Source organism: Falco punctatus (assembly GCF_963210335.1).
Source record: "Falco punctatus genome assembly, chromosome: 3".
NCBI classification, from domain to species: Eukaryota; Metazoa; Chordata; class Aves; order Falconiformes; family Falconidae; genus Falco; species Falco punctatus.
In genome coordinates, this window is record NC_137582.1 from 51,051,189 (window position 1) to 51,467,932 (window position 416,744).

At 41.3% G+C, this 416,744-nt stretch overlaps 4 protein-coding genes and 1 long non-coding RNA gene across 13 annotated transcripts; 3 read left to right on the top strand and 2 right to left on the bottom strand.

Annotated features, from left to right (window-relative positions):
- Positions 1–7,648: 7,648 nt before the first annotated feature.
- On the top strand, positions 7,649–9,176 carry CEBPD (CCAAT enhancer binding protein delta; the record flags this gene model as incomplete). The annotated part of the gene is made up of 1 exon (XM_080381513.1): positions 7,649–9,176. One exon carries the CDS (start codon positions 7,649–7,651, stop codon positions 8,672–8,674), a length of 1,026 nt encoding a protein of 341 aa, XP_080237639.1. The 3' UTR covers positions 8,675–9,176.
- Positions 9,177–10,611: 1,435 nt separating this feature from the next.
- On the bottom strand, positions 10,612–219,779 carry SPIDR (scaffold protein involved in DNA repair). 3 transcript variants are annotated; one of them, XM_080381472.1, is made up of 20 exons: positions 219,341–219,779; positions 211,769–211,924; positions 210,685–210,763; positions 208,968–209,153; positions 206,053–206,210; positions 164,377–164,633; positions 151,597–151,697; positions 137,659–137,878; positions 83,066–83,276; positions 80,981–81,231; positions 39,078–39,236; positions 29,325–29,412; positions 26,864–27,007; positions 26,710–26,769; positions 22,941–23,139; positions 21,737–21,889; positions 15,833–15,926; positions 14,246–14,360; positions 13,699–13,752; positions 10,612–11,139 (listed from the first exon to the last, which is right to left on the bottom strand). In XM_080381472.1, exons 1-20 carry the CDS (start codon positions 219,353–219,355, stop codon positions 10,996–10,998), a joined length of 2,844 nt encoding a protein of 947 aa, XP_080237598.1. In that variant the 5' UTR covers positions 219,356–219,779; the 3' UTR covers positions 10,612–10,995. The 3 variants fall into 3 exon arrangements, with proteins under 3 accessions (XP_080237598.1, XP_080237600.1, XP_080237599.1); XM_080381473.1 differs by having other exon boundaries at positions 11,003–11,284; XM_080381474.1 differs by lacking the exon at positions 39,078–39,236.
- A 2,115-nt stretch (positions 219,780–221,894) lies between these two features.
- LOC308061478 (ethanolaminephosphotransferase 1-like) lies at positions 221,895–287,349 on the top strand. Of its 3 annotated transcripts, XR_013927242.1 has the most exons (11): positions 221,895–227,613; positions 243,700–243,768; positions 249,757–249,865; positions 251,973–252,047; positions 256,231–256,499; positions 264,585–264,693; positions 275,140–275,188; positions 277,402–277,582; positions 281,447–281,629; positions 282,810–283,076; positions 283,844–287,349. XR_013927242.1 is itself a non-coding variant. In XM_080381511.1 (10 exons), exons 1-10 carry the CDS (start codon positions 227,563–227,565, stop codon positions 282,873–282,875), a joined length of 1,161 nt encoding a protein of 386 aa, XP_080237637.1. In that variant the 5' UTR covers positions 221,895–227,562; the 3' UTR covers positions 282,876–287,349. The 3 variants fall into 3 exon arrangements, 2 of the variants coding, with proteins under 2 accessions (XP_080237637.1, XP_080237638.1); XM_080381511.1 differs by having other exon boundaries at positions 282,810–287,349; XM_080381512.1 differs by having other exon boundaries at positions 227,597–227,613; positions 246,825–249,865; positions 282,810–287,349.
- On the bottom strand, positions 286,445–386,381 carry MAPRE2 (microtubule associated protein RP/EB family member 2). Of its 5 annotated transcripts, none has more exons than XM_080381510.1 (8): positions 386,328–386,381; positions 359,371–359,429; positions 325,663–325,790; positions 313,664–313,809; positions 311,518–311,731; positions 299,680–299,819; positions 295,176–295,334; positions 286,445–289,414 (listed from the first exon to the last, which is right to left on the bottom strand). In XM_080381510.1, the coding sequence occupies exons 3-8, from the start codon at positions 325,781–325,783 to the stop codon at positions 289,343–289,345; spliced, it is 852 nt and encodes a 283-aa protein (XP_080237636.1). In that variant the 5' UTR covers positions 325,784–325,790; positions 359,371–359,429; positions 386,328–386,381; the 3' UTR covers positions 286,445–289,342. The 5 variants fall into 5 exon arrangements, with proteins under 5 accessions (XP_080237636.1, XP_080237633.1, XP_080237634.1 ...); XM_080381507.1 differs by lacking the exon at positions 386,328–386,381 and adding an exon at positions 375,797–375,959; XM_080381508.1 differs by lacking the exon at positions 386,328–386,381 and adding an exon at positions 360,509–360,588.
- Positions 379,811–395,265, top strand: LOC308061487. Its single transcript, XR_013927249.1, has 3 exons — positions 379,811–386,204; positions 387,128–389,298; positions 389,329–395,265. It is a non-coding gene; the product is annotated as an uncharacterized lncRNA (long non-coding RNA).
- Positions 395,266–416,744: the final 21,479 nt, after the last annotated feature.

Genomic DNA, 416,744 nt, shown 5'->3' on the forward strand with positions numbered 1-416,744 from the left:
TTCTGGCTGGATAGCGTTGGTTTTATTCATAGTCGCTAGTACAGGGCGATGTTCTGGATTTGTGCTGGAAACCGCGTTGATAACACAGGGATGCTTTAGTTACTGCTGAGCAGCTGGCACAGCGCCAGGGCCTGTGCTGCCTCTCACCCCACCCCAGCGAGCAGCCTGGGGGGGCACCAGGAGCTGGGAGGGGACACAGCCGGGACAGCTGACCCCAACTGGCCAGAGGGATGTCCCAGACCACATGGCGCCATGCTCAGCATGTAAAGCTGCGGGAGGAAGAATGAAGGGGGTGGTGGTGGGGAGCAATGAACACGTTCAGCATCACAGTGTTTGTCTTCCCAAGTAACGGTTACACGGGATGGAGCCCGGCTTTCCTGGAGGTGGCTGAGCACCTGCCTGACAGTGGGAAGTGGTGAATGAATCCCTTGGTTTGCTTTGCTTGTGTGCCTTTTGCTTCACCTGTTAAACTGCCTTTATCTCAACCCACGAGTTTTCTCACTTTTCCTCTTCCAACTCTTGTCCCCCATCCCACTGGGGGAGTGAGCGAGCGGGGGTGGGGGCTGAGCTGCTGGCTGGGGTTAAACCATGACATCAGGTAGCCTTGGTGGCAAGTGCAGCGCAGCACGGATGGCAAAGGAAAAGAGAGCTCTCTCAAATGTTACTGTTGTTTATTACCAAGAATTCATTGTAGGAGACAGTTTCCATTGAGGCTTATAATAATTATCATAAAAGGTGTAATAAAAATGAGTCTTTGCCCTTCCACTGCCTGCAGGCTTTCCCTCCTGCCTCGGTGGCAGTGGGGCAGTCCTGACTCACCGAGGGCCACGGCTGGTGCTGGCACCAGTCTCCAATGAATCTTTCAGCTGGAGAGCAGAGGAATGGAACCTCTTGGGATGGGGAAGATTGCTTGCTGAGGTCTAATGGATAGGAAAGGAGCCCTTTTTGTTTCAAACACTTTCCAGTGACAGTTACGATTTGTTACCTGCCTTGCCTTCTTAATAAATATGCTGAATTGCTTATGTCAATAGTGTTATAAATCAAGAAATTCTGAATCTTTTTATCAGATTTTATTAATGAAAAATATTGTTAGGCTGTATTTTTGTAGAGGAAACATCTATTTAAAAATAAAATTTCTGATGTATACCTCATTTCAGAAGTTAATTTAGGGCATTTTAGTAACAGAAAACATCTACATCTACCCATTTATGGAGATAATTAATGGACAGGTTTTTTTCGTAAGCATGCGATGTAGTATATACACATGTAAGATGTCTTCATGTATTTTGTTCTTTTAATCTCTGGTATCAATTAACATGGCAGCATTATGACTGAAGCCTGGTTAGGTGAGGCACCCTGGCTTTCACGTTGACGCTACAAATATAAGCAAGTTCAAAGCACAATAAAAAGCGCCATGAAAAGGTGAGAGGAGATGTGGAAATGAAGTGGCTGGTTGTACAAGGTGTTTAATTGCGCTTTCGGCACATACCTCAGATATTTACTAGGTACTTTGACCTGTACTGTGGAGGACAAAGTTTAGGTTTATAGTTTAACAAGACTCTTCTCATAGGACTTTTGATACCTTCAGCAACAATAGATGTTTGTGAGCAGCATGCCTCCTGCCAGTGCCAACCCAGGCTTCCTTGGCCTTTTCCAAAAGGGGCTGGAGCCAGAGCACAGCCCGGCCCTTCCAGGGGAAGGAGAGCGCGGTGTACCCTGCCCCATGCCCTCCTCACCCTTGACTCTGTAGCAGAAGGCACCCAGGCTGGGGGTGAAAGCCTTTGAGATGGGTGTCTGTGACACTCAAAATAGTGAAAAGCTCAGTTTGGGCCCAAAAGTAAGTGCTATAATTGGAAGCCTCAGCTGCATCAGTCCTACTGGTGATGTATTTGCAAAGCTCGAGTGCTAAGGAGCAAAGTGCGACCCTGCTGGGTTTTCATGAGCAGAAACGCATCCTATGCAAAGCAAGTGGAATTGCCCTGACAGAGCCTTCCTTGCACAGCTGAGCGAGCCTGAAAATAACCTGCAACGTATGTAAATCACAGCTGCTGTCCCTGATCCTGACTGAAAAGTGCTGCTCAATAAAATACAACAGTTAAGTGAAAAGGCTGAAGCCAGCCCATGAAGTGGCAAGGAAAGTACTGAAGCAATGAAAACCTCAAGTCGCTGGGCTCTGGTTTACAGGGCGGGTTTGTTCAGCCTCCAGAAAAGATGATGATGTGCGGCTCAGAGATGGAGACTGTATCAGGTCTCATGATGCAAAACAAAACTTAGTAACTATCCACAAATACAGCAGAATATTTCCTTCTCAGATTAAGTAACCAGATGTGCACTATATCTGGAAATTCTTTAGTTGCATCCAAAAAGCTATGTAAAGCATTAGTGTATATTCTCAGTAGGTTTTTCTTAGTGTATAGAATAATACTAAAATTTAAGCTAGTCCTTACCATTCCTGTCAATCTTACAATTTTTCTCTTAACTAAAAATAATACTGCAGAACACAGAGGAAAGCTCTGCAGCCTGCCGTCTCCTTTCCCAGCTGATAAGGAGGGCCCTGCATGGTGCTTGTCGTGCTCAGGATTTTCTCTTTGTCCCTACTAGCATTCCCCAATTTAAATGTTATCTTGAGGTGTCTGCGGCTGAGACGTGGTGCAGCAGCAGCACGCGTTTGGGCACAGGAAGGAGCCTACCAGCTCTCCGCAAGAACAGCGAATGAGGCTCCTTCAGCCGTGGAAGGAGTTTCCCACAGCTCTTCTGGCCTCATGCTGAAGGGTTTGGCCAGCTGCTTCCTCGAGTCAGGTAAGGAAGTGTCTACGTTTAGAGACACTTCTTCCCAAACTTCACTTTTTTTGAAATCAGTTAAAGATTTATTACCACTGCTTTAAAACTTCTTTCTCCCCTCACAACTACAGAGGATGAGGGTCTGCCAAGTTACTTTATTAATGCCATGTGCCTCATTTGGAAATGACCTGTATATTTAAAATTTCCTTCTTGAGCTATGCTGCTTGTAAGAAATGGCACCGACACAGAAAGGTTGCACCTGCACCCTGGCAGCCACCCACAGCCAGTGGTGTCACTGGTCTTGTAGCAAAGCTGCCAAAGAGCTGCATCCTGCGTTAAACCAACAATGTCCAGAATAAGGTATTTAGTTTTTTTTTTTGTTGCAAAACGTTTTGAGAAGGCATGGCTGTAAGGGGCTGGAAAAGGTTGGGTTACAGTTTCCACATTATTTACAGGGGGTTTTGTTTGCTTGGTTTTGGTTGTTGTTGGTTTTTTTTTTCCTTTTTGATGGGACAGGAGAAGGTAACACTCGTTTCACCTGTCCATTAAACTCACAGGAAATGGTACTGCGCAAGATTTCATTTGGTTAGGCAGAAGTTGTAGCTGTGAATTTGATCTCATGAATCTCATCCCTGCTGGAACCTGTATCGAGAGAAAGTTTAGAGCATCCACCAAAGGGCTTGAGAAAAGGAGGAGTGCAGAATCTGAGCTGTTTTGCGGCTGCAGCACTTGGCCTTTTGGCAGCCTGGGTACGTGGAAGGTTTAATTAAGCAGTTCAGCAGCCACAGGTGCAGCTGAAAAAAACCAGCCCAGGCTGGTACCGCCAGCGCTCAAATGCCCGCAGCAAGTCAGAGCACAGAGTTTAACAAAGCTAAAAAGAAAAATCCTTCCACTTACCAGCAAGTTCTTCAGCCGCTAAGAGCAGGGTGGCCACAGACTGAATCAGTGCAATGCACTGCCCCAGGTGAGTGCGGTGATGAGCAAAGTACTGCTACAGCGATCCAAGACAAGGGAGAGGCACGAGCCCGGGCACGGGCGGGACAAGGGGCAGGCAGGGCCTGTCCAGCAGCCACAGCGCTGCCTTACAAGAGCCGGTGTCTCTCCCTAGGAGTGTGTTGGCAGGTTTTTTTGATTCTCTCCAAACTTGCATCTCCTCATCTGCATGTCCCATTCCCCAGTCAGCCCCCAAGTGTTGTTCCTAGGCGTTGAATGAAAATATCGGTGCACTCCTGCATCTTCTTGGGCGGAGGAGAAAACCAGGTAAATCACCCCTTCGACTTTTCCCCCCTTTGCCTTTCCCTGTGAAACCCGGTGCCGTGAGGTGCGGAAGCACCTGGACAGGTGTGTCCCCCCGCAGCCCTGCTCCACAGCTGCCTTATCCCAGTCCAGGACTCTCCCAGGAGCCAGCATCGTGCTGGCACTGCCGCAGCCCCATAGCACCCCGAGGGCAGAGGAGGGCTCTGTAGGCTCCGCAAGACCAGACCAGCTTCGCTGGGCCCCCAGCCCCGCTGTCCCAAAAACTCCTGCGCCTCTGGCTGGGTTGCCAGAGATGAGCATGCCAGGAGGAGGACGGGGAGGAATAAAGCCAGGCTGTGGCATTGTCCCATTCCCTCACCTTCGCTGAGTGGCCTGTCCCCTATTTATGAGGAAAAACTAGCCAGAAATACAGTGTGAGTAAGTCCTGTCTCTGAAGGGCTCAGGGTCCTGGTGCTTCTCTGGGATTGACAGCCGGCACTCCAGAGCAATTTAAAATTTTGTCTTTCTCTAAGAAACCTTCATAGAGTAAAGGTTTCTTGTCCTTTCTCGCCAGGTTTAAATGCTCCTCTGTTAGATTTGGAGCAGGAACCTCAAACAGGTTTTAAAGAAATTATTCTGAAATTCAGATGCTCAAAATGTTTCTTACTGCTCTTTAAACTTACTGGATCCCAGAGAGAAGCCATGATTCTGTACAGGGTCAGGTACTTGGCAGGACATGAAGGGAATCAAGGGCGTGTCTCTGCTTCACTGTTCATTAAATTATTCATGCAGATGGGAACAGATTCAGCTGCCGAGATGTCAGACAAATCCACCCTAGGAGAGTGGAGCATGGGTATCATCCTGCCTTCAGCCCAGCGCTTTGGTAAGCAACAAGTATCACTTACGTGCTCCTGGACGCTTCATTGCTGGTGTAGTACCACCGCTGGGCTTCACACCCTGTATAGCACGTGGGGAACCCCCCTGAAATGTGCTCCTGAAACCAAACATCTCAGGCTCAGCCCCAAACCCAGCCAACTCACCTTCCAGGGGATGGCTCTCTCCGCTTGGTTTTGGCAGGGACAGGTGTTGACAGGTCTGACCACGAGCTCTGAACACGCCTCCAGGTCCTGAAGACACAGCAAGCAAAGCTGCACCCTCTGTGATGAGGCTTAGGTGTGACACGGGTGGCAGACATCGAGGCTTACACAGGGTTTCCATGCCCAGCAGGTGGCCATTTACTCAGGGATTTTGTGAATCTAATTGCCACACGGCAGGGTGCCCAGTGGGGGCCAGGTGGTCTGGCTGGGAATTGCCGCTCTTTTTTGGAGTAACACATGATGGGCATTAAATGAGACTGTTAAGGCTGGCACAGTTGCACGCCAACACTGTCTGATGACCAGCTGTCCTTTGGGGATAAGGACTTCAGTGACCTGAAAGTGTAACACAGTTCCACGCACAAACGGTTAAATGAGATGCTTTCCAAGACAAATCATGACTTTATCACTGTGACAGGTGAGATGATGTATCGCCTTCCAGCAACCAGCGGACCCTGTTGCAGAGCAAGGGGGAGAAAGAGCTGATGTCAGACCACCCTGCACTTCTGAACTACCTTCCCGTGCTTCATGCACCCACCTCTCTGTATTTTATGCAGAGAGAAAGTCCAGGAGCACCACGTGATGGCCTCAGTTCTCTGCCAGACAGCCGGGCCTAGGGCAGGTGGCACAGTCGTACAATGTGAATATACCCCAGTGCTAGAGGGCAGAAAATAACGTGCAAAACTGGCTTTGGGTTTGTTATTTTTTGACAATGTGGAAAAGGGAAATTATTTGCACTGAAGAACAAAAAAAAAGCAACAACTTCTTGTGTCATTGTCAAGTTCAGCGCTTCATGCACATGAAGACAGAGGCGGTGTGGTCCAACGCCTCACGAGCAAAGCAAATCGAGTTTATTTAAACACGATGTCTCTGTGGGGTTAACTGCAGCACTGGAGTTAAAAGCGAAGCCAAGCCTCTCCATGCAAACCTTACCTGCCAGATGCAAAACCTCACCTGCACTGACCCTGATCCCACAGGCCTTCCCAGGAGGAGCTTAGGGCCGAAGGGAGAGCATGTACCAGTCCTGTCCTAACTATTTCTGTTAAGATACACAGCCCTTCGACAAACAGCTGCGTTACTGCAACAGCTGCGGTAGCGGCAGATGGAGCCCTGCCCGGCGAGAGGCGGCGGGCCCGGCATGACCGGCACGTACCCAGGGTCCCCAGAAAGCCACCTCCGAGCAGCGGGAGCAGCACGGCACCCAAGGGCACAGCTCCACGCCAGCAGTGTCAGCTGAGTGCGGGGCTGAAAAGTCAGTGGCTGGGCTAGTCCTACCGAAGCGTCATAAATCCAGCTGGGTCCGCTGGAAAAAAAGTAAATAAATCTTAAAATATAATTTTTTTAAGGTTGGTTTCTGGGTTGGTTTTTTTTGCTTCTTTCGTAATTCAGTTAATGGAGCACCTGGGGGATGAAGCCAGGGGTTTAAAAACTCTTACGTAACTAGAAAACTTATGCATGTCACATATTTGAAATTAAAATATTTTCATTTCTCTGGTACTTGCCGTGTTAATAGTAGTAGTTTATTGGATTGGATGTGGGGGGTTGGGGGGAATGTACTTACCGTAAATTTTTAAAGAGGCTTAACTTCACGCAGAGAGCGTGAGGCAGCTAAAGATGCCTTAGAAACCCCTTTCCCACCAGAGTGTCCCCCAAGTCCAAGCGGCCACCCTTGTCACTGGGGGTGGGGTGGGGGGATGTGCAGCCCACTGGGGTGCAGCTGCCTGTGCTCCAGCGGCAGGAGCGAGGCCTCGCGAGGGCGCTAGGGCGATACACAGACACGCGTGGGGCAGGCAGCATCTTTTCCGTATCGCTCCATCCAAGGCGCCGCTGGGGAAGGGGGGGGGGGGGGGATGCAGCGTGGGGCGTGGGGTGCGTGTGTAAAATAAGCCTTTTCCGCAAGATTTTCCGCTGGCCCCTGTGGAAATAAGCCAGGGAAAGGGGACATTAACGCTCGGCCGGAGTGTCGCTGGGGCAGTGGGGGGGCCGGGACCGGCGTCGCAGCAGCCCGCACGGTCCCGTCCCGTCCCGTCCCGTCCCCCCGGGGCCGGCCGCGGCCACCCTCCGCCGGGAGGCGGCAGCTCTCCGCGGCGGGAGCCCTGCCTCCGCGGCCGCGCACCCCACCCGCTCCCGCCCCCGGGTCCCCGGGGGTGCCGGGAACACTCGTTCCCCGTCATTGGGGCAGGAGGCGGGGCCGGCGCCGTATAAGAAGGGACCGAGCGGGCGTTTCGCTCCCAGGTCCAGAGACGCCTTGTCCCATCCCCGCCTCCCACCGCCGGGCGCGGCGTGACCCGAGCCCGGATCGGCCCCCTCGGCGAGGCGAGGCGAGGCGGCGGGACGGCAGCAGGAGCACCGGTACCGCCAGTCCCACCGCCGGCAGCAGCGGCAGCGCAGTAGCAGCGGCCCCGGCAGCGGCAGCGGCTCCGCTCCCCACCTGCCCGCGGCGGAGGCTGGAGCTGCGATCGCCGCGGAGCGGCGGCTGGTGCCCGCGGCCCGGAGCCCCTGCGCCGCGGCCGTGCGGCGCCGCGTCCCGCTCGCCGATGAGCGCCGCCACTCTCTACAGCCTGGAGTCCCCGGCATGTTATAAGAGCTGGTGCCTGGAGCCCGCCAACTTCTACGACGCCAAGGTGGGCAGCGGCGGCGGGCCGGGTCCCGCCTGCAAGCCGGGGGGCCGCGGCGGCTGCGGGATGAGCGGCGAGGAGGCGGGGGGCGGCCTGGGGGGCAGCGGCACCAACCTGGCGGAGCTGAGCGCCGCCGCCCCGGCCATGTACGAGGACGAGAGCGCCATCGACTTCAGCTCCTACATTGACTCCATGTCGGCCGTGCCCAACCTGGAGCTCTGCAACGACGAGCTCTTCGCCGACCTCTTCAACAGCAACCACAAGCCCGAGCGGGGCGGGGACTACGGCGAGTACTTGCCGCCGGGCGGCGGCGCCGGCCGCGACCCCGCCAAGGACCTCGGCGCTGCCATGACCACCCTGCTGGGCGCCGAGCCCCGCACCGCCTCCTCCTCCTCCTCCTCCTCCTCCTCTTCCTCCTCCTCCTCCTCCTCCCGCGGCGCCCTGAAGCAGGAGCCGGACTGGAGCGACAGCGACCTCTCCTCCTCGCTGCTGCCCTCGCAGATCGCCACCTGCGCCCAGACCATCATGAACCTGAGCGGGCAGCCCACGCCGCCCACCTCCCCCGAGCCGCCGGGCAGCAGCTCCCCCTCCAGCTGCAGCACCCGCTCCCCGGGCCCCGGCGGCCCCGGCTCGGCGCAGGGCGCCCCGCCACCGCCGGCCGCCGGCGGGAAGGAGCGCGGCGGCAAGAAGTGCGTGGACAGGTTTAGCCCCGAGTACCGGCAGCGCCGGGAGCGCAACAACATCGCGGTGCGCAAGAGCCGCGACAAGGCGAAGCGGCGCAACCAGGAGATGCAGCAGAAGCTGCTGGAGCTCTCGGCCGAGAACGAGAAGCTGCACAAGAAGATCGAGCAACTCACCCGAGACTTGACCAGCCTCCGGCACTTCTTCAAGCAGCTGCCCAGCGCCTCCTTCCTGCAGCCCGGCTCGGGCACCGACTGCCGGTAACCGGGGGGGAGCGGGACGGAGAGACGGACTCCGGGAGACCGTGGATAAATACCTCAGAGGGCCGAGCCGTGGCCGGGCCGAGCCCTGACGAGCCGTGGCCGGGACGGGCCGCGGCGCCCCGGGCCGGGCCGGGCGCGGGGGAGGAGGCGCGGAGCCGCGGCGGGACCTGCCGGCGCTCGCTGAGCGTTGTAGCGGCGTGGGGCGATGCCTGGGTCTTTCACCACGAAACTTGCAAAAAAAAAAAAAAAAAAAAAAGAAAAAGCTAAATATTATTTTTTTCTTCTCTCCCCTTAAATTATTTTTGTAATGGTAGTTTTCGTCTTTTCTACATTTTACTCCTACCGACGCAGCTATGGTACATCTGTTAAAATGATTCAACCCCCCATGTATTTTAGACAGCCTATAGGATGAAAAAAAAAACCCCAAGACTGAGCATGCTCGACCTTTTATATCAATTTTTACAGCATTTCTAAGAATAAAAACCCCCAGCATTTTAAATCAACCCTGCTCTCGTTTGCTCTGTCTCTGGAAGGCGGCGGGGCCGTCGCGGCTCCCGCAGGCGCCGCCAGCCCGGGCCGCGGGGGCGGGGGGGCTCGGCGCTGCGGACAGGCCGGCGGCGAGCGGCGCTGCGGTTCGGTTGGGGTTTTTTTTCCTGAAGCAGCCTAAGGGCGATGAGGGAATAACTCAGACTCTCGCACGTGGTCGTTGCAAGAAAGTCTGCGCTCCGCGGAGCTGCTCCGTCGCTGCGCCGAAACGCTGAGTCAGTTGTCGCCGCTGAGCTCGCTGCTGGCGCCGGGCAGCGGCTGCACGGCAAGAGGGGCTGCTCGTCGGCCGGCACCTTCCAGAAACCTTGTAAGTATACATGGACACAAAACCCGTTAGTTAAAATTCCTGTTAAAAAAGAAAACCGCCCTGGGAAGTGGTTACCATTCCAGCCAATGCAAAACTGCACCTACACTGGCAACGGGCTCCACAGCCTGAACCAGCCGTAGTCCCGCTGGAGATGCTCTTGCAGCCATGCAGTGCAGCCCGCTGCAGGCTAACGGGGTGCAGGAGCTGGCCACTTCCACTGATCGCGGCTAGTGAAAGCGAGAGCAGGCAACCGCCCTGATCACTGCCTGGGTGAATGTGTTCTGGAAGGTAAAGCAACTTGTCCAGATTTTGTGCGCGCACAAAGATGATGGCACCTGTAGGGCACTGGTGGGAAAATGGTGTGACACCATGGTGTGGCATGGTGAGCACATCCAACAGCCAGCACTTTCCAAGAGAGAGGCACCTTGCTGGTTTCAAAGGGGCCACCCTGGTCACACACAGGGCAGTACCCTCTGCGCAGGAATGGGCTGACGTCCCCTTTTTCCTTACAGAGAGGCAGGTAAGGGACTTGAAACACTTCAGGAGGAGGGGGGAAATCGGGGGGATTCAAAAGCTGGGTCATTCCTTTCGTAATCGTGAAGTAGCTTAAGACCTTCCAGTATCTGCCTCAGTTGTGGGAGCAATCAGTGTAGCAACAAGTTTGCTGTTCCTTTATGGCTGGGTAGCCACATACTGGACCTGTGCGAAACCATTAATTCCTCTTCCTCTAACCTGTAAGGGTTTCTGAATACCATGAAAGGGGAAGGGGAAAAAAAAAATCTAATCTCTGACTGAGCTATTACGTTAATTCTTGCATCTCAAACAATGCGCACACAGGAAGATTCTGATATTATTTATCAGATCTGTAATCCATGTCTCTGTACAGTCAGGGTGAGAACAGTTAACGTGGCCTACAAAGCAGTTTGCTCTTACCCACTTCGTGGGAAGCTACAGATAACACAGTGCTTCTATGCTGAGAGACCAATTAGCTGTAAAACATTAACGCTTCCAAATAGAAGCTTTGTTCAAATCTCTGTCTTTGTAACATTTATTGCAAGGCAATAACACGTTACAACTCCGAACTTGCACACAGGGCAGTGGTCACTGCCTGTAGTAAGGTATTTATTTCAGAAATACTAGTAAAATATTTTCCATGGACACATAATAAATACACTATTATACAAAAAATTAATAACCATTCAAAACTTCCAGAACAAGTTGTTTTACATGCATAAACAGAAAAGACGGTAAAGAACTGCACACTTAAATTCTAAACTGATCCAAAAAAGAGCTCAGAAAGTTGAACAGGACTTTTATACAGATTTTTTTTCAGCATTAGCACAATGTGCTTTGCAAATCACAGTTTTAATAAACTATCTTAATGCTTATCACACTTGCATTATACATTATCTGCGGCACTAGTTAACAGATAACCACATTACAAAGTCCACAGATACTATAGTAGCTGACTAAGGTTCGACTTGGTGTCTTGCTGCTGCTTCCAGAAGAACAATTTCCTCCAGTGCAACACAGTTGGGGTGGCTGGTTACGGAGTGGACGTAGCAGTTCAATAACCCCACCTCCTTTCCCAGCACGCTCTGCACCTCATAACTCTGCAGCGATAAAAGCATGTTGATTAAAACAAACAGTCCTGGACATTCTGTTCTAAGCAGCATTCAGCTGGGAAGATGCGGGGTGTAAGGTCCTCTTCCAACAGACAACTTTTTTTAAGGACTCAAGAAGAAAGGTGCATTAGAACTGGTGGAAGGAATGAATGCATTAGATTTTCAATAATTAGATCTCCTGCTTAATGCACTGCTTCCCTACCAGGCTTTTAAAAATGAGCTGTTTAAAAAAACCAAAAAAAGCCACTGTGACTTTGAGCTCAATTTTGCTGAAGCATAACCTGTATGTGTTCCCTTTATCTAGCTTTCTGACACCTGGAGATTTCACATGCGCTAGCAATTTGTGAATTGTGAAACATACAATATATCAATCACCTTAGCTAACAGATCCACGGCAGGAAAAAATATGTTGTACCTCTTTTTACACCCTCCTTTTAAATTTGTGTTGTATCATGCATCCTTTATGATCACCAGTCTTTTCTGTTTAATGATCCAACTGGCGGTTTACCCATGAGTTGTGCCTGAGCGAATTTGTAGAATGCATTCTGCGTGGAGGAAGGGATGCGTGGCTGGGATGATTTCTCCAAAAGGAGAGAGCACGTTAACAGAAGAACTGGTAACACTGATAACTGATACCTTGCTTGAGAGGGTATCTACCTCAGATGGCAGATTTACATCCATTTCTTTCCTCGATGGGACTGGCCTATGACCACCCTCTGACCACCGCCCTGCTTTCACCTGGGTTGTGCATTTGTACAGGTATGTGATACCCACGTCTATTGCCTGGTTCAAGGTATAAAGAACGCCCCTTTTTTCCCCCCTACATTATTTTTACCCCAGACCAGGACTGCCATCCAATTCACCACGCAGCTGCACAAACAGCTATACTGGTGTAACAGAAGGGCTGCCACAAGGTAAGGAACGAGTGGCCAGGGCCAGTGATGGCCACAACCAGCCTCCCTGCAAAAAGAAAAGCTACAGCCTTAGAAACTTCAGCAGCACTGGCAAAAAAATGCTACCTCAGGTGGTATTGCTTGTAATTACTCTTTGTTGAGATGTGCTGCTTTTTAAAATGCAGCAGTTCAGAGATGGAAATGCTTATGGAAAAAAAAAAATATTGCTGCATTTCAGCTAGGGAAAAACGTAATTTTTTTCAGTTGACAGACTTCTAAATACTAGCATTATAAATATCGAAAATTTAAAAAGAGGTTGTTTGATTCTAGTAACTTGAAAAAGAACTAGGTTTTCTCAGTCTGTAACCACACCAGACATCCTGTAAACTTAGCAAGACTTAACTGCTATTAAAAGAGCAAAATATTTGGAAACTTTCTTGTATCTCTTTGCTTAAATGAAATACACACTCTCCAGCATAAGAAAAATAATTTACAATTTCAGAGCAACATTCCACTTTAAATGTTATCCATAAATCCCACTAAAACTGTGAGGCACATAATAGCAAAATGCTAGAAGACTATATAAGACAGAGAAAGCAAAATGACCCGAATACGTGTCACCTAACTGAAGATATTTAACAGGAATGATAAAAAAGACAATGAGCTGACCTTTGCTCCCTTCCACGTGCAATGGAGAGGAGGGGATCTCAGGATCCTAACCAGACTTAATTACCCTCAGAAGGTGCCTGCTTCGCTGCTGACCATCCAGCAGCCAATGCCAGCCAGGCACCTATCCACTGCCTACCTCACCTGTGATAAATCTGGGTCACTGTGCCAAATGTCAGGGTTCTTCTATTATCTCAGATTAAAGGAATAACTACTTCACGATTACATAAACTGTGCTTTAGCCCATGGATCCCCGTGGCTTACGTGCGTTTCATTCATACGAAGTATTACCTTGCATGCGTTTTGCAAATTTCACTACCATTACCGCCTGCCAGTAGTTTCATGGTTGTGCTGTTAGATGGTAGTTATGGTTTACAGGGTTTAGAAGACCAGCCCCAAAAGGTGGGCTGCTTGGACTGTATCTTTGCCACCTTTGGATCCACAGCCAGAAATCTGAGCAAAGCCCATCCCTGCCCGTCACAGCTCTGAAAGTCTGGACATAGTGCCATTTGCAGATAGCTCTGCAGATCAGCAGCTGAGCTAAAGCTGTCTACACATTGCATCTGTGGCATCCCACTTCGGAAAAGGAGGGTGTCAGCCTGATGACAGTCATGCAATAGCAGGGCATCAGCAGGTGGAAGGTGTGATTACCAAAGGGTCCAGCCCACTCAAATCCCAGGCTGGACATGAGAAAAAAAATCATTATTTCCAGTGAAATCTCCTACTGCTCCTAGTGCAGCTCTGAAATGAACTGCCTGGAAAGGCAGAATCTACGTTCTTGGAGGTTTTCAGGACCCTGCCAGCCAGAGTCAGAGCTGACCTGCGCACTGGCACTAGCCCAGTGTGAGTGGTAGGTCAGATGACCTCCAGGAATCTCTTTCATTTCTATGATTCAAGTATCTTCCCACCTGATTCACGCCCCCTGTACTCTACCTCTACAGTAAGTTACGTAGTTCAACTTTCTTTCACCAACATTCATTATACCTACCCCATCCTCAGTGGCACAGGGCATCAGGAGAGAAGAGATCGTCCTTTGTAACAGCTGGAATGAGAAAATTAACAGGTTTTGTTCATGACAAAAATCTTATGAATGCAAAGATGTTCTGTTCACAGGTTAAAACAGTCACATTGATCAAGGATTTATCATTTTAATATAGAACGGTTTTGTTTCTCTTGCCAAGAAAGCAGAAGAGAGGTGACACAAAAGACTTTCAGAATGGGACTCCAAAAATACACATTCCTTCTAGGCTGTGGAGGCTGAGGTTTCCCAAAGCCAAGCCCTTCAGCTGCACGATAAAACAGTTTGCAAACCTCAGGGTGAACTCAACGACTGTATTATATGAGTAAGATCTGGGAACTAGGTTCTTAGTTGAATGAAACGGAAGTTTACTATCAGGTTAAATTATGGGATACTCTTACATCTTTTACTTTTTCTTCTGACAGAGCTGTCTATAAAAGTGCGGCTTATAGCACCTATGTGTCTACATATCTGGCCTCACTACACTCAAAGCACCGAAGCTCATTTTGTGCCATACCTTTACTTTTACTGTACTTTGAGATCGGGATGGACAACTCAAGAAGACTTCCAGCTGCATTTTCAAAACCGGTGAAATGACAACTTCAGAGCACTGGTTGCAAAATAGCACTCCTCTGAAACACGCAAATAATGATGGAAAAACATAAAGAAATGGAAAAGCTGTCAGTTGTAAATCAAAACAGAAAACCTCAGCTATCTTATTCTCTTAAATTTGCTAGTAGACTTTTAGTAGGAAAGCCCTAGTAGGGATTCAGTTGATAACAGCAAGTAGAGCTCTTCTGTTGGTAAAGTAACTCTCTTGGAGGACCTAAACTCTTCTAGCAAAAGGATCTTCCTTTTACAAATTTTGGCAACATGGGGGGAGGTTGATATTTATAGTCACCCCACTTAAGCAAAAATTAATCTCATAACCTTCTAAAAGTTACGACAAAAGAAAATTTGTAGTGCAGATTTGGCCCAAGTGACTTATTGATTTAGGCTGTCGTTCAGCAAACATTCAACATTTTCAGCACACACTTAAGTCATATGCATAAAATTAAGCTCAGCTACATGAACTTGTTGGAATAACTTCCTAAACAAATATTGATGCTACATAGTTCTCCAAATGAAGCAAAAATATCCTTCACAGTAGAGATTTATTTTCTTCTATTGAACTACATTACTTTGTGAACATACAGACATCCTTATCTTTTGCATGATAGTATAAAATAGGACAACTGTTTTGTTTAAAAATTTTCAGCCTTTTTTCCCTGGAGGCTATACATCACAAAGCATAAGCAGTGAAACTTCTCATATTTAGGAAAATGTATCCATTTCAATGAGATCAAACCCATCCAACTTTTCCTTATGCTTTTTTTAAGCTTTTCCAGTAGAAAGAACCCCCCTTTCCTTCTTTTTACACTGACTACTCTCTTATTGTCTCATGTATTTATTCCATCAGGTATCTCAGACTCTGCAAGAGCAAGCTGGCTACACAGCTGAAGGGGAGGTTTTCCAAAAGCATGCCAGTGTGACGCAGGCTTAGCATTTCAGGTAGTAACAGGTCCTGCAGGATCAGTCTTCACATTTGGGGCAGTTGTACTCCCAGAATTATTCAGCATCCTTTTTAGAAACATTATAAATTTAAAAGGGCTGGAACACAACTCTTTCACATTTACGTGAACTACAGCAAAGATCACAGTTCAATATAAAAATGAGGTGAACTGGAGGTACATATAACAAGGTAGGGTAGACAAACACAAGAAGCTACTTTTAAAGAAGCTTAAAATCAGACCTGTGATTTATGTGGATGTTTATTAAAACTTACAATGCTATGAAATCTTTATAAGCAATACTTTAAGATTAGTTTGGAAAAAAAAAAGTGATAACTGCAAATGCAAACCATTTCATATCTACTTCTATCTTTCTTAATAAATTAATCTAACCTTGCAGGTTTTATCAGTTCATCAGCAATAAAAATACTACGGCTTAGTTCTAGGAAGGAACAAAGTGCAGCCTGTGCCTGCAGGAATCATTGCATCACCTACTGCTGGTATGGCTACATCTGCAAAACACCTGGAGTGCTCCGGAGCATGCTGACTCTCACCTGTCCTGGGGACACAGTTCCAACTTTCCATTGCCACATCTGTCGCAGGTAGGCCAGGAGAAAGCAGTGCTCTCATTAACTCCAACAACAGTACCTGCAGAACATGAAATTCTTACAAAATACTAATGTTAAGCTAGCAAACACAGTCACTCCTGGCTTCACAGCAGGTTTGATGCCTTCTGACTCTCAGCTCCAAACCCGTCAGAGTTTTTCTCTTTCCCTTTCTCCTTCATCCCTCCAACAAGGGATTGCAGCATGGCAGAGCATGTTACATTCTAAAAATATCAGAAAGTAGATAATTAATAATTAACTTTCCAAACAGGTTCAGTTCTTTTTGTTTGGGTTTTATTGCTTTTCTGATTTGTTTTTGTTTGTTTGTTTTCTTTCTGGTCCTCTGATGTTTCCTTGGCAATAAACAGATATAAGAATCATCAGGTCAGATAGCTTGATATCGTTGTTTAGGAAACACAAACCAATGAGATGACCCAGTCCCTTTTGAAAACGATGCAGGTTAAATTCCATTAACAATGGAGTTATTCTTCATTTATACTGACTTGACAGAGATTAGATCTGGCTCACAGACATAAGTGTGTGCCTAAGAAGGGAATGCCAAAGATACTTTGGACTATATAAAGGGCTTTTGCTAGTTCTGGCAAGAAAAAAATATATTCAGAATTTTATGAGAAGTCAATAAAGAGTGTATGATGTTTTATGGTAACGATATGCTGAAATTATGAGCACTATTTATGGAGAAAATACATCTAAGTGTTTTGAAGTGTACAAAGTGGATCACCTGTGAGAATGAAATTGCACTAAAATAAATGCTCAATGGTACAACAGAAGTACAGACTAAAAATTCCCCTCCTATTGAGCAAGAATCTCACAGTTTCACACTGCAGTCAATAAAAGAAACCCTTGGAGACTAGGGAGCATTTACACCGTCTGGCCTGCGAGGCAGAGTGTTAATCCCTTGCTTTCCTAGCTCTCCTGGGGCAAGGACTGACAGAAAGAAGGGAGATACACAAAAACAACAAGCCCTTAATTTCCTTTGGGAATTCAAAGGACAGCAAGTCTGAACATCAGGAAAGGTACTTCTCAAGTACAACTTTTATGACCCAATTTCTATGCATAGAACAAAACAATACGGATTTCACTGACAGAGTAAGTAATTCTGTGTATTTAACTCTTTGGACTGTTACAGGAATAATTTTGATTCTTCAGTTTTTGTGATAAACTGGAAGTTTCCATCAGTACTTGCTACTACAAGGTAGGATGCTGTCTGCCACAGCATGGGTGTGTTTCTCTGGAGTGAACGCAGTCACATCCAGCTGTCACAAGTAGTGCTCCACAGGGCTCAGTACTGGGGCCAGTGCTGGTTAATATCGTTATCAACGATCTGGGCGAGGGGATCGAGTGCACCCTCAGCCAGTTTGCAGATGACACCAAGCCGAGGGGGAGTGTTGATCTGCTGGAGGGTGGGAAGGCCCTGCAGAGGGATCTGGGCAGGCTGGATCCATGGGCCGAGGCCAGTTGTATGAGGTTCAACAAGAAGCACCGGGCCCTGCCCCTGGGTCACACCAGCCCCACGCAGCGCCACAGGCTGGGGCAGGGGGCTGGGAAGTGCCTGGTGGGAAAGGGCCTGGGGGTGCTGGTGGACAGTCAGCTGGATGTGCCAGCACTGTGCCCAGGGGGCCGAGAAGGCCAACAGCCCGCTGGCTTGTGTCAGAACCAGTGTGGCCAGCAGGACCGGGGCAGTGACCGTCCCCCTGCACTGGGCACTGGTGAGGCCGCACCTCGAACACTGTGTTCAGGTTTGGGCCCCTCACTGCGAGGGGGACACTGAGGGGCTGGAGCGTGTCCAGGGAAGGGCAGCGGGGCTGGGGAAGGGGCTGGAGCACAAGGCTTATGAGGAGCAGCTGAGGGAACTGGGGCTGTTTAGCCTGGAGAGGAGGAGGCTGAGGGAGACCTCATTGCTCTCTGCAGCTCCCTCACAGGAGGTTGTAGCCGCGTGGGGGTCGGTCTCTTCTCCCACAGAACAAGCGACAAAGCACGAGGAAACAGCCTCAAGTTGCACCAGGGGAGGTTTAAATTGCGTATCAGGAAAAATTTCTTCACCGAAAGGGTTGTCAAGCATCAGAACAGGCTGCCCAGGGAGTCACCATCCCCGGCGGGTAACCTCCTTGGGCGGTACTTAAAAGACATGTTGATACGGTGCTAAGGGCCATGGTTTAGTGGTGGACTTGGCAGTGCTAGGTTAACAGTTGGGACTCAGTCTTACAGGTCTTTTCCAACCTAAATGATTCTATGATTCTATGATTCTTGTTCCTGGAAAAGAAAAGCTACCAACTAGTTATCTGATGTTTCCTTCTTTGTTAAAAAATAACTAAAAAAAAAAAAAAGAAAATCCCCTTTTCTGACAGATCTGTTTCTCACTAAGCCTTTTAACTCCCCCCTAGTTTTATGCCATATTGCAACTGTAGGATGCCAGTGCACAAATAATGCAAGTACATTTGAAGAAAATGGATCAGGATCATACTGATGAGATTACCGCTCTAGTGGAGAGGTTTATTTTGATGACAACATAGAGTTCCCTTCAGAAAACCACCAGAGATCACTGAAATTGGAACAACTCAAAGCAGCAACAGGTCTAATGAACCAGTGACAGTCTTGTGCATCCTGCATACAAAGTGTTTTCTCAAGTTTAAGCTGCTGAACTGCTGCACATCTTTGTCAAGACTCTAGATTTTGCTTAATGTTCACAACCCTTTTGGATATTTTCCCAAGATCCTTCTTTTAAATGGAAATGCACACAGCCAAAATTCAATTTTTACCTCTAGTCTATTTTAATGGGTTGTGGCTGGCAGCATTAAGAAGAGACTGATAATAGGACAACACTTGGAAAAACAGGTCTCTGGTGAGGAATGCAAAGAAGGGCTGAGGATTAAAAGTAACACTCTGGTTGAAATGTTCAAAAAATGAATGTGCATTTATTTTTTTCCTATCAGATACCTTGATGGGATGGGAGAGGGAAAAGCTCAATCAAAAAGAGAGAGTTAGGTATGCTGATTGACCCCATTTTGTTCACACTGGGAAAAAGGAAACTGGAAAAAAACCCACCCCTGAGTCAGGGCTTAAATATGAAAAAAATCCAGCGTCAAAATTCAATCATTGATGGTGAGTCATATACTAGGCAAATATCATTAGTCAAGTAAAATTCCCATATAACATATGTAGTATGGACTAACTAGAATTTGCTCATAAGCATGGTTAAGAGGAGAAACAGTTCTGTGGAGTATGAACTGCCAACATTTAAGCCATCCTGATTGCTACTATACAGCAAAAAGGTTAGAAATTACTTTGTAATGCATAGCGATAGGAAAATTAATCTATTAACCCTAAGCTCACAGGTGAGAACCACAGACTCATCTTTAAAAGAATAATAAACTTTCCAGTAGAAAGCAACCACAGGTTTTCACTCATCTGTTGAAGGGCAACACACTCCATCCCAGAGCTGCTTATGACAGGACCTCCCTTAAACAAGGATATCTGACAAACTCAGAGGATCTGCTTGGACTGCAACATTGTCCTTTTTTGATGGGGAAGGAAACTCTGATGTTCCTCCAGTCTAAACTCCTGCTCAAAGCTGGGCCAGCTATAGACTTGTGCCAGGTTGCCCAGGGCCCAGCTCTTGAGGAGGAGTTTGGACTGGAGGAACTTCAGAGGTTCCTCCCAGCCTAACTCATCTTATTTATACATCTTCCAAAAAATGACTATCTACCTAGAATCCAGCAGGGAGCATGGCCTGTGCCCCCCCAGTCGCAGCACTCCTGGAGGCTCTGATGCTGTGACCGATCACCATATCTGAGGAAACCTGAATGACTACCTGCATTTTTCGCTGGTTAAAAAGAAGTTCTTCTGGGGAGATTGACCCTGCCAAATCCCTGAGAGCCAGGAGAAGCAGCCATGACTGTAAGGAGCAGAAAGGAGCACTACTTCAAGAAGGGGTAGAGTAAAGCCTTTGCAGCCTCTGTAAGTGTTAGGTGAGAGGATGCCTACGTATGGCATATGTAGGTGACCAAAAACACAGGAAGTGAAAGGAGGGCACCGAGAAAAAGAACGAAGGAGGTAATACTGCTTCTTATTGAAAGCCGGACTAGTAATTCTCTGAGTTAACAGAGACAGTAAGTGAATTTTAGAGATGATAAATTTTCTTTCATGGGTTACTCCTTACATCAAATACATATTCTCCCACCAACAAAGTAGGCTTAATGCCATTAGTTTCCCTTCTTCAGAAGACAGATGTAGGCAATAACTAACCAAAATCCAAAACAGTAGATATGTATCTTAAATGCTATTAAATAATAATATTAAATAAAGTGATAGTTATCATCTATATATAGCACTAGCATAGGTACAAAGAAGATACATTATATTCTATGTTGGTACCAAGGTGTGGGAACATACTGGTTAACAGCTACCCTGGACAAATTTCAGATTAAGCAAGACAAGGTTGTAGGATTAATTCCCCCTTTTGTCATTCGTCCATCTGTAATACAGGAAAGCGTGACACCTCCCATGTGTGTAAAGTAAGTACTTGTTTACATAATACATCACAAAGGTGTATTTTCTTTGCTCTACTGGAAAAAGAAAGAACAGAGAAATGTTTGCTTTATCCTGCTATGCACACTGTCAAAGGAACAAAAGAAGACAGGAACTTCTCATACCTAGTTATAAAATTAACAGCAGAGAAGTGATAATTCTTAGCATAACTACTGGAGAGGTTAAAAAAAAACACCTAAAACATATTTCACACCCAGTGACAGAAATATTTTTCAAGTAACTCACAATATCGATTCGAGATGTACATAACAACCAAGGCTTTGAGTGAAGTGCCTCTAGTTGTGCTTGTTTTTCATCATGCAGTGTTAAAGTTCAAGATTTGTCACTGCAACGTGCTCATTTACGCTAAGTTGTGGCTCTACCATAAGAGGAGGTATGTTTAGTAACAGCTTCGTGTGGCTTCAGACTGCTTTTTCAGTGCATCACATTATAGCTGGAAGCGTTGATTTGTAACCATTATTTGCTATTATTTTAAAACTAATTTCAAACGCTCCAGTGAATCACTTGAAGGTGTAAATGTAAAACAGGATCAAGAATTTTCTACAAGGGCTACCAGAATCATAAGAGTTAAATTAAAGAAGGAAACTGTCTTTAAAAGCCAAGAGTTATTGGGCTTTTAAGGACTTTTCCCTATAGGCACTCTACAACTGGGAGGTTTAAGAAGCTGGCTCGGACTGTGTATTAGAAAATACACAGTAGGAAATGTTTCTGCATGATTAGGAAATGTTAGAAAATACACTGTAAGAAATGTTTCTGCATGGTTAATGGTAGGACTGAAACACTAGACAAAACTATGATCCAAAGTGGCTGGTGAGCAAATATTGGCCAAGTTAAGCTAGATGACTATGGTGAAATATTAAATTGCCCCACTGCAGCAAAGCTCTAGGGAAATCAGACACTAGCCCCTACCATTCAGGATCTGGCTAACATATCTTATCCATCTGCCTAAAAAATACTGGTATACTTTATTGTTGCCAGCATCAACAAGGCTGGTGTGAACAGAAGGCTCCTGAAGGAAGGCAGCAAAGGAAGGAATATAATAAACCAGACTGTGCATCAAACATTTATTCTGAGGTATGAGTGTGTGGGAGCAGAGCTTGGCCAGCAAAAGGCAAACAGAGCCCACAAAGAAGTATAAAAACTTAAATACCCTAATGACCCACAGCAATACTGTGCTTTTTTATCCCTCCATGCTGTTCATGCAAGAAATCAATACGAAGACATAAAAGATTAAAGTGAGCACAAATAATTAACTGCATTCATTTCAGAAAAGGCCATACAAACCTTTTACAGCACAAATGGAGTTGGCCTGTGTTGTAGAATCCAGCTCATCGAGTCTGACAGGGCCAGTCAGCTCACTGAGGTCAGCGCCAGCAGCCGAGTACAAAAGAGGCTTTTGTAATAAGAGAACAGTACGTTCAACACAAATAATCCTACCTGCCAACAAAGACATTTTAACTCAGTACGGTAAGAAGGAAAAAGGTGACCATGTTAATTGTCACAGCCAATAAAGACAACAATCTCTGCCAGCTACTAAACAGATAAATAGAATCCATCAGGTTTTCTCAATGACAAAATATTTTGCCTTCAGTGATACATGCATCATGCTCTCGTTACACTTTGCAGCTCCCAGGGAAAAAAATGCTTCAAAAATTCAAACATGGCAGAAGAGAGTCTGATTCCACCCAGACTATGTTGCAGCACGCTCCTGGCAAACATGTTACCATCTCTTCCCTGGTAATAAGCTTGGGCACCCCTTTCAGTCGGCCTTACTTTGTTTCAAATATTACAAAGAGTAGGTAGGTGCAATACTTTATTCTTGAAAACAGAGATTTTTGCTTCAGGACACACAGCCATTTACACAGCTTGGTGCTTCCAGTCCACTTAAATTTTGGAAGTGACTGAAGGTGTGAGATGCAAACTACCTATGCAGGCACCCTAGGGAATCATACCTGAACCGCAAAAAACCAGCGATTACTGTGTAGTGGTGAAGGCTCACAGCTAAGATGGTACAGCAAAATTTCTGTATCTAGGGACACACAAGTCTCTTTTGCTTCTTTTAGAGGTAAAGGTCAATAAAACAAGTTTCTGCAAGAATATCAAAATAAGTGAAACCAAGTTTCTTACGATTTTTTGAGTCTTCTGTCAGCTAGCAAACTTGATTGACCCTGGTCATTAGATTCAACAGTCAGCAGCGAAGACTGACAGTAATAGTGGTGGACATATGGCGAGATCACGGAATTTCTCATTTGCTTTTTAGATCAAGCCAAAAACATTAAAAAAAAAACTTATATGAAAGTATATCTTTTTTTTTATTATATCTAATTATATCTAATTGCAACCCCTTTCAAATTTCTCATCCCAAATTTGCAACGTCTCATCTTTATCTGAGAACATAAGTCTCTGTAGGTCACATATTGCAGTGTCAGAGATTAGGATGCTATTTCAGTTCCATTCCAACTGCTTCAAAAGCACGTGTAAAGCTTACCATTTCCCCACAGCGCATCCCTGAAGAAGACAAGTTGCGAGACAACGCTGAGGGCTTCTGTGACTTCCATACTGAGAGCACACGATGCAGCAACTGACACAGCAACAACTTTTGGAATCATGTGAACCACATTTTGCAATGTGGAGTCAGTCACAAATAACAAAATCTCTCTTTGATTTATAGGAACACTGTGTTTTGTCTATGATTTAAAAAAGAAAAAGAAAATACAAAATTGGAATGCAGTTGCTAATTTTTACTAGAAGAAAAGACTAAAATAACATCCTTCTAATTAAATAACTAATAAAACTGACAGAAATTATTACATTTAGGGCTTGTACAGGATAATGAATCAAAGCTTTATTGGAATTTTTCATTATTCCTTACTGCAGATTCAAACATTTCTACCTTAAATTAACTTTACGAGGTCGACCCTCTGGAATCTTGACTTCATCTCTATCAGCCATCACACTTTATCATAACTCACCTGGACTGTACAAGGGATTTGAAAACATATTTTATTAAAAAACCCCAAACCTATATATACTACATATTATATATTTATATCATACATATTTTATATATGTATATATATAAAGCTAATTGGATGTTTTTATGAACACAGACTTACATGATTTTTGCCTTAAAAAAAAGGGCTAAATATAAATATACTACTAATATTATGGCTATGTGAGCAGATTTTCCATGTACTGTTACCTGATTCCCAAGAGCACCAGTCTCTGGTTAATAGCTACTGTCCAGTCCTTGACCAATAGCTACTGCAAGTTACAAAGCTGGAGGTTTTTCTTTCAGCTGAACATTTGAAAGATGCATAGAAATAAGGAAGTAGGTAATTTGTAAGTAGGAGACAGATGAATCCATAATGACAATGTAAGTTTTCTGCCCAAGTATAAAAATATTATGGTGTGACTAAATAAAGATATCTCACAACTACTGAAGTCACAACCAAAATACCTGCATTTCATCTCAGCCTTTGTATCTGAAAATAATTATCACAAAATCAGTAGTGTTATTTAAATTTTTCACACTGGGATGATGAACAAGATGGACTAGGCAGACATTACATACACATCACTGCTGATCCCAGGGTATCTAACAAAATCAGATGAGTTACCATGTGATGATTCATGCGTTTCTTCTTTTTTTTTTTAATACAGCTTTTGTAATATATCTGTGTATGTGAATTTTCCCATGCTTTAAAAAAATGGGTTTAATAACAAAGCATATTACACATTTACCAGTTCAAGCATAAATTGTATATTTTAAGATTGTAATATTTTAGAAAATTTAACTAATATTAAATTACTTTTTTAATTTAAAAAGATTTTGTTATTTTTAATTAGTCTGCCGCTTAAAAAATCATACTTCAAACATTTAAATGAAAATTAAATACTACAATGATTGGAGATACACGTATCACATAAGTATTTTATTCTCAAAGTTGCATGTCTCCAGCATAAGGTAACACAATGACAACCCCAACGTTTTGTCTTCAGTTGAATTCAGACCTTGAAACCGTTAACCACACTGACATTAGCTTTTTTGTTCATGCTAGCAGTAATTAGGGGAAATGCAGTAATTATAAATAATGACTGGGAAAATTCATAACTCGGATATTACAATTATGTCTTAATACAATATATGCTGCCTATTGCACTGACATTGTTTCTTTGCCTAGTAACTACATACACTCAAGTACCTCCTCTGTGTAGATAGCATTAGGTCAGCTTCAAAGATAGAATTTTTACAGCTGTCCCATGAGAATTACTAACACATTAAAAACTGGCTTTCAGAAGAATCGTCCAAAAAGTAAATAATAACAACAGCAAAAATCACAAGTTAGTATAAAATCATCATCTTGCTATGTGTGACAATTTGTTCTGAACAGAGAGGACACAACAGACAAATAGCAGCAGGATTGAGTTATAAGGAAGGACAGCTCCTTAACCACAGATGGAATATATTTCCTCATACTCCTTCTGTACCACAGTACAGATTCTGAGTAATAATAAAAGCATATTTCCATTCCTCCTTCACACAAATGAAGTACCTCAGAATGCTGGAGCTATGTAGAATAAATGTTAGTTTTTAAAGTACATTTGAATTAGCTCACATAGCAGACTATCTAATAATAATAAATCTGCAAACTAAACTAAGCTATAGACCCTTCCTCACTTATTATGGGAAGGCTATGTCCTCTTGGCAAAGGCAACTGCAGTAAACAAGCTGCTGTTCATGACCTTCTTCTGGGAGGACTAGGCAAGCAATATGCTAACAGCAGGTAAATACCTTTACATTCCTAAAGCAGTTATCCAGAAGTGCTATCCAGCAGTCATCCAGAAGTTATTCATAAGAAGAATATCTTCTATTACTTTTCCAACATTACTTTCAAAAAATTTATGAGCACTCATGTTGTGCACTTATGAAAATGTAATGCTTACAGTTCAGTATGTGAATAGCCATTACAAAAACAGCTAATAAACCTCCTAGAAGCAAGAAGAAATCATAAACCTTTTCTTCTGCTAGACAAGCTTCCATTCTTCAAAATCACATCTGTTCCTGCATGCTTCATCTTTTTCCTAATTTAGTGATGAAGTGCAAGAATACTGATGACCCACAGCATCTCAGATACAGACACTCCTGAATACAAAAATGTTAGGCTAGAATACCACTAGTCTGTAATTTTATTTTATTTTTTAAAAGAACAGGTTTCTTGGAAATAGAATATGTGTCCATCTTTCTACTAGCACTCTACAGACCCCATCAAGCTAGCCCTTAGCTCATGTTTGCAAATGTTCTCTTAAATTCTCACTTACAATGGAGAAAACACAAGAGATATGCCTCAACTTGGTAGTTAAAAGTACTCCCTGCCTAAAAATCAAATCATAACTCATTGGCTTTTGAAGCAAAAGGGCAAGACCTAAATTAAATTTATGCCTCACACTGGTGGGAAGCATCTCCAGCTATTTTACTGGCTGTTCTGGAATTTCTTTGTCTTTGGTTCATATGCTTTGATTCACACTTTATTTCTTGTGGAGCTGATGGACAATTGCAAATTATTCTCAACCAGAATTCAGTGCTGGCTGTACTGAGGATCCAGTCGCCAGGAAAAAATAAATAAATCAGCAACAAAACATTCCTTTAACTACTGAGAAACTTAGCAACATTTTGAAAGAAAATTGTAGCATCATTCAGAAACAAATAAATAAATCATAACTTTTCCAGCGTAGTATGGATGGCAGATGTATTTACCTAAGAGTTCCTCCTTCCTACTAACTGGACCATAAAAGCCAAATTTGCCTGAGGGGTTTCTATTGAAGTCAACAAAAATAGTCCACACACTTGCAAGCAAAGAGCAAAACTGTATTTTTATATAACCGTCATCTGTTAAATTCTATCCCCAGTCACTCAATTGACTGGGAACTTTTAGCTATATATCTAAGGGTAGCATTTAGCTATACACCAAGTCTCAACTAACATCCTGCAAGCTCCCTTACCGGGGTGCAATATTATCTCTGGCAATTTATTCAGAAATAATTCACTTTTTAGACTGGATGATACTGAAAATGGAGATGCAGTTCATTTTACCCATTCACGCGCATTTTAGACCTGCTGATAATTCTGCGCACACAACTCTTGGAGATAATCCAGGAAGGGTTTATTGGGTTTTCCCCTAAACAAGATAAATGCTGGCTTCTTCACATAAACATGTTGATTTTATGTTGAATTCATTGTGAAGTGAAAAGATTACCTGCAGCCTTAGATACAGCACTTGTGCCCAAAAGCTACATCGTACATTACAACCACCGATCTGAAAAGGGTACAAAAACAGGGAATGAGACAAACATGATACCAGAAATCCACTGGTACAAAGTATTTGTTATCCAACTTGTAAAGCAGAGTACCTGAAGAATTTCCTTTAGACCACGAACAGCTGGTGGCTGGTACAAATTAGAAATCTGTTCTTCCTCATCCACTTCCACATGTATTTCACCAGACCGAACAGTAAGAATATAACAGAAGCTGGGAGGAGGAAGATTAGTTGTCATCTATAAAAAAAGTAAGAAAAAAGAAATGTGACTTTAAAAAAGGCACTTCAATTTGGCCAGTCGGGTTTTACAACAATAACCGAATGAACCACACAATTTACATTTTAAGAGGGCTGGGGAAACAAAATTATATGGTTAATAGCAACGACTCTCTGAAGTAGAAGCCGAGTTAATAAACAGACATTCACAAGTTGTAAGTGAAATCAGCTTGTGTGTATCATTCTTTCCATAATCGACATTGATCCTCATAACAAAAACATCTCATGATTTGGCACACTTGGCAAACACAGCGACTATTTCAAGGTGCTTGTTGGTATTTTTGCATAATTTTTTTTTTTTAATTATCTGGTAGGAGTGCCCTGATAATATTTTTTTTTTTTACATCTGTAACTTTTCTGAGATTTGGGGACTTTTGCATGTGGGTGGGTTTTTGTGATAGTAAACAGCTGGCGAACTTTTAAAGCTGCCAAATTAAATCCAGGACAGCACAAGGAGATAATGAAGAACAGGAACGCAACAGCTACAAGAACTGCTCTCTTTGTGTTATGCCAGATATTTCTTTCCCCTTAAAAAGTACCATGATGTAACAACTTTATCAATCATCACTTAAAGAGGTCCCAAGCCAGAAAGGCAATGCTAGAAAATAATTTTCATTGCAGATATGGTAAAATATTCTTCTAGTGATGTTTATTGTTAATAAAACATTTAATTTAATAAAAGAAATATGAATCTATTAAAGACAGCTGCCCACCCATTAAAAAAAAATCTGCATAAGCACAAAAACAAAAAAAAGCAAAAGAAGGTGATACCCAAATTCTGTTCGCCTCTGACAGCACTAAAGAAGATATCTAAACATACATATGGTTCAAAAGCAATCAGTTCCACAGATTTCTTCCCAACAACATTATCAGTATGCTGGCAGTATTATTTATATACCTATGTATAAAGCTGCTTCCATAAAGCTGCGCATAAAACTATATTGTTTGTGTCAAGAAAAATGTATCTCAACTGAAAAAAACTCCACTCAGCTGAAAATCTGCAGGCGTAGAATGCAAGCCGTGATCATCTGTGGAATGAGTTAGTATTTCAAACCCATGACAGAAATGTAAATTCCATGATTATGGAAAATTTTCTACATTTTTAGATTGCTAATAAAATAGAGAAAATGAATAACAAATGAGAGTCATAACAATGCTAAACAATATTTAAGAGCTTTGCTCCATCCGTGGATATTGCCATTCTGTTGTCCAAGGTATTTTAATGCAAAAAACAATCCATTCCTCTGAGACTTCCAAAATATCTAGATGAAAGGGAGAGTTAAGGAAAGAACAGCCATTTCAGTCTTGGTTTTATATATAAGCAAATTCTGAACCTTTTATTCTTCTACATAAACCCCTGCACAATGCAAAGAACACTCTACATTTCAGAGAAAAGATTCTCAGACTTTAGAAATAACTAGTAATATCCACCTTTAATGTCCCCTGCTTTTGAAACATGTTTATGTCCAGGTTTTTCTTCTTTTCTAGAACTTGCATCCTGATCGTCTCCCCTAGGCTCTAACACAAATTTTTAACACCACAAAATTCTCCCTCAAAGAACAGCCTATACAAGAACTGCAAGGCAGCAAAAGCACTTGCCTACGCTCAAGTGATGTTGTATTAACAAAATAACAGTTGGTATGACAGAACTCCTTTTCAAATACAAAAGCTAATTAAAGGAAAATCAAAGACGCAATTTTAGGTTTACAAATATACAGTAACATACTTTAAATTTATCTTAAAACCTCCTCACCCTCTAATATTACAGCAACATTCATTACTTTTTAGTAGATTATTTTTGTGTTCATCCTTCGACTGTCTTCACATGAGACAGTCAAAGTCGTCCTAACTAGTAAGAGACCTGATTCCAGCTGTCAGTCTGTTTTCACAGAATTTAATCTTCAGAAAAGTGCTTTCAAATCTAAGGCTGAAAACTGCTTCAAAAGAATAAGTGAATATCCTTGTATATAGATTTCTCAGCTGGCTCCATGCTACCTAGTATGTCTTTCCTCCTGCAAGGAGAGGAAAGGAATAATTTGTCTGGACATCCTACCATTCCAGCTCTAGAGGACTAATAAGGGGCTAACTCCATCATTTTGAAAGATGCTGCTGATTCAGGGGGCTTCAGGTTAGCCTAGGAGGTTGTTAGAACCAGCAAAACAAAACTCAGTAGCTAAAGAGAGGGAGAGGATCTGATTTCCAAAGTAAACGCAATTACACTACCAACAAAAATAGTAATTGTGAGTGAAAAAGTTCATTTCCATAATAACAAGACTTACCATTTCAGAGTCTTGACTTTGTCCAGGAACTTTCACAGGCACTACTGGAGGCCACAGGCTGTCTATCAGACTAAAAAGTCCTAATGCCCTTCAAAAAGACCAATAAAATCAGGTTTAAAATGTTTTCCAGTGTTATACATTACATTAAAAAGATTCATTCAGAAATATAATAAAAACCATTGCATGATTATGAAAACGATTTTAAATCATATTTGTTTTCTGGAAGCTGGTTTTGATTTAGTCTAATTAAATCTCCATCATTTCTGCTGCAGGGTAGAGGGGGAGGGAAGGGATGTATCACATTCAATGACAGGCAAGTCGTATTTAATCCTTTGCCATGAACAGACTGCTACATGTTAAAATTCAGGGAAACTGGGGTAAATGTAAATGCTAGCTTGGGAAGGACACAAATAGCCGTACAACTTCTTTTACAAAATAACTGTTTGCTATTTAAACTGAGAGATTTATAAAAAAAGGCTTCTAATGTTTTCATTTCTTGCTTTTCTCTAACAGCTGAGTGTAACTGCTTTCAGGAAAGTCTGTAATTATCAGACACAGAGAAACAGGCAAGATTTTGCTATCTTAAGTACATGTGCAGAGGACTGTCTCATTCCTACACAGCTGCTCATTTAGTTACTATTTCTATGTATTGATTTTGCAAGTTTCCCACTTTTAATTTAGAAACAAACATAAAATTAACAGCCCAGCATATATTAAGGTAAATCACTGCAGGCTCTTTAGCTTTAGCAAGCAAAGCCGTAATTTGCAGCACTTCAGTGGCTGCCTTGTCAGTTGGTATGGCATCCTTGCTGGACAGGCAGGAACATCGGAGGGAGAGACCAAGAAAACAGCCGAGGGAGGGGAAATAGCTACAGATAATCAACTTGAAGAGGCATGCATTTTTGAGTTAGAGCTCCCAGTTATCTTGTCCTAATTCTCTGTTCTTTGCAGTTGAAGCACAGAGATCTGGATTTTAACCCCACGCTGCCTCCAAGAACAAGTTGTCTGTTCCTCCAATTAAACAAGCCGCTATTTCTGAAACAACTCTAAAAAATTAAGTCCAAACCTTGCTAAAAAAAATGTTAGCTTCCAAACTCAACTGTTCAGAAGGAAATGGCGTACTCTGGTACAGGGCTGAAGCACGTTGCAATATGTTGCTTCTCTTCAAGTGGTCACGGAAACTGTCCTTCTAAAGTTCTGCTTTTAGCTGACTTCTGCTTAAGCTCACTTATTTCTGTATTTCCCTACTCCTCCTCCGGATCCTTAAGTGCTTAGACTTTGGGTATCTATAGGCAGTGAACTTGACGTGTTTGTTCATAAAGCTCCGGATATCATCTATGATTCAGCGTTAACAGTGGTGCCTTTGGACCGGCACTGTAAGAAGTTTTATGGATGTAAATGTCAGAGTGGATCTTCAGGAATAAAGCTTGTGGTTCACAAGTCAGGTAACAGGCTGGCAGATTAAAAAAATGATGTTGCTACCTGTAGTTGTGTCATCCACACTAATGAACAGACCAGAAGCACCAATGTGCTGCTCTTTTACAGAAATTAACTCCCTGACTTAAACGGCATCATTGCCGAGTCTGTAAAAGGAGAAGGCTGAGCTCAGAGGTTGGGGTTTTGGTTTTTTTTTTGTGCGTTTTGTTTTTAACAATGAGAACATTACAACATAGAAAGCAACACTTCTGGGGTATTAAAGAGACTTTACAGCAATTGACGACTTCTCAAATCCCTGATCAAGGTAGCTTTTCTGGCTCATGCAGAATGATACCCTCTCTACAGTCACAGGAGGGCGAATGCCCACAAGAACAAACTGGCCTTGCTAACTGGGACATGAAAAAGGAGGGTTACAAAAAGAGAGGACAGCCTGCTGTACAACTCAGGCAGTTACACAAGTGGCCTTCCTCACACCACACGCAGCACTGAGGGCAAGGGCAAAGCACAGATACGAATATACCACAAACCGCGTGTATGTGTGTGTACAGAGACTGCATATTTATCAACTCGGAGCAACTAAGCTATGTTGTTGAGGTAAAGATACAATCACATCTCACACAGACCTTACATTAATCCTTCATCTGTATTTTTATGTTTTCCCAAGGGACATGAAGTTGTCCCTTTAGCTCTCTTCCAGCTTGCTACTCCATACCAGAATATCTAATGAATACAGTACATTTTCTTCTATTACTTGTGTCCTTTTGGAGAAGGTCATCTACTGCTTGAACTAGGAGCACTTAATTATTAGTAAATGACAGTATTTGTTTACAAACAGGGCAGAGGAGCAGGACTGAGTGGAGAGTGTCTCCTGAATATCTCAGCCCCATCCTCTCCTTTGACACCAGGCAGGCAGAGGGCAGGGACGTTTGCCACCTGAAGGATTTGCAAGTTCCAAATCACATCCTGCCAGGAACCTTGTCTACCACAGGGGATGTTCTCTCCTGAAGCTGTCACTGTATCAGTCAGTGTCCCTGGTGAGGAGCTCCCCTCTTCCTCCCATTCATATGCCTCCGAGAAAGGGAACTCTCTTGTTACACTTAAGGACTTTGATTTAGCAGAAGGGGAATTGGGGAGTGGGGAGCGGGGAAATGACAGTGGAGAAATGGCAAGACATTGTGTCCTGCTCCACAGAAAATCACTATCCTGACAGAAAGAATAAAATTCATTCTCTTTATTGGCCAAGCAACACTCAAATCCCACTTCAATCTGACTTGAACAATGGGTGTATTTTATCCAACATGTGTATCCTTCTTCAGCTATAGAGTCAGGGCAAGAGATGAACAGCTGGCTCTGCGCTACAGTGAAGGGATATGATTAGCTCCCATGTGCACAAAGAGCCTCTCTGGCTATGGAAGACAAAATCAAAACTACAAAATTCTGCTCTGCAAGTGTTACTACTAGTCACTTAAAAAGTCACGAAAGGAAAGACTTCTAGAAAAGGAAAAGTAGAGTAAGAAGTGAGAAGAAACAGGCTCAAGGATTAAAAAAAAAAGAACATGTAAAGTATTTGAATAACTTTTTTTTTTTTTACTTCAGAAACAAGGACTCTATTACAGTTTTCTATAACTTTTCCTTGAAATAAGAAAAAAAGACTGAATCCATACCGGGAGAAAGACAGAAATCATCTATCAGATTCTAAGTCAACCCTGTACTTTCCATGCCAGACTGAAATCTATGTTTGGTAAAAATCTTTTCATCCCATACTATATTTAGTTTATCACCAACACAGTACGATCACCAGTAACTCCAATGGAGTGTTACAGTACAGACTACCATAGAAGTATGGACTTGCCACAGGCAGTCCTCTATGTACAGGTACTCTTCTATAAACCCACATCTTCAAGCTTCGCTTATATATAATGATACTTTTATATTTGTGTGTATGCATATAATATGCAAAATAATTATTTTTAGTGTCCTTCATTATTTTTGTTATCCAATGTGCTCAAAAGGCATCCCTTTCAACTTAAACTTTCCTTGCAGAAATTTGGTACATCTTTCCCCTGTACCCATAAATGCAAACTGTCTGCTGTGTACCGGGACAGCAGTCAAGAGAATTTTAAAGATTTAATACAGTAAGCCAGGCTAAACACATGGCTGAGAAAATGCAAAATATATGTGCAACACAGCCAGAAATTAATCTTGACCTATTCAACAAATCATCTTAAACTACTCCATAGAAAAATTACTGAAAGATAGCAAGTGATACTAATAAAACAGCATTTCCTTTTTCCTCCCCACAGTGCTTGCCATAGATGATTACTGTGCTGCCCTGTCCAGAAGTAGCTGCTTTCATGTGCTCGTTTAACCACCTTCCTTAGTTTCCACAGCTCAGCAGGAGACAAAAGCCACCTTCTGCTTCTAACCTCCCTTGCCTGTTTTGCCCTTCACTGCAAAGTCAAATGGCATACAGCCATAGATGTACATGCTTGCTCTATGCTTTTTGATAAAAACATACAAATAAAAAGAAACGCTGTTTTAATTGCATTTAGACACCCAGTAAAGTGATAAATCAGCACATCTACTCTCATCCTGTGGAAATTTCCTTCATTTCATACTACAAGCTATACTACAGAAATAAAAAATCTTCAAATTTTCATTTTTTCAAAACTGTATTTCACTGACTCTAACTTGACAACTTGTTTCATAACTTGATAAGAAAATTTTATTTATTTCTCCCACAAGCATGAAGTTTCATCTACAGTTCTGGTCCAAGAAGTTTGTGTGTGACATGCCTGACTCAACTTTTAATGTTACAGCTTATAGTTTGGGAGATTTTTCAATGTTAATAATCATACCACAGGTTCAGCTGAAAATTACTCCATGGAGAAAATATCAGCAACATCAAAGAAAGCAGAAGAAAGCAGTTATGGCCATAACTAGGAAAAGAAGAAAAACTACTTAAGTTTTACAATAGGGGACAGGAAGCAAGATGCTAGGATTCTCCTCCGATGCCTTCCACAGCTTTGCTCCAGGGACTCAGGACCTGGCACTTCTGTTTCCTCCTCTTCTACTCTCCCAATTTTAGTCTAAAATGAAACTGTTTTCTTTTGGCAGTATCAGAGTCAATTATTAAGAACTCAAAACAGAAAGCAATTCATAGCCGCCTGTGAAACGTTGCCTTGATCCACACTAAAAAGAAATTTAGTAATGATCACCTAGACTGCATAAGCTTCAACTATCAGATGACAAGCAATCAAAATATAAAGCTGATACTGCAGGCTAGCTCTCCCTTTAATTGACCTAGTAAGATCTTGCAGTGCACAAGCTATGCAACACTGTATTTTCTCAGACTTGATTAGTAAAAGCAACAAAATCACATAGTAAAAATCTGAGCCTACTAAACCAGCATCTCAGCCAAAATACAAACAGGGAGGAAGGGTTGCTGGCCTTTTTTCCCCTAAGTTTTGCTTAGATATAAGAAATTATTTTGTTGCATAATTTATTTACGTACTTCAATAACTCAATTTTCTATAGTACATTAGAAATTACACATACTACATTAAAGCACTGAAATTATAATATAAAAGTACTTTTGATTTATATGGATATGCCTATGTTATTCGCCAGTGCTGGTTACTAAACAGATTAATGACAGAAGCGCTGACGGTAGAAGCAACAGCCCATGCTTGCTAGAGAGGAGAAAACTATGGGGAAAAAGTTAACTTCTGATATCTAAGCAGCCATCAAAAATAATTAAAAAGTAATGCAAATATTCAAAACTTTGACACGATTACTGAAATTATGCTTTAAATGAAACCCAACTTTTAACCACAGCTATTACTGAAGTGTTTCAGGACCTCAAAACCTCAGAGATGTGGGTGGTTCTTTTACATGGCAGTCTTTATGGAGGAGGGAAAACCAAAGGAAGGAAGTTATGACTTCCTTGCTTTGCGGAGAGTTCTTACTACTACATTTCCTGTCAACGTCCAGCAGTTGAGACACTTTCTTGTACAGCAGTTAGAGGTGGTCACCTCTTCTGAATGTAAAGCGAAAAGAAGAAGAAGCGTATGGTGAAGAGTGGAGGAAAAGGGAGAGAGAGAGAGACCAGAAAAGTATGTGGCTTCAATAAAAAGTAAAAAAAGTAAGGAAACCCTCAGGCACAATAGTCACCAACACTACGGGGAGATTTCACATTTCAGTGTCTACCATTTGAAAGTTTAAAATGACCAACAACAAAAGCCAACTTCATTTGAAAATGCATACATTTCTCAGAGAAACATTACACTGGTTGATGAACTCAATATTCAGTCTACTTACCTCAGAGGAAAACGCAACAGGTAGGACAACCTGCCACAAATTAAAGGTTGGGTCACGTGCCAAAGCTGGTAAGTAATTGATGTATCCTCAAAGTGGTTCACCCCATCCAGCTTAAGTGTGGATTTTAGCATTATCCATGCAACAGTTAAATCTTTTTTTGAAACTTGTTAAGCATTTTTTCAATTTAGGGACAAAATATATACTGACACCCTGCATTAATTACAGATTAAGTTAAAAACACTTCTTCCTCCCTCCTCCATTTCTAAATTCATGTCATCTTTCTGTTCTGCAGAATTGAAACTCTTCATACTTCTACCTTACAAGAAAGCATAAAGAGAAGCAGCAGGTAGGTCTCCCGTACTCAGCAGTAAATCAACTCAGTGCTTGGCAAATCAGGTGGAAAGACAAAATCCAAATTATTATTCTGTGTAGAACTCCAGTGAGGGCTAAAAAAGTAAAACTACTATTTTTGTCGAGAAAGACAAATCTCTAACTACAAAGTTTATCCCAGCTCATTGAAATTAATTTCTGGTAGGAAGCAGCAGACTATGACAATTTATAGGTTATTTACTCCTGAAACATTTCAGTGAGTGCTCAGTCCCTGCATCTAATTGCATCCATTTAGTTACTGGTTATACTGGACAGACCTGAAACATGCCTGGGATCTATCAAAATGGGGGTGGGTGGGGGGGTGTACATGTTAATTGTACTGCACACAGACCCTTAACGAACATTCCTGCCTCTAGCAGTCCATGGTCAAAATCTCACTTCCTCTTTCTCAAGGGGCTGAATTTATAAGACTGACACATGAGATAGTGGGAGGATGAGAGAGAGAACCTCAAAGGAGCCAACACCACCAGTGGCAGATCAATGAACATTTTTCAGTTTTCTCTTTTTAAACCACATCTTTCTTTTTTGCTGATACTAAGCAGGCAGTTCAGGGAACGGTTGTAGAAAAGGCTCAGAGACAAGTATGAATGAGGGGGTGAAGGGAAGAGGTATCAAGAAACAAATACTGAACCACATACCTGCTGTTAATTCAGCTGCTACAACACTCGTTCCTACCTTATCCAACAGCCTCATGAACAGACTAGAAGAACTGCTGGAAGTAAGACACTGAACAAGCCATGGCAACTTTGCCATGGCTCAGACATGCCCATCTGTATTACAGGATGGCCAGAAACTGGGCTGCAAAGGGGAACACCGCTTCCTCTGCTGGACTGCAAAGGGGAGGAGCTCTTGCAGGAATGGTTTTGGGGAGTACACTTTACGTAGGGTACGGGACCTGCTCTGAAAACCACCCAAATCAACGGAAGACCTTCAAATGACCTAGTGCGAGACCCTAGTACTTGATAAAGCTCACGGGTATTCAAAACCGATGCTCAACATTAAGTGTTCTTCTCAATGCAAGATTACTGTAATTCTAATTTTTTGCAGGGTTAATCTTAGTCAAGACAGACCATGGTTGTGTACGTTCTTATCCTACTTTTCTTTTGGAACACAGTGTTTTCTTATTAGAAGAAGAAATGAGTTTAGTTTCTTTAGCACATCTTACAGTACAGGTTCATTCCACAGATCAAGTCAGGTTTACAGCCAGGGTTTTGCCTGGATGTAAAATATCCTATATTAGGTTTTTAGTCCTAAAATTCAAAATGAAATAGTGATTTTGAAAATTGATTTACTGGAATGTTGTGAAATAGTACTTTAAACTAAACACTTGATGGTGAGGATGGATGATGGCCTGGAAAAATTTTGGAACAGTAACAGTGGTCCATTGATGCAAAAAACTTGAGAACCTCTTGTATCTGTTAAAGGAAAATCTCTTTTGTCTCACAGTGGGACTGAGGAAGCGCTCAGTGTAAGCGAGATTACAGTCCATGTGACTGTGGGACAACATGCACATATGGGATCTTATTAGCCATTCCTGGCTTTCTCCACATCATGTGCTTCAAAGGCACAAAAAAAAAAGTAATGACTTTTCCCTCGTATTTCCTACATTTTATTCCCTTTTATCCATTTTAAAAGCCACTGTCAGACTCCAGGAAACAAACAGTTTAAAAGCCATCTCCTTCCAAAAAGGAATTGGCGTTCTCAAAAAAACCCAAACAAAAACAACTCCCAAAAAACAGCAGTCTTTCTTGCAGGGCAGACCACATAGTTCTTATTCACATGTGTTGCAAGCCAAGGTTGGGCACTCACAGGCATATCCCATCATATGCTTGGACATACCACTGGCTCTGGAAACCCATTTATCCAGTGGCAACGAGTTCTACAGTCTAATTATGCTCTGTGTGAATAAGTACTCCCTTATATTCATTTCAACTACGGCTTTGCTGTGGTTTCCATCACACCTAGAATGACACAAAACGTGTCCCAACACTTAAAAGTAATAACAAGTTATAAAGCAGAACTTAGGCTGAAACAATTAAGAAAAAAATAAATCCCTGAACAATTCCCCCACCCACCCATCTTGTACAATGAAATCACGTTTTAACCACTGCACTGTCCCTGAAGCTACACTAGCCTTTTTCTTTTAATGTTTCCTAGCAGGGTTACCACCAGCACAGCTCCAGCTGAGCCACCAGCATTTTCAGCAGTGTGTCTTCTAATCGCCCTCAGAATAGCCAGAAGTAAGTTACTGCTGCTTTGAAACAGAATTTACATTAGAAAAAGTCTGTCTCTTATTAGCTGGGCAGAGGACTGGAAACACCAGCAGCCAGTTGTAAAACTTCATTTGTATCCAGAATTCCAAAGCCATTATTTAATTTGTTTGGAAAAAATGTAACTTGAAAAAAAGGCCAATAAAATAATTAAATAAGAAGACGTGTTTGTTATTAAAGATCCATAAAAATGCAAGTAGGCTTGAAATCCAAAGGATCTGAAAATTAACACTGCGAGTACATAAAAAGAAAAGCACACTGAATAGGGTTGGCTGGAAAACAATAATTCCATTTTGCTAAACATTTCAAGGCTTTGAAAATTGTTTTTGTTCCAATATGAAACAAAAATGAGACTTTCTGAAAGTTTTCATGAAATGAGAATGTGAGAGAGAATATTCACTCCCTCTGGACCTGAAAAAATCTTCCCAACAAAATTGTCTCCAAAATAGATAATGTTTCCATGAAACATTCTGGTTTTGATGAAACAGCATTTTTCAACAGAAAAAAAAAAAGCGTCAGCAGAAATATCATAGCCATTCCAACAGCAAAGGCTTATCTAGATTGGATGCTTGTACAAATAAATTATGTTGAGAATTGAATCAATCTAGTTATGTTTACATAGGTCCCCATGTGAACACTGTACCACTTTCCTTAGAAAGATACTACATAAGATACTTGATCTAGTTAATACTTTTTTTCTTGATTAAAGATATTTTATTTTATTCAAAGAATGTAAAAGGAATCACAAAATAAGCAAAATCTGAGTGGTACCATAAGTCAATTTGTTACTTATCTGGGGGGATTTCTTCTATAAACCTGTGGACATTCTTATTTGTTTGTGGACATTCTTATGATTTGCAAGATTTTAAATTTTTTTTTAAAGAAACTTAAACTGCACTTCCAAAACCATACAGACTTAATTAAGTTATCATATACTGACGGAAAGTCTATGCTTGAAACTTCAACCCATACTGGGCAGCACAGCAGAAAAACATACTGTAGTAAGCAGTTCTGCAATTAAAGGGAGGCGAACAAATGTTTTTTAAGTCTTTGACTCTACTGAGGAGGAAGAAAACACTCATATTTATGAAATGCTGCATATGGTAATTCTTCTCTATTCCTTTCTCTGCTAACTCTGTATAGCTTGCTTATGCTCATTTTGGAGTACGGTCGGCCCAAATACTATTGCATGCCCCAAAAATGGCAATGAGGACACTTAACTGAACAAAGCCTGATTCAGTTTTTCCAAAGACTATTGGTCACAGAAATAAATAAAAAGGCAGATCACCTCTGCCTGCCAGAGCATACAATACATTCTCCCATTAATTGATCTCACCTTCCTCTCGTAGTTCTTTGCAAAATTTTCATTCCAGCTAAGCAGCAGAATTTTCCTTCCCATCTCCTGCAATACTGCTCAACGTCATCTGCAGAACTCAGGGACTGCAACTGCACTTCACTGAACATTCCATAGGCGTCCTGGACAAGGAGGCATAACCTGCAAAACATTCCTCTGTTACTCACTGGCTTCTGTTCGTAAGAAAGCAGTTAGCAAATTTCTGAAGATTATATTACAAGCTTCAGTACAGGGTTTATTCTCTACAATATCTGTAGAATTACTACCAAATAATGTATCAATAAACAAAACCAGCCATCATTAAAGGTTTTCTCATGTATCATTTTCAGGAGGTAACAGGGCCACGAAATAGAGAAGCATGAGTGAAAAAAAGCATAAAGAGCTTGCACTGGGGATTAGCTACATTAACTGCTATGCCCTATGTGGTTTGTCTACTTAAAAAGAAAGAAGGTTGAGTTTGTGCCTTGCTTGAGGTGAATTCTGCAATGCAGACAGGGCAATGGTGCAAAGGTAGGTGTGTGTGTGTATAACTATAAAAATTCTATTTAGAAGTAAACAAAGCAACACATTTCACAAGTAATAATCACGAACACTGAAACTGGCAAAGCAAGCATTACATTTTCTATAACTTTTGAGTCCTGAGGATGCATAAAAAGGTTTAAATGTAAATTTTTCTTTAAAAAAACCCAGAACAAAACAATATGAAACTGCTGATTAGTATATTCAATACTGGGTACGAAGAAGGCCAGAGGAACTATTTTAAGAAGGTAATAAAAGAACCTGCTAAACAAACAATTTGATTAAAGTAATCTATGGAAGTAGGGCTGTAGGGCTGGGAAGTATTGCTTAACCAATCTGCTGGCATTTCAAGAAGACACTACTGTCATAGCAGGTAAGGCAAAATCAGTGGATGTCATACATTCATGTCAAATTTTGACACAGTCAAAAATGCATTTCACAAGATTCTGCACCTGAGATGAGCAGCCACGATAGCATGAGTCATGCAGTGCTCGAAGGAGGAGGCTGCTGTCTACAACATTGGTTTAACTGCCCCAGAAAGAGACAGTTAAGCATGGAAACTTTTCAAAGGGAGACAAAAAGTACCTGTGAGGGTAGTACACAAATCTTTATTTCTAAATAAAACTCAGGGTTGCACTAGGCAGTGGAATTCAGTTTATTTCAAAGGTATGTGCCAAAACTACCTTCTCGAGAGCAGCACCATTGCTCACAGCAAGCTGATTCCAAACTGCTCTTGGAGCAGATCATATATTATGCATCCTGAAAGCATTCAACAGTAGCCATTATATCTTTATAAAACCCATTTTAAATGAAATGAGCTCCTATATTTCTCTGGAAGAAATCCATGTATTTTCTTCACAGGGAAACTTAAGCACATGGAAGACCATTAATCACAATTTCCTTCTTCACTAGGAACTGTGTAACTTTGGTTTACACCCTTAAGAGGGCTGTATTCAACATATGATATAACCTCAAAGCCTTCCAGACATCAGCAGCTGTGCGAGCACCAGCTGAGAGTCCTCATTTTTCAGATTCTCGTGATGTTTTTGAGGAGCAGGGGGTAGTAGTATTGAATACAAATGGAGGCTCCCACATTTTCCCCGTATCTCTAGCTACAAGGGTCCCACACAAACAGAGTCTTCACCAGGCAAAGAAAGCTTAGGCATTTTCCTCCATAAAGCTCCACAATTCCTCCACAGCCTGTCAAGGTTAAGCAGTCCATTAGAGCCACAAAAGGCTGCTTCTACCCTCAGGAATGACAAACAGGAGGAAACCAAACGTTGTGATTTGTAGTTTGGAAGGGTACATACCCTCATCTCTGGGGTAAGTGGTGTTCCCAGCCTAGGAAGCGGATGACTGTCCTAACAATACAAACCTGGGTCTTCAACAACTCTATTACTCTTCATTCTGCGTGTAAAATAATCCACGAGATGCCTTCTGGATTCATACCACAGTATCACCTCCAACTCAACAAAGACTGATGAACATGACAGCCCAGCAGCAGAAAAGCCACAGCTGCCTGCCACTTTCCATGTTAGGACCTTGCAATTGGTTAAGGACTCTCACAAGTTTTAACTGATTTGACTGAAACTTCTCATGCTATTGTTTTGTTTGGAAAAACAGAGCTAATATGCTCTGCACATTCCTGAAAATCAGATTGAGGGGAACAGGAAAAACAAAGCAAACAGTTTTGCCTATGTTAACAAAACATTCATTGACTGTTAATTGTGAAAAATTAGGCCTCTGTATCTTGGAGCAAGCAAGGGCCAACCAAGTTAGTGTCTCAGATCTGATCAGCTCAGCAGTCTCTTAACTGATCACTGGAATTTCTCATATCTTCAGTGAGATACAACTGAATGCAAGTAACTCTCAGACTAGCTGGCACCAGGCTCATAGTAAGTCCTCTGGGACATGTTAATTGCCCAAATAAAAGTAGCTTGGTTGGTGCAGAAGACATCAGTCACTAAAAGTGCATTTTCCCAGTCCTTTTAAGCCAAGCAAAGAGGCAGCTGCTGTCAGACATTGGACATTCAGCTCCCCACATCCCTGAGCCACCTATTTCCATCCCTTTGTGGTGGCAGCATAAATGGCAAAGATAGGAAACTGAGATCTGACCAAAAAAATACTGTAGCCAAATCATCATCATCATCAATCCACTCTTTGAAACTTAACTCAGTAAAAGTAAAGTCCTATTTGCATGGAGTACTACTTCTAGACAAGGATATATTTTCCAGGCGGGATTTGGAGGCTGAAGCTCCCACTCCAGCTGCCTAGTGTATGAAGCACAACATCCCAGATCACATGGTCGTAGGATGACCATTCTGCCATCAAGTTCGATATACAAAAGTAGAGGAAGAACTGTGTAACTTGAGGCTGATACTACTAATGTTCCCATTCACACTAGTAACATGCTCACGATTATTGGCATCATGAAGACGCACAGAGTATCAGAACCGATTGCATCAGACTCCAAGTACTTCTGATCTCTTGGGACTGTACAAGTGAGCAGACATCCACTATACTACACTTGTTCCTAGTTCCCAAAAGGTAGTCGAGATTTCTCTGCAGTATGCATTTAAAATGAAAGACAGACTTTCAGAGATAACCTTCAGATGCTCAATTTCAAACTAAAAGATGAGGATTATCCCAAACTGAAGCTATGAAGAGAACTTCACAAACACATTCCCTGCTTCAGCACGCTTTTAAAACAGTATGAATGAATGATGACAAAAGCTTGAAATATTCTCAGCATCATTTGATCTGCTTTGCACTAATTCAGTAGGTATTGCTATAGGTATTTAATGATGAGTGACAACTGATTTTCCTACTTAATGACTATCATGAAATCAGCTGAACAATGCATTTTGAGAAATACTCTCACGTTCTTTGAAAATGGTTCTGTTCTTACATATTTTGCACACACTGTTAGCATCACTAATGGTAGTTCAGCTGCTTTCAGAGGCTGTTGATTCATGGCCTTAACTTCTTCACCAGCGCTAGTTTTTTCCTTGATTTCACTTTATTCCCAGAAAAGTGCTTTTGTATTATTTTCCCATGTTACAAGGTTGCTCTCACATTGCAGCAAATGTCCTTGCAATTTAAGTTTTAGCAGCAAGTCTAACTGTGATTAAAGCAACAGTTTGTCCCACGATTTTTCCCCACTTTGAAGCTCACTACCACGATGAAAACCCACATCTAAATTATGATACAAACTGCAAATCCAAAATGAGTATCTGCCCCCAGGAATTCAGCATTTATGGTTTGTGCACATCTGTCACAAATACTTTTTCTTCCATAAAATGAGACATTTGTATTGAATCAGTTAATCAGCTTAAATATACCTTTACCAATGCCTTGTCAATAATGAACTGTTAAAAAGGAGGGCAACATCTCCATTGTTATCAGCAGTGCTCAGGTAAGGAGGAAATAAGGGCCATCTTTATTTCTGGGACAAAAATGAGACCTGAATTTAAAATACGGTTTTGGAAACTGAAATTTCTCATGCAAAGAAGCAGAGACTTCACTCCAGGAGTGAGGGGTGGCAGGGAATGTGGGAGATGCAGACTAAGGGAAAGGTGAAGTATGACTCATTGGTAATAACAAAGGGGGAGAAGATAGGGAATGATAAGAAGTGAGGCACAGATTAGTCTGTTTTTTTTTCTTCTTCCCTCCCTTTTTTTTTTAAGTAATGACAGAGTAAGTCTCATCCAAAAGCTTGGGAAAATTTTGTTAATTTGCTAATAGCCAGGAGCAACGATGGGGGCTGGGGGAAGATGAGACTGATTACTTTGCATTATTTCTATGACTCTGCTGATCTTTAGGACAAAATGTCTCCTAGTAGAAATCTGGAGAGGATTACAGGATTAGTCTGCCATGCCCTTCTCCTAGTCAGTCACTCCTTATGGGTAAAGTGCAAAGCCTTCTTTTACTATTACTTTTTTATGCAAGACAAATAATACTTCTCCATACTGCTGCCTTGTACTGGGCAGCTGGCTTTCTGGAGAGGTAAAGCAACAAAAACATTCTTCAGCTTCAGTCACCTCCAGCCTCCTCAGCGGCTAGTGGGAAAGAATAAGAAAAAGATCTGCCTGCAGAGGAGACGAGAGCCCACAGAGGCCAGAACTGACTGATGATGCAGGGATTGCCTTTACTGAATCTTGTGAAAACAAACAACAGAAACTTGTCATGAACAGATCTTAACTAACAGATTTTACCCTGGGGTAAGAGGACAACCATGTGGCCCACAGCAGCTCTTCTCCATACATAGCTAAGCTACACAGCACAGCATGAGGAGCAAGACAGGCAGATGCCACCACCTTCACAGTGCTCAGCAGGGACGTCATTAGTTACTTTTTCTCTGGAAGGGACGGAAAGGGGGGAATGGGGAAATGCCTGAAAATTGAATTGTATTAGCTCTGATATTTGCTCATTCTTTATCTTAGCCATCCGAGAGACAGCTGCTGCTCCTTTGTTTGTCAGAAGGACTTCTTATCTCTTTGAGGTGTGGTCCTAGCAGAGGCATAAAGCACACGTACATAAACACACATAAACAAAACCCCCCTCTTCCTTAATCACCAGAGGCACAACACTACCTACACAACTCCAATTCAGTAACTTGTCTGGTCAAGTCTCAAGGTGGAGCTGATTAACTCCTGCTAATATGGCTCAGATTCAAATCCTAACCTGCAGGACACCACCCTACTGGGATTTAATTTATCCCCACCTTATGCACTCCTTGCATTCACCATACCCGTATCACCTCTGAAAAATCAAAGCTCAGAGCACAGGTCTAAATACACAGGAACAACCATCCATGTCCCCCAACCCCTCGTAACAGTAGCAAGATTTTCCAATTAAAAGCACTGTATTCACCAGATCACGCACTGCTTCGCGCTCCCTTTAGAAAAGCACATAGCCGCTATAGCCTTCTTTAGGGAGACACAAGATTCAGAGCTTTCTGCTTAAAATCCATGCCATTTGCTGTCGCTAACTAGTAAGTGAAGCTCTACAGGGCATAACTATGGATTGAACGATACAGATAAAAATTAACTATTATGACTATTAACTATAGACTATAACTATTAACATAGCCCCTTCTATGCATACGCTCCAGAGGAACACAGATAGAGAGGAAAACACAAGCACCGCTGCTTCCAGTTTATAAGGGGAATGCCAAACTCAAAGAATTCTGGTCATAACTCACTCCAAGTACAGACGTTTCTAAGAGCACCCAGGCTGGTGCTCTCGTTTGAAGCACTGAGACGACCGAAATATCAATCTTTTGCTTTGAAAACCAGAGGTTTAAAATTACTGGAAAGTGGAGTTTGTGATTGTGTATGTTTTTATGTGGTAATTGTGGAAGGACCCAGAAGGAAGGAAAGGAGGAGGCAGTTCTGGAGTGCTGGACCTGGCAGAGCTGGCACAGCACACCCCACACAGTTAGCACCAGAGACTCCAGTTCCCTCCAGCGAGAGACAGGTTGTCCTTGCAGAACTGTTGGTGGAAACTGCACATGTGACAGGACTATCATCAGGGAAATGAGCAAGTCTTATCTCAGCATCACAAACAGAAAATATGTAGCAGAGGCCTCCCTGGTCTCAGGAAAGAAATCTTTTGCAGGCACTTCTTAGCATGTGTGCAACAGAGTATTTGTATAACACGCTTTGCAAATAACTCACTACAGTAACTATATCAAGCCCACTATTTTGGATTTTCCTTGGTTTTCCTTACATTTTTATACATACATTAAAAAAAAGAAAGAGAGGTTATAAAATAATGGTTGCTTATTTTCATTCATTTCCTTGAATCATCACATACTTCAACACAAACTGGAAAATCAAATGCAACTTCCACGAGGTCTTTTGTGAAACCCCGTCCGCTGATTGCTTTTTCCATTTCTTCATTCAGGTTAATCCTTCCACTTACTATTTTATGTCTATGACCTGAAGAAGCAGCACTTTTGTGGGAAAAGGCTTTTGTGCGTAGGAAGAGACCTGTATGAGCCAATTCTATCAGCAGGGCCACCTTGTTAATGCAGAACATGCATGTAGAGCATGGAGCTCCACAGCACTGTAAATGTTCCCACTCAAAACATAGAACACTGCCTGCCTGGTGGGAACTACATACAACTTCTTGGGAACGGGTGTAGCACAAAAACCAGACAGCTTTTCATATGTGCCATGACAACCATGGCTTCTTCACACATGACAATTTTTTCAGCATAAATCCTTTCTTCTACAAAGTTTTCATGCAGCACCAAATGAACTTTTTAAACTCCCCATCTGACACTGTCTCTAAGTGCACTTTCAAAATAAACTGCTGATGTATTTTATCTGTACACAGAATTTAACACAAAAGTAAACAAAACATTTAAAACCATAAAAAGACATTTCTGACATCCTCTCAAACGCAGCATGGTCTCTAAACTACAATTTCAAACAGTTACAGAGTTGCACTTGAGAAATACTTCCAGTATCACCCACCCAATAGCTGCACTTATCTCAGATTCATAAAAGCATATTTAAGTTTTCATATATTAATACTTTAAATCCAAAGTAATTCTGCCACGTAAGTAAAAGTTCATAGTGATAGTTGGTTTGGAAGACACAGAAAGTCAAGGAAAAATAACTTCCTAAGTACTGCCTAAAAGTTTGTGTGAAGGTTCAGCTGCAACAGACCAGTAAGATCCCCCAGGCATCTTCACACTACTACACTGCATGTAATTTATGGTCCTTCTGCTAAGATCCATTCCATACAGCTTGTTACGTAAACAAAAACAATTTTGGGTGGTTACAAAAAAGCAAGTACATCAGATCATCCCAGCTTGTTTTGGACTCACTGTTAATTGTAGTTGTTAAAAAAAACCAAGATGCACACTCCTCAGGTTCCTCAGTGTACCATTCCTTCAGTATGGAATCCTATTACAATCTCTTGGTTATTTCAGTATACAGTTCCGAGAAAATATTATTTCCCTGTATGTCATGATTTACGAATCGAGGGTAAGAATGTACACTTAAGAAACTTACAGGCTCAGCTGAAAACTGCAAGTCTTTCTTATGGATGATCTCCAGTAGAAAAATCATGTTCCAAATATAACGTGTAATTACCACCCAGTCATTTAAAGTACTTATCTATGAATCTGAGGAGGGGTTCTTTGTTTATTTTTTTTAATCATAAGACTTTGTAATTATTGTTTTGGCATCCAAGAATTCAATTCCAACAGTTGGTGAGGTGCTGCCAAAAGATCTTCTCTTGCAAGGTGCTCAGCACCCTCCTTTCCAAGAAAATCAGCATTCAGTTGCTGGTTCTGGCAACATTTCACATCATCTTTGCCGTGCTGTGTTTCCTCCATGCCTCAGTTCCTTATACATAAAAATCAGAAGTCCTGTCTTCAAATCAATAGAAGTCCTGTCAGGTGATCTGAAAGCAATAGCTGAATAATATGATTGTATCTGGGAGGGCAGGTCCACAGAGTCTATTCTGTGTGTTAGATCCCATTTGAGCTAGGGGAGGACCCAATATGTATGTATGTGTATATATAGCAAGAGAGGGCTTCCTTGCAGTATCAACCCATTCCTTCCACGCTACAGGGCTTAGAAAACTCTCAGCTCCCCCTGCAAAACCCACAGTGAGGGCTTTACAGTATCTGGAATGAAGCAAGAACACTGTAGCAGCAGTACTGGGGTCCCTTATCTTTCAAGACCATGTTATTTGGACTCACCAGATTTACTTCTGAAACCACACAGACCGTGAACGGGATCCTAGATTTTATTAAAAAAAAAAAAAACAAAACAAACAAACCCAAAGCAAAACCAACACCAACATGAAGTGAGTATTAAAAAAACCCTGCCCATTTCAGCAGGCACAGAACATCCTAAAACACATTCCTGGTAGTGTACCATTGCACAGGTATCTCCCCAGTGCACGTGAAAGGCAAATGAAATACAGGAACACTGCAGGACTTCTCACAGAGCTGTGCCTGTATGCAGTAAGACATTCTCCTGTTTCAATGCCACAACATCCCACCGAACCAGCAGAAAAATATAATATTCATCAAAATAAAGGGCAGAAGAAAGCGTAAAGAAGAAAAGCAGAAGTGAAATTTTGCTGGGGCTCCTTCCCCAGCAGAAAGGCAATTTTCCACCCTTTCTCACAGGGTCTGCCGTTTCTGTTTTTCACTCAGCTGTTTTTCTTTACTCTGCTTTCGTGGCTGCCTTTCCTAGGTGTGTTTCTAAATGAGGGAGAGGGAGTGTGTTTGTGTGTGTGTGTCGCGTGTTTACAAGAGTTATGGTAGCAATTCTCAGCAGTCCACCGAGAGTTCTAGGAAACGGCCCCTGTTATTTTATTCTGGGTCAATGTCAGCTCATGTCAGGCAGTAAAGATCACACAGGACAGCTCGCTCCATCTCACAGTCCTGGCCAGAGGCCTCAATGGGAGAGGGAAAGGGAGCGAGCTGTGAGTGGGCGGAGAGCCTTCCCAGCACTCTACCAACCACCGCAGGAGGAATTATGATAAACACCACTCTGGAAACCAGATACAACAGTACATTGTGTTCTTCTTCGGAAAAACAACCAGACTTCGGCTCACTTAAAGTAAACAGTTAATCCTGTTTATCTTTCCCCCCCCCCCCTTTCTTTCTTGATGAGTTGTTAACAGAACAATCTCTCCTGCAAAGCAAGTAAGAGAGCTGTCCCCTAAATTCGTGCCGATTTTCTCTTCCTTCAAGAAAAAAAATACACTTCGATATGTAAACTTTCTACTATCAGCAAACAGTGTGGAATAACAGTCTGTCTTGGCTTAAACTGACCTAACAAAGCGATGCCAAAATTGAATGAAACCTTTCCCTCACATATTTTATTTTGGAAAACTGAAGTCCCAAACAGAGCGTTCTCTTCATTCCTTTTAACTATTCCTTTTCTGAGAAGAACAAGCAAAACTGGTTAAAACAACAACAACAAATCAGGATGCACGGTGCCCTTGCAGTCAGAGTACAGGGGGCCGGGGCAGTACAGCTCAGCCATGGGGAGCAGGGGGTGGCTGTTCCCAGGATTTCTCTGAGAGGTGAAAAGCGAGGTGTCAGACGAATTGACTGCCACTGAGGTAAGGAACTGTTATCCCCCTTTGCAAAATATATGCTTACTGAGCACATTTGTGATGTCCCTGACTTCCAATATTAAGGGTGATTAATTAGAAAAGCAGATGGAATTGATTATCTTGTTTTGCTGGAGTCACCACAGTCTACCTATTAACTGCTTCTTACTGAGGACTCCAACCCAGCCCACTGAAAACTACAAGCTTTTCCAAAGGGAATTCTAATTTTTAGCACTCAAGAGTTTAAATAGTCTTGTAAGTCAACAACAAAAGTGTGCTTAACATCCCCAGTCAGTAAAAGTTTGTTGATTTAGCTATTTATAATCATAAAAATACATGATCTGCAAGACAGAAAGAGAAGGAAAATATTTCCCTGTCTTATTTTTACTCATTTTGCAGGCTTTAAGATTCAGGGCTTTCTGTGCAACCGATGTCATCAAGTGCAAAAATGTAAAATCGGGTCTGCAAGTGAAAGTCTGATTTTCAGATATTATATTTTTATGTATTTTACACGTAAAACTTTTATATTGTTTCTGCTTCCCCCCCCTTGAGATCTTACTTTGTTTTGTATTTTTTAAAAAATCTTTTGCAGCAGCTGCTGAATTGACATCCCTCTGATGAACTCTAATGCGACAAAGCAGCGTTATTTCCTAGTGCACAAGCCAGGCTGGGGAGGCAGCTATCAGCTGCAGGGGCCAGAACCCCAGAGGAGCAGCCTCAGGACTATCCACCCGCTCCGCTTGTCCACCACTTAGTCCGCAGGGGCCTCCAGCCAAGACTGGAAGAGCAGGTATTGGTAGGACAGGACCGCTGTTGAACACTTCATCTTGCTCCAAGGCGCACCCTGTCATTTAACCCCCTCCCCTCCCAGTGCTGCACCTGCATAGAAAAGCACGGTTGCTCTCTTATGATCATGGGTTTGGCCAGCCAAATTTGTCCCCAGATTAAGGGACAGCCCCCAGCACTATCTATGAAGGACCCAGCCTATGCCGAGGTGCCGCAGCTCTGAGCAGAGCAGTTACCAGCTGCAGTATTGCAGGGAAGCAGCAATATACCTCGGTAAAACCTCTCTCTCAGGAAGCCAGAGAAGAATGTGGTGCTGCTACGGTCTTTGCTTGTTGGAGGAACTCCTGGGAGTAGGAGAAGAAAGCAATAAACCTAAATTGGTTAGGGTGCAGTTATAATCTATGTGCAAAAGAGGATTCCCTTTGGCTCCCCAAGTTTTGAGCCCGTGGTGGCTGGCCACCATCACGCCCTACTTCAGGAGAGAATATATCTACTGAGAGGAATGCAGATGAGAGGTGAATCAACTGGAGACCATTAGGAGATGAAGCAACAGCAGGAAAAAAATGTGGAAGGCGAAGAAAACAAAGATCAGGAGGAAATGCTCTCCGATACGACCTCTTTTCCATTTCCTTTCTTACACCTTGCTGTTCTCCATATCTCTGGTAGTTTGAGATTAGCAGGGGAAATGCTGGTCTGTGGCAACACTGGTATAACCCCATGGAGGACCTACAAGCATTACTGATGGAGCCCTTTCCCCAGACACATTTGGATTTTTTATATCAGGAATTATGGACACAACAAGCATCGGTTAAAGTGCAGATGACAGTAGTTTTCCAATCTGAGAATAAAAAATGAAGTTTTGCTACCCTTTTAAGCTTCCATTTGAACTTTTCAAAATAGGAAATCTTATTTTCTGTTACAGGTCAAACAAAGCTTTATAAATCACTTTTAAATAAGCAGTAGGTTTGGGGCATTACCCAGACCTCACTCAAACTAACATCTTTCCATTGATTTCAATGAGCTGCATTTCATGCCATACAGCAGGCAGAGAAAATACCTGGGCAGCATCAGTAACATTCCTCCACCTTGATTTCATTCAATCCTTCATGCAAATTCCATGTTTCGCTTTTAAAACTATCTAAACTGAACACCAACCAAGGATGAAACACTGAAGTAATTTTATAAACATCACACTTACAGTTTCCTATAGTTTCAAGGAATCATTTTTAGCAGGATAAGAATTTGGAACATAGCACACAGAACATAAAAAAGAATCTTAAATCTGCCAGATTCTGATTTTTTTTTCCATTTAATTGGGTAGTTTTAAAACATGCATAGAGATGCATGGATCTCTCACTTCTTTCATCACTTTGGTCACCTTTGGATGCATATAGAAGATTTCAAATATTATGTGTGCTAGTAGGAAGTGTCCTAAAAGAAAAAAAATCTCTACTACAGCACCTTAATCATAATTATCCTGTGCAGATGACAGCCTTTATTTTAGATCTCATACATGTGGAATACTACTTTATTGTAATGACATAATCGGTCATTACACTGGATTTCATAAAACAACCCTGCTCAAATACTGAGAAACTACACGTGTATTATACTTGATGCTGATTTTCCTTTCCCCTATAAAGAGAAAACAGTCCTGAAAGTATGAATTTGTTCAAATATCAATGCAGCATAGTCTGTTCTCATTATTTATATTCCAATGGAAAGAAAAAAAAGTGGACCAAATCTAATCTAAACAACAGGAAGAGTTTAGAGAGACAAAAGATAACAATGTAAATTAGAACTGGATTAGGGCCCTTAGTAAACCTATCTATTCATGCCAAAAGAGGTGATTTAATATTCTGTGGTTAAGATTCTGGGTTTGTGTCTTATCCAAAAGAATATCAACAATAGCACATTGTTCTCCTACCACCACACTGGTGTTACAGCCTCTGATGTGATTCAGCACAGACTTGAAGGGAGAGGCACAGCTAAACGTTTGGATTTTCCTGAGCTGTCACCCATTGCAAGCCAGCAGGAGATGTAACATCACAGCCAAGATAACAAGATACCTTTTGTCTTTAGAACATGCAGTTTCCTGTTGATAGTATTCTGTATGGTCACACTTGTTGTCTCCTCCTCTTTTTCCTGTCACACATTCCTTCTCTAATTGAGAGTTTGCTTACTGCACTGAGGACACATTAGGACAGGAAGGAATTCTTCTATATGCCTGTAAGAGATTCTGATGTACCATACAAGCCCTGATCCTCACGGGAGCATCAGTGTCACAAAGCCAGATCAAAGCCCTGGTGTTTAAACATCACTTGCTTTCCTTATCCTTCTTAACCACAGGCAACAGGACTAGTACCTGTATTTTCAGAGTACTGCCGGCATCTTAACAGTTGCGTTTTTCCCTCTCAGGCTCTCCACTGAGCAGGACCTCTTTCCATCGAGGGGTCTCAAACCAGGCTGCTCCTTCAGCCTGGCTTCACCCCATCTCCAGAACAAAGCATTTGGAATCCATCAGAAGGAAGTTTGAAGGTTGCTTTAAGGGGGTTCTTTCCTACTGGACATGTGTTATATGACACAGAGAACCACCAGCGTGTAAAAATGATATTTTACATAAATGTAGGCCACATTTTCATGCACTGTCTGTTGACATGTGACACACTGTTCATGGTATTCTCTTTACTGCCAGGTAGTGCCAGACACCCTTGATTTTGGATCATGGGTTACTATGTAACTCACCTACTCCTAAGGTGAAGCATAAAACCAGCCTAAATTTTAAACATGGGAATATGCTAAAACAAAATAGACAAAGGCTCCAAACAATATTCTCAAGAACAGGAGACAAAATGCCTACATTTTTAATAAATGTGCTTTCTGACCAGCCATTTCTCAAACACATTTCCTAACTTCCACCACTGCAAGAAGTGTGAAAACATATTAACAAGACAAAAATGCGATAAATGAAAACCCAGTAAGTGTATCCCACTTGGATCAATCTAAGCATTTTGTTTTACCAATTTAAAAAAATGAAGTTAAAAAATCATAACTGAAATGGAATTTCTAAACAAGTGGTTTCAGAGTAGGAAAATGGCATTGTTTCAAAACATAGCATTTCAGCAATTTCACAATTTTTTAATTGCTTCTACAAGCTTTTCATAAGAAGTTTTCATTTTTTACAAGATGATCTCACAGAAAATTATTTCTTTGAAAAATTCCCAACCATTTTTCCTAGAAATATTTTTTAAATGGTAATGCAGTAACTATTCATTAATTTTCAAGGCTTTGTTTTGACAAAACATCCAGCATACTGAAGAATAATTATCCAGTATGCCTGTAAGTAGAAGCAGTGCTGAACAGTGAGAGATGGAAATGCAATATATACACTTTTGCCCATCTCCTCTCACAACAGCTGTAGAAACACATTTGAACATATGTGTGCTTACACAGTTAGGGCCTCTTCTGCCTCTCACCCCAGCCCAGCAAGCAGCCTGGGGGGGCACCAGGAGCTGGGAGGGGACACAGCCGGGACAGCTGACCCCAACTGGCCAGAGGGATGTCCCAGACCACATGGCGCCATGCTCAGCATGTAAAGCTGCGGGAGGAAGAATGAAGGGGGTGGTGGTGGGGAGCAATGAACACGTTCAGCATCACAGTGTTTGTCTTCCCAAGTAACGGTTACACGGGATGGAGCCCGGCTTTCCTGGAGGTGGCTGAGCACCTGCCTGACAGTGGGAAGCGGTGAATGAATCCCTTGGTTTGCTTTGCTTGCGCGTGCAGCTTTTGCTGTTAAAACTGGCTTTATCTCAACCCACGAGTTTTCTCACATTTACTCTTCCGATTCTCTTCCCCATCCCACCAAGGGGGAGTGAGCGAGCGGCTGTGTTGGGTTTAGTTGCCAGCTGGGGTTAAACCATGACAGTCCTTTCTGGCACCCAACATGGGGCTCAAAGGGTTCAAGATAACAACAGACCTGATTGGAATGTGCTAGATCGAATAACAGATCAGCTGTTAATTGCTGTTTAGCTATTAATTGGCAGGCTCCTGTGCTTGCCATGGGGCTTGCTTGCCTTACTGTATTTTAGAGTCTAGTGCTCGTTAGTAGCTGCTTTTTGCTTTCACTACTTGCTGTGCTGCCATCCTGCTTATCACCTGACTCTGCTGTGCCTGGGAACGCTTTGGTAACAGCCGTGGCGATGGGCCTGGGCCGGCAGGTGGCCGGGGCATCGCTGCTGCTGCTGTACCGGACAGGCTGGAACGCCGGTGTGAACTCCAGTCAAAGGGACTGTCACCTGCAGATGAGTCTATGTCGGAGCAGGACACCCCAAGGCATCTGTGGCCTTGAATAAGTCCAGGCCAGAGCAGGTACATCTCAAAGCGTCTGTGGCCGTGGTTACGTTTCTGCTCAGCAGGAATGCCTCTGAAAGGACTGTGGCCCAAGGATAAGTCCATGCTGGAGAAAGTACACCCCAGAGCATCTGTGGATAAGTTCACGCTGCAGCAGGTACACCTTGAAGCATCAGTGGCTGTGCCTGAGGTCATGCTGGAGCACCTCAAAGCGTGTGGCCATGGATAAGCCCATGACAGAGCAGGTACAGCCCCGGAGGGACTGCAGCCCTGGGTAAGGCCATGTTGGAGCCAGTTTACTTCTGAAGGGACTGTGGCTGTGGCGAAGGCCACGCTGGAGCAGGTGTACCTCAGAAGGCATTGCGGCCCATGGATAAGGCCACGCTGGAACAGGTGCACCTCAAAGCGACTGTGGCTGTGGATGAGTCTATGCCGCAGCAGGCGCAGCCCTGGAGAGACTGTCGCTCACAGACAAGGCTCCGCTTGGAGCAGATGCATCCCTAAGGGACTGCAGTGTGTGGATAAGTCCAAACTGGATCAGGGGCAAGAGGAGGAGATCATTGAAATGTTAAACCCTATGGGCTGGTCCAAAGCGACCAGGGCTGAGGATTGTAATGGAAATACCTTTAAATTATTGTAACCCAAGATGTGAGTTGCATGTTACAGAAATAAGTGTAGCAGGAACAACCTGGAACAAATGGAGGACAAGCCCTACAAGAAGCAGAGCAAATGCAGCAGTGACATGACCTGAGCTGGCTTTGGTCCCCAGTAACTCCATGCACCACACCACCTCTCCTGTCCTCAGTGACCACCATAACAGATGGAGCCCAAAGTCATGGACTAAATGAACTCGATGACATTTGTGGACATTTTAAAGACGTTTTATAGGGGTGGTCCATAGACTAAGGGAATTATATCTGTGTATCGTATCAAAGGATGGGGCTGAGGGTGGGGGTTAATGAGGATGTATTGGATAGCATGGGACTTGAGCATGATGTAAATGGTATGGAATAAGGAGTGCAGAATGTGCTGATTTTGGCTGGAATACAGTTAGTTTTCTTCATAGTAGCTAGTATGGGGCTATGTTTTGGATTTGTGCTGGAAACGGTGTTGATAATTCAGGCATTGCTGAGCAGTGGTTACAGAGTCAAGGCCTTTTCTGCTTCTCACACCACCAACCAGCAAGTAGGGTGGGGATGCACAACAAGTTTGGAGGGATCAGCTACCCTAGCTGACTAAAGGGATATTCCATACTATAAAAACAGATAAAAAAATATGTTCTTGTAAGGCACATAAATGTGATATCATCTGATTTGGGATGAGATACCAAAAGAACATCTGATTTCATCCTACAGGTGTTTAACTTGAATTCATAACTCTGTCTTGCCCCATCCACTTCCCCATTTTCCCCAATCTGCCGTACTACATGTGTTTTTCACTGTTCCATATACAGACCTTTGTATACATACTGACCCCAAATTTCAATATTAGGTACTAATGAAAGATTCCCAGTATTCAACATTTTTTCATTTCACTGTGTGGACACTTGTTTTAATCCTACAGGTAGGATGCTAATGCATTACAGCCCTTATATAAACGATGCTGTATATTTTATATTCTATTTTAAAATTATTATTAAATTGTTATTAAGTGGTAGGAGCTGGGACAAATCAACTTTGTAAATACAGCTATATGAACAACATCCAATTGATGAAGTGGCAAGAACAACATTTTCTGGAAGACAGTTATATTTCCCTAGTGGGAAATATTGTTTTCTAGCTAAAACACTCAAGTTAACAAAAGAACAACAGTGAGCAGCATAGGAAAAGAACCCAAAAATGAACAGAAGTTATTTCTGTTTTACGTGCACAAATCAGCAACAGAGTAACAGAAATCTTAAGGCATCAATACAGATTTGTCTTTGGACTCTGGTTAACTTCTTTGATGTCAGTGCTTATAGACTTTGGCAAGAAAGCAAGCAGCTGTCAGGTGCCAGAGAGAAACACTGTCTGCAGTTATTCCAAAATGAGGTCATAGGAACAGTTCATCATTTCCAAACAACTACTTCAACACCTAGATAGAGGGTGCTGATGCTGGCCTGGAAGGACACACACTTGGGAAAAGCACTGTCCTCACCACCTGTATTTTTGCTTACCTGAAGAACAACAGAGACAATTCATCTACTTCAACAACGCTTAGAAGGTGTTTCTTATTCAGGTTTAGAAACACACAAATGTAAACTACTGCTATAACTGTTAAATTATGATAATTACCACAGTGATCTTCTTGTTCTACTGACTCAGTTTATTAAAGTTGTCAGAGAAGATGGACTACGCCTGACCACTGCGTTGAGTTATGAAGTGGTTCAGACTTTGGGTATTTGCTGTTTTGGAATGGGCTGCATGATTTCAGTATCACAGTGGACTCAGGGACAATGTATCCTCTGGATTTTATGTCCTTTCTAGTTATCTTACCTGCAGGTTGACTTGAGTAACATTAAATTGGAAAACAACTGAAGCTTCAATAGACTATACTTAATTTGTCCTGTTCACTGTGCAAAAAGGGACCAGGCTACACAATTTGGGAGGAGTAATTAATATTTAAATAGACTGTATTTACATCAGAGTCTTAAGATATGTTCTTTACCTATTTATTTCTCCTTCAGTGGCCATAAAATCCCTGAAGACATGGAAGATTTCCTTTGATACTTTGAATACCCAAAGTAAAATCCGCTAGAAATCATTTGGCATATATTTAAAGTATCTCATCACTTAGTTTTACAAGTGTACAACCTAGCTGGAAAAATGAGAAATGGTAAATTGTGGTTCATAAAAATTATACAAGAATGGTTACTGGGTAGTCAACAAAGCTGTGCGTTGCCAGCAGAGCATCAGCAATCTCTCCAGAATTCCTCACAGCAAGCTTCATGCTTTCCTTACTTAGTATGTTGGTATACAGGTAAAGAAATGATTCCACTACAGAAATAACCCTTACAGTTCCAATGCTCATGTAACTTACATCATGTAAACGGAGACTTCAAAATAATTTATCTGAAGCCTACATTAGGCAGAGATAAAGTACCACGTATTTACCTACCACACAAAAATGACTTAGAGTCTTACTGTGCTTGCTTACAAAGTGATGCTCCCAGACAGCAAGAATATTATATTTCAGCACTGCAGCAGCATTTTAATGTCCAGTGAGAAACTTCCATTCAAGCTTTGCATATCAACAGGTTTTAGTCAGAAGTTTTACTGAGATGCAACCATGCCAGCAGGAGAAGGCAAGGAATGCCTTTCCACTGTTTTCCAAGTCCTTTCCAACACCTCTGTATAATCAAATCAAAATACAATGATCTGTGACCCAGACCAGTCTGCAGAGTGTGGGTAAGACACAGAAAATGCCATGTGAAAAGAAATAAAGACATCTACTATCCCTGATGACACAAGACTGTATTAATCTAAGTAAAACTGCTCAAAGAAAACAGAAATTAGAATTTGCAATGCTCAGAGTCAGAATACTTGGACTGCCTAGAAACAGACAAAATTACTTTCCATGTTCAACGTGCTTTGTATAAGATTTGTCATATGAAAAGGCGTTCTAGACTGAAATTTAACAAAGGCAATCTCAGGACACAGGAAACTTCTTACATTGTTTTCAAATTTCTAGTTGAGTAATGAAAGAAATATTAACTTCTCCACCTACACTTCCCCGCAAACTAAACTTTTTAATGACTAGATTCAGCTAGGAAACTGTCCAGCTTCTCACGACATGCATTTGAGCACTCTGCAGATTTCAAGATCATTTTTGTTATCTGTATAGCATTATCTTCTTAACTATGACTTCAAATTCATGTCCACTGAAGGATTTTTCTGCCAAATCATAAAACTCTGTGTTTTTCATGCTCGCAAGAACAACAGAATTTTAAACTAAACATTTTTTCCATATGCAAATATAGATACAAAGGCACATCCATGCATATATACCTCCATATCAAACCTGCAGACTGAAAATACTATTTGTCAGGCGGCATAAACATTTAGCATCCACAAACTAAAAACTCCACAAATCTAGCATCCACAAACTAAAACCAGTTTCACGTCAGCTTCCTGGAGGCACCAGATGAAAGTGTATCTGCCCTACACAACTCATGCCCTGCTCCTAAGCTGTAGTACACTGTCCCCACTCCTCCTTCCTAACTGTGATGACAAAACAGGTTGAGGCAGCATGAGAAATCAGATCAGGGAACTGGCTTTAACAAACAAACCTCAGATGCAAAAGTAATTTACCTGGAGTATTACATCCAGCTCTGGAGTCCTCAGTACAGGAAAGACATGGAACTGTTGGAGCAGGTGCAGAGGAGGGCCACAAGAATGATCAGAGGGCTGGAGCACCTCCTCTGTGAGGACAGACTGAGAGAGTTTGGGTTGTTCAGCCTGGAAAAGAGAAGGTTCTAGGAAGACCTTGTCATGGCCTTCCAAAACTTAAAGGGGGTTTACAAGAAAGATGAGGACAGACTTTCTAATAGGGCCTGTTGTGATAGGACAAAGGGTAATGGTTTTAAACTAAAAGAGGGCAGAATCAGACTAGATACAAGGGAGAAACTTGTTACAGTGAGGGTGGTGAAACACTGGAAGAGGAAGAGGTTGTCCAGTGAGGCAGTAGATGCCCCATCCCTGAAAACATTTAAGGTCAGGTCAAATGGGGCTCTGAGCAACCTGGTCTAGTGGAAGGTGTTCCTGCCCATGGCAGGGCGGTGTTGGACTAGATGACCTTTAAAGGTCCCTTCCAACTGAAACCACTCCATGTGTCTATGATTCTATTTTTCTTCTGCATCAGTTTGCTGCATTAGCATCACAAACAACTGTTCCAGCTCAACTGAATGGGCACCCTGGCACGTAGTGGTGACAAGACAGCTCACCAGGGTGAGGAGAGGTGGAGGGATGAACATGGAGTCAGACTGATTTTAAACAGAGAGAGAGAGAGAGAGAGAAATCCCCCCACCTTGACGGAATAATTTTACACAAAATATTTGTACAGATGATACCGTATAACGTAACATTAGACACAATATCACTGTTTAATTTTATAACTGCAGAAGAGACAGACCAATTTAAAAATGTAAGCCACCTAAAAGGAACAGCAGAAACACCTCAAAAACACAGAAAGTCAGTTTAATGGAAAACATGTTAAACACCCTACGAAAAGTTTACTTTTTTATGTGTTTTAAAGTCCATTCCGTTTTTTCAGTGTGTCAATGTGCATTTACAGCCATACACTACAAAACCACACAAACACATAACCTAATTTCCCCTAACAGAATTAGCTCACTAACACTTAAGATTTAAAACAGTCATCAAAAGTGAAGTTCAGGCTTTCGAACTCAAGTTTCAATTTGTGTGCAAGTGCCAGCCACTATTCTTCTGACTCATATTTCTCCTGATGTATCTTCTGTACAGTTTACTGAATTTGTTCAACTTACCTAAAACTTCAAATGTGGATGCCATTTAATGGTCTGCTTTACGGACCTTCTATTTTATTTATAAATCAATTTTACTAAAAAGTTGTTTTAAAAAAATCCTCTAGTGGTATCTGCAGCTGTTGAAATATACTAGGGTGAAAAATTATTGTGTTCAAATGGACATATTAAGTTCAGTGTTTCCTTTTCGCAGACTGAAGCAGATCAGCCTGTGAGACTGTTGCAAACATCATTTCCTTTAGTTTATCACCTCATACTTGCAAGAATTACGGACAGCTGAATTTTTATTTTGTTTTTTCATAATAAGCAAAATACTACCTATTTGAGCATTTTACAATCAGGAGGTAGTGAAAAAAACCTGCAACATCTTTCTTGCTGATTTAAAAAAGGGAAAAAAAGAAAAAAACCCATGTTTGCTGTTTTTAAGGAACTAAATGGATATAAATTTTCAGACTCTGGGTCATCACTAAGCATAGGCCAGAGCATTGGCACGAATGACTGTGTTACGAAGCCTACAAGCTTTATTTGGTTTTTAGTTCACATTCCTGTAGAGTGAGACATTCTTAATTCAGGAGAGCTACGGGTAAACATTTATGGGAAAATATTATTAAATATTTCCTTTCACAAAGGTAGCAGGCAAATAAAAACAAAAACAACCCCTGCACACAATGCTAAAGCTGGTCTTTAACTATCAAAATTCAGCAATGCAAATGCGGCATCTATACTCCTTTCTGACAGGCACTTGGAACTTTTCTTATTGGGAGACTAATCTTCCTTCCACCGTTTATCCTTCACAAACTCATACTATGTTTATTTTCAGATAGGGGCAGCATTATCCATATGTGAATATGCATACCAAATAGGCTGCTCCATCATATGGAGATAATAGTAATTATTTGGGTCCTACGTACACTTGCACTTAGATTTAGTATTACAGAGGAAGTGAAAATACTTACAAGGGTAACGATACTTATTACAACACCTGATGTAATACATAACTACTGGTCACTTCCCAAACCTCTTACTGAACTCCAGTAGCCTTTGAAAGCTGTTTGTTGCAATTCAGTTTATGACACAATGTTTTAAATGCTCTTAATCCAAAGATGAAGCCCATCTGCAGATTATCTCTCTAAATATGAAACATGCTCTACTTGCAGAAGATTTCAGAATTTTAAACAAATAAACCCCACAGTTTATTCACCTTGGTGAAAGAAGCGATCCTGCAGACGGATCTGAAGCCTTTGTTGTAACAAAAGGCAGAATACAAGTTTTTCTCCTGGCTTTAGCCCTCGGCACTGTAGCTCATCTGTCTAAGTTAAGTTTGAGAAATCTACAGGAAAACACACCTAAGAACATCCATCAGATGTGTTTTGATCAGTGTGTACAGAAAGCAGAACCCTACTTTAACTCTACAAGCAGGAACACACTGGCCTGACTGTATGTGGATCACGGATATCAAAGCTCTCTTCCTCCTCTGACCAAAAAAAGATGCAAACCTTCTTTATAGAAAATTCAAATACATGCACACCACCCCTTCTGCACTTTAAACCTTATGTGTTTTTTAATTACTAAAGAAAATATAAGCTTACCTCCTCCTCTTCCTTATACCTACAAAATTATGCATGCCAAACAGCTCCTGAGCTAAGACAGACCGAATGCCATGTCCTGCTTTCCTGAGCATGCAGATGGATTGCATTATCACTAAATTAATGGCTTTCACATTATTATTCCAGGATTAAACCTGCATCATCTACACTTCCTGATATCCACAACCGTAGGGTAAGACCCCCATGAAACAGACCTATTGCAAACGTGCAGTTAACCCAGGAGCAGTTCCTGAACATAGGAGCACAAGGGTACACCAGAGAGTACGTTGCTTTCCCCAGCAGCAAATAATTTCCAAAGCTACTCTTCTCTGGCTCCTCAAGAAGGCTCCTCCTCCACTGTAGGAAGGGTGCTCCCCTCCTGATCCCTCTCTGCTTGTCAAGACTGAAGTCAAAAGAGTTTGCGCAAAATGGACAAACCTCTGAAAGCAACCTGGTAGCTCCTTCCAGTCAGGCTTCAAAGACGAGGCAGCTTTTCTGAATTTTATCATGATTATGGCAGAACCAATGTTTCATTAGTACTTCCATGATTTGATGCAATTTCCTATAAACTCCCCAATGTAGCTCAAAAATAATCCTGGGGCACCATCAGTATAGCAAAACCTAGGTATATGTTTTCCTGAAATGTTAGGCAAATATCTAGAAGACTTCTCTTTGTGGTACCATGATGGTGTCCTACCTGAAAAAGAAAAGTCTGTAACAATAAAGCAAATTTTGCTCCTCAGATGTCCGCTGGAACAATACGCCAAAGATGTAACTTTCCCAAAGGACAAGAAATATATGGCAGAATTAGTTTCACAGCACCGTGTGCCACCACAACCATATGTAAAGATGTCATACAGCTTGGCCTTTGAGGAGAGCACAAAACAATTCAAAACCAGAACCGACAGGAGGAAAATAAACTACCTTTTCCTGGGAACTGAGCTATGCTAAATGACTGATCCTTCTCAAAAAGCCTCGAGTACCATATCATAAAGCCTCAAGTACCATACCATAAAGCCTCATACCATACTTGCTTGACTGTTCCACTAGTCCTGTTTCTGTTGCCTGTTTCTCAGGGAAACTGGTAGTATTTATTAGTCATGTGTCTTCAAACATTAAACATATTTGTTCAAAAAAGTTGGTGCAGTAATTGCAGCATCTTACTGATGAATGATAAAATACTGCATTCCACTTCAGTTTATTGGAGATTTCAGAACTCAGTCAACTGGTGCCTAATATATCTAAAATACAGCCAAAATTAAGTCTTTTTTTTAAAAAATGAAAAGCTTATTTGTATGTGGCTTACTATATTTCTTCTAGGAAACAAAAGGCTAAAATGCCCTAACAAAACAGCAAGATATTATGACGCAGTGAGACAGATAATCCTACCTGATTGCCACACCTTTTAAAATTATGTATAAGGAGTCTTTTGTTCCCTGGTTTTTGGAATGTCAAGCAACTCATAAATAATAACCTAGACCTAAATAAATGTATCATAGTTAAAAATTCCTTATTTATGTAAAGCGTCAAATGAATCATTACTTCAAGCCTTCAAACAGCAATATCTTTCCTCAGTTTCTTACCTAATCTCTCTATTAAATAGCCAACCTTAAGACTATACCAACAAGCTAATGGCAAGCTGAAATTTTTCTTAACCTGTTTAAAACATTTCCCAGTTTTCAATACCATCAGAAATGTTTAATATTACTAACATTATGCTGGTTTAAAGCAAGTTATAAATTTTTACAACAGGAAAACCTGGATTATAAGGTGTTTTTTTAGTATATCCTTAACGCAATCATCTCAATTCTTGTATTTTGTCACTATCAGTAACCTCAAGAATTATTAGCAGAACTACAGGAAGTGGAAAGATGAAGACAGTAAAAAGACCCTGATGATGTAATCAAGACTTAAAAAGCCCTACATGATGAAGAGTTTGTTGGTTTTTTCTATTAAGAGGAAAGTATGTTCACACAGGGGTCACTTCACCTTTCCCTCCTCTCATAACACACCAATATAAGCTTTAAGTTCTTTTACTCAAAAGAGGGTTTCTTCAGTTACTCATAGAAAGTAACTGAAAGAATTACTCACTCTTGGCCAGTGGTTTTGTATCAACTTAAGAGAGTAACACAGACAGATGTGTTTTTAAAGTGGGGAAATCCCAGCAACCCACAGACATGAGCAACCTCTGCGAGAGCAGATGAGGGGACAAAAAGAAATTGAGGTCAAATCCGGGGTCAATCCACCATGAAAAATGGCTAAACTGGGGATTGAACGATTCCTTGACAAACAAAGCAAAACCACAACGTCCAGCAGCCCCCTCCCTCCAGCCTGCCTAAGTAACAGACAGCTCTCAACCAAAACCACGCTTGTTTAAACACATAGTTTCTCCTACTCTCCCTCATTATCTGGTCAGAATTAATGTTTATCCGATTAATAAATTGTTACTCAATTACCACTTAACCCAATCCCCATTAATTAATCCTAGGCACACCTTTAAAACTACAATAATAATAAAAAAAGAATGTTCATCTCCTCCTCTTCTTTTCCCACATCTCCTTCTCCTCCTCCCTTTTCTACTCCCGCAGATTAACACATTCAGGGATTTGTTTTCCTGCACCAGATCCAAGAACTAGAGAGTCTTCTACATCTTTTCGATACAGAACAAGCAGGACATGCTGGTCCCATGCCCACCCTCTGCACAATGTATTCTGCTCTTGCCTGTTGGAAGAGTGTCAATGACTGCTGCAGTGTTTCCGTTCTTAGCAGAACTCCTCAAAAAGTGGTCCCACGTTGCCCAACATCCCTGGATTCTCCTTGTTCCTCCAATGCTACTTTTTTAGGTTCTTTTTAATCTCTCGCGTGCTTTCAGAGAAGCAGCTCCTTAGCCCAGCTGAGATCATTTGTTCAGAGAAAACTTTTATTTATCCAGAATGAATAAACTGCTTTAAACATGAAACAATCAGAAGAACTACAAATTCCTGAATAAAATTCTCATCACTGTACTGCCCTATTCCACATGCTCTGCAAGTGGTATATATTGCATGCTATATGCCAAAATAATTTGTATATAGTGCTGACATTTTTATGTTCACCACAATGTTTGGAATACCACACTACACCAGGTGCAAGAAGATAAGATCATTTATGTAAGCAAAATATGACCTTACAAGTGTGTAAATCCCTTATTTGCGTATGCAAGAGAAATAGCTGTGAGCACTAGTACTATTTGTATGTGCAATTATTTGTTTTACATGCCACATCAATTCTGCAAACAAATAGTAACTATTTAGCAATATTCATCTCTTTCTATTGTATAATACTGAACTGAGGACAGAGAGAAAGATAAGACTTTGAAGTCCATTCATAAATAGCATACTGACTGCAAACTGACTGGTACAGAAATCTCAAGTTTGTGCTGTGAGAGCAGAAATCCATAGATGACAAAACAGCAGAAAATGGAAAGAGCAGCCTGATCCAAAAATCAGAACGGCAACAGGCTGTGCTGCTCTGGGAGAAAACAAGGGTCTAGAAAGAATACACACACAGTTTATACGTATCATTCATACATATAAATATACAAATAAACCCCCCACACTCTACATTGTTGTTTTGGGTCTTTTAATCCATTAGGCAAATATAAACAAAACTTACTAAAACTTCCTGCATTAGGAATCTGAAGTTGGTAAGGTTAAGTACTCTGAAATCAACAGATGACACATTTGGTTTTTAGTATATATATTCTGCACTGTAGGAAATTTGGCATTACATCTCCTTTGAGTATTCTTCACCTGTGCTTCTCAACATACAGTTAAAGAAAGTTGGTATTAGCAGGGTCTGTAGCTTGAACAGTCTGTTAGCCTTTGAATTAGGGGACACGTAGGTCCCACTGCTGGGTAAAAGGAAAGCTGTCAGCCCTGGGTAAGACTATAGGTAAGTGCTACCCAAGCTGCTGCTTCACACATATGGGAAGTACCATGTGATGCCCCTACAGAGGTAGCTGGACCAGCGTGGTCTATTGCCCTAACTGGGAGGATGGTTTGGAAAGAGCTTTGCCTCAGCTCTCTGTCTCTCATCTTGAAATAATTCCTGCCTTGGGTGGCATGAACCTCTTGGGCTGGACGAGGAGAAACTACCTCTTAATGTCTCTCCCCCTTCTCCCTTTCCAATCCCACCTGTTTCCATGGTAGAGTCAGCTGCACTGCTGCCAAAAGAAACAAGGCATTTTCCCACCTTGAGGGCATTCCCCTTTGAACATCAAAAGTCTACAGCAAACAATAGAGTTGAAACAGCTTTGCAAATAAAAGATCACAAGAATTTTTCATAATGGAAAATACCAGACTACCTACAGGCAGGGGTTGCTTCCAGCTCACAAACACTACACATGCTTGCAAATACAGTTTGCTTTGAGCCGAACTAGTCTTTGCTGAGATGTTGCATGGTCCCAGTGATGTAACCTGAATTCATTCTCCTTCCAGCTATTTTATAATCACCTTAATTGTCAGGTCTTAAAAATAATAGCTTTTTTAGTTCTTTGGGAAGGGAGTGCACTGACATATGGTAAAAAGCCGAGCAAACTGTAGGGTGTTCTGAAATCGCAGTTCACAAGTTAAGCAGTGCACAAAGTAGGGGAAAGGAGAAAGGGCATGTGCTAGTGGAGAGCTTCAGGGAGAAGAGCAGAGCACGTGATAAGCTGTTGATGGAGCTGGGCTTTGCAAGCTCTAGCCAAAGGACAAATGAGCAATGTAGAGAGCCCTTGGCTGCCAGGAGCTACTGAACCCATACTAGAGGCCTCCATGGAGACTTGGCGGGATGAGATTCAGCAACAGCAGGAGCCACATGTTTTCCGGCCTCCTGCTCTCTGCCTGTGCCTACACCCAGCCCCACGAGCGCAGCAGTCTCCCACAGGGTCATGTTCCTGTGGCCGCCCTGGCCTCTGCTGCCATCCTCTCCGTTCCACTCCCCTGCGGCATCGGCATCCCTGCCTCCTCCACAAGCACATGCCGGTGGTCTTCCCCCTCTCCTGCTCTCAGAAGTGGCGGGGTTGGCAGGAACTCTGTGATACCCAATTTGAGTGCTGCTGCTATGAAGATGAATAGAGAATCCTTAGTCCCTTGACCAAGAGCAGAAGATGGAAGGTGACTCAAAAAGCATTTAGTGGGAAAAATACTGGACAAGCTATCACTCAACAACTCTGTGGCACTAATCCTTAGCTAGACAAAATTCCTTCAGATGTGCATAACAAAATAATTTTACTGTTGAAAAACAAAATTGTCATGATTTCATAATAAAAAGAGCTTGCTTTGGGTTTCTTTTTTATTTGCCCACTCCCTTACTGGATAGTTTAGCAGGCACAAGCCAGAAGAGCTGGGACTAGAAGTGTCACTGAGCACTTGCTCATTAAAAGAATTAACCCCAGCATATCTTTCACATATCATCATCCTGCCAACTTCCATGGGAAGCTGACCAACAAGACCATCACTCTCACTTACTGCCTGTAGCTTCTCCCAAGATTTCAATACCTTTCTGTACTTTCATCCTTGACCTAAAGTGCCCAGTATGGGATCTCCTTCATTCTTACCTTCCTTTCTCCTTCACCACTTAGAAAAGCCTGGTCAGCCAACACTTTCTTCACAACAGGATGAAGAAAACCTGTGAGTTTGACTAATGGCAAGAACACGCTCAAATACACTAGAAGAGGTACTTCTGAGAACAAACCATCTGAGCTTTCAAAGTTTAAATGTGGGGGATTAAGAAAATGGGACTTGACTGGTGGAGGAAATGTAGTTAAACGTCACTGATAATTGAGGGGAAAAAAGGAATAATTAAGAGACTGTCAAAGTCACCGGTATATAAAAACTTTTTCCATCTGATAGGTTTCAGTCCTTAACATGAAGTGGCAATTGGTTCATAGATACTGTAATTTACATTTTAGCAGAGACCATCAATTCAGATTAGTCTGGAAGCTCAGCATTTCCAAATAGAAATAGAAATGAAAAACTGTTATTGTTAAGTGGCACCATATGAATAATAACAGATAATCTTTTTCACTGTTCTGCCATAAGGTACACATGCCCATTACCACAGAAATACCTAGAAACCTTAATCAGGTTCGTGCCCCATCAGACTAGGCATGAGATACGCAGCAGTTTGCTTAGACTGCTCACATGCTTTAGCAAATTTTAACAGATGGATGAAACAAATGTGTGTAAGTGTGCAGAACAACAGGCCATGTAAATAATCCACAGAAATCAGTGTTAATTTTTTCTGCGCTTTCTTATCTTTATAAATATTTTAGTGTGTATGGATGGCTTTCCCAACCACACCAACAAGGTCTCCAATTCCAGTATCACCTTAAAGCTCCCTCTTCTCCAGCATCCATTTCATCTGTACATCTGCACCCCAAAACAACCATCTCCTTTTCTTTTTTTTAAGCAGTCGACATGGTTATTTCTGACATCTGACATACAGTAACATGATATATAGATTAAAAAAAAAAAAAAAAAGATGCATTAAGCTATTTTGCAAAGGGGCCAAGAGGAGGGAGTTTTGTGGCAATTACTTGGCATAAGGAGTAAGATATAAGGCAAATAGATTAGATAAAATTAGTAGCTGTCAACCCAGTACTGCCTGATGACAGAAACTGCAGCTTTATCTCTTTCCAATCCATGCCTCCCACATATCATATGCCTCATTAGGATGCTATGGACTGAACACACAAGAAAAAGACCATCCCCAAGCCATCAGAAAAATCCATCAGAAAAATCAGGCAAAAAATCCTGCCAGATTTGGTCAAAAAGATTTTGATTGCAGGGCATAATTGTGTACTATTCTACATTATCACAGCATTTCAGGAATAGGAAAATCCATGCTGTAACCAGGTGCCCTGCCAAGGAAAAATGCCTCCTTACCTCCAAACACACGTTCTTTGTGTGCTGGAAAAACTAGCAAGATCCATAAATTAAAGAGAACAGGCAACTGACTCAGGGAAAGGATTGGTTAGGCAGGATCTGGTTATGATAAATTTGGCTGTATTAAATTAGATGTCACAGAAGCATGGACTTTGAGAAAACACTAAAAACACCTTTGCCAAATGTTTGGAGGAGAAAGACATTGCTTTTTAGGCTACACAGTCCTGTAATACAGTATCTGATGCATTGATCTATATACACAATATCCAAAGCTAGCAGCATGATGCTGATTGTCCTAGCCATCTTTGTGGGAAAACTCTGCTGGATAAAATTGTTTTTCCCAATTCTCCACATTCCTCCAGCTAAATTCTTGCACAGTGATTTTAGTTTCAGTCACAAGAACACAAGGAACAAATGAGAAAGGACCCTGAATAGCAGAACAGTCAATACAAAACAAGCCCAAGGGCCAGCACATGATGACACCACATAGGTCATTTCCATGTACATAATAAAAAATGCTTATGAAGCATTTAGGAGAAGAGTAAATATGAACAAAAATGTTTTCTATCAGATCACAATGAACAAAAGCCTCCAGCAGATTTACCAAATGGTGCAAAACATTCCAGCACAATTTTGCTGGTTTGCATTAAAAGGAAGAACGTGAGCATATCAAAGCTTGACATTGCCTCAGTAAGAAATTATTATTATGGCCCTCAAAAGACTAGCTGACTTCGAAATTGGAATGAACTGAGCCTTGACCCACATTTAGAAAGGTAATACCAGGCCAAATCACAGAATACACCCTGTAGGGAAGCCTAGATACTACTGATGGAAGTTTTCCCACCCTGTATTTTGAGGGTACAGCTGTAGGCAATGAACCCACATAATTCAACAGCTGTGCTTCCACAGTCTCACAGGGCTTTCAAGAGCTTGTCACATTCTTTTCAAGTGGATCACTAAGGGTGGTGTACCTAAATGGATGGGTGGAGGAAATTTATCTGAAAAGGAGATTAGAAGTGATTCAATTTTGGGAGATAATCTTGATTTTTTGTCTTGGTAAGACAGAAGTTCAACCATGTGAGTTGACATTGGCATGTGGGGCTACTAAGCAATTCCACATACAGATACTGATGCACAGATGAAAAAGAATAGCATTATAAAGCCTCTCTTTGTGAACCATAAAGGTATAATTCTGACATGATGATGGCTGATGTAATCAATGTTTTCAAGAGGTGGCAAGGCTTAACAAGGCAAACTAAAGCTTTTTACAATGAACTTTTTGAAGTCCCCTCCACTTGAAGAGTTCATCAGTGAGAATTGGTGGGACTGTTAGAAGGATCACAGGAATGGAAATTCATGCTGAGACTGTTTTACAATGGCTCAGGAATCTTCTCTAGTCTCTGTAAACCACACTGCAAGCAGAGGCAAAAGACCTGGAAAGAAGAGGAGTCGCAACAATGGTCTTCAATGCAATCTATCTTCTGCAGGAGAAGAAAACTTGAGAGGGAAGCCAGTCCTGAAATGTTCTATTCCAAAGCTTTAACTATTAAAATGACTAAATTTGCTGTGAGAAAGCAATAAGCTCATTCCACACCCTCTACAGAAATGCAAAGCAGAGGATAGACAAAATTTCCTACTTCTTTAGATGCCTCTGCCATTGCCTGGACAAGCGGAGCTGTCAGAGTTGTTTGGGGAACACTGACTGACCAGGAAAGGAAAGTGTTGTATTGACGCAAATACCAGAGACCATGGTGCTTGTCATAGGAGCTCTAAAAACAGCACTTCTTGTGTCTTCCTCATTCTCTGTTTTGCAGTTGCTTTTGTTATTTATTTTTAAATACCCATCTGACTAACGATCTTCCAGAAGAAGGGGGCGGGGGGGCAGGAATAAAAAGCAAGAACTGGGAGAAACCAGAGAAGGATAGCTGAGCCATCAATTCCTCTGGGCCAAACTCCTAGGTCCAATCCATCCTGTGCTACTGCCAGCTACTTACATCATTCATAGCAAAAAAATTTAGCAGTCCAAATTGGTGTGTTCGAGACTTGCAACAATACTGCTTATTCCCGACTCATCCTAAAAACTAAATAGAAAATACTTCTTGTACCTGTGTAGCTACAAAGCATTATTTGAAAATAATAGCTTTTAAACAAGCAATAAGCCATTTAAAGATGAAAACATTGAGATTTTTGACACTAGAAGTTTTTACACAAAATCCTCTTGAATCCTGGAAAATTTGTTCATTAAAAAGGTGCATGCTGTTCTAATATATATCCTATGTCAGCACAAACAGCCTTCATGTAAACACATAGCCATGAGGACCATGAGTAACAACTCTGTTTCCATCAGAAGCCCTTTATCCTGCGTAAGAGGTCTGCACGCTAATAGATGTCCTAGGCTAATGTTAACTAGCTACAGCTGGCTCGCAGCTATAAAAAGCATTAATGAAAACATAAATACTAACTTCTCTGCTTCCCTCAGCCCGTACGTCAAGGCTGCGCAAAGGCATCACTTTCCAAGTGGTCTGTGTGAATGAACTGGCTGCTCTGAACCAGCTTGCTCTGGTTCTCCAAAGTTTGTTTACCGAACAGCGTGTGCAGAGACACACTGAGCATGGGGGATGCAGGGGGAGAGACAAACCACGTGGCCACTCAGCTCGCCCAGCAAATCCTCCTGGCAGCCTGAAGCCCTGGGCTTTCAGTGATGCCTTGGATAAAGGAAGGAAATATTAACCAAGGGACTGACCTACAGGCATAAACACGTTAGTCCACCCTGAAGCTGAACACAGCCCGATTCTCACAATATATTACCACGTTTTGCTGTAACATTACTTTGCTTTGCTGTACTGTTGTTATGAATTCAGTTGTAATAAATAATGCACGCAGAGAAATGACACTTTATACTTCAGATTTCTGTGCACTCTCAAAACATAGGATTTATATCTTTATTGTGCCAAATACAAAGCAAAATTGCAGAAAAAAGAAAGAGACTCAGATTTATCCAGTTCATATACAGAAAAGGAAAAACACATCTATTTCTATTGAATGGGAAAAAAGGATGCATGCAACTCCAGGGTTGCAAATTCAGACTAAAACGTATTAACTAAAACAGACGAAACACATATTGAAGTGCTGCAACACTCAGCAATTTTTGTTCAACCATGCTGTGCATACACACATTCTTCATTATTCTTGGACTATTGGACTGTGTATCTGCTACTTTTAAATAGATGGTTTTATCGTGAGAACAGTTACTTTGTCACTGTCTGCTTCTACGTATTTCAGCAGTGACCTCTGACAGAGACAAACCCTTCAGGTCTTTGCTGGGAGGTCAGGCTTGTTATCCACTCTGCTAAGCCAATCACAATTCCTTCTAGTCCTGTGTTTGCTGGTTCCAAAGAACTGTCACAAGACAGTGTTGTATGAATATCAGTCCACCTTAAAGGAAAAAAGGGAGGCTTCCTTTAGAAGCACATAAAGGATGCAACAGTACTGCCTGTTTTTATATTTCTTTTCCATTTCAAAATACTGGATGTGTATGTTCAAACCTCAGCTTCTGAAGTCCAACAAATAAGTAAGAATCATACCTAGCTTTTCTTCTTTTTCACTTTTATAAAGGAAATACATTTATACATAAGGCTTATCAAGAGGAAATTTCGGGTTCTTCACTCAAAAATCTTAGAAACTCACAAAAATACATCTATAAGAAAAAAAACTTATTTCCAAATATCACGATTCTTCAATCTCATAATTTTGCTCAATGCATGACTTTTTAATTTCTCCTGATTTGCACTACCCAAACAGCAACTGCAACCAGATGGGTCACCCCCAAATCCAGATTCTATGTATTTAATGGGGATCAAACAAAGTTGACAACAGAATCTATTCACCTGTGCAGGAGTTTCCTAAATCTAACATACAGATGTTATCCAACATCATGCAACCCTTTGTAGCATTTAAAAATAAATATCTCGTTGCAGATTGTTGATTTGCTGAAGTTACAACCTCTAAATCAGAGGTGGGACTTCTTTTTGCTTCGAGTTCTCCCCCTTCTCCACAGTGTATATAACCTGATTTCTAACTCATTTCTTACAAATCCACAACCATAGCAGAGTCCTTCCCCACTTACAGTGTTGAAGTGCAAAGAGTCTGAGAGCCACCAGTTTTCCTGATTATTGAAGCATCCACTTCAAATACCTGTTTTCTCAGGATGTTATTCCTACTATTCCCCCCCAAATCCTGGCAGTCCAAATACAGATGTTGACTCAGATACACAGAAGCACTGAGGTATAGATGAGCTACTATCACAGATATTTTTAACCATAACTAAACAACCCAGGTTGCAGCAGGAAAGTTTTGGCAGTTTTCAGCTCCCTTGCAAAGGAAATGCACGCTTACAATTAAACAGAAATAAAGACATTAAAAACACTGCAAAGATCAGGCACTGAATGTTTTTGCTAACGAGCTCTTCCCCTTCCCTTTTACATTATGTCACTATAGGCAGCAAATTCATAGCTCTGTATTGAAGATGTGACACAACTTGTTCCAATCAAATTGATTTCCTTGCACATTTTTCCTCATGTCAAACAGAATTTAAAAATTTTGGCACTTGTTCAGAAGCAGGGGAAAATGCATAATGTCATCATTATAGGACAAAGACAAGAACATCTGTAGATGTCATGACTAGGCCATATTTGAGTTCAATAGTGGGGAAAGCTGCTGCCTCAGAGAGGATATCCATAGCAGGAACTACATGGGCTCAAGGGAAACTAATGGGCAGACAGAAAGGTAACTCACACAAAATGGTATTTTAATGCCTTATGACCACTCTCATGTCCCTTATATGAGGACCTCAGCTCCACACATTGCTTCCTTCTCCCACAACCTACCACACACTCCCACACCTGGGAATCTACTTCCATGACCCCAACTACGCTTTCCACCTCCGTGAAGCTGGAACTCCAGTGCAATCTCTTATGCCACCTCATTAATGATGCACTCCTTGCAGTTCCCCTGTTCACTCACTCAGAAAGAGAAGCAAATGTCTCCTTGCTGGTGGAGTTCCTGCAGCACGTGCTGAATAGGAACCATCACTGCACAGCTGTAGAAGGGACTATAGCCCACCTGCCAGGCAGGCACTCCCAAGTATGTGGCTGCCCTTGGTCAAGAATTGTTGGGAAACTACTGAGAAATATGGAATAATTTTATACTTTTATAATCATTTCCTTAAAGCCATCTTCCTAGGTAAGGATGACAGGAGAAGACAAGACAAGATGATGCAGTGACAGCACAAGTTCCAAGTGTCAAATAGCAGTACAAACGCATGGAAGGTGGAAACACTGGAGAGACTTCACTGCACCTTCACTCCTACCTGCTATCCACATTCGTGTGCATGTGAAAGTGGACAAAAACCTCCAGAGCACAGGACTCAGCACAAAGCCAGGGAGAGCCTACCTGCTGCTTTCACTTCCATCTCTGCCTCCTTCCTTCCACTGCTACAGACACAAGGAAGGCTGGTGGGAGCGATCAGTACCCTCACCCCACTCCCAGGTGGCCATATGAAGACAGCTTTCAGATGTAGCCCTTGCACCTTGCACGGGTTGCACAGATCAGTAACTGCCTCTGAGTAGGAGTAAGCAGCTGCACAAAGATATTTACAGTTGGCTGGTGGTAACTGCCTGATGGCTCAGATTAGCACCTCCAGAAGGGCAGGAGCTGCTTCTGTGAGATCCTTCTCAATGACTGGCATGGCATGAAAAGTAAGAGTGCCAGAGCTGGGAAACAACTGACAGAGAGAAATAATTTTAGAAGTATGCATATAAAATCCCGTTATCATGTGATATGGAATGAAACACAGCCCACGTTACAAACATCACCAAAAATTACACTCTGCAACTTCATTACATCATTCCTGGTCCATTTACACATGAAACCTCTCCGAAATATATTTCACATTCAGTCCTAGCCTTAAGCACTTGCAAAGCATGCTGTCCAGAGGAGCTCACACTGCAGCCAAACACAGGCCTCAAACCAAGTATCTAAGTCCAGTGAGTTACAAAACCATTTTGAACATATATGGGGCGGTATGCATCAGGTGAATAGTTTCCTTTTTTCTTACTGCAGGACAAAAATTACAAACCCAACTAAATCTCTCTTAACTACCATTCCACTTGAGCCGTTACGCTGTGAAGTGCAATACACGGTTAGTTCACCCCAGGCTTTTGCTCACCACTTTTCTTGTTTGAGGAGTGTGTTCTTTGCCAGACCCAGTGAAGCCCCCTTTAGCCAAAGAGGGGCTGAGGCATTAACTGAAATGAGTTTGAGGATTTCAGCACAGCCCGTAGCGGATCCCCACCCAGCGTGGTGTTGGTGACTGCTTTAGGCTGCGAGAAATGGAACAAAACCAGCAGGCACTGCAGCCACCCAGGACTGACATGTGAGCATAAGATAACTTTTAAGTGCATTTATAAGTTACATACCAATTTTAAACCACAATGCTTACTGAAAAAAACTAATTGAGACTGTCTTTTCTGAGGAGCTTTATTCGTTTTGTTTGCTGTATTTTAATCTTTTGTATTCTATAAAAGAAGGTGTATAAAAGCTTAAGATACAAATGCGCATGTCCTAGCAATATTGTCCCTTCCCAAGTCTGTCTTGTCTTAATTACTAGAGTGTGCCCATAATTTTAGAACCACATAGGACTGTATATTCTTGACTCTATAGCCTTTGTGATAAAAGACCTCCTTCTTCCCAAAAGAGTATGTTTATAACACCTTTCCAAGGACTATTGATTTGTTATATCCAAAGTGAAACTTTTACAAAGCTTATGACAAAAAGTTATTTCTAAGAATCTACCTTTACAGAAACCCACTGTTGTATTAAAACTATGCTGATGTTTCTTTGCACATCTACTGATCTATGCAGATAGTTAAGACTATGCACTCAAAGAGAGTGTACCTGCCCAAGTTGCACAGAAATTATGGGCAGTATTTCGGCAGTTACATTTCTCTCCCAACTGCTAGCTCAGTGTGTGTCCATCTAGGCATTTGTAACATTTATCAGTGTTCATGGTCCTCGCCTTCTGTAACACAGTGGCAGAAAAACAAATCCCAGAGACAGATTCTGGCTTTTACAAAAGTTTTTGAGAGCTCCAGCATGACTTGAACACTTCCTTCAGGTCAGGACTGAAGTCATGTGGTCAGTGAAAGGCAGAGGTGTAAAACACACACGGAGGATTTCTGCTTTCAGTTGTGTCATCGACATAACTTTCAGAGATACAAAAATTCACGAGGAAGAAAGGTCAAAATCAAGGGGAAGATTCCATACCTTTTACACAGGTCATCTTAGAATAATTCTTGACAAGTAACAGGTGCTGGAAAATTACTATTCCTTGTTTAAACCACACAACCTACAACAGCACATACCTTGATTGTTGCTCTAGGGCTGGAAAATCACCTTTTCAAATTACTCACTTTCTACTGCCTAGGCTGGTCTTCACTATAGGATAACATACAGGGGACTACATTGTTCTTCCCATTCCTCCCATCTACATATTCCCCTGAAAACAATCAGTTGGGTGGATACAGCCATAAAACAGCAGTGGGAAATGAGGTCTCGAGGTGCAATAAGGCTTCCCCAGCTTTCTAAAGCCCTGTATGCAATCATCAGATGTGGGAGGTGTGAAAAGGTATGGTTACAAGGTATGTGGTGGCAAATACACAGCTCCACATAATGATGCTTCTATACCATTTATCTGTCTCTCTGTTATTTACATATCTCCACAATTTCTCTGTCACGGGGAATACATAGTAAGCAGAGCTCCTTCTCGACCAACAGAAGTCTTTGGTGGGCGGCAACTATGTTCTGTGAACATATGGGCACTTTACTGATCAGTCTAAGCACTTGAGTATGGAGGAAATACAAGCTAGCAACCAGTGTCTCCTTTTTGCTAGACACATACGGAAGCGGGCACACACAGTGTTGTGTCCTGCCCATTTGCTTTCCAAAGAGACTGAATCCCTGTCACACTGGTGGTCTATGCTGGCTACTGTCTTCCTGAGACTCTTTTCTACATCAGCAGCTTTTACCACTGCCCTGACATATTTTAGAACGATGGCAAATTGTTTAATTGCCTATTCCCAGTGCAGGGCTGAAAAACAGTAGTGTATGTTGAAGGGTCCTTTTTCTTTTTAATTTGTACAGAGTATATCAGATAACAGTGCTTTCACCTTGGCCTTGGACAGAATAAGATCATGTAAATATTTAGCACTGAAAAATAAACAGTAATGTCAAATTAACAAATTGTTGTACTACAGTGGCACTGGAAGAAGCCCAAGTTCTATCTATCTGCCTGCAGCAGCAGGGAAAACAGACTTTCTGGGCTATCTGGGCAACAGCATGAGAAAGCTACAGTGTTAAATATGTAATTTAACGTTTCAGTAGACAATGTGATACCCAAACTGTTTTTCCAACAGTCTTTTGTCCTTCCTCTCTGTTTTGGTGGCTCCGGTTTGAGAACTACAAACAGAGCAGGGTGGAGGCAAAAGGGAATAATCCAAGTGCCAGGGAGTCTTAACTGTGAATAACAAAAAACTAACCAAATAAACAAAAACTCCTTCAAAGCAGAAACAGGTTACTAGATCTTGAACCACAGCTGTTAGAATTATTACAAGTCCGTCAAGTATCAATTAGACTACTTTGCAAGAATATTAAAAGCATATATCTTCACTTCTGAGAAGGATCTGAAAAGGGAAAATTAGAGCAAACTTCTAGCTTACACAGTACTCTCTACTGCACTTCAGTTACCTATTTCCTGTTTATTTCCCACTTGAAAAATCACATCCCAGAAATATAATGTAATTTTTAAAAACTTGCATTTATGACCATTCAATAAAATGTTTTGTTGAAAAAGCACAAAAAACAAATGGAATGCTGTAAACAGATTTAAGTCAGCCACAAGAAACATTCTGACAGATGTTAGCATCTGTGAATATGTATCTTTCATGACAGTCCTTTCCAATCTGGAATCTTTTCAAATAAGATCTACAGGGTTCTTTTTTGTTGTTGTTGTTTCAATACACTTTATAAAATTTCAGCTAGATTTTCCATACCATAAGGGTGACTTTTCAATATATTAGTCCACCTACTTGGAATGCAGTTGCAGCACCTGACACACCACTTTTAGTTGTGTATGCTGCCAGACAGGTTAACCCATTGACTAGATTTATGTTAAGATAAACAGCAAAGATCATCAGATGAAAAAAAGAGGATAAAAGGGAAATCCAACTTTGAAATGAATTAGTTTTGCAGGATTACCACTTACCAATAAAACTGTTTTACACCGAATTACGTAGGAAAAGACTACTCAGAAACTTGCAACAACTTTCTAGAGCATAATGAATCCCAGCAACTGACTGTCATGTTTCTGGGGGCCTGCTCAGACAGAGAAATGCGACTTTCCCCATAGTTCTATTTCTTCCAGCCACTCAAACAAATCCTTGGCTCTTCTAAATATTTTGCTCCCCAAGGGTCCTGCTTGCATGGTAGCAGGCCTTTCCACTGCTCTAAGATCTGGCAAATGCAAAACAAAATCAAGAGCAAAACCAAAAGAACTATTGCTGACCAGTGCACAGAGGCAGATCACATTATATTTTCAAGTAAATGTACTGTTTTTCTTTTGTTCTTGGAATAAAGAGTTGTAGTAGGCTTAGAGTGCTAATGTTCAGGTAGGACATTCAGGTCAAAACATAAGCCAAGAGAAGCGAATGGAAAATTTCTGTAGTCACTCAAAGATTTTAAAATGTGGATTTCACAGTTATAGCTAGCATTGTTTTGTATTAGCAGTGGTTAGCTCTTGCTTCTTAATAGACAACACTCTTCTCTCTCGAGCCTCCTCACCCAAATCTTTTGAGTGCTCTGACCAGTTTAACAGCCTAATAGTCCTAAAAATGCATCTATTTTAGTTTCACCCACTACCACACAACCAGCCCTGTCCTTTAAGGCATAAAACTGACCAACTTTATTTTTTACTGCACTCACGTGGCCTGCTCAAAACAAACAGATACTGGCAAGAGCAAAATCCAAATTATACACTGCTTTATCCCAGGAACACAAAGTACAAGGCCGACGCAGTGAGTCAGACACCTCAGTGCCAGTGAGCTCCTCAGGTTGACAGGAGTCTCTTTGGGGTCCTTGCAGATGTAAGCCAGGCATTTTTCAAAACAAAGGCAAAATAATCGGCTTTAGACAAACATGTGTTGTGTTATTAGCAAAAGTATCTCTCTCATCAGAGGGGAAAAAGCAGCAAAAAGTATGCCAGGAATGCTGGAAATGGGCAGACAGTCATGACGAGTCATATTTTCTTCTTTTTTTTTCCCCCAATGAAACTCCTTCAGCATGAAAAGTCCATTTGAGAGAGCAATTGATTACAGGGGGAAAGGCAAATGATTCGACAGTAATGCAGGGAACATGGGTCCAATTTACGTACAACAGAAGCTGGAAAAAATCTCAGTCTCTGTACTGAATTTTCAGTGCCCTCGGAAAATACTTCAGATACTTCAGCTAAGCATATCTAAACCCATCGGACGTATCCATTTTTCTGTCAGCAAAAGGCCATATTCTGTATATCTGTATTTATGAATAATAAACCTGGATGCATTTAGGCATTACTCTAATATCTATGCTTTACCGGTGTTCGTTTTAACCAATGAAATGAATCCATTTCCTTACAATGAAAATAGAGGTTTCTCCACAGTCTGCCACTCTTTCTAGAAACTGGATGCCTTGAACAAAATGTGTCACTTCCCTTGCTCCACATTTAATTTCCTGCCTCTTTTCAGCTTACTGTGGTTTTTAAGGCTTCCCTGTGGCAACAACATGTAGGTTATTGTGGAGTGCTGCAAAAGAAGATACACAATAAAATAGCCTGTCTAAAATACAAATCAATTAACTGTTGTTTACAAAACAATGAGTTGTCTAACTCATCTTGCCTGATAAAACACAAACATTGCTTTCATAGCAATTTTACTTCACTAAAAGAAGTTCAGAAAGAAAAAAAGAGAGTTTTTCATTACGAAAGAATGAGCCATCAGTTGGTTTAAAGAACTGCCAAAGAGCATTGGACCCTTTTGCTCACTATCAGGTGACAGACACAGACATTTTTGATAGAGGAGAAAAGTCCCATGTGGATACTTATCAGCCATGAAAATAGCAGCTGATAAAGCAGTATGAGGTGTTTTCCATTCCTGTCTTTAAAAGAAGTGTTAGTTCTCTTCTTTGCAAAAGAGAAAGTAAGTTGATTTTTCTCTTCAGGGTCCAAAAGACTGTCTGATAGCTGCAAATAACAACAACCAAGCTCTTTTCTGAGCTGGAACATCTATAACACTTGAACTCCCAAGAGGCCAGTTTAACAACTGCATGTGAGAATACGCAACTCTAGCATGTACTCAGAGGCAATGGACTCTCATTTTTTATTTTATTTCTATCTCAAGTTTGACATAAGACATGCAATCTGAGATTTCTGTTTTCTTTCACCCCATTCCTGTGAAGGGTGTGGGCTCAGGCAGGTTAACTGCCTCAAACTGTGTGACTGAAAGTTAAGTATACTTTTGGTTAAAAGTTGGGAAGGAAATATGGAGACAGTATTATCATTTGAACTCTGCTAGAAAATTGATGTTGTTAAAAATGAGCTTGAATAACAGACTATCAGCTACCTGATTTCTGATCAAACATAGCCCTCTGGAAGAAAATCTATGCTGTCCTCAAAATCATGTATTGATGTGGGACTGGTAAAGTACTTTTCCTCTCACTTTAAAAAAAATATATAATCTAGCAAGAATTAATTAAATATAAAGCAATGAGCTCAAACAACAAGATGTATCAATTACTTTTTTAAAAAAATAATGCATGTTAAGGTCAATATAACTATTATAGGCAAAGGATTTAAAAAAAAAATGTGGGGGACAAGGCTGTTGGTAATTACTTTCCTGTGGGTGATGACCAAGCTTGCATTTTAGGAAAGAACAATCTTCCTCAATTCCTCCTGGAGTAATTTTATTGATCAATGAGCGCTGTGAACTATCCAGTGGCTTACAAGGTAGCAAGATTTGGGAGAATTCTGATACTCCAAAAGCTCAGGAAGAAGGACCCGTGAGCATGCTACTATCCACCAGCAGGGTGGCTTAGAGGAACTCAAATTCTTCAAACCTTTGAAGAATCCCTTCAAAGCCTACTGCAAATCACACCTGGAGAGTTCTCAACGGGACCTTTTAAACTAATTGCATATCTCCATTCAGGTCCTAAACTGCAGGAAAAGAGATCTCCTCATGTCCTGAAAGGCTGAACTTAGCAGCTTTATATAAGTTCTGCCACTGCAACTCACATTAATAAGCTTCCTGAGTGAAAACAAAATCAAATGTATCTTACCTTCCAAAATTTTAAGCCAGCATGAACCAAAAGTTAGTGCAAAACCAAAGGAAGGAAATTCAATAACAGACACAGTGATCCCAGACCCAGAGTTGCTGAGAAAGACTTTGAAATCAGTCTTTGGTCTCAAACTTCAAGGATCATAAAAGGAAAGGATCCAACAGTTCAGTACTGGTTAGAAGGGAAAATGTCTGGCACAGCTTTTGTACTTATGAGAACAAGGTCCCATTCTTGATTCCCTACACTGAAAACAGACCACTGTTAGGATGCAGAGGGTAAAACCTTTTGTCTAATGCTGTATGCTCCACGGGTTTTGCACATAAGATTTCTGCATTGCTGCTAATGTTTTGAAACCAGATCACTTTTTACTGCACAGAAGCTGAACTGCTGTGACCTCCAGATTACCAGAAGTCAACAAGAGCTTTCTCCAGTGGCTTCACAATGGAAGTTTGCATGTGTACACCTATGTTTCTCCAGTGGCATCTGTGCAAAAATCCTCATTTTAGAAAAGCCTGTTGGTGACATGAACTACAGACAGATCCTTCCCCTCCTCTGGGCAAGACTGCTTCTGTGTCACACTATACCTATTAAAAAAACACACCACTTCCATCCAGAGCCCTGGGCCTTGCTGACAGTGCTTATTCCCTGTGAGCTGACAAGAATGACATTTCCAAACTCCCTCCTCTTTGGTTTCTCGTATATCACAGCCTCAACAGGAAAATTCCCATGCATCTTATTACTCACTTAACATTCGGTGGATCTGAATTTATGACGGGTGTTGCACAAAGAGGCTTGTTTCCTTGAACGTGGCTTCTGTAAGCTTCTCTTGCAGGCAAACAGTACACCCTTTGGATAATGACTCGCACCTGCACTTCTCTCCATCCCACTGCTCCCTGGCTTTCCACCATTTCAAGCAGAGAATCATTAACAGCACTCTGTGCTAAGGGATGCTGTTTCGAATCACAGTTGTTAGGGATTTGTGGAGCGCAAGCAACCTGGTGAAGGAAATCCCATAAACAGAAACATTTCAGGGGACCTTGAAACTATGTAGCGTTAGTAAAGCTTCAGCATAAAAAATGACTGCAAGAAGTGCAAAATCACTTTCAAAATACTTACAGCACCTAAACTAACTTACAGACTAATGGCCAGCATTTATTGTGGATTTTTAATGAACACTCAGAAGAGTGCTCTCCTGTATTTAACTGGTGCTCTGGACTGAGCTAAATCAATTAATGACCGATGAGGGTGACACTAGCAGGAAAACAGAACTGATATTAGTATTTATGATTCTTCCCTTTGAATTGAGTTTCATTTTTTAGTTCTTTGATGTTCTGTTCCTTCCTCTTCTAAAAAAGGGGTTAAATCCACCTTGAATGCTTCTGGACTTTCAGATTAAGTTGAAAATGAACAGTTGTCTACTTTTATAGGACAATAAAGTTAGTCCTCAGACTTACACATTTCAATGTAAAATGTTTCAATGTAAAAGAATTAGATGATTAATGAAAAGTATAAAACTTCAAAAGTACAAACCTTAATTTATTCTTCCACTACTTCCAAAACATATTTTAAGAATAAAATCTTCCAAACTTTCAAAATAAATTTTATGAATAAAATTATGCTACATATTGCTTTAATCTAAACGAGTAATTTCATTTATTTTATTTTTAAAATAAATATCTTAGTAGAAAATGCATGCAAGTATAGACTAACATTATATATATATATATATATGCATGCTTTTTCCAAGCATGAATCAAATTTCTATTTCTACAATGAAACTTGTTTTTATAAAAAGCTAGGTGCCAAGAAAGGTTTTCAGAGTATTACAGACTGTGCCATAAGTATTATTCACCAGTAGAGAAGGAAAATTTGCAGTATTTGAAAGAAAATCGTGATAGGACACTACCCTTTTGTCTACAAAGTGGTTGCAATAAAAATTGTCTACTGAGTTTTAAATGAAGTGAATTTTTTTCTTAGGAACCATGAGGGGAACAAGTAAATTGTTCTGGTTTTTGAATACCATAGTAGAAGCTTCTTACAAGGTAGCACTGAAGCGAGGAAGGAGATTAGGATTTGAGTTATGTAATTTTTTAATTCCCAGGCCTATAATGGGAATTGTATATAAGGCAAATACAAAATGCTGACACTCAGTGTTGTTCATCAAACTTGTAGGGCCAAACTTCTCAAATATTAAGAATTATTTTTGGCTGGCCAATATAAAGCTTTTACAACAGCCTTGCTTTCAGAAAATGCTGGCACAGACTATCAGAAAACCAGATCCCTTAAAACACCTCAGCTTGTACACCCACAGCTAGACATGCACAATTAGTAGTCATTTTAATATAAACCAAGCCAAAACAGGAAAGAAAACAAATTGAAGGGGTGGGAAAGGGTGGCGGTGGTACCAATTGATGCTTGAAAGAAATTATAGCATTGATTAGGAAATGAGTTAAAAAATAGGAGTGGGAAAAGGGAATGTTTATTTAAAATAATATCTTGAGTGAGTTAGCAGAAAACAGATTTTTACTTCAAATAATGTTCAGCTCTTCAGCTATAAAGAATAAGAGAAAAATCAATGAAAAACCAAGATACAATTTAGCACAGTAGTGAGACTGCAGCACAATAACCTCACAGCAGTTCAGCATTTGAATAAGCCAAAAGCCTCCGTTAAGAAAATATTATTAAAATAAACACAGCATATTATTCAGCCTTGGCTAAATGAAAGGGGAAACTGAACAGGTCAGTAATCTAGAATTTCTGTTACGATTTCCAAACATCTGCTCACCGACTTCTTAATACGTGCTAAACTGTGAACCAAATGGACCTTACCTGATGATCTGAAGATTCCTGGTGTAACTCATCATCAAGGTCATCTAGTTTGAACGTCTGTGCCAAAGATATAATATTCTTCTTAATAAGCATCTTTGTAAAACCACTTGACTTCTCTCTTGTTTCTGAATGTTCACTAAGTAGCACCTTCTGACTAAAATACGTATTCATGATAACAGGAACATCTGCATTTCTGAGAAGCAGTTTTTGCCTGGAAAAAAATAATTTAAGTGGCATCAGATCCATTACAAGGTAAAACTACCAATAAGCACTATTTTAAAATGTGTGTTGTGTTGTATTTCTCTCCCATTTTTTCTATAGTTACCACCAAAACACTCAAAGGTGTGTTGCCCAAATTGCAAACAACCCCACCCGTGGACATGTTCAGCTTGGGTCAGCCCTACCACCTCAGGCATAGCCCTGGGCGAGTGGAACTTCACTGTGTGCAGGGACAACTGACGCCTGGGAGGGGGCTGAGCTGATGAGCCCCTGAACCCCATCTGGCTTCACACAAATGCTTCTTGGTGTCTCCACATTGTCAGCATGGAACCAAGAGCACCAGGAACCCTTGCATACAGCTACTGAGGTAAAAGCCATGGATGAAAGTTATCAGTCCTGTTCTGTGTTAATTCAGAACACTGGCCCTGCTGGACCCAGCCTGGCCCTGGCAGACCAGGACATCTTCTGGTGAGCGTTTCCCACCAACTCAAAGCCATTCTCACTGCAGCCAGCACCACGCTGTTCTTTCCGCTCTTTTTCTTCTCTTTTTCTAAAAGCCAAATCTTATGTTTTTCCTATGATATGCTGTGTATTATTTTGCCTGTGTGTTTGCTGCTGCCATAAAAGTGCTCTCCAAGACCCAGTTTTGGTTTCTAGTGCCAATGTAAATTCCCAAACAGCTTCATATGCGGCAATTTCTTGCCTAACAGATTAAGGTAATGGTTACAGAATCTCTAAATACACAATAATTTAATGCCAAAGCATGTCTCGATGTTGGGATTTTTTCATGTGCTAGTATCACCGTCATACACTTAGAAATATGCTTTTTATACTCACAGGATACAAACCCAATGAAGTCAGCTAACAAAAACAATCAGTAATCTCATTTTCTAGAGACCATCAAAACAGAAACAAAATTCACTTAGTGACTTTATTACAGGCTGTGTTTTTCTACTATTAGATTTTTATCGCTTGGGAGTAAAACAAGGCCTCCTGCCTTGGCAGCAAAGCTGAGCTGACCTGAGTTCAGAAGTAACCTCAGGACTTCAGTCTCGAGACTGCTCAGCAGTTGTACTATGGAGATGAAGCAAGTTTTCACCTCTATGACACTGTCTGCCAAAAGGCAACCAATGAAAGTTAAAAACCAAACCAAACCAAAACAAGCCCATTCAAAATACTTATTTCTGATCTCAGTCCATACAAGACCTTGACCATGGTCTGTTATGTAACAGACCCCTTAATTCCCCAGAGAGTAGATAGCTACACAGAAATTAATGCATTCATATTTTCAAAAGCATAGGAAGAGCTGCAGCAATTACGATTTGAAAAAAAAATTTGTGAAAAGTTACAACATAAAACTAAGTACTGAACTTCACCATGATGCCTTAGTGCCATCTGTGAGCTTTCTGGATCTAAGTGAGAGGTAGTTCATCCCTATGGGACACTGAGTCCCTTGACTCCAGGTGAATTTGCTAACAAAGGTCCCAGTTAAGAGAAGCATGACAGTAGCTTACTAGGCTGCCAAATTGACATTGCCTGGTAATTTTCTGCATTACAGGATTAAACCCAAGGAATTAGTTTGGTCAGACAAACTAAGACATCTCTGATCTTATGAGATTTTTAAAATGTCACTACCCCCTTTATTTCTAAAGAACAAAAACATATATAAAGTTTGCTACAGATCTCAGAACAGTTTGGCCTGTCTTCATATGCAGATGTGGAATGAAAATTTTAGCACCTCCTTTTTTCAGAAGTCTGTGTTCAGACCCAAAGTAAACAGGAAATCTATCTGAACACGAGACTGTTACGTCACTAATGTCAGAAGAATGTTTGCTTGATCTAAATCATCTCATTCTCTAAAAAAATACTGACGTTAGTAGCAAATCATTCGCAGGAACTCTGAGGTTTATGGTTTTATTTTTATTTTCCTGTGCAGATATGTGATCAGCTATTTTATTTTTTTTTTGAGGCAGGTGGGTTTTACTGATACCCAAATTACGTGTACCAGGGTTTTGCTATGCCTATGTATTCCATGCCTCAAGTACTTTTATAACTACTAAGAGCTTTCTCAGCTCAGTTTCCATCATATTTTTACATAAGTAAGGCATAAATTAATGGCTACTTGGCATTTCCACAAGCAAGAAAGGGGACACGTATACACTTTCAGGAGAAGCTTCCCATTTCTTACCTGCAATGAGTTCACTAAAACCACTCTCCTTAAGTAATCATTTGTTTTAGATGTGCATAGGTGTCCACAGACTTAGCAGTAACTCTTCAGCTAGGTCAGAGGAATAATCATAGGAGTCTACTTAAATCTTCCCTATTTCTCAATGGACAGATTCCTCCCAACAAGAAATGAAAGGGACCAGCAATAAATAGAAATAGCAATGAATTGAGATAAAAGAAATAAGAAAAAAGTTTGTAATAAACTCACGATTGGAAATACTTTACATTTATATACAGATATAAATAATACATAAAACAATGTATACTCTCCCTATATAATATATAATAATTATATTGTATTATATCTATATATATGCTTCCCAAGTTTTTATATGTATAGTCTTCAATATGAAGAAAAGAATTCCTAATATAATATGAATTAATTGAATGGAAACCTCTGACCCGTTCCAGGAGTTCTTCCTAGTATTGCTCAGCTCAAACAAGTTCTGCAGGATGGGAATTTTGATCACCATCATGGCAGAAAACTCTGCATTGCCATTGTACATTGCTCATACTGTTCTCCTTGCAACGAAGGCAACCATGTTAGAAACACACACATACACCTTAATTCTTTTTGTCTGCTCGAAAGGTACAGACAAGGACAAAGAAAGCCTATCAAGCTGGAACAGTTAGGGGGAAACAAAAAATCACTTCCCCAAGCAATCCCTGCAGTATTGGCCCTGTGACCAAGACACCGTAACGGGTCACATCAACCTTCTGCAGCTGGAACAGCTGCAGATTCTTTACAGCCAGAGGCAGCCCTACTCTGGAGGATAGAAAGTACACTCTGTAGCATCCTCTTAACAGATAAAGTGTTAAATGGGCATTTCGAGTCTTCTGTAACCTCTCTTAAATTTCTTCTATCTGCTTTGTTATATTTTAAAGCTTATTTTCAAAGAATGAGAGACATCATTTCATTCAGCAAATCACACAGACAATGGAAAGAAAATAAAGTTCACTATAAACTTAAAAAAACCCACCACCACCTCTTGTACTCTCTGATTTTCTTATCACTCAGCAAAGTATATTGAAATGTTGGATTAGTAATCAGCTTCGTTAATAACTGCCTTTGGAGGAAAGGTCATCTGTAATGACCTGAACTTTTTATACTACAGGGCATTTTTTTTCCTGGTATGTAGACAATCAGCAATTGCCGTAACTGGTCACATGCTAAAGAAACATGAGGCAATAATGTTATTTTTTTTCTTTTCCAGCAGCAGCTTGCTTCTCTCTCCAAGGATGTAGCTTGCTTTTTCTCTTCCTCCCCCCTATGATGAAATGGCTATCTGGCAAAGTAGAAGCAGATGTCCTTGCCTACTTCTCTGTTAATCATAGTCTATCACCATTTGAGATACAAAACACTGCAGAATCTTACAGCATGCCACTGTGTAAAGCAGCTGAAGTTTCAGCTTGAGGCAGGGGCTTAATCCTGCCGCTGAACCATCAGCAGGTTCGCACTGCGGTCTGCCCCGCGCAGCCCATCCACGGGCTCAGGCAGCAGAAGCTGTGACTCTATGGCAGCAGCTAGCTCACAAACCACACGCTTCCGCTCAGTTCTGCTGACATCAAACGGTGGTGCTGGTTCATGAACTCAAGAAAACTCTGGATCACTTTAAATTAGAGAACATATTTTTTTGTTTGCTCTCCCCGGGTATTTTATTGTGCTTTTCCCCCCCCTCTCTTTTACAAAGTGTAAAGTGCCTAGAGCATTTTTTTTTTAAGAGTACATTGCATTAACTGAACACTCTTAACATTTCACCGACCTACAACATACACTGTAATTATGAGACAGGCTAATTTCAAACCTCAGAACAATGATTTCTGTGTAAAGAAGGTTTAACACCCACCAAGTAGAACAACAGTAGTACATGCAGGATAAGAGCATGCCAGAGCCTTACACTGCTGCCCAGAAGCGTGAGGAGTCATCCCCCACAGAAACACCCTACAGGGCCCATCCCTAACTTCCTATGAACTGCTTATTTTGTCCAATGTGGAGGAAATTGCTCATGCTGCCTCTCACTTGGGGTTGAGTGCCATTTGCAATGATTTACCTGTGAAAAATTGTAACATGTCTAATAAATGCCTAAGCACCAAAATAATGATAATAATTAAAAAAAAAAAAACAACACCCAAATTTCACGAGTTCAGACAGATCCCTGCCCACCTACCACCCAAGCATGATAACTATCTTCCCAACACGTAGCCCAAACTGAAAAGCCATTTGGAAGAGATTTACCTTCTGCCATGCCTAGAGATTGCCCAAACACAGAATTTTCATCCATGAGTGAGTAATCTCACTACTCACATGTGAACTTCCATCAGGATCATTTATCATTGTTTGAATGATCTGTATGAACACGGTGTTTGCAAGCTCACACTTTCATAATGCAAAACTTCTTCCCCTGCCCTCACCTCAAAAAACCAAGAATCAGCTAGTATCACTTTCTTTGAAATAATCTTATTCAAAGCAACAGATATCGTGGGACAAGTTCTGAAGGCTGATTGCACTCTTTTCTCCATGAAGAAAGAGTATTAACCGTTGAGACCAACGTCAGTCATAAATGTAAAATGCACAATTCTCAGCTGTGTCAGGCTTCCACAGAAACGTAGCTTTAACACATCAGAATAGCGCCTCTGCAGAAGATGTAACAATAAAATGCTGCTCAAGCCACGTCTAAAATGTCTGCTTTTCGAGTATGATGTATTTGATTTGTGAATAGTTAAGATAGTTGTTTCGTTCCTCTACTGGAAAAATATTTTGTCTGAGGTCTCATTCCGTGAATACAACACACAAAGAAAAAGAATACGTAGCTATTAAATGTACATGTTGTTACAATCCAGTCTGTTAGCATTTGTCACTCAACCTTAAGTAAAAAGCAAACTCTAAGGAAATTACTAAAACAACACAAGTAATAAAACCCCCCACTTCTTTATTGAGGCAAAAGTTCCTTCTGCAAAATAATATTGTACTTTTCAACAAAAATACTTGTAAACACAAGAAATCACTCCAGCAAGAAATTATGGTACACAAAGCCAACATTTTAATCACCATATCATTTTACTAATTTCAAAGGAATCATATAAACTAACCACTGGCTTGCCATAGTACTGCCTTTTGAAATGTGACACCCTGTAGCACAAAAAAAAGTTGCATGGAAATTTTCACATTTAAGAAGCGCTCTGCTATAAAAAGCTTGTGGTTAACATTATGCACTATTATATCACACACCCAGTGCCCTCACCTCTGCAGTGAGGTGCACCGTGTGCTAAGTGAAGAGGATATACAGGTCTTCTGATGTAGGAAAGCACAGATGGATATCAAAGCAAATCTCATCCACCTCCAGGAAATTACTGCAATACCTGGCTTCACCAAGACTGGAAAGTAGGGAAATTTCTCAGAGCTCTCCAACCACATGCTTCAGCTACGAAGAAAGCACTTGAAATTTCTAGCATTCTGGACCACAAGTTATCACAACAGAGCTTAACCTTTGGCACTGCCAAGCATAAAGTTCCACTCACAGGCCATGCTTATGTGCAAACTGGCATGAAAACAATCTCTTGAGCTTGTTGGGTAATGCTTTTGAGAGAATTTGCTGAAAATCTAGTACAGCTGTGATGCTGAGATTTTTTTAACACCTAACATGTAAGTTGGGCACAAAATAATTGTTAAAAGATTTAAAGTTCTATTATTTAAAAAACTGCACACAATACAGCATTAAATGAGAAAGTTGCTTTAAAAACAAAAACATCCCCACACACAGTATGAGGGTGTTACAAGTGACTAGGGAGATATAAATATCATGGTTATCTTTTCATAATCAAGATGTTATGAAAGAATTCCAATCTGTGTGTTTACCCCATATATGAACTTGAGTCTGACTAGCCACGAGCTCATTACTCAGACGATGATTTCTCTCTGCTCCCAGTGCTAAACTGCACGTAGGGCTTGAGGTGGCTGAGGGAGGATAGCTGGAGCTACCAGAAAGTCCAGGGATACGTTGAAGGGATTCTGAAAGGCAAAAAAAGGGAAGCAACCAAACTGCAAAGTGACATCATATTAAAACTTGTGGTGAATGTTAGAGATAAAAATGGCCATACTGGTGTGAGATCAGAGGCCCATCTACCCCATACTCTAGCTTACAGCAGCAAACAGTAAATGTTTGAAGACCATGAAAGTAAAAGCAAGCATCTAGTGAAAGCTCTCCAGAACACTCTCTAGTAACTCGTAAAGACTTTCAGCTTCAGGACTTCCTAATGCAGAAATAATATCTTTGTAGATACAGTCCTTGCAGACACAAGTTCCTGGACGTTTCTTCCAGGAACTTAGGTGCCTGCTTTTTGACCATCTGTACATTTACAGCATCTACAACATCCTGCAGCATCTGTAGTCCTCTGCAGTCTAATTACACGCACGTGAGAAACCACTTCCTTTTATTTCTTTTGATCTGTCACCTAGTGGTTACATTGCTGCCCCCCACTTCTTGCTTTTAAGAGGCAATGAACAATCATCCCTCTTGATGCACTTCCTAATACAGACCTTGATCACATCCTCTCCCAGCCACTGCTTTTTCAAGGTGAGGAGCCCTAGTCATCTTAGTCATCTCTCATGGGGAAGCTGCTCCATACCCCTCCTTGTCACTCTGATATTTTTCCACTTCTGCTACATATTTTTGATTTGAGAGACTGAAATTCCAATATAAAAATACACCATTAACTTCTACAGTGAAATCATGATGTTTCTGACTCCATTTCTATTAAGTCTTACCATTCTATATATTCTTCTAATCATTATTCAGTCTTCTAATCAGCTGATACATTAATGAACCTATCAGAACACTAAAAACACATTCACAGATACTAACAATCCAGAGTCCATCATTTTATATGTGCACTATGCATTTACCTACAATTTCCTAGTAAGAGAGGTCAAATCCTTCCTCCAGCCCTAGTTCTAGAGCACTCTATAGAAGGATGAACATACTCCCCTGTCCATAGGATTGTGAGGACCACAGTGCGCCATCGAAGAGGAAGGAAACCTGCATAATATTCTGTTATACACAAGGTGTCCAGTTCTCTATTTCCTTCATAGGCACCATGACACAATGGAGACTGGAGGCAACAGATTACACCAACAACTCTGCCTGTGGTGGAAAGGTAAGGAGTGCGGCCACTCTACCACCGTTACACAGCATCACCAGTCCTGATGTATCAGGAGAAGATGCTTCTCAGGCCAGAACAGATCTGCAATATCCACCCAAGCAGCTGAGGACCATGCGTTAAAGAACTTGAGCCCAGAATTTCTGACCAAGGTACAGAGAGTCAGGGTACTTGGTTGGGTGAGTCAGGTCTGCAAGTTTCAGAGAAACTTTGACAAATGTACTCCATTTTAAAACACATTGTTCGTTTCCTATTTTTTCTTAGCCAGGACACGGAGCGAAACCAAATTCTGGTCTGGCCTGGTGAGGTCACTTCTTATACAGGCAAATCCAGTGCTATCAGCACATTAGTACAGGGAGAGTAGCTGAAAGGAGAAGCAGTTCTGGGTTCTCTGGTAACACAAGAGGGATCACAAAAGGTAGCAAGAGCTTGCTCAGTGCCACAGAGTGCAACAGCAAAGCAGAGGACTCCCTCTGAGCTGGTCAAACTACTTCAGCAAGAAGGTGGCCAGCAGCCTGGAGGTCTCAATGAACAGCACCAGGCAGATGGAAGTGGCTGGACCCCTAGCACACAGAGCTGCTGTGCAGAGCTCCAGAGGTCCTTAGGCACATTGCAGACCAAGTTTGATTGCACTGTGGTCCACTTCAGCCTTACTGAGCTGAGGAAAACCTATTTTTTCACTGTATTTGCAGCCACCATTGATAAATGGGTAACAAAGGTAAAGGTGGTATGGACAAGACAGGTACCACAAAACTCTGTTCTAGGCAAAGACCTGCCTGCAGTAATCCACTCACCACAGCCATTGGTGAAAAGATGGCAATGCTAGAGGCCACAGTGGGAACTTAAAATTTTTAATGAAACACCCTGGTGTAGATGCAGCCTGAGTGAAACTTTCTGGGCAAGGGAAACCTGGTAGCTCAGCCTCCAACAGTAACACTGCTCTTCTGCGATAGACAAAATACCTTTCTGTTCAGGGTGTAAAACAGCCCTCAATAGGGTTTGTACTTTTAAGTTATCACTCACAAGAATTACTGTCAGAGCTTCATTTTGCTTCTAATGTAATAGTACATATCTTCTCAACTAAATCACCGTAGATGGATTCTATGTCATTGTTCTCAGCTGGAACAAGGAAAAAACCCTCTGAGAAACAACATTTAAATTCAACACTCTCCTTAATGTTGTCTTTTTTTTTTTTTTTAACCAAGAACAATCTTAACATTTATGCATTACTTTAAAGACATAATTGTACAGAACAAGCAAAAACTTCTAATTCTGGTATTGAAATCTTATACTGATGGTCTCCATGTCATTGCTTCACTTTTGGTTTATTTTATTTCACTGAACAGTTGCAATGACAATTAACCACCAGATCACATCTGGGAGAATTTTCATACTGTATCACACTATTCTTACATACACAAATTTCCTTATCAGATTCATCTAAGAGGACTGATGACTCAGCAGAGCAGAGTCCATAATGCAACGAGATGGATGAACCCCTGAATTGCTTTTTTTGTGATCCCATTAGCCTTCAGAGGTTTCAACAGCTTCACCGTGTTCTAGGTTTACTTTTCAGTTTCAAAGGATTTTTATTTCTAGAAGATAACTCTCTTTTCTGCTTCAAATGGAAGAAAATTACAGAGGTATAGTGGAAAGATGAAAGCCTTACTATTTAAAAAAAAAGTACACACAGCTCTGCTCCTAAGTTTCTTTAAAATACTTCAACAGCTACCAACTGAGTAAGTCCAGTTTACCTACCGTAATTCTGTGTTGTACAGTCATAGGAATACAGATCCTTGAAACTGATTATCAGCCAAGTTGAAAGAAGGGAGAAAATACCCGACAAAGCATTATAGAAATAAAACCTAAAACCAACTTGTTCAGAACAAAAGCGAGATCTGTATTTTCCTAGAGGACCTAAGAGAACAGTATTGCAACCTGAGTCATTGCTTGAACTACTATCATAAATATAATAAAACTACAAGCCTGATACAAACACACCCACCAAAACAGGGGGCCATCAATAACCTTTAAAAACTTGGAAGAGTCCTGGCATCAGTGAGGTTGTGACATACAGTCACACATGAAGGGCCACTTCTTAGACAACCCACTTCAGCCAAAGAGCTCTGCAGAAGCAACCACTTCCAAGGAAAAGAAGCATTTTGGAGTATGGGTACTCTCACTCACTACTGCACCCAGCCCTCCCCTGCCAAAAGGAGCAGAACCAAAGCATTTGAAGTTATGGGAAAACACCTGTGAAAACATACTGATTTTGGAGAAAACTGATGAGAGAAACAGAAGGGAGAAGGTGTGCCATCATGGAGAAGTTGGCCCTGGCAAAGCAAAAAAACCCTTAAGATTGAAGTGAGAACGACGTTCCAAGAACAATAGTGAAATTAGCCAGTACAGAGAAGTGTTTATACAATACAGGGTGAAACCACTCCTTTACACATTTCCCAAGCGAACAACCATAAGCTAATCAGGGGCTTAAATATATCCCGTATTGTTTAACAAAGGATGGCATCCCTATTCTCAGGTGTGGAAGCTGCACACCAAGTTTCAGAAGCAGGGATTTTGCTGCCAAATTTGAAAACCTGAGAAATATGAACCTAAAGGAGGACTGCTGACTGACTTCTTACAAAGGAATCATCATGCTTTTTTTTTTCTTTTCTATACTTTTTGCTCTATAGGTACCTTCACTAAAATAACAGCAAATACAGTATCACTTTACAATATGCCAGGTTTTACGCTACGTACACAGGATCAAACTGGTCCCTGTTTTTGAGATGAGTCACACGCCATCACAGGCAAAAACAGAAGAAAAAAAGTCTTTGACAAAACAATCAGGTTCCAGCAAAACTACCTGCCTTCCCTCCTGACTGCTCCCACTGCTAGTGAAGTACTATTGGCAAGAAACAATCTAACTCCAAAGAAATATGTTTGTTTCAGCTGATACTCATCCCTGTGTAAGCTGAAATTCTCCTTTTTTAACCCCTTGTAGTGGCAGGACCCTACCTGCTTTCTTAAATTAAAAAATCAAAAAAATAAAAGTGTCCTCTTCTTGTTTAGCCAGGCAAAGGGCTGGCTTTTCTTAGCTTCCCTTCCCAAGGAGTGCACCCTGGTCTGCAGCCACCCTGCTGGGCCCTGCCTGCACTGCTCCTCCAGGAGCTGGCACACTGCAAGGGAGGAGAGAGTTCACACTCATACTCACGTGCAATTCAAGATGGACCTAAATAAAACTGATTCTCTTACTCAACTGCATCACTAAACAGGATGTGGAAAACCATAGATAAATGTAATAATACTAGCGCATTCTTGCTTGAAATTGTGCAAGTAAATATATTTAGGATATTTTATTTTAACACATATTTTGACACCCGTTTTTAAAGCTAAGTTACTTGTGTTCTGTATTTTCCTCTTTATCAGTTAACAACAACAAAAAAAAAAAAAAAAAAAGGCAGCATACCTGAAACCAGTCTAGTACAAATACTGTTTGAAGAAGCTGATTTCCTGTATGTAAATGTGCTCAGCTGAAAAAATGTCCAGGGCACGATTCCCGGACCACAATACAGGAAAAACGAGGAGTTCCCTGGCTTAGTTTACATCAGAGGGAAGACACAAGGGACTCATCAAGGGAAAAGAGGCCATTCCATGACTCTGGTATGTGCATGCACATACACACAAAAGTGCATGCACATGCGTGTGCTCTCCCTCCTCTTCCCTGCCTTGCCTTGCCCCGGCAGGGCGGGTGAGCTGGCGCAACATCCCCTCAAGGGAACAGCTCTTGAAAGATCTGATACGGCGTTTTTACGTTCAACTGACTGCATGCAACATTCCTGTAAAAAAAAAAAAGATCTGTTTGCTTGCTTGAAGCGTCACAAAGATAATATTCACGTCTGTGACCCTGACTGTCTCTGGTCAAAAGGCAGAGAGATTGTGCAGACCGCGTTGATCTCCAGCACCCCTGGGACGCCCGCCAGAGAACAGTGCTGCCGTCTCAGAGGAGAGGGTCAGATCCCTTGGCCTTTGGCTAAGGCTGGTAGCAGTCCCTCCGGCTAATTGCTGAGAAGGTAAATGGCACGCATGGGAAGCTTGCCTTCCACAGCCTTACACCTGATACTGACGTACACAGCAAAAACACTGGTGTCCTAAATTTGGGGAGAGAATACTGGTTTTTTCCTTAGAGAACCTTACCCCCAGATCACTTGTCTTTCCATTACTTCTTTATCATTGTTGTCCTCAAAATTCCTACACCACCACCCTCTTTAAGTATCTGCCAAAACATTCATATCTGCTTTCTACATTGTGGTCACATGCACATGTGGGCTGAAAATCTTATGAAGAATCTTATTTAAACACAGCTTCATCATTCAGATACTGTTTCGGCAACCACCTATATAGCGCCAAACAGCATTACAGAATCTCATTTCAAAGCCTGATTCAACTACAGCAGCACTCATTTTGCAGTGAATCTAACTTACCGTCCTTCCCATAAAAACTTGCTTAAGTGCATTTTAAAAGAAAGGTTGCCGAGTGCAGAAGTGCAACCTCTGCGCTTGGAAGTCCTTGAACTGAAGTTTGCTGAAGGCTGGCAAGTTAATCCACGGAAGAATCTGTATGCGTTTGCCCAGTCCTTCTATTCTCCCACCAACATGCGCTCCTGGAGATAGGGTACCCAGATAGGCAGAGCTGCTATCTTATCTGATAGGGCTGGTCTGTTCATCCCACCGTATTTTGCCTCCATGGCAATAAAGGCAGAGCCCAACAGAAACGCAGATCGCGAAAAGCAGTTAAGCATTATGTGCATTTTCAGTATGTCTCAAGCTCATCCCGTCATCACAGCATTCAGTAAAATACCCTTGGCAGCCACAGACCATGACCACAAGTGATTGTGTAATGACAGTAACAAATGTATATTTGCATGGCTACGTATAAGAGTCTACAAATCCCTAATTTTATAAACTCACCACAGAACGCATGAAAGGCTTGAGATGCAAGCAGATTTCACATTATTTTGTTCTAAACTTGTTCTGGGACTGCCATTTTTATTTAAGTCTACTCTGTAAAGGTTAACAAAAAAGAAGTTTTGAAAAAATTCAAGACCCTAATAAACCCAAGTGTGTCTGCCCAACAGAGAGCAGCAAAATACGTACCACCCACAATAGCTCTTGGTACAGGTAAACCCTCCGAACCCCAACCCTCCCCCTTTCATTTCAGAAGGTAGGTGGCCTTTACAGGGTGCCCTGAACATCTAGCTACATGTGATCAGGAGAGAACATGTTAGTTTAGAAAGCCTCTTGAAGTCATCCAGGGAGTTTCTCCTCTGTGCTGTCAGAGGGTATCTGGCTTAAGGACACACACTGAACACAACTGTGGCAACTTAGCAGTCATTTGTACAGACTTCTCCAAGCTACATTTTCCAGTTCTTAAATTACCAAAAACCAGGCCTAACAGCCATCAAACAATTTAAAAATTGCAGCAAAATTACACATCCATTACAAAATATGTGCTTATGTGCAAGGTTGGGTTACTTCTATTTAGGTAATACGGCCACATAGAGATTGCTGTTGCATTTTAATAATACTGTAATGGTAACACGGACACATGAAGGGCAAAAATATGTGCAACTATCTGAGTAGGCATAGACAAGAAAAAAGTCTATGCCAGACCAGAAAACATAGCAAAAGAATGTTGAAAATTAGTAATTCATGCAGCAGAATGAACGGCTGGTAAAATTTCAAGTGAATACTTTGCCTCTGCTCTTACTTGTATCAACTTCTCTGAGGCTGAGCCTTTACCACTCTTCCATCGCGCCTAGGCTTGGGCTGTATCAAGCGTGCTGCACCTTCTGAAAGGGCAATGACACCTTTTCACTCAGGCATACTCAGGCATACAGAGCACACTGCAGGTGAGCAGATTTAAAAAAACAAACAACCCAAACTCATCTAAACACAGACTCGGTATTGAACGCTGCCTTCTTTTTTTGTTTTGTTCTTGCTTTTTTTCTTTCTTCACAGAAAGATTCTTGCCAGCTGTTTTGCTGTCTCTCAGTATTGTAACAAGCGAACATCACCCCGTGGTGCTGGATCTCAAAGGCAGTGTTATGATTAACAGTATTATCATTAAGTGTCAGGTAAACAGGTGCAGCCACAAAACCAGACTCTGTGGCTGAGAGCTCAGGGTCCCACTCAGGATCCCCCCGAGCGCTGAAATCTTCACACTCTTCCCCTCTGCACCAGGGAAAGGGATAGCACTTCCAGAAAGAACAGAACACAGTCACCCCTGGATGACAAAAAGGGTTTTGACATTGAGACCTATGAGTACTGCCTGGTTTCCCAGGCAAAGGACATAATTCAGCTCTATCCTGAGACATGCACAGGGAACCTTAGCATGAGAAATGCAGGTCAGATGGAGACCTGCAGGACAAGGACCACAGGTATGCATAGCCATGGTATCTCATGCTCAATACGGAAAATACTCCAGGCAGAGGCTGGTGCGTTCTTCAAATAGTTCTTTTCAATAATTATTACCATTTAAATCACCATAATTTACAGTAAGTAAATAAATAAAACAAATTCCTTTGCTATGTCCCTTAATCTCAGCTATTTATCTTGAAAATCAATTCAGCTAGTTCTACTTTTAGTGCTCTTTGCTGCCAAATTACGGTTGCTATGGGGCACACATACATTATTTGATTAAAGCAATTCTATCTACTAGCATATACATATGTATTTGTTTTATGCCACAGAAATATCCCTATTCTTTTCACAGAAACTGGATATAAAAGTTACACATAGAAAAAACAGTACCTGCAGATGCCCTCCTCCCAAACTGTAAACATAGCAAGAGGGTTCTAATGTTTTCTTGAAAACACTTGCCCAAAGTGATAATCCTGATGGAAAAAAGGAAGTAATTTTGCTTACTCTGTGCCTTCAGGTGGCTCATTAAAACACCTCCTATAAAAGAAGAGGATATAAGCCTCTCCTGAGAACTTGATGCTCAGACTAACCATCTTTGGGGAAGGATCCTGGCAGCAAAGGAGTGTAAACTCAATTTTTTGTTTTAATTTTGAATTTAATTTGTCAGCAAAACCAAAGTTCATAAAGAAGGCAAATTTTGACAAATTGCAACTGCCATGAGCTCTTCTAAGAGCAGGATGTAACACGAATGTAATTCTTCAAGAGAGCAAATTACAATCATTGCATCCAAACAAAAAATGCTTACGTTAATAAGTTTATTCTATAGTTTGCCATCTCTTCAGGCTGGGTGCTAAGGAGAATTTGCTAACCTCACATAGACATAATGAAGCGATCTGCAGCATATCTACTACAAGTCAGCAGTACAAGATGGTAGTTGTCTTATCAGGTTTGGGGGATTACAATTAGCTCTTTCTTTCTCTATAGCTATAATACCTTAAATCTGGGCACATCTGTAAACAGAAAGAGGTAGTATAAACAAAGCTGCAGTCCTTCCAAATGCAATCCTAGAAGCCTTGCTCGCCCAAGTAATTCATGCCAAGAAAGAAAATGGTTGCTTATAAAACCAGTGAATTATTTCTATATCTAAAATAAGATACAGCACATGTATTAGGTACATGGTAAAAACATTTGCTGCTTACTTCAGCTACAGTATACCCATAAAATTAAACATTTAAACCTGTCACATGGATGGGTAGAGCAGCATAGCCTGCAGTGAAATGTAAAGCATTACATTAGACACCAAGATATCTGTAAATAGTTGGAAACATTTCAAGCCTAAAACATTTATCAGACATTTAAGACTGGGATTTATCTAGCTTACTTTATCAACCAGTCCCCTAGACTCTCTTTACAGCTGAGGAGCAGAAACAAACAACTTCAAAATGAGGTTCATTTGACGACCTTAAGGGGAGAGGAGATACACTCCAGAAATGCCAGTTTCCTTCTCCCTGCATCCTACAGAAGGATTAGGGGCCCATACTTGCGTAGCCATACCACAGGTGCCTTTTGTTGCATGCTGCCTGCCATGCTGCTCAGGCAGGGCCAGCACTGCACAGAAGCAACCTGCAACCCAGCAATCCCCTTGCCAAAGCAGGAGAGATGAGTTCTGCAGAGGTTCTCATGCGTTGCAAGCCCCATCATCACATCACAGAAGGCTTCACTGGGTTGCGAATAATTGTAATGAAACCTTACTGCAAGCTGTTCCCTGCCTCCTGTAATTAAACATACCTCTTGCCCAAGATGGGGATCTTCCACATCTCTGTCTCCTTGATGCTGGGAAGAGGGAGGTTTTCTCATCACGTACTTTTGAGGATAGAGAGGTATGGCTAAAGAGAAGAGATCTCTATTCCTATTTCTGCTTTCTTCTACTACTCAACCCTAAGAATACTGTAGTAAAATTGCACAAAAATTGAACTAAATCACTCATAGAGAAACCACATAGGCTTTTGATGTCCCTGAAAGCCAAATTAGATGTCATGCATCAAGGAAAACACCCACAAAGAAACTAGCATGATATCACGCAGAATTACACTCCACATCCTCCTGTGTATCTCCAGACTGTGGGAGCTAAACCGACAAGTGGTTGCACAAATGGGAATAACTCGTGCTCAGCACAGCCCCACGCAGAAAAAGCGCAAGTGAGCCTGAAGAAGTGAGCAGCGCAGCAGATACAGTGAGGTTATAGTCATGGCCATACAGCCAAGAACTGTAATATATCCATGAGCAAGTGGTGTCCTGCAAGCAGTTCATTCTCTTCCAGACCGAGCTGCAGTGCTGAACAGGCTACCTGCCCCTCACAGCCGCTCAGCCCTGGGTACCACCAGGACTTCACCGCCCCTGTCACAGGGCTCTAATCCTTTCAGTGCAAAGCCAGCCAGGTTAGCACCAACTGCCTTCAGTCATCAGTCTCTGCTCAGCGCTCAGATTTCACACTAACGTACACAAAGGACTTTCACACATTCACCTCCACTATCTGCTGGCGCGGGGCAATGATCCCCAGCAAAACGGCAGGCATGAGTGGGCGTCTGCCACCCGCAGAGCAGGCAGCGGCGAGCGACGATCCACACCACAGAGACTTGCAGCAGCCGCCTCGCTTCCCTTCTGCCTTTTGCCTCTCCTACTCTAGGATATGCTTGATCCTGCTGAGCCAATTTAATGCAGTAGAACAACAAAGTCATCCTCTTCTGCCCTTCACATCTTTTTTTAATTTATTTTCGGATTAATTTTCTACTGGTTGAGTGATAGGAATCACAAGCACCCAAGCCTTGCAAGACGATACAATGCTGCAAGCATATGCAATGGCTAAACTTTACCCTATATAAATACTATACATAAGTTATAGCGATGTAAATTATGCTGGAAAGGGGTAAAAAAGATTCTTCTGCATTTGTTCAGGATAAGCAATTCATTTCTTCACTGTCAATCCACATTAGAGTGGTAACTGTACGTGCAGCTCGCAGCATGCTTTCTGAATGCTTCAAGCAGACATGACTCCTGCTTCTGGGCTATGGTTTATCATTTTGGTTTTTTCTGCTTGATGCAGTTATTTCTTTGAGAGGACAGAACAGTGTGAATGGGGATAAACCAGAGAAATAAACAGGAGCCAAAATCCCTCACCGTCTACAACAAAAACACGTCACTAGCAACCACAAATGATACTAAAATCAACAGACAAAGGTCAGATAAAGCACAAGGTAAGGTAGTGGATACATTAATATCTCAAAGATGCTATTACAAGGTTAATCAGTTAAGCTGGCAAGATTCAGGTTTGAGTTATTTGGTGCCTAAGAAACAAACCCCAAGTAATTTATTTTTACTTTATAATCAAAATGTAAATCACCCATGAAATTACTACTTTACTGCACAAAATTAATATAATGCAATAAAATCTTAGAGGCATAGCTATCCCTAAGGATTTTTACACTAGTACGGCTATACACAAAACAGGTAAGGGTGCTTCGCCTTAATTCAGCCCCAGGTTCCACCACTGCACTGCCTTTTTCACAACCACGGGAAGTCAAACAGAGAGGTTGCATCAGAGTTTAGTTGCTCCAACGTAAAAATGAAACCCAAATTTTTAACACAGATCAGCTGTGCTGGCTGATGGCAAATGGAAGACTGTTGGTTTATTACATTTTTGCTCTCATTTAATTATCTAGAACAGGGTCCTTCCTTGTCTGCTTTCAGGAATGCTAATGAATACTAAGAACTAGAGATTTCTTTACTTTTTTGTCTGATAAAAATCAGAAGTTCAGGATTTGCATTATGACTGTTTCTGCAATTTCTCTTAATTTTTGATCCTATTACATTTGTATGACTGAAACTTAAAAGTTGTGAAGAAAATAACCGCTCCCTTTTTCACCTAGGGGTTGGCTTCAGATTCTCACTGACTTTTCAACATCAGGGTGGCTGATTCTTGAAGGGAGAAGGAATTATTTAGGTTCATGTCATTACAACACAACAAAGAAGAAAAGCAATTGGTAGTATTTATTCAGACAATCTTATTTTTGCAATTGCAGCTTTACAGAAAGAAGTGTTGAGACAGATGAGCAGGCACAAACCAAAGCACGATGTTTTTCTCACGGCCTGCCCGAGCCCTCGGCACTGTTCGGTCCTGAGCCCGCTCAACTTAGCGAGGCAGCAAGTCACAAAGACGGGGTTAAGTCTAAGTCTTCTGCCGGATACATCAAAGGGAAGCTTACCGTGAGTACAACGTAAGTAATATTTTAGTATTTAAGAGGCCAGTATACAGCTTAAGGAAAATTTTAACCCCACCTTTATCAAGCTGTTACCTCTGCTACCTATTATTCACACAGCAAAAGTCTTAATCACCCAGACACTCTGCCAACTCTTCCCTCCCCAATGAAACCAAGCACACAAATCTAAACCACCTATTTTCAACAGAAGTCTACTAGTCTACTAAAAAAAACCTACAGTTGTTAAGCATAAAGTTTCATGTTTCACTAATTACAGATTTATCTGGCTTCATAAACCTGTTAGTGTCGGTGTGTCTTGGCGTTACCAATCCCTCCCTTCCCAGCCTTTGAGAGAAGTGCCTTCATCAGTTCATCGCTTTGTCGATTGTTTGTAGACTTATGTGGGTGTATTGACCTCTATCAAACAAAGGAAGTGCATAAGGAAATTAAGGTAAAGCTAAACTGAAAAAAGACTTTCACATGTAAGACTGAAAACTTACTAGTTCCAGTGCTTTCACTGAACTCGCTGTAATAAAAAATGCTGCAGTGCAGCTCAGGAGTCACATTTCCAAAATGCAATAATCTTGTATTTATATATAAATTATATAATATTTTATATATACAATACATATAATATTTATATACACACAACATACAAAATATATATACATTATACAAAAACCTTGTATCTCATGATATTAAACAATAATTTTTTTTGCTCACCAGTGTTAGTGCTCCACTGTAGCTGATATGCCACAGAAAATCAGGGAACAAGAAGTTGTTTTAAGCTAGTCCTGCAGATTTTAAGAGGGCAGTCATGATTAGCATAGATTCAAAACAGAAAGGAGAACATCAGATTCTCTGAATCTCTGCTAAACAGACAGATTTGCTGAGCCAAGTGAACATTTTTCTAAGCACGTAGCTTTAGTCCTCAGAACAGCAATGAGCTACTGGCATGACGACTGTAAACCCAGCACGGGCAGCCCTGTGTCTAAGAGTGCAGAATGTCTCCTCTACTGAAAATGCATTTTATAAATTCAAACTGCTACTGCATCAACATCTAAAGATGCAAGTGGCAAGCCAGCTGAAAGCAGTACCTAGTTCTTTAACAGTACCTTCTCCTTGAAGATTTTAGAGTGTTGCACAAAATTTAAAAAGCTCACACAATGGTTTTAATAAGCAGGTGTCTTTTAACTCCTGCTTTAATTAAAGTATTTCTCCCTTTAGCTCAGGAAATAAGAAAACAAGGTAGAGAGAATGGTAGTTTGTCCAAAGCAACACAGAAAGGAATCTCTGGCTTCACAACACCCTCACCCTGTGGTCTACCCCCCAACCCTCATTTAGGCTGAAATGTCTGCAGGTTGTGCTGCAAACCAGAACAAGAACTCATACAACTTGAGAAACAAAGTAAATGAAAACCCCTGCCGGAAAGGAAAGAAAGGAAAGAAAGGAAAGAAAGGAAAGAAAGGAAAGAAAGGAAAGAAAGGAAAGAAAGGAAAGAAAGGAAAGAAAGGAAAGAAAGGAAAGAAAGGAAAGAAAGGAAAGAAAGGAAAGAAAGGAAAGAAAGGAAAGAAAGGAAAGAAAGGAAAGAAAGGAAAGAAAGGAAAGAAAGGAAAGAAAGGAAAGAAAGGAAAGAAAGGAAAGAAAGGAAAGAAAGGAAAGAAAGGAAAGAAAGGAAAGAAAGGAAAGAAAGGAAAGAAAGGAAAGAAAGGAAAGAAAGGAAAGAAAGGAAAGAAAGGAAAGAAAGGAAAGAAAGGAAAGAAGGAAAGAAAGGAAAGAAAGGAAGGAAGAAGGAAAGAAAGGAAAGAAAGGAAAGAAAGGAAAGAAAGGAAAAGAAAGGAAAGAAAGGAAAGAAAGGAAAGAAAGGAAAGAAAGGAAAGAAAGGAAAGAAAGGAAAGAAAGGAAAGAAAGGAAAGAAAGGAAGAAAGGAAAAGAAAGGAAGAAAGGAAAGAAAGGAAAGAAAGGAAAGAAAGGAAAGAAAGGAAAGAAAGGAAAGAAAGGAAAGAAAGGAAAGAAAGGAAAGAAAGGAAAGAAAGGAAAGAAAGGAAAGAAAGAAAAGAAAGAAAAGAAAGAAAAGAAAGAAAAGAAAGAAAGAAAGAAAGAAAGAAAAGAAAGAAAAGAAAGAAAAGAAAGAAAAGAAAGAAAAGAAAGAAAAGAAAGAAAAGAAAGAAAGAAAGAAAAGAAAGAAAGGAAAGAAAGGAAAGAAAGGAAAGAAAGGAAAGAAAGGAAAGAAAGGAAAGAAAGGAAAGAAAGGAAAGAAAGGAAAGAAAGGAAAGAAAGGAAAGAAAGGAAAGAAAGGAAAGAAAGGAAAGAAAGGAAAGAAAGGAAAGAAAGGAAAGAAAAGAAAGAAAAGAAAGAAAAGAAAGAAAAGAAAGAAAAGAAAGAAAAGAAAGAAAAGAAAGAAAAGAAAGAAAAGAAAGAAAAGAAAGAAAAGAAAGAAAAGAAAGAAAAGAAAGAAAAGAAAGAAAAGAAAGAAAAGAAAGAAAAGAAAGGAAAGAAAGAAAGAAAGAAAAGAAAGAAAAGAAAGAAAAGAAAGAAAAGAAAGAAAAGAAAGAAAAGAAAGGAAAGAAAGGAAAGAAAGGAAAGAAAGGAAAGAAAGGAAAGAAAGGAAAGAAAGGAAAGAAAGGAAAGAAAGGAAAGAAAGGAAAGAAAGGAAAGAAAGAAAAGAAAGGAAAGAAAGGAAAGAAAGGAAAGAAAGGAAAGAAAGGAAAGAAAGGAAAGAAAGGAAAGAAAGGAAAGAAAGGAAAGAAAGGAAAGAAAGGAAAGAAAGGAAAGAAAGGAAAGAAAGGAAAGAAAGGAAAGAAAGGAAAGAAAGGAAAGAAAGGAAAGAAAGGAAAGAAAGGAAAGAAAGGAAAGAAAGAAAGAAAGGAAAGAAAGAAAGAAAGGAAAGAAAGAAAGAAAGGAAAGAAAGAAAGAAAGGAAAGAAAGAAAGAAAGAAAAGAAAGAAAAGAAAGAAAGGAAAGAAAAGAAAGAAAGAAAGGAAAGAAAGAAAGAAAGAAAGAAAGAAAGAAAGGAAAGAAAGAAAGAAAGGAAGGAAAGAAAGAAAGGAAAGAAAGAAAGGAAAGAAAGAAAGAAAGGAAGGAAAGAAAGAAAGGCAAGAAAGAAAGAAAGAAAGGAAAGAAAGAAAGAAAGAAAGGAAAGAAAGAAAGAAAGAAAGGAAAGAATGAAAGAAAGGAAAGAATCTTATAGCTGGAGAAGTCCTCTTGGTCATTTCCAGGTCATGGCAGAGCCCCATCACCGTTACACTGGCAGAAGCGAGGTGTGCTGTAGTCCAGAGGCAGGAACAAACGGGAACAGTCAGAGGATGCTGGAACAGCTGAGGCAAGGGTGTACCACGAGTCTTGGCCTTGGGTGCCGGAGTGCCTGGCCCACCATGAAATACTCTAATGTATCATCCTCTACCTCATACTCTTTAACTGCTTTAAACCCGCTCCCCACACCTGTAAGTATATTCAAAAGCCAGCTTCCAAAAGAAACACGCTCTTCAACACTTATGCTAATTGTGAGTTGTTCCTGTGCAGTCGCAGCAGATGACCAGGAACTGCCTGTGCGTGCAATAGCTGCTTCCATCATTGTTCTTCTAATGTAACCCTAGCTCCTGTCAAAACTGAAGCACCAAAAAGCCCCCCTTAATCCCAAGCTAGCGAAAGTCAAAGAAGTAAGGTAGCACAAACATTAAAACTACAATCTGACTACTGCTCTCAAACTGTTCTGCCTAATCTCACGTTAGTGCAAGTCATTCACAATTTATCCAGAGTTAATTTTAGTCTTCTTACAGCAAGGATTTACACACTCTTTAAAAGAGAGCTTGTTATAATGAAGCTAGTGATTACAACCAAGGCAGTGCTCCAAACCTTTCAGCAACTCCTTTCAAGTGTCTTGTGGCCAGCAGAGAAGCTTCAGATACTTACTCTATGGTAAAATGTGAGTGTTCATGACAAGAGCTCAATGGCCTCTTAGCAGATCATGTTCAGGGTCTTCAGTTAAAAAAAAAAAAAAAAAAAAAAAAAAAAAAAAAAAAAAGACAACAGAAACCTTTGACACTGAATTGGCTCATTTCTGATACCAGTGTTTTGACACCAGTCTGGCAGAGACCTGTAAGCAAAGCCTTGCTGTTTGTTCTAATCATCACAGACAGCTTCTTGCAGGTAGCCAGCTCAGAATTAGCCAGTTACCTGTGAGGTATGATAAAAATAAACAGTCCCAATTACAATATGGAGTATAGATAACAAAGCCAGAGAAAGAAGAAAAATAATGCACGTCAAACCACAAAAGAATAAAGTAGGTGAAACGTTCTACTGCTAGTCCGTTACAAAAGTGTAAGGGGATGGTGCTGTCCAGAGAAATGCTTCTCGACTCCTTCCGCACGAGAGGCAGGAAAAATTGCTCACAAGAAACCTAGAAATTGAGAGGCTAAGTTTCAAATAGTAAAATATTATAAAATTAAAACTGACAGGACTTTCACAGAAATGGTCATCATTGAAATGCTCCTTTAAATCATCTATGGAACAAACTGCACACAGATGCACATTGTATGTTACCCCAGCATGTAACAGAATCCCATTTACTCTTGTTTTAAGGAGGTTTATTTACTTTAATTTGTGAAACCAAAAAACCCCAAATCCAAAGAGGGCAACTGAGCTCACAGGTAGGCATTTACGTTTGGGGTTTTGTTTGGGTTTTTTTGCTAAGCTTTTGTGATGGTTCTTTACCCAGAGTCACCACTAGTACAGCTCTGCTAACGGTAGAAACAGAAGCAAAATGGGTGCTAGGGCTTTTGAACATTAGTTTTTTGAATAAAAGCTGGATCTCTCTTAGCTGTATCCTTTACCACTGATAATATAAAGACAGCTGAACTACCAATTAATGGTAAATTCTAACTTGTCCAAGTGGAGACGAAACCTCCTTTCATTATGGGAAGTCAGAAATGGTTAGAAATCAATGTAGACTGACAAGGTGTATTATCTGGATTGCAAGAGGATCAAAGTAGCTGAAGTTCTTCATATCAACTAAAATCTGAGCTTTGTAGGGGATACTCATCTTTGGCATACATATCTTTTGAGTCAGAAAATTGCCTTCATTTGATTTTCAAAAAACTTGTCAGGGTTTATCTGCTGAAGAATCCCCTTTTTTATTTAACACAAGGAATTAAGAAGTAGTTACATTATGTTTATACATTTATAAAAGATGGGTTGCCTTTTGTTAAGGGTACTGTATCCCTTAATCCTTCTTCAATCTAATCAAACAAGTTGGCAATAAATGAAGCGCAAAGGGATGTGGCAGCCCAAGGGAGAAGTTGCAAGGAAAACAAAGCAAGCTTCAGACTGCTCCTCAAACCAAAGATCAAGGGCAGGCAGGCAGTCAACTCCAGTGGAAACAAAGGAGTAAAGGGTGCAAGACAAATAACACTGCTTTATAGTCAAAGTTGCAATAGTATGACTTACATTGTTGTCATTAAGTCCATATATAATGATCATATATATTTTGACTAAGATAATTACTCCATATACAGGTATCGTCGTCTATCTTTCTAAGCTTTCACTCAAAGGTTTAACACAGTAATTCATGATAACACGACGCCTCGAGCTTCAGTATCAGGCAGTGAGACACCTACAAAATATTTGCATTAAAAAATGCCTTATTTTTTTAAAGGTCTGAGACCACACAGTTATCATTGCAATGGATCTTAAACCTCTAGTAGCAATTAGTGTACTTTTGGGGCTAAGTGTTCAATAAGTGCTGAAAAAACTTCAAAATGGTCAGGAAAAAAATAAAAATCCCTCCCTCACTAGTATGAGGAAAAAAAGAACAGTGAAATTGTTCAAGTAGCTTCGTATTGCAAATATTTCAGTTTGGGCTACTGACAGTTCATTACACAAAACTTTCCATCAGCTTCCTTGCGGAAGCACTTACTAAATGTAAAGACGCTTTAAGCCTTGGAGAAAAGATACAAGGACAGATTGTTCTCAAGATGCCTTCGAGGTGAAGGAATCAACAATGGCATTGCATACCTCACAAGCAACACAGCACACCTCTATGACACTGCCCAAGTTTTCAAGGGAGAGTAGGAAAGTGCTGTGTTGCAAGAGGGAAACTAAGAGCCTGGTTTCCGAAAACTGTCAGCCAGAAGCATCAAACCTGGGCAAACCCCCACCTCCCTCTGAGCAAGCATCCTTGACACTGCTGAGGTTGGCACATATTAGCCTCATATTAGGGCTTGGTAAAGCTGGTAAGGCTTCCAGTTTCTTTTTTTTTCCCTCAGCAGAAAAAGCTGATTTGCCCAGGCCAAAATCATGTACAGCCAAAGTGAGCTTTGACAACTGCCGTTTCTGAGATTTTCTAATTAAAACCAAGCTAAGCATATACTTCACGTGCCATTTTTTCAGAAAAAAACCCTGAGAGAGCAGATCAAGTTAAAATGACACTTTGTAAATCAGAAAGTTTTATCTTTATTTGGAATTGGGTCAACTACAATGATTTAAAGCTATTTCTTCATTTCACTGTCATCCAGCCACCAGCTTTGAACTACTTCATTCAAAACAATGATAATGAGGAAGGGAGCTACTTTCACGGTAATGGTGAAAAATTCAGCAAGAGCAATAATTGCTAGGTGTGTGCTTGGTGGCAGGCAACAGGGGCTTTAATTATATAACAGATAAGTAGTTGCTTTTTAAAATTTCAATGAAAAATTAATCTAAACATGGTCTCAGTGTTATAATCCTTGATCATGCAAGATTCCCAGAAATAGGGTGATGATTTTGCTTTAATGGTAACCATAGAACAAACAAAAAGTCCAAAATTCTGTGATCAGCCTACACAGACTTTTTTTTTAAATATATTTTACTATTTTGTGATCAAACCTTTCCCTCTAGGTCTTGATCTTTGCGATCAGCTTTTATTTCTACTTAAACTCAGATACAGTTTCCCAAGCACAGGACAAAAATTCAGCTTTCCAACAACCAGAAACAAAATCTGTCTGTTGGAATACAACCTCCTAAATCACTTATTTAAAAGTGTATGGCCACAAAGAAAAACAAGCAGCGATTGAATTCTTTTCTTCTTTACTCAATTGTGACAAAGGAGAAATTTATAATTTTTCGCTGAAATTTTAACACTTTGACAGAAAACAAGCTTTTTTTTTGTGCAAACGGAACACATTGCTTCTAAATAAAGAAATGGTAGTGAAAATTATTTACAGTCTCCATTTTACCTAGACTCTAGTAACTAGAGTGCTGAGTCATAAATTAAACTGGTGCTCTGACCTTTAAGGAACAACTGAGATCATAATAAACACGTCTCATATTTTCAGTTGAGTCCAAACAGAGGGAAGGCTCACAGTTCTTTGAAAAGTCTCAGAAGATGCAGTTTCTTAAAGCACACATCAAATCAATTATCGTTCTAAACACACATGAAGAAGAGAAGGGACTTAATTTACTTCGAATTTTCACTCTTTCCCCCCTCTTATATATGCTCCAAATGAGAAAAGAAGTGATACTGAAAATTAACCATGCATATGGAGAACCACCAAAAAGATGCAAAACAATCTGAGGAGACCAGGCAGTACAACAATTACATGCAGCCATGCAAGACCTGGAATTTTACTTCAGGAAACTAGGGAGATTTCTTACCCAGAAACAATCATTTCAGTGATGTATGTCCTCTGAAGGTATCCTTGAACATAAAAAATTATGAAGACAGAAAATTAGGAAATACCTCACTTCACCAAATTTGCATATGGAAACTTTTTCCCACCGTATCTCACACTGCTTGTTTTTTCCTCTCAGCTCCATCTTCCCTCAGCCCAAACAAAAGTATCCTCTTTCTCCAGAAGTCCCTCAAACCCACTACAGACCTTCTAAGATCTGAGTGCATGAACAAGTGCTGTATCTATATTGAGGCTCAACATACTTGTATAGGGGCCTGTGTTTGTGCATGCCTTTCAACCTCTTATCTGTCAACATGAACTTGCACTTCTTTGCGTTTACCAGTTCGGTTACAATGTTGTGTTTCATTATACAGACATAGATATATCACTATAAGTGTAGTTACTATTCCAATGCAATTTATTCATAAACAGGGTGTACTACAAGCTACAGTCTTCCCAAGTCTAAGTCTGCTGTACTACTAAACATCTTTTATAACAAGGCCCTCTTTTTTGGCTTGGTTGATGTTAAGAGGTTAGTACTCCACCTGTGTGTCAACCAGTTGTAACAGGTTACAGTCAACTTTCACTCAAAAGGATGTAAGTAAATTCAGAAGAGAAGATAAAAATGTTTTCTTGAAACCCTTTCTGCATTCAGAAAAAAACTTCCTAGACAAAAGCGTAAGGCTAATAATTCAGCTAAGTGTACCTAAGGGCTGGTTAACCCTAAAAAGGAGAGGGCCCAGACCTGCTCCCTACTTCGTGAGCTGGTTCAGTTCGCCAACCCAGGAAAACACTGGTGCAGAGCTGGTGAATGGAAACTGCTCCCCAAATGGAGCGATGTGTGCTGGAGACAGCACAGTGAAATGGCAAAAACACATCCTCCACCTCCAGGCAGCAGCCAGGGCTTTTTGCTCAGGAGTGGAGTTAAGCAGCACCCTAAAAGAATCCAGTTTCAAAGACCAAAAAAGAGTCCATGTTCATCTTGTGCTGTGACACCTGCTTGAATGTAACTCATTTCAGGTGCTTGCCATTGCCCCTTCCTTCTAGCTAAGTCATCAGCTAGTCCGTAAGACTCCCAAGAACACAGATCTTTAAGACAGGACTGATAACAAGTACCAAACAGTTCAAGCATTAATAGTAATAACAATAACAGGAACAAAACAAACATCAAGTATTATCACAGGTCTGTTTTACCAAATGCACAATGTGTTATTTATGTTATGTAATTAAGTTACAAAGCACTTTCACTCTTCCTTGTGAATAAGGTATTTCTGTCTTGGATCTCTGCAGTACAAAATGCCTCTTGACGGCTTTCACAAGTTCACCAAAAAGGTTCAACACGTGATACAATTATCACGTGTCGAGCCATGTGCTGGCCCTGGCACAGTATATAGATGAACTCACTCACCTCCCTGGGTTTTCCCCTTTCTTTTCCCTGATCTTTAATGAGGATATCAAGCTCCCAGGGAGTAGCAGGCAGGAGTTTGCTCTGTACTTTCACAGCGGGAAAGAAGCCAAAACACAGACACAATGACTGGATTCAGCTTTTTCAGGCAAATACAGCAGAACTGCATACATCCTCCTCCAGGAAGAACACTTTCCACCACCGCTTTAACAGGAAACCTAGCTCAAAACCAGGGGTGGGCTATCCCCTCATTCCCTTTTCACACCTGGCTATTAAAGCTATTCTCCCACAGGAAAGGCTTTCCTGTAAAGAAGCATCAAAAATTCCTTAAGACCTATTTTTTTTGTTTGTTACAATGATTTCATGCAGTGATATTCTGAATATTACATGTTGTCTTAAAGATTTGGCTTTTACATTGAAGATTTTGGCAAAAAACATGGTTAAGGGTACATACTCAGAAAATATTAAAGAAAATTAAAGCAGCCAGTAAAACATATATTTACACATGAAAATGTCTCCACATTCACAGTGTATTCATTTCCTGCTTTAAAATCTATCCCATTTGACACAGACACATACTAAATTCCAATTTTCTTTATGTTCCACCTAGCCTTTCCTTAATTAGTCTCTCTTTAGCTGCTTACAACACAGACAAATAAACTTGGTCTGACCTGAAGTTATCCTCTTTCCTCTCACATCCAAAGTGAATTTTTCCAGCCAATTGGCAGTAAATAAATTTATATGTATCCTATATTCTCACATCCCTTTTGAAAATACATCCTAAGGCTGAGTCTGCACATGCCTCCAGAGACATGGAGAAGATTCAGAGCTCAATAAAGCAGCAGCCAAAAGCATCTTTAAGTCTCTCTCGCTGTGTTGCTGCTCTTGGGAAGTACAGCAGACTCTGACATTGCTCATCCAAACTCCCTAAGAAAAGGGGATTTCCCCCTGGCCCCTCTTCTGGCCTTCCCTCAAGGGACAGTGTTTCACTAACATAAATTTTCTTTACTAATAATCCAGCGAAACTGAGAAGCACCGTTATTTTCATTTCTTATATGCCAAATCAAGGCTCACAACAGATAACTTGCTGGAGGTTTTACAGGAAGCTTGCAGCATAAGCTATATGAAATCAGGAATGGATACAGTATTTTGAATACAAAGTCTGTTTTTCCTCATCTACTAGTCTTGGATTATGCTTCTTCCTTGTATTACAAGACATTCAAGTGTGTGTCAGGTCAAGAGCCAGCGGAGAAGGGGATGAGATCTGAACCACGTGACTGGCATATGTCCAGCTGTACGATACGGACTACCACGACATGGTGGCAGTGTACGAGGTCACGGCATACGATCCTCCTCTGTCCTCGAACAAACTGTGAACCCAGGAGGGCTTTGGCAGAGTTGAGGTTACATTCACTATCTTAAATTTAGGTTTGTTTGAAGAGAAAACTCTGGCCCTGTGGTGTCACAGTTAGGTATCTGGGCTAGCTGGCATGTCTCTTCTCGACCCCCAGATCAGGTTTACAGTATCTTAAAAAATTTTTACATACATTTGCTAGACCATGGATTTATCCATTTGCAACGTTATATTGTTAAGAAATATGAGGTTATAACCCAAACTCTTTGTTCCAGGCCACTAACTTTCTTAGCAGTTTAGAGGGGTTACAGAAAAGGTGTATTGATTCAGATAGCAATTATTTTCATGCAGAGATTAAAACAAAACAAAACAAGTATGTTTAAGGCAAAGAGGACATTCTTCCTCACAGAAACTAGTAGTCTTTGGTTGTAAAAGGATAAACTTGCATTTTATTATTCTTCCTTAAAATAGGTAGAGGGAAAGAGGAGACAGAGGACAGGGAGAGGATTAATGAAGGTAATATTTGCTGATGTTTATATTCCGAAACAAAGGGCAATAAAAATATGAGACAATGTATTACATGACTAAGATAGGAAGTAACTTGCTACATAGCAGAATTACTGGAGCCACATCCCAGCCGTAACAGACATGGATACAAACACTGAGATTATTTCAGATGAGGTTACTAGCATTTCACTGTTAGGGAAACAGGGGAAGCTAAGAAGGAAGGAAAACTGAAAACATTGTTTATTTTGAAGACACTACATTTTGACCAGTCTGAAGGAAGGCTGTCAAAAGAGGAAAGTTGTATATCCTGATAATAACTGCCTCCACGAATACCCCCTCACAGATGAGCACATTCTGATCATGTTTGTTTTCATATGAGGCAAAAACTTATTTGCTGCTCATATTGCCCTAGTTTGAAGTTGCTTCTATAAAAACAAATATGACACAATGAAAAACTGCTAAAAGATTCACCGAGCTACGGAATGTCCTTCCTGCTCACCCTGGCTCACTTTTCACTTTGAAACGTAAAAGGAATGTCACGCATTTCTGAACTATGTCTGGGAGCAAAGCCTCAAGTATCATGAATAAACACACTCAAGTTCTTCACTATACCAATAAAAATGCTACGTGACTTGTATTCAAGCGCAAGCTCACATGTTTCTAAATACAGATGGTATCCATCGCATGAAGGAAGAACATTAATTACTGTATTTGACATCTTTCTTGGGAAATGCACCCCTCCTCACTGAGCAGAACAAAGTTTCTGGCATACTAGAAGTTGCCAAGACTTTCTGTTTCTCTGTTCTCAACGCAATGTAGTTTCTCTATGGAAAGAGGAAAACAGGAAAAGGAAAAATTTCTAAAGCAACCATCCGTTCTGTACGGTACACCAATTGTTTTCTCACCCCAGTTTTTATTACCTAAGCTTACTGCAAACTTTTCTCCAGGCAACTGTATATTCACATACATATTGACAGCTCAGTTTCTCACTTGTATACAATAAATGTTTGTAAAAGCCTGCTACTTGGAACTTGGCCATTTGCAGCTTCTATTCAGAAGAGCAAGCTGTAATAGTGCTAAAAAAGATGCCCAAACCTGCCTTGGTCTGGCTGACCCGTTGCTGTGGCCTCCTTATACTTCCCAGCTATAAGCTGGCCCTGTGGAGGAACAAAGTAAAAGTCCACATGAGCCTGCTTACTTCTGCTGGAAGGAAACCTCAGCATCCGAGCTGGATGCTGGGCAGATCAAGAGTCTGCAATTGCTGTGGTATGTGCACCTCATTCTGTCTAGGTGACTCCTCTATTCTATCACTTCACCAAAATGGAGCCTGAAAGAACCAGAAATTCTTTATTTACATTAACAGGGTAAAGTACCACCATCTTACATTCCTTAGCTAACATATACAAGTTTCTTCTAGGTGTCCATGTTGCAGTAAGGTCTGAACTTGTAACTCTATAGTTACAGTGTTTGAGACCAGTTTCCCCACTTGTCATTCCAAGTATCTGTTTGCTGTACCATCAAGTATATGGTATGGTACAAGTTGTCAGAGATTTCCAGGGAATGAAAACTTGCCTCTTTTCAAGTTAATACATACCAGCTACAAGGGAACAACGTTAATATTTTAGCATAGTCTTAGAGGCTCCAGAAGAGAAAGGATGCAGAAGGACAAGGTCCAGAACTTCGTCAGTTGCAACAATGGCTACACAGTTACTTACCATCACCAGACTGAGCAACATCCAGGGGAAAAAAAAAAAAAAAAAAAAAAAAAAGCGCTGAACATCCACTTTTCTTTTTCTTTTTCTTTATCTTCTTCTTAGTGTTAACAAAACAGCTTATTGCCTGGATTTTATCTGTCTACAACTGTGTGTCTGTGTATATGTATGACAATGGGAATTCTCAGAGCAAGATTTCTCAAGAGAAAGATGGACTGGTCTGATATCTGGTCATCCACAGGAGTATGCACGGCAGTCCTGCAGTTCAGACCGGTGGTGTCCTTTTGAGGCAAATCTCTCAGCCTTCCATGTACTTTGGTTTGGCTTATGAAGCAGTCATTTGAACTAAAAAAATGGATTCTCTTTAGATGAAACTAAAACTGAACAAGTGCTCCAACTGCTAAAAGGCATTTGGTCTGCCATGACCAGCCTACAACCCATCCTGAGTAAAACCCCACAATGCACATAGCAGGACCAAATCTCCCACACCAACTATTACTCCACATAGCTGCTGCTACCACATCACACTACTTGTGTCCTACCACATCACGTCTTTGTCAAAACCAGGTTCCTGTTCCTCAGCAAGTTTGTCTTCTATACACACATCCCACCTGCATCCTCTGATAGCTTGATTATTTCAGAAGGACATATTACTGTGGAAGTCCAGGAAGACAGACACAGACAAATCTTCCCAGCTATACAGCAGCACAGGTGTTTTGAAATGGATGCTGGAATCAATGGCACAAGAAAGAAATCACCGAACTATGATGTGCATGGTACCCAGCAGCGTCAGGCACACAGATGGTTGGATTTTGGTGTGCACTGAGGCTCCATACTCCACAAGGCTCTTGATGTGAATATGTGTTAATAATGAAGCCCTTGCCAGCCTACAGCCAGCAATGTTGGCAATGTCTTCTTGACAGCTGCAGATGTATTCATTTTTTGACATCTTGGTTACTGAGGCTGCAACAGCCATATGGGAATCCCGAAGCAGACTGACATCACATTCAACTCACTGCTACCTTGGAAGAAGCAAAACCTGGATTTCATTTAAGTTTTAAATGATAGTTTGTGACCCAGCTTCTAATTTTGATTACATCACAGAGTCATGATGGTAATCAAAAGAAAATAAAGGAAAAAGATAAAAACTCAATGATTTAAACCCAGGAGAACTGAAAAGGTGACTGAAGAGGCTTATTATGAGTTGAGATGAGGCTGAGAGAGCTGGAGACCATCAAAAAATAATGGTAAACTATTTCTTCCTTAACCACCTGTCCAATTGTATATCCTCAGTCTCTCTGGATTATTTATTGGTTCAAACAAAATGTGATTGATTTTTATTCACTACTTCAAACTGCTTGTAAGTATTGGTCTGTATCCTTGAAATTTATCATTCATATATTCAGACACACATACATATGGGTCTACTGTGCATATTCTTTAGAATTTCTCACAAAGGGTTCCTCTAATCCTTACTAAAACAATTGGATTGGCTTAATTGTGCTACTTAAAATACTCAGATACTGACTAGCAATTTTTTAAAATGTCTTATTTTTCACCACCATAATCTCATCTTTACATAGAAATCAATGTATGATCCACCTTACCCAGTAAACAGTAAAGTAACATGCAATGCAGTTTTTGAACTGAGTTGTTCTGAACATCAACAGAGACTACTATGGACAGAGCACGAGACAGTTAATGACTTAATCACTTATCACGTAAGTGGTGATAATGATAAAGCAGCTGACTACACAAGGTTTACCATTAATCTGGCTTTTTTGCTCTCTTTGGGCACCCACTATAATCACAAGAAATAGGTTGCCATTATGACCCTAAGTGAAGGTACAGGAAGGGTATAGGAAATTTTTCAAGATCAAAAGTGAACATTATTTAAGACAATGACACAATAACAAAAATTAGTAGGACAACTGAAGCATAGACACAAATTGCTGAGATTTCACACAGCTACCAAGACTGTAGGGCAACTAGCAGCAAAATGTATCAAATAGTGGAGAGATCAGAAAGCTATGCAAGAACAGGTAGCACGAGAAGACCAAGATATTCGAGAAGGCACAAGCTTACACTGCCACAAGCAGAATGCTCTTTGCAGGGCATGTCTGTATTACAGATAGGAACCAGACTGTGAAGTATGATATTACTAGAAAGGGCTCTTGGATTTTACTAGGGCAGATTCAATTACAAAAAGCTGACCGTAAAATGAGTAGATGTTCTTACTACACTGATACACGTCGTACCAGCATGTTTCCTGGAAAGCTGGACAACATCCATGCACAATTTATTTTTATTTTTTTTTTTAAAGTTTGGGGACAGACTCTTTGTAAAAAGTTATGTTCTGTCCCTCTTCCAAACTAGAACATGGTCAGGCAGCAGCAGATTGCAGGAGGGGTTATCTGGAGTCAGGCAGTCCAGCTGAGGCATGTCCATGCAGGTCAGATTACGTATCTAAAGGGGGCACAAGTAAGGCTATTAGTTCATGGCTCTTGTCTTGAATTTACTGACAGGTGGCTAGAAATAATGTAAGACCTGTATTATTTTTCCCAGTATAGTGGTGGATGCCAGGACACAACCAAAGAAAAGAAGCTTATGCAACTCTTAGAAGAGATTGTGCAGCTGCTTTAAAATCTTGGAGGGAACTGGCTGATACAGGTAGAACAGCTTTCTCTTGGAGATGAGTAGCTGGCAAGGTTAGAGTCATTAGTAAAAGTGGACTTGATTTGAGAATTTTTTGACATATGTGCAGTCTACAATTACTTCTGTCCACAAAATCAGCAGCAGCTCACATGCGAGGACGTTATTTCCATGAAAATGACTAAGACTGGGACTTTTTCACAGTGCTGAGCTAATAAATGAGCTCACTGCACATCATGGAAAAAGCCTTGTCCTATGCTCCTGTACTTCCTGCACAGAAGTATCCTTTTTCTCTTTGTTACTGTCAGATAAGGACCCTGCTGGACATGTAACATCACTCAGTCCCAGGGCAAAAAACGTGGAGAACCGTTAAACATGACCCACCTACAAGAGGTAAACGTTCTTCCTCAGCAAAGCTGTGCATCAGTTATTCTCAAGCCAGGCACTGTAAGATTGCTGTAAGAGGCATGGGTTTAATTTTGTTGTTTGGTTTTTTTTCATGTGTGTGAAAAATGTGCTGGTTTATGCTGCAGGTTCAAAAATTATTGGCATTATGGTTAGAAGTAGTCTGCAGATCTTTCATTGTTACCTAGTGCACTAGACAAGACGTAAAAAAGCGCTCCAAACAGCTTTGTATGCAGAGGTACAGAGCTGTGAGTGAACAATAACTAGTATAAAATTTCAGAAATTAGAAGCAAGTGTAAAAGAGTTTCTACAAATCTGTATTCCATTTATGATACTCTGTGGGACAGTGCATACTTCGGAGATCACCCCAAAGTACTCAGTGCTTGTTGAACAGAAAAACAATACGCACCCACAAGAATACATTAAAAAAACCCCACCATATTGAATGCAAACAAAAAAATTTTAACTTTGTCCCAAAAACCTGATCACCAAAATTTTATTTTGAGAGGTGGTAGAGCTTGAAATGACTCCTAGCTCATGCTAGTTCCTAGCTAACATTAGCAGAAAACAGTATAGGGCATTCTTGTTCAGAAAGAAAGAAAGAAAGAAAGAAAAAAAAGAAAATGCACAGCCAGTTACTTGTGAAGGGTCTGCTAAAAACAAGGGAGGAAGAAACTCAAGCACCAAGCTTTTACAATGAGCTCGTAACACTAGCAATCAAATATCTGGCTACATTTCAGCTCCAACAATTGGAGCTGCCGTCCCACCTCAGCAGAAGTGAGAAATACATGGAAGCAGATGCCAACTGAGTTTCAGTCTCAAATGCCTTAGTATCTCCTACCCTGAAGAACTTTTTGAACTGCAGTGGTGGTAAAAGCCTTTCTGCGTGAACTCCTTAAGGCTCCTTTACAACAACCCATTTACTGGGGAAACAGAGAAGTGTCTGTATTTTAGCAAAACAACCTGTTTTCCAAGTTCTAAAAATAGAAAAAAAAATTAAAAGTGTCTGTCATTTTGAAACCACTCACAAGCATTTCATCCTAAGCAACACAACCTCCCCCCTTGCTAAAAATAAAACAGTACATTACAGCAACATTTTTTGCTGGCTTCAGCCAAGGACTTGAAAACCCCCCTCAGCCCAGACAGGCTGTAAGCTGTGAGTCAGCACTTCTCAGCATTTCTGGAAATTCCTCAGCAGAGCATCCACCCTGTATCAGGAAGCCGCCTGTCCACTTCAGCTGGTACCAGGAAAGGGGTGGGTGGTCACGGGCCTCACCTGAGCTAAGGACACAGCTCAAGAAAACTACACTGACACCGCGAAATGCTCCCTGTCCCGCCAGCTTCCCCCACTCCCTGCAGACTACACTGCCTGAAGAATAAGCTCTGCTAAGTCCTCGGTTGGCAGACAAATACAACTTCATGCATAGCTGATGAGCAGGAACATACAAGATTACTGAAAAAAAGAATCAAGTCAGATGAGGATGCTGGTAGGTCTCCGTGGTGCAATTTAAATCGTATGGGCTCTCCCAGCCCGAACCCAGAGGCAGTGCTGCCCCATCAGCCCCGGGCAGGATCTGTCCCCTGCCTGAGGAAGTCTGAATTCTTAAAAACCAGAGCCGTGCCCCACCAAGTAAAGAGGGGGCTCTTCAGTGGGCTACAGAGAAAGCGATTGCTCTCCCCTCTCAAGATGGCAAAGGAGCCATGGGGTTTGGCCATTGCCATGCCTCTGAGTTGAAGGCAGACATGACCGCAGCTTCCTCTCTCCCTGTAGCAGTCCTCGCTTTACACAGAAAATCTTACAACCCACGTGCAATGGAACCTCGCAATGGGAGAAGGATGCATGCCTGCCTGGGAGACACCCCAAACCTGCCTGTGTCTGTACAGGCTACAGTGCTCTCAGGGATCTCGCCCCACTGATGCACAAACCAGAAATGCCCAGGAAAACTCCGGGTGCTCAATACTCCCAAATGTGTACAACCACCAAGGTGGAAACACTGCTCTTGAAACTGAGATGTAACAAGTGCTCGGGTCTGGTTGTAGATATTAAGCAGTTATTTCACAAGTACTGCCCATGGTGAACGCGGTACCTACATTACCAACCTCAGACTGAGCATCTACTCTTGTTTTGCTTGAAACACACACTTTGACAAGGACATTAAAGAGAGAGTTAACGGAATAGGAAGTACTTTGGAAATAAGAGTAATTGCATGTTCTGACCTCTCCAGCTTACATCATACGCATTATCCAACAACCACAAATCAAGAAGGAAACTGAATTTAAAGACATTAATTTTCAGCAGAAAACGTATGTTAAAACTAACACAGGAAGAAGGCAAACATTGACTTACTGGCAGTTTCTTGCTTTCATACATGTGGCCATTCTCTCATAAAAAAATTGTGTCTCCTTTTTTAAAAAATTAACATTCGTATAAAGGAAGCTGCCTAAAGTCAGGTAAAAAAAAAAAAAAAAAAAAAAGAAAAGGTATGTTTTTTTGAACTGTTTTTAAATACAGAGCAATGAGATTAAAGTGAGGCAGATGGCCAAATACCTCAGCCATCACAGTCATTAATAAACGCATTTAACATTCGTGCAGCTTTCGAATGCAGAACATCTGGTTCCAATTCCCAATCTGGCTTTTAATAAAAGCGCCTCCCCCACAATACTTTTATTATAAAGTGTTCTCTTCCTCCTCGCGAGCTCCCCCCCCCCCCCCCTTTTTTTTTTATTTTAGGGTTTTTTCTTTTTTCTTTTTGGAAGCGACTGTTCCTTCCTTCTTGCTGGAAGCCACCTGACCACTGCCAGGAAGAGGAATGCAAAACATTCCCAGGAGCAGCTCCTGACGTCAGGGCGGCAGCATTCCTCCTCCTCCTCCACCGCCCCCCCGCCCCCCACCCGCGGGCTCCCCGCCGCTAAAGCCAGAGGCGGCGGCAGCCACCCACTTGTCGGTCCCGCAAAAACGGCGTCGATTGTAGAGCTGGCATATCGCTCCCGGTGTTCGCTTGCTCTCCCCACATAATAACAGGGCTTAAATAAACCTAGGAAGGGGCGACAGTGCCCCTGCCAGGCGTCTTTACGTGGGCGCAAGTCGCTCCGCATAGCCCTCCTGGCCCTTAAATAGGAGTTTCTGCTTTGGATAAACTTCAGGTCCCTGCTAGGTTTAACTCAGCTTAGATACGGACTTGTATGATTCTTTCATTTTGCTTCTCATTTCTTCACACGAAGGCACGCTGCAGAAGGGTGCCAAGGAAAACCGTGACGCGCTGCCGCGGGGTGGTTTGTTTTTTCACTTATAAGACATTCCCAAGAGATCACGATGTGATAAGGATACCTGGGCTGGCAGCCACCATCAAACGCGCCTCTGGAACACAGACCTTCTCGGCTGGGTTTTTCTTTTTTTCCTCTTCTCATACAACACCTACCTTTGACCATGTAACAACACGAGATGGTGGAATTTCAACTCTGCCCATCACTTCTCAGAACACATTAACAATATATGGCATTATTTTATTCTACTCTTAAATTAACAGTTAGCCAAAATTCTACAAGAGACATTCTTGGTTGCGTTGCACACTGTGAGTTTACTCCTTTCAGTATGTTTACAGTAGGTCTGATTTTTTTCAGACATTGATTTTTAAAATTCTAGAAAATGTCCTGCCTGGAAAAAAGGCAGTGAAAAGTGAAAATAAACAGTAGTTGTTACCAGATCCATGAAGATGAAGGATAGTTCCCCAATTCCACCATGCCAAGGGAGCAGGAAGGTAGGTTAGGGAATATGAAAAAAAGATAATATGAAAAAAACTGCATTTCTAAAAGGTGTGAAGAAAGAGCTCTTCAAGAAACACTTTTCCATTTCATGTGTCTTTGATCACATAAGAAGAAGTTTCAAATATGTAATTTCATCACTCCAAAACCAACAAAACCCTAATGTATGGATGTTAGCTTAATCATTATTTTCCAGGGACTACAGAGGAAGCCAAAACTCATCCTGAACAGCTGAGAAGTATGACTGGTAGTAGTAAAGTGTTCGCATATATCACTCCCCGCCCCCCCCAATATTTAGATAACAAATATAAATTTCTCAATGTTGATTGACCACAATGAAAAAATAAAGACCTGGAAACACTAGAAGACAGCTGCACAATTTTCAGTATTAATCATAATTAATCAGCTATGTGCTGTTAGGGTTATTCTATCTCTTCAGCTACAGTCCTATGCATCAAGATCCAGATGGCTCCAAAACCTGCAGGTTGTCTGTCAGTCTCCGTTCCCCATCTTCTCACTCCACTCATGGCAATTTAAGAAATAAAATATATTTGGGGTTTCTCCTAATGTAGGCACTTGTAACTAGAAGGTCAAACAAATGTCTACCCTCTGACCAACCTCATGCCACCTACAACTTTTAAGGAAGCCTGCTCTCTGAAGAACGGCATGGTAAGTAAACACATTGCTTTCCTGGTAAGAAGCCTTCCCGCAAGCGTTGGCTACACCTGCTGGCCGCATCTGACCAGCCAGAAAACCAAAACCTACCTTTTATTTCCCTCTTCTCCTGAGATCACCAACATTCAGATGATGTATCATATAAACAAATCTGTATTGTTGGAAAGCGTGACATCAAGAAGACTTACTAATTTTATTTTATAAAATTTAATGGGGAGCTGGAAAAGCACTAGTCAGCTTCCTGCTGCCATTGCAGCCAGTGGCTACTGAAAAAAACAGCTGATCTGTCATTCTATATACATATATAAATTTAAGTGAAGTTCACTGATGGCAACAGATCAGTGTACATGACTTAAAAACAGTACCTTTTTTCATGTTCTGCAACGAAATGAGAGAAAGTGCAAGAAATTTCTATGACTGAAAAACAGAACTAGGAGGAAATAAAAGGAAAATATTCTATTACCTAAACAAAAACAGTGGCTCTGTAGAACTGGTCCATTTTCTAAACTAAAAGACAAAGAAAGTGAAATATGTCCTTAGTACCGTCTAAAATTAAGCTAAGGTGGCCTGCAGTCATTGAAGAATACACTTTTTGGTTCTTGACATCTTTTCTCCATTTTCTATTTTTTGTTTTATACTACATGCAGAGATACATATGCACAGAGCTTTTTCAGCTATATATTAAGGATTAAAAAGCTCTCCCTTTTTTCTTCAGAAATGATTTTTTAAAAAAATAATCATCATCTTACCAAATGTAAATACATGCAAATCATAACAGGTCACTTCTGAAAAGCAGACTTTAGAATTTCTGAAAAACGAACATTTTAAAATTTTTGACTCTTTAATCCCTAGTATTGAAGTCTGAATGGGGACTAGAAGGGGCACAGCGTACACAAGTGATGAGAACTGGGGTGTGTTCTCAGCTTCCCCAAAAGCTTAAACTCATTCTCCTCTCCCGTGTTTTAGCCGCTTACTCATTCCACGATTCTTTTATCACCAGCAATAATGCTGGGATGCCAAAAAAGTAAATGAAGTCACAGTGAGAACTTCCTTCTATGCATGGCACACAGAATTAAGCTTCAGGTGTGTTTCAGGAGTTCCCCCTCAAGAACCTGTGACTCACAAGCCTTGTACCAAGCACACACTGCCATTCAGTCATGGCCAACTTTCTCCTGGCAAAACCTGGAAAGTGATTTGATCTTCACCTACAGATGAAGTGGATGGTAGACTGGAAATTCAGCCTCCAAAGACTACAGCTACTTTAACAAAAATACTGTTTTTCACCAAAAGAGTAACACAGAACAATATACATTTACTACCAATTGGAAGAACCACAGCAGTTCACTTGATTTCTACAGGGAGAAGCATCTTTCTTTTCTTGAACCTACAGAAAAGGTATTTCATTAATGAGTAACAAGGTTTAGAAAACAACGGGTGCACAGAAAAAGAGATCAGAAAATTGAGTAATACCCAGATATCAGTAAGAAGAATACATCGACTCTCTTCTCGTGGTTAGTTTTCCACACGTGCTTACACTGCTGTTGAGTGGATAACTCTCAAGAATACAATTTCAATTGATAGCAGTGTGCCCTGTAACACCTGAAATACTTTTAACTGCAAAGGATCGGAAGCAAGGAAAAAAAATAGCTTTAATTTTATAGATTCACGTTTATGTCTCTAAAGTGACACCAGACACCAGCTGCTAACGATGCACAGTCCTGTTTACACAGGGCTAAAAGCAGAGGCCCCTGAGAACTAAACTCATCCTGAGGTTTTGGAAAGCCATACTGGGAGAAGGTGGCAATTTCTCCTCACTTTTGCACAACCTAGACACAAACCCTGTTTTGAATTCTGCCCATACTGTTTTCAAGTATGCTCCTTCTTTTCCCCTCTGGTTTTTCTTTTCATGCATCTCTGTTTGCTGCTGCTGGCTAGACCTGACAGTGGAAGAGGTGAACAACAGGAGCAGGTCTAGCCCTATTGCTGACTCAGATCTGAGAGGCTGTGCTCCTCAGATTTCGCTGTTGCATTCCAGGTTTCGGTACCCAAAAAAATTGAGATACTTATCTAAACCAAACTTCCTGAGGGTGAACTATCCCTAGCACTAAGACACTTTGAGGTCCCATGCACGCTTGAGCAAAAGCCCATCAGTGTGTGCAGGAGACAGCATGCCAACTGCACTTAAAGCAATACCTACCTACAGAACTTCAAACCCAGTCCAGCTGGGTAAATTACCCAGTTAATTGCCTTTGTATTCATATTTACATTCAAAAAAAGGATACACAGATATGAGGTCAAATTGTTACACTGTTCCATGAAAAACTTTGTTTTAGGCAAATGGACCTCAGAAAACTTCTTTTGTAATGTAAAATAGAACCACCTATACATAAATTTGGGGAGTAAGTTATATCAATAAACCTAACATCAAAATATGTTGTTACTAAGCTGTTTACCATTCCAGGCGCCTACTGGCTATGAGGGCTTGTTAACAATACTCTGAAATCACAGGGAAGTCTCTTCTTTCCCTTTGGTTTGGAAGGAGAAAACAAAAATTCTAAATGTGTTTATTTTCATGTTTTATATTTGCACGTAGCATCTACTTCCTTTAATGTGAAAATTTTACGATCACAAAGCTTTACTGCTTGGGCAGCCATATTATTATTATCACAACAGTATGAGAGTGCATTACTTAGCAGTGTTTAGAGAAATAAAGGTCCCAAGGTGAAATATTTCTTCATATTCAGTTTATTGTCGAAGCAATAAGACGACTGATAATGCAACGACTACAAAAAGAAACAATGACAGAAATTATGGTGATAATAACCCACCATATCTTAAGTTGTTTCCTCTTTGGAGTCTAAGATTATTGGTTTTCCAGTTTCAATTTTGAAAAAGAAGTCTCCCATACAGCTCAGCAAAACTGATTTCTCAGAAGAAAGCTTTCACCGGCTTGCCATTTGATTTGGAGAGACAGAATCTAGCAAATTCTGCCAGACAAACTGCTCAAAACCCCAGGCGGGCTTCTGAAAGCCCATCTTTACTCTGTTGTAATAGTAAGGAGCCATTCATTTTCCAGGGTTCACTGCTGGACCATTTGCACAACAGAGAGAAGACTGGTGGTAGGTTTGCTACCCAGCAAACAATCTTTGTTTAACAAGGACGGCGACACACACACAGACACACATGCAGACAGGACGGACACTTACAGATTGATTATTTGAACCTCCTAGAAATTGTACGGCATTAGGCACCTAAACTCTGCCTTCCTTCCTTGAGAAAAACAAGAAATAGCTAGGTAAGTTATTTCATCTTAGCTTTGAAATCTAAAAATAGATTTGCATCTGTGTTGCAAATAAAGTTCAACAGGAAGGTGGGGGATGACAAGGTAATGTCATCCTACATGCTCTTTGCTTACCGTAAAATACACCAAGAATTTGTATTTTTTGCCCCATTTGACCTCCTAATGGATGAAATCCATTACATCTGTCAGAGGGGCTTGGTAAGCAACACAGACTGAGAGGTGAACCCAGTAATTAAATAAGTTGAAAAGTTCCATGATAATTTAAAATCAATGATGGATTTACCACAGCAGAATCAGGAGACAAAGCGTGAAGAGGAAAGCAATGGGATAACATAAACCAAGAACTTGTGTACTTTCCCTCGAGGGTGGAGAATCAGCATTAGACAAAATAAAACATTAAAGATCACAAGACACAAAAGTCTTAAGATCATCTGAAGCAGTTAAAAAGATTGTAGGAGTATTTGACATATGAAAAGAGAAGAAAATTATCCCCACCAAATCCACAAATGTGTATGTTAGGCTTTCAACAAGTTAAAAGCCTGTCATAGCTAGGAGACAGCTCTTAACAAAACTCGTGGCATGCAGGGAAAGGTCTCAGTTTCTCCCTGAGAAGCTCACTGCAAAGCAAAGTTCCTAAACATCTTATGGAAGGGGGGCAGAAAATTAAGTTTCAGAGACATTTACAAGTGTTTTGCAGAAATAAAACCTCAGGTAACACGATCAGTTTTGCTCTCCAGGTGGAGGACGGTTCGTCAGTACTCAAGGCCAATGACAACCAGTCTGGTGAAGTTTTTAAGCCTGTTACAAGTAAATGGCATGTGGCCTTCTTCAGCATTACAGAGGAGACGGTTGTGTAAACAGTGCGGCGACTGTCTCATGGACGTCCCTACATTTAGAACAGATAATGTACAGACTTATTAAAAGCTGGGCAAAAGTAATAGCACACAAACCTGAGCAAGTCCCTCTTTTGCAGACTTTCACTTTACGGACATGAAACTTGGACGCCAGAAAAAGTCCTGGGCAAACAAGCACCGAGGCTATCTGGGAGAGATCAGTCACCAAGACCAGTTTTACCTGGGCTTCTGCTGACAGCATCGCCACCTCCTGAGGCCGGCCGGCGGGAAGGGAAGGGGAGCGGGTGCTGCCGGCGCCGGGGGCTCGGCCAGCCTGCCACCGCCCCTGGGAATTACCCTGGGAACGCTATTTAGCAAAGTGGTTTCCCACCACAGTGCTGTGTGAAAATGATTCCTGTGGGCAGGGGTTTCTCAAGGAGAAAGATGTGGCTTTCATGTAATGTTCACAAGGCTGCCTGAAGCGCGCCCGCCCCGCGAGGCTCAGCCCCGGCCCGTGCAGTCAGGTCTTCGGTGCCACCGCAAGGCCACACCGTGAGCCATACTGCGCAACAACTCTAACTTAAAATATTTCATGTTCAAAGCAAATGATTTAACTGATTCGGCGTACAGCAGTCCCAAGAACCACTGGTCTGGTACAGCCAAGGGACGGGTGCAGCACACAGAAGGGAAATACAGCTGAGGAAAAGCGTTCTTCACCTCGGAGTACAACGAAGGTGGCACTGAATGCATCACCAGTGCGACTGACTGCTTGTGTCACTTCCAAAATAGCTCAGGAAGCTGAGGAAAGCCAAAGCAGAAGTGAAGGGGAGGAGAGTTCTGCTCTTTTGATGCCCAGACCCAAAGGCCTCTCATTCCAGACTCCAGCCCCAACACATTTGATTATGATCATGCCCAGTTTCAGTCAAGAGCAATAACAAACCATGCATGCTACCTTGACTCCTGTGTTTTTATAATGTAGAATTTACACATCAATATATGCATTTTGTATAAGTTTTAACATCTGATGCGGTTGTACAGTAAGGCTGGATTTTGTCTTGCTAGCTTGCAGGGAGTATTCTCCTCCAAACTGTCCACAATAAATGTAGTTAACGAAGCCGTAGCATTATGATAGTAGTTAAATAAGCAAACTACATCTAATAATAAATTTGATATATTAAATAAATTTAGTCCATATTCTGGATGGAAATCGCTCTTCCTAGACATAGCCACAGTACATCAACACAGCTGATAATGTGGGATAGGAAATTTTTTTTCAATAAAAGCTTCCAAAACCCAACATTGCAACCAAGTAATAGCTATATTAATTTATAAAATAGATGTTGGTGAGAGTTTAATCTAAAGAGACATAGAGGGGCTTTCCATGTAAGATTACACTCATTTCCAAATCTTAGATCTCTTCCATGAAGGTGTAGGGTTTGCGCAAGAACAAGATTTGTGATCACAGGTAAGGATTTGGACCAGTTAACAACTGGAAGACACAGGAAGAGAATACTTTTATATATAGTCTGATCTAAAAAATAAATACATATAAGAGTTGCCTTTCCCCCCACCCCAAAAGGTGTTATTTATATTTAGGCTGTGGAAATAATTTCTCCCCCTTATTTTCCTGTCTAAGATCAGCTGGTGCTAAGGGCTGTTTCAGGGTAACCAGTAAACCTAATGGGATTCCATTCCTTCCTGCATGGCCGTCCTCAAAAATCAGGAAATTACAGCCATATCTGAAGTTACCAGCAACCAAAGGCAATTCTCAAGGTTTAGGTGGACTGTTCTAAAAGCTGATAACATGGTAAGTTGATTTTATTTAAAAAAAAAAAAAAAAAAAAAAAAAAAGGGGCTTGGTTTTGAGTATAGCTAGCAAATAGCTCCTGGCTGTACAGCAAGATTGGAAAGTGAACTCCTGGAGTCACATATCTTCCCAGCAAAATTAAACAATCACCTCATGCACAACTTCTCAAATGGCAAGCCATGCGCGTCGGACAAAGGAGTCTGCAAAAAGACAAAGAAAATACTGGGAAGCTTATTTATTTTTGTCTGAGAGATGGAAGGTAAGAAATATTAGGGAAGATAGTAACGAACTATCCTATTCTACATTAAAAGTTTTCAAATAATTGGAAGAACAACTATAATATACATTTACTGTAAATCTGGGCTCCCTTAAGCCTAGAAACCCTGTAAGTTCCAGCAACAGCCTATATCAATAAAATTTATCTCTTCCTCAATCTGGACATTCACAATGCATAAAATAGTATCAGCCCTATTAAATTACTATTTATGACAAGCTCAGGGAACCAGAAGACAAGCAGTACTTGCTAAGGCACAGATGCAATGTACAAGTCTCACTTAGCTGAATTGCCCATGTTTCTCAAAAACAAACCTCAACTTGGAGGAGTGATTTGTTTCTGGGAAATGCAAAAGGCAGACATGCTGTGCCATGCTGGGAAGACAAATGAAAATACAAATAACAATCAATGCAATTTATGGTTTTATACTGAATCTAAGGTGTTCTCAAGTTCAGTGCTTTCAGTGTGCGGTAGCACACAGCGTTCTAGTAGATATTCTGCCATTTTTTTCAGAGTAGTTATGTTATGATCTATAATGTCTGTCCCAGCAATACTTCAGAGGTGGCAAAAGGGGGTAGGTATTTCTTCACAGCCTCACTTCAAATTACAAGGTATTAGCTGAAGACGCTGACAGACCTGGGTTTGGCCTAACAGCTGTGTTGTGAACAGCAGCAGAAGCTTCAAGATGGACATGCAGTCCTCTCTTTTATGCCACCCAAGGAACATGGAGACTAAGGACAGTAATTCCCAGGAAGACTGTGCAAAGCCCATCATCATGATGTGCTCTACAACAAGCATGCACCACACAATAAAAAAAATAAAAAAACAAGACTTAAGAAAGGGGGAAAGAAAGAACCATCAAAACCAGAAATAGCCACAGAAATGTTCACTAGGCTTCTTAACTCTTTTATCAAGGAGAGAGCCAAGAGATATCATTTCAGAGTCCAAAGAGGTTAAAGACGGGGAAAAAAAAAACCAACCCCAAAACAAACCCAAAAAAACACACCCACAAAAAACCCTCCAACCTTCCCACATACTGCCAAGTATGATTTTTTTGGAGCCATACCAGTTGCTTCGCTTTCAAAACACACAGTGAATCCCTCAAAGGTAAAATTAATGGTTGTACACCACTTCTAATGTCATGGATACTGTTCTGATACTTCTGCTGGGAGAAAGTTGGTCTGCCAGAAGGCTATACTGGGACAGTAACAAGAGGAATACTTTTCCAAGACATCTCGGGAAGCTGTCAAAAGGAGCCTACCACTCAGGGAGAAGTAATACATTGCAATATGCATGGTTAATGTTGACTCAGAAGAATGGTAGGAAGAGAAGCTTCATCAAACACACAAAAGGCTGCACTGAATATTTCACAGCTGAACTGCTTTATATACCAAAGTACGTTCTTGCTGCCAAAAATACATAAAACCACAGGCATTTTTTCCATGAGCTTTTACCGAAAGGAAAGCGATCTGCCTGGTAGAATTAACAGCGAAATTTGTTCTTCCTCCTTCTCCCCATGCCCCCACCCCCCAGGATAGCAGGGATGTTTTAAATACTGCATTATGGGTAGCAACATTCCAAATTTTTCAAATGCTTGAAAGCAACATTCCCCTTTTGTAATACTTGGGGTTTTAATGATTATTTCTGCTAGGAGTATAGTCATTAACTTTTGCTTAGCTAAATATGACATACAGGAGGAGGAGTCTGAGAAAGTATACCTTCATGTTGAAGGGAATGACCAGACATGACAATTTGGTAAACTCACACTTTATCCATCTCTTCACCCACACAAATTTGAATAAGGGCACCAGCATGCTTAGCATGAAAACCCACTGTGGTATAAAATATCCAGCATATTCAAAGCCCAACATAACTGCATACACAACTGCATGCAAAAATCTTACTACACACCTACCATTACAGTAGCAAACCACACCTGCTAAAGAGAATGGCACTTGACTTCAAAATTGCTTCTTCATGATAAGCTATGGGAATACATTGTATTTCACAAAGTGAAAGTGCTGAACAGCAATCCCAACAGGAAAAAATAATCATTTTTCAAAATGTAAATTTTTAAAAAAAGATTAGCTGATTGCTAATAATCTTAAACATTTAAACAAACCCATTCATACAGTCAAAACTTGCTCTTTAGTGGTTAAACTACTGCAGGAATTTTGGCACATAGTCTTTTTACAAATTAAGTATTGTTTTACACGTCCCAAATGTGTTAGTCATAAACATTAGCAGAGGAATACAAATCACAACTTTTTAATAACCCTGCAGTAATTCTGAACTTGTTCATCTGAACTTATTTAGCTTGTTTTTCCTTCATGACTGGATAAAGCAGACTGCAGGATTTTGTGCAGTGCCAGGTCTTGGCTCCATCAGTTGCTCATTAAACAAGATCTGGAATTTAGCATTGGATTGAATGCACATGGGAACTCATGTGAAGCTGCTCGTATATCATTGATAGCTCCGTTGTTAACACAAAGTTTATCCAAGACGGTACATTTTTTGTTGACTTGAACAAAGCTGTTCGCCATCCTCTGTTTTTGACGTCAGTGGACAACTACCCACTAACAGTATCTGTCACTACAAAATGCTTGGAATTTCCTCACTTATAAAAGCTGGAAAGTTTCAAGTATAGACCTTTCATTAAAAAAAAAAAAAAAAAGTACACATTATTAGCTTTCAGGATGAGAATATTTTGTGATTATTAGGATAGGACATTTTCACCGAGTATTTTTTTCCAGTAACCTAAAAATCAAATGTAAACAGCATCACTGACCATAAGGAACAGATGTTTAAAGCCATAATTTTCTTCTTCTGATCCAAAAAAACATGGACTCAAATGTAGGCTAATTCCTCAACATGTAAGCACCACGGTAAGGTGATTAAGATTTTTCTCATTAACTGGACAACACAATCATTCTAGTAGGACCGATGTTGGATCCATCTCTCATATTTGACACAAACGTGGAAAACCAGCCCCCCAGCATAAACCAGGCTATTTACATCCACTGCCTCCTTCTTTATTCTTACAAGCGAAATGGCCCATACTGAAGAAAGTTGTCCTGGTGGAGGCTCCCTCTGGACCATGGAACTACCTCCTGAGCACAACACACAATGCTCCTTGTAGGCGAGCTCTGTGCAGGCTGCCCGGATAGCCCTCGCTGCATGTGTGAGCCAGCAGCATAACAGCTGGCTGCACGTACCCAGTTCAGACAGCTATCTGGACAGACACACAGACATATTCTACCCCTGCAGGAGGTTTCTGTGCTGACAACAATGCATTTCAACCTTGACCTAAAAACCAAGCTGCTGCTTCGCAAACACATCACTTGCTTCTGACCCCTCTGATTTGGCCGAAAGCAAACATATCAACAAAACCCAGTGCTTCACTGGTACAATACAGTGGAAATTCCCCTTTTTCAGTGTGTCAAGATGCCACCAGCTATGAACCCAGAGACAGACAGTCCTGTTTAAAAATCCAGTTTTAATCTTCTACAGAACTCTCAATCTATTATCTTGAGGCTCCCATCTTCCCCAAACATGCTTCTGTTCTTTTCTCCATGGAAAAACCCTTTCATAGAGAGCAGTTCTTTCATCTTTGTTTTTCAGGGTACTAATGTTTTATGTATGACATCCATATAATACATCTATCTATGCCATGTTATAAAAACAAGCACATCTATCTCCCTGTAAAAGTGCAACCATGTTGCTATGTTTCTTAGACATAACCCATACCCAAAATACCAGGTATCTGTTGCTGCAGGCGATTGTGACAAATCATAGAAATGGCATAAATGATTTATTCTCCTCTTGGAATCAAAGCTTTATAATGCTTTTTTTTTCCCCAGTTATGTCATCCACCTACGAAGGATCATAATTATTCATTGATCTGATTACTAAGAAAGGGTGGTGTTTTGATACTCTACATGCACGGTGAATAAACACAAATAATAGTAATAGTTTAATGTCTTTAGTTCTAGAGACATAAAATAGGATATACCTAAGCAGCTCTACAGATACAACTTTCTCCCTTTATATGAGGGGATGGACAAAAAAACCCAAATTTATTTTTAAAAATAGAAAAATTAGTAAAACCCCAAGGCCTGCTCTGTCAGAATGGACAAAGCAACAGAAGCATTGAAGAAATTATATTAAAAGCTTGTTAGAGACAACTTTCTGTTCACAAAAAGTATCTGTATTCCTATTCTCAAAAGAGAACTGATCTCTTTGGAATTGATTGCACTAGGAAAGGTATAGCCTAACAAAAAAAAAAATATACACACTTGCAAGAAACCTGCAGCTGCTTCAGCTTCTTCTGAAAGAAGCTTCTATTTTCACAACTGCATGACCTCCGAGAAGCAATTCCAAGCAGATATGATCTGATCTTTGGCTCCAAGGCCATTCCCATATGTACTTTAGAAATAGTGCCCACACTGGCTTTACAGCTCTGAAGTTTTGTAGAATTTTATCTTTTGAGTGAGCCTTGTCCCTCTTATCAGGGTCCTCCCACTCTGCTATTGTAACATCTTCAAAGAAAGAATGTAAAGGCAGAGCTGACATCTTTCTGATGGGAGGGATCTTTTTTTCTCCTCTTTTCCATCCATTTGAATATTTTTATATGTATGTGTATATATATATTTGTAAACGCTTAGATTTCATCAAAGGAAGATTGTGAACATTGATCAGTTTTGTCCAACTGACCAATCAAGATTCAAAGAAGCTGCCTCTTTGTGGAGTAAGTAGAGAAACTGAATTTGTGTAAAAGATGTTCCATACGTGTCTTTAATTCATATTCATTTTCTACCTTTATGGAAAAAGAAAATTTAAAAGGATATAGATGCTTTCTTTCTTACAGAGCAGCATTAGGTCATTTTTGCATTTCATTAATATATGAAGCCCAAGATCCTACTTTCACATGTTCTTTCTTGTGATAGGGAGGTATTCTGTAACAATGTTCTTAAATGCTTCCCTTGATGGGTGAGAGCAACAATGATAAAAAGTCTCCATCTTCATCAAATGGAAGGCAAACCCTCTTCAACACCAGTCACACACGCTAGGTCAAAGCACCTACTTCACGTTAGCTCCCCGTGTTGGTACTGTTATTGCTCACCAGGATTATGTAAGGGTATGCAATGTAAGACAGTGTATTAAGACAACAAACAAATCACAGCAACATATCCACCTATCCTAAGTCCTGTTATTGAGCCAACAAAACAGACTACAGCATTTCTAGGATAATTCTAAAGTAGAATACGTAAGTCCACAGAAGTAGATCGCTTCCCGTACATAAACTTGTTCAGCTTGCCTGCATGTTTCTACTGCAACTTCCATCACTGGCCCACCTTCAAGGATGGAGATGCAAGGTTTCCTCGCTGTGTATCAACTGATTTGCAGCAATGTTTTGTACAAGCTCTTCTTGGCAGTAAATAATTCAAACTCTTCTAAACCTCTTTTAAGGAGAAACTGAATCTAGTGTAATGCAAGTAGAATTGCGAAGTCTACATTAAACACTTTCACCAGGCACTGGAACACTTTCAAAGCTGAGTAATTATGATTCCCTGTGGTTTCATAGGTTATGAGAAACTAAAGAACAACTCTGAAGTTGCTTGTTGATGTCACAGAGTTAGAGTGTTTTATATACTTACCATACTGAGTTCCTAAAATAAACTTTCTTTTTTTCTTCTTTTTTTTTTTCCCCTCTTCACCTTTTTTTAAGCACAGAGAAGTTGCACAGGGAAGAGCAGCTATCCAGCCAAGGATCTTGTCTGCTGCCAGCGCATAACTGCCAATGTTTACAGGCAATGTAAGAACAGAACACAAACTGGATCTGTCTCCTTCATACTGTCCCAGCCCTCCAGTTACCAGCAGCACGTGAACCTCCTGAACTAGTGGTTTCATACCAGACCATCACATTCAGTAGGTACGGATCGATATCTGAGCCTGTCCAAATCAAACTTCGTCTGTGGTTTACATTGCCATTGTCAACAGCTGTATTAATATTAACACACTTCTAGTAGTTTATCTTCAGAAACACAGGAAAAACATTTCAGAGTCGTTAAATTTAATTGCAAGGAAGACTTCTAATCTGCACCATTTTCTTCAGGTTAATTTATCTTGAATATTCAACAGTAGGCATATCTATGAGCAGAAGGCAGAAGTATCTGAAGGAAACCGTCCTCGAGCCCTGCTGTCAACAGAAAAATGAATCCTGAAGTCTCCAAAAATGCCAACTTTTACCACTTTCTGTTAGGTATGGTAAATTATTTCTATCATTTTTACAATTAAACAAATTAACCTCAGATAAATTGAAGCCATAAAATCACCACCAGTGGAACCAGGAAGCCTTTGCTGCCATTCACTCTCATCTTTGCAGTACCAAGCAGTCTTTGCTTTTTGATGGATATGAATTTCTACAAAGTGAATAAAGACTTAGGAATCAATTTAATTAGACTTAGTAATAAGCTTTTTATTTTCCAGTGGTTAAAACCATTTAATGATTCAGATTCAGTTTGTAAAAATTATGAGGTGTTCATTTAAAATCTTAATCCAAGAAATTGCTCAGGTGCTGCAAAGACAACCAAAGGCAAGCCTGCGCAGGCAGGGGCAGGCAGGGCTGAGTACTTTTGCCTGTTGTGTTCCCAGCTCGCCAGACACAAACCAGCTCCAGCCCAAAACACTCAACCATTTTCATGTGATGTGTCCAAGTTAATAGGCTTTATTTAGATACAACACTGTAATAATACTTCTACACAGCCCCAAGATAGAGCAGTCTTCCATCAGACAGCTCAGAGGCACTGTAGCTGAGCTCCTTCCTCCACCAGGCACGCTGGTTTGAAAATGTTAATCAGCCTATCAGGGTTGGTTTCCCTGTAGCAAGTGACAATTCTCACATGAAATCCCTTTCATTCAATACTGTAAATAGGTACCTTAAGACACTAAACTTGAAGAAATCCATATCCAGTTATAAAGAAATCAGGGCTCAGTGCTGCAAACTCTTACTCTGACACAAAGCTCCTCTAAAAGCTGGTGGGACCACTCTTCATGAGTGATGTCCAGGTTGGTAAGATTCTTATAACCAGACTCCTGTCAATACTTTATTTTATTTTTTTAAATTCAATTGCTTGTATTCTAGTGCTGAAGTATCATGGGATTCTGTATGCAAACAAATACCAACAAATACATCAACACATCTCTAAACACTGCTTCCCAAAGTATTTATGCGTCTACTGCCAGAGACATTTCACATACCAAGCTGTGCACTGAGTTCACAACACATACAAATACAGTTAAAAAAGCAAAGTAATTTTACAAAGGTTCCAAAATTATACATTCAAATTTTGCTTATAGATAGTCACATAGAGAAGCAGCAGCCTGTGTGTCTGCATCTTAACCTACTCAGCTGCCTGGTGAGAAAGCAAGAAGCAAAGAATTCCACTCTCAGGACGTTACTTTACAGCAGTAGAAGCAGTCCACTTATAAATCACCCCATGTCAACCCATTCTGCCTTACCATACAAATATCTCAAAATACAGTACAACAACGCACAATGTGCTGTGTGTCCAAGTGCACACAGATCATTTAAAGATTGTTCCCCCTTGCATTTACTTCTTTTTTTGTTCCCTTTTGCTTCTGACTGGTGTTATCAGTAAGATATATAAATATGCTTATTTCATTATGTCAAGGTTAGAGTTAGTTAATTTGTTTTTACACTGGTCACACATTTGAATCAACAGGAAAGCATTTTAACACTAATAGTATTTGTTTTTAACGACAGAAAATTCAACGCAGAGTAACAGAAACTACATTTCAGCACAGCTCTCACATAAGAGTTTAACAGAATAGAAGCTTGGAAATGCGATAGAGGAAACTTCCATTAAGTGCAGAAGTCCAATTTCCAATTAATGTAAACTAGAAGTGCCAAATAATAATCTAAAACAAAACCACTCCTCACCCTCCCCCCTCCCCGCCTCCAGTAGGTTTAGTTTAACAGTATCCAGCCCAACTTCTTTTGACTTCTGGCGAGTAAACAAAGAGACGACTGACATTAAGATAATGCCAAAACGATAGAAAATAGGACTAGAGATAATGCAGTTTTGCCACTATTGACTAATGTCTTTATAAAACGCCTTGAGAGTCACATTGGTAAGGACAGCAACTCTGACCACACAGACATATCCCCTGCCAAAACATTCTGGTTTTATGAAGTAACCTTTTGCTTACATGAAAAGTGCATCCTACTAAAATAAAAAACAAAAGCAAATAAAAAGTGGTATTTCTGGAACAACAGTCAGCTATAAAGTTTTCTCAAGAAATCTCAGTTTATATATATATATACATATATATGAATGAGTTTTATGTCCAGAACATCTCAGAATTTAAACAAATGAGAAGACTACACTAGTACAGTTATGGATGCTTGTAGTCTGGAAAGGATCTGTTACATCTCCCCAAAGCAGACATGGAACAAGCTGGAGCAGTCTGGGACATAAACATGCTAAGCATACTGACAGTAACCATTTGGGGAAAGAAAAAAGGAGGGGACAAAAGAAGTTGAATCATACCCTAACTAAAACAGCTTTGCCGGTACAAAAATCTTTGTGTAGGTTAAGGTCTATACAGAGGAAACATAAAGAGAAAAACAGAACTAATATGGCAGTTTGCAGAAGAGAGAAACAAGAAGAAAACAGGGGCAAACAAAAGCAAATGTAAAGCATGAAAAGAAACTTGTTGAAGGAAGAGGTAAAAAAGAACAAACGTTAGTACCTTTGGGGTGGGAGGAAGAAAAAAAACAAAGCAGCAGTGACTTATTTCATATTAGACTAGGACTTAATTTATTCAACTGTATTTCCCTTAGCTACTGATCTTTTCACATGTAAAATATCAATAGTTGTATCTGTAGCCATAATAAACCACAGATTAAGTAATTAATTTTTGAATCACCTCCAAAAAGAGCTAACCAACATTTTAGAAGTGAAAGATTACAAACTGGGGAACCCAAAAATGATTTGCAACTATCAATAAAGATAAAAACCAGGTATGAACCTCTGCAAAACAGGAAGAGCTATTTTGCAAAAGGATATTGACAAACACTAGAGGCAGGATTCTGCTGCAGCTGGAGGTTAAAACTCAGGTAATGAATGCTGAAATATATAAGAAGAAAAATACTTCCTCTTTTATACTTTGGGTTGAGAAGAGTGAAAAGAAGAAGTAATATTCCCACTTTGAAGTTCTCTTGAAGTTTTATGAAGAGCAGACATTCCAGCCTACAGCCACCATCAACCAACTGCTTTTCTAGAAATTGCATCGCTTTATGCTACCCCTTGAAACCAGCAAAGTAATCCAATTCAGAAAAAATCACAAATGTAGACCAAACATTTTGAAGAATTCCAGAAAGGGTTGCACCGGAGAGGAATTTGGGGAACTGAAGGCAGTGACAGCAGCAGCAACATGGAACTACTAAAAATGTGTCTAATGATTCCTTAAAAACAACATGAAACTCTCATTTCTTCTCCCCCCCCCCCCCCCCCCCCCTTTTTTAGCTGCATGTTGTTTTTGCTGAATGCTGTACAGTTAATACAGGCTTTTCCACTGAAACATTATACCCATACTCACAGCAACAGATGAGCATTCCTGAACTACTTTGCTACCAGAAAGTATGCACTTTATTGGCCTTATCATTGATAAGACATTGCTCAGGCCTTTCCATTCCTCTAAACTCGAAAATATTAAGTAAAAACAAAACTGAAGCCCTGAGCAACACTAAAGGCATTATGATACACATTTAGTTGTTATCTGAGATACCTTTAAGGTATCTGTCAAAGTCTCTCCATCTGCCAGAGACAGATGACCAGAAGAAAGCCCTGCCCCCCCCTTACTCCAGAAGGTCTTTCCTACAAGAGTGCAGCCAGCATGCCACCAACCCCACTTTGTTCTGCAGTGCTACAGCAAGCGTGGCCAGTTCTCCTTACTCACCATGGAGGGTAGATGTGGATGACATCCTGTGGCTTGCTCTTCAGGTAAGCTGCTGTCTCTCTTGCAAAGAGGACTTTGAGTATTGGTTCTCCTGCACTGATGACAGCATCCTCGGATGAAAGCATAGCAGGAGACTGTTCCAGCTGCTGGCAGATGGCAACTTGTATTGTACACTCTTCAAACATTTCTAAGATCTTCACAATTAAGACACCGGTTTTATCTGGAAAGTAAATTAAAATAAAAAACAAAAATGCAAAATCTGGATGAGGAGAAAGAAATTATAAAGATATGCATCCCTCTGCTCTCTGCAGATCTGTCTGAGTGTGAAAAATCTACGCGAGTAGAATACACTGCCCCACCAAAAGACTTACGTTGAAGTTTTGTGGCCATTTTTCTTTTCTTCATAAATACTATTAACCGTGGAGACGAAAGCCTACCTGCACTTCTTCCAAACACCAATGAAATCACAAACTCCTCACAACAAGTCCTCTCCCACCACATCTGAACTTTTTAATATTGCAACTCATTCACTTTATTCAGTCTTTTTTTATTAGATACTGCATAAAATAAATTTATTTAAAAAAAGAATAATCACACTGTGTTAAAAGTGAAGCTGTGATTGCCCTCCTTGACCTTTCTCAAAGCAAGAGTTGTCAGGGACCAAGTTAGAAGAGTTTCTGTTAGGTACAAAGCATCTAAAAGCTGACGATTCACACTTAGAGATGAATGTGGAGAAAGAGGGAGTAAGATATTCACTGCCTAAAAATAATTATCACAAAACTTATCATCCATTTTATCAGGAGGCAATCAGGACACAGAAGGCTCTCTCGTTTTAAAGAACATGAATAGATACCAGCATCCCCACAGTTCAATTCTAAGCACTTTTGATATGCTGAACAAGAAACAACAGAAATGATATTACTTCTACCTCCCTTTGCAGTCTGCACAGGGTAACAGCTACTCATACAGACCTGAGTCCGCACTGTAAGATTATGTAAAATTTATTCGCTTTCTCACCTAGCCCTGCTCAGATTTGCACGCTGGTCACTGAGGAAAGAATTGTTGTTATCTACCTGCCAAATGCTACGAGCAGTTAGGGGAGAAAGATGGTGCCAGAGGACAGGGCAGCAGCACCCTAATTCTACCCATGTTGATTCACAAGCTACACTGGGAAAAACGCAGCATCCTGAGAAAAACAGCTGAAATAAATTACAGTCTTCCCACAGCAAAGAAGCAGGGGAGGAACTACGAACATGATACTAGAACTTAATGGCAGAGCTGTACTAGTTATTTGTTTGTTTATTTTAAGGCCCATTTCACAATTGTGAATGTCTTTCCTTTGGAAAATAAATGAAAATATCTTAGTTACGGTTTATGAGAAACTTTAAAATATTTTTTCCCTGTTTGTATTCCCCAGTCTTTATTACATTTTATGCTGAAACTGAAATAAAGTAATTTTGAAATATAAAACTGAAACATTCTCAAAACCACTTTTATGTGAATCAAATTTTCATCACATGCAACATACTTCTGCAAAGTGTTCTGTTTCCCATGAACTGGTATTTTTCAGCAGCATAAAGGGTTCCACCAGAAAGTCCTCTATGTGATGTACATAAGACATTGGTGCTCAAGGCATTACAGCTCAACCTCCTTTTCCAGATCTGAGAAACAGCAGTAGGAGAATCGATGCTTTCTGCCAAGTCCTGTGAGACTGGCTGATGAAAAGAAGTGGTTGCCACTGCTATTACTCCTCACTGCTGTCACCTTCTGAGGGAAGGCTGCAACATCATGGTGCCACTCTAAATACTCACTGCACTGTGCTAAGGTCTGCTTATGTGCAAACTTCTGCTAAGTGTGAGTGCAGACTAGTTTTCTATGCCTAAAGGCAAGGACTTAGAATATTCACACTTGAATTGTGTTTTGCCTGACTAGCTGCAGTTGTGGTCCTCTGTCAACCCCAAGTCATCTGGCACACAGAAACAAATGCCCCTAACCACAAAAATTCTCAGCTTTCAAAGTGAGCATTTACCTCTCCCCTCTAGACATACTGCATAATTTGCATTTTCATCCACTTTAAAAACCAAGTAACAAAATAATCAGCTTCAATTTTAAAAAACAATAACAGTCTATAAAAAACCAAGTATTAAGACAGCTTATGAGAGAGACTGTTCATCACTTCTGAACTACACATTTCTTACACACAGAATTTTATGACAGTTCTTACTGGTCAACAGCGTACATGTTACTCAGCTGATAAAGCAGGTTGAAGAAAATGAGTGACAACCTAATAACATTCTTCTTTTAAATACCTCTAAAACACTGATAAATAGTAAGTAAATCAAGAACTATACCTATATGAAAGCTTCTAAAAGGCACTGGAGGAAAAAACCCTACCAAGTACCAGCATCTCTTGCAAGCCAGTCTTAAAGTTGGTGCAAACACTGGGAGCTGATACTAAATGGAGCCGAATGTTTCTATGTTAAAAGCATCACAATTTCAGCTAGCCAAGTCTCACACTTGGCACACATGCACATTCTACAGAACCACAGACTATTTGTTTATTTAGATGCACAGAGATAGTTTAATGTAATTACTCAGAAATTATTACTGATGATGATAGAATGCTCTCTCAAACAGCATGGCAAAGCACTTTGGATTCCTGGCATGTGATGAAACACTGAGGTTCAGAAAGTAGTTTCATTTTTAATTCATTTGGCTCTTGTATTGTTAAGTCAATCAAAAATAAATCAAATATATGTGGCTGCACATTTAAGGGATAATTTGTGGGCGAGGAGATCGGCTGGATCACTGCAATTTCTACAGTTTCCAGAGAAGTTTACTTGTTTGTTCATCTGCATGAAAAGCTCACTGCAACATTTTGCAGTGTTCTCTTTCACCTTTGGATAATTCACAGAAGTTCTTACTTCCTTGGTGAAATCCTCATTCATGTAATTTCACTTGCAAAGCAAAATTACAGCCCAAGAAATTAAAATTCACAGATGCACAGGTTTCCTGGCAATACCTAGTAATCTTAAACCAAGGAAGAATATCTTAAAATAATACGTATTCAAAAAGGTGCAAGCAATAACTGTGCTGCAATCCTGCCCGTTCCTACGCTGCATATTCCTTCATTTCCCATTCTGCTGTCTAAAGCACTTAAGGATTTCTTTCTTCAGGATTAGTTTTTAACAAAATCAATGAGCTAATCCAGCTAATTGCAAAGCCACCAAAGCACACGAGCAGGTATTAGGGAGAGGAAGCATCAAGTAAATGGAAAGGGGGCATGTGGGGCAGGAAGGGACTGAGAGATGATGGTTCTTTTCAGTAACAGCCCAACCAAGCTGGATTAAGCCAGTTTCAAGCACTATCCAGTTACTTCTTTTCCCTTATGGTGCTCAGGCTGGACTGTCTTTAAGAAGCTCCTTCAGCACACAGGAAGGACAGGCAAGATGAGGTTACCGAACAGAGATACAGCTGTTCAAGGTGCGTGGTCCACAGGCACATTTGATTCCATAAGCATACACATGTTCTGCAACTCCTGGCCAGACTCTCATCTTTTTTGAGCCTTAGTGTCCGCAATGGGTAGACACATGCTACAGCAATGAAAACATAGGTCAGAGCATACCTAGTGTTAACTTTCAACTGCCAACTGTAGGCATAATGCTATACATTGGAGGGACCTTGAGAAAGAGTAAGAACTGCAGGTACCTATGGAATGCTCATTTAAAAAAGCTTCAGCTTGTTTGCTTGAAGGTAACCTTTCTTCCCCCGTTGAAAGACAAGCCCACATACACACACAGAGTGAGCATACAGCTGCCTGGATGTGTTTAGAAATCTTCCATTCAAGCAGCAATTTGAGGACTGCTTAAGAAAGCAGCTCTTTGGTGCCAGATACCTCTGTTGCACTCTGGCAACAGCGCAATGCTTGAGGGAGATAAAGATTGAAACCCAAATTGCTGCCTGATCAGCATCAGACATAGGTGCATTTCTCAGGAAAGCCTTGGGCACTGTGAGCTCCTGGTGACAGAGGGCTGCTGCAGCTCAGCAGTCCTGGAAGACAGCCTAGCACAGACAGCTGCCCCTTCTGGCACCTCTCTGCAGCCTTCACAGTCAGCTGGGAAGTCAGAGAAAACATGCACTGACACAGGCTCAAGGATCATTTGAAATATCTGGCCCCATGAATATAAACAGAGAGCTTATTCATCCCAGGGACATGAAGTATAAATTCAATCCCTGATACGCAACACTTGAGGTGCCACAAAGAGAGATAGAAAGGCGCTGATAAATCTGGTTGAGTGTGAATTTTGAAGAGGTATTTGGAATGTACAACGTGCCTCCTTTAAAGAGCACCATTTAAAAGGAGGGGAAATCAGCCAACAGGGCCTGTAAGGCTCCGTCACTTTAACAGAATTTTCCATAAGAAAAAAAAAAAAAACTTTCACAAAGACACGCAGCAACATGCTGGCTACTAGTGATTCAAAATGTTGGCCACAGAAGGGCTGGAGTACAAGGAAAATCAGGTACCACTGATAAGCTGGGTTAGTTTCCACCCTTAGAGGTCACATCAGCCCGTTGCAGAACACTGCTGCAGTAAGTGCCACCCACTGGAAGGCAACAGACAGAAATCATTGCTAGATGGACCGTGATCAAACAAATTAATTCCTCTAGACCTCACAAGTGGTCCAGAATGAGTGAAACCAGCAGGAGCAACTGACTGGTGGGAGGAAGAAGCCATTTAAGCAGGGAAGTATTTCTGGTGAAGCTTCTCTATGATTGACAAGAACCTCCCTCCCAGCCAAGAAACAAGGTCTAACAAAAACCATCCAGCAGCCCTGCCATGAGGGGTCGGCCAGGCAGATTCAGCACCACCCCACCAGCACATGCTGGAGCCACATCTTCAAGCTCCTCAGACACAGATGAAAAAATCCCGATCCAAACCTAGGCAAGTGGGACATTAGCCTCTCATTGCTACTGTTAGGAGAACCTTTGAAATCATAGGGAAAGGTCTTTTTGGCAACAGTAGTAACAGAATGAACCTGGCAAAGACCTTGGGAATAATTTCCAGAAAAGCCTGATGCTTCACAATTGTGTGATCAAAACAAGTCTATGTTATGTACATGGGTTCAGAAAAGCAACAAGTAGCTTCATGGTACGAGAAAGAAAATTATTTAGAATTACTAGAACCACAGACGTTAGTTTTGGTTCAGAAAGTCCCTAAGTTAGAGATCTTTAGGAGATCATCGGAAGAATACTTTGGGGAAATATCAAGTGTTAGCCCTGTTACAGGTTTTCCTAGGCATTTAGGTAGCTCTTGTCACTGCCAGAAACAGGATCTTAGGCTAGAGTAATTTTTTGTTTGATCACCTAGGAGATCTGTTCTTACATCCATAGTCAATTATTTAATTCCAATTGACCTCTAGGATGTTGGTGTCTCACTCCAGTTTGCAATCCAGACGTGAAGTAGCTCAATTAATCCATGAACATATTTCAAGTGCGTGGAGATGAACAAACAAATTTCATGCTGAATGCATCAGTTTCCCCAGTTAGTTCCTTTCATTTCTGTTTATTATTTCAGTACATAGGGTGATGCTGCCCTTCAGTCATATACCATGTCATCAAAACATGTTTTGATGCAGTACTTTGCAGATGTTCTGCATTACCCTGAATTCCAGGAGGGTTAAATAAGAAAAAAAAATAATTCCCTGTTCCTTTGGAGATCACGGACCCTGAGATCTTGAGCCTTTGGAAAACTTCAACATGACTCTACATCTCTGGCAGAGGGAATGACCTTAATCTTCAGACCTAATAAAGTGGCTTCACAGCAGATGCATATATTTAAGCCACATCAACACCAAATGTACATGGTCACAGATGATGATGCACTGGTCATGCCAAGGGCAGACTAGGAGGGAGTCTAAGAAGAAAGCCATTCTCCTTTGACTCTTTAACAACCAAAAAGCAGTTTGGAAAGAATAAAAGGAAAAACATTGAGGAGGAGAATTAAAAAAAAAAAAAGTTCAGACATTCTGACTTCAGTGCCTGAAATACAAGTCTAAACTTCATTTTAATAACTCCATAACTACCAATAAGGAAGACAAATGAGGAGAAAAACATAAAAATTATGCTCTTTTGGGGACTGCACATTTTATGTTTTTCTTGCTACACTGTCACAGGAAGCTGAACACATGGCAGGGAGAGGATCCATAGGACCTGCTGTATGGGAACTGCATCAGATATTAACATCAGTAAGACTACATGCAGTTTCACCTCACTTAAGTGAATTTTGCTGAAGTGTTACTGTTCAAATGATACAGAAGAACACCTGTAGCCTTGAACGGAAAGCTCTCAAAGGGAACAAACTCTCTCTTGACAGCTGATAGAACTCTAGCAGCAAAGGAGGCCCTACAAGACCTACAGGGTGAGGAAAAGTGCTTTAGGACAACAACCTGGGGTATGCAACATCTCCCAGGTCCTGCAGAGGAAGCTGGGACGGAAGGTAATTTACCACATTCTGCATGATTTGAATGTGTTAGCTGGGACAGCCAGGGCACCTCCATGCAGATCAGCTCAGCGTAAGTAACAACAGTAACACCACCAGCACATCAACAGGAGCAAGAACAGCTGGGCTGGTTCCTGCATGGCTTACACTTCCCTGAACAGTGGAGTATTTATGGTCTCTGGGAGGTGTGATGTTCGTGTATTTGTACCTGAATGGAGGAATTCAGAGATGGTTTTCCCTGAGTAATACTTGGAATTTGTGCATTGATAGCTCTGGCTGCTGTTACATATTTTTTTTTGGTGTCTCCAGAAATGAAACATCTGCAGGCTGACTCTGTGATGGTGGGTACTCCTGAATTTTTCAATTTTCCATTCTTCCATAAGGATTTAAAAATCTTGCAGTGTTGAGGGAATGCATCTCACCCACAGGGCTGAAGGACTTGATGTGCCCATCTGAATATAACAATCATACATGACACACAGTAGAAATAAATTTCCATAAAGGCCACAGTAACAGTGCAGAAAACAGTGAACTACAAACACACAGAACAGATCTTACAAACACAGAAGAAAACTGGAGTTCAGTAAAATGCTAAGCAGTGTACAGCTCTGCCCCACTGACCATTCCGGAAAGAAAGAAAGAAACAAACAAACACACAAAAAACCTTCATACGCTAGCATGAAGAAGAGAATAGTAGAAATTATTATTGTGATAGTAAAAAGCCTCTAGTAATAAAGGACAGGCACCTACCTATCACTAAATACATGTGCACTATCATGCAAAGCAAGAATGACAAAATAACAGAGAAACTTCTCAGCCACAAGACCTACCCCATAAGTCACATGGATAAAAGAAACCAAGCAAGCAGGGCAAAAGGTAAAAGAAACAGTCCTTCAACACCTTCCTTTTAAATCGCTAAAAAAAAAAAATACTCATGCAAGTAGAGCTTTCTGAAAAACAAGACAAACAAGAAAACCCGAGGGATTGGGAAGAAGATGAGACTCCTTGAAGTCACATTAATATTTGAAAAACTGCTAACAAATACTTGTTTCATGCAAAGGCAGTCAGGACAACCTGTATTTGTTCCTGCCAGCTAAACAGTCAAAATGCACAATTCTTGATCTTAATGATATCTGAATTAAAAGCATCTGTCTTTCTCCCTTATAACAAATTACTATTACTTTTGTCAAAAAGCTATCAAACAAATCATATCTACAAACTGCAGTTTAGAAGCAAATTTGTGCTGTACCAGACATAGTTGACTTTTCTAAAGAACATGGCTGAAAAGTTAAATCATACTTAACTGGCAAGTTCTTTAGAAATATGAACTACAAGAAATACAGGTGTTACCCAGGTCTGACCCAGGTCAAATTTCTACTAATCCTAGCTAAAAGCCTTTATAAAATACTATTTCTCGCTGAAAGTACAATGGACCATTAATGTTGGGAATAGCACCTATTGCACTAAGAATGAAAGTAAATTTCTTCTTTTGGTTCGGATGGGTGGATCAGATACACCTTATGGAAGTATGAAGTAAAGAAAACCCCAATTTATGCCTTGTTTAATAAAGCAAACCAGCAACACACTTCCAAATTTATCTCACTCAGTTATTTTTTTCACAGGCATTATTTCATCCCAACATCATTTAACTTCTAATTGTCTAATGTGGGTTCCAAAACTGCAGTTGCTGGACATGCTCCTGGGACAGCATTTACTATCTGCAGTGGAAGAACAGCCAAGCCTGCATTTTCTAGTTCAGGCCATAACATTTTACTTTCAATCTCAAGTGTAAAAAGTAAAAATATCAAAATACAGGCATAAATCAAAAGAAAAACATTCTTTTGCTTGGCATCCCATTATTATTCCTCCTCCTCCCTTCTGTAAAAGATTGCAGGTGCAGTTAATAACAAATTCAGCAAGCAGGTAGATACCAAGCAGACCCTTGCAATCCAAAGTCAATGTTGAAAACCAGGTAGAGATTCCAATGTTTTCACAGCCTGTACAAAAACATCTGGTTGCTATTCTGATCTATACATGTTGTTATTCTTCCTGGGCTGGTAACTTCTGAAGCCATTCAAAAATATTTTTCTCAAAGACACACCAAGTCTTGCAGGCATGATGGCTTCTTGCCACATCTATATGCATTTTAAAAAGGCTGCTAAATTTGGCTGTGCTTTAAACAGTATACATTCTTTATAAGAACATATGTAAGCTACTTAAAATGACTGTGCATGCCATTATTGTTTCTCATAAAAAAAAAACAACCCAAAACAATACAAAGAATTCTTGTTTGAAAAAGACAAGTTTACATTTGATTTTTTCCTTCCCAATGCTGTAACAAGTTCAGACAGTTGACTAGTAAAATAAAAAAAATTAAACATAAATTTCACCACTTGCCAAATTTTGTCTGTAATTTATAGTATTAAATCTTAAGTTATAAAAAAAACTATCAAGAACTAAGTAAATAAGTAACAACTAGCAAAGCTCAGACTTTCATGCTTGCAGAAGAATTCTGCATGGTAAGAAGAAACGCTGTTAAGGACTACTCTTGTTTTCTTCATCCACAGAGATAAATTTTTATGCAAGTCTCATGACATTCAAGCTGTTAAAATCCTTTCTTCCTATCACCTAATAGTCACTGAAACTGAAAGCAGGGGGAGTGATTGTTTATGTCCTCTTCTGTTCTCCCTTCCTGAAAATGTGTTGTTACATGTGAAACCCTGTCCTCATCTCCAGGGCTTCATCCTACTCCCTTCATGTGGGTGCTCCACTTGCCTCAGCAAACTGAAGAATTGTTGCTCCTTGAAGGTCACTTCCCCCTGAGAGGAAGGAGCAGTGTGGAAGGAAACATCAACGGTTTGGGTTTATTACTGAAATTCAATTGTAGTCCAATCCCAAAACTCAATCTCAGGCCAACAAATACTAAATATCTTGTATCAGACTACAAATGCTAAGGAATAATATGCTTATGCATTTTAGGTAACAAACTGTTTAATAACTGGAAGGAAAATAAAAACAATAGAAAATAAAAAGTATAGGAAGAAAAATATCTGAAGTTACAGAAGAAATTTATATGAGTTTGCTTCAAATATTGTTGGTGTCCTGTCCTATAGACAGGAATGTTGCCTGAATGTAACTCAGAAAAGCACTGTTTTTACTTCTGCATCATGCAATCCCCGTATAACAAGTAGACAGGAAAAAGGTTTGGGGTTTTGCTGATTGTTTTTTTTCCTCTCTCAACTGTCCAGATCTCCTCTTTGCCCAAACAGGAAACTTCACAGGGAAGTTGCAGCACTGCATGCAGGAAAAAAAACCTTGCAAATGGTCTGAAAGCCCTTGCACATAGTACTCTCAAACCATCAGCTTGACTGATCAGAGACTTGCTGTTATGGGGACTGCACACCTCTCAGCCTCCCTTACATCCTGTCAAGAAAAAAAAATTCTGGATTTGTGGCAAAGAGCCCAACATCCATCTCCATTAGAACTAACCACAGCAAGCATCCAACAAACACTGCATAGCATGGGCAAGCTTTCGTCTTCTCTCCTTTCAGGCCTCTGTCTGATATGGTTAGCTTGATTACAGAAGTGGAATGACCAATCACTTGCAAAAACACATATCCTTAGTAAAACACAGGGACCGGCTGCCAAATGCAATTTTGACCCAAAAAGATTTATTCTGCCCTGCAGAATGAGTCGGCCAAAAATGAGACCCCCACGCACTGCATAAAAACCAGAAAGTGCATGCTGAAAGGCGGCGCTCTTTTCTGGGGTAGTGATTCATCCCAGTGACCAAGAGGCAGCCAAACCAAAATGCTTACTTACAGAAAGGGGTCAGAGGAGCAAACAGAAAGAAATTAGGAAAAAAAAAAAAAAAAAAAAAAAAGAGCCAAAACAAGGGGGGGTTGGACAATGTGAACATTGATACAACATAAAAGTAAACAACAGCAAAACAAAGGCATAAAATTCTGTAACATGAAGTGCCTAACGAGGGGGGAAGGGCCCGCACTTCTGGAAACATTTCTCCTTAAATCTCAAATGGAAGGACGACTTCAAACTGATCTCATTTGAAATCGTTCCCCTTTGCTTTAGCAATGAAATTCTGGTCTGCATATCTATGGGATATCCAAAATGATGTACCACCTCTCCCAGCAACTAAGTTACTTCAATCCTCTGCATTAATCTTCAGGCTCCTTTGATAACTCATTCAAGTTTGTCATTTGAGAAGTTCTTTCCTCTACTTTTGTAGCCAAAGTCAGAAACAATCCTGGAAACAATGTGGTTTAGAAATATTATTGGGCAAAACAGAAGTACCTCAGATTAGTTAGACACCCTTAGTATGAACCTTAAAAGATGAAAGCTTAAAGTGGTATGCATTTGCTGTGCTGACACTTCACATTTCTAGACTAGAAGCAATTAGAAGGTTATCTAGTTACATTACTAGAATTTCAACCATTCTAACTGACATTTTCCAAACCAAACACCAGTTTTATTTCAGTGACATGAAATGGTATGGCCATTCAAAGAACAAAACTGTCAAAAACAAATTCTTTCCCAGATAAAAAAATATCCCCCAAATATTATCAAAGCTATTTTAATGATTATTTTATCATCTTTATGCTTTGGAATAAAGTTTGGGAATTGGAAGTGAAATTTTGGCTGTGAAGTTGAAGTGTATTCCTAAATTATGGCATGTTCAGCATCTTTCAGAAATTTTAGCAAATGCTCATAAGGTAAATGAAACAGTAGTTTGTCTAAAAGACTTCTAACTTGCCCAAGTTCTTGTAGATTTTCACTACGATGACAAAAGGGATATCCCAGAAATGGTTCATCTTCTGCCAAAACTAAATCATCTTGAAGACACTCATCAGAATTTTTAAAATGTACTTAACAGAGCAAGGTATTTTCCCATAGCCTTTTTCTCATAAAATGCTAACAAATTCTGACTCATTTTCTGAAAGAAGAATAATCAAAGAAAGGAATTCAGCCAGAGGCAGACTTTAGCATGGAATATTTCAGCCTAGGAGTTAAAATCTAACAAAATGGTGAGCAGTCAAACACAGCGTTTTGTAATGACACCTGTGAAGCTAGGACAAAAAGAATATTACCATATTAGCGATGTTACAAGTCCATTACTGTAGAGAACACTACAGATTTTAATTTTCTTTTAAAGACAGAACTATTCAATATCAATTTCTGTTCCATATTTCAGAAGCAAGAGGATGTCCTCATACCACACAAGAATGATAAAGTAACCTCCTATCCATTAGTAACTCAGGTGGAGGATAAACATGCAGAAGGCTTGGTTGGTTTTAAGTCAGCATGCCTGTATAATTTTCAACACAGCAGTTCTGAAAAGAGTTGGCTAAAGACATTTCTGGTTCCCTGATGTTACTTTCTAGGGAGTCTTCAAACACTGGAGAAACTCCAGAAAACTGAAAGGATGATGATATTGTGCTACAATTCAGGAAGGGCAAACAAAGTGACCTACAATAACTGGAGATCAGCTAGCTTGACATCAGATCTAGGCAAAGTGACTGGAAAAATAAGTAAAGAATTAAGGTCAGAAATATAACGTGCCATTCCACATGGGTGGCATTTTGAACACATAGTATGCAATTTGCCACAGAATATAAGCCCTCTAAAGCTCCAGTGAGAAACAGTGGGAGTAGTTTTAGCCAATAGTTTGGGTATGACTTAAAATCATACAGCCTGCTTACAAAAAACCAACCCTTTTCACTATAAGTAACGTACCCTTTAAGTGGAATGCAAAAAAAAAAAAATACACAAAAAAATTTCAGAGAACTAACTTTGTGAATTACAGTTAGAGCTTTTTATCAGTGGAGAATCACAACCAAGTAAAGAGCAGTTCCAGCAGGATTTGAAAATAAACACTCATGCTATCAAATGGTTTTATCAATGACATAAAGACAAGTTAAAAAAATAATATAAGAAACTGTGTGGATAGCATTAATTCAAGAAAATTTGTGACTAAAAGAGGACAGGAGTGACATACACAATGACCTGAACTGCAGTGTTAGCTGGGTATACTCAAATGAAGCAGACCTAGATACAGTACAAATACTTCCCTGTGTTTAAGTAGACAAAACATAAATGGTAGTTGGTGGGAAATGGGATCTCAGAAAACAGCTACAGATGTTATGAAACCATATCGGACAATCAATTCAATGTGAAGTCCCAGCATCATGCTGTGACCAAAGCCAGACCAGACTCATATACTTACTAGAGGCCTTGAACATACAGGAGGCCGAGTAGTGAACTGGACCTGGCCAATGGTTTTAGTCTCATCAAAACTGGAGGAATACAAAGTAGTTGTGCTTGTTCTTAAGACCATGTTGAAAAGTTTGAAAGGGTGCAATAAAAAGCCATGAAAATCACTTGAAAACTGGCAAAAATGCTTTAGAAAGCCTTAAAGAGTTCAGTCTGTTTAGTTTATGAAAATTATGAGGCAGCATGATTTTGCAATGCAAGTGCCAGAAAGGGAAAATGCCACATACTAAAGAGTTCTTTAATCTAACGGAGAAAGGCTTTACAAGAAATTGAAGAGGGCAACTGAGGCCAGACAAACTCAGATTTGGAAGAGAACTCATTTTTAAAAATTTGGGAGTGGAATTAAGGACAAACTCTCAAGACAAGTGATAGACTTCCTGATCTGCATGTTTTCAAATTAAGACCAGAGGACTGAAAAATAAATGGAAGTTAATATGTGCTCAGAAACAAGTAGTCAGCTTAATACAGAATAAATGCTTGAAATTTTGTAACCTACACACACACACAAGCTGACAAAAAAGCCTAAACATTTCTTTACACTTAAGCTCTATGAAACCTTTATCTCTCAAGAACTGCTACTGAAAGAAGGTGCTATCAGTCATTTGTCACTAACGTGCATAACTCCCACTGTTTCTCTCTAAGTGCTCACCGTAGTCATGCTTCACACTCATTTCATGGTTGTATTCGGTTTGTCCATATTTGCTGTCATTAACAATTTCAGCACTTACCCATGACTTCAAACCAAAGAAAAACGAACATGGAAAGAGGAAAAGGTGGTTATAAAGAAACAAGAACAAAAAAACCCATATGCACACTCATAAATTAAACCTTGAGTTGTCCTACAACCTGCTGGCAACACCATTTCCCTAGGTGATGCTGGAAATAAAGGAGTTGTGAAGAGTCCAGATGGATGCTATTTAAAACAAGTCCTTTACCCCTAACGTTCAAACACTTTGATGACTGAGATGTTATAAACCATCGTATTTCGCTGAAATGCAATATTAGGTCAGAAGACAATCAAGACAGCATTCAACTCAAGTCAGGCAAAACCCACAAATAATATAAAGTTCATTTGTACCCCAATGTGGGCCATAAATACACACATGTACGTATGTACTTTCACAGAATAGTATACGTATAATGTTTCTTACCTGAGGGGATTTTAGCATCTGAAATACACTGATGCCTCCAAAAGCTAATGGCAGATCTTTCTCTGTTCTGCAGTCGACATAACCTCTCAGCTAGCCCACCCCTGCAGAGGATAAAGGAATGTTCAGTTTTGCCAGGAATCAGTATTCAGTTTTGCCAAGTGACAAGCCATAGAACAGATGGAATATGTATGTTTTGACCCTTAGAGACAGAAACATACGGTAAAATTAAATTTTGCAGAGTAGTTCTCTTAATTTTGATTTTCGAATGGATATACTCCCAATAGAACATACACTTAGGGTCAATACATACAATAAAACATATTCTGGGTGTCCAAAACCTTCATATTTTCAGTCCTGTCTCCAACACAAGGACTGTACCGGAAGGTTCCCAACTTTTCATTGCATTTATACACATACCCTGATAGATACTACAGACCATTGCGAATTCAAAACAAACCAATGTAACCACCAGTTATAACAGGTCGGGATTTTTTTCCTCACAGATTTGTTTGTCTGTTGGCAAGGAGTGATCACAAAAATATTCTTTTACCCATACTTGACCCTATGATTCATTTCACAAGCTGGGTCAAGTGTGCAGTTTCAGTGGTCTGAACACTCTCCAAGATGAAATTAATTTAGCATTCCCAAGGTAAGGAGCAGAGGAGTGGCATCTAGTACAAATACATTTAAGGTAACACTAAAGAAATTCCTACACCTGGATTCAAAGCCAGAAGACATAATTTCTCACTTTAAGAACAAAAAGACGAATGTGTTGGAAGCTGTCTTTGGGCTACTTACAAAGAACTCTGGACTACTACGGGCGTATTTGAGCATTTTTCTTTGGCTTCAAAGAAGTTATTTGCATAAAACCCTACTTTGTTCTTTCTTTATAGAGTACGTTTTTCCACAACAAGCACTATCCAGTATATCAATGAAGACTTTTGCTATGGTAAAATGTGTCCTTGGGTTAAACTGGTTTAGGAATCAGCAGAGATAAGATACAACCACCTCATGATTACTTGCGCATGTGAATAGACTATTTTGGTTTAGAAAAAAAAGCAAAATAGATTGGTAAAGCTCACGTTACAAATGTGAAACTGGGAGGACTCACACCTGTAGAAACCAAGAAGGAGCTAAAAAGGCTAAGCAGCACTTCAGGCAGGATGTAAAAAAAAAATATCTCTTTAGCAGTTACCAAGCAATTTCACCTGCAGACAAGTCAACAGGTTACATGAAAGGTCATTAGCGGTCTCAGCTGAATTTCTGATGGACAAGTATATACTTGCAAACTATCCCAAGAATTATCAGATGGCATGGTTAAGCACCTTAGTAGTAAAGATCACAGAATGAACACTCTGAAATACAAGAGCCACATTTGACCCAGAATGATCCATAAAATTTCTGTAGTTTACATAACTGCATCTCTTCTATGGCTGGTGTGAGTTTCTCTCTTCCTTTCAGGCACGGAAGAGAGAAACTCAAACTCTCTTCAGAGGAGGAAAAATTCCCCAAACGCCCAAAATAGAGAACACACACTTAAGCTATATATAAACCCTGCCATATTAAGGAGGAAAACAAACAAATATTTAGGAAGTCCTGGGCTCCAGTGAACTTCCAGGTAAGCTTAACAGCCTTGTTTAATCCTGCTTTCAACATGGACATTTTAGACACAGGGGCAACTAATACAGAGAAGTGCAATGGAAGCTTTGGTACCAAAAGCAGCACAGTCAAGCACAGAACTTCATACAGGATAACTTACTCTGCTAGTAACACTGCTCATCCATGTTTTCCCCCAAACTTGAACACTCAAGCAATTACAGCACCACAACACTCGTGGGCAAGACTTCTTGCCAGGAAACTGTTCTTAGATGCATTTGTAATTCATCTTGGCTGTGTGCTCTACATGAGCCATGATGGAACAGGTAGATGCCAGCTCAGCTAGGGTTAGAAATGCAGCAGTTAAATGCATTTTGAGCTTGCTTACTTAAGTCTTGCGTGTATAGCCTGCAGCTGAACTCTGTGGTTGGACTATAGCAATACACAATACAGCTAGCAGCTCAAAAACTTGTTTTGCTCAAAGAAAACTGTTCAACAGGAGTGTTCTAAAACCCTACTCCACGCCTTCCACAGACAACAGTCAAAGAAATTTATTTTTTTCAATATATGCTATTGATATATTCAAATATATCAATATTATTCAATATTAGTTCAAATAATAGTTCAAATAGTTCAAATAATGCTAGAAAATCTTAAGGTACCTGCAGAAGAGGGCAGCTATTACTGGTTCACATCTTCATTTCCCCCCACCTTTCCCTGATCAGGGCTACAATTGTGTCCAGTCAAACAATTCCTACTCTTCTGTAAGCCCACTACTGTTTCACCTGTGGCAGGAACAGCCTGTAGCATGAAGGGCTCAAGTTCCTGGTTTTGTGGCTATTGCACACAACAGGAATACACCATTCCTGTTCCAGGCCTGATACGCCTACCAGTGAGGGTCTCACTGGCGCTTATAACTTCATTACTAATTTGCTAACCATCTGTATTAGGATAATGGTTATCACAAAGGTCCATGAAAAGTAAAGCGGTGCCTTTCCTTAGCAGCCCTTTGGGCTAATAAAATTTATTGATACTTATTATCATCCTTCCATTTGCATTCCAAATGCAGTTAAAAATAGTTTAAACAGAAAACATCATAAAATATTCTACATCTGCTTGGTTGCAGAATATAAAATTTAACCAAGAATGCATTTATGAAAAGTTCTCAGCTGGACATTGGAAATGCTTTTTTTGTAATGTCTGTTTCATATTGTGAAATTTGAAAATAAAATTCAAGGACATGCCATGGACAAAAGGAATTTCTATGACAAGAGAGAGAGTTTATGGTGTGTTTCCTTTAAAAGGTAGAAACAAAGGCATTTAACCACCACCCAAAACCTAGGAGGATTAATCCCCTTTTTAGCTTGAACACATAAACAAAGAAAAACATGCTTTCTGTTACATATTCTAACAGATTTGATGACAACGGCATTTGAAAACTACCAGTTCCTTCTCATACAGTACAGGTGCCCACACTTAAAAATGCCTCTCTGTGTGCTGTGAGACACTGAACTATACAGTCAGTCACTCCTGGCTGTGCAGATGAAAGATAAAATGGAGTTACACAGAGCTTACTCAAAGCAGAGCATGCTATTAAGCAGTTGCCAGCTTCAGTGTAAGAACCAACCCCATGTTTTGAAAAAAGCTACAGGGTGAAAATTACTATTATTTTATTCCCAACTGCACATCTGTGGACTGTTAAATACTGAATGAGCTTTTAAATTCAGTCTTTGGTAGTAACTAGGTTTACTGGGACTAACAGCAATTTTTTTTTGCTATAGATTCTATCATAGGGAAGAAACTTTTTGCTTATTTTGGTATTACAAGATAGAAATGGGTAATATTCACTAGCTAGAATATCCCCTAGCTTTCCTGGCTTTTCAAGCTCCAGAAACTGTTTGGCTTGGTTTTGCCAGATAAGGAGAGGTTTGTTGCCATCAAGGGTGGAGACTGGATTCTACAGTACCAGTCTTGGTTAATCTGCAGTCTGTATTTATTTATGCATCTAACCATTTCAATAAGATTAGAAAAAGATATTCAGTTCTCTCTTTTGCAGAGATTAGCCCTTATGATGCATTTAATTGTCCTCCATGACAAACTCAACATCTCTGTGTGTGTGTATGTGTGTATAATTGGCAAATACATTTTAATTAGTAATGTACAATTTCTGTAATCAAGGAAACTGACAGACTGTATTTAAATAACAAAACCTGTAATTTGAGATGCATACTTTACTGACCAACGCTTCAAACTTGCCCCCAAAATGTTTCAATATGAGCAAACTGAATGCACTTGGCAAATTGTTAAAGCAAAGGCCGTTAGGGAAGCCAAACTGCTCAGATACAATCTCCACTGCCCACAACCTTTTTATTTTTAATCACGAAACTTTCAGTACAACTATTTTGTTCCTTTAAACCCCTGAGGGTTGACAGATTTAACAAGCAGAAATCCGTGTCCTATTTTTGTACTAAATCTAAGCTTGTTGAAATACCGTATTTAAAACACCACATTGCCATTACTGTCCATGTCCAACAATATCAACATGAAAGACAGCTTTGATGACCACAAGAAAGTGTAGCATGTACTACAAAAGCTCACTTTCTGGTGACTGTCCCTTTCCACAAAGTTCAACAGCAAGACTGAAGAGTTTTATGCCACCATGTAACAAGTATCACCAAATGGCAACACTGAGCCTGATCTGTAACTCTCAGGCTGCTGGTCCCTAGCTTCCAATTCCAATGAGGGAGAAGGACCGACAGACAGGACAAAAGAAAAGAGCATTAGTGAGCAGGCTGTGTTTTGAAGTCATCTTCTATCTTTCTCGAGATCTATGTTCATTTATTAAGGCTTTCATTTGGCATGGCACTTACCAAAAATAAGCCCTCATTCATCTAAGTTTACTCCTTTCCAGACTTCATTTGAATTTAAGAACAATGAACACTTAAGCATCTCATTACTGACATGTCTCCTCATATACACCATGTATTTCAAAACACTCTAAGTTACACAAATGTATATCCCCATCTCAGGACTCAGCAATTTCCCTCCTCTCTTTTCAAAGCAAGGACAGAACTCCTCTCATATTTCCAAGTTCACTGGTCAAGTAACTGACTTTTGCAATGCTCCGCTCCATATTTCCAGCCCACGGCATACTTGCTAATGAATTAAAAAGGACTCCTAAGCATGCTGGCATTTAATTTGTCAACCTGCAAACCCATAAGCTATTACCAGCTAGTTTACAACCTGAAAAATAATAAGGAACACTGAATGTTGACAGTCACTACCAAGTGCTCCCTTAGGGTACTAAATAGCATGGATACACGTGAAAGACATGATTGAAGAATGTTGGCCTCGCAAGCGCAAGCCTCTACAGAGGCCTACCTCCTCTCCAGTGCAGAAGAGAAGCCGTTGACTTCATAAAGTAACAAGGGATCAGAAAGAGTAATGTTAGCTTTACAGATCAGCCCCACTCAAGCTCTGACTCAACAACTAGATTTATAAAGTTTCATGTTGGATGAACCACTATTACCATCATTGCTGGCATTATTCTCTTTGTTGAATGTGGGATACTTCTCTGGAATCAAAGCATAACACAATTTCTTTCCCTACGTGATAGAACAACCAAAGATTAAAGTAGGCAGCGATAACTGTAATTCCCTATAAAACTTGTCAAGCAATTACACTCTGCTACAAGTTCTGGGGTCTTTCCCTTGGAAAGGAATCAAGTGTTTCTCCTGACCCAAAATTTCCATGTCAAATGAACAGCATCTGAGGTACACACCTAAAATGAAAGGAAAATGGAAGATCTGTATTCTAACACAATTGATAATTTCTAACACACAACTACCAAGGGCCAGCTGCATCTGCCAACACAAAAACACAGAAGACCCTCCATATTTTTTAAAAAATATACTGAGTAGACAGGCAGTGCAGTGATTTAGTAAACTGCACTGGATGCTGGATTTTCTTGCACAGCAGTTGCTGACATTTCAATACTCTGATCTGTTGTACCCATCCAGAGAGGGGTTGTGTCTTTTTCACACTAGCCAACTCAACAAGGCAGACATGCTTAGAGAGCCTCTTCTAGAGTCTTAAGGATTCAAGGATCTGGAGCCTCTCTTAAAAGAGTTCAATAAGCCAAAATCTTCTTGAGTCCATGTAGTCTCTCACCACTCTTTTTCTAATGTACCATGAAGGAAGTCACCTCCATAAAACGTATTTGGAACAAAGATACCATTTTTGTGAGTCCCCATAGCGCAAGGTATCTTTCAGCAACTGCGTTAGACTAAAGTAACCATCTAGAGAATTTACCTTGTCTTCAGCTGTAAATTCCAACCAGCGTGTACTAGAAACATCCTTAATAACACCTTTAACAATTAAATTTTTGCAAGTTATGTCTGGACACTATAACACAATTACTCCTGCAAATCCAAAATAATTCTTTGTCATAGACACCAAAACTTCACCATTCTTGTGTTGTGAAATTTGGTTTCCAGGTCCTAGTTGTCTTGGGCAGCACAGAGGAAGAGATGTAAGGGGGATTACAACTGTGGCTGCTGAGAACAGGGTGAGTGAGCAGTTTCTGCATCCCATATGGCCCCAGGGAAATAGGTGATTGATTTTCCCATGCCTGTATTTACCCAAGTTATCTCACAGAAAATACCTGAAATAATTTAGGAACATCTTTGGAAATAGGTAAGCTTTTGGGGCCTGCTCTTTTCATAGTTTTCAAAACATTGATCACCTCTTCTTAACAGCCACTGATAAAAACCCCACCAAACCACAGCTGAAAAGTTTACCACAGCTCTCTGGCTCTTAAGACTCCTTATTAGAAAAGAAGTATTTCAGGTTGTCCTACTTCTCTTACAGAAGCAGCTCTCAGCAGAAGTAAGATGATTCAAGAAGGAGAGTCTTCCCAGAAATAAGTTATCCATCCCCTTTCTGGCTAGTATTAAAAATAAAAAAAAAAATTAAAAATCAAGTGCCAGACTCACATGCACAATTTCTCAGAATAGAGTAACAAAATTTAGATGATGACTCTGTGTGGACCAGTTCTCCTGTGCGAACAGCCATGCCCCACAAGATAAGGGAAGAGCCTTCGCTTCAGTTCTGAAGGTTTTGCCTTTTCTGAGCAGAGACCTTGCATAGAAAAGCAAGCTCCATGGTTAAACAGACCAAAGGCACCAAAATTATTTCTCTCTGATAGGGAACAACTGTACCCTGGCTAGACCATTCTGATCAGTAAAATAGATTACATGTGAAATTGGAGAAATCTGCCATATTAAGAAAAGTGGTTTGGGACTTTTTTTACTAAAAGTGGTTTTTTTTTCCTTTTAACACCAAGCATCTGGCCCAGTGAAACCATCAACACTTACTAGAAATAAGGCATTTTGACTTTCAGAAAGTGCAAAATAATTTGCCTGTCTACATTGCCAGTGATTACAAGTGATACATCTGTAGCACAGCTGTGATATTTTTCAGTTATAGTCTTCTAAACCAGCAAGAAATTCACTAGCAAGGAAAACTTAATCCAATAGTTAAAATAAGCGTAAGAATATGACGGTCAAAAGGGCTAGTCTGTTGCTGTTACATGCATCTACAAGTCGCGTGAGGGTGTAAGAAAGAACAGACCCAATTTTAAAGTAAAAGCCTCCTTCATTTGTGCCAGCTCCTCCTCCCTTGGCAATTTCCTTTATTTTCAGGACCTCAGTTGGCCTCATGTGACAACTGGGTTTCATTTTACTGCACATAGTAACAGGACATTCTGTAATTTTCTCCTCTTTCGATAACAAAAGTTAATTTTAGCAGATCAGATCTGCAAATGGTCTACATACAAGTAGATATAAGATAATGAAACAGAATTTCCTAAGATCTTATTTTACTAGTAAACTAAAAACAGCCACTCAAATATATAAAAAAAATTCAAACAAAAAGCTAAAGCATCTATTCTTCACAAATAAAAGCTCTTACAATGTGACAGATTTGGAAGTAGGGTTAACATTATATAATTTAAGATATATATTTCCTGCATTAAAACCCAGACTTTTTTTTTATAGAAATAAAATCTTACTAGAAAAAGCATACAACTAATAAAACCTTTAGGAAAGGTTTACTTGTAGACAAGAAAAGCTGAGTGCATGCATTTTGAGTTTTCTCCTTTACAAATATTGAATGAGCTGTTATTTAACCTATATAAAACACTTTTAGATGTTCAATACTCTTTATTTGTCCCTTCTTTCACAAAGGAACTTTGAGAGACTTGCAACTAGCGCAGTTTAGACATTTCAGCCTGTAGCATTAACATTAATTCCAAATCTAAGAAGAGGAGCTTCCTGAAAAATGTTATTTGCAGCATATACTCTCTCCCCTCAGGTTTGCAAATCATTTGCATTATTTTCCCATGCAGTTTTGACTGAAGCTGAGAAAATGAAACTTTGTGGTGGAATAAAAGGGCAGGAACATCTAAACCCAACAGCTCTTGACCTCTTGACACCAAGGCAATTCACCTCAGTATCAAATACCACTAGGAGCACCTCCTTATCAACTTTCTTAGTAGCTCATACGCACAGTACAATGACATTTATCTCTCAGTGTACCTGGGAAAATTACACTACTCCCACTCCATCCACCCGTCACCAATTTTGTTTAAATAAAGGAAGGTAGCTACACAAGATGGTATACACAACCAGTGTTTAAGGTGAAGACGTCCAGGAGCAGTGGTATTGATGGCTGTGAATGAAAGAATGATACTTTGCTACTAGCATGAGAAACTAGCACCTTCTACAGCACTGCCTTTCAGGTTGCTTCAGAACCTGCCTGGGACCACCAACATCCCTGAAGGACAAACACCACTACACAGAATACCTGCTCTCCCCTGTGGACTGTGTTAGAAAGAACAATCTTTATTTAGAACAATTCTAAAAACAAAACCTAACATTACAGGGGATACATGAAGAGATATGAGAATTTGGCAAAAGGACACAGAATAGACCAGTCAGTAGACGTGGGGGGGGAGGAATAGCTTCTGTCATGCCTTCCTCACCTGCAGATGCTAATCACTTTCCAAAACCCCACTTAACTCCTAACAGGAGGATTGCAACATGTTCCTTCAAATTTCACTCATCATAAGTGACATTGTATAATGTGCATGTCCTTTTGGGGACATAGATGGGTTTCTCATTTCATTTCCACATAAAGGTGTTGAATTTACACTCAAATTTTTAACACTAGGATGAGCAGAATTCATTTTTTATCATCCATAATTAGCTTACTTCAGAAGGTTTTCTACTGTTTTGGTTACATCTTTGTTTTTGTAGCATATGAAAATAACATCTGTAATAGGATCAAACAAACAATACCCTTTCCTCCCATCTAAGCAACTATCCATTTCCATTTTCGCACCAGGAAGATTCCAAGAGAAGAGGACAGTAGAAAGTAACTTCTGTAATGGTGTTGAGTGTTGGTAGATGAGGGAAGAGCAATGATGTCATCTACCTGGACTTGCGTAAAGCATTTGACACTGCCCTGCACAACATCCTTGTCTCTAAACTGAAGAGACTTGGATATGATGGATGGATGACTTGGTAGGTAAGGAATCTGTTGTAATGTTCACACTCAAAAGAGTTGTGGTCAACGTGGTCATTGTCCACGTGAAGACCAGTGATGGTGGCGCTCCTCAGGAGTCCATGCTGGAACCAGTGCTGTTCATCTTCCTCAGCAACACGGACACTGGGACTGGGTGCACCCTCAGAGAGTTTGATAATGACACCAGCTGAGTGCTGCAGTCAAAACACCGGTGGGAAGGGATGCCATCCAGAGGGACCTTGACAGTCTTGAGAGGTGGGCCTGTGCGAACCCAATGAAGTTCAACACGGCCAAGTGCAATGTCCTGCATGTGGGTTGGGACAATTTCCAGTATCAAAACAGGCTGGGTAGCGAATAGATTGAAAGCAGCCGTAAGGAGAAGGGCTTTGGGGTGTTGGTGGATGAGAAGCTCACCTTGACCCAGCAATGTACGCTTGCAGCCCAGAAAGCCAACCATACGCTGGCTGCATCAAAAGACGCATGGCCAGCAGGTCGAGGGAGGTCTACTCTACTCTGCTCCCATAAGACCTCACCTGGAGTACTGCATTCAGCTCTGGGGCCCCCAACATAAGAAGGGCATAGACCCGTTGGAGTGAGTCCAGAGGAGGGCCGGGAAGACTGAGAGGTGCTCCAGTCCCCTGACCTATGAAGACAGGTTGGGAGAATCACAGTTGTTCAGCCTGGAGAAGAGAAGGCTCTGGGGACACCTTATGGCAGCCTGCCAGTGCCTAAAGGGGGCCTGCAAGGAAGCTGAGAGGGACTTTTTGACAAGGGCCTGTAGCGACAGGACAAGGGGGAATGGTTTAAAGCTGAAAGGTGATAGATTTAGATTAAATATTAGGAAGAAGTTCTTGACTGTGAGGGTGGCAAGACACCGGAACAGGTTTCCCAGAGAAGCTGTGGATGCCCCATCCCTGGAAGTGTTCAGGGCCAGGCTGGATGGGGCTTGGAGCAACGTGGTCTGGTGGAAGGTGTCCCTGCCCATGGCAGGGGGATTGGAATGAGATGACCTTTAAGGTCCCTTCCAACCCAAACCATTCTGTGAATCTACAGTTATCTCAAGTTTTCCACAGACACTGACGGCTGGTTTGGGGGTTTTGTTTAGTCTTGGTTGGGGTTTGGGAGGCATGTGGTAATGTTAGGGGGTTTTCTTTGAGGCTGCATAGAAAAATGTATCAATTGAGGTAACAAGAGTACAGCTGCAAACAGGTAATGCAAATATAAATGCAGATTGCAGTGTGCCTAAAGAATCTGGAAGAGGTATAATATTTTTTCAGAAAATATAAGCTAAAATATTATCTCTGCTTGAAGATAGCTTCAGTTGTCTCAAACAAAAAAAAAGAGATTAAAATAGAAATAATTTTTGTTTTCCTAAAAGTAAAAACAAAACCATAAGAGGCCTATTCTACCTGCACAGAGACCTATTCTACTTACATCAGGACTCTTCCATGAAGTAAGTATAATTAATATGGATTTGGAGTTGAACTTCCTGCACAGGAATTCACATAGGAAGACAGGAGCTCTACCACTTGCATCATCTCTGCCCAACCCATGCTTTCCTAGGCACCAGCCAGGAAAAAGACAGCCCAGCTAAGCAGAGGCTTTCAGCTCTCTTCCACCTACTGTTCAGTTCCAAATGGTCCGAGTGAGAAAGCATGGGCCAGATCCAGCTTGCATGATCTCTCTTGCTCGCTGCTTTTTCTGCTGTGGCCTCAACCTGCAGCAGAGGTGGGAAGGAAGGAGAAAGGACAAGCCAACAACAGCTACGTGACTTCTAGCTATATAACCAGAAAGAAGGGGTTGTCACTTCATCGATCAAGAAGCTGAGAAACCTTTCCCTGAACTGGCTGTCAATTCACAGCACTGAAAACCTGAGCTTTCCCACTGAGGATGCAGACTCTTATATTCACTGTTAGCACACCAATGAAAAAGTTTTCCATCAACAGTAAAGGGAAGGATGGGAAACAGACACATGTGGAATTAATGCCCTGAACAGGAAGAGTGAAAAGATGGCAATTACCTGGACAAGCAAAATAACTAATACACAAAACTCATAACTAAGGAATTTCCTGCCTGCTTCCCTGTTCTCAAAGGAACCCAAGGTGGAACCACAGGATGGAAGAATGGAAAACCCTAGGAGCTCTGCTCTTCTGGCCACTCCAGACAGATTACATTCTCCATCATTGTGGTTGGTTTGGTTTTGTTTATTTGTTTGTTTTTAAAGCTATTTATTCTCTTAAACACTTGTTTCAGTGTATCTTTGCTGTAAAATATATTTTTGCACTGATTGTTGATAGAAGTTATCAATGAAGCTGGTAGGTGCAGATTCAAGTCATGTTTAAGCTACAGAACTCCTCGCTCTGGGATGTTGTTGCAGCAACCAAAAGTTTTCATGGCTTCAGAAAACTACTGGGCAAACTCACAAACCCACTGAATGTAACAAACAGCTCCTGAGCAGCAAACTGCTGAAGGCTGTAAGTGCATCTGGGCAAAACTGTATGCTTGTCCTGTTCTTATTATCTACACACGTACTTGCTTTTGGCCACTAACAGGTGTTTTTTGGGGTTTACAGCTTTGGACTAACCTAGTACAGTTGTGTCTTTATGTTTTTAAAGTAACAACAAATAAAGCAAAGCACTTTTAAGTACAGAGATCCTCAGTAAAAAGGATTTTCAACTCTGTTCCCTCAGTCAGCATTTTGAAATAGCCAAGAACATTTTTAGAGAAAAATAAGGTATGGCTATTTAACCAAAGTGAAGATTTACTTTTTAAGTAATTGACTGATTACTGTACATGGAATCTGCTGTAAAAAAAAGTAAGAAAGAACCACATTGTTAAAAATACAATAGATATCTATAGCAGCACTGTTCTTAATTGCAGTCTCCATTTGAGGCACACCCTCACATATACCATTGAAGTTAAAGCAACATTCGTTCATTCAGTATAGGAAGTGGCCATTTTTGCACTGTAATTAGCTAGAGAAATAGTGAATTTTGAACATCAGGCTTCTACTGCTCAGGCTGTTTTCTTTCAGCAGTTAGATATCTTTTTTAATGTATTTGATTAGTCACAGAGATTTAAATTTCAGGTTAACAAATATAACCCACCTTTGCCTAAATATCACTCTGTCCTACGCTATTCAGCAGTATTGCTCATCTACTCCTCTCCTATAGTATTTTGGATAATTTTGCCCTGACAAATCTGCAGAGGAAAAAAAAAATTAAAAATAGAAAAATCAGAGGTACAGCATTTTTGCAGACTAGAGAGGCACAAAGCAATGAAATGATCACATGCTGAAACAGAAGTATGTCCGCTCACACGTCTGTAAGGCACTGTAAAGCATTATTAGAAGCGCAAAAACATGCAAAAATGTTGATTTTTATACAGGAGTTCAAGATCAAGAGCTTTCACCACAGATTTAAAAAGTGAATTGAGTTCTTTCTTGCCTTGTTTACAGATAAATGACATTCTTTAAGCTTTTGGAATTTTCCTCTCTAAAATGTTTATCCTTGAAATGCATCCCTACTCTTCTGTAAGTATTCTTTTACTTACAATTAAAAGGAAAAAAAAAAGTTTCCTTAAGGTGGACAGTGCATTTACCTCAGCAGCTTCCTCTTCTTCGCAGACTCGGCGGGGGCGCGGGGGGCCCTGCCCGCCTGCTTCCCGGGGGTGCGGAGAAGGGCCTGCGCAGACCTCAGCCACTCGCCGGCTGGTCGTGCTGTGACGTCCCCCGTGTCCCCTCCTGACCTCAGCTGTAACTCCTCAATGGATCCTGGAATAGTCTTCGCCAGGCCCATCTCTCCTTCTCCCGTGCCGTCATTATCAGATGAATACTCAGAAATTTCTGCTGAAGTTGTCTAAACAAATAAAAACGTAAAGCTATTTAAAACGGAATGCTAATGAGACAGTACAGGTTTACACAGGCAGTTATTTATGTTCCCTAGTAATCCATAAATTTCATGGCAATTTATTGATTAATATAACTTGGACAATTTCACTGTAAGTGCACATTAATCTTTTGTGAGTCAACGTAAACTCCTGTACATAAGGACCATCTCTGAGGGACAACTGGGACAAGGAACAGTTTTTTTTTCCAACAACTTATCTACAGAACTTATCAAAACAATAAGCCAATGCTTATCTCTATCAAGAAAAGTTTCCAGACAGGTGTCAGGATTAAAGCAAGTTTTCAGAAAAACAGAAAGGGGCTAATGAATGGCAGGGATCATGACTGGCAGGAACGCTGAGAGAAAGCAAGCTTTCACATCGGGATTCAAGTAAGTAGGAAGGCTGGTTTCTGTAGTCTGGAAACAAAGGGAAGAAACACATGCCTCCATTGAGAACTCGTAGCTGGCAAAAAGTACGTAGCCTTTTGTTAAAATCAGATTTTGGCCACTAATGCTGGCCTTCCCCCATGTCAAGCAGGCCAACAGCTTCCCAAGAAGGTTTCAGAAGTGGAGCATAAGCTATCGGACCGCATCCAGGTAGCTCCAGGGAGGATTGCTCACTGGTCATCAGCCAGGGCCGTGAGCAAGCGGGGCTGGAGTTCACAGTCATAAAACCTCGCTGGAGGTCTTCTCCCAGAAACTCCCAGGACACACTGAACTCATCCCACTGAAGGAAGGATGAGAGGAGAGGTTGAGAAGCCCCAAAAACAAGTCTGCAAAGGGACATGGAAGGCTTAGGAGAGGGCTGGCAGGGAAAATTCACTTGCTTCAGCTCAGCTTGTTTTACTCTCTTCTAGGGCTCCTGCACAAGCAGGGCAAGGCAGCTGGGTTGGCACCCTAAGGTGAGCTCTGCACAGTTGTTATGTATGTTATGCGCTCTTGACCCAGTAGTTCTTGAAGTACTGAGTATTAAGCAAAACTACTTGGAAGGTGGCACTTTACCTAGTAAAGAATGAAAAGATCTAAGACTCTGAAATAGGCAGAAGACTAAGAAATATGAGCTGGTCTCAGTCTTCAGGAGCTGGTTGGGGAAAAAAACCAAAACAAAACCAAAACCCACTCCATGCAAGTTCTGGTGGGGTGAGCATAAGAACAGTCCCATTACTAGGACCACCAGCACTGGCTCAGCTCAAGGAGGCCTGCACAAAACTGTTCTGTAGAAGAGGCAAATTAAGTAACTCAACCTGATCCTTGAAAGAACCAAAACCCAATGCAAAACATTAGGTTCACATTATCAAGGGAACTGGAAAGATGGACTTTGCTCCAGATCTGCTGCCCCGATCACAGAAGAGGTCCTGAAAAAAATTAGCCTGTTCCTCTAGTCTAATGCAGTAAGCAGCTCTCCTCACACGTTGTCTGACAGCTGGCTCTGATAAAGAGTTTAAAGATAAAAGAGGAAAGGGAGGAAAATCACTGCATTCACTGATGCTGTTGTATGTTATTAATTAGTGTAATCATCTGAAACCAACATTTCTCAACTGTGCACAAAAATGAGTTCAGGTCTTGCCAGTTCTTTAATACATTCTTCACGTAAATGATGAGACACTATGTTCACGTTCTGAGAGCTTACCTAAATATTCTGGAAATTGGAAGGACTTTTAAAGTTATCCAGAGAAAGAGAACAGCTAAAAGAATGTAATTAATATCAGCCTGTTTTAAAAACAACACGGTCAACATTTCATCCCTTGGCAACAATATTTCTCTGAAAACAAACTCCTTCCATCTTGGAAAAGAGCCAGAAATAAAAGGTTTCAAACAGTACGAAAGCAATGAGCAAGCACTTTACTCTTAGACCACCATTCCAATGCACTCTTTTGCTTTAGAAATGCTTTAATTTTGCTTGAATACTACAATACCCACTGCACCTCAAAAAAAGGATGCAAACCTGAAGTTCTTTGAGCAAGTAAAATGCAAATGAGGAAAGCTCTTGGGATGTGCTTCAAGTTAAGCACATGTGTTAATCCCACTGACTGTTCTGAGTTAAAAAGCTTTCTTAAGTAAGCACTGTCTAATAAATCATTAAATTCTTCTGCTAATATTTATTATTGTATACTTGTTTAGACTTAACTTCCCCAAGGAAACCATACTTCAGGGTTTTTGGTTTGGTTTTGTTTGCTTGTGAGAGGTTGTGGAGGTTTTTTTAATCAGTCAGTTGGCAATTTTTTTTAAGAGAGGAAGCTACAAATACAGAGAAGAAAAACAAAGAACAAAACCTCAGCCTTCCAATTCTGTACATTATTTAACTGTAGTCCCCATCAGAAACACAGTCTGAAGAGGAAAAAACTTCAAAACATACAAACATGCTATTTCAAGTATCCACCAACATTACGGTGGTGGACAGCTGGCAAAACAAATATTTTTTTAGATTCACTTTAAAACACTCATTGATAAATAGTGAAGAAATTGTTCAGCAATTATTGACATTTTAAACATCATAAAGCTGAATTTTTTAGTCTTTTTAAAAATAATATCCCCAGTACTATCAGTAAGAGTTTCTGAAGAGCATCATTGATAAGCACAGAGAAATGTCAAATTTAAAGGAGTTGACTTTTCCATACTGCTTATTATTTCAAAATACAGTCATTTCTGGTTATGGTGGCTAAAGGTGCAATGCTTCGCAACACACAGAGGCTGTTTCCCCACCTCAATCCCCTCCTCCAACCCCTGAGCCAAACTAATCATCCTCATCCTGGAGTTTTCCATGACCGTCTCCCATATATCCCAATCATTCCAAATACTCGGTACTGGACTGTTCACTAAGATTTACCTATCTTTTCCAATGATGGCCTTGTGACAACACCCTCTTTTAAATCACGCTAACCACTTTTACATGTCCAAGGGCTGAGTGGAAAAAAAAATGCAGGGGCTGACCCCAATCTATCTGTCACTGAAATGACAAACACGGCTCATTTTGTTCACTTTTAGAATAGATTGATTTGCTCTGTGAGTCGTTCCATTTGAAAGATTCTAAATGCTCCCCTTTTATGGCTTGCTCTTTTAAGGAAAAAATGGCTTTAGTATAAATGCACAAAATACTGCTATATTTTCTGATAAGATTTGACTACAGGAAAACAAACACATCGTTGAGTATAGCAACTGAGCATCCAGGACCCTATATTTTAAGTATCATAGAATGAATCACAGAATGGTTTGGGTTGGAAGGGACCTTAAAGGCCATCTCATTCCAATCCCCCTGCCATGGGCAGGGACACCTTCCACCAGACGAGGTTGCTCAAAGCCCCATCCAGCCTGGCCCTGAGCACTTCCAGGGATGGGGCATCCACAGCTTCTCTGGGCAACCTGTTCCAGTGTTTCGCCACCCTCACAGTCAAGAACTTCTTCCTAATATTTAATCTAAATCTATCACCTTTCAGCTTTAAACCATTCCCCCTTGTCCTGTCGCTACAGGCCCTTGTCAAAAAGTCCCTCTCAGCTTCCTTGCAGGCCCCCTTTAGGCACTGGCAGGCTGCCATAAGGTGTCCCCAGAGCCTTCTCTTCTCCAGGCTGAACAACTGTGATTCTCCCAACCTGTCTTCATAGGTCAGGGGACTGGAGCACCTCTCAGTCTTCCCGGCCCTCCTCTGGACTCACTCCAACGGGTCTATGCCCTTCTTATGTTGGGGGCCCCAGAGCTGAATGCAGTACTCCAGGTGAGGTCTTATGGGAGCAGAGTAGAGTAGACCTCCCTCGACCTGCTGGCCATGCGTCTTTTGATGCAGCCCAGCGTATGGTTGGCTTTCTGGGCTGCAAGCGTACATTGCTGGGTCAAGGTGAGCTTCTCATCCACCAACACCCCAAAGCCCTTCTCCTTACGGCTGCTTTCAATCTATTCACTACCCAGCCTGTATTTGTGCTTGGGATTACCCAATAATAGGCATAACTGTGTTTAAATAAAAATGCATCAAAAGAGAGCTATTTTCTCATAATAAATTTATGATGTATTTTTGACAGCACTCACCAGTACTAGCTAATGTAGAGGATGCTACAAACGTAAAATACAAACCAGAATGAGAAACAGCAAATATCCTCCCTGACTAAACAGTTAAAATTGCTGAAGAATGCATGATTAGCAGTGTAATTTTAAATGCATCAACAAAAAACAAACCAAGCAACCAACCCCCAACCTCCCTCCCCCAAATGATAAAAACCCCAACCCACACCCTGAAATGATAAAATTCTGGCCCAGATTGTTCAAGGACAAAACACTTGACTTCAGTGAAACGATGAGAGCTTGCCATAAGCATGTAGATTTTGCAGGCAGGCAGGCAGCACAGAAGATACCATGCTGTTACTTATGTGACCAAGTACTCCCTCACCCTCATGAGATTTGCTTCAGCTGCCTGTTGCTTTGCCTTGAACACTTTGTGAGTTCTTTGGGAGTACCTTTGCAATCTGCCCAGCATTTGTCTCTGAAAGGTCTGAAAAAATTACCTTCTCACTTCAATAATGATGTAAGCAAGAAATATCTTTATTTGACCACTTTAATAGGCACCTGTTATTTCTTATCAATAAAATAGCAGTAAGTTAATATGAGGTGTTAAATTCCCATTTGTAGTTTCCAACTTCAGCAGAGAAAATAGAACTGTGCAAAATTTTCTGCAGAAGAAGTAAACCTAACATGTCAATCCTATTAAAAAAATAATAAATCTATTTTTTTAAAAAAAAGTCTCTCTCATAAAATGATTGCTAATTAGAGGCAAGGACACGAGCAGTTGGGAGAGTTTCTCATCCCCCTTGGCTCTCCTCCCAAGACACATCACTTATTGAGACTTTTCTGCTGAAAAATGCCAGTATATACACCCTGCTTTTGTGCTGGTTAAACACCTTCACTTGTTCAGTCATCATACATTCAGACAATGTTGTAAATATTGTCCAGTCGGTATGAAGATACTTTGCAGATATTTTGCTCAATAAAAGCTCACAGGTATTCTGAATAAGTTCATCAGCTGAAACTAAGAAGCTTCAGCTTCCTGCAGTACAACCAAATCTCCACTTGATTAAAAAAAAAAATGGCTATCAAATTCTATATACTTTGAAATAACTTTTTGCAGATGGAGGTCACGTAGTCTGTCATTTCCTTCCCTAAAAATAATAAATTTCTTCCCTCCTATTATCTTACCACAGCTTAGCTCAAATGGCAGAAGAACTAATACGGTTTCTCAGACGGCACCCTTAGGGAACCAAGGTTTCTCAAGGTCACAGAGCCAAGTTACGTCAGAAATGGAAAAAGTATTTGAGAGTTTCAGATTTTGATCACTGTACATACACAGGAAGATTAATCTTGTGACATTTCCTTTCCTACTTGTTCTTTCACGTATCTTTGCCTCTAACTATGGAAGTGTTTTCTATTATCCCCTGCCTGTTCTCTCATGGGCTACCTTTTTCTCTTTTCTAATTCCCTTACTCTTTTCAGAATTAATTTCTCCTAACTCCCTTCTCATGACAGCTTTCAAGATGGATGGAAGCTGACTGGTAATAACAAACACAGAGTGAATTTAGGTGACTATCCTACTACCTCTCCTTTTATACATTCTTCTTTCTGATAAGCAATGCTACATTTACACTACTGGTATTCTGCTGTCATCGTGCAAGAGTATTCAAATGCAGCAAACTTCTACCCTGGGATTTAGTTACAGGTTGCAAGTAGATTTTATATCTTGCATTGCACTCTCCAAAAACCAGAGCGAGCAGAAAAGCCACTGGATTTACTACAATGAATATTCACAAGCATAAATCACCACTGCAGTATGTCAAAGGCCCGGGCTATGCTAATGAATGCTTGAAGGTAACTCCACCAGAAGCTGGTTTACAGGATTACAGGGAGTAGGGTAAAGGTAAAAGAAAATAAGTTTCCCCTTAATTAATCAACACAAAATTAATTCAAGCATTGTGCACAAAGATAGTACAGGATATTATTCAGCTCTATAAAGATAATTAAAAATATAAAGGATTTAAAGCTTGAAGTTCTCTTCAGAGCTTTGTGTTTTCTAAAGCTTTAACTGAAGCACTGAAGTCTATGCCAAGTATTTCCCTAGTATCTTGACAAATAATTTGGGTTTTGGTAAGCTAGCTACTTTCACTCCAGAGAGATAAAATTCAGATATACCTTCACACAAGAAACTTAATGTTCAAGTGCAGAGCTAGGCGTGTGCCGTTCTGTGGGTGATACCAAGCTTTCTTCTCACGGAATAACCACAGGAACAGCACGCAAAATGTACAAGATTAGGTAGCAGTGCGTGGGCAGAGATAAATGCATGACATAAACGAACAATGAAAGACATAAAACACTAGTAAGATATTTTTGGACTTGCAAGCCCAAACTGACACAGCAGATTAACTGAAATTTTGTATCTGGAACAACCACCCAGTGTTATTACGGAGACAGCATATATTTAAAATGGATCTCAGATAATGCCTAGTTGTTTAGCAAAGTACAGCATTCCTCCACAGCGCATGCGCTCAAGACCATCTGATCTGTCCTAAATATTTATCAGTGGTGTTGGTTCAGTGAACTAGGAAATGACATGTCCTGCTCCACACACATTAGCATTTTGTGGCTGCCATTACAGGAAACAGATATACACTCTTCAAGGGTGTGAGAACAGCCACCTTGAGCATCTCTCTGCGACTCTCCAAGAGCAATTACCGCTGAGCTGACAAAGGGGTTGCTTCTGTTTCCCTGCTTGGCCACCACTAAACTTCAGCAATGTTTCCTTTCACACAGGCTTAGGAATGAATTTTTGCTATCTCCTAGATGCACCACCCCTAGGTTGGAATGCAGTAGTTATTAGCACACAAAATCATTTATGCCAAGTAGCAAAGAAGTATGCTGTATCTACTGGAATATGGAGAAGTGTAGGCAGCAACACAGTAATTATTCAAAGCAGAATCTGGTCACAGACTGCACCCTCATCTCCTCTTAATGGTGTTTAGAGACCTTTAAACAAGTGGTTAGGTCTTCTCTTCTATGACTAATTAAAAAGGATTCACTGCAGCCAGCAGCCCAGTGCTTCCTATAGTAGAGGAAATTGATTTACTATTACCTCTGGAGGAAGGAGGCCAGCTACTAAACCTTAAACACCACTGCTTACATGGCTGGGCTTCCCTTTGGAGAGTTCCTGGGGAGGTCTTACCCATGTTTGACCCCATTTATTCTGCAAGCTCTCTCAAAAATTATAGCTGCATTAGCTACTGTCTTAAAAGGTTACCCTGGTATGATTAAATTCAAAGGAAAAATACCAATAGCTGTTATCAAAAGAAAAACAAATGGGACAGTTTCAGAGATGCTTTAACGGACTGAAGGAGCTGAAAGGGCTTTGACATAACTGCAGAAATTAATAGAACGATATAGCTGCTGTCAAGTATAACTGCCAGTTATCCTCTGACGCTGGGCTTCCTGCATGATTTCTGAAAGCAAAAAAAAGGTGTGGAGGGTGACATGGACAAGAAAACTCCCTCTTACACTTCAAAGAGTGAGGAAGTTGAAGTACAATACACAAGCCCACAAAATTGTGTTTTATATCACACATGAAATAACTAACAAAATAAGTAACTTGTATTACCACTTATCTGCTCACATATCTTGTGTAGATCATTCTGCCTTTAAGTGGAAAATGAGGTGATTATTAGGATTACATGCAGTATGTTTGGCTGTGCATTTTGTTTTGTAAAGGGAGAGCTGCATGTTTGTGTTTGGTTTGAGCTCTCTTGCACATAATCCTGTACACATACACCATTGGCAGGCAGTATCCTGCATGCAATACTAGTCACTTTAGAAAAAAAAACGGAAAAAAAAATAATATTAGAATAAGATTTCGCACACATACACACAAGATCAACAAGAATATCTGATCTTTGAAAGGAAAACTTAGGGAGAGGAGCGATTAAAATTACAACAAAATAGACTTTTTATAGACCTAGTGAAAAGATAGTATTTTACCAACTTTTTTTTTTTTAAGCCAAATAAAGAATACACAAGTGGTAAGGAAGATGAAATCAAAGCCATAACTTCTAATCCTGAACAGAAACCTCAGCTTTTACAAGGCAAACAGGTTTAGCAGGCTATACCTCTAGAGATACATCCACAAGTTGTTCCAGCCAGCCTCTCCCAGAACAGGTTGTTCTAAGGCATGGATCAGCCAACTGAAACAGGTGAGGCTGTCTTCTCAGCCCAAGCGCATTTTTATACAAAATAAGTCAGTAAAGCAAGAAGCACTGCATTTACTTGTAAGCATACTCTTTAGATGTAGAATTATATAGCATTCTGAAGGTAAGATGGAACAAACGTCTGTCTGCTGGGCACAAGGGCATGAAAGAATAGTAGGGGACAGTAAGCAATTAAGGTACAAAATGGGCACGAATTTTATGCATATCCATAAGCATAATTTTAGTAGTTTTCATTAAACTTTAGCATTAAGTCAATCTATCACTTCCTAATATTCTGTGTTACCACTGAACGTCTTCATCAGCCTGTGATCAGAGTAAGCCAGCTTCTAACAGATCAAACAATGCTGAAAAATTTCAATACAGACAACCTACAAGTGCTTTTTCTACTCTAATTTTTTGTCTATCATACAAGAACATCTTCATTTTCTCCCAGGGAAACTGCCTGCCTGTTAAAGACAATTTGGACCAATTTATGTGCACTGTTAGCCAATGTTACATTCAAGTGAATTACCATAACCTTTGCTCTTCATTCCTTCCTTACAAAAAGAGGGGAGGGGGGAGATACCACTTCACATGTTGCATCTTGCAAACTATTCAAGGACAGAACCAGGTCTCCTCTCATGCAACTGTGTATTATCCCACGCAGTTGAGCTCTCATCTAGATAAGGATCCTCCAGATGATAGAGACCCAGGTTTTAAAATATAAATACCTGACTCTGATAGGGCATGCAGATAATTACATCATTTCGCACAGAAGCCTCACCATCATGCATTGAAGTTCGGGCACACAAGAAAATTGTAGTCAGCTTATAATACCACTTAAACAGGGTTTAGTTCTTGACACAGAAATAGTTACTTTCATGTTTCCAAGGAACAGATGTTATCACATGGTTTGATAACCTACTTTCACATTCTTTGTTTACAGCCATGCACTCTGTTTCATTTATTAAAGTTAGTGGATTCAGGCCATGAAACCTCAGTTTTATTGTCTCTATTTTAGGTGATGCTATGGTAATCATCCAGGTTAAAAGCTTGGATGTAACAAGAGGATTCAACTGAAAGGCATGATTAAAAGTCAAATTATTATTTATGAGTTAAATCTTAAAGCACATAGACTATAAACACCTGCAGGATTCAGTAGGAACTGTTAAGGGAAGAAATACATTCCCATGTTCAAGCCATTCTTTTGTTTTGTTCTAAGCCTTCAGAAAGGACAAATACTTGTAACAAGGCAATCTCTTTTAATAGGCAGACAAACAGATACAACTGTGGCAAAAAAGATGAGCTTTCAGCATTAAGCCCTTCTATAGGTCCCAAAAGTTTGTCAAGTTTTTTTACTTCAAATAGGTCATCTGGTCTAAATAAATAAAATTTCCCCTTATAAAATTGCTTCTCTTGTATGTTTAGCCTATACAGTTATGAATAACAACCCTGAAAGCTTTTAAAAAAAAATCTTTCTAAAAAAGAAACCATGAGAAAATACCTCTCACAATCATGTCACTGTTTAGATTGAACACGGAACCGTCAAAGACTGTAAAACATCTTTTATACTATGCATTCTCTTTCAAAAAGTAGGTGATAACTGCAAGCACCTTATTTTTGAGATGAAAGGAAGAAATTCCAGAATAACTAACTAAATGAGAGATTGCATACAGATATTCAGTGAAGTACAAATTATGCACGCTGACTTCTCATCTTTCTTTGATCTGCCTGCTGTTTCCTGTGAAACCCCTTAGAAAAGCACTTGTCAAAAAAGGAAAAAAAAAAAAAAAAAAAAAAAAAGAAAATGATAGAGAGGAAATGTAACTGGCACAGTGTTGTATAACACACAAATGGAATACAGGCATCGTTTCTGCAATGGTGCTTGGCACTTAGCAGAAATTTTTTTGTTGATAATTTCCACAGAGGTACGTAGACACATCTTGAAATTCAGACTCTGCGCTTCCAGCTCCAGCTGTGCCAGCGTTCACAGCTACAGCACTGGCAGCTTAAGGAGACACCAGGCTGCCAGGCAGTGCAGCACATTACATTCATTTTCTTCTACTCCCACTCACTCCACATTCTTCTCACTTGACTGTTCTCCCCTTTGCTCCATTTATTGCTTCACAGCGCCTGTGGTACTGCCCCCAAAGCCTAAAATAGTCACTTCATTTCTTCCCTCCTCTTCGTTTCTAACTTCTTCCGACCCTTTCCCTCCTCTCCAGAAGTCCTTCCACAGCCTACCTTTTCTAGATCAGTTTCACATTTTTTGCGCTGTTAAAACTATTTTAAACAGCAAACATTTCAGGGCAGGAAATGTCTTACCGCGTCTGAAATACTGTGTTAGCAATGACAGCATGTGTATGCACACAAAAGCACCACCTTTACCTAGACTGATTTTTAACAATGATGAGAGCACCTATACACAGACTGAAGGAACAGAAGACCATTTAATTGCTTTTCCAAGTAAGCCAAAGAACACCAAGTAAGAAAACTGTTTTTTAAAAAAAATATATTACGTGTACTCTGCTAAAATTAATTCTGTTTGGAGAAAGAACAAGGAAAAAAAGAGCCCAAAATTAAGTCTACAGGTTTTCTTTCAGATCACGTGCCTAAACTTCGGAGGAACAGAAGGAAAATAAAGTAATAATCAATTTGGTAAGACATCGTAACTGAAAATTGTTAACGTTATTATAAATACACATTTTATAGAGAGATTCAGGGGTGCTAACTGCTGCAATACTGTCTTAAGTTTGACAAATTTAGTTGTGCTGATTGTTCACAGTACATGGAAAGATTTCAAAGTGAAGACCAAGTAAAACTCCTTAGAGATCCAGATTAGAATAAAAACACGTGTGTGCTGTAACATGCGCTACATTGCATACAGTGACATGATTGCCATAAAATGGGTATGACATACATTACAGGACATATGGAGAAAATCACAGATATTTAAAACTTTTATTAGCAAATAAGCAGACCACATAAACATACCAGGAAAAACACACTGTAATTACTGCCTTACTAGGACATTTCCAATCTTTAAACAATTAAACTCAATGGACTTCAAATCTGTAAGAACTGGCTAGTAACTGGCATAGAGATCTTGCCAAGAAAAGAGCCCTGAAATACAAACATTTGCAATTTCTAGTCAGCAATTCCTTATAAGCATTATAAAGCTTGCATGAAGTAGGAAGATTAAAAAAGAATTAAGGTAACGCTTCTCAATTACAGGCAAAGAGAAAAAGAGAGCCTCAATGCATGTCTGCATGCTTTAACACCTTCAAAAAGCTATAGTTAACTGGTTTGCACAGCAGTCACCAATAGCTTTTGGCTTCATGACTCCACTGTCTCAACTCAGATCAAGAGATTGTGATGGCTCAATTTCACTTCCATGCTTAAATCAATGCTTACTTTACTCTTCACTTCAGGAAGCTGAGGCAGGGAGGGGGGGGCAACCATGTAGAACTGTCATTTTCTTTTCTATTAGGTTAGCACATGTCAATGCATACTTACACATGGAAAATACAATCTCTGCAAAATTCAAAGGCTAGAGTGTGTCATCCTCCCCCCCACACCTTTTTTAAAATAATATAGGAGAAGCTCAAAGTTGACATGATAATGCTAAAATAATACATGTTAATTCAGCTTCTAGGAAGAGCATTTAAAAATAAAATGTCCCCTTCAAGACACTATTAAACAATCTCTGCTTATTTTTCTCTTCCCAAAGTAAAAGTACTCATGTGATATTTGCCCTTCATACTGAACTCTGCAGCTAGCAGGATTTTAAAAGCGTGTAACATTTTTTTCTTGAACTTGTGACCTATTTAGCATTCAGTAACAAAACTTACACGTTACACATGAAACAAGTGAAAATACTGTGCAAGTTGCAATTTCCTGAAATGTCTGGGGCCACAAACCTGGGCCCAAAGTTTGTTCTAGAAGTGTTAGAAAAATATTTTTTATTAAACAGCAGTTAACTCTCATACATCACTAACTGGAGGTCTCACTCTGGGAGCTGTGCTCAGCACTGAGAAGCTACGGTGCGAGGAGAGGAAAAAGCCACACTGAGAAAAGAGAGGGACAGTAACAGCAGCTTTGAAGGAAGCGCTCAGGCAGTTTTGGGCATCTGGCTGCACCATTTTTAGGTGGCTTTATTGCTTATATGCAGACGTGCCAACGTTGTCATCCACTGTATCAATTTTCTGCTTGTCCAACTGGCAACTACTTTAATCAGAAACGTTTCGTAGTGGTTCGACAGCAATGTAGCATGCAGTCATATTACTTCAGTAGCAATAAATGGCCCCCAGAGTCTGTAACAACTACTTAAAATGCTACATCTTCTGTTCCCCACTCCAAATCACCAAAGAGATACTTCACATATAGTAACCTAAACTGCTGTCTGGATGATCTGTATTCCCCAGCTCACAATAACGGTAATTCCATTTTGGTCAGAAAGATGGACAAGACATTGCAGCAGAGCCATTTGGGGCTGTTTGATTAAAAAAAAAAAAAAAAAAAAAGAAAGAAAAGAAAAAACAGTCTTTTAAAACCTAAAAACTTTCACATGCTTCAAAGATCATTTTTCAGGGTACGATATAGAGCAGAACTGCAGCTGAGCAAGATGTTGTTTTCTACTTGCCAAAAGCCCAATCACTTTACCTATATTGCCGTTTTAATGATTTAAGCTCCAACTCACACAGTATTTTTTCTGTTCAGCGCATAGGACGGTAACTACACAGATCTATCAACGTATTATAACTCTTCCCAAGTAAGGAGAGCTAAAGTTAGAGCAAGTTTTTCGACAAGGGCAGAATGGTAGGTACCATATTGTGGTTTTTTTTCCTCAAGTTGTCAATTTATTAAAAGCAAACTACACACTAGTTACAAATGTTATTAAAGCAAAAAAAATAGTTAAGAAAATACAGAATAAAAGCAAATACAGCTGTGTCATGTAACAGTGCAAGATGACTTAGTCTAGGCATAAAGGGGACTAACTTCAGCATTAAGGCAAGAATTTGAATATTCTTGTAGAAAAAAATGTTTCTCAGTTTTAAACTCCTCTGTCAAAATAATGTTAAAAATACATTCACAAGTGCACCATTTAAACCCTCTTGGTTTCCAAAATGCTGACTTAAGATTTCCTCTGGAGCTACTGCAATTCAGAACATTAATGTAACAGTAACACTTACTAAGACTTCAGGATAAAAATCCTTTTGACACGCTTATTGACATCTACTACAGCCAAATTCGCACTTGGAAATCTTAGACGTTTTAAATGCATTTTCCCCTCAAATTGCTACAAGTGAACAGATTCTGTGACACACTAGTCGCTTAGTAATTACATTACAGGGAGAAGGAGTTGAGTTTCTGATCAAAAGTGGATCATTTGTGCCATTTTGCAAAAGTACCATCAAACAAATGATTTCTTAATAGTAAAATGGGGGGGGGGGGGGAAGTCCTGGGAAATTGCATCACTAGAGCCAAATATAAGTAGTATTACTCCTGGAATGCAAAGCCTACCCTATGCAAAACAGCAGAAGTGTACAGTTACGTTTACACTACCTGATGAGACAACCACTTCTTAAGGAAAAGGCAGTCAAGAAATTGAAAATTCAATTTAACAAGTCACACACTCTCAAACACCACAGTGAAAGAAATGCACGTGTATATGCACACACCCTACTACATTCTAAGCACAAGCATTTACATTTGTTTGTTTAAACAAACCTGTCATTTTCCATTTAGGAAATGTCACATACTCTTCTCCCCACTTTCAGGTTTGTCTTTCTGTATTTTTATACACATAATGTTAACCTGTTAGCTTGTTCTGCCTGAACTGTGAGAACTCTGGCTATAAGAGGTTCCTGAATTCCTGCTTTTTGCAGAATAGCAACTCCAGTTACCTTCGCAAACTACTTCTATGTAAGGCTGTAATAATTCAACATACATTTTACTAAATAGAAAAGGAAGAACAGCATGTGTAGAAAGCAGATGCATGTACCTCCCCATCCACTTCTCTTTGCCTCAAAACTGCACTCCACATCACTCCACAATCCACACTGCACATGCATACATACTCTAGAAACTGGTTTCAAATACAGAATAATATTTGCAGGCAGCTAACTTTACATTTGAAGGATTACAGAAACATACCTCACAAAAATAGGGAGCAAAAGCAGTAATGCTTTCATATACTCAAAGGCCAATATCCCAAGAGGTTCTATAGTTTCCAGTGATGCTATACTGATAAACTAGGACTTTGATGACATTAAACCAATGCCTTATTCACATCCTGTATGTAAGTCCAGGAAAAAATGTGGCAGACCAGAAAAGCTCCTCTATTTGACAATTATTTAAAAAGCACAGTGTAGGGGAAGGATGCAGAAATCATGTAAATCAGGTTTTCTATGAAAGCAACACCACTGGATTTATGTGCATGGGTTTTCTAGATATTATCATATTACCACATATCATGGTCAAGACAGCAGAGACTGGGTGTACAAACATGGCCTCTCTATGGATAAAAAACCTGGCAGAAAGAAGCACAGAAGACTTCTAAAGTAGTTTGACAGACAATACATAAAAGCACTTTGGTGGAAGCAGAGGAACGCTATTTGCTGTAGATAGCAACCACCACCACCAGAGTTTGCTTGTGATCGATGAAGTAAAATTGAACCAGAAGATTTCCAGGGAAGAGAGCACAACCAAGAACTTACAAATAAAAAAATACTCTTGGGAGAAATCTGGGGAATTCCCTGTTTCAGATACAGAAGAGGAAACTATAGCTGTAACAGGAACCCAATTATCTGCTTTAAAATGTAATAGATCACAAAAAAAAATATCATCTAGTGGCGTAAGCACAGGACTGAGTCTAAAAGCTTGACATTTAAGACTGGATCTAACATCAGTTCCTGTGGTTTGGGGACACAAAATTTTCACAAGTGACTCTCAACTTATCTGGCAACTTGGCTCTCAAGCTTATTTTGCACAAGTGATAGACACCAACTCCCATGTAAAAGCACTAAGAACCACTAAGGCTTAGCATCCAGGGCCAAGGGAAGCATAACTGCAAAGCATCTACATTTGCATTTAGCATAAGCAGACATTCAAATTTAAAGACTTTTGAAAGTCCTCACTTAATTGTTTAACTCTTCAAAATAAGAGACTACGGATCACTTGGATGACTTCAGGCACACTGCAAAAGAAAAAAAACTGTTAAAAGTGTTCTATGCATTATCATCAGCTATAAAAGCTAAGACTCAGACTCGAAGAGGCACTTTGATAGCATTTAGGCATCAAAGTCTAAGGGGTCAGTCACAAAATCTTCTGCTCCTGTCCCCAAAGTCTCCTGATGAACCCAGCTTTTTCAGTACCTAGTATTTCATGAGTTTCTTAAAGCACATCTGGACATACCCAGATGCAATGCAACTCTGCAGGCTCATGGTTTATATCGCATTTAAGCCTGTGAGTTGGTACTTCTGCCGCTAAGCCTGTTCAGGGGCTTGATTCAGTAGGTGTGGATCTATACCCTGCAGAGATTTCCACTCACAGAATGCTGTATGCATTGCTTGCATTGAAAAGGACATCCACAAGAGTAAACACGTAACTCCTCTGTAACACGCCAGACATTTCCGCCTAAGCAGCAAGAAACCCAAATTCTAGCAAGACAATCTTTGGCTTAAGGGAGTTTTTATCACTCCCTCTCAGGAAAGCACTCAAGTACCAAACAAAGCAATGAGGAGGTCATTTCTACCTCTCCCTCTAGGGCCGGGCCACTGCGGAAAAAAACATGGGAATCAAAGGGTCTTTACGAGTTCCAGTCCCTGCTCCACATCAAACAGGCATTAGATAAAATGCAGGAGCACCAGGGAGCTTAAGTGTTCCTTGGTAAGAAAGACAGTAGCTGGGAAACCTGGTATTTTGCACTTCAGCTCTTCTGTTCATTGTATACAAAACACAGGCATCTAAATCTAAGTTTAATGGCTATTTTGCAGGCCAGGGCTTAGATTCCTGTAGTTCTGGCATGACAATTAGCTGCACCGCAGAAATAAGCCCATTTCTATATCTGCCTCCAAATATGCCACAGCATTTTTTGGAAATCCGCACAACTCCCAAAAGGCAAATCTCCCAAAGTGAATGCTGATCACAGCAAATATGTGATAATTCAGTCTTCTTTAGCTGCCTAACCAGATTTCAATTACTGCAGTTCGGAATTTTTACAATGACACGGCATGATCAAGCACAATTTAATAGGATTTTCATTTGTTAGTTAGATGAGTTCCTATCCACTTCTATACTTCCTCAATTCAGGCAGTGTAGAAATTCAAGCTATAAAGACAACACTGGATTTTGCAATGCATTCAGGACTTCTTTTTTTTTCCCCTCAAATACATCAAAGCAGTCAGATAAGTTAATACTCAATAGGAAGTTGTTTCTCGAAAGGAAATTGCAAATTTCAGTCAGAAGAAGATGGAGAGTTAGAATTAACTAATTGTTCCAAAAACTTCAGAAAGCAGGAAGTGTTTGTGAAGCCTGCATGAAGAAACTGCATACAACCACATAAACAAGCTCAGTTTAGGACTAAGTAAATATCTTAAGAATATAACTCCAACAAAAAAAAAAAAAAAGCCAAACAACCAAAACCCAAAACAGACAAATAAAAATGTCCCCATTAAGTTGCACATATTTGTGAAAGGACATAACAGATATCCCTGCAGTTGTCACATTTGGACCTATTTATTTATCCATTGGACAGGCTAGATGCAGATGCTTAAAACTGGCTAATACGAAGACATCTAATATTATGCACTTTCCTAGTTACAGAATACATAACAAATGTATTTAAAACCAGAACACTTGCTATATTTTGTTGAGGCTTTCCCTACCACTCACAACTTTCTAGCATTCAAATATCTAGTCCATGCTGAAGACCAGAGACTGTTTTAATGCACATTCAGCCAGCAGCAAAGCAACCGGTATTATGATTTGGCCAATTAATCCATTTAGCTTAACCTACGGTTATATCCAGTGTCCAAATTGTGGGCATCTGGCCACAGGCTCAGGAAGAGCAATAGGCTTGACAAACCTTTAGTCTATCCTATATAGCCATTCTTACGTTGTATCAGAAAAAGTTGCTTGGCAGCTGGGGAAGAAGCATACAGTTGTAGGGTCATTTAATATAAGATTTAAATAAAAAGGGTACCAACCAAAGACTATACTCCCTGGTACCTAGCCAGCAAGAAAGACCTGACTTTACGTGTCATGCCCCAAAACACCAACTTCAAGATGTAACTACACACATACAGTATTAGCAAAACCTTTCCAATTACCTTGTTTCTGTACCTGAATGTAACTGGGAATGTGCCCAGTTCACAGCCACAGCTTTTGTTGTAACACCATCATAGTGTGGGCTTGGCATGATTACATCATGCACATTTATCCTAGCAGTCAGGCAGCAGCAGCTCCACCAACTGAGCTCAAGGCCAAGCCATCAACAGTTGTGCTGAATGCAGTTGTCTGCACATTTTTACAAAGGCTTCCACATTTATGTTTTTTTTAATTTACTGCCCTTATCTTAGTGCTGTACCAACATCCCTATGCAATGTTTGTATCCCCAGTAAGTTGTGAGAAAACATGTAGTAACAAACAACAAACACTAGCCTTGTCATGATCGTTTTGCAAACATGATGCTCAAAATTTTTCGTTCCTGATGGAGTAAAGTAGACCATGCATAACTAAGCCTGAAAACTCTGTCAAGCACATGTGTCTTAGAACCACAAATCTGCTCACTTCTGAACTCCAGGCCTTTCAGTGTGAGATCTGTGAGCACAGCCCTAAGCTCTTCCTAACCTTCTCAAATAGTATTCTCATCCACTTTCAGTTCTTCTCCCAACAACATTTAACCTTTTAGCCCAAAGCTAGCCTACACCAGTTTCAGAGATAACAACAAAAATGAACCATATGTGCCACCTTGTGAAATCTGCGCATCTGGCTCTATTTGACAGAACTGCCCTTCTGGTGTTGTCCCTTCTTCGTGAGGTGACATCTGCCCCTTTCTTTCCTCCTCTACTCATCCTCTTTGCCACCCTCCCCCCCCCAAAAAAAAAAAAAAAAAAAAAAAGATGTAAATTAAACATATCAGGCAAACCATGAACAGAGCAGAAGTAAATATTGGAAGTACTTATATTTCAACTGGAGCAAAAGATTTTTCAAAAATAGCTGCTAGCATAATTAAGGTCTGTAAGAAACTGCACTTATTAGCTTTATTAAAATTACAGGATTAATACCAGGGGTGGAGTGTGTAAATTGCAAAACTGATAAGTTACAGCAGTACATTTTTCTTATTTTGAGGATGAATACCAACTCACCAAAAATTAGAGACTCGCGTTTAGCTTGCACCATTTCACCTAGCCCATTGTTTGGAGTGCCTTTCTGGAGGCCATGCCACTGAACCATGCATTGAACAAGGTGCTTTCCACACCCATCAGCCTCTCAAAAGCTTCAGTAGCCCAGATGGACTAAAAACTCCCCACATCTTCAGAGCCCCATCTACCTTCAAACACAAGGCAACAGCAGAAGAAACCCATTGAACGTTGACAAAATGATGATCAGAGACAATAAGAAGAGACAAACAATAGTGCCTTTGCAAATTTAGAGGCAGAAAAAGGAATTTACAGTAACGTCCCTCTCTCTTCCCTGCCCTCACCACCACCCCTTCCAAAAGCAAATCACACAACCATGTACACTCCTGCACAGTGGCTTTAATATGCTGAATGATTAAAGGTGATGATGATGACTACAGGCCATACTATGCATCTTTAGAGGGTTTTCAATTCAACACTGAGGGGCCAAATGGGGCTACTGTGTATCTGAAATATTTCACTCTGATTAAGGGTGTAATTACACAGTTAGTCATAATAGCTGCCATACTTTAAAAGAAAAACCCACCTCTCCTTCAGGGGAAGGGAAGGAAATTATGCTACTTTATTCATCCAAACACACTCTCAGTTAAACTCAAATACAACATGTGGACTAGATAAATACAGTGACACACAGCCACAAACACTTAGTAATCCAAGATAGAACAAGGAGATGAATCCTTTTAACCTATAATCTTCACAAAGGGAAACTAAATCTTATGATTAAGAGTTCTGTCATATCTGTGCAGGTATCAGTGGAGGCTGTGTGTTTTCTTCTCAGCTGTCGTAAGAAACTCATGCTGGTTTTAGTGCTTAAATATGAGCAAAGACACTACAAATATAAGGTCTGACACAGAGCTTAAAGAGATCTACTTGTTTGGACGGTTAGCGCATAACTTTTATGGATATCCACATATATGTTGCGCAGAGGGGTAGGCTAGTGCTAAGAATCTTACTCAGCACAAACAAAACAGAAATCTTTTCATTCTCTTCTCACTGTATTTTCCTGCAACAGATTTGCTCCATTGTTACCTCCAGCAAGTCATAACTCCAGGTCCACAGGAATAATGAGTTTTTGCCTAGAAGGCATTTCCTTGGCTGAAGTCAGCTTTAACAGAAAAGTAGTTGATCTCAAATAGCCACTATTATTGATGTATAAGAAAATATGAGGAAAGGTAATTTCTGTATATAGCCATACCTTTTAAACTAACACTTCTAGTTACACAGAAGAGAGGGTGAAAAAGAAAACACACAACAGACAAGCTTTAGTCTTTCACCAGTGTTTTACTGATGCTCAAAGGCCACCTTTAACACCACTGAAACCATTTAGAGAACCTTCCCCAGCAAGAGATGCTTGGAGACCCTCCAGGAGGTTCAGTTCCCAGAGGAGACAGACACAACACAGACCTAGTTCACTTGGAACCTAAAGGAGGAGAGGCAGCGTCTACGCAACATCTTGATCTGCAGCAGTGCCAGCCCCCAAACGGAAAGACAGAACCAGGCTGGATAAAAGACACATCACATTTCAAAGGGAAAAGAAAGGGGAAAGGTGGGACATACAGAAGAAAATAGTCACCCTTGCCAATAAAATTTGCAGTTATCCACATGGACACTTGCACATTCTCCGGAAACTCTCCCTCTGGACAAAACATTTAGAGCATTTGGTGTGCGTTTGACAGCCCTGAATAAATCTATTGAGTTTTACTGCTTAACCTTCCTCTTCCCCCGCTTTTATTTTTTCAGAATTGGTGTTAGAATTTTGAAACATTCTGTAGTTCAGCAACTGAACATACATTCCCCATACTTAATCACCTGCCGAGGAAGAAGGCTGACCAGGACCCAGCCAAGGCACCACATTCCATATAATTTGTTAGATAACAGAAATATAAATCATCTTTAGGCATGAACAGTTCTTAATCACCATCCTTTGCCCAACATAGCAGTGGTCAAGTCTCAAGAACAATTTTATGAGTCCTATCATCTCAACTTTTTTTCCAAGTATTCTCCCAAGTGATCCCATCGTTCTATTGCTGCACCTCCCTTGAGCTAGATTTCCATATCTTTCATAATGCTATCTACTATTCTTTAAGTTTTTGCACACTTTATAACAGAGGGAAGAAAACATCATTAAAAATATACAAGAAAATTTTATCTTGCATCAACAGGACTACACAAGAACAACAAAATACAGATTAAGGTACGCTATAGAGCAATAAAATTACAAAACACCACATACAATAGTTTTATGGAAAGAAGGATGGGAAAAAATTATTTTCTAGATTTCACACCATTTCCTTCCATCACCCCCACCCAATTTGGGTGAGGTAGGAAGCAAGAGAGGGCTTTGTTTCGTTTAATTTTGCCCTGAAACATTCTTTAAGTAATTGCAAGTGAGTGACACCTAGTGATGAATACAAATCTGATCATCCTCCACTCTCCCACACAGAGAAGATAAGCCAGCAAGCACCGACAGGTAACCCAGGAGTAGGTGTTGAATCATGGGAACCTGACACTACTATGTTTCTCTCCCTTAAGAGCCAAACATCAAGTGAGCCAAGACCTCGAAGCTTGGTGCACAGCTACAGAATAAAAATAAAATGGCTAACCCGTCCAAATAAGAGATAGTTAAAACAGATCGAAATCACAACCTGTAAATTCACTTCTCCATCCTCTTTAAAACTAATCGCCTCTCTCTGGAAACACCAAGTTTTCCCAGAGATCTCCATCTTAATTAGAAATATATAGCCCAGAAGCAAACAGGAAGAATGGGTTTCTCATCAAATACTAAAATATCAACAGTTGTCTTAGAGACCACTTAGTGATGTCTCTGGCATTGTAACTGCTATCCTGTTGTAAGGATTTTATGAGCATGTCAAAGACTCTTATTTTGCCAGTAGTTCCAAAATTATTGCTCACAGAGCAGTTACTGGAAGTGAAAGGGAGGGGATCTAGTGTGATTTCTGGTAGGGTTACAGGAAGGAAAAGTATGCTACTATGCAAAGTAGCAACAACACAGTCCCCTGAAAGGGAAGCTGCAATAAAGAGACCAAGAAAACTGGTCTGACTTTTCAACACCAAGACAGGGACAATCCTGTACATGGGAAGCTTGCCCTAAATAAGGCATCTTAATACATTTTTAAGAGCAGTCCAAAGCTCCAGGGATAAGACAGCAAAACACAAAATCCTGTAGGAAGGGGAAGTGATTAACCTAGCAGAGCCATTGCCACTTTCACGCGCTATGTGCCATTTCATCTATTTTTGTCACGAGCATGATTTTGTCACTGGAACTTCAGAAGTCATTCCTGCTTTAAAGACACAAAGTATATACTATGATTAAAAGCAGTCACAAGGACAGGAATAAAAAAAAAATATCAGTGGGCAGAGAAAGGAAAACACTTGAACACATGCTACAGCTTGCAGACCTTGTTCTGCTCCGTAAATCCATGGCCATGTCCATTTCTCTCCTCACAGATTCATGCAAGGTCAGGTTGGGTTTTTTTCCTTAATCCTTCCGCAAACATCAAATTCAAAAGCCTGTAAAATTTGAAAACCCAAGCTCTTCAGAAAACTAACACAACAGAGCCACCTACCATGCAAAGGCAGGACTGACAGGGCTCAAGCAGCAAGAGCCGCCACCGAAACTTATTTGAATGAACTTGACCCAGGTTGGCAGCCAGCCAGCACCCTACGTCACCCTGTGACTTAACAGAACACAGTGTTCCTGGCACCTGCACAAAAATGTGTTGAAATCCACGCTGGAGAGAGAGAGGAAAAAAAGTCAGTGTATGTTTCAAATTAGAAAAGGAAAATGGTAATGAAAAGGTAATAAAACACAAAGGCAGCATTAGATATTTTTAAATGCATCCACTGCATTCTTCCCCTGATCTATTCATATCGTTTGGTGCTCCCGTGTGTACCAGAAGCTCGGCGCACTGGCAGTTCTCCCCAGGACAAGCCCTTCCCTGTCCAAATCCCATCCCACATGCTCTCCCTCTCACCTCTATCTGTGTCCTACCTGGAAAATTCCAGTGCAGTGCTCAGCCAGGCAATGAGGGCAGACAGCAGCGCTGCGCCAGGGCTGCCCCTGACTCACTTCCGTGCCGAGCCCTCGCACGGAGGCGACACAGCGGGCACCTCATGCAATACTTCTACAGGGAATGATCAGTTATAGAGTTATGTCATTCACAAACGGATTATGTTAACGCTCTGTCGTGAGATGAAAAGCAAACAAGCAGGAGAAAGACAAGCAAAACAAACCTAATGAACCATGAACTTGATGTCCTTCCTCCATATACTGTATGGCTATTGTCTCCCTTTTCTGCATTTTCTCCCTCTGGGACTCCCCTTCTTTCTCTCCAAAGCCTAGCCTCAAGTCCCTTTTCCCACTCTTCTCTCCCTATTGTCCTATCCTCCTCTTCAGTGACTGATCAAGACATTTGACACCTGTAGGTGCAGGTTCAAAACCAGCTCACAGATACCGGCTTTCCCCAGACACCTATTCAGGGCCCACACCTGCCGCCTGCAAGCTTCCAGCAACACCTTCCAACCAGACCGTCAGCCACAGCAACAGGAAGATGGATCCAGTTTCATCCTCATTACCTTCTGCACACACATCCTCAGCCTAGCACGCAGTCCCTGCAGTTAAAGGGACATACAGGAGACAGTAATGCAAACATGCTCCCTACCTGGACAGCCCACTGAAGCTGCTTCCACCATTTCAGTGCAAACCTGAAAAGCTACATCAAATAGCTAACCCAGCATTCCACCACCCTTCACTCAACAGCTGAAAGATGACAACACTTTTGTCTAGTTACAGATTCTCTAATGAGACACGGAACGCATGGATCTAGGAGATAATCCACAGCTCTGGCCAGTCTCTGCAACATGGGAAACCTGTGTTATATGTGAAAGTTGCACTGATTATTTTTCACCTCGACTTTTACATACTGCAAGCTGCTATTATGACTACAGAAATAAACTACGTGCTAACCAAAGAGACAATAAAACTCATATAGGAAGCAATTAGGCCCTTTTAGTAGTCCCTGTTTAGCATCACAGAATATAATTTCAAAATCTCTTTTCTTCCAACCAGAACTCTGCTTATGCCTTTTAAATTAAAATAGTATTACCCCCAATACTATAACACTGGGAAAAGTAAGTCTGCATGCCAAGGATGGAAAAAAAATAATGAGAAAGAAGTCATGTGTCTGATGTTTTATAAAATATATATTATTTTTTTTGACGCTCAAAATGTCATTTTCTGAGTAACTGCATCCTAAAGTAAAAAAAAAAAATATCTAAGGAGATATCAAAAATACAATTCTTATACCATTTTCTTTTGCCTTTCTATGGGATACACCAAGAACACATTCACATATGGAAAACAACTCCACTTTGTTCATCAGGACAAAGCAGAGGATGGGACTACTGGAAGACTGAATAATTTAAAAGCTTTCTATAAACAATTAACAATCATTTGATGCAACATTTGATATGAGTGAAAATTTCCACAGAGCAAGAGAAACAGCAATGGAGATAATTTCTAATCTTGTATTTCTATGGTCAGGTTCCAGACCAAAGAGGCCACCTGTAAATCAGCAGAGAGAAAGTGAATTCAGAGTTAAGTAACTTCAAGAAGAAAAAGAAGTAAGAAATGTAATTCACATAAGAAATACACAGATTGCTGATGACACAGATGACAGGGAATTCATATCAAGACATGTAAATTTCTAATGGCATGCCTTGACTTGATAGGTTATCTTTAAAATAAATATGATCTGCTCCTTCCATAGGGTTTTTAACGAAGACATGCTGGCATTCACACTGTATGCATCTAACGTCAGAGCAGTTACCTGCCCATTCCTCTCCAAGCACAGCCAGAAACACTACTCAAGCAGCAGAGATGGGGGGAAGATTTCACAGAAGAGGGAAGCTCTTCAGTAGTCCCGTGTTTATAAAGGAGCTGATTGGGTTGTCAAGGAAAGAAAAATCCACAGTGATCTCCACACAACATGCTTTGAATACACACAGATTTGTCACAACATTACAGATGACTTCGCCACCAAACTTTGAAAGCCTGCCCCAGTACCCCCACCTCTCTCCTAATTGGGCTTGGCAAGGAGCACCAAGATACTGTTAAGTCTGTAAGTTTGCTTGAGAACCAGATCCACAGGTTGGAGAAGTTTTCTCGAGCCACTCCCAGCTGGATAGTGGGCAAACCACAGCGAGACTGCCAGAGCCTCCAAGGAGGGCAAAGTTGAGGGCAGGATGTGACACACTTACCACAGTCATGCAGGCTACTTGTCTTCCTGACACGCAGGGTGGTTTACAGCCTCTAAGCAAATGCACAGGACTATTAGTTCATACAGGGTGAGATTAATTTTTTATTGTATTGTTAAAATATTCAGTAAGGTAGTTCGTTCTTACACCCTTCAAGACTGTGAATGGGATGTTAAAAAAAGAAAAAAAGAGTTGGGGTCTCTTACAATTAAAAGATAAAGCAAGAAGTCCTTATATTTTTGTAGCTGAACACAAAAGCCTGTAAGGCCTGTGCTCCATCGCCCTTCTTCTAAACCACCTCACCTCTCTGGAACATGAAATACTTCAGTTTGTTAAGCCCTGGAATATTTTCATTTGCGGTTTAGGGAATCTCAGGTGATTGGATGCAATCAGCTGCACCAGGTCCAAACCCAGAGTAACACATTCCCTGACTTTAGTACATACTGTTTAAATTAAATTTTCAATTGAAGCACATTATGTTTTTATTCAACATACAAAACAAAACCCCAATCCACCAATAATTTTCATGGTAAAGCCCCATTTTCAAAGCACGGTTGAATCCTGAACCACGAATGTGTCTCTAACCATCCAGCTATAAACATATGAAAGCAACCACGACAGCACACAACTATAGCTAGTTACATACCTGCCAGGTGGCGGGAAAAATACATCTAGGTGAGATGAATACTTTTATTTTCTTAAATACAACACTGTTTGTCAATTTAAAAGAAGGAAGATTATAACTGATGGGTCACCCTCCTTAAAAGCAAGTGTAAACAAGACATATACTGAAGAACAGCAATACCTTGTAAGCTACATTAATGTGTCAAGTTATTCATTTGAGATCTGGGTCATTTACTAATAAAGCAAAGAGCACATACTGTCAGTAATGCTGCAGAACCTGACAATCTAACAATTTTGCCTACTTTCTACTCTCCCAGTTTTAAACGTAGTTAAAATATCTGTTTAGAGGGTTAGAGAAAAGAATCTAGGACAGACCCATAACAGTAAGTCGTAAGTACAGAAGCTGCATAAAAACACGACTTCCGAGGAGCAGGAAGTGCAATAGCAAGTGAGAGATACAGTCACATCCATAGGTGATTAAAACCAGGATAAAGCCAGAATTAAGTCAGCATTGCATTTGAGCTTCTGCAATATTCATAGTCAAAGCATTTTAATTCTATTGCTGTTTTATAACACCTGATCCGTCGGTCCTCATAACACTCTGGTCTGGAAATTTTATTACCAGATGAAAAGCACAGAAAACAGATGAAAGGAAAAAATGTCTAGCTACCTATGGAGCAACACAACAGGATTGACGTGATCTGTGGTTACAATAAATGCAGAGAGGCAGACAAACTGCACCTATCTGACTATGCAATAAAACTCAAGACCTTTCGATTTATTAAATGTAAGTTATTACTGTTTGCAGTGAAGGAGATGCTGTTAATTGCCACCTACGTATGGCAACATACTTCTAGATACTTGTTTTTATTTTTACCAATTCAGCTTAGGGCTGGGGGGTGTGGGTGTGCGCGCGGTTTTTTTCTTTTTTCAAAAGCCAGTGCAGGTTGATGTATTTTTCTAAAAACAAACACACACACTTGTAGTACTGACCACATTTTAACCACAGTAACAATGTCATACAATCCATCAGGCTTCTGGATTCTACAGTTTTACAGTGTTAAAACAGACTTGTACTCATACGTTACTTTAATAAAATTTCAAGTTGGTTTCTTCAGTCCTAATTTCATTCTCACTTTTTGTTAATTCCTTTATATCCATAACTATTACCTTCTCTTCAGTTTCATGCTTCCATTACATTATGCACTAGTTTGCCCTATTATGCCCTCTGTGTGTTTTTAAAGACTTTTATCAAGTATTGATTTTCCACAGTACAATTTCCTCTCTTTAGAACATTACATAGTTAAGCTCATAAAACCAAACAAAAGAATTCCTTTCTTTTTCCAGCATTGATTGTTTATATTTCTAAACATGCAAATAGTCTAGCTTTATCTAGAAAAAATTAAAGCATTATTCATTTTAGAAACCGAGCATACAGGGACTAACGCCTACCAGACAGATTGAGGCACCAGGTATGAAGTTTCAGTTTCACTAAATAGAAATAACCTATCAGATTCGCTCTGCGTTTTAGATGTAGACAGCAAACCAGAACTTCCTTTTGCTTTAATATCCCATAAACACTGGCATAATGCCACATAAGATAACATGCTAACCAGACTGGAAGCTGAGGACTTAAATGCACAATAAAACAGCAATTAAAAAAACTGTGGAGATCAAGGAAACAAGAGTAAGAACAGCAAGAACAAGTCAGGCCAGAGACGTGTTGAACTCAGCATTCTCTCTGGTACATAACCTATATGAGATGCATAAAGCCATAAAGCAAAGTAGTAGTACAAAGCAAGTGAATACTTCTTCCCTGATATACTCCTCCACATTGAAGTGATCTGCAATTCCAAAAGTTCCCAAGTAAGCAGCATTTGATTAGTTTGATGGATTTTTCTCCAGAAAAAAACCCCTGTCCAATCACTTTTAAACCAAACCCTGTAGAGGTCTGGTAATTTAGAACTTCGCAGTATTTTTAATGTCAGCAAAGAAAGTAATCAGAAGGGACAACAGGTGGGTCGCCAGCCATAGGTTTCCAGTCCAGCTGCCGTGGTTTGTTAGTGCTGCAACACCTAAAGAAACCTCAGAAAAGGAGTATTATGCTGAGACCTGTACCAAGAAAGGCAAAAGGAAGCCGCAACCTCTGTTCAATGACTTTGTGCCAGCTCAAGAGCCTGAGCAATGAAGCGCGTTTTAAGAAAGTCATAGTGCTGGAGGAAAAAAAATACATTGAAAGATACTGTTCTTGCAGTTAAACCTTACAATACTACCAACACTTGGGAGACCTCCTTCAGAACATTTCATTCATTCATTCCAATTCATTCTAGTTCATAAAAATACATAAGCTACATTATCAACTTTCTTCTTAAAAGTGGAGCATAGTGCTGCTAACAAGCAGATGGAAATTTTTTACAATCTACTGGCTGCAGATCTCAAAAATTAAAACCATTTGCTGTTCTTCCATTTAAAATATGCATGGTAACAAAGCAACAGAAATTAGCATTCAGTGGTCTCTTTAAATCATGCCTCCCTGCTCAAAATGTGAAAATAAACCACTACACATTATATCACCAGTAGTCTTACTTTTCTGGTGCTGCGATGACGATAAAGATCATGACTGAGTCAAAGCTGAATGATTGTCTATATTATTACTTTAGACTGTTCAGGGGGTCTGGAGCACACAAGGCCGATAGAAAACTTCCACCACCGCTTTCGAAAATGCTTACAAATTAATTGATGGCAATTAAGAAACAGCTGAGTAGCATTAAAAAAACATGCAATTTACATGCAGAGAATTTTAAAAGTTTTTCTTCCTCACAACCAGATTTTTGAAGTCACGATCCAACAAGCAACTGCTGCATCAAACATGCAGAAATGCCAACCTGAGTATGCTCAAGGTAGTTGTGAAGTTATACATACAACAAAACATTATGTGGACTACTTTATAATAACATAGTACAGCTTCCCCTGCGCCCCCGCCTGCCCCCCCCAATATCAATGTCATTCTTGTCTTCCAAAAGTGACTTGCACTGCGTAAGTGTGGCATAGAAGTTACATTGCCTTCCAATACTATATAAAAATCACATTATACTTTTCCTTCCATCTTTTCCCCAATTATTTCTTCCACTTAGCTTCCAACACAATGAACTATGATGATGTTTAAGTAAAATATTTTACACTCATCATCCACAATGCTAACTAAGGAGATATATGCAACATTTTTCACTTAGACTCATATACAAAAGTGATTAATCAACTCAGCATCTTCATTATTAACAAAAATGATGCATTCACCTTTCTGTTTTTTTGTTGTTGGGTTTTTTTTAAACATTGAAGAAAGAACCAGATATTCTCCTGGACCTGGTTTCTCCTCTGATCTAATTAGATATAACAATCCATCAATATGTGTGTGAACCATTTATCTAAAATTGTAAAGCCATATAAAAGCATTCTCTGCTCTGTTCTGATGCCCACTTAACTACTTTTTCTCTCACAACTCCCTTCTGTGGTTAGTGCTAAGTTTTTAACAATTAAATGCTCTTATAGAAAAGCAATCACAGATTCTTTAAATTATAAGCAACGCAAGCCACAAGTGAAAAATAACGTAAGAAACTAGCTCTACTGTTTGCATGGGGGGGGGAAATGTGGAAAATGAGACTCAAGTGCATCTAAAGGTTAGCAAGTAGATGGGGATAATCATCCTCCTGCTTTTTTTTTTTTTTACTTGTTTCTTGTAAAAACACTGACTTCGTTATTGTTGAAACTGACAATCTTCTCTGCTGTCCAGCTCATTGCTTTTTAGGCATATGACAGTGGCAATTATTTCCTATTTTATTTCCTCATCCTAAAGTTATACTCTGAAAAGTCTACATAACCTGGTATTTTTTAATCCAAACTTTCTCCACAAACTGTGTGCTGGTTAAACCACAAAACTATGTAAAAGAATAAAACATTTTGTTTCCTCACCTCCTCCTCCAATAACTACAGGCTAAGGCTGATGACAAATTCTCTTAGTGCAAGGAACTGCCTTCACCCTTCCTTTCTAAATCAGTAAATAAACACCATACAAAACCCCTTATATCCTCCCAACACACGACAAGTATCTCACATTATAAGGAGGATCCTGTTGAGTCCTGCACAGGATGAACACATTAGCCAAAGCTCACCATTGGTGAAGCTTCCTGGTATACAGCTATATAATCTGGTTTTACAAGCGGCTCTGTAAAACTGTTACATTACTGTCTGTGATATTGTCAATTCTTTTCCCTGTACATGTCTGCAAAGGACAGAGCAAAAGACATATGATGCTTTATCTACAACTGCCACAACTAAAAGGTCTTCTTTTTGTCTTAAACACATAATGCATTATTAGATTGGGGAATCCATCCTTGCCAAACGTCTGGAGACCATGAACATAAGTTGGTTCAGAAAGGGACTGAGCTAGCTACTGAAGGATAAAATTCACAATGTCTCTCAGACTTAATAATCTCAATGTAACTTCTGGCTCAGAAAGCACCTAAACTGCAAGAGATTCTCCTTCTTCCACTGCACAACATTTAACAGTCTTACACTTTTCTCCCCTACACTATTATAATTCAGGACCCGAGCTAGATAAACCTTCTATATAACAATTCTGCGTCATCAGTTTATGAATAACACTTTGTTTTATTACTTTAGCATTATGGACCCATTTCCAGTTTCAGCCCTCACCATTATACACTCATGCATTCACATACATGCCTTGAAATGGAGCTGCAACTACCCTGCTTACAGCAGAAAGAAAGTTAAGTATCAAAGATTTACACTATTTATAACACTAGTTATACAGAATCTTTTGGAATGGGAGAAGTGCTTCATATCCTAGACAAATCACTTCATTACTGGAACATACCAGATTCACAATGAAACTCAGCAACACCATTTTTTTTTTAATTTCACAATGCTTAGATGTACTTCAACAAATGCTTATTTTTTAAAAAAAGGTAACTATAGTACTTTTCAATTTGTCATAAAAATGAAAGATTTCAATTAAAAAAATAAAAAACAAACAAAACCCAACTTCGCTTTGCACTTCTCCCTCATGCAATCAAGCAAGTTAAAGAAACTTAGACTGTGAAGCCTGTCACCAGCTCACTTCAGGGAAACTAAATGCTTCTCTGGAAAAGTCTGGCTACAGCCATCAATCCTCTACAAAATCTGCGCCATCTCGAAGGCTCCTCTCTCCATCCCTATGCCTGTTCAGAAAGCTTTATTAAAAACATGAGGTAAGCATGAAGTAGACTACATGAAAAAACACTCTGCAGAAGCCACACAGAGCAGCAGGTGGCAGAGAACTAGAGCTACAAAGGGTATCCCCTGCATTGCACCAAGTGGACATCCATTTGCAACATCACTTTTTGGTATGTGACTTGTCAATTACTCTGCAGAGAAAGCACCGAGGGCGGTGACGGAAAGAGGACAGAATTCATACACACTGAAAAGCCCACAGCACGCAAACATGAGTATAGCTGTAGAGGAATCTATCAAGGATCATTCTAGCACCCTGACTTTTGTCTCCAATAATGATTAGTGCCAGATGTTTAGGGAAGAGTTTAAACAGGACAAGCATGTGGCAATGCTACCACAGAACAGTCTCCCTGATTCCAGTTTGTGGTTTCAACTAGAGGCAAGATCTTTGCATCTAATCCTTAACAGATTTGTCTTCTGTGAGTTGGTCCCACTAGTTTTGAACCCATGTCATCTTTCAGCATCCATATCATCCTGTGGCAAGGAGCTCTGCAGCTCATATGGTGGGATGAATAAACTACTTTTTAATGTTGAATCGACCTGCTACTTCCACTTGATGTCTCCTAGCTCTATACAATATCTAGTCATTTTGTTTACTACTTCTATTTGTGATTCACGGGTTTCTTTCATGTCCTCTCCACAGCAACCTCTTTTTGAGGCTGAAGGTTTCTATTCTAAAGATTTTTTCTCATGCAGAAAACATCCCATATATCTGACTACTTTTACCAACTTGATCTGAAGCTTTTCTCATTTCATCCCACATTATTTTTTGTGAATGGGAGAACCAAACCTGCTATCCCTAAGTACAGTTGATGCGCAAACTTAATGGATTTTTAAAGTTGCAGTGTGTTTGGCAGCATTTGAGAGTATTTAAATCCCAACAAAAACATCAGCCCTTCTCATCCATGACTATTTTATGTCAGGATGAAGCTGCTCTGCTCATCCATCATGTTTGCCTTCACAAGCAAGACAGTTCCAATCTACTTTTCTCACTTAGCATCAACGATCCTTTTCCCACACACAAGAAGGTGTCAAGCCATCTACAAAATACCAATGAGTCATTCTTCCCAGAAGCATCATGCTTCCCAGCAGCCCCACCAGGATCCCTACAAAGGGAGAACAAGGCTTTCCTCCAATGGCATAACAATGAGAAAAATACAGGTAGAGAAACAAGAGTTGTTGTGTGCAGAACACTGGAGGCTGCCACAACAGCACTGCACTGGCGAGACACCTTACATGAGAAGCTGCCACAGCCACCATTTCTGAAGAGTTGCAACCAGATGAGAGTACTTGGTGGTACAAAACTAATTAGTTATATTAGGCAAGAGAGAACTTGAGCTGGTGAACTGAGACCAAGCAATAACCAGGTAAGGGTGAATGGGGACAAGCAAGTGAAATAGCGACCATGCCGGCAAGAGGAGACAGTGTGGGAGGAGAATGACTGGGACTGAGTCAAAAAGTATGTCACTGTGTTGGGACTGAGCAGTGAATCAATAGTCAGGTGCAACAGCTACTGCATGTGTCCAGGAAGTGGGAATAATAAAGCTGGGCTGAAGTTGTGAGTAGTGGAAGAGAGATATCACATGGAGTAACAACTGATGAGCATATTGCCAGAGACACCGAGGACAAAGACAAAAGTATCAAGTAGTCAAGACTGCTGCACTGGCCTGAAGGCAAACAGGGATAGAGAGGGCGGGCGAAGCAGGGATGAAGTATAGGAGCAGGGTTGTATGCAGTTGGCATATACATGACAGTATGCCAACAGATTCCTGCAGAACAGGCAAAATTCTCTTTAACGTGTTACAATTAGAGTTACAGACCATCTCCACAGAAAGGGTTAATCAGTCACCAGGGTTATTAGTCTGGAATGTAAGTGTCCTGATAATTCAGATTTACAAATCTTTTGTTATCACCTACAGATGATTCAGAGGTTTGTATAGAAACTGTTTATCACAAAGCAATACCAACAAAACATGACACAGACCCTGCCAAACTGGATATGAGACACATATTTTACCCCACCCCAGTCCCATCTCATTGTCCCCAAGAAAGCCAATCTCTTCGCCCAACAAAGGTTCCCACCTCCAAATTTCTTAAGCTTTACTATAAACACTCTCAGTTTTATTCCATTTGTTCTGCCCCCATTTACTCCTCTCTTACCTATCCAACACACTTCTGCATTGCAATGGAACCCAGGAATAAATGTCCTGTTCCCCATACCATACCAATAAACTGCATTCTTTCTAAGGAAAAATACAGTGACATGACCTAAAAAAACCCACAAAACACAAAACCCACATAGCTGCCTTCTTCTATGCAAAAAGCACAGATATACAGGATCTTCATCCATTAAAGACAGGGAGAAACACACTGGAAAAATCTCAGGGGGGTTTAATAACCCCAAGGTTAGTATAGAATAGTTTCTAAACTTTGCTCTTCTCTTGTTTTCTAAGGCATTCTAAATTTATTTCCAGATCTTCACAGTTCAGTAGATTCTACAAAGACCCAGTATACAAGAACCCTTACCACAAAAGGAACAGTTCTGTTTCAGTGAAGAGGGATCAGAAACTCCTAAGATGATGAACCCTACAGGGATAGTTGGATGATTTTGGTACATCTCATGCTTTACTTGTTCCACCAGGAACTGGATGACCTTGAACATTTAAATATTTTATTTTCACTTAATAGCCATTCTATAAGCAGTATTACACATTTGGGTTTTTTCCAAGTTAGCCATGTGTATGTCTGTCTTGTCTTGCTGCCACAAACCCCTAGACCAGTGAGGTTCACTTGTGAAAAGGTGCAAGCTGCAACTGCACTAGGTACCTTAAAAGGACAAGAAATATTTTCACCGCTGGATGCAACAAACATGCCTGGTAGTGAAAGAGCATTTTACTTCCTCTCATGTATTCAGGCCTTCACCTGACATAATGAACTGTCATGATGGGTGACAGAACCAGCCACTACAAAGATCATAAAATTATTTTTAAAACAAAGTGACAACCTACGAGAAAGACAGAACCAAAGGCTTTTGGAGAATTCAAGCCTTTAGCCAATCTACTCTGTTCAGGTCTCCTAAATACTGTGGTTGTGGAAATCACATTTAACAGAACATGAAATGATTAAGACTGGTCCCGTATATTCCACCAAAACTCCTCTTCCACCATTTCCTTCAAAAAGAATTTCAAACAAATTCAAACCAATCTCTCCTCCAATTTGGCCTGAAGAGTCCTGAGACAGTTTGGAGGATAAAGTTAGACAAATCAAAACTCAGCAGCTTTTTCACTGTCCTCACAGCTCTTCACAGAACACAACACTATTAGCAAATTATTCATAATGGCTAACGACACAGCACCTCATCACACGTAGGAAAACAAGACAAAAGCCTTCAACTTCTTATTGTTAATTCCTCTGGTTTTATCCTTTCTCTCCTTTCAGAGGAGACTACTGCACTCCCAGCACTGCACGTTCTGCTCATTCCTGTAGCCTTTGTTGTTGTAGCACCAGGCAGGCTACCAACAAGAGACAGATGACACCCTCTTTCTTTGCTTCAGCTCTTGAGATGGAGGTCAGGGCCCTGACAGGGCAAACATGCTGCTTTGCTTCTCCCTAGTACTCCTTGAAGACCCTCCGTGGTGCTGTGAAGAGCACCACACTGCAGAGAAGTGCCAGACTGAGGAAAAGCAGATGCCTCATGCAGCCGCAGGAGAACTAACACAGGCCACTTGAATCTTGTTCAAAACACCAGGCAAGTGTGGGGAGGAGGAGGGGAAGACAGCAAAGAGGGGGGCATTCGATACATGGATGCTGAGATAGCAATGCTGTCAGCTGCACTTAAATATGTTGCTCTCCAGAGCTGTGCAAGAAAGAATATGGGGCTCAGCTGAAGCTTTAAGTTAAACAAAGCAGAGGGGCTGGATTAGCATGCACAAACAACCCGGTGCTTCAAACAACGTAAAGATACAGTCTGAGAATGACAGCACAAGGCAGCAAGATCTAAAGTCTGTTTATGTCACTGAGAGAGCTCCTGCAATCCATCAGATTTTGTACACCCAGAGTGTGGTACACAGGAGTCTGTTATACGTAGTTAATAAGACATCCAGGAATTTCACAGACTAGGCACAAAGAAGTACAGCGACCTCAGTGACACTCTGGATCCCCTACAAGAGCACACTCTCATACATGCAAGCACCTGTATGACAACTGTGATCCAAGACACTGCCTGCAAAATGGGCACCACAGACTTGCAACATTTTTACACCACCAAAAAGACACTTAATGAGTGTCAAGACACTCATATAACTGACAACATCAGTCTTGAGAAGGATAATGAGCCAGTTTAGCTAACCCTAGGAGATCTGAACTCCTGTCTCAGAACTATAAAGAAAAATCTTCCCAGGGTACTTTAAACTATCAAAGCAAGGCTGAACTAGTATCTGCAATCCTGATTTAAAATTCATGGCATCATTGTTTAACTGGAGGCTTAAGAGAAGCTAGTTATAATACAGATAGCCACAGCTCACCCAGAAACATGCTGATAAGCTATTCTGATAATCTGAGCAAATCATGGAAACAGAAAGCTGAGAGGGGAACTATTGTCTGTGACCATGGACAAAAGTTTCAAGGCTTCATTTCTGGATCAGAAGATGCAGACATCCCTGCAAATGGGATGCAGCAGAAAGCAGCTGGTACACAAATTCAGCTTTGTCTTGTAGTTCAGGTATAAGTCATTCCACCTGACTGACATGAATGCAAAAGGCATCTGTTTCTGTACTGCTACTGACTTGCAGTCTTAGGATTAATAGGTCTGACCTAAAAAGCCTGCCTGAAGAGCCCTGCTGTAAGAGACATGTTCTACACAGAAAAGTAAGGTTCCATTTTTGGGGGAGACAGGGAGGAGAGAGGCAGGGGAGCAAGAAGGATGTTGCCCAGACCGGTTATGCTGTCTCCATCCTTGGAGTTTTCAAAAATCCAACTAGATAAAGCACTAAGCAACCTTGAACGACCTTGCACCTGAGCCTCCTTTGTGCATGTTGAACCGCAGACATTTTGAAGTCCCTTCCAATGTGAATTATTCCCTGAAATACACATTTAGAAATAATAGTAAGTTTGCAGGTATTCTTGTATATATTCTAATAAACTTCCTTTGGTAATGGACTGACAAAAATAAGTGCTTGCAATAACATGGCTGTATCATCGCCCTTTATCAGTGTAACGTCATCAGGCTGACAGGATGACACAAATTCCATTTGCCATAATAATGATTCCCTACATTGAGCTAGCCTCTTAAATTCTGTTACACAACTACAGTTCTAGGCTCAATTCTCATCACCAAGCCAATGATAGTTATTATTACTATTATAATGGATCAAGAGAACAAGGACATAAAAGCAGGCCCAGAAATAACAGCAAAATCTTGGCTTACTCATCTTCTAAGTGATCTCTTCAGAATTTCATTAGGTATGTTAAATTCCCCTCAATGTAATACACAGAACGACAGAGTGGGTATTTTTTTAAAAGCAAAATTAAGGCAGTAATAAATCCATGAACCAAGCAATTGAGGGAACCTTATTTTGACAGATGAGAAGGCCTCAGGTGAAAGACATACACCTACATACATCCATGTACAGGAACAACTTCTCAAATAGCATGTTCTTTACTCTGGGAAAACCCAAAAATTAACCTTTTGTACAACATGACAATTTTTGCACAAGACTCAACAACATCACATCAGATCACCCACTGTCAGGGCACGCAGACCGTAACAAAACAAAGCACTGAAAACACAGTGGTGATCCATTTAACAAAGTTTTGAAACATAAAATACGGCAATTCTCTTTTTCAGTTGTCTATCATCATACAACAAGATACTTTAGGGATATTACCATTCTATATGTATTTAAAGGAAACAAGCTCTTATCCATGTGGATTTTTGATAAATGTTCAGCCAAATTAGAAGTTAAGATCAGCTGACAAGCTTATTAGTGTGCTCTGCAATAAAAAGTGTCTGTGATAAACAGTTAAGCTTTATTAATGTTGCATAGCGAGTACAGAACACTACCTTAATTCCTACACATTAGCAATATAAAGGGCAAAAACTTCTCATACCACTCTAAGATAAATCTCACTTGCCTTACATATAAAGCAAGCAAATCTGGCTACCCATCAGAAACTGCTAAGTAGATTTAACACACAGGACAAAAAGAAAAGACCATACTCTATAGGATACCAAAATCATATACTCCATAAAAATGCTGGCCTACTTTGAGGGATTAAGTTACAGAAGATATTTTAAGGAGGGATCTGAGTACAGAAGATCATGCTACTCAGTGCACAGGGCCAGAGAAAGTCCCCAGTTTATGAGGTAATACAGCAGGAGACATAAATCCACCTACAAGACCACGAGGTTTCATTTAATCCCTAGCACTAAAACATTTAGAAGCTGAAAATAATTCCGAGATGAAGAATTCTTATAAGATATGGATCTTCAGCCCACCAGACAAGGTCTCTGCACAAGTCTGGCAAAGAGCAGTCATTACCAATGCATAAAAATATGTTAGATCAACTTTGAGGTGATTACATGGTGCTCTTCTGGAAAACATGTATACCAAAAAAATTAACATTAATGGTTAATCTTTGTTTTAGCATCATAGTCTCCAAGAAAAAGGACAGCGACGTATCCACCATAGGCAACTGAAAGCAGAGGAACTCTCAGAATAAAACCATCTGGGATCAGACCTTGCCAGATCTTTGTCCTGCATCACCTTAAGCAAAAATTCAACCAGTTATAGGTCAAAGGAAAGTTAATTAAAAAAATAACTCTCCCATCCCCTAAAAATATACAAAGGAAAGCATGACTATGTCATATCTTGCACATGTTTTCTTCAAAAATTCTGGATTGAACCGAACCCAAAAACTAGCTAACAGCTGCTCACCACAAGACCAGCTTCAACTTGCCTTCCTCATTATCCTCTATCAAGCAGCTTTACATGTCAGAGATTACTAGTTGATAGGAAAGACACAGCACAAGGACTTGGAACACGAACTGAATCGGAACTGTAGCTTCACACCCTACAGATAAGCACAAGTTTAATCTTTACACCAAAACAACACACAAAGTCTTTCTGCATAGTTAATTATCAATGAATAGAAGTAATTTTCAAATTAGATGTATTGGTGTATAAAGGGAGAAGAAAAGCCACGAAGTTATTCAACTTTTGAGATTTCCCATTAGAAACTTAGTACACTCCTATCATGGGTAAATACTACCATAAAGATATTCTGGCAGCAATCCTAAGCCTCCAGAACCTCTTGGTATTTGGCATATTTTGAAGTGGGGTAAAATAAACTTCATGGTCTTTTGATTATCCACACACTCTATTAGGTTCCAGAGGTTTAGTAAATACCACAAAAATTATGATATATCAACATTAGGCTTTTTTTCCTTCCCCCACCATGAAACAGGCCACAAAATTAACAGGCCTTTTTAAGGTACACTCACACAGCAAATGACCTCCTATAGTGAACACTGCTTTTCTATTCTCTTAGAAACTTCTCAAACATCTCGCCTGTAATTTTTTCTAGGAAAACAGCATATCCCAAGTAAAGAAAAACAAAGACTGTAACAGACACCACAATCACTGGGGATTTACCCTCCTGCAAGCACCAGATTCTCAGAAGAAAGTTTACTGGTGAGGCTGACCACCCATGAAAATTCCCACAGCGTGGCACTCCAACTGGGAAGAGGGAAGGGAAAATCTGAAAAAGCATCCTCAGATTCCAAACATACCCACATCTTTTCTGGTAACTATTCTGGTTAGGGTTAAAAACTTTATTACAGTATGGTTGCATCAAAAAAGCCCTTTCATGAGCACCATTTACTAATAAAAGTGTGTCTCATAACGTTTATCCAACTCTCCATCTACACTGGGGTAAGTCATTCTGCTATAATAAAAGCAGAACAACTTACTGCTTGCATAAAGCTCAGTTTTGCTTTACAGAATCACAGAATGGTCAGGGTTGGAAGGGACCTCTAGAGATCATCTAGTCCAGCCCCTGCTAAAGCAGGTTCTCCTACAGCAGATTGCACAGGATTGCCTCCAGGCAATGTGTCCAGAGAAGGAGACTCCACAGCCTCTCTGGGCAGCCTGTGCCAGGGCTCTGCCACTCTCAAGGTAAAGAAGTTCTTCCTCATACTCAGATGGAGCTGCCTGTGCTGCAGTTCATGCCTGTTGCCCCTTGTCCTGTCGCTGGGCACCACTGAAAAGAGCCTGGCCCTGTCCTCTTGACAGTCACCCTTAAAATATTTGTATGCATTGATATGATCCCCTGTTAGCCTCCTCTTCTCCAGGCTGAACAGCCCCAGCTCCCTCAGCCTTTCCTCACAAGGGAGATGCTCCAGCCCCCTCATCATCTTTGTAGCTCTCCGCTGGGCCCTCTCCAGCAGTTCCCTGTCTCTCCTGAACTGGGGAGCCCAGAACTGGACACAGCACTCCAGATGGGGCCTCACCAGGGCAGAGCAGAAGAGGAGAACAACCTCCCTCCATCCTGGCCATGCTCCTCCTGATGCACCCCTGGATCCCGTTGGCCTCCTTGGCCACCAGGGCACACTGCTGGCCCGTGGACAACTAGTTTTCCCAGGTTTATGCACAGCGTGGTTTCTTCTGACACTGCCACACAGGACTCGGGCCATTTTAAAGCAATTCTTCACAAACTTCAAGAATACTTGAGTAACCGTTGCTGAACTCTCAACTACAGCTGTTAAACTGCTACCGACACCCACGTGAGGTGGCCGAAAGCTGGGCGGCACGCAGTGCCACAGCAGCCGGCATGCTGCCACGCGTGATGTCCAGACCCACTTTCTTCACGCTGCAGCCCCAGCAAGGCAGCAGGACCCTGCTACGGGGCCGATTCACTGGGAAACTGGAGGCTGCTCTTCCTCTGCGAGCAAAACTCACTGCCGTGCTCCATCCATACTCTCACACTAATTTTACTAAAGAATCGATACCTAAATTTAAATGAATTTTAGTAAGGCTTTAATCCAGCTCGGTAACAGCTTTGTCCTGCCCAAGCCCGGCCCGTTTCCCTCCCCCTCCCGCAGGGGCGGCACAGCTTCAGCCTGCGCGCCTGGCCGGGCCCGTCCCCGCCGCTCTCCCCGCGCCTGGCGGCCGGGCCGGATCGGCAGGCGGGGCCGGGGCCGCGCAGACCGGGCCTGCGGCGCCCCCTGCCGGCGGCCCGCGGGAACACCTGGCCGCAGCCCCGGAAGCCCAGCGCCGCCCAGCGGAACGGCTCGGTGCGGTGCGGCGCGGCCCGGCGGCGGGAGGCGGTGCGTGTCCCCAGCGGGCCGCGCCGGCAGCCAAGCCTCGCCGCGCCCCGGCCCCCTGCCAGCGCTCCGCCACCCGCCCCGCGCCCAGCTGAACTTTCCCCAGCTGCCCGCCGGCCGCTGCCCCACGCCCCCTCGCTGGGCTCCTCCGAGAAGGGTCAGAGTCCTCCCAGGCCGCCTCCGGCCCAGGCGGACCCGGCCCCCCCACCCGCGGGTGCCGCCCCGGCCCCCCCCGGCCCCGGCAGCGCTGCAGGCGCGGGGTGGCGGGGGAGGCTCCAGCGGGTGCAGCCAGCCTCCAGCACCAGGGTTAAACGTTAACTTTGCCCAGGATCCTGCCACATCTGGAGCCTCTTAATACAAGTCATTTCACTGTAAGACACTAAGCAAAGATCAACATTTCTGCCACGTATTCTGTACTTGATACAGCACGCCGTCTTTAGAAATAAAGCCTTTTTTTTTACTGTAGAAAATAAAAGTACCAAATCTTGGCTGTTCAGATTCAGCATTTACTGCTGTCCCTTGCCTGAGCTCTGCAATCCTCATCACTGAAAAGGGAGCCCTGTAATGATCCCCTTACCTCACAACTGCTCTCAGAACATGGTCTATTCACAACACCTGGATTTTATATAGCTAAGGTCTCAAAGTGCTGAAGAGAAATAGGTTAACAGCCCCACCCACCACATTGCAGAAAATTTGTTTGATTGACATCAACTTGCTACAGGCATCCAGGGGTTGTAGAGAATCCAGATCATCACATCTCTGGTGAGAAACCTACCCACTTGATCACTTTAAGCACAAACATTGAAACACAAATTCCATTTAAACATAAGAACAAGCTTGTTTACTGCAAGGGCAACCAAGGACCTACACAGGTAGCCCGGAGAAACTGTTGAGTCTCCATCCTTGGAGATACTCAAAACCCAACCAGGCACAGCCCTGAGCAACCAGTTCCAGATGAACATGCTTTGAGCAGAGGGGTTTGACTAGATAGTGTCCAGAGATGCCTTCCCACTCCAGTCATCCCATGATTCAGTGACAACTCTACCAAGCTATACGTGTGGGGCACTGCTTGGTTTTGAGGTTTGGCAGTCAGAGAAAATACCTCGAAAAATTCTATGTACAGAATTCCTTCTGAAGAGATAAGCAAAATGCTCACATTCCTCCGAATTAAATGCAATCAAATATGAATGTGCTCCATAATTGTAGTAGAAGCTTTTTCTCTCCCCTTAAACTTGAAACAGTTTCTCACCTTACAGAGTTCATCATTCTCCTCTTTGACAAGCAGAGAATTAAAATTTGCGCAAGAGTCCGAGTCTGATATCTCCAGTGAGCTATCATCTTTTTCTGATCCGTCACACCAATCAGTGGAATCACTATCCTTCTCCCAATCAATGAACTCCAATTCATCTAAAATAAAATATTTGTAAAAAGAGTTATTCTTAATCAGCATGTATTATTCATAAGCATGAAGTCAGAGTAATAGTACAGTTATCCCAAATTTGGGAAAACCGCAATGTTATTTTTCATGTATGTTCAACTGATCTTTATGTTTAACTCTTTTGTAATCCTGTCCCTCACAAAAGCTAAATCCTACTAGCAGACAATATCTGTGAAAATATAAAAACTACATACAAAAAATAGATTTCAAAGGCACTGCCTGGAAAAAGGCAATATATTTAAATGTTTAGGTAGGTAAGTTTTTTCTAGTTTTGTTATTATTACTTTTCCTAGGGTTTAGTTAGGTAGGGTTTATTTTGCCCAGTCATGTTGGATTTTCCAAGTGTACTCATTTAGAATTAACTGCTCTAAGCAAATATCTCACAGTGAGCTGGAACAGCTGAAAATTTGGTGTAAGTTAACATCTGCTATTAGTGGTAACCCTCACAGAGAAATGAAAAAGCTAGTCAAAATGGTCACCTCCTAAAACACCACAGCTAAACACACAGGTCTGCAAATCGAACCTCTAAACACATCAGAGGATTGTTTAGGATAAATTAATAGAAACAGGCAAAAAAGACAATTTTTTCAAAAAAATTCCACAAAAAAATTACAATAAATTAAGAGATGCTGAACAAGATGCAGAACTGTTCTTCTACCATCCTTATAACCAGATGGTATTTAATGCAACTCCAGAAGTCCACTCACACCTCCAAGGATCTCCTGAAGGCAATGGAAGCCTGAGCTGCCACAGCAGCCTCACCACCCTTCAGGTCCAAGTGCCACAGGGTACTGAGAGGAAAAATCTCATCATATTTTGGATAAATGAGCATGTTTAGAGGAGGAGGGATGAAAGCTTTTTTGGTTTTGCTTTTGTACATGTCAAATTTCTGACATTGAAAGAATCATGTATGGGGAGAGGCAACAGAGAAAGGAGGCACCTCCAGAACGTGCTAGGCATCCACACAGATCTGTGGAACTGTAGCAGTACCTTCCGGACTTGGCAGTGCTACTGCAGTCCAAATCACTAGTTCTCTTCATCAAACTTCTAAACTCTGAAGTCACCCAGACAAATAAACACACAGCTCTGATGTTGCCTGCTTTTTCACACACATGAATGTATTTCTGTCTATCTGTGAGAAAGCTTCATAGGAAATTTTAAACACAGACATTGGTAACCAAGTAATGGTTCTCTTGAAGCTGTGTGACAAGCTGCATGTAACTTGTGACAGCAGTATAAATTCCTTAACAACATACAAGACTATCAAGTTTTATCTTGTCACCCTCAAGTACTAACACTCAGCCCTCTGAAGGTGAACTTCACATGGAAGGCCATGTCACTTAAAAATACTTTTTCGGCTATTGTCGCCACACTTACAATTGTGCCTATATATGCACACACAGAGATATACATACACAATACTATAACTAGCGTGTAGGATGTTTACTTGAAAAAGCATGCAAATTACAGTTCTTTTACTCCCTATTGCTTTCAATATATTTTTGGGTTTAGAAGAAAACCAGGAGATAACTAGATTTCCTCAGTAACTTCAAGCAGATACATAATGCATCAGGGTTTCTTCATTTGCACAGAGCAACCAAATTGTGCTGTCTCAGAAGAGTAGAAATAAGTCTGTGGATATTCTCTTTTTAAAAAAAAAAAAAAAATTACAGATGAAAACCTGCAGAATATACTTGCAGGAGACAAGTGCAATAGAGTATTAATGGCAGGTTAAAAGATTGCTGGTGAGCATTAGATTGCAATCTAGAAAATGGCCAGTCCTTCCATCCCAAAAAGAAGGAAAGAAAATCACTAGAAATTATGAAAGATTACTATCAGATATGTCAATGACAACGTTAAATCAATGACAAAAATATGGATGAGATGAAGAAAACTTTGCATTTTTGTTGTAAACCTATGGAGCACGTTTAACCAGGGTGGCACACAAAACAAGTAGTAAATCAGTCAGTCTATTTCCTCACAGTGGTGTCTGAACACTTTGCTAGACATCAGGGTGTGAAGTTTAGCTGTAATACTTCAGATATAGCCGAATTATTACAAAGCTAACCTGATTTATTTTTCACATTGAAATTACTTCCTAACAATATCCTAACTAATACTTATATAAGAGTACATATGTCAAGATTTTTCTGTCTTCAGCTGCACTTTTTAATCAATTTCTCTCCCCTCTGTCATCCCCTGCTCCATCAATTAGCAAGCAAGAACTAAAACCAAAACTCATGGTTGTTCACACAATACAGCTAACAGGGGAAATGAGGAATACTGTGTACCGAAACAAAAACTCACGCCACAGCGTAATGCTATCTGCCGCTGCAAAGTCTGCCACGTTGGTCAGTAGATGCAAATAGTGATATCACCAGTCGAACAGGGTGGGCAGAGAAAGCTGTTCACCACCTCAGTCTGTATCACAGCACAGAGAAGGAAATGGTACAAAGCAACTATAATATATTAAAACGAACTGACACGCCTTACTCTGTGTTGTACAATCTGCCAAACTATACTCCTTTACGCCAAGGTTTAAAATTTTTGTACATAATTTATACGAAGAACTTATTCTACACTCAGATGAAACTGATGAAAGAAGTGATTTAACCAAAATAGGATTAAATCATGTCATTTTGTCAGAATGATCTCAGAGTATTTTCATTACAGCATTTGAAGCTGAGAGAAGGTTTCTTGACAAATCTGCTTGCCTTTGAACTTACCTTCACTACTTCTGTCCTCTAACAATAAATCATGTCTGCTAGGTGACTCATCTATTTTGGAAGCATGACCTTTTTTGCTGTGTGACCTTGGAATCAATGTTTTCTTTTCATCACCCGAAAAATCACTGCCACTAGAGGTCCATATTATGTCCTCGGCTTCCTTAGAGCTTTCAGCGGCAGCAGATCCTATCACAAAGAATTGTAAAGTGTTAAGATTGTTACAGAAATGTAATTTTGTTGAATTTTAAATTCTTAAAAATTAAACTATACTATTTTTTAACTGGACAAAACATTACCAATTCTGTCACCAGGCTTCAGTTTAATACTGGAGTATTAACTCACACACCTATTTCTTATACATGCATGCATTATTTTCATTTTGGTTCTCCACAATAAATGCTAACAATTCTTTTTATACAAGGAGGCTATCGTTCTGTCCTTTGGCCGAGTAAGAACAAGTAATGACTGTCTGACATACAGCCCTCTACACAGCCCTCCTAATGCTCTCACACATGCTCTTTTAAAATGGTAAGTGGTTTAAATAAAGACTGTCCTTAGAATTCTGGGATTGGGCTTTCTTTTACTTTATACAATGAATAATAAACAAATAAAAGTATTCCATCAGTAGAGGTTACTTTCCAGTCTTATCCCAAGAGAAAAAAAAACATTCAACTTTTCAGGAGTAACAAAGAACAGCTGGAGCGTTTTTTAAGGGAGACATTTAAATTCCAAATACCTTTCTCCATGATTTTTCATAACAAAAGCAAGAGGAAAAGGATTAATACTTAACACGGAGCACACAGAATTAGCAACCATAGGAAGGCAGAACTTCCATTTCCTACCACTATCTAAAGCTTATTAGGTAAATAGGAAGTCAGACAATTACTGGGGGCTTGGAATTAGGCAGGAGGGCCCAGAAGAGAAACATAACCACACCTCCTCCTGCAACACAGAGTTTTAGGGTTTGGGGTTTTTTTCAGAAATCTAGAAAGGTGTGATTTTTGAACCCTAAAAGGTACTCAAAAGGTGCCCAGCAGGTCACCTACTTCACCCCAACAGAAGCAGCACAACTGCTGAAGCAAGTAGAAATACAAAGACTGAAGAAACTACTGCCCCCTCTTTCTTTCCTTTCCTCTGGACTCAAAAAGAGAAAGAACTGGAATGAGTCAGTAAGTCCTCCTCCTCTTTATTACGCCTAGAGTTCTTTTTTTTAAAATCACAAAATTAAACAGACTCAGGTGCATACAGAAGACTGTGAAAGCAGGATGTTGGCAAAATTCTGTTTTTCTATCTATTGCTCTTAGAAAATACATATTTTCTCTCATGCCTGCTTGTCTGTCTCTAGCATTAGAGTAAATAATTTTACTCTCTAACTAGGCATCTAAGAGTTGCTTTACATTCCCTCCTCTTATATATGTGGAGAATTTAAATATCCTGTTCCTGCTAGAACACACACTATAGACAGCATTGGTGATGCTTCTTTCACCTGTTCAAGACCAATAGCTGAAGCTTTGCAGAATGTATTTGTGGCACTCTAGGTGAACAGAGGAGCCCAATCACAACAGCATCACAACTGTGTCTCTTATCAAAATTAGCTTCTGATGACAATAACAGAAGAAGAAAGCAATCAGTATTTTGAGCCAGCTTCTACCTTGATAAAGGGCAAAACAAAGTGGCAATCTGCTGACAATGCTAACATGAAATAGTTATAACGTACCCGCTGCGCTTTCAGCAGATGTTAACAGTGGACCAAGATGCTTCTTAATCCTGGATTTCTTACCAGTAGGTCTCAAGGACTATATTAAAAAAAGACAGATTCAATCACCAAGATATTAAAGGCAGTTTTAACATTTAGTAATACACTCAAAACTACTGTTACTCACTCACCACAACTTAGTAGCACAATTTCAATTTAGTTTTTGTATCTCCTACTAGACTGCAGTATAATGAATAAGGTAATAAAGCATAAGAATAGTAACATAAAAGCTTAATTTTCATTGTTTTGGGAAACAAACTTACTGTAACTATGACAGGAATCACATCTAACCTTGCAAAGAACAAGAGCCAGTATTTTCAGCATTAAGAATCAAAAGCAGGCAAGAAGATCACGCTTGATAAAGCATGTGCCCTATTCAAAGGTTACAGAAAGAAGCACTCAGTGGCTCTGTCTCTAATTTTCTTAAATCACACAAGCCATGCTACACTGTGACTGCTAAGTACCAGAAGAAATAGAGAGCAACTTGGTTGAAGATTTTCAGCACAGAGCACTTCTCACTCAGAGCTGACTGAACATCTCTGTTTATGACCAACAAGACCAACACAAACACAAAAAAATAAGCATAATTAGATATATCATCTAAAAGAGCATCTGCACCAAGATCCACATCTGCATGGGTCATCAAAAAGCAGGATTTTCTACAGTGAATTCATTATTGCAAACATACTCTTTAGATCTAGCAAAAAAATCTTCAGAAGCAAACTTGAGTCTTTTTGTTCCATATTTTTTAGGAAATGCAGTACTCCATCCCAAATGTAAAATTACTTTTGCATCTTTCGGTGCATTATTGAAATTTTCGAACTGATAACATAATATGTTAATGTAAGCTTGGAAAATTACACTAACAAGACAATGCTCTTTAACCTTATTTCCATTTTTGTCTACTTTGACAGTTATAACAATATGTTGTTAATTGGGAAACAACACCAAAAAAAGGGCAACATCTTATAACTCAGTCAAGCATGGAAATTGGTTTAACTGTCAGTTTGCATCTCTTTCTTACACCGTTAAGCCAGCATTTTACCTCCAGCGCTGAAGTATTCTGAAAACCATCCCCACACCTAAGCCATGCATTGGAAATCGAAGCAGCAGCCACTGATGGCCTGACATTTGATTTTTTCAGCTGTAGCAGTGTCTCATCTGGGAAGCGTGCACATTCTGCATTCCAAAATCGCTTCCGCTACAAAGGAAAACAAATCCATTAAAAACACTGTGTACACATAATTCTTTTCAGGTTAACTGTACTTAATCTAGACTGCCCCTAAGTATTTTCTGAATACTTACAAACCTAAATACCAATTTTTAATGACCTGAGCAAAAAAAGTTTTGAATACTTGCAACCATTTTTTTATGCAACGCTAAATAATACCACCACCAATGCCACAGCTAAACTTATTTTTTTGGAAGTACACTACTTTATCTCCATTACATTTGGCTTTATAATCATTTCACAAAAAACAGTAGATGAATGATGACTTCCCCTTATGTGGGATGCTGGAAGTCATTTGGACTCTTAAATCAGTCATGAAACAGGATGCTGACTAGCCTTCCAGTGCTAATTTCATGCAGTAGATTTTCACGCCTGAGAATAGCTGAAGATGAGAGAATTGCCTGTTATATCCGAAGTTATCTTGCAGATTCTACACCAGTTTACACACATAATTTGATATTTAGCACAACAAACATTTTAGCCCGCTACGTTACTGAAACTTATCTTACAATATGTTGACTACATTATCTGCCTGAATACATCTTTCTTCTTCTGATACACTTTTTCTCAAGTAACAAAGTTCCTACCCGTATTTAGTAACTACTCCAAAGTTATGTTAATCAACACATATATTTTCAGCCAGGCTGCTCAACCATACATACTTTGAACTAAGAAAAATACGCACAAAACCCCTGCCAAGGTCTTTGGCAACTTTTATCCATTTTGTAACTGATAATGCATATTTGTTTCCTCTAGACCTTTTGAGTGCTCACAAGAATGAAACAAGCACTTTTCAAAAGTGAGCAGTGAACAGCATCTTCGCCCCTTCAGTCAGCCTGACCTATTGTCAAATGATGACAGTAAAACAAATGTCAGTTTCCTCAGACAGTAACTGACTTTGCTAAAAGCCTCTTCTAAAATTGCTGGGGGTATTGACACTGCAAAGCAGCTACTACAAGATCTCATTATCACCAAAGTCAAACTGTCCACGTAACAACCCCCACAGAAGTATAAATGAAAAGTAAAATCTTGAATATTATGTGGTATAAGGTGTCCAAAGCGCTTTAATAGGGACATGATATCAAGTAAGGCAGCTACAGCAGTTTAAACAAGAAAGGTTAATATCATGACATGAAGGGAATTTAAACCTCGCCTTCCTCCCAGTGAAGATGCTGGCCCAAGCCTCAATGTCCAGAGTGCTTAGACATGAACCTTTACATTGTGCTATCTTCTTGGTAAGTACTTCTGCTTCTGCACAGCAGAAAGCACAAACAGGGCAAATGTTAACCACTGAATCACATCAAGGCCCATTTTTTTGGTTCTGCAGCAAGATGTCACAGCAAGACCTCACTTTAGTTGGAGACATTTGTTCCACCTGCATGTCCCTCAGGCTGGATGACTTCTCTCAGGCTCAGAGCTGACTGTACAGCCAATGGTGCACCAAGGCTCAAAATCATGCCATGGCTCTAGTTTAGGGGTTTTTTTGTATATTTTCATAGCTTCTGGAAGATTTTGCAAGATCCATTTCACAGACAAAACTTTACAGTATAAAATATGGTTTATCTAAGCTTGCTTCTTAAATAGGACAATCCAGTGCTGAAAAATGCTGATCTGTGCCAACAGTAGCACTACAACTTGCATGCAAGTTTACAATACACTGCTTTTGATAGTCAATTAAAAGCAGAAACAATTGCAAAATAAGTGAAAAAGCCACAAAAATGCATGCACAAAGAGTTACATGAAACAGGCTTTGTAATATATTTCTACTGTTAGAAAGCCTAATGAACATAGCACCAGAGAACTACTCTCTCTTAAGTTTCTCATCCACATTATTCTTAAAATCATTAAATCCCCGGACACACAGAATCCCTCTATTTCTGTATGCTGTCCAATACCAACAGAGTGAAGAAAGAGCACAGCATAAGGCACAGGGGACAAACAAAACACACGTGGCAGCTGAGGTACAGCCAGTGGCGCACAACTGTCAAGATTTGGGAAGGGGATGCCATATAAAAGTCGGCAGGATAAAAGCTATATGTTAACTGCCTCTCCCTAAGTAAGAAGGGTTACGATGCATATAAGAAGGGTATACTTACAGTTGACAAGATTAAAAAACCCCAGACTAATATGAGTAGAATAAATAGCTGGTTTTATGCTTAGAGGATGTAGATAGTTACGCTTACATTTAGATCATTAGGAGTGCAATGTGAAGTGGCACTGGGAGTGACTTTCAAATAGCTGGAATACTCCTTCAGAGGCACTAGACAGTGACAGGCAAAAAGCAAATTTTAATAGTTAATGACTTAATGACAGAAGAATGTTACTTAATCCTGCACTTTGCTAGCTTGGATACAGGCAGGGCTGCTCAGGTCTTCAGAGCAGCACTACAGGGATGTATTTGTGCAGGTGGTCTCATGGCAAATCAGAAGTAACTGGAGTCCCCCCTCCCCCTTCTTCTTCCTGAGCACTTGGCACTTGCCAGACTGTGCAGACACCGTGACAAGGAACCAAACAGGCAGAAAACTATTTTGGGAAGAAGCACTAGTTACCTACAGCTGGCACAGCAGCAGAAGAAAGGATACAAGGACCAGTGGGACCACTCCAGCAGCTGCTTGACACAATGTCAGTTTAATTACAACCTGAATAACCATCAGTACTGCTGGCAGCTCTGGTTAATTACCTCTTTATCTCACCATACTTTCTTCTCCCCAGATACAGGAAAATCTGAGACTTTCTGCTACCACCACACAGAAATTTATAGCCACTATAGTTACTGAGAAAAACTGAACACAGTTCCTGAAGTTCCAGAACAACAAAGTAAGGAAATACACCCTTTACATGAGATGTTCTTCAGCTACTGCAAATTTCTGACAGACACCATCTGGAGGGAAGAGAAAGAGGACTTAGGGTTGTCGATATTGACAGTAGTGACTTACAGCTCCATGCCTTTAATGCAGACAACTTTCCACCATTTCCCACATCCTACTCCACCTTAAAAAAAAAAAAAATGAAAAAACAAACCCTAATGACAGCTACTCACATCCCAAACTCCTTGACAATTTCAATCTCTCCATGTAAATACCTGAAGTGAACTTGGGAAAGCGGACCTACAGCTTCAACCCACAGTTACTGAAGGGGAGGTTTGTCAAAGCAGCACTGCATGCATGCACATGTATGGGTGCACATATATACACACCCACCCTAAACATATTTTTAAAAGAAAAATATGCCATGCAAAAGCGTATCATTTCAACATGTGCAAAGTAATGTTTATGTGCAGATACAAATGTAAAGCACACAAATGTATTTTTATTAAAAATATGAACAGTGTGCAATAGCAGTTACAGATATACATAGATAGGAGGTTACAAGACATGCAATTCAGGAGAAAAATTCTCAAGGACAACCACCAACACCAGAGGGTTCCCTCTGGCTGAAGGTTACAATGCAAAGAACGGAAGCAAAACACAGTGACCATACTTTCCACATACAGCTAGTGTCACCGTGCTTCAAATTACTAATGCAGTACACCAGCAGGGAGGCCAGCTGCGAGGCCCAGGAGTGGGTAGTTGTGATCTGGAGGCAGCTCTGCGGGGCCTCTGTTCAGCTCTTCACCTTTGGGTGTGGTGGGATGGTGCCTCTGCTGGGGAGACCACCCTCACCCTTCCCCTGCAGAGCTGCAGCATCTGCTGCTCCCTGACACCCTGGCCCAGAGGTCTGGTGTCCAAGGACCCCTCTGCAGGAATGCATGAGCTGGCATGCAGAAATGTCAAGTTTTAAAGGCTCTTTGCTTCCACTCCAGCCTGCTTCAAGGCAACAGAGAAACTAATATTTTAAGTAACTTGCTTCTCAGGAATAAATATTTATAATTAAGCTAATCTGAAGGCCGTGCTGTTCCCAAAGAAATGCAGCAACAGTGAGTTCTCTTAATCTTGAGTCACAAGGTTAACCCTCATCTTCTTCCTCTGGCATAAAAACAGGACACACAAAAAAGATCTTGTGTAACTTATTAATGTTATGCATGAAGTGTCTAGAAAGGTATTGGTATTAAAAAAATATGTATCACTGAATTGGGCTCAAAAGAGCTAGAGCACACAGACCTGGTGTACTGCAAAAATCAGGATTTATCACAAAACAGAGTCAGGCAAATAATCTTGTGAATTGTGTAAAGCATCTGAAGACAAAATATGACCTCTGAAGTTCTGAGTTAAAAAAGGGGAGGCTAGGATGGCTACCTCATGTTGAAATTGTCTGTGGACCTCTGTTCACAGAAGTACTGCATTTTGTCACTGGAGCAGCCCCTTCTAAAGAAGTGAAATAAAATTAAGTCACTCCTGATGGTGTCAGTGGAATTAGGATCAAGCCCTTCACGTAAAAGGCATGGCAAGCAATCCTTCTCCCATTACTTCTTTAGTTATTTCCAATGAGAATAAAGGTAAGTCAGCCTACGTGGGTACAGGTATGAGGAAAAGGGAAAGACTCTCTGAAAATTCAAGAAATATACATAGTGATTATGCAACAGAATACAAGAAATATGGGGCCAGGGATTTGGATCTGATTTTTAAATAGATGTTCCTATCTAGAACACCTCCATTCAACTGATCTATATCACTAAATATGCCAAATACTTGTTACCCAGAAATACCCTATATTAAATCACTGGGACTATATCACAGCCCTTTACACCCCAGACAATCCCACTTTCTTGGGGCTGCTCCAAAAACCACAGAATGAACCCGCAGGAAAACATGAACCAATATATTATCTACTTCATATACCAGTGGCATTTCTTTGACAGTTCATCTTCTCTAACACTAAAAGCAACATTAGCTGAAGGACAAATATAATAAAATGTTCTACTACATGAACTCCTCCTGCTACTGACATGCAAATCCATGTTAGTCATGTCACTTAAGCACCTCAGAAGTATTCAAATACAATTATTAATTCTTCCCAAACAGAGCAGAACAAACAATAAAGTGCTGAAAATCACAGCTCTAGTTTCCAGAGGCTTTTCATATTTTTAAAAACAAAGGAAACCATTGCATAAAAGTACACAGAAATACCAAACACTGACCAATAACCATCCGCACCTTTCACCTTCGTCCTCAAGAGACTTCACATAAAAGTACTCATAAACTAGAAGAAGTGTTGGGCTTCAAAAGCACAATTTTAAGATAGCACAAAACTCGGTTTGAAAACATGCATCTCATTTTCGGCAAAACTCAGCTGAACACACTACTGAGCTCCTGAAAGTATAATTACTGTTTTTCCTGCCTAGATAGAAAGTGCAGTTTTAATTTAATATTAAAACATCCTTGCATTTGAAACCCTCAAGTGAGGATTCAAATAAAGGTTACAGAATTAAAACTGTAGTCATATTTTTTTCAAGCCAAGGTTATTTTTTTTATTCCTATGAAAACCAGTATGTATATTTTCCAAAGGCAATTTGCAAGAATACATATGAACCTGAGAAAGGACCTCGTTAAGTTGTAATCATTCATGAAAAAGTCTAAACTGTATGACCACAGTCACAATGACCTGGCATCCCTCCCTCCAAGCTGTCAGCATGCATGTGGGAAAGAGGAAAAAAAAATAATCTCAAAATACTTTTCTTATTGATATTGGTATAGGAGACTGATATTTTTAGAACACTGTTTTAAAACATTTCTTTGTGTTCATGATTTTTACTAATCAATGAAAGGCTATTCTCATTGACTGATATATATATATGTATTTAACATTACCATTTGAATGTCAGGATTTTTTTAACCTATACAAGCTTATTTAAGCAAGAATATAAATTACTATAAGCCTACATTGAGGAAAAAAATAAACACTCTCAAGGAATAAGAATACTATTGAAATGCATTTTGTGTCAATAACTGGTGGCAAGCAGTTAAGACTGAAATCTTCACTCCATCAAAATGGTTAAAACAAAAAAATTTGCAAGATTAAGTTATCAAAAATGTTTAGGATACTGTAACTATTATACTATTTTGTTATGTATTGTGTTGGCTTGTTTTTCTGAATGGTTTAATTAATAGTCAGCAAGTGGAGAAGACTGCTGTCTTTTCACTTGACCAGTGATATAGTAAATGAGGAACATTATCTTTGTCCGCAAAAGAAAGTACTATTATCAAAAGCTGCCATCACATTGCAACAAGAGTTGGTTAAACCTCAGCAGTCGAAGTGTGCAGTTCTTTTACTGGTCAAAAACTTGTAAGTTTTAGAAGAAAGTATGTATCAGATCAGTACTACAAGGTAAATTAAATGTAGGATGTTGTTTTAAACTTGTTGATATCTTCTTCCGTGAAAACCGATTTCAAGTGTGATTATTTTAAAATTGGTGTATTCACACCATTTTACTCATACGCTAAATAGAAAACGAAAGGTTTTAGAATACCGATCCATCTGAACTGGATTTGTATTTATGCCGCAAATGACACTTGCAGTCTGCCCTTCAGCAGCATCTCAGTATTAGCACAAGCACTTCGTCACGGGCAGCACCCGAATCGCCGTCCTGCAGATACCACCAGCTGCCAAGCGAACCGCCAGTGTGGAGACCCACAGCAAGCGCCGGGCGCTTCTCCCTCCACTCCCACTCGTGCACCAGGCAGCGAAGCTACTCGAGGGACTATTAAGCCAGGCAACGTTGACAAGTCTCTTCCTCTCATAGTTTTACTTTCCCTGCACTTTGCCCCCGACGGTCATCTAAAAACCAGGCTGTATTGCACATTTTCCCCTCAGTATAGCTGTGCTTCCACTCCGTAGCGATGAAGGTCAGCGTTGCGCAACCCAGCACACCGCGCGGGCGGCGGACCCGCTCTCCCGCCCCCCGCCCCAGCGCGGCGGGCCGCCAGCACGCACGCGTCGTGCCTCGGAACAAGCCGGAGCGAACCCTCCTCCTGCGGGGTCCGCGGCGTAGCCAGAGCCCAGCGTGGCCTCCGCCGAGCCGCCCCCCGGCAGCCGCGTCCTCGCAGGCTGACCTCGGCGGGCCCTGCCCCCGCCTGCCCGGCCAGGGCGCAGGGAACAGGACCCGCCGCCCAGACCCCCTTCCCGGGGAGCCACCCGACTGGCTGGCTGCCTTCCTTACGCCGCCGCCCCGGGCGGGCCAGGACGTGCAACGCGAGCTGCGGGATCGGGTCTGAGGGGGGGGGGGGGGGGGGGGGGGGGAACTGCTCCGCCGCCGCCCGCCCCTCACACCGGGGCCGCAAGGCGCAGCGGGCGGCCGGGGCGCACAGCGAGGCCACAGCACAGAGCGCCGCTGCCGGCAGGGCCCCGAGGGGAGGCCAGAGCGGCCGCCACCCACCGCACCCGGCCCGCCGGAGCCCCCAGCCCGCCCGCGCCGCGCGGCCCCCTCCCCTCCCGCGCGCGCGCAGGTACCTTCCTACAGGGCATCGCCCCCTGACCAGGCGGCCACGTCCCCTGTCACGTGGCGGGGGAGCCGCGGGGGCGGGGCAAGAGGGAACCCCCAGCCCGCTCCCCTCCCCGAGCTGGCGGCTACACCCCCGCCCTTTACAGCTTTGGCGCCGCCAGCTCCCCGGCTCCTGATTGGGCTGGTGTGGCGCACCGCGGGTGACGTCACGGGGGAGGCGGGGCTCTGGCGGTGCGGAGGGGTGTGGCGGACACGGCGCGGCGGGCGAGGGCGCCGCTGCTCTGTTTTCCGGGCTCCCCCAGCCCGCTTTCTCCATCCCGCCCTCCCTGCGGGGCTGGGGTCGTGGGCCGCACTGAGGGCAGGGTGTCGTGCTCCCGCCCAGCAGCGGCAGGCTGTCCTCGCAGCGCGGCGGTTAGAGAGACGGCCTTAGCGGGCCCCGCGCCCCGGCCGTGGGGCGCTCTCGGCGGGGAGCGCCGTCGCTGGCACGGTGTCCCCCCTGGGCTGCGCGGGTTTGGCCTGGCCATCCGCCGCTGCCGGGCTGCTCCGTGGGCTCAGGTGGGGTTGGGGGTCTGGGGACGAGGAGGGGCTGCGGCCTGGGTTGTCTGTTCCTTGCCAGCTGGGCACTGGCTGAGTTGCCGGCCCAGGTTGCTGAGGGGGCGGCGTGGAGAGCTGAGCTGCGTTTGTTGTGGAAGATGTTTTGGCTCTGCATCCTTCATGATACCTGAGTTGACTCGGAAGTAAAATCTCAAGAGTGGGGCTGTTTAACACCACAAGGAAACAAAGCAAGCACTGGGTTATAAACACTGCCTAGATATCTAAACAAATAATGTCTGAACACGGGACAAGACGCTTTTTAAAAAATACATTTGCAGTGAAGCTGTTAACTTGAAACTTTTAACTCCCTAAGCAACAAGTAAGCTGTTAAAGCTACAGACAAAAAGGGTAACGGTAGTACCAAGATATAGGGGCTTGGAACTGAAACTGCTTTGAATAGACCTTCTCTTCCATAAAATTATAATTGCAAGTGAATGAAGGGGAAAAAAGGCTGATGACCTTTGAAAATGTTTTTCTGGTACAAATGGAAACACTGGCAGAGAAGGGACAGAGAGGTTATTTTTCATTGCTTTTTGTATGTTCTTGAGAGGGTTGCTTAGGCTGTCAGTGCTGCTGTTAAACAGTTCAGAATAATAAACAACCTGTGTAAAATGAGAGAATTGTATCACATAGCTTAATTAGAATTTATAAAGCACTTTTGATAGAAGGTACTGTATGACTGCATTTTTATTATTAAACCCTAATTAGATGTATATGTCTATAGTTTACAGTTTGAATTTTTTCCAAGGCACCCTGTGGCCAATACCTGTCTTGTATTCCCTTTATAAAACTGCCACTAATTAAAGCACATTTTGCAAAGAGAGGAGAGCCAGAAACCTCATCATCCAAACCCCATATAGTCTTGATTGTTATGTTCAAAACAGAGTTAAAAGCAATTGTGTTCTCATCCTTCCAAAAATTTACAGTCTTTCTTCTGAAATTATTAGACTAACAAATGAATTCTATTATACATCATCTATTATACATCATCAGAAGTGGTTTTCTTTGATATTTGACAAAGTATGTTAGTGCACTATTCAGTTAAATAGTCCTTATGCTGGAGCTAAACCATGGGGAAATGAGTGGTACTGAGTCTGTATTAATTTTTTCTGTACATAAACTCCTTCCAAGGATTCCAGGGTGCTAACACCTGGGAGGAACTTCTATAGAATCCCAAGAAGATGACTGTGGTGAAAATTTATTAAATTGATCAGTGCTTATGAAAAAGTCTTTATCTTTAATTAGGAATTGTTTAACTTGGACAGTGACCTCAAGGACAACTTTAATGAGCAAGTGGTGTTTGTCCTGAGCCTCATGAACAAGCAAAACATGAGCAGGACCATCCAGATAGTAAACCATGTGCAGCTGTGTCATGATGGTAACTCTACCACGCTCAGATGTCTGGCCAGCATCCCTGTCATGTGTGAATCTTGCAAATCATGAGACAGTGCACGCCTACACTTAGCATGAACTTAAAAGTTTACATGTTTTTCACCGAATATAAAAGTGGGATGCTCCAGGACTGGGCCAGAAACCTTGCCTACAGGTGGACGCACTGTGTAGGAATTTCCCAGGTACCAAGAGACTGGCAGCAGCTGCTACGGGGCTTCCCAGCCACAGTGTGGGCCTGGATGATGTTAAGGTGGTAATTGGTGATGTATCCTTTTCTTAATCTAACACTTTGCAGTAATGATTTGATGCTTTGCTCCTATTGGTCTTCTATCACATTGTGTGTAATAACTAGTACTGTTTCCCTTTACCATACTCTATTCTATTTTCCTTTGTTATATTGTAATATAATAAGCTACGTTTATTCTTATATTTGATTTGGAGTTCATTTTTGCTCGGTATTCAGTCAGTCAGTAAAATGGTGACTCAATCAATAGATTTCCTTCAATTATTTTTTATGTTCTTCACAAGTACTGAAATGGCATGGAAATAGGGAGGTTTTCTGACCGGTTTTCTCTATCTATTAGGAATTAACATATAGCTGCGATTTTTTAAAAAATAATATTTCTGTGGAGAAAGTATAATAGATGCCGTGCTTCTTGATGAAAGCTTAAGTTTCATAATAACAGTAGATTATTCTTTAAGTCTGGTAAAAAATTCTGTGCGTTGTGTTTTTGGAAGTCATAATTAACACAATTTGCTATATAATTTTTAAGAACTGTTTTTTCACCTACATGTGCAAGCATATCTGTGTTCTCACAGGCTTAAATAATAGTTTGAGTTTGCTGTTTTATCTGATACACTGATTGACCACGTGTGTGCTCAAGATCAAATTTACTGCTGCTTAGGGAACATTAAGAAATTTTATACTTTTTGTATTTTTGTTGCATGAAAATTCTATGAAAAATATGAAATTCCTGTTAACAATAAAACTGGATTTCTTTAGTGAAGTCCAGAAAGAAGTGTTTATTTGTTGGTGGTGCTGTTGATTGCACTGAAGTTTCTCAATCCCTCTGTAGAAAGAACTTTTCTCTCAAAGAAACAAAATGTATTTTATACAAATGAGTCAAAAGATAAGGAGGCTTAAATAACTGACATTTGGAGAACTTGTTTATGTTGACTGATTGTGTCTGTCCTTCATTCTAACATGGGTTTATGGATTAGTTTCCTCTTACGGAGCTTTAAGTTTCAGCTTTAAAAGCTTTCCGGTGCATAAAGCCTGGTACAGACAATGTCAAAGTCCAACACAGAGAATTTTTTTGGCTTGAATTGTTTCTGTAGTAAAGTTTTAAAAGTCACAAATAACCCAGCCACTTAACTGGGATGAGATAGAAAAAGTTGTTAAGTATTTCAGAATCTGTCTTTTAGGGTCAGCTAGATTTTTATGAATCTATCAGGCAAGAGGTGACCCAAGGCCTAGGCTAGATCCCAGGACAGATCCCCAATGTACATCCAAAGCAATGTTGTCCTGCAGACTGTAATACAGTTTGGTGATTCCAGGCTGTCTAAGGTTTCCTAGGAAACATGAAACACTTCAGACTTCTTAATCTCCAAACTGCAGTGTCAGTTCCACTATAGATTGTACCACTTCACAATATGATGTATGGCTATGACAATGTAAGCTGTAAACCTGTGGAAAAAAACCCAACACAAACAACCCTCAGGGGATGCCAGGTTTTAGTGAAGCAAATGGAGTCAAATTTCTACATTCATGCAAATTAAAAATTCCTAGCTGATCATTTCAGAATCAAAACCAAAAATAGACTTTAAATGAATTGGCATACCTGAGAAGCATCTTTATGCCAGCCCTTGCCCCTGGGCCATAAAGCCACGAAGGTCTGCAGCCTCTGGGGCCTTCTGGCTGCCAAGCAGCACAGGGTGGCTGTGGGCTGGGCCTAAGCGCCGCCATTTCAGCATCCCACCACCAAGCACTGCACGGGGCATCTTACTGTCTTCTCCTGCTATTTCTTTGTGTTTAGTGCGATAAAAGAAATACAAGTGCGTAACTTTCTGACAAACAGTAACATTTGGGAAGCATATTTGCCTACTTTTTATATAGATATCTCTGTAGTTGAACAAGATAAACATGAAATAAGATTTTCCAAGCTGAAACCAAACTCTATCACCAAAATACTTTGGTTCAGGTCTAACTGGTAAAAAAAAATGCAGGCACGTATTCAGAGCTGGAAAATATGGCACTTTTTAAACTTCAAAATTAGACCTGTTTACTCCCTCCAAAGTTCTTGCTGTTAAATTCAACAAGATATAAAATTACTGAGGTACTAACATTGCACTTTATATATTTTAGTAACTTCAGAAACTGAATTATCTCTTTTAGCTCCAGTATTAATACTACTTTAGCATAATTGGTTTAATCATAACTATGGTGTACCCTTGTGCTGAAGACTTTACAAAGGCTGTTCTCGAAAAACCGCAAGCAATGCCATGCCCAGATAAGATGTTGAAAAGTGGATGGGGTCTGCTGACTCTCTGCAGTCAAGAAGGTCTTTTCAGTTTAATAAGTAAGCATCACTTAAGCCAAGAATAGCTACACTGTTGAGGGGAAAAAAGGCTGACTGGCATGGATTTGTGTGCACCCATACTGTTTGAGGCTAGCTGCTCCACAGCAGCCTGAAGTGAGCTGGCGTGATGCAGAGCATAGCTAGGAAGAAGGTAAACATGTAAGCAGTGTGGACAGCTGGGTCCAGTGGTCACCAAGCTTCCCCATCACCAAACTGGAGGGAGCCAGAGCACAAGCTTGAGTACTCTCCTGTGATTGTCCTTGCTGCTGAGTTGTCAGCAGCCTCCCTGGCCTGGATCAGGCCCTGCCAGCTGGCGTATTCCCAAGCAGTGCCCCTGGCACTGTTTTGGAGATAGCATGTGCCAGGACTTTTTTGCAGTAGGCAGTGTGGACAAGGCTGCCCTGACTTGGAAGTAGAGAGTTTAACTACTCCACAAGATGTACCATGCCACTTGCCCTCAGAGCCTGAGAATGGATTCAAGCCTGTTTTATTTATTAGTACAGTATATTAACTAGTGATGTGATATTTTAAGACTTTTTCTTTCATCACCATGACAATATGGAGCAAACCCCTAAGGAGCTGTGATCTGCAGCAGAGGAAGCAAAGATTAAGCTGTCTGTTTAAAGGGTCCTCTGTGATGATGAGTCCCATGGATTAATCTCAGGAATGGCTACCTTCAAATTTTCCCTATGCAAGAAGCTCCATCATTACTAATTTCTTCATCTAACTTGTAACAGGGTGAAAACTGCAAGTCAAAGATATATTCTAAGCTATCCTGAGTCCTCATCTCTTTGCCTACCATTTTGATGGATTAAGAACATAACTTGTATTGATGTTTGATTTCTTTTTTAAACAAATACCATTCATATCTGTGGAACAGCTGTTCCTTTTAACTTCTTCTTGCATGTACTAGTGGTACAATATGCCCACTCTTTCAAAATAATAAATCACTGCTTTCCTCCCAGTATTACACATAATTAGTAAACAGCACTGAAGACCCGAGAATTCCCCAACTGATTCACTGGATTCAAATCTGGCCTTGAATTATTTCCCCTGAGCTGCAGAGAGTCATGTCTGGGTCCTTTACTTAGTAAAGTCTGAACTGTCACAAATGTTCTGGCCACAGCTGTTAAAATACTTCCAACTTTTGCTATACTGAAAGTTAACTGTGCTCTGATTTGGGCCTTTGTCTTAGTATTTGCCTCATCCACACTCAAGCTCATGAAATGGAAGTTTGTTCAGGTTGTAATACTCACTGGTGCCAGTTAGAACTCCTCTTTACTCAGGCTACAACTCAGTTTTCCAGAAAAGACACAAGAGAATGTGCTACAGCACTAAGGCTGCTTTCACTGCTCTTCCCACCATCCTGCATGTAGGACAGACAGCTTGGATCACAGCTCAAACAATTGTCCTGAAAAGAACTCTAATAAAACATCTCAGATTGAAAAATTAAACCATAGAAAAACCTCTAAACGTATCTATGAGTATGCACGGAAACAGTGAGAACATCAGGTGTAGCAGTAAACCATGTGGCTGTGGGTTTTGCTTGCTGGGCTTGGCTAGCCTGCATGCTGGGGCCAGCCATTGGTATGGATTGTGATGCTTAAATCAAGGAAGTTTCTTAAATCAAAGGCTAGCACCTTTGATGTCAGTATAATTTCCACAGTATTCTCAAATGTTGCATGACTTGTGTCATACCTTGCTCTGTGGGGTTCCTTACCTATTCGCCAGTCTGTTTCCCTCTCTTCAGTATAGCTTATCTAACGCTGCCTCCTTTGATGTGCACGTTAGCAGACAGAGAACGTGCGGAGGCATTAGTTTGTGAAATTGCATTTTTACATATGTGTAATCTTTTACATTCTCTGTTTAGTGCGGTATTTATGCGTTTTTTTTAAAGAAGTGTTTCCTTTATCACCAAGACAGTTTTGAGAGGAGGATAGGAAATAAAACTTGTGTTCTGTGTCTGCTATATCTATATAGCTTCTACATCTATATCTTTGTGACCGCACAACTTTTTGACATAAATTTAGAGGCCTGCAGAGAGAAAAAAATACTTTGCTACCTTCTACCTTTCAGAAAAGGAAGCACCTATTCTACTGCTGTCCATCACACTCCTAATAGTTGTCCAGCCAAATTTCTGCTTTTGTGTTTGAGGGTTATGAGTGTTGGAGTTAAGAAGTGAAAGTGATAACTATAAAATGGTTTGGTCAGTTTTAGGAACTTACTTGCGTAAAAAAGTTGCACTGAGTACAGTAGCAGTCATGAGTCTTTTCTTGGGTACCCTTGTAGATTGACTCAATAGCATCATACGACTTTAAAATACAATAATAACAATGGGAAGTGAGGAGGATCTGAAATCAAAATCCAGGAACACTAATCTATGTTCAAAATCTATGAACACTAAATGAAATTAGAGTTGGCTCCTGAAAAATACGAGCTCCGAAGACTAGCTTTCCTAACTAGAATCGAGCTGTAATTCAGTAACCTGAAGCCATGTGTTAAGAGTTTTGAGTTGCTTTCGAGAGCAGAAGTTCAGCTGCTGCTGCTGGAAGCAGAATGTAGGTGTAAGCATATCTCAGGTGATTAATGTGTGATTAATAACACAGAACAAGAACCACTGTATACGGTTTGCACTTAGCAATTTTAACTTTTATATAATTCCTATCAAACCTGCATAGTCTGTAAAATAACACCGGCTCTCACAATGCATTAGGTGTCTGGAAGAGCACGCGGGGGCATGAGTAATGGATTTTCATTGATTTCGTTTCTGGATAGATTCCATTTGGTCAATAAGATCTCAGACCCCGACGTGTATGATTTCAACCCTCCATCTAATAGTGTACAGCAAAGGTAACGCAAGGTGTCATGCCATCTACTTAAATGCATTTGCAGCTGAAACGTTACTGCCGATGTTTCCCAGTCCCTTGCCCACACCAGTGCCTCGCTCCCCTTGAGGTCAGAGGTGCAGAACACACTGGGGGCCCACGCGGCATGAAGGGCTCCGGTGCTGTAGAGGAATTATAGAGGGCTGTATGAAAAATGTATTTGTAAAAAGGTTGTAATAATTGTTAAAAACATAAGGTATGAAATGTTAAGGGGGAAGTGTAAAGGAATGAAGCTGGGTTAATTAGCATGGATAATATACAGCTGCGGGCCGGCTTCAGGGGCGGCGGGTTGGCTGATGTAGATAAGGTGCAGGCTGTGGCAGGTTCTGTCAAATGGTTGGGCAGCCAAGGGAGAAAGAGGAGGAAGAAGCAGGGAGAAGAGAGAGCGCGCTCTGGGTAAGGAGAGACTAGGAGGAGGCAGCAGAGGGACTGGCGTGAAGAGTATGTTGGTATGAGCTAGTGAAAGACCTTGTTGCAGCCGGCTACTTTGGAGCGTGCTGCGACGCGGTGCAGGTGCCGTAATAAAGAGATGAAAGAGGCAGGTCGGTGCTGGGGGGGGGAAGGGCGATAAAATCCTTAATCCTCACTGTCACCCGTTTCTAAAACACGTTACTTAAAATAAAACATCGGAGGGAGGCGGCGGGGCCGGGGGCGGGCGGAGGGAGGCTCCCCGGCCGCGCCGAGGGGCGCGGCCGGGGAGCCTCCCTCCGCCCGCCCCCGGCCCCGCCGCCTCCATCCGTCCCCCCCGGCCGCCTTCCCGGCCGCCTTCCCGGCGCGGCGATGTGGCGGTATGTCAGCGGCCGGCAGCTGGATGGCTTCCGCCAGTACAAGGTAACGGCGGGGGGGTGTCGGAGGCAGCGGCGTACGGCGGCCCTGGGTCCCGCCGGTTTGGCGTGCTGGGGCTGCCGCGGCTGCTCGCCCAGCCCAGCCCCGCTCCGCTCTGCGTGCGGCCCCGCCGCCTCCGGAGGGTCGGCGGCTCCCGGCTGCGCCCGCCCGCAAGGGTGGCCTTCAGCGGGCCGGGGTCTGCCTTGGGGCGGGGTGGGAACGGGGTGGTTACGGAGCGGCGGGTCCCGGTGGAAACAAAGTTAACTGGGTCTTTTGAGTAGCGACGTCTGTGAGAGCCGTGCGGGTTGGATTGAAGCACGGTTTAGGAGTAATTGTTTCTGCAAGGGAGCGTGCATTGGCCGTGCTTGCCTGGCTCCATCCATGTTCTTGGTACACTGGAATGCTTTGGCTTTGAGAACTAAATGAGAAAGACGGAAAGAAAAGCTTACTTAAAAAAAAAAAAAAAAAAAAAAAAAAAAAAAAAAAAAAACACAACACCTTGAACTGAACCTCAGGTTTGGAAATGACAGGCCTGCAGAATTCAGATGAATAGGTGGGTCATTCGATATCTTGATTTACCAGTGCTGTGTTGCAGTCGTGTGAGATACCTGGGTTTGTTCCCAGAATGATGCAGGTGCGGTCTCAGGGATTACCCACAGGTGCTGTAGCTGTGTCTGAGGTGGGCCCTACTATCCTGTTCACACGCCCTCACAGCCCATTCCCTCTTAAAAGTGTGGGGAGCACACCAGCTTCCAGCAGCGCAATGCCCGACATTTTATTTTATGCTAGGTTTTCCAAAGCAGTCCCTACCCTGGGCTCACCGTGCTTCTTGCTTTTATCACGTGCCTTCCCAGCCTGGCTTCTGACCAGGGGACTCTGCTTCTCCCTGCTCCTACCGAGCCCTTCCCTTCCCCAGACCAGCACTTCTGCCTGCTCACTGTGATGTGAAGGATGGTGGAGTAACTGCGGTTTTAAGAGCCTTCTCAAAGTCACTTACTAGGAATGTGTTAGGCACAGCAGCTTGTTAAAATGTACCAACCTGTTTGTGCGTCTCCAGCACGAGCGAGATAAAACATGCTGCAAGCTGCATCTGGCCACTGGGCCTAAGTTGCGCAGGCCTGTGCTTGAACAGTGGAGCCGCAGGCTTGACTGAGATCACCATAGGAAAAATAAAAAGCTATTTTTAGCATAATCAGATGTTATTCAAGTAACTTTCCTGAAATATTTGAGTTTGTAGTACAAATACAAGGAACACTTTTATTGCATTCTTCCTTACCACTTGAATGAAAGTAGCTTCAAACAAGTGCAGATGGGGAAGAATCAAAATAACTTTTTTTTTAAAACTGGTAATGTTGTGTAGTACTTACGAATTACAGGGCAAATGATTACCAAAAGACAGAATCACATAAAATGTTTTAGTTGAGTATATTAAAATTCCTTTGGGTTTTTTTTGGAACATTGCAAAGGGCAGAAAATAAGTGGTTTTCTTAATCACAGCAATCAGCCAACACACTTGAGAAGTATCTGTTCAACTATGATCTGGAAAACCATGGTAAGTTCAGGTTTTAGAAAGGTGGAATCAAGTAGTTTGTTATTTATTATCCGAGGTGATTTGGGACTGGGACATCCTGGAAATAAATAAATAAACAAACCAATCAGTCAATCCAAATGACATAGGCTATACCCAGAGAAACGCAGCTGCTGCTGAGCTGGTGGGGTTTCTGCACCATCTTGCTGGTGCTCCAGGTTGCAGGAGGATGTGGCAGGTGGCCCATTCCTGAAGTGCTGCTCACAGTGCGTTAAAGTCCTCCAAAAATGCAAAAGGAGTGCAGCAAGGAGAGGCAAAGAGACACTAATCACTGCCGCAATCTCCTCCTCACCTCACCTTCCTGTGTCTGGGCTGCTACCACAACCACAGCTCTGCAGTCACCACCTCCCTGGCCTGACACATGCTCTTCAGCCTCTTATTGTCCTCTGGCTGCCATCTCCTCCGTTCTCCCCTTCAGCCTTAGGGCCTCACCTCACCCTGCTCCTTCAGCTTCCCAGCCCCTCTGAGGAGACTGCTGCTGCCTACTCAACAGGACTGGCACTAAACTTGGTCACCGTGCCCAGCAGACACAGGTTATCTCTTTTTACAACCACCTGGCTTTCTCTGTAGCGTGTTCCGTGTTGGACCCAGCCCTACAGTGCTGTGGAGGGGTACACGGGCCAGCCCTGTGAAGAGCTAGATAGTCTCTGAAAGGATTCATTAGCACACGTTCAATACTGAGCTAAAACAAGGTATTGCTTCCAGGCCTGAAGCATGCCTAGGGACATCCACCTCTCCATTGTGCATCGCATTGCAGCGTTGTATTTGTACTAGTATCAGTGGCTTAATATGCTCCATACTTTGCACAATTTATCTGCTGAACTGATCCAGGAGCTGATCATAATGCAGCTTAAAAAAATAATTTGTGTCATCCACTCCTTTTGTGAAGGTAAACTTGGCCTGAAAAAAGTACTGTGCAATTTTCAAAATTTTCACACAGCTGAACTCATTTCTCTGCCATGAATGCTTCAATTGTATGTCTCGGGCACTGTCTGTCTCCTGTTTGCAGTGGGAGGAGGGCCTTGGCAACAAAACCAGCACGGTTCCTCGCAAAGGGAATGGCAGACCTAATGAATGCAAAGACTTCAGCACCCTTTAGCATCGTCAGGTCCGTGTATATTATGCTTTTGAAACAAGTATTCCTCGATTACTAAGCTTTGGTTTACATTACAGAGTGACCCCAGAGCACACAAAATGCATTCCCTTTGAATGAACCTAAACCAGATGTACTGGGAATGTACAAGTACACCCAGTACATTCAGTCCATGGTATCATGCTGGAACCGGTTCAGTGTAAAACCTCCTGAAATCCTTACAGGATGGACATCAGATCCTTAGGGCTAGTTGTTTCACTTTACAAATCTGTTCCATTTGTTCTTCATGTTAATGGGGATTCAGAGATTCCGTTTTCTTTTTTCTGCTCAAATGTGCACTGAGAACAGATGGAGATGTGATGATGGGACAGTTCAGACGCAACCCTGGGTATTGCTGTTGTGTTAATTCTGCCGTCTTCTTGCCTGTGGGTCAGGTGGGCAGGTACTGATTTCAGGATAGTTGTATGCTGAGGTGATTTGCTGCAACTGAAGAGCAGAAGCAGTGTTACTTGGATTTGTCCTGTCTCCTAGGATCTGGAGCGACACAGCTGAAAAGCTGCAACCAGCTGTAATTGTAGGGCTTGGGTCATGTCATTTCTACTTTTTTTATTTCTCTTATCACCATTTTGCAGTTCTAGAGGAGCACCCATGGAATTACACAGCTGCTTTTTTTTCTGCCTGTTTGGGTTTCTGATGTAAACAAGCAGTTCTGAGACAGCCAGGTGATGAGTACAAATAAACCAGAATTTGGTTCTTATTTTTATCCTCTTCACCAGAATGCAGTAATGTTAATGATAAGCTCTTGTTGCCATTGCCTTTTCACATCACTGCAATCTTAGGATTTCCCTTGCAAATCTGCCTCAAATCAGCTTTTCTACAGCACCTATGGGCAGAGGTTTCCCAAGCCAGAAAACTTTGACATCTTATCCTCTTTCAGAACAAGAGATCTAAGGACAAACTACAGAAGCTTGACTCAAAGGATAGGTCTTGGAAAATATGATTTAAAAAATATAAGATGAAAATGAAAATGAAAAATTAAAGTCTAAGGTTCCATATTTTCATCTTGGTGCATCCACGCTGCTTCTGTCCTCTTAGGCCATTTTTTAGAGGGTGACTCCCTGTGCAGAGAAGATGGGGGGGAGGGAGTGGCAGTAAATTTAGGTATATGTGGTTTCATTTCGGTGAGACTTCTGATATTGTCCCACATTTTCATAAGTAGGTAGAGGTAAGTAAGATGAAATCAGTTTGAAGTGGAAACACATTAAAAAGGAATTTTAAGTTCTCTGTCAAAGTAGGAGGTTCTGTCAAATGGGATGCTGCCTACAGAGCTGTCTCTCTGTCCTGACTGTTGCTGTTCAATACTTTCATTAATTGACAGAAGGGGGATTACTCTTGTAAAATTTTCATGTGATACTGAAACACTTTGAGGAATAGGTTTCTGATTTAAAGTGTTCTTGAAAAAGGGATATAATGGCCAGAAATCAATATGAACAAATTCAGTAAACAAGGTACGGTGCTTAGGGGAAAGAAAATCAACATTTCAAACATAAAGGAAGAGGCAACAGACTGCAAAAAAGGTACCTGGGGATCACTGTGTCAGCAGTATTGTGGCTGGTGTAATAAAGAGAAAAAAGCTTTTAACTGTGAAGTATCATAGATAAGTCAAAAGGTTACATATACTCCTGCAGCTGAGGTACTGATCAGGTGTCAGCTGGAATAACATGTCCTTCTTGCTTTGGCACACAGTTTACAATCCACAGAATGGCATTAGGAATATTAAGATGCTTAGAAAAGATTAACTGTGAGAAACAGTCGAAGTACCCGGAGTGAGAGCCTAACAGCCACCTAGCCTTCATGTATGCCCCTTTAAAGAAAGACAATACATAAGTTTTGGCTGCGCAAAGAAAAATTTAAGGTGGATGCTACGTCAGTCTTGTGTCCATAAGGGTTGCTGGAACAGGTACTAAGGGGAATTGTGGAATCATTTTATCAGTCTTAAGAAGTGGCTTAATTTCCCTGAGGGAGGACCTACAATCTAGTCTGAGTGTTAATAAGCAGTTGCTTACACCTTTTTTAGCGAAGTTTTGGATAATGTGTTCTATTTTAATGTGCCAACGTGGTCGTTTATCTCAAGCAATAGGCTCATTACCTCGTGGCAACTTGATCTGCTTCCCGAATGTCTACTAAACATGATCCTGCATTAGATGAAGGTGCTGGAGTAGAAGACCTCTCAGGTTACATCCCAGTCCTCATTTTGGTAGGTTTGAGAAACAAGATCAGACATATGATGATATGTTTCAAGGCTTGATTGTTTCTCTGGTACTGATTTATACCAGAAGAGCAAAGTGTGTTGGGTATAATCTAGCAGATTACTTTCTGGAAGTTCAGGATTGATCCAGATATGAGACTGGATTTCTGTTAAGTCTTTACACATTTCCAAGACTACCTGTGTAACTATGAGATTTAGAAACAGAAAGGGTTCTGCTCACATTGATTGAACAGGAGTTTTGCTTTCAAATGTAGTAGCACAAGGATTTTACATGATTTTGAAAGTTTAGGACAGGAGGCTTTCATTTGCATATTTATCTGGAACTTCCTTAGAAGACAGTTAATAATTTTGTTCGTGATTGCATGTGGACAATTTTATATACGTTGAGTACATACATGTTTATTATACAGTGTTTTTTGCAGATGGCATTTTTGGTTTTTTCTCCCTAATTTTTAATTCCAAATATTATTTAAAAGCATTTTATTATCAGTTTTATCTGCTGCAGTTAGTTTTTTCAAACCACTTTAATAATGCCCTTGAGTATTTGAGGCAGTGAAAACTAACATTCTCCACCTTCTGTAAAACCAGTGAGTCAACAGCCCATTGTTCTACAAATAAAATCTTGCCGTCTTCCTCATGTTACTTTGATGGATTGGAAGACTAGGGTTGTAATTAAAAGTTGTTGAACAATATGTGAAATGAAAAAAATCACTCATTACCCTTACATTTTCTGTCACTGTATTCATGTGTAGAAGAGTTGTGGGCCAACTGTATTACGTCATTCTGAAAGACCATCTTCATGCGCACACCATTTCTTACTCCTCATCCTGTTGTAATGGTAGCTGACGTTAATGTGGCATTTCAAGAGCTCTGTAATCATTATTTTCCTTCTACATACCATATGCTAATGAGCCAACAACATAACGAAATCACATCACAGCGATGCTACATTTGATATTCCTTGCTGCAGGACTTTTTCCCCAATGATGGTGTAATTGTATGTGGTTTTGAGTGCCACATTATGCTCGTGAATTTTAAAAAGTGAATTAGATCACTTTTGGGATAAATATGCTGGATATAAGGAGTTGTTGCCTTGTTGAATCTCATGAAACTGCAAATACCAACCACATAATTTAATTTTATTGCTTTTTCAAGAGATGTTAGTGTTCTGCAGTGCTTATTGGATTTTTGTGTGTAGGATATGCATGGATACACATTTATGTATTCATATGTATCTATTTTTGTTTATTCTCTGTTTTAATAGAAGACTAATTGCAAACATGTATTTGTGATTTGGATGTGCGTTACTTGTTGTAAATCTAGGGGAACCATTCTTATAAGGGTTGTTTTATAGAGGGAGGAACTGAGCTTTTGCATCTGACTGAATTATCTCCTCTCGTGTGTCAGGATGCTAGATAACACAACTGTTTAGTGTATGTGGTACAGAACCCAACTTTAGTATCCCTTATGAAAACTGCAACCCACTTCACTTATAATCTGTCTGCCCTTTTGGGCCTAGAGTGGTTTCTTTCGGTTCCCCAGAGATTTAGGTACACATCCTGGTAGAGCTCCAGCTGTGTGGGAATTTGGTCTACTGTTTGATCTTTAAAGGGCTGCCAGTACCTCTGAGAACACGTGTTTGTACACGCACACAAAGAGATGTAGCACAGAATCCTCCTGTCCTTTCCTTTTACCAACTCCAAAAGACCAGACTACACACAAAATACAGAGAAATTGACTTAGTTGCCTTGTTAGAGCTTCTTTGAACAGGGATAGTTAAAGATCTTTTTGTGCAGTTCCTTGAGAGCATGCAGGTTTTGGTTTTTAGGAGGATTTGTACTTTCATCAGTCTGGGCCCAGCCTCTACCTTTGTTCCTTTACAGCAACAAATGTGCATCTGCCTTCTGTTATCCCTTGCTCAATATTTAATTGCATTTCTGTGTTCTGTTGCATCATTTTGGCTTTGTTGTTAAGCGTTTGAACGTGTCCCACTAAACAAAGCCTTTTATTGAAGACAAGTTAGATAGCATCCTTAATATAACTACTGATGACTGAAAAGTGGTTGTTGACTTCCAATGTTACCCCTCGCCACCTCTCTCTCGTCTAGGTGCTTACAGCCCTGTCAGTAAAGAACCAGGTCTGTCTAGTCTCACATTCTAAGCAAGAACCTCACTGTTGAGGTCAGCACATTATGACGTCTTGCTCCAAAATGTGCTTCTCTCTCAGTTGTAGTGTGGCTCTGACGTCTGTCATAGATTCCACATTTCAAGCATAGGTAGCCAAATTATCTGCAATCCATCAGCCCTTTACTCCTGGCAAATGGGGTTGTGGTAAGCAAGAAGCTGGACACTGAGCCCTCCATGTGCCCTGGCAGCAAAGGTCAACAGCGTCCTGGGTTTTATTAACAGTTGCACAGCCCGTGAAGTAAGTGGGAAGCAGTTATCCCCCTTTATTAGGCCACATCTAGAATACTGTGTCTGCTTTTGGGTTCCAAATACAAGAAGGATGTCAACAAAGTGAAGCAAGTTCAGCGGAGGCCATCAGGGTAGTTGGGGCTGGAGCACTTGTCCTGTGAGGAGAGGCTGAGGGCCTGGAGATGAGACATCTTCAGGGGCACCTAGCAGCAGCCCCCCAGTACCTATGGGGAAGTCCTTGAGAAGGTGGAGCCAGGTTCTTTATAATGGTGCATGATGGGAAGACAACAGACAACAGGCGCAAGCTGAAGCAAGACATATTCATGCTGGATATAAGGAGAGGATTTTCCTCAAGAACACCGAGGCAGTAGCACAGGTTGCCCACGGAGGTTGTGTGGTCCCCATCCCTGAAGCTTTTCAGGGCACAACTGAATAAAGCACCAAGCACCTGGTTGAGCTCCTGGCTGAGCCTACTTTGAGAAGGAGGAAGGACTGCTGAGGTGCCTTCTGACCTGAATTGTCCTGTCATCCTAACCCATGATTCTGTGATCTTGAGGCCATGACGCTGCTCTGCAAGCAAGGGGATGTGCCGCTAGGAGGCATGACCCCCTAAGAGCAGTCTATCCTGACCCACAACTCCATGTGCCTCATGGACATGGGTTCATACATAACCTCCATTAGGTGACAGGATGTGGCGTGTGGTGTGGCTCAGTGCATCTACAAAGAAGCATCCCCAGGACAGCAGTTTGCATAATAACAGCTTCCTCCTGACTTAGAAATACCAACCAGAATTGTTGAGTTGCCCAAACCCTGACGTTGTGTTTTGAGTATTTTACTAGGAATAGCTCAAGGTGGAAGGACAATTTAACCATATCCTAGCTGTAGGTATGCACAGGCTTGTGGAACTCGGGCAGACAAAGTCAGGGGGGAGGGAACTGCTCAGGAGCCCAACTCAGGCAGCCTGTTTCCTCACAGTACAGATACATCCAGCCCTAGTACAAACAGCGCAACCATTGGGTAACACAATCCATAACCTTAGACCCCAAGAAGAAAAGCGTTTGCATCTGAGGATGTGATTACATGCCCACTACCACCTACTTTTTTCCAGGCTAAATTACAAACCCTGTTCTTTAGTTTCTACTTGTATGTTTTATGCTTCAGCCCTAAATGTCTTGGGGGCTTATAACTCCTGGACTAAGGTATCAGCAACCTAATAATAAAAAAAATATATATGGATGGGGGGGAAAGGCAAGGTAGACATACTATTTAAGCAACAGGAGATGCAAAATCCAAGCTATTATTTGTGAATAATTGACTAAATGATGATATAACATAATTTTATTATTAGAAATAACAGGATTGTGTTTTGGAATACATCAGCACTTTTAAACTGCTGAAAATTTGGAATTTGACATCCACAATGTTGTATAGCTCTGTTGTTGTTTATAGTGTACTTCTCTTCTTTCCCTTTGTGAAGCTTTTGTTAGAACCCAAGACTGTGTCCCATAACGTCTACAAACCTGTAAAAACGTATCTAAAGTGGAATTAAACCCCATGTGTTAAATGTATTCTAGGAATCTGAAAGGTGGATGGAGAATTGTTACCAGATGTGTCAGAATTTCAATATTTTCTTTAATTTTTGTGTGGTTCCAGAAGTGTGAGATACCAGAGAAGGCAAGGTAATGTTGGATAAGTACGAAATAGCTTGCCCAGAAGGGAGAGTTCCCACCAAGCTCTCTTCAATAGCGACTGGTTCATGCCCTGGATCGGGAGGGGCATTTTGCAGCCTTCAAAAAGACAAACCCCCTCATCTAATGCAAAAAAGAATATTCCTCACCCAACCCATCATCATTCCTCCTACCAACTTGTCTGTCAGTTACAAAACACAGGTATTGTGAAATGGCATAATCATGGAGGAGATGTGATAAGAGAAGCCGTAGGAAGGCATTGGTAGCTGTCAGGGTGCCGTGATGGCTGGGGGTGGTGGGAGCCCTGGGGCGGTAGGGCAGGGCCTGGCAGCCCGTCTTGTCCCACCAGCAGAAGCTTGGCCAAAAGCTCCAAAGGGACCGGGGCTGGGACCCAGGTGCTGGCCTCAACACCCCGAGAGCCTCTGCCCATGAACACCCAGGGAAGGGGCTGCCAGTGCTGTGCTGGCCCTGGGGGGGTTAGCTGGGTCATACATGGTTGATGGTAAAACCTCACCACTTGCTTAAATCTTTTTTATTTTATTTCAAGTATACACTGTGGAACACCAATTTTTCAAACCTTTTCCACCACCAGATCCTTCAAAATTTCCCATCTGTGATGTAGGTCCCTGTGTATAAGTGTAGACCAAATGATGACAAGCTCACATTTATATGTGCTGGAGAAGCGATCGGTAGATGTCCAGGTGGCGAAATACGCCATCATGCAAATGTTGTGGAAAACCAGTCTGCAGAGCTATTATTTTCAATAGATCACTTGTTTAAAGACCATAATTTTGCCTATTTTGAATTTGATATATTGATTCTCAGCTGGTTTAGGCTGTCTTGAATTATCTTCGTGAAAAGTTAATTTAGGAGGAGAAGAAAATTGTTTCCCCCCTCCTCTCTTCATTCATTTGTAACAGATGTAAATGACTACAGGTTCAAAGGTCATTTAGAACTTTGATAGCACTTTAAAAGTTTGATAACACTTTGAACTACTTTGAGAGTGATAATAAAGTGTAGGGGAAACTTACTGCATTTGATCTGCTCTCACTATGGTGCTTCTCCACAGAAAATATAAATTACCTAATCCTTTTACATTTAGGCAGAGGTTACCTCAGTTAATCAAATACTCATCATGAGGTAGCGACATGCATAGGTATATCTGCTGTGGTGCATTGTGGGGCAAACCCTTGGTTATCTCGTAGTAACTTCTTTACATGTCTCACCCTTTTCCATCATTTGCTGTTTTGCTAAGTATTGCTTCCTAATAGAGGTTGTTTTTTTTTTCATGGGTTATGTAAATGAATGCTTGACTTAAGAGGAGGTTGCCCAAGCCTGCAAAACCTTTGAGTTGTTAGAACACCAGCACATAGGTACAGCTGTGGCTCTTCCATACCTGTGCCTGACCTGCCTGAGTTTGCTTGTGGGAAGAGGGCGGCAGGTATCACAATATTTATGTTCTTCATCCAAGTCCTTATGTCATTGTTAGATATTTCTCATGTTTTCCATGTCGGAACAGCTAGCGTAGTCTTCTATAACAGGCATCTAACTTCACATTAAATATTTGAGGGATCACAGAACCATATAGTCAATAAATTGCAACCTAAAATGTGATTATTGTCTGATATATATAGCTGTTTTAAACATTAACATGTCTGGGAAAGAAGCTTTTCAGCCTTTACATTTTTAATAGATTTTGTTATTTCCTCTTGTAAAAGTGAACCCAATTATAAAGGTGAACCAATATGGGCAGACTTTATTTGAATAAACTAGTATTGCTTATACTGAAACTATCATAGAATCATAGAATGATAGAAAGGTTTGGGTTGGAAGGGACCTTAAAGGTCACCTCATTCCAACCCCCCTGCCATGGGCAGGGACACCTCCCACTAGATCAGGTGGCTCAAAGTCCTGTCCAACCTGGCCTTGAACACTTCCAGGAATGAAGCAACTTGTTCCAGTGTCTCACCATCCTCACGGTAAAGAATTTTTTCCTAATACTTAATCTAAATCTACCTTCTTCCAGTTTAAACCCATTACCTCTTGCCCTATCAGTACAATTATGTGTATGACACCTCTAACAATGTTGTGGCTGTGTCCTTTGCCATATACTCTGAGGGTGAATCACAACCCATCTGTGCCTCAGTCTTTCACCATATACAGTGGAGATAAAAAATCATGTGCTGATTCATGAATTTAATAAAAAAATTAAGTTTGTCATTTCTGGGCAGGAAAGTGAAGTGTTGCAAATTTGTTGCTACTAATATGAAATTAAAACCTATGAAGTCATTTTGATGCCAGCAATTTACAACAGTTTTACTCTGTTTCTCTGATTGTATATGACTGTATGGCACAGTACAGTGCTACCTGGAATAAGATAATTTAAGTACAGGAAAGGAACAGTCTGTTAGCATAAGGAGCAGCTTGAGTTAAGTAAGTACCTCCCAGCAATTAATGCAACTGCATTTCTTGCAGCTTGCTTTCTGTCCTCACTCTCAAGTTTGGTAAACATGCTTTACATTCTTCTCTTCGTTGTAGTCATTCCAAAGTTTTAATTTCTTGGGATACCTCCACAGTGCAATACTGGAGAGGGCCAGGGAACCCAGTGAAGATCCAGCTATCTGCTCTGATAAATAGCTAGCTCACTCCCTGGTTCTTTGTTCTTTTCCAGAAGGTCTCTTCAAGAGAATACCTAGGCTTTGTTTTTAAATAGTCCATTTTGGAGGCAGTATGTACAATTTTTTTGGCTTTTGCCATCCCTCAGCACTATCCCAATGTGGTCATCTGGATTTCTGAACGTTCACAACATGCAGTGCTCGCTTCCATGCTCTGAAAATGCTGTGTTTCTGGGTTAGAGTGTAGTCTCCAGACTGTTTCGGATACTTTGAAAGGTATGAAAGGTGCTAATGGTGTTAGGTGTGCAGGGCCAGATAATGAGGCCCCACACCCCTCTAGCAGATGCTGTCAGGTGTGGATGTGACCGGTTTGCAGTAGGGGAGGTATTTCAAAGCGGTGTGGATATGAGCCAGAGGGTACCATTGGTCTTGTGTTTGGCAGTGCAGACCTTGCTCACTGTGAGAGCTTTCGACCCACAGGTGGGTTGGCTGTGCTCTGCCACTCCAGAACAGTTGTCTGCCTTCTGTGTAGCCAAACCTTAGCTTTGGCTCATTTTTCTTTCTCTTTTTTTTTTTTCTCAATTACTTCTCTTTACTTACTCTCTACTTTTCTTACTGTTTATACCTTTTTTCTTCCTTTCACCTTAATCCTCTCATTTTTCCTCTTCCCTCTAACACAGATGACCGGTACAGACTTGATGCTGTGCTGGATCCCCTGGATGGAGATTAAAACGCAGGAACACACAATAAAAGCACATCTTACATGTGCCACCTGAGTCAACATGTATGTGTGCATGTGTCTGGTGTCTGTATTCTCATTTCTAGCTCTGCTGGAAGCTATTACTAATCCAGAGAGGGAAAGCAGATGGCTTTCAAGGAGATATCAGCTATTTAAAAAAAACAGCAGAAGCATTTTTGAACTTGGGAGTAAGATGGAGTCAATTAATGCTGGTTTTCCTATCCCCTCACTACTGCTGTTCCCCCCCAACTATTACAGCTACTTTTAAAAATAATTAATGGAAGCTTTCTGATTAATCCAGGCCCTTCTTTTTTGTATAAGGACGATCAACATCCCTTTTCTAGTGCAGAAGGTGTTTGTTGGGGAGTGCTTAGCAGTCGTATCAGTCTTGCACTTAAAACTTCCAATAGGTTTATCCTCCACTTCTGTCTTTTAAGTGCCCTGAAAAAGACAGAATTATGCGATAGCAATAGCAAATGGCAGTACTTTTTTTACATCAGGTTCAGTGCACTCTTGCTTTCATGTTCATTGATTGTAATGTGAGCATGTTACTCAGTAATTTGCTTTTCTGAGCAGCCATGAACATTAAACTCCTGAGATTTCATGGCCTTGAGGTTAGTAGCCTCTTGGGAGCAGAACAGAGCAGAGTGTTAAACTGTATAGCAGATTTTATTTGTCAAGTTTTGGTTTTGCCATGACAGAAAACTAGCGGAATGCTTTTTTTCCATGGGTGTTTCCTTTGGTCTGGCTAAAGCAGATTACTGATGAGGGAAGAGCAAATTTCCATCGTTCTGCACATCTGCTGAACATTCCTTCCCCACCCAGAGGACCACGGTTCAGCCACAGACACAGGAATGAACAATATGAAGTGTGATGGGTCTTGAAATGTCTTTAGGTGGCAGAAGTTGGCTTTAATTCTACTTTTTTTTTTTAATAAGGACTGTTTTGATTTTTGATGCTTGACTTTGGAAACCATCAAGTTAACGAAAAGCTGACTCTGTCTTATGTTCGTCTTATACAGAGACATGTTGGAAAATGTAATCTCTTAAATTTTCTATTTAAGAAAATATATGTTATATAATCCCTACATAATCTCTTATAATTTCTATATAAGAAAATAATTTAAAATAAATGCTATTATTTTTCCTTTTTTTTTCTCCTAGGAGCAAGTAATAGTTCTGGACAGCCAGTGAGTACTTTGAGTAGAAGGTCTCATTTCAGTGGTAGTGTTTAAGTAGGGTTTTGTGATTTTATTCATGACTTTGAAGGTTTGGAGTAGAGGGGAGAAGGAGAAAGACAAAGCAGGAGCAGGAGTGAAGGTCACATACTTTGACCTTTGTGCATTCTTATTCAGGTATGCCTGAACTCATTGAATTTGCCGGTCAGCAAATTATAACATACCTCATATAGTCTTTGAATACCAGTTGAGGTAAGAGAATGGGCAACAGCTACAGCGAAACTATGGGCAGATTCCTGGTTACTTGGAACCTCGATAGTGATAATCGATAGTTTGAATTTGCTTAATTTTCAGAGGATTTCCATAGTTCTCATGTAGGTTAAGTACCATTCTATTGGCAGAGGTATTGTATGGCTTGGTGGTATTGTTATTTTTGACATAAATATAAGCAAACCCCACAGATAGTTCAGACTGCAATTCGTGTGCAGGCTGGACTGTCAAAAGATCTATCATTTGTAATAGTCAATGTTTGAAAGATACTGTATAAAATACAGCATCTGGAGCTGCAAATACATACAGTATGGTGAAAACTTTAGTTTTACCTGCAAATTATTTTTTTCTGATGTAATGTATTATTGGAATTATAATATACATACTGGCAGAAAAGCTGTTGATGACAGAGTCGTGTCATGTTTTAAATAATATGGGTGGCAGAAAAATTATATGCTGAAGTGACACTTCCAGTATTTTTAGGAAAAAAATCAATGATACACACTTCACTAAACCGTACCTTTTATTCCCTGTGGAAAGTTAGTTTGCCCACTCTGACCAGTAGCTGATAGGTGATTTCTTGGATATTTGCCAATACGCCTTCACAACAGGTGGCTGCAATATAATGATTTTACAAGCATACTACATTAATTATCTGTGATTAAAACTTAACCAGAAATTACAAAATAACAGTGCAAATGCTTTGTTTTGTCCAGAGGGTAATTAAAACGTCTCCTTTGTATGCAGATAGAAAAAGGAAATGTGTGGAAGACTTCTTAATTAGCACTCCATAGCCTGATATCCTCAGAAAGATTAGATGAAAAGTCATAGAGTGTGCATTCAAAATGCGAGGCATGCTGCATTGCTTTTTTGTTCCGCTTGCACTTGTCCACTGGAAGCTCTTAGCTCAGATGTATGCAGGTTAAGCGTGTGTGTAAAAGATTGGAGATGGGGATACTGAAGCTGAGATTAATCCTGCCAGACTTCAGTCACCTAAAAGGTACCTAAGTTTAAGACAAGTGTCTAGGCTCCTTTGGTAATTAATGACTTGAAACAGGTACTTCCAGAGTGCAATGTCATCCAAAGGATAGTTGGCTAAAAGTGTCAATAAATTAACTATAGAGAAAACAATTAGCAGTTAGCTGAAATTAGGTGAAATTAAAGCCCCTCTGTCACCAGCTCTTCTTGCATGTGAACAGCTTCAACAAATTGGGGTCTAACACATCCTTATCTTATTTCCATTATCCGCACACAATGTTTGGATAATGCTGCATACAGCATAACGATGCTGTATGCAGATGTATCTGAATCTTTATGTGAGTCATATGCATTGTGTTAACAACATAAACCATGTATGCACTTTCAAAGTCCAAGAATGTCTGAAAGAATTACATGTACCGTCCCACTGATGACTAACTTCTTCCACCATGGACCCACCAGGGCTCAAGAACCTCATTGTGAGTGGTGTTAGCAGTTACGGTCCTTCTTCTGCAGATTGTTCTGTGTCTGTGTTCTGCAGTCCCAAGGCAGGATAAAACTTGATACTGTCCTCTGAGGAGGAAGTAGATAACAGCAGTTTGGGGTGGGCTCGGATTTCTGAAATATTTTGTTTGCAAAAGATACAGATATGTATTTACGGGAATTTGTAAAACATGTACAATATTTTTACAAGTCTGTCCCATAGGTAAATTTTATTGTGGTAAGGAACTACACTATTTTAGTGCTTATTTTTATAATAACATTGCCTTACATTAATTAACATAATGCAAATGCAGCTGTGAACTATGTCAAATGCTGTGCATCTCTGAGAGATAATATCTACTTATGACCATATTCCATATGCACTAGCTAATCTACATACTAGCAATGAACTCTGCTCAGACTGCATTACTGGTAGTACAAATAAAGATATGAAATCCGATATATCACAGAAAGACAGTCTTACAGGATAACTTGTAAAATGAATAAGGATTTAGAAGTAAAATGTGGCTAGGGAACTGTTTACCATTTCACCAGCTGAAACCTTTGTGTTAGTACGTAGAGTTGCTAACAAGGTAATTGTAAATCAGACCAGTGCTTTTAAATTAAATTAAAATTGTATGAATGGTCATAAGAATAAAATAAATTTACACCAGTCGCACTCAGAGTGGTTGTTCTCAGATGCTGAAGGATATACAGTGAGGGAAAAATATGCATTGTTCAGTGCTTTGTTTAACATGTTTGCTTTTTTTCCTCACAGTACAGTGCTGTGGATACAAATCCTTTATCTGTATATATTATGCAGCCCATCTGGAACAAAATTATTAAGGTAAGAATTTAATAGAAATATCACATGATAATGTAAGAATTTGTTGTAAATACAGCATGTGTTTTAATTTAAAAATAGGTATTGGTTAATAACGCTGAAATTAAGACAACTGTATAAAAGAAAGCAAATGTTACAGATCAGATATATAGCTATATTTAGGATGAGGATGTTTGCATTTTGAGGTGGGTTTTTTTAGAAAAACAAGTTGGTTTTGTTTTTCTGATTGCTATGCAAAAGGCATCCTTTCCTTTCTTACACCTTTCATGATTACATCTTTCATTAAACAGCTTTGCAGACATGGAAGGGTTTACTCAGTACAAATTATTTTTGTGCAGCATATGCTGCCTAACAGCAACTAAGCCTTTATCTCTGTGCTGTGCACATGATTTTATGCAAGTGCTGTCTCATTTTCTCCCAAGGGTACTTGCTCAAGAGAGCTAGGCTTTTCTCTTAAGAAGCTGAATATGAGAGCGGTTACCATGATCACCATAACGATTGGAAGATGGCATCTCTTGAATGCATTATTATCTGCAGTTTTTTAAAAAAACCTCACAATTAGTTTTGCTCTTGTTGGCAAAAAAAAAGCTGTATCTCAAATAACTATGAACTTTATTGATCTCCAAGGAAGCAATGACTTCTGCATCTGCATCGTTAGGGGAAATATTTAGATTGGAGCAGACTTGAAAACAAACCTTTATACAAACAAAAAAGGATGTATGTGATCAGAGCGCTTGTGGGATCTGCCATGTTTGAGTTCTGTAACTCAGGTATTGCTTATGCTTGATACAGCAGGAAAATCATAATCTTTTGTTCATAACCTCAATGTGATTTCATGAAAGTGTTTATATGACCTAACATAAGAATTAATAAACAACCCGGATGTGGTGTGAGAGAAAAACAATGCAGAGATGTGAAACTGAATTCAATAATTCAGTTCAGAGATTCTGTTTTCTTTCTCATCATAATATTGAGGAAAACAGTGAGGCAGAAAACCCCGCCCAGCACTCTGAAGTCTGGCGTGGGAGATGAGCAGAGACTTTACTGTGCATTTGTGCTTTGGTTTAGGAGATCTATGGGTATTAATCTGCTATCAAATTGAAGGGAGGGTATTATCAATGAAAAGCCTCCTTTGGAGAGGAGTTTTTCTAATGGTTGCAGAGTTTTCCCAGAAGAAAAGCAACATTCTTGACCGTCTGTGTAGGACAGGGTGATAGAACCTATTAAAATGTGACCTCTTTAGATTTTTTTTAAACCTCCTTAAATTTTAGGTAAGCATGATTTTGTTCACTTCTTGCTGGAGGAGATCCCAAACCAGAGCACAGGACTGAAAACCTATTTCGAAAGCTGGGAGTGGGTGCGGGTGCTGCCTGTACCTGGCGTTTTGTTTGGTTTGAACCCTGAAGATATACCAATGAATATTGGTATATTTGTCTCCTGCTGCAAGAGCCTTACAGGATTATTTTCAAGGGTGTATCACAAGTGTTTAAAGGGAAATTATAATGCTCTCAGCTTTTCTAGAAGTAGGCATTCTAATGTTAAAAGATACTGCCAGGTAAAATCAGAGTCCTGCAGAGGAGCTGGGAATTCTCAGCTGCAGAGGTCAAAGCAGCATGTAATGGGAATTGCAGTAGAATCACCTTGGTTGCTCCTAGAGAACTGGGACAACACCAAACTTATTGGCCAAAATTTTATTATTTGTAAAATATTAGTAGGAATGGAAGCTGCTAGAATGGTTTGTTTCCTGGCTGGAATACTGAAACCAGGTGTGGCAGTGACTGTTGTTCCAAACTCAATCCAAGAAAATTCTGCTCATCTGTTCCCCCCAAAATACTTTTTTTCTCTTGAAGTGTAAGTAAAACAGTGGTATTGTAATAAATGTGATAAAGTCTTATTTTTAGTAGGAGAAGCTTTGAATGCATTCACTCATCATTGATATCTTATAGCTTCTACCTGTTGTAAGCATTATAACTGGGCTATGAGCATGCTCTAGACTATAATCTGTGATCTAGCATATAATATTGAATTTAGATTTTACAATGTATCATGTTATTTCTATTTAAATAGAACAGTGCATTGCAATAGGGAGATATAATAAAGGTGGGGTAATTTTTAAAGAGGATACATTGCATCTAATATGTTCATTCAGAACTGGATAGTAAAGTGTGTTTCTTGATTACTGGGAAAAATAATTTCTCTCAGTTCAGACATCCTTATACGCCCATTTGCAGATATGAATCAATTAGTTTTAGTTTCTAATCGGGTGAAAATAAACATTACACAGGGACTGTTTTTACCAGATTCTAGAGGAGTTAAAAATATCAACCTAAAATTCAGAGCCATGAAAAAAAAATAAATAAATCAAATCTATGAGAACAGAGGCTTGGGATTTGGGTCTGGCTTCTCATAGGTCAGTTTAGTCTGAATAGCAACACGTTTCTCTGTATTCCATAACACAGAATTCATTGGAAGATGTTTCCTATGTTATGAGAAATTAAGAAGAGCCTGACATTAGAGAAGATGTGGGAATTTATGAGCTGGGATGTGACACACGTAAGAACTGAAAACATGTTGTCATAACCCTGCTCATTTACCTGTGGTGGGGATGCTAGGAAAGCAAAGAATTTGTGCATTTAAGTTAGAAATTCTCCTGGAAATCCTAAGCATTACCTTCCTCTCTTTCCTTTTCCAAGGACATCTTTCTTATATTGTCATGTGCCTGTGTCAGTTTAAGTGTGATTTTTGTATTTATGTGCTTCAGAAACATGTTGAATGTGGTGCTAAAGCAGAAAGTGAATGGTAATGTTTCATGTCTGGATTCTGTAATGGGCTTGAAGTACTCTGAGGTAACTCCTGTCCATGGTGGCTTTTCCACATTGTATGAAACTATAGTAACACCTATGTGAAACTACAGAGTAACATTCTTTACATGTCATTTAGAACTATTCTGATTATGCAGATGTATGTATTTCATCTTTAATGAATTCAGTGCTCTGTCTTTTTGCCTTTAATTAAGATTTGTATTTTATAATAAAACACAATCATGTGATCTCTGACAGATAATGGGTAGTATTACTTAGCTGCTACACAAATTGAATATTCCTCCTCTATTTGTATTCATGAGAAATCAAATTTGTGCAGGACAATGAGAGGAAAAGGAGGAAACCCCACTGGGATACACAGGTGTGTGCCAGCTTCACTGAAGTCAATTAACCCCCTCTCCATTGCCTTTACGAACTTCGATTTTATCACTAGAATTGGACATGATTAGAATTTTCGCGGTCTCAAGGGACTTAGTTAAGGAATATTTCAAGTTTGAATAGAGCTTTATATAAATATGTGTATTTTAGCATTTATTATCCAAATAGACAGTTCATATATTAAAACATTTGCTGTTTGTATTAAGGCTTTTAGCATAAATGGATGTAGAGCCTTTAAAACAGGAATCAGTTAGTATTTTGTGGAACTGAAAGTTTTTTAAAAGGTTCAAGCATACATTGGTTTTGCCAGAGAGCAGATGTGTTTCTTGCCAGTGGCGCCTCCAGTTGTATTAATAATGTAGCACATTGGTGTGTTAGATTTCTACTGTTTGTTAATGAGATTATAAAGGTTGTAACATATCCTTCTATAGGATACTAGTAAATTCAGGCTGTGTTTTCCCAACATGTGTAAGAAGTTAATCTTTTAACACCCGGTAATTTTTTAATTGTGAGAGAGGGTGATGGTAGCGTAATGTCAACCAAAAGAATAAGGGTCATTAAATATAATAAAAGGGATTTTGCAACTGGAATACTTTCCAAATACCTAGACAGATTAGGTTCAGTAAGGTTCAAGAGTGCATGTAGGGGTTTAACTGCAGGAGAGGCTGTTTTCCTGAGGATAGATCTCCTGTAACTGTTTTTCATGGTATGTCTATGAACTGAAGGGATTGCAAATATAACAACATCCTTTGATGAATTCCTTCTTAAAATGCATGATGTTACCAAGAAAGTGGGTTAAAATAACATCTTCGTGTTTGCACTGTGTAAGCATAGATTATTTCCTGTAATAACTTAACAATAACATCATGACTATTTAGAATGATGAGCTTAATTAGAAAGCAGACACTTATGGCGCTACACTTCATTTAATAGTCAACAATTATTATGAGTCGTACAGGAGAAATCAGTCATTTTAAAACAATACATTGGATGGCATCTATATATCCATGTAAACGGTTCATCCACAGGTTGCCTTGATGCACTATTTTGATGCATGTTTTAGATTAAAAGATGCCAGTCTAGAATTTCTTCAGTGTCTGTCCTTATTTCATGTAAGGTCACAGACATCGGATAAATTCCACAGCAGGCGATTCATACCAAGCCTCCATCTTACAAGGTTTCTGCATCCCCAGGTAGCAAATTTAGGAGATGTGCCACTGTCAGTGCATGCTGGATATGCAGTCAATGTAAGAAGAGGGGACCATGCAGTGAAGGCTTCGTCCTTAGTTAGGTGTTCTCCTAAAGGAGCTTCAGGGAACATTTGCTGTCACTTGTTCCTAGGGATTTAGAGTTGGGCTTCTGAAGGCTGAGAATGATAGGTATGTTAATTTTTTTTACTGTAACTGTATGCATTCTGTGATGTATTTTAAATAATGTAAAAGCTGACATACAATATTTTAAAATTAGTGATAAAATCCTGGTCATAAGGAAAGCAACTATCAGATTTAATATTTTCCCCGACGTTATTAAAGAAAATATCTAAGAAATGTAACTGAAAAATATTCAGGAATTTTCCTCTGATTTTTGAAAGCTTACACTGTAAACATCAGTTGCACAGTTTCTCCTGGATATTGTGAATTGTTCTATGGTAGAAAAAGAGGATCTAGTCAGGATAATTAATCAGTCCAAGCATTCAAATTCTATATGCAGTTTTTTCATGTAGTAATAGGCTAAAGGAAATATAAAGATGTATATAAATTAATACGTATTCACCTGCCTGTCCATCTAGCCGGACTGAAGAAATTGACAAAACATTTGATTTCAAAACTTAAATTTAACTTATTTCTTTAATATTGTTTTGTAATATTTTACTGTGTCAAAGTACTTCATGTACCTTTTCAGTCCTTAAACAGTCCAAAGAATTTGTTTATAAGCCTCTGGTATGTTTATATTTTGAATATATTGATACTGTGTTTGAGTGGTGGTAGTGGTTAATAATTAGTATTTCTGCAAATATGTTCTGTCTAAATTTGGAAGAAACTGTGTTTCTTGGGAAGATGTTACCAAAAGGGATCCCTCTTGCAGTGTAAGAATACCTTAAAACCGCAGGGAAAGCAGAGCTGAGAATGGTTAACAGGATAAAGAATTAGAGGCTTAGGTGAAGACAGAGTCCTTTTCAGCACTCTACAAAGTAAAATGAATTGATGGAGTGTTTATAATTTACGACTACAGAGGGAGACCCTGCAGACAGTTACTATCTAAAGTAGGGAGCTGCTTGTAACAGGGAGATCTTCTGAATCTAAAACTGTAATGCACTCAGTGTCTCATATTAGTTGATGTTTAGAGTTGGAAAATATCGACATATTTTAGAAGAGATTTCACTATTATAGTGTGGGAATAGAATGCTTAAAAAAACTTGCCATGTGGATGCTGATTTACCACACTGGGGTGCTGCAGCCTTCTTTCAGTTGCGATACACATAATCACAAGACGCGTTCCTCAGTGACTCGGAAAATAAGGACAATGTATAACACAGGAAATACAACATTTTTAAATGACATTTTTACTGCAGTCACAAAGATCAGGCAAAAGGATTACAGTTGAAAATAAAATTCAGAAATGAAAAATGTATGTTAATTTGAAAATGGGAAAATATGCACAAATCTGACCACTGCTGGTGTTGTATACAGGCTTCTCCTTTCCTGATAAAAAATATAAAATATTTAATTGAAATAGGTCTGATGATTTGAAATATACTACTTCTTAGATTTTTTTATTTTTTTTTTAACAGATAGTGCCTTTGTGGATTGCTCCCAACCTGTTAACATTCTCTGGATTTGTCATGATTTTAGTTAATTATTTTCTAATATCTTTTTATGACTGGGACTACACTGCCTCAGGTAAATAATTTCGTGTTGTTATTTTATGTAATTAGTGAGCTGCTGATGTCATACTCCTGAATGATACAGAGGAGGTATCAGATACTTGAATCCTCTACTCATTAATGAGGCTCCATGTGCATGTAGGAGGATCTAACCTCACACCTGGCATTATAAATTTAGATAATTTTATTGAAAAATCTATTTAATTTCATCCCTAAATATGGCTTACAGCATGTGCTACTTGAAGTCTATAATACCTCATTTTATTAAAAGTGTATTTCAGGATTTGAATACAGGGCCAAAAACTACCCTAATGTTCTTCATAATGTTTTCATTGGTTTCATGTTTCCTAATACCTAAACCTATGCCTGGTTGAGTTAATTTCCCTTTCATTAATCACACCTCCCCTCATTCAAGACTGCTTCTAGACAAAGAAGAAATAGTTTCTAAATAAATGTCTCTTGCAATTCTGACTTTCAAAGTCCAAGTCGATTATTTGCTCATGGCACACCAAGTCAAATGCTTTCTGGAGCTGATTGCTCCTCAGTGTAGGGATGCATTCAGTTCTGGGCTTCTCAGACCAGGTGTTGGAGCCTACAGAAAGTATTAATCACCTCCTGGGTGATATGTAAACAGCCTAGCTTTTCTTTAAACTAGATGATTTGGTGAAGACTTAACACTTTTATTTTCAGAAACAATTATGTTTGGGTTTTTTTGCTGCCTTTAATTTCTTATCCCTGTGATTAGGTTCAGGAGGTACAGTTTGGCATTGAAGGTCTTTTCCAACCTAAATGATTCTATGATTTGTCACAACAGTTCTAGAGGCATGGATACTTGCTAGCAGTTTTGGTTCAAAAATAATCCTGTATGAGCATTAAGTTTTCAGGACCAGCATGTTATGTAGTTATCTGGCCTCATCTTTAAACACTTGCTTTTTTTAATCAACGCCACTGATATTTACCAAGTTCTGTAATAAAAGAGCATCCAGCACAGACCTTTGAGTGGGGTAATTTTATCTTGACGCATTCCCAGTAGATACACATTGAACTTGAAGACATTTGAAATGGTGATTAAGTCTGTTAGAGTTGAGACCTCTTGTGTAGTTTGCAAGCCTCTTCTCGATTCCACACGAGAACAGCGCCCATCATTTCCCAATCAATAGAAAAAGTTCATGCAACCTAACGAGCCTTTTGAGTATCATATATCAATCCCATACCTAGGATCAGGAATAAAAGACTTAATTTCCTGGACAGCTGGTTTTCATTCTACAGTTTGAAAATTCGCAGCTAGGAGTCAGGAATTGCCGTCTTTTCTTTCGGAGTGGCAATATGAGGTATGGAGAGAAAGGTGATCCGGGCACTGCTATAGGTGCTGCATCTCCCTGTTCAGCAAGGGCACGCCTCTGTGTCCAAGTATTCCCTGTGTTCAATGCCAATGCCAGAAAGCTGAGAGGGCTTTGCACTTACAGTTGTTTAGTGCTGGTGTAGTCCTTACTGCATTATGTTTAAGTTAAATAGGATGCTTTTTGGAAAAAGGATTGATTTCTTTAAAAAAACAGCAATAACCCTCTCAGCAGAGCAATAACAGAACCCTGGGTTCTGTCCAATTCAGCTTTCTTTTCCTTTTTTTCAAGGAAAAAAAAAAGGTGCTAATATCTGTCCTAGCCTAAGGACAAAAATTTCCTGTTCCATCTGTATGGTAAAAGTGCTACACAAACCCCATGCTGGCACTAATAATAATCATCATGCTTGAAAGGTACATTTTTTTTAATACTTAGCTATTACATAAACATTAACTAATTTGTGGCTGGATAGTCTTCTTCCCATGACCTGTGAAAATTTTTGCCGGGGTTACTATCATTATTTTGTGCAGTACTAGAGTAATTTCAGGACCAAAAAACCTCTGCCTTATCTTCTCTCCTTTATGTGTGTGAACACATTCTAGCAGCCTGATCATTGCTGCTTTGATAAAGCTCACTGACAACTTGAGGTCAAACCCAACTATTTCAGTCTGTTTGACTTAGTGGGCAGATCAGTGGCAGCCTGTTTGTATATATATGCCTATCTTGGTGGATTTCTTTGATGTTAACCACTGTTAAACTGACTCACTACGTGATTTGTTTCAGGTACCAGTCCTGGACTTGTTCCCACCTGGGTGTGGCTGTTCAGTGCTTTTACCACCTTTTGTGCTTACGCTTTAGGTAAAGTACAACTAAATAATTTACACATCTGATGTCTTCATGTAGTTTTATCTACTAGTTCGCTAACGCTGATACTGAGATGAAGAGGCATCGTGGATAAATTATTGATCTCTCTCCAAGACAGTTCTCTGAGATTTAAAAAAAAAAAAAAAAAGCCAAAAAAATGCATAAAACTCAACACCCCCCCCAAACAACAGCACTTTTAATTATATATTAGAAGTTCTATGACTGTAGCACTTATCCCTGTCGAAAGTGCAAATTGTTTTAGAGGAGCAATGGAAATCATTATGTAGCTGCAGTCACTGCTGTTGGTTTTCATAAAAGTCTGTGGCTTCCAATGGTGACATTCTGAGAAGCTCCCTGACACTGGCATAAGCACAGGTGCTTTCAAAGACAGGCAAAATACAGGCAAAGCAGAGAAAAAGGAAAACGCACCTTGCAATGCAGTGGTGTGAAGACATAGATCTGAACTGATGCAGATCTGGGAGTGAGATCCACATTACCATGGCTATTTTGCTTTCTTTTCCAAAGCTAACTCATTCCAAACTAGTCACTCCACAATGTGGTGAACAGAGTTAATTTTGGGGGGGGAACTCAAGGTGGTATATTTACACGGACTGCCCTGTGCTGTGTAAAGGTACCCTCTCTTTGGAGCTGGATCTTATAAAGCCCTGCACTGCAGAGCTAGCCATACATTTGTGTGCCATACTTATCATATGCAGACTAGACATTAATGTCTTCTAGATGTACACTGCAGTGTTGTGCAAAGATGCTGTCCACTTCTGGTATCAGACCCATGCACATAGAGCCATCTTGATTTACCTGGGGGTATCCCCTTGTGCAACACCTCCCCCTGCACTGTAAATGCCTTGGCATTTCTATTCCAGTGGCAAGTTTGTGCCACAACTATTTTGTCCAGTATTTCTTTGTATTTGTGCCATAAAAATCACTGGGACAACCATCCCTTGAAGCTTACTACCAGTCAGATTTCCCTAATAGCTCTCTATAATCATTATCAGAAGCATCGGTTTCTCTGTATGTAATTATATGGAGTTTAATGAAGTGGCTATTGTTTCATAAATAGGAATTACATATTGGAGCTGTTAGTGTCTGACACCCCAGAAAGCTCATTGGAAATTCCGTTTCTGAGGTTCTTAATGTAGATGTTATTTGCAAGTGAGGCCTATAGTTCCTAATACTTGGATGACAAGGAATATAGTGTCGACAGTCAAAGCTATAATGAACTGATATATATGTAGACTTTTATGTCTGCTCCAAGCCACTTCATGAAATATTTAGTCTCAGATTTAATTCTGCATGGCCAAAGTTGTCCCTTTGAAAGACTGCAAAGAGCCATAATAACTAACCAACTATGCAGCTTTAATCTCACTCAGCTTCTTTTTATTGACAGTTACTCTCTCCAAATTCCCTAGCATGCTGTTCTCTTTTCCCCTCTTTGTTAAGGTGGTTTGGTATCTTCTCCCTCACCATCAAGTGGAGTACTCTTCGCTGTTTTTTTTAGTTCCTCTATTTAAATATTATATGAACTTTAATAAAACTGAAGATTTATGAACCTTCATGAGACAAAATCATAACATAAGAATTCTAAAGCAATGGCAGTGTAGGTTGTCCACTATTGAACATACGCTGTTGCTGGTGTGTATGATTTAGAACTGAAACCTAAACCAAAATATTTTCAGTTTCTTGAAAAGCTAGTGAAACCCCATGGAAAATGTGTGTGTGGGGTTTTTTTTTTTTTAAATCTTACTTTTAAAAATCTAAAAGATCCGATTTTACTTATGTGTTACACAGTTCCTGTATTTTTCTCCATGTCTAGTGTAATTAAAAGTACCGTATTTCGTGACACCATTATAAGCCTAAAATCTTTTTAGTAAAACTGAAGTTCCTGCAAAATGAAAATCACTCTTTCACTGTGATATACATAGTTTACATCCGATGTCAATATTCTTTTGTGACGACCTAAAATAATTTATGATCAGACAAATCTTCTATCATTCTCTTTTTTTTTTTAATATTACCCTAATAACTAAATGCTCTCTGATTTGCAATAGATGTTCTTGAAATATAAAAGACCATAAACTTTTTAGGGATGATTACATATCTATTTGCTAGTTAATTTTCAGAAGTAGCCTTTAACAGACTGAAGAGTTTCTACATTTATAGCAACACTATTCAAGTAACCTCAAGCTTATATAGTTTTCTTTCTACACATGTCAGTAAGATGCCGAGAATTCAATGGTGTTAACAGAGCGAGAATGCAGCTCTAGAAGAGGACAAGCCATATTAAAAATCCTCTATGAGATCTTTAACTTTTAGAGTTGTGAGAACTGTCTCAATAGATTTGTATTTGAGCAGAGGATATCTCACAGCTGCTTAGGTATTACAATAGGGAGATAGACTAAAATCTGTACAAAATGAAATCCCATGTTTTCCTGGTTTAGATCCCTGAAGTATATTTACATTAAACAAAACTCAGAGTACTGCCAAATAATCTGGAAAAGTAAGTAGCATATGATCTGTAGCAGCTGTGGAGCCTTTGGTCTCACTCGGCTGAGTTGTATCTCTAGTCAGTTTTGGGTTACTAATGCTATCAATAGCTAATAATTGTTGGCTATAGTACCTGCCAAGTAATATTAAAAAGAAAAGAATTCTTCATGTTATTTTGAGATTCAGGATAACAGTAAACAATCTGAAAGGTTGGTCCTATGTACTTTTTCCTAAGAGGTTCATCCTGCATAATTACGCTTAACTTCAAGGAGAAAATATTTCTATTTCTCACCAGCACAATCTCTGAGAAAAGACTAAGGGTACGGTTTGGTAACACAACTGAGAAAGGTTACAGCTGCTTCCTTCCTTCCTCCTTCTCCTCCCTGCATCCACCACCCCTCCCTTGTGCCATCTCCCTTGCTTTTCCACAGCGCCAGTCCTGTTCAGTGACCTGGAAAGAGATGTAATGTGTGCTGTCTTTCCACCCGCTGAGCAGGATGCGGGTCCTTCCCTGTTCAGCAGCAGTGAACTCTCAGATCAGCTCAAACCATACCGTCCAACTGCATCCTTAGAGTGAGATCCAGTACAGTGTTTGGACATCTTTCAAGCACTTAAGTATTAAAAGTGATCAACACATAACTCACCTTAACAGTAAGGTGTTCTTGGAGTCATAGAATTATTTAGATCAGAAAGGACTTCTAAGATCATCAAGCCCAACCATTAACCTAGCACTGCCAAGTCCACCACTAAACCATGTCTAAATGCCACATCAACACATCTTTTAAGTACCTCCAGGTACGGTGACTTTACCATTTTCCTGGGCAGCCTACTGCAATGCTTGACAACCCCTTCAGTGAAGACATTTTTCCTAATATCCAAACTAAACCTGCCCTCATGCAATTTGAGGCCACTTGCTCTTGTCCTGTCACTAGTTATCTGGGAGAAGAGACCGACCCCCACGCGGCTACAACCTCCTGTGAGGGAGCTGCAGAGAGCAACGAGGTCTCCCTCAGCCTCCTCCTCTCCAGGCTAAACAGCCCCAGTTCCCTCAGCTGCTCCTCATAAGCCTTGTGCTCCAGCCCCTTCCCCAGCCCCGCTGCCCTTCCCTGGACACGCTCCAGCCCCTCAGTGTCCCCCTCGCAGTGAGGGGCCCAAACCTGAACACAGTGTTCGAGGCGCGGCCTCACCAGTGCCCAGTGCAGGGGGACGGTCACTGCCCCAGTCCTGCTGGCCACGCTGTTTCACAAAATGCCTTAGTGAATCTATCCCACAAGGGGTCTGAAGTCTCAGGGGGTCCACAACACCAAGGGACAGGTGAGAAGCCCCATGGATGCTTCTCAGCATTTTCATTGAGAAACTAATTGCAGGGACTGACATAAAAGTGTTGAAAGACCGCTGGGGACAAGTAATTCTGAATGTCTTCTAAAGCTTATAAGGAAGGTGGCATTTCCTTGAAGAGTTGAGGTAAGGACAGAAAAGTGACTTGATAACTGAGGCAAATATTTTACGAGCAATCCTAACGTGTTGGTATTGAAGGGACTGTTGTGCTTCAGTTTGTTGTCATTGGTGTATTTTTGCTGTGTTATATATGGCAGTTGTGAAGTGTATGTGAAGAAAGTTACGCCTTTTGTTGTGCTCTAATTCTTTGTTTCTTTTCTTCTCTCAATCTCTCTAGACTCTATAGATGGGAAACATGCTCGAAGGACTCAGTCCAGTACTCCTCTAGGAGAATTATTTGACCATGGGCTGGATAGCTGGGCTACCTCCATTTTTGTGCTTTCTTTTTTTTCTGTCTGTTCCCGTGACAATGGGAAGACTGGAGTTTCTGTATATACAATGTATATATATTTAAGCATTGTCTTGTTTAACTTTATGTGTTCACACTGGGAGAAATATAACACAGGAGTTCTTTTTCTTCCTTGGGGATATGATATAAGCCAAGTGGTAAGTATTTATCATTTCTGGTTTGATTTTATTTTTTTTAAAACTATGTTAGTGTTTTCAGTAATATTACAAAAATAGAAGAATAGAGCTCAAGGCAAATATGTTTGGCCAAGACTTTGAATGTGAAATAGCATAACCTGAAAAGTAATTCAGAAGTATTTCCTGCATTTGCAAAGAAGGGATGCTCTCAAGCAAGTTGTCAGCATCAGAGATTCATTGCCTTGCAGGAAAAAGAAAGGCTTGCAGCAAGCCTAGCAGTCAGACAGTGCCGATGAGAATGTCATTTAACTGTATTTGATTTGTGGTATTAACACAAATTATTATGCTATCTGAAGCCATAAACAATTTTCCCACCAACACTAGGTTCTAAAGCATGATGTGAATTAGTCCAAGGAGTATTTATTAACAGTAATTGCACAGTTATGCAATACTAGACCTTCTCAGTTCTACTGCCTCTTGTATCAAATGTGGTAATGAAAATAGCAATGTACCTATACAGGGAGCATTATCTGTTGTCAGGTGATTTTTACCCTTGGAAAAAAGTTGAAGTCACACCAGCAGAGGTTTCCTCTCTGGGAATGATGTTCAGTATATGTCAATATTGTATCAGCCCACAGCCGGACCCCAGCTGAATTCTTGACTGGCTTACAGCCCTACCTTGAGGTGGACCTCTTCAGAAACATGCCTGGGGCACCATGGTGCCTTCAGCAGACAAATGAGTAACAGCAGTAACAAGCTGAGTGCACTGCCAAGGGCCCAGTGCTGGGATTTCTGGGCTGGCTTATCTATTTCTTACGATAGTCAGGCTCTTGCAGCCTGAGGAGCACAGTCCCAGTCTTCTGAGCTTCCTGTCACAGGCATGAGATGGAAGGTACAGCCAAATATACATAATTGAAAAGAAGTTTGACAAATATTCAAATATGTGTTTTAATGGAAATACAGTATTTGAATTAATGGCTGCAGATGTATTGCTGTAAACATAATCAGAATTCAGTGGTTTGAGAACAACTCGGAGATGGTGGTCCAGCTGTGGTGCATCTGTTTCATCCCCTAGAAGATGGGTTCTGGGAGAAGAAGTTGGCTCAGGACTAAGACATTAGGCAGCCAGCTGGTCTGCAAGTTTCAACCATGTATAAGTAAGGCTTCTTAGTGAAGTTCTTCCAGCAGGACAGGAACAGCTATGTTCAAATCAATTTCACTTGTTGCTCAGATGATCACCATAGGTATACATGCAACTGGTTAGAAGGCTCTTTTGGATTGCTACAGCATCTGAACTGTATTAGTGGTTAAATACGGCAGTGGGTAACAAGTAATAGAGCAGTGCTGTTAACTCTGTCAGTGCCTTTTAGTGACCCATGCCTCTGTCACTGCTTTCCCATCTGGGAAATAATAGTAATAAAATTTCCCTGCCTGACAGATTTGTGGTGAGGATGAATTTCAGTGAAGTTTGTAAACTGCTTTGATTAACTTGGATGCAAGGTGCTAACAAGTGCTATTTCCTGTTCCCCCTTGGTGCTGAACTGCTGTCCTGCATGCTTGTACTGCATCACAGTAACTTCTGTGATGATTTGCCTGTAGTCAAAATGATGAGCATGTAGATGTAAGGATTTTTTGATGCTGTATAGCACAATCATCCACAGTGGTGGAAGACTGTACTACCGAAATACCTGTGTGTCAGTTTTCCCATCTGTAACAATTGGCTGTAGTTGTGATTGCCTGTGAACAGACAAGACGGGATTTGTAGATCAACATAGTATTTTTTCCATTAGTCCAAACTACATTTCATGCACACCAGAAAATACATAATGTATTTTTCCCAGCTGTACTAACTAGTCTAGTAAAAGATCTTAATTCCCCTACAAAAATTGCCTTGCCTTTCGTTTTGTAAACCCATTCAGCAAATCTTGTTTGATGTGTGCACTATTAAAGGTAGCTCTCCCGCTGCTTGGAGGAGAGGATACTGAGGATGTAGGCAGGTGTCTGATGATGGATAAGAAAGGTAATGTTCCCCTTGCTGTTTTTTCCGCCCCCACTTCTCTGCTAGATATTCCCACATTCAGAGGCAGAGAGGGCAGAAGCGCTTACAGGCTGCTTTCAGACTGATTCCCAGCATTTAGTTCGCTGTTTCCTCCATGGCATTCCTAGCTGGATTGCTGCATGAATGCGCCTTTCTGCTCTGTCTTCACTAATTTCACTGACAACATGATGCTCTTGCATTGGCATGTCAGACATTCAGGTGGTCTAGTCCCCTGCTTCTGCTTTTAAATTTGACGGTAGCCAGGAACTTTGGGCTTGGTTATCACCACAAAGCTCAGGAAATACAGTAATTAGGATAAGTGTGCAAATAGATAACTGTTGACCTTAATGAAAGCTTGGTTGACGTGTGGCTCCCAGGACACTGCTGCTGAGTCAGCTCCGCTACAGCCATAAACACAGACAGCCCGCTCACTGGCTCTGTGTTAGCTGCGGTATAAGAAGAGCTGCTGTTCCTCATGAAAAAAATACCTCATTATAAATACAGAAATTGGTGGGGCTTATGCAGATCACATTTTTCTATGACTTGATGACTCGTCAGAATCGGTAACCTAATTACGCTAGCTGGGCTGTAATTGGCACTCCAATTAGCTTTGATTACAGCAGACGGCCATTCATAGGAAGCTGTGGTTTGTAAACTTGAAAAATGGCTGTAATGTGCCTGAGAGATGCTTGGTCAGAGGGCTGCTGTGTTTGTAGATCCAGAATCAAGGAGGCGGCGTCTGCAGCAGTAAAAACTCTTCCCTCTCCCTTCGGCGCAAGGAGCCATCTTGTGCTGACTCCTCTGCGGGTGGAAAGGGAGAGGAGCCTGTTCACGCCATAACATCTAGACAATTTTCATATACTTTTGAGTAAGCATACCTAATAGAAATCCCAAAATCACAGGCTGAAGAGAAGGCTAAAAAAGAAATCTTTGCAATGTTCTGTGAGAAATTCTCTTGGTTACGTCTTGTGAAAATAATCGCTTTTATTTTTGTCACAAGCCCAACCAAAGAAACCTAATATCTGCAAATTAAGTTTCTTGGAGAAAAAAAGACAGAGCTTTCCTGAGAAATTAAAATGTCAGGCTGCTGCCATATGTTAATTTTCACAGACATCTTGGTTTGGTTTTTTTTAAAAAAAATCTATTTTCTTCCTGAAAAATTTAATATTCCCCTAACAAAATGCTCCCATAATCCTGCTGTTGCTTTTCATAAGCCACTGCCGTTGAGTTCATAGTATGGGAACAAAATGTTCATTTTTCCTTAATACGGTGTAGTGATACCTCTGCTTACATCACTGCTGCCTTAAGCATAACAGGGAGATACCCTTTATATTCTTAAATAAAAGTTTAAAAGTGAAAAGATGAGCTGCTGGAGTGATCCAGCCGATTCCAGACTCCTTCCTCTCACTACCCAGCCAAGAGGGCAAGCTTGAAAAAAGCACAAAAGCTCAGGCAGCAAATGTGAAGGTCAGCAGGCAGTTCTCTGCCCCTGCGCTTGCCCTTGTAGAGAGAGGATAACCAGAAATCCTATATACAGTCATGCCTGAAGGCCAGGATGCTTGGACTGCAAGCCCCAGGTTTTTGGTTTGAGATGCTTTCCCAGCTGCTTCTGCCCAATGGCTTTGGACAGCCCCACCTAAACTCCCAGGGAGAACACTCTGCCTGCCTCAAAACTCTGAATAAATGAACTATATGTTGCAGGTAACGACTGAAACGTTGTAGAACTTACTTTTCTCCTTCCTTTCAGTCAAAACAGGGTAAGGTTTTTTTGGATGCTATATACCAGGTTTTCTTTTGACAAGCAGTTTACAAAATTTATGCTGAAATATGTTTCATATGGCCTTTTCCCGGGAAGTGCTGTGGCACCCGGTGTTTCAAGAGCTGGCAGAGAAATCCTGAGCAATGCAAATGCACAGCACATCTTTAAAAACCTTCTATTTCTTCTGAGGGGCAAAAAAAAAGTCTCTGTTAAAGAGAAAAATGAGGATGCAAAGGTGTCATTCTTTGGTCGTGTTATCAGGATCCAGAATATTTTTTTTATTTTAGTTAAAGACACTCACTTTCAGAGTTTTTTAATTTGAAGTGTCTGTGGAAAGCATAGCCTTTTTTGTGAAGAGGTAATATCGATTGTTATTTAGTTCCAAAGGTAGGAGTGCACTGGAACCGGTTGAAGTAAAAGAACCGGTGGCCATGTGGAAGCAGTGCTGGCCAGGCTATGGTGTCTGCTCCAGCTGCCTCCTGGCACAGCTGGAAACCAAACTCGCTACTCAGTTATCTGAGGGAACCCCCATAGTGTTTCCATGGGAAATTTAAATGGAAGAACTTGTGAGGCACAGGCCCGCTCTGCAGCAGATTCCTTCGTTCTTAACCAGTTGGCTATGATTCTCCTCAAACCTTTCTTGGTTAATTAATCTTCCACATGCCTTTAGCTGTTTACTTATCACATACTGCATATCTAAATGCAAAATGACCTTTTTAAGATACATAAAAACCTATCTTTATAGGCTAAATTTTCCAGCTTTATTTATTGAAAGACAAAATACTGAAAAAAAAAATTAGAAAGGAAAAAGTATACATTACACTATAGCTAACTCCTATTGAAACTCACTTATCGAAAATCATTAGTTCTTACTTTTTTAGGCAAGTGTGAAGTATATTTTTAGAGGCAAAAAACAACGTATTTAAAATTAGTTTGTTCTCTAGACGTTAATTTTGAGTACTGTGTTAATGGAAGATATTTCAACACATAAGCAATCAATGCCATTGGAAAATGCTAGTGAAATTGAATATTACACTGAAATTAACATCATTTTTTGTGGAATCAAACAATTTAAAAGCGTAGACATAATAATTTTAAAAAAGATAAGAAAATGTTTGATTTTTTTTTTCCTGTGTAGTACATCACACAGCATACTCAGTGTGCCTGTGTATAAAACAGAAATGGTGGATCATTAGGGAGAGAAACAATGTGTGTATGCACACACACAATCTAGAATATTTTGGTCACAAATCTTACACCTGAAGTAACTGGAAAACATGAAAGAGATGGTGATTTTTAAAAAAATCAGATATTTTAGAGAATAGTTAAAACGCTAGAAGCTAGAAAATTTTGAGGCATTATACTGCTTTTTAGCAGTTAGGGAATATACTGCTAGAATATTCCCAATGCCATATTAAAGATGTACACTGATTTTACAGAGGGACAAAAGTGACTATGTCGCTGTGATTTACTAAATTGTGACAAGATAGGGAGCCACTGCTCAAAAGCCAACTGTCCCGCTGTTCAGCTGTATCAAAGGGCCTACAAATTACCACCATGTATTTCCAGTTTTTTGACTGCATAAGTACTCCTCCTCCTCATAGGTAAGGCCTTGGCAAGTGAAAAATTTTCCTTGTCAGATGCTGCAGTGAATTGGAATCCAGGATTGTACACATCTGATGCTAACTTGCTATATAGTCCTTATTTGTGTTACTTGATTTGGACTTCTCATTTTACAAAAGATTGCAAATATATTTCCTTGCTAAAGACTACATTTATATCTGAAAAGTACTAAAGCTGTTTGATGCCAGAGAGATGAGTAAAAAGCCTGGCCATCTTGTCTTAAGTAGAATCATTCAGTTGCACTTAAAAACACCGCTTGACATTTAATTCTTTTTTTTTACTAGCAGTGATTTTAAAAACAGTTTATACAGCTGATTAACGTACTTATGTTTTGTCTAATAATCCTGAAAATCTTCAGTTGTCACACTATAGCTTAGATCAAAGGATGGAGACATTTTCTCATTCTTCCAGCTTTCTAAAGGAGGTCTTTGAGACTGCCTCAGCGAAGTCAAAGTTACGAGTCCTTAAAAAACAACACCACAAATTTGAAGCCAAAGAATGTTTTTTCATACACTACATCTGTTCAGTAAGAGGCAGTCTCAACCTGTGAGGGCTGCGTCACCGAATCCCAGGGCAGGGGATTCCCCTGAGAGTCTGTTGCGCAAGCACTCCTGTTCCTAGAGGTGTGCTGACATCTGACAGTGATACTTATGACTGTACTGCCAAAAGTACTAACTAATAACAGATAATACTGCAGTTCCTCCTTTATCACTTGCCAAGAAAGTCAGTTCAGAATGCAACATGTGAGGGTAAATTCAGGCTCCATGAAAGCCAGTTGGAGTTTTGCCATCAACTTTGACGGGGCCAGGATTCCACCCGTCATGTCTTATGGATAACATAATGCAGTTTCTTCAGAAGGCCAAATGTTAGGTCTGTTGCAGTTGCTTGCAGAACCCTTTGTACATGTCCTTCCTTTAGACCAAAACTTGACTCACTGTCTTCGATGGCCCAAGATGTAACTCTCATACTAGCATCTGCCCTTCTCCATTGCAGATCTGTTGTGCTGCTTGTTCTTGCAGAGGCAATTCAAACATCCAATTCTGCAATGATGTATTCAAGCAAAATTCTTAAAGAGCAACATACCAACAGGGGAAGAATCTTGAATTTAGATACAGAGAAGTCAGTGATGTCAAATGTAGTGATATTTACGAGTAATAGGGAGTTTAAGTGACATCAGTGCTCTGCTACTAATCTGTGATCTTAAACAGGCTGTTATCCAAAAAAGAGATTTTCAGTGTTCCTTTAGAATGAAGTAATTAATTTAATAGAAGACTGGAAATGTGTTTATTGATGTTAAAAATGAAGAAACCCCATAACATAGTGAAAAATGAGTATTTAAAAAAACTAAACAAAAAAATGGTAAAATCTGTTGTGCAGGTAAAGCTGTCAAATATTTATCATCCCAGAGTCAGAAGCTGTATTGAATGGAAAATATAAAGGTTACTGAATGTTACGTAGGAATAAATAGATGACTATGCAGTCTTCTAAATGGCATTATAATTAACGTAGTTGTTTTCATTTAGAGATAAAGTGTTCACAATTCATTCTTAATCCAAATCTAGAGGAGTTCAGGAGATTGAGATATGTAGCATGAAGCTTACAGTCCCTTATGAGTCCTATAGCAAAACTAAACATCTGAGAACAAAACAGCCTAGAGAAAGAGCAGGGCAGCAGTCCTGCTCGCTGGGCGTCAGCAGCAGAAGGGGCTGCAGGGGTGGGTGGCCTAGGCTGAGCCAGGAAACAAGTTTCAGGAGGGAGAGGGGTCCCTTGAGGAGGTGGGATCAAAGGCACAAGGGCTTGGGAACCACTGAGCCACGTTCAGTACTGCATTTGCATGTTAAACACCTAAAATGATTAATGAATTCGTGCCATAAATCGGAGGTGGTGCTGCTACAGGTAGTACAATGGGTGTGAAAGGTATTGCTCTAGGAGCTGTAGGGTATTGACTGCAATAAGATTTCTGACCTCAGCTGGGTCACAAAATTAATCCTGAAGAGACAGTAAACATTACATTTACATCTCTGCTGAAGCTGGTGGCACTTCGGCAAGTGACTCATGAGTCTTCTGTATGCGTCCTTTCACTCTTAATGTTTCTTTTTGTGTCCTGTAACAATGTTATCTGTGAAACGAATTAAAAATCAGGGAAGACTTCAGCTCCCTCCCCTTCTTTTTATTTCTTCACATTCAATTTAACTTTTTAAACCTTTTTATTATTTCAGGTGAGCTTAGATTGCCTCCCCCCCCCCCCCCCCCCCCCAGTTATTCTTATATGATCAGTTCAGGGGACTGAGCTGCAAAATAACCACATTGCTAATTCTGAAGTCTGTATGCAAATACAAGAGAGTGCATATGCACTGGGGAGACCTGCATTAAGAAGGGATTTAGAAATTATGTGTTTTGAAAAGGTAAGTCAGTAATACTGACCACATGCAAGCAGATGCACACATTAGTAGGGAAGTTGCTTTCTTACTGTATTTCATATGTTTTAAATAATTTTGTTGGTGACCCTGGAAGCTGCTTCACTGCTTAGAAGTAGTTGTTTTGGGATGGCAGCATCAGGTCCTGTAAAGTGGAGACAGAAGTAAACCAACAGATTTTATTTACTCTTGCATTTGTATTCAGATGATAAACAAAATTCGGTGCCTTTAGAAGCAAAGGATTGAAAATATGTTATCCTTTTCTATAGGTATTAATAGCAGCATATCTGCTGACTGGTGTTGTTGGTGTGGAAGTCTGGCAGAAACCTCTCCTCTTTGGTTATTACATTACAGACGCATTAGTAATCTTGCTTATAGGTAAGTGTCCAGATCCATGCAAAACTATAATACTTTTTAATTATTTTGATTAGATATTTCTTCTTTTTCCTTCATATTTTTTTCCTTTTTCTAAGTGTTGGCTAGTCCAAACCCCATGTAAATAGAGCTGATTAAAAGGGCTGATACTGGAAAACTTTTAAAAAGTAGATCATTTTGGAGACATTTTTCCTCACTGAATTGCTGTTGCCCACAAATAATACAGAAAACGTTTCTTACCTGCACGTGCAGTTCAGTGCAGTGCGCTGGCTGGCTGGCTCTCAAAGACTCAGGAACTCCTCATATCACTCAGATTTAACTTTATATAAGTTTAATGTTTTGGCCTGCAGCACACTATGCTCCAAAACATTACGGACAGAAGGAATAAAGGCATTATTTAAATAATCTTAGGAGGCACAACTGTAAATATGAAAAAGAGCCAGGTGGTTTCTAAGCTCTTTTTTTAGAAATTTAGTACTACTTTCTGAACAGAAGTCATGCATTTTTCATATACAGCAGTGGCTTATTTACTCATTATTTGATACTGTGAGTGTAGTTTGAAGTAAGCATAGAACATTTTTCAACTGCTATAGCTAGACTGAGAACAAGAGTAGTTACATTTTAATGAATTAAAAACATGGTAGTCTTAACTAAAAATGTGCGTATGCAAAATAGCTTTGATGTATTGCTTGGAAGGTGAAGAAATTAGCATATAGGGATTTTTATATGACTGTGCAAGCGATGAGAAGAGGGCGCTAAAAAAAACCTGTTTGACACAGACAGTCTAGACTTAAATCCCAAGAAACACCCTCAGTCCTTGAGCCAAATGGACGACTTGGATATAGGTGCATACCCAACACCGACTCTACCCAGGACTTATCTGCGCATTTCATTTAGAGATAAAGTGTTTGCAATTCATTCTTAATCCAAATCTAGAGGAGTTCAGGAGATTGAGATATGTAGCATGAAGCTTACAGTCCCTTATGAGTGGGTGGACTTTTGAATCCACTGCATTGACTTGTGCTTTCACCACCTTTTCCCACGGTAACGTCTCCAGCAGATACAACCTCCAGCCTCAGCAGTGCTTCCAAGAATCCTCAGATTGGAAAGGACCCTGCATTCAGGCTGTGCCTTCAGGGACATGGTTTTGACAGTCCTTTGGGCTTTAGCCAGAGTGTACAACTGACCATGTGTGACCAAGATTGTACAGTCTTCTTCTATTTTAGACACTCTGATAAACGGAAAGAAAGGAAGGGGAAAAAAACCCCTAATGGTCGCCTTTTCAGTAGTCAACTAATTATTCAGCTTGACAGAGGTGTAGAATAACACACCCTCTGGGGGCTGGCAGGGTGCTGAGGGGTAGGGAGTGATTTGTGCTCTCAGAGGAGCACCACAGGTCCAGGAGTGATGGATGCTGGCTCACACAGAAGCGGCAGGTCAGGCCTGTGTTGGCATTACGTGCTAGCATGGGCTAGTCCATTGAACACGCTTGTTCTGTGCTATGTGCATTGCTGCTTTTGTTCCTGTCACCGAGGCACATGACAGCCTGTTCAGTGAGTAGTACACTGATGGCTTCTCTTGTGCTTGGGAAGCCATGGATGAAGGTTTAATTCAAACTGTTCAACATGTTAGGAAGGTTTGTGGTAGGGAAGCATGTCAATGTCATCAAATCTGCAGAAGCGAGCATCCTTTTTCATACTCTACTAAAAGCAGCTGCAAAAGAAGGTTTGATGCACTACTGCATTAGCATTAGAAAGAGTTACTGCTTCTGTCTCACGTAGTGTGCTTGCGTGAATGGCTCCATGAGCAGAGAACTGAGTATTTCTTCCATCATTGTCTCAAGCAGAGCAGATGTAAGAGCCAAAAGATTTATTTGAAAATACTGTCTCTCACACAACTATCCACAAGGCCATTAACAGGGCAACTTTTGCAGCTTAATTATAGTTAAATATGGGCAAGAGATTATCTTGGTTGACTCTATATTACAAAAGCGTCACAGTGCTTAGTAAATCTCTTAAAAACAGGTGCTAAATTTAAGTATTAAAAAAGCAGAATCCTTCCACTGAGGATCATGCTGATCCATAAAGCACTGCCGTTTCACCACAGGTTTGAACCTCAGCTCAGCAATAGTGATGAAGGTGGTTATCGCTGGATAACCTATGTGTGGTGAATATCGATATATAGAGTTTTTAGAAGCTTGTAGTAAATTGCAGGACACCACTGTGATTGCAGAAAAAGTATCAGTCTAACCCACACCAAGGGCTGTGCAGCCGGGAAGATTAAATCATTCTCTCCCTTAGAGAGGATGCAGCGTGTCCTGCTCAGTCAGATCCATTTGTATCAGAGCCCACTCTCCGGCGTGCTCAGAGATATATATAAAACTAGGCACATAACTTTTGTGGCTAGTTAAAAAGCAAAGTGATGTAGTGGGCCTCTGTTGTTTTTTTATGAGTTAGTTTCCCAGGACCCTGAGAGGAGCCATTAAACCATAACTGGCTGTCCTTAACCATCTGATGGCATTTAGTAGTCACTAGTGGTCCTTCTAACAATGAACCTGTAGCTGCTCCATCAATACTTGGCATTCGTTTTGTGGTTTTACTGTTCTGTACACAACAGGAGTTCAGCTGCTGAGCCGCCACTTCTCCAAGAACAGCTGGGCTTTAGCTAGTACCTTATGTAGTGGGAAGAAGTCCAAATGATATGCACAAGAGTGGAGTTTTTCAGATGTTTTTCCTGGAGTTTCGGGAGGGGGGCAAGAAAAAGAACAGCCCACGTATAACCTAAAGATGAACTCTGCAAAAGCACCTCCTTGGAGGAAGCTGTGGTATTGCCAGGTGACACTCACTTGCTGAAAATAATGGGATTTTTATCAGGTGCCAGAACACACAAAGATATACATAAAAGTGCAGCAATACCAGTGTTTAGATTAGATGTCTTAGGAAAGCCTCCCAAAAGAGAGCTTTACGTATGTCCCTGGGAACTGTCTAGCACACTGTGAACACCTGTGGGAAGGTCAAACTTTGGGCTGCTGAACAGTGACCTCAGAGGACTCCCTTGTGAAGCAGAGAAACTTCTGCATAGTATTTTATGGGAATGTTTCAGCTACCCAGTGAACAAAACCCCATAATTTTCACAGGAAGTGAATGCAATTCCATCCTGCAGCTCCAAAACACACACCTAGCTGGACACCAAACAGACGAAGGCGGCCATTCTCCTGTTTCCAGAGTGTGTTGTCCTGGCTGCTAGACAGAAATGCCTTTTCTCTCCTAGCAGGATAGCAGCCAGACCTTTCCAAAGGTATGTGCCTGTGTGCGCAGCTGGAACTAATCACTTCTGCTCTCAGCCAGGCTCCTGTGGATGGCACTCCCAAAGCTCTCTTGGGATTTAACCTCAATTGTCCCATAGTGTTATCTGCCTAACTAGAGTCCCTTCAAAGGGCAGCACTGGGGTGAGAGCTCTCATTTATTTTCACCCCTCCAGGGTATCCCAAATGCCTAGCATTCCCTGTCACTCTGCTGTCAGGTTGAGAGCAATATAAAATATTTACAGTACACATTTTAAAACAGTCAATTCCCCACATAAAGTCTAGTACCACAAATGATGCTATAGACTTCATAAGATTTTGACTGACAGGTAAACATCAGTAGTTCAGGGATCAGCATTACTAATTGATGATGGGTTTTGTCTCACATTGCAATCAGATGACCTGTAATAGGTGCATGTTCTGAATGAAGCATTTCCCATTCTTGGGACATTCATACTTGCTCTCTAGGATAGATTTTATTGTGTCTAATAATATTTGAGTTTGGTATGCAATCCTCTCCTCACTGGAGACATTTATATGTCTTTTCTCCTCTACCTGACTGTTCATTTCCTTGAAACTCACTGGAAATTTATTTCAGTCTACTAAATTTGTCCAGAGAGCTCAGAAGTTACGGTGGGATGCACACAAACAATTAAAGTGTTATCACATTAGCTTCATCCCTTAGGAAGCCAGGTTGGAAACACGACTCCTGGATGCACAGGAAGATTCCTGCTCCTCCTCGGTATTAATTGCAACCACAAGAATAAGCTTTGTGGTTAAAGGACCACCAGACCATAGAGTGGATATGTTGTACTGCATCAGTGTGTGTCACTTGGGGCAGACGCTTCCGTAATCAAGACATGGTGGCACATTTGAGTCCAGTCGATCTGGTCAACAGTGCCCAGATCTGGCTACTGAAGGCTGTGGCAAAGCTGAGACAAATTTTCAAAGTACAAGTTTGAACTTGAAATGTGAATGGAGTAATAACATCTGTCAGAGATCTGAATCTTGAACTTTCTTTTAGAGATGGGGCCAAAGCATTCAGAATTTTTTCCTGTGATGTGTATTGGATTGAGTTCTATGCTGACTTTTGCAGTGTGTTCCTTGAGGTTTACTCCTTCTCTGAGCTACTTAAGTATATAAAATGAAGATTAAATAAATAAATGAATGAAAACATAGTAGCAACAAAAAACTAATGATAAGCCAAGCCACAACATTTGAAACATGTCAAGTATTTGAATCCTGTCATAGTGGGAAAGCACAGTTGTCTGTCTAAAAAACAGCGCTTTGTCCTTGCAGTGTGTCCTGTGTGTCAAAGGAAGACACAGAAGTCCTTGCAGTGGTTAATTATACAGCAGCCTGCTCTTTTTTTCAGTGTCAGAAAATGTTTAGGAGGGCATGGTCAAATCATAAATTCTTTCTGCCTCATAGGGGTAAGTCATTCTGTAGTGATTTCCTATAGTTCCCATTGCAAAGTGGCTGATGGTTCTGCCTTACTGATGGATAGTTGAATGATTAAACGTTATGTGATAGGTTTTCAAAACGTTATCACTCCAACAGGCTTTGACTAGCCTTGTTTGAAAAGTGTGGTTAACATGAGTTGGCTTCTATGTTATGTGTCTGTCACCAATTTAACATTTATTAAAGCATTGTTGAGACAGATTGTATGAGACTTCATTGAAGTAAAGGGTGTGAAATGCTCACCTGTCACCCAAGATATATATAAAAAGCAGCTGAGTTCATGTTTGGAGTAACTCATCCGAACCAGTCAGAACAATAACCCAGAAAACTGGAGCGCTGAAGGCCGGAGGCAGAGCAGTGTCACGGGATGCTGATTACAAGTGGGGATGGGTTTGGTGCTGTTAGCTGCAAGGAGTCATCTCACGGGTGGTGGGAGCCCCAACAAAAAGTCAAACAAAGGAGCTCACCTGGCAGAGGCTTTCTGCAAGTCAGTCTGGACTTTACAAGTGAAGGCTCTGTTTCCCTGGTCCTTGATTCTTCCTGTACCCGGAAAAAGAGAATGATGTGTACGTGCTGTGTGAACAGGAACACATAAAAGAAACATCTATATCCATAAACTAATTTCTCAGGCTGCGCTAAATCCCTCCAAATGCTAATTGTTAGCTTACAGCTCAGTTCAAGAGAGATAAATGCGGTGTGTACTTCCTTAGACACTGAAAATAAGCTATGAAATCAACAGGCATGATAAATGCATCCCTTTACAATCTTTATACTCAAGAAGTATCTTAGATGCTAAATGTCCAAAACATATATCAACTTTGTGCATGAATACAGTGCTCATGTTTACACTGTGCTCTTAATCCCTGTAAAATTCAATTCATACTGTGTTGATATGTTTAGATGTATTTTTCTTCTGTCCTTAAATTGCTTAATGTATTCAGACTTTACAGGCTCAATTAAGTCTGAAAATTATATACTCATTTTCTAAGCTTTTTTCTCCCCTAATTACTAAGTGGTTTTAAGTTTGCCATTTTATATAATAATAAAACATAATTTTATAGTTAGTGGACAGCTCAATATGCAGTTATCTGTTTGCACAAGCAACTAAAAGAGTTGCCTTCTCAAGATATGCCTGAGAAAATCACACTGTTCCATAAAGAGCTGCTGTTCCAGTTACAAATACTTTTAAATGTTCACCTTTTGTTGAAGCTTGCTTCCAAGCGCTGATCAGTGTGCTAAACATTCAGTGTGTTATTTTCACGTGTCTAGCTGCTCTAAATGTGGAAGAAATTTTGAAAAAAACATAGAAAATTGTTTAAAGATTTTCCCAAACTAATACTGATGCCTAAATAGTTTTAATCACAATTTTTTCTGTGGTGGCTAAGAAAGGTAAATGATAACATCCCGTTTCTTTAAAGCAAGCATTGACTATGATGAATTATTAACCTAGAGACAGAAAGGCCAAGCAGTATGTCAAAGAAAGCCACGTGAAGGTGTGGGCAATTGAAGAAAAAGAGAGGAGGGTGATAGTATTTAATTTGTAGGTTGAAGTGCAACTACAACTGCCTGCTGTTAAAGAGTTGATTTTTACTGAGCTCGACTTCTGCAGTATGCCCATGAGAAGCTTTGCACAGACCTCTTCACTGCTTCCCAAATAGGGGGGATGCTCTGGGGAGTCTTTTTTTGGGGGCGCACAGCAGATGTGGAAGGGTACTTTTCTGAATGAATTCCCACAGTTTCCAGTGTGGTGTTCACCTATAATTACATCTCTGTATTGCACCGTGTAATTTTTGAACTTTTAGATATCAGGAAGAGCCAATTCTTAACAAATAATATTTCAAAGCTTTTCTTAGGACAGTTTAAGGATGGTTCACTTGCCAGGGACTTGCCAACAAACACGATTTCCAATAGCAAAGGTGTGAGGGAGATAAACAACTAAGATAAATGTTGTTCTTCCTTTGAAGCAGTATAATTTGTTTACAAATAGTGGTTTAGGTGTCTTGGCTACTTGCTTGGAGTTGCTTCTTTATTTAGTGGTGCTCACAGTCTGTGAAGTTCAGTGTGTTCAGGAGCCTGGCTATCTGCGGTAGTCTTTCTACCTTGGTCCGAACGCCAGTGTGGTGCTCTTCTCCTGGTTACCGAAATAGCATTTTCTAGAACTGCAAGTAGTGTCAGCAGTTCATTTCTGGCTGAACCCTCTTTTTCTCTACAATGACTAAGTCTGTATTTTGCAGAAATGCCTAAATTAGCTCAGGTACGGCAGCCACGTGAAGTTAACTGCAGTGTGGAACAGAAACAACCTGACTGTCTCAGGTCCGCAGTACTCTTAAGTTTAGTTACATGAGGGTTTAAGATGCCCTCATACAACTAAACTTAAATACACTGCTGTTAGTCTAGAGTAATATAGGACACAAATGTACCATGGTATCCATCACATGCTAGCTTTTTTCTTTTTTTCTTTTAATTCACTCAGCTATGTCACACAACATCTTACTGTTGGGAATTGAATTTGAAAGCACCAAATGAAATCTGAAGTTGTGACTAAAATTGATGGGAGTTCTCTCTTTGATTCTCTTTACACACGTGTGTAAATATCTATATACATATGTGTATGTATGTGTATGTATGTATCAGTGTGTTTATGTATATATCTATTTGGAAAACAAGATAATGCCTTTATTTCTTACATGTGGCTAATCCTGAATTTCTGACTGCATTGGTTTTGGGGTTTTGTTTTAGGTTGGGTGGTATTTTTTTAATAAGGGCAAATTAATTCCTGATAAAGAGCTTTGCAAATGCTAATTTTTCTGAAAAGGGAGTCAAGATAGCACAAGGCGTAGGACTGACCATAGGACTGTACCTAAATCCAAAGATTTGGGCTTGACACCTTCAGCCTAGAATGACACAAGAATTCCCTGTGTGTATCTGTGCCACCCATCTGTGCTTTAGTATTTCTGCCTTTAATACAGGCCTGTGTTCTTCCATTTGGGTCTCAGAATTCAAATCAGCTGGAAAATGGGGGATAATATTAATGGAGAAATTTAAAAATACTGGAAGAGCAGTAATACTTCTAATAACACTTGAGGAATTTCAACTTTCTGTAAGGTGTTAAAAACTTCTAATGCACTAAACTTGATTTTTAAATGATTTTAAAATAAAATATGTGCTTTTAGGACATGAAAAAAAAAAAAGCTCCATCATCATCAGTTGGGCAGTGCCTGGGTGGCTGAGCGCCAGAGGGACAGCAGTGGGTTTGCTTTCCAGGCTGCACCTTTTGTTCCCCAGACCAGCAGGGAATGGCAGCAATGCGGAAGCAGCAGTTTAGCCCTGGGCACAAAAGGGATCCTTAATGCCAATTAAAAAAGCAGACTTAATGAGTACCAAAAGCAGCCCCCAAGCCAGGCCTCCTTAGCTAAAAAAAGATGGGAAAGCAACATGTTGTAGGAAATGATGGAATTGTGAAAATCCCATAAGCAACAGGGGAACACCCTTTGCTTTCCCTACTGCATCCTCAGCTCTCACTCTGTATAAAGTGAAGACATATAAAAGTACAGAGGAGTAACTGGTGTAACTGCCCCATTCGGAAAGTGGCTTTTAGCTAGCTGGGGGATTGTTTGTGGTCAGTGTGTTATTTCTAACTAAAATGGCACTTCATAAAAATAACAAATTGTTGGCAACCATCGCTCTTTGAATTCTATTTCTAGTTCGAGTCTCTATTTCTGTTCCTCTCGGTTGCTTTTCTCCTAACAAATCAAAACTTCAGGATTGCAGCAGGAAATTTAGATTTAACCTCAAGAGTCAATGTTTTGTCTCATGTCTGCTCTAATGTGATACAGATGTTGGAACTGCTGTACGTAACTCAAGATTTTATTGAACTAGCCCTCCCTGCCTAATAGAAAACATAGCTAACTGGAGTGCACATTAAACACAAATCACTCTGAAGGCACTAAGACTGTGAATTTTAGAAATATATTTACAAAATACTTGGGATATTACTTCAATTGCACCTCCTTCAGCTGTTTGATACGGAGTTTCTGCAATGGTAAAGATGCAGAGCTGTTTCTCTTACTTGTTTTAAAAAGCAAAACCAAGAAGTAAACACATAAAAATGCAATACCCAAAATTATTTACAGGCTGGATATTCTTTCTTTCTAATTTTTTGTTTCCTCCTCTTTAAAAGATAACCAGAAAGACTGGAGAAATATATTATCTATTGCACCCCTTTTTACTAATTCTGTTTTCCAACAATTCTTATCTCCACTATTCTTGCTTTTTTTTTTTAGTTTTCCTTCTCTTGAGTTGCCACTGTGGCCAGAGTGTGCTAAACACTTGGGTATGTCTTTGACGAAGACTGAATGGTAAATGCTGATGTTTCTCAAGACTGCTATGCCACGTTAGCCCCAGTACTAAGTCATCCAAAATCAGTTCTTTCCTCTATTCATTCTTATTCTTCCATATTTCCAATAATTATTTCTAGTAGTGAGATTAAAATTTGCTACTTTTCTGTACAAACAGTACGCTGCATTTCTTAAACAAGAACTTTTTAAGGTGAAAAAAAGGAGGTTTACATCATTAGAGTGCTTTTCTTGCCCATTACAAAATATTAAATATGTATTAATTTAGTGCACCAAACCCAATCTTCATGCCTTATAATACAAAAGCTAGGCAGAAATATGCTACTCAGAGCAATCTCCGAGCAGCAAACAAATGGGGAAAAGCCCTTGCTACATAGAAAGTGGGGAAAATAACGAACCACCCAAACCCAAAGAGCTCTGCAGGGAAACGCAGAGATTTAAAAAGTCTGTATACACAGATATTTTCACCCAGTTAGGCTGACTGATAACTGTGGCTTTTTGTTTAGATCTTGAACTTCCACTTGTTGCTGGAGGTTTTCTTTGACCATTGGGTGGACCAATGTATTCTGGATGTGGGTCTTAGACAGGGTACAACTTTAGGCAGCTCTGGGGTTGCTGGCACGTGTTGGTAATACTAGCAGCAGTGCAGGTAGATGCGATGTTAGCACGGGCAAATTCCTTATCCTTTGTGGGTTAAAGCTGAGCTCCAGTATTAAAAAAATGAGTAAAAAACATTACTCATTCAAATGATGGCTTTATCATGAAAATGAATTAATTTCAGCTATTTTATCAGCAAAGCAGGTCATTAGTTGAACTTTAGTATATTGAACTATAAACTGTTATTTCCCCAGTAATATAGGCAGACCCGTTTGAAGTTAATTGCCTTTATGTATTCCATTGGAAGGCTTTTGGTGTCAGACTCAGTTTTTTCCTCCATGAAAAGCATTTTCTCTGTTTTTTTTCAACAGAGAGAAGCTCATGCAAAATGGGGCTGTGATCTTTCTTGGGTCTAGCAAAGGAACCTGTATGACAAATAACTGATCCTACCTACTTACTGCATCAGAATGAAAAAAAATCTTTCCAGTCTCATCACTCATTACACAAGAAAATCTGTAACAGCAACTATATCTAGCAGCTAACATTTGGAAAAATGAGGAAAGTTTTATTATTGCTAAAAGCCTCCAAACTCAGTTTGTATCCTCTAATGAGTACAGAAATACCAACTCATTTTTAAAATAGTGCAGTAGGTCTGTTATCCTATGGGAAAGCTCTGAGATCAGTAATGAACCTGACTGTATATCATTATATATGAACCTTTTTCTCTTCCAGGTTTCAGTTTATTTCTTTCATTTCCACAAACACTATACAACATTCACAGGTAAGATAATTGTTTGTTTGTTCCCCCTCCCCCTTTAATTTTTTGTATTTGAATGGTTTCCTCACTTGAGCAATAAATGTAATGATTGAAGTAGCTTTCAGCCAGATGCTGTCCTGATAATGTAGTAAAATGTTTTTCTGGCCAATTTTCAGAATCTGACCCGTTTCTTTTCCATGTTTGTAACTCCTCTGCTTTTCCTTTCACTTCCCATTCTCCAGGCAGTCTCACACTGGTTCTAAACAGTAAACTGATGGAAGCTATGTAGTTAAAAATACTGCATTTTATTTGCAGTCAAATGTGATTTGTAACTTCTGCCTGTGCTAAGTAAAATTCTGTAGCTGATCATTCTGCACTCCATGATGTACTTCATTGTCTCCCAGATCCTTCTGTAAAATTCTCCTCTGTGTGGAGTCTGCAGATAATTGCCATCAGATAAAAGCTAGACAGGTGGCAAGCTGTGATTGCGTCTAAGAGCTGGCTTGATGCACCTAGGAATTTTATACATGGCTAGTTTATACCCCGATGGCCTATTTTTATTAATGCTGGCCTGCTTTCCGTTAGTGTTTGCTAGCTCATTTCACTCCACATTTCACTCCATTTCACTGTCACATCAGGTCTCAGGCCCTAAGTGTCCTGGAGGATGGACTGTCGCTGACTGTCTTCAGGAATTAGTGGAAGTTAATATTAACGTTTAAATTTTGGAGAGACTATAAGACAATAACACATCGCTCCTACGCATCCTTTTCATGTCACAGTGCTCAGTGTAGTAACTAAAAGCCTGAATAGCCCCGAGTTTGGGGCAGGAGGAGCGGAGGGGCAGGAGGCGGGGGGCAGGAAAGGGTGAGGACCTGCAGAGAGGCTGGGTGTTGGGGCAGGGTGCTGGGAGCAGCTGTGGGAGCAGGCTGGGGACCGCTGGTGCAGGGGGCTCTGGTTTAGGGAGGACTAGGGGGAGGACAGCCCCTTTGGCATGTCAGTCCCTGGCAGTAACAGCATTTACCCCGGTGAACATTTAGGTTTTGCTTTGTTTTCTCTCATGTCAGGACTTCTGTTTAATGTTTTCTGTTTGTTTAGTGACTTTTTGAGTCATCATTCGACATAGCTTCTTTCAAGCCTTCCGGTGCATTTATCATTCCTCTGAACAGAAGAGCACAGTAATTTTAAACATCCAGTCAAGCTTGCTTGAGGGATGCACACAGAAGCTATTTGGTCATGAGGAATTTGAGTTTTCCAACCATCTTCTCTTTCTTCATCCTGCTGCCTGTTCTCAGTTGTTATTTTATCAGAAGAAAATTCTTTTTTGGAATGAGAAAGATATTTATTGGATTTTTGTGTAGCTGTTTCTATAAATACACATGTTCAGAGATTTTAAACAGGACATTTCCCAGTACACTTCAAGCACAGAATTGCTCTTCTGAACTATTGGTATGAAGAAGTGGTATAATGGTACTGAACTTTAGTAAATTAAACCTCCTGCTTCTTGTATAACCTCTCATTGTGTTTTGCCTGAATGAGAAAGATGCAAGATACATTCAAAAGCTGTTGATCTTACAGTTACCTTTTATCCTAGCTGACAGAAAATATGGTCATTTAACTACCGTTAAAAGTACTATCTTTAAAAGGGAGCTTACAACATCCAAGAAAACACAATGCATTATTTATTTTCCTGTACTCTTAATTAGCAAAAAAAGCCTCCCCTTTAGGCTGTACTTTGGCAACAGTACAGGATTGTCTAGCAGCATCACCTCTAGACCTAAACAACAGCAATGCCTGCCAGCCATATGCTTGATTCAGTTGCCACTGAAAACATGGCGTATTAACTGAAGTAATTTCATGTCTCATGTCAGAAGTTTCATCCTCCAAAAAATATACAGATTTTGAATTCACAGCAAGCCTGCATGCTGTGCCTTTGGATGACAACTTCAACAGAATACTGCAGCTCACTTTTTTGTGTGGTCCATTGTCAAGCAATGATGAATGGGTGAAGCTGGTCAGAAGCTATGTGAATAAACCAGTATAATTTTACCCCAGAAATAAATGTTACTTGGGTATCTTACAATTTCTTGTAAAATGTCTGGGTATCTAGCACATTTACACAGGTAGTTGTGTTGCAAGGTGAATTCTTGGGCCGAGTTTAGGCTAGAGTTTCTAATTACTGTGTGGAAATAGAACAGATAGATTTCCTTACTCTATAAAATCATTGTATTTATTTACAGAGCACGTTTAAAGAAAACACTGAAGAACGATTCTTTGTATGAAGGACTCCTACCTCTTGTGTCACCTCTGTTGCTGTTCATTCTTCTCACAGTCTGGGTGGTTTTATCTCCAGGCAACATACTAGCAAAGCAACCGAGACTGTTTTTATGGATGGTTGGGGTTGCTTTCTCAAACGTTATTGTAAGTATGTTTGTGGTGGCGGTATTATTTAGAGATAGCTTTCTATTTTTATGTGAATAAACAGAAGGGCCCAGAAACTGTAGCTAAAGCTCAGCAGAATCACACAGCTCTTCTACCTCTGTGTTATGCTCTGGCTGATAAACACACACCATGGCAGTTGTCTGGACTAGGGACACTTACAATACTGCAATACCTACTCCACCACAGCATAACATTTTTATGAGGGTTCTGTTTTTTTCCCTGAGGGTTTATGAAAACACTGGGGAGGCCTTACTTCCAGAAATATAACAGATATTCCCCAACATATAGGCAGAACTAGGGACTTGTCTAAGTAAAAGAAAGCTCAATGCAGGTACAGATTTACCAGCAAGAGTAGGGGGGTTGCAGCCTTTTCCAGCTGTTGTGCCTATTAGTGTGGTACACGTATCCTGCAGTTCAGCTGATTCCACATTTTCCCTTCACCATTTGGAATAAAAACATACCACTGACAGCATTTTTAGGGAAAGATGTGAAGAGATGCAGGGGCCTTGCAATAGCTGTCTGCCCACAGATTAGTTTCTCCTATACCACATCATTGTGACCCATTTCCCTCCTTTAACGCCTGTGAGGCAACATAAACCTCGGTGAAGTAACAACATTGGCAGACAGACGGTAACGCTGAGCACTGCAGTTAACCCAGGGCTTTCTTCTCTGGGTGAGGCCATTTGCCTCTCTTCTTGCCCGGAGAGAGGCAAGGGAGCTGCAGCCGAACAAAAAGGCGTTCCTCCATTTAATTCTAAAGCAGTCCGAAGGGTAGTGACTAGTGTAATTTTAGGAAAATAGTCTCCAACAGCATCTAAAATTGTGTCACTGAGCAACGCTACATCCAATTTAAAAACTCAAAGGCTTGAGGTGCCTTTTGAGAGCTTTGAAAATGTGGGATTTTAAAAGAGAACACATAACCCCTCTAGAAATTTGTATTCAGGAATGGAAAAGAAATCATAATTGTGAAGTTTGTTAGATGTGTACTATAAATGTACATTTCCCAGGGTCACAGATCAAACAGTTCCATCTTAAGGACTTAATCTCACGGAAGTTAGGTTATTTTCAGCTGTGTAAATTCTATTGTATGCATTTTCCATTACCCAATCTACCCCTTTTTCTTATGACAACATTGTAGATTCCAAAACGAGAACTACAGGTATTTCATACCAGTAGGGAAAGTGCTTTCAGAGCTTGGCAGATGGCAGGTTCTGCACATACATCTTAACCAACCCAGAGAAATTGTGACAGGATGCTTGCAGAAGGAAAATAGTAAGGCAAACCAGAAGTTTCTTTGTAGACTGCTGTTTGTTAGACATGGAGTGGAATGCATATTCTTCAGGCCATGTTTTTTCTTTTACCAAAACATCTACCGCAGTGTTAGAGGCTCACATGAATTAAAAATGTATGAGTTACTTGAAATTTTTAACATTTTAAAAGCAAGCATTAAAAATGTATGGGTGTTAGTTGGAATTTATAACATTTTAAAAATTAAAAACAAGCTTGTATTTCCTTTCACCTCCTCTGGTCCCTTAAACACATCTCCTCCAGCATCAGAGTAAGGCTTGTCATGGCAGTGCTTTCCTTCTCTGTGAGAGTCTGACACGCTGGGTTTCCATTATCTGCTCTGTAGACCACAAGCTGCAGCCCGTGTTCCTCTGCCTGCCAGGGTCCTGAACTTCTCGTGCCTTTGACAACGTATTTCATTGTCCAGCAGATCCCCTGAGCTAAATGCCTGGTCTCAGACCCAACCTCGTAGCCTGCAGTGTCAGGATGAGTAGGGAAGGTGACCGAGCAAGCAGAAAGACAGGCCATTTCCGGCATTTTTGGCTAAATTGAGGAAAAATAGGCCTCAAAAAGGAAATGTGCTTATCTGTGAGAGGAGGACTTATTTTCCCAGTCCCCATGGCCAGCAGCGGGACTGCCTGTGGGTTGACCACCCCTCTTGCCGAGCAGCCCAGACCTTGCTTTGAGAGGGCAAGTCTCAGCAATACCCAGGTCTGACCATGTCACCGCAGAGCACAGCCACCACAGCTGCTGCTGGGGAAGCCCTCAGGGGCAGTGTCTGAGCCCAGGAGGAGGGGATGGCATGGGTAAGGCCATGGAGGGGACCTTCAGCCAGCACCATAGCAGGAGATCCGTGGCCGACTTGGTGGCCGGCTGACAAGCAGGGGCAGCTCAGACTTGGGAGATGCTTCATGAGGAACCTCCCAGGAGAGATGGTAAGAGAGAAGACACCGAGGACTTCCCCAGGGGCACAAAACCACAGCTGCTAGAGGCTTAAATTCAGTGGGGCCAGGGTAGCACTGCAAGGTGTAGATGAGGCACATGGAAAAGCACAGAGCATAGTCCTACAGCCTTACTTTTTCTTTCCAGTCTGCCTCTCCACACTGCAGCGCTTCCATCTCCTCATGCCGTTTTTACCTCACTTGTAGTGTAAGTCAGTGCTTCAGGACCAGGGGGAATAAGGAACTGAGGGAGAAGCGCAGAGCGTAGTCATTTTGCAGTGCTGTGATATACTGAAGGTGAATGGCTCCAAATATTACTAAGCAATCTTTATGAAAAATTGAGTACCATATTTAGCATGGTGTAATCATGGTTTAAAACAATGTGAAATCCAACCTATGTACAGGTGCAATTATTCAGCCAGAAAAACTATAGCATGTAGATTGCTTTAGCAATTTCTGATACCCTCTGGAACAATTGCCAAAGGACTCATAAAAAGAGTGTTATTCAAAAAATTCATAATCAATGCTGATAATGCATAGTAAGCAAAAATATTTACATTAAGTACAAATGCTTACTTCTTGCATTATTGAATGTTAATTATTTTTTCATGTTTTACTTTTTAATTCTTCAGTTTCTATAGCACAGACAGTAAAGACAGTATTTTTTTTCCCTATGGTCAGACTCCTAGGATTTCAAGCACTGCACAGGGAATGATTTTTTCATGCTTCTACTGTTTTGACACATAAAATCTATCTTTAACCACATTTAAATTTTGAGCAAAACTTAAATTGATAACATATTTCAGATGTGCCTAAATTTCTTTTTTTTTTGTGAAGGACATGGTGTGCGAGAGACACATTTCTTAAGGAGTCTAAACCAGGTAAAACACTCAGGTGTGCTTAGCTGGTTTTAAAAATCAGAATGTCAATTGAGTTCATCTCATTACATTTCAAGAACTCACTAAAATTAAGCTAATTGCTTTCAGTCAAACCATGCACCATATATTCATTTTTTTCTGCCATTCTGAGTGGGATCCCTTTCTCTGGGCCCCCAGCTACATCTCCAGGGAGTCCACTGCCATGATGGAGAAAAAAAAATGGTGTGCTAGCATTCTAGCACATGAAGGAGTGCTAGAAAAGAAAAACAGGATTTAAAAGTGGCATATATTACCTTCCCTCTCTTCTAAACAATGAACCAGAATATATTTCTCTCATGCTATGTGATTGAAGTACCAGTACACTCTCCCGGTGATTAAGTGGCGGCACGTTTGATCTGGGATCGCAACTTTACAAGCCTATGTGAAAGCAGGAGGTGGCAAATAGGGTCCCTTTTTGTGAAGATGTGCTTCGGTTTGTAAAGCAAAGCGTGTTAAAACACTGTATCCAGAAAAGAAGTGGCTATTTTAAATTATTTGTAATAAATCCTTTAAGACTGACAGACAACGAGGCACAAAGGTGTATCTATACCAGTATTCTCACCAGAAACAAGCCCCATTTTGAACGGTAGCCTTGTTCTCCCCTCATCAAAAGCAACCCCCAGAGAAAATGGACATACTTTTGCCTAGACTCCCGGGCTGACCCAGCGCTTCTCACCTCGCACCTTTTGCTCCGACAGTGCAAAGTGATCATCTGCCAGATGAGCAGCACCCGGCCGGAGCTTTTCCACTGGTTCCTCTTCCCGCTGGCGCTGGTGGTCTGTGCAGCCATCTCCGGGCTGCTGGGCTGGATGGAAGAAGTGGTGCTCGCCATGTTCACCGTGCTGGTCACGGCTGCCCACGTGCACTACGGTGTCTGTGTGGTGAGTGGGCACTTCCAAAGCAGCCACAGGGGTGGGGAGGAAGATGGGGTCTGGGAATGGTTTCTATACTGTGTAGCTGGGGCAGTGCCCAGGAGTCTGCATGTTCAGTTATGATTTTTTTCTTTTTTCTGCCAATTGTTTTATTTAGTCTAAGGTTAAAGTAAAAAAGTCAGCTTACAGCAGGCAGTGCCTTTCTGCACATGCAGCAACTTCAGAGACTTGAATTATTCCAATGTAGCCAGTTGGATTTGGCTTTAAACCATCACCATCAGAACACTTAAGGACTAGTTTTATGTAGCGTTCTGCCCACGTAGCATGAATGTTCCCACCCCTTCTTTTCCCTTTCTTCTTTCTGAGGTTACTAGACTGAACAAATAGCAAGGTAAAATGCAAAGTGACATGAGTAGAATTCATAAAATAAGGTTAACTTTGCTTTGAATCTGCAAGCAAAATAACTGTCCCAAATTCTAGTCTTTTCTTGGCCCTCTGTTAGCATCTCTCAAGCTAACAGAGAGCTCTCAAGAAAACCATCTCACAAATGGTTTTCCAGTTCATTCGGTCTTACCAGTGCATTTTTGTGTCTGTTAGATATCAGTTTTGTCATTTATTGTCATATGAATTACTGCTTAAATTCATTTTTCCTCAGTTAATGCCCTCTTTTCTAAAGATTATTGTCAAACAGTCCTTAGGAAAGTTTCTTAATGGGGATTTGCTTTGAGAGAAAACACCTTGCATGGCAAAGATCTCATTTCACAGGGAGCTGGTCAGCATCTTTTATTTAAGGTACAGCACTGGGATGTAACGATTTTCCTTTGAAAGAAGCCTTTTGCCAGCAGACATTGGCATCATAGTAGATTTTACCCCAGTATCAATATAGGCTGGTTGGTGAAGGTCAGACCTGCTCAAAAGTCACTATTGACCAAGGGGGCCCAGGTCAGTCACAGTTTATGTCATCTGTGACTCTGGTCTGTAGTGATTTAACTTCCCATCAGTGTGCCACAAGAGGAATGGAATGACCACAGTGCTCTTGCTTGAATACTTGTAGGTTCCTATGTACTTGCAGGTTCCCAAGTACACCAAGACTGTGGTTGGGTCCTCCCTTCTCTGACCGGCAGAAAAGCTACAGTGAATTGTGAAGCACGTACAAACCTGGTTGTTAATCTCCATGATTTCTCTTTAGGGGAGGCAGCTGAGTGAGCACTTGAACATTTACATCTTTTCCTTGAAGAAACGTGTCCACGAGTGAACACCTGTGCTATGATCAGACTGTAACACTTGACGTGGAGATTCACAGCTCTTCTGATGTGATAAATAGTTGGAATTAATCTGATTAAAATAACCAAAGAATAGAATAATCCAGATATCTGAACCACTGCAACAATGAGCTATGCAGCAAGATGCTTCATCTCAGAGGAAGATTCCTGTCCAGCAGAGAAGCGTTTACCAGGTTGTTCTGCTGCTAATATGTATTCTCTTCACTAATGCCATGTTGTCTTCCTCCTCCTTGCCACTGTGTCCAAAGTCCTGGATAAACCCATGCTGGGTTACATGAGATCCTTGATGGTTTATAACCAGTGCTGGTTTTGCCCAGCCTAGTCACCAGTGGGAACCCAGCAATACAAGCCCTCCCTGTATGTCCTTCCCACTCAGTCAGCACTGCCTGGTTCATTTTCCTTATTTATTTTCTCACAACTCATTTCTTCCATACAGCCTCCTGAAGGGCTTATGCCTATTCAGTCTTTTCCTCCCCTCAAATGATTGTGTGAAGAGAAAGAGCTCAGAAAGCTATGGATACAGTTAAGTGTTTTTGAAACATGATTTTTTTCCCCCAAGCATTAAGATGAGTCTAGGCTGACCTGTATCTGTCAGAAATGCAGGCTCTGTACAGCAGCAACTGGCCTTTAGACTTATTTTCTAGGCAGTAATAAGCGCACTGTTGATAATTCAGTAGCAACAAGCAATTTATCCTACAAAGGTAACCAGCTGAGAGTAAATTTAGCCAACAAACCTTTGAAGATTCTCATATTTCACTGCAAAACTAGTCAAACATCACCTGAGTGCAAAATGCTAAGCAAATCATTATTTGCCTGTGTGCTCAAAACAAATTCTTGTGGTTTTAGATAATGACAAAAAAACCAGACAGACAAGAAGAGCTTTTTTTAAACATTACACATTTGCATGCAGATGTAAACTGCTCACTTCATCTATATGTAGGTTTTGTGTGTGCTTTGGAGGAAGGAGTAAGAATTTGAGTTTCATCTCTTTTCATATGCTGCCTTAGCCAGAGGGACTTTGTGGCCTTGAAGCGCTAATGAAACAATCTGTCCGCTTTCCCCAAGGTAAGCATTAGATTACATTTCTTGCACAGAGAGATGTGATTGATGGACTGCCGTGTTTATTAAGTAGTTATATCTTGCTTGCCAGAAGCAGGGCAGAAGCGTAGTTGGGCTGCTGAGCCTTAAGTTCACTTTCTTCAGTTCTTAAACCATTTCTCTGGCCTTGTTGCTAGCCTGATCATTTTTCCCCCGGTTAACATACCCTTACATCAGTAGCTCCTATTAATATTTCCAGCTGAGAACTGACTAGTCATATCTTTGTGAATAGCTTCAGTTTAAGTTTGTACCACCCGCTACAGTAGTTGGCCTACCACAGCGTCCGTAGGGCTGATTTCCCCTGGCAGCTCTTGCCACGAGTACCAAGGGACAAGCCTGCACATCAGCTTCCCCTCTTCGCAAAGCAGAAAAGCCACACTGGCTTGTAAAGTTTCTTATGGTTGGAAAGTACGCACATTCCACCTACCAAATGAGCATGTTGAGGGTCCCACCCCACAGATGAACACCATGCTACAGGCACAGTTCAAGCAGCTGAAGGTTCAGGTTAGGCAGAGGACACAAGGTCACCCCTGTTAATGCTGGTTTGGAGATTTTGCCAAGAGCCCTGCAGGGAAGGGAGGCTCACGCGCCCTCCAGCACCGGTCCAGGGCAGCAGCTGGAACCAGAGGCTCTTCCAGCCTTCCCTCCCCACTGGTGTGGTGGAGCGTGCCCCTGCCCTGCCTGAGCCCTGGGAGCCTTGGGTCTCCACAGAGGCACTCCCTAACTGCCTGAGGACTCTCATGGAGTAAGGCTGACAGCTGTTTTTTTAATAAGGGTTGCTAAAAAGCCTGTTCTGACTGTGTTTGAAGGGGAACGACGAGTTTGGTGTAGGCATGCACACAGCAATCTCACTGATGAAGTTAAATACTACATCTGAGACCAGGTACGCTGCCGCAAAAGTCCCACGTATTTCAGTTTATATTTAACCCATCCATGAAAAGTATTTAGAGGAAGTCCAAACAAGAAGAGAATAATAAATTAAAAATACCTCTGGATTGAATGTGGTTGTACTGGAGGAACTCTGTGGACAGGCTTCCCTTTTCCCTCTGTCTTGCACTTATTTATGAAACAGTTGGAAATAAGGGTCACAGAAGCGGCACAATTTGGTGCACTGTAATGGAGTATTTTGAAATATTTCATTAAATGAAATTATAAAACTTGAGCTGCCACAACCTGCCTGCACTTGTACCTTTCTAAAGAGAATTACGGTATCACTGTTAAAGGAAACTGAAGCTCTGGCCAGCTTTTTCACATTCTATATGAAGACATGGCAAGTAACTTTCTTTTTCCTTTTTGAAGCAGCTTCTCACTACAATCTCTCTAAAGACAAGTATAAAAACAGATCGTGTATTGCACAGTGTATATATTGAATTGTTAGTCATCATAGATGGCAACTGGTTCAATGAACGGGAATAAAGATGCTTTCTTCATAAGGCTGTATGGTCAGATTTATCGCACAAAGTCAGGTAACAGTATGTAGATGACCTAACAGTCTAACAGTTTTTTTTGGTCACAACATTGTGGCAGAAAGTTTTCAACTATTTGAACTAGAAAATATATATATAACATAATTTTTATGCTGTTGAGCATTCACACTAGCCCAAAGACATGCCTCCCCCCAGTCTTACGACAAGCATCTAAACTAGTGCTGTTCTCCCAGGTTTGAGTGCCTGGGCTGGAAGTGGGCTCCTCTGGTCCCTGGTCATCCTGCCCACCTCTACCAGAAACCTTCCCTTAGTGGGGCTGGGCAGTGGTTTGGCCCCAGCCCCAGGAATGCCTGAAGGCAGCAGGGGGGCCCAGGCTGACCTCTCAGTGGTGGCATACAACCAGGCAACTTCAACGCATGGCAGAAAGAGGTCCTGACCCAAGGCTTAGAGTCCTGGAGATTTAGCAGCAACCACTGCAGCAACATTGCTTGCGCTGCAAAAGATCAGAGATGTGAGAATTACAATGAAGTTTTCCCCTTTTCTTCCAAAACCCTAATATTTTAATCTAAAATGCGGGTGGCTTTTAGGTACTGCACTGAAGATTTATCCCTTAATACTTGGCCATTGCAAGAGAAGTCCACTGGGAGCTTCAGTGCCCTTGCTATACAGCACTTTCTTTGCGTCCCGGCTGCTGCAAGCTTTGCTTTTGCTGTATCAAAACTGAGATGCAACAAGAGATTTAGTACTCTGAAACTGAAAAGCATTTACCATAAAGAAGGATGTTCTGTTTACATACACATACATACGTGCATTTTCTTTTTTGATTTGTAGAAGAGGATCCAGCTGCTGAGCTCTTGGGGAAACAATACCTACACAGAGAATAAGTGAACTGTTTTTTTTTAAAGCAACTGCTTTTTTCTTCCTCCTCCCATATGTAGTCACTAATGAAACAAAATTACATATTTAAACCAGAAAAGTAATATTTTAGAATGTTTTGAATAGTCTTTAGAGCTAGACAGATTTTAACATATATTTTTTTATTAAATATGTAAAAAGATAAACGCAAGTCAAGTTATTCACATATTCAGACAAAAATCTACTCTACCATGCGACAATTTGTGGATAATGTAAAATGACCAATACATCTGGAATAAGACTTCTTTGTATCTATTATGCCATTACTTATCTATTTATAATTAACAATACATATGTTTACATTCCTTTCAGTTTACATTTAATATATAACCAAAGCTTTATGGTGTGCTATTTAGTAAAGGTAATTACAAATGCATATTAAAACCATAACAGAAGAATGGGTTACTCAAAGGGGGTGGGGGGAGAAGGACAACTCTTTCCCCTTTCAGAGCATCGCTCTCCCCTCAGCACAGCCAAATTTCTAGTGCCCACAAGGTACTTCACTGCCCCGGCTCCCTACATCAGTCACTCCCCCCTTGATGCAAACAGTGAGAGGGCTACAGTCCTCAGACCAGAAATAGGATATAAGGAATTTTCAGGAAATGAAGTTCAGCTTTTTTTATTGTTTATTATTATATGCGCTTCAAAGAGAAAAATGAAGAGGCGCACAACAGTCTGGCTATGAACACTCCAGGGAGCTCAGCAACCCCAACCATTTGCACCCTTAGAAAAACATTTTCTCTTGAAGTGCTCTCCATGCGTCTGCTCAAGTATTGGCAGAAGGATGAACGGCAGTAAGCAAAGACTGGTGCTGATGAAATTAAGTTTATAGCCTGATCCCAAACTCCTTGCCCCAGTCAGAAATCTCATACAGGTTAAAGGACATTCTGGAGTCTGGAAAAAAAATCAGTAACTGCTCTTCAACAGTATTATGAAGAACTACCGTTTATTACAATGACAATTGTAATAAGTACATATGTTCTAATAAACACAAATACAACGAAAATGACAATTCCCCCATTTGTGGTGACTCTTGAAAATACTTATTTTTGAATATGCACATTTTTATAAACCAGGCCTTATTCGTAACCAATTGAAATGGGAAAGGAAAGCGCTGGCCTGCAGGTCCCAGCACTTTGACTTCATCACTGGGAAGGATGCGAGGTCAGTGTTGGAGCCAGGGATGGGAAACATTCAGCCCACAGGGTCCAGAAACTTTCCGGAGCAGGGGGAGGATCAAGGAACTGAAAATACCTGTTCTAATGCTTAACAGTATTTTATATATCATCTGTGGTGCAACACAACAGCAGGGTTCTCATGTTTAACTAAGAGCCACTTAGCTGCAAAAGATTGATTAGGGACAGAAAACTGCGTATGTGTGTGTGCCAGGGGGTTGATTAATTGAAAATCTTTCTATAGAAGCGTAAGCTGGGAGCTTATGCTTTAGGAGCCTATGAAGGTCTAAGATGATTTAGCTGTTCAACAGGCTTTGGAGTTTTCCAGTGACTGCCAAGTGGGATGGGACTACCATGTACCTCCTAAATCAGCATAACAATCCAGAATTAAGAAAATCAAGTGAGAGACCAAGAAGACCGAGCATTAAGTACTCAGAGAGACTACAACACGCAGTTTTATGAGAAAAATAAGGAATGCTTTCTATACTTCAAGATACCTCTGTTTATAAAATACCATCGTTTAGAACAGGGTGGTGGGACTGCACTGGAAGGGAACACTCTCCTTGCAGACAGCTCCAGGGCAGACGTGGCTCTGCACCGTGCCAGCCTCGCCAGAGGAAGGTCAGCCAAGCGCAGAACCGGCTCTGTGCCCCTCAGTCATCTGGTTCCCCTCTGATGTGTGCTCCGTCTCCAGAAGGACTACTCACTGCCTCTCCACGCTTTGGAAGCGGCCTCAACGCCTGTGAGGTGTCCACCACCCACTTAAAGGGAGCTCAGGGGGGCTCACGGCTAGTGCTGTTGTTGGTTTTTCCCCATGCCTTGCACTAGTGAGGAAATTTCTGTCTTCCATACTTGGCTGGGCTGGGGCAGCAGAGGGGAAGGATAACAAAAAGAAATGGCTGGCCTACTTTGCTGTCTTCTGAGGGGTGGGAAGCCAAGTATGACAGCAGAGATCTTGTCCTGCAGCTACGCTTGCACCAAGGAGATCTCTCTCCTCCGTCAATACTGAGCTCTGCGGAGGCAGACCTGCAGCTGGAGGCTGGGACTGGATTCCTCAGGAAGGAAGAAAAGCTGGGAAATGTCTATTGACTAGTCAGGAAACTGGGAGGGTTGTCAAGAAACTTAAGTGGATGTCTGTTCCTCCAGAAATAAGCCAAAAAACATACCATGCAGCTTTCTAACAAGCTTTCTAACACAGGGATTTAAAATCTCTCCTAGGAAACAGATGCTCTGCCTTCCATTCTGTGAAGGCAGGAAAGGAATAAACGTGAGCAACATGAACATTTTCCTCCACAACACACCTCATCATTATGGCTTGAGTATGACTTCCACTATATCCCTTTATTCCAATTGTTTCACCGAATTTATGCCCCACAGCAGATGTACTAGAAAACGCGAAAGCACCACAAAGTGAGAGACACAGCTAGTGGTACGGTACTTCTTGCCACACAAAATGCCAATATAAATATGTTAGAACAAGTTACAAGTGTATCATACTTAAGACGAAAAAGAAAAAAATAAATATATATATTTTTTTAAAGAGCAGAACAAATCTCAAGCAGCCAAGTGGTGAAGTTGCAGTGATGTACAGTAGGTGATGTAGCCCTACAACCTCTTGGGAAGATACACTGAAAGAAGACGTCTGCAAATGCATCTTGGCAAAGTATGGGTACAGAATGCAGTGGTTGGCTGGCACTCACTATGGTACATAAATGTTAATGGCAGACTGGGAGTGAACTGATTTCAAGTTTGAGGCCGCACATGTTCCATTCTCCAGAAGAAAGTTCTCACACAAAATGAAAATTGTCAGAGACGCTGGGTGAGTCAGTACTCCTCCTGCTGCTGGGGCTGTTCATGGACTTGCTCCTCACCTTCATGCTCTTCTGTGTGGCTCTCCTGCAGGGAGAAAAAGACCCCAAAACGTTCTTCAGCAGGAAGCATTCCTTATAGAATCTTGCCCTGTGGTACTCACCACAACCTAAAGCTTAACGTCTAATTTTCATGCGCATCAATACGAAATGAGCTGTTACCTGAGAAAAGCAGCATCTTGCAATATTACAATAAACTGCATTTACTTTGCTTTTAATCAATGCACATGCAGTACTGGTACTTCCCCAGAAAAAGTGTCAGTTTTCAGCATCACCGAGTATTAACTGTTCTGGTGAGTGAACGTTTTGAATAGCTAGACAGTGAGATGCTGTATCATAACATCCCGATGCCCTCCCATTTTCAGTTTGTCCAAGAATTTCTGAGCCTGTCTGCTGTAGTTTTCACACAATCTTCACTCTAGGTTTGTATCACTAAATGGACAAGACACTTCTGCTATCACCTGCTTTAAAAATTAAACTCAGCCTCCTTTCTGAGGTCAAACATCATACTTTCCCAAAATAATATACTCATGCTAACATAGATCAGAGTTCAAAGTTTACCAAAACAGTGATTTTTAGCTGTATCCAGAAAATGCAACCGAAGACTTGCAAACACATTTTCTTTGAAAAGAATTGAGTCCGGTATTTGCTCATTTATAGAGCTAATGTTAAAAGCGCTAATCGCTACTAAACAGTTCCCTTCTGTAAACAGTTCCAATGCACAGTATTTTCCAGAGCTGTCTCTCTGAATGTACCTTCCCACTGGGAGAAGAATCCCTGATGGAAGGGAACGGTGGGTCCTCACTGCAAGCGGTAACAGTTTCAAACAACTTCCAATTCAGAGACAACAGACCTGGTCCCTTGAGTTGATCTGGATGTTATCAGACCTCAAAAAAGTCTGGCTGAGTCTTAGAGCATTCTGGATTCCCACAGTAAGTGCAGCTGCATTTACAGCTGTCCTCTCAAGTGGCTTCCATCATTCTGGAGCATGGTTCACCGAAAAGATTCCCCCACGTGTACCCTCTGCCCTGCGTTACTGGTGCTCCGCTGCAGGAAGCTCCAAAGGAGAACACTTTTCCAAGATACTGGGCTGCCATTCAAAATGCAGCACCCTGATACGGTACCTCTGCAGAACTCCCCTGGCTCCCAGCAATTTTTGTCAGAAGCAAGCAGCTTGAACAACAAATTTCAACAAATTGATACTGCTAAGTTTTCAAATTTGAGGCAAAAATTTAAAAAAAAAGGGAGACTGTAATTTGAGTTTTTCCAGAGTAGTGCAGAGCAGCTTACGCAACAAGAAAATTCCCTTCTGGCAGGAAAATAACTCATATTTCTAAAGGGCAAGAACAGGAGAATAAGGTTCCTAACATTTGCTGATACAAAGGAAATATTCAGTTGTCTACCACATACAGAAACAGCCAAATTTCAATTGAAAGCAAGCTTATTATCACTTGGGTGCTATTTTCAAGGTAGAAGCCACACATGGCAGTCAGGACAACTGTAGTTGAGCACCTATGGCCCCTTGGGGGGAATGATGCCCTTGTTACGTACAGTAGGTGCATCGCGTCAAAACAGCATCTAGAAATCACAACTTCTGTAATGGGCTGCAAGGGTGCAAGACTTGCAGAGAGCAGGAGTTTCACAGAGAGAAGCTGACAGCTGTGAGAACATGACCCTGCCTTACAGAGTGAGAAAACTGAAGCTTGTTCAGCCGCAGTGAGCTGTGCTCCCTTAACCCCATCTATCCTGACCCTCCTTAAGTGTTTGAGGTGACCTGCTCTGCAATGCACCTGTTCCATAGGCTCTGTGTATGCAGAGTTTATGAGATACCCCTGTTAGAATGCCCACCCATGCAGAATTTGAAGGTCACATACATGCTATCTTTTCATGCATGTAATAGGAAGAGCCTCTAACCACAGGGAGCGGCTTGGGAACCTACTCTGCAGCTCTGAAGAGGAGTGGTGGTTCCTCTCTTGCCAGGCTTACCCTTGATGGAAACTGTACGTCTTACGTGACTACCTTAGAAGTTGCTCTGAGACTTGGACACTTGCTACTCAGTATATACAGCTTGTACAAATACATGGAATAGGAAAGACAAGAGTCACCATGCCTAATTACCTTGGGACTGTGGAATCTCCTTGAATAGCATCCCCTAATAAGGAAAATAGTGGAAGATCTATTTAGAGCATTTATTTCTGGCTTGGAACACATAACCATGGTCATCTCTGTTTCACATGATGAGAGGTGCTCTCCTGACTCTTCGATCCATCTGTCTCAAACTATTCAGGTGTGCCTGTAGACTGAAGAGCTAAACTTTTCAGAAACCAGCTGCTGGGGCAGAGAAGGGGGAGGGCTTTTCCAAAAGCAGCAGCAGATGTGGTAGCTGCCACAGCAGAAAAATACAAAGACAACTACATTTTGAGCAATTGCTTTGGAAACTTGAGCTGAGCAGCTGATCGCTCAAACATCAGCCATGCATCCAACTTTTGCATGAAATGAACCAGAACAGCCTATGTAGGAGAGCAAAAGCTTTCCTACATTTTTGTTTTATGCCAAGACCTACGTGGCTCTGGGTTTCATAACTAGACATACGGCCTCTTCAGTCTGAAGCTCTCCTTCTGTAACACCACACAATCAGATGCTCTACGTACCCTCCAAGGTCTCAATACTGCCTACAGCAGTCATAACACAGGTGGTAGAGGCCACATTTCTGCACCACCCAAACGCATCCTTTTTTGACACCATCCTCTGTCAACTTTGATGTTTTTGATGGAAGTGGGAGAATTACAAATGAGCAATTTGTAATTAAAAGTTACAATGGATTACAGACTGATCAGCGAAACATTAAATTACACTAGCAGATATCCCTCTTGTATAAACAGAGAGATAATGATAAGGTTTAAAACAGAACTGTAACTGGGGAAAGGGAGCCTCTAAAGACAAGGGACCCAATGAATTTATGTTTGTGCTGTAAGACTCAAAAACTCACCAAAAATTAAGACCCCCAAGAAAGTAATAAAAAAAATTCATCAGTCTTAAAGATTTACCCTTCAGTGAATTAAACAAAGGAGAAATTTATGAAGTGTCATGGCTGAAACTAACTATGACTCAGAATTCCCTCCACCCGTGACACGAACCTGATAAAAATCTCTTCAATGCAATACTACAATAATCAAACCTCTAGAGAATGCTTTTTATAAGGACTAAATTCTATACTCACATTCTGAACCATTCTACGCAGAATTCACCTGACAGCCTACAATGCTCACAAGGGACCTGTGAGGTACTGGGAGATGCAACCACTTCAATTGCTGTCCAGATTTTTTTCCATATTTTTTCTTTTAGAGAGATTAAATTAAGCTTAAGAAAAAATTAAGTATAAAGGAATGATTCTCCCTTGGTACAAAAACCGGGACACGATCTCTGTGTAATGTCAAATACAGTAGACGCCTGTCAAGTTACAGCTAGGAAGGAAGAGTTCAAGATTGCTATCAAGCAGTTATTGGAAGTACAAACTGAAAACAAATTTAAGTCAGTCACGATATTCAAGCATAAGGCTTTGGTCAGGGATCCCTTGCATGGTACATGTGAGCTGCATTCCTTAGCATCCCCTTCCTGAAGGAAAGCCTCATGGCCACAATGTAATTTATACATGTGTCACAAACACTGAAAACTAGTGTAATCCTTCCCACCCCACCCCCTTTGCCTCTGTATACTCAAGACACTCTGAAACAGAGATTTTATAAAAATTCTAAGCTGCATTTATGATGAACTCATTAGCAAGAAACCAGGAATGCTGGAACTGCCTGTGGTTTGGGAATTGGGGCTATTTCCCATCTGGGGATTGGGAAAGCCAAACTGCTGTGACTGAGGAATTAACCTGCAAAATGCTGCGAGACACAGAATTTAATTTGGGACAAATTAGTTACAGAGAGAGAAAAAAACAGAACTGAAGGTCAAAGCAGGGCAATGAGACAGCAAGGTCTGAAAACAAAAAGTAGGCAAGACTTGCATCAGCAAGGGAACCAGTCTTTGGTTTAGTGCTAATGCACCGGGGTCTTTCCTCAGCAAATCGCAGTCCATCTGCTTGGCTGAGGAGGAATGCACCCCAGAAGATAGAGAGATCAAGTCACCCACTACAAGGTACAAAAAAATTGTGTGGGAGGTGGCCTCTGTGTTCTCCTCCAGGGGAGCAGTGCTCCCCTGCTCAAGTGACATACCCGGCCTCCAACTGCAAGCACGTTTTAGATAAAGGCACAGTCACTGTATGTAGCTCATGCGCAGGCGCAGACGATGCTTTCAACAGAGAAAGATTTGGAGGGAGGAAGGAGATAAAACACTGGGATGTGGACTGAAGTAGAACATTTTGTAATGTGTTCTGCCTGTAAGGAAAACTGCAGGAAGAAAAGCAATAAATGCATTCTTTGGCACAGAATCAATTGCTATTTAAGCCAACGCAGACAGACAGATGTGGTAGGGGCATGGGGAGAAGAGGGATTTTTCTGGCTTTGCTTTATAAATAAATCACTGTTCTTGAATCCAGAAGACATTTTCTCTGACCGCTATATGTATGTAACTCTTCTAGCCTGTTATCACATGCCTGGCAAATTTGTCTTATTGTTTATTCCTGTAAAAATAATGGTTTCCTCCTCCTCTTCCTCTCTAGCACTTGTCCCACACCTTTCAACAAATCCTCTTTCCCCTGCTGCTTCTCACCTGAGCAGTGGCTCCTGTCAGCAGCAAGCTCATGTCCCTCTTGCACTCAACTTGCATTTACGCTCTACTGGTCTTTTCTAGAAAAGCATTTCAGTCAGTAGTTTCTTCAGCACTACTTTTGACTTAATATTTAAGTCAGCTGATTACCGCTGCAACAGTTTTCTGGGAACAGATGTAAGACAGCCTACAGCACCACAGTACTGCTGAGAGATTAAGTTGATGCTTATACACTCCGGAGCCAAAGCCATCGTGCACCGAAGGGTCAATCGTCAGTACAATGCATACAGGGATTTAGTTAACATGAATGGGAGTAGTTCAGCAAAATCTCCACCGAATTATTATCCCTGAATGTATCCGAGGAATTTAACCAGCGCCCTTTGCAGCTTCTTGCTTTGTTCAGTGTCTACAGTGCTAAGTCTAAGATGCAATGAGATTCTTGCCTAATCTTGCAGACAATACATTTCTGAAATTTTGGTAACAGAGGATTATTGGGTTTGCACAAGGAAGAATTTTGCTTATAACAACAGGATAAAAAAATGCTAGAGAGCGTTATCTCTGCAGATATAATTACGTGTTTGGCAACCTCCACCATATGCATCGCAGCACTTCCACACGGACTAGAGAAGGTTCGCAGCTGTAGACACTGAACAGCAGCACCTCTGTCAGAATTTCTGTGATCTTCAACACGTTAAAGAACATGAGTGAAAGACTTTATGCAGAAAGGTGGAAGATGAAAACACAAAGCTAAGGCTCAGAAACATATGAATTCAATTTAAAATTGTGACATACCCCCCCTCCCCTTTCAGATCAACTTCAGCAAACCTAGAATACAAAACCTACAGCAAAGCAGCAAAAACCCCCAACCAGCTAGCATCCTGAATCCCTTCCCCAAGCTGTAAAGTCTGTTGTTTGCAAATGCAAACTTCCTTTGGAGGGGGGGATGAAGCATGGGGATTCTAGCTGCTACAGTTCTGCTGACCTAAATATAGGACATGACCCAATACTGTGCCAATAAATTTGTATAAAATTAAGCGCTTTTTTGCCTAAATAAAAGACATTAAGCTTGAACTTACATGTTCTTCTGAAGCATAAAGGACTTCCATTAGCCGATTGACAAGGTCATTATTCTCTCCCCCGTGTTCTTGGCAGAGAAGTTCAATCTCCCTTAATTTGCCAAAGTAGAAATCCCTTTCCTTCTCCACACCTTCAAGTGCAAGTTTTAATGAATGTACCTGCATATAAACCAACACATGATGCATCAACTGTGAGGTGCACTACAGACAAAACAACTCAGTCTAAAGTTATGCAAGCTGAACAATCTTAAATATATATTCAATTCTGTAGCTTAAAATGAAGTCTACTTTTTTTTTTCCCCTGAAGTGCTAGATTGAACCTTACACAACAGAGAACAGTAAATCAAGCTCCACCATTACGCCTCTTGGATGCATCTTAACCTTGATCCTTAAAGGTCAATTTTCTCAGTGCTCTTTTATACTGAAACCCAAAGCAGCAGTTCAGGACTAAGGGCTGCTTAAGACTTGTCTCCTAGCAAAGCTGCCAGAAGTGTCACTTAATGGTAAATAATAAAACTTTCAGCTCAGTACTTGCATTATTTTGCCTGGGTTAATGTGTAGTTGTTGGGAAACCTGAAGTATCTCTTTGCCTAAAAATAAGTAGTTCTAGCAGAAAGGCTCACAAAGGGAAGTGGTCTAGTTAGGAAATAAAAAGGTCCTCTAGTTGCAAATGTGAGTACCGTTGTGTCATTTTTTCCCCTCTCCTTTTCTGCCTCCCCACTTACCATACTGTTACAGACTTGTGTTTTGGCACTCCGACTGACCAGCTGCACCATGGACCTTTTGCTCTGACTGATGTGCTGCTACTATCAACAAATTCTCTCACATGCCAAGTATCCTCCTTGCAAACTCGTTCACAGGAGTCTTCAAGCTATACTGTCAGTCTCAATTTCACCACTGGGACTGATGCAAATCATTTATGGGCAACGTAGCTGTTAATGATTAGGCTTCATATAAATCATGACAGATGTTGCAATATACTTTTATACATACATATAAATGCATATCCATGTATATCTAAAAAAGAAATTATGTGGGTGCATAACAGATAAACTACTGTCCAACAGGGTATACACAATCAGGATAATGTGTAAGTGGCTCTCAAATTCGAAGGACAGCTGTGTAATGAGCAAGAGAAATAATGATCAACGAAGCTAATGCACCGACCCCAATCACATCCAAATTACAGCCAAATTAACATCCACATTTTTAAGGCCATAATTATACAAATGTTTTTTTAAAAATAAAACACGTTAAATGAATTAAATCACATCAGACTACATTTCAGTGAACTGATACAATTTAATAGAAAGTTCTGCGTTGCCAGTTCTACTGCAAGGTAATTTATTTCTTTCACTAGTAAAAGTACAAGCAGAGTTCAAACAAATCTTTGACAGCCTTCTAAATCCTATCAGTTCATTTTTCCATAACTGCTGAGCTAGTGATGCCTTTTTCTGACCTTTGTTTGCACTCTCAGAGGTGTCAGACAGCAGAACTAACCTGTTACCAGGGCAGGATCTCAGAGCATCTAATTCACATACTAACCCAGTTCTGACCAGCTGCCCGAGTGCGACTCTCAAGTCTTCCCTTGACAGTTTGAATCTATGACTGATACAATGACCAGTCACCTTAAAATTAACTATTTATTCATGAAAGTAAGAACAGCAAAATGGGACACGTGTTTATGGTATTTTGGTCTATAGATGAAGACCTCACATTTAAGATGTGTCTCCTTGATCTGCAGCAGCATATTCCTTGAGAGCAACACCTGCATCCAGACAGAACAAGAACATAACAGCTTCCAGGTTTCTTGCTCGGGCTTGGGAAACCAGTGAACTTCAGCTGAAACACTGGCAGCTAACAGCATAGACCATCTCCCTTTCTGATCTGTTTACTGTGAAGGCATTCTCCTCTTTTCATTCTATCATGTTCACTGCAGTTTCAGAAACAGGATCATTAAATTACGTGTATATGCTCACAGTTCATTAACTACAACATATAGTAAACACTGTTATAACCAGACCAGATATGCTTTTCTTCAGCTACATATCAACTACCTGTCTGTAACACATTAATTTGTTTTTCTTCAGATACCGAGCACACCCACATCCTCCTCTTTCCTTCTAGGAACACGCCAAAAGGCTGATCCTGTAATGAGGAACAGCGCGCGCTGGCTCCCATGCTCTGTTTCTGGACCAGAAGTACCCCTCTGCCATCCAGTTAACGGGTACAAAGGCAGCATTTCTTACTAACTGGTCTTTTCTCTGACGGCACTTATTGGTAGTAGGAGAATACTCACAGGACTGCAGAACCAGGCTGGAGATTAAGCATGTACTGTAAGCACGCAGTCAAGATGGTGCTGTTTTCAGAAAATATGTGTATAGTAGCATAGAGTTAAGGGTTCCTGGGACCACTCTCCGTATGTAAAGGTTCCTTCTCTGCATGTACCGGTCCCTGGTGTGTGTTGTCTCTTCCGCTGTGCTCAGAAATGCTTTGGGAGAATGCTAGCTGGCACAGACCAAAACCACAGCAGAGACCACTTCAGTATTTTAATGCTATGGGTAATCAAGTTCCAGTGCACAGTGACATTTCTTGGAAGTGTTCAATTTACTATCAGGGACCATGGCAATAGCTAAGAAAATTTTAAGAGAAACTTTATGATTTCCGGGAGCCGTTAAACTAGCAAATGTTATGGGCAGCATACGATTATTGCAAATAGCAAATTAAGCTACTCTATGGTAAAATACAGTGTACAGACATTCCCACTATTTAAAATTTTCCACTACAAATTGCATGGAAGTTCAGACGTTTCAATCTCCCTTAGCTGCCATCCATGAAAGCGCTGAAATAAAGTCTATTACAGCCACATAGGAATTTGTTATCCACAGATACCATTCAACATGTCTTACTTGTAATTAAGACAGCAACTGGGTAAAAGTGGCTGCTGTCTGCATCTCCCTGGTTGCTGGAGAGTGGCAAAACCCAAGCAATTTGGCTCTTCCAGCATGTTCAGACTAGGGGTCAGAAAAACCTGGCTCAAGACTGCTTGCAGCACAGCTTTTTTGGCTTGTGTTCTATGCCCATGGTGCACAAGTAACCATTAGTGGGAAATGAGATACCAAAATGCCAGCATTTAAAAATAATAATAATAAAAGACTACTTCTAGACCATTCCAGCTAGAAGTCGTCTCTTAAAAACTAGCTATTAAAACACCAGCTTTCCAAATCTTCAGTTTCTTCTCCTCTTTGGTGATGGGGAAAATCATCAGCTTTCCCTCAGGGTTATTTGTATATTAAGCTTAAGGTTTTCACACATGGAACGTGCTAGGAATACATTAGCAGTAGATGTGCTAGTGACTGCCTATTTTAGTAAAGATCAACTATTTTTATGTTTCTCAGATCCCAACCAACTCTTCCTCCTGAAGCAAACACATTCTGACTTCCGAGTATAAATGTCACAGTTTAAGGTGCATTAAGCTGACGTTTGAACTCCACCCTTACGCTGATTAAAAACCCCAAACTTCCATGAAAAAGCTAAGTGCAACATTTAAAAACTTTTCTGTTACAGCATCAATCAAAAGCCCACTGGAAGGGCTGGTGGACCCTGTTCTGCTCTCTACTGCTCAGAATTAAACCCTGAATCCACAGTCGGCCATGTCTGGGACATGGCTACCCATCCACCAGCTTTAAGCGAAGCTAGTAGCCAAGAATTTGCAAACAGTGCCCCAGCAAACTGAAATCTTTGTTGTTCAGGTCAATGGAAGTTTGAAACTGAAACGCCCTTAATTGTGGAAAATTACACTTGATCCAGAATAATGACTTCTTCCTGAATGCAGCTGCCAGGCAGCTCAGACTAAAATAGGAGTTTTTTTCCTCATGGCGTAAAGCTCCATAGCATAAATTAAAATTAAGCCCTTACATTCCTAACATTAAAAAAAAATTCTGAAGCTTTATTAATTACATTGCAGAACATTATTTATAACATAACTACGTATTCTCATGAAGGTAGATCACATATTTAAATGAAAAAGGCGTATTACCTGAACGCCTGCCTTCCAGAAAGCAGAGTGCAATGAGCTAGTCTTGATTCAGCTGCAAGTCTCTAACACCTTGGTATTACAAACAGGCTTGTTTTCTCCACAACGACACATTAAAATGATTTATTTCAAATTTGTAATACACCAGAGCAAAGACACTATTGGGATTTTTCCTATCAAAGTGAAATAAAAGATAAATTTCAACATCTAATAAAATTATCATACTTCAGCAAGACTTACCTGCTATTCCTAAAATCACCTTTAAAAAACACTGGCAAACACCAGTCATCTTTGTCATATGTTATTTTTAACAATAGATCGCTTTCTTTTTTTTCTTCCCAGCTGAGCTATTTCAATCTTTTATCCCTTCATAATTCTGGAGAGCATCATTCAACAGAGGGCAATGTTAGATTTCATGCCTGTCTGTGACAATGAACGCATCTAATTTTATGCCTCAAGCAAATTTACCTGTTCACTGAGCTGTATAACTTGAGTTTCCAAATCTTTATCTGATTTGGATGCTGAGCTGCTTGGTGCGGCTTTTTTTGCTGAAGATGGGCGAGAGGGTGTTGATCCTGGTTTAGAAGCTGGACTGGATTTAGCAGCACCTGAAAAATACAATAAATAAATAAGAATCAAGATCTACCTCCATGATAATTACTTTCCAATTAACCTGGTACTGAAACAAAAGTATTTGTTTTACGGACAGCCTTTCTCTCTCTCACTTCCAGGTGACAGTGGAGGAAGAACCTGTGCTGCTGTATCTTAGGAAAGGAAAAAACACATTTCCTAGCAGTTTTGAGTTTGCCAGTCAGAGCGAAGTAACTCAAACTAAAATAAACAAATATCAAACTAAGAAGATAAAGTTCCCTTAGTTCTCAGCAGCTTTCAGCTTTAAAAAAAAAAATAAATGTGCAGTTAACAGACCATTCCCCCAGCCCAATATTTAGTGTCTGTATCTATTTTCAATTTCCCTGGAGAAAGACAGATTTGAAATAAACTCAACTAAACTGCCTTTGTGCTTTCCTCATTTTCAAACGTTAAGCCATCCCTGAGACAAGGGCATTGAAATTCAGACAAGAGCACGCAGAATTAAATCCATCGGTGAACTCAGTTGCCATAGTGACCAAGATGACTTTTGATCTGCTTAGGTTTTGCGATTTGTTTTTAATTACTTGCACTGCAAATCTGCCAGAATATGAAGCAACATCTTTACCAGCAAAACTGGCAATAACAAGAGCATACAGGCACTCTTTTTCACAATACCTGTGGCCCACAAATGCCCAAGCAGAGGAACATTTGTGTGAAAGGGTTTTTGGTGCCTTCACACGAACCTCACAGCCAGCTCCTCACACCGTGCTCTGCCTCTCCACCTTTCCTCTGTGTCACTGCCCGCCTGATTTCGTTGCTCAGCGTTGGTACACGAGTGCCTGGCTCACAGCTGCCCACCTTGCCTCGGCCCCCACAAGCACTGTACTCTGACTCTCAGCTTTTTCCTTACCCCCTCCAACTCAGAATAAATTTCAGATGCAGTGGACATACGTCTTGTGCAAAAATCGCTTGGGTCAAGAAGACGGAACAGAAACCCAGCCCTCCCTCTGACCTATTTTATTTATTAAGCAGGCATGTGAATCAGCAGTCCTGCTCTGCAGCACCCATGTTTGTCACTGTTTCTTACAAAGAGCAAAACACAGTTGTCTGGACATGCTGATGGGCTCCATGGCCATCCTCCACCATCAAATGCTGCCGGCTCTGGAGCCCAGGCCACACAGGGTGCAAGAGAAAGCCTGAATGCAGCAAGCAAACTCCCAGCTGAGCTCTGAGCTTGAGCTTTCAGTTCACCAATTCCAGAGGGATTTGCCCTGGCTTTCTCAGCAGCCACCTTCCAACCCCGTATCTTACCAGCTGCTCCTCCCATATGATTACTTGATTTATGGCACGCTATAAATTGTCCTAAGTTGCCATTTCCACAACGTATCCCCAGTGTCAGAAAACACTTTAATAAAGCAATTCATTGTAAACCAAATGTTTTACAAAGGCATGGCTAGGAAAAAATTGCAAGGAAGCAGGGAAAGGCAGGAGGGGGAGAGACACAACTTGTGGGGCTGCCCACAAATATGACCAGATTGTGGAGCTCACACAATCTCACTGACCCAAGACTGTGTACACTGGTCCCTTGGAGGAGCTGAAAAGCGATGGGAAAGGACAGCAGCAATGTGTTATTTAATCAAGCTTGCTTAAGCCTTCCTGATTTAGTCACAGGCCTCTGTCTGTAACAAGCGTCTCCTCCTGCCTCTAAGGATAACCCGATATAAAATGGGTCATCTAATGCCAACAGAACACAAATAAACAACTCTATAATTCAGTTAACATGTGTAAACATTTCTGTGCAAGATGCCCATCCTCCTTTTCTATGTTCTTTAATATAAGACAGATAAGAAAAAGCAATATATATGTTGCGTTTTATTTTGGTTGGTTTTTTTTTTTTTTAAATTAGTGACTCCAATAGCTTCTATGTCTAAGTGCATTCACAAACTCTAGCAAATCTCAGATATAGTAAACAGACTTACTAAAGCTGGGAAAATTCCATGTTGTGTACATGCCTGAAATTAAACTTCTTTTCACATCATACTTAGATCAGCAGAGAATAAATCATTTGTGGGAAAATTTTAAAAATTGCCAAGATGTTTTGCTACTGTTTCTTTCTTTCTTTAGGCAATTGCATAAGCTTTAGCATCCTGCCTTCAATGCTTTCTAGGTTCAGTCCATATTCTGACTAACTAAAAATCAGCTGCCTCAGAGCAGGATTATTAATATGCTCTCAAAGCCAGGAAAATCATTTTCATTTGGATTAGTGGATAAACAGAAGAAAACTGATGTCAAAATATGCACGATAACACACACATGAAATGATCACTTTGACTATAGCATTCTAGTTTGGTCTTAAGCTATTTATGTATTAATTTTATATATTTATATTTATTTATTATATTATTAATGAATACTTGTATCACATGCAACTGCAACAGTTACCTATAAAACATATAAAATAATAAATATGTATACTAATCCAAGGTGTCAATATTTATTTCTTATTGTATTCTACACCTGCAAGGCACAGTTCAGGATATCAACTGAAAACTGAATGTTATAAAACAAGCTATGGACCTTCAGATGTGAAACCTTGGTGGGTCGATGCAGCTCCCCCCTCTACCAACTACCCTTCTTCTACTTGAAGACTCCACCGGACTTCCCCTAGGCAGCAAGCACCTGCACACAAGCACAGGAGAAGCCATTCAACTTTTCTTGGGCAGCATCCCCCAGCCTGTCAGCTCTTCACCATTTCTCCTGGGGCATCACAGTGCAAGACCTAAGCAAAGCATCTTGTGCAGCCACAGGATACTGCTCCCTTTCATGCTCAACAGCACCGTGAAGCGAGCTAGTTCTTTGTAGATCACAGTACTGATCACAAAAAGCCAAATCATTAAGTACACACCTCTTTTTAACCTGCAGAGAGAGTTAAGGACAGAGTAGGCACAAACATTTTATCCCCAGGTATTCTCTCTAATTTGCAGCTGAGGCACCCTCCCAGAGCGTGCTGAGCAAGTCCACATCACCACTGCCTGCAGACAGAGGGCTGGGTAGCACCAATACACCGCATTATATTCTGCCCTCCTTTGAAAACAACAGTCTTTTGAATTTCTACAGCAAAGTGTTACTAAGCTTTATAAAGTCCAGACAAATCAAAGGAAATTGACTTTTGCTCTGCTGCTTAGGATCAGCTCTTAAATGAACATGATATTCCAATTTCAGTAACACAGATAAAAAACAGCTAACTTGAGCGTTTCAGATGGTATCAGCAACAGCTGGATAGAACTTAATTGCAACAGAAAATGCCTAGGGATTCCTAATTTAAAGTTTCCTGGAGGCAAAAAAAAAAAAAAAAAAAAAGAAAAAAAAAAGCTTTACCACACACTTATTTTGAAATATCAGTTTTAGAACAAGCTCAGAGGTAAGCTTCCCATTCTAACAAAAGCTTAATTTCATAAAAGAATTAAAGGCTGCTGGTTGGTAGAGTAGTACAAAGTACTTCAAACAGCCAGATATTTAAATGGAGATGAAAGATCTTGGTAGACTTAATGACTTTGCTGTTGAGCACCATAATGACTTTGCACTCAATTAGTGCAATTGTGGAATAATTCCTAATGCATTGCTCAGAGGGACTATAATATAATCCAAGTAGTTTAAAATCTGTCCAAAATAATATCTTCCATGAAAATATTTATATTATAACCCACTTACAAATTCTGAGGAAGCACAAAAATTTACACAAATATTTTATATAAAAGAATATCTCATAACCAGCTCTCCTCACTGATCACAGAGAACTGCATTGTAATCAGCACCATAAATGTTACCCGTTACCAATTCCTTTTCAAACTCACTGTTGATGTTCAGAAAGAAGTGCAGACCCCTGCCCCTGGAAAGGAACAGCTCCATGCACGCCCCAGAACATGCTGGTAGCCAACAGTCTGGGAGGCAGTGGGGCAGAAAAGGACTTGGCGGTTGTGGTGGACACCAAGTTGAGCACGAGGAGCACAAGCCAGCAATGCAGCCTCGCAGCACGGAATGCCAACAGCCTCCTGGGCTGCATTGGGAAGCGCATTGCCGGCAGGCTGGGGGAGGTGATTCTCCCCCATTGCTCAGCACTGATGAGGCACGTCTGGAGTGCTGGGTCTAGTTCTGGGCTCCCCAGCACAGGAGAGACATGGGCATACTGGAAAGAGTCCAACAAACGGCCATGAAGATGGCTAAGGGACTGGAAAGGCTGAGAGAGCTGGGACTGTTCAGCCTGGAGAAGAGAAGCTTCAGGGGGTTCTTATACGTGCGTGAGGGGAGGCTGCAAAGAAGATGGAGACACTTCTTTCAGTGGCCCTTAGTCAAACGACAAGAGGCAATGGGCACAAATGGAAATACAAGAAATTCCATTTAAACATAAGAAAAAACTTCTTCACCCTGAGGGTTACCAAACACCTGAACAAGCAGTCCAGAGAGGCTGGGGGGTCTCCATCCTTGGAGATACTCAAAACTCGACTCGATATGGTCCTAGGCAACCAGCTCTAGGTGACTCTGCTTAGAGCAGGAGGGTCGGACAGGATGATCTCGGTGGTGCCTTCCCACTTCCACTGTTCTGTGAGAACTTCTGTTACAGCATACTCTGACTTTAGACCAATGCAGGGTCCAACTGGAATTTTTTGTAAACAGTATTGCAGCTGCTTCAGTTAGCACCTGCATAAACTTTTGTACTTGCCCCATGTAACGCTAGCAGAGATGGGAAAAATAAATTCCCATTTGAAAGACAAATTATTTTTTTGTTGTACTGAAATAAGTTAGATGAACCAACTTTGAAATGCATTACAGGTTTCTATCTGCAGTGCTCCAGAAAAAATAACTAGTCAATCCATCATAATTAAATATATCCCGCACAGTTTCAGCGTTACTATTCTTTTTGGTGAAGACGTAAGCTTCACAAAGAGATGTACACTTCTGCAATTTAGAACAGTGGATGCTGGTACTGTAGAGATTTTGGGTACAGCAAAGCCAGGCTGTGAATTCCCAGTCGCTTTACATCACAAGTGCAGTCCTGCAGACAAGAAACCTATTTACTCTTTATGGAGAAATCTTCCTTGAAGCTATATGAGCAATTAATACACCGTTAAATATTTATGTAAGATTCCAAGAAAACATGTGTGTGATTACAGTGTAGACATGCATGAGGATGGTGCGGAGAGCAATGGAAGCCCTGAGCAAGCATAAGGCTTGGCTGAGTCCACATGACCACTGACTTCAGAGGAATTTGAGAATCACTCACCATCTATCTTCAGTCAAATTAAAGGATTCCATAAAATTAGTATTCCTGATGCATGCCACAGAAGAAAAAACAAACCCACCAAGAGGCCACAGAGCTAGCAATTTCTTCATGAGCTAAAGAAAAACTCTGTATCCACTTAAAATCAATGACTGAGAACAGTATAAGAATTAATATTCACACATACTTATTGTTGCAGCTACACCGGGATGGAAGAAACTGCTCAATTTAGGGATACTTAATAGCACAAGTGGTGACAAATGATGCTTAATGGGAATGAAACGACCTCAGACAAAATCTGACTTGACTTTTAGCATCCCAACATGCTGCAGTGCAACTGCCTAATTATTTTGTGGTACTCACTTTCCCTGGGTGGCAGGACCCCTCTGTCCCCTCAGCTCTCCCTACCTCCACTGCTGCTGGCTACAGCACAGTCTGATGAGCTCTACGTTGGTCATCACCGCCAGACAGCTGACAGAGAAGTGTGTACAAGTACTTGCAACTGAAGCACCTTTTACAAATTTCAGCAGAGCAATCCAAGCAAGAACATATCAGGCAGTCTACTTGTCAGATGATAAAGTTTTGCTGATGGCACGACTCTCTCAGTTTGTCTTTAATAGAAGGAGATTTGATAGTTGGGAACTAACCCACAGCCTTTTCCCCAGCATAAATGAAGACTTCTCTTTAGATCTAAAATAATAGCTGCCATTAAAATGTTGGTTAATTGTTCTAACTGAAACCCCTGTTTTCTCTACAAACACCTTCAAGCATGCAAGCATTCATCTTCAGTGGATGAAACCATTCCACATAGGCTTAACAGAAGGATACAATTTAAAATTTGAAATGCTCCTAAAACCATGCGTTTTCTAAAATTCAACTGTCTGCTTAGCTGTAAGGAGAAAGCAGTCTCAAAAGGAAAAATCTGAAAGAAAACATGGGAAGAAGTGCATATTGAAACTTGAAAGATCATGCAAAAATCTGAGCAACACAGACATTCAAACCACACCCATAGTACACGGAAAATTAAGACAGCAATTTTCACCACTTTTCTAAACACAATTTGCTTTCTAGAAAAAAGGCCCTGGCTCCTGCACTGCAAGCAGCACTCCTTCATGGTCTAAATTCTTGGGCTCAGTGGGTTTAAAAATTAAACTCTCCTCACGTTGGCAGAAGGGGTGTGTCTGTATTAAGGCTAAGCCACTTTCTACCTCCCAGGCCAGCACTGTCACTGCACATGCTGTTCCCATCGGCTAGTACAATTCCTGGCCTCGTATGAACCAGACACAAAAGCATTTTCAATTTGTCGCCCCATGGCATTTTCCATCTCCAGCTCTGCCACGTTGCCCTGAAGCACCGCACCGCTGCAAGCGGAGGGTACCACCAACAACAACAACTGCCAGCCACTTGGGGAAAAAGGTAGCATGTTTTAGTGGAAAGCAAAGAAAAAAAATCATTAGCATGAGTTCTCTAGTCTCCCAGGAGTCCTAATCACATCACTGGCTGCTAAAATAAAGCCTGTTTTTTCTGAGTATTTTTATCCCTCAAAATTAATTTACAGCACATCTGCCACAGTAGAATATACCACTTCCCTAAAGAAAATCAGTATTTTTTTTGTGTGCAATTGGCTCTTCAATGGCACAGTATACATAAAGCATTCGTGCACAAACAGTTCATTCTGCCCTGGTTATTTTCCCTGTCATAGCATGAGTATTTTTAGCCTTCATGTGATCCTCCAGTATTTTCCAGCTCTGCTTTAGTCATCCTGCTCTCACTGAATATTTCAAGCTAAAACTTCTAACAGCCTTCAGATCTAAGAACCTCCTGCATTTTTAGCTTATATGTAAATAATTAATTTGATTAAGCTGTCCTTTACCTGTGCTTTTTTGACACCCCACACCCATACACAAAACAATGCTCCACAGAGATTTGCTCTGACATACAGCAATACTTATGTAAGACACTAAGCTAAAACCCTGACAACCTGATCACCATTTTCAATTTGATCAGATGAAGCTTTTTCTGCTGTTTTCCACAGGGAGCATTAGAACCGGTACAAACAACAGTGCCCTAATATTTTAATCCCTTGCCATAATTTTGACTCTACATCTGTAGGCTGCTTACCACTGCATTAGAGAAGAGCGGAGCTGTAGATCGAAAGTCGGCTCAGGGCTGGCAGATGGCATTATATCTAAAAGCAGCTGTGGTGCTGCTGGCAGAGAGCCTGCAGCGGTGATCTGTGCTGCTGGCTCCGCTCCTCGAAGGATGAAAACATATTCATTCCCCCAGCAGGGAGCTGCATTTACCTGGCAGATCCTTGCTGCTCCTACTCTTTCTAGAAGCAGCCTTCTACAGGTATTGCCAAAGCCATCCACCCACTGTGCTGCCATCAGTTCTGCAACAAATCGGCTGTGTCTCTCAAGGAAGGGACGAGGCAACGTGAGGGTGGCACAGCAGATTAGTTGCAGGGACCTATTTATGCTTCCATTTCCGAGCTGCATTATCCTTGACCTGCGCTGACTCCTCAGTCGGATTGCCTTTGGAAGGCCATGGCTGCTGGCCTGCTTCCCGACAAAAAACGGCGCGTTTTCAGATTTCTCGAGTTTTGGGTTGTTTTAAAAGCATTTTAAAAAAATGAAATAAAGACCACACTCTGCATTTGCAGAGACGTAGGTAGATATATGTATGGAAAGCAGATCCTTGATACCATAGGTCTTGTCAAGCTTTAGTGTCAGATTAAAATACCAAACATAATTCTAACTCATGCCAGTACCTTTTGGGGCAAACTTTCAGAGAAGTCCTTAGGGATTTGACCACTTTATTGTTAATTGAAAGACACATCTTAGTCTAACTCTGAAAATACAGTGAGTGTTACAAAGAAGTGATGAGTAATTCAAGAGATCGGCACCTCCTAAATCACTCAAAACCAGAACTCTGACAAAGGGCACTGGAAGAGTTATTCCATGGAACAACAGGAATCATCTGAAACACATACGATATTGCTAGTGGGTAAATAAATTACTCCTTTAGAAATGTATATATTTGACCAATCTAGGCATATTTAGGAGTCTGTCATAACCAAAAATATAATATGAATGTGTATCCATATGTGTGCTTGCTCCTGACACTAAACAACAGATGTCTACATTTAGGTATGTCCACTGCGCACCGTTTAAAAACTTTTGGATTATGTTGAAAGATCTTCTGAGTTCTTTATATTCTCTCACTACTGCTTCCTTTTTGTTTTGTTAATGAACTGAAACAAGGCAGTACTAAGATTTCAAAGGTTCAGTGCTAATGTAGAGCAAATCACACAAATTAAAAATGACATAAAAAAAGAAAATGTACAAAACCCGAGGTGAGTGGCTACAGATGCTGGCAAATGCTTGCTGCATTGGTGTAAGAGGTTATTGCATCAGCAGCCCACAATGTTTATTGCTCCCACAACAAAGTCAATGGAAGTACAGCCGTGCCCAAAACCTCAGCCATTTCACTGAAGACTCAGGAAAGTAGAACAAAAGAACAACATAAAAGTCATAGGTAGCAACTTAAACTATGCCACCTGATGTTGTACTTACTCACGGGCACATATTCTCTCGGAGTCTGTAACATCAAGGAAGACAAAGCTCCAGATGGGGCAGGGAATTCTTAACATGCTGCAGGGGAACTCACGAGGCCTTCTCTTTTTTTGCCCTTTTCATATAAATGGCTAACCTTGCTTTGCTCACATGGGCATATTACAGTTCCTATAACAACCGTAATGAAAAAAACAAGCCTTCATTTCCAGCTAAGCACGCAGGTGCACAAGGCAGAGGTACAGAAGCACATCTTTTATGGCAATTTCCCAGCTACCCAGCACTTACTTCCACATCATCTCAATTTACTCCAAAATGGCAGAAGATGAGGCACACACAAGCTCGCAGATGCATACGGCACTCCTCCCAGTGTCCTCTCTCTGTCAGCAAGCACCCCGTAAGGACTCCCATCCTTTCAAGTGACCAGGCTACAGGGTGTGGGCAGGCCAGGCACACAGGCTCAATACATCAGCAAAACAAATACCTGCTCACCCAGAAACTGCATAAACCTTCGAATGACTGACACCTAACTGAAATAGCCCTAGTTCTAAAACACAAGCAGCAATACAAGCCAGAACTCTCATTTCACCTAGCATCATGAAATATCCACACGCCCCCTCCTCAGCTCAACAGAAATTAAAATGGCATCCTGCCTGTCATACTTCTGGACTATACTTAAGAGCGATGGAAGCTTTCCATGAAAAGGCTAACTCTCATAGCCACAAGACCTTACCAAAACTCATCACACTATCTCTGTTTTCCTATTCCATACACGGGCTGGGAAGGTACAGGACATGCTCTTCGTACAACCAGTGACACCACACAAGATCACTGCATTATCCTCCGTATCAGCTAGATGGTTCCACTCCAGTAGCTATTCTATTTTTCTAGAATTGTCATCTCCACAGCTCTACTTTGGATAGCACATTTGTGACTTTGGCAAAAACAGATCATCTGCAAGAAGAATTAACAAGCGTGGTAAAGTCTGTATTTAATAAAAGCGTCTTTTCCAGTTTCTCAGTTGGACAACATTGTGACATTAGCACTCGGGTTTTTTTGTTTTCAAAGGGAGTGCAAGACATCACGTGGGAAATTATAGTGTACCAGGCCCTGAAATTCAGAAGTTCAGACACAAGATGGTGCAAAACAAAGATGCAGACAAGCTTTAGAAGCCCAAAGCAGCTCTGGCCTGCTATTAGGTGCTCAGTTTCCTGGAAGCACTAATGAGCTGAAGGCAGCTGGCCAAGTAAGCCCCACTTGGACGTCAGAAGTGATCAAAGCAGAACTCTGGGTATGATCCAGAGCATAAGCCAGCCTAAAACTAAGGGCGCCTGATACCTGCCCCTTCCCCTTACCAGCACTGGTGCATATCTCAGCCCATGAGAAGACAGGTAACAGATTTAAGTAAAATGAAAATTAACCCTTATTTGAGGAATGGGTTAGTATGAATAAGGTAAACTCACTCAGGACAAACCAATAAAAGAATTGTGTGTGCATGCACATATGTTTTTGTTTGCACAAATCTGTATCTGCACAGGCAAATCAACCCCAGTAACACTTGAGCAGCGATCACTTTTTAAAAGAAATATTAGCTACTCTCCTGTTCGCTTAGCTCTCAGTTATCAAAAAATGGCATCTGCTTAGTGACCAGTCATGCCCATATTACATAAACACCAAAGATCAGGCTTAGTTCTTTGGCCTGTTCCAGGAACACTGTTGTGGTTTCACCCCAGTAGGCAGCCGAGCCCCCCACAGCTGCCCACTCTCTGTCCCCTGGTGGGATGGAGGAGAGAGTCGGAAGGGTAAAAGTGAGAAGAATTCACTTGTTGGGATAAAGACAGTTTATTATGTAACGCAAAAGCCACGCACACAAGCAAAACAAGATAAAACATTCACTCATCACTTCCCACTGTCAGGCAAGTGTTCAGCCATCCCCAGGAAAGCAGGGCTCAGTCACATGTAATAGTTACTTGCAAAGACAAGTACCACGACCCCAAACATCCTCCCACCCTTCCTCCTCCTTCCCCCAGCTTTTATTGCTGAGCATGACATGATACTGTCTGGGATACCTCTTTGGTCAGCTGTCCCAACTGCGTTCCCTCCAAGTTTCTTGTGCACCTCCAGCTTGCTTGCCGGCAAGGCAATGTGAGAAAGAGAAAAGTTCTTGACACTGTGTAAGCACCGATCAGCCATAACTAAAACATCCACGTCTTACCAATACCGTTCTAGTCACAAAAATGAAAAACACAGTACCATACAACCTCCTGTGAAGAAGGTTAACTCTATCCTAGCAAAACCCAGTACAAACACAAAATTAAAAGTTAGAAGACAGGTATCTTCAAGAAAGAGCAACAGTTTTATGTTGTTCACTTAAGAGGACTAGCGTCCCTGAACAAAAAGCACATAAAGCCACTGATCAATTAATTTTTTCCTTCTGGTCAGCCCTTAAGATTTGGAAACATTTCACGTACCATAAAAAATAAAAAAAGAAATCAGCCTGTGCTAGCAATTTCCTGTAATGGTGGAGGTGCGAGAGAGGAACACACTCCATTTAATGTTCTTGAATACACTTACACATACCACACTCAGCAATAAGAAGGTTAAATGCCTTTGCGTTCACCATCAGACATCACTAGAATCTGCATTGTTTATATCAAGGGTTCAGTGGAGGAGACCCCATGTTTGATAGGGTTGGGCCAAACTAGAGCGCACCACAAGGTGTTAACTTCTGTCTCAGATGCTAGGCCTACAACCAGTCAAAAAGAATGACCCACACACATGAGGAAATTAGTATTTATGTAATATATATCACAGTTTATAATTGTCTTCAGAGACAGAAATTGAATTCTTTAAGATGCAATATACCTGCAGTCGGAGAGTTTGCATGGTGAGACTTTTTGGGCAGATTGAAGATCTGTTCACCAGGATCTGGTGGAGGAATAGCATCTTGGCCTTGTCGAGCTTCCACAGGATCATACTCCTTCCCATCATAGTTAGCATCAAAGAACTTCTTAAACCACTGAATGAAATCTAAGTTGTCCTGGAAGCGCCCTTTGACCAGTTTTTCCACAGGAATTACCTGAAAGGTAGAAGAAAGGTCTCAATAACATATCACTGCCATTTTTAAATTTAAAAATTACATCACACACTTATTTGGGAAAAAGTCTACTAACTATATCAGCATATATTCCTCTCCCATTGTTTGCTTCCTAAAAGAAAGGGGATTATGGTGGACTTGCAAGTGCTCTTAATAAGAAATAGAATCAAAATAAAACAAAGTCACAGCCTTTGAAGTGGCTATAAAGTGGGTGTATCTAAGCCTCTGTAATTGCTCTTCCAGGGTTACTCCTTTCCTATTGCAGTGACAGCCATGATGAATAAAGCTGCTCTGGGAGCAGCACTATATTCAGCTAACTAGGGATTTCTGTTTTCAATGGACGTGCTACAGTTTGGCATACTAAAAATCCACAGTTCTTCAAAAGGTCCACATGGTAGTTTCTTGCTCTCTGTCTTACTGTTTGAACTACAAAAACCCAGCAGCTTTTTCCAAGACATGCTGAAGTTCAAACCAACCTACATTTTGGTAGTACATGTTCATCATACAAACTAACCCTGAGGTTTTAACCTTGTAATTTTTTTTCCATTCCATATATAGCTATACATGGAACAGTCTGTGGACATGCAGAAGTTGAAAAAAAGATGCCTATAATGTTTTAGCAAAACCAAAGAAAGGTTATGAGGCTGTCTCCATATCCACGTCCTGCAAAATCTTCACAGAAATGAAAGCTCCAAAAGGTGTCTTGGACCAATATAACATTGCTCAAGCTTCCCAGGCACTGTGGGCAGACACAAAGTACAGCTGCAGAAGGAGGGTTGCCCTGCTTTGCTTAATTCATGCAGCTGATTAAAAGGTCAAGTTAGATGGATCTTAATGTCTCCCCAATGCATTCAATTTTCAGCTGGAAAAAGGGTACCGAAAACCACTGCAATTTCCATTTCTTCTTCAAGGTTAAGCCGTATGTGCAGCATTTTATAAGTCTGTGATACTCCTAGAAGGATTAACGTGGCATTTAGCATGTCCTTTCAGGTAGTTCCACCTGTATCTTAATTTTACACTGAGATGGTATAGTAAGTTTGCTGCCAACAGAAAAACTGAAAACATTAACTTTATTAGGCTTTCCAATATTTCACTAGCAAATCACAGTGTAAATAGAAGCATCCACAACATTTCAGGAAACAATGAGGGCTTTCCAGTGCTTTATAAAAAAAGTGTTACAGGACTCTCGATTAAGACTGTTTACATTTCAGGAAACGCTAAAACCAGAGCAGAACCTTGAAATGGTATACAGGTACTGCATCTGTATAAAACTAAAACTACATTGGTGAGTCCATCAGACTCTCATATTCAAGCACAAACCAATACCTTATGGTCGAACAAGCCATTTTCTAAGAGACTTCCATTCTTAGCTTTACAAGATCACATGTGCTGTCCAACTTATCGATTCACTAGGTAAATTATTCCAGCTCTTGAGTAATTTAAATTCCTTAAACCCTGTTTTGGACAAGAAACATGGAATGCTTATGGGAACAGCATATTTCCAAGTTATTTTGTTGGAAATTCAGGTCACCAATAATTTTACTGTATCTAAAATTAAGGTTCACTGATGGTACAGAATTTCTAACACATGGTATTTTATCAAAAGGGTCTCTGATATTAAGATACAATGAGTTAGGCTGCAAAGTTCCTCAGAGGACACATGGACTCAATTTTCAGTTTGTACCTAAATGGAGCATGCCAAATTTTTTCCTTCATGCCTAAATACCCTCTTTCAGATGAAGAAAGATCAAGAACATCATCTTTACATACAACTTTTAACTCCAGCTTTCAGTCCGAAAGTTGAAAAAGTGGACTTTAAGTATTTTGTAGTTTATTTCCCCTATTTGTTGATCTTACCAGTTCATACAACTCTTGAAGTCTGCAGCAATTGACATACAAATACAGAATGCCTACCTTATCCACATTCATCCTTTTAAATGACGCTTGCAGAAGTTTGAAATTGTGAATGTATTCATGCTCCAGCTTTGCTTGAAACTTTACTTTCTTCAAGCTAATGCACCCTGGGAACAACATGTCCATGAACTGGCAGTAAGCTGCTCCTATAACAAGAGAATGCATTGGTGTTAATCCAGATGCAACCACCTAAGACCAAATGGCATTTAATGTCATTAGCAGAAAGCAACTGAGCTGAATAAGTCCCTGCTGTAATTCAACCTAACGCTATGCACCCAAGATGCACTTGTCTAATGTACATTGAGCAGTGTGACGTACTAATGTGGGTTTTTTCCATTCACTCTGGATGCATAATGAATTGTGTTCATTATGAAAGAAGAGCCACCATGACTAATGCAAAGTAAATCTTTCTTCTATTTAAAATGGATTTTCTTGGGAGTCCCTACACACACTAGAACTGTCCATACAATGAGAAGATCACAGTCCAAATGGGAATCTCTTAAACAAGCTCCACTCAATCCTCACAGCCCCCTAAATTCAACCAAGATCATCTCTTTTCTGGCACTTGTAGCTGAATGCCAGTCAAGTCCAAGGCAATCACTTAAGATTGTATCAAATTGTGATTAAAAAAAAAAGTAATTGTGAAGTTCCAGCTTCTTAAAACATGTTAGTTCCTACCCGTCTAAAAAACAGCCTTACTGATTTTCACCTCCCAAGTAAAACGTTTAAATAAGCAGAGTTCAGGGTAGTCCGCCCATAGGTTTCAGAAGCTGGGCTGCCAGCTTCAGTTCTCACTCAAAACAATAAGGTTTTCTAAGTTCAACCTTGAGGGCTCTCCGAACTTAGACAGTAGTAGGTAGGGGGGTGCATGCCTCTGTGTGTATAACTCATCCAGCACACAGTGGCAAGTACATGGAAAAATTTCTGAACAGTGTACTGAGAACTGGTAACCTCTCCAGCCTTTTCTTGTATGCAGGGAGCTTCCTCCTACATCATCATGCTGTCACTGCCATTTGCCAAATAAGTCTTTACTGTTGACACACTCAAGTGTTTAGAAATAAAGGACGAAAATGTTTGAGGAAATCAGAGGAAAACCAATTTCAGTTCTTCAGAATAGAGTTTTCTACAAAATGCTTTCTACTTAGTAAAGGTTCAGTGAAGTCCATTTCTGGAGCAGAGGGCTATGGAGTGTGCAGTGCAGCCCCTGCACTTGCGCGTACCGGGCAGGGAAGTGATCGCATGGCTACTCCTGACGAGTTCAATTTCACTTCCACAAAAAGGACTATTGTGCATTTAATGCAGATCAGTCTTGACAAACAAGTGTCCAGATCTCACCTAACAGTTCAGCCCAGTATCAATGACAATGATTTTTATCAAAAATAATTCTGCTCAGTGCTCATACCAAAACCAAATTAACAAAGCGGACTCTTGGCTTGCCCAGTTGTACAGGAGACACAACAATAACTTACTTTAAGACATTTTTCTCCATGGGTATGCATCTGTTTTGACAGGACCAACTTTATGCATGAGATAGTATCTCATTCTCTGTATCCACTCAACCATCATATGAAGGGTTACAGAGCTTGTAACTTCCCCAAAAGAAAAGCAGAGTTGAAGAGTGGAGTTGAAAAAAGCTTCCCAAAATACTGAAGGAGGTTTTGCTAAGGGGCTTACCAAGATCAAGCTTTAATGCTGAAAACTGCTGCCATTTTTTTAAAAAAAAAGTAATGATCTTCATGTTGCCAACCTTTGTGGGAGAAAAAAGTTATTAAAAAAATATCTCATTTTCCAAGCATGTGCTTAGCTGTTTGCAATGATTTTGTTATGATTAGGAATCAAAGTAAAATAATCCCTAAAGGTGAAGGAGCCTTCTGGCAGGTTACAAACATCGGATGACAAATTTGCATCTCTTATAGAAAGCTATAGAAACACAATTAGTTATTCAAAACTCATCCTTAGCAAGAGAACTAGTAAATACGTGGCAACAGAAAAATGACATTACAATTAAAAGGACGGATATACAGGTAATGCATGACTTGACTACATTCATTACTACTTAATTTCATGCAAAAGGATTATTATGCAATCATTTAATGTTATAAATGGAATTTGTTCCTAACTCTGTCCTTTCATCCTCCCCATACCCCAATTATAAGCTTTACTCTGATATCCAAGTAATTGCCTAGAGGCTTTGAAAATGCACTGTGCAACCTTTCATCTAGATCCTTTTAGAAAACTAGAAGCCCAAAGTGTTCACATGAGATTTTCTCCTTCTGCTGGTAATGCAAATTCCTTCTGCATGCCTTTAGACAGAGTCTTCCTAGGTTTAAGACTCTAGTTACGGTATTTCCTTGTGTTTTCTTCCCATCCTGCTGGCAGTTGTTTCTGTGCGTCTGCCAGCCAGGGGGTGGTCCTGGGTCTGCACAACACTGGAGGGCAAAAAACGCTGGACTACATCCACATGACAGCACGAACCTGCTCTCTGACACAGCATCGAAGCTGGCTGCTGGGCCATTTCCCCAACAGGAGGATTTTATTACATCGGCAAACACAATTCATTAAAATGCTCCTTCCTGAAGTACAGAAGCAACATACAAACATGGGCTGAGCTGAATACCGTGAACTACAAAGAGGAAACTCTTCCCAGCTCCCAAAAGGCAGAGACCTAACTACCACAACGACAGGAGAAAGTAAATATATCACAAGTCAACTGGGACTAGCTGATTTTGGACATGGAGGTTATGTACGTATTTAATATTATATACTTATTTATTTATAATTTAAAAATTTTACCCCCTAAAGCTTGTAGCTGTCACATTGCATTTGAATGTGACAAATGCACAGCAGAATGCGGACGCTACTTTCTACACTGCCCGTGGCTTAGGTTTCCTGGAGGCAGCAGAAAGAGCAGTCCTACTTAAGTGATGCAAGACTGCAATGCCTTTACCTCCCAGCCACAGCATATAGACATGCAGTCCTCTGCAGTGGGCAGCACTTTAGGCCTATGTAGCTTACTATACAACTGATGCTTCAGCGTGGGTGCATGGGAAAGGAATATTTTTAACAAAATGTAAAGAAAATGGCAGTAGAGTTAATGACATCGTGGCTTGTGACCTATCTCTTGCATATTTTACATGGACAAAAGGATTTTTATGCCACTATATTTTATTCAAGATCTAAAAACTTCCCTATGTTTTCTCAGAAAAAAAAACACCAAAAACCTGAATTCCAAAAAAAACCCACCCCTAAAACCTTAACAAATCTTTACAGAGGAGTGAAAACGTACTACCTGTCCAGAATGACTCTCACAATAAATCTATCTCTATGACCAAAAAACTTTTATATGCATAAACATGCACATACACACACAACCAGAAATAATCCAGAATCTACTCCAATGAAAGATTGAAACTACAGCTGGTAACACTGCAGAAAAGGGATCAATGCTAAAAACCTCTCACCCTGTATTAGCTAACAAGCAATACTGAATCACTGGCTAAAAGTCCTTTTGTGTTTTGATCTAGAATATCCACGCAGCCATTTGTCACAGAAGATATTTACAGGCCAGACTCCAAACCCAACGTGCAATCATGGCCGTGCTGATCACGCCCCCAGCAGCCGCTGCTTTTGCCCCCATTAACCAGCAGAAAGCTCAGCAGCATCAGGGTGTTGCGGGCATTTGCTGGGCTCCCCACACCCGGCTGAGGGCAGAGCAGGCAGCAAACGCAGGGAGGGCACTGCACCTGCGGGGCTGGGCAGGCAGGCAGCTGCCAGGAGGGGAAGGGATACTGAGGCAGAATTAAGACACAGAACAAACTGAGAATGGAAAAGGTGGTCGTTTAAAGCTATTACAATTGAAGGGTTTTGCCACATGCAGTGGCAAAGCTGAAAATTTCTACTAAGTCCATAAAATCAGAGCATTCTTACATTTTCAGCATTGTAGATAACCTCTCACTAGGCCCCCTTGCAGTAACGCCTAACTCACTCTATCTTTTGTCCTATACTTTTCTTTCCCTGCTTCTTTCTATGTGTCCTTCCCAGACTGCCCATACTGACTGACTCTGCTCTGAAGCATATGCAACTCTGCATCATTACAGATCTTTGTTTTTTCTCCTTTCTCCTCTTCGGATCTGGAGGCTGATGAATCCACAAATGCAAACAAGCATTTTCTTGATAATCAAACATACTTCTGCTTCTGGCTATTTAAAGCACAAGGAAATTAAAGGAGATAATGAAGACAAGAGAATCCTGTATGCTACAAGTGTTTACTGCTCAGTAAACCTAGATTTCAGTGGAGAGCAAGATTAGATCCTTGGGTCTTTTAGCATTTATGTTTATGTATTTGTAAAGAAAAAGGAAAATATTACTTGCAAACTAACTTTTTAAATCTTCTGTAGCTAGCACTTTACATACTAATGCAGTGTTTAGTAGAAATACTCTAATACAAGCTCAGGTATTGCCAAGTTGATATTCGTCCTAAATAGAAGTTAGGTCAATTCCTCGTATCGAGTGTCAGAAGACTCTGTCCCTCCCACCTCATCCATGCAAGTGTGTGGGAGCAAGATCCCAGAAAGTCACATAAAACCACACCAGCCAACATGGGAATGCAAAGGGCCCATGAAAAGACAGGTCTGTCTTGGGGGCAGGGGCTTTATTTTACTTCTGGTGTCCAAACCACAGCAAAAGGAGCTAAGTGCTACACTAGAAATTTACTATATATGCTTAGTGAGAATTTTGTTCTAAAATAGCATCCAAGTCAAGTTTAAACCTTTTAACCAGGCCTCAGTTTGATTTTCATGTAGACAATTTTTGAAAACTCCCATTTGGGAAAAAGGCTGACTATATCTTTTTCTGTAATTATAATGTTGGTTTTGGTTTTTGGTTTTTGGTTTTTTTTTTGCTTTAAGGAAATATATTTCAGATAATCTAAAACCATAAATTCTGTCCCATTAGATACAAATCCCGTCAAATTATTTGTTCCCTCCAAATCTGCAATAATCTGTCCATGCATTTAGAAAATACAGGATGATTTGTGTATGTATTAGTCATCAGTACTTCAGTTCACTAGAGCAATGGTTGTTAACACTGATGGGAAAATGCATGCACCTGGTATTTCTGTTGCTGGGATCACAACAACAAAATAAGGCAGTAACTTGCAAAAAGCATGCGTGACCTAATAGTTTTGAGAAGAGAAGGGGAAAGAAACCCCACAGATGGCAGCAATAATTGTTTACAGTACAGCAGCACTTAGGGCTTGCCTTTTACCTCAGGCTTCCTAGAACTGCTTCCTTGGGAGTGATGTTAAGGTAGGTAACAGTAGTAGGTTTTTGACTTAAGACATCAGAATGTAGATTTTAATTTAGATTTCAAATACAGCTGTTCTGTTATGCCACACAAGGATTTTTTTTAAAAAAACTGGTCATGTCTGTAAGCATAAAGTTCTGTTACATACAGACACATGTTTAAGAAACAGCACAATCCATGCTGAGCACTCCATCAGAAATCATAGCCTTCCAATTCTGCTATTTTTATTTCCAGCAGCACCTATGTGACCTAGGATACAGGTCAATACAATTCTATATCTCCAATTAAAAAAACCCCAATTTAAGAACTTTCACCCCATTTCCCAGTGAATGTTCAAGCCCGCATCAATTTACTGCCTGCTTAGTTGTAGAGAAGCAAGTGTTTATGGGGCTGTGCATCAATGAAGCCACTCTGACCTGAGTTTCACCCTCCCTAGCAACAATCTTGGAGGGCACTTAAGGAAAAAATAAAAATTATGCAGATTAGAGTGTAGCCCTACACTCCTGCACAGTTGCAAGAGCACAGCTGCTTCAGCGAGGGCAGAGTGATTGCCTGCATACAGATGGGAGCTTCTGAAAGCAATGCTGCCACCACAGAAAGCAGCCTACAAGAACTATGTGCCTCCTACCAGCTCTACCAATGGTCACTGAGATACCTGCATCTAGATGACATCTGCTTCAGAAAGTTCTGTTCCACACAGGTGGGGCATTTGTGCAACATAATCCAGAATATCCACTGATAATTTAAAATATGCATATTGCAGGGAGGTTTCCCCTGTGTTAACTTGTGTTATCTTTTTCTTAAATATGTAAATTGTTAAGCTGCTCATAAATTATATGCGGAAGGATTTTTATTACTTAATTTTTAGCAATAATTTATTTTGGAATTCATTAAATTTTAAATAGAAAATGAGAATAATTTCAGAAAACAGTTCCCATTTAACTTAAAAAGCTGTGCAACTCATTGTGCCTAAGAAAAAGCAGCATGTAAAAATCTAACAAGCTCTTTAAAAAGGGGGGGAGATCAAGCAACTGACTGCAAGTGAGTGCTACAAGTAATTAAATAGTAATTCGAAAAAAGTAGCAACCTTAAGTTCTATTCCTCCTGAATTCTTAATGAGTGACATTTTAAAAAAAAAATATTACTGGCTGCAAATCTCATGATACTCCTTTGCAAGCGCTCTCAGAAAGTTTTGGAAATGATCTTAAATCCAATCATTAACATCCATTGTATCCCTCTAATCCTAAGCATCATATGGAAGTCATTAGAGAGTCATTGACACTGAGCAGCCTCAGTGTTGCACGACCTCAGGACAACATGCCAGTTCCTTGAAACATGGCTTGGTTACAGAGCACAAATGGGACCAACCCATGTTTTACTTATGTATCCAACTTGCTCTAGAGACCCAGCCTTTGCAAGGCTGCAAATCGGGAAAAACCCAAAACCATCGATGTTGAAACACACTTCAGCTTTGCAGGCACTAACACACCGGGTTGCACAGAAGTTATGCTGACACCAAATGCTCCCAACATGGTCCTATAATGCAGATGTTAGCAGGCAGGAAGTTATGGGTTAATGCAGGCACCAAGCAAAACACCTTCTGAGACAGGGAAAAAACAAATCCTATGCAGCCACAGAATACACCTGGTTTGCATGTACGTACACAAATGACATGCAGAAATAAAAGTCCTTCTTCACTGTCTCTCTGCCTGGCCAGTACCCTTCTTCTCCAGTCACCTCCGCCCCGCTCAAAGATCTTTGCTGAGCGCAGGAGAGAAGCTCCCTCTCCCACAGAGGGCTGCCCAGAGGCAGCGCGCCCGGCATGCTGCTGCCGAGAGTGCCGAGGCTGGCTGGTGCTGCAGGCACCATGGCCACCTCGCCAACGTGCACTGCCGGGCCCAGGGGCTGGTGACCAGCCTCACAGCACACAGCCCCAGGGAGCAGTCCCAGGAAGGAGAACACCTCAGGTGCTATCCACAAGCCAGGAAAGACTCTCCTCCCTTGTGACTGGTGTTGTGCCGAGGCTTGTGATGGAGCTCTTCCCCAAATCCTGAGTCAGGGAGGCAACACAAAGTCAGACGAAGACTGACACTTGCCCTGCCACCACACTGCCTGCCTTCCTCTGAGATCAGGTTGGTGGACTGCCAACAAAAAGTATGTATAGAGGGACTATGTATTTTCACAGGAGGACCACCAGCTGAGATATGGTACTGGCTACAGCAGTCACCACATGAAAAATTCCCTGTGGCAACACTCAGGGCATCTGCAGAGAGAGCATCAGAGGCTAAAATATGCAAATGCCAAACCACATGCTCTCTTTATAATATGGTCATGTATTAAAAACAAGGGGGAAAAAACCCACCCCGCATTTAATCCTTGATCCTTGCACACAAATCCTGAAAGACAGAAGGCCTGTATGCGCTGGAGGCCAGGCAATTTGCAAGTTTATAATTCTACTGAGAATTTTCAAGTGCAGGAGAAAGGAGAAAAGATTCTGTATCTCCTTAACCTCAAAGGATCACACAAGCATAGCTAAACCAGAAATTACACCTCACTTCAGGCTGCACTTTCCTTCCTATATACACTGACCATTTCTAGCTTCCTTGTTCATAATTTATATAGCTTGTATGCTTTGTGTTGTTTCCTTTTAATTCATATGGAAGCCCTCTGTAGTGTCCTGCCTGACTCTTATTTTGAATATACTCTCACATAGCAGCCAAACACTCATGAAAAGCCCTGTAACATGTTCACTTGGTATTCCCTATAGATGAAAAACAGCCTTAGTAAAGAAAATTCAGTTATAAGCTGTTTAGGCAGAATTCTTTTTAAGGAGCCACTGTGCATTGATTATAAAAATAGCATGACTCCTAAGAAACAACTAGTGACATAATTAATCTGAAACTCCTATTCCCCGAGCCTATGGGTGTTGCACATGGGATCTGGTGACGTTAAATCCACTTAGTAGTTTTCTATTATTTTTCATTCATGTCTCAAATTAAATGCTCGCAGGTCTCAAGCCCACCTAAAGGCAGTACACTATGCCTTCAATTAAAACCATGGATGATACATTCCATATTCAGGTTAGCAGCCTTGCAGGAAGTCAAACCCAGAGACCAAAACCCGACAAAACGACACTCACCTAAAGCAAAGAGAATTGTATTGCTTTGAGATGCTCAGACAGATTTTCTCTCGAGTTGTCAAAACTGAATTACCAGAGGAGCTGCTGACTAAATTTAGACTCTCCAGGGCTGCATCCATCCATAACCTGGCCTTTTTGGCACATCGCTACTACAGCAGGCATTCAGAAAGCTCAGGGGACACTGCACTTCGCTTGGCCTACTTAGCAGAGACAAAAACACATCTAAGACTCCCAAAGAATACAAATACTTTATGACTAAGCCAGCCTCTTCCTTTGCTGCTCCTCAGCTCTGTTCCCGTAACTGGCAAATGGGGAGCAGGCTGGTACTGCTGCGGCACGTGTATCACCAAAGCTACTTCTCCACAGCAATGAGAAAAAGAAGGCCTGATTGCTTTTTCTGTTATTATTATGAACTGTCACATTAAACTTCAGGTACGTTCCGAATAAAGCTTTTACTAAAAAAGCAGTGTCACATTATTCCATCTTGCTTAAGCTCAGAATGTCCGAATTATTGCTAGGTTGGCTACAAAACATAGGCATCCACGAGGTCTCACAGCTAGGTGCTGAACACAAGTGTATGCCACATCTAGGTAGCTCATGCCTCCTGAAAGTAATGCCTTCGAGCTTTACATTCAGACTTGGCATCCCCTCCCTTCCCTCTCCCGCTTTTTTTGGCCTTGCATTCAGCTTTTTCTGGCCTTTCAATTGCTCCCTATTAACAAAAATGAACAAGACCTGAATAGCCATGTAACAGCATGACAAATCTTAATGCTTTTTTCTAAAAAAGAAGAAAATGTCCATGCAATTTTACAGCAGGTTATAAAAATTCAGTTACAGTGGCTCTGCAGCTCCCTGTTAATGCTGTGAAATGCTTCATAGCTGTAAAGAGGTTCCCACATATTCCTTCTCTTTTAAGTCCTGCAGAAATGTTCCTGTTTTATGGAAACTAACGTCAAGCTGCATGAAAGCTGCCAGTGCTTCAAGGAACATCAGCCAAAGGAATGCCAGAACAAACACGCTAGATCAGCTGTTCCCAAACTATGGTCCATACCAAGCTTGCTGGTGCTCAGCCTGTTCATTAGCTGGTCATCTGTGCTACTGTTCCCCTAGTTTCCACCCTGTAAGCTACACTAGAAGCACACTAAATAAACTATACGTATATTAAACAAACTACTTTGAGTTTACATGGTAAACTATATTAAATACAGAAAGATTCCCAAAGCTTCTTGCCCATCTATTTTCAATCCCTACATGCGCATGTCTTGCATGTGAGAAACAGACTATGAAGTCTCCAATGGAAAGGACCTAGACCATTAGACTACCATGCTCTAGTGTCTGCAATAATCTAGCAGAATTTAGATGCATCAGTTCAGAGAGTAAAGTCCTCCAGACAACAAGTAGGACTGCTCTAGAACGCTTCTTCACATAAGGAACTGTTAAAACTCCTGCTGGGATTGTGATGAACATTAATGCAAAAATAAGAATGTGTAACTATCAAGCTCGACTATCAAACCAAATGGGGAAATTCAAGTTTACAGCTTTGACCTGTCAAGATATGAATGTAAAAGCATCAGGTAACAATAGCAATCAATACAATCCAGGAAGTTCTAAAAGAAAAAAAGATTAAATTTTATATGGGGTGGAGTAAGAACTCTAATGAGACAACCCTTTTTCAGTTTTTCCCTTGTGGTGCGTCCCAAAATCTTCACTGGAGGTCATGTTAAAAGTTGTATAAGAAACTGTGTAATGAAACTGCACAGTGGATTTGTGACAATTTCCATGCTTTCTCCTGTCAGCTCCACCCAGCTGAAGCATCTCAATCTGATCTTCTTAAATTTCTTTAACTCACTGTATTCTGCATAATCAAAACTTTCTTAGATCACCTCTCCCGTATTTTGGGAAAGGGGTTTGGTTTTGGTTTGGGGTTTTTGGGGGGTTTTGGGGTTTTTTTTGTAAGCCCACACACATTTAACTTGATAGAGAATTCACTTCAAAAGCTTTCATTCAACTATTTATGCACATATGAATAGCTATGTGGGAACAAGTCAATAACTTGTCTAGTATGCTTCCTGTTTCCAACAGTGGCAAAGGTTGGGTACTTTGGGATGAAAATGTCCATTTTCTTGTATCTTCTTATCTCCTTATAAGTGTGAGTGCCTGTGTATATCTCTATACATCTAGCTATACCCGTATTTACACACCAATGCACACACATCCCTCATCAATGTTTCCTTTACATGTAATTCACAGAAAGAAAATACTTAGGCTCACTTCTGGACATGCAACTATAACAACGTATAAATGTAACATTTCAACTTCAAGTTTAATAACCATTAAAAAGGTTATTTCCCATGTTCTGTGTCTTCAGCCATTTTGTTTATATCAGTTACTTACATGTACTTTAACCTGCACTTTTTCAACCTCGATTTTATAGTCACTGTGCAAGCCTGCAAGCATGTAAGCCTGTTTCTGCAGCTGAGATCTGTTTTTTAAATTTTGAAGAGTAGGCTATGAGGCTATCATCCACACCGGATTTTCTATACCTTTCAGGTAAGATCTCCGAGATAGAAAATTTACCCAGAATGGTAGGTAAATTCAAATATATTAATAGAAAACCCCATTGAGGCATTTCAGCTGGACCAGTAAATAGCTGAAATGCAGTAATGTGGTTTGGGTTCTATGTACTTAGAGCACTGTCTTCATAAGTATGATATTACCAGCATGTCAGTTGTCTGGAAGAAGCGATCTAAGCTATATCTCCTTCAACACAAACATTTTCAAATTTAAAAATCACAGCAGGAAATCAGAAAGAATCACTTCCCAGGGGCATCTGTATCGTCAGTGAAACATCAACCTTTGTCTGTGTCATTCCTAGTCATCATCTAGTTACAGACCCTGTTGTTTAACACATATCTTGTAGTTGCCACTCTGCTTAACCAAAATGCCCAAAGTATTCAAACCATTACCCTTTTTTTCAGGGCTCATTACCAAATTTACTTACAAAAGCTCAGTTACATTTAAAGAGAAACAGATAGATTTTCTTGACAAACTTCTAAAGCCCTCACAACAGCTAAAAGCTCATTTCCTCAAATCCATGTTTTTCTTCAGTCACACTTGTGCAAACATCAGCAGGGATTTGAGGACCTTTACCAGGAAGGAAAAGGTGCTGGAGAATTTTGTTCACCCAGAGTGTCAGTTCTCTATTTGTCTCTTTTTCAGCTGTGTCTACTCTCCATTTGAAAAAATACCACCCCAGTAGCTTCAAAACACAAAAGCTTATCACTGTATGCTTTTCTTGCTTAGTTAACTTTTTTATTACTTCTATGTATCTTTTGCTACATTCATCCCATTCACACTGCGTTTGTTATGCTTTCTCAAGGCACCTTATCTTTCCATGATTAACACAAATGCAAAATTGCTTCCTTTGCACATACATCAGTCTCTTTTCTTAGAGTAACTGTTTTATGTCAAAGTTAAAAATTACCTGTTTTCAACAAATCAGACTTTTGAAGTGGTTTTAAAGTAAATATTTGTAGATCATACCACACTTTCTTACCTGAACAGAGTTGTTCGACTTTTGTGTAGTTTAAAGCTAATATATCATTAACCCATGCGATGATGTCATGTCTGCTCATAGTCTCTTGGGTTATAGAGGTAGAGTACACATTGACCGCCATTCCCCAACTACGAAAAAAAAAGGACAAAAAAATATTTTTGACATTGATAATTGTTTTCTGGATACAATGAATTTACACTTCCTGTTCAAAAAAAAAGAAGGAAAAGCTGCTGCATCACTGCACATCTGTCTCTCATTTCTTGAGAAAGAAGGTTTCATTTTTATTCTTCGACGATATGTAAACTCCTGAATATCATCTTGGAATCTATGAACATATTTCTCTGGCTGTCACTGAATGTAAATAACATACAAACCTACAGTATTCTGGTTAATGCTAGTAAAACAGGAAAAATAGAATCAGACATAGCCTAAAGATACACAGACAGGATCAGACACCTGGGATTTCATCACATAGTGCTGCACAAACACAGTGATTTGACACCTATCTGTCAGTTTTTTTGTCACTGCAGGATGATCAGACTGCCTAAACCAGTGTTTCATTTTCAGATAACTTCTAGAAGATGTGGCTGTTCTACTTTCTCAAATGATGATTTCTTACTGTGACAGGGACCTTTCGGATCATTAATTCAGTTCCTAACAGTCACAGAGTCAATAACAGATAATCTTTTTTTAATCAATTTACCAACCTTTATCCTGAAAGTAACTGAGACTTGCACCCCCAACTGCCTGGTCCGAGAGCTGCCATGGGGCCCAATCCCTCTAAACCACCAGGAACATTTCCTCTCACCCATTTATACTTCCACTGACATGATCCACCAGCTCTAATGGCTTTTTCTTCCCCAGAGTTGATTTCATAATGTGTTAGGGACACCACTCAGTGTCTGTCCTAGTGTCCAGGTAGTCTAGATTAAATAAATCAATCCTCAGAGTCTCTTAGCAAGTCAGCCCTTCACTTACTGGCCATGCCAGCAGTCCCCCTAGAACAAAGCCAAAGAGTTTCAAACTGTGTTTGGTGAAATGTTTCAAAATATTTCACCAAATCCTTGGAAAATGGCACTCTGTTAAAATTTTTCATAGCCACATCATGTTAAATAGATTCTTCTAGTTAGCTAAGGTCTTTTCCTGCGAGTAGGTAATTCATTGTAGCCTTTATCATCAGTCCCAAAGTACATAGACTGGAAACACATACTACTGGACTTTATCCCCTGTTATTCCACACTAGTCACATCTTTCTGTTGCAAGACATTGCCAAGAGAAAAGATGAACATGTGCAAGTTTATCTCATCAATGGTTTCAAAGAGCTGAACCAAGATCATTCGTGAAAAGAGTAAATAATGTTCCCAAGACTAATGGATTTCAGGAAGTCCACTAGTAACAATCCCAGCACAAGGTGTCTCAGAAACAGTCAGTCAACAAAGTTGCACTATTATTCTTGGAAAGAAAGGGTTTGGAGGGGACTGCACACCTTCGTCTCTAGTGACACCAAACTGCCTAGCCTTGATGCCAGTCCTGCCACCTCAGCTTTGGACCTCACCCTTCTCTCTCAATGACCAATAGCAGGATCCCCTGTTGCATCTGAGGTCTGCACGAACTTATTTTCATTGAAAATTTGCAGAGATGTAACTGTTTGAAGCTTAATAGATAACCTCTGCAGTCTTTGTGTTCTCTGCAGAATTAACTCTGCCCATAGTTAGGTATGCTGGAGCAACCACGATAAAACAGACCAAAAAACCTCACCAGCATGAAACTTGACTCAGTAACATAGAAGTGTGTAAGTACACAAACCCGAGAATAAATTTAAAATACAATATTTTAAAGTTCATAATATAGGTCACTTTCTAAAAAATTTCATAAACAGAAGGTTGTTCTAAATGGCTGTCATCATCTACCGACATCAACATCCAAAACACAAAATCCTCACATTTGCTGGGGGCAGAGGGGAAGCAAAGAGAGAAAACAGGTGCAAAAAAATCACGCTCCAATAGTCAGGCTACTACTGCCAGAAATTCATTCAGAACCAGGCTGCCCATCTACCCGCTGCTATACGGGCACCTCCGAAGTACAGAAGAAATCAACCCGTCCTCATTCTGCTCAGTTCCTCCCGCAGGCTCCCAGACAGCACAGCTAATTGTATGAACTTAGCACTGTATTCGGTGTAACAGTAAGCAAAGGTCGTTTTCTTGGCATGCACCAAGTGCTTGGATTGAACTGAGCGCTAGAACAAAGTTACAGAGCTAGGGAGTGCCTTTTAAAACCGCACCATAAGGGCTAACCATGAAAGCTTCACTTCAGCACCTGGGTGGGCAGGACTGAGCAGGCAAACATCATCTTTGTTCCTAATGGCATCTGAAGTTCACTATGTCACTGTCAGCATGGGTTTTACTTTATTATTTTTAGCCCTTTTACGCAGAGAAGAAACTAACAAAGATACTACCACTGTCACAATTAAACTAACACATTGCATACTGTTTGTAAGGGCAGTTCAAGTAATAGTGAATCTAATATTCACTTAAGAGTCAGAACAGTGAGTTCAATATTAAGCCAACTGTTCAATATGGAACAGTCCACTCACTTCTAAAAAAGCTAAAGATATTTAGACAACAACATTTGAAATAAAGCTACTCTGATCTGTAATTGCCACTACTCCACACAAATTTTAATTGGCCTCTCAAGGCCAGACAGAGCTCAGAACAACTGTCAGCTACCACTAGCAAAAGAGAAGTCTACTCTGTTAAAAAGATGAAGAAAACCCACATGTAGGAAGAAAGCAGGAATTTCCTCATCATCCCTCTCCAAAAGCAACTGCAAAGAGAAATACCTATCCTGCAACCGACAGGAGAGCAAACCACCTCCTTCGCTGCAGTGCACGGGGTGGGGAGCTCCGCTGCAGGAAACTGAGCAAACGAATAACCTTGAGTTTTACAATGATACCCTGAAGGATATCTCTAACAAATTACACTGTGTCTGCAAATGAATTATTACATTCTATGGGTCAAACGAAAGTTCAGGCTATTTGTTAGAGACAATAGCTCCACATTTGTACACGCAGGGTATCACATTTATACATGCAAGTAAGCAAGAAAGTGTATCAATACAGTTTCAAACAAACTTGAGCAAAATGAATCAGAATTTCCATTTTAAAAAAAATTAGTGTCATGCAATTGACAGTTATTCCTAGTGACTTGTTAAAATATGTCTGAATCTTCCACAGCCTCTTCTCTTTCAGAGTTCACCACGTCTTTGCATCTCCTGTCACCCACCTTCCTAACGGTTACGTTTTAAATAAACTCAGCTGGGAAAGGTTTCCTTTACAGTAAGCGTGCTCTAATTTAAGGGTCAGATACACACACATCCTGCTTGCCACACAGACAGACCTTGAAAAAACAAAACAAAAGAATAGGAAAAAGAACAAGCAGGCATGGGTAGTGGAGCCTCCATGGTCGGCAACAGACAAGAACCCCCTGTGCTCGACATCGACAGCGGGGCTCAGGTTTTCTCCAGGACTACAGATTCAAAACACATATTAAAAGCCATTTGTAAGTCTATGCAAGAGACCAGCTGGACAGGTGGAGACACACAGGCCATACTCTGAATGGCCAAGTAGCTAACAACTTGATCATATCTTCTAACCTACTACTTCTTCCCAATAACATTATTTACATTTTCAACTTATTAGGCTTTCCCTTGTTTAGGCTGAAGGCTCTCAAGCATAAGATTGCAATGAGGCTTATACAAGCCTGAAAACCAGCATCTACCTGAGACCTTCCACCTTCCATAGAGATGCCTGGCAATTCTACAGTAACTAAAAGCAGATTGAAGATAGCACATCATATCCCCCACTGCAGAGCACACAGGTGCGAATTAAAACCCTCTGGCTGTTACAGTAGTATAACCACGAAGGACTCTCCCTTATTTTACTTATAAGAAACCAAAATTAAAACCCCCAACAAATATGAACAAGCCATAGGAGAATCTTCACAAATTAGTCCAGGCCATTTCAGAAAAACCCTTCACACACACATGACTAAGCACCACAGATCTGAGTTCAGAGGATGAGTTAGGTGCTGAAAATCATGTATATACTTAGGGAGTTTCCCCAATCAAGAAATTCACTGGCTCAGCACGTCTGACAGTAAGCATTACGCCCAAAGAAGTATTAATTTTTTAAGGCTACACAAATGTAGCACTGAGCATTCAGCTACTAGACATTTTTCACTGCTCTTGCTACAGATAACTTGCAGCTGTTACAAGGTGCTATCCAGCGGTGTTTGAGGACAGTTTTGCAAGAGGCATATTTACTTTATTTTTCTGAGGAGAAACTAGCAGTTACTGACAGCAGAAGCTGCGTTATGACAAACCAGTAATAATGGCAAGACCGGAAGGATTACAGCAATGAATCTATCTGTAGTGTAAAAGCCCATCACGCACGCCATCGCCTCTTAACCTGCAAAGCCTTCTGGTTTTGTACAGTCAGGCACAGTACAATGCTAAGTTTTTAAATGCTGTAGAAAGCCTACGTGACAATATAAAGAGGAGCCTTCTGGAAACTGGCACCTGATAGCACCAGGATATATACTGCCAGTAAAACAAAGGAGCTCACATCAAAAATTACTGAAGTGGAAGATACAGCAAAAAGGCTAAGATGTAGCTGAGTGAGACTGCTGCAGCTGCTGTTGGGAGGGCTTTCTCTATTAAAGCTATTGCAAAACAAAAATCACTGAAGGAATGAACCTGCTGGCCTTGGTGGCTGCATCCCTGAATAAAGAAAATTCATCCTTTCATATCGTCCTGAAATAGCAGCTGATTTGCAGCTGGACCTTACTTGCTCCTTTAACATTCACTGCATACAGCCTTAGCTGTAGTCATTAGAGGCCAGTTATGCTTGAGGTTGTCTTTACTGAAAGGAGTCCTGAGGACAGAAAGACGCTACAAAAAGCGCCCGCACAATGCTGACAACACTGTTCAACTTACTCTCCCTTTTGACTTACACTGTGCTCCAGCAGCAAATTATACGGCCACAGCCACGGCCCTCATGTCAGAGCACTGCAACTGAAGCAATATTTGCAGCAAGCACTATAAAGGCTTTATTTAGTCAGAAACTCAAGCAGTTAAAGATTGACCACAATGAGTATTGGCATGGAATAAAGAAAAAAAGGAGAAAATAATCCTGTGGTTGTAATATTGGGGGAAATTCACACCTTTTGAAATACTGAATGTCAAAAGCCATAGCGCACTGTTCCCATTTTACTAAATAGCCTTGAAATGTTAAAAATCTTGTTATTATCTCTGCATCTCATGCAATTCTGAATGCCATTTTACATACATCTGACTTAAAGATCTAAAATGGTTTGTGAAGCGTGCTACAGAGTCTAGACAAGACTGAAGCGATCTATGTACATTTTGATTGCTTGAATGTTGCAGAATTACCTTTAACACAGCAGTGGTTTATTCTATTGTTCTCATTGCAGTTCCCTGTTTAAGTGCAAGTGAGATTAAAGTAATAGAGATTTGCTTTGATTGGATTAGGGCATTTTTAAGTTTTGTTCTTTTAAATTAGAGAGGCTGCCTGCCAATGCTGGGATGTTCTGACCTACATAAATTTTGTGACAGGTCTCCAGGACTGTTTAGACCCAAATCTGAGTAACTCTTACAAAGACCGGCGGTAATTATTTTGTGGTACATATGGTACATAGAAAAAGTAAACAAAAAAACCTAAAAACACCCCATCACAAAAAGCCCCAAAAACATATTCTCTGAGAGGCAGAAATATACTGGTTCTTTTTCAGACATTCAGTTCCCCCAAATCTGAAAAACACAATCAGAAGTATTCAAACAATATACGCAATTAGAGCCAAAACCTCTGAGATGGCCCAGTAACTAGCAACGCATTACACTGTCTGCTGCATAGTTTTTACAAAACAGTTTTAAGTTTATTCACTAAATAGTTATGAAATTGGGGTGGTTTACCAAAATGAAAAGACCAGTTAGAATTTCCAAGAAAATTTAGTGCCTGGAAGATCTTGGAGCACCTGAGGGGGACAAGCCACATTCACTGACTCACTTCAAGTTAATTTTTTTGATCTGACAGTCATATTTGCATAGCATAAGTAAGATATTTTATTTTCCAACTACATTCACACTCCTGCTTTCACTGAAACTGTACAGCAATGTAATACACAACATCATGACTCTACAGCAACACTAACAGGGTTTTTTTTCCAGGCTTCACCTTTGCCTCTGAAAGTACAATGCAATATTAACACTTAACTACATGATATCTCAATTGTGGCTGAAAGTATTTGCATACTCTGAAAGGTTCCTTATCAATTTCTATGAGTAAACAAATACATTCCTAACAATGGATGGAGGTTCAAGAAAGGTAGATATCAATGGCTTACATAAAATAGAAGCAATTCACAGCATTTGGCCACCACCATTTCCCCCCAGATATACTCAGACTGGTTAGGAATGGACCACCGCAGTGCACAGCAACCTCAAACTGCACCTTGGAGTAGCTGAACAAAGCAATAGCAGTGCTCGGCGCTGAACAGACAGGCATTTGTTAACATGGGGCAAGGATGCACAAATTTCAGTACGAAATGAGTGTTACTACAAATTAAGAAGGCATTTTATTAATGAGGAACCACAAAAATCTTTGAAGTGGGCTGAATGAGAGGAACATAAGCGTGGCAAGGCTGCAATGCAAAAAAACCCAACTGCTTTTACTTACAGTTATTACCCTCCCCCCGCCAAGGCTTTCAACTCCAAGATCTTAAGCTTGAATTGCTGCTCTGATGCCCTGAAGGACAACATTCAACCTGTAAAATTTTCATAAACAGACACTGGCAACCAGCCTACCTTTCACAACAGACAAGGGGATGGAGGGGTGGGAGGGAACTAGTTCAGAGAAAAAAATAATTCTCAGACTTGCATTATATAGTAAACTCAATTCAATTAGAAACACCTACATTTTAGAAAACAAAAGAGGATCTATGACCATTTTGTAACTAGAAAACCTTGAAAAAGCTGATGAATAAACCAACACTTAATCTTCTGTGAAACAAAGTCTCAATTCACCAAGACACACATGGGAGGTTTAATTCTCCTTTTATTCATTTTTTTCTTCCACTCATGGAAAATAACAGATTACTAAGCATACATGCAGACACTGCTAAAGGATTGCTAAGAGGTTAAAAAATGCAAGGTAACAGCAGTGCTGAGTACACTCATCATGGTGGCGGAGGGATGCCTTGAGAGGCTGCAGATGTTAGGAAGCCTCAGTTCCTAGCCTGGGTTCTGCAAAGAACAAGGGAACCTCCTATCTTTTTGCTCCCACTAGATGGTCGACGACTAGTTGCATTTTCAGAAAGTAGATCCTCAAATGCTTTAGCAAATGCAGATTTACTGGAAAATGAAGACGGTAGCAGAGAAGAGCTTGGCCCCAAACCCACTGCCCCGCCTGTGTGAACTCCCAGGCAAAACAATGCGGGTACAGCCACGCACCTAAGCAGCCACCTGCATCTACACCATGGAAATGTCCTTCCCTGATTAGGAAGGGATCGAAACAATCAGAACTCCTGATTAAGAAAAAACAACAGTGTCAGGCACCCAAAGCACGATGCTGGAGGCATAACCCACCAGCACAGCAGCCATGCTGCAGCTCGGTGGCAGCTCTGGCAGGGCAGGCAGCCTGCTGCTCCCGACTCCTGCTGTTTCCGCCTTCTAAGTCCAGAAAAGGCTGTGGGCAGGCTTGGGAGTTTCAGCAGGGATGAGATCCAACTAGAGTCAGATGAAGTCACCAAATGAATTTAGTTGTGACCTATCCAGGGTTTTGCTGCCCTCCTCCTCCTCCCTGACATGTATACGTTTGGAGGTGAAAGGCTAAAGTAACATGCTGATTTACTCCAAGCATAACGTAATGGCAAAGGAGATTTTGTAATACTATACAGCCCTCCTGACGGGGGGCCTGAGCAGCCTCCAAGCGCCTCACACCCCCACACAGAGCCAGGCGAGCAGGGCAGTGACTCAGCAGGAGATGGGCACTGAGCATCCGCCGGTTTCAGAAGAGGGCAAGTCTGTGAAGAAGGGAAAACCAGAGGATTAAACAAGGGGAAACGCAAAGCCCTTCTCCCAACAGGGAGCTGCTGTTTCCTACCAAGAGACACTATAAAGTCTGGCTGTCCGAGGCATGCAAAGCTAACTCAGAGAGCACTCTCATGGGAGAGCTCCTGCGCCAGCTATAGAGGGACTAACAATACACCTTTTCTACTCGCAGATGATGTAACATGATACAGAGAACAGGACTTTGTCATGCATCAACTTTTCAGCTTTTAATTTCAAGACATAATCTTTAACTGGAATATACATAATTAATTACATGACAAAGCAAAAATATCATTTGCTCTACTGTGTGTCTACAAACTTTTAGTCATCCCTGGGCACTAAGCTGCAGAGGCTGCTCCCAGTGATTTAGAGAATGCAATATGAAGTAATTAATACACTGCAGCAGCAGCAGAAGTGTAGTTTTTGCAAGAATTAACCTAGAAAACAGTTGAAATTGAGGTAGTCTTAACTGAGACTGCATACACACATTTTTCTTTTTGATTTGAAACCTTTGATGATAGGATGATTTCATCTGGCTGGTAGTACTAAATTTGTTGTCGTATGACATGCCTTTCACTTTTAAAGTGCCTGACTTCATGACTGTTTTGTATGCTGTGTTTGTTTTTAACTCAAGAGCGGTTTATGCCTACTAAGAGTTACAGGACAGGATCATAAAGCGGCTCTGGTAGGCAGGGAACTCCAGAGATATCTGCTCCAACCTCCCGTTCGCTGCAGATCCAGCAAGAGAAGGCTGCCAATGGTCCCATCTAGCAGAGTTTTGAGTCTCTCCAAGGACAGATATTTCACAGCCTTCCTGGATAACCTCTTCCAGTGTTTGACCGTCCCCCACCGTAAATTTTTTTCTCCCAGTATCTAAAGCCTTTTCTACTGTTGCAGCTGCTGACTGCTATTGCCTCTCCTCCTTTCACTGTGTACCTCAGAGACCTGGCTCCAAGTTCTCTACACACCTCCCCTATTAGACAGCTAACGACTGCAATGAGACTTTTCCCTCTCCTGAGCTCGCTCTTCTCCAAGCTGACCAAATGCAGCTCATGTGCTCCAGCCCACTGACCATCCTGGTGGCCCTCCGCCCCACTCACTTCAGTATGTCACCGTCTTTCTCAAATTGGAGAGGCCAAATTCAGACACAGTATGAGAGACGTGGCCTCAGAAGCACCAGAGGGGAATAATCATTTCCCTGGAGCTGCTGGCTACATGCCTGCTAATGCAGCCCAGCATGGGTTTTGGCCTTCTTCCCTGCAAGAGCACATTGCTGACTCATGTTCATCTTGTTCACCAGCACCACCAGGTCCATATTGTGCAGCACTTCAGGAACAATTAGAAGGGGGGGGTGTGTGTGCTTAAAGTAGTAGTGGAAGAAAACACCTCATCATATTACAACCAGAGCTGCTTAAGAAGCAAGGCGGTTCTACAGCATCCCCGTTGCTGGGAAACTCATTTCACACTTGGGGACCACAGGTTAAAAATGTACATTGGAGGGCCAAACTTCTGCAGGCAGAAATACGTATTAAAAGAAAAAAAAGAAAATATGCCTTATGCCTCCTTGAGTCTGACAACTGACACAACATGAATGTGTTGACTGAAAACAGTTTTTTCAGATCCTGATTCAGAGCCTACATCTTGCACAACTTTGAAACTAATGTGGGCAGGGAGTGATAATGGACCCCAAAAAAATAATCTAGTAAAATACAATTAATGCCTTGCTGCATATCAAGGTTTCCAACAGAATGGCTATTTACATGTGAATGCTGTCTTTTTAGGAAAATGTACCTCTTCTATTCAACCAATTATCATTTCATTGCCTCCATGTTCTCAGCACTCCTACACACCACGGTCTTTCTGTATATGAAAGCTCCCGTGGGATTTTCATTTCACTGGATCATGTAATCCACTTCCATACAAACAATTACTCACAGATTCTATAGTTATTTTAATAAACTATGATTTGTATAACACTGAATCCATAAGTAAAGCAAATGCATACTCTACTTCAAATATCTCAGTGCTTCCTATTCATGATACTGCTGGACTAGCTCCACAGAGATTAACCTTAAGAAGCAAAGTCTAACAACCATGTAAAATTTGCCCAAAATGAATTTTCATTCCCCCAAAACTGTTTAATACATATTGCCAGCAAGCCCTTCTGAGCATCAACACTGCATTCCAGAGTGACAGGCAAGAATTTGCATTCATGTGCCTCTCTGAATAATTACAGCTGCTTGGGCAGGAAATCTATCTGTAATCTGCATGGGACTAAGAAACCCTGCTGCAGGAGGGATATTCGCTTGAGTTACTCCTAAAAGATAAAACCAAAGTCCATGGATCTCACTCAGGGTTCCAAATTGCCAAGAACATAATAATGAAAATTAAACCTCTGAAACAATACACACAACCATATAAAAAGACAGGACATACAGTGTTGCTTTACACTATACCATTAGAGCAAAATAAGCTATTCCTTTACTCTGTCAGCTGCCACACCGGAGAACGGACCATTTCACACGAAGACATCCCAAAATCCAAACCGACAATTCATCCGTTTCCATAGCTTGTTTAAATATTGTTCCAGATCACTCTAAGTTTCTGTTTAAGTTCACACAGGCTCACGCCAGTGTTTCTGTCCTTGCCCCTTCATCTGCACAGGACCCAAACCCACAGGCTCCACCGTCCCCCTCCTCTCCTGCACTTCAAACCCCTTCCTTCCCTCTGTCAGCCTCAGTAAGCAACGCAAGGCAGCTGTACACGAGGCCCGGAGATCAAGACTACAACCTGCATGGCGTATTCCTCTCCAGGCAGAATGATTTGGCACAGTTGTAGGATTTCCTAAGGAAGCTACATCCTTAAGTCTCGACTCGCTGATGGATGTTTACGTTTCCTGTTTGGACAGCCTAACAAAAAACCAGATTTAACACAAAAGCACCCTTCACTAAGCATGGGGCTCTATGGGAAATAAGAAATAATTTCAGAGTAATTAAGCTCAGCCGTTTAATAGGTGTGCTTTCAGTATACAGAGCCTTCTCCAGCAAATATTAAATAACTCTGTATATTGCCAGAAAACTAGACAAACCTCTGTCAAAATATCACAGGCAAGTTTTTAATTCTGAAGTAAATAAGCGATAGCATGAAGACAGCAGAACTATGTTAAAAATTAAAAAGCCACCACTTTTAAAACCCCAACAGTTAAAATGCATGTTCAGTAAACTTTTATAGATGATATTCCCTTTCCCCTCCCACCTAATTATAATGAAACAATACAAGTAAGATGCTTTATCAGTGAGTCAGGCAGCAGAGATCTGAGCAAGATCCAAACAGCTACGCAGTGCTCAGCTAACACCATCCACAGAAGAAACATGGATGTTTTCCATTTACGTTCCCTAGGACCAATACTGGAAGTGAGCAATCAGCGCTGCTAGCTAGAGGCCAGGATTCAGGGAGCAAGGAGGACGCACTTATCCAAATGCTGTCCCAGTGCAGCGTGAGCCTTGCTGCCGCCGCCACCACATTTACTCCGCATTACAGCCTTCGTGCCATCCCGCTCAGTGGTTTGCGTGATTGAGAACAGATGTAGCAAGACCACTCGTTTCCAATTATCAAACAAAGGCTGAAAGTTGCATCCCCAAAATGAAAAGCTGGCACACGATTTATCTTCTTCCTTACCAAGCCTTCGCTATAATTAGCTTTGGGCAGGAGGAAGGAGAAAACACTGTCAGATTAAACTAACTTCCTCCCCAGCCCCCAAAACCAAAACTTCTGGAGATATTTTAAAAAGCAAGTCACTCATTCAAATGCCAAGGCTTGAAATGTAAACCTACTACACTTATTTTTTCTTACTGCCTCCCCAAACCAAGTTTTGTATCTCAAAAGGTTAGTCCAGTATGCCACCTGAGAGAATGTTCCTGTGCTCCAGCCTGCTTGTCATGATGTAGCTGCATCTCCCTCAAACTAGCCATTCACGCAGCAAAGGAAAACTCAAATAGCTTTAATCAGGCTCTCTTGATCCACAGCCCCAACTCCAAGTCACCTTTCTTTCACAACGCAGCATATTTTTCAGTGCCTGCTTTCCAGGAAGGTTAGATTGACAAAACTAGGCAGAAGCCAAAATGTCTATTTCTAAAAGTGACAGTATCAGGTTCAGTTCTTACATATCCTAAACCCATTTTTTTTTTTTTTTTAGCATGCCAGAAACACACTGCTGTTGCTATGCAGCTGAACGAGGTAGCTTAAAAAAACCCCACACCATGCAACAAAAACCAGAATGCAGCCTCCCACCTACAGGATGTTTCCAAAACCCACGGAGGCTGGGTGCAAATTAGGCGTACCGAGACGTTTTTGGTGATAGCGCTTGGGTGCAAGCTGAGAAGATGGTGCTGTCTGAAAGTTGCTTTCATTTCCTCACACAAACTGGGCTGTCTGTGGGGTGTTGTTTTCTTTTTTCCCCTCTCCATAAAGCTACCAATCTCTTAGCCCCCGATTCTAACAAACAGCTACAAGTGCCAAAACATTGTGAAGGTATTTCCTTCAAGGAAGATCTAAATCCAGGTCAAGAGAGGTAGCCCAGTAACACAGGCACAGACTATCTGGGCTTCAAACTACCAATGCAGTATTGAGCAGAGTCATCCTCATAACCTTCTGAGACATTTCCATGCACTCACATGTGATTCCCGGTTATCGTCAGACAGTTTCACCCTTAAGAGCTGGACCTGCCCAGCAGAAGACACTCACCAAAACAGCTCTCCCTAGGCAGAGTACTCCCTAATCAGAAAACATGATTAATGAAGAGTGGCAGCGACAGAATGACAGCTTTATGAAACTGAAAGAAGAGAAAATAGAGGGTACCTAAGCTCACAGGAACCAAGGAAAGATTTCTGCACGGTCCCTCTTACACTGGCTAGTAGCTGTTGTTTGTAAGGCATCAGGAGTCTTCTCTCAGATAGCTAGTAACTATCCTGTTGCAGTCCAGATGCTTGACAGACAAGGGGGTTATCACAAATACCACTTTTAGAAAAGCTCAAGCCAAATTTATTGGGTGTGATTTATGGGTGGGTTTTTTTTTTAAAACAAACATTTATTACTGCCTTTCTCCTACTTCCAGTGAAATCTAGGGCAAAATTCTCATAATCTGCAACAGTAGCATTTAGGCCAACAACAAGCACCTCTGAAAATAATGTTTCAGTTCAAAAAGATTCAAAAACATATTTAGTAGCATCTTCCTTGACTAGCACTTACAGTTTCAGAGGATGGAAACAGTCACACCTGTCTGTACTATGAAGTGAGAAGACAACTCACTGCTTTTACTCTGTATTGTCTTCCCCATTCTCAGCAAGTTTGGGCCTTTAATATATTATTTTTATCAACACGTATGGTCTGTTTTACTTCAGTGGAATTACCTAGTTACCATATTCAACGCAACCTAACTTTAGAGCAAGAAATGCCTTCTTCCCAGAGTAAGGCGAAGCCGTAAGTCTCCCTTTGTACCCTGCGCCAATCTGCACACGTGCGGAGGCACTGAGCTGCCAGCAACAGGGGCACGTCCTGCAGTGGGGAGGATGCTCTGCCGCGTGGGGCCAGCCTGCGTCCAGCAATTCGTCGGGAGCCTGGAAGGCAAAGCCCAAAACAGATTTTGCTATAACGACTTCCATCGTGGAAGTTACCAGCTCATACTGCAGTAAAAGACAGGCAGATACACTCTGTAACACCCCACAGTTCATTACAGCCACGGGTGAGGAAGTCATGGCTTCTGTCCAGCTTTCATTATTACGGACAGCACCATCGCACATCAGTAGCTTAATGGCTGCTAAAAGGAAGACAACACTCAGGAAAACCAAACATTTAAAACAGATACCATTAGAAAAGGACATGCTCATAGATCAGAAAGAGGGGTTGGGTTTTTTTGTTTGTTTTAATTTATTTTAGTTTAGTGATTTGAAGAAAAATAATCAGGAATTTAGCCCTCTTTGTGAAAGTTCTGCACACAAAACTAAATATAACTGGTGTATGAAGGACGAGAAAGCCATTTTTCTAGCAGCACATAGATAAACCAAGAGTTAGGCATGGTATCCTACAAAGGAGAGTACAACAGTTTGTCCCTATTAGACCCCAGTGGTTTAGGCTAGGTGTGCCATTCAAACCTGAAAGTATTCAAACTCTTTGTACAGCTAGCTTTTAAACATGTGATGAGCTGCTCAACCACACAAGATGCCAGGAGTCTCGCAAAAAAGCACTGCAGACATGCCCTGTTTAAAAAAATTCTCCACACAGCTGTTGATTTGTTTTTTCATTGATTTTTTTCAGTCGTCTTTGATCATGCAAGTAAAACTATAATTAAATGTAATGCCGTTCTCTGAAATGAGCTCAAGTCTATTTTGGGCCAACAGCATTTCACTAGAGAAATACAGATTGATTACAGTTATTTACTCTGAAAGGTAACATCTCCGTGTGACTGAATTTTATGCCAAAGTGCCTGGTTTCCGTTTACCAGCTAAGTAAATCAGGATAAGAAACTTAACACCTCGGGCCTGCATGTCCCTGTCTGCAAAATTTAATATGTCCTTTGGAAGACGGGAAAACTATTTGTGGCTTTGCATACGGAGCACATGGCTGGGACTCGTGGTATAGGTTCAGCTCCTTGCTGCATCCTCAACTCAGTGGATAACTTCGGGCAGCTCCTATCATGTCAGCTTCCTAGGCTGTAAAACAGTATAAACTTCAGCCCTTTTTAAACCTACTTCAGAATTTGAATATCAAATCTTTGGCAGGAGCTGGTATTTTAAATAGCAACATTGGTTTTTTGTTTAGTTGTGGGTTTTTTTAAGTGGGAGAATATCTACTGGTAAACTGGTAAGCATAAATTTACTCTGATCAACAAACACTTCTGTTTTAAAATATTCATGTTAAAAAAAGTAAAATGAGAAAGCCTTGCTCATCTTGCAGGAGAGAGAAGTGAAAGGCAAATACTGAACCTCTACACACACGATAGATGCAGTTTAACTTAAAAGCAAAGCTGCAGTACACAAGTGCATTGCGAGCAAAGTACGTACTTCCAGATCCGTACAACTGCTGATCTGATGTCATGCTCCAGGCTGTGCTTAATGACGTATTTATTTCATATTTCTAGACACAGACGGAACAAACCAGCCCGACAATGAAAGGCATAGCAATATGTCATATGGCGAAGTTGTACAGGCTGCTCCCAAGTCAGCATGGCACCACACTGACAGTATTAATCCGTTACATCTAGTGATGTTGCTGCAACACAAACATAGCAAGGACCAAACTAGTCTAGCTACTAAGGTTTTCATGGAAGTTAAAAGCCCATTCTTCTCCAGTATCAAGGAGAAGTTTCACCACAGCTTCCACATATTTTAAGGTTCCCTTTCTGTTATGGTTGACATTTACTTCATAAAGCACTTAAGAAATAGATGAAAACAAAGTAAGTATTGCTTCCCCCCTTGAAGAAAGGGGGAAATAAACAGATAAAGGTGCCACGACTCTGTAAATCAGGGTAGGTTTCCACAAGGCAAAGCATGCCTAAATAAGATTCCCCAGTGGCAGTTTTTATTTGTGCATTAAAGGTTTATTTATGAAATACACTGAATTGGATTATTTACTTACTGCCCTAAAATCATGTGATGTTAGTATTACCAGCTCTACATTCCTTTATATTGCCTTAGGTATGGATACAAATGGATACAAAGCTTTACAAGACTAAGGAGCACTCCTCTGGATAAAAGGCTACTCAGATGCAGAATAACTTCCCAGTTTCTGGAAAACTGGGCAAGTATATAATTATATCTGTCATCATGTGCTTAACACAGCAGCCTCACAAAATGCCTTTTCTAGGCATAGTTCAGTGTACGATATGACAGGCAGAAGGACAAGAAAACCAACTTGTTGATGGCTGCAGAAAATCACATACAAGCTTATTGCAAAAGCATAATGGAGAACCCCACTCAGAGATTTTCCAGAGAACCCTTCCAAAGGCAAGCAGTGAGATAGCAACCAGTAGCACCTATGACACATCCATGACATGTCAGAATAACCAAAGGTAGACGCACAATAATTAATTTCAAATCTATTGCAAATTTCTGCTTAGGCATGTGATAGAAATAACAGCTTTGCTCTAAACCAGAACCTTCTCCTGCTCAGCTGAAATTTAGACATAGGAAGTAGGAGCTCCAACCTTTCTGCAAATAGAAATAGGTCTTCGCAAAAGCACTTTTGCTCCTTTGTGCTAAATGTGTGCATCCGGACTTCGTTACACAACGCATCAACAGATTCAGAGAGAGGGACAGGCTAGATTTTGCGGTATTGAGACAAACCACACACTTGGGTCTCCAACACATTTCGCAACCACCCGTCAGCCTATGATCAACAATGAGATCCACTGCTGAGGTTATTGATGGCCAGCGATGCCGGTAGCAGCTCTGTTACTCCTCAGGCAGAAAAAAAAAAACCCACTGTGATTTTTCTTCCGACAAACAAGCCAAGTCATCCACATTTGTTTTCATCTAATCGAGCAAACAACTCGCCACTTTAGTCAGATATTTGCAAGCAGCATCATTTCCTGCTGTTTGAGTATCAGCTTTAAGGGGCGTGTTCTCTGCAGAGGCATTGCTTGCTGTCATCCAGGCAGTATTTAAAATAACTGTATGTTAACATAAGGGGAGCTACCGGCTGTATTATCACCCTTGGAGTCGGCAGCAAGGAGCACATAAAACCAGTTGCGTTCCGGGCTGCGCCGCGACCCTTATCAAACAATGCAAACAATTTTAATGAGCTTATCTGCCGGAACATATTGTCAGGGATTTTAATGCAGAAGCGCTGCCAGCAACGCATGCCAGACCATTCAACAAAAATCCCTACAACTGCGACAAAGGACGTGCGCCCCCCCCCCCCCCCCCAAACGAAAAACGATAGATAAATAGAAGATGAGGCTGGCCCCGGCGGGCGGGGGGGGCGGGTGGAGCCGCCTCCCCCACACACGCGCAAACACCGGGGAGGGGGGGGCTGTCACCCCCGCCCCGATCAGCGGGGGTCGCTGGCACCCCCGGGCCGCTGTGCGGGGGGCGCTCGGCCGCGGCCGCCCCGCAGGGCAGTGCCCGGTGCGGTACCCGGGCCAGGCAGGCGCTGCCCGCGCCCCGCCATCCCCGGCCGCCGCCTCCCGCACGGCGCCGCCTCCGAGATCCGCAGCGAGGTGCTGCGGCTCTTTCCAGGGGGAGCTGCCCGCCTGCGCGGAGCTCTTTATTTCCTTCCTTTCCTTCCCCCTTTTTTCCTTTTGTGGTTTTTTTTTGTTGGGTTTTTTTTTCCTTCATTATTTCTAACCGCCTTTCTTCCGCCCGGGCGAGCGAGCCCCCGCAGACATCCCGCCTATTCACCAAGCGCCTGCCAGCCGGACAATGCGAGCGCCGCCGCACGCCGCAGCCCCCGGCCGCCCGCCCGCCGGCAGGGGCTGCAGCCCGCCCGCCTTATGCAACCGCCCCCCGCGCTGCAGACCCCCGGCCGCCGCCGCCCCGCTCGCCGCCGCAGTACCTGTAGGAGCGCTCCCCCCGCACCGTGTGCTTCCTGAAGGGGATGATGGTCCCGTTATCCTGGATGATGTCGTTATTGTTCTCGCCATTTGGGGACAGGGCTTGGGTCGGTCCGGGCATTGGCGCTCCCGCCGCTCCGCAGAGCCCCGCGCTGCTGGTGTGCGGAAGGTGGCGGCAGCCGACTGTCGCCGCCCGCCCGCCCGCGCCGCCCCGCCCCGCCGCGCACGTCAGCCCCGCCGCCGCCGCGCCCCACGTGACCGCCTCTCGCCATGGCAACCGGCCGACTCCGCGCCTCGCCGCCCGCCGCGCCGCGGCCGCCCCGCTGCGCCCGGGGAGGGGGAGGGGGCACCCCGCCCCGCGCCCCCGCACAAAGAGCCGCTCTCCCCGTGCGTGCGGGGGGATCCGCCGTCCCCCGCGGGTGGCGGGCCCGCGGAGAGCGCCCGAGCCGCGGGGCGGCCCTGCCCGGCGCAGGCAGACAAAGCGCTGGGGCAGCCCCGTGCACCCCCCGCAGGAAGGCGTCCCGCTCCCCTCCGGCAACGGGCCGGGGGACGTGCCGCCCCCCCCTGCCCGCCTCCGCCCGTGACAGCGGCGGCTGCGGCTTCGCCCTGCGTTACCAAAACGACGGGGACCTCCGAGCGCGGTAGCCCACGGCCACCCGCCCCTCCCCGCCTCGGGCAGCTCCTCTGGGCTCGGCCGGAGCCCCCGCCCCCGCCGCTCTGCTGCACCGCCCGGGCGGCGGCCGCGCAATCCCAGCAGCGAAGCAGCGCCCGGCGCTCCGCGACACCTTCCCTCCGGTCCGGTGCGCCTGGAGCAACGGCCAGCTCCACCGCCTGCTCCGCCGTCCGCGGCTCGCCAGAGCAGGTTCTGTGTTCCGTACGGTAGGCACTTTAACCAAACCGTGCATAAATGTTAAATGGTATGGGAACACGAGGGTGTCAGAAACCGTGGACTCCTAATCATTAAAAAAAAAGCATAGGAAGGTCTAAGTTCATGGATGCTTTTTCCCCCTGTTCCTGCATCCACTGCTCCGCCTGGATTCCCTCCCAGCCCCAAGCACCAGGATAGCCAAGTGACCAAGCCCTATATCCCTGCTTACAGCTTCACTGAAGAGTGCAGTACAACACCTGCCAAGCTGCACTGCACATCTGCAGCATCCTCCTGTTCCCAGGCTTACACAGGGAAGCAAGCTGATGGCATGACTTGCCTGGGTCAGAACATGAAAGGGGCAAAACCCAAACTTGCCAGGGTAGTGGCGCCGAACTCCTGGCGCTGCCATTCACACAACCCCTCATGTCTTCCTCCCCTTCATTTAAAAGGGTTTCTCATCCCCCCTCTTAGCATAGCTCTACAATTTCTGCATATCTCACCTTGCCTAGACACATCCTTCAAAGCTGGATGTTAACCACAGAGCAATGCCAGTCATAGACAGCAGATCAGAACTTCACCACAGTAAAGCCTACCCTTGTGTCCCAATAGTGGATCAAAACTCACACATTTACCACATTGAAAAAAACTATCCAACTGTTTACAAATTGTTTTCTCTACAGAGAATCCAGCAAGAGCAACTATGGGCACAGACTCTAAACATGTCTCTAAGACCTCAAGGCTGTTGGATGTGAAAAAGCAAGAAGTAGTTGGGCAGATATACCAACATCTTAAAAAAAAAAAAAAGGCACTCCTAAATTCAACTCTCTAAAATTAATTTTAAGGTGACAGATCTATTGGAAGCAATGAGTATTTCTAATGTGTTCTCAGAGGCACATGCTAGTATCTTATTAAAAGGTCTGAAGTATGAGTTTGATCAGGTTTATACCTCAGACTTTCTGTGTGAAGAAAGTGATTTTACAAAATTTTAACCAATCTTTATCTAACCTTTCAGACTGAAATGCCACTTTGCTGAAAGCTTAGTTTACATGATTATGCTCATGATATGGACTCTGGGTTCACAGAGAGCTTGTAAGGTGAATACAATCACTAACTAAACACCAGCTGCACAGCACTTGGACTGCTGAGAAACTACTTGGATTTAAGTCAGATGTATACATTAATACACATAGAGAGCAATCTAACAAAACCCAAATTAGTCCGCCAATTTGTCATGGTCCTCTGAACACCAGGACAGGAGGTTTTATATATTCTTTCTGCCAGGTTTTCAAATATACTCAAATTTTTCTTTCCGTAACTGACCTATAGACATTTGCAGCTGACATACTTGATTGAGAAATCTTGCATTCATCTGGCAACAGTAAACCCACCAGAGAATTGCCTTTGAATCTTTCTCAAAACAAGCAACAAAATACTTTCTGCTAAAAGGCCAGTGTCTTAGTAATGCTCAAGAGCATGGAGAAGCCAGAAATGCTACATGGTGACAGAACATAAAAATAACCTATAGCAGGTTTTTATCTGCCAGGCATAACCCTACCTGCCCTGCTAGGCAGCAAGCAGTAATACACTCCACTACCCTAACTTGTAAAAATATTTTTATTTCTTTGCCGGTGGCAAAAAACCAGAAGCTTTTTTACTGATGTCTCCAAAACCGTTTTTAAAACATGTACTGGCAAAGCTACAGAAGTGCAGGTGAGGACAGCACAGCAGCCTTGCTGCCTCAGACCCCTTCTTGCCTCTGCATTAGGATTCAAGGTCAAAAGAACACACACTACCTCAATGCAACACCTTACCTTTACAGAGGCTGAGCCAGGCCATGGCAAAAGAAGCTTGGTGATGGTTTTCAGAAAGCACATGCTGCTTCGGTTGACCTACCACAGTCGGGCAGAGCACGGGGCACAGTACGGATTCCATATTGCACAGCACTCCCTCCACTTACATCTCTGTTCGAGCACTGCATGCCCACAAACACAACTCTTGACGTGCAGGAAAGCACCAGCATCTTCTTCCCACTTTCACTGTTCTGAGCCAAGATGTCTCAGGCATGGATCCAGTGGCACAGAACAAGAAAGAGGAACCTGGTGCTATTATTAGGTGCCTGTGCATCTGTTCTGCCTTTATAGATTTTACATGAAGTAGGCGTACAAATAGAAAAGCAGGTTGAAAAATAAGAGGTCAGTACGGTGTTGATAAAAAAGCTCCACCTATGGTATGTTGAAAGCACTGAAATCCAGTACTCACAAGTGGTACGCAGACTAAGCAAAGCAAAGAGCCAGGAAAGGAATTAATGCCAAGGGGTGGAATTACAGAACCTGATGTAATAGATCTCCAAGCACCAAGAACCACAGAAGTAATGGCTGGAAAGGACCAACCGATCGAGGTTGTCCGGTCCAATCTCCCACTCAAAGCAGGATCACCACCAACACAAGATCAGGTCATATTTGATGATCATAGTCTAGTCAAATCTTAACAATCTCCAAGGATGGAGATGTCGCATCCTCTCAGGGCAACCTGCTCCTGTGTCACTTTAGCCTGCTGTTCAGTTTCCCACCTGACTTTGGCTACAAGGCAATCCCATACTTCCCCCGGACAATATAGCAAGTACCAGGTGTGCTGCTGATGGGGAAAAGTCACCACCTTACCCCAGCACATGCATTTCAGTACTTTGATTTCTGCCACGGTGAACCAGGCAGAGGAAACACTGGTGAGCACTGCAACAGGCCTGAATGCCATTGTCCAAAATCTGGTTGCTCCTTCCCCCTCAAAGCTTTTGCTTTCAGTTCCTCTCTCCTTATTTGCTCCAGGCTTCACTTACTGCAATAAAAAGGCCATGTAGTGTGATTTATAACGCCTGAGAGTGAAATCCCCTAAAAGCCCAAAATGCAGTGTCAGAAAGACCTCAGGCATGCTCAAGCCAGAATATTATATTAGGCAGCTAATGTGGAAATAAATTATGAGTATTTTAGCACTGATAAGAAGCAACCAATGCACAGCCTCTGAAAACAGAGGTGATGGCCACACTAGAGACTTCTGCTGATATATTTGTCAGAAGATTAAAAAAACACACACAGTTTTAGAGAGCTTTCTATGTGACATAGCCAAAGTATAAATACAATTAATGACTGCAGAAATTCCCCACTGCTTGGATAACTTTGGGGGCAGGGGCTGAGATCAAGAAAGAGATGTTTAACCCCAGAGTGGCCAGCAAACGTCTCTCATTTCTAATATCTCTGTTCATGTTGAAGTTCATAAAGGAATCAGTGTGATATTCCTTGGACTCTCAGAATACACCTCAGCTACAACTTCAAACTGCAGCAAACACCATGTAAGTATGACTATTTTGGCCCATGTGCTTCACTTTTTAGAGAAGTTTCGTGAACACTCCTGTCAGAAGCACAGTTTTTCTACCGGGAAAAAGAATGAGAAATCCTGATTTCAGGCAAACAAGCAGTTAGGAGGTAGCAACAGCTTTTGAAAAGCAGCAGTCCTGGTCAATATAGTCTGCTTTCTAACTGTTCTCATAGTTTTCCTCTATCAGGATGAAGATTAATAGAATTGTGCGAAGCAACAGATTTACACACTGTAGAGCAAAATCAGTTATTTAGCAAGTGTGTGTGTTTATCAGAAACCTGTGCAGAAACAGGCTTTCACTGAAGAAGGTGGCCAACAGCGTTTAGATCTGAAAGTAAATGAATAAAGAAAATCAGGAAGAAAGTTTGGGAAGAGCTAAAAAAAAGTTAATCTGTTAAGTCTTGGTCATATCTTGCTTGTTCAAGGGAGGCCCAGTTCATTAAGGTACATAGACATACTCTGTTCCCAGCATGAGTAGATTCAGTAAGATGGATATAACCATGAGCATGCTTAATTAGGCTGCATCAGAATCGGCCTAATTCCTGATAGCACACACCATGAATAAAAGTTTCATTTAGTAAATCAAGAACAGATGACTTAGGAGATCCAGATTTGCATGTCATCTACGGTAAATACAAATGAGGTATCTGCAACTGCATGTCTATTAGAGCGCACTAGCTCACACCACCCTCAATTAGTGCACAGTTCTGACCTGTAATGATAACGTATTACACAAAAATGTCCATAATGGAATTAGGAACAGCAACGTTACTAGCACAATGAATGTATATCAGATACGATGTGGCATATGATGAGTTTTAAGCTGACCTGGGTTATGCAGAAAAACTCATTTCTCATTCCACTGACATACTGTCAACTGCACTGATCAAGCCAAAGGAAAGCTCCTACTGTGGCATAAAAATAACTCCAAGTGAAAATTCAAAACTATAACTTTACAGACTTTCCTTGTTTACACAGCACCGAATAAAACCTCCCACCTCCACCCCGTTAGTTCATTCCATGCCTTAGATTTCAGGGTGCATTGCATTTAAACTGACCATACCAAACAGCAAATGATAATTTTGTCAGGACAAAGAAACACTGCATGAGTTTTAATAAAACAGCTACTTATCACCCCAGACATCCTGTAGACAAAGAATGAGCTTTCCACTCTTGGGGATTATAGTGCTGCCACTTTAAGCAAAGTCTTGATTATTTGCCTTCCCTGGAGAGAGACAGATAAAGGGAAAGAAAGAGAGGGCTGTCCCAATTACACAATGTGCATGGACCACATACCTATGAGGTAATTCAAGTCTATTTTTAAATATATGGACATATTTATATTTCAGGGGTCACATTTAATATTTTAAGAAGTGTTCTCTGCCTGTGAGGAAGAGTAAACCAAAACTTAGTGTCTTTGTCAGCTAAGCATTCTTGAAAATTTAGTGTAATAAGCTGCAAAGCCAATTTGACCATTAGTGTATGAATTCCTCACTAAAGAGAGAGGTCTTCAAGAGCCACAGCCTGTGGGTATTTTTCTTTAAAAAGGCAGCAGTTACCTTTTGTAGTTCCAGAAATCAAATAGAAATCAGAGGGTTATTTCAAGATTCAAACACTGTCTGCAAAACCAGGATTTTTTTCTTCAAAGAAACAGGATTTCAGAAGCCCTTGAATAGAAGGTATATTTTAAGACTAATTATATGCTTTTAATATTAATTGTTAGATTAAAATTAATAAATAGGTTTACTGGACATTTATTAAATCAAATCCTTTCAGGGTTTAGCTAAATCCAGCTGCTTTAAAGAAAAAGTCCCTAATTCTTATTTAGAAAGAAGCACTCTTCAGCATACAAAGAACTTTGTACCTGAAACGCAAGAAGTTCACACTGAATATCCAAAACATTTTTATCCAGCACTTCCTACATAACAAAAAACTCCAGTGAGAGCAGGAAACACTCACTGAAGGATGTTTCCAAAGAATAAATTTTCACTTCCTTTAACTCCAGACCAAACCAGAATTTTGAATTCTTTGGTGCCTGTTACATTTGTGTTCAGTGATATCTACCAGGTTGTAGCTGAGTTTCAGGCACACCTGGGGTAGCTGCTTTCATCTGAAAACCTGTAAACTGAGGCTGTGATCAATAAATGCTTGGAGTGATGACTTTCTCACTCTGCCTCTAATACTGATTGAAAGGAATTGAGGCAGGAGACTGACTCATGGCTCATTCGCGTGCATTTAGATGGAACTATTTGGCTGGGGCTGTTCTAGAGTTAACATTGCCACTTCCATTTGTATGGAGGCGTTAACTAGCTTTCTAGTCTTGTTTTGTCAGAGTTCAAATGTAAAGACCATGGAAAGCCAAAATAAAAACATTTAAAATGTTCAATTAGTCTGGATTCCTGGATTTTTTCAGAGAATGACAAAACTTTAATTAAATGGGATCTCTCCATTAGGTGAGAAGTCAGGTTGGAGGATGCTGGTCCAACACTAATCCCCACCCCCAGCTTTGGATGGTGAGATAGTGGAACAGGTTGCCCAGAGAAGCTGTGGATGCCCCATCCCTGGAAGTGTTCAAGGCCAGCCTAATTCAGGCGTTGAGCAATCTGGTCTACTGGAAGGTGTCCCTGCCCATGGCAGGGGGGTTGGAACAAGATGATCTTTAAGGTCCCTTCCAACCCAAACCATTCTACGACAAATGAAAGCGAGACTAGTGTTCTCGAAAAAGGGGATTCGGGGTTTTCAAGTTTCCATACAGTACAGCTTACAACTATTACCCTCGGAAATAGTCAGAGCTTCAGACATTCACATCCTAAACAAAATCAATGAAAGAAGTTATAAACAGTAAAAGCCTGGAAGGGTCTGGAAATATGAGAGAGTAGAAGAGAAGTCTAGCATTTCTTTATATATTGTCAGCTGTTGAGGAATCTTTGGCTTTCTTGGAGTTAAAGAGGGGTGTCTGGAAAAATGCAGAAAGATGACAAAATCAGGTAGGAGTGGACAATCTACCCCTCTGTTGTTCCTTCTTACCATTTCATACTGAAAATAACAACATACTTTGAAGGCATTTCAGTCTAGTGATATATTTCATAAAAGCAACATTGGCTTGTGGGAGAGGACAAAGGAGAAGATTTGCAACACCGTTTGTCCAAGGCAGAAGTTTTTCATGTGAAAATCGGATATGGCTGTATCCCACAATAAAGTGATACCTTTACTGGTAGATGATGACTTTCAATATGACTTGTTACATTCCTCCACAGAGAACTTAGTATGTAATATCAATGTCAAGCCAAGAAGTTAACAACAGCCCTTGGGATCAATGATTCTCTGTTCCTATTGTACAACAAATGTTGTGAAGCTGATAGCCATTTGATTTGCAGATGTTATCCAAGTAATTTAATATTCCACATGACTCTCTGGTACCTGCATAACACAAGGAGGAGAAGTATAAACGCTTTGGAATGATTGTTGGCTAAGATCTGTTCAGTGTACTGTTTTGCACCTTGTCCAATATCAGCATTACATATACTCGACATGTAAAGCTTGCACATGGTTTATAAACCACCAAAAGGAACATTACATATGTCAACATTTACCAACCTGGTGCTCACCACTGCTAAAGAGGAAGGGAGAAGGCTGGCGCAAGAAAGTAATGGTTCCAGCAGGTGGTCAATAAAATTTTTGGATACCTTATTACTGGATCAAAAGTGCTTCAACCAGCTGACAGAAAGGGCTGGATCATTACAAACCAAGATCTGAAGGGGTTACTTTGTCCCAGGAAACTGTTAATTAAGCATCTGTCCTCCTACACCCAGCAAAAAGCCAACATAAACATCATTACATACTCTAGCTAATGTGAAAGAAATACAAAGCGCATTCATGCCTGACCAGCATCAAAATCACACTGCCAAGTCATTCAGTAGTGTGAGAGTGTTTCTGTGATTGTAAACCCTGGCCCAAGAATTTGGTCCCTTGCTGCAAAAATACTCTACAGTTTCCTCGGGTCCTTACAGTGTGCTACAAATTATTCTCTTACAAAGCTAGCGCATGTCACATGCTGATCAAATTAGCAAGTGCCAAGTGACACAGAAAGTGGTGTGCTTTTTTGTTTGCATGCTGCCTGCCCCTTCTCTTGAAAACTGCTTTTTATCTGGGTTGTTCACAGTATTTTACAAAAACTAATTTCTGTCAGCTTTGTTCATTTTACAAGCACAGAAACAGGCCCTGCTGTTATGACCAACTTCCTCAAAACCCCATGCAAGCTTCACCCCCAGCACCACTACGGCGAGTCCCCAGCCTTTCTTCCACGGTTTGCCTTCTGATCCATGCAGTACTTCCAGCTCTGCAGCTAAGCAAATCCTATACCCTTTCTCCATTACTACAACTCAGTGACCACCTCCTCCCTTTCATCTCAGGATTTTTTCCACACCTGAGGTTTCCCCATTGTTCTTTCTCCCATTCTTTCCCACCCATCCTTTGTCAGGCATAATCCTCTGCAGGCTTAGGCAATTTTCACTTTCCTTCATCAGCCACCTGCAGAGAACCTGGGTCAAATTGGTCTCCTTCCCTCAGACAAAGTCCCCAGCATACCTATTGTCTGGCTAACATACTGCTATTAGCTAATAACACCTCATTTCATCCAGGCTGAGAGGAATGTACTACAGCACTTGCCTGCTAAGGTGCATGCACATTCACACTCAGCCACCCCAAGAAGCAACACCTGTATTTAAGAGCTGCATAATGCACAGAATTTACACACCTCCTGTGACGTGGCGCTGCCATAAAGAACTGAGATCCCTGAGGCACCTCTCAAAAACTGGGTTGCAAGGATTTGCTTGTGATCACTGGCTCACAGAGAAATCAAGGAGTGCTTCCTCTTTAGGCTAAAACAAATATGCTACATGCAGCTTTTTTAACAGAAATTTTTTTCACCATTCAAAAGGCTCTTAGTGATTTCAGGCTCCTCACTGGTCAAATGTAAGCATCTGAGGCACTCTTTACTTGCTGGCAGTTTCTTACACTTGTGCTTTCTGACTTGCTGTTAAGCATTTAGACCCATAACACACTTGTAAGTAATAGTTACTATTTGCAAACACTAAAGCATTTGGGAGCAAGAAACTGTTTTTCCAAGTACAATTTAACTGCTAGTTTACACAATTCTCTTACTAATCTTAAAGTTTTTGTTTCCTTGTTTATTGATGGAAAACAGACTTTTTCCAATGGCAATGTTTGTTAGCATCTTAGTGTTTACCCTAAGTGTTTTTTAATAAAATAGCCTTCAAATGACAAGGAAAAGTAATTTTCACAGATCACTTTAACCATGTTACACATATATTAGCACTTTGGAATAAAGAAAAAAAAGATTTGCCAACTATGTCAAGAAGTGTATCTTGCTGACAGGCATTCCCTAAGAAGACTTTTGTAAAGTGACATATTAGACCAAGTTTCCATGCATACTTCAAACGCTTTAATAGCCTAGTGCTGCAAGTGCTTTCTTTAGATATTAGCACCCTACAGAACATATACTAAGCACTTTCTGAAATCCTGGGATTTCAAATTAGCCAAAAAATGTTCTTGCCTGGTTGTTAAGAGGCAAAGCTAGTTGGGAGAAAGCTACTACTGGCCTGCTTTAGTGGAAGGTGCATCTGCTACCAGCAACACATACCAATATTGGGGCTTGTGGAGGAGAAATGAGGAAACAAAAAAAACTTGCAAGCAATGTACAACAGTAAATTTTCCTTATAAAGTCAAATTAACAGCTTTTTTAAGAAACACACCTAGTAATTAAATGAATTGTACCACAATGGCTACCATAAATTTGTGGATCAAATGTGATACCAGCTGAAGTACTAACGTGACTTTATTTAAATGTAAGGAACAGACAAAACATAATAAAGGGCTCACGCCTCTACTCTAAAATAGAGGGAGGCCATTAAAAGTGTACATATCTCCATTCTGAGCAGACAAAAGCATACAGAATGTGCATAATCTTATTGAAAAGATAAACAGCTGGATTTACTTGCTTCCATTAACCAATGACCCACTTGTCAAACATAAGCTGTAGATTTAGAAGAGTGATTACATGAAGCCTCTTACATTAGACAAAAAAAGACCCCAGCTATGTAATCAGAGCAAGTCTGAAAATACTTGAGCGCAGACAATAATGTTCTTTTATACAGACACACGGCGAGAACTAGTTCTTCTTGCTAAAACCTACAATATAATGTAAGGGTGTTTCCTATAGTGCTGTTCAGAAGGAGTTTATCCCATGCAGCCCACTCAGGTCATTAGCGGTGAGCCAAATCCGGGCCTCTTGTAAGAGGATGAAGCTCTGATGGAAGCCACTGCCTAAACCTTAATGTGGGGGCACTGCCAGCTTCCTTCTGTGAGGAATGGGTATTCCTAGAGAAGTAAGGCTGGTGCTCCCCGCACTAGATGGTAACCACAACACGTACCTGGCCTATCTAATCACTCAGAGAGGATTTTTAACCAGGGGCAGCAGCTGTGCAGGCTTTGGTGGCAGATCTCCAGCTGAGGCTTTTAGAGCTCAAGCCAGCTGCCATCAACTTTGCCCATGTGTAAGCACCTCCCACCACACACCTGTTGCAGGTTCAAATAGGTACAAACATACCAGACATACAGATGAATACAGCATTTGGGCTTGAGTACAAGCCCTGAATTAACAACAGAGGAAATGCATCAGGGACAAATTACTAGGTCTCAAGACATGGAAAATCTCTAATTTTACCACCTTGCATTGTAACACAACAGCAATGCACACAACAGCAGCCTTTCCACACTCTACCTACGGCTAAACAAGTGTCTAAGAAGGCCGAAGAAGCCATTATTATAAGCAACATTTTTACTGTAAGGACAATTTATACAATTAAGTGCACGTTGCTTCCACCTGACCTCACTTGCATGCTGTGTATGGCCTGCAACTCAGTCTTTACTGTGACTCAGTATATAGGGTGATTTTCTGGAAGCTGCAGATCATGGAGCAACTTAATTATGTAAGAATCCTAGCAGTCAGCTAATGAAAACCAGTGTTTCCAGCCCTAGTGATCACAGAGAAATGCTGGAAAATGCCGATACTTGAACTAAGAAAAAAACCTGAATAATAAAACCAGAAAAGCTAGCAATGACCAAAAAAACCCCCCAAACTCCCCTTCTTTAACAAAAGTGCAATATTTGAATAAGCTCTTTCAAGCCTTTCTTCACTCTTAAGCTCCTAGCAGGCATGATGGGTTTCTGGGAGCCTGTACACCCCCTGGATTTTACTCTGGTGTTGGAGGCCCTGAGCTCTGCAGATCAGCATCCCAGCAGCTGATGTGCAGGTACAGACTTCAGCAGCAGCATCGCAGAGGAGGCCAGGTAAGCTATGCAGCACCTACCACACTATAGGACAGGGACACGTGTCCTTTATAGAAAAGAAGGTACAGATGGGAACACAGCCATGGCACTCTGAGCTCCACACGCCACCCACCACATCTGCAACAGCATTTTGGTTTCAGCTCAGTTCTTTGCCATATTCCTCAGCAACACCTGGGGGTTACCACTGTGTGCAGTCCCCCCCCTGTGCCAGCCCAACCTTCTCTTCCCATCGTCCTTTTACAATACTCCATCCACTTCCTTTCTCCATCTCTTATGCCTTTGCCTTTCCTTCCTTAGATGAAATCTAGGGCTATTTACAACTTCACTGTTAGCACCTTCTGGACGATTAGCAAGTCATCACACTCCCAGTCAGTATTGCAAACAGACTAGCAAGACACAGACTACTAGAAAAAGATGGTCTGTTTTCCTAACAGATCCAGCCTGACAACAGACTCAGAATGGCTGCACAGAATCAGGATGCAAATCAGATCTTGCAATCACATTTGCAAGATTGTATTTATAAAATCTAGAAACTCCTTTGGAAAAACTGACAGTTATTTTTATAGCATCTGGATGTACTGCAAACACTTGATATACCTAGGAGGAATTAGTGGGTTTTTTAAGGTTTTTAAAAAAAGAGGTTTTTTGTTGTTTGGTTTTTTTTTTTGGCTGCTGGAGCAAAACTCAAATCATTACTTGAATCATCCTTTAATAAACGTTCTCCATCTTTTAAATGAAGCACCATTGATAGGCAAGACGCAGAAGGCAAAAGACAACTAGAAACAAAGGTATCATTCTTTGTTTATGCTATTGTATGTTGTCATGGCTTCAACAGTCATGGCATAAAGTAGCACCATTTTGTAACCCCTAAACAGTCATATTGTATATAAAATGAAAAAAAAAAAGATTCTGTAACAATTTGAGCACAAAAGGTACTACTAGTGGCATGAAAACAGTGCCTTTTCTTCATTACAGCAGAAAATGAGGTTTCTATTTAACAAAACCCCCAGCTACAAGGCTATGCGTTTTTGTAACTGTGAATGTATGTCAGTGCTGTTGACAGCTTCTGCGTTGGAACGGATCTTATTATTAACTCTGAACAAAACCACACGTTATCTTTCTGAAAAGCAAAGTTACATTCCTGATTAAACAGCTGCTTTGCTGAGCTCCTGTGGGATAATTTTTGGTATTGGGCACTGAAAAAATAAATATCACCCCAAAGTTCAGAATATTTTCAGACAGCACCATAAAAGGCTATACAAGCTACCCAATTTCTAACTTAAGAAGGGAGTGGGCTGGTGAGCACACAGCCATAAACAAACATTCCACTTTGGTTAACTTTGCTCTCTTAGGTTCAGGATTTCAGTCTCCAGTTTTCTCATGTTAGATCAAAACCAGCTATAGAGCAGCTGTGTCCTGTGCAGGACTGACTGCTAAGCAGATGTCCTCCACTACATTTTGGGGGACCCTGTGGTGTTTCCATAGAATGTAAGTGCTTTTGAAGCACTCTGCTCAGCTCAGAGCTTCACCCATTTTCAGACTTCTTCAGTCTTTTGGCAGAGGTATAAAGCAGCCCTTAGGGGAGTCAGGTCTTATTTGGTGGACATTACAGGGACCAGTCTGAGAAAAGAAGCAGTGGGGAACTGAGTGGGAAACAAAGCACACTTACCTGAAGTAGTATTTTATTCTGCACTGGTGCTGGGAGGTAGGGAGAAAGAAGCAAGAGGAAACACTACTTTAATCTGCCTGGTTTAAGTCATTACATGCACCGTTAGCATGAATGACCAGAGAACATTTGTTTCTGTGCAGGGAAGAGAAAAGCTCACACGGAATTTTTCATTCAGATCTCCCCTGAACAATTCATGATTCAGTAGTTCATCATACAAATATATTTTATTCATCATAAAAACGTATTTATACATATTTTAAATATATTTTCTTTCTTTCCTCCATCTCAAAATGACTGAAATACAACAAATAATTCCTGAGCTAACGTTCCACTAGAAACCAGACTTGCTTTCTAATGTTAGGGTGATTTGTAATTGTTTTAGTGATAACACATCAAACAAGAAATTGTAACTGCCAAAAGCCCCCTTATCTGCATCTTGCACACAAGAGTGCCTCATGTGAGAACTGTAAAATTCCTTGGATATTCCAACATCCATCCCTCATGTTGTGTGTATAACTTAAATAAAAGAAAAAATACACACATTTGTGAGGCTCAAAGGCACCGAAACCTGACTGGAAGGATTCCCAAGCAAAGACTAGTATATAATAGCATGTTACATGGATTTGGCTTTTGTAATTGTAATAGCTTAGCTAATTCTCTAGCAATATAATGAATCTCTGGTATTAGAATGCTGATAGCTAGATCTTTATTTTGACTTATAATAGGCCATAAGACCTAAGGGATTTGGAAAGGAAAGGCTACAACAGTAAGCAGGAATCCATGGGGAATATGCTGGAATGCTGTATGTTGCTTCACAGAGAAGGTTACTTATTGCAGGAAACCTGCACGTGTCACTTAAGTTTGATGAAAGCAGACTGCATACTACCTGTCTAACAATGTGCATTTGGTGGCTGCGCACTATCTCAATGCTCGTGGTTTTCTTCACATCTCCTGTTGCTTCAAAGTACTAGCGACAATGCCAGTATAGCCACAGGGATGAAGCTTGACTATAAGTAGCAGCACCTACTGCTCTGTGCAAGAGTAAAAAGCGATAGGCAAAACCCAGTGTGGCTCAGCACAGGGCATTGCCCCGCTGCACTTCCATCTGCAGCACCTTCATGGGAGGGCATGGGTCTGCAGGGAGAGGACGTTCCGTGTTCCCAGCGCTTGCTCTCAGACGCTTCCTGTAGTCTAGAGCTATTGCTTCATCCTTGAGGCACACAAGCCTCTTTCAGCTCTAAATTATAGACTGTTCTTCTGAGAATCTCCAGGTCCACTCGAGCCCTTCTAATAATAATAATAAAAAAGTCTAATTGCTGTGAAAGTAACTTCTCTCAAAACCTGATGAATCTGAACTCTGTCTTCCCATTTAACTCTCCTTCTCCCAGTGTCAGCATCTCCTTACCTGCACCTGTGCACACAGACAATTCTTGCATTTCCCATAGAACTTACCCTGAAAAATAATTTTTCATGTCTATCATGTATCTAGAGAAATCTTTCTGCAAACATATGTTTTTTTTCAGGGCATTAAATAACTTGAAACAAATCCCTAGTTTGCCTGCAAAACAAGTCTTTAAAATAGCTCAGACAAACCTTTATACTTTTAACTGGAAAGCACAAAGCATCGCTGCAAATCCAGGTGCCTGCTAAAAATTAGTGCTTCATACACTGTAATAGCTTTTCAAGCTTCAGCTGAAATGCGGTCGTATCTTTCAAAATTAAAGTTCTTTCTTGCACAGCCCTGGCATCATTTCAGTGACAGGCATATTTTGAGCACTAACTATGAATAAGGAAACCCCACACTGTATTATTGCAAACCACTAATGCTGCAGTGTGTTCCTTGTCAAGGGAAAAGGCACATACAGTATCCAGCATAGCACGGTGAGCACTGTCAGTAGTGAATCTGTGCAAATAGGAGGTTTATTACCGGGTATCTTATGCTCCATCTTGGCAATAGTGAAGATTTCTTGTTTAATAGCACAGATGTGGCAGCCATGATACAAGGGCAGCAAGTGATGGCAACCGGAGGAAGCGCAGATCTGTTCCAGGCGCATCCCTTCTGAAGGCTTTCTAAACATTGCCACCTCGTGGGGCTCCTATCTCCTGGTATCACTGATCTCACCGCTCACGGCAGATGGCTTCCTGTGCAGATGTCACAGATGCCAAGCTGCGGGCTGGACAGTTTCAGTTAACACCCAGCTCGGGTGGGATGCGGTTTAAAGTCCCATAGGTGGGGATTAAAAAAAGGGGCACCTCACAAATTCTATTTGACATTCATTACTAACCCTGTACAGTGGCATTTTGTGTAGTTTGCTCTTTTTTCACTTAACATTATGAACACAGCACTAATAATGTGCAGACGAGTTAACATTTAATGAAACAATGCAAGAATACAGTTCCTCAAAGCTCCCAGACAGAAGGGGAGAGGGAAGTTAGATTATTGTCCACCTTTAGTTTTCCTTTTTATTTTTTCTTAATTCCTTTCTGTCAACATTTCCTTCTTACTTCATTTAAAACCACAAATTATTTCCAAAAAGTCTGTGTGATCTACTTTAGCTTTCATCAGCTCTGTTTAATGAATAATTCCTGATAACCTGAACCCGTTAATTACATGGTCAAAGATGTTGCAAAGGAATATAACTTTTCATTGATACCAAACTTATCTAGTTACTGTCTTACAGCCATCAAACACAAGTTCTTGGGTACTTTTTTAGTCACTAGCACTGTTACAAACACATACAAGCACACAAACATACTTACTTTGAGCATCCAAACACCTTCCCTGGTTGCCGGCTTGAATTCCTTGCAGCAATTTGGTACTGGAAAGAAAACATGAAAACCTTTATTTTAACAAGCAAACAGGAGAAAAAAAAAAAAAAAAAAAAAAAGGACTCACTGAGTGATCTTTGTCTGTATCAGTTGGGCAGTGATGCAATAGCCGTATGCTAAAAACGGAACAAGAGGAGAACTCCTTCGTTACAATATCCTAATTCAGCTGCATTCACAATGGTTCAGTGTCCAACACATCTGCACAACGATCAGATGTCCCTCTGATAGAGTAGCAAATCTATGAGCTCCCTTATGCAGTGCTACATTCAGAGTTTATTCGTAATTGCCAGGCACATTGCTGTTTCTTCATCTGACCAGGCTTTTTCTTAGCACAGGCAATCAGTTATGACTGTTGCGTCATGCACATAGGGCCTTGCCACACTTGCCTGAACAGCTTTTCAGAGGGAAAAACAAAAATCTACCATTGAGAAACACATGAACTGACACCCAGGAAAGCCTGTGTTTTTGCCAACACAACACAAAAATGCTGACAATTCTTTGAAGTGCCTCGCTTGGCAATGAAGTCATGACGTTGCCCACTGGTAGCAGCCACATCAAGGCCCATTCCCGTCTGTGTTTCTAGATACAGCTGCCATTTGCAGCTAGATTTGTCCTTGCACCCATTCTCTCAAGTGCTACATTACAGGCTACAGAAATATAAGCAGGAGCGACCGTATATGGGTTTCAATTTGTGCCATGAATTACATGCTAGGGTTATATGGCTAAGTTTCTTAATTTGCCTTCTCAGTCAGCAGGAAATATCATTCCTAGCAGGTAAATAATGGTTTACAGTCAGGCCAGGGCTCTGGTTGTTGCTTGTTTTGCATTCCTAGTCAACTAGGTGAGACAGCCCGGCAGGGAGGGGTATTCCAAAGGCATCTATCCCTGCATAACAGCACAAAACTATATCAAATGGGATCTCAGGGGTGCTCAGATTGAATCAGGATTGAAAGATGCAAGAAGCTGCTGCAGGTGACTTGATATTCATCACAAACCTTGTTTCAAGAGGAAAAAAAAAACAAAACAGTTCTTGCTCTAATTCATTATCATCTGGAAAAAGTAAACAGACCTTTAAAGATGGCTTGCCTACAGGACTGGATCCCAGCTCGAGGAGCTGTGACTCATCCTGGCAGAGAACTTGGGAAGGCTGCTAGCAGACTCGAAGGCTGAAGCTACCTTAAAGCCAAACCAGAATGGGAATTAGCTATTAAACATGTTATTGTTTCATTTCTTTGAATCTCTCCAAGCCTCTTAAGCTTTGCTTTTCAATGTACTCTACCCCTCCACCCCCCTCCATTTGTTTAATGTGGAAAGTGATTCCAGCACAGCTGACAAACCTCAGGCATCCTATTGGCAAAGGAACAGCAAATCCATCATGGTATGTTGGCTTTTGCTCAAGTAGACCCTCCTGAACTTAAGCTGGGATCTAACAGCACTACAACAGCTTGTAAGGTTGGGACACTTAAGACAATGGTTAGAAGTAGTAATTTCCCATCAGGTGGTGTTGACCAGAACTTCTGACAGGCAGCAGTAGTGCAGAGACACAGCAATTCCCTTACACATATGAGGCTTAATTTGGTCATGGAATTTTTTCCACACTATACTTTCTGAAGAGTGTGATATTTTTGGCATGTTGAAGACAGATAACTAATTGCCTTCAGTATATAGACCTTGGTTTGAGAAGCATTTGAGTAACACCACCACGCTGAACTTCATTCATCTAAAAGAAAAAAAAAGAGAAGTCCTCACAGCAGAGACCCTCTAAGGCTTGGATACCGATGATGATGATACTTGTACAGGTCATACCAAAGAGGTACATCTTGGCAACAGCTCCTGACTTTTTGCCTCCATACAGGTCCTTACCTGAGCTACAGGGAGCAGTGCAATGGCTATGGCCAGGTGAGATAATTGCTGCTGTATGCAGTACCTCTGCCAGGTCCCCACCTGCTCCGTAAGCCATGCCAACACCTCGACCTGTACTTCTGGCTGGAGATGTCAGAGGAGTACCCAGGCAAGGGAGTGGTAGGAAACACCAGATCATTAAGGTGGAATTTAATTTAGGTGGACAAAGGAATGCAGTAGAGGTCCCAGTTAGTGGGTGTGAGGAAGGTAACGATGGGGAGCTGGAGTCTTCTTTGGAAGGGTGGAGGGACAAAGGCGTGCAATGAAAACAAAGGGGGTGGAAAGGATGTCACATTTCCTCCCACTACATGCCAGGCCACGCACAGCTCTCAGCTGCAGACACTGTCATCGTATCACTGCTCTACATAAACCAGCAAGCACAACTCAGTTCCTCAGAGCTCTTCAACACACCCAGGCTGCACTGATTTTAAACAGGTTCCCATCTCCTAAGGAGTCACCCACCAAGACATCTGAAGAAATTGCTTCTTGTACTCTGGTAAACATAGGAAAAAGGTCAAGGGGTAAAAAGCAAGAGGATGAAGATCTAGAGGATCTGGAGAATGGAAAATACTTTTGAACACAGAAAAAAAATTGTATTTCTTTAACAAGAATTTAAAGAGGAATGTCAGAAAATCCTATATAATGAAACAGACAAGGAAAAAGTATTATGCATGTTTTCAGGACAGAAACTTATGGTTTGTTCAATTTTTTTAAAGTTACATAAAGCTGCAAGTTCCCTGTATTGTACTACCTATTTCCCTGATGGAGGATTTGCACTGGGAGAAAAAGACCAATGTTTATTAGAAAGTGTTTCGAGTTAAGCTGTTAACAGAATTGAGCAGATTTTATTAATAGCCGAGGGCTATTCACATAGTGCATCCAGCTCTCCCCCTCCCACAGCCTGCTCCTGCAACCCCTCCTGGCACCCTGCTGCAGCAAGTCGGGAGGCCATGTCCAGCCCGGGGGGTCAGACGGGTGGTCCCTCCTTTTACTGGCTGTACACACAGCTCTGTAGCCTCTGTCAGTCACTTTCCTCAGATGCAGTTCAGTTACACAGCCTGCTGCTGATGGAAGTGTGTGCTAGCGGAGGCCTCAGACAGGTTTGGCAGACTCTTGCTGTTTGGAGTTTGTGGGATCTTGGGATGTCCAGTGGCTTCAACAGGACTGCCACTCTCCAGGGCTTACCTGGACCTGGTCTCAGGAGGCTTTCACTCTCAGTGCATACTTTTTTTCCTCTGTGAACTTGTTTTCTGGTGGCTATTGCTACATCCACAAACTTAGTTACCTGTTGAACCCATTCACACAAACGGACACAGAAGGGGCTTCTATGACAATATCCCTTGAAATGCTGTAAAACATTAAATTTATTTTGAATGAATATGATTAAAAAAAAGAAAAAACCTAGACAAAACAAGAATTGGAGAAGAGGGATATTAGAAAGCAAGCTGAAAGCAAAGCAACTAAGTGAAAAAACAGTACAGGTGATCTGCAGAAAACTAGGTACATCATGTAGAGGCAGATCATATAGTCATGCTATGAAAAGTAGTACCAATAGCTGTTAGTCTGAAGGACCAAGGAGGACAAGTTAGGACAGAATGTTATTAGGGCGATTTAAATCAAATGCTTTCTAGTACATTTGACAATGTATTTTCAAAACTTTGTCTCCAGGAACTATATTTCCCATGCAGGAACAGAACCCTGCCTTCTGCTACTGTGTCTCAGCGCACTGGGTGCTTTATTCCATACTGCACAGATCTTTTTTCCTTCCTCCTGCCAAGGACTGGGAATGCGATGTTGCACGAAAACAATTTGTAATATAGGCTGACAGTCACCTATTATTGCCTCAAATACCCTCAGTGGTTACAGAAAACTTCAAACCCAACTTATTTTTAGCAACAGAAAGAATTCAAGCAACCCCCTTGTGGCTGCTATCCAGGCATTTACTGAGTGGAGAATAGCTTGACAAATTATAGAAATGGACAAACTCCTAGTGTAAATCAGAAAACAGTGTATATCACTATTTGTATATGCTTTCCTTTTGAAAAGAACTGAGAGATTAATTTTAAAGCTTCCAGTGTCAAAGGGAAGAACTGCTGTTTTTATGAGCTGTGCATGATTCACAAAAACCAAAACAAAAACCCCAATACACTTCACAGTTTGGCAGATTTCTCAACTTACTGTTAACAGCCCAACCCTATGCTGTCTCACTGTTCCTGGGTAAGTCCTCTGCACCTACTCAGGGCTGGGCTCTGCAGCAGTATATGGAAAACATGACGACTCAAAGCAAAGAAGTTAAGTTACAGAGCTGAGTTTAGTACTATCTCTGACTCCAAAACCATGAGAAACCTAGCCTGACCCAGAGTGTTTCACAAGGAAAGAAGTCCTATAAGGTGCAAGATGCTGCTACCAAGTGTATGACAGAGCTTCCCACCTTTCACTCTTGTCATTTCAAACACGGCTTTGTCCCAGTGCTTCTGCTTCTCTGCCAGTGCTCTGATTTCAAGTCACCTATTCACATGAAAAAGATCCCAAAGACTTCTTATAAAACTCTCCTCCCTCCCTCGCATTTACAAAGCGATCAATCTTTTTCTGGTCATTTACATATAAAGTAAAGCCAAGCGTGCCCTACTCCATAACTTAGTAGGAAAGAACATCCATCCTTTCTCAGGAAGACTTCTAGCCTACTTGGGAACCCACTAGATTTTTCTCCCTATGGAGCAGTAAACCAACTTCTGTCATTTCTGTTGTCCTCTCCTGTCCCTCCTCAAACTTTTGTAGAAGTTTCCAAGACCCATGTGTCCTGAAGATAACACCAGGTTCAAAGCTCCAGCCAACCACAGTGCAACATCTGCATTTTTGCAGCAGCCTACCTGCCCTCCTCCTATTAACAAATATCTTCCTGCCCAGTAACTTTGAGATGCAGTAATTATCTTCCAGCTTGAAAAGGGTGTAATAGAGCTCAACTCATATGATTTTAGTCAGTTAGTGTGACAGATTTGACAAACGTGGTTTTTTTGGCATAGCAAGCAATGCCAAACCAGTATAGCAAGCAGTAGGTGGCAGACCTAATAGGACAAACATGAGAATGTGTAGTTATCATCCTTTCTATTTAGCAGCAGGCTGCCACATTGTAGCTCCATTTCAATCAAAAAAGTTTCTCTGATTTTTTTTGAGAAAACAGTATTTCTTCAATTATTTGAGGCATCATTTCCTTTAAAGTTTAGTTCAGTTATTGATGTCTGCTTTTCAGTTTCTGTCCTGCTAACAAAGTCTGTTCTGCTTGCACTGTTAGTGCCTATGTCTGTGGGCTTTTACATCCAACACAATCACTAGTTTTGTTAGGCACCTGTCTACGGTTTGCATGTTGGACTGCAGTTTATTCTTGATGCACTTCTGTATGTACCAACGCGTTATGTATTTTAATGTGTTTTTCTGGTAGGCATTATACCATCATACAGAATGCACTTTGTTTAAGAACAACTAGAGCTGATCAGGTTTCTGCTTTGTTTCATACACTATAATCATTTAACATATTTCTTTTCAGTACCTCCCTCTATAAACATAAAGATATGCTGCACTGATGCATGTGTTTTATAGCAAGGCAAGAAAAGCCAGAACTGACTAAGGTTTCACATTATGAAGAATTTGGCAATAATATTGCCTTAAGGCATTCCAGCCTTAACTGTTTGCTCCTTATTTATGTCTCTGGACTGCCCCTCAGTTTTGCTGGAGCAACTCTGAATCCAATCCACTCTGAAGCAGAAAGGGATCCAATTTCAAAGTTACCTTTTTTTCATATTTAAAATAATAAATCTAGGGCAGTTCCCTATTTTAGTACACAGCATGGCCCTGTCAACAGTTGGGTTGGCACAGCTGGGAAGGCAGAATCTCACTGGCTGGTATTGCTGGCAGGTACAGGTACAGCGAACAACTCCACTGAGTGGCCTAGAAAATTAAGTTTTAAAAGCAGACATGAACTCCTCAGGCTAGAGACTAGTGGGTACACAGAGCTATGGCAGAACACACATTAGCTTTTCCCTGTTCAATATGGAGTAAGAGACACATGGAAGACAGATACCAGCAACTGCTTTGGTCCAGGTCAATCCACCGCCAGTTTCCAGTACATTTATAATTTCCTGTGCCCAGCTTTAGGCTTCATTTTGCAGCTGATTTTTTTTTTTTTAGGTTAATCAGCAACTTATAATTAAAAAAGTTTCAAGGAAAAAGCATTAAAGTACACATTCAGAGGTCAAAACCCAAAAACCTGCATCTGTGGTCTGACCCGAGACATTTTCTGAAGTCCTTTTAAGAGAGCAAAACCTGGTGTTTAACACTGGGAGTCCAGATGGCATAGTATGTTGAATTACCCAGGTTCATATTCTTTGAAAACAGGCCTGCTGAACAAGCGTGGTAGGAAGTACCCCAAAATAACTTCCATATAAGTGTTACTGACTCTCAGACCTGCTTCACAGATATAAAATCTACCAGCTTAAGGACCAGGAAAATATTCAGAAGAATGAATTGGTTTAAGAGCCTTAAAAGACACATTTAAACTCAAGAAGTAATTTACATTTAAATAGCACCCTTCAGTGTAACCCTTACATTTCTAGATATGCCGGAGAAAAAAAACACAGGTAGCTCAGGGTGCCTGAAATTAGATGGGCTGAATCCCCCTCTATTTTGGGATTGTTTTTCAGATCTCTCTTTGCAGAGAGTGAACAAAATTAAACATGTCAGACACTATTCAGCAAAAATCACTTTGGTGGCGGCCACATGGAGGTGGATAAATGCTCCTACCAACCCTCTCTTCTAACACGCTGCTCTGCTATGCACCTGCAGATGCACAACACACACCTGCAAGTTGTCTGGCTTACTGACCGGTGGTCTTTGCTAAGTTACAGAATTAGTAGCTTTCTTTGAAAAATAAACATAATCTCTAGAACAGTGTAACATTCACTACCCATGGCTATTTCAGACCAAGAAAGAGGCAAGGACAGGCCTGAAAAGCAAGTATGCAAATTCTTGTCCCAGGGAAGGTATGACCTTGTTGGGTGCCAGCTAGCTGGACACCAACTTCGGAGAAAAAACAAAAAAGACAAAAAAAAAAAAAGACCTGGGGGTCTGGGTGGACAACAAGTTGAAAAAGACTCAGCAACATGCCTGTGCAGTAAGGAAGGACAATCCTACATGGCATTCTGTTTACAAATCCAGGGCAGTAATTATTCCCCTGTATTCAGGGCTTGAAAAAATGAATTACCTGTGTACTGGGGAGCTGCAAACCAGTGACAGACATACTGGAGCCCAGTCTACTATACCAAGATATTTAAGGAGCTGGAGCACATGTTGCAGGAGAGGCTGAGAGAGCTGGGTTTGTCCAGCCTGAAGAAGGGAAGATTTAGGGGCGTAGGGGGATGCATCACTGCAGCCCACACCTACCTAAGGGGAGGGCGTAGAGAAGATGGAGCCAGGATCTTCTCAAAGGCACACATTGACACTGCAAGAGGCAAGTTTCAACAGGGCAAATCCCGATTACATGTTAGGAAAAGCATTTTTATCACGAGGGTAGTTGAACATTGGGTCTGGTTAGGCTGGGAAGTCTGAATGTCTCTGATGTAGTCAGAACCCAGCAAGTTCCTGAGCAGCCTGATCCATTTGGGATGGCTTTGAAGAGGGGTTGGACAAGATGAGCTCTTTCAACCTGTATCATCCAATGATTCTGTGTAAAAACATCATAACTGCAGGCTGCTTGTTGCGTGCTTTCCTTACCCAGGCAAGGGAGCCCTTGTTAGGGTATTGGACTGTCATTTCAGCTCTTTCAACAGTTCTGGCATGTCTTTCTCTGCCTCAAGTTCCTGAACTGGAAAATGAGACTAACTCAAGGATGTAAAGACCGATTCCAGTATCTGTGGCAACAGTAAGAACAGCTAGTCTTGTATCTTGATTTTTGTTTAAATACTTACAGATCCCAAAATATAATACAAATATATTTATAATATGTAATATCCAATATATAAATTAAAAAACCACGAAGTTTTGCTCTTTACAGCGCTGGTGAAGCAGATAAAGTGTTCTTGGACTAGTCTGTTGCGTGAGTGGAATGGATTACTTGCAGTTAATTACAGATGTACAAACCTATGAAGGCTGTAGGGCTATATAGTTTGTGGAGATGTCCTGTGAACCTCTGTTTAGGCAAGGTGCTCACGTGACACCTGAAGATACATTGAAGGGTGTATCATCACCTCATTAGTACTGCACAGATCACCACACGTGCTCTGAGTCATAAACCAAAACCCAAGTGTTTTCCTCTCTCATTTTCACCTGATCAGTCCCAACCATCCAGTTTTCCTAGATGGCACCTAGGAGTCACTTTTTCCATAGATCCACAGTGTGACAACCATCCCTGGGTGCCAATCTCCGCTCAAAGGACTGCATTAATCTTTTACATTACTTAATCACTGGAGAAAAGTGGTAAGGTGGTCTCAATGACATAAGCACAGCCAGGTGGTCATGAAACTCTCTGGAAGGGCATGTTTCAAACCTTTTCCAAGATGCTGAGGGGCAGATCCCCTTTAGTATCTCATGTTTTGCATCAGTCCTTCAGCCATACTCATCTACAAAGTGGAGGAATGACACACCATCACTTGGCACTCTTCTCCACGTATTTTGACTGAAAACAGTCAAAGTCAGCGATTGCCGTGTTTGGCACACGTAACAGGATCTGGGTATGCTGATAGGATTAGATCACATGAGAGGTAGGCAGAGAAATGTTATTTGGTATTTATTCATGTTTCAAAAGAGCAAGTGCTGATTTGCTTACCCTATCCAGACTGCAGTAGCTCTGCCTGATCATCAAGAGAAGCAAAACTTCACTGATAAATATAATAGTTACCTATAGTCTCAGTAAGGATCAGACTTGTGAAAGGTCTATCAGAAACAGGGGGCAGCCTTGCATCCTCTCTGCAAAACAGGAAAGCCAAAATGCACCAAAACTTGAGGACACCTGCATTGTGGTAATGACTCCACACAAGTAATTAGAGCAAAAATTGTAAAACTTGTATGTGATAAAGGGAGAACAGAGTCAACTGACCTTGAGTGTTTATAAAGCCGGAAACTGGAAATGGGTCACTACATTAAGGGAAACAAAAGCTGTCATTGGGGGGGTTCGTCAGAGTGGGACTGCATTTGAAAGCTTCATAAATACCTTTTACTCCTTCAGTTACTATAGCACTTGCTGATCACAGCTTGTGAAGTTCAAGTTGAATATTCCAGTCTGTGAGGTAGCAGTGGCAGCTTGTATGTCATTTAGATACTTCGTGACACTACACAATTGAAGCAAGTCATACAGGAGGGGCTTCAAAGGGTTGGCTGCCAAACTTCAACCCCTCAAGTTAACACTGCTTTGTTCCGATAGGATAGTTTGTATTTGAAGTCTACCAAATCAAAAGTTTCTGGGCTGTCGTGTTGAGCTGCCGTATTTCCTCCAAGTCACTGCAAGGCAAAGCTCGCAGGAATTACTGTTCCTTTATGTTGTTCTATAGACAAAGGCCACCAAACACAGTGGACCAGTCCACTACCTTGAAGGTACATGCATCATTTCTGCTCATTAGAAAAAATTAATTGGGAAGTTTCCAAGTTACTCTACAGTATCAGATCAAATTTAAACTTCCACAACATTCTGCTCTGGAAAGTTTTTCTGCCAGCACACTGCCTGTTAAGTACTCATTTGGAAGAGCACTAAACCTATTTCAGTAGCATACATAATTTAAGAGTAGATAGTTGTCTCATTGCCTTTCCTGGACACTTATGTTTTCTGTTTGTTGCCCAAACTAAGCAAGAAAAGTCACCACATAACTGAGAAATTATGGAAAAATGGATACTTTGGATTGATTTGACATTTACACCACTTCCCTTATAGACTGAACTTCTACACTGCTCAATTTTTCACATCTAGAAGACAAAGCCTTTTACCTTACACTGGGAAACAAAACTCTGGCTGTTTTGGTGTTTAGGTGCGGGGTTTTTTTTGGTTCTGTTTCCCTCTTTCATAAACCTGCCAGTACAGCAAATACTGTGCAGAAGAACAAGTCTTTTTCTTCTCAGGTACATGCAATCTGCCCTAGAGAACCCAGACCCCGTTAATGTTGTCAGATAAGCTTTCTTCAAACGGTGGCACTTTCTGTAGTAGCAGCCTCCTAGTAGCTGTTTTAATTTGGAGAGACCAAAGTGGTGTTCAGTGGAGCCTGAAAGAGTGCTTGCATATCTCCTGTCTTGCATAAACTCACTGTCTTTGCATCCAGGGCTCCCAAGATGGCAACTGTCAGATATTTTCATGCACAACCACTTTAGTAAACAGTGCTAGGTATAAAATACATGTGCAAAAGGTGAACATGCATTTTGGGGCTCTAAATAAAACTTCTGCAAATGAAATCCTTCTTTCCCAGGCATGCACTCATTTAACAAAGCCCTTCTCAGCAAGGTCAGTCAGCTATTGGAAGTCCCTGTAACAAGGTATTACTGAACTGAACATGTCCACGGTGAATCAAGGTAGTAACTCATGGAACAAGTGAGCAGATAGTGCCTGCAGCTGAAGCATCCAGCATCAGCTGAAAGCCGGTGTCTCTCACAAAATAATAAGCAGTTTATGTATATTCGTGGTATAAGTCCAGTTTTTCTCCCTTTTTGGTAGTCAGCTTGCTTGTTAACTCACGTAGCAAAAATGCAAGATTCAACCTACGCTTTCCCATAAGATTGATTTCCCTGCAGGGCCTGTTTCAGACTGCTGCACTCTACTGCAACTCTTACGCCCTTCCATTCCTGGTCAAAACACACCACACCTTCTACATGAGTCAGCAGAGCAGGGCTCGGAGGCAGCTGAGAGGAGAGCCCTACTACACTTCTGCAAACACAGTCCTTCACTTCAGCATCGGGTAGGATGCTCAGAGAAAGGCAGTCTTGGTCAAAACTATTATCAGGAGACTGCAAGAGGCTGCACTCAAGGTTGGATTAACCAGATCAGGCAAGGTCACGTCTGGTGAAATATTGCCAGGAACAAAATTTAATTCACCCAGATATTTAGTTAGCATACACAAGACAGCTGGAAATCTTTGCAACGCTCTCAGATGACACTGTTTGGCACCTTATCAGACTAAATGCCTTTTGAGAGCACAAGCACCTCATTTTACTTCAGCTTTATTCTGTTCTCTCTCAGTGCAATATGTAGGTTTTGAGAAACTGTTGTATCCCAGAGAAGACTGTCAGGGTTCAGCTTTCCTACTCCTTTCTGATGGCAAATCAATGTTGAAGTTTAATTTCCAGAATATGAAAGTGATTGAGATAATACATTTTTATATACAAGATGTGTAAAGAGTAATACAATTGAAGCTGTTTCAACCTTAATGAAGTGACACAACATTACACTGGGAAGTGTGCCATTTTTAATCCCAGAAATGCTCCTGCTTTCCTCAGTCAGTAGATACTTACAACCTTTTCTTGTTTGAGGTGCTGTGCTCTTTCTCCTGCTATTCCATGCAGGAAAACAGGATGTGCAAGACAGTGTAACAGTCTTCTGACAGCAAGAACTACATTTCATGAACTCAAGTTGCTGCTTCTTTTACAGTCAACTTCTTAATTTGGAATAAAATCACAAGTTTTGGCAGTCCACATCCCAGAGAAGCTAGGCCTGTCTCTGCTTGATACCAATGGAAATGCACCCAGTAGCATGGCAAGAGAACCCAGCTCACAGAGTTTTTGTGTTTATACTCACACAGAGCGATTTGACTGCTGTGGAGCATAGCTCTAGGTGCACATCATGGGGAGAGCTGAGAGCAAAACCTCTCCAAAGTCAACATGATGCATAAGTGGACAACAGGAGATGCCTGAGCAAAGTATTGGGCTCATGCCAGGGACTCAAACCAAGAGGCAAGCCCAGCAAGATGTAAAAATAAACTCTCCTGGGGAGAACGCAGAATTTCTCCAACTTCAGAAGCCAAAAAATTAGAGAACTAGGAAAGAGAGGAGGGCAGGACCGTACTGCACAGGATACCTTGGGCATAGAAGGCATGTATTATTAAAGAGCTTTAATCTCACCCACCAGATTTCTCTCCTGTTGGTAAGTGCTTTTTCTTCTAACATGTATTTTTTTTGGTTCTAGTGGAATCAGCTTTGTGGGCTGGAAGCCTCTAACAGCCCTCATGCACATATAATAGAAAAGAATGGGTGCTTCCCCTATAAGGCTCATGCCAGGTCCAGGTGCTGCTGCAGCACTCTGCACGCACAAAGGCTGATGCCCAGCTCCCATTGAATACTTCCGAGCAGGCTTGCCAGCACCTTCCAGGACCAACCTGTACACTTAGGGCTATGAGAAAGGCAGAGATACCATTCATTTTCACCTCAGATGTTGCCCCGAGCAAACCTTTCCCTGCAATTTCGAGTTTTGGAAGTGCATTATCAAATGTAAACAAGTCATCAAGAAAAAAAAAAAATCCCCAAACCATACATAAACACCGTACTGCATGGCAGGACACATGCAGGAAATAGGTCAGAGGCCTTAAACTCTGTACCACCAATGTTAGTGGATTTAAATGAATGCATTTAGGCCACTGCATAATGTACACATTTTATTTATGTCTTATTGTGTATCAATGAATTCAATAAGACCTGGGTTAAGATCTTCATGGTCTATGAGTGGAAGGCAGTGTTTCGAGTTTCTTGCACTAGTGCACAGTGAATGCTGTAACAAAGCCACATCAAGTCTTCTGTGCCACATTGTTTTAATGGCCAGAACTGTACCAGCAGCTATGTGTTCCTTCCAAAGGAAGACGAGATATCACTGCCATCGGTCAGACAAATGTTTCTTGTTAGTCTGTTCCACAGCTACATAATAAGTTCCCTGTCATTTGAAAAGCCCTTCATAAGATTTCTCTCTCTGGTTTTCTAACATGATCACATGTTGCCTGTAGTCCCTGCATCCCAGTGAGGGATTATTGCTGCAGCAGAGACAACACATCATCCTGAAGCCATAGGCAGGATGCTAATCACATCCTTTACCTGATGTGGCCTTCAAGCAACTTATAAACAGACCTCAAAAAACATTGTCTCAGGCCAAATGACATCTGACTGGTAGTTCTATTTCTCAGTTTGTTTTTTATATCTCAGTTATCTAAGGAGTTTTCATTGTGTACCACATCCTTTGCGATTCTCCTTCCAGTTTGCACAAAGGAGCTGAACTTCAGGCTTCTTCCTTGCAATGGAAATTATTGCCCACATGCATGATTGCCAGGTGGACAAACACTGGAAAAACTCAAACCTACAAGCCTTATTGTTTAAACTTAGCAACTTGGTTGGACTTGAACTAAAACAGGGCAACAAAAGCCAGCTGACTCTTTCCTCTGACAGCACTGCATTAAGAAAAAAATATTCCTTAAGGAAATCCAGTCACATTAAAGAAAATGCAGTAATTTTAGGATCTGTAAAACCCTTCTGATTTCAGGATTCCACAATCTAAATAAATGATAGCTGAACAGGAAAATCCACAGCGGTGTGCTGATTCATAAAGCAGTAAGGCACCCAGCTAAGTAGGGTCAGCTTGGGTCTTCTCAGTAATACAGATAAAACTGACTTTGGCTGACCCAGGAATATAGAGAAAAATGCATTTCTGTCTTCATCCAGGAGTCAGAAAGCTCACTTTTCTTGGTGGTAGTGGAAGAGATGATGGGAAACAAGCAGAGATACCGAAGATGCAGGGCCAGCAAGGTTTAGTGGCTGGGATGAGACTCAGAAGCTGCCCTTGTGATAGGGCCTCTCTCTCCTTCTACTCTGCCTTCCCCATCCTCCTGGAAACCCACTTCTTCCCCTTGGACCCTCTCAGGCCACCCACACCAGCCCCTTCTCAGCAATCACCCCTGCACCCACCCCTGCTGAACCTGCAAGCCACCCCACACCCCTCCCCCAGCTCAGCTCTGAACACGCTCATGTTACCATGCATGGATTCAGGTGGGAGAATCCAGAGCAAGACTTAATTTTAGCATCCACCCAAATACACTGAAGTTTTGTGCTTGAATCTTCTGATAGCAAAAATATTGAAATGTGAAGGGACTAACAGAACACCCTGTCAGAGCAATCCAGCTGTCAGCGTCAGTCTTCATACACCACCTCAAGGAATCGGTTACTAAGAGATTGCTGTTAGCCATCTGTCTCTCAATTACTCAGCTTGCCACCAAGAAGTCATCTTTGAGGACTTTCTGCATTTAGTACATACATAGCTCCAAAAAATCAAATCAGGAGAGGAAGATGGCACTCTCAGGCTTGTAGTTTGGCTACTCATAATTAGCCTTTTGAAGATTTATCTAGACTTATGAAATATAGTAAGTAATCAGTCATAGGACAGTTGGTGTCCCTTGACTCGTTAGCACTGAATAGCAGGTTAGTGTCAGAATTACACTGGATAAGTGTTTTATTCCATACATATTGCTTTTCAAGTCCCAGAATGACAGAAGACACTTTAATCCCTGCTTAGAGAAGTGACCAACTTTACAAACACGTTAAGCTATGCAGCAGTGTTAAAAAGTAGCTCACTCTACATTACCCACTTGAAAAAGCTCAAACTGCCTCATTGATTCAGAAAACCTACCCAAAAGTGTCTAGGAGCAGAGACATCTACCATTCTCTGCTACTATTAATGTTTTTTTTTCCCCTCTTCTTTCATCTCTCCCATTTACTGTACTGACACAACAAAACATTAACAGCAAATATTTTAACAGTTTTGTCTACATCAGGCACTTTTAAAAATACCTACGAACAATTTAACTGCAGCATGTCTGCCTCCCGGAAGAATGTCAATGGATAAAACAAGGGGACTCCCTTGCAGGAGATGACTATGCTGTCAAACAAGGCTCCTCTCACCACAATCCAGCACAGCCACAATTTGTTACATATCAGTAAAAACACATGGTAAAAAGCAGAAATAGCTACACTGCTGAAGTGAAGCATTCTACAAGTTTAATACTGACAGCAAAAGCTCCACAGAAAAACCACAGCATTATCAAGGTGGAAAACGTGTCTATTCAAATGCAAGATGTGTTTATTTTCTCGTGTCCACTAATCACACAAAGTCAAAATGCTCTGACATCCTCTCCAACTTATGTCATACCATTTTGCCCAAGAGGCCATCAGTCAGCTTTTTGCTGGCTACATTATTTCACAGTTTTGCTTACAGCTTGAAAAAGAGAACCCATCAACACCACCAGTTTTGTGGAAGCCATTCCTTTGGTTATTTTTGTAGCACGTGGTATTTATAATTGTATAGTACATGGAGAACAACCAGTAGACTAGTGACCCTCAAACACTTCTCATGTTTTGGGCACAATGAAAAACAAGAATATCATTGACTTCTACTCCTTCTAAACCAAAGGCTCACAAGAGAAAGCTTATTACTCTTCTCTGATCTAGTTTTGTACAGATAAAATAATTGGAGGAAAAGGTTAACTTTTAAGACACTTGTCTCTAGTTGCTTATTCAGTTTCTGAAGGATACCAGACTATCTTCCCCTTTCCCAAAGGCCTGAAAGGAGGTCCCAAAAAGTATTTTGAAGATACTTTCATGCCCCTCTCTCCAATTCCTTACAATCCTGCTTTACCATCACACCAGCAATAAGCCCAGAGCTACATAAGCAGCCTAATGAGATAGGTATTTTTTTATGCTGACCAGCATTCTTGACACATCCATGCTACACACCTACGTTGTTGTGATCACTTCTGATACAATGCATTTTACTTGATGATTATGAAAAATTTCACCCAGTCACCTTGCAAACTGATACAGACCTGTCTACAGAATTATCGTACCAACACAAACACCTGTGCTGAAGAGCAAACAAACTTTCATAGCACCTAATCCTGTTGAGGGACACCCACAGTAACTCACGAGACCTATGCTGAGCTTAATAACTTACAAGCAATCACATGCACATACACATAAGGAAACTATGATACAGTACGAACCAAAAATCACGGCAGGATTCCTGGGTGTATCAAAAAGTCATGATTAAGTCACAGCAATTGTGCAATAAAGCATAGCATATCTTTTATTTGTATGCTTGAGAAATTAATATTGCTGTGACTTACAAACAGCGGCACAATTGCAACAGCCACATTAACCTTAGTGGTGTAGAGAGGTGGTGCAAATTAGCCCTCAAAGTCATCAGTCTTGAAAGCCTGACCACCCTATGACAAATAGCAACCTCTCCAAACTCTAATAAGTTTGGGGATGTTTTTATAAGGTTGTTTTTACTCCATTTGAGTGCGTGCTACAGCAATACAAAACAATAGAGAACATAACTCCAATTATAAACAGCAGAGATAATACAGACCTTTGAAATTACAGTAACACTCAGCTCTTTGCCACAGAAATATTATGTGAGAAGGTGAACTAAAACGGTGAAGCAGATTCCATGACTTACCTTACCTTGCTGTTTCAAAGGTTCTTGTAGAAGCGCTTCCCCACTATGGGAACCTTTGTGAGGCCTTGACATAATAGGTTGTTTTTTGTTTACCTTGTTGGTTTTTTTTTTTTTTAAGATAAAACCCTGTTAAATAAAACTGACAGTTGTCATAGACCAGTAGAAAAGAGCTTCCCCTAGAAAACCGCCTTTTATAAACCTCACATGGGTGTGGCTAAATGACTTGCTCCACCCTTCATCCCATTTAGAAGCCCAGAGAGCCAATGAAAAACTTCTTTGGAGCAAGATAATTATTTTGTCAACTTGTCATGTGCTCTGTGTGAAAAAAAAAGTAGATAACTAGTTGATAGTTTCACAAGCTAATGGGAAAAATGTAGATTAAAAAAATTAAAGTTGCTTCTAATATTTACAGCTCCTGCAACATGATCCACAAATATTTAGTGGGTGCTCCTGCTTGGTTGGTTGCTTGTTAAAAGCAATACTGTAACAACCTGAAGGAGGCTTAACAGCTTTGAGTGTTTATTTGTATGAGATGCACTATATTGAAAGCCAACACATCTATAGCCTTGCAGCAGTTGCCACTTGCATCACCTCTTGATGAGCCTCTGCCACCAGTGAAGGCTCCTGTTTTCATCACTTACATAATGAAGATGATGCAAGATCAAAGCCGTTTGTATGCCTTGTTAAATCATACACTTGCCCTCACTGTAGAGGGACCACCATCAATAAAACTAAAATCCATTCTTTTGTTCTCTAACTGCTCTACATCTTAAAAAAAAATAGAAAAAGTCAACTTTCTTTTTTCTTGAGGCCTAATTCGAGAGGATGGGAAGATAGACTAGGACGTTGCCACTAAGGCATAATTGCCTTCAGAGTTATATAGAACCATGGAATCATTTAGGTTGAAAAGACCTTTGAAATCATCAAGTCCAACCATTAACCTAACACTGCTAAGACCATCACTAAACCATGTCGCTAAGCACTGCATCTATGCACTTTTTAAACACCTCCAAGGATGGTGACTTCACAGGGCAGCTTGTTCCAATGCCTGACCACCCTTTCAGCAAAGACATTTTTCCTAACATCCAATCCAAACCTCCCCTGGCATAACTTTAGGCCGTTTCCTCTTGTCCTGTCACTTGTTATCTGGGAGAAGAGACCGACCCCCACGCGGCTACAACCTCCTGTGAGGGAGCTGCAGAGAGCAACGAGGTCTCCCTCAGCCTCCTCCTCTCCAGGCTAAACAGCCCCAGTTCCCTCAGCTGCTCCTCATAAGCCTTGTGCTCCAGCCCCTTCCCCAGCCCCGCTGCCCTTCCCTGGACACGCTCCAGCCCCTCAGTGTCCCCCTCGCAGTGAGGGGCCCAAACCTGAACACAGTGTTCGAGGTGCGGCCTCACCAGTGCCCAGTGCAGGGGGACGGTCACTGCCCCGGTCCTGCTGGCCACACTGGTTCTGACACAAGCCAGGATGCTGTTGGCCTTCTCGGCCCCCTGGGCACACTGCTGGCTCGTGTTCAGCTGGCCATCAACCAGCACCCCCACATCCTTTGATATTTTAATTGTTATATTAACTTGGTGTGTAGTACAAACACATCTAGATGTCTGTACTCTTGGTTTTTACTCAAGTTTTAGCACTATTGCAACTGATACTTATTGTATTTAAGAATACAAGTATAAAGAACTATAAGCATAGTGCTTAAGGTGTTTTTTTTTCACTGAATAGTTGAGGTTATCCTGGCACTACTGCAGGAGCTTGGGTGTGAAATCAGAGTTCTTGAGGTGTTTGGCCGGAGCTCAACTATGCTTCTATCATCTGGGTTTGCTTTCAAGGGAGTGATTAGGAAATTATGTTCTTGTTAACAAGATCTCTGCAAGTAATGGCTGTTATGCCCAACATTTCCTGTATTTAAGCTGAAGTGATTGTTCCATCTTGATATGGAGACTTGAGGTATTTTCTTGACAATTAGTGATTTGGGCCAAATCTTACCTTTAAAATGTATTACAATAAGAATGTTCATCCCTTTGCACAGTACCAGGCCATTTCTGTCTGAAAATGCTGTGTGGAACTTCTACTATAAAATAAGCCTAATACTGCCTTCTCTTCTCCTTCATTGCATCAACAACTTTTGCTCAGTAAACTAAAGCATTCACTTTTCATTGTGTATCTCTGCAGGCAAGATAAAGCATCTTTCACTTTAAAATCCACATTTAAAGGACAGTTATCCATGTCCTTTTCTGTGGCTGAAAGTCTGTAATTTCATGCTCTACCGTACATGAATGCAAAAATTCTGCAGCATTCTCCAAGGGCAATAAAACCATTTCACCCTTTAAAGAAAGTCCAATAATTCTGGGAAAAAGATAACATCTTGGCAAGTTCACAAATCAAACATAGCATGCAGGAGTAATGAAAGCAGTTCTATTTAAATGCAGAGCTGGGAGAAAAAAAGACAAGCTAATTTTCTTTCCTACCACCATGAGGTCTCCTAGCAGAGGTGTGCACTGTGGGCAGGCTTCCTCTCTATCTGCTTCAGTGACAACTGACACAACAGGTCAGCTCTGACATCCTTGGTTGGGCTCTCATTTCTTTTGAATTGATGTTCCCTAGGCACATTGGGGGAATCCACAGGTGTGGGTGAAAGGAGGCAAGACTAGAAACCAGGATATGAGTCCTAGAGTCTTGTCCTTACTGTACTGATGCAGTGGTTCCCTTCCTAGGCTGGGGTTTGAAACCATGCTCTGTTTAGAAATACAGGACTGAGAAGATACCAGAAATTATGCGTTAACTTTTAAAAGATCTGTTGTTTTTAGCTGGTAGTAACTATAACCCAATACAAAACAGGAAATGGTAAAACTGAGTATGGTCTCATCTGTAGCAGCTAGCAAATAAAATCAAGAGAGAAAATACCCTACCTGGGATTCCCTCCTAATAAACCCCACACATGAAAAAAAAAAAGAAAGTCTTGTTTTCTGAATAACACCAGCCCTCTTACAACATGAGGGCACACCTGTGCTGCCTGCCAGAACTACTTTATCATTGTCCTAATGACAAACACAGCATTATGCAGCTGTAAGAGCAATCACACTTTTTGCCATTATAAGCAGAGGAAACTGGTAAAGCTTAGTTTATCAGAACATATTTTAGCAGTCAAAACCAGAAGAGGTGAGTACACAGCTGCAAGCAAGGGGCTAGTATGTTAGTCCTTACTGAGGAGGCGCTTCACTTATACCCATCTCTGTTGATGTCATCTTGCTTTTGTCAGCAGCTACTGCACAAAGGCAAGCCTCAAAAACACGTTTGCTTTCCTGAGCAAGGGCGGTTGCAAGGGGTCCTCAAAATCTGCTCATACTTGGCAAGGCATCAGTGTTTACAGTACAGAATTAATCTGTCCACTGACACTTCAGGTTCAGAAGAAAACCTTAGTCCCATTTTGTTCCACAGTCCCCTCTTTCTTCACAGCTGCCTGGATCAAAAGCTGTTGGTTTGATAAAGCAGCGTGTTCAACCCCTAAAAGCAGAGACTGCTTCTCACTCCTCCTGGTAAGCACAGCATCTTCTGGCTCTGCTGCTTGGCTGGGATAAGGCTAACCGGGGCATCTCTGCTGTACCCCTTCTCCTGCTGTCTTGGCTTTCCTACTGAGCCCACGAGCAGTCTGGAAACCAAGAGTTAATCGTCCAACAGCAACCAGGACCCTACCGGGTGAACAGGGAAGTTTCAGTAGTCAGTGTTAGAGCATCACGGAACCCGGTCCGCAAGGTACAGACCGGCTCTAACGGGGAGTCTCTGTGGCGCAATCGGTCAGCGCGTTCGGCTGTTAACCGAAAGGTTGGTGGTTCGAGCCCACCCAGGGACGGCTTCCCCTCCACCGATGCTGGAGGGTTGGAACTAGTTGGTCCAAATTCCCGCTGGTGTATATAAAGAGGGAACAGTAACCTCCTGGAGAATGGTAAACATCATCGAGTTGATGCCTGTTTTGTGGCGGAGTCAGGATGCAGCGAAGGGAAAGAGACAGAAAAAATCTCATGAGAGAAAGTAAAGCGGGGGACAGCAGAGGAGCAGCAAAAGCAGCAGTAATGATTGGGCAAGAGAACAGGTTTTTTTCCAGGCACTGGAAACCAACTGGAGAGGAAACCGACAGCCCTGAGGTGGCTGAAACCTCAAACTTGTTTTCTTAACAGAATTTTTTTGTCATCATCTGGAATTATTTAATCTGCATTTCAAAAGTCTTCCAAGAGACAGCCAACCTAGAGCTGCTGTTCAAACTTCAGCGACTGCAGTTGTTCTCCGACATTCCCCAGATTGTTTTCAGCTGCATCTTGCAATCTCGTTTCCCCTACAGAAATGTATACTCCTAGCAAATTTATTGGGGCTTGCTAATGAGGCATAAAGATGTTCACAACCAATTGCCAATGTCTCATGTCCCTAAATTTCCTACTTTTTTTTGTAAATAGTCTCATTATTATGACTGACACCAAAGCTAATGAGGTAATTAAAGGGTTAATGGTGTTGAAAGAAGTAGAACAGAACTGAGTTACTGCAATCAATAGTAGCTGAGAACTTGAGCTGCAAGAAAAATATGTAAAAATTAACAGAAAAAAAATTATGAACCGCTTTAAGACTTAGTCTGTATACGTTGCACACTTTGTTTATGTCAGGGGTTTTAAATATCCAATTGTTCTGTAATAACAAAAATATTTAGTTTTACAGCAGGCTTGCAGACTAGCCTATCAAAGAGGAACAGAGCTGCATGAGTGAGATGTCCTACCCCGGCCACTAACCACTTCAGGGAAGCCCCAGAGAACACAATGCTGTATGGACCACCAAATGCCAAGGCAAGTGGTTGCTCTGTTGCAGCGGTCTCAGAGTTGACGTTTAAGCAGTAATCCTGAGAAGACAGGGGTTCTCTGCAGCCCCTGTGATTAGCTTATTTACAAACAGAAGTCACAAGTTCTCCTTTTGTGTGTATAGGTCCATTAATACTAACGAAGTGCTCATGCCATCTGCCAATGAGCCATTTCCAATTTCACAAAGCAAAGCAGACAATACTTGCAGGTGTTTGGAAATGCATTTATTGGGCCATTAAATCCACAAGACCTAAACATTGCCGAACAATATTTGCATGTATTCCTGCAAGACAACACCTTCTGAACTAATATCAAACATGAAGAACTCAAGACACTGATGGAAATCAAGTGAGGTATTCATCTATTGCTTCAGTTTTGCCTCTTACTCTGGGTCTCTTCACCTTTGGCTTGCAAATATTCTTGGATTTAGAATCACAAGCTCATCAAGGGATGCCGCATTCCCAGCAGAGATGAGTCATGAGATCCAAGGTTAGCTTCAAGTGCCATACTGTGATGAAGCTTCAAGAACTGAGTTTACTCACAGTGTTTCTACTTAGTCTGAATATTGTAAAGTCAAACAAAACATATTGTTTTCCTTTGATAAAACTTGACATGCTTTGTTTGCAGTGTGATTCAAACTGTCTGAAGGGATTGTTACTTCTTTATATTCAACCCAGTATTAATTGAGACATAAAATGGTTGTTAGATCAAAGCCTATTTTAATAAAATTCCTCTGGAAGGAGTAGCCTGAGAAGGTATTTGGCCATTTCACATTGGATGTTGCACAACCAAACCACGTGGTGAACGAGTGACAGATCTTTCTCTGCTGACTTTAACAATTCTATCAAGATTTACTAGATTAAAGCAACTTGGGTGTCTAAAGCTTATAGCTGATAGACCTGCATGTTACATCCTTCTTCCCTTCTCGCCTGTCAAATCTATGCAGGATTTCTATTATCTGGCAATTGTTACCTTTGTGTGGTTTGGCATCGGTAATTAGATCAACCTGAAAGCTTGTCATTTATGTGTATGGTAATTATCCAGTGTTAGGACCCTACTAAATTTATCCCGTAAGGAAAAAAGGAGTAAAGTTGAGTAAATGTTGTATTCAATATCTGAAATTGCCTTGCTGAGGAAATACTGCTGGCTTCCTCCTAGCAGGTAGAAAAGTAACATGCTGAGCCATTCTCAGAAGAGACCAGGTTAAAGATTAGGCTCCCATAAAGCATTAGAACAATTCCTAAACAAATTTGAAATCTGGGGTCTTTCAAGATTCTGTGGAATGAAGCTGGATGAATGCAAAACTCCTCAGCACAAGATGCAGGAGTTTCTCGGGCTGAGGAGGTGTTCAACAGGGATCATCAAGGCTCTCCTCACAAACTTTGTCACGGTTTTGTTTTCTCTACCACCACTTCACTACCATTAGGCAACTTTATTGTGAAGAACTGTCCCCTCTTTAGGGCAGCCGTCACTGATCAGATTTGAGCATACTTGCCCCTCCTGATGCCCTGCCCTTGCTATAGGGACTCTGTTAGACAGAAAGCAGGGTTGCTTTCCTTCACCCTTTTTAAAATGCTTTTTGGACACGGCCATAATAAAAATAGCACAGGGCAGGCCTGCTGCTGGCTGCTGACACTGGGCAGCGCTCCCAGAACAGGCCTGCACCTTAACCCTGCCCGACCTGTGCCTGTGCGCTGGGGCTGTGCGCCGGCTCACCAGGGACAAATGCAACGTGAAACTCTTCTGAGATCCAGTTGGATAACTATATGGTACATGCTTGCCCTGACAGCTTTCCTAGAACCTTCTTGTTTTCGGGATCCTTTCCCTGCAGTTCAGGTTTTGCATTTTCCCCTCCCCTCTCTTGAGCCCTGCTGCCAGTCCCCTTCTTCCTCACCTGACTTTCCCAAACACCGAAGATGAGTCACTGCTTCCTCCTTACAGTCCATCAAGTGTCTTTTCAAACCTCTTGAAAAAACCACCTTGTTTGAAGCTCTTTCCCCACCCACCTTCCCTGAGGACAGACTAAACCCCCCAGTTTCTCTTGCTGCCCTTAGAGCACCCATTGCTCTGTCGGAGTTTGATCTTCAAGTTCACTGCTCCTAGAGATGGGCATTGTAGAGGCTGTCAGCAGGGAGGATCTGCAGCCACCCCAGGACAAAAAGGATGTAGAAGCTGCACATGAATTTCCCCAGACCCCCTACCTTTTCATCAGTGAGAAATCAACCCCCACTGAAGCTGCAAGGTTCTCACCTTGGCAGTTGCAACTACCCTCAAAGGACTAAGCCAAAACACCGACTTTTACATATGTGTACACATACGTATACATGCGTATAAATAAATAAATAATAAATATATAGGAAGGTGCTGAAAGGCTCAAGATCTTGTTTAAACCTCACCCAACAGCAACACGTGCGCCATCATGGAATGGTTGGTCTTTGGGCCCTCAGTGACTCAGAGCAACGCTATTGACATGCTCCCCACCGGGGCTTCTGAACCAGCTGCAGCTCTCCCTCCCGCGTCTCACGCCAACGCCGGCCCAGCCCAGCTCTGTCTGAGACAGCAGCTTACAGTTTTTAACATGATATAGTGTCACTCTCCAGAGGTGCCTGAGGGAAAAATGCATTCCACTCACCTCATTGCATTGTGTTAGTCTAATGTTTCTCCCTCTTCTGGAATTCAGCTATTTTAAAAAAACTTGACTGTATTAAGGTTTCAGTGTGGCAATGCTTAAGAGAAGAAGGGCCAGGATAAAAGATATTTTAAGGTAAATTTGAATTACACAATTTAGCAAAAGTTTCAGTAATTTTGAAGGCCCTCAATTTTTTTTTTCCCAAAGATTAACTGAGGATGAATTCTTGCGATGATGCGTTTGGGAGTGTGTGTGGGGAGGTCGGTGGAAGGGGTGTCATTTGATTTTAACTCCTCCAAATATTTCACAGGCATTTTGAGAAATGCTCAAAAATAACACAGTAAAATGCCAGTTAGCCGGAAGACACAATGAAACATAGCTGAGAATACTTGGACTTGTAAGCGTTGAAAGAAACCTGATTTGAGTTTTTTTGTCCAAGAAGGGCCTTACTTTTAGAATATCAGACTAAAACTAAATCAGGCCATTCCAAAAAAAATCATAGGGCTCAAATAACTGTTCCAGCCCAGTCAGCATCATCAGTGCCTAGGTTATTTCCAACACACTTTAGACTCCTGAGTAAGCTGTCCCCACTGCCCTTGTGGACAGGAAGCTTCTCCTGCCCAAGTAGCAAAAGTGATGATGGCACGAAAGTCCCTCTTGCTTCTCAGAGGAAGAGGAACGCTACAGACTTAACCTTGAGGAACAGGTACCTGGTAAGTGGCCAGTTGCCAAAAGTTTTAGATAAGCAGAAGACACCCCAAATGACCAAACCGTATTCAGTACCAGGCACTCTGATACAGTCTGACAGAGCAATTGGCCAAGTTATATCAACCCACCATGGCACACCCTGCCAGGCCAGGTCATAGAAAAATACCCCTATCTGCCTGTCTCTGAAACATCTCCAAAAGGCATAGGTATTTCATAGACACCAAGCTCACATGACATTAACTGCCCTGTATGCTGCTGTCCCTGATTCCTCTCTTACTAAGCTGATTCTTTTCTCCTTATGAAGCTGAAGTAGCTCATGGATTCTGCAGGCTGAATTTGAGGCAGACCGAAGGAAATCATACTTGCCCTCAGGGAAAAGTCGGATTTATCAACTGCTAGTCATTTCTGAAGCCCTTGGTTGTATTTAAATAGATTATATAGCATCTCAGTCAGCTTTCTCTGCTAGGGACAGTATGAAACCACACCACTGCAGCAGCGGTACCATAAATCTTGAGTATTTTAGAAAGATGGAGAGCTTCCTGTAAATCAAACACTGCATTCACAGGATACGGCAGTAGGTGAGTTAAGGGGTCATAACCCTCCTGTCCTCCACTTTGGGGCTGATTTTCACTGCAAGGCGTTTACTAACAAGCAGCCATTGAATCTCAGCAGTGGTTGCAGACAACCCCTGCGTTGAGACAAAGGCGTTTTGTGCTCTTTGTATCTTCTCAGTTGTTGGGTGAAGACCTGCCCCACACATCCAGTTGAGTGAGCAAAGACATAAACAAGGATTAGAACAGGAGTCCCTGTATCTCAGGGAAAAAGAGATGGAGCGAGCGAGCGTGTAAACACCAAGGATTTGGAGAGCATTTGGCCCGTGAACTGGGCATCCTGACACAACAGTGTGTATAGTTGCTCATACAGCTGTTAAATAATAAATATCTCAACATGCCCTTGAATTGGTACTCCTAAATATGTAGCTTTTCATTGAAGCAATCAGAATCCTGACTAAAAGATTTACCCTGTGATAGTGTTCCTGTAGAAGTTTTTACACAGTTCATTTGATTTCAAAAGACAGTATCTTTTAAAAGAGCAAGCGCTTTTTACAAAACAACCTTTAAGCTGTACAATGTTCTGTTTGAAATACTGTTGTGCTGTTCCACTTCTAAAATGCCTCATTTATATCTCTGCCTCAGTGTTTATACTCTCTTAAACCAGCAAAATTGCTACAATATTTCCTGCAAAAAGTTTTCACCTTTACTGCTTTAGATTTCTCACGATGTGAAGTTATGAGCTTGTATTATTAGCCTCAATTAATTCGCTACATAGTCTGGGGCCACAGGTAAAAAGCAAATATCCCTTTGGGAAGCAAGTAAAGCACAAAAAAGACTACAAGTCACAGTAGAAAGCACCAGAGGGTTGGTTGTTTGAATTATCAGAAGAAGCTGTCTAAAATGAAAAATTGCCGGTAATTTTTTTTTCTCCCACTACCTCACATGTGCCACTACTGCCTAGGAAGCTTGCAGCTTCAGGTAGGGTTAGTATCTGCCCACAGCGCTGCATCCTTCCTCGCAGGAGCTGCCACAGTGGGTCAGTGAATGCAGCAAGCTGAATCATCAGGCTTTTAGGTGCATTCTCTGGAATGGGATTTATTCATCCCGGAGCTTCCCTACCCTGCAGCGAGCCAAAGGAAGCCTCCTTTCCAGCCTCTGTTAGCAGAAGCTGTTTCGGACACTCAGAACTCAGCGGCGACGTGCAAACTGGTTATAGACCGAAGGATTTCAAATACATGCGGCAGTAAGCGCCTTCCTGCTTCTGACACAAGGCACTGCAGAGCCAGCCGACAACTCTTCTGTTTCTCAACTGTGCGCATTGACAAAACAAACGCTTCACAGTCCCTGAGCCGTCTAAATACTAATTGCTCCCTAGTGACGCTACTCACTGTAACACTCCTGAGATTTTCCTGGCTGAACCGCCACGGGATAGCGGACTCGGTTCGAGTCGGGGGTTGTTTTAGCGCCGTCACAGCCCTACGATTCACTTCCCTTTTTTACGAAGAGTGAGTGGTAACCGCTCCGCTCCCTCACCGAAGTGCTTTCGCACCCACCGGCAGGAGCAATGGCCGCAGACCGCGCTGGGTGCGACTCCCCGGGCTGCCCACGGGTGGACGGGGTCGCCCCGCGGGGGACAAAGCCGCCCTCGCCCCGCCAGGCCGCCCACGCGTAGTATGGTATGGTATGGCACGGCACGGCACGGCACGGCACGGCCCCCCCCGGCGTGCCGCCCGCCGGGCACCGGAGCCACCCGGCCGCTCCCGGTGCCAGCGGGGCACAAGTCCCGCTGCTCGCCTCACCTGCTCCGCTCCCCGCTGCCGCCGCTTTTCCTTTCTCCCGCCCGCCCCGCTGACAGCCCGGCTTTGTCCGCCCGCCCCGCTCCGCTCCGCCCCGCGCGGGAGGCGCCACGTGAACCTCTCCGGGCACGGCACGGCACGGCACGGCACGGCACGGCACGGCGCCCCGAGGCAAGTGTGCCTCTCTGCTCCGGTCAGAGCATCCTGCCCGGCGGCACGTTTCCACGCACGGGGCAGCCAGGGCACCAGCCCACGCCTGGCTGCATTATTACTATTAGGTGGTGCTGTGATTATGTTATTTTTATTTAAGTTGTATTTCCATATTTTCCTTTTTATTTTTTCCCCTCTCCCTCTCCCTCTCCCTCTCCCTCTCCCTCTCCCTCTCCCTCTCCCTTCGCCTTCGACGCACAGTTAAGCTCCGCGCCCACCTCCCCCCGGCGGCTCCCGAGGGAGCGGAGCGCAGAGGCCCCGGGCGCGGCGCTGCCCCGGCGGGCGAGCAGCCCCCGCAGCCCCCGCCGAGCCGCCGCTCCCCGGCCGCCCCCGGGCTGTCGGACGGCCAGCCCCGGCACCGCCGCTGCTGGCCGGCCGCCCCCCGGCTTTCCCCCGAGTCCCCGCGGCTCGGCTCCGCAGCCCGGCGGGACCCGCCTGAGGGGCGCAGCGCAGGAGCCCGCTCTGCAGAGGAGACGCCGGTTCACACAGGCTGTCAGAGATCAGCCCCCGCATCAAACCATCCCACCTGCTCCCCAAAACTGAGCTAGCCCAGGGAACTGTCAGGGCTCTATCTTTAGTTCTTTGCCACGCAGATGGACTGTTAGTCAAGTCCTGCCCACGTGGAGTCCAGTGTTTTACGTTTTTAAGCTCTGTGTCATGTAGCCATAAATGCCCGGGGGAGGTGATTGCTGTGTAGGATGCTTTTTTTCCTATTTTTGCGATGGTAAGTATCAACTGGGGCTTAGAGAAAAAGAAAAACAGTGCAGAGCCTTCCCTCTCTTTTAATACAATCTGGTATTTCCCCCTGGGTGTTATGGCAGGGCATATTTAAATGAAGACAGAATTAAAAATAGAGTGGGGGGAAGCCTCAAAGCTGTGAAGTAACTAATTTGAATTTCCTGTAACCCCATTATTTTAGAGAAGGGACAGCGTTATGCAATCTGCAGGAAATAGTGCCATTCCTCTGAGCAGCTGTGTGAAGGAGCAGGGCCAAGACCCAGCTTCTTCTCCAATGTTTATGGGACCTTTCCTGCCGGGATTATGGGATGCCATGTCCCTAGGGATGCACAGACCCCATACAGACCTGGTACAGCTGCTTTGCTGTGCCAATAAACTGACAGAAAGGGCAGCCTGGAAATGACAATGGGGGATACCCATGGGGCCTCCATCCCTTCCCATTGCTAGGAAGAGAGACAACCCCTGCCTTGGGACCATGTTAGGGCTGAAGCTGAGGGGTTCACCACCACTGAGTGGGTTGAGGCCACCTGCCCACTTTGCAGGGCGCAGAGTGGGGCTCATGGCCACTGGATGTTTCATGGTAGAAGAGCAATGGCAGTGCCGTGCTGCTGGCACCGTCCTGCACTGCCGATGAGATGGGGCTAAAACTGGGAAACCATGAACCTGGGCCTGGAGGTCAAGAATGGTCAGGAGCTTTCTGCAGGTCACAGACACCTTCTGAGGGGGGAAAAGTCCCAAATACAAGCATTCTCAGGCAATACAAGGTGGCCAAGACCTCAAAAACCTGCCACTCGAAGCCAAAGGAAATTTATGTCTCTTTTGATAGCGTCTGAAAACTCCTGAATTCTGTCCTAATCCTGTCATTTCATGTCATAGTGATAAGAAACCTATTTTTGCGCCCACAGAACAATTCGAGGATTTTACTGCATCTGCAGGCTGCATTTACCCGAGTCTGAAGATCAAAAGATATGCTATTTTTGTATGGTCTTCTCTGGAACTCTGCACAGCAGTGTTTGAGGTCCTGGTGGATGATTTTATCATCAGTGTGCACCTGAGCAGTGCTGGAATTGTTATCTTCACTGTGCAGAAGGGAGACTGCAGAGCAGAGAGGCGAAGTCAAGCTGAAAAACTTCCTCTCGTCTTCCAGCACATCCAGTCTAAACGCCCACAAGGCGACCTGCTGACTCAGGAGACCTGTGGTCTGGAGATTGAGCTGCAGGTCCCTGCTGGCTGGTCCCTCTCTCCTGCTTGAGGTTCCCAGCATCATAGGTGAGAAGTGCATTCGGTCTCAGCTATGGCCAGGGCCTTCCATATCTGTCACCTCCAGTCACAGTGGGCAGTGTGGCTCACCCTGTGTCCTGCACACCTGTGATTTCCTAAGCCAAAACATCCCAGTCTCATGGAAATCATCTCCCAGAGCCTTCAGGTACTGAGTGCTCAGAAACAAGGACTTTTAAGACTAGAGAGACTCATGATGAGTTCCATGGAAGGGCTGGGCTGGGGATCTATTGATCATCTATAGTAGCATGGAGGCTGTTCTCTCTGCAGACATCCTCACACGTGTTTCCTTCCCTCAGATGCTTCCTGTATTTCTGTTTTACACCAATGCCAGCACCAGCATAAGGATCATTGCTACAGAAACAGCCACTTCTTGCTGTAGTCCCTCTGCAGTGGATTTTGTTTCCCCCAGCAGAGAGGAGTTGGGGTCACACGTTCCCTAGCATCACGGGGTGCCTGGATCGTGCTAACGATATGTTTGTGGCCATTTGTCATTTTCCACCAATGGTGCTAGTGGTAGCAGCTGGCAGTGGGGTGGGCTGGCAAACTGGCTTTACCTACCAAAACTGTTTTACAGATGAACATTTGTCCCACCTCTAAAACTGGATGCTTGGTAGTTATTTCTCAACAAAACTTGCTCTGCAGCTCACATATGAATTCCTGTTTAGCAAGTGAAAAACCAGACAATGACTCCAAGTTGACAAAGGAAAGGGCAAAGCAACACACTTTCCTTCAAACACAGTAAGAGGTCCTAGCTTTCCTTCAAGCACAGTAAGAGAAGCACCTGCAGATAAGCTGTGACTCGGTCAGGGCTGCCCTGGCACAGAAAAGGCTGCCAAATAATCTGCCCTGCAGAGCCTTAGGGGAGCGCATCCACCTTCAGCCACACTTCACTTGCAGGGAGAAAGGACAGCTTTCAGTTTTTTAAGGGCTCTTCGCACTTGATCTTTAATCACTGATGGAAGAGTTGCAGTTAGGTTACAGGACATAATCCCAGTATAATTTATTACCCAAGGCTTTTTCCTGAACTCCTCTGACCCCGCAACCTCCTTAATGCTGACCCAGTGCAGGGTCATGGCTGAAGAGGGAATATGGCACTTTCACTTTCATTCTTCATAGCTGTAATTAATTACCTGCATCATCTTCATCAGTGAGTGCAGCTAAAGGAGGAACAAAAGGGACATCAATCTCTCTAATGCAGAACTGATTTAGATGATCTTCTGTCAGCATTAGGATCTTACCCGTTACACAAACCCATGGCAAAAGCAAAGTGTGTAGCTGAGTCTTCTAGCAAAGACATGTGCTAAAGCATCCATGTAAATACATCTATCTGAATATAAAACTTAGCACTCCTGCTTGCAAATGCTTCTCTGATTCTTCATTTACTACTTCATTATCTACAGGATGGGATTCCTCAATAGTCACTTGTTTTTTTACAGTAGGCAAAAATGTGTGATCTATTTCCCCTTGAAACAAATGGAAAGAATTCAAATTAGCAGGCCTTATTACAATATATAGCAGCAGCCTTTGTTCACAGAACATATAAAAATCAAATTTGTCTCAGGATAAATAATAGCACTTCCTAAATGTCACAATCAGACAGGTTAAATTGTTGTTTTGCAGAACCTGTTGGAAGAAAGCATTGGTTTTTTCCTTGTGCAAAATTTCCATGTTTGCTGAAATAAAGCTTTCCAGTCTTTCTTTTTTTCTTTTTTTCTTCCCTGACCAGCTGTCCTCCCAAACCACAAGTTTCCCACAAAATATTGTATTTGGTCAAACCTTACAATCTGATATCCAGAAACATCTGAGGAAATCCTCAGAAAACCATCATCTCTTACTAATACTGATTTCTCTACTTGCTTTGTTTGTATGTTTGGTTATTTTTTACCTTTTAAACCAAGTGCCCCCCGTGTGCCTGGAGCTCTGGTCTCAGACCACTTCCCACCCAGCAGGCACTATGCAGTCAACAGGAGGTGACTGTGCCCGGCACCCACAAAAACTATTCTGAAACCCAGTAAGAAGGCAAATGACCAACTCCATTTTAACACACAATCCACCATCACCCTACGAGTGTGCAGCCTTACACGCCACCCTCGTTCATACACAGTGCATCTGCTACCTCTCCTTACAGCTGCCGTGGCGAGCGGAGCAGAGTGCGGGGCGGGGGGGAAGGAGGCTGAGAAAGCTGTACTTCATGTTGTGTTGACACATTAATCCGACAGATACGTTGTACAGTATTTTTACAAAAGGTGTTTTCCCTACTGAAGCCTTGAGAAAACAACCCTCAAATACTTTAGTGGGCTATTAAATTGTTTAGTTGGATATATGCAGCCTATTTTACATGGGGTGTGTGGGACAGAAGCGATATAATATGTCATCTATCATTCTTCATATTTTATAGTGAAGTATATAAATCATCAGGGGGGTAAATCTGAAAAGTCTTACTCAAGGGCATCACCTTCTGTGTTGTGTTGCTCAAAGGCAGGCTTGAAAAGAGCAATTCCTGCCTCGTACAGGGTATGTTGATTTGCTGGTATTGCTGTCCTAATCCATTATTTCTAGTAGGGCCCAGGCAAGACTTTTTGGCACAGTCCTCCCCTTGCTCATTTACCTAACTTGTTTGCCTCAGGGAAGGACAGTGTTATGTGGTAATTGCCTCAGCCCAGTTGCAGCATTAAAAATTAGGTTCTTAGCTGTATCTACATATTTTCCCACTCTATCAGCATCCCTGGAGAGCAATCCCTCTTCTCTAACCCCACTGTGGCCTTGATATGCCCAATCACTGGAATGAATGAATGAGTTTTAAGAACGCATTTAATTTAAGGGGTACTATCAGGAGGTTAGATCCAAGTATGGCCTTTCAAAATGGTTCTCCTGGGGGTGAATTTTTCAAGCTCTGAAACAGTCAGATAGTGGTGAGAAATGTATTCATTCAAAGGGAACCAGCAATGTTTGGGAAAAAAAACCAACCCAGATGCCACACTCAAGGTTTTTACCAGAGGCTATGCAATGGTACTGTTAACCAAAGTCCTTTAAAAGAAAATTCGTAAGTACGCACCCTGTATCAGGCCCACATCTAAATGCTTTTCTGATGAGGATGCTTTCTTGAATGTATGCCATATCCCTAATTTCCACAGGGATGCCCAGGTCCATCTTGGGCAGTCTCTTCTCAGTCACCTTTGACCTTAATATTTCAGGACTTGGGAGTCTTCCCTTTCATTAGATGGAAGAAGTCTTCATCAGTGAGAACCTGGCTAATTAAGTTGGTTTTCTGCTAAAATTGTGTTGTTGAATCTTTCAGAGTCTGTGAAGTATGAAAGCTCTTTGTGAGGCCGATGGCTGCTTTCCTGATGCCAGGGGGACTTCTGGATTGTACTGTCATTACACAAAACGGGAAAGAAGTAGGCACCTCAAGATTAAATTTAATCTTTGTCATCAACAGCAGAGAAGTATTAGCCAGCAGTCCAAATGGGCTGGCAACAGACTGTTGTTTGGAAGGTGTTTATACTGTAAAAAGGAGGTAAGTCTCCTTGTTTTGGTGAGACTACAGCCCCACTGTGGATGGGGACAGTCCCCAGCTGCTGGGACCTGCCTGATGATAATCAGGGGAAATAAATAGACTGAAAAAGAGAGGAGCAGTGAGGCTGAAGATCTCCGTTCCTTGGAAACTTCACCTACCCGGAGGTGGGATCTTAGTGATGTCTGTGGAACAGAAGCAGATGGCTGAGCAGATACCGTCTGTGGCACCTAGCAGTGGAGACAGATAGTACCTACCTAAGTGTGAGGCTTGTCCCTGTACCCCATGGCACAGCACCATGGGAAGTGCTGTTCCTGAATAACCTCAGGGAAAGCGAAGGTCTGACAAAAGAGTTGCTAATGGCAATGTGCCATTATACAAGGCCTCCTTACCCTCTATAGGTGGCCCCCAAACCGTGTAAAATTCAGGAAATCTTTTGCTTTGAAGGGCCAGGCTTATCCTGATTACAACTGGAAGAAATTCTGCTCCCTGAGGGAATAATTAGAAAGCTGAGCTGAAACTCGTGTTGAACACACTTTCCCTTTACAGTGGTTTTCCTTTGCAACTTGGAGGGTAATTCTTCTTTGAAAACATTGTGCACATCTAACTATAACAGATGCTGGAGAGAGCTATGCCATTCTTCCCGTGACTGTCATGAACGGAAGCAATGAAATGAAGGACAAAGTGAGAAGCCAGCTCATCTGAAAAATACCCCAGTTTTTTTTCTTCCTGTAAAGCCAAGGTCATTTCGGGTTATCATAGCAGCAAGATGCACTGCCATACGTAGATGCAAAGTAATGCACTTTCCTGGTATCATGGGTTAAAAAGATTCAGTTTATGGCATCTGACATTGTTTTTTTCTAAATAAGGAAGCATGAGTAATCAGAAATCTCCTGTTTTTGTATTACCATAGAAACAAGCCATGTGAGAAGTAAATGAACTGTGTATACAGCGCTGGATCAGGTCTTACTGAATCTGCAGGAATAAAGCTAACAATGGTGCAAGAGTCCAGGGGACTGAATATTCCAGTCAGCAGAGCGTTGAAAACCCCTAACATTGTTCATCCTGCCACCACGTGTTTCTTTGTTCTCGATGAAATTAATTGTGCGCACTATTGGTGTATGCCCATTTGGCTTTGTCTTATAGTAGTGATTAACAGTAAGAGGAAAAAAAATTGATACATTTTTCCTGTCAGGCTGTAGATTTTCAATGAGTGGGTCACAAATTATTTTGCTGTATAAAAGGTGAGGTTTTATTAAATATTACTTTTTAAAATGTGTATTCACACCAGTAACTGTTCATCCATTAAGTGGGTAATAAGGGAACTAATGACAAGTGACTAAACCTTTTCCCAGAGGACTGAACAATTTGCATAAGCAATGCCTACCTCCACAAGCTACTTTCTCTCCCACAAAGACAGTAATTTTTAAGTTAAATGTCACATGTGAGGAACACTCATAAAAGAAAATACGGAAGGAATACCAGACTCTTAAGCAAATACAGTTGTTCTTGAACTTAAAAAACTCCCTGATTGTCATTTGCATAAAAATATAAATATTCATACCATCCTAATAGCACAAGAAAGAAGTGAAATTGAGGTCTGTATCATGACTGCTGAGCTGAGTTGTGGCTTCAGTTTGATTGAAAACCCGACATAATGTTTGTGTAGGGTAGAAACTTGCATAGAAGTACTGACAACACACATACCAGTGCAGTTAAAGTGATGTCAGTGAGGAAGTGATCATATTCAAAGAGGTAGTAAAGATCTCTGAAGAAAGATGGATTAGTATGGTATGGTAAGTGCAGTTCCGTTTGTATGGGATGTCAAGGAGTTCTTTTGAAATGCTGTCATACATGCAGAAAAACACAAGTCTGGAGAGTTACAAAGGGCAGATTCCAGAAGTTTTGGCTTTGCAGTGCCCCACTGATGCTATAAGAGCAGCTTCCCCTATCAGTTGTGGTAAGAAAATACATCCTGTGTCCTTGCCCTGCCCCATTGCCTCCTTTCTCTTCTGCACACCATATGCACTTCACTATGAGTAAGCGCTGTGGGTAGCACAGCACTTCAGTAACTCTGGCAACAACAGACTTAAATTGTCATGGTCTGTATTTTGCAATGATCTGAATGTTTTGGCAGCAGTTTAGCAAAGGGCATTATCCTTGGCATGGGTTTGGCTCTGCTGACAGGAGCAGGCAGTGGCTTTGCAGAGGGAAGGGCTGGTGAACCTGAGGGCCACGTTACGCGTGTGCTAGGGAAGGGTTACGCTGAACGAGCTCGGGGCTGGTCCTGTTGACTGAAGGGCTTTAGCACCTGATGTGCATTTGTATTTGTAAATGCATTGCATCATCTGGATTGGTTTCTTCCAAAATGAATCCATTTTGTGGCTTCTGCACCTGCTGCAGAGTGTGAAACAAAGCCCAGTGGGGACAGCCAGGTGAGTCCCTGTGGGAACACACTCTTGATGTGAACTAAAACCCTCATGTCAACACGTCTTTTACTGACTGGGGCTGGAGTTCCCAGCTTCTATAGACAGCAAAAAATGAGCAGAGCATTTCAAATGAGCTGGGGAGAATCACCATACCCCTGCAGAGTTTTGACACCTGCAGAGTTTCAACAAGAACCAAGTTGCCAGAAATAAGAACTTAATTCTTAAAGTCTAGCTTAAGCATACTTCAAAAATAATTAGTTGTCTAACATCCTGAAATCAACAGAGACATCTAAATAACTCCAGAATTTTGTTAGTATTTGGCACACATAAATATATTGGCCTGTATTCTCAAACAGCGTCCAATTTCTGATGATGATAATAAGGAAAGTCAGATTAGTCTTGTCTCTTAGAACCCATCATTCTGGTTTTAATTACTTATTTGCCTGCAAAGAAATATAACTCTTTCATGGTATTTCTTGTTGGGCTGGAAGTTTGAAAGGGAGCATTGCTGTAGCAGACACAGAATATACATCATAGGCTCAAACTAGGCAAGAAAAAAAAAATTACCATACAAACATTTTTTAATTATTGGGACGTGTTGCTTTTGACTTGTTATAAAGGACATTTTCTGCATTGAAGAGGAGAGTTGTCTGGGAGGAAAGCCAGGAGTAGCAGTGGTAGGAGGAAGAAAGGGGAGAACTACACAGATATTTTTGTTACAAATTGTCCAGAAAGTGGCTGTTTGTAATGGCTTGGTTAAACAAATAGTACTCACAATTCTCTGCACTGCAGATGACCTGATAGTAATGAGACTCCATGGAAAGACACACAATAATGGTAGCTATTGCTTTTTACTGCTCCATGTGCTCTGGGGGAAGTAAATATAAAAAAAACCCAAACAAACCCAAAATAAAACCCTCTCAAATACTCCTCCCCATCCAACACAATTATGTTTTAAAAACTAGCTGTCTACAAAAGAAAGCTTCTTTCAGCTTCATGAGTTGCAGAGTAAGTATTGTAAGGAAGATAAGTCCCTGCATTTGGGCTGGAGCAGGCTATCTGTCCTTTGCACACACACAATCATGCTCCCTTTGCCCTCCAGCTCTCTCTGTGTCTCAAATAAACAACCCAAGAGAGAAGTATAGGTCACGTATGTATCTGTCATCTTTGAGCTGCTCCATGTACCTCATGATTAGAAGGTGTTGCAAGACAGCAAGTCCCCGAAGGCAAAAGTGGCTGGTATTTCATTGCGAGGCTGGGGTCCTCCCCTCTGCAGCAAAGATGGCCCCATGTCCCAAGGACAGTGACTTGCCCAACCCTGCCAGTGCCTGAGCTTGCTGCTTCCGTGGTCCCACAGGGACATACGGGAGCAATGTGAGCTTGCAGCACATCACTGCAGCACCGAGCTCTGGGTCTTTCTCTTGGTGCATGTGATACCATTGTCTGTCCATTGCACAACCAACCAGGAGACCTGGAAACCAGCTGGAGGGAAGCTGGTACCTATGCTGACACAAGATATTCAGGGAAGAATTTCAGGGGTTAGTGGCTTGTTTTCCATGGAGAGTACCTCTGGCATAGTGACCTGAGGACTGATCGCTGCTCTTGGATACGTGAAACGTAACTCATGGAGCATGTGCCCCACACAAGCCATGAGTTACAAAGCAGGTAGCAGCTCTGGATAACACCTGTATGCATTTGACCTGTGAACACTCAATCAAAGAGGCTCTCTTCTGTGTAGCTTCAACACACTCCCTGTGGTGCTAAATTACCCCTGACTTTGCCACCGCCTGTACAGAATGAACACTCCTGTGCAGGGATAGGTCTCTAGGTTGATTTAAATCAGTCACCCAAACAGTTCTACCAAAACACTCAAAGCCCTTTTCAGTAACTGGAGCTATTCCATGATAAATTTCAGCTTTTGGCATGGAAGAACTTCAGCTGTACAGATATGTTGAAAAGTTATTAAAAACAGAAAAAAGACTCTGTATTTTTCCTTTTTTCCTAGTTTTTACATTTGAATTGAAATGATCTATGGCAAGGTAGAACCAGAAATACTTTATTTAGAAGCTTGAAAATACTACTGAAGTTTGAGGAGTTGAAATAAAAAATGGAGCCTGAAAGCCTATCTGGGTGATGAGTACAGGTTGACCTAAAATTGACATTTAGAATATTTTCATCATATCCTCAGGGCTTGAAATTTCTACAACAGTTGTAATGATTCAATAACAAGTGGATCTTTTTTATTTCATAGAAGTGAAGTTGCAAATGTGATTAAATGCTTGTACAGCACCATCTAAACTAGATTTTGTGTGTTCTCTATTGCTAATAGGTCAACAGTGCTGCTTTCAGTATCAATATGGCTAACTCTTGCTATTTTATTGTTTCACAGTATTATGCTATTTTTCATTATGAATATAAATTCATGGTGCATCTGGATCTGGTTTCTCTCCCCTAGTCGCTGCTAAAATAATATAATACCAGAGGAAGAGCTACACAGAAAGGTGACCAGCTGGACCAGAGATGTGGTACCACTTCTGCTCGATGAGTGACAAATAGACACTCTACAGCCAGAAGAAAAGGCAAGTGAGGGGATATGACAGACACCTCTATTAAGTCCTGAGCAGTCCTGAAAAAGTAATTTGGGAGTAATCACTTGCTCTTTCCCAGAACAAAGAAATTTGGGTTAAAACATACAGGTTCTAGGCAGCAGATTGAGAAGAGATGCAAGAACAAATGTGTTCTTCACGCAACAGGTATCTAAGTTTTGGATCTCATTGCCACAGGATGTTATGGATCTAAAAGGCCTAAAAGGATTAAAATTGATTGAATACATTAATGGAAGGGAAATTCTCAGGGGCTGTTGAACACCAAAATGCCATCTCTGGTGCAGGCATTCCCTGAGTTGCAGTCACAGGAGGCTGGTAACTATATTAAGAGAATGTCACTACATTACTGCCTATTTTTATATTCTTCCCAAAGTAGGTAATATTTTTTACTGCCAGAGACAGGATCTTGGGCTAGCTGGACCTTGAATCTGATCCAATATATCTGTTCTTGTGATCTTACATTAATTTTCAGTAGGAGAAAAAAAGAGGGGATATTTTAGTACTCAGGACTTCTAAACTTCGAATCCTCTAAGTTCAGTTCCTGGAGTTGAGAAAAAAAAATATCTTACAGATATCAAATCAATGTAATGATTTTTGAGTGATTTGGGATTCATGATCAACTGGGCTATATTGCATCATAAACCAGAACTTTGATATGCCAAAAGAGTCTGAAATAGAGCACAGATAATAAACATATTCACAGCTGTTTTCTGATAATCTTGCAGTACAATAGATTGCACCATTGTTTTGGTGCAATCCCTGATTTTCAGATAAGATTCTGGCAGCATTATAAAACACTAGTCCTTTCTCCACCCATATTTTTCTTCCAAGATACCAAGAACCAACTGAAGATCCTTGGCAGTTTTTTACAAATTGTTCAGGACCTCCCTCCACTAAGTGTCACATTTGCCGTTTTATATTGTCAAGTATAACTTCACATGACTCAAACTAACAAATTCTAATTGGAAGATTAAGAATGTTATTTGTTCTACTGCAATTCTGAATCGAAGAGAGAATCAAGGAATGAAGTCATTAATTTAAGCCACAGCATAGTACTGTATATAGTTTTATTTTCCCCCTCCTCTTTCATTTGAAGCTCTGATTAATAAGTCATAGTCACAGGGGTCAGAAGGGAGAGAGAGAAAAAAAACAGAGATTATTGTTCAAAATTATCAGACTGTACAGGAAGCAGATTTAACCATCTCTTTGATTATCTCCCCTGGCCAGGATGAGATATAGTCTACAGTTCATGGCTCACTCCTCATAACCAGTGAGGCAGAAATGCAATGTAATGAAAATTGATCTATAGAACATACTCGATTGGTGAAATATGAGCAAAGAAATTACTTCTGAAGAAAGTGAAAATCAAGAGCATATACTAGCACAAGCAGACCGATAGACAGACAGACAGGCAGGTGTTATTTTTTCTTCCGGAAAAGCAGACAGGGTAAGCACTGAATGCATTCACCAAGCAGAGTTCATTGCTTCACCTGCCTCTAAATCTTACTATAGATACTCAACTACAGAAATAGAAAAGCAAAAATGAAACCCCCCAATTGATGATAGTGCTTTTTCACTAATTATCAGAAGATGACATTTTGGAAAAATGAAAAGTGGCTTTACTGCTAAAGAAGACCTTGTTGCAGCAAAATATATCTTCAGTTCTACGATTTTCCTTCAACTTCTTTCTGTGTAAGCCAAGGCACATCACCGAAGTTCTCCTTCTTCCATGTTTTGTATTTGTAAAATGTGGGTAGTAATACACTAGAATTCTGTGAGAATCAACTTAATACAGGGAGTGCTTTGATTTCCTTGGGCAACAGGTTTGTAACAGCACAAAAATATGTTAGGGAAATAAATGCATTCCCTCTTATCTGAAATGTGGATCTCTTACGTGGTCACTTGTATGTTCTCAGCAAAGTAATAACAAATGATCTTCCCATCTGTGCAGGCTCACTTGTATAGTACGGAAGAAAAATAACTTCTGTTGTTTAGATGAGCAACGAGAGAACATGGAGCAAATAAGGATAAGCAAACACTCAAGGCTAAAGCCATGTAACATTCAAGAGCATGCATAGACTGAAATGTTATGGACTACTTTAAGAAGGGAAATCATAAACAATTGAGTCCAGTTGTAGAGAAATCATGGGGAGAAAAGGGGTTAAACTTTTGAAATATTTTTTTCATTGCAAATAGCTCAAGGTATTTCTATGCATTATTTTATTCGGAAAACATTTGTTGTTCCCTCTGGGGCTGCTAAGCCATCTCTGGGGATTTCCTTTTTCCATGCTACCCCCTATTTCAGCACCTACACATGCTTACAGATTTTTGCAACGATTGGTTTCTATGACTATTTTCCTGACAGACTTCTAATTGAAGGCAGAATGATAAACCGCAGCAAGCCCTATCTCCGCAGACCCGCTACTGCTGCTTCAGAAAGTCAATCTGTCTGCACAGCCTATTTTTGTGCTGTCCCTGAGCCACTACTATGCCCTGTGCAGGATTCATAAATCAGAAGTGAAGGCTGCTGAGAAGCAGCTGGCAGTGTTTCTGCCATGATCACGGCTGGCTCAGCAGCATGGCCGCACTCCTGCACCACTGCCAGCGCTGGCATTGTGGCTGGTCCTCCGTGGTACTGCCTGTGGCACAGCCCCACCAGCCTCGGTGCTGGGGGATGCTGGGCATGGGAGACACTGACGAGAGGGCATGCAGCAACGGGGAGAGAGATACCACCACCTTCACTCCTTTCTGTGACTTGCAGGATACATTTGCTCATTTTGCTCCTTTGTACTGAAGATCAGAAGATTCCATGTTCCCTGATCCCAAAAGGGATGCTAAAAGAACAGAAAAGCAGCACATAGCAAAATGTGTGAACAAATCCTGCAGGACAGTAGGGCTCCAGACAACGAGCAGGCAGGTACAGCTCCTGAAGGGACCTGTTTCCGCTTCATGTCAGGATGAATTTGGCCCAGAGATCTCAGCCTTGGGCTGATCCGTCCCTTTGTTTTCATGTTCCCCTCCAACGAAAATCAGCTAGCAGCCAAAGGTCTAGAAGGCAGCCTTAGTCTCTTCATTTTCATGTTGTGTTTCGCCCCCTTTGTCTCTAAAGAACAGGAAAGCCTGCCAACAGCACACAGCAAGTGGGCTTGTCCATAGCCGTGCCAGTGCTGGGGTGGCCTTGTGCATGATCTCACAACCGCTCTGCAGCTAGACCAGACACCCTGTGATTTATGTGGTTTGGCACTGAGATAGCAATTCCTCTTGACATGCAATTTGGTGTGAGAGAGTAAAGAGCTAAAAATGCTGCAATGGAAGAAATCTGCTGAAAAACAGGTGTAAAACTGTGCACATATTCAGTCCCAGGATGCTGCAGGAGCATCTAAGGGTGGATTTTTTAAACCGAAGCACAGACTTGCATTAATGTACCTGCCAGTACACAGCTAATGAAATCTGCTTGACACTTCTGTCAGCTCCCTGCTTTTGAGGTGACAGATGCTTGTTGTTTTCTATGTCATGTGCTCGTAGGTCTTGAGCTAACGTTTGTGGAAGACGGTGGAGGACACTCTGTCTTCAGTCATCCATGAACCAGGCCCAGAGAGACACTGGGGCTGATGCACGGCATCTTGCCTTTGGAAACACATGGATGTCTGGCAGGTTGTAATTTCTTCTTGCTGAAACAGTGATGGCTGAAAGTATGCTAATGTATTAATATACCATATTATTTTCAGGCTTGCATGCTGGGCCAAGGTAAACACTCAGCAACTGAGTCACCTCGATTTGAACTTTTCTCTCTTGCTTTGAAATTTCACTTTACATTCTCACGATATCTACCACTGCTGCTGTGTTTATTCAGTTTGTCGTGTGCCTCAGATTAACCTACAGTTCTGATTTTTCACAGTCAATGCAGCCTCACTGACAAATGGGAGATTCCACGCCCAGCATTACTCATTCACAGAAGAATGACTAGAAGGGCGCTCCGAGGCCAAAGGAAGCGATGCCCGGCCTATTTTCTCATTTGCTTTTATTCAGAGCACTTCCATTGTTTCTCTTCCACTTACAGAACTATTGTTGTCTGGGGATTTCGCATGAACTAAAAATAAAAGCAGAAGAACCATCCCCAGCTTCTGAAGGAAAGATGCTCTAGGTTAGATCCTAGCACATGGCCATATTAAGAGTGCAGTGACATGCTCTCCTTTGCCACCAGCGGGATGTGGAAAGCAACTGGGAACAGTCTGTCTTTCTCATCAAAATCCCGCAAATTCACAGTGTCTTAACCCGAGTTTTCCTTCAGTCTTGGATGAACCTGTGCACCATGCAAATATGCATGTGGGGATTTCTGTATTATCCACCATTTTTGATCTGTGTGTCTTCTCTGACAATCTCTGCTGGACCTGTATTTACGTTGGAGAACTCAGAACCACTTCTAAAAGTGTACAAACAGAGATCACAGTGGTAACATGCAAAAGTCATGTAGGTTTTGAGTTTGTTTTTAAAACCTGATTTGAGCACCATGACATAAAGACTAAAGTGTATGGCAGCTGACAAAAGGACAAGGAACAAGGTTAAAAGAGTAAAGGAGGAAAAGAAAGACGACAGAGACTTTTTTAGATACTACATTGTATAAATTATACTTGAATTCTATTGTCAAAAGAGAAACAAAGTGAAATGCTCCATCCCAGTTGTGGTCAGATGATGCACATGGAGATTTGGTGACATATCCATACCCAGGGAACTTGCAGCACAGGTAGGAACAACCCTTGTCTGGGAGTACCTTGACTGTTCAAATGTTTTTAACTTGCTTAATAAATCTTTTCAGTCCTCTGGAGATAGGACTGTGGGTCAGGATTGGCCTTGCCAAGGCTGTAGAGTCCATCAGTATGGCTGAGATTCTAAAAACTATTGAAAAGTGTAAATATCGTTGAGGATATTGGCTAAGTTAGTAGTGGAAGGGAGAGTAAGCAAAGAGGACTAGCTATGCTAACATTCGTGTTAAGCTTTTGAGCTTAGATGTTGTTTCAGATGTTTAAGAAGGCAGAAATCAATACTTCCACAGCCCCCTATGCTCCGGGCCATTGCCCCTGATCAGTTAGGTCTTGGGCTACCCTCTAACCAGCAGCAGAACCAGTAGTGCGGCTGTGGGCAAGCTGACAAATGCCTCATCTTGTGTAAGTCAATAGCAAAACTCATTCAGCAGCCCTAACATTTTCCCCAGGATGTTTTCTCAAGGTTTTTATTGAGTGCTTTGCTTTCACAGGTACCTGCTCCTTCTGCCTTCAGTCTGGTACACAACTGGGGTAGAAAAGAAAAGTTTTAGCTTCAAAGACTTTTTTCTCCTTACCTGTTCCCATCACCAGTGGCTGTCTGTCATCAGGTAGAAGTAATACTCCTTTGTACTGTATGACCTGGATAGAATTTTGCTTGCTCCTTATATTCTAACGCAGTACTTGGAAAAAAAGAAGCACTCCAAAGCCAGCACTGTTCTTTTGAAAACTACAGAAAAAGAAAATTGCATTAACAAGATCTTTCAAAAGAAGATATATATTTGTCTGTCAGCTTCATGTGCCAAAAATTCTATCCTTTTTACCAAAAACTTTACACATCCTACAAGCTCAGAATGTTACCAGACCTAGAAATGCACAATGAGGCCATCCTCCCAAACACAGATGACTTTGTTCTGTGCATCTTATGCAACAGTCAGAACTGTGTATTAAAGACTGGTACAGGAATCTGAACAAAAAGAAATTTAAGCTGAAATGAGTAAAGATGAGAAATTAAGGTTCAGTGAGATAATGTCTTCCCTGGGCCTTAATTTCCTTGAACTGAATATCTAGAATCAATGAAAGCTTTGCACCCCTGCTTCTTTACTTGTTAAACAGAGCTAATTCTGCTGGTTCGCCTCTGTAGAGCACACTGTGCAGTAACAATTGCCAAGGATTAGCTCAGATAGAATGATTCCTAAAGACCAATCTATACATTCATTCAAAGACATGCTAGTCTTCCCAGAGGCAGCCTGTGGTGTGAGAAGTGCTTTTACTAGGAAACTAAACTAGTAATGAAAACAACAAGAATAACAAAAGCCACCAAAAAAAAGGGAAAACTCTTCTTAGTTTATGAATTAATAGTGTTTTGTTGTATCATTTGATGTAAATGCTGTCAGTCCTCAGGGAACATGACCTCAAAACCAAAAGCAAGAAGTAACTCCCAGGCCTTGCCAAACCCACTTCTCACAAAAGGCAGGCTAGGGAGGCCAGAAGGAGCTCTCTTAAAAAAATCACTATTCCTAAATTTTATTTTCATGGATTTGCCTTTTTTTTCTTTTTTTTCCCCTACAGGGATAGATGTGGAAAGTTAATGGCTGCCCAGCAGTGAGAGAAAGCTCTGCTGTGTTTCCTTCTTCTGCTTGCTGGAAGTCCCATTTACACAGAGTTCAGACTAACGCTGGGGGAGGATGGTTTTCTTCACTAATTTTCCTCCCTAGGGTGGGTAATGATTTCCCAGAGCTAATATGCCCTGACAGATGCAGTCATACTAGTGCTTGCACTCTGCATCTCTGTTGGCCAATTGGGGTCATGGTTTGGAAAGCTGATCTCTTAATCATTTTATCTGATGGATGTCGCCTGCTATACATCGACAGTTGTTTGAGGTACTGATATTGACCTCTTCTGTTCTCGCTGATGCAGGAGACAGACTTTCTGTGGGGCTCAGTCAGCCAGACACCAGGGTGTATGTGACAGTGTAGCTGTTTGACAATTGTCTTATAGATAAAAAACTGCATTTGAATTTTTTTGGCACGTTGGTAATTAGCAGACGCCAAAGCTCTGCATGGCAGAAGTCCCATGTAGTATTGCACATCGTGACTTCTGTAGGACTTTGAGCTTGATGAACAGCAGATTACTTTCAGCAGACACAGAACTGTGATAGATCAGAGCTGCTAACAAGCAGTAAAAAGCCAACATTTTCCCAGAAACCAGAGGTCCCTCCTCCGAGAGGTGGCAGGGCTGGTTCTTGCTGCAGCAGGGTGCACAGGGCAGTGGCCCAATGTCTGGGTGATCCCCCCAAGAAGTGCCTTCACCCATACCCTCCATAAAGCTCCTCACTGGTGCTGCCTCCATCTGGGACGTCCCTCCCGCTGCTGGGAACACGCTGGAGCTCCCTTGCTCTCTGGGATGCTGACATGGGGCAAGGCCAGGAGCTACATGATGGTAATGAGGCACTGGAACAGGTTGCCCAGAGAAGCTGTGGATCCCCATCCCTGGAAGTGTTCAGGGCCAGGCTGGATGGGGCTTGGAGCAACCTGGTGTGGTGGAAGGTGTCCCTGCCCATGGCAGGGGGGTTGAATGAGGTGACCTTTAAGGTCCCTTCCAACACAAACCATTCTATCGTTTTATGATTCTATGCAATAGTTTTGAAGGCAGAAGTGTCCCAGGGGAGGATGTGCAACAGGGCTGCAGTTGCTGCCTTCATTATCCCACTCTGGCACAAACAGCCATAGAAGGAAGACCCACAGAAAAGGAGGATCTAAAAAGATGTGTGGATATGGCAGGTTTTATATGATCTATTAGTCTAAACAGCTCCACAATGTGGAATTTTACTTGGTATTAGTGGACTTTTACATAAAAATTAAAGTAGTATTTAGAGCAGCTAGGAAAGGATAGAAGCTTAGATCTGAGCTGTAGCCTCAAGGTTAATGATGTAGCAGAAGCTCACAGGCTAAACCTGGACTGTTTGCTGCACTGCACGTTCCCTTTTCAGAAATGTGAAAATAGTGGAAACGGTGTCTGAGATGAGTCAGAAATACATTATTTACATTACTGAAGCAAATTAATACCAGGAGGTATATTTCCTTTGCAAATAGGCCTCAAGAGATTGATCTAATTAATTACTTTTGGCTGTACAGAACTGACCTTTCTGCTTCCAAGTCACCACAGCAGAGAGACGTCTGAGTGCAAAGGCTGAAACAAGTGGAGCTGCATCAAGAGAGCGAAGCTGGAGTATACACTGAGCCTGGGATTTGGGCCAAGGGCATCTCCTAGGACCTGTAATGATGGGGTGCAGGTGGTAGCTGAGCTCCTTCATGAGCACTCAAGGGAATGAAACCTTAAAATAGTAGTAACAGCAGCTGATACAGCAAGGTGCGGCATGGTGCTTTCATGCGATAAAAATCAATGTTCAAAGTACACAAGTGGCTAAATGTAATCCTATGAGAAATACAGAAATCACTGATTTGAATAGTTAAAATTGTAGGCTGGCTGAGAAAGTGACTAACCTTTAAAATAGTCAAAAGCAAGTAGCTTCAGTGGCTTCAGCTGTTACTCCTCATTCTGGGGAAACAGGATCTGAGGTGGCGACAAATTATTAGTAGGTGCAGGGAACCACATTACTCTTGCTAAAAATACACTGGTAGCATGTCTCAAGAGACTGTAGAGAGGACAGAAACATCAGGCTTTGTGGCTGTTTGGCAAAATTAATTTTGATGTGAGACCTGAAGGTTTTTCTGCTTGCCTTATCCCCTGACAGCACCAGGTCTGTGGGGGCAATAGGACAGGTCTCGAAACAGGACTGGTGCATGCCTGGCTACAGCTACCCTAAGGCAGCAACGTTCAACCCCACGGATAAATGAAAATTTTCTTAATCTTTGTGATAAAGAGTAAAGATGAACTTACTTTAATTTAAGTACTAAGAAAGACCACACTGTTACAAAGCGAGGCACAAGTCTGCTTTCATGGTATGGCGATAGCGCTTATTAATTTTGGAATCACTGGATACCCCATGCATTTACACCTATTACTAAGCAACTTTAATATTTTCCATCATTGATACAAAGCATGATCTGACTACTACTGAAATCAGTTATTTGTAGTGGAGATGATGCCTTCTTTATCTCATTCCTTGGCTAAGCCTTAGTGAGAGGAGTATGATCTATGGTTCCTGGAGCTGTTGATCAACTAATGAACAAGAAATTTCCTTAATACTTCCTTCCCATCACATAATCAAGTTCTGCTTGTTGTTATTAGTTGCTGTTATTAAAAAGCTTCTTTATTGCCCTCTGGAGGTATTGGGGCCACAGTCCTTAATTCACCGAGTTTTACAGGTATTTCTGCTAGCAAGTGTGGTGCAAGGACGATGCGCAGGGGAAGAGATGAGGAATGTCTGTGGCAAAGCATGAAGTGAAGCGTGCAATGGGATTTAGCAGTTGGGGCTATGAAGTATCCTGGCTTCTGACTGTACAGGCAGAGCCAGGGGGCACGTGGATCGTCGGGGCATGTTCTCAGCAGAGAAGAGTACAGACGTCACCGGCTGAACCAATTTCTGGAAACTGTGAATTTGGATTCAAGGGATATTTACTGGGGTTTCTTTATGAGCTAAGCAAGGAGAAATGTGACTGGAGCAGATGTGTAAAAGTGATCTTGTCAAGTAAGTAAGAGGATGGCATAGCTGGCCAAGGACGTGCACTGTGATCTTTGGCTGAGCTTTGCAAAGCGTGACAGCAGCCCATTACCTCCTGTGCAGAGGAGCCACGGCAGAAATGAAACCATTTACTTATGCATAACTAAAAGTTTTACTTGCTTACTCACCAATGGGTATGTTACTCCAAAACAGTGGATAAAGTAACATTGAAAGTCCTGATGGATGCCCAAACAAAATAAACAGGTTTAGCAAGTGTCCTGCTACAGCTTCACCAGGGCTAATACAACTATTAAAAGAGTGGAATAATGCTGTCAGCGTGTTACCTCATGTCTGCTAACATCCTCCAACGCTGCCCAGTCTCCTGAAATCCCCCTCTCCAGCCCCAATGTACTTGTAGAATAGCAATGAACAGTTTGATATTTGCTTGACTTACTCAGCCCCCCAGGAATTAGAAAACCAGGTCGTAGTGCACAGCATATGAACAGCTCCACACCCTGCTTTCCAAGCAATAGAAAGCCAGGAGAAGGATGGATGGAAGGGCAAAGGGAGGAAGCACCTGCCCTGCCTTCTCACACAGGCTCTGGAGTGGAGCAGCCAGAGCTGCTGAAAGCAACATATTCCCACTGTTAACATTCTGCAATTTGAGTTTCAGCTTTGTTTCTGTCCTGTGGTAATTATAAATAGAAACTGTCAGAAAAGAATATATTTGACAGTAACTTGATTTTGTTAATTAGACTTTTTAACACCGAAACAAATCTGGAATGCAGAAGGCACATGAGTGTCCCCCTGTCATCCCCCCAGCCATGTGCACACATGCACCCTCTCCCCCTTCCCTGCCTGAGTCTGATGTCTGGGGAGTTTTGGACTGATCACATGTATTCAAATGCAGTTTATTAAAAAAAATAAAAAAGTAATATATAATGCCATTGTAAAGCTTTTTCTTCAGAATGAGTTAACGCTACTTCCCTCAACATTGTGTGTGTGTTCTTTTTTCCCGTTTAGCTATGCCAATGTATCTCTGAAAAGATTTGCTTTTAAAACTGTTTTTCATCCTGATCCATTTAAAATCTGTAAAATAATTAATTAAATAATTAAAAATAATACACTCCACATGCCCCCACACCCCTGATCTTTTCATATCAAAGCTGTGTACAAAATTGGGCAGATTTAGTATATGTGTCATTCAAACAGATTTTAATGGTGGCCATCCATGACGAATATTTTAAAGTGGTATTGTGGCTCCTTGTAATCATTCCTTATTTTTTTATTTTTTTTTTTTGTGCATTTTAAATTTTTGAAAAAGAAAAAACTGTCTCCAAACTTTTTTCCCCTGTGACTTCAGAACCGCGGGGAAGCCAGATCTGTTCTCCTCTTCTTTCAGCAGGTGCTGATCGGCAGGGGACCTCAACTGTCACAGGTGATAATAAGTGCTGTGGTCTGTAAACTTACACAGAGGCACCATAAAACATTAATTTATCACTGCATTAAAGCAGTTATTTGAGAAAATAATAATAATAAAAAAAGTACAAAGGGCTTTTCACATTTGTACCTATGCTCTTGTACAGCAGTTTTGTGCTGGAAGGTACTGTAAGCTTGGGCAAGTTTACTTTCCCAGGCCTAAGAACTTACAGGCTCTCTGGAAGCTCCTTGCCTCCTTCATCGCTTAATCTTCAGGGTCCTCTGAAGTTGCAATTTCTCTAACTTTCCAGACACCCAAATTTTCAAGGCTAGACAAGAGGTAAATGTCTCATGCAGAAAACAAAGAAACCCTTGAGGAAGAAAAACTTCAAAGCCATGGAAGTCAAGGCCTTTGCTGAACCATAGAAAGAGCAAAAGGCGTGGGGAAAAACAATTAACCTTTTCTCTTTTGGAGGTCAAAGACCGTGTTTTGCGAGTCTCACTGAACTCCAATGTTAAAGTTAAACTGCAGGATGCAGAAGACAGTAGACCCTGCTATAGGGAAAAAAGCTGTGACTCAGGACCAGGTGTGGAGGAATGAAGGCAGTGGGGTGATTGACATGGATGATGTGCAGCTGTAGCTCGTTCCTGCAAAGTGGTTAAATAGCCCTGAGGAGTACAAGGAAAGAGCCTGGAGAAGGAAGGGCCTGGATGTAGTAGAGATGAGGAGGAGTGTGGTTTGGCCTCTGGTGGCTGGGGAAAACCAGCATGGACAGTAGAGTTTGACCCACAGTAAGGCCTTGTTGTAGTTTATTAATTTGCTTGTGCTGTGACAACTGGGTTTTGTAGAGCCAGGGTGGAGAATGTCCTCCTGGAGACCTCATTGGGGTGTGCTTTAGGCAGACATTTAGCTGCAAGGTGAAGACCGCACATGGATGTAAGCAGGTCAAGCCTTCTGGTTGCTGGGAGGGAGTGGGACTGGCCATGCAGGGCCAGGGTTGCTGTACTTGGGGTGTGAGGACGCAGCTTCAACCCTACCATGTCCCACCAGTGAGGTGAGTCAGGCAAAATACAAGTTGTGTGGATCGACCAGGGCCTGGAGGAAGACACCGTGTAGCAGGGATTGGCTCGTGCTTGCAGATGTTGGAAAAGAAACTCATTAGGTTAGGAGAAAGAAAGAGGAGAGGAAATGCAGGAATGGCAGCAAGAACCATACTTTTTGGCCATATATTGAAAATATAAACCAACAGGGGTTTTAGGTATAACTTCATGCTTAAGGGCAGTGATTTAAGTATCCCTGATATCTTAATTAACGTTTGCCCCCAGAACTTCAGGGAAGTGCTTCAAAATTGTTCCGAAGTGATTTTTATTCTTTCCTGGTCTCATTCACCACCTCTCATTAGCTCCTCTGTTTCCACCAAAGACCTGAAGGGACATAGAGCAGATCGTGAACCACAATTTCACACCGAGCTCTAGAGTAGCGGGGGCTGCAGGGTGGAAGGAGAGGATGGCTGAAAATCGTGCTGCATGCCAGCAGCTTGGCTTGCATCATGCCAGGATTGTTGTCTCTACATGCAGTGAAAAGGGCTGTTCAAAATCTCAAGCCTAGTGTCATGCCAAAAATCTGTGCTTTTGGTTTTCTTGTTTGTCATGAAAAATGTGACAGGACTCTTCTATTCCTTCAATTATTTTCTATGGGTGAGTCCTTATCTGCCATAAACAAACCCCAGCCTTTTGAGTTTACTGCACTGTATATTTAATTTTCTTGACTTCTTCTAGTTTTAAAACTGCTACTTCATTTCTGCTTTGCTGCAAGAAAAAGCTGTTAGTGGAAGTGCAGCAGACTCTTTTGGAAGACAGATGTGCTGATGACTACCATAAAGAAATAGAAATACATTCCTGTTTGTCTGCTTTTTCTATAGTTATATGAATGGGGTTTGCATTTCCTCTCTCTTAACTTCCATGGCTTCAGGTTTGTACTTTTAAAAATCAACTGGGTTTTTTTCCTGTTTCACATCTGTTGGGTGTTACTTTTTAGATTTTTTTAGAAATGTAAGGAAAAGCTGAAAATTTCTCCATATTCTACAACACAACCAATTATTGTATTGGTCTTGATCCACTGCTTCTAAAAATGAAAACTTTATCTTTTAGATCAGTGGATAATGGATCAGGCCAATGTTCTTCTATGAGGACTGGACTTGTCTTGATTTATTTTTCCAAGCCTTGCTATGTCGCATGTAAACAAATATAAATAATGTCAGTAGAGTATAAATAGTGTTAATTTCAACTAAGACAGAACTTTAAGCCCTATTAATAGGTACAATAACTAATGTAAAGAAGACTAACATCTCCAATAGGTCCTTGCTCTGGTTTTCAAGACACTTATCTATCCTTCTATAGTTTGAAGATATATTGGTTCTTGTAACTGTGAAAGGCATATAAATGAAATTTCAACTCTGATAGACATTATTTCTTGCATCATGAAGTTATTACCCCTATTTAGCAACAGATTTTCATGGATTGTAGGTTTTATGAGATTTCAGACCTTGCTTGACTTTGATTCCAGGCAGCAAATATAGAAGGAAAGGCACTGGAGGGAGCAAGGTATGGACTAGCACTGGCTGGAATGGATATTTTCAATTTTTACAGTGTGACTTCATTTACGAATGCTGCCAACTTTCTGCTGAAAACAAGTGCTTCCAGAACAACAGTTTTGCAGTTTTACAGAGGAAAGAAATCACACTTTCAATCAGTGCTGGGTTTTTAGGAATACTTCAGACCTCTTTTAGGACTGCATTGTATGAGAAAGATTTCATCTTCAAAAACCTATCTACTCTACTAAAAATATTTCATATACCTGCTATTTATTTATGCTAATGTAACCAGAAACAGAATGTGGTTATAATAAGGTGGCATCCCTTTAAAAAATAAGAGGATTCTGTTCTACTGCATTGCTCTTGCTAATAATTTCCAAATTAAATTTACATAACAATCTTTCTTTTCAGAAACAAGTCAAGCTGCAACACTTCTGGCTAAGCTTTGTTCTACAAGTACTCTGGAACAGTAATTTAGTTGTCAGTTTGGGGGCTGTGGGTGCATAATTAGGTTTATGCAGCTAAAGACATGTCCACATGCCTCTGTGGGAAATTAGATGAAGAGAAGTGCTGGGTTGGGATAATTTGCCAGAATTTAGTGCAGAAAGTCCAGGACAAGCTTGAATCTCTCTGTAGACATACAGTATATTGAAAATAGGTTTTCCTGGAGTTACAGCTATGGTATCACTGAATGGTAATGAAATGCATTCATAGGCCATAAAGAATAAACATTTCCATTAATACTGTGCCCTTCAAGAAAAGATCTTTCTTGGTCAGGGGAGCTGTACTAGTGCTGCTTCAATCAGACGAGGCTAACGGGCAAGCACACCTTGCTGATATTACAAATAGCTACTGTCTATTCACACCTTAGAGGTGAATTGGCCCACCAGTTATGTCTACTGATACTTCATGTTAGCAGGTGAACATCCTTGTCATCTCATCTTTTTACACTTTCTTCACCTGGTTTTCCTCCTAGTCTGAAGCATCCCATCTCTGGAGGAGGAAAGACACTCACCCATGTTTGGTGTGGTGGAGCCCTGACTTCCACTGCAGCATCTGCATGCTCTGAAGATACAAACAAAAGGCTATAGGGTCTGGTGGCCACTGTGCAGTAAAATCAGAGCCCTCACACCAATGGGATCTCACAAAAGCAGAGCTGGTGCCTGGGCTATGAGTCAAGGAAAATAAATTCTTGGGGCATGTGTGGGTACTGCCTCTGGTGTGTTGTGGCCAGCATTGCCTTGGGGGCTGGCACAAGGGTATGTGCAGCACAGCTCTCACCTTTACCTGGTGGGGGACTGTTCATCCTCTCATACAGTGAAAACTAGAACGACCCGATCCACGCAAATTGAATAGGATAGCCTAGTACCGCACCTGACTCACCCCATGTGCAGTCTGGAATATTGCTTCTTTTTTAATGTCACAAGAACAAACTCATTGCTATATGTGGCATATGTCTGCCTGTGCCAGGGATTGTACAAGGCTGGGCACATAAAGCTGGCTGGAGCGAGTAAGGGGAACGCCTCTGCGGGGTATCTGTGTTTCTAGGCCACCGTTAGACAACGAACATCCAAATGAGCACAACAAAGTAAATATAGCAAACCAAATTTGAGTCCTCTTCTCTTCTGCATCCTTGAAAGAACTTGTTTATTTCTCTAGCTCATAACTCCTAGAAACAAGATCCTGAATTTTAAATATAGATACCTAGGCAACAGGGCATAATGCAGATACTCAACAAAACCCAAGCCTCGCCTTTCCCAGTTTTTGTTTAATGTGTTGGGTTAAGTTGTATTGGCCGAGTTCCATATTCAGAGGTGAGACAACAAATATTATCACTGTACAGACAGTTTGTAGCGAAGGATAGAGGAAGGTCCTGATACACGGGTTCTTGCTCTTTGAATTATCACAGAGGTGGGTGTGAAGCCTCACCCCAGAATTAGGCTGGCTCATGCTTTCTGGACAAGGCCACTAGCTTTTCTGTCTCATCGGTTAGGTGGCTGAAGACATGAACATTATTCCTGTCTTGGAAAAGGTTTCAGTTGCTAGGGAAAACACCCCATGCTTATTCATCACGTTTTATTAAAGGGATGACCAGATGCAGTCCTGCTATCAACTCGAGAGAGCTATTAGGGCAAATTTCTGTCTACTGTACCTCAGCTGTACCTAATGGCCCAGCCAGGGCAAGAGCAAGCCCGCTATGTCCTCGCAACAGGAAAACCACCTGCCACTCAGCAGTGTTAGCCGAGCAGATGAGATCTATTGCTCCCAGCAGCACAACATGTAAAGGGAATAATAAATTTCTTCCCTAGGAAAGCGGTAGCTGGCCACTGAATAGCTAATTAACCAGTGATCTGGTTTTCATTTGGTTTTAGTCCTCCAGGCTTTAGGTTAAGCGCTGCGTCCCCAACTAAGCATAAGATGGTTTAATTTTTCTGCTTCAAGCCACCACCAGCATCAGTAACCTGCAGCCAAACACAGTTACTTTTTCTCTTGATTATCATTTTGCCAGGCAATCAACCAATGCTAGAGCTGTGCAAACCTTGTACAATCTTGATAAAACCACTTTTTAATTGCTGAACAGGTGTCTTCTCGCATACATTTCTCACAGTTGTGACCTTAGGAAAGTGTTCTGCATTCCTCCTGTTGCATTTATACATGAACTCAATTAATTTGTGAGAGATTAGATGCAAAACATAGCAGAAAATGTGTTTCTGGTGAAGTGTCCTCCAATAAGCGTGTGACTCAGAGCAAGTGATGAGAGGATTCCCTGGAAGCAGTGCTCCCTTAAGTACTAATTACCATCTGCAGTGGCTCCAATATCAGACTTTCAGTTGAAACAAACAGGGCTTGAGCTCTTTGGTCTGCCAGGGGACTGGGCACCGTGAGGGGCTTTGCAACAAGCTAAGAGCAAGCATGCCGGTATAGGTAGTAAATTTAAAACCAGCTCCAGAGAGCACGGAGTGCCACTTAAAAATAACAAAATGCTACTTTGTAGAGAGGACAATAGGGTGGCTTTTCAGAGCTGAGGTGTGTTGGGTTTTTTTGCAAGTTTAGTTGCACCTACATAAAATATATAGTGATGAAAGCTACTTCTCACAGAGCCTGTAAGTTCCTCCTTCTGTACATGAAGGCAGAGGTGAAAGGCGTGCAGAGACAGAAGCGGAGATCTTCCTGGCTTGCTAAGCACCTGATTCCTACTGATAGCAGCAGTGTCATGTGCACAATATTGCTGGGGAGTTAAGACTGTCAGTGGCCTCTGAAAACAACAAAGCAAAAAAGGGAAACAATGGAGTGCAATTGGACTAGGCAGAAGTGAGGTAAGTCTGCAGGGCAGGGGGGCACACACACTCTGGGTGAAACAAGGGAAGAGTTTTGGATGTCCAAAAGAAACTCTGAGACCTGAGCAAGGGATCCCACTCAGGGGAAACTGCAGTCCGGGCGCCACAGCGTCTGTGGGAAGCGGGGCAGGACAGCAGAGAGATGCTCACCCAGGGGAAACACGCTTTCCAGTTGAGCAGCGACCCCTGCTCCGCAAGGCAACGCCAAACAGCTTTTGGGGAAGTTTCAGGAGAATCCTGTTTCACCTTGGTGTGAGACTGGAATGCCAGCAAAAATATGAGGGCAAAGGTCCGTGCAGGTGAGGAGCAGCCTCCTGCCCTGCAATCATACCAAGGTGCATGTGGCGGAGGGAGGAGGACCAGGGAGGCTTTGTGCCCCAGGCTGGGCTTAGGGGAGGCTTTCAGAGACCTGGGGTCTGAAAGACTCAAGGCTGAGAAAAGTAGGTACGTGTGCTCAGATCCCCAGAGTGGAAACCACTTTGACTCATATATTTTTAGATAGGAGTGTACCAAGAGGGGCCAAACCCGAACCCAGCAGTGATAAGAAAACCATTCAAAACATGCACTCGCAGAGTGCCTCTTCTCTGAAGGAACACACGGGCTGCACACGATGCTGGGCTGTGACAAGCAGAGGAGATGAAATGCTAACTGGGAGGCCTTTATGGGTGGCAATTAGCATAACAAGCAGCAGGCCTAACACATCTACCATCTGGCCACTGCTGAGTGTTATGTAAAAAACGTTAAGTCACAAGGAAATTAATTTGCTAGTGGTAAATTTTGTTGTATTAAATAGCAAACTACGTTCTGCAATGTTGCATATCAATGCCAAAATGCACTGTGGCCTCTTCTGTTTCCTTCCAAGACATGGAAAAATCAACTACTCTTTTGCATTGCCCATTTTTTTAGTCTTCATTATCTCCAAGCTGCATTAACCATCTTACCTCAAAGTTTGCATGGTGTGGCTGCATGATTCCCCTGATCCCCTGCACGTGTTCCCCGGCCTTGTCCTAGGAGGTTGCTTCCCCAGACCAGCTTTTCCTAGAAAGGTCCACGTTGTGGGTCCTCAGAAAGGCTTATTCCAGTCTGGGACCTGTTCATCACTGGCTTGTACCTCTCTCAGGGAAATAGGAAGCCAGTGAGAGGTGCAGCCTAATTCTGCCACTTTGCCTTTTTTGCAGCCAAAGGCACGTTAGTTCTGTGCTGGCAGTGTGGGATAGCTGTCCTAATCCACAGACAACTCAACCAGTGGCAATCACTCAGGAAAAAGCAAAGGGGAATCCTTAATCTGCAGATTATCTGGGGTATTAGACGGGATGATCCTGAAGCATATGAAATTTTTCAATGCATTTTTTTCATCACGGAACAATAGTGGAGATTTCTCATCCCACCCCACTTAACCTATTTCTGTGATAGGCTCAGCTTCGTATTCCTGTGATATTCCCTTAAAAGGTTTCACCCAGAACTGAAGGCTGCTTGCAAGGAAATATGCAACTGCTGAGCAACAGGCTTCCCAAGCAGACTTTTGAAGAGTGGTCATAGAACCGTGTGCTGCTGAAAGAAAGTTTCAGATGCTTTCAGTCACCCAGTTCAGCTCTGATGCAGCCAAGGTGCTATCTTCCCAGATATAGATGACTTATTCTTTTTATAATATTTTTTTTAAATCTTATTATTTTAGTATTACTATTTTTATTTTATATCTTTTTGCACATGAAACTAACTTCTTCCTGTATGAGTCTCTTTTCCTTGTAGGGAGCAAAAAGTAGCCACAGTAATCAAGAGGCAAAGAGGAAAACAGCCTTTGCCTGTAAATTAGTTTTCACTGGCTGCTTTGTTCCCCAAAGGCCATAGGCTGATTGTGGGCTAGGAAGAAATACAGCAATTTGGGATTATGCATGGATAAAACAGTTATCCTCATGAGCTGATGATATGTCATCATATATTACAGTCCTGCAGATATGAATTTGGACTGGGACTGTGGAGGCAAAGTTCAGCAGATATGGCAAATAATTTACAGTGTAAAATGACCGTCTTTATTGAATAAAGTCACCATGTAGACAGGGGAATTAGGACAAATAAACCCTGGTGATTTATAGATTACCACAGCAGTCAACGCTGAAGGAGGCAACAGGCTGGGTGTTATCTGCTTCCCAAGATCCTGGGATATGTGGCAAGTAGATAGAGGATATTGTTGGTGAGCTGCTACTGCTTTCCTTCTAACAGACCCCGCCACGGTGCAATTAACTAGCCAGCTAGCAATGTCCTGTGTACAGCTGGGGACATTGCAGCTGTGCCGAGCTGCCAGGGACACCCTCTGCAATGGCTGGCTGCAGGGCATCTGCTGGAAAGGGCTGCTACCAAGGGCCAGCAGCACACACTCAGCCAGCTGTCCTGTGGAGGGCCACCAGCACAGAAAGCACAGCTGGGCACTGCCTCCTGACTGACTGCCACGCTTGGCGATACTTCACCGGGACACAAACTTGTTTTAGGTGCGAGCTCTTGCTTTGCAACTCTGTGCTTTGTTAGGTTAGCAATACCAAGACCTGATACGGAAAGACATCTTAAAAGTGTAACTGGAAAAACAAAGACTTCACGTCCTTCTGCAGTAAAAGGTAACACGCGACTGTGTGTGGTAAAGCCATTAAAAAGTACCTCTTCCAAGGTTTCGCTCCTTCTAAGGACAGAGAGGGAGAAACACAGCAGCCAAGAAAAATCACACGATTGCAGACAGTTTAGGTTCCTGAGGACCAGAGTCCCCTCATACCCGGCACCTGCCAGGCCCTTGATGTCTCAGCTTAGGGTGACTTTCATTTTTGTGAAGTGGAAGCAGGGATAGACATTTTACAGATGGGGAACTGCATTTTCAGGTTGCGAAACTGCCAAAGATACAGAGAATTAAGAAAGGAA

What these genes read in the sequence shown, in the direction of transcription:
- SPIDR (XM_080381472.1), bottom strand. An exon ending in AAAGTACAGTAAAAGTAAAG is followed by an intron (nt 13,753 to 14,245) that starts GTATGGCACAAA and finishes TTCTCATTCCAG; the next exon opens with CTGTTACAAAGGACGATCTC. An exon ending in CCTGTGCCACTGAGGATGGG is followed by an intron (nt 11,140 to 13,698) that starts GTAGGTATAATG and finishes TTATCGCTGCAG; the next exon opens with AGTTATGAGGTGCAGAGCGT.
- LOC308061478 (XM_080381511.1), top strand. Translation starts at nt 227,563, where the DNA reads ATGTGGCGGTATGTCAGCGGCCGGCAGCTGGATGGCTTCCGCCAGTAC. An exon ending in GATATGATATAAGCCAAGTG is followed by an intron (nt 256,500 to 264,584) that starts GTAAGTATTTAT and finishes CCTTTTCTATAG; the next exon opens with GTATTAATAGCAGCATATCT. An exon ending in ACACTATACAACATTCACAG is followed by an intron (nt 275,189 to 277,401) that starts GTAAGATAATTG and finishes ATTTATTTACAG; the next exon opens with AGCACGTTTAAAGAAAACAC.
- MAPRE2 (XM_080381507.1), bottom strand. Translation starts at nt 375,868, where the DNA reads ATGTCAAGGCCTCACAAAGGTTCCCATAGTGGGGAAGCGCTTCTACAA. An exon ending in CTTTGAAACAGCAAGGTAAG is followed by an intron (nt 359,430 to 375,796) that starts GTAAGTCATGGA and finishes TTTTCTTTCCAG; the next exon opens with TACCAAATTGCTGCAAGGAA. An exon ending in AAGGTGTTTGGATGCTCAAA is followed by an intron (nt 325,791 to 359,370) that starts GTAAGTATGTTT and finishes TTTTTTTCGTAG; the next exon opens with TTGGGGAATGGCGGTCAATG.